At 46.3% G+C, this 576716-nt stretch overlaps 1 protein-coding gene and 1 pseudogene across 7 annotated transcripts; one reads left to right on the top strand and one right to left on the bottom strand.

The window, feature by feature from the left end:
* The first annotated feature begins 156837 nt into the window (after window positions 1–156837).
* Window positions 156838–421998, top strand: MSANTD3 (Myb/SANT DNA binding domain containing 3). 7 transcript variants are annotated; one of them, XM_078687696.1, is made up of 7 exons: window positions 156838–157205; window positions 184526–184686; window positions 251018–251131; window positions 306338–306786; window positions 384430–384492; window positions 387603–387821; window positions 420774–421998. In XM_078687696.1, the coding sequence occupies exons 3-7, from the start codon at window positions 251067–251069 to the stop codon at window positions 421184–421186; spliced, it is 1209 nt and encodes a 402-aa protein (XP_078543822.1). In that variant the 5' UTR covers window positions 156838–157205; window positions 184526–184686; window positions 251018–251066; the 3' UTR covers window positions 421187–421998. The 7 variants fall into 7 exon arrangements, with proteins under 7 accessions (XP_078543822.1, XP_078543824.1, XP_078543821.1 ...); XM_078687698.1 differs by lacking the exon at window positions 184526–184686 and adding an exon at window positions 168812–168892; XM_078687695.1 differs by lacking the exon at window positions 184526–184686.
* On the bottom strand, window positions 409334–416392 carry LOC144826841 (cytochrome b-c1 complex subunit Rieske, mitochondrial pseudogene; annotated as a pseudogene).
* Window positions 421999–576716: the final 154718 nt, after the last annotated feature.

Here is a 576716-nt window from a genome sequence, read left to right as displayed (position 1 = left end):
TACGATCCCGGTCCCCCCTGCATTGGATGAAGCTCAATGTAATTCCATAGCCGAATTTTTTATTGCCAAGGTAGAACGTATTTATGATTCCCTAAGCCCCTCTACTATGGTTGATGAATCATTGTCAGGATCTGTACTGACTTTAGAGAAATCACCATTTTTAGCTGTGAAGCTCACGGAATGGCAATTGTTTGACGATGCCTCCTTTTCCTCTTGTCTGAACAGCATCAGATCTGGCTCCCCACGTGATCCCTTACCTGCTAAAGTACTGAAACTACTGGATCTTAGCTCTCGCCGTGTACTGATGAAACTTCTTAACTCATCCCTATCTGAGTCCTACGTTCCGCAGGAATGGAAACATGCGATGGTTGTTCCTCTCCTCAAGAAGGCAGGAGCGGATGTGTCCAACTTGTCCAACTTTAGACCTATTTCCTTGCTGCCTCTCTTTTCCAAAGTCTTGGAAAGGCATGTTAATACTCAGTTAAGTCATCTTGTTGAGAGTTCGGGGTTTTTACATTCTTCCCAGTCCGGTTTCCGAGCACACTGCTCCACCAAAACCACACTCCTAGGAGTCTCCGAGAGTTTGCGACACGGTATCGATCGTGGTGAAACATCTGCTCTCATCCTTTTGGATTTGAGTGCTGCGTTCGATACCGTGTCCCATTCCATTCTTCTTGCATCTCTTCGGTCCCTGGGAGTGGATGGTCCTGCACTGGACTGGATTGCCTCCTTCTTAAGTGGGCGTACCTTCCAGGTCTTTTCTGAAAAAGCTGCATCTGCAATTTGTCCATCGGCGTATGGCGTGCCCCAGGGGTCTATACTTAGTCCTCTATTATTCAACATCTACGTTAGACCCCTGGCCACCATTGTGGAGGACGCTGGGCTCACTCTATTCTCCTACGCCGATGATACTCAAATTGTTTTTTCCCTCTCTAGTAGTGACTGTAATAAAACTTCAGCCTTGAAGCTAGGCTTGACACGAGTTGCCGAGTGGATGCAAAGTCATTTCCTTAAACTAAACGGGGACAAGACTGAGGTTGTGATACTGGGCAAGAACAAAGATCTCTGGGGCCCCCAGCATTGGCCCAGTGATATGGGGTATACTCCCCAGCCTGTTGCCGTAGTACGCAATCTCGGTTTTCTCATTGATGAAAAGCTTTCAATGAGGCAGCAGGCCACTAAAGTGGCGTCCATTTGTTTTGCTACTCTGAGATGGTTGCAAATTTTTTTATGGATGTTGCCCCCTTCCACCCAGAGAACTGGAGTCCAGGCTTTAGTTGTTTCCCGCCTGGACTATGGCAATATTCTTTATCTCGGAGCAAACTCGACAACTATTAATAAACTTCAAGTTGTACAAAACGCGGCTGCCCGACTTCTTCGCATTGTTCCGAGGAGGACATCTGCCTCCCATGCACTCTGCGATCTACACTGGCTCAGGATCCCGAGCCGTATTAAATTCAAAGCTATGTGCTATCTCTTTAAAATTAGACATGGCTCGGCTCCAAAATATTTGCAGAGCCTAGTCCAACCATACAAGCCAAGTCGTACCTTAAGATCCTCAGAGAATGGTGATTTCAATTTTCCGCGATTTAGACTAGTAAAGATGGGCGGTCGGTCCTTCTCCCACTTAGGTCCCAAATCCTGGAATGCTCTACCTATGGCCCTAAAGACGGAGACAAACTTGTTTCGATTCCGTAAGGGTCTCAAAACCTGGCTTTTTCAGTAGGTTCTGAGGGCTCATATAAATTAGTTGGTGTACCTGTCCTTTTTTTTTTTTCTTCTTGAGTCTGTCCCTGGCGCCGGGAAACCCACTGCTGGTAGCTGTTGCGCGTTATAAGTTTAAATAAATAAATAAAATAAAATAATGTAATGTGCACTCTGGAGATTGGCTGAGCATGCATTTTGGAACAACTTTAGGACCCAGTGACAGGCACTGTGAGACACCTGCACTGCCTTTGAATCTCAACTTCAGAGGTCTTAATTGTGTTTTTTTGACTGTATAAGTATGGACGCAATATTACAGACGGACGGCCAGGGCAAAAAAGGACTGGGAAAAATAACTTAATCTACTGCAGCAAAAAGGGTTCATACAACATGTGCAGCTGAAAGGCATCTGGAACAGAACAAGGAGGGCTCCTGGGATACTCCGTACCGCCACTCTGTACATTTGTGAAAATTGTATTCAAAATATAAATCTTTTCTATGCCAAAGCTATGACTCCATTGGTTAAGATACCACCTTGATATATTAGGAAAAATCCCACGCAGTTAAAAAAAAGCACCCACCTAAAGCTGTATTTTCAGCACTTATCTGTGTATACTTTGAACAGCAAATATAAATAGAAAGCACTTTACATTGTGTTCTAGGGCTGCCTGAAAGATCCATGACTGAAAGGGAACAATGACAGAAAAGTCACATTACAAATGAATACATACTTCGTTATACATTCCCCAAATATATACAAACAGGTTTGAAATGGTGTAATTTAGCTTCTCTGTGCAGACCCAGGGGCTGCTGCTCTAAAGGTACCTCTGAAGACATCCCCCAGAGATGGTGCCCCCCCTGATGGTAAAACTCTGACTTAAGTGTACCCTAACACCTCATTCCACATTGTAAACGTCACACAATTGTCCCCAAATCTTTTGGGATTTCCATGTGTGGGATTCTTAAAGTCAACAGGTCTCCTGAGAAGTAGAGAGATGCCAAGGTTTCAGATTGCTATGTGTGACATTTTCATAATTTTAGTGTCTTATGAGTGACATTTCAATGATTATATGAGCGACACTTTCTCGCAAGCAAACAAGCAAAGAAGGTGAGGGAAACATAAATATCAGAAATCACATCCAGTTGAGCAACATGAAACTCTTAAAAAGTCACCGACCTAAAGTGTGTGACAGGACTCAATACTTCATGACTAGGTAAAGCACTTGGTACATATTTCATGGAGACTTAGATGTGGTCCTAAAAACAAAAACACTTACATTTTTTTGTTTTATTCTTGAACAGCCTGCACTTAATGAGTTTCACGGATATGTGTGCTCTCCCACCATATATTTTTACAAGCCCGTTTGTGAAGCATATGCTGCAAAAGGTACTTTCTTTTTCTCATAGACCTGTTTGGGTACCTGGCTAAATGAAGAACCAAAATCTTGAACAATCAGGGTTGAAACCCAGTTGAAGCTGTGTTCACTTATTACACCCAATGCAATATTCATTAATCGCAGCTGGCCCGGCTGGGTTGTAAGCTGAATGCTGTGTACAGTACATGTTGGACAATAAAGGTCTTTAAAAAAAAAAAAAACAGGGTTGAAACCCAGTGTGAAGAGCAGTGAAACATGAGTAACATGCATTTAAACCGGCTGTGAAGCTGTGCAAAAAAAGAGAGGAATAAACCAAAGTTTTTATTGAGTCAACCCAAACACCCTGTGCGGCTGCATGAATACTGATTGGCTGGTGGGGAAAAGACAGGTGCAAACTCAATGTTAGGACAGAGTGCTTAAAGAAAGAAAAACATGTGCAAAACCTTCCAATGTTGCGACAGATACACGGGTAAAAGTGCTCTAAAACATGCTGGTGCTGTTGTCACACTAGAAATGCTGAAAATGCATAAATAGAAAGTTATGTGCATACAAATAACCAATGGAACACCAGTGGGCCTAGCAGACAAGACTTTCAATTAAAACATTCAGTGCAAGGGTGGCACTGTTGTGATCAGTGTAACCGCAGATCATGCAAATAGCCTCGCAGAAAAGAGAGGAAAACAATGGTTTTATATGTGATAGAAAGCAGGTATTCTTCTAAGCAGAAAAATCTCAGACATACAATAATATTGTACTTTGTACGCTTTTGTTACTTGCACACATGTCACTTTTTCCTCCTGTAATGTACGGTTTGCTACCTCTTGCATTTTGTTTGCTTTTGATACTTGCACAAGTGCCACATTGCTTGGTCTGGCAGTGGTGCAACCCGCCAGTGGCTGACATCATGCCCAGTGGCCCCCAGTGACGCAATGGCCAGGCGCCATGTACACATAGTGAGAGGAAAGGCCAGGACCCAGACACCCAGGAGGGTGTGTGGCCCGCGACGATGATGGTCCTTCTGCTCTAGTTTCTTCTGTAACATGCCTCCCCATGCCTGCAGGGCCAAGAGAGCAGCTTTCTAATACCGTCTTGTCTGTGCCATTTCAAAACCCCATCTCTAGTTTCTTCTGTAACATGCCTCCCGCTGCCTGCAGGGCCAAGAGAGCAGCTTTCTAATACAGTCTTGTCTGTGCCATTTCAAAACCCCTGCTCTAGTTTCCTCTGTAACATGCCTTCCCCTGCCTGCACGGCCAAGAGAGCAGCTTTCTAATACCGTCTTGTCTGTGCCATTTCAAAACCCTACTAACAAATTATTTATTCCGAAGCTACGTGTGATAGAAAGCAGGTATTATTCTAAGCAGGAAAATCTGAGACATACAACAATATTGTAGTTTGTACGCTTATGTAACTTGCACATGTGTTTTTCCTCCTGTATTGTACCCTCTGCTACGTCTTGCATTTTGTTTGCTCACAATTGTTACTATTGTCTCATGTAACGGAACGTTTGCTTTTGTAATTTGTTCACTTGTAATATTTACTCATGCATCATTACAGTTCCTATTGTGAAGCGCTCTGACATCGGGTAAAGTCGGCGCTATATAAAAACGCATAAAATACAAATGAATACTTAAATACGGCCTAACACCAGTACAACACCCCCCCTCCCTCTGATGTGGAGAAAGCCTGTAAAGTCTGCGCTATAAAAAAACGCACAAAACACAAATGAATATTTAAATACGGCCAAACACCAGTACAACACCCCCCCCCTCTGATGTGGAGAAAGCCTGTAAAGTCGGCGCTATAAAAAAACGCACAAAACACAAATGAATACTTAAATACGGCCAAACAGCAGTACAACACCCCCCACCCCTTCTGATGTGGAGAAAGCCTGTAAAGTCGGTGCTATAAAAAAACGCACAAAACACAAATGAATACTTAAATACAGCCAAACAGCAGTACAACACCCACTCCCGCCCCCCACCGCCCTCCTCTGATGTGCTGATGTGGAGAAAGCCTGTAAAGTCGGCGCTATAAAAAAACACACAAAACACTAATAAATACTTAAATACGGCCAAAAACAATTCCCCCCCCCCCCCGGACTTTGAGAAAGCCCTCTTACCAGCAGTCCTTCCAACGAGGAGAGGAGATGAGGGGCACAGAGTCCCTCCGGTGAGAAGAGGCGATGAGGGGCACAGAATCCTTCCAGCAAGGAGAGGCGATGAGGGGCACAGAGTCCTTCCAGCAAGGAGAGGCGATGAGGGGCACAGAGTCCTTCCAGCGAGGAGAGGCGATGAGGGGCAGATTCCAACGAGACGACGGGAAAACGTTCCAAAATAAAAGCAGGAAGAAAAGGCAGCAAAAGTGGAATGCAGGGGCTTTATGGCCGCAAATTTCGCGGCACTTCCTGCAATCGGAACTGTTGCCACTTTCATTGGTGGAACGTCACTGGTGACGTCCCAGGTGCTGATTGGAGAAAGCGGGGGCAGCAGGCCAATCACACATTCCTTTTCGTAATGTGTGACTACTTGCGATGTGGGACAGACGAAAGCCGAGAAAAACAAGAAAACAAAGGTAAGCTTTTCGGCTGGAGCGCGCGCCCCCCCTGGGATGGTGGCCGTAACTAGATTGCCTCCGCTGAGTTATGCAGATACAATTGTGAGTCTGGGGAGGGAAATTGGGTGGGCTAATTGATAATTGTTGGCGGGGGGGATTTTAATTTCAGTACCAGAACTTTATATGTTGAGAAGTAGAAGTAATGTTGTTATTCACCTGATAATGATGTTCTGTAATTGTGCAACGATGTCACGGCATCAATACTGCCATATTGAGTTTTTCTTTTTTGAAATTCAATAAAATGTTTTGTTTCTTTAAAAACAGAATTGCTCACTTTTCATTTAGTCGTCGCTTGTGTTTTATGCTACTCGTGAAACCTTTATTGTTTAAAATGTATTATGTGTTGCCATAATTAAAAAAAAATGAAACTTTCCAGAGCACGAAATAATTCCTGATTAATCTACTCTAACTGTTTTATTCATTGGGGCACTGTCATTGTATTGGGGGCTGTGTTATAGCTCCAGGGGGGCCTACTCCGATCTTTTCTGACTTCAGGAAGTCGGGATTTTAACTCTTAATTTTAGTTGGCGCTCTAGTCTTCCTGGACTTCGCGCACGCCCGGCCTCATAAGGAGACAATGACGCGACCACGCAGTGGCTCGCTTTTCATTTAGTCGTCGCTTGTGTTTTATGCTACTCATGAAACCTTTATTGTTTAAAATGTATGATGTGTTTTGGAGGCCAAGATGGTGGAGTGAGGAGTCGCATACTCCGTGAACTCCTCCGTCCTCGACTTCCCTGGACCGCCTGCCGCCGCATTTCTCCCCCCACAACGCTACACAGGGGGTAGGAGAAGCCAGAGAATCACCCCCGCTGTTCTGAAGGCTGGCCACGCTTACTACGGGCCGGGAGGTGTGAGAGAAGAAAGGCGGCGACGTGATCCGGGCACCCGCTGGGAGACATCGAGGCCCAGCACAGACAGGCGCGACACGCTGCGGAGGCCCGCGGCAGCCGCCGCCGACATCTGAGGGGCCGTGGCGGCCCTGCGGCACCGATCTGGAGGGGGCTGCGAGGAACGGGCCCTGTGGCCCAAGAAACTGAGGCTGCTGCTCCGGCCTGCGTCTGGAGGTGCCGGGGCCTGCTTGCGTGAGTCGGCGCGGCAGCCCCGGAGCACGAGTCACCCGCCAGGAGACACCGCAGCACCGGGGGCTAAAGCAGGGCGGCCCCAACCCACTGCAAGCGCTGGAGGTGGCCCTGAGGATTTGCCAGGCCAGTGGCCTGGAGAACGGCCTAGGGCTTGGCCCGATCACACTGCCTCATTAACACCCGCGGAGGAGCGGGAGGCCCACACACGCTCGCTCGCCCTCCATGCTCGTGCGTGGGGCTGCTCAGCGGAGGGGGTGACAGCAAGACACAGAGAAGGCCCTGGAGGCGCAAGTGATGAACAGGGAGCACCCAACCAACCGGCCGACCTTCCGCGAGAGCCTTGCGGCCTACCCCACTGGCACCAGAAGAGGATAGGCGGGAGGAAGCCTACGCACCGAGGCGCACCCTCGTGTTCCCACTTACCCAAGGCACAGAAGAGATCAGTGCACTCCAGAGACGTTGGCGGCCGCGCTGTGTCCATGTCGCACGGACCGCGTGGGCCGCCTGGAGCGGGGTTCCATGTTGTTCCATCCCTGCCCCACCCCCAGGAGCCGGAACGGGCTAGCGTGCCGAAGATCTCAGGGGAGGGAACCCAGGCAGCGTTGAGTGAGTCGCAGTGCCCTAACCCCCATCACGAGACACAAGATGGCGGGCCTACGGGGGAAAAAAGGGGAACGCACCCTCCCCGAAATGCTGGGCAAAGGACAGTTAAAAGGCGATAAGGGACAATCATCCCCGGGCGCATCCAAGCCACACCAAGAGGCCGCCGAAGGGGAAGTGCCTATCACCAGATCCTTCCCGGAAGCTCTCTTCAATTCGCTTCGTGAGGACTTCCACACTTTGAAGCAAGAGGCAGCGGGAGAAGTCCAAGAGATCAGGAGAGAAGTAGACGGCCTTGGTGAAAGGGTGTCCGCCATAGAAGACTAGGAACGCGCAAGGGACGAAGAAGTGGAGCAGTTACAGCAAGAGGTGGTGCGGCTGAAGGAACAAGTCAATCTCCAAGCCCACGCCAAGGATTTGGAAAATAGGTCCCGGCGGAACAACATTCGGGTCAGAGGCGTTCCACTCAAAGAAGAAGGCACAGACATCACAGGGTACCTACAAACCTTCTTCCAAGACATCCTGGGTGAACCTGCAGACTTTGCAATCAGAATAGACAGAGCTCACAGAGTTGGATTGCCACGGCGGACATCGGCACCTCCCCCGGAAATCCTGGCATTCCTACCGTACTACCCTCTCAATGAGCGCGTCCTGAGAGAGGCGCGGCGACAGCAGCCTCTGCAGTTCCGGGGCCACCCGGTAGCCCTCTACCAGGATCTGTCGGCAATCACGCTCCAAAAATGAAAAGCCTTCAAGGTGGCGACCGACTTTTTGAGAAGCAAGGAGATCCCATACGCCTGGGGACACCCCTTCCGCCTGATCTTCCGGTGGAACAGCGCCCTACATCAGCTCTGCTCCCTTCAAGAAACATGCTCCCTGATGGACATCACCCAGACTGACGAGAGCGCACCTTTGAAGCCCCCTAGACGACCGTCCAGGGATGGTTGGCAGCAGATTAATCGTCGCCGGTCGCCAGGAACAAGTTCAAGACCCGATGCGCACACCATCAGGTCAGAAATGGACAGCGCCATCCAAGAGGTGGTTAAGCACACCGCTCTGGTGGAATGATTTGCCTCCGGGGGGAGTACACATCGGCATCAGTCAATTTGCAGGTCCCGGGGAGGAGGCACCGCGGAGAGGGCGCCGCGGAGAGCGATGTGGCTGGACGTCCACACAGGTAACACACCACAGACCTGCACGGCAGGGAGGCAGGACTGGGACTATGCTCAATAGTTGGGGTTTCACACGGGGGTGGGGGAGGGGGGATGGGAGTGGGAGTTGGGGGATGGGGGGGAGGGGAGGGGGAGGGGGGATGGAAGTTTGGGGAAGGGGGTTGTGGGGAAGGTTGTTTTTGCAGGGGCTCCCCTTTGTCCACTTTTCTCCCCCTTTTTTCTTTTCCTGCTTTGTCTACCACACGCCACACAGACGCCCGGCGCCCAATTTGAAGGCCTATGACACCACACGGCCTTGAAGTCCTTTCCCTTAATGTGCGGGGCCTCAACAACCCAATTAAACGCCGAGCAGTTCTCTCCCTTCTGGAACACTCCTCGGCTGACATTTGCCTCCTCCAGGAGACTCATTTGTTGCCCAAAGACCATCACCGTCTTCGAACACGGGCCTTCCCACGCAACTCTTCTCATCCTCCTCCAAAAAGGTAGCTGGGGTGGCAATACTGATAGGCAAATCCTTTACAGGCAGGGTCCTACAACGGGAGGCGGAGATAAAAGGGCGACTTTTGGTATATCGCTTTCTGATAGCGGGACTGACATTACTGGTGGGCTCGATCTACGCGCCCAACGAGGGACAGGAAAACTTTCTCCAGACCGCATTAGCAGCCGCCACTGCCAACAATTAACGACACCTACTACTTGGGGGCGACCTCAATCTCGTATTCCATAACACAGCTGACCGCTCATGCCAAAGGTCAGGCCAAGTGGGGGCCCTCTCCAAGTCGGGACACGCACACCTTCGATATCTGGGTCTCACGGATCTCTGGCGACACATCCACCCACATAGCACCGCATACACATACCACTCTGGTGCCCACAAGTCTTATATATGTAGAGTAACGCTCCCAGGCATATACTTAAAGCAATTACACAATAGATTAAACAAACAAACTAGTTCAGTTTAGAAAATATACATTTTTAATTTGGTTAAAAAAGCAATAAGAAAAGTCAGTGCATTGATCAGGTTTGATAAAATAACAATATAATGATACATGTGTATTCACAAAAGAATTAAAAAGAGGTTAGATGGCATCCGGTCGACGCGTTTCGACATAAAGAATATGCCTTCATCAGGACTTTAACCATCACATTTCTTTAAGAAAGATCATAACAATGTTTTACTAATTTAGCCTCCTATCGTGAAATAATATAGCCGAACTAGTTTCATGTTTGTTACAACAGTCTATTGGTAAGACATTATTTTCACATTTATGATATACCGCTTTTTATACACAAATATCTGACATCTATGCATATACAAGTTTTCAAGAACAAGCAATATTGTATTTTGTGCATGCAAACAGGGAGGTACAATCCAGAAAAAATATTTACCAAGATACAAAATTAACACCTTTAGACTGAAGACATATTTATATATTTTGCATCAGCAAGGACTACTCTCATGTTATCAAATTCAATGATTTAGTTGATGGTTGTTTTTTATTTTACGTGATACATTTCATCATTTCAATTGTCCTTGTTTGCATGTGACTTTAGCTCTAGAATAGGACCTACTAAATGTTAAGTACAAGAAAAGTAAAAGGATAGAAAAATAGAGAAGAAAGGAAATCGTAGTATTTTATACATTTCTTCATTTAATACCCATATTCCAGGAAATTTGTTTAGTACTCATATAAGCCATTTCTTGAGGTTTATTCAATGCCTTAATTTTTTACAAAAAAATCTAGACTATGATTACCTAAAACAAAACATATTTTCATACATCTTATTCTCTTACCTAAAATTGTACTCATGTACAGGGACAATACTATTCTCTTTTATTCAAGCTGTAATACGGCTGTATAGGGGCTGTATCGTCGAGTTCCAAACTAGGTATTTTATTTACAATTATCTAAAAAGACAAAGTAACACGCGGGTAAGCCATGGGTAAGTGGTCTAAATTCCTTTTTTTTAAGCTTTATGGATCCACTAAGGAAATTACACATAACCGCTCACCTTGCATATATGTTAACAGTTCCATTGGAGCATTCATAACATGGGTTTATTAGGTTCAAATAGATGACACTTCCCTATAAGTAAAAACATATGTTTTAGTTTTTGGCAACCGTATTCCTACTTATTTTTGAGGAGAGACATGTTTATAATTATCTTACCCCTAAAGAATTAGGATACGTTCTTCATCTGTGGTCTTTTTATCGGTATGGCACCACGACTATACACTGATGTGTAGGATAGAGTCCTGACAATATAAAATACAAGTAAAATAAGCGGATGTTCTGAGTTAAGCTACCCGTTTTTTACAGACTAACTGCGGCTCGTATATAATTACCACTTACCTAAATATCATAGAACGCTGTTTTTTCGTGGTACCAGTCCTTCCACGTGGTTAGGTTTAAAAATATATACGGCGTAGGCGTCGTGTTTTCTATTCTATTCTACTGCCGTTCGCACATGCTCCTGATAAAAAAGGGTGCAACCTTTTAGTATATCCATTGTACTACGCATTTGTGCAGGTTTGTTTTAAACAATAGGGCGTCTGCATAGTCGTTGTATAGCACCACAAATATGTGGGATAGCATTCTCCCATAAAAATTAGCAGTTTAAAAAGGGGGGCGGATGTAAACAACTAAAATGTACATACATTTCAATTTTAATGTATCTCGTATCTGGTTGCCGCTTACCTAATGAGGTACGCAATATATACAATGAGATGGCCCCTTTCTATGAGTCTGTTTCCCACTGGTACAGGTTCATTGATGATATTTTTTTCATCTGGACTAGTGGGGAACAGACTCTGGGAGAATTCTTGGAGTGGGTCAATCTTGCAGACGAAAACCTTCGTTTCACTGCCCATGTCAATACTACTAAAGTTGAGTTCTTGGATATATATATCAGGAACGAAAACAATAAATTGGAAGTGGACCTATATTCTAAGCCCACATCAAGAAACACCTTGCTTCATTTTTCGAGTTATCACCCTAGGAGTCAGAAGGATGGTATCCCCTTCTCTCAGTTTCTAAGGGTGAGACGAAACTGTACAAATATCAAAGACTACGACATTCAATCCGAAAAGATGAAGCAAAAATTCCTTGACAGAGGATACCCTCACCGTCTAGTACGTGAGGCGTATAAGAGGGCCCGATATTATGACCGGGATGCGCTCTTAAGACCAAAAAATGAAGTCCAGGAACCAAAATTAGTGTGTGTCACACGACATTCAACACTAAATGCAACTATCAGGCAGATAGTGAATGCCAATTGGCATTTACTAAACTTAGAATCATCAAAACCAAAACTCAAGAAACCGATGTATGCACATCGGAGAAATAAAAATTTAAAAGACCTTGTGGTGAGATCAAGATATGCTGGCACCTCTGAAACACTTCCATTTGTACAAAAATCTATACAGGGTGCGAACCCTGTAAAAGGTACTTCAAGATGTGGCTCCTGCCACTCTTGTGATGGCATCATATCAGGACAGACATTTCAACTGAACGGATACAATATTGTAGCGAATGATCTGTGGACATGCAATACCAGCAATGTAATTTATTTGCTCGTATGCCCTTGTAATTTAGGATATGTGGGCGAAACTTCAAGAACAATTAAAATTCGGTTAACCGAACACAGGTCAGCAATCAAAACTAAGAAATTGGCAGCCCCACTTGTTGCACATTTCATAGATTTCAAGCATGCCCCATCGGAAATACGGTGGCGCATATTGGAAAAGATCCATACACCCAGCACTAAGGGAGGAGAGAAAATACGAAAAAAACCGAGAAGTTTTCTGGATTTTTTCCCTTAAGACCTTCAGCCATGGCCTCAATAATGAATTGCCCTGGGAAAATGCAATTTTATGAGAACTGTTAAAATTAAATAAATAATAAGATCACTCTAAAAATATGTTACATGTAAATAAGGCCTTCCCCTTTAAGAACCTAGGTGTGACGCAAACCAATGATATTCGTCCTTATAAAAGAACTTCTGAACTGCAAACCGGGGCTGTTCTTTTTGAAACCTGACCCACCGGCAGTGTATCCGTAATCAGCTGTACCCTCGTGAAGTTCTCCAGGTAAGAGACCGCGTATGCTGTGTAGTTGAAAATCTAATTTAATCTAGACTATGTTAACAATTTTGGTAACATTAATAGTCTGCACCTTTCTTATCAGGAGTAACGTGCGCCCGGCACTAAAAAAGAATAGATATCACGACGCCACCGCCGTATACTCATAAACCTGATCACGAGGGGAAAACGGCAATGCTAGTAAACAGCGTTCTATTAGAATTAGGTAAGCGGCAACCAGATACGAGATACATTAAAATTGAAATGTATGTACATTTTAGTTGTTTACATCCGCCCCCCTTTTTAAACTGCTAATTTTTATGGGAGAATGCTATCCCACATATTTGTGGTGCTATACAACGACTATGCAGACGCCCTATTGTTTAAAACAAACCTGCACAAATGCGTAATACAATGGATATACTAAAAGGTTGCACCCTTTTTTATCAGGAGCATGTGCGAACGGCAGTAGAATAGAATAGAAAACACGACGCCTACGCCGTATATATTTTTAAACCTAACCACGTGGAAGGACTGGTACCACGAATAAACAGCGTTCTATGATATTTAGGTAAGTGGTAATTATATACGAGCCGCAGTTAGTCTGTAAAAAACGGGTAGCTTAACTCAGAACATCCGCTTATTTTACTTGTATTTTATATTGTCAGGACTCTATCCTACACATCAGTGTATAGTCGTGGTGCCATACCGATAAAAAGACCACAGATGAAGAACGTATCCTAATTCTTTAGGGGTAAGATAATTATAAACATGTCTCTCCTCAAAAATAAGTAGGAATACGGTTGCCAAAAACGAAAACATATGTTTTTACTTATAGGGAAGTGTCATCTATTTGAACCTAATAAACCCATGTTATGAATGCTCCAATGGAACTGTTAACATATATGCAAGGTGAGCGGTTATGTGTAATTTCCTTAGTGGATCCATAAAGCTTAAAAAAAAGGAATTTAGACCACTTACCCATGGCTTACCCGCGTGTTACTTTGTCTTTTTAGATAATTGTAAATAAAATACCTAGTTTGGAACTCGACGATACAGCCCCTATACAGCCGTATTACAGCTTGAATAAAAGAGAATAGTATTGTCCCTGTACATGAGTACAATTTTAGGTAAGAGAATAAGATGTATGAAAATATGTTTTGTTTTAGGTAATCATAGTCTAGATTTTTTTGTAAAAAATTGAGGCATTGAATAAACCTCAAGAAATGGCTTATATGAGTACTAAACAAATTTCCTGGAATATGGGTATTAAATGAAGAAATGTATAAAATACTACGATTTCCTTTCTTCTCTATTTTTCTATCCTTTTACTTTTCTTGTACTTAACATTTAGTAGGTCCTATTCTAGAGCTAAAGTCACATGCAAACAAGGACAATTGAAATGATGAAATGTATCACGTAAAATAAAAAACAACCATCAACTAAATCATTGAATTTGATAACATGAGAGAAGTCCTTGCTGATGCAAAATATATAAATATGTCTTCAGTCTAAAGGTGTTAATTTTGTATCTTGGTAAATATTTTTTCTGGATTGTACCTCCCTGTTTGCATGCACAAAATACAATATGGCTTGTTCTTGAAAACTTGTATATGCATAGGTGTCAGATATTTGTGTATAAAAAGCGGTATATCATAAATGTGAAAATAATGTCTTACCAATAGAATGTTGTAACAAACATGAAACTAGTTCGGCTATATTATTTCACGATAAGAGGCTAAATTAGTAAAACATTGTTATGATCTTTCTTACAGAAATTTGATGGTTAAAGTCCTGATGAAGGCATATTCTTTATGTCGAAACGCGTCGACCGGATGCCATCTAACCTCTTTTTAATTCTTTTGTGAATACACATGTATCATTATATTGTTATTTTATCAAACCTGATCAATGCACTGACTTTTATTATTGCTTTTTTAACCAAATTAAAAATGTATATTTTCTAAACTGAACTAGTTTGTTTGTTTAATCTATTGTGTAATTGCTTTAAGTATATGCCTGGGAGCGTTACTCTACATATATTGTTTACCCTGTCCCAGGATATTGATCCGTATCAGGGGGTCCTTGTTGCTAACACAGTATTACCCACGGTTATCCGTGTGGGACCGGTCTGCCTACTTGTGTATTAATCTACCGCTGATATATACCTATGCACTAGTGTTTTCTCTTATCGTTTCTGTCTTTATCTTTCCTACTTATCTTATTATCAACTTCACCGTTAGATTCCAAATGGCTCACATGGAAACATTTGGTTTCTCGGATGAGGACTTTGCCTTCTTGGTCGGCACTACTGTACCAACTGTTTCTAATTTTATGTCAAAACCACAAAGTAACAGTGACCTAGTGAAACTGTCAAATCTGAAAAAGAAATTAATAAGGATTGAAGCTCATGGAGAGTTTATGTTGAATTATTTGAAAGCTGCCATTATTCCATTAGGATTACGGGTTAGGAATATCCCGGGTTTATTTGTAGATATAAAATCATTTCTACACAAGTGGAGCATGATAGCCAGTAGGTGCTCCAGGGACCTAATGATCCTCATTATTTCCACCTCTAAAGAGTTAGCTTCAGATATAAAAAAAGAAATAGAAGAACTAGAAAATAAGATCAAAACATCTACAGTAATAACAGATGCTGAGAAGCAACTTGAATCCCTAAATAAAGATATCCTATCCTTTGCTGAATATCTCACTAAGAGAAAACAAGAAAAATTCACAAAGGATAAGAGATTCTACACTTTAGAAAGTGCATATCCCTATTTAGGAGATAGCTTCTATAAACCAGATAACCAGCAGGGGGAAGGAAGTTATAATCAACAGAGAATAAACAATTTCTCTGATTCTTCGGACCCTGAATCTGATAACGAACAAAATTACCAAGAGGATGGCCATTACAATCCCCAAAATGGCCGCAGAAACATACGCCAATCTTTTTTAGGGTACCGAGGAGCGAAACGGGGACGGCAAAGAGTACGCTTTCAGCCGTCATCCCGTGGACACCAAACATATCAACACCCCATGGAAGCTCAGCCCCAGCACTATCTGGAAACCCGCAGCAGGCAATACCAGAGACAGTGGATGTGATACCGATTTTCAACCTCTCCAAACATAACCTAGAAGCCTCAGACATATCCTTACTTTCAAAAGGTTTAACTTTTGTCCCACATGCTAATGTAAACCTATTTGAATTACACCAAGATATACACTCTTTTTTCAGAAAAATAAGACTTCAAAAATTCTTTATGGACAGGATAGAATTAGATCATGATAATACTACTAACAATATTGTAGCCCTGCCTTCAACATTCACACCATCACTGGACCAACTTGGCCCGGAGATGGCGATGTTTGAAAAAGTTGTCTTAGCAAAATTAGATCAAGCCCTTAGATATGTTCCCAAATCAAAATACAATATCTCTAAAGAGGAACATGATTCTTTACTCAATCTAAAGAATAATAAATCTCTGATAATAAAAAGCAGCGATAAGGGAGGCGGCATTGTCCTCATTGATTCCAATGCATATGAAGCGAATATGCTAAATATGCTGAATGACCCCCTGTTCTATAAAGAAGTCACTAACAATCCGATAGATAAGGTAGTTAGAAAGATTCAGCAGACAACAAAGAGAGCATTGGATGGGAAAATAATAAACAAAAAAGAGTATGAATTTCTAAACAAATCGCAAGGGAAATTAGCATGCATTTATGGGCTTCCCAAAATGCACAAAAACCAACAGGACCCACCCTATCGACCCATAGTCTCAACAATTGGCACCCCTACGGAAGCTCTTTCTAAATATGTAGACAATATATTGAGACCTTATATATCACTATCCCCATCTTACATCAAAGATACAGGAGAAATGATTGCAAAGGTGGAAAATCTAAAATTCAATGACAATAAGGACCTATTAGTTACGCTTGATGTTGAAGCATTATATAGCAACATCCCACAGAAAGGAGCGTTGGATGCCACTATGTGGTTTATAGATTTACATCAGATACCTTGTAACAAGCAGTTTGTTTATGAGTGCCTTTCAATAGTATTGCAGGAGAATGTGTTCCAGTTCGGAAACCATATGTATCAGCAAATCAAGGGCGTGAGCATGGGGGCAGCCATGGCTCCGTCCATAGCAAATATATATATGGCCCTTTTTGAGGCACGCAATATATACAATGAGATGGCCCCTTTCTATGAGTCTGTTTCCCACTGGTACAGGTTCATTGATGATATTTTTTTCATCTGGACTAGTGGGGAACAGACTCTGGGAGAATTCTTGGAGTGGGTCAATCTTGCAGACGAAAACCTTCGTTTCACTGCCCATGTCAATACTACTAAAGTTGAGTTCTTGGATATATATATCAGGAACGAAAACAATAAATTGGAAGTGGACCTATATTCTAAGCCCACATCAAGAAACACCTTGCTTCATTTTTCGAGTTATCACCCTAGGAGTCAGAAGGATGGTATCCCCTTCTCTCAGTTTCTTAGGGTGAGACGAAACTGTACAAATATCAAAGACTACGACATTCAATCCGAAAAGATGAAGCAAAAATTCCTTGACAGAGGATACCCTCACCGTCTAGTACGTGAGGCGTATAAGAGGGCCCGATATTATGACCGGGATGCGCTCTTAAGACCAAAAAATGAAGTCCAGGAACCAAAATTAGTGTGTGTCACACGACATTCAACACTAAATGCAACTATCAGGCAGATAGTGAATGCCAATTGGCATTTACTAAACTTAGAATCATCAAAACCAAAACTCAAGAAACCGATGTATGCACATCGGAGAAATAAAAATTTAAAAGACCTTGTGGTGAGATCAAGATATGCTGGCACCTCTGAAACACTTCCATTTGTACAAAAATCTATACAGGGTGCGAACCCTGTAAAAGGTACTTCAAGATGTGGCTCCTGCCACTCTTGTGATGGCATCATATCAGGACAGACATTTCAACTGAACGGATACAATATTGTAGCGAATGATCTGTGGACATGCAATACCAGCAATGTAATTTATTTGCTCGTATGCCCTTGTAATTTAGGATATGTGGGCGAAACTTCAAGAACAATTAAAATTCGGTTAACCGAACACAGGTCAGCAATCAAAACTAAGAAATTGGCAGCCCCACTTGTTGCACATTTCATAGATTTCAAGCATGCCCCATCGGAAATACGGTGGCGCATATTGGAAAAGATCCATACACCCAGCACTAAGGGAGGAGAGAAAATACGAAAAAAACGAGAAGTTTTCTGGATTTTTTCCCTTAAGACCTTCAGCCATGGCCTCAATAATGAATTGCAATTTTATGAGAACTGTTAAAATTAAATAAATAATAAGATCACTCGAAAAATATGTTACATGTAAATAAGGCCTTCCCCTTTAAGAACCTAGGTGTGATGCAAACCAATGATATTCGTCCTTATAAAAGAACTTCTGAACTGCAAACCGGGGCTGTTCTTTTTGAAACCTGACCCACCGGCAGTGTATCCGTAATCAGCTGTACCCTCGTGAAGTTCTCCAGGTAAGAGACCGCGTATGCTGTGTAGTTGAAAATCTAATTTAATCTAGACTATGTTAACAATTTTGGTAACATTAATAGTCTGCACCTTTCTTATCAGGAGTAACGTGCGCCCGGCACTAAAAAAGAATAGATATCACGACGCCACCGCCGTATACTCATAAACCTGATCACGAGGGGAGAACGGCAATGCTAGTAAACAGCGTTCTATTAGAATTAGGTAAGCGGCAACCAGATACGAGATACATTAAAATTGAAATGTATGTACATTTTAGTTGTTTACATCCGCCCCCCTTTTTAAACTGCTAATTTTTATGGGAGAATGCTATCCCACATATTTGTGGTGCTATACAACGACTATGCAGACGCCCTATTGTTTAAAACAAACCTGCACAAATGCGTAATACAATGGATATACTAAAAGGTTGCACCCTTTTTTATCAGGAGCATGTGCGAACGGCAGTAGAATAGAATAGAAAACACGACGCCTACGCCGTATATATTTTTAAACCTAACCACGTGGAAGGACTGGTACCACGAATAAACAGCGTTCTATGATATTTAGGTAAGTGGTAATTATATACGAGCCGCAGTTAGTCTGTAAAAAACGGGTAGCTTAACTCAGAACATCCGCTTATTTTACTTGTATTTTATATTGTCAGGACTCTATCCTACACATCAGTGTATAGTCGTGGTGCCATACCGATAAAAAGACCACAGATGAAGAACGTATCCTAATTCTTTAGGGGTAAGATAATTATAAACATGTCTCTCCTCAAAAATAAGTAGGAATACGGTTGCCAAAAACTAAAACATATGTTTTTACTTATAGGGAAGTGTCATCTATTTGAACCTAATAAACCCATGTTATGAATGCTCCAATGGAACTGTTAACATATATGCAAGGTGAGCGGTTATGTGTAATTTCCTTAGTGGATCCATAACGCTTAAAAAAAAGGAATTTAGACCACTTACCCATGGCTTACCTGCGTGTTACTTTGTCTTTTTAGATAATTGTAAATAAAATACCTAGTTTGGAACTCGACGATACAGCCCCTATACAGCCGTATTACAGCTTGAATAAAAGAGAATAGTATTGTCCCTGTACATGAGTACAATTTTAGGTAAGAGAATAAGATGTATGAAAATATGTTTTGTTTTAGGTAATCATAGTCTAGATTTTTTTGTAAAAAATTGAGGCATTGAATAAACCTCAAGAAATGGCTTATATGAGTACTAAACAAATTTCCTGGAATATGGGTATTAAATGAAGAAATGTATAAAATACTACGATTTCCTTTCTTCTCTATTTTTCTATCCTTTTACTTTTCTTGTACTTAACATTTAGTAGGTCCTATTCTAGAGCTAAAGTCACATGCAAACAAGGACAATTGAAATGATGAAATGTATCACGTAAAATAAAAAACAACCATCAACTAAATCATTGAATTTGATAACATGAGAGTAGTCCTTGCTGATGCAAAATATATAAATATGTCTTCAGTCTAAAGGTGTTAATTTTGTATCTTGGTAAATATTTTTTCTGGATTGTACCTCCCTGTTTGCATGCACAAAATACAATATGGCTTGTTCTTGAAAACTTGTATATGCATAGGTGTCAGATATTTGTGTATAAAAAGCGGTATATCATAAATGTGAAAATAATGTCTTACCAATAGAATGTTGTAACAAACATGAAACTAGTTCAGCTATATTATTTCACGATAGGAGGCTAAATTAGTAAAACATTGTTATGATCTTTCTTACAGAAATTTGATGGTTAAAGTCCTGATGAAGGCATATTCTTTATGTCGAAACGCGTCGACCGGATGCCATCTAACCTCTTTTTAATTCTTTTGTGAATACACATGTATCATTATATTGTTATTTTATCAAACCTGATCAATGCACTGACTTTTATTATTGCTTTTTTAACCAAATTAAAAATGTATATTTTCTAAACTGAACTAGTTTGTTTGTTTAATCTATTGTGTAATTGCTTTAAGTATATGCCTGGGAGCGTTACTCTACATATATTGTTTACCCTGTCCCAGGATATTGATCCGTATCAGGGGGTCCTTGTTGCTAACACAGCCCACAAGTCTTATGCCAGGCTCGACTACTTCCTCTGCACCTCTGAGATGGTACCGTTAGCGCGGGAAGTGGAAATCTTGCCGGCCTCACTGTCGGACCACTCCCTAGTAGTAGCCACGTTCCTTTTCCCAGCCACACCTCCCCCACAGCGACACTGGCGTCTTAGGGAGAACCTCCTCCACACCCCATCGATCGTAGACCGAATTCGAACTGCCATCACAAATTTCCAATCACACAACAACAACACCGACACGACACGGGCCACTCAATGGGCCGCCCTCAAAGCGGTCCTGCTTGGCGAATTTTTCTCCATCACCACAGCCAACAATCGTGAGCGCGTGCAGAAAAGGGCCAAAATAGCACAACGGGTAACGGAGCTGGAGCAAATGCACCAGCGTACTGGGGCAGCACGGGCCTGGCGTCAATTATGCATCGAGCGGAAGACGCTACCCGCGTTAGATCAGGACGCTGCGGAATACGCAGCCCTCCGTCTCCGACACGCTTTGAATCCGACACCGGATTCAAAATCAATACAGACAAATCGATTGCCCTTAATGTCTCCCTGGCTCCGGAGAAGCTGGCAGAGGTCCAAGAGGAGCATGATGTGCAATGGTCCCACACCACGGTTCCCTACCTAGGAATCCTTCTAGGCCCCACCATCCCAGCCACTATCGAGCCAAACTACGCCAGACTTCGCATGCAGCTCCGTGACGAGCTCAGGCGCTGGAAACACCACTCATTCTCATGGCTAGGGAGGATAGCCGCCACGGAAATGACCCTGTTGCCGCAGATACTTTATCTGTTCCAGACCTTGCCCCTACGGCCACCGAAGGGCTGGATCCAGCAAACGTAGTCAGACCTGGCACGCTCCATTTGGCAGGGAGGTCGCCCACGCTTTAAGCATGAGATTGCGGTCCTCCCACCCGACCATGGCGGCGTAGGCATTCCAGACTTCCAACTTTATTTTAACGCAACGCAACTCCGATGTTTAGTGGAGTGGTATCAACTGGAATCCGGGAAGACTTGGCTATTCCAGGACCAGGCCGTAGCGGGCATGCCCCTCCAGGGGATCCCCTTTCTCCCAAAGCGCCATCGGCCGCCTAACCTCTACGCGTCCCAGATCACGGGCACGGTTATGGAGGTGTGGGACCAGGTCGCCACCAAACACGAGCTGACATTGTTTCCCTCCCCTCTAACACCGCTCTTTGCCAACCCTGACTTCACCCCGGGAATGGACCCTAAGGCTTTTACGACCTGGAGGCAATCCCAGTGCAGGGCCCTGGGGCATCTTTTTAATTTGAATGGCATCCTCTCCTTCCCACAGATGAAGGAGGACTATGGCATCCCGGAGGATAGCCGACTATCCTATTTCCAGGTACGTCATTGGGTACTCCAGCGAGAGGTTCGCCCTGGAGCACAACGATTTCTAACTCCCTATGAGAAATGGCTGGTCACCCGCACCTCAGAGAAGAAATTAATCTCAGACCTGTATCAACATCTCCTCCTCAAGGGCACTTATACATACAATGTCTGCAGATGCTGCTGGGAGCGGGAGCTGGGGAGGGCCCTCACACATAAAGAATGGAGCAGTGTCTATCACAGAGCACGACATTCCGCATATCACACAGGGTTGACTGAGACTCTAACTAAAATGGCCACTTACTGGTTTTACACCCCTGAGCGCTTACACCGGTTTGATCCCCGCATCAGTGATCGCTGCTGGAGAGGGTGCGGGGAGCTGGGCACACTGGAACACCTGCTTTGGAGCTGCGACCGCATACAGGGGTACTGGGACACGATACTGGATGAGATAGACTCACACTTAGACACACAACTTCCCCGATTCCCTGCGTACATCCTACTAGGATTGCCTGATGTACCCCTTGAAATCATGGAGGGGCCGCCTGACCGCTATTGCATTAGGGGCGGCTATGCAAAACATATTAGCCCACTGGAGGACACCACAGGCTCCTCCCACACAGGTTGGCTACACAGGCTAGGGATGGTGCTTGGAATGGAGAAGCTATCCCTGGTAGAGGCGGGTCGGGGAGTCGACTTCCCGGAGCTTTGGCGGCCATTTCTAACTCTCTTCACAGGGGAATTCCGCGAACTAAGTTGCCCCCGATACCTCCGCCTTCTCCGCTTGGCGGACACCCCTATTACAGCTCAGAAGGCGCCTAAACGCAAACAGAAGCCACACGCTTATGCCACTCTCGCTAATTGACTCACCTTTTCTTAACAGAGATGTCTTTTTGCTTGTGGACAAAGGGGACGGGGAGGGGGGAGGGACCTGTTGTTTTGTTTTGGAATTCTATGCGACCTACAACGCAGACCGGCTTCATCAACTAGTACACATGCTTCTTATTATTGTATTGCCGCTTGCCGCACTGCACATGTTTGATACAGCGAGTTCTGGTCGTTTTGTCTTTGGTGAAAACTCAATAAAAGATTTAAACCATAAAATGTATGATGTGTTGCCATAATTTTTTTTAAAACGAATCTTTCCAGAGCACAAAATAATTCCTGATTAATCTACTCTAACTGTTTTATTCATTGGGGCACTTACTGTCATTGTATTGGGGGCTGTGTTATAACTCCAGGGGGGCCTGCTCCGATCTTTTCTGACTTCAGGAAGTGAGGATTTTAACACTTAATTTTAGTTGGCGCTCTAGTCTTCCTGGACCTCGCGCACGCCCGGCCTCATAAGGAGACAGAGACGATGACGTGACCGCACAGCTGGTGTGCCGCTGGCGTGCCTAAGGTAAGCCCGTCTGCACCCGTCCGCGGCTGGCAGGGGCCAAGGGCCAGAACCCCTGCCAAAATTTCTACAGAAAGGTGTGTCTACAGCGCCAAAACACTGATACACTACAGGACATTGACTAGAGGCAAATGCTCCCACTCTATGCTTCCGGATGGCCCCACGACCCACTGTTCCGGCAGTTCATACAAATTCCTTCCCGTTCTTGAAGGCTCGATGACTGCTAGCAGTAAGGCCATCAATATGCTTCTGCTTAACTGTTGTTCGCTCCCTAAGCACGCTTTAGAAATCTGCCTTCTTTTAGAGACAGAAAATCCGGATGTGTTATTTTTAACTGAGACTTGGTTAAATAAGGATGCTGAAAACTACATTGTTTAGGTGCTCCCTCCCGGTTATGTTATACAGACGCTGGACCGGAGGTCGGGCGTGTCGGGGGATTGCTATTATTTATAAGTCTGATTTTAAATGTCGCGTTACTTATGATCTTTTACCTGCCTGTGAAAGCATGTTTTTTACAATCAATGTCTCCCCTGTAAATACCTTTTCAGGGATTTTAATTTATTGCCCACCTGGTCCGTTAAGCCTTTTTGGTCAGGATCTTCCGGACATAGTTGCTAACTTGGCCGGCCCTCTTTCCAATTTTACATTACTGGGAGATCTTAATCTTCATTTTGATATGACTCTCCCTTCGTCCACCTCAGACTTGGCTGATGGATTTGGGATGTTCCAACTGAACCAAAAAGTGAGTGGCACCACCCACTCCAAATGCCATTTATTGGACCCTATATTTTCTAACTATTATAATCTTCAGGTTGGTGACCCGTGTCCTACTCTGGACAGACCACTTACTTATCCCTTTCTTGTGGCCCATACAAGATATCATTATGCCAGTTATAAAGACAAAAGAATTTACTCAACCCTGGTCCAAACTCCCTCTGAAGTCTTGGGTGACTATCCTTGAAGATAGTGTGCCAAAGTTGGACTCTGACCCTGTCATAGCCAACGACAATTTCAACAACTGGCTTGAGTCATTTCTCAATTTTGTCCTTCCAAAAACACTTATTCATAAAAATGTAGGAACCAATACAAATGCCTGGTACTCCCTGAAACTTCAGGAGCTCAAACAATCTTGTAAGAGATTAGAAAGGAGTTGGAGAAAGGACTATTTGGTCTCCCAAAAAAATGAATACAGAGCTGCAATTAAACTTTATAAAGCCGAAATAAAGAGCGCTCAAACTATTTATTACCAAGATAGAATTACTTCTGCAGCAAATTCCCCTCGGGAAATTTTTCGGATTGCAAAAGCTCTTGTTACCACTTACACCCCTCCTATTACTTCGGAGGACACTCAACTTCAATGTAAGCAATTAGCAGACTTCTTTTTAAATAAAATACAATTGATTTACAGGTCTTTTTCACAGGATATAGTCCCTCAAATGGATTCCAGCTTTGACATCGCTACTCCAATCCAATTATGTTCACTGGAAAAATTCCCCCCTTTGAATATGACATCCTTCCAGGAGATCCTGGCTCATTTAAAATCTGGCTCCCCTCTAGACCCTGCTCCCCCCTCCATATTAAAAGAAGTAAATATCCTGGTATCCCCAGTGATACTGGATTTAATCAATGCCTCATTGCGGACAGGAATTGTCCCCCCTGCTTGGAAGCAAGCGATGGTCAAAGCCCTGTTAAAGAAACCCAGTTTGGATCCTGAGGAGTTGGCAAACTATCGCCCTATATCCCTGTTACCTGGAGTAAGTAAAATAGCCGAGAGATATGTGAACTCTATCCTCTCCGCTTTTCTGGAAAATAATAACTGTTTCCACCCTACCCAGACAGAATTCAGAGTGCATCAGGATACGGAAACTGCTCTTATTAATGTTATGGAGGAAGGCAAAAGAATTCTTGCTGGTGGTGGCTGCGCTGCCCTCATTCTTTTAGATCTTAACGCAGCCTTTGACACTGTGAACCACCAACTATTGATCCAACGACTTAGAAATGTGGGAGTGGCAGGAACCGTATTAAAATGGCTGCAGTCTTTTCTTGAAGACAGATCTTTCACAGTCTTGGAAGATGACATTATGTCAAATCTGATGCCACTAAATTGTGGGGTTCCTCAGGGGTCCTCCCTAAGCCCCACTTTATTTAATATCTATTTGGGCCTGTTGGCTGAAATAGTATTGCCATTTGGGGTACAAATAATCACTTATGCCGACGATACCCAGCTGGTGGTTTCTATCAATCAGCAAGATAGTTCCTCACCAGGCTTAGCTTTATGTCTTGGTGCCGTCTCTAAGTGGATAGATGAATCATATCTAAAGCTTAATGAGGCTAAGACAGAGCTTATGCTACTGGGCAATTCAGCCCCCTGAATATAGATCATCTCTGGCCTACCCCCAAAGAACATATTAAGAGCCTTGGTGTGTGGCTGGACCGTAACCTCGATCTTAAGGAACAAGCTCGAAAGGTTGCAGCTAGCTGCTATGGAATGTTGAGGCTGATCAGAAAGATCTTCCCACTACTGCCTTTCGATGCTAACAGGCTGCTGGTCCAGGCATTAATTATTTCATGGTTAGATTACTCCAATGCCTATATCTTGGAGCACCGCTTTCCACGTTTAGAAAACTGCAGACTGTGCAGAATTGCGCTGCTCGCCTGTTGTTGAATACTCCCAGGCATAGGTCGGCCAAGCCTGCTTTTGCCTCCCTCCACTGGCTCCCCATCAAAGAACGAGTTCAGTTTAAGGCTTCATGCATTGCTCATAAAGTACTTACTGGCAAAGGTACTTCCTGATGCGTTCCCTCATACAGCCCTACCACCCAAAGAGAGCGTTGAGATCTGAAAATAGGCGATTGATCATAATCCTGAAAATTAGAAGAGCTCGAAGTGGGGGCCGACTCTTCTCGTATAATGTGGCAAAGTTTTGGAACCTTTTGCCCCTGCATATACGCTTAGATTCTGACCATCTGACCTTTCGAAAGAAAGTAAAAACCCAATTTTTCCCTTGATGATCGACTAATTGATAAGTTGCTGCTGCTAGTGCTGGGATGCCCATGGGTGAGCACGCATTTTATAAATTCTAATTTCATTTAAGTTAATTTCATTCCTAATGGCAGAAGCGAAAATGAACTTTGAATTGTGGACTAGGAGCCTTGAGCCCTTATACGTATAAACTAATAGTGGATTCGATACCAAGTCTTATTCCCCCCCCCCCCTTTCATTTCCATCCTAATGCAGACCCGCATATAAGGTCTTGATTCACCTCAACTAAAAGTTGCGTCAAAACTTCGCCATACTTTTGCAAGCCTGGATTGAATATTCAGATCCTTATGGAGGGTGTGCATTGATTTATCGGCTATCTATCTTTAGCATGGACATATCTTGAATATTAGAAAGTACTCTCAAACCGGCTTATCACAATGGTCTGAGAACGCTGCGGTCTCTATTGTTTTTTTTTGTACTATTGTTATTTAATATTCCATCCTCTTACATATCACTTTACACATGAGCATCTCTATGAGCACTTTTTTCTTGCAGTATATGGAGTATCCGTGATAACATTCAATAAATGGATGCATTACTGATCGATAAAATATAAATTGAATGTATTTCGCAAATTGTATTTGTGGTTGGTCTATTTTCTCTCACAATGATCAATTTATGTTGATTAAGATACGTGAATTAATATTGTGTTTTCCTTTTCGCTTCTGCTATATTTCTTCTATATCATCCTTTGCACCAGCAGCAGTAGGTTCAATCTCTTCTAAACAAGGGGTCTGTTGATTTGGTTCCAGAGAACAACATAGGGCTGAGATGATATTCTAGATATTCCCATAAAAGAAGTGGATCTTCAGCCCCCTCTGGGCTTTTGTTTACGGAAGGCATTCTCCCGCAATGAGAAGTTCAAAATGCTGTCTGTCGTACAGATTGTCTTGGCTTTTGAGCTGAAAGATTCGATAGTGTCCCTGAACTTGTAAGACACGTACCGATCATGGAGTCAGACAGGAGTTGCCTGTGCTTTGTGTTTGCTTCCGCACACTATAGGTTCAAGGTCCTTCCATTTGGATCAATATCTGCACCTAGAGCCTTCTCAAAAGTGATGCTGGTGGTTGTGGCTCATCTTTGTAGGTTTGGGGATCTAGGTAATCCTGTATCTTGAGGACCGCTTTCTGAAGGTAGGATCACTGTAATTGTTGTTGAACCACCTGCTGACCATGATCTCTCTGCTTTTTCACCTTGGGGTTTTCCAGCAGCCTACCCAAGTCACACCTCTAGCCCTCCCAGCATTTCCTATTCATTAGAGCTAGCCTGGATATTGTCCTTCATCAAGGCCTTCCGTCCTCCCACAGGTTTGAGATATTCTTTCTATGTACCTGAATTTTCAGAAGGGCATGCTTTTTCAGGCCTTGATAGTCCTGCTTCACTTCTCTTTCTAATACCTCTTGCTTGGCGGCACATGTATACACTCCGGTGGTGTCTGTACTTCTTGGGGGAGTCCTCACAGACAACATCTGGATTTTGTTGGCAGTGGGTTGGTATCTACAGTGATGACTGGTGATGGATCACATCACATGACCTGTTCTGGCCTCCACCACCAGTCAATGTGGTGACTGGTGGCTCCTTCCTTAGTAAGAGCTGTCATCTTCATGTGCTGGAGATCAGAGGCCTTTGATTTCCCTGGTAACTCAAGTCTCATCTCAACTTGCTGGAGCTTTATGTGGTCTGCCTGGAACTCAAGGAGATGTGGACCAACATGCAAGGGGAGTTTGGGCTCATGCCCCGTGTCTGAAGCCATTGAGGGGATGGCCTTTGACTCAAACTCATGATATCTGTCTAGTTGTGAACCATCTGACAAGCTCCCTGAACTTGCTGGCGGACAACCTCAGCTGGCACAATCTTGGTGACCATGAGAAGCGTCTTTATACAGAGGTTGTCCTATCCATCTTTTCCCCTCTGGGGCACACCAGTCATTTTATGTTTTGCCACTCACGAGAACAGACAGTGCTTGCAGATCTGTGCCCAGCAGGTTCTGCAGCACAGAGCCGTAGTAGATTGTTTTAGTCTGAGATGGGACTTTTGTCTCCACTATACATTTCCTCCCATCCCTCTGATTCCTTGGGTTCTAAAGATGCTGCCTCAGGGCTTTGTGTGTAGATGATTGTGATTGCACTGAGCTGCCTGTAGATGGTGTAGTCTCTAGATCTCTTTCATCTTTTCCAATTTCTTTGTCTTCCTTTTTTTGCTCAGGGTGGACTTTCTGTAACAGAACGAGGGGAAGGTTCGGCATCCGGACCTCTAAACCTCCATTATTATGATTGTAGATTGAGTGTGGCAATTGGAGTTCCTTTGATTTGCCTTCTGAACTTTAGAATGTGTTTTTGTCAGCTTGCCCCCTACCTAACAGATTATTTTATTTTGGGTGATGGTACAGTTTTGTATCACGGTGTGGACTTGGAATCTTGGTTCATGACAACAGCTGTATGGAATGTGATTTCCTCCGTTGTTTAGCCTACTACTGACGGTACTGGTCGGGAGAGGATCATCGACGGAATAATGCCTGCGCTGTAATGTCTGTTGCATAACAACGAAAGAAAAATGAGATGGGCAGTGGAAAAATAGCCTTCCAGCGAAAGCCTTTAATAAATGTAAGTATCTGCAAAGTCAGTTAGAGGCACTTGAAAGAATGGTTGCAAAGACCGTTTCTGTTTGAAGCTGCTTTCAGAATGAAAAACAGAAAGCTGACAAAGAAATGCGGCAACTGCCTTGAAAAGAACACGTCTGTGCTTGATTGAAGTTTGAGCTAATAATGAAAAAGCAAAGATAGAAGATTGCCCGTGATTATCAGCTGAAGGAATCACAGGTGACTTCCTGGTCATGCAGGACACCTCGCGCAAGGAGGTGGAGGGAATGCAGATGTACATTAAGTTTCCTGTCTGACCTTGAAAACTGTAGGCAGTCTTTGATGGCCATGGTTATGACACTAGGAGGAACACCCCAGAAAAGATTTATTGCACCATGTATGCCAACAAAATTCCAACTGACAACAAATTTGAAGAAGTACAAGAGAGAAATGCAGCTGAGAAGTTGAAGAATGAAAGAAGCTGGCATCTGAACTGAAAAGCTTGTAGGCTAAGAAATAATCCCTTGCAAGTCCACAATATATATGAGTCTTCAAGAGGTTGCTTGAACTCAGGAATCTTCATCTGTGTTCTCCTGGCAACAGTAGCATATTTCGAGCTGTCTTTTGTATGTGTCTTGTAAAGCGCACTGCTGCCCTGAGGCGTCGTGGCGCTGTAGACCGCTGGGGAACCCGTCCTGGCTATCCCTGTGAGATGGTCCCTACTGGGTATCTCCAAGGTGAAACCAGGCATCCCCGGCGAATGTGGGGGGCCGTTGTAGAGACGAGGCAAGCTAATGCCCAGAGTTGCCGAGTGTGATCCCTGGTTAGAGTAGGCACCGAGGCGAGAATTATCGAGTCCGCTGACCCTGGTCCACGAGGGTCCGCTGACCCTGGTGCCGAGGTGAAAGTTGACTCCTCAAGTCATTATTGTTGGGATGCGTTGCCTTATGCACTTTCCTTTGCCCTGCAAGTCTTTGTTGTGGGCTATTTGATCCTCCTTTTGTTTTTCCTTTGTTACTAGATCAGGCATCATGGTTTAACTCTTCTATAGTTTTACATTTTCTGACGGTGTTGAGCCATGTGTTCCCCACGTATCCTTTTGCTGTGCCTCAGTGAGACTTTAACTGGGTGTGCATATTCTGATTGGGTTCACCCTTTGAGCTAATGTACTTTAAAGGCTGTGCTTTTGATCCTCATTACCATGACTTGGAGTGTTAGTGTGTGTCTGTTCATCCTCCTTTTACCATATTTTCCCAGACAAACTGGTTCTTAGGACCAAGATTTCCTTTTTGTTGAAGTTTGCTACTCATTTTGTGTGGGTCAGTGCATCAATCTACCTGCCACAAGAGTGGAGCGAGTGCCCCACCTGGATCCTCTGATGGCCCTCACCTTAAGTATTGACAGGACCTGTGAGCACCAACTTTACGATCAGCTCTTCTTTGGCTATGGTGGCTGCAAGAAGGGCAAGACGATTCGGTAGCAGATGATTTACCTTGTGATGTGCATTGCTCTTGTAAAGGAGGAGCCCCCTGAGGGAATTATTTATCATTCCACCCATTTCACCATGATGAACACCTTCTTTCCCTCTCTGCTGGGCGGCAACACGGGCTTAAAACCACACCTTCATTAGGTGCTATTGCCTAAACGTAGAATTGTGGAGAAACCGAGATCTCACCAGATGTGTTGCCTGACTTGGTTTGACCATTTTCTCAGGCCCTCTAACTTGGGTTACTGCTTGGGTATTGAGTTATGAGAAGAGGAAACTTTAATTAGAAGTATCCATCAGAGCAACAAGTTACCTTGAGTAACGATCTTTCTCTGTGACCCTGCAGATTCCTCACAGATTCCTTTCTCACCCTTATTCTAAGGAGTGGTCATGCAACTGTGCATTTTAGATTTCCAGTGTAGTTTTGATACCCTGCAACTTTTGTCAGTCTTGTTGAACTCATGACCATCTAGGAGGGCATGCAAAAATGGATGGAAACTTACATCAGTGTGCTGGTGTGGTCATGTTCTGTGAAGTCATGTTCAACGTGGTTTGCGGAGCGAGTCGGAGTTATGGCACCAATAACCGATGCTAGAGTGCTTTGACAAAATTAGTTCCAGACTGGCCTCTCGAGGAATTCAAAAAATGAGGAATTTTCTGAGATAGCATCCACCATAATGATGATTACCGAAGGCAGGTAACTTGTCCTTCTGGTGGATAATCTTTCCGCAGATTCCTCACTGCCCTCCATCCTTCTCTGATGAGTAGGTCCTGTGTGCAATGATACATTCCCATGTTATACGAACATCTTATGTTCTGTTATTGTCGGTGTCACTGATATACTTTCCTTGCCTCAATGGGGCACAGAAACAGTACGGGGGGTAATGCCAGCATACCAGCTGGCAGCTCGTGATGATTAATGGATTTATAAGATTTTATTGAAATCATATTAAGTCGCCCCTCTGGACTTTTTTGTCAAATATGTACTGTATTTGTAAATAGATGTGACTGTGTAAATATTGTATTTTTTTTTTTTTTGTGAAACTTTTTATTGAAAGTAAAAACAAGAAAACAGAAAAACAAAACATGGCAAGGCATTACAATAGAAGTGTGTCACCATTCGGCTCGTGGGGGGGTACAAACGTTAATCAGATATCGTTGCAACCAGTAAATCGGGGGGAGGGGGGGGAAAGGAGACCAGAAGTATACAAAACATCTATAATCCTGCGGAGGAAACATCAGGTTGGGAGGAAGACAAGTCAATATCACATTCCAACATGGGGGAGCACATATATCACCCCGGTATGTGTTCCACTGAGTCCAGGTTTTCCCCCATTTGCCAGGTGTGCCATGGGAAACATAAACCGTTTTTTCTCGAAACATGCACCAATCCATGTTTTGTTTCCACACTAGGACTGTCGGAGGCCTCTGGGCGCCCCATAGCTGGGCAATGTCACGCTTGGCGATCATGTTACCCAAGGTCGCCCATCGAAGCTGCGCCAGATTGTAATCATTCGGCTCCCAGACGTTCAGCAAGCACCTCCGCGCTTCAGGCATCAGCCGTACACCCGTAACCTCACTCATTACCGCATGCACGCGATTCCAATAGCTCAGCACAGCCGGACATTCCCAAATCATATGGAGAAACGTGGCCACCATGCCGCATCCACGCCTGCACAATCCATCCATCGAGAATCCCATTCGCACCAGACGCGGACCAGTCACATACACCCTATGCAGAATTTTGAGTTGAACAAACCGAAGGCGTGCCGGGATAGCCACCTCTTTTGGGGAAGAGATCGCGGCCTGCCAGTCTTCATCATCGAGCTCCAGACCATCACTGGTCCACACCCTCGGAGGCCTTCCAATAAGTCAATCCTAGTATTAATCAGTTTTTTATAAATGAGCGAGATAGTGCTATCAGGGACATGCCCATCTAGTATCCTATCTTCAAGCGGGGATGCTTCCGGCACGTCCGAGCCTCGGGGAAAGACAGACAAGATTGCGTGCCGGACTTGCGCATACCGAAAGGATTCCCTATCATTCAATCCATATTCAACTTTCAATTCCTCAAAAGTTTTGATCCTACCCTTGATCCACACATCATCGACCCTGCTGATCCCTATCATGTCCCACCGATCGAATCCCTTCGATTGCCAAAGGGAGCCAAGTTTATCCGAGGCATAGAGTGGAGTAGCCCGGGTCGGTCTGTCAGCCCATTCCGTGGCCGCCGTAGCCCGATACCACACCTGCACCGCTGTTTTAGTGGGACCCGTAAGAGATCCACCGGCTGACGTCGCGTATAGAGCCCTGTTGTAATCGCCGCCGGGCAGCAACCATTTATCCATCGCAAAGGCCGGGTTTAGTGAATGAGCATAGGTGCCGTGGTTGATGGCCCCTAACTGAGAGGCCCAATAATAGCGACGGATGTCCGGGAGTGCGATGCCGCCATCATACCAAGGGAACGTGAGCTTCGAAAGGGCAATACGAGAACGGCCCCCCCATATCAACTGTCGCTGTAGACATTCAATCTCCCGGAAATACCCAGCTGGTACTACGTCAAGCGTGTTTTGAAGCGCATAAAGAAATCGGGGGAGCGACATCATCTTAAACAACGCCGCTCGTCCCAGGGGAGAGAGAGGGAGTCTGTTCCACGTTTCTATATCCGCCCGAAGACGTCGGAGAGGGGGCAACAAATTGCGCTCGTAACGAAGCATAGGGTCTAGGGTAACAAAGATTCCCAGATATTTGAATCCCTCGAGCACCACTGAAATAGGACATCCACGTGGCAAGAGGGGAGCATCGCCGGAAAGAACATAAACGCAAGATTTCGACCAATTGATGACTAGACCGGAATTTTTACTGAAAGAAGTCAAAACGTCGAAAAGGACGATCAACGACTTCCGGGGCGACGTAAGGTATAAGAGTATATCATCCGCGTACAGAGATATACGGTCTTCAAATTCCGGAGACCATCTAATACCCTTCAAGGATGGTTCCCATCTCAACCAAGCCGCCAATGGCTCTAAGGCAAGAGCAAACAGAAGTGGGGACAAAGGACAGCCCTGGCGCGTACCCCTACCAAGCGCAAAGGAGGCCGAAACGCGCCCATTCACCACTACCTGGGCTAAAGGGCCAGCATAAAGCAGCTGCACCCAACGGATAAAGGCGGGCCCAAAACCGAATTTAGAAAGGACCGCCCAAAGATAAGGCCACTCAAGCGTATCAAACGCCATAGTGGCGTCTAGGGACGCCAAGATGGCCGACTCCCGCAGAGTCCCGGCTCGCGCTAGGACTCCATGGAGGCGCCGAAGATTAAGTGCCGTATTGCGATGTGGTATAAAGACGGATTGGTCCGGGTGAACAAGATCTCCTATAACAGATATCAAACGAGTAGCAAGAACTTTGGCCAGGATCTTAGGTTCAACATTGATCAGGGAAATAGGTCTGAAAGATTCGCAGCGGTCACGCGGCTTTCCCTCCTTATGGATAACCACTATGGAGGCCAGCCTTTGATCAGGAGGAAGAGACCCTTTCTCAAGGGATTCCAAGAACATCGATCGCAAATACGGCGCCAGTACGTCGGGACGGAGCTTATAAAGCTCGATGGGGAGTCCATTAGGGCCCGAGGCCTTCCCGGAGCGAATCGATCGGATAGCGGTCGCAATTTCATCAACCGTGAGCGGAGCTTCCAGTAGGTCCCGCTCCGGGTCAGACAAACATGGCAGCGAGATATCGCGTAAAGGCAAGCGGGAGTCCTGCTCTGATCGATCGGACACAAGGGAGTACACTACCCGAAAATAATCGGCGAACCGCGCAACGATCCCAGCAGGGTAAGTGATACTTTCACCATTCACATCAACTATGACAGGGATAACTCGACTCGCGCATTCTCTCCTATCCAACCAAGCAAGCAACTTCCCAGCCTTATCTCCCACATCATTCAGGCGCCCCTGCTGTTCACGACCCATCTCTTTCGCAGCGTCAGTCACAAGTGCTCTATATTCGTGCTGTTTTAGGTCTAACAAGTGCAGCTTCTCAGGGGAGGCTCCAGAGTCCAACTCTCCCTCAAGGATGGTAAGTTCAGTCTCAAGACGGACAACCTCTTCCCGCTTACACCTCTTAACATTGCCAATCGATGAGAGGGCTTGTCCCCGAATGACAGTTTTATACGCCTCCCACAAGGAGACAGAAGAGGACACCGAACCCACATTTTCAGCAAAGTAACGATCGATCGCTTTAAGTAATTCCACTCTAATCTTAGGATCACGGAGATACCATGGGTTAATCGGGGCAATCCGACCTCCCGACCCCAGACGAGCGTTCACAACTAACCACAGCGGGGAGTGATCCGAAATACCCCTGGCAAGATGTTTCACCTCCCCTATGAGGGAAGCCTGGGAGGAGGGCATCAAAACATAATCTAATCTCGAAAGGCTGCCATGGGCCCCGGAGTGAAAGGTATACTGCCGTTGCCCAGGATGATGTAAACGCCAGCAATCGGTTAGCCCCATTGCCTCCAGGAAGTCCCCCAGCCAGGATTGAGATTTAGCGAGGACACGGGGAGGGTGACGATCATACATTCCAGACACTACTGAGTTGAAATCCCCCCCTACCACAAGTACACCCTCGGGCACTCCCAGGATCACTTTTCCCAAATCAGCATAGGTCGTAGTTTGAAGGCCTGGGGGTATGTAAACCGAGAGTAAAGTAAGCACCCTCCCTTCCCATCGCCCTACAAGAGCGGCATAACGCCCCCTATCATCAAGTATAACGTCATCAATAGCAAGGGGGAGGGAGGTCCGAACCAGAATGCCCACCCCTCTGGAGCCGGAAGTGAAACCCGAGTGGGCCATGAGACGGTATCCACGCCTATTCATGGCGTGGCACGTATTACCCAGTAAGTGTGTTTCTTGAAGCAAGACCACATCAGGAGACAAGCGTCGTAGCAACTGTAAAACCACCCCCGTTTAATTCTGTCTCCCAACCCATTTACGTTCCAAAACAGAATGCGTAGTCCCCTATCCCCCATCCCAGAATCCGCCCCAGGTCCCCCCCCACACCAGCCGCGACACTGCAACACAGGAGATCATCAGTACTATGCCTTGAATAAAACAAAAACCCCTAAACTTGAACCCCCCAATCCCCCAAACCAACATTATACCCCGCACCCCTGCGTGAGACTCAAAAGCCACCCCAACTTGCAGTGTGCCTGTCGCCCTAACATACAACTAATCTACGAAAAGAACCCCAGAGGAGGAAGACACACCCGACCCCCTCCCACACCCCAGTAAGACAACACAGTAGCGAACAACAGTAGCATAGCATCAAACCACTGCCGAAAGTCAATACGTTGGTCCAGGAGCCGATTCACTCCCTATTCCTGCTCCATCAGGCCGCCCTCCGCTCCACCGGAGTGTTCCGAATGATCAAATTGTTCCTGTCCAGGGGGCAACGAGTCCAACCAGTCACTAGCAGCTCCAGGATGGTCAAAGAAAAACGTTCTATCATTGTGAACCACACGCAGTCGAGCCGGGAAAAGCATGGCATATTTCATGGCTCTGTCTCTCATTCTCTTCTTCACCCCTTGAAATCCCAGTCGTTGCCTCTGAACCTGTTGGGTGAAGTCCGGGTAGAAGCCGATCGCGGCGTTTTCATATCTCGTAGGGCCCGATGTGCGGGACGCCTGCAGGATCACATCTCTGTCACGAAAGTTGAAGATCCGCGCAATGATGGGGCGCGGAGAAGCTCCCAGCTTGGGCGGGCCACTCGGGATTCGGTGGGCCCGTTCCACTGCAAAAAACTTGCTCAGGCCCTTGGGCGCTAGGTGATTCAGGACAAGGTCTTCCACCAGTAGGTCCACCGCTGACGAATCCGTCGTCTCCGGGACCCCAACCAACCGGACGTTGTTCCGCCGTGCGCGGCCTTCAAAATCGTCCAAGCGTCGAGAGAGGTAGTCACGGGCGGATCTCAAATTACCGACCTCCGTCTGTAATTCAGAGACGTCGGCGACAAGACTGGATGTCTTCAGGTCAAGGGATTTGACCTTCTCGTTAGTCTTTCCGAGGTCTGCCCTGATCAGAGTAACATCTATAGCAACCGTGTCCAGCTTGTGAGTCAGGGCCTCATATTGTTGTCCCAACGCGGCCTTCATCCCAGCAATGGCGCCCATGACGTCTTTCAACGACGGTTCTTCACCCAACAGGGAGTCATCCCCAAAGGTGGCCGGGGGTTTAGTCATACCACTCGGAGAGCCCTTAGTGAGGGTATAACGATCCATAACGTTGGACTGCACAGGACCTCCCCGAGTTGCCGGTCTGGTCTTGCGCCTCGGGCTTGGTAGTCATTTTAGGTCGTGCGCCCCGGAGGGTATTCTGAGACCTAGTAAAAATGGCGACACTCTATACGCCCGGATCAATCCGGAGAATAGGTGGAGGGCCAGCCACTGATCAAAAAGCAGCGAAAGTCCAGATCACCAAACGATGACGTGGTAGTGAAAGAAACAAGCAACCAGGGCGACCAAGGCAAAGTCAATGAGGCCAGACCACAGGAATCGAAACTGAAAGTAGAAGACCGGGCATGGGAGCCTCGCCTGGACCGTTGTTATTCGATTACCACCCGGCTGGCAGAGAAGGCAAGCCCGGGGCAGTACCATGGAGCAGGCCAGAAATGTTCAAAAGTCCTTATCTTCGGTTCCCGGGGACCAAATCGCAATCTGAAAACGGATAAATGATCAGCCAGGTCACGACCACAAAAGCCCGTCGTCTAAATCAGGATAAGGTACAGGATGATCGATGGAGGTGGCGAAGGTCCGGGAGCTCTGAGCTCACGCGACCATCTTGGGTGCGCGCTAAGCTGCTCCTTCAAAATATTGTATTTTTAATTGACTTTTTTAGTATGCTTTTATGGTCATGTGAAATGTACCGAATAAAGCCTTTTTGATTTGATTTGATTTGACTCACCTAATTTCTTAGATATTAGTCTTATTTCTCCAGTTTTATCAAATTAACTTCCGCTTATTAAAAAGTATTTTTAGGTCCTTAATATTTGAAGGGATTATCCTGTTGTCTAAAAGAGAGGAATCCCTTGTTAAGATACAATGTATGCAATGTGATCTTTAATACCACATAATAAAGTACTCCTTAATACAGTAAACTTTTTCTCACCTAATTTATGACTTGTGCTCTTCCATTGATCCAAAATCAGCCCTCATCTATCCCAATGTAACTGAGGCTATCGCCTGAAATGTACCAATAGACACTTATTCAGCTTCCCTTTCTAATTTCTCATTGGAATTGAAGCCTACTTTGTTCTATACTGTTGCCCAAAAAAAGAAAAAAAAGAAATTTAGTGCATCTCAGAAGTTCCTGTATATTATCCATCCTCCACTGCAACCACATCTCACCTTAATCTTATATTCACCCCTATGATATGAATTCGCTTTCCGTTCAATAGGCACTGCTTAGTCCTACTCTTCCGCCACTTTAGTAATCCTTCATCGATATTGCCTGCAGTGGTAGCCTGTAATATACCCAAGAGACAATCCTGTAGGTCCCATTCTACCAAAATCCCTTAATCTCCTATTAATTCCAAAGCCTCATGATCTCACCTTGTTTCCACCAATCCATGTAGTACATCTTCACTTCATGTCAGCTAGGTTCGATAAATCCCGCCGTAACTTTTCCTTCGTGAACAGAGCTATTTAAGTTCCCTATTGACCAGTCACCATGCGTCTTTCCTCTGTCTAAATTGTTTTAATTACTCCACCCAGGTTTCCTCCCTGGTCCACGCTCGTGTTTGATTATGTTAATACGTGTCCTTGTGAATCATAATGTTTAAGGTTGAATTGTTAGCTTAATACGGGGATGCTCCATGATATGAATACATGTATCGAATGGGATGAGGATTCCCAGACCACCGTTGAATATTTCTTTGTTTGGAACCTGTAAAATATAGACTGTCATATAGGCAGGTGTATGGTTCATTTTACTTGGTGTTTAGAATGGTATATAGGCATGCTTCCCAATTTGAGTTGAATATGTGTTTGTAGAGACATAATTTTCAAATTAGTTTTTTTGATTGTAATTACCATTTTTTTCTTATTTACAGCCCTGATAATGTCCCGGATGGGACGAAACCCGTAGGCTGTGGACTATTTGTTGACTGTGCAATATATGTTTGTACAATATTTTGCGCATCTTCATGGTGGATATCTTCATCAAATCGAATGAAATACCACAATAAAAGAACTGAATAAAAACGTGAAGGAAGCTTGCAAGGAACTTTTTCGATTCTCCTTGGACTGCATGACTTTATTATGCTTAAGAACATTGTATACTTAGGCACTCCTTCTATTTATGTTTGAATTTGTACGTAAAGAAACTTGCTCAAATTCAATCCTCTCGAAATAATATGTGATAATGTAACCAACATGTTTTTAAGTACTAATAAATGTATTAAACAACATTTTCTTTATCTAGGGGAAACTTTTAAATGTGCTTTACTAACAAGTAACCCGAGTGACTACAAATGGCTGCTGGAAACGCGGGAACTCTTCTGTGCATGCGTCTACTGCACCTACGTAGTATGATGTCTTTCGCTTTGGTGGGAAATCTTTGCAGCTGCGCAGTGGTATTTAAAATGGCCGCTTGAAACTCACATGATAATGCACATGCTACCCGGAAACTAAACCTTGCTTGTCTTACTAAATTGCTAATGCAATAGATATAATAAATTAAGGGTATTAGAGTAGGAATAAGTGGTATACAGTGCATTCATTTATATTTGTATTCTAACATGTTTTTCTTTGATTTTATTATTAGTTCATATTTTGGCCTGGAGGGTGACTGAAAGCGCCATCAAGTCATGGGGGACGCAGGCGCATAAGACGTTGTAAAACTTTGCAATATGACATTGAATTTCTGCCAAAAGTACAGCGACCAGAAGATGCGCCTGGGATCAGCACCTCTTGATCCAGGAGGGGAAGCAGAAACCAAATTTTGCATACAATGTTGTAAACCTAATGTGAAATGCGGGTGGGAAAGTAAAGCATGGGAAATTAAGTAAGGGGAGGGAACATAGAACAATTAATCTAAGAAAATTAACATTACATAGTATGGTGTGATGACTTCTCCCCATCCTTTATCCAATCACTAGTAGGGAATTCACGAACATGTGGGGGTGGTAAATACACCGAGAATAGTATAACTAAGGTACTCTCAGCCAGTTAGAGTGTCACCGACTTGTCAGACTTGTCACCGACCTCTCACCGACACATCATTGCTGCAGAAGACGCCGGAGGCCACGAAGGTCAGAGACGCTGTTCGAGCACTCTAACAGAAGAATCGAGAAAGGGGCGACGGAGAGAAAGAAGTGCCAGAGAAATCGCTGAGGGAGAAGAATCTGTCCATCTAGAAGGGGAGAATTGAGAGCAGTACCAGAGAGGGGTGTGACGCTGGCATTTCACTTAGAAGAGGTTACCTGTCCTGTCCTGAACTGTTGGCTCCTGACTACTCAGGATTCCCTTTTTTCCAGCCCTTGGCCAGGGGTTGGTCGTTACACCATCCTAGGTAAATATAAATCTTTGTGGTATGTTCTTGTACCGTTTCCTTTTCCACCCATCCCAGGTACCGACGTCATGAGATTTTACTACTTTTTTTTTTAGATGTCTTTACTTAACTCATAATTTCTCTTCGAAAAATGTGGTGTTTAACATGTATTGGTATTTGACTCACATAATTATTGCATATATAAAGGTTTTAAAACTCTCCTGAGTCTGTGGTCATTCAAATAAAAGGTAAATGTCATTGATGCCTATTATGCTAACGACCTGATCTATTGGCCAGAGGAAATTGAGAACTAAGGTGATAAAGCATTGGTAAGAAATGGTGTACAGGTATAATTCACTATAAGGTCGAATTGAGCCCCGATCGCCAGCACAAGATTGCCAGCCTATTGTATGAATAACTTTATGGGCCCAGGTGAGTATGGTAATTTAGAAATCAACCCAAGCTGGTAATCCCGCTCCATCAGGACGGAATGCTAACAATGCAAACATTCTCCCCCAGTCAAAAGATCTGGTTTAAATCCATTGTTCGTTTGCCCACTATGCAACCCCAGTTTGGACCCAGCCCTATGCAAATCAGTCCTGACCCTAAGCCCCATGGGAACAGTCCAGACCGAATTGCCAGGCCAGGTCCTCCCTGCTACGACGAAGTTTTATTCACGAGTCCAGAATTTTCAGAACTACAAACCCTCCTTTTGCCCTTACATAGGCAATTTAACCTAATCTCATGCTAATCTGAGTCCAGGTCTATATTCCTAAAGTCATTGAGATGTTGCTGTAACATCATTCTATTACTTAGTTCGTCTTTTGATACAGGCTTCCTTACACATGATGTAACACAGAGGCCACATATTGCAGGAGCACACTGCACGCACAGACAGAACAGGAAAAGAATGGCTAAGACCATCCCAATGACCATCAGAATTTTCCATCCCCAGGCGGATATCAGTTCCCAGAACCATCCCATTAATGACCAATCTCCTTTATCCACATGAATAGATTCGGAAATCTTATGCAGTTTAGAGATGGCCTGGTACACTGTTGGAGCGTTATCTGGAATGAAAACACAGCAACTCGATTGGATCAATCTACATACCCCACCTCGGTCTGCAAGTATGACATCTAATGCAACCCTGTTCTGAAGGGTCATAAGACGATCCGACTGGAGCTCAGCAGTCAAGTTACTAAGGGCACCAGCAGTTTCAACTACGGTGGACTCTACCACCCTTGTCAATTGCCTTATGTTCCTGCTGTTAACCATGGGTCCCCAGAACGGCAGAAAACCCTTTACGAAGTCCCCAAATTCTTGTCCTGCAGTGTCTTCTTCGCTGAAGACACCTCTAACTATCCTTGTCTTGTGGTAATCTGCCGCCGCTGTGTAGGTGGGAGGCAGCAGGAACAAAACAAAACATGTGCCCGAAAAGTCAGGGGGCAACCATGTATAGGCTCTATCATGGCAGATGAAATAGGTACCCTTAGCTGCTAAGAACGGAGGGGAAGTCTGAGATGCAAAAACATATGTTTCAGTGCAGATGCTTTTCCCTAGCTGAGCTCTGGGATTCTTACCAGTACCTTGCAGACACAGGTGACCCTGATGGGGTACAATCCAAATCGGGGAAGATCTCTTAGCTTGCTGTTTCTCACTCAGAGTAGCTCCATATCCGGTTACGTTCAATCCTATGTATACTAGTGTCTCATCTCTCGGGATAGTCTCATAAGAAATGTTTTCCTTTATCATATCTACTATACCCTTAACTAGAGCACTATTCTTAGGATTGTCTGTTACAGAACGTAGGGGGTAGACTTCATGTGCATAGATGAACATTGTTCTGTATGCCCACACAGAACCATTGTGACTGAATGGCAGGACCAGATAAGGGATACCTTTATCCGTTGTGTGAGGCATAAGACCACACACCCAACAGTTAGTCGTATTCATTACAAGTTGGTGTTGGTGCAAAAGCTGAACAAAGGGGTTATTAATAAACTCTAATCTCCTAGCTGATTCGTGTTCAGGAAGGGGTTGAAAAGAATGTGAGGAAACAGTGGAAGGAGGAGGTATAGGCGATGTAGTGGGTGCAAATGTTACTTGAAAAGAGAATAAGACATAACTTATTAAAAATATCATCACACTGAATAACATGAAAATGCACAATATCAAAAAGCTTTTCTTTGTCATTATTTTACATATCCTGGCTTTAAAGGTCATTCTTTTGGCAGGTCTCTCCATCTCGAAAAACTCCATCCTCTCTAAAGTGCTGCCCGCGATGGGAGGTTGTTTCTGCTAAGGAATGCTTCTGTCAGTCTAGGGCAACTCCCTTGGACCAACCAGAACTGTCGACCTAACGTCGTCAGCTGCACCCCAAAGACTTTGGGCAATAGCCCTAGCAGCGGAACCCGGATGGCGTTTCGAAAAACAAAAATAAGCAAGTTTCTCAGATGGGAGAGCTACACTTTTCAAAAATAGTAGGGAAAAATAATTTTATTTGTCCATAGGTCTCGGCCTCAAATTATAGCGCTTTTTCCCAGGTACTGTCTGGTCCTGAAACAGGAGTTCAGGCTCTGTAGTGTCCAATCGAATTGACGGTGATACAGCTGTTTGCAAAATTTTTGCACTCTCTTGTTCAGTAAGTGTTCCTTTTATACGTGCATCACTGAAAGGCAGAAAACGTGGCACGGTTTCAGTCTCTGAGTCGGCGACACCCTCCTGGACCCACCGGTCGTATGGCAGAAGCAGAGGGATCCGCTTGCAGTGGATCCCGTGGATCCAGTTTTTCTTCCCCTCCACTCGAACAGCTGATCTTGTGGAAAGAAGAACGAGGTGCGGTCCGGTCCACCTTGGCTGGTCGTTCTTGGTTCGCTGGAAGTTCTTCACGAGAATCCAAGATCCAGGGTCGATCTGATGACCTGGAGTTTCAGAGACCGGTGGCAGGGTGTCATGGACCTGTTGGTGTAAAACACGCAATTTAGCCGTCAATTCGTACAAATAATCAAGCAAAACAGGGTGTTCTATTTCACTGAACTTAGTGGGCCTTGGCACTCCCCATATGTTGGCCGGGCGGCCAAAAACAATTTCATAGGGACTAAGTTTCACTCGCGAATGCACAGTCATTCTGGTTGATAGGAGTGCGAAGGGTAGAGCATCAGGCCATTTAAGACCAGTGCTCGCTTGAATTTTGGCTAGTTTTAACTTAAGCGTGCCATTATAACATTCTACTAATCCAGCTGATTGGGGGTGATTTGCAGCGTGAAACTTCTGATGAATGCCTAGCCCTTCGCATACTTTCTTCATCACTCGACCCACAAATTCACTTCCATTGCCACTCCAGACCATTCTAGGCATTCCGAACCTGGGGAAGAACTCTTTCACAAGGGCTTTAGCTGTGGATAAGGCAGTGTTGTCTTTTAGGGGATATGCTTCTACCCATCTTGAGAAGGCGCAAACAACAACGAGTACGTATTTTAAATTGTTGCACCTCTCCATGTGGATGAAATCTAGCTGCAAAACCTCGAACGGATACGTAGGAGGTGCAAAATGACCAGCTGGAGTTGGGGTTCCCCTACCAGGATTGTGTTTCAGACACACCATGCAATTCTTGACCACATTCTCTGCACACTTAGGAATTCCTGCATTTTGCCATACTGGAGCCAACAACTTACAAATCCCTTTCACACTGATGTGAGCCATTCCATGAGCCATTGTAACCACTGCAAGCACATATGCATTGGGTAACAACCATCTCTGATGCTCTGACAATTCAATCCAGCAACCATTGGCATCCATTTTACCCGTACTTTCTCTCCACACACTCAACTCTTTCTCTGTAGCCTCAGCTTGAATAGACTTCACACTCTCTATCGTGTCTTCACACATTCCAACATCACCAGCCCATCTTGCAGGGCCTGCAACATACATTCGGCTCATCACATTCCTTGCAGTTTCTTTCGCGATTTCGTCAGCAAATGCATTCCCACGACCAACATCATCAGTCACCTTCTTGTGAGCACTACATTTCACAATCGCCACTTGCAGAGGCAAGGTCAGTGATTCAAGAAGCTCATTCACCAACTGACCATGCTGAATCTTAGCTCCATGCGAAGTCAGGAACCCACGTTCTTTCCACAATCGTCCAAAACTATGAGCCACACCAAATGCATACTGACTATCGGTGTAGATGGTCACTTTCATTCCTTTTGACAACACACATGCTCTTGTAAGTGCAATCAATTCTGCTGCTTGAGCTGAATTATGTGGAATACGTGCAGCTTCAACAATTGTATGCAAAGTCGTGACAGCATATGCTGCAGTCGTATCACCATTCGGGAGCTTGAAGCATGAGCCATCCACCCATAAGGTACCATCACACTTTGCAAGAGGAGTGTCCCTAAGATCTATTCTCCCTTTCGTTTCTTCTTCTGTTCTAAGAAAACAATCATGCTGTTCTGAATCATCTAACTCCTCTACACTTGGCAACAACGTAGCTGGGTTGAGAGTGTTGCATCTTTTTATGTGCACATGACTTGCTAACAAGGTTAATTCGTAACCTGACAATCGAGCACTAGTTAAGTGCTGTGTCTTGGTTCTGTTTAACAACGTGTCCACTGCATGTGGAACCATCACCACTAACATGTTATTCATCACTAGACCAGCAGACTGTCGAATAGAAACAGCTGCTGCCACCGTTGCTCTTAAACAACTCGGCAATGCTTTAGCTACCGGATCCAAAGTCGACGAAAAATTTGCACATGGACGCTGCTTGTCTCCAAACAACTGAGTCAAAACTGACAATGCACAACCTTGTTTCTCATGGACATACAATGTAAAGGGCTTACTGTAGTTGGGGGTACCCAACACAGGAGCCGAACATAATGCTGTGCGCAATTCAGAAAAACTTTTCTGACACTCTTCAGACCAAGGAACGGGATTGGGTGTATCTTTACACGTTAATGCCACCAAAGGTTTGGCTAATAACGAAAAATTTGGTATCCATTGCCTGCAATATAAGGTAATGCCCAAGAAAGCACGTACTTCTCTCTGTGTTCTTGGCACACTCAATTTCGCTATTGCCTGAATTCTTTCTGGGGTCAGTTTCCTTCCCTCCTTCGATAAGAGATGACCTCTATTGCAATTTTGAGAGAGACACTTTGTGGTGCAAATCACACAAATGACGCAACAAAGACAATGTGGCTTCTTTACAGATTTCCTCAGTATCTGCAGCAACAAGCAAATCATCAACATACTGGATGAGGGTAGCACCATCAGGTAAAACAATCGTATCAAGCTGTGTTTTTAAAGCTTGACTATATATTGATGGACTTTCACAGTAGCCCTGGGGAGCGCGTTTAAAGCGGAAGCTGCGTCCTCCTAAACTGAAGCCCAAAATATCCCTGCTCTCCTCAGCAATCGGGATGCTGAAGAAAGCATTCTTCAAGTCAATCACCGAAAACCAGGTGGCAGAAGCTGGAATCATAGTCAATAGGGCAGTAATGTCAGGAACAACTGGAAATTGTGGCACAACTATTTTATTCACCTCTCTAAGATCAATCACGAATCTGTAAACAGGTGGCTGGGAAGGGTCAGTTCGCTTCAAAACAGGCAGAACAGGGCTATTGCAAATGTTGCCTCTAGTTTCTTCAATCACATCTTTTTCAATCAAATCATAAATGATCACTAGTAAAGCTCTTTCACCTTCACTAGAAATTTTATATTGGGGAATGCGTGGCATTTTAACATTGGCTTTCAATGTTACAACATATGGCGGTATTTCCAAAAGACCTACATCATTAGGACCAGTAGCCTAAAGAATATTAGGGAGAGATGACAATTCTGTTGGAAGTTTGTCTCTTGACAAATGAATGAATGAATGAATTTAAAATATTTATTAAGTGCAACATTCACCATGCGGTTTCTTGGCGCTATGGAGGCAAAAATAGCAGTAAAACAAAAAACTAATGGGATAACAGGGAAGGAAAGAAATTTACATTGGGAAGGCTTGAGTAAAAAGAAGGGTCTTAAGATCTTTTCGAAAGGCAGAATAGTGTGTGGCCAAACGCAAGTGATCGGGGAGGGAGTTCCAAAAGGAAGGTGCCAAGACAGAAAAATTGGATCCGCCCCATTTCTTGCGTCTATACCGGGGAACCTGGAGGAGTGATTGAGTGGATGACCGTAGCTCACGGGCAGGGATGTACTCTTTTAGTAGAGAAGAGATGAAGGCAGGGGCAGTCCCTTGGCGTGCCTGGAAGACCATGCATCCAGTCTTAAAAAGAGATCGCTCCTTAACAGGTAGCCAATGTAGTGCTTTCAGCAAGGGGGTAGAATGGTGGGAGCGGGAGAGGCCATAAATCAGTCTGGCCGCCTGGTTTTAGACCAGCTGGAGCTTCTGCAGACTATATGCCGGGATACCGTTGTAAAGGGCATTGGCATAGTCCAGCCGGAGACAACCAGAGCGGACATGATTAACTTAAGAGCGGAAGGAGAAAAGAAACGGGAAACAGAGCGGATAATTCGGAGTACAAAAAAACAGGAAGAGACCACAGAGCTAATTTGTGAATGAAGGTTGAGATGATTATTGAGTTTAATACCCAGAGTTTTAACTGAGGAAGAAGGTGTGGGAGGGAATCCCAAGGAAGAGGGCCAAAAAAGAGAGTTCCAGGGACTGGAGGAACCACCTGTAAGGACCAGTTCTGTTTTGTCAGGGTTCAACTTCAGATGGTTGTGGTTCATCCAGTCCCTGATGAAGATCATGATAGACTGAAAATTAGACATAGAATGAGAAGAAGAGGACAGATTAAAGATAAGCTGGAGGTCATCTGCATAGTTAAACACAGTGACCTCCAGCTGTTGAAGGGCGAAGATCAGAGGGTAGATGTAGAGATTAAACAGAAGGGGAGAAAGAGAAGAACCCTGAGGGACACCACAATTGACTTTAAGTTGGGTGGCTGAAAAATCCCCCAACCGAACCGCCTGGGCACGGTCCCTCAGGAAGGACGATAGCCACACCAGGGCTGAGCCCTCGACCCCCGCCGCTCCGACACGGGACAATAGGATGGAATGGTCCACCGTGTCGAAGGCGGCGGAGAGATCGAGGAGCACCAGGGCCTGGTTGTTATTTTGGTCCATGCCTTCCCTGAGATGGTTCAGGACCGATACCACGACGGACTCGGTGGAGTGCCTAGGCCGAAAACCTGCCTGGCGGGACGCAAGACCACCATTGGCTTCCACATGGGCACTGAGGACTGATGTAACATGTCGTTCTAGCACCTTGCCCAAATAAGGCAGGAGGGAGATGGGACGATAGTTGGCTGGGATGGAAGGGTCCACACCAGGCTTTTTAAGGATGGGGACTATGGTGGCAGATTTAAGGGCTGGAGTTACCACGCCCTGAGCCAGCGAGCTATTAAGGAAGGATATAGGCGGTTTGGGACAGACAGAATAGATCTGTTGCAGAATGTAAGCTGGGCAGATGTCCGCCGGGGAGCCAGATTTTATTTTGGGGAGTATTGCCAGGAATGCTTCCTCGGTGAGCGGAGGGAAAAAAGAGAGAGAGCCATGGACAATCGGGGGAGAAGGCTAAAAAAAAGCGGGGGAAGGAGGTGGGATATTGGCTCTAATGTTGACAATTTTTTCTAAAAAATAAGTATTCAAGGAATCACAGAGGGACTGGGAGGGGGAGGGTTTGGGAGTAGCCCTGTCAGAGTAAGCCAAGTCCTGGACAATGGAGAAGATCTCCCTAGATTTGTTCTCCGCTGCCAGAATTTTCGCTGAAAAGTAAGTTGTTTTGGCACTCAATATAGCTTTTTTGTAGTCACTCAGCAGAGATAGATAACACTTTTTTAATAGAGGGCAGTAGTCCATTCTCCATTGCCTTTCAGCCCGCCGGAGAGTCAGCTTCTTTGTCTTTAAATCGTCGCCAAACCAACGATTTGATTCCTTAGGTCTTTGAGTGGATATCCGTCGTAGTGGGGCTACCTTATCACAGCCTCCAGCAAGCCAGGTGTCGATAGCGGTGGCTTGAGAGATGGAGGATAGGCCCTCTAAGTTAGGTGCGGAGATCAGCAGAGAAGATGACAGGGCAGGAAGGTCTACCTTATTCCAATTTCGTGCCCAGATGTTTTTGGCAGACAGGGTCTTTGTAGCCAACTTAGGGTGGAGGGAAAAGGATACCAGGGCATGGTCTGACCAGGGACATGGGGACATGGTCATGGAGGAGACCAAGGCATTAAGAGACCAGACCTGGTCTAGTACATGGCCGTGGATGTGCGTAGGGGTGTGCAAGTGAGATATAAAATTAAGGGATGTGAGTGAATCAGAGAATTGTTTGGAGGCTGTGCTTTCCTGAGGGTCTGAGGGCCAGTAATTAAAATCCCCTAGTACCAGGATAGAAGCATGGTTTATCGCTAAAGAGGCCAACAGATCCTGAAAAGCCGACAGAAATAGATGAGATGACTGAGGTGGGCGATACATCAATAGACAGGTGAGCGGGGGAGAGAAAGCCAGTGATCGAGCTACCAAATGCTCGGTGTAGTTAATAGTGGAGGAGGGAAGGAGTTGAAAATTATGTTCGGCTCGAGCAATAAGGGCTACGCCACCTCCTGACTTGCCCCCTAGTCGGTCGGCACGAAGGGCCACATAAGGAGTGGGAAGAGCGGCCAACAGAGAGGGCAGTGAGGTGTCACAGAACCATGTTTCTGTTAGAAGTAACATATCAGGCTGGTGAGTATCCAATAGCACAAATAGCTCTTGATGGTGCTTTACGGCCGACCTGGTGTTAAGTAAGATTAGAGACAGGGGGGGGAAGGGATACGAGACTAGAATCAGGAGGGTGGGACAGAGGAAAAGTCAAGTTGGGAGGAGTAGGATAATGGGGATTTAGGTAAAGGCCAGAAGCAGTAATGCGCCTGATGGTGGATTTTGCTAGGGGCCAAGGGCCCCGGAGAGCATAAAGGGCCGTAGGGGAATAGGGAGGGGCATGAGGTCGCGCCCCTAGCCCCGTCCGGCCGCGGACGGGCGCAGACGGGCTGGACTTTGGCTCGACTTCGGCGCGCCCGCTGCGCTCGTCCGCTGCGCTCCCTCATTGGGGGACGGCTAAATAGGGGCGGAGCGCGGGGGGTGTGGCGTCGAGCTAGGTCGCCTGACCTGCCCAACCGAAGATGGCGCCCACACTCCACCGAGCCCTGAAGGAAATCTAAAAGGTAAGGCTCCAGTTGCCTTTGAAAGGTACAAAATGATTTTAAATACATTGGAGAAACCACTTTCTTACCCAGTGTAAGTTGTACTCCAGAAGGAGAACAGTACAAAGTCGCATACAATCTTTTCAGCAAATCTAATCCTAGCAAGTTTTCACCACAACCTGTTGTCAGAATAAGGGGTGCTTCGAATTCACAAGGTCCAACAGAAAAGGACAAAGGGTCAGAAATCGGATTTCTAACTGGGGCGCCAGAAAAACCTACAGAAACATTCATTTCGCCAGACAAAGGTGCGCCAGGGAGTTTTGAGTGCATAATAGAACTCTTTGTAGCACCAGTATCGAACAGAAAAGGCTCTGACACACCTGATGTAATCACCTCAACGTATGGTCCACTCTGATCTACTGGAACTGAAACAACTCCCTCTCTTTGTTTATGGCTGTCCTAGCAATCATTACCGTCCATATTCTCATCTTCTGCATAGTAATCATCAGTATAGTACTGAGCTGTCCTACCAGACGTGTTATTCTGCTGATCAAACCTATTCATAGAATTTTGAGGTGGAAGAGACTGTGTGTTCTGGGGGAAATTTCCACGTCCTCTACCTCTAGATGCTTGTTGAACACCTCGACCTCTTACAGGTCCACCATTTGCACACTGTAATAAAATAGGACAACTATACTTGAAATGACCCTCTTCCTTACAATATGAACACTGATTGGGGCCTACAGGGACACGTGGTTGAGTATACTCGACTCTTTGCGAGTTCCTCTGATACTGTTGAGGCTGCTGATAATTATTCTGATAGTTACTCTGAGCACCACTATTTTTTTTTAAATTTTTAGTTTTGGTGTTGCATTCTCATGGTGTGTATTCACGATTTAAACGCACTGTAGATCAGCTTCAACATTCAGCCGCCTACGATCAATAGAGCAACTTTTAAATTTTTTCCCCCCCCCAACATAAAACTTGCTACTTCAGGGGTTGCATTGTACAAACATGAACTGTAGGCCATTGTATCCAGTATCTGCACGCAGATATTCAGCAATACTATACATAGTCTCTGGCGATAGTAGTTTCTTAACCCTCAAATCCCCTGATCCCGGACTCCTGCAGTGAACCTGGGCCACCCGCTTCCCCCCTCACATCAATCCAAATCATCATCGTCCCCTGAGCTGTCGCCATCCTCCCCTTCGGGCAAGGGCTCACAAATGTCCCCCCTGTATGAGTTCCACTGTGACCAAATCCTGTTCCATTTACGTGGATTACGTCGCTGATGGTATACTGCCCTCTCCGTCACCATGAGCACATCCATATTCCTGCACCATTGCGCCAGTGTCGGTGTCTCTAGTGCCCCCCAATTCTTCGCTATATCCCGCTTAGCCATCATAACTCCAATGACCACCCAGCCCTTGGCATACAACGACAAATCTGTTGGGCCCCATACGTTCAAGAGACAGATTCTGGGGTTAGGCGTGAACGGGCTCTGGAGGGCCTGACTGATTGTGCGTGCGACCCGCCTCCAGTAGGCCTGTATGCTTGGGCAGGTCCATATAGTGTGGAATAGTGTACCTTCCCCCCCACATTGTCTTAGGCAATACGGGTGTTCTGCCCTGTGCATTTTATGTAGTGTGGTGCGGGTGTAGTAGACCCTATGCAGTATCTTGAGCTGGACCAGCCTGAATCGGGTGGAAATACCCGCCTCCCTGGGTGATGCCAGGGCTGCGTTCCATTCCGCCTCATCTAGGTCTCCCACCTCATCCTCCCAGTACTCCTTCAACTTCCCAAGGGGATCCGGCAGGTTGTTCATCAATTTGCGGTAAGTGAGTGAGGTTGCACTGGACTCCATGTAGTCCGTAAGCAATCGGTCCTCTAACGGAGCCGATTCCGGCAGCGTAACCCCTGGTTCCAACACCGACAAGAGTGCGTGCCTAATCTGCATGTACCTGTACGTTTCTGTCACCTCCAGGTTATATTGCTCCCTCAGTGTCGCAAAGGAGAGCACGCCCTCCCTCGTCCAGAGGTCGCCCACCACGGAGATCCCAATAGTGTCCCACTGCTCAAACCCTTTTGAACTGCGCAGGCTGCCGAGTGCTTTCGTGTCCCACAGTGGCGTGAGGCCCGTGATCACTCCCTCCCATGCCAGTCGCCGTTGCGCTTTGTGCCAGATGGTCACTGTGTGTTTGGTAGGTCCCTCAAGCTTCCGCACTAGTCCTTTGTTGTAGAGTGGGGCCAGAAGGGTGGACGTGCCCAGCTGGCTCCTGTCAGCCTCGTATGCCGGGTCGTCTTGCGCCGCGTGAACCCACTGGTTGATCACCTTGAGGTGAGCGGCCCAGTAATACAGTTCGAGGTCGGGGAGGGCTATCCCTCCACTGTACCAGTCCCTGGTCAGTTTCAGTCGCGCCACCCTAGCCGGTTTGTCACCCCACAGAAGGCCGGACAGCTGTGCCGCCACGTGGCGGAAAAAGGATACGGGGACCATCGCTGGGGTGTTTTCCAGGACATAGAGGAAGCGAGGCAGTGCCATCATCTTGAAGAGCGCCGCTCTACCTAATAGTGTTAAGGGGAGATTCTTCCAGTGGCGCACGTCCGCCTTTAGCCTGTCTAACTGGGGCTTAAGATTCAGCTCCATGAAGGTCGAGTGATCCCTCGTGATCCATATCCCTAGATATTTAAAGGAGGTGTGTTCTACGATCAGTTGGCAGTCCTCAGGCAAGGCTGGAAGGTCGCCCTGCACCATGAAGATGATGGACTTGGACCAGTTAAGTTTGTAGCCCGAAGCCGTACCGTGGGTTTCGCACAGTGCCAGTAGGACCGGGATGCCGTTCTTGAGGTCCATGAGGTAGACGAGCATGTCATCGGCATATAGGGATACTCTATCTTCCCAATCACCTCCCCATTGTATGCCTTTCAGCAGCTGGGTGGTTCTGATAATTGTGGCTAGGGGTTCCAGCACTAGGGCGAACAGCAGTGGCGAGAGCGGACACCCTTGTCTCGTGCCCCGTGCCAGCGGAAACTCTCTTGACATGTGGCCATTTGCGGTCACTCGCGCCACTGGTTCGGCATACAGTAGTCTGACCCATGATATGAACGTCGGGCCAATACCCATATGTTCCAGGACCGCAAAGAGATAGCGCCACTCCACCATGTCAAACGCCATTTTGGCATCTAGTGACAGTACCGCCGCTGGTTCCCCTAACCGTGGTGCTCGCGCCAGTACCCCGTGCAGCCGTCTCAGGTTCAGCGCCGTACTCCGGTGCGGCATGAAGCCCGACTGATCCGGGTGTATCAGGTGCGGCAGGTGAGGCAGGAGCCTGGTGGCCAACAGTTTCGCCAGGATCTTACTCTCTGCATTGAGGAGGGAGATCGGGCGGTACGAACCGCAGTCTTCAGGGGGCTTGCCGGGTTTGGGTATCGCAACAATAGTGGCCGTGCGTTGGTCTGGAGGCAGTCTCCCTCGTTTCCTACACTCTTGGAACATATCAAACAATGGAGAGGATAGCGTGTCGGACATCACTTTGTACCACTCTATCGGGACCCCGTTGGGGCCTAGCGCTTTCCCCGGGTGCAGTGCCGTTATGGCCATCTGTATTTCCTCCGCTGTCAGGTCGGAGTCAAGCTCGTCCCGTTGGTCGGGGGTGAGAGTGCGGGTCTGCACTCCCAAGAGCGAGCTTTCTGCCATCTCCCGTGTGACCTCATACTCAGGGGTGTACACGGAGTGAAAGTGGTCTGCCAGGAGCTCCACTATTCTCGCCGGACTGGTGTGTGTCTCGCCATTGGGGTCTTTCAGCTGGAGTATGGTCTTCTGACCACCCCGCTCTTTCTCCAACCACGCCAGGAGTTTCCCCGCTTTGTCGCCTATATCGTACACCCGACTCGCAGTAGCTGACATTTGTTCCCTCACTCTGTGGCGCAGAAAGTCGGTATGTCGTTGCTGGGCTATTCGGAGCGCGTGCTGCGTGTCCCCGTTTGGGTTCCCTTCGTGGTCCTGCGTTGCCTTGGCCAGTTGTCCCTCTAGACCCACCCGTTCCTGATGCTGCGTGCGCTTATGTTGTGCTATCACTGAGATCGCCTGCCCGCGGAGCACCGTTTTGTAGGCCTCCCACAGGACCGTAGGCGACGCCACTGATCCCACATTTTCGGTGAGGTAAGATCGCGTACTTCTTTTCAAGGCCTTGGCTATATCAGGCACCCCAAGGTATCCCGGGTAGATAGGGAAGATCCGCCTACTGGCCCGTTCCTGACTGGAGAGAGTCAGTGTTAGCGGGGAGTGGTCTGACACCCCTCGCGGTCTAATCTGTGAGTCAGTGAAGGTGAGGTGTCCCCCTCCCAACGTCAGGAAATAGTCGATCCGCGACAAGCTGTCGTGAACCGTTGAGTAGTAAGTGTAGTTCCGGTCCACTGGGTGGAGCCGCCTCCATATGTCCATTAAGCCTTGCGCTGTTATGAAGTCTTGCAATTTGGAGTGTGCCGGTGTTTGTGTACGTATCGGGTACCTATCTAGGGAGTCATGAGCCACTGCATTAAAATCCCCGCCCAGCACAAGAGTCCCCTCTGGAAGGTCTAATATGAATTTGCCTAGTTCCGGGAAGGCGACAGCGTGCAGCGCCGGCGGGATGTATACCGACACTATGTTGAGTGGTTCTCCCTCCCATTGTCCGTGTACCGCTGCGAAGCGGCCCTGTGTGTCCGTTGCCACTGATTGAATTACAAACTTGGACGACCGGTGAATTAGTATCCCGGTGCCTCGGGACCCTCTCGTGAACTCCGAGTGTGCCACCATGTTATAGCCCCTCCTGTCTAGGGCCCTAGTGGCCGTGCCTGTGAGGTGCGTTTCTTGTAGTAGGACCAGGGCGGGATTCACTCTTTTGATACTTTGCAGGACCAGCCCTCGCTTGATTTTGTCGCCCAGGCCCCTTACGTTCCATGACATGAGGCGCAAGGGGGACGCCCCCCCTACATTAGTGTCCTCCCCCATTGCGTGCGGGTATGCGGACTGAGAAGATGTGCGTATGGAGGACCAGGAGGTCCGTGTAGTGACTCTGCGTGCAGTAACGCGACAGTGGCATGTTGTGGTTGTGCGCCCCCTTGTAGCAATCTTGACCCCTTGTAGAAACTAAGAACCATAACCCCATCCTACCCCCAACACCCCCCCTCCCTGCCCCCCTGCTCAACGGACTCAAAACTGCCCGCCCCCCCAACTCGGCAGAGTGCTTGATCCCCCCCCAAAACATAGTACTTGCTCGCTGGGGTGAAGGTTTCTCCGTGGTCGGCGGCCCCCTTCCTCAGCTGCGGAGGCCCTTCCGCCCAGTGTCCAAAGCGGCCTTGTCAGTCTCTGTTTTCAGCGGTTCATCCAGTCGTCAGCAGTGAGTCACAGCCCCCCGTCCGCACTGTCCTCATGGAGATCAGCCAAAGGGGAATGTACCTCCGTGACTTCGTCGTTGGTGTGCGAGCCCTGCCGCGAGCCAGCATTACGGTGTTTGTTCGGCCTGTTGGAGCGACGGGGGAGGCCCGTCGGTCTCCATCCCTCCAGCCAATCTTGCGCCACCTCCGGGGAATCAAAAAACCAGGTCTTGTTGTCAGCCACGACCCGAAGCTTTGCTGGGAAGATCATGGAGTATGGGATTTCCCTTGCTCTCAGTTCTTTTTTGACTTCAAAGAAGGTCCTCCTCCTCCGTGCCACCTCGGCCGTGTAGTCAGGAAAGAATGCTAGTGTCGCATTCTGGATTTTAATGGGAGGCGAGTTCCTTGCTGCCTGTAGGATGGCATCTCGATCCCTGAAATTGAAGAGTCTCGCTATTATTGGTCTGGGGTTAGTGCCAGTTTTATGGCGTCCTCCTGGCACCCGGTGCGCCCTTTCCACCGTGAAGAAGGCCGAGAGTCCTTTGGGCTTCAAAGTCTCTTTGATCAGGTTCTCGACATACAGATCCATTGCCCTCGTGTCTTCCGATTCTGGCACACCTATTATACGTATGTTATTTCGTCTTGAGCGCCCTTCCTGGTCATCAAGCTTTTCGCGCAGTTCCCTGTTTTCTTTAGAGATGCGTTCCATGCTGATCTGCAGTTCAGACACGTCTTCGACCAAGGATTTGGTCACCACTTCCATGTTGTTCACCTTTTCCGTCATTTTATGAAAGTCCGCCCTTATGAGCGTAATCTCGGCTGAGATCGACCCCACCGTGGCTTGTACCTGCGTGAGGGCTCGCATCACATCGTCTATTGTCGCCTTCTTGCCCCCGGGCCCGTCGGTCGTTTTACTTGATTGTGATTTGGCCTCCTGCGAGGGAGAGCCGGGCTTCTCATATGCGAACCGGTCCAGGCGTGACTGCGCCGCCACGTTTTTAGATCCTTTGCCTGCCATGTGGTCGTCGCCTGGGCCGACTTGGTGCCGTGTAGTCGTCGCACTCCAAGTTCCACAGGGGCTGCGTCTCACAGACCTCCTCGGATAGTTAATAGGGGCTGTTCCGGGGTCCGTTCAACGTGTGGGTGTGGGGTGCAGCCTTCGAGGGACTGACTATGCACTGGGTTCAGTAAAGGCGTCCAGCCGGACCGGATCTTCCTTGCGTGGGGGTGAGAAGCCACCTGCAGGGTCTCGGGCTGTTGTGCGAGGTATGCAGCCGATCAGCGTGGCCCTGAGGGAACTATCACTGCCCTCATTGAGTGCCTCACGTGCCCCCTTCTCTTTGCGGCCGTGGGGTCCCTGCTCGGGATCTCTGGTGCTGATGTGGGGCCCCGTGCCGGCGCCAGCCAGGTCCTGCCGGGGAACGGACGGGCGCCCCGTGCGAAAGTGCTTCAGGTCTCAGGCCTCAAGCCGGGCGTGGGCGACCTCTGGGTTCTCTGCGGCGTCTGGGCTCACTGCCGCTCAAGGCTCCCTTGGGGAGTCGCTGCGTGGTACCGTGAGTCAGCGCGGACTCCGCCGGCCAAGATGGCGGTCGCCGGCCCGGGTCCTGCCTCTCCGTGTGCCACCCTTCGTCCACGTCGGGCGTCTGCGATCTCTTTGCCCTCACCTCTAGTGCGCCTCCCGCCAGGCCCCTCCTGCTCGCGATGTCCGGCGACGGCGGCTGGGAGCTCCGGTCAATCTTCCACCGCCGCACTCCGTTGCTGGGCACTTCCGGTGTTCCTGCGCCCGAGATGGGCCACTTCCTCCCGGCCTGCCACGCACTGTAGTCCCCGGTCCGGACGCTGTGTACAGGCCCCTCCTGGGCACTGTCAGAACCGCACTTCCCGACCTCGGATCGAGGTCCCGTTTGCACGGTATGTCGCCGCTTGGTCCTAGGCTTCCGTGCCTTCCCGCTTGGGAGGTTACAGGAACGGATGAATGTTCGGATTGATCCAGGGAGCCGCCTCAGTCACGGAGCTCTCCCTCTAGGCTGCCGCCATTGTCGGCTGCTAGCCACGCCCCCCCGAGCACCACTATTTTGACCACCATGTGGCGGATATGCTTGCTGTAACAAAACCTTCGTTTTCAACTCTTTAGTTTTCTTTTCTGCTCTATCTTTCTCGTCTTTGTCTCGATTTTCGTAATATTGTGCAGTAGCCAATATCTGTGCTGAGGAGGAAACTGCCCAAGAACTCTCTGAATCTTTCAACTTTTTGCACAACTCTGGAAGCAGATTGTGCACGAATTTATCGACGAACAGTCGCTGACCACCTTCTGTGCTCATATCTTGACCACTGTGGTCGACAAAAGTCTCTTCAAACCTGGTGAAGAAATCTGAGACCGTTTCATCTTTCTTCTGCTTACATGCAGACAATTTATCCCAATTTACTCGCATGGCAGGCATTAAAGTCTTCATGTAATTAATAATCCTACCAGGGAGGTCTGCTACTAAAGGCTCGGGTTCAGCACCACCAACTTGTCGGTCATCTGCAGCAGCAATATTAGCCCATGTGTCACCTAACTCCTGATCATGATCTGCATGACGAATCTTTCCCCACAAAGGCTGTGGAACAACATTCCCAAACAACATGTCTATATCCGCTAAATTCATGATACATGACCCAGCAGTCTGTGACAACTCCTTGTAATACCCTGCAGGATTTTTACGGGGATCAGGCAATGTTTGCTTAAGGGCCAAAACTTCAGCTCGCTTCCAAGGAACATGTACCCATACACGCTGAAAATGTGCTGGCACAGGTGGTGGAACATTACCAGGACCAGCTGCTACTGCTTCCTTCCATACTGGAGGAACTTCTCTCATGGGATATTGTCTTACCTTCTTCTTACCAGAAGAATCAGACTCAAACAACGACCTAGAAACACCTTCAGTCCTAAGCGATAACAACGTCGCAACTGCTTTCTAAACATCTGAACCCACAATTGCGCCTTTTGAAAACTCAAAACGTACATGGCTCAACTCGGGCGGATTAGAGTCCAAATCATTTTCCTCTAAATCTTCACATAGAAAAACACACATTATCTCAAAAACGTATCTCTTCTTTGATGCTTCCCACTGGGTGAAGACATCCATAACACATTCTAAATCATATTTTTCCGGGTCAGCAACCCATTTATGTGCCAAATAATTCAACGTTTCCTTCTCCCTAGAATCAGGCTGTTGACTACGCAACTGTTTGCGCTCTGTGTCAGGAGTTACACTTGTTGCACCAAAGAGAGGATGCAAAAAATTAGCGACAGTACTAGCCACTCTCTGACGAACAGAAGGAGAAGTCGATGAAAAGACAAGAGGGAAAGCAGGGTGAGACAAGGCAGATGCAGAGGCTGTGTCAGGAGAAGTACCAGGAGTGGTAGTCGATATAGTAGTAAAAGTTGTAGGAAGTATAGGAGGAGCAGATGTAAAAGTCGGTGGCCCTTGAGGAGGCTGCACCGGAGGAGCAGGAGCCAGCTGAAGAGTAGCTGGTGGGTGCTGTGGAGGAGCAGGAGGCAATGCAACCACGGTTTGCGCCACTAAAGGTTGCGGAGGTGCCGTAGTATTTTGCGCATAAGGGGGTGGCGAACTTAACAAATGCGCCATTAACGGATCTTTTTCAAGCTCTTTTGCTGCATCTTGCTGAAGAGGCGGCAAAACTGGATAACATTTATCTATTACCATTTTACGTTGCCTGTGCAACTGCTCACTCATCTGTTCTTCTTCATTGTCTTTAAACTGCATAGCAGCTTGCATTATCGAAATTCCCCTTTGTCTCTTATTTTTCTTCGCTAATTTAATTTCCTTCTGTTTGGCTTCCTTACGCCATAGGCGGAAAGAGTCAAACATCGCCGGCCGGGCTTTCTTCTTAAAAAGTTTAACTTCGAGATTGTCTAAGATTTCTGTATCAAAGCTACCATATTGGGGCCATTTTAAAACACCATCTTTTCTGGTGTATTTGATCCACACTTCATTATATGTGATGGGGCCTACTCCATGTTTCACATACAGTTCATAAGTTGGAGTTCCTATCGGAGGAACCGGACACGAGTCCTCCAATCGGGAATCCCTATTATTACAACCAAGACAAAACAAATTTCCAAGTCTGCTAAGACGAGGCATCTTCGCTCTCTAGTCTAGCTTCAAACTTCAAAGGATTATCGATTACGATATTTCTCGTGAATACACGAGTCCTTTGGCTTTGGCACTTGCAAGTTCCAAACAAAGTGATCCCAAGGGGATACCCAAACTAAGACCAACTAAGGACTGGGAGACGCTCCACTTATACTTAACTGAGATATCGATGACGTCACCAGAAGACTCGTCTTATCGTTTCACTCTACCAAACTTCAAGGGTCCAAATCAGGGCGATAGCCAGGGCAGCAGTCCTTTGTAGCCGTCGGGAAGCGGGGAACCTCACAGCAAAGACTTTCGGACCACGTCGACATGCAGGGGTCGATGAAGTGGTTGGCCTTCCTCCAGAATTTTCACACGAAGCTCCTCACGAACCTCTGGCTGGACCGGTACCATTGGTATCGCCCCGCGTTGGGCGCCAACTGAGGTACTGGGTTTTTTAGAACCGGTACCGAACCGGTAACCCAGTGGTGTCAGGGTGCACACCCAAAGACCTCGAGTACTTTCCTGATTTAGACCACAGAAACTCAGAGTCTTCTAGGTGAAGTCAAGGATCGATTTTATTGGCTGCAACCAAGAAACAAGCGTCCTAGAAGTACAACAGCACGGGATGTATATTCTCAGGAGACTGCTCAATCTTACAAAGCCAGGCTTCTCTTTTTATACAAAATATTGTGCTTTAGGCAAACATTCTTCGAATTTTAGTATACCATTCACATGTTCCCATTACAAAGAAAAAGCAGAGTCATGATGACAAGCCCACATTTTTAGTTTGTCCAGCCCACAACAAATTACCCGGCAAGGCCCAGCATTTTCATCAGATACCGGTGGACCCCCAATAAAAACGGGCACCTCCCCATCATAAAGCAAGTGAGAGAGAAAAGAGCAGGGACAGGTGTGAGCAAGATTCGGCGGGGTGTGTGTGCGATGAAAAGGGTTTATGGCCTGTTGTGCCTTGATGCTATCTTGTTCGGCCACTGGGAGAGGAACTGACCAAACAGGTTCGGCCTGAGGCAAAGGTTTCAGCTTGCCCAGGTCAGAGAAAAGTCAATCAAGGTGTACGTGTCCTTTGATATCGAATTTAGCTGTATTATAAGCCTATGTCAGGGCAACCCACAAAATGGCTGCCGTACACAAAATGGAAGCCAAGGGTTCAAGACGAAAATGACGATTTCGATGTGAAATCGTCACTCGAATATGACGAAAATTCTTGTACATAGTGTACTAGCCATTTTCGGTCTTTTGATATAAAAATCGTCATGCTATGACAAAGTTTTATTCACGAGTCCAGAATTTTCAGAATTACAGTTTGCTGTGACACTTTTCGCTCTAAGTGGGATGGGTATGCCCAGACATGGGTTCCTTGCTCATTGTGCCACTGGATTCAAGCTAGCCTGGCTGAAGAAGGGTGACATACCCTTAAACCGGTCGGATGCTCGTTTCTGGTCCAGGTAGGACCTGGCCTGGCAGTTCGGTCTGGACTGTTCCCATGGTGCACGGGTCAAGACTGATTTCCATATGGCTGGGTCCAAACTGGGGTGGCGTAGTGGGCAAAAGAACGATGGATTTAACCCAGATATTTTGACTGGGGGAGAAGTTTGCATTGTCAGCATTCCGTCCATCATTTGTTTGCTGTAACACTTTTCACTCTAAGTGGGATGCTTATGCCCAGACGTGGGTTCTTTGCTCACTGTGCCACTGGATTCAAGCTAAACACACAAGACGATGGACGGAATATTGCACAATGGCAAAACATTCACCCCCAGTCACAGATCTGGGTTTAATCCATCATTATTTTGCTCACCAAGCCACCCCAGTTCAGACATGGCCATATGGAAATCAGTCTTGACCCTGTGCCTGATTTGCATATGGCTGGGTTCAAACTGGAATGGCATGGTGAGCAAAAAAACGATGGATTCAGGCCCAGATCTCTGTACTGGGGTGAAAGTATGATATTGTTCTGCATTCTGTCCATCAACTGTTGTTTTTGCATTGGTAACCCCGAGTGGGACGGGTATGCTAAGACATGAGTCCCGTGCTCTCCATACCACTGGAATCAAGCTATCCAGGCTGATGAGGGCTGAAAGCCCGAAACCGGTCCTTGGATGCTTGTTTCCAGTCCAGGGAGGACCCGGCTTGGCAGTTCGGGCTGGACTCTTCCCATGGGGCACAGGGTCAAAACTGATTTGCATATGGCAGGGTACAAACTGGAATGGCATGATGAGCAAAAAAACAATGGATTTAGGCCCAGATATCTGTACTGGGGTGAATGTATGACATTGTTCTGCATTCAGTCCATCAACTGTTGTTTTTGCACTGGATTCAAGCTAGCCTGGCTGAAGAAGGGTGACATACCCTTAAAGCGGTCGGATGCTTGTTTCTGGTCCAGGGAGGACCTGGCCTGGTAGTTCGGTCTGGACTGTTCCCATGGGGCACAGGGTCAAACCTGATTTGCATATGGCTGGGTCCAAACTAGGGTGGCGTAGTGGGCAAAAGAACGATGGATTTAACCCAGATCTTTGGACTAGGGGAGAATGTTTGCATTGTCAGCATTACGTCCATCATTTGTTTGCTGTAACACAATTTATAAATATAAATTATTTTAGACTCCAAGACCTTCGGAATCAGGTAAGTACTTTCAGAGTTATGGATATTTAAGGAAAACAGTAAAGTACACAAATAGCGGTGTTTGAGGTATGACCCTTGAACGAAGTAATGTTATCTTACGGGAGGAAAGAAATATACTGCACATATACACTTCTAGTCGAAGTTTGGGGATGCCCTTTGGAACTTAAGATGCTAGGGGGTCATGTTCCAAAGAACCACAAGCAGTTTTAGTTTACCAGCCCTGGAGTGTCTGGGTACACAGGTACTGGACGTGTTGGTAGCATCGAACATTGAAAGCAATGGGCACCTGAAAACAAATGCTGCAAGGGGAGAAGTCCGGCAGAACCCAAAGGGGGGGCTCGGCTCATGAGGCAATGGGGCGCAGTTGGTTGTTGTGAACCCGAGCTGAGAGACTCAAGTGCAGAGGTGTTTGGCTGGGCTGGCCACTTGCATTGGAGGCTGTCGCGTTTTAGGCTTGACCTGTAGAGGGGAGGAAAGTAAGATAGCAGGGCCACTCTCAGTGTGAGCCTTGTTGGTCCTGAAGTCCCTTCATGTGCAGTTTGGTTTTGGCGGTGATTGTGTCCAGGCTGGACAATAACACGCCTTGGTTGCTGCAAGTGCTCCAGTGTAATATAGTTCCAATAGTACCCTTTCATGCAGGACCTACGCTGTTTACGGATAACATATGCTGTGGGCTTGGTGGCTAACTGACTCTGTACACCCCCACCGAATATGTCAGCCTATGTTTTCACATTAGCTAGCTCACCGTGCCACTAGAATCTCCTGTTATCAGAGACATTCATTTTTGGCAACCTCAGAACATAAGAACCTCAGACGCGTGGAAACAATATACTATTTTCACTCAGTACCTCGTGCTTGCTTGTTTTGCTCTCAGAAAGATACACAGAAGAAACAGTCTAGCGTGTTTACAATAAGAATTTATTGTACCGTTGTTCTTCTCATGTAAAATAAGTGCGCTGCTACAACTGCAACACAGTAGCAGAGATATAGAACCAGCAGTACAGTGAATAAAAAGAAATAGTGTAGTTCTACCATCTTGCAATAGTCATGAACACATACATGAATATGAAATGCATTTATAAAATAAAGTGTGTACTCCTAAGATGCCTGTCTAGGTGTACCTAAGTGTACCTAGCATGTGAGTTGGTACAAAAGAGCCTAAGTCTAAGAGGCAAGAATCCCACTAGGATTTAGTCAAACCCTAATACCTGAATAGTGAGAGTGTGGGACTTTGTCCTGGACTTGAGCTGTACATCCCGAAAGGGATCGTCAGACCACTGTTAGCTAGAGCGCTGGCATGCCGAAGCTGCAGCGTCGCTGGTCAGTGTGTCAGACTTTAAGTCTTGGTTCCCTCCTGCTTACTGATAGCAAGAGATGCTGTATTTATACAGTCTATGTGTGTATGTTTCCCATTGTTCCGTATGAGGATGACGTTGGGGATCAAACCATGTGCGTTGATGGGAGAGGTGAAGTGTACCTCCTGGAGAGTGTACTCATAAATTATTCATATGTGCTAAGGATGACGCCTTAGCAATATTGATTGGGAAAACCCACCCTCTGCATGGAACTAGGTGAAAGGTTTAGTCCATAAAAGGCTACAGTCCTTATAAGTCGTTATGTCCATACAAGGCATTCTGTCCTTATTTGGAGTTATGTCCTTATAAGGCTCGTTCATATGATATGACGGGGCGATGATGTAGGGAAAGTGTACGATGTTCTCTGGACCTATATCAGGGTACCGATATAAAATATAACACCCACTCCACCTTATACTTAACAATGATAATACACATTTGAGATACACATTTATAACAGTGTCAGTGCATAAAAATCAAGCAGTCATTTAAAAGTTTCTATAAACGTTAACATTTCTTTTAAAAACAGTTTAAAAAACGAGGAAAAATGTTCTTTTTGTAAGTATGACATTTATAGTAAAGTTCCGCAAATCACAGTTCTAAATGAGTTTGATCACATAAGTTGAACTACTGCAAGCGTACTTAGAAGGCCATGCTTTGGGTATAGAAAGTGTCAATTTGAAAAAAGTTCTTTTGAGTAAAAAGAAGGGGAAAGAAAAAAAACGGAATTTGTTCCCAGCACACAGTGAACCAGATTAGGATTATATGTCCTCGCCGGAAGACATAACATTGTCGTTGCCTGCTGTTGTAGGGGACAAACATTGTAGTACCTCACATAGCACATCAAGAGTGCATAGATGAAACTCATCAGTGCTGCCAACAGTTGTTGGTGAGGCAGCCGTTGCTGTATTCGATACCTCAGTGCCAAGGGGGGAGCTGAACTCCAACTCTGTCAAGGGCACCTGCAGATCCGCGAGGAATGCATGCGTTAAGATGGGAATATGCTGAGGACAGAGTCGAGCATGGGACCGCAGTGGTTCCAGCCTTGAGTCTAAGTCCGCTGGCGTCTCTGTTAGAGATGTCAGACAGATGTCTAACTCTCATTCTCCTCCGCAAAACAGGCATCGGAAAACAGGTACGATGCAGTCTTCATAGACTGGTCTGGATGACAGGAACCAAGAAGCACTTAGTTCTCGAAGGCGAGGCGCACCCAGATGTTGTACCATGCGCTCACTGTAATATCTTTCCAGGAGAGCTTTTGCAATCTCGCTGGCGGATGGTCCATCCATTGCGAAGCAGGTAAACAACAATCAGGATTCCAGCAATAGCTATCAGGATCAGAGGTAGACCCCCGAAAATGCTTCCAAATACGGAGTATATAAAGTTAGGAATAACTCTGAGGATGGTGTGGAAGGTATTAAGGAATCTTGACTCTATGATCTTAAATAGGTGTACAGCACCGCTCGTATCTGACATATTCAGGATACGACCCATTATTTCTGCAAAATGTCGGGGACAGTTTGTGCGGATTAGTGCCTGTATCTCTGTCGAGGTCCTCGCAACTTGAAGTTCAAAGGTTTCACGTGCAGAGGTCAATGGCACGGTTTGCTGTAAAAGCATGGCTTTCATTCTGCTCAAAGCATCAAACTGTGTAAAAAAACATTCAGTGAAGGCCATACTGCTGCCGCACTGACTGTATTTGTCAGAGGAAACAATACTTGCATACAGCAAGTAACCCTGGTGTTCATGGTGACCAGATAGGCAATACCCTGGAGCATCCCACAACAACCTTGCTCGTTCAGCATCAAGTAACTCCCATTCAAAAGTAACTCGAACACTGGTGTGATCATGGCAGCTGGAGTTCCTTTTATGTGGCAAGACAGATTCAAAACTGAACCACTACAGGCCCCGTGCAAAACGATATCTTGGCATATGATAGAACCGCTTAAAGCGCTCTTGCAGTTAGTACCACTAAGAAACACTTCTTGACCCCCACTCCAGCATCAAACTCTATATGGTAAATGCCAGGATTTCTTAATATATTCTTTACCCAATTTGTCATATTTGCCTGCCTTTGTTCAAGGCAATAGTGAAACTGAAAGGTCGTGACCGGGAGAGTGATTTGGCCGTGGATTAGCCACTCTGTGGATGGTAATTCTGCCACTGTGAATGGAAGTCTGTCCAGTTTTTCAATTTGCAGCATTGTATATTTAGCTCCCCTTTGTGCCATTTCTATCTGTGTATCAATTAGATTGTATTCTGAAGACAGAGACGTGCTGTTTATAAACCGCCAAGGCACAAAGCCTGCACACAAAGATTCTAGCGTCCAGCTCAATAACATAATAGAACGTAACTGAGTTTGGCCATGTTGTAATATTGCCAAATCCTGTTCCAGTATGTCTATAGCAGAAGATACAATGTTGCCCGATGAATATAGTCTGGAGGCCAAAGTTGTTAACCCATTATCCACCACTGCTAAAGCTTTTTTTAAGTTTATACTATTTCCTGTATTCTCTCTGCGTCTTCTTGTTGTGAAATCTTCCAGATTTCATTATAGGCAGCATAAATGCCTGCATATATGAAACGTTTTTGACGTTGTTTCCTAGGCCCTAGTAAAAAGTCCCTAAGATCCATGTCTTGTGAGAGTAAAGATAAGTGTTTTTTCACTTCTGCAAGTGTTGAAGTTTCTAACCAATCTAGGCACAACTTTCCAACACTATTGGATGTCACTACCCCTGGATGTTTTCTCTGTACATATCGTGCATCAGACCTATGCATATTGAGTCCCTTGGTGATGTGCAGGAACCATTTATGACATGTGTTCGTGTCTAAGGGCCAAACCACCCACTCCTTCCAATTTGGATCTGATCTATGTACTTCAGTACGTAATCAATTGTTTCCCTTTCCTTTAAATGGAAATTCTGCCACCCCTGTGATGGTGTAAGAAACTTTGGAGTGTTCAGGTCTTTTAAATTGGCTATTCCAAGACAGGATGTCTGTTGCACAGTATCATTTAAAAAGGTCATCTGCTGTGGAATGAGGCATGCTCTAAATAGTGCCTCTGTACCTTGGACTTGCCAGTTCCTTGAACCCCAAATCGATTTTGAGTCCATTTAGTCTTTCCATAGGTTGAAACCCTGTTCAGACAATTGAGCCAAAAAGGAAGGAGAGTAAAACTGTTTAGTGTTTGTCAACATAATTGTCAGTGCTGATATTGGTACAACCATATAATAAAATGAGGCTGAATCTGTGGTATTAAACCCTGAAAAGTATGCACATTTCTGTGCAAACATTTGTGAACTACTTTTTGGTGGTGTTGGGCAATGTTCCCACTGATTGTACTCAAATACATTTCTAGGCTAAATGGATTTGTGCAGGAAATGATGACCAAAATGTTGGTAACAGTACAATTTGTAATAGTCTGATGAACCTTCTAACATTTCATTATTAGAAAATGTAGCAGTTTTCTCTAAATCAGACAACGTGTGATTTACTGTTTCAGTGTCCCAATCATCAAAAAATGTACTGGAGGTAATGAAATCACTTAATAAGATTTTAAATACACGATTAATTTGTAAAAGTTTGGTCGGTCCAAATATGTTAAAATCAGCCTTGTCCCATACTATACCATCAGGTATAGAAACAGCTGCAATGTTCACTGATGACAAGTCTCTTTGTTCACAATGTGATGATGGATGTGGCTTCAGTAGAAGGTTGACCTTTTGTGCTGTCGAACCTTGTTGAAGAAAGTGTCCATTGATAAGCATACTAAAAGGCAAAACACCTTTCAAGCAAGAACTAAAGAACTTTTTTCTCTGTCTACAAAAGACATACCTGGTATCACCTTGGATTGAACTCTGGGTAATTTCTAGGAAAAAAAATTCTTTTCTGGCAACGCTTAGTTTTGCTGGCGTCGTTTCCGGCTCACTTGGATCCAGAGAAAACGTATCAAAGTTAATGAAATAGCCAGAAGCTGTTAGATCAATTGTACGAATTGCATCGGGATTAGTTGAAATGTAATTTTCCTCTCGACGAGGCATGTTTATGCAGACTTCTGTATTCAGTCTAATTGCAACTTGTGAATTATTCTGGTTTTCATTTTGATTTTGAATGTCTGGTTCAAGTGGAACAAGTTCCATAGCATTGTTGCTTAGTCCTTCATTCCTTACAGGTGGCTCCTCAAACGTGATGAGCCTTTCTGTTTCAACTTCTTGGATTGTAGCTAGAGGAGGTCGTCTGCTACAGCGGAGTCCACTAGGCCTACTGTTTAGTATTGGCCATATAGTGTGGTTTTATTAGGTCAATTGAGACATATCGTTTTTCATTTTTTCCGCCAAGAGGCGGGCGCAGCACAGTTTTTGTTCCGTGTACTGCAAGGACTGATACAAGTCTTCTGTAAGAGGGTCCAAATTCCTTTTTGTCCAGATCCCCGACTTTTGGGATCCAGACAGGTCTCGCCGTGACTACCTTGACATCCTCAGTGGCGGTCTGCATCTGAAAGAGACACGTTAGTGATAGATTCCTTACCTTAGAATATCCCCAGGTGTCAGACTGGATCCGGAAACTTTTGCATAGCAATACCCCTGCGCGTCGGTAGGTGTCATCTGCGGCTCCGCGTCCGTCGTCGGCGTCGTTAGTGCCAGAATGACGTCGCCGGAGTACTTAGACGCCGCCCTCGCGCGCTGACGTCAGTTCTTCTTTTTTCCGCGCCAGCTAGCGCAGATCCGGAAAAGCTCTACCCCGTAGTCACTTTTTGACTAAACGTTTTTGATCTTTTGATCTGTTTTTCTACAGTCGCTTTACTCCTACGGTGCCGGTAGGGATGCCCGGGTTCAAACCCTGCTCCAAGTGCAGCCGACTGATGTTGGTTACCGACCCCCATCGCCGGTGTCTTCCGTGTCTAGGCCTCGACCACGATGACCGAACCTGCTCCGACTGCCAGGCCCTGACGTCTAAGGCTAGGCGGGAGCGGTCCCGCAAGCGGCTTGAGCTCCGGCAGTCGGCCCTGCGCCGTTCAAGGTCCCGGTTCCACAGGAGGTTGAAGGGCCTGTCACGGGGTCGGAGCCCTCGTAGTTCCGAGAGTCGACATCGGTCTTCAGGATCCAGGTCCTCAGGTAAGAGGCATGTGAGGTCGGAAAGGCGTCATCGTTCTTCCGACCCACCCCAACGCTCGCGCGACGCGGCCGGGGATTCGGGTGACCCCACCCACGCGGCTCCGACGGAGTCGCGGGCGTCGCAACCTGCCCCATACCTTTCGGTCCCTGGGAACGATGCGACGCCAGAGGAGATCGAGCGGTACCTCATGGCCATGAGGTCTCTCCCTACTCTGCCGGGCTCCGTGGCGCCTTCGGGCCCAGCGGTCCCGGCTGGGGGGCCTAGCGGGTCGGGTGCTTCGGCTTCGACGCCGTCGGGTGCTTCGGCCCCGGCGCCGCCGGCGACTTAGGTCCCGGCGCCGCAGGCCCTCACTGGATTCGGTTCCGGATCCGGGTCCTCGCCGGTCGACCTCACGACCTCACCGACGCCGGTCCCTAGGGTGTCGCATCCAGCGCCGCCTACGGGCGCCGCCATCCCCGATCCTGCCCTTGATTCGGTTCCTACGCTGCTCTCGACGTCGTATGGAGACTTTTACTTCCACGAACCGGCCACATCCTTTGAACCTGAATTTCAGGTTCAAAGGAGTGCCAGTCTCACAGGACTGGACATGTGAGCTTGGGGATGCCAGTGGACTGGACACTTCGCCAGACACTGGTTTTGTCTCCCCTCCAACCGTGGCTATGTAGGAGGGGGCTGCCTACAGTGTAGTGTTGACACGGGCGGCCAAGGCATTGGGCCTAGAGCTCCCCGTCGCGGCCGTGAGGACTAACCTCCTCACTGAGGTTCTTAAACCGCAGGCAAGCTCGGCTGAGCCTCTGCTGCTGTTTAATGAGGCCTTGTGTGACGTTCTTTTGGGCACTTGGTCCAAGCCCGCTATAGGTCAGCCTTTAGATAGGAACGTGGCCAGACGCTACCGCCCGGCTCCGGCCGACCCTTGCTTCTTGTCCACCCACCCCACCCGAGAGCCTGGTTATCCAGGCCTCTACTTCCCAGACTGCATTCCCAACGGCTCCGCCCGATCGGGAATCCAAGAGGTACGAGCAATTCGGTAAGAAGGTGTTCTCGTCCCTGAGTTTGGGACTGCGGTCACTCAATACCGCATGCCTCTTGGGCCGCTACACCCACACTCTGTGGGACACGGTCGCGGACGTGCTGCCACAATGTCCGGAGGAGGCCCGAACTAAACTTGCCCAAGCCCTTGCGGAGGGTCGAGATGCGGCACGCTATTCCATCCGGTTTAGGCTGGATACCACGGACTCACTAGGCAGAGCGATGGCAACGACGGTGGGGGTTCGACGCCACGCCTGGTTGAGGACCGCTAACTTTTCAGCTGATGTCCAGGCCACCCTTCTGGACTTGCCGTTTGATGGCCGTCGCCTCTTTGGCGACAAGGCAGACCATGCGCTTGAGCGTTTTAAGGACTACAGGGCTACTGCCAAGTCCTTGGACCTCTCGGCCCCAAGCCAGCAAACGGGTGCCTTTCGCTCCTTTGGTGGCCAAGGAAGGGGCGCTCCCACACGTGCTGCCAGCCACGCACCGCAGACTAATACACAGCGTGGTGGCAGCCGTGGAAACCGCCGTGGCGGCGCTCGGGGACAACGGCGAGGCCAGTCCACACCTTCCCCTGCAGCATCCGCCTCAAAACTCTCCTAGTCCGTGCTTTCAGGCCGATGTGACGCCAGTGGGAGGCAGTGTTCGCCATCACCACTTCCACTGGCGCACTGTCACGTCGGATATGTGGATGCTGCAAATCGTCCGAAGGGGCTACTCCCTCCCCTTCGAGGCGACCCCTCCAGCCATGCCACCGCAATACCACCGCGTGTCGGGGATCACTTGCAACTTCTGCAAGAGAAAGTTATGGCCCTCTTGGCCAAGGGGGCCATTGAGCGCATTCCTGGGCCGGAAGTAGGGTGTGGTTGTTACTCCCACTACTTTCTGGTACCCAAGAAGGGCAAGGGGGGCCTGCGCCCTATCTTGGACCTACGGAACGTCAACGGCTTCCTCCGGAAGGAGAAGTTCAAAATGCTGACATTGGCTCAGGTCTTAGATGCCCTGGACCCAGGAGACTGGATGGTAGCGTTGGACTTGCAGGACGCTTATTTCCACATCCTCGTCCTGCCGGCCCACCGGCGATACCTGCGGTTCACGGTAGGCCATGAGCACTTTCAGTTTACCATGCTCCCCTTCGGCCTTACCAGTGCCCCACGGGTGTTCACGAAAGTGATGGCGGTGGTTGCAGCTCATCTGCGCAGGTTAGTGGTTTCAGTCTTCCTCTACCTCGACGACTGGTTGTTGAAGGCGGGCTCGCCCCAGACAGTCGTCAGCCACCTCCAGACAACGGCGGACCTCCTGCACCAGCTGGGGTTTTCCATCAACGTGCCGAAGTCACACCTGTGCCCCTCTCAGAAGCTCCTCTTCATCGGAGCGGTCCTCGACTCGGCGCAGTTTCGGGTTTATCTTCCCAAACAGCGGATCCGGGATATTCAGGCTTTGATTCCAATCTTTCAGCCTTTATCCCGGGTCTCGGTCAGGTTGACGCTGCGGCTTCTGGGGCTGATGGCCTCCTGCATCCTTCTGGTGCATCACGCCAGGTGGCGGATGCGGGCTCTGTAGTGGGACCTGAAGTTTCAGTGGGCCCAGCATCAGGGAAACCTGTCCAACCATGTCATGATCTCGGAGGGCACTGCGAGACAGCTGCAGTGGTGGCTCACGGACCGCGATTGGGTCAGCGGCAGACCCCTCTCCCTTCCCCATCCGGAGCACGTAGTTGTGATGGACGCGTCCCTCCTGGGCTGGGGAGGCCACATGGGAGAGGCAGAGATCAGAGGCCTCTGGTCTCCGACGGAGTCCCGGCTCCATATCAACATTCTGGTGCTGCAGGCGATTCGTCTAGCACTGAAGGCATTCCTCCCCTCTGTCTAGGGGAGTGTAGTGCAGGTGTTCACGGACAACACCACCGCCATGTGGTACTGCAACAAACAGTACGGGGTGGGGTTGGGGACCCTCTGCCAGGAGGCTCTGCGCCTCTGGCAGTGGCTGGAACATCAGGGGGTGACCCTGGTGGTTCATCACCTGGCAGGTTCTCTGAACGCCAGGTCGGACGAGCTCAGCTGAAGGTGCATGATGGATCACGAATGGCGTCTGAACTCAGACGTGGCGCAAGGCCTCTTTCTGCAGTGGGGATAGCCTTGGTTAGATCTATTCGCCACCGAAGAGAACGCGCAATGTCATCAGTTCTGCGCGTTGGAATTTCCAAGGCAGCACTCGCTCGGGGACGCTTTTCATCGCGAGTGGAGTTGCGGTCTGTTGTACGCCTTTCCGATATACCACTTCTGCCCAGAGTGCAGAAGAAAATCAAGCGCGACCAGGCCCAAGTCATCCTTGTGGCTCCGGACTGGCGCGAAGGTACTGGTATCCCGAGCTACTCAGTATGTCAGTCGATCCCCCGATTCGTCTGCCTCTTCAGGAGGACCTTCTGTCGCAGCAGCAGGGGACGGTCCTCCACCCGAACCTGTCCAGTCTCCACCTCCATGCTTGGAGATTGAGCGGCGACAGTTGAGGCCATTTGACTTGCCTCCTGAAGTCTGTACTGTGATTCTGGCAGCCAGGTGTCCCCCCCACAAAGTCGGTATACGCCTGCAGGCGGAACAGATTTGTGGCATGGTGCACAGCAAAGGCTGTGGATCCTCTCAATGCCCCTCTTTCTGAGGTTCTCCTCTTCCTTCTTTCTCTTGCCCAGCGGGGCTCTGCTCTGGGCACTATCAACGGCTACCTTTCTGCCCTGTCCGCCTTCTTAAGGCTACCTCATCAGCCTTCTTTGTTCAAGTCCCCGATTGTTAACAGATTCTTAAAGGGCATCACTCATATGTTCCCTCCTTTTCCTTTCTTGATGCCCCAGTGGGACTTGAACCTGGTTCTAACTTACCTGATGTGCGCTCCCTTTGAGCCGCTTCATAACTGTCCTCTCCGTCTTCTTACGCTTAAGACTGCATTCCTGGTTGCCATCACCTCTGCCAGGAGAGTGAATGAGCTCCAGGCTCTTTCCTCTAAACCTCCTTTCCTTTCTGTCCATCCGGACAAGGTTGTGTTGCGGACAAAACCCTCTTTTCTGCCCAAGGTAGTCACAGCCTTTCACATTGGGCAGTCCATCACCTTGCTCACCTTATTTCCGCCTCCGCATCCCTCGAAAGAGGAAGAGAGGCTCCACCGTCTGGACCCAAAACGTGCGCTCTCTTACTATCTGGATCGCACACGCCAGTTCCGGGTGGATGACCAACTCTTTGTTGGTTACGTGGGCGCTAAGAAAGGACGGGCGGTGCACAAGCGGACCATCTCTCGGTGGATCGTATTGTACATCCAAGCGTGTTACTCTTTGGCTAAAAAGGAACCTCCTGTTGGGCTGAGGGCCCACTCCACTCGGGCTACGGCGACTACTACTGCCCTGGGCCGAGGAGTCCCCTTGTAGGACATATGTCAGGCAGCTGCGTGGGCCTCGCTGCACACGTTCGCAAGACACTACTGCCTGGACAGCCAAGTCCGGAGGGATGGCTTCTTTGGCCATTTCGTCCTCCAGAACTTTCTGGTGTGATTATTGGTTCGCAGACCCACCACCGGGGTTGGTATTGCTGGGGTATCTATTCTAAGGTAAGGAATCTATCACTAACGTGTCTCTTTCAGATGCACAAGTTACTACTTGTGTAACGATATATCTGTAAGAGACATTAGTTAGTGATAGATTCCTTACCGACCCACCCATCCTCCCCGTTCTGCGAACCGATATCTAGGGTTAAGGTCATCCCCTTTCAGGACCCTAGTTTCATGGCACCAGTGATGGTTCTATCATGGCTCTGCGTATCTGGCACGGAAAAGCTTTGTATAAGAACTGACGTCAGTGCACGAGGGCGGCATCTAAGTACTCCGGTGACATCATTCCAGCAATGGAATTGTTTCAGGCCATCAGAGGAATCAGTCCACAGCAGGAAAATATCGTCTATGTACCGTTTCCACAAGGCAATGCCATTGTGGAAAGGGTTAGACATGTCAAGGATACAGGATGTCTCAAGCTGGTCCATATAGAGAATGGCCAGATTGGGAGCAAAAATCGCTCCCATTGATGTGCCGCGCACTTGGCCATAGAACTGCCCCTCAAAAAGGAAAAAATTATTTGTCAGACATATCTCCAATAATTGGAGAATAAAAAGAGAGGGAACATTATGTGGGTGTGGACGTGTTTCCAACACTTTCTCAATGACACGGAGAGATTCATATTGAGGAATGTTGGTATATAATGATTCCACATCCAGCGTGCACATGGTGCTGGATGTGGGATCAAATGGGAGTTCCTCAATAAGGTTAATCATGTCCATACTGTCTTTTATGTAACAGATGGTACCAGGGACAAATTGTTTAATGAAGTAGTCTATGTAGTGTCCAAGGGGTTCCAGGATGGAACCACACCCGAGACGATGGGCCTGCCGGGTGGGGATTCTGAGTTCTTATGAATCTTGGGTAGACTGTAGATTACTGGAATGCGTGGGGCCTTGATGTTAAGGAATTCGTATTCTTTTATTTTTTATAGAAACCCTGATTCCAGGGCTTCCGTGGTGACTTGAGGGATAAGTGTCTGAATCTCACTGGTCGGGTTGCGGGGTAATTTACAATAATGTTCAGTATTACTGAGTTGTCGTAGGATTTCTTTTTTGTATAGGTCAAGATCTTGGATGACGATCCCCCCTCCCTTATCCGCCGGTTTTATGACGAGGGAATGGTTGTTTTTTAGGGTGGACAAGGCATTTTTCTCATGGATGGTAATGTTATAAGGCACAAATGATCTCTTATTTTCAAGGTCTGCAAGGTCTTTTAAGACTAATTTTTCAAAAGTGGGGATTTCAGGAGGTATCATACCTGCAGTGGAGGAGAATTTAGACGGTGGTTTAAAAGGGGTATTGTAGTGTTTAGTTGGAGAGGGGTTTCGAATGAAAAAACTATGTAGACGTACTTTTCTAAAAAATCTTAGAAGTTCGGTCTGAGCATCCAAACAATTTGGGCGTATTGCAGGCACAAATGATAGGCCTTTATTAAGCAGTGAGACTTCATCAACCGATAAAGAATGTTGAGTGAGATTAAAAATTGGTAAAAGACCTTCTTCTACGTCCGGTGTTTTATAGTTTTCTGTAGGATCAGATGTTACTACCAACGGTAGTGCTGGCGGCGAGTGAACCGCTCGCCAGGGGGGTTGGGCCATCTCAATGGTTGTTTGCCTCTTGCCACCCCTGGGGAGTCCGGTTGGCCTCGTCCCCTTCCTAAAAAATTCCTGTGTGAGGGACCTGGGCTATCTTGTTGGACAGAATTATCATATGAGTCAGCCGAGCTGTCAGTGAACCCCACAAAATTTTGTTTTTTGTTGTACCTGCCCGAAGGCCTCTGGTTTGTGGGCCACTGTAGGAGCGGTTCGTATAGTAGTCTTTGGCGATGTACGGGTACGCTCTTTCCTGAGAAAAGCCTTTTATATCTTTTCTAACTTTTGTAGTCTTTTTGTTGAGTTCAATTTTATGAAAATCCTCAACAGTTTTTTGTATTTTGTCCAAAAGTTTTTTTGCTTCAGGGGTGGTATTTTTGTCTGTGATTTGTTTTTCTAAATCAGAAATCTCGGTGTTTAGTTTTTTCAATTCTTCTGTTGCACTATCTATCCCAAGCACCATCCAGTGCCTGGAACATGTGGTGCTGATGTTACTAAAACCGTTCAAATATTTGGGGTTATTGGTAAAGACACCCGGGACGTTGCGGACCTGAAGTCCGACTGGAATTATGTTGGCTTTTAAGTAGTCTGTCAATAGTTTGATCATTAGTATCATGCGTACTTCTTTTGTCTTTAGTTTTTCCAAGTCATCTCCTAGAGAGGAGCTTGGCTCAGAGGGTGTTTCTGCAGAATCTGATAACAGGGAAGGACCTCCTAAGATTTTATTAATGTATTCAAGGGTGTATAAAGGTGGGTGGTCAGACATGCCTAACTTTGGGAATGTACCAGGGAGTATTAGTGGGGACAGGAAGGAGGGGTTACACGGGGTGGACCCACTTGCGAAAAGGGGTAATGATTTTCCAATCCCTTGCAATCCAGCGATTGCGCTAACTACTTTTATACAAGGACAAGGGAACCCAAAGGTAATTCGGTAGGGACCTTGGGTAGCATCATATTTTAGAGAACAGTGGTCCCTATTCTAAAAGAATAAACAAGAGGAGATAATCATACACTAGATAGAAAGTATGACTTTTGTCCAGCCGGACAAGAATTTATTTTCATAATATTTTTCAATAAGTAGCGTTTAAGAAACAATCAATAACAAGTGGGCACAGCCGTGACCCACAAAACACAAGACAGAACAACGAAAAGGATTGGCCAAAAGGCAAGCCAAAATGGTTCTGTGTACTTGTACTCAGTTTACACAGACACAGATCAACTTTTAAACACCATTGCACACTCTAATACAGCTTAATCTTAGTGCATAAGGTGTATCGGTGTCGACGACGTTTCAATGCCACTATTAAATACAAGGCATCATCTTCAGGACAATAGAATTATACATTGTAGTCTTGACAGTAATATGCTGCGCCTTTTTATGTTACATTACATTTTAAAAGGACATGGGAGAAAGGTAAGATACACACAGGGAGAAAAGAGGGAGAAAAAGGGGTAAAGCATATTTAGAAAAATAAGCTAGGCATGTTTTCAGCATAGAATCGGTGACATTTGTGAATAAACCGGCGATTTCTATGGTTATTGCTGTGCCAATTACATGCTCGGGTGATATAAATATGAGAATCATGTCAGAACCACGTAAGGACTGTATAGGTGGTTATACATAGTTTTCTCAAGTATAAAGCGCGTGACCCAGTCCTGTAGGTTTAAGCGGGTTGGTCCGGACTAGGCTCGTGAGGACGGGTTTCATCATAATCACATGCTTTATACAAAATTTAAAAACGGCGCAGTACATAGTAGTGAGGGGTGATTGGAAAACCGGGTGGTCATATATGCCGCGTGTGGTTTAAAAATGGCGCAGTGCGTACTAATAAATAAAGTGCAGCGTGAATGGGGATTTACCTATGGCAGGTGTTATAAACGAGTCTCACGTAATTCTGTGAGGCGCGCGGGCCTTCACAATTGAGTTAGTAAGGGTTGCTCGGCCAGAGTCAGGGTTTCTGTGTGGGCGAAATTCCAGGGTTACAAGGAGTCTAAGTTGGAGTACAGTGGTGGGTGGAATAAAAACATATTTACCAGTTCCACTTAATAAGTCTCAGAGCATCCCTGCGCAATCGCGTGTGTTGGACGCCAGCCGGTGGGAAATGCACAATCGCATTATCTGAGAACAGAATTGTGAATAGGGTTTAGGCGGGAAAGCCAGGCTGTGACAGCGGGTAGTTGGGGATGGAAGGGTTTGGGCGTGAGCACTTACTGTGGTAGTGGTGAGCCAGATTGCTTCATCTACTTCCGTGTTCCCCGAGAGACTGGCAAATGCCGATTAAGGGCTCAGTATATAGTTCCAGGCAGCACTATCACCAGAGAGCGATGAAGGACTAAGGAGCCTCAAGGCAGCACTATCACCAGAAAGCGATGAAGGACTGAGGAATCTCAAGGCAGTACTATCACCAGAAAGCGATAAAGGACTGAGGAATCTCAAGTGAAGGGATTAAGATGGAAAAGCGGCAGCCATCTTAAGGTGGTGTGGGAATAGTCAGTGCAGATGGGGTGAGATAAAAATGCAGGGGCGAAAGCATGCAAGGTGACACAGCATGTGACTTAATTACATGTTAAAGTACGAATTACAGAACACATTTTATAGTAAGGAGGTCCAGTCCTCAAGACGGTTGAGGCCACTGTGAATGCTGTTGGTCCTTAAAATCCAGTGTAGTTCCTCTTTGTTAAGTAGTTGCGATATGTCAGCCCCTCGTGGAGGCAGTTTGATCAATGTTATTATTGTCCATTTGATGTCATTCTCAGTGTGTCCTATGTCTGTAAAGTGATCCACAAGGGGGGGCATTAGCAGTTTTGCAGCGAATCCTACTGCGATGCTGTTCGATCCTGAGTTTAATTTTCTGGCTTATTTGACCTACGTAAATCATCATGCAAGGGCAAAAAATAGCGTACACTACATTTGCTGAGTTACAATTTGAAAAATACTTTCTCTCAAATTTGATGGTTCCATACTCGAAGGTTTTTCCTTCAACAGTGTAATCACAACATATGCAGCTGCCACATTTAGCATGCCCTGTCAAGGTTGGTAGGCCCCATGCATCATTAAGTGTGGTTTTCAAGGTTGATTGATGGAGAGATGCCCGGACAAGATGATCTTTTATGTTTTTAGCCCGTTTAAAGGCGAACAGCGGACGTTCAAGGTTCAGTTGTCCTGCATTCAGCACAGGCCAATGCTTTACTACACTCTTTCTTATTGCATTGGATGCTGGAGAGAATGTAGTAACACAAATGAGACGCTCCTGCATTTTTTTGGGTTTGGGTTCTAGAAGAGTTTCTCTTGGGCAGTACCATGCGTGTTTAAGTGAGCGTCGCACAAGTTTGCGGGGATAGCCTCTTGCTCTGAGCTTATTGCTAAGCGTCTTGGCCTCGCTGAAGTAGTCCTCTTTAAAGTAACAATACCTTCTTATGCGAAAGAACTGGGAAAAAGGGAGAGAATCTCTCAATGCGCGTGGGTGGTGACTGCTATAGTTAAGTAGAGTGTTCCGCTCAGTCGGTCTGCGATGTAGACTGGTGGTAAGACGGCCCTCCGTGTGTTTTATCACTAGATCTAAGAAGGGAAGTGATTCTTTGCTAGTGGAGAGTGTGTAGTTTAGGCCTCCACTGTTATTGTTGAGCCAGTGATGGAATTGTTTCAGGCCATCAGAGGAATCAGTCCACAGCAGAAAAATATAGTCTATGTACCGTTTCCACAAGGCAATGCCATTGTGGAAAGTGTTAGACGTGTCAAGGATACAGGATGTCTCAAGGTGGTCCATATAGAGAATGGCCAGATTGGGAGCAAAAATCGCTCCCATTGATGTGCCGCGCACTTGGCCATAGAACTGCCCCTCAAAAAGGAAAAAATTATTTGTCAGACATATCTCCAATAATTGGAGAATAAAAAGAGAGGGAACATTATGTGGGTGTGGACGTGTTTCCAACACTTTCTCAATGACACGGAGAGATTCATATTGAGGAATGTTGGTATATAATGATTCCACATCCAGCGTGCACATGGTGCTGGATGTGGGATCAAATGGGAGTTCCTCAATAAGGTTAATCATGTCCATACTGTCTTTTATGTAACAGATGGTACCAGGGACAAATTGTTTAATGAAGTAGTCTATGTAGGGTCCAAGGGGTTCCAGGACCGAACCACACCCCGAGACGATGGGCCGGCCGGGTGGGGGTTCTGAGTTCTTATGAATCTTGGGGAGACAGTAGATTACTGGAATGCGTGGGGCCTTGATGTTAAGGAATTCGTATTCTTTTTTTTTTTGTAGAAAACCTGATTCCAGGGCTTCCGTGGTGACTTGAGAGATAAGTTTCTGAATCTCACTGGTCGGGTTGCGGGGTAATTTACAATAATGTTCAGTATTACTGAGTTGTCGTAGGATTTCTTTTTTGTATAGGTCAAGATCTTGGATGACGATCCCCCCTCCCTTATCCGCCGGTTTTATGACGAGGGAATGGTTGTTTTTTAGGGTGGACAAGGCATTTTTCTCATGGATGGTAATGTTATAAGACACAAATGATCTCTTATTTTCAAGGTCTGCAAGGTCTTTTAAGACTAATTTTTCAAAAGTGGGGATTTCAGGAGGTATCATACCTGCAGTGGAGGAGAATTTAGACGGTGGTTTAAAAGGGGTATTGTAGTGTTTAGTTGGAGAGGGGTTTCGAATGAAAAAACTATGTAGATGTACTTTTCTAAAAAATCTTAGAAGTTCGGTCTGAGCATCCAAACAATTTGGGCGTATTGCAGGCACAAATAATAGGCCTTTATTGAGCAGTGAGACTTCATCAGCCGATAAAGAATGTTGAGTGAGATTAAAAATTGGTAAAAGACCTTTTTCTACGTCCGGTGTTTTATAGTTTTCTGTAGGATCAGATGTTACTACCAACGGTAGTGCTGGCGGCGAGTGAACCGCTCGCCAGGGGGGTTGGGCCATCTCGATGGTTGTTTGCCTCTTGCCACCCCTGGGGGGTCCGGTTGGCCTCGTCCCCTTCCTAAAAAATTCATGTGTGAGGGACCTGGGCTATCTTGTTGAACAGAATTATCTGATGAGTCAGCCGAGTTCAATTTTATGAAAATCCTCAACAGTTTTTTGTATTTTGTCCAAAAGTTTTTTTGCTTCGGGGTGGTATTTTTGTCTGTGATTTGTTTTTCTAAATCAGAAATCTCGGTGTTTTTCAATTCTTCTGTTGCAATATCTATCCCAAGCACCATCCAGTGCCTGGAACATGTGGTGCTGATGTAACTAAAACCGTTCAAATATTTGGGGTTATTGGTAAAGACACACGGGACGTTGCGGACCTGAAGTCCGACTGGAATTATGTTGGCTTTTAAGTAGTCTGTTAATAGTTTGATCATTAGTATCATGCGTACTTCTTTTGTCTTTAGTTTTTCCAAGTCATCTCCTAGAGAGGAGCTTGGCTCAGAGGGTGTTACTGCAGAATCTGATAACAGGGAAGGACCTCCTAAGATGTTATTAATGTATTCAAGGGTGTATAAAGGTGGGTGGTCAGACATGCCTAACTTGGGGAATGTACCAGGGAGTATTAGTGAGGACAGGAAGGAGGGGTTACACGGGGTGGACCCACTTGCGAAAAGGGGTAATGATTTTCCAATCCCTTGCAATCCAGCGATTGCGCTAACTACTTTTATACAAGGACAAAGGAACCCAAAGGTAATTCGGTAGGGACCTTGGGTAGCATCATATTTTAGAGAACAGTGGTCCCTATTCTAAAAGAATAAACAAGAGGAGATAATCATACTCTAGATAGAAAGTATGACTTTTGTCCAGCCGGACAAGAATTTATTTTCATAATATTTTTCAATAAGTAGCGTTTAAGAAACAATCAATAACAAGTGGGCACAGCCGTGACCCACAAAACACAAGACAGAACAACGAAAAGGATTGGCCAAAAGGCAAGCCAAAATGGGTCTGTATACTTGTACTCAGTTTACACAGACATAGATCAACTTTTAAACACCATTGCACACTCTAATACAGCTTAATCTTAGTGCATAAGGTGTATCGGTGTCGACGACGTTTCGATGCCACTATTAAATACAAGGCATCATCTTCAGGACAATAGAATTATACATTGTAGTCTTGACAGTAATATGCTGCGCCTTTTTATGTTACATTACATTTTAAAAGGGCATGGGTGAAAGGTAAGATACACACAGGGAGAAAAGAGGGAGAAAAAGGGGTAAAGCAAATTTAGAAAGATAAGCTAGGCATGTTTTCAGCATAGAATCGGTGACATTTGTGAATAAACCGGCGATTTTTATGGTTATTGCTGTGCCAATTAAATGCTCGGGTGATATAGATATGAGAATCATGTCAGAACCACGTAAGGACTGTATAGGTGGTTATACATAGTTTTCTCAAGTATAAAGCGCGTGACCCAGTCCTGTAGGTTTAAGCGGGTTGGTCCGGACTAGGCTCGTGAGGACGGGTTTCATCGTAATCACATGCTTATACAAAATTTAAAAACGGCGCAGTACATAGCAGTGAGGGGTGATTGGAAAACCGGGTGGTCATATATGCCGCGTGTGGTTTAAAAACGGCGTAGTGCATACTAATAAATAAAGTGCAGTGTGAATGGGGATGTACCTATGGCAGGAGTTATAAACGAGTCTCACGTAATTCTGTGAGGCGCGCGGGCCTTCACAATTGAGTTAGTAAGGGTTGCTCGGCCAGCAGTCAGGGTATCTGTGTGGGTGAAATTCCAGGGTTACAGGAGTCTAAGTTGGAGTACAGTGGTGGGTGGAATAAAAACATATTTACCAGTTCCACTTAATAAGTCTCAGAGCATCCCTGCGCAATCGCGTGTGTTGGACGCCAGCCGGTGGGAAATGCACAATCGCATTATCTGAGAGCAGAATTGTGAATAGGGTTTAGGCGGGAAAGCCAGGCTGTGACAGCGGGTAGTTGGGGATGGAAGGGTTTGGGCGTGAGCACTTACTGCGGTAGTGGTGAGCCAGATTGCTTCATCTACTTCCGTGTTTCCTGAGAGACTGGCAAATGCCGATTAAGGGCTCAGTATATAGTTCCAGGCCGCACTATCACCAGAGAGCGATGAAGGACTAAGGAGTCTCAAGGCAGCACTATCACCAGAAAGCGATGAAGGACTGAGGAATCTCAAGGCAGCACTATCACCAGAAAGCGATGAAGGACTGAGGAATCTAAAGTGAAGGGATTAAGATGGAAAAGCGGCAGCCATTTTAAGGTGGTGTGGGAATAGTCAGTGCAGATGGGGTGAGATAAAAATGCAGGGGCGAAAGCATGCAAGGTGACACAGCATGTGACTTAATTACATGTTAAAGTACGAATTACAGAACACATTTTGTAGTAAGGAGGTCCAGTCCTCAAGACGGTTGAGGCCACTGTGAATGCTATTGGTCCTTAAAATCCAGTGTAGTTCCTCTTTGCTAAGTAGTTGCGATATATCAGCCCCTCGTGGAGGCAGTTTGATCAATGTTATTATTGTCCATTTGAGGTCATTCTCAGTGTGTCCTTTGTCTGTAAAGTGATTCACAAGTCTGTAAAGGGCTAGACCTCGGGGATGAATGGGAGGGGTCGCTGGACCCTTTAGAATGCCAGCCTTATGATCAGGACATGGACTTGTATAAGGAAGTGGGTGATGTCAACGGATTGGATACGTCTCCAGATAGCGGCATGCTTTTTCCCCCTACTATGGCTACAGAGGAGGGATTCACATAAGCAATGGTGGTGTAGAGGGCAGCTGAGGTCCTCGAACTTCAAGTGGCAGTCAAGACCAACTTCTTGAAGGAGGTGCTGTAACCAGGAGTCTCCTCCTCCTGAATCTCTACCCCCGTTCAAAAAGCCCTCACTGACATCCTTCTGGGGACCTGGTCCACAGCCAGCACAGGGGCTCCTGTGAATAAGACGATTGTGAATCGCACAGCTCCAGGGGACCCAAATTCACCAACTACCCTACCCAGGAGAGCTTGGTGGTCCTAGCCTCCACTTCATATGGCGCTTTGCCTGCCGCTCCCTCGGAAAGGGAATCCAAGAGGCTGGACAGCCTGGGAAAGATACTGTTTTCTTCCATCAGCATTGCATTTTAGTCAGTGAACACCCCATTCTTATTGGGCTGCTACTCCCACACGCTGTGGGAAACAGTTGACCAAGTGCTGCCACAGGTCCTTGAGGAGGCCGGGGCCATTCTCTTACAAGCAGTTACAGGTGGGAGAGATGCAGCGAAGTTTACTTTACACGGTGGCTTGGACATGACTGACTCACTGGGCTGAGCAGTTTCGTCGACAGTGGACCTCAGATGTCACACCTGGCTGAGAACGTCTGGCTTTTCGGGGATGTCCAAGCTTCCCTCATGGACATGCCCTTCAATGGCATCTGTTTCTTCAGGGACAAGGCAGACTCGGCGCTGGAGCGCTTTAGGGATTTGGGGGCTATGGCCAAGTGCTGGGCCTCTCAGGTGTCCAACGTCCCCATTCTGCATTTCGCTCCTTTCGTGGCCACTGAAGGGGCTTTCAACCGTGTCAAACCTATCCCATCCACCGAGCCGCACACGCTTCCCAGCCTCTGTGTAGACTAGTGCACAGTTCCTACCAGCCTTGTGGGTCGGGTAGCCAATGGTCTGGTCCAGCCACCACCCCCTCCGTCAGCTGCAGCCTCCAAACCTTCCTAATCGTACCCTTTTAGATCATGAGCGTCTAGTTGGTGGTAGGATCTGCCATCACCTCCACCACTGGAAGTCAATAACATTGTACAGAGGGGTTCTGCAGATCTGAAGGGGCTGCTTCCACCCGTTTGAGACTACTCCTACCTCCATGCTTCCATCTTATGACCAGCTGATGGAGGATCACTTGTCCCTGCTCTGCGAGGAAGTCATGGCTCTCTTGGCCAAGAGAACCACAGAGAAGTATCTGGAACCAGAGGTAGATTGTGGTTGCTATTACTGCTACTTTCTCCTCCCTAAAAAGGATAAGGGTCTTCGTCCTATTCTAGATCTCCAAATCCTCAACTACTTCCTCAAAAAGGAGAAGTTCACGATACTCACATTGGCTCAGGTCTGGTCTGTCCTGGACCCAGGAGATTGGATGGACTTGTAGGACTCCTATTTTCACGTCCCCGTCCTGCCTGCCCATTAGTGCTACCTGCTCAGCTGAGCAGGTTTGGGGTGCCAGTCTTCCCCTATCTTGATGACTGACTGCTAAAGGTGGGCTCACCCCAGGCTGGTGTTTCCCACCTCTAGGCTACGGCGAACCTCCTGCAGTCGCTGGGTTTGCCTATCAACATGCTGAAGTCACACCCGACTCCCTCTCAGACGCTTCCTTTCGTATGAGCTGTTCTGGACACAGTCCAGTTTCGCACTTATCCTCCAGAGTGGAGAGTCCAGAATATTCAGGCTATGATACCGATGTTTCAGCCTCTAGTCTAGGTTTTGGTGAGACTGACTCTGAGGCTGCCGCCTTCATCCTGCTGGTGACGCATGCCAGATGGCATATGCAGGCTCTGCAGTGGGACCTGGAGTTCCAGTGGGTGCAGCCTCAGTAGAATCTCTGCGACATGGTCCAGATCTTGGGTGAACCACAAAGAGTCTGTAGTGGTGGCTAATGAACTGCGACTGGGTCAGAGGCAGACCCCTCTCTCTTCCCCAACCAGATCTCAAAGTAGTGACAGATCCGTCACTCCTGGGAAAGGGCGGTCACTTGGGAGAGGTGTAGATCAGAGGACCGCGGTCTCCGGACTCCACATCAACATGCCGGAGCCCTATACATCCGAATGACATTAACAGCCTTTCTACCTTCCATCAAGGGAAGGCTATTGTAGGTGTTCATAGACAACACCACTACCATTTGGTACTGCAGCAAACAGGACAGGGTGGGGTCGTGGTCTTTCAAGAAGCCCTGCGTCTCTGTACATGACTGGAATGGCAGGGCATATCCCTTGTGGTTCAACATCTGGCAGGTTCTCTGAACACCAGAGTGGGCGAACTCATTCGTCGATGCCTAGCTGATCACAAATGGCGTCTCAACCTGGAGGTGGTGCATGGTCTCTTTCAGCAGTGGGGAGAGCCTTAGTTAGATCTGTTTGCCTCTGCCGAGAATGCGCAATGTCTGTAGTTTTGTGGGCTGGGGTGTCCAAAGCAGCTCTCACTCAGACACGCTTTTTGTCTCATGTGGAGCTCAGGCCTCCTGTTCTCCTTTCCACCCATACTACTCCTGCCAAGAAGGCTCAAGAAGACCAGGAACGACTGGGTCCAAGTCATCCTTGTGAGCCCAGACTGGGCACGGAGAGTCTGGTATCCCGAGCTTCTGAACATGAATGTCGATCCTCCAATCAGGCTGCCCTTTTATGAGGATCTTCTGTGGCAGCAGTTGGGGAAGGTCCTCCAACTGAACCTGTCAACTGTACGGCTTCATGCATGGAAATTGAGCTGCAACAGTTGACATCTTCCAACCTTCCTCCCGAAGTCTGGAATGTTAGTCTTCCAGCCAGGCGTCACTGCAGCAAGACTGTATATGTCTGACGTTGGAAGCGATTTGTATCATATTATACTGAAAAGTTCATTGACCCACTTTCTGCCTCCCTTTCTGATATTATGCTTTTTATTCTTATCCTTTCCCAGCAGGGCTCTACTTGGGGAACTCTGAAGGGCTATCTGCTCTGTCTGCCTTATTGCGGCTGCCTGAAAAACCCTATTTATTTAAGTCCCCTATTGTAAAAAGATTTTTGAACTGCCTTGTGCATATGTTGCCACTTCTCCTTTTATTATGCCTCAGTGGGACCTTAATTTGGTCCTCAAATTTTTTATGTGTGCTTCTTTCAAGCTTCTTCACAATTGTTCCCTCATGCTGCTCACCTTCAAACAGCCTTTCTTGTGGCGATTATATCGGCCTGGAGGGTGAATGAGCTGCAGGCTTTATCTTCCAAGCCTTCAGTCTTATCAGTGTATCCGCACAAACTGGAGCTTTGCACTAGGGCCTCTTTCCTGCTGAAAGTGGTGACCCCATTTCATGTCGGCCAATCTGTCACCTTGCCCACCTTCTACACTCCTCCAGATCCCTCTAAGGAATAGGAGTGACTCCACCATGTGGACCTAAAAAGAGCTTTGTCGTTCTACCTTGACTGCACACAAGAGTTTCCGATAGATGACCAACTCTTCGTGGGGTATGTTGGTGCGAAGAAAGGTTGGGCAGTGCAGAAACGGACCATCTCTCAATTTGTCGTTCTGTGCATCAAGGTCTGCTATGCACTGGCTAAGAAGTAGCCTTCTGAAGGCTTACAGATGTATTTCACCAGAGCTAAGGCTGTGACCACTCAGAGGCAGCTGCTGCCGACACACAGTGGGGAGGGGCAGCAAGGGGAAAACAATAAAAGGAAAGAGAAAAAAGTGCACTTACCTTACAGCTGCTGGCCGCCGCCTCTACGATCTTATTTTCCCGCTCCTCACCTTAGCGCTCTTCTGCTCCAGGAACAGCAAACTGCAGTTCCAATGAGCACAGACTCCCAGACTTCCCTGCCCCCAATCCCAGCGCTTCTTGGGAAGCGCTGGAATTGGCCTGAGCGAGCTTGTTTTCCGTTCCAAAGGGGACTGGCAGCCTGTGCCTGCTGTTCTCGCCACCCGCATTGCAGCTTGTGTTGGGGAGATGTCAGTGCGCATGTCGGCCGGCCAAACCAACATGCGCACTGACAGCAGTGACCACTGCTACTGCTGCTGAAGGCCCCGCCCTCAGCCCTGGGATGGCGACTGCGGGATTCTAACCGGATCCTACAGGTAAAATGAAATGATAATAAAACAGTTTTAATAATTGCTTTATTGTCATTTTATTTTACCTTTTCACATCCTGCTTCCAGCAGTGGGGCGACGCTCCTCCGCCATAATGGAGGAGCCGCCCCTGCGACCACTGAATTAGCACATGGAATCCCAGTCCTTGACATCTGCCAGGGATCAATGTGAGCTTCCCTGCTAACGTTTACCAAGCATTACTGCCTGGATAGTCAGGTCCGCAGGGATGGGCCTTTTGCCTGTTCGGTCCTGCAGGACTTCCTAGTTTAAATTTGTCTGCAGGCCCACCACCGGGGATGGTATTGCTTGGGTATCTATTCAAAGGTAAGGAATCTGCGGCTAGAAGTCTCTATCAGATTAACAAGTTACTTACCTTTGGTAGCACCTTTATCTGGTAGAGACAATATCATTCTATCTCTCCTCCCTGTTTTGTAGACAGACTTCTATGGTCAGGGAAGATCCCTTTCATGGCCATAGTTTGGACACACCAGTGCCAGTGCAATTCATGGCTCTGCGCTTCTGGCCTGGAAAGTTGTGAGTAGTAAATGATGTCAACCTGACTTAGTGGCGCCTATATAGTTGACGCAGACATCACTTCTGATGCGGAGAACGCTGCGGGGACCCAATCTTCGCCACTTACCAGCGTGCAGGGGTAATGCTCACGAAAAATCTTCCGAATCCATTCTGACACCTGTGGAAATTCAATGGTAAGGAATCTGCGGCTAGATATTGCCTCTATCAGATGAGGCGTTACTGAAGGTAAGTAAATTGTTTAAGAACTTCTCTAGAAGCATAACCTGTGTACTACTGACCCAGCTGAAGTAATGAACTACCTCCTTCACTCATTTACGCAGACCAGAATGAATGTCTTTCACACAACACCTCATTCAAAATCTGGGCATAATGGGGAAAGGGATAGGGTTGAAAGAGAGAAATAGGTTGGTGGCTTACTGGTGTTCTCTTCATGACCAGCTGATACGGCCACTTCTATTGCATTAAAATACTTCTCAGCTTCAATCGGCAATTATCTAGCCTGCAACACTGCTCTAAGTATATAATAGTATTTAGCAAAACATTGGAGTCTTCAAAACAATAATCATCTCTAAGTATTTACTTGATGAATCTATACCTCATCACTGTCTCTTAAACATAATGTTTTTACTTTGTATTTGAAATTTGACTTAAACTCTTTAATGTAGTTCTGAAATATGTTCAGATTGTTTTCACTCTTTTAACTTTACAAAGTTCATCTTGCATAACTTTGAATTTGTTTATGCCTAAGCCTTCTTAAATAGTTCTATGCTTTTACAGGTCGCCAAAGTTCCTTCATATCTCAATTACTTACAATCATGCCATTAGTTACTCCTGTAAAGTGTTCTGTTTTGCGTAAACTATTTTAGAAATAAATAATTGTCAGATTGATGTGTAAGCTGCTTCTCCTTCCTTGAATGAACTGTCTCAGTTCAGTTCAGTTCAGTTCAGTTCAGTTCAACTTTATTCGGATACAACAGTACCCATAAAAGCACAAAAACAAATACATGTTGAGAAAATGGCCAATAAATTAATTTAAAATATTCATTATACAAATCCAAAGTGAGTTTGTGCAACGCTATACATCATGACAGTGCAGATAGATTGTTAAAAAAGAAACAATACAAAACTATTTATAACAATGTCTCTCTCAAATAGCAATGCAATTTTTTATTAATACACATGCTTTGTCTTTACCTTGAAGATACATGTATGCTTATTAACTTTCACATCAGTTATGTGTGTCATACATTGCTTTTTCTGAAGTGCACAAGTCAATTGCAGGATTAAAACAACTCCACTGATGTCAAAGTTTAATCCCTCCTCGAGCTGCTCACCGAGATTTCATGTCAAGACCGGGGCTAGCATTATGCGTAAATCCTTTCATTGCTACTTCATGGCGGTCATTTAAAGCAACTTATAAACCACACTTACAGTTCTAGAATCAGGGCATGCTAGTCCGTTAAAACCCAGTACAGCAGCCATCTTCCTCATTTCATTGCTGCTCTGTATCAGGTAAATACCTCATTCATCTTTCTACTAGAATGTCTGAATGATTTAATTGTTTGATAATAAGGCGAATGTCAATAGCGTGTTTAATTTTAGTGTTTTTCTTTAGGATAGTTCATTCCCAATTTGTGGGGTATTCTTAATTAGGTTTTAAAATGGGTTAACTTTGTTATTTTGCTTTTTTTCATGTGCTTATTATGTCTTCAAAACACAGATCTGTGTATTTTTTGTACGTGTTTCTGAGTTTTAGTGCGTTTTCAAGTATAATTTTATCTTAACCATTTGTTGCCTTCTTTGAAAGTAGCGTGAGCAGGCTGCGGTGTGCGGAGACTGCAGGACACGCGGGGAGACCTCTCTCTCTTCTTTTTCTTTTTACGTGACCCTGTGTCTCTGAAGTGAGGCACGTTTGAGCTGAGCCAGCAGGGATTCAGTCAAGTATTCTGCCTGCCTCATCGCGTCTTGGTGTGCAGTGAGCGACATTTGTGCGGCCATCTTTGTTTGGGCATATGTTACATTATGGAACTGGTAGGGACTGGCTTAGTATATATGTGCACACATATTTATGTGATGCAACTTGCACTAATCCAGGTAACCCTTATGGTGATTTTAGTGGTCTTTGATAACCATAGAAAGCTCTCAAAGTGATAGCATGTTGAGAGCAGCCTTCATGCTCTTGAAGGAGTGTTTAGCAGCTTGTTTCACCAGTTTAATTTTGCAGAAGAAGGACCCGTCCCAGTTCCCCAAAGAATTTCCTTCGAGGACGAAGGTTGGCGAGCCACCCCACCCATGGATGTCCCGTGAACAAGGTTACCTACACCAGGGAAGGCATGGGCATAGAGTTGAAGAGACATAGGAAACCTCCGTAGACGACGATAAAAGCCTTAAAAGAAAATGCCTCTGGAGAAGTTCAGGAAAGAGTCTGGTGGAATCCAGGGGGGGATTCTAGAATTGAAGAACCTGCAAGTAGAAGCGACAGCGTCTATGCCACTCAGAAGAGACCAGCAGTGAAGCAGTAGAAGACCCCAGGAGGAGTTACAGGCCAAATGCACCGGAGTCGCAAGAGGACCTCGAACCGCTCACCAAGAATGAAGGCCTGCATTGCCGAGGATGCAGTGCGGATGCTGATCTTGAAGGAAAGAGATGCTTGAGGCTGGAGCTTCCTGTAGCCTGAAGATCTCTGGAGTTTTGAGCCCACAAGCCTTGGCAACAGCAAGTCAACGCACTGCCCAGGGGTTTGGTCCTAGAGGTTCTGATGAGGGATACTGGCCTCAAAATTGCAGAGAGGACACATCAGGCCTTGAGGGAGTTGCAGAATCACCACCTGTGCTGCTGAGCCTCGGGAAGTCCATAGGACATCAGGAGCAGCAGACTGGTCAGCTTTGTTGTGGTGCCTGCAGATGCAGGGGTGTGACTCCTTCACTCCAGGGTGTATTTCTTCAGGTGTCCTTCCCACTGTGTGTCAGTGCACAGTGGGAAACTGCAATCTACTGAATGGCCGTCAACGCCGCTGGCCCAAGTCACCAGCGAGATCGTAATCATCCAAGGAAGGTGACTGAAGCCGCGATCCACTGAGAGGCGGTCACCGCCGCTGACCCAAGTCATCAGCAGGAGCGTTATCACAGAGTGGAAGAAGCTGGGCGGGAGCGCGATCAGATGCGAGGCGTCTCCTAGCACCTGGGACACCTCCGACGCTCAGCTGCCCAGTAAGACGTCAACTTCGCTACCGAGAGTGCCTCTTCCACCCGGAAAAGCTGTCTCCTCGTAGGGAGATCGACGAGCCAGAGTCCTGAGGAGCTGCAAGCCAGTGTTTATCTCATCTCCCAGGTAACGCACTGAGCTGTGTGCTCGAGCCGCCACGTGGGGTGCCGCTGGGAACTGTTGCGCGTTCTTGCCCTGAATACAACCCGTACTGGCATAACTGGAGTTGCAGTACCGGGGCCCCTTTTCTTTCACCTGACATTGATGTGAGCATTTGGGGCATACTGTCATTATCGCTGACCGCGGAGTCAGCTGTGGGTAAGCTTTGAAGGGTTCAACCCAGCCAGCATCGTCCGTCGGTGCCAAGGGGGCGTACGCTGGGGAATCTCCCAAGTGGACACATAAATCACTGCCAGTCAAGGGCTCTTTTACCCTAGCACTCTTGCGCACAAAGAAATGCAGAAGTTTACCAGTTTCTTTTTGCAACACCTGTGAAAGAAATACAGAATCTACAAGTTAATTTTTGGCAATACCTTTTAAAGACATTTTACTGAAAACCTCGTCTTATGTATGTTGGATTTTTTGTCGGTTTGGTCTTGTGAAACTTAGATAAAAATACTTTATTTTTCTAAACCTGTGTGGTAACCATTTGTGGTGTCATCCCTGTATTACTGTGAGTGTTGGTACAAATACTTTACACATTGCCTTGGGGATAAGCCTGTCTGCCCGTGCCAAGGTACCAAGGGGGTGAGCAGGGGTTATCTACGGTGTGTTTCCCCCTTACCCTGACTAAAAGCAAGGGTCCCTATTTGGTCCAGGGTACCTACCTCTGCCAAGTAGAGACTCCCATTTCTAACATTGGTGGTCAGCGGTGAAGATTTGAACTTGTATTTGTACTTGACCCACAGTGAATGGTGTACATCATTAGTTTAGCACAGACCACTATGCAACCACATACTGTGTTTTGTTTTTGGTTATATTTTTGAGTGACGCTTAAAAGCATTCACGCATCATGTCTCAGAAGAGTAAAGCAGCAAGTGAGGTTGCAGAATTGGAGTTTGATATTGAGTATTGCTTACCTACAAAGTAGATCAACTGAAACAATTTTGCCAAAATTTTGGATTGCCCATGAGGAGCAGCGCTAAGAAGGAGGAGCTGCAGAAGGCCTTAAGGGTGAGAGGCCAAAGAGGCTGAGGAGACAGATTATGCAAATGTGGAGGAGGATGCGCAAGGGGATGGTTTTCATATTGCATAATCGGCCTGTGGGCAGACCAGGCTCCAGGGCTGGAAGCAACCATTCCAGTAGGGGCTTCTCCCCAGAGTAGTTGCAGGAAAATCAAAGGGTCAGAGAACATGAGCTGGAAGTTTTGAAACTCAAGGCTCAGGTAGAGGAAAAGAAGTTGCTTATTGAGAGCAAAAAGAGAGCAGAGGAGAGTAAGAACGCTCTCGCTTTGGAAGAGAAAAAAATGCTTTTGGTTCATGAGTTGAGCATGAGGGAACTGGATATTAAGGCCAAACAAGTGGAGTCCAGTTCAAATGGTGGCAGCGCACAGCCAGTGCAAGTGGGTAAGGTGTATATACCCAAGGATTTAGTGCAGAATTACCATGAGGATATTTATGCATGGTTTGAGTCCTATGAGATTGCACTAAGGATGGATGAGGTACCTGAAAAGAACTGGGGGGCGAGCCTTTGGGAAAACTTTGAGGCTAATCGGAGGGACGTCTTGCCATCCTTAGAGCGTGCGGGTGCCCTAACCTACGCCAATATGAAGGAGGGCCTATGTCTCGTGTATGGGCTCACCCCAGAACAGTACAGGCAAAAGTCAAGAACTTCAAGAAGCATGATTCAAGTACTTGGGTTGAGTGTGTGAATTTGTATATGCATACACTGGATGGTTGGATAAAGGGCAGCAAGGTAACTGATTATGAGGGGTTGTGCCATTTAATTAGTTGGGAGCACTTGAGTGCCTATGTGTTCCAGAGCCGCACCAGCATCTTTTGGATAGTAAGCTAACTGATCCCAGGGAGCTTGCTTAGGAGGTGGACCGCTGGGCCAGCACCAGGGTCCACAAGGTGGTTGTGGGTACCACAGCCAAAGGTGGGCAGGGTCCCCAACAGAAGGGTGGAGAGGACAAGGGTAACCAAAAGGAGTTCCCTAAAGGGCCCCAAAACAGTTCCCAGGAAATGGAGTCCCAACCCCCAAGCCTAAGTCAACCTGGCCCCCTATGGGCTGGCGTGGCAACCGGGGTCCTCCCACATGTTATTCCTGTAGGGAGGTTTGCTACATTGCCCCTAAATGCCCCAAGAAACCCCCAGCACCCACTGGTGCTCCGTCACCTGGTTTAGTTAGTGTAGCGTTGGGGGAAGAATTTGTTTTCAGTGAAAGGGAGGAGCAGGCAGTGATGTCCTACCTGCCTGAGAACACTAAAAAATATAGGCAGTGACCATCAATGGGAGGAGTCTCTGAGAGACACCGCAGTCAGTGTGATGTCTGTCAGGTGTCAATGGGTGTCTAAGGAACAGGTTATTACCAATGCACCTTGTCCTGTAGTTGCAGCAGACGACTCCGTGCACCTATGTAAGGTGGCACTAGTTTCCTTTGAGTGAGGGGGGGGGGTTCAGGTTCCTTGAACATTGTTGTTAATCCATCCATGCCTGTAGACTCTCTACTGGGAAATAACCTGGAGAGTTCCCCCTGGAGGGAGGTAGAACGCCAGGCTCATTTGGAGATGTTGGGTCTGCCTGAGTGGGTCTGTGTGACCACTCGGTCAATGACAGCCAGAAGGGGTAATCAAGAGGACCTGGAGCCTGAAACAGTGGCCCAGGGGCCTGCCAGGAAAAGGAAGGGCAGGGGGGGTGAGAAACCAGCCCCTGTAGTTCCCACGGTCCAGGAGGAGGCAGAACCTGAGGGGGATGCCCTGGAACCTACAGGGGAACAAGTGGCCAAACTGGGAGACCTGCCTGAGCTGACCCATTGGCGGCAGGAAGGGGGTCCCTCCAGGGAGGAGTTGTGCAAGGCGCAAATGGAACGCCCCTCTCTTGTGGAAATCTCAGAAATTACTGTTAGCATAAGCTGAAGCCATTTTGTTTGTGGCATCCATTTTAGTTAGCCATGTGTTAGCCATGTGCGTCTTCCGTCTTCACTGTTGCCTGCTTTTCTATTCTGCTTGAGTCATCAACTATATTTAACTCTTTCAGTACTGAGCCAGAACACTACGCATGCTCAGAAAGGCCCGTAGGTGCTAGAATGCACCTGTGTTAGTCTGTAACTGTCAGGCTGTTTTAACTGATCTAAGTAGAAATTTCTCCCCTCCCACTTTGTTGACCAAGCAATATTTGTATGCCCATGTTACTCAATAACTATTCCTGTATGTGCCAGTATCTCCTCTTTAAGTCTCCATGCTAACTATGCAACAAATGAGTATATAAGGTCCATGGCCTCAGTAGTCTATGGCTACATCCTACAGTGGCCTGAGGGTACTGTATTGACGTAGTCCCACTTATGAGAGGTTAATAAATGTAGTTTCTTTGATAGTACATCTTCCGTGCCAATCTCTTCTTTGTTGGTTTAAGAACCAGTGGACAGATAAGGATGAACCCCTGCACCAGTGAGTCCCTAAAAAGGCTAATTTCCACACTCTCATTGGTATGTGGCAACAGGCTGTAGATCAGGCAGCAGGTGATCAGTCCGGATCACATCTCATTTACTGGGAAGATGTATTACTCTACAGTGAGTCTAAGGTTGCTGAGCCCGATGCAGGCCCTGTGCTGGTGGTACCCGAGCGCTTCAGGACCTTCCTCCTGGGTCTGGCTCATGACGTGCCTCTCGCAGCACATTTGGGGTGCTACAAGACCTATCAGAGGCGAGTCACCTTCTTTTACTGGCCCCAAATGAGGAAGCATATTGGTACACTTTGTAGGACTTGTCAGACTTGCCAGGCAAGTGGCAAGAGTGGAGGGACGTGTAAGGCTCCCCTCCAACCCTTTCCTGTGGTAAGCACCCCCTTTGAGTAGGTGGGCATCGACATTGTGGGGCCTCTGGAACCCAAGACAGCCTTAGGCAACAAGTTTATCTTGGTCTTTGTGGACCATGCCACCCGGTACCCGGAAGCTGTCCCTCACAGGAAAACCACAGCCCCCGTGGTGGGCCGTGCATAGATGGGGATCTTTTCCCGTGTGGGGTTCCCCAGAGAGGTTGTCTCCGACCAGGGTACCAACTTCATTACGAAGTACATGACATCTTTGTGGGGGGAGTGTGGTGTGACTTTCAAGTTCACCACTCCTTACCATCCTCAAGGAAATGGATTGGTTGAGAGGTTCAACTGAACCCTGAAAGGCATGATCAAGGATCTTTCGGAACCCATGAGACGGAAGTGGGACGTCTTTTTGCCATGTCTGTTGTTTGCCTACAGGGAGGTACCCCAGAAGTCCTCAGGGTTCAGTCCCTTTGTAATCCTGTACGGTCACCCTGTGAGAGGACCTCTGAGTCTTGTGAAGGAGGGTTACGAGAAGTCTCCTGGTAAGACACCACAGGATGTGTTCAGCTGTGTGCTGGCCTTCAGGAACCAGACTCACCGCTTCAGGAAACTAGCTCAGGTGAACCTGCAAGCTAGCCATGAAGAAATGAAAAGATGGTATGACCAGAATGCCACTCTGTTTGAATTTCAACCTGGGCAGAAAGTGTGAGTGATGGCATCAATGGAGCCCTGTGCGCTCCAGGACAAGTGCACAGGTCCATATGAGGTAGTGGAGCATAAGAGTGAAGTACCCTATCTGGTTGACTTACAGTCTCTCAGGAACCCTTTGAGGGTCCACCATGTGAACCGCCTCAAGCCACACTTTGAGAGGTCTGATGTGACAATACTCATTGCTACAGATGATGGGATGGAGGAGGAGAATGAACCTCTTCCTGACCTCCTGTCCGCAAAGGAGCAGGATGGGTCGGTGGACGGGGTGAACCTCTTGCCTACCCTGACCCCAGAACAGCAGAGTTATGTGTTGGGTCAGTTCTCCTCCCTGTTCTCCCTGACACCATGAGTCACCAATTGGTGCATCCATGATGTGGACACTGGGGACAGTCTACCTGTGAAACAAAGAATTTACAGAGTATCTGACAAGGTCAGGGCCAGCATTAAGGAAGAACTTTCCAAGATGTTGGCGCTAGGTGTAATTGAGCTCTCCAGCAGCCCCTGGGCTAGCCCAGTGGTCTTAGTACCAAAAGCTGCTGCACCCAGTGCAACTCCAGAACTTCGGTTTTGTGTAGACTACTGTTGCTGAATGTGGTCACCAAGACTGACGCACACCCCTTCCCCAGAGCTGATGAGCTCGTGGATCAATTAGGAGCTGCCCACTACCTCAGTACGTTTGATTTAACATCTGGGTACTGGCAGATTGCCTTAACTGAGGGGGCCAAATAGAGGTCAGCATTTTCAACACCCGAGGGGCACTACCAGTTCCGTGTTATGCTCTTTGGATTGAAAAACGCCCCTGCCACATTCCAGAGACTGGTCAACTGGGTACTGTCTGGGCTAGAGGAATTCAGCGCCGCTAACCTGGATAACATTGCTGTGTTCAGCTCCAGTTGGGAGGAACATCTGCAACATCTCTGTGAAGTGTTTAAGGTTCTGCAAAGAGCAGGCCTCACTATCAAGGCCAGTAAGTGCCAGATAGGGAAGAGATTAGTGGTGTACTTGGGACACCAAGTAGGGAGCGGCCAGGTGGTGCCCCTACAGGCCAAGATTAATACCATTCTGGCTTGAGAGCCCCCAAGACCCAGACAGAGGTGAGATCCTTCTTAGGTCTCACCAGGTATTACAGGCGGTTTGTCAAGGCATATGGCACCATTGTTGCCCCCTTGACAGAGCTGACTTCAAGGAAGCAGCCCAAGAAGGTGATCTGGACCGATGTCTGTAAGACCATTTTTGATGCCCTGAAAGCTGCCATGTGCACGGCGCCCGTGCTCAAGACTCCTGATTTCTCCAAAGAGTTAGTGGTGCAGACAGATGGTTCAGGGAGCAGTACTCTCACAATTGAACGATGAGGGCTTGGACCAACCCGTGGCTTTCATTAGTAGGAGGCTGCTTCCCAGGGAACAGAGGTGGAGTGCAATCGAAAGGGAAGCTTTTGCTGTGGTCTGGGCACTGAAGAAGCTAAGGCCCTACTTGTTTGGGACTCACGCCCGGGTTCAGACAGACCACAGGCCCCTCAGATGGTTGATGCAGCTGAGGGGTGAGAACCCAAAACTGTTGAGGTGGTCCATCTCCCTACAGGTACAGAACACGCCAATGCTGATGGTCTGTCCAGATTTTTCCGCCTTAGTGATGAGAACCCCCAAGAGGGTGGGTAATTCTCTCCACTTTTCAGCTGGAGAGGACACGTGTTAGACCAGGCATCCTTGGCGTGTTTTTCCCTGACTTTTTGCCTCTACCTCCTGTGTTTTTGATGCTATGCTCAAATTCGTTTTTGCTGGCTTAGATGCTTTGTGTACTTTGCCACTGCTGATCAGTGTCAAAGTGCAAGTGCTCCCTTTATAAATTGATATTGTGATTGGTTCTCCCTGATTGGCATATTTGTTTACAGTAGGTCCCTAGTTAAATGCACCACATGTGTCAGGGCTGGTAAATCAAATGCTACTAGTGGGCCGGCACACAGTTTGCTAACTGCCATTTTGACCTGGCCAGTGTACCCATTTGCCAGGCCTTACCCTTCCCATTTTGTTACACATAGGACACCCCTATGGTAGGCCCAAGATACCCCCCTGGGCAGGGTGCAGTGTATGTAAACGGTAGGACATGTACTGGTGTGTGTACCATGTCCTGATAGTGAAGTACTGCCAATTTCTCTTTTCACTATTGAAAGGCTATCTTGCCCATAGGAAAGAATGGAGAATGCCGTGTAACATATTACAAGCATATATGAGATAGAAAATTGGAGTCTGGTATCCCTGAACTCAGAATTTAATAACACATCTTTTAGTAAGGATGGTTTTTAATTTCTGTGTTTGAAAATAGCACTTTTAGAAAGTGGCTATTTTTTGGTTCAACTTTTGTGTACCTCTGCCTGGTTGTGGATTGATTGTCTGGCTTTGGAGTGACAGGGACTGTGGAGGCTCCAGGAGTCAGCCTGGATTGAATAGGCCCATTTGTTAGGGTCTGACGGATGTGCCTGCCGAATATCCAATAATGGGGTAGACTACATCTCCCATAATGCTTAGCGTTAAGGGGAGGACCAGAAAGGCATTTAGCAACGCGAGAGACAGAGGTCCTCGCACGTGATTTTCTCCTTGGAGTTTGTTTGCAGTTCGGCGGACGCCCTGTCCCCGTGGAGCTGCTTTGGATTCTCTGTTTACCCCCACGTTGCAGGTTACAACTCCGCGGCTGCGGAGTGGAGAACGCGTGCATTGCTCGGCTGAGCAAGAACACCCCTGGCAGCGTGAAGTTGAGTTTTGTTTTGGTTGCTGGTGTTTGGTGCTGGGAGACGCTGGATTTGCCCCCTCCGCGCCAACACTGGAAAAAGCCTGTTGTTTCGCTCGGCGGAGTGAAGACGCCATAGAGCCTGTATCTTGGATTTGTTTATGCCTGAGTGAAGGGCTGGGAGCCGCTGGATTGCCCCCTCCTAGCCGTATCAGGTATTGGAGCCAGGGCGTGGCAACTTTGGGGAACTACGAACTGGAAGACGCTGGATTGCCCCCTCCCGAGTTTTGCCTCGTCAGTCCAACACCCGGATTTGCATTCTCATACCGGAGAACAGTGAGTCATTATTCTGAACTCCTACATCTGCCGCTAAGGCTGATTTTGTTTTCTTATTGACTGGAATGGTTTCAAGCTTTGTGGGGCATTTCTCCACCGTGAGACGTTAGGGTAGTGAAGCCTTGGCCACGGTCTTTGATTCCTTTTGTTTTGGAGTCTCGTGGTGGGAGTCATTATTCACCTAAGGAAAAGAGCTGATATTCTAAAGGACCTTTGTGATAGAGTGTTTGGTATGTATGGTATTTGGGTGACTTATTGAATACTGTCACAAATGAATGATTCTCCAAGACTAACTGGTTGTTGTCTTTTAAATCGTAGGTCAACCGTGTTTCATGAGAGAAGTATCTCAGATAAGGGAAGGGGTCATCTCCTGAATAAGTACCAGGTATTGCTTTATATTTGTGAGACAATACAGGAGGGTAGAAAGGAGATTGCAAGTATTAATGTGTGCCTTCTTTTGTTACAGGTGTCCCTTCCACTGCAGCTCCTACCCTTACCTATCCCTCGCTTGACTGCTTTTGTGCTCTGTATGCTTATAGCTAGTCAGAGTGCAGGGACGTCAGGAGGTGGACCCCATTTGAGCATCGTTCCGATCCTGAGGAGCCAGCAGTCATGACACCATCTACATTTGATTAGTGGGAGGAGTAGTACCTGTCCGTGACTAGGGCTGTGCCTGCCTTCCACAAAACACTGGCTCCACCTCCTGCGGTGCGTCTGAAGACCCTGGCCCTCATTGACAAAGGAAGAAGTTGTTCACTGGCAGAGTGCACCCAGAACTGGTCTGGACTGGGTTGAGGATCCCTTACACCTAGAGAACAAAGACATTTGGGGTGTATATATTTGAGCTGAAACCCCTGTACTTTAGATCATCCTGGAATCAGGAAGAACCTTTGCCGAGGAGAAGAGCGGAAGAAACTGAGAAGAAGGACTGCCCTTGCTGTGTGTTCTGGGGCTGACCAGCAGTTGCTGTTCTGCCAAAGGAAGGAAGAGGACTTTGCTGTGTGCTGTGTCCCCTGCTTGAAAGGAAATCTCCAAGGGCCTGTGGAGAGCTGGCCCACTGTTGTGAAAACTCAGGGGCAACAAAGTTTCCAAAGATCTCTACAAACACTGTGTGCGTGTGTCTGGGAACAGCATGTACCTATTATGAAGTCTGCATTGCGATCGTCTCCGTGACGCTGTGCGTGTGTCAGTGCACAGTGGGAAGGCGCGATACATTGAGAGGTTGTCACCGCCGATGGCCCGAGTCGCCAGCCAGATCGTAATAATCCGAGGAAAGGGACTGAGCCGCGATCCACTGAGAGGCCGTCAACGCCGCTGGCCTGAGTCATCAGCAGGATTGTAATCGCTGAGTGGAAGAAGCTGGGCGGGATCGCGATCAGCTGCGAAGCGTCTCCTAGCAACTGGGACACCTCCGACGCACAGCCACCCAGCAAGACGTCAACTTTGCTGTCGAGAGCGCGTGGCTCCGCTCCCACCCGGAAGAAGCTGTCTTCAAGCCGCGAAGGTAGATTGACGAGCCAGAGTCCTGAGGAGCTGCGAGCCTGTATTTATCTAATCTCCCAGGTAACGCACAGAGCTGCGCACTCTATCTGCCACGAGGGGTGCCGCTGGGAACTGTTGCATGCTGTTGCCCTGATTACGGCCCATACCGGCATAACTGGAGATGCGGTACCGGCCCCTTTTCTTTCACCAGACATTGATGTGAGCATTTGGGGGCATACTGTCATTATCGCTGACCGCGGAGTCAGCCGTGGGGAAGCCTTGAAGGGTGCAACGCAGCCAGCATCGTGCGTCGGTGCCAAGAGGGCGTACGCTGGGGAATCTCCCAGGTGGACACATAAATCACTGCCAGTCAAGGGCTGTTTCACCCTAGCACTCTTGCGCACAAAGAAATGCAGAAGTTTACCAGTTTATTTTTGCAACACCTGTTAAAGAAATACAGAATCTACAAGTTTAATTTTGGCAACACCTTTTAAAGACATTTTTACTGAAAACCTCTTCTTATGTATGCTGGATTTTTGTTGTTTTGGTCTTGTGAAACTTAGATAAAAATACTTTATTTTTCTAAACATATGTGGTGTCCATTTGTGGTGTCATCACTGTATTACTGTTGGTACAAATACTTTACACATTGCCTTGGGGAAAAGCCGGTCTGCTCGTGCCAAGCTACCAAGAGGGTGAGCAGGGGTTATCTACAGTGTGTTTCTCCCTTACCCTGACTAGAAGCAAGGGCCCTATTTGGTCAACGGTACCTACTTCTGCCAACTAGAGACCCCCATTTCTAACAAGAACAAAGAAAGTTAATTTTGGATTTTTTTATGAACAACAATTGAGCATTTCACAGTTCAGAGTCCTGAGGAGAACCCCTTAATTGGTGTGGGGTTCGAAAAGCTTTGGCTTTGAACCATAACCAAGGAGTGGTTTGGAGAGACGATTTTGATGCACCGAGGAGAAATCAAAACAATATTTTCATTGCTCAATCCCTGGTCATCGTCATGTGGGTGAAAAGAGACTTTTGCAACGTATGGTTATGGCCATTAGGCAGGAGCCTTTGAATTGCAAAAATACGTTACAGCTCCTGTTGGGAGTCATATTCCAGAACTGAAAGTGTTGTGTGTTGTTTGTATTGATATTATTGTTTTTTGTTGAATTTGTTATATAATTTGCAAATGTTGATATTGATGTATCAATATTTATTGTGAATTATCAGTTTATGTATGTAATGCAAATTTATGTTTAAATGTGGGGGTCAGTTTGTGTGATTATTGTTTAATGTTTGCAAGAAGTTTGTGATTTGATGTAGAATAAAACAGTAATTGCAATAAGTAATTTGGGTGACCACAGAGCTAAACATTTGGTTTGTAAAAAAGTTATCAGTATTGGCATTTTGTGTTCTTGCCGTGCATAGTGGCCTAGCCTTGCTGATGTATATTTAGGCTCAGACCCTCCTTGATTTTTTGTACTTTTAGAAAGTTGGCATTTTCTTACTTTAATCATTCTGTGCCACTGCCTGTCTCTGAATAAACGTCTGGGGTGGGTGACATTTGGGCTATGTGCGTTCCCTCTACACAGTCGCACACAAAGGGAGCTGAGGTGTGACATTCACATTCTGATGATCCCTCGCCAGGCTGATTGGTCTCTGGGGGCTAGGTGTGACACTTGCAATATTGATGTCTCCTCAATAAGTTTTGGTCCCTTACCTGTGGCGGGTACTATGGCCACCCACACAAGTGAGGTACCATTTTTATCAGGAGACCAGGGGGAACGCTGGGTGGTAGGAAATGTGTGTCCGCCCGGTGATCCAACAACTTTCCCACATAGAAATTTGAGAAAAAAGTTATTTTTTTCAGCTACATTTGAGGTTTGCAGGGGATTCTGGGTAGACAAACGTTGGAGGGTCCATGCAAGCCATACCTCCCTGAACTCTCCAGGGTGTCTAGTTTCCAGAAATATATGGGTTTGGTAGGTTTCTCTAGATAGCCGCTGAGCCCGGGGCCAAAAATCCATGTGAGCCCCCCCTTGCAAAAACAGGTTGTTTTGTGATACGTAATTGTGATGTCTCCACAATACGTTTTGGCCCCTTCCCAGCCGCTGGCACTTGGCCCACCTGCACGAGTGAGGTACCATTTTTATCGGGAGACTTTGACAAATGCGGGTTGGGTAGAATTTTGTAGATCCACACAGATTCCAGAACTTTCCATCACAGAAATGTTGGGAAATTTTAGATTTTTTTTTACAAAGTTTGAAGTTTGCAAAGGATTCCAGGTAACAGAACCTGGTGAGTGCCAGACAAGTCTCCCGATCCTGGATTCTCCTGGGTGTCTAGTTTAAAAAAATGTATAGGTTTGCTAGGTTTCCCTAGGTGCCGTCAGAGCTAGGGTCAAAATTTACAGCTAGGCACTTTGCAAAAAAAGGGGCAGTTTCACTTAAAAAATGTGGTGTGTCCACGTTGCGTTTTGGGCCGTTTCCTGCTGCGGGCACCAGGCCACCCACAGAAGTGAGGTACCATTTTTATCGGAAGACTTTGGGAAATGCTGGGTTTGTGAAATTTTGTGGATCCACACAGATTCCAGAACTTTCCATCACAGAAATGTTTGGATTTTTTTTATTTTTTACAAAGTTTGCAGGCGATTCTGGGTAATAGACCCTGGTGAGAGCCAGACAAGTCACCCCATCCTGGATTCTGCTAGGTGCCTAGTTTTAAAACATGTATAGGTTTGCTAGGTTTCCCTAGCTGCCAGCAGAGCTAGTGTTCAAAATCTACAGCTAGGCATTTTGCAAAAAAAGGGCCAATTTTCACTGTAAAAATTTGGTGTCTTCACTTTGCGTTCTGGGCCATTTCCTGTCACGGGCACTAGGCCTACCCACACAAGTGAGGTACCATTTTTATTGGGAGACTTAGGGTAATACATAATTGTGGAGCAACTGTTATTAACTATTGACTTTTGATACATTTCTGCCTTCCAAATGGAAGACAATGTGTAAAAAAGAAGTCACTTTGAAAAATGTCCTATAATTCACATGCTGGTATGGGAACCCACAATTTCGGAGATGTGCAAATAGCTACTGTTTCTAAACTCTCGATTTTGTTCCCATTTTGGAAATACATAGGTGTCTTTGATACCTATTTTTCACTTTTTATATTTTACCAAATATATTGCTATATACCCAGTACACAATGAAAAACCATTGCAAGATGCTGCTCAATTATTGGCTCTGGGTTCTTAGTCAAACTACAAGTCCTATAAATCCCCACACATAGTCAGGTCCAGCGGATGTAACGGTATATTGCTTTAAAAAATCTGTCATACTTAGACGAAGTTACAGGTGAAAACAATGGCACAAATGGCTGTTCTTTTCAACTCATTTTCAATTTTTCCTATTTTTAACTGTTAGTTTCTTTTAAAAATAAACTTGAAGGATCTACACAAATGACCCCTTGCTGAATTCAGAATTTTGTCTACTTTTCTGAAATGTATAGCTTTCCAGGATTCATTATTGCTTTTATACTCATTTCTACCACTAACTAGAAGGAGGTTGAAAGCACAAAAAACAGCAAAAATAGGCTATGTCCCAGTAAAATGCCAAAACTGTGTAAAACATTTTGTTTTTTCTGACAAAAGTTTATCAGTGCCTGAAAGCTGGGAAGATGGTGATTTCAGCACCACAAACCCTTTGTTGATACCATTTACAGTGAAAAAACAGATGCTTTCATCTGCAGCACATTTTTCCCAAAAAAACTAAATTTTGCTGTATTTTGGCTAATTTATGGGTCCCCCTCCAGGGGAATCAACAAACCCTGGGTACCTTTAAAATCCTCATGATGTTGAACCAAAAAAGACACATATTTGGCGTGGATACCTTATGTGGTCAAAATGTCACAGGGACCTAAGCGCATACTACCCCAAATAGCCCAAAAAAGACTTAGCACAGGGGGGAACAGGCCTGGCAGCGAAGTGGGTAGAGACAGAGTAAATATAGCACATACTTGTGTATGTGTGAGACTCGAGTGTCTCGGTCGCAGTTCTCCTTTCCAAATTCAGAGTGGTGTCTTGTTTAAACATCAACTCAAGGAAGTTGCTGCTCTACCTGTTTGGGGGACGGCAGGACTTGACCCTGGAGGGGCGACCTGAGGTGGGCATTAGCTGGTAACCCGACCACTTCCACTATTTAGGCACACCTGTCTCAGTGGACCCTAAATCACAGTATGATCTGAATATGGGACGGGTGCTGCCTGAACTGGTAGCCTCTGTTGAGTTTTTGAACAAACTACCTCTAGAAATTGTTGGGTTGGATAGCATTAGCCAAGATGGTGTTCCTCCTCCGGTGCTAATACACACTACTGTACACGATGTGCCCCTTACCTAATAAGCTCTCCCGAGACTTGGAAAGGATGCTTACCACGCTAGTTTTGGCAGGGAAACACAACTATGTTAAACTGTATGTTTTGAAGCTTTCCTAGATGCAGCAGCACAAATATAACATGAGATCCAATAGGTTGACCTGCATGACAATTGCGATAAGAGGCTGTTGGCTGAATCTGGAGTTCTGGACTTTTTTGTTCCGTCCAGAGGTGTCAGGGACAACACCCAAAGACCCCGGAGTTCAACCTGTCTTGGTACACAAATAAACAGAAACACGGGCTTCTCGATGGTGGCGTCAAAGACCAAAGGTTTATTACTGCAGGGACACAGAAGTCACAGAAACTACACATGGGCAGTATCTAGGAGCCTGTTCGATTTGTACAGAGAGGATTGCTCCTTATATACTAAATATTGGGCTTCAGGCAAATTCTTTACATGTTACCACAGTTCTAAACATTCGTGTCTTAAACAATAAATATTTGGCGTTTGCACAGGAATCGTCAACAGTATCTGATGTCAAAACATTACGAATGAGGGGTTCCCACTAGTCCATCATACTCCCATGTCAATTCTTCATTCAAGACCCGGACCGCCTCATCGTAAATTTCGTTACCTCCCCCTAATAAAGGCCCAGAAGGAAAGGAGTAGAGCCAGGTGTGGAAGATAGAAAGACAGGATAAGAAATGTTTGTGGGTCGTAAATGGGCACGGTTACCAGTTTCGGCCGCCTAATCATGATCAGGCCAACGAACACAAGAACCAGTATAGCAGGACTGGCCTCAGGCTGGGGAGGCAGTTCTTGCCGAGTCATGCTGCCACAGCGTTGCTGGCCTAAGGTGCACGTGTCACTAGCAAGGTGAATCGCCGGTTAAGGCCTACGTGTCCTTAATGAAAAAGAGGTCATTGCGTGTCCATTGACTATGTGAGGGCAAGGAATACAAAATGGCTTCCGTGATCTAAGATGGATGCCATGGGTAAATCACAAATGTGTTGGTAACAGGAGTGCTCTTGCTCGTGGCATAGCGAAAACACCAGGATATACTAAATGGATCATTTGCGGTTTACTGATACCAAAATTATGTATTTACGACAATGTTATGAACACGAGTAAAATTTCCACGGAACCTCAGACCCTCCTTTTGCCCTTACATAGGCAATTACTTAGTCTATATCAGAGTCAGAGTCCAATTCTATGCTCATTAGGTCAGTGACATGTTGTTGCGTCATCATCCTGTCTCGTGCTTTTTCTCCAAATGCAGGTGGTTTTCTGAAACAGGTTGCAGCACAGAGACTACACAGAGCGGGACCACACTGGATAATAAGACAGCACGAGAACAGAAATACTAGGATGACACCAATGACCATCAGAACCTTCCATCCCCACGCTGATACCAGAGTCCAAAACCACTCCATGAAGGACCAGTTTCCCTTATCTATGTGTATAGAGTCGGAAATCTTATGTAGCTTAGAGATTGCTTCATAGACTGTTGGAGCATTATTAGGAATAAAGACACAGCAGCTCGATTGGATCATTCTGCATACCCCACCTCGATCTGCAAGTATTACATCTAGAACCATACGGTTCTGCAACGTCATGAGACGATCCGCCTGAAGCTCAGCTGTTAAGTTACTAAGGGCACCTGCAGTTTCTGTAATAGTAGATTCAACTACCCGTGTTAGTTGACGTATACTTCTACTATTAGCCATAGGCCCCCAAAACGGAAGGAAACCTTTGAAGAAGTCTCCAGCTTCTTGACCAGCGGTATCTTCCTTGCTGAAGACACCTCTTGCTAATCTGGGTTTATGATAATCTGAAGAAGCAGTGTATGTCGGGGGTAACAATCGAGCAATATAACATGAACCTGAAAAGTCAGCAGGCAGCCATGTATATGCTCTGTCCTGACAAATGAAGTAGGTACCCCTAGCAGTCAGAAAGGCAGGGGAGGAGTTAGACGGAAATACGTAAGTCTCAACGCACTCACTCTTCCCTAGCTGAGCTCTCGGATTTCTCCCATTTCCTTGCAAACAGACCTGACCCCGGTGAGGCACGACCCAAACTGAAGTGGAGCTTTTACGCTTGCTTTCTCCCAAACTAAGGCGGTACTCTGTAGAGTTCCAAGTCAAATACACCAGCAATTCATCTTTAGGATAAGATGGAGTATTATTGACGTCTTTAATCATATCAATAATTCCCTGGACTAAAGCTTTGTTGGCTGAGTTGTATTTAGTGGACCGTGGTGGACGCGGAGGATAGGTCTCAAGGGCGTATGAAAAAATGGTCTGAAAGGCCTGAAATGATCCATTATAGCTGAAAGGCAAGACTAGATAGGGAATGCCTTTATCCATAGTGTGAGGTATCAACCCACACACCCAGCAGTCTGTAGTATTAACTATCAGTTGGTGTTGATGCAAGAGCTGTACAAATGTATTGTTCATAAATTCTGAGCGTCGAGCTTGTTCGTGTTCAGGAAATGAGTGAAAAGAATGCATAGAAGAAACTGTAGAAGTAACAGGATTAAGGGGAGGCACTGTAGTTACTGGCATAAAAATCAAATGTATGCAAAAGATGATTCCACCCACCAACGTTATTAAAACAATTAAAAATGTAACTGCACATTGTATTAGAAAGCATTTGCTGTGAAGTATTCTGTACAGTCTATTTCTGCGAACATAAATTACATTTTCTCGTTGTAGCTCAGGAAGCTCCATCTTCTACGACCGTTCGCGACCACTGATGATGTGTACGTAGATGAAAATGCCTCTATCAGCCCTGGGAGTTCCCAGAACTAACAGAAAGGTCGACCTTGTGTCGGACCCCCGCAGATTCAACTAGGCACACAGCCACGACCCTACGGCTACCCAGACGGCAAGGCAATTTTAAAACAAAAAGAAACAATACAAAGTATTAGCAAACTTCCTGGCTGGAGGCAATGTATAGCAAATTCAAATATGAAAATAGGCAGTTTCCTGCTTTATTTGTCCATATTGCGAGAACGTAAGTTGTATCTCAGTTTTGCAGGAGCTGTCTGATCTGGAAACAATGTATTTTCAGCTGACGTTGCAATGTTCACGTTCGCAGATGGCAAATGTTCTTTTGGTGCAGATGGCAAATGTTCATTGGGTGTGGATGACAAATGTTCAGGGTTCAAAAGAGCAGTTTCAGGAGGAGAGTCAGAATTTGGTGAATCCGTGATCAGTTCTGCATCGCTGAAAGGTATGAACCTGGGGACTTGTTCCGTTTCAGAGGCACCGATTCCTTTCTTTACCCAGTTGTCGTAAGGAAGTGGCAGAGGCACACGTTTAGCATGAGTCGTATGGATCCAATTCCTTCTTCCGGCCACACGAATAGCAGTTCTCGTTGCTAGCAGGACTTGGAACGGGCCAATAAATCTGGGCTGAAGATTTTTCGTTCTTGCAAAATTTCGGATGACCACCTGATCACCCGGTTTCAGCTGATGGCCTGGACTCTCTGATGGCTTTGGCAATGCATCGAAAACCTGTTGGTGAATAAGACTTAATTTAGCAGTCAAGTCGAAAAGGTAATCAATTAACATTGGGTATTCCAGCTGCTTAAATTCTTTCGGTCTAGGTACCCCCCAAACATTTGCAGGACGACCGAAAACTATTTCGTAGGGACTAAGCCCTACTCTAGAATGTACAGTTGCTCTTGTTGATAGCAAAGCCAAAGGCAATGCGTCTGGCCAGGACAAACCCGTGGATGCTTGTATCTTAGCGAGTTTCAGTTTAAGGGTGCCATTGTAACCCTCGACTAAACCCGCGGACTGGGGATGATTTGCACTATGGAATTTTTGCCTAATCCCTAGGCCGGCACACACACTCTGCATAACTTTCCCTACGAACTCACTTCCGTTATCTGAGCTACTGGATCTAATGTTGATGAAAAATACGCACAAGGGCGTTGTTTATCACCAAATTTCTGCGTCAAAACACTCAATGCACAACCTTCTCTCTCGTGGACATAGAGCGTAAATGGCTTACTGTAGTCGGGTGTACCCAATACAGGTGCTGAACACAGTGCATTTCGTAACTCAGAAAAACTCTGCTGACATTCAGCAGACCATGGTACCGGACTTGGAACACCTTTCCCAGTCAAGGCTACCAATGGTTTTGCTAGAAGAGAAAAATTTGGGATCCATTGCCTACAATATGAGGTAATACCCAAAAAGGCACGTACTTCTCTCTGTGTGCTAGGAACATTCATCTGTGTAATTGCTTTTATTCTCTCTGGGGTCAACTTCCTTCCCTCCTTTGACAAGAGATGACCTAGGTAGGTCACTTCTTGGCAGCAGTATTGCATTTTCGAAGGTGACACCTTGTGATTCAAATCCGACAAGTGATGCAATAAAGAAATCGTAGCTGTTTTGCAAGTTTCCTTGTCATCGGCAGCCACTAGAAGATCATCGACATACTGTACTAGAGCAGAACCACGAGGAAGTACAAAGGAATCTAACTGACTTTTTAATGCTTGACTGTAAATGGATGGGCTTTCACAATAACCTTGTGGAGCGCGTTTAAATCTAAAACTTCGTCCTCCTAGAGAAAAACCGAAAATATCTCTGCTTTCCTCGGCTATCGGAATGCTGAAAAAGGCATTTTTCAAGTCGACAACCGAAAACCATGCTGCTGTAGCAGGAATCAACGTTAACAATGCAGTAATGTCTGGTACCACTGGAAACTGTGGGATCACAATTTTATTAACCTCTCTAAGATCAATTACGAACCTATATACTGGAGGCTTTGTAGGGTCAGTTCGTTTCAAAATAGGCAGTACCGGACTATTACAGACATTACCTCTAGTTTCTTCTATAACGTCTTTCTTGATCAGGTCTTGTACTATTAGTAGGAGCGCACGCTCACCTTCACTAGAGATTCTGTATTGTGGAATTCGTGGAAGTTTGACATTTGCTTTCAAAGTTACTACATAGGGTGGAATTTCCAATAGACCTACATCATTAGGACTAGTCGCCCAAAGAGTATCAGGGAGTGAACGCAGCTCTGGTGGGAGCGCATCCATCGATAAGTACATCGGAGAGATTATTCTTTTACCCAACGTAAGCTGTACTCCTGCTGGAGAACAGTACAATGTCGCGTACAGGCGTTTTAACAAGTCTAAACCAAGCAGATTTTCGTTACAACCTGTCGTCAAAATCAGGGGTGCTTTCAATTGACGGGGTCCAACAGAAATAGACAAAGGACCAGAAACAGGGTTGTGAACAGGGGCGCCCGAAAAACCTACTGAAACGTTTGTTGAGCCAGACAAAGGTGCGCCAGGGAGTTTCGCATGTATGATAGAACTTTTTGCTGCACCAGTATCCAACAGAAACGGTTCGACTATACCCGATGTTGCTACTGCGACATAAGGTCCACTCTGATCTACTGGTACTGATACTACTCCCTCTCTTTGTCCATGGCTGTCCTAGTATTCACTTTGCTGAATTTCCTCACTAGTTTCATAATAGTCTTCGACATGATACTGTGGAGACCTATTCTGTTGGGCAGATTGTCCATTTCGCTGATCGAAATAATTAGATGGGCGATCACTTGTCTGTGGAGGCATAGCACCTCGTCCTCGACCTCTAGAGTTTTGCATAGAACTACCACGACCTCTCTGAGCTGCCGCATCATTATTTTGCGCCCGAACTGGACAATCACTCTTGTAATGACCTTCCTTTTTGCAATAAGCACATTGATTCCATTGATATTGTGGCCTTTGAAAATTATAATCCGTTCTTTGATATGACCCTTGCTGCATATTAGTTTGATTCGTGCGAGGCGGATAAGCTTGCTGTAAAAGTACTTTAGTTTTTAAATCTTTCGTCTTTTTATCTGATTTTTCCTTCTCTTCTTTATCCCTATTTTCGTAGTACTGAGCAGTCGCAAGTATTTGCGCAGTCGTAGAGACAGCCCACGCACTTTCAGAATTCTTTAATTTACTACTAAGTTCTGGCAACAGATTGTGCACAAATTTATCGACAAATAATCTCTGGCCCCCTTCTGTGCTCATATCCTGACCACTATGATCCACGAAGGTCTCCTCGAATCTTGTGAAAAAGTCGGAGACGCTTTCGTCTTTCTTTTGTTTGCACGCGGACAATTTGTCCCAGTTAACGCGCAATGCTGGCATCAAGGTTTTCATTAAATCGATTATTCTACCAGGCAAATTAGCAATTAAAGGTTCAGGTTTGGAACCACCTACTTGTTGACCATCCGCTGCAATTATAGCTGCCCAGTCACCACCTAGGGCAACTGGATGATTCTCTTTACGAATTTTAGCCCAAATTGGTTGCGGTACTACATTACCAAATAGCAGATCTATGTCAGCAAGATTCAATACACAAGCGTCAACTGTTTGAGCCAACTCTTTGTAGTACCCTGCAGGATTTTTACGCGGATCTGGCAAGGCCTGTTTTACTGCTAATACTTCAGCTCGCTTCCATGGAATATGTATCCATACTCTCTGGAATTGGGCCGGAGCGGCTGCAATACCAAGCGGTGCATTAGCTTGCACAGCTTCGCGCCAAATTGGTGGAACCTCTCTCATTGGATATTGACGATTTCGTTTCGTACTACGTTTCTCTAACTCTCTCGGTGAAAGAAGGGATGCGTCGGATCTATAACTTAAAATTAGTTCCATCGCTTCTTTTATATTTTGACCAACTATCATACCTGTAGCAAACTCTTTCTGAACATTAATTAATTCTCCTAGATTTGATTCAGGGTCATCCTCTTCCAATTCCTCACGTAGAAGGAAACACATTTCATCGAACACATATCGTTGTGTCGGTTCGTTCCATTGCATAAATGTATCTAATACATTTTGTACATTATATCTTCCAACTTTCGAAACCCATCTAAGAGCAGTGGAATCTAGTATTCCTCTTTCCTCAGTACTGGGAAGCTGACTACGTCTCTGCACAGAGTCAGAGGTAGGAGTCTTAATCAGAGTTTTATAGAAGGGAGATAGAATATTAGAGACAGAATCAGTGATTCTTCGACGAACAGAAAGCGGAGTCATAATATTAGCAGAGGCAGTGAATAGAGTAGCAGTTGGGACAGATAGATCAGGAACAGTAGAAGTAGTTTGAAAATTAGCTTGTGAAGTAGCAGGTGTGAGCGACACAGGCATAGGTAAAGAAGTCGGCAACCCTAGAAGAGGGGTTGTCGAAGGAACATTAATATTGACCACAGGAGGTATAGGAACTTGATTCAGGGGAGCGAGAACAGGGACACCAGGTTGTCCAGCAACCGGTAATTGAACATTCGGTATAGGTGGAGCCGTAGCACCTTGTGCATACGGTGGGGGTGATCGTAACAAGTAAGACAACAGGGGATCCTTTTCAGGGTCCTCTACTATCTTAGCCGTACTCGATGGCAAAGTAGGATAGCACTTGTCTATCGCTAAATTACGCTCTCTATCGGCCACCTCCATCGCTTTCTCAGACTCGTTGAGTTGCAGCTGCCTAGCAGACTGTTCTAAAGTCAACTCTTGCTCTTTCTGTTCTTTCTTCAGCTTTTTAATTTCTCTCTGTTTAGATTCTTTTCGCCAATAACGGAAAGAATCAAACATTGCCGGCCGGGCTTTCTTCTTAAACAACCTTCTTTCTAGATTATCGAGAACTTCAGGTTCGAAACTACCATGTAGTGGCCAACTAAGGACACCGTCTTTCTCTGTGTAGCGGATCCATACCTCATTATAAGAGATAGGGCCCACACCAAATTTGCAATATAGATCATAAAGGGGAGTTCCAATCGGAGGAACCAAACACGAGTCCTCCAACCGGGAATCACCGTTGCAACTAAAACAAGACAACATACAATTTTTCCGACTTACCATTTTATAATCCGGAACACAAGACAAACAAACCACAAAAAGATGCGCACTTGAACCGAGAACTTAGGCCTACCAGAACTGACAAATGTATCGATACCTGAACTGAACAGAATGATTATCGTAACCAGAATAACCAGTGATAATCTTACAGAACTGAACTGAACTGAGAACTAAAAGGATTATCCAAACGGGAGCAATCCTCACAAAATATTTAACTAGCAACCACTGAATACTTAACTGAGGCACTGAAGACGTCACCAAGGAGAAACCCGTCACGTTTCGCCGTACTGAGGACTGTACCTCGGGTCCAAGACAGGGCGACGGTCAAGGCAACGGACCACTGCAGCCGTCTGAACGGGAACCCTCGTGGAAGAGGACGTCGGGGCCACTTTTGCGATATGCCGGGATCGATGAAGTGGGGCGCCTCCCTCTGAAATCTTCACACGAAGCTCCTCGAATTCTTCAGGCTTTTGGACCGGTACCGAATGACGTCGCCCCACGTTGGGCGCCAAATGGAGTTCTGGACTTTTTTGTTCCGTCCAGAGGTGTCAGGGACAACACCCAAAGACCCCGGAGTTCAACCTGTCTTGGTACACAAATAAACAGAAACACGGGCTTCTCGATGGTGGCGTCAAAGACCAAAGGTTTATTACTGCAGGGACACAGAAGTCACAGAAACTACACATGGGCAGTATCTAGGAGCCTGTTCGATTTGTACAGAGAGGATTGCTCCTTATATACTAAATATTGGGCTTCAGGCAAATTCTTTACATGTTACCACAGTTCTAAACATTCGTGTCTTAAACAATAAATATTTGGCGTTTGCACAGGAATCGTCAACAGTATCTGATGTCAAAACATTACGAATGAGGGGTTCCCACTAGTCCATCATACTCCCATGTCAATTCTTCATTCAAGACCCGGACCGCCTCATCGTAAATTTCGTTACCTCCCCCTAATAAAGGCCCAGAAGGAAAGGAGTAGAGCCAGGTGTGGAAGATAGAAAGACAGGATAAGAAATGTTTGTGGGTCGTAAATGGGCACGGTTACCAGTTTCGGCCGCCTAATCATGATCAGGCCAACGAACACAAGAACCAGTATAGCAGGACTGGCCTCAGGCTGGGGAGGCAGTTCTTGCCGAGTCATGCTGCCACAGCGTTGCTGGCCTAAGGTGCACGTGTCACTAGCAAGGTGAATCGCCGGTTAAGGCCTACGTGTCCTTAATGAAAAAGAGGTCATTGCGTGTCCATTGACTATGTGAGGGCAAGGAATACAAAATGGCTTCCGTGATCTAAGATGGATGCCATGGGTAAATCACAAATGTGTTGGTAACAGGAGTGCTCTTGCTCGTGGCATAGCGAAAACACCAGGATATACTAAATGGATCATTTGCGGTTTACTGATACCAAAATTATGTATTTACGACAATGTTATGAACACGAGTAAAATTTCCACGGAACCTCAAATCTCACCCCCATCCAATTGCCCCCTAAGGCCTTTATGCTGGGATCATGGGCAAGACATACTCTACCTTACATTGTAGGGCAGGTGGTGGTGGTGTGAGGAGGGGGATGTCACAAGGGTCTTGAAAAGGCCAACTTATGATTCTGGTATCCCACTATGGGTGCTGAAAACCTTTAAAGAGATTTGTACTATGCCGTCGGTCCAGAAAGGAAAGATGGGGGATGCAAGGCAGTGGAAGACCTATATAGTTATAAGCAATTTCTCATCAATTATCAGGCTTGAGTTGCTTTTAATCTTGGCCCCGGTCAGTTTTTGCAGCATACACATATAGCATGAACGACTAGGTGTGAGAAAGTGGCTCTATATGTACTGGACCAAAGTAAGGTACAGTGTGTATATAGACCACCAACCCCAGAGGTATAACAGAGGTTAAAGTCAGGGCTGACCTTACTCTCAAAAGTGGTAGCTTGGTCGAGCAGTAAGGCAGTACCAGAGGACAGTGTAAAGCATTTGTTGTACCCACTCAGTCAGCAAAAGGTTTCACACACTCAAGGTCTGAACTCCAGGCCACTTGTTTTTATATCAAAATATATAGTTATTTTATTTTTTGAACCAACAGGTATCAAAATATACTTTTCTCAATATGAGTGATCTCAGCTGAAAAATTTGCAGAAGGTCAATAAACTTTGTAAACACACTAGGTAAAGGGGTTGCAGTAGGCAACACAATTCTAAACACAATTTAGCATTGAGCTCAATGGGTTTTCTTATATAAATGCAGTTGATTACTTCGTAGATTATGTTTGTAATTTCAGGTCTGGATCCTAGATTCAGCCCTGGGATCTAAGCTAAAAACAGTTTAGTAAAAACGTTCTAGTTCTTGCAGTGATTTTTAAGAAATATAAAGCTATTTTAAAAGTCCACACAGAAACTTTTCAATGAAAATCTGGCAATGTTATCCAATGGGAGAAAATTCAGGTTATGGTTAGTGTACAATCGCGTTACTTTTGTAATCCAGTACTGTGCCCCAGGCAGTGTCTAGACGCATTCGCTGAATTCAGCCCTCCCTGCCCCAATACACAAAACCCCAGTCTGGGCCTCCCCTGCCGGAGTTTCGTCCAGCAACAGGAGGTCAGACTCGTGTCTGTGGCAGCAGCATCCATTTTGGAATGCTGAGGCTCTGTTTAACTTTAACCGGGTAAAGCAGTAAGCTACATGTCTTTTCCCTATAAAAGTATGCTTTTCCTTCCATGACTGAGGTGCACTGTGCTCTGAGGGTCAACCTTTGGCCACCTACAGCTGGAGGTTGGGTCACTTTGGTTGGACCACTGGAGGGACAGGTCCGGTTTGGGACCATTGAGTCCCAGGTTTGCCTGTGTCCAACAGAGTCCATCTGGGGGAGGTTCTTACACAAGGGTAAGGGAGATCCCTCAGAGTGTTGAGGAATTTTCACTTGGCTAGGGCTACTAGACTGGGTGCCCCTAATCTGCTGATGGGAGGGTTCTTCTGGACAGGGAGGCCTTTGGGGTCCACTGGCCTCCCTGACATCTACAGCCCTGGGCTGACTGAGGCAGGGAAGAGAGGGGCAGGTTACCTGCTCCATACTGGGTACCACCTTGGAAGGGTCCACTGACATCAAGGGCTCTGCCAGGCCAGGCCTGACTACCTGTGGGGCAGTTCCATCACAAGGGGTAGGGTCAGTTCCCTGAGGAGGCTGACCCTCACCTAATGTCTGGTGGGAAGGAGACTTTTCTTCCTCCCCAATGCTCTTTGTCTGAGTGGAGTGATCCACAGTTTCAGGTTTCACAACACAAACATCTGTTTGGGTTTGGGCTGTGACCATCCCAGCCCTGCTAACTTTTTCAGGAAGGCCTATCATTTTGGAATTGGCCTGTTGCTCTACCTCAGCCCAGGCTGAGATTTCAAGATCATTGCCCAGTAAACAATCTACAGGCAAGTTTGTAGACGCTGCCACTCTCTTTGGGCCAGTGACACCTCCCCAGCTGAGATGTATTACTGCCATGCCATGATCTGACCTGACTCCATCAATGTTGGTCACCTGGTATGTAAACCCAGGTAAAAGCTGTTCTGAGGGGACTAGTCTCTCAGTCACCATGGTGATGCTAGCCCCTGTGTCCCTATAGGCCACAGCTGTCTGACCATTGACGTGGGGCTCCTGTCTGTACTTGCCCAAGGTATTGGGACAAGCAGTGAAGTTGGCAAACCCCATGCCATTATCACAGACTAGAGTTGTAGTAGTAGGGGACCTGGTTAGGCCAGAGTCCACCTGAGTTCCCCAAGTATACCCAGCCAACTTTTTGGGGGCACTCCCACTACCTGGGGGATTACTACTAGTAGTAACAGGAGGCGTTGGAGTATTACTTGGAGGAATATTTTCCTTATTGTTGGCTTTTGGGCAACTACTGTCAGTTTTCCAGTGGCCAGGTTGCTTACATATATGGCAATAAGGTTTCTTAACATTAGAGGAAGGAGTTTGGGACCCACCCCCCCTCAGAGGATTTTTGGGGACCTGTAGTGGATTTGTCCTTAGATTTATCACCACCTTTCTCTTGAGGTTTGGTAGAATCTTTCTTCTGGTCACCACCCTGATTTCTAGCCCTCACCCTGGTTCTGACCCATTTGTCTGCCTTCTTTCCCAATTCTTGGGGAGAGGTCAGATCAGAGTCCACCAGGTGCTGATGTAGAAGCTGGTTTTGACAATTATTAAGGATCTGCTGCATCAAAATCAAATTATACAATCCTGTATAGTCTTGTACTTTGCTGCCTAGTAACCAGCCCTCCAGAGCCTTAGTAGCACAATCTACAAAATCAGTCCAGTCCTGAGTCTGTGTCTTCTGGGTGTCTCTGAACAGCAACCTATACTGCTCAGTGTTTAAGCCAAACCCATCTATCAGAGCACTCTTCAGGACATAGTAGTTGTCAGCATCCTGTTCATTAACTGTTAGGAGCTTATCTCTGCCTTTATCTGAAAAGGAGAGCCACGAGATTGCTGCCCACTGCTCCTTTGGGACATTCTGCACTTTGCAGGCCCTTTCCAAAGCAGTTATCCATTTATGGATGTCATCCCCAACCTGATAGGGAGGAACAATCTTGTTCAGGTTTCTATAGTCATGAGACCTTTCCCTATCTCTAGGAATTATGCTGCCACCAGTGTGGTCTAGCCCACTCAATGTCTTCTCTCTCTCAAGAGCTAGGGTCTCTTTTGCAAGGGCAACTTCTTGCCCCTTGATCCTCAACTTGACTTCCCTCATTCTAGCTTTATGGTCTCTTCTCTGAGGGGAAGTCATTCTCCTCTGAGCTGAGGCATTGGACCCTACTGATGAGTCAGAATGTTCAGATCCACTGGAAAAGGGATTTTGGTCTTCTGTTCACATCATTTGGCCTACGTGGAGGGATAGAGGGAGGCCTTCCTAGGCCATCTCTACCCTCGGGTAGTCCTGTGTTCCCCAGGTCAGGTTCAGCAACCTCATCCTGGTCTACATCCTCATCATCTTCAGAGACCAGTGGGACTCCCCCACTAAGGGTCCTCTTCTGATGAAGGATGGCCCCCCCCTCCCTGCTACCATGTGCCTCTGGGTCTGATGCTTTTTGTAAGTCATCTGCCACTAAAAGATCTATCAGGGGCTGGGTGGTGGGACTCTGTCCTTGTCTTAATTTTCTGACAACACGCAAGCTTCTCAGCTCTTGAAAAGTGAATGTGTCATACTTAGTTGTCTGCAAATTGCTGACATCTGGCAGAGAGGTACTACCTCCTGCTCTCAAAGACATGGCTAGTGTGGTGTGGTGTGTGCACCTACCTACACTACTTGTTTTCCTACTAGAACCTCTCTAGAAGTTGTAGTCAGGGTATGCTAGGCCCTTACCAGCTACAACTGCTAAGTTCAGTAGACCTTATGTATTATAAGACTTGATTGTGAAACACTAACAAGGAGAAAAAACACATTAATTCTATCAAAAACAGACTGTTTATTGCAAAATTAAAAAACATTCCTCTGAATGTACAGAATATATGGAATACATTATTTTGTTAAAAAAAGTTAAAAACATCAAATACAATCACATAAATACATATAATTTAACAGGAGAAAGAATGAGACAGTAAACTTTGTCTTATCAATGTTAATTTAGAATCACTTGGCACAACACGGGGTTGAGTTTCTTTTCCCAATTACCCCTCTACTGTTAACCACTCCAAATTTAACATAAACAAGCGTCAACGCGTTTCGGTGGTCTTATATCATTCTAACCACCTTCTTCAGGACAGTTGCATTATGCTTCTCCTTTTAATGGATGTCACCTGTGCAACCGCACATGTGTGAGCATCCTTTCTAATTTCCAATGGTCACGTATTTCAGGACAATAAAACTAGCCTTTATCTCTTAAGAAAAAGGGGGGGCTCGTCTCGTTTCCTTCTGCTAGTTCACTCAATCTCTTTGGTTAATATTGGGCCACCACCTCATTCGTCAATGGGTAGAGACAACTTTATGGATCACCGGATAAATGGTATTTTGTCAATGTTCTCTCGATAGTGACCTGTTAGTGATGGTGTTTTAATGGTAAATCTTGGACCCGGGGTATTTGATGGCCGTGGCTTTTTAATCCAACTGCCTGCTTTCCCGCTGTAGGTCTCTTCCGTGCCGCGTCTCGTGGATCGCGGCTTCGTAAATGATCATTTACGAAGCCCCGATCCACGAGACGCGGCACGGAAAAGACCTACAGCGGGAAAGCAGGCCGTTGGATTAAAAAGCCACGACCATCAAATACCCCGGGTCCAAGATTTATCACTAAAACCCCATCACCGTATCTGTGGCAGCAGCATCCATTTTGTAATGCTGAGGCTCTGTTTAACTTTAACCGGGTAAAGCAGTAAGCTACATGTCTTTCTCCTCTAGAAGGGTGGAAAGCTACCCCGCCGCCAGAATTGGCGGGAGGGGGGTAGTATTCCAAAGTGTTTGACACCTTACACAACATGTTTTGATAAAGCCAAACCAAAGTTAGCATTAACCGCGAGGATTATAATGCACTTAAGAGTGTATGGTATGGCTATGTCATAGAACAGCTATAAGGAGATGGTTCCAAAAGCTGCAGAGGGGCTCAGCTCATGCTAGGGCACCCCCTCATATAAAACCAAGCACTCTGCCTCCAGGATTGTCGAGGCCTACCATAGGAGTGGCTTATAGGTGTATATGTGTCTATCTGTAAAGGCAGATATAGGTATACTATATCTAAGTAAGGGGTGATTACACCACCTTACCCAGGCTGTGTGAACAGACCTGTGGTGTCAGTTTGGAAGGCAAAACAGGGGTGGCACAATACATGCTGCAGCCCCTGGTAGGCCTAGGGTACACCTATGCCCTGGGTACCTATGGTACACTATACAGGGACTCGCAAGGGTGACCCAGTAACCAATCTGGTATGTACCTAAGGTACATGGAGTCCATTTTATAGAGAAACCAGATAGTCAGGGGTCCTGAATAGCAGGGTCCCAGGCCAACTAAGTTGAAAACCAGCAAAACACCAGGAAAAGAGTAGGGGTAACCATATAGTCAGATTCCCCCTTCCTCCAGCTCCTAGGTCGAGCACTAGGATCTCAGCTTAAGACAGGTAAGTAATTACGTTTCAGAAATTGGTACGATTCTTAAAGAATATTTCAAGTTTTCAAAAGTAGACAGAATAAATTTCATAGAAAAGCAGACAATGGATTCCTATGGAGAAAATTCAGGTTACTAGTAAATCCGGTTAGGATTACTTTTGCGGTTCAGTACTGGGCTACAAGGTACAGTACTGGCTTCTCTCCTGATCACAGGTGAGTACTTCAGAATTTGGTATTCGGCTGATTTTGTAGGAATATTTTAAAGTTTCAAAACTTCACACTTAGAAGATTTTTTTAGTCAAAACCAGTCAATGTTATCCTATGGCAGGTAAGTGAGTTATCAGTTTCCAGGTGAGTATTCAACTGGTGAAGTTAAGGTTCCGGGCATAGACTCAGGGGTCCCCCAGGGTCAGGGAGATACAGTTGGTACACCCTCAGCGGCACAGGGGCAGCCGGGGGCAGAGGTAGTTAGGCCCAATGTTATCCAATGGTGGGCAGGGGGCTGCTAGCTAGCAGGCCACACGGCTGTGGGAGCTGGGCTCCCGGTCACTTGCTCAGGGCAAAGGGGGAAGTAGGATGGGACACAGGGTGCACGGCCAGTGGTACTCGGGCAGCTGGGTGCAGGGTGCTTTTGAGCCTTCAGGTGCTCAATGTTATTTAATGGAAAAGGTAAAGAGGGAACAAAGGCTGCAGACTCGGGGACGGTGATTCTTCAGGTGCGACCACCACTTCGAGAGGTAAGTTGGGATCTTGGAGAAGAGGTAGGTACCCCAAAGGGAGGCACAGGGAGCCGCAGGGCACCGGGTGCAGGGGTGTCTTTGGGCGTCGGGAAATCTTACCCTCTGCTGGTCGCGATTGGGGGGGTCCCGTTCTGAGGCTGCAGGCATCGTCTGGTTAGTCGAGGAGTGTCTTTGGGCACTGGACTTCGGGTCCCAGTCGACGGGAGGACGTCCTCATGTTCTTGGATCACTCTGGCACGGGCCGGGCTCGCCAGGTGCAGAGTGGGTTGATCAGGAGCTTTCTGGCTGGCACCAGGGGTTGGTTGTTGAAGCAGAGCCTCTGCTTGTGGGAGGCCAAGTCTTTCAGAGGGTCAAGGCAGGCAGGTCCTCCGGGAGTCCCAAGGTTGCTGTCCGCAGGAGTCACCGGGATTAAGCAGGAGCAGGTTCCAGGATCGACAGGGCTGGGGCCAAGTCAGTTGGTGTCGTCCTGTTGTGAGCAGCTGCACTGTGGGTTTTCCTCTTCTTGATCTTCTTTCTTCTTTTCTTATCGGGATCTGAGGAAAGAAGGTTCAGGGAGGCCCTAAATACTGAATTTAGGGGTGTTGCAGGTAGGGCAAGGGCAGGGACCAATAGGTCCCTGTCCTGGGGTGGGTACACCCCCTGTCCTGGGGTGGCTACACCCCCTAGCCTGCTCCTCTCCTGTGGGAGGGGAACAGGAGCCTAGCTGTGATTTGGGAGGATTCCCCATCTTCAAGATGGCCGGAGCTCGGGTCGTGCTTCACCTTGTTTTCCCCACCTGAGGGGTGGGGTTGGCACAGGCTGGCACACCCCCCTTTCTGACGTAGGTTTTCCCGCCAGTCTTCCCACCAGAGTGGGGGTCAGGACTAGTGGGGGCCAGTTGCTGGGTGTGAGAAGTTAGCCTGGCATATGATGTCCACTAGTGGGCACCTTGCACCAGTCTAATCGACCCTTATTGATGGTGGTTGTAAAGTCAACCTTATAGAAAGCTATCCTAGTGGTAGCGTGACCCAGCAGCCATCAGGCTAAAACTTCAGTAGGTGAGTTAGGCAAGTTGATTTACCAATTATAATCCCTTGAATACCAAATGAAAGGACACCACACAAGGTATGTATCAAATATATATGTATTTAATCTAAACACAGGGCATGTCTGTCTGTCACATGGCTAGGTGTGCATGCACACATGTGTATGCACACCTGAATTCGGTATTTTAACACCCAATTGGATTGGGTGGTAAAATACCGAATTTGTAGGGCCTTTGGGACTCAGAAAAGTCCCACCTACATCTGGAAGGTACCGAATCGGTAAAAATACCGATTCGGTATTTTACAGATTCTGTAAATTTACCGATTCGGTAAATATACAGAATCTGTCAAATCTGGCCCCCTACATCTCAAGATGCCAAATACCGGTCGGAAACGGCCGAATTCGGCCGTTTCCGACCGGTATTTGCCACCTACATTGGGCCCCTAGTAAGTGGTATAAGAACCACGAGAGAATTAGAAAGCAGGCCTGGGGCCTGTGAAATCGCTGGGGATAGTCTAATCGATCAAAGGTTAGGCAGTAGGAGGCCCACGGGAGACGCGTGCAGTGTCTAAACACAGACGTGGGTTACCCTTGACTTTCTATGGTGATCGCAAAAGTTACAAATATACAATTTAAGGGCACTTCCAGATGGACTAGGATGGAACCCTTTTAAACTAGGACACTTCGAGAGTCAAGACCCACGGGAGCACCGAAGTACTCGTGTTACCTCACCCAGGGAAGCCGGGTGCATAGGTGTCTTTTCGTGTCGGGTTTCGTCATCGTTTTCTATGGAGAGCTGCAAAGAAGTGCTGCAGGCGACCAGAGGAAAAGTGTCCGGGAGGATCCAAGGGTGGATCGAAGATCTGAAGAACCTGAAAGCAGAAGGGAAGGCATGGCTTGGCAGTTCGGGCTGGACTGTTCCCATGAGGCACAGGGTCAGACTGATTTGCATATGGCCATGTCTGAACTGGGGTGGCAGAGTGGGCTAAAGAACGGTGATGGATTAAACCCAGATCTGTTGACTGGGTGTGAGTGTTTGATTGGTTCAGATGCTCCGTCCATCACCACCCCCTTTTGTACCGCTTTGTACGCCATAAGTTGGCAGGGTAGGCTCAGACATGAGTCCCTTACTTCTTTGCCTGTTGCCCTGACGCTGGGTTTGCTGCGGATTGAACCTTGCTTCTTCTGTTTACCGCTCGCGGAACCCGCTGCGCGGGTCCCGCTTCGCCTGAGGCCACCCTCCCTGCAGCGCTACCTCAGGAACTTGTCTTTGGCTGCTGGGACCTGCAGGGCTGCGAGCGTGTTGTGGGCGCAGGACTACGAGTCCCAGGAGCGCCCACAACTCCCAATCGTGACCAGCTGGGACGCTCTCCCTGCCGGCTCCTCCCTGGTTTCCAACTGCGGTGATAAGCCGCCTCCTCACCTGCATCGGCGGATTCCCTTACTTCTTTGCCTGTTGCCCTGACGCTGGGTTTGCTGCGGATTGAACCTTGCTTCTTCTGTTTACCGCTCGCGGAACCCGCTGTGCGGGTCCCGCTTCGCCTGAGGCCACCCTCCCTGCAGCGCTACCTCAGGAACTTGTCTTTGGCTGCTGTGACCTGCAGGGCTGCGAGCGTGTTGTGGGCGCAGGACTACGAGTCCCAGGAGCGCCCACAACTCCCAATCGTGACCAGCTGGGACGCTCTCCCTGCAGGCTCCTCCCTGGTTTCCAACTGCGGTGATAAGCCGCCTCCTCACCTGCATCGGCGGATTCCCTTACTTCTTTGCCTGTTGCCCTGACGCTGGGTTTGCTGCGGATTGAACCTTGCTTCTTCTGTTTACCGCTCGCGGAACCCGCTGCGCGGGTCCCACTTCGCCTGAGGCCACCCTCCCTGCAGCGCTACCTCAGGAACTTGTCTTTGGCTGCTGGGACCTGCAGGGCTGCGAGCGTGTTGTGGGCGCAGGACTACGAGTCCCAGGAGCGCCCACAACTCCCAATCGTGACCAGCTGGGACGCTCTCCCTGCAGGCTCCTCCCCTTCCTCCCCAGATAGTACTTTACTAACTGAAGAGTCCCGTGGCGCGGGAGCGCGCGGGAGGGCGCCGGGAGAAGCCCGGGAGAAGCCCGGGACAAGGGCGGGACCGTCTGTGGCCGTCAGGGGCCAAAGGAGGCCGGGCTGGGCCACCCCTCTGATAAGACGGATACATACTGACTTGGTATTTTATTTCTGCCATTTGTGGGAGTGATGTTGATATAACCTGTTGTTAACTTATCTAGGTGCAAAAGTCTGCGTGTATGGCTTGCTCTACTAGCACCTCTACCTTCCCGCTCTCTCTGAATGAGACAGGGGCTGCTGTTATGGGTCCCTTAGATACCTATTTTAAAAGGTTGCCGCAGGATATTGATAGGGAAATTGCCCTGTCAGAAAGACGTGCGGGACGTAGGTTGTCCATTGAGCTTCTAAAAATTCCTGCTGACAAACGTACAAGCCCAAGTTTTCCAGCATTGGTCACTCCTTTGTCGTCCATTATGTTGCCTGTTGCACAGGAAACTTTGCACCTTTCTCCCCCAACAACTGAGTCATTGCCTGCTTCTCCTTTGGAATTAGTAACCTCTACTTTGCGTACTATCTCCCCTAGTGTTCTTGACAATCCACCCACTCAACAACAGTCTACACCACAATCTATTGCCTTAAAACATTCTGCAAAGGCCAAACCTTGCACCAAAAGGAAAAGGAGTGTAGTTGCAAAGAAAAGTAATGTTACAAAACCTCCTAAAAAATACAGGAAAACAGGGTCAATAGCACGGCCATGTGATATCGCAGGAAATAATCCCATGGGGCCAGTAATGAGTGAGGGTGAAGCTGTTCCACCAGGCTTAGATCCTATTATAATAGTGTCCCCTGGGAAACCATCACCACCAGGCCCAGATCCCCTAGTTGGAGATCCTATACTTATAGCATCTCCTGGGACACCACCGTCTAAGTCGCAACTATTCTTGGAGTTGGAAAAATTAATACGATCCCTTTTGAATCCCTTTGAAGACAGACTAAAAAAACTAGCCAACCAGCTGGACCATCTAGAACAGGCTAGTCTAGATAATTTTTTTTTTTTTACCAAATCTTTAATTAAGTCTTGTCTTAAAACGGGCGAACATGGAAATCAACAACAAATAGCCGAGCGAGATGTAGTTGCCCCCTCGGATGAATTAAACCCTCCCGTCACTAGTATTGCAACTGATAACCGGGAGAAGGGACAAAGTAGTAAGACTAACATTGCTTTGCCAACTAACTCAAACATAAGTAACTCTGAGAAAGCGAAGAAAAATACCATGGTTGCCAAAGGTAGTAAGGAATGCCCAAAAAATGTCATTCCTGTAAGCAAGGCTATCCAACCCCCACCAAGTACTTTGATATCTCCCCTGGTTCCTCTGGTTGGCAATGATGGACATTTTTGTAATAATAGTGTTAGAACAAACAAGTCCCATGTTCCACAAGTTACAAATAGGGATGGCCCTGTAGGAGGTGGTACTAATATTTTTTGGGGAAATAAGGCCTCCTTGATATCAAAGGATGCCCCCCTATTACGCCTTGTTGTCCCAGAACAAAATCGACCAATACCTTGTGCGACAAAACCTCCAACTAGGCTACCACCAAAAAATCTTACTCCGGACTCCTATCCTTATGTGGCTATTCTTACCAATGTTCCCCCATTATTGGCAGGGCAAAGAGAAACTTACCAGATGTTAAAAAATAAGGTCATGTACTGGTTAAGGCTCAATAGACCATTGTCCGGGGAAGCGGATGGCCTGATTATTGGGGTAAGAAGGGTCAATTGGGGAGGAGCTTCGTGCGCACCCAAGATGGTCGCGTGAGCACAGGGCTCCCGGACCCTCGCCACCTCCATCGACTATCCTGTAATTTATCCTGATTCGGACGACGGGTGTTTATTGGCACAGTTCTAATGCTCATTTATTTGTTTCAGCGAACTTTTTGGGACTTCGGGGTCCAGAGCTACAGACTTTCGAAGTTTTCTGGCCTGCTCCAGGGTGACGCCCCGCGCTATCTTGTCTCGCTTGCCGTCCAGTAAGTGAACAACAACGGACTGCCAGACTTGCGTGGGCAGGCGACAGCTTTCGGTTTCGATTCCTGTCCGGAGCTCAACCTGACTTTGTTGGCTCCGTGGACGGCTGGACGCTCCTACACCCTTGGTCTCTCCGCTCCTGCTACCGATCTGTAGCGGCTTCCAGATCTGAGACTGGCGCCACCTTCGCCCCTTTTGGTCCTACATTTGCCTCCGCAGTCACCATTTTTACCCGTCAACAGTCGACCCGTGCGGGTCCAGGATCCAAGATGGCCACCAAGCCTGAGGGTGGGAAGCGCGGGCCTAAACCGGGCGTTCGAGGGAGTGCTCTGCAAACCAACATTATGGACCGGTACACTCTAGCTAAGGGATCGCCTGGAGCAGCTGCTAAACCCTCGACGACAATGCCGGAGGACTCGCCGATTGAAGACGAGCCCTCGCTGCGAGATCTCATGGGTGCCATCACCGGTATGAAGGCCTCATTGGGGCAACAATATGAGGCCTTGACTCTCAAACTGGATACGGTGGCGATTGATGTCAATCTGATCAGGGCGGACTTGGCGAAGACAAACGAAAAGGTCAAATCCCTGGATCTTAAAACCTCTAGCCTGGTCTCCGATGTCTCTGACTTACAGGCTGAAGTCGGGAATCTGAGGAAAGCCAATGACTATTACTCTGGGCGCCTAGAGGACTATGAAAGCCGTGCCAGGCGCAATAACATCCGCCTGATTGGGGTCCCGGAATCATCGACTGCTGCCTCGACGGACCTATTGGTGGAAGACCTGGTGCTGAATCACTTGGCGCCCAAGGGTCTCAGCAAGTTCTTCGCTGTAGAACGTGCACATAGGATCCCCGGCGGCACACCTAAATCGGGTGCGAACCCTCGACCCATCATTGCGAGGATCTTTCATTTCCGGGACAGAGACGCTATCCTGCAGGCTTCGCGGCAGTCTGGTCCCATTGCCTTTGAGAACTCTACTGTTAGCTTCTATCCGGACTTTACACAACAGGTCCAGAAACAGAGGCTGGGGTTCCAAGGGGTCAAGAAGAGACTACGGGAAAGGTCTATGAAGTATGCCATGCTCTTTTCGGCCCGTCTGCGGGTGGTACATAGGGATCGTACTTTTTTCTTCGACCATCCTGGGGTCGTGAGTGACTGGCTTGACACGCTGCCTACGGATCCTGAACCTTTTGAGGCCTCTGGCAAGTCGGATCGGGCGGAAGGTGGCCCGACAGAGCAGGAGTAGCTGTTGACTTTGACCCCGTACCCTTCCCGTTGGCTTTGAACTGTGCTATGTTGTGTTCTTAATGTTTGCAAGTAATAGTCTTTTTGGGGGTGGGTGGGGGGTGAACGGGTCCTTTCTCCTCCTGGGTTTTCTTTTCGTAGACTAGTTGGGTGGTTGGGCGACAGGCACACTGCAAGTTTAAGGGGCTCTTTGGTCTTCAGCAGGGGTGCGGGGTGGGGGGTATAGTTGTTTTGACATTGTTGGGGGAACTGGGTTGTTTGTTTTAATTTTCTTGTTACTTGCAAGGCGAAGGAAGGGCGCACTCCTGTTTTTTGCGGTCGCTTTGGGTGTGGGGCGGGGGAGGGGCTGAACACGGGGATGGGGGTAGGGGACTTCGGTTATTGTGTTGGAACGTGAACGGGTTGGGGGATGGCATTAAGAGGAGGGTGGTGTTGCAATTGCTGAAACGTTTGACTCCAGATGTCGTTTTACTGCAGGAGACTCATTTGCTCGGCAACAAGTGTTACGCTTTGAATAGGCGTGGTTATCGCCTTGTGGCGCACTCGGGTTTCACTTCGGGCTCTAGGGGGGCGGGCATTTTGGTTCGGACCTCCCTCCCCTTGGCCATTGATGATGTCATTCTGGATGATAAGGGACGATACGCCGCCATTGTGGGGCGCTGGGAGGGGAAGGTTCTTACTTTGATTTCTGTGTACGTGCCCCCGGGCCTCCAGGCCACCACATTTGCTGATCTGAGTGGACTTATCCTGGGTCTCCCCGAGGGTCTGCTTTTGGTTGGGGGTGACTTTAATGCGGTGGTATCGGGGATGCGTGATCGTCACCCTCCCAGGGAACTGCCGAAGTCCCAGACTTGGTTGAGTGACTTCCTGGAGACGCTGGGGCTCACTGATTGCTGGCGGTTGCTTCACCCAGGACAGTTGCAATATACCTATCATTCTGGTGCTCATGGTAGTCTCTCGAGGTTGGACCACGTATTACTGCCCTCGGCCCATGCATCCCTCATACGGGAAGTTAAACATCTGGCACGGGGCATCTCGGACCATTCTCCTCTTTGGCTGGTGGTTGATGCACGGCAGGGTTCGGTGGGCCGAGTGGCTCCGATCAACCCCTGGTATTTGAAGGACCCCAGGGTCAGGGGCGAGCTGGTTAAAGCACACGATTGTTATTTTGAGAAAAATGTGGGCTCTGTTTCCTCCCCTAGTTTACTTTGGGAAGCTTACAAGACGGTCATTCGTGGCCAGGCCCTCTCACTGATTGGTAGCGTGAAGTTGGCCAACCGTGCTGAGATGGTTCGACTTGAGGGGGAGGTCATGGCCCTGGAGGAGCGCTTGGAATCTGGGGTTACCGCTGAGGGGTTACATCTACTGGAGTTGAAGCAACATGAATACAGAGCTCTGGTCACTGAAGCTGCTAAGGAAATGGGGAGGGAACAGCAGGGATGCTTGTATGATGTGGGTGATAAGGCTGGGAAACTGCTTGCTTGGTTGGATAAGAGGGAGAATGCAAGTCGTGTCGTCCCTGTGATTGTTGCGGAGAATGGAGAGTGTTGTACAGACCCTGTTGATATTGTTGCATGTTTTGCCGATCATTTCCGCGAGGTGTACTCCCAGGTGTCTGATCGGTCAGAGCAGGACTCCTGCTTGCTATTGCGTGATATTGTACTTCCCCGACTGTCTGACATTGATAGAGATGCTCTGGAGGCCCCGCCTACTGTGGACGAGATTGCCGCTGCTGTCCGTTCGGTCCGATCCGGCAAGGCCTCGGGCCCTAATGGGCTCCCCATTGAGCTATATAAACTGCGCCCGGATTCGCTAGCTCCTCATCTGCGCTCTATGTTTCTTGAGTCTTTGGAGGTGGGTTTTCTCCCGCCAGACCAGAGACTGGCCTCTATTGTTGTCATCCACAAGGATGGTAAACCTCGGGATCGCTGTGCCTCTTTTCGACCCATTTCGTTGATTAACGCGGAACCTAAAATCTTGGCCAGGTTGCTGGCGACACGTTTGGCGACCGTTATTGGAGAACTGGTTCACCCTGATCAATCCGGCTTTATACCGCATCGTAACACGGCGCTTAACCTCCGAAGGTTGCATGGCGTCCTGGCACGGGCCGAGACGCTGCGTGAGCCCGCCATCTTGGCGTCCTTAGACGCTACGATGGTGTTTGACACAATAGAATGGCCGTATTTGTGGGCGGTTCTTGCTAAGTTTGGTTTCGGTTCGGAGTTCGTTCGGTGGGTCAAATTGCTTTACGCCGGTCCCATGGCTCAGGTGGTGGTCAATGGTCAGGTCTCTGCGCCCTTTGCACTGAGCAGGGGGACGCGACAGGGCTGTCCCTTGTCCCCCTTGTTGTTTGCTCTCGCTTTGGAACCGCTGGCGGCCTGGTTGAGGTGGGAACCGTCCCTGAAGGGCATTAGGTGGAACTCGAAGTTTGAGGACCGTGTATCTCTCTACGCTGATGATATTCTGCTCTATCTTACATCACCCCGTAAATCCCTCATTGTACTGTTTGATGTCTTAACGTCCTTCCGCAAAAACTCGGGTCTTGTCATCAACTGGTCGAAGTCCTGTGTATACGTCCTGTCTGGTGCCGCCCCCCTTCTGCCAAGTGGTTGTCCTATTGCGATTGTGAAAGATGGCTTTAAATACCTGGGCATTTTTATCACGCTGAGCCCTGCACTGCGGTTTGATCGTAACCTACTGCCCCCTCTTCAGCGCCTTCGGGTGGATGTGGTCGCTTGGGGGAAACTTCCTCTCTCTCCCCTGGGTAGAGCGGCATTGTTTAAGATGATGTCACTGCCCCGCTTCCTCTACGCTTTGCAAAACACACTTGACGTCGTCCCGGCTACATACTTCCGTGAGGTTGAAAGTTTACAGAGGCAACTGGTCTGGGGGGGTAGGCCCCGGATCGCCATTGCTAAATTGTCGCTCCCGTGGTACGATGGTGGAATTGCTTTGCCTGATATCCGTCGCTATTATTGGGCGTCTCAATTGGGTGCGATAAATCATTGCATGTATGGCCCTTTGCCGAATCCGGCCTTCGAGATGGACAAATGGTTGTTACCGGGGGGCGACTTCAATAGAGCCCTCTACTCGAAAATCACCCCTCGCAACGTGACGGGCCCCACCAGGACGGCTGTCCAGGTGTGGCGACATGCTTCCATGGCGCTTGGGTGGACTGGTAAATTGACTCGTGCCACCCCCCTGTACGCGTCTGATAGACTTGGCTCACTTTGGCAGTTCCGGGGGTTTGATAGGTGGGACTTGATTGGTATCAGCAGGATTGATGATGTTTGGACTAAGGGGAGAATGAAGACGTTCGAGGAATTGAAAACCGAGTACGCTTTGAGCGATCGTGAATTTTTTCGCTATGCGCAGGTCCGCCACGCGGTGCTCTCGGTCTTCCCTTCGGGTGTGGAGATACCGGAGTCGTCCCCGCTTGAAGACAGGGTACTGGACGGACATGTTCCTGATAGTACGATTTCGCTTATTTATAAAAAATTAATCAACTCCAGGTCCGATCTCCTGGTTCGCCTTAGAGAGGTCTGGACTGGTGATGGGCTGGAGCTGGACGATGAGGACTGGCAGGCGGCGATCTCCTTCCCTAAAGAGGTGGCCATCCAGGTGCGCCTTAGATTTGTGCAACTTAAAATCCTGCATAGAGTGTATGTCACTGGTCCTCGTTTGGTACACATGGGCTTCTCTGTGGATGGTTTGTGTCGGCGTGGATGCGGTCTCCTGGGCACCTTTTTACATATCATCTAGGAGTGCCCTGAGATAGTGCGATTCTGGTCCCGTGTGCACGAAGTGATGAGTGAGGTTACGGGGGTGCGATCGATGCCGGAAGCTAGGAGATGCCTGCTGACTGTATGGGAACCGAATGATTACTCCGTGTCGCAGCTTCTGTGGGTGACCTTGGGCAATATGATTGCCAAAAGAGACATTGCGCAACTGTGGGGCGCTCAGGGCCCGCCCAGGATTCGGAAATGGAAACAAAACATGGACTGGTGCATGTTCAGAGAAAAAACTGTATATATTTCTCGAGGTACCCCCCGAAAATGGGGGAAGATATGGACTCAATGGAACACTTATCGTGGTGATATATGTGCCCCTCCTCTTCCAGACCCAGATGTAGCGCCCACGTCCCCGTAACCCGAGGGTTCCTTCACATACTAATGTATACTGGTTGCAATTTGTCTCTTCTGCCCCCCCCCCTGTGAGATTATTTCTCGATGGAACAAATGCTCATGGTATTGCCCTTCCCGCTCCGCCACCATGTACTGCAACGTTGTGTATACTGATGTCTCTTTTTCTTCTCTCCTTGCAAGTTGTTTGTGTTTGTGTTATAAAATCAATAAAAAGTTTTCACAAAAAAAAAGAAGGGTCAATTGGATAGGTTGTACCCCGAAAAACCTATGGGGTGAATGTATTATCGTTAACTTCCAGGATCCAAGGGTGGTAGGAATGATTACGAGGCCAGGCTGGAGTACCAGCAGTGGTGGGATTGGCCTTGTGGATCTCACTTTTTTCTATCCAAGACCAGTTGACAGCTATTTTGGTGGGAATAATGACCTAGGGAAATTGAGCTTCCCTCCTCAGGTAGAGACCATCCCCTTTAATGTCCCTTTTCCACAACCAAATGCCTGTTATGGCCAAGTTTACAACTCTCATGATGGGCAGGGAAATCTGTGGCGGGGATGGTGACGGAAATTGGCTGTTTTCAATGAATCTACGGACAAGATGGGTAGGGAAGATATAATTGAGCAACCAGTGACATCAACTATGGATGTAATAGCAAATCCCAAAAAAGTGATTATTAACGGGGAAAAGGTGAATTGTAGGGTGGATGGTGGGGTGAGTAGGGAAATATTGGGGGGCGACATAAGACCCATACCAAATTTTGATGTTAACCAGAGAACTGGTGCTAACTGTGTGGATATTGTTATAGCTGAGGCATGTAATTGTGAGGGTCTGATTAATCTTCTGCCTATGCCAGTCATTGATGTGGGGATTTGCAATGGCACTGGCCCAGGGAGAATGTTCTCGTGGAATATTGCGGGGCTAGGATCTAAATTACTGTCACAAAATTGGATAGATTTTGTTAACGGGTTCGAAATGTGTCTATTCCAGGAGACATGGGCTTGTGACCCGATCTTCCTCCCAGGCTATTTAAACTTTTGTATCCCAGCAAGTAGAGGCCCTAGGGGTAGACCCATGGGAGGCTTAACAGCTTGGATCAAGCAAGACCTACAAGTCAAAATAAAAATGCTTGATCTGGGTTGTAAGGATATACAATTGTTAAGAATATCATCTGACAAGGGGGGTGTGATTGACATATATAATATCTATGCTAGGGGTACCAATGCTGGGAATTCCCCCACCATAGAGGCCTTATCCACCTTCCTTGAGTCACATTCCCTGGGAAATAGAGTGGTCGTGGCTGGTGACCTCAATAGGACCTTCGAACCACTGGAAAATACGGAAAACCCGATTGGACAAGAGGAGGATGTCCAATGGGGCGTTCCGTTTTTAGATCTTGCACCAGTTAAACGGTGGACAAAAGACATATTGCTATTAAATGCGCTATGTTTTGAACATGGGTTAAGGGCCCTTAATGGAAGGACAAAGAGTGACCAGGGAGATAATTGTACATTTGACAATGGCTATTGTCAGAGTAGAATAGACTACGTCATCTGTAGTTTTAATCTATGGTATGGGATAAACGACATGGAAATAAAGGGTAGATTAGAAAGTGACCATAATCCCCTTTGCGTCACCCACACTTGGTGGTCGGCTATGCCGGTTAACCAAGAGCCAAGCAGTGAAGCAGTACTTGTTATGGGAAATGACATGCGCAGAGTTAAATGGCCAAATGTGCTGGCAAATGTGGCGACCATGGACTATATAAGTTTGGAGGTGGACAATGCAATTGCAGCCATGGAATTAGCAAATCCTGTAATACCAGGGTCTGCTTCAATGACAGCCATACATGATAAGTTCTTCTCCCTTTTAAAACCTCATTTTATGAGATTGAATAATGTAAATAGGAAAACCCCACTTAAAATGGCTAGGTGGTTTAATAAGCAGTGTAGGTTAGCTAGGTTGCAGCTGGGTAGGGCAATTAGAAGTAGGGACAAGGTTTCGATCAGCTTAGCCAGGAAATACTATAATGATAGCATCCGCCAGGCCAAGAAGAAGTGGGATGAAGAATATTGGGACGAGTTGTTGGAAGCCTCTGGGGCAAGGGATTCCAGACTTTTCTGGAAAACCGTTAAGTGGGGTCGAGGTGGCACCCCTAACAACCCAGATAACAATGTCAATGAGGCATCATGGGTCGAGTATTTTAAACCACAATACGCAGATAATAGGGGGATGGTGGGCATAGAACCATTCCAGTTGTATTTTGCAAAGAAAACCTGTTTTCAAATAAGGAAGTGGAATTGGTAATCTCATCTTTGCAAGGGGGAAAGGCACCAGGTTTGGACGGGATACCCTCCGATATATTCAAGAATGACAAGGTACGGTGGGCTAGGTATGTGACCCTGCTGGGAAATGCACTAGCCAAAGGGGCAGTAATCCCAGAAATATGGAAGGGGGCAATAATCATACCGATTTATAAGAAGGGTGATCGGTCGTGCCCGGCAAATTATAGGCCGATTAGCTTAATTGCCACTGTCCAAAAAGTGGTGGGGAAGATGGTGACCAACAAACTTATGGACTGGGTAGAAGAGAATAATGCCCTTTCCCCCTACCAGGCAGGCTTTAGGAGGGCTACCAGCACGGTAGATCAAATATTTCGATTTACCATGTTGAGGTGGGGGACGGTACTACTTGGCGAAGGCAGCCTATATGTCGCATTTGTAGACCTGAGGGCTGCCTTCGACCTGGTCCCAAGGAGCAAGCTTTGGGCAGTTCTGAAAGGGATAGGGGTTCCACCCGAATTGCTCACCTTAATTATGCGACTCCATGAGTGCAATTTTGCCAAAGTACAATGGGGGAGGAATGGGGAATCTACTGCTAACTTTCCCGTTGAGCGGGGAGTACGGCAGGGATGTGCAATGGCACCCCTGCTTTTCTCCCTATTTATTAATGGTATTGTGGATAGGATGTTGGTTGCAGGTGTGGATGCACCTTCGTTAGCGGGCATCAGGGTCCCAATCTTGATGTTCGCTGACGACACTCTAATTGTGTCCAAAACCCCAGCGGGACTGCAGCGAGCCTTAAATATTTTTGACATCTTTTGCAGGGAGCACGGCCTTGAAGTTAATGCTGGCAAAACAAAACTGATGGTTTTCTCACAAAGGCGTCGACCACAACCAAGGGTATCTCTGAATAATATCGAGCTCGAGGTAGTAAATGTTTTTACCTATCTCGGGGTAGAGATATCGAGTAAGCCAGGTTGGTGACGCCATATAGAAAAGGCTGTGCTTAGACAACAGCAGATTGCAGGGGCACTTCGGGTAGAGCAAGCTAAATCAAAAACTAGGCCTATAAAACCGGTCATTATGGTTTATGATGCCAAAGTTTTAGGGGCAGCCCTGTATGGGGCAGAAGCATGGGGTTTTGAGAGGCTTCCTACCCTACAATTATCCGAGAATAGGTTCCTGAGGGGAATTACGGGTCTCCCACAGAGTGCGCCACTAATCCCGCTTGCCCTAGATCTAGGGAGGAGATCGGTCAGTGACCGTGCTCGGCTGAGGCCTATCCTTTATTGGAGACGGCTTTGGATGACCCCGGAGATCCGACATTATGCTGATGGATTTTTAGCCATAATAAAATCAGATACGTTCCACAAAATACCATGGTTGAAAACACTCAGGGTCGTTCTTGGGGAGCTTGGTCTTACCCCCCTTTGGGAAAATCCCTCTGGGGAAGTTTTCCCAAGTAAAGGTACCATCAAGCAGATCTATTGGGATTATGTAGAAGAAAGGCTTTGGAGGCGTACAAAATCAGAAACAATGGGGGGTAGATTCCTGGAAATTAAAACGAGACTTGTCCTAGAAAAGTATTGGGACACTATTAGTGTCCGGATAGACAGGAAGCTATTTTTCCAGCTAAGGTCAGGTTCTCTCCCCCTGAGGTCACTGACGGGTAGGTGGAGGAGCACTAACACCCTATGTTGCCCGGCGTGTGGTGCTCCGAATGAAAGCGTAGCCCACTTTTTATTTCTGTGTGAGGCATATGTAAATCCAAGGAGAGTATGGTTGGCTCCAATCTGTAGAAATCTTGGGGTATCCAGTGGTGTCGAAGGGCTGAGAATTATTTGTACCTCCACTGACATGCCCATTGAGCTGGGAACAGCAAAGTACTTGGGGTGGGCATGGTCCATTAGGCGGAAAGTTTTATCTCTCAATAAGAACTAAATTTTATAGGAATTTTAAATTCGTTGTTAAAGCTTGCACACTTGACTAAAATGTATTTTTTATATATGCATATGAACTTATTTGTAATGTGTTTTAAATGTATGAATTTTAAAATGTATGCTGTGCTTTTATGAGTTTGTAACTCGAATAAAGCTTTTTCAATCAATCGAGTCCCTTGCTCACTTTGCCACTGGATTCAATCAAGCCTGGCTGAAGACGGCTGTAATGCCAGAAACCAGGCCTAGGAAGCTTGTTCTGTTCCCATGAGGCACAGGGTCGGACTGATTTGCATATGGCCATGTCTGAACTGGGGTGCCAGAGTGGGCTAAAGAACGGTGATGGATTAAACCCAGATCTGTTGACCACCCCATGCTCAGACGTGAGTCCCTTGTTCACTTTGCCACTGGATTCAAGCAAGCCTGGCTGAAGACGGCTGTAATGCCAGAAACCGGTCCTAGGAAGCTTGTTTCCGGTCCAGGGAAGGCATGGCTTGGCAGTTCGGGCTGGACTGTTCCCATGAGGCACAGGGTCAGACTGATTTGCATATGGCCATGTCTGAACTGGGGTGGCAGAGTGGGCTAAAGAACGGTGATAGATTAAACCCAGATCTGTTGACTGGGTGTGAGTGTTTGATTGGTTCAGATGCTCCGTCCATCACCACCTCCTTTTGTACCACAGTGTCTGGAAAGCATTCACTGAATGCAGCCCTCCCTGCCCCAATACACTAAAAGCCTGTCGGGATAGGTGCCAGCACCTCCCTGGACAGGAAACCTATTGTCCAGGCCTCCCCTGCCGGAGATTCGTCCAGCAGCAGGAGGTCAGACCCGTGTCTGTGGCAGTAGCATCCATTTTGTAATGCTGAGGCTCTGTTTAACTTTAACCGGGTAAACCAGTAACTACATGTCTTCTCCCTCTAGAAGGGTGGAATGTTAAACCTGCCGCCGGGACTGGTGGGGGGGGGGAGTATTCTAAAGTGTTTGACACCTTACACGACATGTTTTGATAAAGCCAAACCAAAGTTGGCATTAACCACGAGGATTATAATGCACTTCAGAGTATATGGTATGGCTATATCATAGAACAGCTATAAGGAGATGGTTCCCAAAGCTGCAGAGGGGCTCAGCTCATGCCAGGGCACTCTCTCACATAAAACCGAGCACTCTGCCTTCAGGATTGTTAAGGCCTGCCATAGGAGTGACTTATAGGTGTATATGTGTCGATATGTATATATAGATAGAGGGATACTATATCTAAGTAAGGGGTGATTACACCACCTTACCCAGGCTGTGTGAACAGACATGTGGTGTCAGCTTGGAAGGCAAAGCAGGGGTGGCACAATACATGCTGCAGCCCCTGGTAGGCCTAAGGGGCACCTATGCCCTGGGTACCTATGGTACACTATACAGGGGCTCACAAGGGTGACCCAGTAACCAATCTGGTATGTACCTAAAGTACATGGTATCAATTTAGAGAGAGAACAGCTGGGTCTGATTGGCAGGCCCACAGCAACACTAAAGTCGAAAAACCAGAGAATCACAGCAAAAAGTGGGGGTAACCATAGGAAGCAGACCCTACTCTCCTACACTGGGTACAGGAAATGGTCTGGAGAAGCTCACAGAGGAGGCAGGCCTTTGAAGCTTCCCTCTGCCCATCCAGGGGGAGGAGACATAGCACCTCGCCCGGGATGTGCATTGCTGCAGGCTCAGGAGAGCGGGGGGCTCTCCACCCAGGGGTACAGCAACATGTCTGCTGTGTGGCAGCCTAGGCAGCCTCTCAGTCCAGACGTGGATTGTAGGTTTAGGTTTCAGGGGGCATCTCTAAGATGCCCTCTGGTGCATTTTACATTAAATCTTGCACTGGCATCAGTGCGGGTTTAATGTGCTGAGAAGATTGATATCAAACTTCTCAATCTTCAGTGAAGCCATTATGGTGCTATGGAGTTCCTAATGACGATCTCCCAGCACCATATACTCTTAATGGCAGCACTGCACTTACAGTGCCCAGGAATGGCCCTGGGTACTGTAGGGGCACAGGGCTCTTGCACCTGTGCCCACACCGCTGGCATAGGGCACCCAGCTAGAGGGGTGACTGAGGTATGCCAAGGCAGTGGGTTTGTGGGCATGGCACACTGAGATGTGGGCCATGTCGACTCTCTGCTTAGTTCTGCAGTTAGACACTCAGCCTGCAAAGGCAGTGTGTGGGTGTCAGGGTACAGGGCCCCTAAGGGTAGCACAATAAGTGTTGCAGCCCTTTGAGGTCTTCTCTGGTCACCATGCCCAGGGTACCTAGGGTACCATTTACTAGGGGCTGACAGGTGGCAAGAGATGCTAATTGGGTTTTAGTTTCAATACAGTTTTAGGGAAGGAACACAGGCCCTGGGTACCTGGTTGGCAGGAGCCCAGGGCACACTCAGTAAAAGCACATCAGCAGTTCAGAAAAAAGTGGGGGCATACCAATGCAAGAAAGATGGCACTTTCTCACACTAGGCATGTCTGGACCACTTTCCCTGAGAAACCCCTTTTGCAATTGCAACAATGACTATGATTTTATCCCTAGCAGGGTGCAGACAGTTGGTCTCTGACAGGGGAACAACTACAGTGACTACGCGTGCCAAGAGGGTGTGTGTTTGTCCAGAACCGCTGGCATGCGCAGACTGGGAGAGGACATGCATTCAGGTGAAAATCCTTTCCTCTAAAGCTTGCATTTAACCTATGTTGTGCAACAAACTCGCCGACTTCTTCCATGCCAAGATTGCAACCATATACAGTAACTTTCAACTCCAACGGACTTCCTCAACAGATTTGCCCCGGCTGAAACCAACACGAATCACAGACTGACCACCTAGAACCTCATCTCCACCCAGGACACCACAACCATCATGAAATCCATCCACCTGGGAGCTCACAAAGGGCCCATGCGCACACCACATCTTCAATCTCAAAAACCAAAGAATCAACCAGGAATTCAACACACTGCTCAACAACTCAATCACAACCGCATCATTTCCTAACACCTTGACACACGCCAAAGTCATGCCACTACTCAAAAAGCCCTGAGCCGAACCCAGCGAACTCAGAAACTATTGGTCATTCTCCCTGCTTCCATTCCCAGCCAATGTACTGGAAATGATCATCAACAAGTAACTAATGACACACCTGGAGCAGAACCAGCTTCTCAATGCCTCCCAATCTGGCTCCTGCAGCAATCACAGCATTGAGACCATCCTAATAGCAAACACCGATGACATCTGAACCTTCCTTGACCAAGGAGAAACTGCACCTCTGATCCTCCTCGACCTCTCTGCAGCCTCCGACACCCTATCCCACCACACGCTGATTGAAAGACTGCACCACATCAGTATCCAAGGAGAGATCCTCAGATGGATCACATCCTTCCCAACCAGTAGAACATAGCGGATCTGCCTCCCAACTTTCAACTTCAAACCCACTGAGATAACCTACGGTGTCCCTCAGGTCTCAGCCCCACTCTCTTCAACACATAGATGACCATGCTGCCAACATCATCAGATCCCATGGCCTCAACATAATCTCCTATGCTGATGACACCCATCTCATCCTCTCACTCACCAATGACATCGTGAGGACTAAATTCCACAGATGCATGACAAGCATTGCCGACTGGATGTAGTACTACTGTCTGCACCTGACCATGGGCAAGACTGAAGTACTGATCTTCAGCAACTTCAGCAACCTATGGAATGACTCCTGGTGGCAGCCAAACCTAAAACCCGCACCCACATCACCCAACAACGCCAAAAACCTCTGTATCATCATTGACAACAAACTCACTATGAAATTACAGATCAACTCTGTCTCATGTGCCTGCTTTCTTACTCTGTGCATGCTGTGTAAGATCTTCAAGTGGCTAACCTTGCACACTAGGTGCACCGTGACACAAGCCCTCATCGCCAGTTTACTGATTACGGCAACACTCTCTACATAGGAATCCCTGCATACCTCCTATAGCGACTTTAGACCATTCAGAGAACGCCACTGCCAGACTTTTCCACGAACGTCCAGGATGAGCCCATGTCACACCCCACCTCAGGCAACTCCACTGGCTCCCTATAGAGAAGAGATGCCAGTTCAAGCTGCTGACTGACGCACACAAAGCTTTACACAACTGAGGACCCACCTATATTAACCACCAGTTATTAAGAAGCCTTTGCTCCGCCTCCCTGTCTCTGGCCCGTATTCTCTGCATCTACTGAAGCAGAAGTGGAGGATACTCCTCCTTCACAACACAGTAATGACCTGGAACAGCCTCCTCACGCAACTCTGGACCATCGCCTCACTTCTGGAATTCCGCAGAGTCCTCAAGACCTGGCTGTTCAAATGAGCTGTGGACCTGCAAGGCCTGGATACACTATTGGGGGATTAGCCGCACTTTTTAAATCCTTGATTGATTGATTGATCAATTCCATTTTCACATATGACCTATTTCATCCTAAATAAACAGACTAAGATGTACACCTGCAGGTCCTCGGCATCTCCCAGGTACAACAACCAGGGGGCTGACTGTCTTTACATTGTTTGGGGCTCCCTGGGTGGTCCCATTCTGAGACTCAGTGGTAGAATGTTTACAGACTATGGCAAATGGTCTGCCGGTCTGCTCTAGGAGAGAATGCATGATGGGTGTCTTTTCTATCATGTACTCCTTAAAAACAAGGACATGCATGTTGGCATTTAGCAGTGTTATGGCTAAGAACAAAATAGCCATCTACTGGACCTCCACTGAGGCCCCCAACATGAGGCATGGAAAACAATCTTGCCAAAATGGGCAGTATCAGATGAGTAGCACCTGAGAAGTACAAAGAGGGATGATTGTTTGATAGAGATACGGCAGAATGGGCAGCGATGCTCACCAAACTGAGCGATCCCCCCGAACAATAGATCACCATGAATTAGATAGTATGCTTTGATGATTTCGCTTCTATATTATGCTCTATTACAATGAACTATGTGAGCTGGGGGAAAAGACAAGGCATTATATATTAGCTGCCATGTTATGGGTGTCAATATTAAGGCACAGTTTGAACAGGTTTTGCTCATATGGACGTATAGACACGTGCAACCTGATCTTGCTGTGCTATCAGCTGTATTTTATTTGTGTTTTATTTTTTGGTGGTTGTAAAAAAACAAAGATTTACTAAAAAAAAAAGAGATGGAATGAATCTGTTATTGTTTAATACCCTATAATCCAGTCAATTCTGCAACTATTGCTTGATGGGTTACACTGTGTATACTTGAAGCATGTGTAAATTTGGAGCACACTGTAAGAGGTGCCTTGGTAAGTATAGTTTTCTCTTAAGTAGGTCGATTGGTGGAGATGTTGAGAGCAACTGATTGGTTGAATGCTGGAGTATTTGCAAGTTTTTATTTGAAACCATTGGGGGGTGTGCCTTCCTTAGCTATTTGCAGCTTTGAACATGCATATTTCTAACCTACAGTATTGACATGTAATGAAGATTCTCCTAATGTCTGTGATAGGAGAATCTGGATTTCATTAAAGACATGAAAGCTAGCATTATCCCTAACTCACCACCCTTTGGAGAAGGGTTTGTAAAGTTTAATTTAATATCGTTGTGTTATGAAATGTTAACAAATGTATGCGATTTTGATCACATTCACAAATTATTTGTCATTTATTTATTTTTTTGTCAGAGATTCAATAATTCCAAGGGTAGTAAATGTGTGCTGTACAAGATATGTATTTTCTAAAAATGACACAAACAAAGGGTTTGCTGTGCTAACATTACCATCTTTTCAGCTTTCATGAACAAGCATAGGTTAATAAAAAAATATCTTTAACACCATTTTAACATATTTGTAAAAGGTAGTCCATTTTCTTTTTAATTTTTGTGGTTTCAACCTACTTGCCGTTTGTGGTGGAAACTGGTGTGAACCCCCATCGGTAATCCTGGAAATCTATACATTTCTGAAAAGGAGACAAAACTTCGAAATCTGCAAAGAAATATTTGTGTGCATCCTTGAATGTTTTCCCAAAGAACATATTTGTTGAAATAAAAAAAGTATGAAAATAAGTAATAGAAAATTGATTGTGTTAATCTCTAGCTTTTTTTCTCACAAAGACGATTTACAAGAGCAATATACCATTATGTTTCTCTAAACTTTCTGGTTGCTTGCACATATGAGATTTTTAGGTTTTCCAAAAACGTTTGATGCTTCGAGTCAACAACTGAGCTTCAGCTTGAAATGATTTTTCGTCAACCTGCCATATAGCAATTCATATAGTAAAATGTGGTGTATTAAAAATGAGTATGAAGGCAAACTATTTATTTCTGAAATGTAAACAAGATTCAGTAAGTTTCAGTGGTTACTTGCATATCACTGAATTTGGGGATACTGATACCATCATGTGATTCAGAGTGCAATGTATGCTGACCGAGTGTTATGGACGGAAAGAATGGAATACACTGCTGACAGAGTGTCGAAAAGTGTGAACACGACAACAGAGAAAAAAGAAAATGCACTTATCTGACTCCATGCTGCAAAGAATGTCTCCAAAAAAAGCTAAGATAAAAGTAATACAAAATATGACTTCAAGTTGCAACAAACCCAATAAGGCAAAAGCACATATACTCCAAATGTGTCCCTGACGCTAAAACCTGCTTTCTAAGACTTGGCTTTGTGAAGGAGCAGAAAGCAGTTGACCCCTGTGGAGTTAGCCATGTGTACCATATGCCCCCTGCTTACACCCAGCACAGGGCAGTGTGTCAGTGCACTTCAGCCACTCATCAGTAATTGTCCCATACCCATTTTACTTCCACTCAGCACTGCATATATTATTAGGGAAATAAGTGAGACCCCTTCAGTCATTCATCAGTTATTGTGCTATGTAAATTTTAGTTCTAGCCAGCATGGCATACATAATGGGGCAATGAGTGAACCCACTTCAACCACTGATCACTTACTTAGTGAGTCTCATTTTGCTTCTGCCTACCACAGCATATAAAATGTGTCAGCTCACTTTAACAATTGACATGTTATTGTACCATCCACATTTTACTTCCACCCACCACAACAGATACATTAGGACTACCCCCCCCCCCGTTTTGTTTTACTGTTTAGCCTGGTTGGGTGCCAGAAAGGCCTTTGGAGGCAAAAGCAGGGGCGGCTCCCCTGTTATGGTGGAGGTGTGTGAGTCCCCCCCACCCGCCTGCTTGAAAGCCAGCAGAGGTAAAGGACAAAAATAAAATGATAATAAAATATTTGTATTATCATTTTATTTTTAACCCTGCACGCTGTGAGCCGAGGGAGGGTTGTGGCCTCCCATACTGATGCTGCAGCCCTAGGGAGAAGAGGGAGTGGTGGGCACTGCCAAGTGCGCATAATGGTTTGGCCGGCCCTCTGGTCATGTGCACTTAGGTTTTCTCAACCCGAGCTGTGTTTTACATGTCTGACCGCCGAACCGAGGTGCTCAGACCAATCTCAGTGCTGCTCCCATGCTGGGAATAGTAGTCCCAGAATGTGAGCAGCGCTGGGATTGGGAGCTGGGAGCCTGCGTTGTGTGCAGCAGTTCCTGGACGGGAAGCGAGGATTGGGAGAAGGTGGCGGCAGGCCGAGCAGGTAATTTGTATTTTTTTTTATTTATACTTCTGGGTTTTTTGTGTAACCCCGCCCCCACACACACACTTTGCAATACAAGTGGCCACTGCTGGGCAAAAGTAAAACGAAAATGACTGCCAAATTGTCCCTTTACCAGGAGGGCGATCATGTCCACCTAGAGGCCCCTACTGCTTCCACCAACAGGAAAGTAAACATCAAAATATTTAATTTGGCTCCCATGAGTGAGTCAACCTATGCCAGGGCACCCAACCTCCCACACAAAACAAAGAATCTTTGGTATCTGGTGGGATCCCTGCTCATGAATCATGGCACTTCCCAGAACCACGAGAAGGGGAGAAATAGATCTTGCTGGAAAAGGAGGGCTCATCACTTTCCAACGATGCCTCTACAAATATTTTCCTGCCTGGAGTGCCATGAAGGGTCTGGGCAGTGAAACCACAAAACAAATTGTTACAAAATGTTCCTGATTACCCTTCCCCAGGCAAGGAATAATCCACATATTTTACTTGTCCGCCTGGGTAGGTTGATTCATGACAGGTGGTTGGATCCCCACCACACACAGAACACATATCTGTGGTGTCCTAGTGAGATCTCGGCTTGTGGATCCTGGTGCACGCACGACCCACAATGTTTGAAAATGACAATGCTGGGAAAAGGACACTTTCCCATTTCCAAAGTGCCTCCCTCAATTGTAGAGTTGGCGGCTGGAGGGATATATCACACCGGATGCACACAGAGCTGTCCTTACCTTTTCCTTGTGGGGTCATCCGTTCCTCATTACCCAACAATTAGGATGACCCATTGACATCCTCTTTAGTGTGGAGGTAGCGTGCACAGCCTCAACAGGTCGTCCGATGCACACAAGGGGTTAAATAGGGAGCCATGCAGATGCTGAAAGCGGGCTGGCTTTGTTAAAAACCCAGAGAGAATACCTTTCTGAAATTCTGCTAGTCCTTCCACTGTGAAGTGAAGGTTTAAAGATAGGTTTTAATTTATTTAGCACATTTCTCTTCAAAGAGAGGACCAACTACAGCTGCTCCCAACTCCTTGTCCGCCATTTCTGACAATTTAAAATCAGTACATATCAATAAAGATTTTCTGTGGTCTGCTAAAAGAGAGACGTTCTCATTCCCCAGAATGTAAATAGATCACTGAAACCAGCCTCTCAAAGCAGAAAGATTGAGAGGCTCATTGGCAGCCACAGCTTCTTTTGTTAACTCCATTATCTGAGTAAGAGGGCCCAGCATATCCGGAAGCTAATGCTGTCCGAGCTTTAAGGCCTCTTGAATTCCTTTTTACGGCTGTTTTTCCTTCTTAGATAAGAAGGCCACCTTAGTAGGGCCAATGTCTGGAGGAGCCTTGAGCTACTTAGGCAGGATAGGCCTTGGGAAGTTTGACATTAGCCTATTCTATTTCTTTTTTCCATTGATTACCTTATCCATCTTGCTATGAACTCAGAAATATAGGGGGAAGTGATCCGTTTGCCTGATCTAGGGTGAATTCTGATGCTAGGGTCTAAGTATATTTGTCCCAGAGAATCTAAAATCGCCCCTTCAAAACCCCTTGCTGGTGTTGAATCGTCCAAAGGGAGAAATTGACACCCATTAGAAGCTTTAGATGAGTTCTCACGAGCGAGGAAATTGATTGAATTCTCTGACTGGAACTTAGTTAACACTGTACTTACTGTCTATCCTTATAAAAAGGGATCCCAAAAAACTAACAACTGTCACCCTTTTTTTCTTTAGGAATCTCTGTGTGGGAGGAAACTCAAGTCCTTTTCGGGGGCAGTAGATCATAGTACCTCTAAGACACCCCAGGGGTATGTTTGTGCTTTAATAGATGCTTTGTCCCTTCCCTGCTAGTAAAAGGGGAAACATCACAACCAAAGGAAGTGCCTTACTACGCCATAGGATATGGGAGAAAATGTAAAATGAGGCGTACAGGGGAGTGATATAGAATAGAGTGCATTGGCATAGAATACAGAGTAGGGTGGCGTAGAGTTCAGAGGCATTGAATACAGTTTTGCAGAGTAGAGTGTCGTAGAGTGCAGAGGATTAAAGTGGAGTGGTGCAGAGTAGAGTGCAGTGGCATGGGGTGGTGTAAAGTGGAGTGTTGCAGAGTAGAGTGCAGTGGCATGGTGTGGAGTATGTATAACATGATAGCACCCTGCCATTACACACAACACATTTTCATTTGAAATGGCCATTACAGTTGCACAAACATACAGTTTTACTAATAAAACTATGCAGCACACAAACAATGTGTGGAAATAGTATTACCTAGTGTTTTGATCATATTATAGTATTTGTTTCTAACACACTTCAGAATTAAAAGAAATGTGCTTTATTTGTTCTTTACTAACTAATAGATTCTTAAATACTTTCACTGTTCATTTAAATGTTGTTGTGTACTAGGAAAAAAACATTCCCTACCCCTAATAGCCAGCAATATTGTCACAAAAATACTCTAAATTTGAAGTCAGAAGAAGAAAAGTAAACAGCAAGCTCCCTCAGATGGCAGAGCCTGACATTTGACTTCTGTGGTTGAATGCACAGCTAATGTGACAAGATAAGAACAAGGATCACAGGCCCACCTACTGAAAGGAGAACTGGTGGAAGAATGCAAGGAGAGGTAATGTGGAAATCCTTTGCTCCTAGGGAAGGATGAACTGAAGCTGGACAGCCTAAAACAAATAAAGCCAGCAAATAGAAAGATATAAAGGGTGTGTTACAAACCACAAAGCCAATGGTAAGCAATGGGCAGAATTAATTTCTTGGGAAGCTTTCTGAATGTCCCCAAGAAGTCTTTAGCAAACTACTGTCTGGCAGGCTTTGAACTAAAAAGCCAAGTAGCCTGCTTGGCTTTTTACGTCACAACCTTGAAGCAGCATAATTAGGATTATGTCCCAATTTGTGTAAATCTCCTAAACCATGAAAAAAATAGAACCCCGTCAAATGTTTAAATATAGCATACTTTCCTTTTTTCCCTTTCCTAATCTACGAGCGATTTCTAAATGACATTGGCTAGGCAAATGAGCTTAGTTAACTACCCATCTCAGTCGAAAGCAGAACTGATGCCTGACTGGTGGAACAAAAGTGACCCTACAACAAAGTACCTCTGCGTGTAAAGAGAACTATCACATGTTGTGCGCTTGCCCTGTATACAAAGCGCCATGACAAAGAAATACAGTGTGCGCTCGCCCCAACGCACCGTAACTCAGCCCGGAGTCCTTCAGAGTTCACACTCCCACCTCCGCCGGGAACAAATCACACTCACGCGCTAACGTGAGGAACTAAACAAAGTGAAAGATGCAAACTCATCCCCTAAAAGCCCCCCCCCCCCCCCCAATGAAATGCTCGATTCAGATGTCAGCAAAAACACGTGCATTCTCATAAACCATAAAAATAAACCAATAAATACAAATTACTAAAACAGCAAACCAACCTAATTTAAATGTTATGAAGGAACATTTGTGAGAATATAACGACACGTATCTTCTGCTATAACAGGAAATACAAGGAAGTGCGATCTGAGAGAGGGCTGTTTATGTGGAGCAGGATCAATTCATAAGTCCTGTGAGGTCATGGACTACGAGGAACAGTAAACATCCTTTACAACACAACTTTTACCACGCAGTGCCTTTACGACGCAACTTTTACAACGCAAACCATTACAACGCATTGCGCTGGGGAGCGCTCTAGGATAGGGAATAAGTTTAATTTACTATCCAACACCTTCCCTACTATCCACGGGGACTGGAGTTGGAATAGTAAATTAAACTATTCACTATCCAGCGCCCCAAAGCACTATGCATTGTAAAGGTATTCGTTGTAAATACCGCGTTGTAAAGGCATGCGATGAAAAGCATGCGTTGTGATGTCATACATCCACGAGGAACTAGTGTGCTAACCTTGGTTATACGATTGTATGCTTGGGATCCTCCATGTTTTTCATATAAAAACAGTTTTTTGCTACAGTTATTTTATTTTTGCTGGTAGAGTTTTCAGTGAAGAAGAATCAGTCATAATTGAGCCTACGGTCTTGAAACAGAATTGTATTTTTCTCCTTATGCAGCACATATCTGTCTACGGCATCTCTCTACACATATTTCCTCCTATTCATCATCACATTTCTTCTGCATTGGGTACAATTATTCACTTGTGTCCCCTCCTTGATCCCATATCTCTTTTGACTTCCCCTATCCCCGTAGCTCCCATCCCTCATCAGGCATCAATCATGCCCAAATATGGCAGTGGAAAGTTCCAGTTCAGTTGAAGTATTGCTTGACGATGCCATCTCTGTCCATGTTAAATCTTAATGAGTCCTCCCTGTCCCATAACTTCTTGAGCTTATTTGAATAACCCTTTGCCTCATACACTGCTCATTCAGTTTCCCATACACATATTCATACCTATTTTCCACATCTGTTTGGCCAGAGTTTGGTGTTGTCCCCACAGTTTCACAGTATCTTGTTGTTTGCTTATTATGAACTCCATGGTACAGAACAACAGCTTAATTCTGGGGAAGTCCATGTTATTTGGTTTGCCCAATGTAACTAACTGACATGTACATGGTATGGTTGATTGCGGTGTATCTTCCTTACCCTAAGTATTTCTTTCCACTAAGCCCATATGTTGTGTATGTCACGTTGTTGAAGCACGCTACACGAAAGATTGTACTGTAATCAGTGACCTTTATTGTCAATAAAGAAACTTTAAAAAAAAAAATAAAATAAAAAAGCCCATATGTTGTGACATTCCCAAATGGTGTGTAAAAATGTACCATCAGCTGTTGTGCATCTAATGCTGTTGGGGGTTTGTGCTCCTCTCTTTTTGTTAAATTTGATTCTGTTTTACTATATTCTGTGTAAAGAATTTAATTAAACTAATTGTAACCTACTTTTTAGCACTACTTCTCATGGGTGCATCAGGAGAGCCTCATAGTCCATGTCCTCTTATAGCCCTAGATAATTTTCCCAGGTGGCTCCAAGTTTCAGTAGGTTATCAGGTTTATTTTTAAAGAGGGTTCCGTATACCGGTTTAGAAAGTATCTCTCCCATAAGCTCTTTGCTCTCTAATGGGCTACTATATGGCATATCTGTCCAGTCTATCTATTCTGCCATTAGGGTATATTTCAGTTCTATGTAATTGTATTTTTGGGTGTGCATCAGCTCATACTCATTTTATAATGCATCAAACGTTTTTAGCCCTTTGCCTTCCAACATGACACCCAGAAAGTATATTCCCAGGACGTCCCATCGTCTTAACCCTGCTACTTTCCTCACCTCTTTCAAAGCATTCCCCTAGCCATACGGGAGTTAGGTTCATTATTTTCCCTGCCAACTGAAATGCTTTGTAGCTTTATCGCATGCGTCCAGAGTCACTTGAGTGGGATTGACAGTGTCTTATGGTGTATTTTCCCTTAAATACACTGAACGTGTGTGTTTGTCCCCATTTGGGATCTCTTTACTCAAGTTATTGGGTCGGGAACTGATGTTCCAGTCGTTAATAACATGAAGTTGGGAGGCCCATTAATATGTTTTTTTTTTAACACTTTTTTATTGTCATATACGGAACACAGCACAGGGCCCTGACATCCAGGGGGCCTGTCACAGTAAGCAGTACATCATTATCAGTGAATGACATTTTTCTGCAATATAAACATACAAAGTAGCGGGGCAATCAAGATTCTCCGCCACCCCCCAACTCAACTACCCCCCACCCTCTCCCCCTTCCCAACTCCCAAACTCCCCAGCCCAACCTCCACTCCCCCCTCAGCCCACCCCCACCCGTCGCACAGCTCTCACAAGACCCAGAACCGTACAAATAATATATGACCACCATGACCATGTATTCTGCCACACTTTCAGGCGGGCGCTACCCAGCCACTGGAAACGTTCACTCCCCCCACCAGACACCCTAGCATAGCCCCCTCACACATCCTGAGGCAAGTCATCCTGCTCCATAGGCGGCTCCAGCCACACTCCCCTGTACTCTGCCCAGCGTTTCCAAATTTTAAAATGTTTCCGCGGGCAGCCCCTAGCAATAAAGATCGGACGTTCCAGCCCCATACAAAAATCCAATCCTCGTTTCCAGACCGTCAATTTAGGAGGACGGGGGTCTTTCCAAACTTTGGCTATGTCTCTCTTGGCAGTAACCAAGCCCAGCAGTAGCAGGTGCCGTTTGTATATATTACCCCCCACATTTTCCATAACATGTAGAAGAGCAAATTGCGGTGTGTGTGGGAGCTCCCATCCTAGTACCTCAGCTAGACAGGCCAGGACTCCTCCCCAGAAACGTGCCACCGCCTCGCAACTCCACACGGTATGCAGGAAAGTCCCTTCCTCTCGCAGACAGCGGAGGCAATGTGGCGAGGCTATGAGACCCGCACGAAATAAACGAGTTCTAGTAAAATACACTCTATGGAGGTATTTGAACTGGATCAAACGGAGGCGCACCGCTATAGCCGCACCCTTAGGCGAGGCCCCCATTAATATGTTTTAATGTCTGGGAGATCAATGTCCCCTTTGTACACTGATATAAAGAGAGTCTGATGTGATTGTTCCAGTAGTTCGAAATAGAAGATTAGGATCTTGAAAGGTGTCTTTAGTAAGTAGTACAAACACTTTGGCAAGGGGATCATTTTAAAGATTGAGACCCTTCCCAACAATGATGGAGAAGCTTCTGCCACTTTTCTGTACCTGAGCTATTACAATGATATCATTGATTCGAGATACAGCACATGCCTAATATACAGTGTCTGAAGTTTAAATAATGTTGAGAATTGAGAAGAAGTAAAAAAGGAACAGATTGATTTACTGCTGCAACAGACTGTGATGCTGCTACCAAAAAGAGTGAAAGAGATGATTGCATGAGATCACCCACATAACATCACAATAAGAGTCCGTGGAACAATTTGACTCTGTCTAGTAAAAAAATTATTACCTCTTAATATATGTTAAGAAAAAGGAAAGTGATTTATTTTATATTCTAACAAATGGATACACTGTGATTCAATCAGTTTAACAGTAGGTAGTGCAGGTAATATCTGAGAGACATCAACATCGCTAACCTTTCCAACTTGAGCAAGAATCTGCAGGAACCTCACCATAACATGAATAATTTGGAAGAGTTGACGGAACATTACATCAACGCCATGTCAAATATTCTTGACTCTGCCGCCCCGAAGCAACTCAAAATGATTCCTTGCAAACGATCCAAACCTTGGTTCAATGGGGCCATAAATGATGAACGTTGCAAACTGAGGCTCTCTGAGAGACGTTGGAGAATTCCCCCTCCACCTCTAGTCTCAGGCAGTTAAGGAAGATGAGAAGGTATTATAACAAACACATTTGCATTGCTAAATCAGATCATTTCAGGGCTCAGCTAATCAGCACCAAAAACTGACCCAAGAAACTGTTTGATATCATCAAACAACAGGCTAATCAATATACCAATCCTATTCCAGCAATCAAAACCTCTGGACCCAGTGAGGAGGACTTCTCAGTGCACTTTTCTGAAAAGTCTAGGAGTATTGTTGGGGAGCTTCTACGTGCCACTTCTAACCTGATGTCTATGAGCGCCTTGGGTTCGGCAGTACCTGCGGCAGTGTGTGCTCCGCTATACCCCACAGAGTACACTCCCAATAACAGTGCCTGCTGGAATTCCTTGATGCTCCCGGATTTGCAAGAGTTGTCACATTCCTTGACAGCTCTTAAACCATCCAACCATTTCAGTGATCCACTTCCTGCTAAGTTGCCCAAAGACCTCAACTTGGCCATTCTGCCTCTGGTCCAGGATCATCCAACAATCTCTCTAACAGTGGAGGATTCCCGATTGCCTTCAAATGGGGCAAGTCACACCCATCCCCAAGAAGCCTAATGCAGACCTAACGGATCCCAATAACGTCCAGCCGGTCACCAGCATCATGTCTTTAGCGAAAATGCTCGAGAAATGTGTTCGTACTCAGCTCTGCAACCACATCGAAAAATTTCTGCTCCTAGACCGACACCAGTCAGACTTTAGAACAAGTTATAGTACAGAAACAGCTCTAACTCACATTGTTGATGACGCCTTGAGAGCTCTTGATCAAGATGTGCCTTGTCTTCTAATACTTCTGGACTTGTCCTCTGCTCTTGACACTATCAAACATAATAACTTGATTACCCTTCTTCAATATAGGATTGGGTTATCTGGCCCTGTCTTAAATTGGTTCGCCTTTTTCCTGCAAAACCGAACCCAAAGAATCAAAGTCAATCATTCTTTGGATGCCAGCAGCACGGTCTCTATTGGGGTACCTCAGAAATCTGCACTCTCACCCACGCTCTTCAATCTCTTCATGGAACCTCTAACTGCTATTCTGAATGGTGCTAACATTCAGTACCATATGTACGCGGATAACACTCAACTGTATTTGAAGATCTCCTCTCCAGATTACATTAAAATTCTTAATGTTGCGCTTAAAAAAACTCAACAATGACTAAAGCATAATCATCTGTTACTAAATACCCTCAAAAGAGAATTTCTCCTGATTACCCCTCCCCCCCCTGCAACCACGTGGTCCCTGTGCAAAACTGGATCAAAAAAATCTCAGCACTCAACTGCACCCCTCATATGGTGGACTCCGGTTGTTCTTTAGGTGTCACCCTGGACAAATGCCTAAACATGCAAGGTCACATCAGTGCCACCATTACGAGTGACAATCAGCAGCTCTGTTAGAGCCAAAGGTACTCCTCGGAATCTTGGCGATGCTCAAAAGGGGTCCACCTCTCGATATCCCCAATTCTAACACTAGAGGCACAGAGTGTTGCGGCGATCAAGTGAGGGAAAGGAATTAGGGTAGGAACAGCGGGCAAAGGGACACCTGAAAACAGAAAACACATTGATTAATATCAATCTAAATGTCTACTACTCTCATATGATCTCACTAAAAGGAGTAGTACCTGAACTGCCCGTTCCACGTGCCAGTGTTCCTCAAAATCTCTCTCTAACCAGAAATGATACTGCTCACCACTGTAAGAGGATATACCTAAAACACAAAGCATATGATTAGTACTTCAGTTCAAACATCCTTCATTCCTGCAAAACCACCTCCCTTATGCATATGTACCCTAATAGATGAATTCTCCATATAAAGAAAGGCATGAGGAAGAAGAAGAAAAGGAATAAAAAATGGAAAACAAAAATGGGTCCAATATCCTTGCTCCAATAGTGATTTGTTCCCTCTTTCAACATAACCACTAGACCTATCGCCTCTCCTGCGCTCCCCTCTCCTTTCTGCCAATCGATGGTCTAGACGCAAAGTCAGATTCATTAAGTCTATACAAATGGTAGGCTGGGGGTCTATCTGAGCCAAAACGTCCTTCATATCATCACGTAGTCCCTGATAATAGAGGGACATGCGATTTTCCTCCGGCCAAGTGGTTTCTGCTACTAACTGATTGAAAGAGGTCAAATAAGTAACCAGATCCTGTCTTCCCTGCTTCAGTTCCAACAGTTCCCTGTCAGCACTGCACGTGGTAGCCTTTTGGTCAAAACCCTCTCAAACTCCCTACGAAAACCGTTCCAATCAGATAACAATGGATAGTCGTTCTTGACTAATGGAACCGCCCAATTGGCGGCGTCACCTGTCAAATATGAAATAACAAAACACCACTTGTGTGTGATTATTTGGGAAGGACGCGGGTTTACAAGAGAAGTGAAACATAATCTGTGTCAGAAAGGTCTGGATTTTCAGTGGATCCCCAGCATACCGTACTGGACTTGCCAAAGGAATGGGTGGAGTGATCTGGACATGGATTTGTGACGTGGAAGCATCAAACAGATTCCGGGATTGTCTTTCAACCTTTTCCCTAAGGGTGGCTGTTTCAGCTCTGGAAGCTGCTAATTCTTGCTGTACTGAAACCAATGCCTGTAATACTTCATCCAAGGAGGCCATGTTCGAGAATCGCCCAGACCGGGAGGAGTAAATATCGTGGGTGCGTAATTCTGTTAGAGCCAAAGGTACTCTTTGGAATCCTGGCGATGCTCAAAAAGGGTCCACCTCTCGATATCCCGAACTCTTACACTAGAGGCACAGAGTGTTGAGGCGATCAAGTGACGGAAAGGAATTAGGGTAGGAACAGCGGGGAAAGGGACACTTGAAAACAGAAAACACATTGATTAATATCAATCTAAATGTCTACTACTCTCATATGATCTCACTAAAAGGAGTAGTACCTGAACTGCCTGTTCTACCTGCCAGTGTTCCTCAAAATCTCTCTAACCAGAAATTATACTGCTCACCACTGTAAGAGGATAAACCTAAAACACAAAGCATACGATTAGTACTTCAGTTGAAACATCCTTCATTCCTACAAAATCACCTCCCTTATGCATACGTACCCTAATAGATGAATTCCACATATAAAGAAAGGCATGAGCAAGAAGAACAAAAGGAATAAAAAATGGAAAACAAAAATGGGTTCAATATCCTTGCTCCAATAGTTCCAAACAGAATGTAGAGTAGACACAAGTACAGTTTATGATGAAAAACCTTGATTCCTTCAACTGCTCCAAAATATACACAAAGAAATTCCAGAAGTCTTAAATGCCAGACCCCTAATGTAATCACAAAAAATACAGGCTCTTCCTTAGCGTAACCTCATAGTTCAATGTATCAAATAGCAGCCAGAATGTTTTTGCTGCCTGCAACCACTCGATCCTGAGCAGTTTAAGAAAACTCCAACAGGCGTCAGAGTCACAACCAGTAGCTTCAAACCTTCCACAAGCGCCTTGCCTGGAACCGCTATCCAGAAGTATGTCACATCGCGGGAAGACTCCCGTTTGGAAATCTACCACGAGCTAGGAAAGTAAAGAGAATCTGTTCCACTCCCCCGCAGCTGATCAAGGTAGACTCCGGTATGAATATTACCGCGAGTCCGCTGCTTCCAGAGTCCGATATGAATCTTACCACGAGTCTTCAAAGAAATAAGACGGTCCGTTCTGTTACTTCCACAGACGGTCCCTGATGCCGCCAACCGTTGCCTTAGAATTCCAAATCTCTGCAGCAGTGCGGAAAATAATCAGCAGACGCGAAGAACACCATCCTCGAATTCTGAATTACGCACGTAGACGAACGTGCGCGATTACCTAAAGTACCCAGAGGCTCCTCCTGATCTGGGCTTCTGGGTAATGTAGTTATTTCGGATATTTTCTCAATTTGGCCCGAGGCAGGCGCAGGTCATTGGAACCTGACAAGCTCAATAACCTTAGGAAAAGCAAACCTTTCCTACCTCCCGAGGACCTCCAGTCAGAAGTACAATCCCTAGTTATCTCACGAGTGGAACATGGCTTGGTGACCCTAGCTGGGCTTCCTAAATCTAAGTTAGCTGCGCTAAGAACTACTCTGAACGCCTCGGCCAGACTAAACACAGGCTCCACAAAGCATGAGCATATGGCACCTGACTAAATTCAACTTAACTGCCTTCCCATTGAAGCAAGGATCCGCTTCAATATAGCCTGTCTGTCACATAAAGCTATACATTTCAATAGCCCCGTTTACCTGGCAAAAACAATTGAGCTCTCCAGTCGAAACTTAAGAAACTCCAATACTCTACTACTGAAACCACCTAAATTCAACAAAAAAAGAACTTACAATCGCACCTTCTTAGGTCTGGCTCCAAGAATTTGGAATGCCCTTCTCCCAGAGATCAGAACCAACCCCTCAACTGCTTCATTAAAAAAACAGGTCAAATGGCTACTTTTGGATGAACTTCATCAGCAGTAGTTTCTATGTCATTTGCTAGACACTTCCTTTTCTTGCTTGACAATCATTTTTAGGTATCGCCTACGCATCGCGCATTCGCTGCATAGGAAAAAGACCTTTAGGCATCGCTACACTTTTGCAGGCAAAAACGTGCACGCGTTGCATTGCTTCCAATGGCAAGGCGTGCACGTTTGGCGATTCCCTTGAGGGAGCAAGCAGCAGTGCCATATGTTAGCAATTATTGTGCCCTGCTGCTTGCTCCCGCAAGGAAAACCCCCTCCTCTCTCCCCTCCCCTGCTGCCTCGCGAGGCTCGCGCTTGTTCTCCATGTCACGTGACCACCAAATTGTCTGAGTCCGGGTTATCCACTAACAACCTTTTATTCTTTCTGGAAATTAAAATCACGATCCAAATTAGATTGCATGTACCGAGATACAATTGGTTTGTCACGGAGAGTAAACTACTTCCATAGTGCTAATAATTCCGTCTTGTGTCATGCAGCCAGCGCAACTGGAGGTCAGTCTCACGATAGTGACAGAACAAAGGTACCACGCACAACAGGGCAAGCAGGGAAATGGGCTACATACAGTGTTTTGGAAGTGAGAAAAACAACTATATTAGGTGTGCCTGGGCCCCCTCGCATTCCAGGAACCCCAAGCACATGCAGTACTATTAATAGATCCATCCCAGCTTCATAGAAACGTTGTCTTCCTCTTGGACAAAATCCCCACAGGCTTTACATTGACAGGCCAGTCTGAAAGTAGACAACATTTTTATTAAGGCATGAGCTCGTTGTCCAAGTTGCTCAACCCTCAGCACTGTGCACTCTGAACACGGGAACGGAGCATGCCATCTTCAGCACGGCACTCCTGGACCCTTCCCGCGTTACATGGCTGTAACCTTGGAGCCTGTCAGAGACACGTCTCAGCTACATCAAAGCATTGATAAACCACCATTCAACACCGTGGGATTTTAATAAGGCTCAGGGCAGCGAGCTGCGGAGCAGCTGAGTGGGCACGCAGCTGGGCTCTCGCAGAAGACCCTTCACACCCCTGATCGCCATTATAGCCTTGATTAATTGGCCTCTCTGGCTTGGCAGCCTCCCGACGGGTGCGTGCTAGTCTGAACGGGTTATTTATAGGTGCATGCTGTAATACACTTAGAATGGATTCACATTCCACATACTATTTAGTTTAAAGCACACATTCACCCATGGGCATCAAGGCTCTGAATAACAGATGTGTATTGTGTTACCCAACTCAGTGATATTGAAGTCTGGGGAATGAGGCTTTATTGTGGGTAGCACCATTTTTCTTTAATACCTTGCCCACCTCTATTCACAATAGCAAGAGGGCCATGAACTTCCAATGTCTCTTGAGGGTGTAGCTTTTCCCCTAAAGCTGTCCTCTCAACTATTGTAGAACCGCATATTGACTCCAGAGTACTTCCAGCCTACTCAGATAGGTCATATGACAAGAACCCGCTATGCACACTCGCTCACACTGCAGGGTCATACATTTATCACAAACTCTTTTTGGGCATGACTTTTTTTTTGACTCACTACCAAACAGAACATGCCTATGCTGCTGTGATCTCTATATAATGCTTTTTATGTGTTTCAATGCCAGTTACATAGCTCAGTGAGTTAACATGCTCGCTGCTGAGATCTGTGTGAAGTTTGTGTGCAGTGTGTAGGTCACAAGTTCTAATTTCAGCAAGATTATTATTATGGTTTAGTTTGCCTGCTACAGAAATCTGTGAGTTACTTTCATATCACAGATCATTCATGGCAAGATTGATCCTGTCTTTCATCCTCTTGAAGCTGATAAAACAAAGATAACTGATTACTGACTTTTTCCCCTGCTCAATTGTCATAAACAGGGGTGCCCATCAAATGTGAAGGAGGATTGAAACCATGCCAAATTTCAGATCAAAAGCTAACTATGTATTCAAGCTCCATTAGGTTTATTGTATTTTATGTGTCTACCCTGAAAGTCTGGCATGTATCTACCCCCCTGAATCTATGTTTGCTATACCTAATCTAATTCAAGTCCAGATGGGGAACACAATTACTGCATTTAATGACTGAATTTACATAGAACAGAAACACAAATGAATATCAACAAGCATTGGCATAGCCAATAGGTCTCACCTTTGGGACCTTCTAAGTATTTAATTATGCAGCACAATATCCTTGGTGCAACATCAACTGTTGCATGGCTAAACACATAAGGTCCCAAAGGCGAGACCTATTGGCTGTGCCAATGTTTGTTACTTTGTGTTTTGAAATGTATGCTTGACAATAATTTTTACTTTTTGTTTTGAAATGTATTTTGTCGTTCTTTTGCGAGAGCAAGCGAGGCTGGATAACTGACTGATGCAGAGTTGCCGCCAGAAAAGTTCGGATCCATCAGGTGAATCCGTCGTCGTAATTTGAGAAACGGCGTTGATATACTCCACACACGACTGTAGTCGCAGTCGAGAGGACTGAAGCCTCACACGAGTGGTTCCGAATTGTGTGCAACCTTCTCGTCCTAAGGATGGTCTCGTTGAACTAAGCTGGTGGAGACCGAAACGTCGACGCCCTATCACCCTTTGTTTGTAAAAATGAATTGGTTTTGATATATGAACCAGACTGAGATTGTTTAAACTGTGATTATTGTATGGCAAAACTGCTGAGGGGTCCATACATATGTACAAAGGTGATATGTTAATGCTGTAGAGAGATAACAATACAACAGCATGTTTTTTGGTTGCCATGGATGTATAGATATCAATGTGTATGTATAAATCAATGATATACATTGTGGATTCGAAAAGAAAAAATATTTATTATTTTTTGACTAAAGGAAATAATTCAAATATCAGTTTGCCTTGTGTATGTGCTTTTTTGATTATTCGATCATTAATTTGATGATATTAAACTAAGAAATAGTTGTGAATAAATCCTCAAGGATCTTTTGTTGTACAAAAAAAAAAGTTCTTTTGACTTAGTGCGCTGCTAAAACTGCACTGCACCGACTAGTAGGGCTTTTACCCGTTTGATCACGTGCTACCTCGTCTTCCCCTAGCACCCACATTTACTTTTTATGTTTAAGGTTCCCCTTATGTTGCCTTATTTGTATTGTACTCAAACTGTTCCTTCATGTCAACATTTATTTCTTATTTGTACAGCGCTCTGATACCTGTCTGGGTCTTGTTCGCGCTTTATACAACTTTCCAAATAAATAAATATTTGTTGCAAACTGTACACAGGTTACACAGAAGCTGCAGAAATATGTTGGTCCTTGTTAGATCTATTAGGTTGCAAGTAACCGCTGGAGATCTCCGAAGAACAGATACAGCTGACATATGTTTCGGCACTCTGGACTTTTTCAAGGCTGTCAGAACAAGTACCATGCAAAACTGAGAGGTTCAAGTCGGTCTACTAGGATTAAAAAAAAAAAAAAAATATATATATATATATATATATATATATATCCTTTACCTTAATCCATCGTAAGTGCCATGCAAACATCCAAGAACGCAAAGAGAGAAATGGCTATGTCTTTGCCCCAAAGATCGTTTACTAGGTCCGATGAATGTAGTGTGAAATTAAATATAAAGAGGATTTGGAGATGAAGTAGTTGGCCTAGTAAGCACATCACCATTGGGAAAAACTAGAAAAGAGTGCTGTACTGTACTACGTTGTGCAAGGAAGATCGCAGTCGGTTGGTACAAATGAAGATGTAGATAAAACGCCTCTCGGAGATTATCTGAGCTTGTATATTCAGAAATCCATGAATGCAAAATGCTAATTTTGAACTGAAATAAAATACTTTCAAACGAAGTGCCATTTACGAACACATCCTGGACTCACTATTTAACAAATCGTCCTAACTGTGTTGCCATTCTGTCAAAGATGCTGCATGTTTTTCAGCGAGCGTTCCCCAAATGATGTCAAATGTGGAGGAGCCGAGGAGGTACACCTTGTTTTAAAAGTCTTGAAAAAAAGTATCCGCTCATTAAGTGCACACCACGCTGTTCAATAAGATACACGAGATAAAAAAAAAATGGTCAATAGTAGGTGCGGTGGACTAGACATATCGGTGAAATCAAACCTATTATTGTTTCCCAAAGAGTTGGGAAAGATAAGCGGTCCTAGAGCGGCAGGCGGAGGGCGTGGATTCAGAGACAAGCGCCAACAGGACAGGACGCCGGTGATTGGAGGCATCCCGGGTTACCTCCGTCAGGTTCATCCCGCCTTCCTCTGGGCTGTGGGCGTTATTCTCGGCACCGGAAATCTGCGCGCAGGAGGGAAGCGAGAGTCCGGGCCAGGGTTTGCAGGCAGCGCTGCTCGGTGGGGCGGGGGAGCTGGGCTGCTGGGCTCGGCCTCCAACGGGTGCAGGCAGAAAGGAGCGGCGCCAGGCTGGAGAGGTCCTGATGGTGGAGACGCCGCCGGGCTGCGGCGCAGCCGCGGGGCCGCTCCTTTGTTGTGCCGGAGTGCGGTGGTGAACCCCTCCGAGGCCCTCGCGAGGAGCGCAGATGACACCTGCTCCGGTGGCTCCAGACCAGGCTTGAGGCGCCCACAGGCCCTGCGAAGCCGGCATTCCTCATCACTTCCCCTCACCCGCTAGTCTTTGCGTCGGAGCCCCCCGCGGTCTGCTCTGCAAATCTGGTAGGAAGAATCTGCTCTTTGTGATGTTGCACGCGCCTGATTTGTGATGGGATCCTGGAGTAGGGGTGAGAATCTGGAGGGAGGTCTTACAGCGCACAGAAGGAGACCTACTCCCCCTCTCTGGCCTCTGTTAGAAAGGGGAGAGAGTAGAATGGGCACCCTCCGCTTTGAGTTTACAGAACAAGGGATTTTGGCATCACCGACATGGTGATGGATACGTATGTAAAGAAGTGCCTCCCAGTATGCACTGAGCTACCCAGAAGTCCTGTATCAGTTGACCCCTCCCCGGGGTCACCCTCCTATCACAGGTTTTACTTGATAAATCTGAGGTTTCATTCAGTACCTAGTTTAGAACCTCGTTCAAGATGCTTTTCCTCGCCTGTGGTCCTTCCTTCTTTTAGCGAATCAGCAGAGTACCGCATGTTTTTAAATTATATTCGCAGAGTCTTGTGAAGGGTCATACGCTCAGGACCACTGGAACTATGTGGCGGCCAGGGAGGACCAAATTATGCGCCAGAGTTAATTATAATGTACGCATGAAAAAGTAAATTATGTGACGTTATGCAGCACGATTAGCGAAAGTATTACTTCGTTATGATATTTGTTTTATGTAGCTTTAACACATTATGGTCAAAGGTGTCGGCATCTCATTAGTACCTGTTTAAAATCCTAACACATCCGCAAGTAACTGAAACAAAAACGGCCAACATTTCAGAAAGACCTTTACTGCACAGCAAAATGTACTGTTGCGTTTTTAGTAACGTTTGATTCTTTTGAGCTAGAAACGGAACTTTTTTTATTATCTAGATTATACAGCAGGTGATGGATTATGTGGCATAAAAGCAGCAAAACTATAATTATGTGGATAATGCTGCACCCACAGAATGATACAGTTCCAGTGACCCTGCTGAAAGTTCATGAAAACGGTTCGTACTGATTGCAGGTGGAGAACTAGACATTGCTCAAAGGGATTGCATGGGAATAACAAGTGAAAACCACAATATGCATCGTTCACTGAGCAGTGTTGATAAAAGCTTTTCTTGATACATTATAGTAGGTAGCTCTCAGTGTTGTTGTTTACAGCGCCTAGAAACAGCATAGGTGCGTTATTTAGAGCAGTATTATCAAATCAAGTCTTATTTGGATGAATTTAAAAGCATAACATTGAATATAATCCAAAATCCTTAAAAGACGCAAAACAATCAATCTCTCTGTAGTCACCACAATCTCACAATAGCTTTTAAAAAGCGAACAACATTAAAAATCACATTCATCTGACAGTAATTGTAGTAACATGAGAGCGGGTCGAACTTGTGAGAATTTCCGGGCCTTCAATGAAGGAACAAAAACAACTTTCCTGGACTCCTCATAAAACTTACAAAGCATTATCAAATGCATAGTATCTTGCGGAGACTCTTGGTCGCTGTCGGGATGAGGGCCCGTGCCAGTAAGACCAATATCCACAGGAGTGAAGATAGTGCCCCTCCACTCACGTAGGGTACAGTCGCCTCAAACCATCAAGGCAGAATAAAGGTAGGCTAATTGTAGTAAATGAGTCCACGATGAAGAAAGGTTCTAAGACCAGATTTATTCACAAGGAAGAACAACTTAACATCCACAGCGGAGAGCAGGAATAAACAACCGTTCTCAGTAACTCCTCTTCCAACTCACCCACATTCCACCATGACCACATAACATTCTATATGACCCAAGTATAGAATACCACACACCTCCCCTCTTTTAAAAAAAACAAATTAAAAAAACCATTCAAAAACGAACAATCTTTAAATTTCACAGGTGTATGCTTTACAAGTAAACTTTTCAGTGCTAAAACAGAGTCCTGATCAAAGTCAGTGGAAACATTGTCAGAAATGTCATCATGAACAGTATTCTCCTGAACATTACCCTCACATTGAGAACCAAGATTATCAAAAACTTCATGAGTGCCAGAAAAGCCAGTCATTGTCCACGACTAGCTGATTCTCTGTAGAATCAAAACTAGAGTACTGATGAATAGGTGTATTAATATCTGATTTGCATACTGAAATATGCCTAAAATTCCAATTTTTTTTCACCCTCAACCCTTACAGCCTTACTAAAAACTTCTGTAACCTTTACAGGACTGGACCATTTGGATGCTCCCTTATTAATTTGTCCACCATACTTCACTCTCACCAAATCTCCCACACTCAATTTTGAAGTATTAGTTTTTCTTTTAGGATTCTGTAACATCTTCTCTTGATACCTACTCACACGATCCCTAACGCCCTTCAAATCCAATTCCAAATCATAACCATTCTTCCCTTTTAACCACCAAGGCATTAGTTTAGAACCCGGCTTCCTACAACGCAACATCTCAAAAGGAGACAAACCTGTCACAGAATTGGGAGACAAGCGATAGGTTAAAAGAGTAGGTTGCAAAGCCTTCCATTTCAAACCACTACATATAGCCAATTGACACGATTCCTTAATGACTCTATTGAAACGTTCAACTTGACCGTTGGCTTGTGGAAAATAATTTGATACTCTTTTTTTGCACAATACCACAGCTAGAAAGAAAAGATGTAAAGTCATTACTGATAAATTGTGGTCCGTAATCAGAAATGATTTCCTCTGGTAAACCTTCCCTACAAAAAACCTCATTTAAAAACTCCACAATAATTTCAGAAGTAACCTTTTCAACAATCTTCAATTCGGGCCACTTCGAAAAATAGTCAATTAAAACCAATGCAAACATATCTTTACCCGCTTGATAATTGAATGGTCCAATGATGTCAATGCCCAATTTTCTCCACGGACCCTGAGAAAACTCAACAGGAGTAACTCCCACAGAAATAGGTTTCACAGATTTATCACTCATTGCACAAGGAGTACAACTTCTAACCCATCTGTCCACCATACAATCCATACTAGGCCACCAATAAAACTCTCTAAATCTTCTTTTAGTTGTCGACATACCCATATGACCTTTATGGGCTAATTTGCAAATGGATTCTCTAATATTTTTGGGAGGGATAATTTTGTCAGCCCTTAGCAACATGCCATGATTTTCCATCAACTCGTCTTTCACTTTAAAATATGAAGCCAATGCACCACACAATTTCCTTTCTTCAGGCCAACCTTTGTTCAAAAAAATTCTTACCTCCTTAAGAACCTCATCTTGCTGCATAACTTTCATCCAGACAGCTTCAGAAATGGACTTAGATTGATCATTCCCAGTAATTAGATTCACATCACTCATGGTATAGGCAACATCACATTCCATTCCAGTACTATTACCAATGGGAAATCGTGACATGCAATCCGCATGAACATTTAAACGTCCTGGAACATAAACCACTTCACACCGATATTCTTGCAGCTTCGCAGCAAGCCTCGCTAACCGAGCAGTGAGCATCCTACCACCGCCTGCAGACAACATACTCCCAAGTGGTTTATGATCAGTTCTTAATGAAAATTTCGTACCCCAAAGAAATTGGCGAAAATGTTGAGTCGCCCAAGTGCATGCAAGTAACTCCTTTTCTATAGTAGAATAATTGAATGCTGGTTCACGTAATGTTCTAGACGCATACGATACAACATATTCTCCATCCCTGTCCTTTTGCATTAAAACGGCTCCTAAACCCACATTACTTGCATCCACACAAACTATGCATTCTTTACCCACAGAGAATGGTTTTAAGAAAGGAGCATCCACAATTCTACTTTTGAGAACATCAAAAGATTCTTGTTGATACTTGCCCCACAATTTTTTTACCTGTTTCTTCAACAAGGATCGCAAAGGATACATGATTGTGGAATAATTCTGAACAAATTTACCATAGAATTCTGTGAGCCCTAAAAAAGACAGCAACTGTTCTTTTGAAGTCGGGGTGGGAGCCATGGCGATACTCTGAACATGGTTAATTTAAGGCTTAATTCCGTCCTTTGAAATTTCATGACCCAGATACTCTACTTTAGATTGTCTAAACTTGCATTTAGAGAACTTTAACGTAAGACCTTTCATTTGAACATTACTTAACACAGAATATAAATTACTGTCATGTTCATCAAAATTTTACCCAAATATCAGAATATCGTCTTGAAACGCTATGGCCCCTTTATAATTCTTGAGTAAATCTTTCATCAGCCTTTGAAAAACAGATGCAGCACTAGCAAGTCCAAAAGGCATTCTCAAATATTGAAACATGCCTTCCGGAAAAACAAATGCAGTCAACTTCCTAGACTCTTCATGCAATTCCACCTGATGATAGGCGCTGGCCAGATCAATAGTTGAGAATACAGTAGCATCTGATAAGGTGGAAATCAGTTCATGAATATTTGGTAGGGGATGTTTATCAACCCATATTTCTTTATTCAAACTGCGGAGATCCACACATAAACGAAGATCTCCTGAGCTTTTAAGTGATAAAACAATGGGAGAACCCCAAGGGGACGATTCAATAGGTTCAATAATCTACTAAATCATCCAATATTTCTTTGAGTTTACCCCTATAAGCTAATGGAACATTCCTAACTCTGTGTCTGACTGGGATTGCCTCATCATTAAGAATAATTCTATGCTGGAAATCTGAATATTTTCCTAATGTGTCCCTAAAAACATCAGGATAATTTCTCTTAATGTTATTTACAAACACCGGGTCCTCCCTAACCTTTCCTGAATCAAGAATATTCATTACAACTGACTTATTCTCATCAGTACCCACCACACACACTGGTGGAGTGGCATTAGGATCAAGCTTGATGCCTAATCTCGCTGATGTGGCCACCCAAGAATAGCTACCCCTTTAGTGGCTACGTACACTTTCCCTTTGGTAATACTATCTTTGAATTGTATGTTAGCCCAAAAAAAACCTTCCAAGTCTATTGTATGTCCTGAGTAGCCCCCAGGTTGAATGTCCGGGATTAACAATTCTCTTTTCCCCCATAAGTTATTAAACAACTTCATGTCAATAATGGTATACCATGAACAAGAGTCTACCATTAATCAAACTGGTTTGTTGTCAATTAAGGTGGAACATGAGGGAAATTTTTTATGCTCAACCTCGTCCACAGACAAAATACAATTTAAACTGTGAAGTACTTCATCTTTTTCCTGAGAAATATAATTAACTTTTTGAACAGAACGACAGACATTGCCAAAATGCCCCTTTTTTTTTTTTACATTTGACACACTTTGTCCCAAGCAGGACACCCTCTATAATTGCCAACATGGTTAAAACTACCACATCTGTAACAAGTAATGGTGTTTCTCTTGCATAAGTTCCTGTTATCTGCAATTTTCTTATCACTATCTCTATTAAATGAACTTTTAGTATAGGTGTTGGAATTAGTTTGATTCTTGACTAAAGAAACGTCAGGTTCGGTGTTCTGTGGCTTAGGTACTTGACCTCTGATCTCAGACACAAATAGTTCTGACTGTTCAATTCCTTTGGCAATATTAATAACAGCACTGAGTGATTCCGTGCCTAACCAAAGTCTCTTGAATTTTCTTGCTCTTAGTCCTCATCATAATCTGACCTCTAAGAATTTGTTCGTAAGAAATGGTTTCAAACGCACACGAACAAGCTAGAGAGCGCAAAGCAGAAACATAATCCTCAATTGATTCATCTCGTTTCTGGATACGAGAATAAAATTTGAACCTTTCCATAACTGTATTTATTTTCCTTCCAAAGCGAATTTTCATTTGTTTAGTGGCTTTTTCAAAGACATCCATGTCTCCAGCGTCGTCAATAGGCGGTAAATTGTCTAATTCCTTGATGCCTGCACCTCCCAAGCAATGTCTTAACAAAGCCAATTTCCTCTTGGCAAAACATCCATCTTTTTCAAGAACGTCCACATAGGCAACAAACATTGGGAACCATAAACCCCATTCAATGTTGGGATCACCAGCAGTTTGTAAAAAATCTGGAGGAGCAGCAATAGTTGACATATTTCGTAGTAAATAGAATATTTGTCTTTCACTTTAAAACAAAATACTCAAATGGATAACAAAACAAAAAGAGAGAGAAAATATCTTGCTCATAAAGTTTTCTCAGTTTAATAACAAGTCAATAAGTCACCGATCTCTCCAAAACAAATACTACTGCATATAATTTCTCTTTACATGTAGCCGATGTTAAGTTCAACACCTCCGTGTAAAGATGCAGCCGATATTAAATTGAAGATGGCGGCACGTAAATGACGTCAGCACGTCACGTAAGGTGAAAGGTGAATCCCACAATGCTATGCGGGAGTAACGGCGTCGTACAGAGAAGGTTCCACTTGCAGAGGCGTCACATGAACAAAGTTCTGAACAGAGCTCGCTCCGCGTTTTGAAAAATGCAGAGTGCAAACGGCGTTCAGATTAACTGTAGGCTCTTGCGGTGCAACAAAGTAAGTAAACACTTTAAAAATTAGCCATCTCGACCATGCAGTAACGTAGAAATGGCGGAATAAAATTAAAATGACAAATCTCAAACCATCAGCGCTGAGAATAGGTAAGCGCTAGGTTAAAAGAGATTTTCCGACAAAGAGAAAAAAAAATAATTGCCATAGAAATATGTTACCAGGGAGTCGAAGAATGTAAGTGCAAATCCTTATTCGGTTGCGAAATTCAATTAAATTTCCTTCCAGGGAAACAAATGAACGCTGATTTTACCAGAAAAACGAGTGAACCCTGTCCTCCATAAATAAATCCAGGATCCCACCTTCGTCGCCAAGAAATGTGTAGTAAATGAGTCTACGATGAAGAAAGGTTCTAAGACCCGATTTATTCACAAGGAAGAACAACTTAACATCCACAGCGGAGAGCAGGAATAAACAACCGTTCTCCTCAGTAACTCCTCTTCCAACTCACCCACATTCCACCATGACCACATAACATTCTATAATGACCTAAGTATAGAATACCACACTAATACCCCAAGGAAGTGAAGAGACCTGGATGGACCACCAAGACTCGAATAAGCAGGAGATGGCGACAGGGTTAATCAGAGTCTTCAGATATTCCTGTAATAAAAAACATACACACATACAGCAGGGAGGTTACTGTGAGGCAACTTATACGGTGTTATTAATGAGCAACATCATATTTTATAGACTAGTACCATATGCTTTTCCGTTCTCACTTTAGGAGATAGTTTCAGGATAACATCAGGTCTCGAAGAGAAAACTAAAATAATGTCCTTTCCCAGGACACAACCTGTGCAGATAGGGGAAGAACTTGGTTGGAGGTGAATAACCACCTCGTATCCACAAAGTCCAAAGTAAAATGTGAACAACCTAACTAACTATCTATGTAGTTCTTGTAAGTGAGAAATTTTACAAAATGACGAAAATGAACAGCAGCAACTCAGGAGTAGTCGTCTGCCCGACTGGCAGAAAGTGCACTTCCTCGAGAGGCGGAATGGGCTACCAGCGCTCCTTGCGCTTGAACAATAAAGTTTTTTGTAAAAAATATTTTCTACAGCAGCGCGACCTTGCGCTCGTAAGGATAGCGGGGAGAGTTGTAAAGAAATGTCGCAGGGGCTGACAAGCAGCTAAATACAAAAAAAGGTGTTGTACGCAACCTCGTACATAGGGGTAAATGGAATCGGGCTGATTGAACAAATTGTCCATAGAACAGTAAAAAAAAATGATGGCAGGTTTCAGCGCGACCTCGCGCTCGCAGCAGCAGAGAAGAGAGGGAGCGTAATGGAAGGTTCCAGCGCGACCTCACGCTCACAGCAGCAGAGAAGAGGGAGCGTAATGGCAGGTTCCAGCGCGACCTCGCGCTCACAGCAGCAGAGAAGGGAGAGAGTGTAATGACAGGTTCCAGCGCGACCGTGCGTTATCAGCAGCAGAGAGAACACAATGGCGGACCAAACAGCACACCGGGAGTTAGGCTGTCTCGCAACCGGGATTCAACAGGAACTCGCAGGCAGAAAGAGGGTGGTCCTAGCAAAAAAGCCAAGCACCTGAAAACTGGAGCAGCCAGCTTATATGCTGTAAATGTCACCTGACCTCAAAACAGTGCAGCATGGGAAAGCTTATAAGTTATTATCCAACACAGTGCATTATGGGATGGGTAGTCCTTGGGTATCAGGGAAGGACAATGTACAGGAAGCCTTGCGGTTAACAGTCGCAGCCGCAAGGACCCACTGAGCTTGGCTTATTCCATCCTCTGGAGAAAGCTGGCAGCAAATGCAATAATTTAAATCTAAATCTAGTGAGCAAAATGTGCTCGGTAATATTTATTGCGATTGGTAGGGTACATTGACTGAGTCGTGTGCAACAAACCATACCCCGACTGTTTTAAAAAAAAAAAAAAAAATAATTATTGAGCGTTCATGCAAATGACAGAACTACAGAGTTGTCAAGTAACGTGCATATTGCGAAACAGCTCAATGTTCAGGTTATTTTGTCAATAATCGATGTAGAGAGGAAACCTACAGCATTCCGCATCGGGAGTAAATACCACATGAAATGCAAAGTGCTAAACATTTAGAGGTAAACATAACTCATCAGTCTTTTACAAAGCTACAGAATTGTCAAATAAAGTGCATAGTGCAAACAACTCCGAATATTCAAGTTACTCTGTCAATAATCAATGGACTACAGCATTACATATCAATAAGATACTTTATAATGTGCAGAGTGCTAAACATTTAGCAGTAAATATCTCATCAATCTTTCACATCTCTCTATTACAGAGAGTAGATACCATATGAAGTGCAAAGTGCTAAACATTTAGGTATAACCATAACCTAACAATTTTTTTCTCCCCCATTGCCCTGTTGCAAAGAAGGTACAAGGGAGTCATAAAATACAATTATAAATCAGAATTAAATTAAAGTGCAGAGTGCACAGTGCTAGATACAGAACATTAGGCATGGAAATAGTTCGATGTTCTTTCAATAGTTCAACATTAAAGGATATATAAAGTGCCTATAATCGTAAGGTAAGGTAAGAGTAGGTTAACGAGAAGGTCTTGCAGACTGGACTTAGCTATTCAAATTGCCGCTTCGTCTTCTCTTTATTGATAATTTAAATTCAAAGATAAAAACAGATTTCCATACCTATAACCCTAGTAAACTTCAGCGTTTCTCGTACTTTTTTATTATGCCTAATCTTAGTGCATATTTGTTTTCCCAGTTCTTTGATTTTACTTAGTTTCGCTCTCCATGCCTGAAAAGAGGGTACCATATCGGAACACCTGCATTGTAGAATTAAAAATCTTGCTACCAATGCTGCAATGTATAAGCATTCATCTTGTAAAGTAATATCGGGAGAACACCCCAAAACTGCAATTGATGCATCAATAGAAATGGATGGGTCTAGGGTGGGTCTAAGATAAAGTTCAGTCCTTCAGAGACCACTAATTTTTGGACACTCCCAGATAATATGTGACCAGGTGCCACCATCCTCTTTTGTGCAGCGGAAACATCTGTCCTCTATTTGTGGGTATATGTGTATGAAGAAAAGAAGGAATCCTATAGATCAGCCACTTTGAGTAGAATTGCATACGCTTAAAGTTTGCTCCTCTAAGTGTTGATGCATTAAGGGTGTTGATTCTGTTACAGGTTGATTTTGAAACCTGCATCCCTGCCCTTTTCCGCCATCTTTTACTGATATTATCATATGGCACGAGAGGTTTGTTTTCATTAAAGATTTTCACGCAGGCGCTAATCCTCCGTTAGGTCGGGTAATCAAAGGCCTCACTGATATTTGCTCTAGCCGAAGTGTTTTTTATATCAAACTTTTCCAGCAAGGGTTTTATTCTAATAAATTACCAATTTAATATTGTTTTAGAGTGCAAGAGCCCCATTTTAATCTCTGTCCATTGCTTTCAAGAATTACCTATAATCCCGAATTTGTACATACCTATTTTCTTCCCATTTTTTTAATAATACTAGTCTCTAAAAAATATCTTTCCTCCGTTAATCTCCGTTAAAAAAAAAAAATGGGACAGCCTAGTTGAGCTATTAAATCTCGGAATACTAAAAAATGCTGAAAACTGACATTTTTGCTTCAGGACCCATTAGAGAGTCTTATATCAGACTTTCTTAGGGTACTTAGTTATTCTTGTAGGGTCAATAATATTATATTCCTTTAAGATCTTTTTCATAAAGAAATTGTCTGCTTTCTGAGGATACAAAAAGAAAAATTAGAACTGTGATGTGCAAAAGTCGCCTGGTAGTAATTCCTAATATTTGGATGAGACAGCCCTCCCTCTGCATCAGGGTGACTTAAAATGCAAAGTGGCAGTTGCGGTATCTTATTCGACCATAAAAAAGAGGAAAACATGCTGCCTATCTCTTTAAAAAAAGCTGCTTGTAGTGCACATGGAGTGGCACTAAAAAGAAAATTAAATAGTGGGAGGATGGACATACGAATTAGTGCCACACGACCTAATAAAGTGGGAGCTGAATCCATCGTGCTAGTAGGTGTTTCAATTTTTTCAGCAACGGGGTATAGTTTAAATGAAATAGATCTTCTACTTTCTCCATCACAAAGATCTCTAAGTATCTCTTTGGACGAGTGTTGTATATCGGCCTGAATTCTGGCAATACAAAATCTATCAAACAGTTGCCCAATAGGATCTCTGTTTTGAACTTGTTTATTTTATAACCACCTATTGCTTGGAAATCTGAGAACATTCTCATGATTTCCGCCTGGATGTCTGTTTTTGAGTTTAAAAAAAAAGGACAATGTCGTCAGCATAGAGTTTGATATTTGTCATCCCTTGGACAGGGACCGTGTACGCCTTTTTCTGTCTAATTGCTATTGCTAGGGGCTCTATAAATAACGCAAATAAAATCGGAGAAAGAAGACACCCTTGTCTAGTGCCTCTGTTTATTTGACATGTTCCTATATTTACAGAATTGATTCAAATTTGCGCCTGTGAATTTGTGTAGAGTTGTCTTATTAGACGTATAAACTCCTCTGGGAAGCCAAATTTTCCCAAAATGAAAAAAGACAATCCCATGAGACTAGGTCAAATGCTTTTTCAGCGTCTTAAAACCAGACTTGGGCCTCAGTCTTATTTACGTTTAAAAAAAATCTAATGCTTCTGCAACAAAATTTGTATTGGTATGAAGCTGTCTTCCCGCTACAAAGCCGCATTGATCCATCCCGATAAGTGAACCTGCCATTCTGTTTAGTCCTATTAGTAAGGAGTTTTGTAAAAATGTTATAGTCAACATTTAGAAGGTTTATAGGCCTGTAGGAATTCACGTTCTCACTGTCTTTATCCTTCTTTAAAATGCTGACCACTACTGCTGTGCAAAAAGATAATGGAGGGTCACCCCCTTGTAGTAGATGGTTTGCAAGATTTAAAAATTCAATATTGAGAGTTGAGGTGAATCTCTTAAAATATTTTAGCAGGAAAGCCATCTTCCCTCGCAGCTTTACAGTTGGACAAAGAGCTTATGTATGACTAAGTCAAGTTCTACCTTTGTAAAATCTGCTATCAATTCCTCTAGAAAGTTCCTATTTAAAATGGGAATTGGTAAATTGTGCAAAAAACGCAAATGGATTCCAAGGGTGTATAGTAGTCGGATTGATAAATTCCCTTATAGTGCTTAAGGAAGACCTCTCCTATGTCCAACGTGCTAATTGAATGTGTTTTACTCGATTAATTCCAGATACTTTTAATCCTGTTTCTCTTTTGCCTGCCGGGCTAAAAGTTTCCCTGTGTATTCGCTATCTTCATAGACTGTCTGAAGGTAAGTTCTGCTTTCTATATCGTCTAGGCCATAGTAGAATTCTCTTACTTGTGTTTTAGCTTCTACCAGTTCCTGTTTGCTTTTCGGATCCCTGTTTCTGATGTATTCCTGATTCGCATGAGCAAGTCTTGTTTCAATCTTTAACCTTTCCTCTTTTTTTATCCCTTTGTTGCGGAATCTCCTGTGAGGTAATTATTCCTCTTAGTGTGGCCATAAATGCATCCCAGATTATATTGATTGGGGCGGAATCTTTGTTTCTATAAAAGAAGGCACTAATCTCATTATCTATCTCTGTGCACCACAGATCATTTGCTAAATTAAATTTATTAAAATGCCATCTTGTTGATGCACTTTCGTCCGTACTCCCTACAAGGACTTCCGTTTTGTTTAAGGTATGATTTGAAAAGGCATTTAAATATGTTCATATTTACTAACTACAAGATTGTGAGGTCAGAAAAAAATCTATTCTCGATGCTGAATCATATTTTGCGGAGTAACACGAATACTCACGTTTAGCTGGGATATTAACCGCTTCCGTGCGGCGCGAATTCCCCGCCCATGCTGACTCCGCCTTGCGCGGGCGGAGTCATGACGGAACGGTTCCGTCATGAGCACAGCTCAACCGACGCTCATGATGGAACCGTTCCGTCATGAGCATGGAAGGGGTTAATGCGCCAATTGTCAACAATATCTAGATCGAATTTGCAACTAGATAGGGCAATAGAGACTTGGGGTTTGTTTTGTTTTGTTTCCGGTCTGTCTTCGTTGAGTCAACTGAGGGATCCTGTAAAAAAATTAAAATCACCTCCCCATATGCTCTGACCAGGAATACCCGATAGAGCTTGTTTTAATTGTAAAATAGGTAGTGAGTCATCTATCACTGGTGCATACATTGTGGCTAATATAAGATCTAACTGATTTAGCTTTCTATGAACAAACGTCCATCTTCCACCTGAATCTGAGTGTGATGTTTTAACATGAAATTGGACATGCTTACCTAACAAAATCCCCCTACTCTGCGCAATCCCCGAAACAGATTAACAATGGAAACACGCCCAGTTCTTTAGAATTTTGCTAGCATCTGATAAACTTTGGAAATGCGTCTCTTGAAAAAATATAAAATCGGGATAATACCCTCTGAGCCAGCTCTCCACAGCGTAGGCTTTATGCCTGTTGTTTAGACCATTAGCATTGAGATAAAATTGTTAGTTTATTCCTATTCATCATTCAGTAGTGACTGGGATGTTTAAAGTGACTTGTGCTGACATGGAAGGGGGCCAGAGGTTTAATAGAATATTAATTATATAGCATATTGAACATACCACCCCAACCCTAGCTCTGACCCTATTAGAGATTTAGCATAGAATACATAAAGATCCTTCCTGTAAAATATCTTCCTGGAAGTTAGAAAACTAAGGTGCGAGTTGTGCAGATTGCGCATTGAGCAGCAGTTCTAGATGGCAGCTGAGACCTAACAGTACAATAGCATAGGTGTATAAGATACATTCTATAAAGAACATTTATCTGGCAACATAACATCCTAAAGAACCACTTCCAAGAAGATGGCCGCCTAATGTGCAAATTTGTCTTTTAAGCAGCAGATCATAATAGCAGCTAACATTAAAGTGCAAGGAAGTGTGTGTGTGTGTGTGTGTGTGTGTGTATGTGTATATATATATATGTATGTGTATGTATGTGTGTATATATATATATATATATATATATATATATATATATATATATATATATATATATATATATATATATATATATATATATATATATATATATATATACACACACACTATCTATCACAGCTCCAGTCTTTTCCAACCTATACCCAGCCGGGTCGGGGACAAAGACACAGCACTCCCGGGCTCAAGTTATACAGCGGAGGTATTTATTCAAGCAAACGCGTTTCGGGACAGCGTCCCTTCGTCAGTGGTTTAACAATGAATCATGCAGTTCCATGTTTTTAAATAAGACGCCAAAATTGGTCATAAACATCAAAAAACGGACTGATTTTTGTAACTATCTTTTTATTGCAGCAAAGTTAGTGGTACATTCAAATCACATGTGTCATTTCCACTGGTGATCATTCCCCTTATAGATTTTCAATATACGTGCTACACAGCTCTTTAGCTCACACCCCGGAGGTCGAGCAGCGCAATAGCAGATAAATACGTGTGTAGGGTGGAATAGCATGGATCAGTTGTTACCAGCTTTCTGGGAAATGACAGTGCTGCTTTCCGGTCCTCTCGCTCCCCCTCCTAAACGCGTTGCCCAGCAAAATCAGGAAGTCCTCTTCTACACGTATGAGCAAGAACTCCCCACCCCCCCACCCACCCTACTCCCCCAAACCCCTTCCCCTCCTCCAGAACTATCCCTCCTTCCCCCAACTCCGCCCCCCAGACGTGCCAGCTCATTACCAGTGCGAGATCACATTCATCCCGACCAATTCAGTCCCGAAGTAGGTCATCGGGAGCAATCAACAAACAACTCGTAGTCCTCACTCAGGAAGTAGGGGAACAAGGGAGGGAGCCTAGGTCGCTACCTCTCTGGGCAAGTGGTCCGCCGGGGCAGGGCTATGTGCCGGGGTGTCCTCCTCCTCCAGGCCCAAAAGTGTGAGGTCTAAGATCAGCCCATGCCCTGGCCCTCTCCAGCGCCGTGTCATTATCTGCTCTAAGCGCAGCCTGCATACTGAGTTCTCCTTCACACCGGGCCCATTTGAGCAGCTCAGCCTTCCACCTCTCCACCCCAGGGTCCCTATTCGCCTTCCATTGGGATGTTATGGCCCGCTTCGCCAGGAGCAGACCCAGGTCCAGGAACTTGCTAGTAATCTTGTTCTTTGATGTGTGTGGGAACCAGTGTAGGATGCAGTGTGCCATGGATAAATGCAAGTCCCTCTCCGTAACCTCCCTCAGGGTGTCCACTACCTCCCGCCAAAAGGAACCCAACTCTGGGCAGGACCAGAACATGTGCTGGAAATCAGCTAATGTCGCCGGGCATCGCGGACAGGCCGCCGGATGGGTTGGGAAGTATTTATGTAATTTGTCAGTGGGCCCTGTGCAGGACATAGAAGTGCATCAGCTGAAATCTAGCGTTGCGCGTTCCGCTTCGGGCCCGTGCCACAATGCCAGTCCACGCTTCGTCAGGGATCTCCACCGCCAGATCCGCTTCCCATTTCGTCTTCAGGGACAGCAGAGGAGCAACAGTCTCCGAGACCATGCGTCTGTATAGACACGTGACTGCCTTGACCGTCCCCGCCATCATCACCACGTACTGGCATCCCAGAGACAGTGGCGGCTCCGTCATACCCGTCTTCCAGTGCTTGCGGATTGCCGACGTTAGCGCCGCATGAAGGAGGAAGTCTGCCCCCCGACAGCTCAAAGCGGTCTCTCAGAAGGTCGAAAGGTAGCATCGCCCCGTCCTCATAGAGGTCCCCCATGGACTTGAGTCCCTGCTGTTCCCAATCCCCTAGCCCGTGCCACGAGCCCCCATGCGGCAGTGCCCCGCACAGCTGGAGCGGGATCTCAGGAGCGTACGACACCCCAATGCGGCCCCTTCGGCGGTATCTATTCCAGCAGTTCCGGGCCGTCGCAAATTCTTGAGTGAGATAGAAATCTCCCATCGGGAGCCCCCAGAACAATCCGGGATAACACCTGAACCGGTTCCCCGGATCCATCGCCCTCTCTCTTGGCTCGCGCGACCCATTGCGTCAGCCACTGCAGCTGAGCCGCCAGGTAGTACAGCTCGTAGTCTGGCACCGCTAGCCCACCCTCCTCTCTAGGGCGGAGAAGTGTGCTGTGCGCCACCCTGCGTCTGCCCGTCCCCCACAGAAAGCCGATTACCAACGATATTAACCGCCGGAAGTAGCTCGCCGGGATCCAGATCGGGAGGGTCCTAAAGAAATAAAGCAGCCGTGGCAGGGTCACCATCTTAAGAAGTGCCACTCTCCCCATGAGTGACAACGGGAGCGTGCTCCAAAACTCGAAGTTCTCTTTGGCGTGTCTAATTGCCGAACCTACGTTCCCCTCAAGAATATCCGCTTTGTCATGAAAGATCGAGGTCCCTAGGTAGCGCAGGCTCCTCTCCTCCCACGTCACCCCTTCCGAGGGCTGTGGGCATATTCTACGCGGGCGGGCTGGGAACAGGTATGACTTCGTCCAGTTTACTCGGAGACCTGACACCCTACTTAGTGATTGTAGGAGGGCCTTAGCGCCGCACAGAGAGTCAGCCGAGTCCGCCAGGAACATCAGCAGGTCATCTGCATACAAAGCTATGTGGTGTACCTGTCCATAAACATCTAGCCCCTGATATGTCCGACCCAGCCGGGCTCTCGCCGCGAGTGGTTCGACAGCTATGGCGAACAATAGGGGAGAAAGAGGGCATCCCTGACGGGTGCCCCTGCTCACTGCACACATCTCAGAGATGATTCTCCCAGTTCTGACCCTCGCCTTCGCATTTCGGTATAGCAGCGCCGTACAATCCACGAAGTCTTCGCCCAGACCCATCGTGCGCATAACATGGAAGAGATAAGGCCATTCCAGGCTGTCAAAGGCCTTTTCCATGTCTACTGCAAACACCGCCGCTTCATCTCCGTCATAGGTGTCAGCCTCCAACACGTGTAGGAGTCGTCGCACGTTAAGCGCCGTGTTACGGGCCGGGATGAAGCCGGACTGGTCCGCGTGGATCAACGTGGCCATGTGGGGGAGCAGACGCGTTGCTAAGATCTTACTCAAGATCTTGTAGTCTAGGTTGAGCATGGACAACGGGCGATATGCTGTCCTGTCCCACGGCTGCTTGCCCGGTTTCAGTAGAGGGACTATGAGCGCTTCGCCAGCGGACGTCGGAAGGCTGCCCAGCCGCTTCGCCTCATTGTAGACCCGCGTCAGTGTGGGTGCCAGGAGGTCGATATACGTGAGATAAAATTCCGTTGGGAGTCCGTCTGAGCCCGGCGTCTTGTTCCTCGCCATACCCTTGATGGCGACCTTCACCTCTCTCTCCTCAATTTTGCCCCCGAGCAGCTTCGCGCCCTCCCTGCCCAACTCGGGCAAGTCCAGGCCTTCCACGAAACCCTGGAATTCATCCGCCGACGGCAGGATACTGCTGCGGTAGAGCTCCGTGTACTAATCATAGAATACCTCATTAATCCCCCCCTGGTCAAACCGTGCCACTCCCGAGTGGTCCCTGAGCTCAAGAATGACCGAGCTCCGGCGAGCTGGATTGGCCAGCCAGGCCAAAAGAGCTCCCGACTTGTCGCGCTCCGAGTGCGCGCCTGTGAGGTAGGCCTTGTAGTCGAAGCACCTGAGGCGCTCCACTGTCGCCGCCACTACTTCCCGCGCCTCAAGTAGTGCCTCATGTGTGTCTGGCCGCTCAGGCCTCGCTCTTTCTAGCTCTCGCAATTTCACGTCCGCCTTCGTGATGTCTGCTAACAACGTCCTCCTAACTCCCGACGCCGCCGCAATGCATTGACCCCTCACCACCGTCTTGAAGGCGTCCCACTCTATCGTGGCCGAGCCCGCTGTGCCCGCATTGATCTGAAAGTATTCCTCGATGTTCGAGGCTATTGTTGTGCGGAAGAGTTGGTCGTCCAGTGCCTCCGGGCGCAGCTTCCAGGCAGGGATTCGCGGGCGGTACCGCGACCAGCTCAACTGCAAAAGTAGCGGGTTATGATCCGAGATCGTGCGCGTGAGGTACTCACTGTGGCACACCTCTGCATGCACGCCCTGAGAGCACAGGAAGGCATCGATGCGAACGTGTAGCTCATGGAGAGCGGAGAAAAACGAGTAGTCCCTGTCCGATGGATGGTTAGCCCTCCAAGAGTCGACCAAGCCCCATTGGCGCTGCCAAGCAGTGCGCGCAAGTGCTAGTTTGCCAGCTGGTGCATTGGGTAGGGGGGGTGCGACCTGTCCAGGGTGGTGTCAGTGACGCTAATAAAGTCCCCTCCAAGGAGCAAGGGCTCCACCAGAAACGGGGCCAGCTTGCTGGACAACAAGGAGAGAAATGCAGGTTGGTTTACGTTCGGGGCGTACAGACAGCCCAAAGTAAGGTCCCTCCCATCTAGTTTGCCCCTCACCACGACATACCTCCCCTCTGGGTCAATTAGGTGCTGTGTACATTGGAAAGGAACCCCCGCCCGTATCCAGATGGCCACCCCCCTGGCATATGCGGAGTATCCAGTGTGGTAGACCTGCCCCCTCCACCTCCTTTGTAGCGCCTTTCCCTCCTTAGCTAGTAGATTTGTTTCCTGGAGGAAGGCGAAGTGAATACCCCGCCTGACTAAATAGGAGTGGATCTTGTTGCGCCTCTGCATTGTGTGCATCCCCCTTACATTCCACGTGAGACATTTGTAGCCTAGGTCGGGTCCCATTGTAGAGCCCATCGCGCTTCATCCAATCTCTCAGCAATTCCCCTGGCACGCCCGGGTCCCCCCCCCAACCTGAACAATTAAACTTCCCCAACTCCCACACCCCAGGACAGACAACCAATGTGGAAACCCCATCCAAACTCAAGTCGAAAGTGTGCTTCAATAGAATAGGGCTAGGGGGGCCAGTACGCCGACCCGAACAGGTCCGCAACCCCCCGCTCCCGCCCCACCCCCCCTCGGAACCTTCAGGAGAAGCCCCTCGGCCCTTCTCCCCCCCCCCACAGCCCAGTAATAATTTTTGGGAGGCCCCCATGTCTCTCCGCACAGCATCCGAAAGCAGCCTCAGACCGCACCCAGTACCTTACAAATAAGTCCAGTGTCTCGCTGTCCGCCTCAGCCAAGAACTCCGTCTGCTGTTTGGGGAGTCACCACCGGCAGATCCGTCTCAGAGAGATCATGCTCACTACTGGAGGCAGGACTGGGAGCACTGACCCTCGACTGCTCCGACGCGCTACCGGATGGGCTGGCGTCTCCCTGGCTGATGGCCACCACCGCCAGGACTGCCTCAGCTCTCTCCTGCTGCCATCTCGTCGGGGAACCAGTCCCCCGCGTCGGTGTCGTCTGAGCAGAATGTCCTCTAGGCGAGGTCCCTGGAGGGGCGCCTGCACCCGACTCCCCCCTGGCATCCAACCAGCTCCAGGCCTCCTGCGGTGTGAGGAAGAAGTGTGAGCGTCCTCCAGCGATAATCCTCAGTCGAGCCGGGAACAACATAGCATAGGGCAACTGTAGCGACCTCAACTTTCGCTTGACCGCCAGGAAAGACGCCCGTTGCTTTTGCACGTCTCTGGTGAAGTCCGGGAAGACCATGACCCTGCTGTTATCAATTCTTAGGTCTGGCAGGTCTCTGACTCTTCGGAGGATGTGATCTCTATCTCGGAAGTGCAAGAGGCGCATCACTATCGGCCGCGGCGGTCCTCCCGGCTTGGGGGGGTGCGCCGGGACTCTGTGGGCCCGCTCCAGAGCAAAGAATGGGGAGAGTCCCTCAGGAGCCACCGCAGTCCGCAGCCAATCTTCCAGGTAAGTGACCGCATCCTGGCCCTCCACTTTTTCTGGGACCCCCACGAGGCGGAGGTTGTTGCGTCTGGAGCGTCCTTCGCTGTCTTCGGCCCTGAGCTCCAGCACCTGGACCTTCTGCGCCACCTCTGCCAATGATGCTCTCAGAGTCTCCACGTCCCCGGGCCGATCTTTCAGGGTTGCCTCCGAGGTCGCCACTCGCTCCTTCAGCTTCTTGTGGTCGTCCTTCAATAGGGTCAGGTCGGATCCGATGGTGTCCATCCGCTTTTCAAGAGCTTCCCGAGACGCCATTATCGCCTGCATGATGTCGCCCAGTGATGGATCTCGTGGGCAGGGCGAGCTTCCCGCTCCAGACATCGACGCATCCTCCTCTATGAGATGGCCCGGGTCGTCCAGCTTCAAGGCGTCAAAGCCCTTCTTTCTGCTGCCCCGCGTCATATTGCCGGGCTGCAAGGCGTACGTGCCCCCGCTGTGGCCACCAGTGAGTCAGGTCGCACCCGGGTGTTTCTCCATTCCCGTTCCAGTCACTCAGCACTGCTGCGTTTCTTCTTCCTCGTCAGATGGGGCCCAATACAGGGAGCAAGTCCCCTCCACCAGGCCGGCAGGGCACCAGGGCCCTCGCTCCAGGTACGTCAGGACAGGCAGTGTCAGTCCTCCAGGGTGCCGCAGGGTGGTTTTGCGCCCCCAAGCGCCAGGTCCCGGTCAGTTTCCAGCGCGGAGGCGTACCTGGCCAAGATTCAGAGCCTCACCACCAATAGTCCAGGCGTCGCCACAGAGGCCCCCAGCCAGGCAAGGTGCTAGTCTATTCCTCCCCGACCTCTCCTTCGCCACTCAGCCCCGCTGCACCTCCGGGCCTCTGTCAGGTGAGGTCTCAGTACCTCGGTCGACATAGGGAGCAAGACTCCCTCCGCTAGGACGGCGGGGTAACGGGACCCCCGCTCCAGTCGCCCGATGTGTCCAGAGGAGCTCAGGAGTCCCGCTTCCACCTACATCGGCGCCTTAGCCACGCCCCCGAAAAACGGACTGATGCGTCCACAATAACATAGCGCCATCTTAGATTGGTTTCGATCTGTGTTTTCCACATAATACATCACAATGTATGATTATATTTAAACATTTCACCGTGTATCGGCCAATGCGACTAAGTTCATCATCGCAGAGAAACTCGTTATTATGTTATTGTATATACATAAGGGAGTGTGCTCCTTTTGATAGGGATTGGTAGTGTGTGTTATTTTATGGTCATAATGACCATCATGGCCAATCGACCATGAGATACCTTGAGCTGAAGTTTACTTCAGTTTTAATCTTGCCGGGGGAGATCAGTGAATCACAAGTCAACTACTTAGACCTACAGGTATCTATAAAAGGTGGGAAAATCTCAACTTCCCTCTATCGGAAACCAACAGCTGGGAATAGTGTCCTGTTTGCTACCAGTAGTCACCCACGCAAACTGATCAATAGCATCCCTTATGGGGAGTTTCTCAGATTGAAACGGAACTGTACCCATGAGGAAGACTTTGATCTAGCAGTCAGAGAAAGTATGGACAGATTTGAAGAAAGGGGTTATAAACCAAAACTCTTACTTGATACCTTAAAACGCGTAAAGGCTCTGCCACGCAATGTATTGTTCGAAAAGAAAGAGAGACCTAAAGTAGAAGGGAAATTTCGCATAGTGACCACTTACTCGGCGAATTCCTTTAAACTCAGGACAATCATGGCCAAACATTGGCATATCCTAATAACAGATCACATTGTGGGGTCAGACATACCTGTCACCCCACAATTTACTTTTAGGAAGGCAAGATCCTTAAGGGATCATATGGTTCATAGCCATCTAGAACCCATACGGAACATCAAAGGTACGCTGAAGGAGGCAAAGGGCTTTTTCCCGTGTGGGAAGTGCAAAGCTTGCGCCTTCAGCAAACGCACATTCACTTATCAAGTGAGAGGTTGTCAAGGTGAAAGGAAGATTAACAAATTCATGACTTGTCATACGGATCATGTGGTTTACTGTTTACAGTGCCCCTGCCAATTGAAATATATTGGTAGCACAATCAATTCTGTAAAACTAAGAATTTTAGAACACATGAGAGCGATCATGAATAAGGATTTCACCTACCCTGTCGCTAGGCACTTTGCGATCAAACATAACAGCAACAGAGACCTACTTAGGTTCTACTGTGTAGACTGTGTCCCGGAAAATCTAAGGGGAGGGAATAGACTTCAGACCCTTAGGAGACTTGAATCGCGTTACATTATTGATTTAGAAACGAAGGCACCAGGGGGTCTGAATATGGGAGAAGAGATGGCAACTCACCTTGGATAACATGATACATGGATATCACAAGCTCATGAAAGTTATGATACATTTTGGAATGTAACAACTGTTTGAAATGTTATGAATTGGAATTACAAGGATGAAAAATGACTGTATATATATGAAGGATTGAATAGATGTGGTGGATGATGGGTTATATAATTATGAGGTTTTTAACATGCAGCGGCTTGATTTAGAATCATTGGTCTGGGAGATGCTCTTGGAAAGGGATGAAGAAGTGTGAACTTACGCAGCCATGATGGCTGCCATTGCCGATACACGGCAAGATTAAAACTGAAGTAAACTTCAGCTCAAGGTATCTCGTGGTCGATTGGCCAGGATTGTCATTATGACCATAAAATAACACACACTACCAATCCCTATCAAAAGAGCACACTCCCTTATGTATATACAATAACATAATAACGAGTTTCTCTGCGATGATGAACTTAGTCGCAATGGCCGATACATGGCGAAATGTTTAAATATAATCATACATTGTGATGTATTATGTGGAAAACATAGATCGAAACCAATCTAAGATGGCGCTATGTTATTGTGGACGCATCAGTCCGTTTTTCGATGTTTATGACCAATTTTGGCGTCTTATTTAAAAACATGGAACTGCATGATTCACTGTTAAACCACTGACGAAGGGACGCTGTCCCGAAACGCGTTTGCTTGAATAAATACCTCCGCTGTATAACTTGAGCCCGGGAGTGCTGTGTCTTTGTCCCTGACCCGGCTGGGTATAGGTTGGAAAAGACTGGAGCTGTGATTTTGAAACGCGATGCACCGACGTGTTTTTTCGGCACCCGACACAGAGTGACCCTCGAAAACGGTGTAAACTGGAGCCATTATATATATATATATAGATAGATAGATAGATAGATGGATAGATATATCTTAAAGAAAACAAAGTGCCCAGTGTTCATTCTCCACCTAAAGTGCATAATGTGATTCAGTGAAATTCACCTGTATATTGACAATTTCTCTGCCAAGTCTACTTAAATTCTGAAAAATATGAAACTTCGCCTAAGAACTCTTTTTTTCTGAATGCTTCACCCCACCACCTCCCTACCCCCCCCCCCCCCCGAAGGAGGAAACCCCCCCCTTTCCCCCTCCTCCTCCCTCTTTTTGCTGGATGCCATCTTGTTGCATCCTTTTGCGTCTCCTGATTCACCTTGTACCCGCCCTAAAGTTCCCTCATCTAAGAGATCTCATATCACATCATATTATAATCCAAAGCCAATTTATGACTACAGTGTCCCTTTCTCTTACGCAGCACATAGATCTTCCAAAAATGTCTGGGCCTCTGATGTGTCCGTGAAGATAAAAAATGTTCCTTTAGCCAGGACTTTTAGTTTAGATTGTTGAACAATTGATGCTTGTGCTCCTTTAGCCTTAAAGGAGTCAATCATTTTAATAAAATCCTTTCGTCTATGTGCTGAGGCTGCAAACATGTCTGAAAATATTCTAAAGTTTTGGATTGCGGGTGTTGAGAATGATCTCTTGGCTATTGCTGTATTTAAGATTTTTTCCTTAATTCTGTAGTCTGAGAAGTTCATTAAAATCGTACGTGGATATTTGGCATTCTGATTCTTCTGTGCAGGAACTATATGTGCTCTGGTGACTGGAAGATCTCCTTGTAGCTCTGGTATTACCTTTCTTAAAAGTGACTGATACCCAGTGCTTAATTTGTGCTGGTGCTTGCCGGTGCTTAGTGGCAACATTGTTCATTTGCTGCCCAGGCCCGAGACAGCAAATGTTGTAATTAACTGAGCGGTGCGAGCGGGCGGAAGTTTTGTTTGTAAGTTTCGTTTTTGAAGCCCCCACTCCTCCTCACACCGCCGCCTGTGCCTCTCATTATGAGGCCCTGCTGTGACTGTCCGGACGAGGCTGCTTAGAGGCTCATCGGGGTGGCTCTGAGACTCCCACTCTGGAGACCGAGGGGCTCCTGTCCCTGGACTTGCTGCAGCAGCTACTATCATGCTGCAGTACAAAGGCAAGTAAAACAGACGGTTTTGAGGACAGTGACACACACGAACAGCGCTGGTGAAATACGAAGGGCCAGCCAGCATCCACGCTGCCAAACAGTCTGCCACCCTTCAAAGGGGTTTTCTCCCAGTAGGATGCCAGCCACATCCATGTGGAATAGCTGGCACAGGAACAAAGCTTGGCCCCGGAAGACTCTGATCCATCGAGGTCAGGTGAGTTTAAATAATCTTAGATTTAATTTTTTTTATTGTATATAGTGTGAAGTGAACGCATGAGCCAAGCAGTTCACAACTCCTGCTGGTTTTATCAACAACCTTGTGGCGTGTTCTATTTTCTTTTGATTGCTGAAGTGCTTCCATGTCCGTCCATTAAGCAGTTCAGCAATCACAAGACAATAGAATAGGCCAGTAGGAGCTGGGAACTGCTTGGCTCATGCGTGATCGGTGCAGCAGGCACAGCCTCTTGCTGACTTCACTATGCTGGCGCAGCACAGCACTGGATGCTGACACTGCTAGGAGTGCATTCCGTGGGGGCTTCTTAGGTGCACATAATCAGGACACTTCTTCGCTTTTCTTCCAGAGTTGAGTGAAGGGGCTTCTACGTGCAGACTATTTCGGTGCCCTCCAGAACACCAGGCAGCTGCATTTTAAAAGCAAGACTGAGTAATTATGATCATTTATTTGCAGGCAACTCAGAGCGTGTGCGCTGGAACCTCTCACATCCTGTTGGGACAGTCAGGCCTCACAGTTCCCTTCCATTTCTGGTACTATGCAGCAGTTGTAACCCTATGAGCGCTGGCACATTCTGAGTGTGTATGAATACAAGTATTGGGGAGTGTGGAGCCTTAACCTGGTTGGGAAGTTGGTGCCCGTGACCGTGACGGAAAGGCATATTAAATATGCTGTCTCAGCGCTTGATTTGAACTGGCTGATGCAGGTGGGGCCCACCAGCACCTATTTTTTGGGACTGTTAACAATTTTTCTTAATCAGACTTTCACCCAAAGCAGAGAGATAAAAACATAAAAAGAGGAAAGAAAGTGGAAGAGAAACATGAAAAAACAGTGACTTAAAAAGAAAGCAGTAACAAAAAAAGAACATGCATGAGTTAAGGGAAAGGGGTGACCAGTGTTGGATGAAATAGGCATGATGTGTAATCAAGAATACGTAACATTGCTATGCGGCATCCCCAATTTTCATACATCCACCTACAGGATTAGAGCAAAACTTTGTGCACCAGCACTTACTGTTTTACAAATTAAGCACTGCGGCAAACTGCATCACATATCACTTTCGCGCGCCCAGGAGTGGGGGGTCGGTGGGCGAGGCTGTGACTAGGAGTTACTGTGTCTGTGAGAGGTGTTCCGCCCTGGGGAGCTGACCAGACCGACAGCATCAGCGCCGTCAGGCATGTGGTCCGGATGAGTTTATTTTGTTGCTCTGCAGGAGGTGTGTGTCACACCGGTAGCTGCAGGAAGCAGAGCATGTCTGCACTATGAAGCAGGAGCGTGAAACCACCACAGGCCTGCACTGTGCGTGTTCCTGGTCAAAGCTCTGAGCTACAGTCGCTAAAACACATCATCATCTCTTATCCACATGCAAAATGCTCTCAGGTACGTGCATCTCTCGCAGACCAGTGAACAGCAGCTTCATGCATTGAACACATGCAAAGCTCCGAACAACGTGCTCTAAGGCTGCCTCCCCCAACACATATGCTTTGGAAGGTGGTTTGCACTATTTTGAATCTGGAGGCCTAGCCACAATGTTTTCCTGGATGTCTTTTAAAATGATGACTGAAAGACGCTGTGAAAAGGTGAAAAGGGAGTGCCTCACACAAGAAGGGAGGAAAGGGAGCTCAGGTCCTCCAAGCACAATGTTACTAAGTGCAATGTCACATTTTTAAAGCTATATTATAGACTGATAATAACACTAATAGTCAAACTAAACGGCATATGTTTAATTATTTGAATTTGGATTTGCACTGCTCTCATTGCTTTTTCTAATGTTCTTGTTCAATCACTTTCCACTTCCTTCCTCCTCCGTCTCTAGCGCGTGGACGCACACTTTTTGTTAATCGAATACTTTCTGTATTTAATTATTTTTTGGTTCTTCCATCTATGTCATTTTCTAAGCAATTCAGATGTGCATGTTGATTTGTTGAACCCTGCTCATGCTTGCAATCATTGGCCGCTTGCCGCCCACAAAGCTGAGAACACCAATACTCCACTTGACTTCATTCAGTTAACTGCAACATACTTGGCTTTCCACGTCATATAGGACAAAAGACCAGCTGACTAGAATGGTCTTAAATTGAGGTGCGAACCCATGGGGAACCATAGTGTTTATTGAGCAGCGAGCTGCTCAACGGAGATCCACATGAAGTGCTGACATTCTGTGAAACAAGGGAGATAGACCTTCCAAGTGGGGATGGCATGCAATCCTGACCTAAAAAAGTAAAAATACATCTCCTTTTCAACATTGGCTCTCTTACATTCCTTTTGGGATAGGGACTGTAGAACACCCAATACTTGCTACTGTCATGCTGCTTCCCTTCAGCCACCATCTTGCATGGAAGCTCCCATATTGCAACTGTCCAAGGTAGACTAAATTAACCTTTGCCACCATGTGCTAGTATTCTAGTACTTGAGAGTCAGCAGTACCAGTTGAGGATGTGGGTGACGTAACTAGAGTAAGTGGGTGGAGCCACTACTAGAAGAGGGTGGGGCCACGGGAAGTGGGTGTGGCCACTTAAAAAAAATTTGAGCACCTGCACTTCATATTTTACAAATTAAGCACTGCTGATACCACTTTACCATATCGGTATTTTCCATGCCTTCCGGAATTCCTACCAAACGCAGATTATATCGTCTCTTATAGTTTTCAAGATCCTGAAGTTTCAGTTCCATCTGGTGTTTGGTTTTATTAAAAGCATGGAGATCTTTTTGCATAGCTGCGATATTGTCTTATAGGTCTGAGATTCTATAATCTTTTTCGGGATATTAAATAAGTTTGCCTCAAGCTTAGACGGTCTCTCGTGCACCTGTAAGATTTCGACTGCTTGGGATGCTTTAAAGTCTCTTAATTCTTGTAGGATGATTGTACGCATGTTTTTATCAAAGCATTTCCTTTAGGTTCCTCGCCTGCAATTGGTAAGAATAAATCTGATTCGGAAGAAGACTCAGACACTGGCGCTTCTGTCCTGGATTGAATATCGCTTATTGCCCCTTGGGTCGATTGTGGAAATGTTTGATCTTCTTGAATAGAAGGGGGTTAGTAAAGGTCGTTTCCAGAGAGACTGACTCAGGGTGCGAATCCGAATAAGGCTGTAGATGGGTTACCTGAACAAGCAGAGCAGGCTGGAGTGGATGGTCTTTGTAGTGTCTGCTGGTCTGGGTGGTCTAATTGGGAATCGAGTCTTGGGCTCTCAGTGCTAGAGTGTAGCGGTTTTTTTTTACTTGCTCTGTGCGGATAGATGCTTACTAAAGAGAGGATATTGCTTGGGTCTGGCCAGGTTATCATCTACCCTATTAGCTCCATCACCTACTCCGCAGTCTCCACCTGTAGCTAGAGCACTTAGGGCACTTAGGTCTGCTGAGTGTTCAAATGGATTTTCATCCTAATCTGAGGGTTCGTTAACCGTATTCTGCTCAGACTGTTTATCTTTCAGCCAGATCCTTTGCTCTTAGCTCCATTCTCTGCTGAGCATTTCTTTGCCCCCTCCGCATTCCTCTGGGGGCAGGTGAAGGAGTTTGCGCTGTTTGCCCTGACCACTCTAGGGCTTCTTTTCCCCATACCTGCTTTGTTCTGTTTACCATGCATTTCCACGTCTTTTCCTTTTCCTATTTTCCTTACTTCCCCCCTTCTTTCTTCACAGGAGTTTGCTGCTGATGCTACTGATGTTAACACCAGCTCCCACAGGGGGAACTGAGGGACCAAGTAGAACAGACCGGTCGAGAGAATAGCGTTACTCAAGAGGCAGACAAGCGCCAAAAAAAGGAACGCAATATATCCGGAATATATCCTCCAGTGCACAGGGTAAGGGTAAATGTGATTAAAAAAAAAAAACAAGGTTGGAAGATTTTTCACCGCCTCGTCTCTTTCGCTCCGCTCCACTCTTTCCCTCGTCACCGCCTGTTATGCTCCCCAGCCCCTACCACTATCAAATGATGCTGTAAGTGGTATACTCACTGATCCAAAAAACTCAACTACCCTTCTAAAAAGCCAAGAACGTACAGAAATGAAGACCGTGTGTGCGGAAATAAAGACTGTGCACAGCAGGCTTTCCTTAAAGCTGCATGAAGGCAGGGCAAGCAATGAGCAGTGGAGATGTAGTGCAGTCTTTCCTTCTTTTATTTTACAACGCAGGAGATGGGGACCAGTCTTTTTATAATTTATTTTTAAAAAAATCGTATTGAGTCTTTCTAAATCGGCGGGTAAGAGCCTTTCAGCACGCAATACTCCTACAGTTGCAGGCAGCAGGCTCGTGCCAATTTATTCTTTAATCGCTGCGCAGCATAAGCGTACAGATGGACAGGCTGGAGAGTACAGCCGTCACAAACGTCTTGAGGGCGTTTTTGATGTGTGTTTGGTGTTTTGGCGCTTCGGGCGTTGGCGCCTCTGGGGAAGGCGGGTAGGACAGCAGGAACCTTCAAAAAGTAAGGCGTACTGGTGCGTTCGCTGAATTACCACAACTTGCAACTGCCCCTGCAACTGCAGCTGCCATGCCTCTCCCTTTCACATCTCAGCGGATCCTTATTCGCTCCGTCTCTTTCTCACAGGTCCCGCTTTCGCCGTTCTTGCTGCTCCCGCAGCTCTCACCAACTTCGCTGCTCGTTCGCCTTAATCGCCTTATAGACTTTCAGGCACATTAGACCCCTGCATGCCCTCACCAGGTCCTCTTTGGTGTTCTCTTTGGTTTACTTGCTCATAAACACAGTTTCAGGAATCAGTTATCGGAGCGTTGAGAAACCGCAGCCATTCCTTTCCAGAGCGTCTCTTGTGCAGGGCATCGATGAATCGGGTGACACGGATGGCAACATGTGTGGGTCACGTCCGCCACATCCTGCTTCCCTCGAATTTGTACCGCCCCTACTGTTTGACCGTTCCAACTGTTCCCTGTCCAACAGCCTTACTTTAAAAAAAGTGTTCCTTCACCCACTTCTGATTGTCTTTAGACATAACTCAACCCTCACAATACTTTGAAACAACTCCTTAATGTATTTAAGCCAGCGTTTAAGTGTATTGGTAAATCATGTGGTTACTTAAAACCATTGCAATAAAACGGTTATTTTAAAATACAAATTACATGATCCATAAATATACAGCAACAGTAGGTATTATTCTCTAGTTTAAGAACACACATGTGCAGGAGTAAAATATGTTTAAATTGTAGGTCGGTCTATGCCCTCGTGAGTGAAGTTGCAATAAATCAGAATTTTTAAAATACTGGTTACATCCAATAAAAACACAATAAAAGTAGTTGTCCGCGATTTTAAGGGCACATGCGCAAACATATCTACATTTTTAGTTTCAGCCAGTTCTGTCTGCTCTCCAGGGTGGAATATTATGGCCGACACTATGTTTTAGTTCTGGATGATTGTGTTTGTTAAAGTGCAAAAAAAGGGGGCCCGCCGACTGTTGTCCTTTTTAGATCTCGCCTGGAATTAGCATCCGAAGGATGCGTCCAGGCTGGAGACTTATAGTTGCCTGTCTCGGGGGAAGGAAGGACAAGAGGGTGCCACGCGCTTCTCTTGTGCTGGATTTGACTGCGTGCACGCGCACCCACACTCACGCATGTGCACATCACAGCCACACGCATACACAGGCACACACACACCCCCCCCCCCCGTCGCCGCCGCACCTACACACACACTAGCGCACCTACACGCACACACAGAGACCCCCCACACACACCAGCGCACCTACACGCACGCACACATACAGAGACCCCCCCGCCACCACCACTACCGCCGCCACCGCCGCACACATACACAAGCGCACCCCCCTCCCCCCTAGAACTAAGCCCCACTTACCGCCATTCGGGACTTCTGTAGCCGGGGTTCTCCCTCGGGCATGGGAGCCCCGCTCTCAGGCACTCCGTGGGCGTGTGCGCTGGACTTCCGAAGCCGGAAGTCCCGCCCAAAGGAACTGGCTCTAACGCGCATGCGCAGTGACCAGACGCTCCAGCCAAAGCAGCTCTGCGCCTCCTCGCACCTGGCCCATACGAAACTGGTTTTATTTATGTTTTTAACTTCTGCACATCTAGATGATCTTTCTTCATAGCGAACCCTCTTGTTTGTCAATAGTTTACGTCTTCAGTGTAAAACACAAAAGAAAATGTTAAAATAACCTAAACTACGTTTCCGTGTATACGTTGATGAGAGAGTTTTCCCGCATGCGGCTTATTGACCTGCGCTCCCCGGCCACCGAGGCTTCTGCAGACAGCCTGGGCTTGGAGAGATCTCCTCACGCACCGTTGAGAGAGCACCGGATCCCTGGCACTGGACCAATCTGCCATCCATCTCGGAATATGTGTTAAACGGATTGAGAGGCGGAGGGAACACGGTGTGGACTGGAGGGACCGAGAAGGGTCAGACGCGGGAATCTTGTGCACTGCAGCGGGCGGCTGGAGGTAAGAGGGCCGGATGGTGGGTGTGCGGAGCCCGTGGGCGATGGTGGCGGGAGAGCCCCCGGCACCCTGGCCTCCCGTGGCTCGGGGTCTGGTGGACGAGGGGGGCCGGTCCGAGTGCGCTGCAGTGATTGGTAGCTGCGTGCTGTGTGGAAAGGATGGTGCAGCCCTCAGCTGTCAAAGAGGGGGTGGAGAGTGTGTACGAAGGGTGCACGAGGACGGATGCTCCTGTTTGTACGTGTGTGCACGTGAGGAGCATGCTCCCGTGTGTGTGCGCTCTCTCAAGTCACACGCGAGCCTCTGCTGTCCGCTGCATACAACTGACTGAGTAAGGGAGAGTGCGTCCGCCCTCATTGATGCACACTGCGCGGCAGGGTGCTGTGTGAGGCTGCTCTACAGAGAGTAGCGCTGCTCCATGGGGGGTGCTGTACTAGGCTGTGTGCGGCTGAGGATGGGGCGCTCTTGTTGTGCGGTGCACGAAGAGGGCGTCCAAGAGCTCGGAGTTCTGCGAGGAGCGGGCGTCTGAGCTGTGCAGGGCAGGACGGTTGTGCCCCTTAGCAGTGTGCTGCACGAGGAGGGGGCTTCTGAGCTGTGCGGGGTGTGAAGGTTGTGCTGTATGAGGAGGGGGCTTCTGAGCTGTGCGGGGTGTGAAGGTTGTGCTGTATGAGGAGGGGGCTTCTGAGCTGTGCGGGGTGTGAAGGTTCTGCTGTATGAGGAGGGGGCTTCTGAGCTGTGCGGGGTGTGATGGTTGTGCTGTATGAGGAGGGGGCTTCTGAGCTCTGCGGGGTGTGTAGGTTGTGCTGTATCTTGCCCTAAGTTTGTCTTTTAACATGTCTGGCACTTTTGGTGTTTCCTCCCTCTGCCCTGACTGCAGCTTCACCTCTCTGTCTGAGGCAAACGAGCCACTCACAGACCTCAGCACACTGCCCAACTAGGAAGACTGCACAGCAGTACGGGGCTCCGCTGTTATCCTTGCTGCACTGGCGTCCTTCGTTGCAACCTTCCTTACATACTCTCCTCAGTGCCCTGCCCGACCATGAAGGCTACATGGGAGGACGGGGTTCCGCTGCCAACCTCGCTGCACCAGTGCTCTTCGTGGCGACCTTCATTGCATGCCTTCCTCTGAGACCTTCCCTGTCTATTTCTCTCAAAGCCCTGCTCTGTTTCCTGCTGCCCTGCCTTCGTCATCATGAGTTCTTCACTGCCTCCACTGAGAGCCCACTACTGCCAACCATCACTCAGGTGATCTTCGTGCACCAACCCCACCCCATTGACAAAGCCAGTAGATCTCCTTTGGTGAGACTTATTGGCATTGCCAATGCTTGTGATTGATAAGCAATCCCTGCTTTTAACCTGTGCAGTACAGTAAACCCAGTAGATCTCCTATTGGTGAGTCTTATTGGCATTGTGATTGATTAGCAATCCCTACTTTTAACCTGTGCAGTACAGTAAATTGTTACCTATCTGCTACAGTTTTAAACAGGGGTAAAACAAGACACAAAGGTGTATTTTTTAAAATAAAATGGCCTAATGTTTTGGCAATGTTCTTTTATGTAAACGTTAATTTGTCTTTTAATTATATTCTTAAACAGGCATTTTTATGTATTTGTGCAACAGCCAGTAATCCACTACCCATTCAGCATGTATATCCTCTCCAGATTTGGGTGCGCAAACGCGCACGTTCCGTCCCGCACCGTGCACATGCGCGCGCATATACACACAGACACTCGCTCACACACACCCCCTCCCCCCCCACAGTCACACACACACGCATACACACAGACTCCAAGACACATACATGCACGCTCACACACAGCCCCCCGCCGCCGCACGCGAGCACACACACATGCCCCCCGCCCTCGCAGCTCAGCAACAAGGCGAAGCCCCACTCACCGGCTTCCTTCGTGCGGCAGCTCTCCTCTCATCGGCAGCTGTAGGGCCCGGCAGCAGGTCTCTTCCTCCCTCCTTCGGCACCGGGGCGCAGGGTAGGCTCCTGCCTGCTCCGGTGCTCAAAACAGCCGCAGCTCTTCCGTGGGAGGCGGGGTAGGCTCCCGCCCTCCTACTTCCTGTTTCCGGTTGTCGCGCCCGGCCTGCCTGACTTCCTGGTCGCAGGCCGGCGGCGATGTTCGGTTTGTACCGGGCTGCGGCGGTGATGCGTGGGGACACACGAGGGGTAGGCTCCCTCCAGAATTTAATTACTTAAGGCGCCAAGGCGGCCGCAAATTATGGGGCAGTGGCGCTTTTGCTCGCACGTGATGGCCCGGCCACACACTGCTCAGTGCTGTAGGCCATTATAATCAGGCCGCCGCAGCATTCATTCTTCAGTTAGAATTTCCGAGCCGGCAGAGGGAATAAGTGCAGTGGACGGGTTAATGGAAAGCCATGACTGACCGGCGTCACTGTCGGTTTACAGCGCCGGCTGCCAGGACTCGGTGAGGACAGCAGCAGCAGCCTGGACAGAAGTCTGCCGTAGGGGTAGCTCACTCGTGGCATGAGCACCCAGCAGCCCAATTGCAGTGCGAGTCACCGACGTGCCAATCACGCTTCTGGGTGAAAACCATCACTGTAAGTAGACAGTAGTTTCAGCCACTTACCACTCTGTTTGTCGGTGTTAACCACCAGTGTCACACACTTCGCCGGGCGGCATGTTTGTTTTTCATTGCAGCGCCGCCATAGATTACCAGCTGAATTTTATTAGATGCTACTAAAAGATTTTACAGGAAGGTATGGTATGGTATGGTTGGAAAGGGTCAGGGCAACTTCACAAATCACGTCAGGTGTGAGTGGTGTATTTAATCCAGGTACCACACTGCACTTACTAAAAAAATGTTTTTTCGTTTTGTACCATACATTTTCTTAAACCACTGCTCTTTATAAGGTATCACTAAAGGTGTTGCACAGGATATGTGAACATCACTTATACCTGTCTTGAAAACATAGAAATGTTACTCGTGTGTACTAAAAACTTGGCAGCTATGTTTGGGCCGCGCTGGTGATAGTCGGGTGACACTAGTCAGTGGGGACAGAGCTAGTGTCACTCAGTCATTAAAATGTCACTCATAATTACACTGAAATTATGAATATGTCACACATAGCAATCTGAAACCTTGGCAGCTATGGCGCTAGGCAGGTGAATACAGCGCTCCCAAGCGCTATAAAACTTGTCGCTTCAGAGCCCCCACATCCTAAAAATCTCACCACACACTGGAAGGGAGCAGGCTCTGGGGTCATCGGTCTAAAGCACTTTTCTAGTAAAAAGATTATTCCACACAAACTGTCATCCAGAGACCCAGTACCCCTGATACTCTCCTGCAGCGCACTCACCACAGTGAGACTCGTGTGAAACCAATGACGTGTCAGAGGGAGAATGACACCAAAGGATGAAAGGCAGAGGCTGCCCAGCAGAGATGTGAACCTATAATCTGCAGAGAAACACACACACACACACACACACACACATACATACATACATACATACACACATACATACATACACACATACATACACACACATACGTACATACAAAAACAAACGCAAACACATAAGCACACGCACACACACATACATATATGCACGCACACGCACGCATGCACACAAAGTCACTGGAAAAAAAGGACAAATTAACACTAGGTATCAATTACATTAAACAATGTTACATGTGTAGCGCTTAACACAAAAACAAATGAATAGCCCCTGACAACTATCCAACACTGCCAGCTCTTTCCTGTATACCCGAGCATATTGTATAATGCTATTAAAACAGACTTTTTTGGTCAATCCTGAGCAGCGCATGTGCTGCTCTTCGAAGCACGCTGTATTCAGGTATGGACTTGCTAAATGTGTAGCGCTTAACACAAAAACGAATAAATAGCCCCTGACAACTATCCAACACTGCCAGCTCTTTCCTGTATACCCGAGCATATTGTATAATGCTATTAAAACAAAAATGTTTTTAGTTCGATCCTAAGCAGCGCATGTGCTGCTCTTCCAAGCACGCTGTATTCAAGTATGGACTTGCTAAGATAAGCTTGCAGTTTTGTCCTATCGCTGAAGGTTGGTAGGTTGGGGAAGAAGTGTCTGGGGCGTCCTTTAAACAAGCATTTGCAATGCAATAGGTCTCACTTTTGCGAAAGTTTAAGCTATTAGCATTGAAAATGACAATGCCTTTTATTTATGTTTTAAAAGCAAAAACATAAATAAAAGGCATTGCCATTTACAATGCCAATAGCTCTAACTTTAATAATGCGAGACCTATTGCATTGCAAATGCTTGTTTAGAACAGGTTTGGCCGTAGATTAGTGGTTCTGCGGTTGGGGGTGCCCCATCTTGTTGGCTGTGCCTATACTTTGACTTGGTTGTGGGCCTTAAAACGTAAGTAGGATAGGATAACACAAAATAAAGTGCGGGTGCAAGAAGTGCAAGGCAGTGCTGTCGTTTTTATTTTCCCTCTTGAGATCAAAGTTAATGGGCAGGACTACCACCAGTGGGCTGTTTTGCCTTGTCAGGCCATGAAGGAGTGCTGTTGGGCATCTTTTTTTTCCTACCTTCTGCAGACATTTAACAAGACTGCAGTTTATCTGGAGGTCTACTGGATTAAAGCAGGACAATATGGCTTGCCTTTTAGTGCGTATTCCTCTTTGACTAAAGGGCGTTTTCGAAAACGGTCTCCTTTTTCCCTGTATCTCTTTGCAGGAACAGACTAAGTGGGTGACCAGTATCCATGTGTCGTTCTTGTAGCCAGGGTGGTAGTTGGGCCTTTGCGGCAAACAGACCTAGTCGGTATTTTAAGAACTGCACCTTGATTAAAGATCGCTATCCCACGGTGAAGTATTGCTGTGGCACAAGGCTCTTGTGGTTGTTTAATGTCATCCATCCATGGGTTCTTTTTGCTAGTTAGGCCTTGTCCTCAGTAATGGAACACATTTTTAGGGCCTCCCAGACGATCATCTTTGATACCTGGTGAGTGGTTGAGGTGTCCCAGAGCTGTGTGAGTTCTGTGCTTTTCAGTGATTCCTTTAGCTGGGCCCTTACCGGTAACAGTTTGTGTTCTTGTAGGTCCTTCCATAGCAGATGATTCAATGTATTTGGTTCCGCTTTCCATCTCTTGTTCCAGCATATTAAATATGTTCCTTACCAGGCCAGCGTCAGTTTTAGTAGATCAAATTCCAGGGGTTTCCGCGCTGGAGATGTGATTTGTGAAGTGAAAAGATGATCCCGTAAGCTCGCACCATTACTTTGTCCAGAATTCTGAGATCCATGCTTCTAAGCTGTTCGCTCCCATACGAGATTGTCGATATGAGTTCTGCTCATGCTACTTCAGGAATGGGGTGTTAGGGAAGGTCCAGCCATTTATTTCTTTGGGTTTTTAAGGGTTACCCGGTCAACATTATCGATGGCAGCTTTGAAGTCAAAGAAGCAGAGATATAATGGTGATTTGAAACCATGGGCGGCATCCATTAGGAGTGAGATTTTAACTATATTTGTTGTTGTATCTTATGTTTTTGAGAATCTGGTCTGGTTGAGTGGGATGATGGAGGTACTGGATCCTCGAGGAACGTCCAAGCAAAATACTCACCCTCCTTGTCAATCAGGACAATTAGGTGGTAATTGGCTGGAGATGATCTGTTGCCACCCTTGAAGATTGGTGGTATAACCAAACCCTGTCATGAGGCTGGTGGGATACCGGTATTCCGTATCAGAGTGAAAACCGGTGCTAGAGTTTCTTCCCAGAGCGTTGGGTCGCGTTTTAATACTGTGGGTCATCACATTGGGGCTCAGCGTGCCTGGTCTCCGCCCTTTGGCTATCTGCTTTGTGCTGTTATCTATGTCCACCTTATTCGAAGTTTTGGTTGGTGTTGAGGCTCTGGTTTCTCGATGTTCCTGCTGGAGGCTGTCTGATTTTGGGTAATTTAAAATGATCTTGTAAAAAGAGTGCACGTTTCACTTGAGAGTTGTTAGTCAATGCCTTCATAACTTGGACTGTGGAGGCGGTTGACTGAAGCCTAAAATCTTGCACTTACATTGTGTTTTGAGTCCATGTGCAGCTTGGGCCAAGGATCGTCATCTTGTGCTCTTTTAAGGCCTATTTCAGTTCTTAATCTGAATCTTGTGCTGCCAGAACAGTCTGTCTTTTCCGCAGGGTTTGCAGCAGCTTATTTGCTGTATTTTTGTGCCAAGTGAAATGTAGCTGCTGTTAGGGTGTTATCTGCGAATCTGCTGTTCAGTCCTCTGAAGCACAAGAGTATACAGTCATCAAGCAAGTGACTTCCGATTTTTGTTTGTGACCCAAAATTCTTTCCCCTTTGCGGGGTGAATCTCCCATAATGTAGTTTGGGCAACAGCGAGGTTGCTGGTGGATGTACCTAGCAGGTACAGGTTAAAATCCCTGGAGATGACTAGGTAAGTCGAGATGTCCTTTTCTGTGATCCTTGTATGTTCCTTCTCTAATTTCCTGCAGTCTGTTGACTTGCGCCATGGATGGATGTAAGTGTTAATGACAATTTGGTCAACTGCTGTATTGGTGATTGGTATGGTGCATTTTTTTTGCACTCATACCAGGGGTTTTGGTCTCCAGGACTGTTGCCTGAGATATGTTTTATTTTGAGATGTAGGTTGCTAGGCCACTAGAGAGATGACCATATTTTGCCTGTTTTACAGCTGGAGTGGAGAAGTTCGAGTAACCCTGAATGTGGGCCGGTTCGGCAAGCCAGGTTGCTTGCAGGAGGATGATGACTTCAGGTACTTAGGTAGGTTTGGTTAGCTTTGTGGTGAGACCATTTATGTTCTAGGAGCAGATTTGAAACAACCCAGAGTTCCTTTCGCCTTGTTCCTCCTGGGCCGAGCAAGGTCACATTGTCACAGGAAATCAGTTGATTATTGTCATCGGAAGCGGCATTATGAGAACAGATTGCTTCATTTCAAAACGACCTACTCTGCGATGGTCACTAATTTTTTTTATCTTCTCTGGTCATGAACCTCTTGCACCCTTAAGCACTGAGGTGGTCTTCTTCTGTACCCGTGTTGGTCCTCTTCCACAGCCAGATGGAAGACTAGGTTGGGGGTACCCTGGCTCATATCGTGGTGCGATCATTATTCCCCACTTTCTGAAGTTAGGCTCTTAAGTAAAACGTCTCTGCCAGGTTGATTGTCGTCTTTTTGGCTTCTCTGTCTGAGAATTCTTCAGAGAGTTCAAACTGAATTTCTACAAGGTCATTTGAGCTAAAGCTGGGATTTCTGATAGTAATAGGAGAATATTGCCTCTGTTTAAGATCTTGTGGCGCGCTCTGCAAATATATTCCAGGGTAAAGTTAAGTGCTGTAGTGCTGTCTCTGTGGTCCTGGGCAGTGCCCTGGTGAAGTTCTCCGTCCCTATGTACTTGGTGTGGAAATGTTGCGACCTCTTGTGAGTTTACGCCATACGCAATGGCTCCGGAGGAGCTCCTGGGCTAGCTCAGCTTAGCACCCATGTGCTACAGGCTGTCGCATCCTGTGACAGTTCTACGGGTAGCTGACTCAGTTGCAGAGCTCCTTGAGCATGTGTGATTGTTTGGTTGTCCTTAGGGAGTCTGGAGGAGTGGGTGGGGGACGGGCGGGGTAGAGTCATCTTAGGACCCTATTAACAGTGTCCCTTCCGTGCTTGATTTGCTAATTGTCGTAGGTGTTTGACTGTGCAGTGAGCCAGTACATCTGTAGATGGGTAGAGCTGGGAAGCCGTCCAGTGATCCCGTTGACCGCTCCCCTCGCCATATTTCCTGACGGACACGACCAAGGGGACATTGTTACGTCATCCAAAGTCTGTACGCAAGGGTGTCCGACTAATCAGAAACTTCGTTTTGCCATCCCCTTTGCATCTACATCGAGAGCCAACCAACCAACATTCAACTAAGAATACAATATTGTGTCGGCTCAAGATATTGTTTCTAACATGAATCATTTCAAGACTGGTTGACATATAGATTAGCCTCTTTAGCTTACCATCAAGCAGTGTGGAGTTTACAATCCTGGATGAGTTTCTACATCATCTAAGAAATACTTAAAAAAACATATCAGCTCGCATCAGTCGATCTTGTTGTAACCTTTGACCCCCCCCCCATGTAAATTTTCATCCAGAACCATCAAAATTTTCATAGTTGACATGCTATCGGTGGCTTTCCTGGTGAAGGCGTTGTAGTTACCAAAACCTGTGTAGAAACAACACAACAGGATCTGTCTATGATCAGAGCCACTTCATTGTCTTTCTATTTGGACGTGTTACTTTATTATTTTCTTTTTGTGTTTTTTCACGTGTTATTGATTTTTGATATTCAGACATTCATGATTTTCATTGTTATGATTGTATGTAAAAATATTTTTGCATTTAATTAATTTTGTCATATCATTTCTATTTATTTATTTATTTATTTATCGTGGACCAGGGTCAGCGGACTCGATAATTCTCGCCTCGGTGCCTACTCTAACCAGGGATCACACTCGGCTACTCTGGGCATTAGCTTGCCTCATCTCTACAACGGCCCCCCGCATTTGCCGGGGATGCCTGGTTTCACCTTGGAGATACCCAGTAGGGACCATCTCACAGGGATAGCCAGGACGGGTTCCCCAGCGGTCTACAGCGCCACGACGCCCCAGGACAGCAGTGCGCTTTACAAGACTCCTACATTTACATTTACATTTATTTATTTAAAGAGTTTTATATAGCGCTGGCTAGACCCGGAGGTATCAGAGCGCTTTACATAAGAGTCAACCATGAAACAGAAAAAGTTCAACAAATTACACAAAGAATCCCCCCCCCCCCCCCAAAAAAAAAAAATATGCAATCCAATTAGGAGAGTGGGGAAAGGAGAGAGAGAGAGAAGTGGAGGTGGCAGGGGAGGTGAGAAAGGGAGGATAAGGGAAGAGACAGTACGGAGAGATGAAAAGAAGTCTGTCTACAGCCCAACATGGAAAGGTGAAGGCCAAGGAGGGAATCCATGGCCCATCTCACCTATAGCTAAACCAGGTAGCTCTATCAGGCATCCGTCAGAAAAGTTCAGTTTCAATACATTGAGAGAGGGGAGAGGGAGAGACATACAAAGGGGGAGGATGAGGGAGGAGACTGCAGGAGGGGCGAAAGGAAATGCAACAATGTGATTTAACAGTATAACAGAAAAAAATCAACAATTACACCTTACAACGAACAGTCAGGAATACATTAGGAGAGGAGAGAAAGGAGAGAGAAGAGAAGTGGGGGGTAGGTGAGGAGAGAAAGTGAGGATAAGGGGAGAGACAACCGTAGAAACGAGAGGAAGTCTGTCTAAAGGCCGACTGGGTAGGTAACGACCAAGGAGGGAATCCACGGTCCATCTCCCCTATAGCTAAACCAGGTAGCTCCATCGGGCATCAGACAAAATAGTTCGGTTTCAAGTGTCAAGGGAAGAGGTTGTCAATTCTATCTGCGAAGAAATCTACACAAAACGATTGTTTGATTCATGTTGTTCACTGAGAGACGTATGTAAATGGGAGGAATCATTTTGTCCGTCTTTGTACTGTTAAGTTTTGCCATGTAAAATTACAAGCAGGATGTATTTCACGTTTTTAGATAGATGACTTGTATTAATAAAAGCCTTTTTTACATTGTTTATCAATGATCACTTGGCCTTTACTCAGTACTATATTGCTATTATGTTATATAATGCAAATAAAAACATGTATTGCCTAGGGATTTGTTGTTTACAATTGACAGCTCCCCTATAATCCTTGGCCTGCTATATGTCACAGTTGGGTGGCCGTGCCGTGCGTCTTGTGTGCTTTTGCCAGGAGGCCTGGTGCTAGTAGTAGCCGTCTGTTTGCCCCCCCCCTTCCCAATGTCGATTTGTTGAGGAGGAGGGCTGCTCTTCTCCCTGCTGGACCTCCTCCTACTACACCTCTTCTAGGGGGGTTTCATGATCCATTCCGTTTGGTCTTGCTATTGAGGTAAAAAGGGGGTACACACTCTCTTGATTGACAGTTTTTTTGTTCTGTCCCTTTCTCTCTGTCTGTATTTAACATTTTGTTGTACTCTCAGTCCCAATTGAGCTGGGGTGAGAAGCAGCTGTATTTAACAGCGGATCCGACGTTGTGACATCCGGAGTAGTGCTGGGGCGATCGCTGCATGTGTCGGTGTCTCGCTGTTTGAGGCCTCTGCTTCCTTTGAAATCACTGCTGACAGTTGAGCTGGATTTGCGCTCCCACTGGGAATTCTGTCGGTTGGCTAGGGGCTTATGTGGTCATTGTAGTTGGTTGAGTTTTGGTCTGGGGTTTCCCACCAATGGGTTGAGCCCCCTCTGTACCAATAGGTGTTGTTTAAAACCGGTTATAAAGTTATCCAGCATTGACAGTTTCTCAGCAAAGTTGATACAAGGGTAGTTTGAGTGTATGTGGATGTGGTGTCCGACTGGACCTGTTTTATCTGTGAATTTAATTCCCCAAGCTTGTCATCGATTCCCAACCACAAAGACGGCCAAGGTATTGAGAAGTGAAAATTGTATGTCCACCTTGCTAGATTGGTACTGTAGTGCTTTCATGGATAGTTGTTCAGCAGGGTTGCCCAGGCATTGTTTGTGCTTTATTGTTGCTGATTCCCCTCCTGCCTCTGGTGTCTTGGGACGTTTGGAGACTGTATTGACGGGGGGGTCAGATATGGTTGCTCAGAGTGCTGTGAGTGGGTCAGCAGTATTTTCCGCCCATTGTGGGGTTAAGTAGGAGAGTGCCTCGCCGTCCTTTCTTCTGCTTGTTCTGTTGCTTTGTGGTTTACTAGGGGTAGTGCCCCTAATGCGCCTGGTTGGTTACTGGAGTTATGGCCTGCACTAGGAGAGCGTGTAGAGCCCCGCTCCGGGGCCACATTTGACAAGGAGAGTTTTTATTGGGCTGCATGCTTGCGTGCTGGAGGTGTTATCGTTTCCTCCTTCTTCATGATGATTTTGGGGACTCCAGCTTCCCTTATCGCTGTTTTGTGTATGCTTGTTGAGTTGTGTAGACTTTTGCTGTTTGTTTGGAGTTCTTAGCTTGGGTGCAGGGGTCATTGACAGAAGGGGTGACCTGAAACCACTTCAATGATGTTTGTGGCAGCCATTGGCGGTTAAGGCAGTAGGGGAGAAGAGCTGTGAGCTGGCATACTTTAATAAACTGAATTTTGTGTAGATTTTCGGCTGTGTCCCATTGAGTCAGTTTGGTGGTGGGGGGGGGGGGGGGGGTTGAGCTTTTACTTTATGCCACCAGTTTTGCCTTGTCCTCTACTTGTTGGACCAAGTGGTTGGTTAGGGAGTCCTCATCTGGTCGTCGTTTGTAATTTTTGATTTGATTTTCCGTGTTTCATTGCCTGGATTAAGGAGCTGTTTCTGCCGCATTTCCTTCTTAAGGTGGCAGGGAGCCTTCCTCCTGACTTTCCCAGACCTCCAGGGTGGAGCTGAGATCTAGTGCATGAGCAGTTGCGCAAAGGCACCTGGCATCTCCTCTCCCTTGTCTGCTGTTATGTTCTCCAGCGACATTGCTGTCTCAGAGAGGGGGTCATGAGCGCGCAGGATGCGCAGCTGCGCTAGAGTGCTGCTACTGGCTCGCTGTATAATGCGTGGGGTCAGCCTTGGGCTTCCTGGGTTCTGCAGTAGAACTGTTCACCTGATCGCTGTGTTCCAAGACGCAGCGCCGCTACACCCTCTTACCCCCTTTTTAAGTCCTGTGGACTTCCTTATGTTGGGTTTAGGGCACCAGCAGTGAGGGGGGGGGCACGAGCACACTCTGGTAGTGTTGTTTTGCTTTGTTGGTTGCCTGGCCAGAGGTTTCCTGCTGCGTTCTTTGTGACTGTTGCTTTACCAGGCCGTCACTGGCCCCCCAGCTGAAAGATGTTACTGAGTTTGGGTGGGACTGGACGGGGGTGTCCCTTACTTATTTTTGAGGGTAGCCAGGAGATTTTTTTCCTCGTGATAAGAGAGCCTGAAGGTGCACTGTAGGTACGCGGTAGGTAGCACAGAGTCTGCTGTGGAGAGCCCCCCCCTTGATAAGGTGCAGTGCCCTGCTCACAAGCTGCACCTGACCACTCTAAGTGTTTCGGAAAGTTGAAGTGGACCCTGTGACGCTGTAACAATGTGGGGCTGTGGTCTCCCATGGAGAACAAGGGGTTTGAGGGTGTAAAGATTTCTGTGGCGGTTTAGTGGCAGTTGTATGTCAGCCTGCAAGTTTCCTGTCGACTGGTAAAGCAGACCTGCCCACAAACAGCACCGACCTATTGGGCAACTTCCACAAGCTGGGCTTAAGCCTGCTGCTAGTGTCTTGATGCTACCCTTGTGCTGCCTCACCTGTGAGTAGAGCTGCGGGGGGGGGGGGGAGTCCCCATGGGAGCTGGCTGCTCTCAGTCACTGTGGCTGCAATGGAGGCCCTCACGCCTGCATCTAGCCGTCGAGCACCCTGGGCGAATTAGGCTCTATCAGCCTTTTAATCTGTATACTCTGCACAGAACCTAATATTTACTCAGATTTAGAAGAGCAAAGTTGTAGGGCATTTCTGTTTGTGCTACTAAATACTCGAATCCTATTTTGTATCTGAACCATCAAACTGTCTCTCCGAAATCTCTCAAAACCTGGTTCTCAAAATCTCTTGGGATAAATACACACTTAATACATTTCAGTTGTTCCTACAAAATGTTTGATTTATTAAGCAGTAGTGGGAGTATGAATTATATTGTTAACTGGGTTAGCTGCTCTTGGACAAAAAATAATAATTTTTGTCCTTCAATTTGAAATATAGTTTCTCAATTACTGATGGTTTCAACATTGCCATAACTGAATCAATATGTAATGTTTAACTGGATTACCAGTTCTATTGTTGGATGCATTCTTTCAGCCTTTTCAAGCCACTAATATTTAATCTGAACACACTTTACAAGCATTATTAGAAAATAGATTGTTTTTGTTTCTGAGAAGGAGGGGACCTGGGCTGCAACTCCTCTAATGCCAGGTATCCTCATGGGGAGTCATTCAAAACAGACACATTTGGCCAGTGGAAAGCACATTTAAAATTGCATATTAATTCCATATTGCAGATAAACCTAATACAATGCAAATTGTAAATGAGTCCAAAACAGTTGATACAATAAATTGTATTGTGATCCACATCGCATAATTAAAGAAAGCGTTAAGCATGCTAGTGCTACTAAGTGATATCATAACCCACCCCCTTTTCCTCGCACGGTGTGAATTTGAGGTTCAACGCACTACCGGTGAAGTTAACTAGGGGCGTGGTTTGGATGCTGTGTGGGAATGTGGCTATAGCCTGAGTTCTATGAAGAGCTGCTGCGCCGGCACCTGTGGCGCCTGAAATGCTGACGTTTTTCCACTTGAATTGACCTGGGTGTTCCCATAGAACCTGTTTCAATGCTTTGCAGTGGCTGGTGGACTGTCTAGCCCGTTTTCAGGCTCCCATCTCAACAGTGGATGGCCTTCAAAATGGCAGCGCCCATGTGAGCCATCCTCCCTCTATGCTGGCATTGCATAAGAGGACATCACATCGCAGAATGTAGAGGTCAGGTGAGCAGCGGATATCCACGGGTCCTTCTGATACCCTCTCCTTCTCATTGCAGTTCTCCATTCCTCCCCGACCTGTTCACTCGCTGCATCCTTCCCAGCTCAGAGGCTTAATCAACACTCTGTTTCAAACCTGGCTACCATTCTTCAAGTGGGCCACAGACCCACTCATCTATCTTTTATTTGGTACCTCCCTCAACACCATCATTTTGTATCTGGGAGCCCATGGGGATATGCAGCATATGCTCCACAGGACATCATCGCTTCGCTGTTAAAGACTGGCTTTCGATTGCTGTCTTGGCTTCTTTGACACTCTTCAGCCTACCTGCACTGCTCCCTGCACCAACCACCTGCCAGTGCTGGAATACCTGATACAACCTTTCTGACTGCCCATTTCACTGGTGGTGTCTGCAGCTTATGGTGACTTGTGCTTGTTAATCACTGGCCACATTACCTCTGGGAGGGAGGGTTAGGTGCAGCTTCCCTATGTCTCCTCATCTAACTGCCGTATTCTCGAATATTTGACCAGCTTAAACGCTAGGCTGGCTCCCAGAGACTTCGCTCCACTATAGGTGGTCGACCTCACGTCGCTTACTTCTCCAATACGAGAAAGTTAGCAGGTTGCGTAGCTGACTCATTTGGCGACCCTTCAAGATTCAAAATATACTTCAGAGGCCGAACACATATCTTCGATGAGCCAGCTGATATCTGTATCTTCCTGGACAACACAACTGACATTCAAATGGATGGAATTGACACTTCGGGTTCTTTTAGTTTCTCTGCCACTTGACATTTTTCCTTTGAGACCACCTATGCAGCGCTCAGCTAACAACTGTTTTCATCCTCCTGGATCCTGTGGTCCTGATGCCTTGTGTCCGTGGCAAGGTACCGCCCACCACCTGCTCTAGAATCTGTGGTTTGTCTCTCTCCTAGAGTCACTGGGTAGCCTTTCCATTGCTGTGTTTGCACTCTACAATACGCAGTTTACAATGTGGTCACTTAACACCTCGTAAACCTGATGTATTTATAGCTATATCTATTTTGTGTTATATTTTTGGGGGTTTTATTAATGTTTTATGATGCATGTAATTGCTGTTCTTCATTTCTAACCCTTCCAGGTTTTGATATATAGGTATCTGGCCATCTTGGGCACTGCTGTCTTGGTAATGTTGCAACATTAATACAACTGTTCTAAGTTTGTGTTGCCATGGATTGCCACATTTTGCATAAGCATTGGATGTCGCTCAGTACTCTTACGGCAGCTCTCCTGACACCTGGTCTCCAGGATGTCTCTTCTGTCCTGTATTGCCACATGGTTATCTGCTTCCAGTAGAATGTTGTAGGTCTGGTTCTTCTACAGGTGTATATTGTACCCTCCAGGCTTTGTATGTAAATCATAAGAACCTATGTGTCCTCAAGACTGCTTTTCCTGTCTTGTTTGTTTGGCAGCTTTCCCAAATGATTAGTTACTAATCTGCCGGAGCGAATGTCCCTATGGCCTTTGGGATCCAACCTCGTCTCATACGACTATCTCTCTCTTTCCACAGGGATGCTCCTGGTTTATTTATTTTCTTCTAAACACAATAACTGTATTGTTACAGGGATAAGCGATCCTCCAGACGCTACTATGACTAAAATATCAGACATTCTAAAACCTTAAAAAAAATTCTATGCCTCTCTATATACTCCTAAGATCGTAGCCTCCAAAGGGTCATGTGCAAACTTCCTTAAGAACACACCCATGAAATCTCTAGGCTGTGGAGAAACTATCACTCAATAAGCCAATTGATCCCACAGAAATAAAGTAAATTGATTTTGTCCCGGGGGTAAAGCCCCTGGTCATGACAGCCTTCCCATCAATTTCTACAAGGCCAGCACTAAAGCAGTTGTCGCCTCTGGAATAACTATTCAAGCATTTACCTCCTCGGCCAAAGTTACTGGCTCTGCAGCCAAGGCTACTATAGTAGTCCTGCCCAAGGAGGGGAAGGACCACCTAGATATAAAAAATTACAGACCAATCTCCTTACTGAATATGGAGTCAAAAATCTATGCAAAAATACGAGCTAAACAGGTAGACTCTGATCCCTAAACTGATTCATCCATCCCGATTTATTAAGGGCAGACTAGCGTGTGACAGTACATGTCTGTTTTGTTATATATAATGAAAAAAGCCTCTTAAGTCTCCAGCTTCTGTGGCCATTTCGTTAAATGACGAAAAGGCATTCAATAAAGTTCATTGGTCATTTCTTGAGGCATCCTTGGAAAGACATAACGTAGATGACTACTTCTCCATGATTATCCTTTTATATGCTGAATTCCAAACTAGAATTGGAACAACCTGGGGGCGCTCTACCTTCTTCTCCCTACACCCGGGCACTCACCAAGGATTCACCCTATCTCCCCTCTTATTCCTCCTCGCTATAGACCCCTCTACTGGTCTTGATTAGATACAACTCGAATATTAAAGGTGTCAACTTTGAAGCCCTCACTTTCAAAACAGCTGGCTATGCTGACAACCTATTTATCTTCTCTGAAAATTCTCATACAAATATCCCCAAAATGGTCTCCTTGATTCAGACTTTTGCAAAATCCTCTGGCTACACCTTAAACAGATAAGACTGAAGTTATGCCACTAAATGTTCACTGTCACTCCTCTTTCGATTGGACAATCTGGTCTTCAACTGCAGTCAAAAATGAGAAACTAACTAGGCATCTGGTTCTCAAACAATCTATCTGAATCATCCTCTTTTAATGAACAGAACACTCTGTACAAAATCAAGGACCTATTTTCCTCCTGGTTCCCATAGTTTATCTTGTGGTAGGGGAGACTAGAGTCTTTGAGAATGATTATCACTCCCCTTGTGAACATTTTGTCCCTTATGCTTCCATTATGATCTACGTCCTTCTCTACTACAGTTGACATGCAGTTCTACAACTTCTTCTGTGCTAAAAAAACAACAAAAAAACCCGGATTGGGCCTTAGGAAGCTCGGACTGCCATGCCAGATGGGAGAATATAGTCTTCCCAACTGGTATAATTACAGTACTCTCTAGCCAACGAAGAAACGCAAAAAATCCGAACATCACAAAACATCCTAGTATTTTTTAATATATTACTATTCAGGGATATGCTTGAAAATATAGCCAAATATAAATCAGCACAAGCGCGTACATGAATGAAAAGTTCATAACTTTTATTCTCTCTATTGTAGTGCGGTCGTTGTCCAAGAACCTCAATACTAATCCTGTGCAAGCTTAGACAGATATGAGAGAGGACCAGCAGATGCTGTAAGTTGTCATCTGGTAAACAATCATTCTACTTCATCCTCCTTGGGGAGCTAAGGTTCCACTGCAAAATCAGCAAGGCTTCTCTCTCCAACAACAATGCCTACTGGCATCTCTCCATTACATTCTCAACAGCATTATACCAGATCCAGTTAAGTCTCTAAAAAATTTTTTTTTGCATCTTTGACCAGCTTTTTCTCTAACCAAAGAGACAAAGCAAAGGTAACTGAACTGCTTCAGAAGATGAAAGACCCTTGTTTGCTCTCACGGACGCAACTATAATTTCCACAAGCTTGAAGTTGAGGTGGCTGACAGTGACTAATCTAACATTTTTAGAGCTTGCGCAATCACCACTGACTATGTAAATAGAACTACTCCACCTACCATGGGAGAAGATGAAGTCCACTGAAATGAGGAAGAAAATTCTGAATTCTCCATGAGTGAGGTATAAGCAGTGAAGCAGCTTGAACTGTATCAGGCGAAATTGGGGTGCTATTACTGCCTCTCTAAGGGCTACTACCGCATCCCACCAATCCTAGTCATCCATCGGTCCCAGTTCTCCCTCCCTTGCAACCCGCACCCCCACCATCAAATGCAGCAAGTTTCGGAGAAGCATTTTGTAAATCTCAGATAGTTTATGATCCTTGATATTTGTAAGGAGAATTTTCACTTCAAGTGGGGGGTATTCAGAGATGATCTCCACAAGCTGTATAATCGGTAGGAGTGCATGGCGGAGCTGGTGGTAACGGAAGAACTGTGTGAGGTGCATATCACATGATATTCTACTTGTAGATTTTGAAAGGACTTTAAAGCTCCGTTGTGCATCACATTCCCCAAGATGGATAGAGCTCTGGTATCCCAAGCAGAGGAACCACAAAGGGCTGTGACTTGTGGAAGTCTATTACCACTCCAGAGTGAGTGACGTTTCCAGCTTCAGCCTGCCAATCCCATGGATTTCATAGCCGCCGCAGAGACCACCAGGGCAGCTCTTGTGGTAGATGGCAGGGCCAGCGGAATTACGCCACTGTTGCAAAAATGTTGAAGTTACCAGTGACCCATTGCCCATCCTCTCTAGTGCATATGTCAATCCTTCCAACCACCACTCGTTCACTATAAGTAAGTGTGCTTCCCTATCTTACAGTAGAATATCAGGAGTAGCTATCCCTTCCTCGAAGATCTGCTGACAGCATTTCCACAAGGCTATTCAAGGTGGACCCCCTCCCCACAATAGCATTCTAATCAATGCATTTGATTTGGTGAAGAAGATTCGATCCACTGTGAAAGAGTGATTTTTGTAGTTTGTACAAGAGAGGCGGAAGAGAGAGACCATTTTAAAGATGGCAAATGGCCCCTGTAGGGCCAAAGAGAGAGAGTACCGGAATTTCATGACTTTCGCAAGGCCTATTAGCTGGGCTAGGAGGTTGAGTTCATAGGACAGTGGAAAGTTATCTGTATTATACATCTTTTTACCATCCATTCCCAAAATAAAGTCCCCTCTTTTTCTCCTCTGGTCTCCACAAATGTTATAGCGCGGGGATGCCTCCGGGTCACCAGGCGCTCTACAAATCGCTAAAATAAAATAAATAAATAAATAAATAAATAAATTCTTGTTACTCTCACCTTATAAAACAAATTCTTCTCTGCAGGTTACAGTATCATTTTGGTACGTCTATTGACGTTCTGAAAAACAAAGTTATTTAAATAAAAAATGCTTATGCCATTATAGTAACCTTGACCCATGAAAACCTAGATAATTAGGTAAATTATAGTGTGATTCCTTCTTACATTTCACCAGGTACAGCTGGTCCAACTGTTGAGTATGTCTGCATTGCATGCCTAGTGTTGTGTTCTGCATTGCATGCCTAGTGTCGTGTTCTGTCACCCAAACAAGAAAAATTCTTTCTCAACCTGCTCTGGAATAAGGAAGGTTTTTAACAGCAAATCATTTACAAAAAAATATCCAGCTCTTAATTAGTTTTTCTCCCAAGACTCTGTTCTGGTTGACCATTATGAAAAGGGCAGTCTTGGACAGACAACACTTTTGGAAGTGTTCTAGTGGAGGGTCCTATCCCTGAACCTTTTTTTTTTTATTTGCGGACATTTTTTCATTAGAATTTTAAACATGAAACATTTCCTGGGGCATAGCCCAACAAAGAGTCATATAGTTAACAAAACAGTCCTATTCAAGTGGTTACTTACTTTTTAACAATTAGGTCATCCGAGGAATCTGACCAAAACTCATCAAATTTGGATACTGGGCCAGGGCATGTATTCACCCAAACCAGCCCTCCCCTTCCAAGCCTAATTACTGAAGGCGGAAACCTCCAACCAAATTATCCACTGAGTCAAGCACCCTATGAAGCACCTCTCTCCTGCCAACACAATTAATTCAATAATACAGGAAAGCAGCATTCCAATGTGAAGAAAAGAATAACCTCCCTCAACCCTACTTTATCAAATATATCCAAGGCCCTCCAACGAGGGTGAAGTACCCAGTTGGGTAAACCCCTGCTCAACATAGTGTATACAGGCTTCAATTCTGCCTCATAAAAAATGGGCACAAAAGTATGCAAAAGTGATGGATGGAATGCTTGAATTGATCTCCGCCTCTGTCATTATTTTGCACTCCATGCCACCTCCGTTTGGACCCAGCCATATGCTTATAATTCTTGACCCTGCTCCAATGGGAACAGCCCAGCCCGAATTGCCAGGCCGTGTCCTCCCTGAACCGGAACACAAGCACCCAGGACCAGTTTCACCCTAGTTATGGCTCATCTGCTGAGCAAAGCAAAGCTTATTTCTAGTAACACGTGCATCGGGGCCACGTTTGGACATAATCGTCCACTGAGGGAGTCACACTAACATATACAACTTATTGATGGATGAAATGCAGCCAGAGTGATTACCAGTGTCTGAGACTAATCCAAGCATTCCTTCCTTTACTTTTTTTGTGTTCTTTAGTATGTCACCCTAAGTCGGACACCAACTTAGGTGCCAGTTTATATGTAAACGTCTTATACGATTGGAAAGTGAACCCGTCTGGCCCTGAGCCCTTCTGTTTTAAGGATTTTATGGCCCGTTTGACTTTGTGCAGTTGACTTGTTGATGCAGAGCTTCCTTCTATACTTCTGTGATTTGAGGGAGCCTGATGTACTTCAAGAAGTTTTGGTATCTTGCTAAGGAGTTGGGCTCTGTAGGATAGAGGGAAGAGTAAAAGGGACAAATTCACTGGACTTGTCAAGGTCATCAGTGAATTTGTCACCACCACTATTCTTTCTTTTATGTACTCTTTTCCTTGCAATATTTTAGCTAGCCGAGTTCCCACTTTGTCTCTGGTGACATAAGAGTGTGTTTTAAGGGGAAGAAGGGCATGCTCTGCCTTGTTGGTATAATACATGCAGAGTTGACTTGTCACACCACTGAGTTTGCATATTGTCTGGCATGATGGATACATTGGTCTAATTCATCTAATTCATTCCAATTCTCTAGTTTCCTATTCCAAATAAAAAAAATCCATTTTAAATAGCTTTCTTTAGTTCTGGGAAGAAAAACCCATCCAACAACAAAGCTACGTGAGGTAGTACATACATTTCTTGCAGTGTTACAATATTACTCACAAAGCTGAGCCTTAAATGCACGGAGGCCTTTTAAGAGGTCGAATTTTGTTGTGGATGTGGGATCCTGGTCAGGATGGGCATGACCTATCTCTAGGTCTCAGTCATTTCTTGCATTATGTTGAGGCTTGCCTAAGTAGACCAGGAGGCTTTTTGTGGGGGCATTTGAGAGTCCCCTGGTTGTTCCCAGCATCCAGGATTTTCGGCATCAGCAATACCTAGGTGGGTGGTCTCATTTGTGTATTAATGTGTGTCGTGCATCAGCAGATCCATGAAGGGACCACGTTCTTGTTGTTTGAAAGAGCTTGAACGCTGAGCTCAGGCAAATTACTGAAGTACCTCAGTGGTCATGATCACCATGATAACCCTCAATTGTCTCTTCAGATCTTCATACATGCTTAGGCCTCCTTCCCATTTGACTGGGTGTGCGGGGGCACAACAGTGTCCTCTCCTCCATACAACCAAGAAATTCTCACGCTCATGGGCTGCATTCAGACAAGGGACTTCAGGAGAAAGGCTCTCAATGGAGCTCTCCGGTGTACAGCAGGGAGATCAAGGTTCTGAACACCACACTCCTCCGTGCCACACACACACACACCCGCACTAAGCAATCTGAGGTTCCTTCATTTGCCAGCATTTTAGGATAAATCACCCCAGATTCAAGCTACAAGGCTGCTGTTGTTGATATGCAGATGTAACCTGAGGGGGGTAATTTTTGATTATAGTAAAGCTTCTAAGAGTAATCGTAATCATACTCTCTTGTATAGCGCCTTCACCGTAAGGTCTCAAGGCGCTTGCTTTGGGAACCCGTCCTGGTCTTTCCCTGCGAGATTACCCCTACTGGGCATCCCCAAGGTGAAGACTGGGCATCCCCAAGGTGAAGACCAGGCATCCCATCGCGGTGGGGCCGTAGTGGAGATTAAGCAAGCTATTGCCCAGAGTTGCAGAGTGTGAACCCACGATTCGAGTAGGCACCGAGGCGAAAATTATCGAGTCCGTGGACATTATGAGCTCAAGACCCTGCCGCGTCGGGAATCTAACCCTGTCCCGGGTCTGACCTCTGCATCAGGGTCTGCCTCCTCTAACCAGTGAGCCACACTTCTCCGTATCTCAAGACTATCATCTGTCAATAAATGGGTTTCATGGTCTTAATATTTCCTAGTCCTATTATGAGCAGTTTTTGCCTAGGCTTACCATTATAAGCACATATCTACCCCTTTCCTTACACACTGTTTTCCCTCCAGGGGTGGCATTCACCATATCTGCTTTAAAATAAGTCCCAAGGGCATTCTTGGTTTCCTTCAATTATTTTCTATCTGTCAATGTGTGAGTCAATGAGGAAATTATTTTCTGCATGAACTTTCTGTGCTTATTATGCTATTATTATTTCATGTCTTCGCCTACAATGGGCAATGTAATACATTGCAATTCCCCCCCTGCAGAGTTGCCGAAAAAGCATCCCAGACTATGGAATTTATAAATCTTTTATTAATAGCAGTCCATTCTTCATCTTGGAACAACCGTTTTATCAGCTGCCACCTCAGGTTTTTACATTTAAGGGTATCAAAGTCACTATCCAAATGAATCTGTGTAATCCGAAAAGCTATTGGGTATCTGTCCTGCAGTGCATTTAGCTGTTGAGCAAGACACCAAGAAGAATTCATTTCTGGTAGCTAATTTGAATGTAGTTTTAAATGAGTTTTTCGGGATAATCCTGTTTAAAGGCCTCACTCCGTAGACGAGATGGCGACAAAGATACAGCACCAACATAGATTAATTTTCCTTGGGGAATTCTGTGCATCCTCAATACAAAGTTTAACAGAGACACTAGTGGAATTGAAAAAAAGGAAATAAAAAAAGTAAAACTCTGCTTCTGCAAGAGTTATTGAGTTTTGACACTGGCACCCAACAGAAGTACACAAAGATTGATTGTAAATATGTCCTGTGCCAGGGTCGAGAGAGACAGCATCAGTGAAACGAATCCTAGTATACACTTACCAGAAATACCAAGCTGGACCCTTAGCGTGCAAACTGTAAAAAAAAAAAAAGAAGAACTTCAATAATTGCTCCCGTGGGCACTAAGGCTACCCCAAAGGCCACAGGAACGCAGGAGAACACAATTGATTGACTAAAGCGGTACAGTCACCATAGAAGTGGCAACCAAGATCATAAGGACATCCCAGCTGGAGTGACCACTCTTAACAAGAGGGCTATTACAAGACTTGGGGAAAGATTCAAAAGATGAAGACCACATAGGCTGTTTATAGAATAAATGGACGGGAAACTGTGGGCATTAACAGATATCGTGAAAATAGCACAAGCCCAGTTCGAAGTACCGATCAAAAAGTGAGGCTTTGAAAAATCTGACACGGTGAGATCGAATGCACACTGTGAAAGAGTGGTCCGAAGAAAATGCCATTGAGCCTTTAACTCCTCTTTGATGAACTTTTAACTCTTAAAGAATGAGAGAAATCGGGTATTGAAAGTCTGCACCAAGTGGGCCCAAAAATGGCAGGAGCCGTCAACAAATCGCAAGATACCCTTGCTAAAATGTTCTGACCACAAAAAAATCTATTTAAAGAACTCGCACAAAATAATATTGCTCGTAGCCTTGTCGGTCTGCCCTAGCTAAAAAGAATGTCTTCTGCCTTCTGGTAGCTATGCTCTGTGAGAAACTGATCAGGTTCAGTTGTAGCTTCATATATGGTATCATGTTTTGGTTCGATGTATAAAGTGACCACATCACGAGGTCCCTTAGGCCAACAAGATTGTGTGCATACACCCTTGGGATGATGTGACATTAACAAACACGAGCCAGAAGCTGCTCTGTGCAACACACAAGGATGGAAGAAGCGGGGCAACATTTGGAATGAGAAGATACACCACAAACCCCTGCCTAAAAACTTAAGTCCCAGACCATGGTCCACACCACTTTTTGAGGGGACGCTGTTTGCTGAATGAATGTGGACGGAGGCAGGAACTATCCCACACTGATGGAACCAACATTTATGATGGAAAGGCGCCTGCGCCTCCTAGGGTGACCAGCTGGCATGAGTGCAAATTCAGGACCATGGGTGTAAAAATAAATAAAAATTGGTACAAAAATTCAGGATGGAAGGTCAAAATTCAGGCGGTCACGCAATAGTATACAAGTGAGTAAAAAGACAACCAACATAGGTACCAGTCAAAATAAGTGTATTGGGTTGAGGCAATCGTGCACTTCGTTTTTTCGATATACTCACAGCTTTGAGCAACTGTACAGGTCTTTTTGTGGTATTGCATGTGATCATAATCTATTTATAATGGTTACTGCACTGGGTTGTCCAGTTTGATATTTTGTTTACAGTTCATGTTCCCGAGCAGTCCTATTTGGAGAAAAAAGTGGTTGGGAAGATCTGCTCGGATGGACTTTGCTACTAGAATCTAATATCCGAGTGCCATTGTGAGATATAATAAAAGGGGGGTGGCGATGGACAGAGCATCTGAATTAAACAGAACACTCATACCCAGTCAAAAGATCAGGGCTTGATCCATCACCGTTTTTTAGCTCACTACACCATCCCAGTTCAGAACCTGGCTATATGCAAATTAGTCTGACCCTGGCCCAGTGCATCATGGGAACAGGGCAGACCAAACTACCAAGCCAATTCTTTACTGGAAAGGAAACAAGCTTCCGGGGACCGGTTTCTGGCATTGCAGCCGTCTTCGGCCCGGCTTGCTTGAATCCTGATGGTGCATTGAGCAAGGGACTCATGTCTGAGCATACCCTGCCACTCCTATAGTGGCCAAAACGATTCAGAAAAGGGGGGGTGGCGATGGACAGAGCATCTGAATTAAACAGAACACTCATACCCAGTCAAAAGATCAGGGCTTGATCCATCACCGTTTTTTAGCTCACTACACCATCCCAGTTCAGAACCTGGCTATATGCAAATTAGTCTGACCCTGGCCCAGTGCATCATGCTGGACTAGAGTGCAGTCCTCCGAGTGGTCAGCTTTGTGTCGATCGCTTCAGGTATCCCATGTCTGTTCAGTTGGTGGTGACTGGTTTAGGAGCTGGCACATTACTGAGTGATAGATAAGACCCATAGTGGACAGGTATTGTGTAAAGATAGCAGAATTAAGCAGGAAAATGTAGTTATTAACCAGCCTGCATGAGCCATAATAGACTGCTGAGTGTTATGGTATCATTGTGGGCCAGAACGGTTTGATATGAGTTGACATTGGTATATAATGCCTTGATAGCCATATATCTGTGCTCCTTATTTTAACTCTATATGGGAAATTGTATACTGATTGGGCTGTTTCCTATCTGTGAGCTGTAAACTCCAGCATGATGGAAATCTCACACAAGGTATTCACACTAAAGTTAAAAGGAAACACACACGGTACCGAACCATTCACAGTGTTAATATCAGTGGTCTAAATTCTCCTGTGAAATTTCTCAGATTATTCACTCTAATAGTGTTGCAAGTGGGAGTTATCCTATAGCAGGCAGTGTGCTTAAAGGGAGTAGGATGCAGGGTTATTGGCTCATCCCACCCAACTACACACTACTCTACCTACCAAAACGTGCAGGGTTGCAATACAGATATGTAACAATTTATATATGGTGACTGCAGAAATCATGAGCGACAGAGAGAAAGAGGTACAGAAACAATGATTAGCAGTAGTATACTTTACCTTTTCGGGCCAGGATCACTTCCTTCTAAGTGTACTGCGGAAATTGGAAGGCTTCACAGAGAAACTGTTGATCATGACAGGAGATTGTAATGAAGTAACACAAAGAAAGCTGGACAGATCAGGGTAGGAGATGGAAATGTTAAGGGAGGCGTTGGTTACAATGAGGGAGGTCTATTGGAAATGTGTAAGTGGATGTGTAGAAGAAAATACGTACGACAAGAGACTATACTTTTCCCCCACATGTACACCATTTTTACTCTGGGGTAAATAAGATCTATTTTTCACAAGAATTAATTAAATAGGTATGGTGAGCGGAAATAGACTCCATTAGAGTTTCATATCATGTGCCAATCACACTTGGTATGTGGGCCACAGCTATCCCACAGAGATATAAAAAGTAGGAACTAGAGAGCCGCATCTTACAAAATGCAAATAATAGTACAGAGATAAAGACCTAATTACATAGTACTTGTTTTTCATAGATAACACTTTAAAGTCATAAGAGCAACACTAAGGGATGACGTTAAAGCCTTACCAGTGGCTTGCAAACTAAGTTGTGAACACACACAAAGTGAACTACAGTCAGCATTGAAGCAGGCAGAGACCAAATATAGACAAGCTCAAAAAGACATTTAAGGTGCCTGATGTCAATGAAAGGGCAGTTGACTACACTGTCATTCCAGAAATCAGAAGAAGCACTCCTGAATCAAGTGTATTGGACTGACAACCTGGCACATACCTTACCGACTAATGACCTTAAGCGTATAAGGAGCTGCTCAAACGTAGTGGAGCTGCAAAAAAATAGGAAAGTTTTTTTGGTGAGTGACAAAGTGGTCATTTTTAGTCATTATTTTTAGACCCATTATGTGACTGCACCTAGATCCTGTCCAGATATCTCCTTGATAGCTAGGAAAACGAACACTCTTGCTGATAACCAATGAACCCAAGTAGGCCCTGTCAGCAGCTGTGTTAGAAGCGGAGATGCAGACTGGAATCAAAACCACCAATTCATGAAAGGTCCTGGGTCCTGATGGCTCCATGCAAGAATTTTGCAAGGGGGTGGTTTGATATTTAACACTAATGCTGACAGAAGAATTCTAATTCTTGAGGTAGACCTCAAGTAATCCTCAACATTGGCAGTAAGCTTTACATGAAAGTTCTAGCTCGTTGGTTATTGGAAGTTCTCTCTAAAGTAACTGGAGAGGACAGAGCCAGCTTTGTTAAAGACTGCCACATTTTTGACAACATCAGACCGAGAGCTCATCTTGCTGAAAAGTCTACAATGAAAATATAAAGTACCACAATGGTCTCGCTAGATGGTAAAGTGCATGAGACAGGTTAAGCTGGTCTATAGTGGTAAAAAATCATGGAAAGCTTTGGCTAAGAAGGAACCTTTTTATTTGAATGGTCATTGCTTTGTATTAGAATTATAAAGTCTGGATCCTAGTTAAGTGAATATTCTCAATGGTTCACTCTAGAAAGAGTAAGAAGACCGATTTGTATTTTCCCAGGTCTCCCACATTAAGGGGGTAACTTCTGGAGATGATAAACTCTGTACTGCACTGGGACTTGTTTTGGGGGGGGGGGTTGTGGTGAGGGGGCAGTAGGAGAGAGAGCTGTTCAACAGAAGCCTGCTGAAGACTAGGTGAGCCTATTGTCCGTGATGCTTCACCGAAGGAGATGAGGCAAGACATAGTGTTTGAAGAATGTCATAAGCCAGAAAACAAGAAAACAAAACCCTAAAACTCGTCGGATCTACTGAGAAATTTAGTCATTTATTACTCACCGCTTATTTCTCAGAGACTGTTTTTTTGTGGACATCCCCAATACAATTATGCTACTTTTGTAGCTTTTAAAGTGAATAAAAAGTTGTCAGCCAAACAAAGATCAGAATGTAGCTCCAGTGAGGAAAATAGAAATAGTAACACTGAAGCAAGTTAATGGGAGCGAAGTCTGATCATGAAACTCAATGTAAATTCTGGGGGGTGAGGAAGAAAAAACAGAGGATAGGAATTTACTTATGGGACTGTCCTTTCCCTGCAATGTGCGCCTGAGTAGCTTGATATTGTAGGGAATTCAGACGCCTCTGAAACTGACAAATATTGTAATCCTGGTGCCCTCACAAGACCAGACAATTGTATACATACAGAAAATCCTCACGGTGCATAAACCAATTTTCAAGGCACGCAGGAGCCTTAGGGGTTTAAAGGTGAGTGAAATAATAGGTGGTGGGGCAAAAGGACTAAGTTGGAAAACTCAAGTCCATGATAAATAACAGAAAGACTGTAAAAAAAAAAAAAAAAAGAGAAACCCATCGGCTGTGGCAATGGTATTACAAGAAAGGACATCTTTCATCAAATAACACTGTTCAGATGGAAGATGCCTCGATGCCAGCCGAGTTTTGGGAGAAGTCGATTCTATCATGCTATCTGAGCTATTGACTGCCATTGTGGAAGGAACCATTATATCAGGATACTACTCAACACTTAACTAGTACAGAGAACAAAATGCAGGATTGGCACAGCTCACGCCATGCTGTGTCACAAATGTCCGGTACATGGTGCAGTGAAAAAGATCTCTGCCAGCAGATTCTCTCCATATATAGAAGAGCTTGCGAGTACAATTCTCAGAACTAATGATGAGGTTGTGACCCAAGATCAAAAGTGAGAAATTTTCGAGCAGGTTCACATTTCAGAGAGGAACATGCACAGGAGTTAACCTTGGGGATGTTAAACAAGCTAGTCTTCCAAGAAGCTGAGAATCTTCAGGAATCCAGCGACATCGGAGAAGCATGCTGCTCTTGCCATGATGTACAACACAACTGAACAGGCACCTTAAACCTGAAAAACCAGATCTGCTGTTTAAAACTAAGGGTGTGCTGCCCGTGCTAAAAATAGAGTACCAATCCTTGCCATACATAAATCAGTTTGTAGCGATTATTTCATGAATTATGCAAACTGCTCTGCAGGAAGGCTTAAGTGATCACCCATTATGCTAGTCTAATGACTCTGTTGGGAATGGTGACTTGGAAGGATCTAGATGCATAATGGCCACAGTAAGTACATATAAGAGCCTGATAACCGAAAAAATCAAGCAAAGCTCTAATTCATAATATATGAAGGAAGAGATCTTAAAATTTGGGTTCGTAACAAATTGATACATATTCATGAAGGGTATTTTGAGCGAAGTTATGTGGGAGAAAATAGCTCAAACCACATCGCAGATTTAGAAAATATGAATGAAAATGTTAATAAGCTTTCTGAAAGGATAGTGTCTCGTGCAGAAAACAAATGGTACTGAAGAACCAAATACATAAACTAGAGGCCACTGTGCAATTGAACACTGCCCAGCAAGAATGATGACTTAAAACTTGAAGGTAAAACTACATAAAACTTGTCAAGGCGAGGAAATCTCAAATTGTGGAATTCTGGAAGGGTCCAAAAACCTCCACGCGGAAGCAAAGAATGTCAACACAATAACAACATTGATTTTAGTGCTGCTGAGCGAAACTACATTAGGTGCTGAAACATCTGTTTTTGGAGCCTATTGCAAGAGCTCATCGGGCGCTATCCCTCGTGCCAGGGAACAAGCACCACTCAGATCTTAGATTTATATTCCCAAAAATGTGTAATCTGGGAAAAGAAACTCATTAAGGCAAGAGAAAAGAGGTGTCACTACTGCATCAGGGATCTTTCCTTATCTATCATCTAGCACTGCAAGAAGGTGGAAGGAGTTGAAAATTCTCCATTTTGAATTTAGAAAACTAGGAGCACCTGCATCGGGTGTCAGTCTTTGTCCGCTCAAAGAGCTGTGATGTTGACCCTTACAAGATTTTCATGAAGTAGAAGCCCACAGTTTCCTTGCTTACATTCTGACACCTTGATTAGCTACTGGCCTGAAGCTAAGTTGAAAGTAATTATTGGCATTTTCCTGGCCCATAGTAAATTGGTGAAAGGTACAGGCAATGCCTGTCTATCGACTCAGAGTTAGACTCCACTCACTCAGTTCCGGTCTTTCGGCTGCCATCTCCATTTATCTGGAGCTTTGAGTGCCAGACTCCATCCTCACTGTGAGGAGAAAAACATATGACCCAGCATTCCTCATTATGGCCTGAAATCTATGTGATCTGGAGAGGGGCTGGATTCCGCAACGCTCATCTGTGGCCATGGCCACAGATGCTGGCTCTGATAGCACCTTGAAGCCTGCAGGGAGAGATGCAGGTTCTAGCTACCATCCCTGATTACCCAGAGCTTGCATGATCAACACCTTCCCCATATCAGGTAGGGAGCACAAGGAGAACTCCTGAAATTTGGTGGTGCCCCAGACGCCTGGACTTGGCAGCCACCAGTGGGAGCCGAGGACCTCTGCGGCCTCGTTGACTGTGGCGATACCCAGGGTGTGTAGATGAGTCACCCGACGACTTGTGGGTGAGATTGTTAACTTGTAGAGACACTTTCATGCAATCATATATACAGGCATTTTTTCAGAAATCTGAATCAAACCGGTCTTTATTTTCCGATAATACTGAGCTGCTGTTCAGTTTAAACATGCCTCCTTTATTGAAAAGTAAAAGTCCCTGAGATCAACATTATATCTGCTTTAAAGTATTGTTTCCTGCCAAATTGAAAATTACAGTACGCAAATCAGTCTTGACCATGTTCTTCATAGGAACAGTCTAGCCTGAGCTACAAAACCAGATCTTACCTCTACCCAAAACCAGCCTCCTGGGACCGGTTTTGGGGTAACACCCCTCATCAGCCAGGCCAGCTTGAATCCAGCGGCAAATTGAGCAAGGGACCAATGACAGGACATATCCTGCCAACGTAGGGTGAGCAAAGCAAACACAAGGAGATTATGGACGGAGTGCTGTAACTTTTCAAGCAAGCGTAGCCGATTTGGGGTGATGCCCCGAAACCGGTCCCAGGATGCTTGTTTCTGGTCCAGGGATGACCTGGCTTGGCAGTTTGGGAATCGACTGTTCCCATAAGGAAAAGGGTCAAGACTGATTTGCATATGACTGGGTCTAAACTGGGGTGGCATGATGAGGAAAAGAACAATTGATTTAACCCAGATCTCGTGACTGGGGGTGAATGTTTAATTTGCTCTGTATTCCATCCATCATCTGTGTGTCTTTTGCCATGTCACTGAACAGACAAATCCACAGGCATGGCTGGTTCCACAATTACCTTTTAAGGAAGCTGAGCACCCTCCGCCTTCCATTCAAAGAGAACCAGAGGCACGGGATTGTGACTTTCATGGTTGTCAGCTACTACAACCTCACAAATACATCAGGAATACCTACTCAGAGGACTCAAGTTGACACCTAACTGTAGTCATATTGAGTCCAGGGTGTCTCGGAGCCCCCTCACCGTCCAGTGATAGTTACCCACTATCGCTACTTAGAAGTATTATTTGACTTGCTTTTTTGGCACCATGTCTGTCACCCAGGGACACTAGAGTAACCTCTGAATTACCCCCATGGTAACTGGGAGCACCTCCTCCTAAAGCGCTGCACTAGTAAGCCCTAGAGTCTGCTTCTCATTGGTGGGCTGTGCTCTCTTAGGGCGTTTCGAATCCCTTTGATGTGCCCATATCGGTAGCACTCATAGCATTTGGGGGAAACTTCCCTGAAGATTTCTTTTCAGGGAAGCCACCCTTTTTTGTTCAAGTTGGGACTGGGAATAAGGGCCCTGAGAACTGTTTTAGGGGCCTTTGAAGATCTCATTGTGTTTATTTTTGCCCCCCCTCCCCCCCACCTTCTTCTGATGGGAACACTGACCGCCCCTTTTATGATTTCCTTCCTGCCCTCCTCCCCCTTAATGACCACCAGATTCCTTCCTGGGTACCCTGGTGCTGAGCCAGCGGTCCACCTCCTTGGCAAGCTCCCTTGTTATGTTCATGGGCTAGGCCCATGTAGCGAAGCTGCACCCTTCTTACATTGTCTCATTTTTCACTATGACATTTCTGCCCTGAACTTTCTCACATATTTGCATGCATAACCATGTTCGATTAATTTCTCTGAAACTACTTTGTTTACACATCTATCTTCGCACAACATTATCACAACTACTTGAGCATCATGTACACTGCCTCTTTGCACATTATGTACAAATGTCGTTTGTTTTTCTTCCATGTGGCGACAGAGCTATCTACATATACATAACATCACTAATCTACAACCGAAATCGCAAAGCTGCTTTCTATTGTAAATAATGAGCATCTCAATAGATTAGCAGAGAAGGAACTTCAGCTGACACTGAGGGTTTCTGCATGCTGAGACTTCACCATGTAGAGGTCTCCATGAGGGGGTATCCAGTTTGTGACCAAGACGGGCTCTTACATTCTCTCCTGCCAGGTAATGTGGTTGGATCGTCCCTTTGTAGGATTCTTGGCTTTATACTCGCACACCCTCTAGGTACACTTGGAGTAGGGTTTTGCATTGTAGAAGTAGTCCTGCTTACTGCCTTGTTTATATGCCCACATATATACACTGTTTTAGCACTATGGTAGAACTGGATCTACTATTTACACTTTTTGTGCTTGTAATCACATCTATCTGCTTCTGTCTACTGATTATCACAGCACATGCATTATATACAAAAATAACATTGGTTCAATAAATATATTGAAAACATCCCACTATGTATTCTCTGTATATTTCTAGGGGCACAAGTGACTGAGCGAAAGGCTCTGATCTGTTTCCACAATATCTGAGAGATCCGAGTTGTCCTGTTCAGTGGTTGCCAGAAACCATTCGCTCCCTGGTAAGGTTAGGGGGGCTTACAATGGCACTATGAGCTAGCTGGACTCTAGGCCAACCTATCCTGCATGGGTGCTCGGAATCAGTCTAGGCACCTCACCCAAAGTTTGTTGTCCAAAAAACGCACAGACCTGTGGATTTGTGAGAACTACACGACACCCTAAGGCCAGTGAGCGCACCATCTATTAGGTGTTAGTGCAGCTCTGGAAAACAGCTGAACACATGCACTGTGGAAATCAAATTGTACACCCAAATGTAATCCCTCACATCATTACCTTTCACATAACCATCCAATGTCTTGCATTGGGAATGGGCCTCTAGAGACGGGCATCTTAGAAATATAGATGAAATTGGAATAAACAAAATACCAGAACAAGAAAAATCCAATCTGTAGAATTCGAGAGCTTCCATTTTTTGTGTGTGTGTGTGTGTGTGTGTGTAAATAGCGCCTAGTACTCGTGATCCTCTGGTCAAGATAGAATAGGTGAAAAGTCAAAAGTTCGGACAGACTGCAATGAACAGCGGGTCGGATACAGGGACCAGGTTAGTCCCACTTAAAGAGTTACCTGCTCAAAGTCTGGCACGAAGATTTCCGTTCTCAGGGCAGGAGGCTGTCAGTAGCAGGGTGAGTGTAGTGGATGGCAGACTGGGCAGCAGAGATTGTCATTGCGGTCTGAGATGGTTGTTGCTGTAGCTTTGAGTTTGGCTGTCACCGTGGGATGTTGCTGTAGTGAGAAATGTAAATCTTGAAAGACCAGTCATCCGTGTAGTGCAAAGTGGCCGGGTTAATTGATTTCACGGTTGTCGCGGACAACAGTGTCTCAGCATGAACAGGCCCATTCGCGGCTATGAAGAGCCCATAACTTTAGGGTGTCACCTTTTGTCTTAAGAGAAGATCAGCTGATACTAGCCAAAGGTCCAGGACATGGGGAGGTGCACCTTTTCAATCAGAAGCTCCCTCCAGCAGAGTCCAGTAGGGCTCAAGCATGCCCATCTGCAGGTTCAGCAAGTCAACTGGGCAGTTGCAGGGTGCGTTCTGGAGCTTGTCGTGTCCCTGTGGCTCAGACAGGAGGTCAGCCAACTGACTCTTGGAGTCACTCAGTTTAGCTTTGGATGACGGGAGCAGATTGTCATCTTTTTGAGGGAAAAAGGCAGTCCCCTGGTAGCAGCAGAGCAGTCCTCTGGTGGCATGGACGTCCTTCATCAGTAATGTCTACTGGGCCAGGGACTGATGAGTGGCTCTGTGTGTCCAGTATTTATACCTGGGGCCAACCTTTGATGTATGTGGGGGTATTCCATATACTATCCTCAACTCTGGTTCTAGAAAGGTCTTCCCCTGTCATTGCTCGAAGTCGTCTGGCATGACAAATGACTAGGCAGGCTGTGTATCTGATTCCTTTGTGTGTGGATTCTTTGAAGTGCAAGTGGGCCTGGGTGCAGCTCCTCTCAGCCATCCTGCCAGAATGGTCCTTCCTATCCACACCCAAGCCCCCTTTGTGTCACTGTCTGGAAGAAATGCACCACCCTCAACAGCAGAGACATTCAGTCATAACACCCAGGATCATGGCAGAAGGCACGAATGGTTAGGACACAAAAAATGCCAACTTTCAGAAAGTGTAACAAACAACATCTCAACCGGCAATTTTCTAGGCGATTAAAAAAGATGCAAACACCAATTGCTAAAGAGCAGAAACTGGGAGGCAACAATAGTTATTTTTAGAAAACTGAGTGTTCTGTATCAGGATATTCCAAATTGTAAATGATATATCGGCACTATTATATTATATGTAAATGGTATCCAAACATTTGTGTGCACAAGGTGCTGGTGCAAAAAGTGAACGGTGCAATTGAACATATTGCAAAGTGCAGGGGACAGTGAAAACGGCGCAACAAGTAATGATTGGAAAATGGTTACGAAACATGAAAAATAAGAGTACAATTAATGAGGCGCATGTTAAGAACCAAAAACGTCCAAAAAATGTGCCGAGTGGTCAACTGCTTTTTAACCTGTTTACATTTCAGGTCATTATCAGGAACGGATTACAAATGACTCTGTTGGTGCTGTATTAAATAAAACGAGGATTTGACAGGATAAGAATAGTAAAAGAAATGGAGGGGTTGGAAGGGGAAGCAATCAAATGCGAAAGGATAACTTACTACCTGGGGTGGAGTCTGATCAATTTTTACATAAGGTGCGTCTTGGCGTGCACCCAAGCAGTGGTGTGCACAACGGGGATTCTTAAAATGGATGGAAATTATTAGGGACAAAAGCGTTTGGTTTGAAAAACCAAATGTAAATGGGGTTTATAAAGGCAAAAGTAGGACCCGCTATGTCATAACAATTCAGGCGACTCGCCTACTTAGTCAGGTGTATAATGCTAATGTGAGCATACTTTCGAAGGCAAACATGGTACAGGTCACCAAATTAATATTATTTGGAAAATGTAACAAATAAATGTTTATGTGGGGACAGCCGAATTGAGAGTAGCTGAACTAAATTGGCCTTATCGAGTGTAAGCCGATATTATTTAAGACACATATGTTAAAACCGTAGTTGTCTGCTTACCCAGGTTAGTCAAATAGGCTTGAGCAATTGAAATGAGCAAAACAGACGTAGGTATTCGAGAGCGGTCTGCTAGTAAAGTCTACCGAAAATGAAGAGAGAAGGAAGTCTGTTCACAAAATGTGAACTAAGCCATAATAACGACATTAATGGAGGCGCATTAAGTACGAATGTGCTTAGCTGTATCATCAAATCCCAGGGAAATTCAAGAATAATTTAATCTTTAAATAGAAATGCTCTAGTCATTGGGTGGTTTTCGGCATGGATATGGCCATTTGATACATACTTAATTTTTAGAAGCAAAATCTGAACAGTACCCAACAAATCGCTGATGATCAAGCACTGACCAATGATATCGAAGCACTAAATACATAAATGAGTTTACAACTGTAACAGAATACTGCAAATGTGATCAATTGCCCACAGACATAAGAAATTATGATATGGTAGGGTAAAAACATATCCATATCTACCTGACTAACATTACGAAATGGGCTGCCATTTATAAATGACTAGAAACTACCCTAAATGTTTTGTTACTTTTTTGATACATCAATATCAAAAGGATGTGACCCAGACAGTAACCGTCAAGCCTGGTACCGGTGCTATCAGCAGTCCTAAACACATATGAACAGAGCAATCTGCCCTTTTTGGCCATTTGGGAGACTTCACCCTTACATTTCCTTAACTTTCCCCCCACAGTATTGTTTTATTCCTACAAATGACGTCACTGAATCGTTTGCTGTGCTAAAATCACCATCTTCCAAGCTTTCAGGAACAAGCAAAGTTGTATATATGTATGTGTATATGTGTATATATATATATATATCTTTGAAGTGGACAAAAGTCTGAATTAAGCAAGGCTTCGGTTGTGTAGAACCAACAAGGTTTTCTCCGAAAAATCAACTATTGAAATATAAATTGAAAAAAGGCTTATTTGAGACAACGTTTTCACCTGTAAATATTTATCACAATGGCATATTTACTAATGCAACCTGCAGTTACGTTTGCTAGACACATGATTGCAGGAACATATAGGATCTGTGGGTTCCCCAAGAACAACTGAGCCGCACCGTACAATGTTTTTTTCGTTGTGTTATGCATATAGAACATTTCATATGGTAAAATATAAAGAGTAAAAAATGGATATGATGGAAAGTATATTTCTGAAATGTACATCAGATGCTGAGTTTTGAAGCAGTGGTTACCTGTACATCTCTGAAATTGTGGATACCCATAATATCATGTGATTCAGATAGTATTTTGCAAAATGCCTTTGTTCTTACCCACTGCGTTACATTTGGAAGGCATAAATGCAGAGAGATACCATTGGTAATAGGAAATGTTCTACTATTCTGTGTTGCCACATGTCTATAGATGAAAGTCCTACTCCCACTTATGCTGGGCCTAGTGCCTGTGACATAATGCACCCCAAAACACAGCCTAAAGATCCCCTATCTCACCTGGCAGAATCCATAAATTGTTTTCTCTCCAACCTGAGTAGCTGCCACCTAGTGAAACCTACCATATCCAGACATTTCTGAAAACCAGATACCCTGGGGTGTCCAGGCTATTGTGACTTGTGTGTTTCTAACCAGATGTTCTTACCCAGAAGCCTTGCAAACCTCAAAGAAAGTTTGATTTAAAGCACATATTTTTCTCCCATTTCTTTGAGGGGAAAGTTCTAGAAATTTTGGGGAGCCTCAAATTCTACCACCCAGCGTCCCCTCCCAAAATCTCCAGATTAAAATGGTCCCTCTCTTGAGGGGTGGGCCTAGTGCCCGCCGCAGCAAATGGTCCAAAACCAAACATGGAGACTTCACTTTTTTTTTTTTTTTTTTGGGTACTGTTGATTGTGGGCTGTCGGGCAGGCCGCACCTAGGGAAACCTACTAAACCTGCCGATTTCTGTAAACTAGACACCCCCAGGATTCCAGGGTGGCATGCGTTGCGCGGCTCTCACAAGGTATTGTTATATATCCAGGAGCCCTTGCAAACCTCAAACTACTTCATCTATAAACAGTTATAAACCTTTTATTCAACTTATGAGATGATAAATCATAAAAGAACAAACAAAAACACAGTACATCACAAAAATATAATTCAAACAACGAGTTAAAACAAGACAAAGAGCATCGCGCATAAATAAAACTCAGTCACATGTGAATAAGGGAATGTAGTACATCTAATTACGAATTTTATAAATTCATTGTGATCCTTAGTTGGATGGCTTCTCTCAAAAAACTGCCACCGAGAAGGAGATCTGCTCAGAAAGAACTAATTGTAGAAACATAATGTGAGCCTGACTTGACTAACATTCTGATGTTTTAAAAGAGGAACAATGTATTTTGCTCTTAAGTGAGAATAAGATTAGCAAAAAAGCAGAAAATTAATGGTTTCTTGAGCCGAAATTGAGTCGCATGAGCAAGGAGTGAGATTCACTACCTTATTCCAACCTGTTGGTGCTGATAACAAAAGATGCTGCAAGCTTAACCTGCATCTTGTGAGAAGAAAGCGAGTGTTCCTGCTACGTACTAGTATCAAATAGGGCTCCATGCCCAGGGAAGATTTTGTGAGGGCATGGGCTCTTACAGAGGGTTTTGGGAGTTGCTTAAGTTCTCCTGTGTTCCTCTTATAGTTACTGAAACGGATTATTGTTCTCTTCCCTTTGGGTCTAATAATAGGCTTGGGGTAAAAAAAAAAAAAAAAAGATCTGGTCGACCTAAAGTTCAAACTAGTCTCTTACATAAGTTAACCACTCGATATGAGGGGCTTCATCCAACTTTAAGCAGTCCTTAATAGTGGTCTTATTAAGAGATGGCCCACTCGAAGACCACACAGATTTCTATCTGAGGTGGGGACGAAGGGCCAGAACATCAGAAATGTACACCACGCCAAGCCCTCATGGGCTGTAAAAGCTGGTGTGCTTTTGGGGGAACACACAAAATCCATCTATAAAAGCAGTTTTTTAAAGTTTGTAGAATCGAGGTATCCTCATAATACCATATGTCACTCCCATAAGATGCTGCGGAAACACTTTAACTGGTAAAAATGTTATCATAGTGTAAGGTGGCTTGAAACCATTATGGTCAAAATAGACTCTGAGGTATGGAATAACAGAAACTTTCGACAACTCACTACTGGCAACAACATAGGTGCAGGTTTTTAGCAACTTGGCAGAACCGATCGATAAAGCCAAAGAGGTCATGAACGCCTTGAAAGACTGAAATAGGTGCTTTAGACTAATGGGCTAACAGGACTGCATAGTCAGCATAAATTAAGGCTGGAGTTGGTCTACCATTGTCTGTGAGCAAGTATCTAGTTAAAGGGGGGGGGGGGTGCTCAAGATGATTAATCTACAGAGTTAACATAAAGGGGGCTAGGTTGCAACCCTGTTTAACCCCTCATTTCTTCTAAACTGGCCATGCACAAGCCGTTGGGACCGTATATAGCAACAGAAGACCTATCCTTGTGGAAGTCCCTATATGCACACCAATTGAAATCACCAGGGACCGAAGTTTGGATATGTTGACTGAAGGCGAATGAGAGAGCCATAAAGGCAATGTGAATTCCCCCCCACGTCACTACCACATATTTGTTAAAAAGTAAATGCCACAGCCCCCTTCCCCATTTTAATAGTGGCCCTGGGGATGGCGTCCAAATGGCCTAATGTGGGTGGGGGGGTCATGCAGCTCCCCTCCCCTTTAAAAAAAAAGACATTTTTAAAAAAAACTGCCCTAGGAGATGGGGTCCCTTGGGCCTAATAAGGCTTGGGGAGGGAAGGTCATGCTGCCCTCCTACCATTTCATTAAAAAAAAGGTCCAGGGTGATGTAGTCCCCAGGGTCTAATAAGGCTTGAGGAAGGGGCCACTCCCACCCCACTCCCCTTTAACATAGGGCCCTGTGCCAACCCTCCCACACATGGCTGAAGGTTGTACCCCGAGTGGTGTTGGCTTTAGGTATGGTAGTAAAATATTACTTGACATTAAATAAAAAAGCCCTAGAAATGTGGAAAACATAGGGTTAAAGTAACGTTATATATAGGTGAATGTCCGTGACATCCTTAACATTTTGAACTAAAAAAAAAAAATGCAGAAGGTCATCAATTACAGTTAACAGAAAGTAATTGTAAGGTAGCTCAGACTAATCTGAAACATTACTGCGACGTACATACAACCTCCATAGGTAAAGCAAGCTTGTGCTATATGCAACATTGATTCTATACCATACACTTCAAGGGTTAATGAGTTCATGTTGACTATGAAGCACAGATGAAAGGGTAACCTATCCTGCACATGGTGCTCAATCTGTATACAATTGTTCAGGGAAATCCAATTACCTCCAGATACTGAAGCCCTGTTACATAAATAATGGCTTACTACAGACAGTTTTCACCTGTATCAAACCTCTAACAGTCACTGAGCCTACATGGATATAAATTGAAAAGTGGGTTCTTTTAACACTGTTTACTCTATGGAGAGAGTATACTCTGTATTAAACTGTTTACAGACCGTTAAACTCTCATGAGCAATACAGCATGGAGTATTAAAAAGTATCTACTAAGAACAGTGTACACTCAATACAAAAGGATGTGAAGGTGGGAAAGCAAAAAAAGCACTTGACTTCTGGATAATGCGACATGAAGAACTCCTCTAAAGAATTTTGCCCAAGATGCTAAAAGGGACCAAAAAAACCAAAGCTTTGCTTCAAATTCCCACATACCTAATCCCACAGCATACTTTAAAGTACAAGGGTGAGCCCACTACATCCACTGTTCATTTATTATGATACTCGCATGTAGTGGGGAAAATTTTAGGTGGGAGACAGAAAAAAGCCACGTCCGAGCCAGTCCGGGGCAGAAACTATGCCTGGGCATAACAAATAAGTGTCCACAATTAGTAAATAGATAGCTGAATACCTTTTGTCCAAGCTTTTTTGACAAGGCTTTTGAAAAACATAATGGAGGTAGCTGCCGGGCAATTGCCAGTATAAAAACCGTTGCTTGGAGAAAAGAAAACTGGCTTTGATCTCATGACTCACACATTCTCGTAGTAGACCCTCGAGAGTGCTAATTTGTGTGTGCATGGGCTCCTATTGAAAAATCTGATTATCACTCTCAGTGAATTTAGCCAAAGGATGAAGCGATCTGACCCATTTCACCATGCTGCAGTGGGTAGAAAACAAATTTGAATGACACAACGGACCAGTGAATGAAGAGTGCTCTACACATACAAATCTGTATCAGTAAAATACATTTATTTCGGTTTAATCAAAATGCTATGGCTAATACCAGACCTAAAAAGTAGGCAAAACTTTAAAACTGTGCCACTTTTGAACTTGTAAAAACACTTGGGTATGTGTTCTGCATGGTATGGAAAACTGCATGCCTGTATTTGCTGCCCCGGGGGGTCTGTCTGCATTGTACTGACCTTACCATTGGACTTGTAGTGGGATGGGGTTGAAGCGGAAGGGATTCTGCTTCATCCCCACCCTTGGGTTTTAAAAAGGAAACCTCCGATGCAATCATGATAGGTTCCTATGGAACCCTCCCCATTGTCAGCCTGTGGCTGATGGACGAACTGGGGTGGGAGTGTGGCTGATGCCTGCACCCAAATGGTTAAATATGGACAGTGTACCAATTGTAAATAATGTGGGGGCTAATAATTATTTGCATAACCAACATATATATATATATATATATATATATTCACTGAAAAAACCATAGGTTATAGACCATATATAGTTAGGAATTAGCATTTAAAAAACCTTATTTTACTCACACAAAACCATTGAAATTCCATATATAGTTAGTTGCACTAACTATATATCGCGCACCCGCAATCCACTGCTGATCATGTCACATATTACATCATTCATGACATGGTCAGTGACATCACTGATGACATCACTGATGACATCTCAAATGACATCACTGATGAGATCACTGATGACCTCATCCAGTGACTGTGTGTTTCTGTGAAGTTTAAATATGTTTTACATATTGAAGAATGAGTAGATGTATAAGTGTCTGGACGAAGGATTTAGTAGGTGCATGACTGAATGTATGAGTGAGTGATTAAATGTGTCTCACTGAGTGCATGGGTTAGTGACTAAACTGTCTTAATTTGTGCATCATTATGTCTGTTGTTCTGTAAACTGCTGCATGTGTTGATCATTAGCTATACGAGAGGCTATATGTGTTATTAATTGGTTGCCCAAGTATTTCTATGGCAGATTGAGTTTGTGTGGGGGTGGCTGGAAGGTGTGTGACTCTATGCATAGATGTGTGAGCAGTTTATTCACTAGGTGTATGAGTTCAAGACTGCATGTGGAAACAGCTACATGGGCAGTTGACTGTGTGCATGAGTGTATTGATGAGTGAATGGATATCTCAATGCTACATGTCATAGTAAGTACATATGTTAAACACAGTACATGTGAGAGTTGGCATATATAAATAACTGTGCATGACAGCCACTGAATGAGTGAGTGGTTGTATCGATCATTGTGAACTTGTATCAGGGATTGTATAAGAGAGTAAATATGTGTTAGTATATGTTTCAATAAGTAAGTTGTGTTTAACTGTATAGTTGAAGAAATGGAGGTGAGATTGTTTCTTTGCATGACTGACTGGGTGTGTGAGTAACTCCATGGATGAGTGGCAGTGTGTGAGTGTCTGTATACACTGAGTGTATCTAAGGTTATATTAGAGTCTGAAGAGGTTTATCGTATTAGCACAAGAATGATGTCAAATGAGATGTCATCAGTGATGTCATCAGTGATGTCATTTGAGATGTCATCAGTGATGTCATCAGTGATGTCACTGACCATGTCATGAATGATGTAATATGTGACATGATCAGCAGTGGATTGCGGGTGCGCGATATATAGTTAGTGCAACTAACTATATATGGAATTTCAATGGTTTTGTGTGAGTAAAATAAGGTTTTTTAAATGCTAATTCCTAACTATATATGGTCTATAACCTATGGTTTTTTCAGTGAATTTTCAAGGTTTTGTAAATGCTAATTCCTAACTATATATGGTCTATAACCTATGGTTTTTTCAGTGAATTTCAATGGTTTTTTAATAGCAAATATCATAAGCTGTCGAATGTCAAGTACGTGGTAAGTGAAAACATTTTCGTGTTTATGCACACTGATCTGCTTTGAATGGTGCCCCCCCCCTCATTTCTATTAGGAGTACTCTCTCTTTGCAGATAGTGAAAGGTAGTTAACGCAGGCCTTTGCCCCCGTTGTAATCCGTCGTGCCTGCTTCTCTCTCCATTTGATTGATTGTTATCCAAGTATTTACTATTTTAGAATTAGTTCTCTTTGGTTCATTCTCTATTTACAAACAAACACAGAGTCGCAATACTCTGTTTAGTCTTTGCAGATAACGAAAAATCGTGTAAAAAAAAAAAGAAAAGGAATCGAGCAAAATCAGTAGGCCACTAATGGGATCTCTTTTTGACCTCGCTAAAATAGAAACATTAGGAACAACCCCTCATGACAAATACAAAACTAGTGAGATGAACTGAACTCCACACAATGATGGCTGCAAAACAGCTCGGCTCCGCCACCCACCCCGCCCAAAATAACGATAAAGAGCGGCTGCCATGATTGGTTGCGGAATGGCCACGACGGAGCTACGAAATGGTGCTGCTCTCATGCTAACCCCAGCTTCAGTCTGAAACATCCAGAAACACTGTAGCCTACCAATTCGATCAGTTCCGGTAGCGCCCCAATGTAACCCGGTAGAGAAGAACTAGCCCTCCCCTCTTTGACTGATGGTTCTTGTTGCCTGTCCCTTCTGTTGTCATTTAACAGAACTATTTAGCCTGCTGAAAGGGGTTGTGTTTCGACCGCTGGTTGGTGGAGACATTTTGACTATATTCTGGACCTGCGTTGTCGCGTAATGCGTCATATGATGCGCCGCGTTAGCGGATCCGGAAGTCATCCGGGGCGCGCAGCGCGTAACGTAAGCATAACAAGTCATGTGACTTGTTAATAAAACTTTTCATTGGTTCATTTTACTTTTCTTATTCTAATGATGAAAGCCTTGGTCATATCACCTAAAAATTACGCTTTTAATTACTTCCGAACATTATTTTTTCTTAAATATATGTTATAATGTTCCAGGCTAATGTACTTTCCCGGAAATTTTACAACTGTCCTGCAAGTAAAATATATTCTTTTTTCGTGAAAAAGAGCGTTTCTTCGTCCCATGACGGAGCCGTTGAGCAAAAGAGGGTCGACCTGCTGTCTTAGTCGCCGATACGCCTGAATATGAGATTCTTATCGATCACTTTATGTTGCAGGAATAGAAAACACAACAGCCCTTGACCATTTATCTTTACTGCGTTCCTTCGTATTATACCTTTTACCCTTCATGTAATTGGTCTGCTTTATTTCACTTGCCTTTTAATGATTCTAAAACAGTGACTATTATTAAAAACTTTACCAATGTATATACTACTACCATGTTTTCTTTTAAAAACCTTTATTGTGAAAATTTCATTATACAAATACGAGCCTATAACCACGTGGGCCTGCCACGGAGCAAACTGTAATCGTATATGATGAATAGACATTTACACTGTAGAGGAACGTAACGGGCGGGCCATTAGGTTGCAAGAACTAAGGTGTCTAACAGTTACGGAATCGGTGGACGTACATTTTATAATTAAAATACGACAGGGCCAGTTACAATAAAATTATCTAGATATACATTTGCGGGCAAGTACCATGGGTGACGTTAATTCGAACTTTCAACAGTACAGTAATCAATAACACATCAGAACTTAATATCAATAGGGATGTCGAAATATTCAATCAATTCTCGTCCCCGCCCGCCATGTGCTTCAAAACTGCATACGTATCTCGTGATTTCAAGGTTCTGCAACCAGTACACAACAAGGAGTTACGAGTCCCATTTATTCCGGCGCCATTTTGGGCGAGGACGGGCAGGTCCAGGATATAGTCAAAATGTCTCTACCAACCATCGACTATGATGATGTTCATATGCTGTATTTATTAGAGTAACACTCATCTGTCCACATGAAATTAATTTACCACAATCTAAACATGTCATTTTAATCTTTCCAAAGTTCTTCTAAATATTTGGGACCGTTTCCCTTGCCTCTGAAGCTCTCAGTGCCACTTCTTTGATGAATGTACTAGCAGGTCAGGGGTTCTCCTCCAAATCTCTCTTTTATGCAGCACTATAATTAATTGGTGCCACCTCTCCATATGACGATGCATGGTATAGTTACCACAACTATATTTTTTTTCGGTTCCTCTGGAGAGTTCATCGTGGCAGATGAAGCGTGTAACGTACCGGGCATTTACCTTTTTTTGCATGTACAGGAAAGGAAAAAAAAATCGAGCGTCCAAGTTCTAAGGTGTCCCAGGGCCATTTTAGTGGACCAGGCCCAAATCCAAAGAACAGGCCGCCATTTTGAGAGTCCTCTTGCAGCCGCCTGTCGCTGTAGCATCAAGAGCAGCCGAAACTCAGCTGAATGGCAACTGAAACGGTAAATGGGCGCCCCACTACATTTCAGCATTGTAGGATGACCACACCAGTACAGCAACTTGCTAGACATCACCTCGGTGCCATCCGGATCTCGGCGCCCCACTGCAGATGAAGAGCCTCAACTATGAAACCACCACGGTGACATCCGGATCTTGGTGCGTTGTGCTGCCTTCGGCCTATTCGCACATCGGTCCGCTACTGACGCCATCTCACAGGCTAATGGGGTGACCCACGCCGAGTTTCAGCATTGTAGGATGACCACACCAACTTGCTAGACATCACCTCGGTGCCATCCGAATCTTGGCATCTCAACGCCTAGTGGTATCTTCCATACAGAAAATATTGTTACGCTGCCTTTGGCCCCATTCGCACATCAGTCCGCAACTTAGACATCACCTCGGTGCCATCCGGATCTTGGCATCTCAGCGCCTTGTGGTGTCAGTCAGAAAATATTGTTGCGCTGCCTTTGGCCCCATTCGCACATCAGTCCGCTACTGACACCATCTCACAGGCCAATAGGGCGCCCCACGCCGACTTTTACCATTGTACGATGGCCACACCAGTGGCACAACTTGCTAGACATCACCTCGGTGCCATCCGAATCTTGGCATCTCAACGCCTAGTGGTATCTTCCATACAGAAAATCTTGTTACGCTACCTTTGGCCCCATTCGCACATCGGTCCGCAACTTAGACATCACCTCGGTGCCATCCGGATCTTGGCATCTCAGCGCCTTGTGGTGTCTTCTACTCCGAAAATATTGTAGAAAATATTGTTGCGCTGCCTTTGGCCCCATTCACACATCAGTCCGCTACTGACACCATCTCACAGGCCAACAGGGCGCCCCACGCCGACTTTTACCATTGTACGATGGCCACACCAGTGCCACAACTTGCTAGACACCACCTCGGTGCCATCCGGATCTTGGCATCTCAGCGCCTTGTGGTGTCTTCAAATCAGAAAATATTGTTGCGCTGCCTTTGGCCCCATTCGCACATCGGTCCGCTACTGACGCCATCTCACAGGCCAACGGGGCGCCCCACGCCGACTTTCAACATTGTAGGATGGCCACAGAAGTGCGACAACTTACTAGACACCACCTCGGTGCCATCCGGATCTTGGCGCGTTGTGCTGCCTTCGGCCTATTCGCACATCGGTCCGCTACTGACGCAAACTCACAGGCCAACGGGGCGCCCCACGCCGACTTTCAGCATTGTAGGATGGCCACACCAGTGCGGCAACTTGCTACACACCACCTCGGTGCCATCCGGATCTTGGAATCTCAGCGCCTAGTGGTGTCTTCTATTCCGAAAATATTGTTGCGCTGCCTTCGGCCCCATTCACACATCGATCCGCTACTGACACCATCTCACAGTCCAACGGGGCGCCCCACGCCGACTTTCAGCATTGTAGGATGGCCACACCAGTGCGGCAACTTACTAGACACCACCTCGGTGCCATCCGGATCTTGGCGCGTTGTGCTGCCTTCGGCCTATTCGCACATCGGTCCGCTACTGATGCAAACTCACAGGCCAACGGGGAGCCCCACGCCGACTTTCAGCATTGTTGGATGGCCACACCAGTGCGGCAACTTACTAGACACCACCTCGGTGCCATCCGGATCTTGGCGCGTTGTGCTGCCTTCGGCCTATTCGCACATCGGTCCGCTACTGACGCAAACTCACAGGCCAACGGGGCGCCCCACGCCGACTTTCAGCATTGTAGGATGGCCACACCAGTGCTGCAACTTGCTGGACACCACCTCGGTGCCATCCGGATCTTGGCGCATTGTGTTGCCTTCGGCCTATTCGCACATCGGTCCGCTACTGACGCCGCCTCACGTGCCAACGGGGCGCCCCACGCCGACTTTCAGCATTGTAGGATGGCCACACCAGTGCTGCAACTTGCTGGACACCACCTCGGTGCCATCCGGATCTTGGCGCGTTGTGTTGCCTTCGGCCTATTCGCACATCGGTCCGCTACTGACGCCGCCTCACGTGCCAACGGGGCGCCCCACGCCGACTTTCAGCATTGTAGGATGGCCACACCAGTGCTGCAACTTGCTGGACACCACCTCGGTGCCATCCGGATCTTGGCGCGTTGTGTTGCCTTCGGCCTATTCGCACATCGGTCCGCTACTGACGCCGCCTCACGTGCCAACGGGGCGCCCCACGCCGACTTTCAGCATTGTAGGATGGCCACACCAGTGCTGCAACTTGCTGGACACCACCTCGGTGCCATCCGGATCTTGGCGCGTTGTGTTGCCTTCGGCCTATTCGCACATCGGTCCGCTACTGACGCCGCCTCACGTGCCAACGTATTTTCTCCGCATTTTACACCCTATGCCGCATAACAGGTCATGTGACTTGTTTATAAAACTTTTCATTGGTTCATTTTACTTTTGGTTTCCTAATGATGGAAGGCTTGATCATGTGACCTAAAAACAACACTTTTCATTGGATGAAAACTTTTTTTTTTCCCAAACGATGAAAGCCCCACCTTGTTTCTGGATGTTTCAGACTGAAGCTGGCGTCAGCATGAGAGCACCACCATCTCGTAGCTCAGTCGTGGTCATTCCGCGAGCAATCATGGCAGCCGCTCCCCACCAGAAGCCTGCAGGAGTCGGAGCCCCCAAAACTTTTGATGAATTCTCAAGGCGGAGGGGACGCTTTCGAGAATGGGGTCCAAGACCTAGCAGACAAGCGTCCGATTTCCAAGGTGTCCCAGGGCCATTTCAGTGGACCAGGCCCAAAAAGGAAACAGCCTGCCGCCATTTTGAGAGTCCTGTGACAGCCGCCTATCGCTGCACCGCAAGAGTGGGCGCAACTCAGCTGAATTGCGGCTTTTGACACAGTGGACCAAAAACGGACGGAATGGCAACTGAAACGGTAAAGGGGCGCCCCACTACAACAGATGACACTCCACCTGGAGAGGCCCGTTCACCGCCTCCCCCGGGGCACCCCGCGCCGTTATTCGGAGCAGCATTGTAGGATACCAAAACCAGTGCGGCAACTTACTGGACATCACCTTGGTGCCATCGTTCTGCTGCCTTGGAACTATTCGCGCAACAGTTTGCTACTGATGACCCACCCCCCGCGACGCCCCATGCCGTTATTTGCTGGGTGGCAACTTACTAGACATCACTTTAGTGTCATCTAGATTTCAGCGCGTTCTGCTGCCTTGGAACTATTCGCACAACAGTTTGCTACTGATGACCCACCCCCCGCGACGCCCCACGCCGGAAATCTGGACGTTGTGCTGCGTTGGGACTATTCGCACAGCCGACCGCTACTTCGTTGTTTTTCCCTAAAAATGTTTATATGTTATTACTATTTTTGTTTTCTTGTATATATTTATAAATTATTAAAGTTTTATAATCTTACTACTTTGTCGGAGTGCTATATATTTTTAATGTGACACATAATTGTAAAAACTTTGATGTACAAAGAGTCATCCCTGGAATCTTCCGCTTCAGGCTCGGTCCCCTCCCCAATCACAATACAGGATGGTTTTCAGATAATAGCAACGCTTCTGCTGTGACGGATCTCATCGAGTGTGGGCCTTGATCTACTATAACTCCTTTGAAGAGGGGTGATTCTTTACAGCTGTGGCCATAAACTACATCTGCAGGGCTAGCTGATACCCTAGGACCAGCCTGGACAATCGGACACAGAGGAAAAGGAGTGTCAGAGGGTGCGGTAGTGAATAGGGCGAAAGGGAGGTGTCGGGCGGGCACAGGGTGTGATTCTCAGGGAAGAGCAGCGCAGATGGGGGGAGGTTTATTACCCATGCATAAGACAGAGAGCGGGGGTGACCACTGCCTGGGGGAGATGCTTGCGAGGGTGGGGAGCCATGCTAAGGATCGACAGCGTGCACAGAGTGGGTCTGGTCAAGGCATCTAAAATGGCTGCCGTGCACGACAAAAGTGTGGCATTTGAAAAAAGACAAGATGGCGCAGACAATGTTTTTCAACACTTCCTGATTTCCTTCGAATCGAACGTTAACAGACGTTGGGGCATATTACCAAAGTTAAGCGATATTTATCCCTAACGATGCTTAGCAACGATTTTTTTACCGTCAGAAATTATCGCTGATAAACCTTGCTATTATCAAGGTTTATCGGAAATACGATAAAAAACGACCGCAATGCATTAATATCGCTGAAAACTCAGCGATATTCATGCATTACCGAGCTAATGCTCTTAGCCATGTTATCCACCTCCCATTGGATAACATGGCTAAGAACTGCTCAGGGCAGGTGGTAGCTTTTGGAGATATTCGCGCTTATCTCGAATATTTCCAAAAGTTGATAATAGGAGATAGCGATGTTAGCGACTGTTTCCAGTCGCTAACATCTTGGCATGCCCACTTTGCATGTCATTAGTGATAAATATCACTCACATGCAAAGTGGGGCCCAAGATGGTCGCTATATTCTACTAGCCGTCGCTAACTGGTGTTAGCAACAGCTAGGTAATACACATATAATTTTATCTCCGCGAAGCGGAGCGCTGTTACAGATATATATCTTGTTTCTGAACGTTAATTTCTCAAAATGCACTGAAGCACATATATTGAGACCTAGCAAAGGCACATCGGGCTACCAGTCCCTACAATTTTGCCAAGTTTCGTGCAAATCCATTCAGCTGTTCGATCCTACCGAGAGACAAGATGGCGGCCGCTACGGACTGTTTGGAATGTTTACAGACACCAGAGAGCCAATCAGCTTCGCTTCGCAAAGCTCCGTAACGCGAAAAGTACGCGAAGCGGTGCGCTGTTACAGATATATATCTTTTTTTGAACGTTAATTTCTCAAAATCCACTGGAGCACATATATTGAGATCTAGCAAAGGCACATCGGGCTACCAGTCCCTACAATTTTGCCAAGTTTCGTGCAAATCCATTCAGCTGTTCGATTATTATTATTTTTATTTTTTTTTGCCCCCCGGGGCCCTTTTAAAACCTCCACATCAAACCTAGGGGGTGAGCGACAATGTACTATGCCCCCTTATGGTCATTTGCCCCTTCGCTTTGGCCTCCTCTTGTCTCTCGATCCTACCGAGAGACAAGATGGCGGCCGCTACGGACTGTTTGGAATGTTGACAGACGCCGGAGAACCAATCAGCTTCGCTTCACAAAGCTCCGTTGCGCGTAAAGTACGCGTCCTGGGACGCTGCCAGGTCCGCTGTTACAGATATATATCTTTTTTTAAACGTTAATTTCTCAAAATCCACTGGAGCACATATATTGAGACCTACAAAAGGCACATCGGGCTACCAGTCCCTACAATTTTGCCAAGTTTCGTGCAAATCCATTCAGCCGTTCGGGCTAAAAGTGAGGCCAACCGCCCTATGGAAAACTCAATGTTAAAAACACGTTTTGGGACCCCCCTTTTTTCTCGGCCCCCCTTGACGAACCCCCCCAAATTTTCAAGGGCTGCTCAGAAACAAAATGTGCCATTTTCCTGAAAATTTCAGCCAATTCCGTCCACAAACGCCAAAGTTATTAGACATAGAATTTTCAAAAAACCCATAGAGAAAAAATCCTAACTATATATACCTACTGGCGACCGCCAGTAGGTAATATATATATATATATATATATCTTGAAATCTCTCACTAATTGTAATATATGTGACCTGGTATATGCAATATGGTGCCCTTGTAACTTCTTCGAAATTGGCCAGAGACACTGAAGATAAAAGTGAGAATCCTTTAACATCGCTGCAGAATCAAATGCCAAACAGTCAAAACACCTTTGGTTGAACATTTCAAGATACATGGACACGGTGAAGAGGATCTATGGTGGCGAGTTATTCACCTGCAACGTGAATTGTCTTTGACACTTCATGAATTTAATGAATGGCCAGGGCTTGAACAAACTCGATAAATTAAAATAATGGTGTAATGTCATAATATGCCTGATTTCAGAGGGTTCTTTCCAAGGATACTGGGTGCAGCTGTGCTTTGTAAGGATTTCAAATTGAGCCAAAATGGGGCTATACATTTTTAGTGACTGTTAGAAATTGGATTACTGGTTGTATGGGGTGTGAGCCCTGGTCAAGCTGCAACCACAATCCTAGTCTGGGTAAAAAACAAGTGAACCCAAAATTATCCTGTTCTCGCTCCCTGGTAACTTGGCACAGAGCAGTCTGGCTTAACTTAGGGCACTGTGTAAAGTATATGTGAAACACTTCAAACCGTGAAAACACTACACAAAATCTCACACCAGGTTAGCAAAATAGATCAAAACGTAATAAAGTAAGACCAAAACTACAAAAATCCAATCAGTAAAACAGGAGTTATGAATTTTTAAAGAGTAAATTGTAAAATGGAGCGTAGAAACAAACTAACAACCGCGGGCATATGCTCATGTGAGACTAAGTCAAAGTTTTAGGCCGACTGGGATGGAGAGCGAATCAAACACAGTCCGAGATTAGTCCTTGTGAATGTTTTGCTTCCCAAGTTTTGTGACAAGAATCCCATTTGCATTTGAGAAGGCAGCAGGGAGCAAGGAGAGCGTCACTGGCAGCGGTCAGTGTGGCGCAGAACAGCCCGGCGTCGCGGACCGGCATGCTGGAGCTTTGTGGTGGCAGTCCTCCGTGGACGTCGATACTTTCAGTGCGAAGTGATGGGCTGGTGGCGGCTTGCACCAAATTTTGGTGCAAGAGGTGTGGTTTTGATGCAAAGGGGCTGGTCGCCAAGAGCCCAAAAACTTGAATTTAGGAGCTCAAGAACCTCACCAAAGGCCCTGGACCTGATAGGTGCCTCTTGGAGGTCTTAAACTTACTAAAGACAGGTCCAAGAGCTGTGGGGGAGCCTGTTATGTCCATGAGGCTTTGATCAGGAGGCCAGTATACTATCCCTTTGAGCTAATCTGGGGATCCTGGGTACAAGATGGAGTTGCAGGTCCAGTGTTCTTCCCCAGGCAAGAGGACAGCATGCAGCAGCTCCTTCAGAGTAGCAGTCCAGCAGAGTGGCAATCCTTGTAGCAACACAGCAGCCCTTTTTCCTGGCAGAGTATCCACTGGTCCAGAAGTGTACTTCTGAGGTCCTTATTTTATACACAATTGTTATTTTGAAGTGGGGAGAAGCTTATAGAGGCTTGCTTTTGAAGTGCACAGGTGTCCTACCTCCCCTGCCCTGGGTGGCTGGAGTGATAATGGAGCGTTGTTTGGCCCTTTGTGTGAAGACAGGACACAGCCTATTCAGGTGTAAGCGAGGCTTGTTCAAACTCCTTCCTTCTCATCCTGCCACTAGTGATGGCCCATCCAGTCAGACCTAATCTGCCATTGTGTGTGTCTAGGAGGAATACACAAGGCCAACTACACCCAGTCATGTGACCTAGGCAGGCTGCAGGCACCAACTGGCTAATGCAAAAAAAAGCCAGCCGTCTAAAAGTGGCATTTTCATAATTGTAATGTAAAATCTGACTTCACAATAAGTTAGGATTTTAAATTAGAATTCCAGAGACACCAACCATGAACCAGTTATCTCTTCTGATTTGGGAGATACACTTTTAAAATGTAATAGGGCAACTCCAATGATATCTTATGGGAGAGATAGGCTTTGCATTAGTGAACAACTAATTTTAAGAGTTTTTCACTACCAGAGAACTTAAAATTCTATGTCCAACTCTTTAAATACACTGCTCCCTGCCCCCGAGGCTGTCTAGAGCCTTGCTTAGGGGTGACTTAAATGTATTAAAAAGGAAGATTTGGGCCTGACAGAAGGGTTATTTTGCCAAGGTGGCATGGCAATGTTAAACCGCACACACAGGCTTTGCAATTGGTAGGTGGAACAATCGGTGCTGCAGACCCACTAATAGCATTTAATTTACATGCCCTGGGTACATGTAGTGCTATTTACTAGGGACTTGTAAGTAGATTAGATATGCCAATTAAGTATAAGCCAATATTACCTTGTTTTGGGGAAAGAGCATAAATTCTTTAGCACTGGTTAGCTGTGGCAAAGTGTGTGGAGTCCTACAGACAGCAAAATCAAAGTCCGCCAAAAAAGAGGAGGTCTGAAAGCATAGTTAGGGGGAAACTACTCCATGCATGCCAGATCTAAAATGTGTCTTTCCCGCCACACCAGTGGAAAGCGAGGAGAACTTTCCAACTCCTTGGGAGTTCTCTTCACTAAGGCAGAAGAACCTGGAAAGACCATCAGTATTGGTGTGGTCTGTTCCAGGTCGGTATTCCACCGTAAAGTCCATTACCTGTGGGTAGATGGACTACTTCAACAGTTTGGGATTCTCACACCTCATAGCCACATTAACCATCTGAGGTCCCTGTGGTCTGTCTGAACCCGGCAGTGAGCACCAAATGGGTATGGTCTTAGCTTCTTCAATGTCCAGAACACAGCAAAGGCTTCCCTCTCTATTGCACTCCACCTGTGTTCCCTGGGAAGTAACTTCCTACTAATGACATCTAGAGGTTGATCCCGGCCCTCTTCATTTAGTTCTGAAAGCATAGCCCTTATTTGATGCTCTGAGGCATCCGTTTGCACAATGAATTCTTGGGAAAAGCCAGAGGGCTTGAGCACAGGTGCTGTGCACATGTCCTCCTTCGGAGTGTCAAAAGCTTCCTGGCACGCCTCTGTCCAGATCACCTGACGTTGCTGCTTTTTGGAAGTCCCCTCTGTCAAGGGTGCAACAATGCTCCTATACACTTGACATATCTCTTATAGTACCCTAGGAGGCCTAAGAAGGTTCTCACTTCCGTCTGTATTTAGGGGAGGTGGGGGTTCCTAAGCCAGAATGGTTTCAGTCTCTGCCTGGAAGGGCTGCACCATGCCTCCTCCCACTTGGTGACCCAAGTAAACCACTGACCCATGCCCTCTCTGGCACATACTGACCTGGATAGGCCTGCCATCTGCAGAACCTGAAGCACTTCTGAGGTGGCGCACGTGGTCCTTCCAGCTAGAACTGAAGACCGCAATGTTTTTTGGTTATGTCTAGAAGCTGTGACGTTCTGGTCTGGAATCACAGATATACTGACTATGCTAACCGGGGCTATTTAAGAGGAGGGCAGTGCAAAAGGTGTCCAGCCGCTTCATAGATTTGGCAATAATTATCACTCGTTAAGCCATCACGATGCACTGGAAGGCCACCATGCTCCCAACACTCTAAAACTGGCATGCAGCAGCACTCAAGTGGGTCAGGGCAGAGGCAGCCACGATACGCAAGTCAAGTCAAGTCAAAAAATTTGTATAGCGCACTACATACCCAGAGGGTTTCAAGGCGCTTAGGAAGGGGAGGAGGATTATTTGTCAAATATCCACGTTTTAAGCTGCTTTCTGAACGCTAGGTGGTTCTGGGTGAGGCGAAGGTAAGCGGGGAGTGAGTTCCATGTTTTAGCAGCCAGGTATTGATCTGAGTCCTCCTTAGGGTTCCAATTGCCAATTTATGTGGCAACATGTTACAAGAATTGCAGGACACACAGGCTACTCACCAGGATGAATGACTGGGATCGATACTTGGGGCCCATTGTCATACGCCATGGGACACTTGGGGCAGCTCCATCTTGTACTACCACCATTATTTCCCCGGGGCACCTGCTGGACAGGGTGAATGTTCCCTTTTTCTGCGAGGGTGGGGAGGGAAGTTCTGGAACCTCTCACAAATACATTCTGATTGTTTATTGGGGCCCTAGCATGCAATGTCATAGAATGTGCCCATTATAATTTGGTTTGCACGGTATACGATATGTTGTCTTTATTAACATCCATATTGTATTTGTAGTCTGCTATCTCGGTTAGTTTGTGTTGACATCACATTTTTTATAGCATTGAACCATGCACTCATGACAAAGACAATATTGCAAAGCATTGTACACCTGATGCTGCCGCCGGGTAGGACGGCAACGTATGTTATGTGCCTGATGCTTAACATTCAATAAAAAATGTTTTAGAAAAAAATGAAGATCGCATTGTTGTCCATGGAGGTGGTACACAAGTTCTCCAACTCGGGCAGGAGCTGGTTAACCAACCTCAGGAGGGTTGCAGGGCTGTTTTTCAACCCAAAGGACATGACCCGGAACTGAAAGTTCCCTTCTATGGTAGAGAACGCAGACACCTCTGTGGCCCCTAGGTTAAGGCAATCTGCCAGTACCTAGATGGTAAATTAAACATGCGGAGGAACTTGACAGCTCCCAGTCGATCAAGTCTTGGTGACTGCATTGAGTCCATGGTAGTCCACCCAGAACCTTGGTTCTGGAGGAGCAGCCATTGGGGCCCAACGCCACTGGGCTGGACCACAGGCTATTTGAGGGGTCAATAACCTCTTAATTCAACACCTTGGAAACCTCTTCCATAATGGTGGCTCTCACCATATCAGACAACCTGTAGATTTAACTCTTCACAGGCATGCTGTCCCCAGTGTCAATATTAGGGGTACATGATGTAGGGAGTCCTTGGCTAACGAACAAGAGTAAAGTGAACTGCCCCAACACCTGACGGCAGTCTCTCTATTGGTCTATGGGCAGTTTAGGGGAGAGCTGACACCCTCCACTGACCCATACTGCTCCACCCAATCGTGACCTCTCAAAGTGGGGCTTGACTCGATTGACATGCAAGACCCTTAAAGGGTTCCTTGAAGTCTCGAGGTCCACCAGGTAGTTGACATCACTCTTGGGTTCCTTCACCTCATAAGGCTCAGACCAGTGGTTCTGTAAGGCCCTGGGTTCCACAGTCTCAATCATCCACATTTTTTGGCAAGTCTGAAAATCGACCCATGTGGCATTTTGGTCATGCCTTCTTTTCATGTCATCCTGGATGGCTTCTAGATTCTCTTGTGCTTGCTTCCAGAAACGCTTTATCTGGCTAAAGAGTGCCAGCATGTAGCTGAACACATTAGGGGGGGGGCTTCCTGGGAGGTTGCTCCCAGCCCTCCTTCATTGGACTGAAGTCCTTTCACAGGGTCCCCGTGCAGAAGTTCAAAGGGCCTGAAACTACCCCCTTCTGATGTACCTCTCTGTAGGCAAATAAAAGGCATGGCAGGAGGACATCCAACTTCCACCTCATGGGATCCAATAGGCCCATTATCATGCTTTTTCGGATCCTGTTGAAACTCTTAACAAAGGAGTGGAGAACTTCTACGTTACCCCACACTCCTTCCACATTGCCTTTATGTACCCTGACATGAAGTTGGTACTACGGTCTGACACCACCACCTTGGGGGAAACCCAAATGGGTACAGATCATCAGTGCCCTGACCACCAAAGGCGCAGTCACTGTACTCAAAGGAGTAGCCTCTGGGTACCAGGTGACATGGTTCACCTAGGCCAGGAAGAACCTTTTGCCCATGGCTGTCTTGGGGTAATCCCGAACAATGTTGATGCCCACCCTTTCAAAGGTGGTTCTAACAACAGGGAAAGGTTGCTAGGGTGTCTTGCGCTTCCTTCCTGACTTGCCACTGGCATGGAATGTAGGACAGGGCCTGCAGAACTCATCTGAAGCCCTCCTCATTTGAGGACAGTAAAAGTGAGTGACAAGGCTGTCATAGGTCTTGTTCTACCCCAAATAACCTTCCAGGGGTACAGCATGAGCCTGCTCCGCTAGGAAGGTTCTTTTGCACGGGGGAACCACCTACATAGGCTACACTCTGCTCAGCCTCACTATAGACCATCCGCCCAGTAAATCAGATGATCACCAGAGGTGTCACCAGCTGCCAAAGTCTTGTGCTGCTGCCTTAGGCCCACAAGAGTAGAGCATTCCCACTGCATCTTGCAGAACTCATCCCTCGTGGGACACCCATCCTTATGTCAGTTGGCCGCTCATGAAGGTTCCCCAGCTCAACAACATCCTCCCCATAAGGCTCCAGGGTGTCCCCTCTGGGTCAGCCTCCTCCCGGACCATGGGAGTTTTAGTAACATGCTCCTTGCCCTTCTTCTTCTTGGCGGGTACCTGGGCCAGTTTTCCAGGCTCCAGGTCCTCCTGAATGCCCTCTCGGGCTGCCATGGATTGTGTGATCAGACACACCCACTCAGGCAACCCTATCATTTCCAATTGGGACCTGAGCGCCACCTTCTTCCAGGTGGTATGCTCCAAGGCATTGCCAAGCAGACAATCCACAGGCATGGACGGACTCGCAGCTACCCTCAAGGAACCTGAGAACTTCCCTTTCACTCAAAAGAAGCAGGGCCTCTAGATAGTGACTCTAATGGTTGTCCGCTGCAACAACTTGGTGGAATGCATTAGAAACTACCTGCCCTGAGGTCACCCAATGGCATCTGACAGTTCTCATGCTGGCTCCAGTGTCTTTCAGAGCATCCACCCTCTGCTTGTTGATTGTGACCCACAGCCTGTACTTCCTAATATTACTAGGCATGTGATTTCTCTGCACCTTCTCTCCATCACCCAGGGAAACTAGGGTAACCTCTGCTCGGTCTCCCACACTTTCTGGGGCAATCTCCTCCCTAAGCGCTACACTAGCCAGCCCCAGTGACTGCCCATCTGTGGGGGCTGTGCCCGCTTGGGACACTCAGCATCCCCCTTCAAGTGCTGTTCCTATTGGTACTCCTGTCATTGTGGGGGTGCTTACCCTGAAGACACTGTCAGGAAGCCATCTCTTCTTTTTCTCAGTTGGTTAATGGCAGTCCTGACCCATGAATCCCTTTAGAGAACTCCTTGTTTTAGTTTATCTCATCCCTCCTTCTTCTGATGTGGACCCTTCCCACCCTTGTGATGATTCCCCCAACCCCTCTACAGATAACTTCTTGTGGACCCTGGTACCTTCCCAGTGGCCCGCCTACTTAGCAAGCTCCCTGGGGTCAGTGAGCTTACTATTAATCAAGTGTTGGCGCAGATCTGCAAAACAAAGACTGAACATGTGCTCCTTTGCAATCAAATTGTACAGCACCTTATAATTATTTACCTCTCTGCCTTTCACCCAACCATCCAGTGCCTGGTAAAAGGAATCCACACATTCTACCCAGATCTGTTGAGCCAGTTTCTGGCTATCCCTGTACATCTGTCTGTACTTATATTGAATCAGACCATACTTCTTGACAAGGGCTTCCTTCAGGGGGATTCCTCATCATCTCTCCTTTTGCTAGGGCCAATAGGGTGTCCCTCCCCTGGCTAGTGATATGCTTCCACAGGCTAGCCCCCCAATCCTCCTCAGGGATACTATGCATATGCAACTTAACTTTATAATCCTCAAACCACTTGTCATTATTATCTTCTACAGCAAAGTCAGGCACCAGACCTTTATGAACATGAACCGTCTTGTCTCCAGAAGGCACTGTAGAAATTGCTTTCACCATCACTGCTGGACTCTGCCAGCCTGGCCTTGAGCTCCAGCTCCTTAAGACTCCATTCATGAGCCAACATCAATTTGCTCTCCTCAAGGGCCAGTTGCTTTGCCTCTTTCTCTAGCTCCAGTTTGACCAGCTCTAGCTTGAGATTCCTTTCCTCCCTTCTGTCCTCCAACTACTCTGGGCTCAGGCCCATAGAACACACAATGCTTTCTTTGTAGGAAGCAAGTATCAACGCAAGAAGGGGGGAGGGGTTGGTTAAGTCATCCCCCCTCAACTATAGTGGTAATCGCAGGAAGGTCCTCTCAAGGCCCTTCCCCCTCAGAACTGGTATTTAAATCCTCTCCTATGTCCATCTCATACTCTCCTGCTGCTGTAGTCAATGACCGGTGGTGGGGGGGACAAAGTATTACAGAGGAGGGCTCATCCTTATTTGCAAGTACATGAAATATACTGAATCCCTGCTCAGACAAGTGGGCCAATTCTCCTATTTGAAAAAAGCACAAGGCTATTTTGTTGTAGAACCCTCACACCAGGGTTACCCCTTTGTGGCAGGCTTCATCATTGGGTTGTTCCCATTCTGCTGCAAAACGAGCGTGCTGCTACCTGGGACTTACACGGGAGCACTGTATAGTCTACACAAAAAGATGGGGGATAGGAGTTGAAGTGGTTCTTCAGAGATTAAAAATACCTGTCTAGTAGGAAAACTTTGTTTTATTCCGTCTTTATGACGGTAAGAATAAAATGAGGTAGAACAGTAGAAAGTAGATGGTGTTTAGATTTAATAATCCCACTTTCTAAACGGTGTACGTGTTTCAAGCCACCCTTCCCTGTTGCTTTCGTCGGGACCAATTAATACACTCCGTGAGAGCACTACTAGTTCAAACTTATTAGAAAATGGAAAGTGTTATGACTTCACACACACTGCACACGCAAATATACCTTACACCTGCTTGGTGTTACGTAGTGTGATATATATATAAAGCAATATTTTTGCTTCATAGGTTCTCCGGTGGCAAGGCATGCCTGTAGTCCCACTTCTATCAAGGTTTCATCTGGTCTAGTAACCAGAGATTGCATCACCAATATTCACACACCGGTGTAAGATTAATTTGCGCATGCAGAGTGTGCGAAATCGTAACACTTTGCATTTTCTTGTAAGTTTGAACTAGGAGTGGTCTTAGGGAGTGTATTCTTTGGTCATTACGAACGACACAGGAAATGTTGGTTTAAAACATGTAGACTGTTTAGAAAGTAGGATCTTTAAATCCAAACATACTTTCTACTGTTCTTCCCCTTTTTAGGTCGAGCAGAGTCTGCTCGAGACCTATTGCTGCCCGTTTCTGGGAATGTAGACACGAGAGGGGCACGAGCGCAGATTTCACCTCGTGGGCGCGCACAGCGCCGTGCCCATCTCGTGCCTCACATTCCCGTGCGCACACAGCCAGCCCCCACACCCCTGCACACACACACACACACACACACAGGCACAAGTACACACGCTGTGGCCCCCCACCACACACACACATACAGACAGGCACGCATACACACGCCGCTGCCCCCTAACCCCCCCTGCACACACAGACACACACCCCCGCCCCATGCATCGGGAGATCTGCCATACCCCCGAATCGGTACTTACTGGTTAGGCGCATCCCCGCCAACATCGCAGGGAGCGGTGGTTGCAGGCCCCCAGCTTAGGAAACAGGCCCCCGCGGTGCACACACTGGGAAGAGGAAAAGGGGACGAGACCCACGGCGCGCGACACGGCACAGGGAGGCGGTGCGCGCCAGGCCTCCGTTGCTGCCTGGAACCTGTGCGCGCGCTCCCCAGCCTGTCGCGAGCACGCCTCCTTCAGGCTACTAGCGTGTCCCAGCCGCCGTGGTCACAGCGGGCCGCCTCTCCTCTGAGCTGGATTCGCTGGCGGGTGCGGGGTGGGGGCGGTTCATAGGTTCCGTCTGCGCTCGGAGCAATATTACATATCGCATTATATAGGCATCCATTATCGTGTTTTGCAACAGGGAAAACTTGCTGCACATCACAGGAACATATTGCTCAAAATTCGATCGTACACAACTTGCAATCGTTGGAATCGTGCGCATTAAAACCTCTTTATCAACGCGATTGGCTGATGTTGAAGTCTGGTATGCAACAACTGGTTCAAATATGTTATCTCAATGTTTCACGCTTTATTACAAATGTCACCAAAAAATGTTCATATTTCACTTCTGTTCTTGGATTTTCGTCACAATAAAACACAATGAACATAATCTTCCCAAAAGTTATTTACAAAAATTTAAGCTAGTGCCATTATAAATTACAAGCACTTTTATTTAAGTATTAATTATTTTAAAAAATAAAAGCCATTGTTCTTTGTAATATCAATACATCTAAGTCATGTAAATACCACACCTATTGCATTACAAATGCTAAAGATGTCACATTTGCGAAAGTTAAAACTATTGGCATTATAAATGACAAAGCTATTCATTTCGCTATTCTCAAAAAACAACACATCAATAAAAAATGTGTCATTTACAATACTAATAGCTCAAACTTTCCTAATGCGAGACCTATTGCATTGCAAATGCTTGTTAATCATACCTTCTGAAGGACTGAATAAAACCAAGTTTATTTACAAGACATGTATTTTTAACCTTTAAAGAATCCCTCCAGCTCCTATCCTCCCCATCATTTTCTGTAGACTATACAGTGCTCCAGTGTTAGTCACAGGTAGCAGCACACCCTGTTCTGCCGCAGACCGGGAACAACCCAATGATGAAGCTTGCCACCAAGGGGTAAACCATGTGGGTGAGGGTTATACAGCAAAACTACTTGTGCTTTTTTCGGAATAGGACAATTGGCCCACATGTCTTAGAAGGACTCCAGTCAATGACTAGTGGACTTCTGCCCAGGCCCTCAGGGCCTTAAGCAGCTCCACCTTCCTGGGGTGTCCTCTTTGCAGGAATTCGCTTCTCCTTACAGAACTTCATGAGCTGGGCCGAAGTAAAGGACTTTATGCTGGCCAGCTCAAACTCCATCTTCTCAGGTGAGAACACAGACACAATCAGACAGGTGGAGTACGAATGAATGTAAAGAAAAGCAAAAAGGCCAATCGGGGAGAATTTAAAACCCAAATTGGTCTTGAATAGCATTCACAATCCTAGTCGAGTTAAGGCACAAGTAAACCCTGAATTAACATGTGCTCACCCGCTGGTAGCTTGGTACAGAGCATTCTGGTTTAACTTAGGGCAATGTGTCAAGTATTTGTGCCTCATCTGTCTGTCTCCAGGGCATCCATGTGTATGTCCCAGGCATCTATGGGGGGGAAGGGGAGGGAAGAGTCTCATCGTCCCTCGTGCTCAAGGAGCTCCATATCTCAATCGCAACGTTCACCCATTTGATGGCTCTGTAGGGGGCTTCCAAGTCATTGCTGTTAATCTCTTGGCCAGGACATAAGCTAGGTCTATAAAACACAACACATATTTGTTCTTCTTGGTGTATGGCGCTATGCCCAAGAGGCACATAAAGAGATCCACCACCAGGTGTCTGTCAGTGATTTCCATCAGGATGGCTGTTGTCTCTGACCATAACCTCGTGATCATCGGCCAAACTCATACCTTATGGTAGAAATTGGGCTTTGGGCAATGGCACTGAGGGTAGTTCGTTCGGCTTCGCCTCTGGGAACATGTAGTCGAGCCGTTTCAGTGTTGGATAGGTGCAGTGCACATGGTTGAATTGTTTATATTTAGGACAGGGTTCCTTGACACTTGCTTAAAATTTACTAAGGCATTCTTCCACTGTCTATAAGTTAATTCATGCCCGATACTGTGAACCCATCGTTCTCAGAGAGCTGGATAATCGGATGTACACGTCCCCAGGAGGGCGCTAAATAGCAGGGTGACAAGTCTTCAGCCATTTTCATGGGTGAGCAATAGATGCAGTGTGTCAGATAGTGGCTCCGTATGGTCTGGTGTAGTTTAGTTCTTATGGTACGAAAAGGTCAAGGATCTTGACTTTCATGTTTTTTTTTTCTGCGAAATTGTTTCTCTACAATAGTTCAGTACTGTACCTCCTGCTATGCTCAGAACTTGTTCACCATGCTCCAAGAAGCTCCTTCTATCTGCCCTTACAAATATTATTTTTAAAGTTCTTGATTATTTTCAGGGATAAAGCAAATCTGCATTGCACGTACAACAATAAAACTCCGGATTGGAGGCGGAAGGTCCGTTACAGTTTCATATTTCAACATGCGCATTACAATAAACATCAAACAAGATCAACAACCATAATTAACCATGTGTGTCCTGCCCTACTCCTACAGTTCGGCCCCCCATGCAGCCCCTGTTCCCTCCCTGATGTCTCAATTTGATATCAGTATATCCCCTCATCCGTCAGTGCTTGTGGGGCACCCCTTTATACTCCTTGATCAAAGCCCCCCTACCCACATCTCTTCATACAAGAAATGTCCTGCACAGCAGATGTTGCCACTGTCCTTTGCAATGCCCTAACTGGTGTCTTTGAAACGTCCTGGAGGACGCTCATCCGAGTGTGTCTCTAACTTCCAGGTAGGTTTCCCAGCAACTTAACGGATCCCCCTCCTGCCGCCCCCTTAGTGCGCAACCTCCTGAGTACTTCCAGTTCAGCTACGACCCACTTGCAGATTTCAACATGCCATCTACTGATTGGGTGGTGCCATAGATACTACGCTTCGCTAATATCCGCGCCAAATTTTAGAACCGCACCAGGCCCTTGTTTTTTTTTAAAGTATTATTGAAGTGGGTCCGGGAGAAACAAGCATCCGGTTATCTACGCTCCCAACCGCATGACCTGCTGCCTGATGGAAGATATCTCCGCACATGACCACACAATATGTACAAAATATGCCTCCCATACTCCACACCTATGGTACTCACGAACTGCCCCGGATACATCTGCCCAATCTTTTTTTGGGATCGGGTACCATGATGTAGGTATTGAAACCGGATAAGTCAGAACTGCGCATTCCATGTCACTTGCCTAACCGATTGCAGGCAACGAGACCACACCTTGTCCGGAATGTCCATTCACTCCTTGCAATAATACATCAGACGTTCCCAAGTGTTGTACCTTGTGGTCAAGGCACAAGTCCTAAAAAAAGGAATGGGGGCTAACCTAGTTAGGCAGTATGCAAGTGACATCACGGCACTCATGACATCACGGCGCACATAACATCACGGCACAAATAACATCACAGCGCACATGACATCCTGGCGCACATGACATTCTGGCGCACAACATCACGGAGCATGACATCACACATGGTATCACTGGAATTTACATCATAGAAAGTGGCATCACAAGCCACGACTTTACAGGATGTGGCATCAGAAGAAGTGACATCAGATCTAAAGCCCTCACATATATGTTTAGCAGGTCTATCATGTGTACGTTTGTGCGCATTGCGAGGATAATAGCACAGTGAGCTATGGAAGATGATATGTGACTTCTACACCTTGCAATCCCCCAGTTTTATGTTGCACATCCTATACATTCATTTACAAACGTATAGAATTTATTGTACATGTAATAGGCATGTGTTGATGTAAAGCGCTCTGACACCCTGCATTGGGATTAGTAGGGCTTATCAAGAAAAAATAGTGGTACTTAAATTATTTCAACGCCTCCTCAGGGGAAGTAAGCTCTATATAAATGCAATTTACCTTGGGTAAATACTAGGAAAGACCAACACAACTGACATTCTTACAGTGCATGCATAGCTCCTAAACAGGAACTGAACAAAGCGAAAAGCTGCCTCTCTTAAGTATGTGTGAAGTGCTAACAAGGTGTGAGCCTTTGCTTCCCCTCCACTTCATTTACATCAGTTGTGAGGCTCCTGACTGCTCCCAGCCAAGAGACTTGAACAAAAGGAGGCCTGATGACCCCTCAGATTCGGCCTTTGATATGGGCCCAGCAGGAGTCTATATAAGAAAGCCCTGTTGTTGCTTATTGCAGATGGAAAGCAGACAACAACGTGCAGGCGCTGCTGAAGGTGTCCCAGGGTTAGGAAATTACACTGTGACTAGTTCAGCACATTATTCAGTGGGACCCAAATTGTTGGCAGGGTGGATAGCGTTCACCCTGTGAAAAAAGTGGTTGGACGGCGTCCACATACGTGTACCTCCGACTCGTGCCTGCTTGTGGTGTAAGGCTTTATGAGCTGAGGCCTTCAGCAAGTCTAGTTTTGTTGATAGTGGACTGCCCGATTCATCCATGTGGCGAATTTTCAGTTAAGAGTGTGTGTATGTGTGTTCAATTTATGTTGCGTTTTAAGCAATTTAAACAGTTTATTCTGGTCTGCTAGTTTTTGGTATCTTCTGAAATTCGGGTGTAACTGCACTCAAAATAAGATTAGGAGCAGAGGAGGGAGGGGTGAAAGTGTTCTTTTGTATGGATTGAAAATGTAAGCCATCAAATGTGTTGTGTTTATCTGAGAGCATTATCTTTATATATGACTTTCTTACCCTTTTTTTCAAGGCCTTTGATTGGTGCTGAAAGTAGTGGAAGTAAGAGATGAGAATGACTAATGGGACAGCAGCTGCCTGAGGCGTTTGAGTACGTGCATTCTGCACTACGTGGGAACGTTTTCAGGTATGTACTAACTTGACGCATAGAAAGGCTCTAGTGGGTAACTATGTAAAATTCATTGCTATTGCTTCAGCCATACCACATAACCCCCAAACTGCTGATGTTTCCGGAAATGAAAATGACAGTTGTTTTACTGCATATTTGAATATTTAATTGGTTATCAAAATTTGATTATGAACACAAGTACACTGATCATTAAAAATCTATAACTAATGGGTATTTGCACGTTCTTCACACAGTGGTAGTTAAATATATTGGACTAAAAGCTGTTTGTTAATTTTAAACTTCATTGGGTGTTAAATGGTTTATTTTATGACCGGTGGATACCTATATAAAATTGTGTCCTTATTGATTGTGGTGGATACTTATTGATCTGTTTTCTCACCTTGATGTTGATCCAGTGCTGGGCCAACCCTCTAACAATTTGTTATCCTATGGATCTTGGTGTGCGATTGAGAGATGATGGGAGTTTTCACTTGGTCAAACACATTTAATTAACAGTGGAACCCATTTGGCTACACCAACAAGGAGCAGGAATCTAAATAAAGTCAAGAGGTTTTTATTACAAGTTAAAAGTCAGAATAATGTACATTAATATCAATATCATGCTATAAAGATACAGAATAACAACTGGATAGCCAAACTTTCTAAAGTTCAGGCGTATCAGTATGAGGCAAACAAGACGTTCAGTCACAGTAATACCAAAGTAATACAAAGATTTAACCGCAGAATTTTCCGAGAAGAGTCTTCGATCTTCTCTCCTAAACATGAGTAAAGTTTTAAAGTCATCTAATTTAGAGTCTAAAACTAAAGAGGATGGTTAAGCCTAAAAGGATCTAAAAAAAAAATGGGAGATCCTGGAAGGGAGGAAAAATGCAAGAAGTTGTGGGAAGGTGTCAGCATTTCAAAAATGCAAGAAGTTGTGGGAAGGTGTCAGCATTTCAAAAGTGTGGTCAAGAGTCTTCTAGGGATCGGGAAATAAGTGTTTGCTTAAGCCACACTTCAGCAAACAGTAAAAAGGTTAAGCATGGAAGAATTTACCTCTAAAAGTGCAAGGGAAAAGTGGCCAACATCAACCTGTGAGAACTCTAGTTTATACCACACAAATCTTAGGTAACACCCATTGATCACACCATCAGGAGCTGCATTGTCCTTTCCATTTTCACTCTGCGATCTGCTACATTAATAAACTCTCATAGGGCAGTCCCAAAAACATCGATCTTGGGTACCTGGAGCTCCTCGAAACATTGATGAATGGAGTCTGTCAGTTAACAATCTGGCTCTCTGTTCTTTATCAAGGTCTTCTTAGGCTCTATACCGATCACACAGAGTTACATCTATTCTCAAACTAACAGACCATGTGAACGTACCTGCAAGGGAAAAATCATGCAAACAGAAAGAAATACAGGGCTAGTCATGGTAACTTAACATATTAACTCAATGGTGCGTATTTAATATGCGAGTGCACATACAAAGGAATAAGAACTGTCAGTAATTTGATTCTTGTGACATATCAGTAAATCTGAAATAACTTTAGTTGCACGAATGCAAGTGTGTCTAAGAACTAAATGATGAATACGAATGCGAAAACATTGGTACACACGTTTTTATCAATATTCTCTGGCTTCTAAAGTAAATACGTTTAAATAGTGTGAAAATGATTTTTATCAAGTGTCTAAGGAGTATATATTATTCTTAATAATGTTAAGGCACACAGTATATATATGAATCCTAGTTCTACAGTGAATGCACATCAGTCCTAAGTTCAAGTAGAGCCCTGTACATTAATAGCATTAGGACGCTCAAGTATGTAGCGCTAAGTGCACATAAGCATGCATATTTGTGACGTGTAAGGGTGGAGCCAAAACTGCACTGCTCCATTATTGATTAATACTAATAATGTTTACCAAAATGTACAACGGCATAGAAGTGAATATATCCGCAATAGAATATTCTGAGTTGCGAGAATGTTATACTATCTGCATACCGTCTACATATTGATCTTTAAAATTCACATCATTGTGCCCCTGCTTTTTACCTTTGTCAATTTACTACAAGACACTTCATTGGCATGACAAGTCAAATGAATGTTTCCATAGTAGATATCTTAAGTAAATCAATTAATTTGTCACAGGCCACTTCCTCAGCAGTTTTGAAGTTGATTTCAATAGGTTGTTTGTGTTCCACTCTGATGTTTCTAGTAGCCATCACAAGGCACAATTTTCTTTTTATGACCAAGGGCATTTTTCTTTCCTTGTAACTGTCCAAAATGTGTTTCTCACCTGAGCAGTTTAGTACAAAGTGTATTTTGGTCTCTACGTAAGAGTCATACTCTTGGTATATTCCATCATCTCCAGGTTTCTACCTTGATCGGTCAGAAAAACTCAGCCACTCTTGTCTATATGTAGTGAGTGTTTGTGCTTTGGGGTTTTGGCCACCTTGAGATATTCTGCTACGTTAAGCTCTGTCTCATTGACCAGTAACTTTCAGTCTTATTTTTGCCTATGGGGAGTACCCTAATAGATAGTGTAGCACTTTTTCAAAGGTCTTGTTGTGCCCTCAGAGGATTAGTTATGTCTTGGTACCCAAATCAGAATGCTTATCTTGTGGACCTTAACTACAACCAAAGGCTTCTGTTACTGTACAACCTAATGAGACAGTGAAAGGCAGTTATATAGGAGGTGTTGCCGTTGAACACCTGTGTTTAGGCCCAGTCTTCACGGACTCTTTAATAGTTTATTCCTCTAAACTTTAACAGGGAAGGGTTAGGAGAGTTTGAAGTTAGATTAGTGGTGGGGCTTTTTGTTGACTCGCGAGGAGTTTGGAGATGGTGTGGTTCTGCAAAGGGAATATGTGGGGTAGGAAGAAGTGCCTGAAGCAGCAAAGACATGGATGGGGATTGGAAGCAATGTGAGAAAGAAAGTTCATGGAGGAGCAGCTGCCTTTGAAGGGATGGTTGGGGACGAAGAGCAGGGTAGGATATGGAGGACGTGAGTAAGTGGCACTGAGTCCTATTGGCATTATCAACCATTTTGCTTGGTGCTGCTTGTGGTTCATAATTGTTTTCAGGGGCCAGCTGCCTATTCCAACCAAAGTGTCGCATGTATAATATTGGGAGTTTTAATCATAATTTTACCTTGCCAGTGATGTATACAATCCACCCATTAATACTTTAAAGGTGTAGACTGCAAAGAACTTTGTCTTTAAAAAACAAAAAAAATTGTGTTATACAAAAATACCATTACACAATGTTACAAATAATGTCTGCCACAACAGGATGTCTCAAAAGTATGGAAAAATAACAATCTTCCAATAATCTTGTATCCGTTTGTCCACATTACTGCAATCCTGCGGGTTAAAGCACACGTTTAGAATCACAACATTTACCATACATAACGGACCAGTCCTCCCATTAAATGTGTATAGATCACTCCAATGCAGGTTGACAAAGCATGCAAAATTTGTGGCAAAGTGTCCAAGACTGTTAAATGGGATAAAAGAAGATTAAGCAGAAAGGAAACCAATAAACTATTTTTTTCAAAGCCATGTGTTAAATAGCCATCCAGTTGCAGGGAAGTTGCTAAACTCAACAGTCATTGGTGTTGGTGAGAGGTAGTGGGGGACTGTAGGAAAGATCCCCTTTTGACATGGTTACCCCCACTTTTTCCCTGGTATCTGATGCGACTTTGACCAATAGCGTGCTGGGTTCCTGCTAATCAGGTCCCCAGCACCATTGTTCTTTCCCTAAAACTGTACCATTGTTCCACAATTGGCACCACGTTGGGCTCCATTTAAGACCCTATTAAATGGTACCTAGAGATTTGACCTAAAGAGGGTTCCTAAGTCCTGAGCACAAATTGTGCCATCCAAAGGGACCCCTCACCAAGCTCATATAAACTGCCATTGTAGCCTGCGTGTCTTAGTGCAGAGAAAAACTAAGAGTCTACATGTTACTCATCCCGGTGTGCCATGCCTACTCGGCACTGCATGTGGTGTAGTTCAGTCACCCCTACAGCAGGCCTAACAGCCCCAAGGCAGGGTTCACTGTACACATGTGTGGGCATTTCTACATGAGTTAATGTGTCCTGGTGACATCTAAGTTCACCCTTCGATACCACCAGTGCATAGGGAAGCCATACAGAGTACATGGGCTGGTTACTCGTCAATACGAGTTTCCCAGCTACATGCTAGCCTCACTGTACCCCAAGGTGTTTGCTGCCAAACACCTCATCTCAATAAACCCACACGGATGCAAGAGCTGGATTTATTAATAAAGGCACCCTGAGGGGACCTTAGAGGTGTCCCTGAAAACCTACCGATCCTTAGTGTGTTCAATGACTGGTCTTGTCCTGCCAGCCTCTCTATACAAGTTTCTGACCCCTGAGGTGAGTGGCTTCGCTCTCGGAGATCAGGAACAAAGCCCGCTTTAGGATTAGGTGCTCACATCTCATCCAAGCTGGAACTGCCTTCCAGAGCGGGAAGCTTTGCCTTCAATATGCTACCCAGGTCTCTCTAGATACTGGAGCTACCCACCCCCCTGTCCTCACCCCATTGTTTGGCAGCAAGACAGGTGTGAAAATTAGTAAGATTAGGAGGTGTGCCTTAGGTGGACTAGGTGATGTGGACCTCACTTTTCAGATTCCTCCATCTTGATTTGGACGGAATTCGCATTCTAGGGTCTGGGTTGTGCCCACTTCCCATAGGAAGCGATCATGTAGAGGTGTAGATACCCTAAACGTAGGTAACCGATTGCCTATTACCTGTCACTCCCCATAACACCTTCTAAATTGAGAATTTAGGTGGCACCCCTCTTAGATCAAGAGAAGGACGAAGAAGAGTCCCTGCTTGGCATGAAGAGCTAATAACCTTTGGTGCAAAACCCTGCCTGCTCACAACTCTCACGACAGTCTCGATGGAGGGGACTACCAAAGCCTTGGGTAGCCTATCAGCACTTCAAAAATCACCTACAGTCTCCCGTGGAGTAGAGGAGCTACTCGTCTGCATGCACCGACAAGCAGAGTTTGGGCCACAGCCCTGAAGCTCCCCTGCTCGACCGACACTGCAGAGGACTAGGCGAAGGTACTGGTGCCTTAGGAAGGTCAGATGTCTCTCCTCAGTGTTAAGGCACCAGGACCAACCAGAGCCATGCAGCTCCAACCTCTGGGGTACCGGACACCCGGCACCAAACACAGACAGACCAGATTCCCACTGCACCATGACCGAGCAGCCGTCAAGGAAAGTCTGCATCACTGAGACCCACTTCATGTTTGGCCCAGCTTTACTATCAGCAAGGTGCAATGATAACCCCTCATTTTGGCACATGGAAGCTTGGAAAGTATTACAACCCCTAGCTACCACATCCAGCTGGAGGTATGGGTTGGCCACTTCTCTATGCTATTCACCAGGAATGAGGATATTAGCTGCTTAGCGAACACTAGTGCTAACTTTAATACTCCAGACATTACTGCTCCTCCGAACAATTAGCACTGAGTTGGTCTTTAGCCTTGATGATACTGTTTGAGCAATCAACAGACTGAAAGCAGGAGAAGCCCCTCGGCCTGACCAGATACTAGACGATTAATATAAATCTAAACCTATGGTGTGGACTCCTTACATAAATCTTTTGTCAAATTGTATATAACCTGGCCGAGATAATTACTATATATAAAAAGGGTGATGGCTCGATCCCCCTCAAACTATGGACTGATCAGCTTGATCGATAATTTGCAAAAGATTTTTGCAAGTCAAGTCCTAGATAAACTCCTAATTTGGATAGATGATAATGCGATCTTGTCTTCCTATCAAGCGGGCTTTCGATCCAAGATAAGTACATGTGACCAGGCCTTCAATTTCACTTTACTCACGTGGAAGTATGTGTTGTTAAAGAAACAGAAATTATATCTAGCATTCGTTGATCTGAGGGCTGCGTTTGATCTTGTGCCCTGCGAAATGTTATGGAGAGTTATGCTAGATTTAGGTTCTCCAACTAATCTGGTAAACCTGATAGCTGCTTGCACGTAGACCATTATGCCCATGTACAATCGAAGAAAATGGTTATAATGGACAAGATTTCATTACAGCGTGGGGTGGCTACCTGCTCCCACTTTGTTTTCCCTGTTCTGTAACGAAGTGGCCAATAGGCTTATGGACTGCAGGAATGATTCTCCCATCTTGAATGGTAAAGTGCCGATCCTGCTCTTTGGAGATGATTCCCTATTCATCTCCACAACACCAATGAGCCTACAAAATTCAGAAGATACATTTATGGTTTTCTACAAGGAAAGGGGTTTGGAACTCATCGTTTCGAAAACAAAATGTATGGTCTTTGAGAAGGGGGAAGGGAAAAACGCAAACAAACCGGATCGCAGCCGAACCATTCGAGAGGGTAAAAAAGGTAAAAAGCTTTGACAACCTGGGTATAAGGTTAACTGACTCTCTTGGATGGGAGCAACAATTAGAAAGAAGTTACCTTACCCTATCTCATAGTTCAAAAGTCAATATTGAGGTTCTTCAGACAGTCACAAATTCGGCCACTGACCCCAGCATTAGAGGTCTACCTTGCAAAAGCCCAAAGTGGCGCATTGTACTGAGCTGAGATATGGGGTTACACAAACACCTATAAACTGATGGTATGTGAAAACATCTTTGTTAGGTCACTTGTTTCAGTACCTGTTACCACCCCTCTGACCCCAATATTTCTCGATTTAGGGATGAAAAGAACTTGGGATGTGGCCTTGCTTAAACACTTAATGTACTGGCTGCGGTTGTGGACAATGCCCGAACTAATTCATTACTGCAATTCACAACGGGAGATCCTGACGATTGTGGGATCATCCAGAGGGGTTGAGCAAAGATGAATTACTTAGAGTAAAGGTGAAGTACTGGGCGTACGTGGCAGAGCATTGTACAGTGAGAACGACCAATGGTCACTTAACACAGTTCTCAAGCTTTAAGCTCTGCAATAGGTGTGAATCCTATTTGGATTTGATTTCTCCACCACTCGCCAAAGGTTTATATTTTACGTTTAGTCTGGTAGCTTTTTAAAAAAAAAGATTTTTAACCAGTTATTGACCTAACATCAGAATTTTGTCCTGCATGTGGTCGAGCACAAGAATCCGAGGAACACATTTTGTTTTTCTGTACTAAATATCACCAGATCCGCATGAGGTGGGTACGACCAATTTGCTTAAATCTAGGAGTTAGACAATATTGTGTTGCTTATAGAATTCAGAAGAGCGATAAGTCTGATCCAATAGTTTTTGCAGTATGTTAATTTTTATTTTACTTCTGGATGAGACAACAGAAGTTTGTAACCCAGGTCGTTTAGTCCAGCCATTTGATTGATGTAATAAATCCTGCCATCATAATTATGGACTCCAAGGATGCTGTGGTATGCCCAGGAAAAAAAAGGAAATTGTGTTTTGTATTTTAGATCTTATTTAATATTTTACCATGATGTGAACTTTTTAATCCGAAATTTGATTGTTTTATCATTCTTATTTTTTTTATCTCATTTATATTTAAGATGCTAATTACATGGATGTAATCTTTTTTTTTGTGTGTAATTTTTTTTAAGACTGGGCTAATGACAGATTGTGTATACTTTGATGGTTCTAGGAAAATAAAAAGTTTCTTATTGATCTATTGAATGGCCCAGTTATCCTGCTTTTACCTCTGTCAGCTGTGTGCGTTGACCCGCAAGGTGCATCTTTGCTCTCCAGCCAAGCCACCCTAATCACTCTTCAACCAAGCCGCCCTGCCCGGGTACCAAAGAACCAGTTGTGGCCCCTTGTTCCAAGCCCCCTTGTTCCCAAGTTCCCCAGTGCAACCTTTTTCCAGGTGGCCCCCTTCACCGCAGCATGCCCAGCTACAACCTCACCATCACCCTGCTCCCGGTAACACCAGCGGGTTGTCTTTTCAGATGGAACCCGAGGAGGACGGATGACTAGCTATTAGGAGAACCTATGTAGGATTGGATCTACTGGCGGTGTAATTTGTATCCACCCCCACGCTCATCCCTCCCATCTTGACAAGTGGGGTTGTTTGGAATTGATTTCCACTCTGGAACTTCTTTATTAAGTTCCTCCACATAATCTGAACCTGTGGATTAGTTCGGCACACCACTGACTGGTTGCCTACCTCATTGCTGGGGCGTGGTTCAGTTGAACCTAGGTCCCCTTTCACCCTGTCCTGAGGAAGACCCGTAGCTGACCGCGTCAGGGTCGAAACGTCGACCATCTCCCTCCCCCCTCCCACCCCCCTTGGGGCCTGCACCCTGGCTGCTTTGCCCCTCCCACCCATGATTCGCACAGATGCTGGATCACTGTGACAAGAAAAACTGTATTAATTTATTTGAAAGGAATTTTGGGGCAGGCCTTCCATCTTGCTAAGAGTTTCTGATCTTAGCTTAATGAAAAATTATTGGATTCTCTTTGTAAACTATTCTTCCCCTTTTTTCGCCTCCTTCACCTGAGCACTTACCTTTGCACCTCTCCCTACTGCCCCTGGCAGTACATTTTAATACCTTTGTTGTATTCATTAAATGTCTCATTGATTTATAATGTAAATAAATTGCAATTTAGGTTGCCTTGAGCAAATTACTGTGTGCATATGCTTTTGGGTACTGTATAAGGATATATGCATTTGGCTTTTTGTGCCATTTCATTTGCAGGATTGGATTCCGCATTTAATTGAAAAAAGTTTTTCATTCAATGTAAAGATTAAGTTATGTCTAGGACCACTTTGTTCTGTACCCGATAACACCTGGGCAGGTCCTGAAGAACTGCTGGTAGTTTTGCGGACCTTGGCCCCTACAACTCGGAACCCTGATGGTGAAACCCTGAAACACTGTACCTACCTTTATGCATCCATGACTTTTCCATCCCTAGGATTGCATTGTACGCAAAAGCGCATAGGTTTGATTGTTTCTTACCTGTGTAAAAAACAGTACTTACCTTTGAACAAAGTTCTTGGTTTTTAAATATATATATATATATATATATATATATATATATATATATATATATATATATATATATATGTGTTATTCTAATTTGGTCTTGGATTTATTCTTTGTGTCTGTCTGATTTATTGCCTCTGTGAGTAGAACAAAGGCTTAGCGCACACTACCTAAAGAGAGCCTTCGTATTGTCTACTTTAGCCTCTGTAAGACAATTCGGGGACCACTGGACTCTTTACACTGTGTACTTCTTTTTAGAGCATTATATAGAGCCATCTTCCTACAGGGACAAGCAAGCAGAAGCATATTCCATTCCACTAGAGACAGTGTAGGGGTAAGCAAGTTAGGCTCAAAAGGGTTAAGCCACAGGAAGGGGGGGGTGGAGGGTGGAGGTGGGGATGGGGAGCTAATACCCTACAGCCCAGACTCCTCTGTAGCCATGTTTTCGAATCCCAAGAAAGCTTTAAAGGCTCTGGTGTACTTGGGCTTCCTCAGGCTTCTTTTAGCTTCCATAGACCTCTTTTAGCTTCCATTTGTGAAAAGTCACTTTCCTATCCCGCCCAGGTATACAAATCCTACCGCCGCTTAGATATGCGAGGAGGCGTTCCAGTTCATAGGTGTATGACACTTGGCAAAAAGAAAGGCACGATCAATGTATTAGCTAGTTATTCATTTCTCTTTTGGGTGTGGGAAAGCGTTCAATTGACAGGCCTCAGCAGTACAGCCTATGGCTTTGCCTGTGACTTGGTTAATTATTAGTGTGACTTCTGTCCAATAAACCTGTATGTGATGACAAGCCCATGACACGTGATGGGATACACTGCTTCTGCCTCTGAGAAGTACTTATTAATTGTGTTCAGGAGTGAGAAAGATCATGTCTGTTCATATATATATTTTTTTATTATGAATCAATTTAAACCTAGCGTTGCAAGAGGTTTTCAGGATTATCAAAAGGATTCTTCCCCATGCATTGTCTTCAAATTCTCCTCCATCCTCCTCCCATTTAGCTTTTAGCTCATGTACTGTACACTTTGTTTGCTGCAACAGCATTCCATAGACCTGCTTTATGGCTTTAGTTTTACCAGAAATAGAGCGGATGAACTGAACAGACTGATGCGTGGATGGTTCCTCTGTATTACATTTCCAGGTCTTGCAAGGTACTGAATGCAATCCGGCGCATAGTATGAGTTGAAGGCCAGGGAAACCATTGGATTTGCAGAGGGACTGAAATATATGAGCCGGCTCTTCCTCAAGCAGCTCACCCACTATAGAGATCTCCCACCTCTAGTTATCCTGATCATCCCAATTCTCCATCAGGTTGTAACCGCATAAACTCGGGTTGGTTCGGTTTGGGGAGCTAAGGGTTTTGTCTAGATTAATTTTTATTGCCAGTTTAAAATGTCTGAATTTGTGTATTGTTTGGCCCCCATGGGTCTGTGCTTCTGTGTAATTGAGAGGGAATTTGATGGTTTAAGAAAAATCTGTAAACATAGTTAATGTAATCTTTGTGCATGTCCCTCCTAGTGGTCATATTCTGCACTATATTTTTAGAAAGTCTAAATTGCATAGAAGCCCCTTGGTGATGGGTACCCGCAGGACATCAACTGCATATAAAAGGCATTTTGCAGACCTGCAGTAAGCCTACGGCTGGGGAATGTGGATTCTTTTAGCAATTCTGTCACCTAATTGATACAAATATTCATCACTGGAAATTAAACAGTAGTTTTAACCTGAGCTGTGGCTGTCCAGTTCATAATTACTGTTTGCATTGCCTTTTAACCTTTTGTTTGTGACTACTGTAGTGAGTCAGTGATCAGAATTTAAAGTGAATCACTACAGGGGTTTTCTCATTTCTCCAGCACAAAATTCTTTTATAGATTGCCATGCTTTTAAATAATTCCCTATCCATAGTTTTGAAAGCTATGGAACTGTAAATGTAAGATTGTGTTAAGGTAGTTCATTTCGTATTCTAGACTAGTAGCTCAATTATTTGATTTGGTTATGGCCAGTGAAGTGTGTAGTCTGAAGCTTCATCGCCACAGTCCATCTTGAAATTCCTGTCCCCATCATCAATGGAGCAGACGTCTTCAGAAAGGAAATGCAAGGTTGCATTGCTTGACTTGCCCAAACACCACCAACTGATTCGATCCGCCAAGAAATCGGCATTCAAGGATCGTCTCGACAACAACACTCATAACAGCAAGGAACTCTTCAACTTTGTCAAAGAATTCACCAACCCCATCGCAGCATCTAACGACATCACCCCCTCCCAAGACCTCTGCGACGCGTTATCCTCCTTTTTCTACAACAAAATCGCCGACATCCACAACAGCTTCAAGAACTCTCCCAGCGATCAACCCTCTCCACCCCCTTCAGATCCTACTCCACTAACTAACAACCTCAACGCCTGGAACCCAATCACCACTGAAGACACCATTCGCCTCATGAACTCAATCCACTCTGGCTCGCCTTCTGACCCCTGCCCCCACCACATCTTCAACAAAGCTGACTCCATCATTGCACCCCATCTCCGCGATGTCATCAACTGCTCTTTCAACTCCGCCACCTTCCCAGAAAGCTGGAAACACGCCGAACTCGGCGCCCTCCTGAAGAAACCCACAGCTGACCCTTCTGAACTTAAAAACTACCGACCCATATCCCTCCTCCCATTCCCGGCCAAAGTCATAGAGAAAGCCGTCAACAGCCAGCTCGCCGCCTTCCTTGAATCCAACAACTCCCTTGATCCGTCTCAATCCGGGTTTCGAGCCAAACACAGCACCGAAACCGCCCTCATTGCAGCGACCGACGACATCCGATCACTCCTGGACAACGGAGAAACAGTGGCCCTCATCCTCCTCGACCTTTCCGCCGCTTTTGACACAGTCTGTCACAGCACCCTTATACAACGCCTCAACAACATCGGTATACAAGGAAAAGCCTTGGACTGGATCATCTCATTCCTCGCTGGGAGAACTCAAAGAGTCCGACTTCCCCCATTCAACTCAGAGGCCACTGAAGTCATCTGTGGCGTACCTCAAGGATCCTCACTCAGCCCCACCCTCTTCAACGTCTACATGAGTCCTCTCGCCTCCATCGCGCGTCAACACAACCTTAACATCATCTCTTACGCCGATGATACCCAGCTAATCCTTTCCCTCACCAAAGACCCCAACACCGCCAAAACCAATCTTCACGAAGGCATGAAAGAAGTGGCTGAATGGATGAAACAGAGCCGCCTAAAACTCAACTCAGACAAAACGGAGGTGCTCATACTAGGATCCTCCCCCTCAGCTTGGGACGACTCTTGATGGCCTTCCGCTCTGGGCACAGCACCCACACCCACAGACCACGCACGTAACCTTGGCTTCATCCTAGACTTCTCTCTCTCGATGTCCAGACAAGTCAACGCTGTCTCATCCTCCTGCTTCAACGTACTTCGCATTCTCAAAAAGATCTTCCGCTGGATCCCCCTCGAAACAAGAAAGACTGTGACCCACGCTCTGGTCACGAGTCGACTAGATTATGGTAACACACTTTACGCCGGAATCGCAACAAAATTACAGAAAAAACTCCAGCACATCCAAAACGCGTCAGCTAGACTCATACTAGACATCCCGCGCCAAGATCACATCACCGAACATCTAAAAGACCTCCACTGGCTTCCCGTCAGCAAAAGAATTACATTCCGCCTTCTCACCCACGCACACAAGGCCCTCTACAACCTAGGACCCGAATGCCTCAACACTCGACTGTCCTTCTACAAACCCACCCGTCAACTAAGATCATCCAATCAAGCCCTCGCCGCAGTCCCGCGCATCCGGAAGTCCACCATGGGTGGCAGATCCTTCTCCTTCCTGGCTGCCAAGACCTGGAACTCACTCCCCACCCACCTCCGCCTTACTCGGAACCACATCTCCTTCAGAAAAGAGCTCAAAACCTGGCTATTCGACAAATAATGTACCCCTCCCCCTAGCGCCTTGAGACCCTCTGGGTGAGTAGTGCGCTATACAAATGTCCGAACTTGAACTTGAGGCTCACAGTGTGCCCAAAATAGTGCCATCTGCACAATTGAAATTTTTCAACAGTTTTTTACCAACCAGTGCTTGCCAAGCATTTCGTTCCTAGTAACTCTGGGCTTGCCTGGTCGATAATCCCCTTGTCTACCATATTTTTCTTGACAAGACCTTGGTCATTTCCCAGATGACTGCCCCACCAGTCAGACATCCAGCAACCTGACCATCTCTGGCATGATGAATTGTAAAAGTAAAAGGGGTACTCTCCAAAGAGATTTTTAAGTCCCTTTCTTCCATAGAGAGTGTTTCCCTTTAAGTGCACGTTGGTGATACCATAGAGGATATTGTTGGCCTGGACATGCACTTTCCAAAGTGTAAGGACACTTTCAGAGAAGTTTCTCCCTTCTATCACATCTGTGATACGAGGGAGGACTTTTAGAATTCTGTAACTAAAAAAAGCTTAAAAAACATGATGCTCCAGGGCAGGCCACTTTCACGTAAGAAAAATCCATCTGTAGGCCTAAACCAACAAGCTCATGTTAATTCATCCTGTGATATCCATGGTCCTTTCCTATCTCACGTCCTGTCACTAATTGAGATGATCCTCAGTTATAAATGAAGATTGATATTCATGTGATAATGGTGACACAGAAAGGATTAAATATGTAGTGCATGCAGAGTGAGGTTTCTGTGGAACACCCAAATGTTATTTTATTTTTACAAATGAACATGTGTTGCCTCACATGATGCCTTTAGATCTGCAGGGTTCAAGGCGGATGCCGGATAGATGGTTTTATACTGAACCAAAGAGTCCCCCATATTCCTCCTCCTTCAGAGTATCTGTGACAGCGACTTGCCTAGCATGACAATTCTGCTGTTGGAACACTAGCTGTTTTGAGCCATTAAGATAAATTGTACACATTAACAGCATCTGTACAAAAATGCCTACTAGGTCACATACAACCACAGTCAGTGATTTGGTCTGAGCTCAGAGACTCACAGTATGTTAATTACCACTATATAAGACGGCAGAATGCAAGATACTTTCTGGAAGAAAGTTACCACAATTTCAGCAAGTACATTAGTGACATGAGATGTCAACATTTTCAGAGTTTTACCTCCAGGCAGCTGGAAAGAGTGAGTTAGGTTGTCTTCGGTGGTTAAACAGAAGTGTACCATATAATCAAGGTAAAGTGCCTGTAGTAGAAGTGAGCTCCACCAGTTGGGCAGTGGGGGAAAGACTTCAAGGCCACAAAAAAAGTTTTTAAGTACACTCCAGGATCTGCCCTGCTTCGCAGGGTGAATTGCGGCGTTCCCCAGGGATCTTCCCTCTCCCCCCTCTTATTTAATCTTTACATTTCCCCCCTTATTTCTGCACTGCAACAACTGGAGGTCACAGTCTACAACTATGCTGATGACCTCCAACTCATTTTTAATTTCTCTTCCTCCCTATCCGGTGCCGCTAGCCTTCAGTCCGTCATGCTGTTTATCTGGGATTGGATGAATGCAAACCATCTTAAACTCAACCCGGATAAGACAGAACTGATTTTAACTGGAGGCAGTGGCAACCCCTCGTCTCCTTCATTTTGGCCCCCTTCCCTTGGCTTACCCCCCGCTCCCTCTTTTTCTGTCAAAAACCTTGGTATTACTCTCAATCAAGATTTGACCCCCCATTCTCACATCAGTTCTGTTGTTTCTTCTTGTTTTTTCACCCTGTGCATTATCAGGAAAGTATCCCGGTTCTTTTCCCCCTCTGCACTGAAACTTATAGTGATGGCCATGGTCTTATCCTAGATCGACTACGGGAACATTATTTATAATGGTGCTCCCGCCTACGCACTCCAGCGCCTCCAGCTGGTGCAGAACCAGGCTGCTCGCCTGGTACATGGCCTATCCAAATATCATCACTCTTCACCCCTTCTCATTGCCCTTCACTGGCTCCCCATTAAACAACGTGCTCTATTCAAACTTGGCTGTCTCACCTTTCAAGCTCGGGCGGGCACTGCCCCTGCTTTTATCAACTCCACCATCGCTAATTCCTGCCCCTCTAGAGCGTTGCGCTCCTCTTCTAAATCTTTATTAGTTATCCCCCGATTTAAGAAAAAAAGATCGGGAGGCCAGAAATTCTCGGTTCTAGCACCTACCTTCTGGAACTCTCTCCCACCCCAGGTCAGACTTTCCCTCTCCTATTTTGAGTTTCGCAAAGCTCTCAAGACTTTTCTGTTCCAACAAGCTTTCGGCCTATAGCCCCCCGCGTCCGTCTTAGCTCAAGAACCCTCTAGCGCCAAGAAACTGCACAGTGAACGCACGCTTTATAAAAAAAAATTACATTCAAAATTCTAGAGATATCTTTCAAGGGTGAATATTTTCTGGTGAAAACCTGACAGACTATAGAATCCAAGAAATTATTATTTTCAAGGCTCACGTGGCACAGGGCAGATTCAATCAGAGGTCCTTTATCTCAGACATTCAAATACCAAGGTAACAACACAAGGTACTACCAGAGGGACCAAGGAAATGTTTTTATGCTTTCTAATCAACATCCCTTATATCAAGAATTATGCAAGGATAAGATTCTAGCCATGTGTGAGGTTTTTTCACCAATCTTGTTTGAAAATGGTCTACTATGCTTACTTGTTATTCCCATTATCAACAGCCTCTCAAACTCTTAAGACCCTATTATCTTCTGACAGGATGGGGCGTGCTAAGATTCTATCTTACAAACCCGTTCGAGGGTCAATGAATCTTACACAGTGGCATCAGGACTTTGGACACCAATTAATTAATTGCGGGTTTCTAACGCTCTAGAATCGACTCCCGAAGGAGTATCTCTGCGCTATAGACCGCTGGGGAACCCGTCCTGGCTTTTCCTGTGAGATGGTCCCTGCTGGGTATCTCCAAGGTGAAACCAGGCATCCCCGGCGTTTGTGGGGGGCCGTTGTGGAGATGAGGCAAGCTAATGCCCAGAGTTGCCGAGTGTGATCCCTAGTTAGAGTAGGCACAGAGGCGAGAATTATAGAGTCCGCTGACCCTGGTCCAAGACCCTGCCGCGTCGGGAATTGAACCCTGGTTCCGGGCCGTCCTCTGCTCCCGGGTCTGCCGCCTCTAACCAGTGAGCCACACCACTCCATATATGTGCATGGGCAGAGTCTACTCAGAGAGAGAACAGGTTTCAAATGCAAATTAATTTTAAGAAGTTGGAAGAAATTACACAGAAGAGCTAGACACCTACTCACATAATCCCACATACACAATACACAGAATGCACATAAATACTTTGAAAGATGGCGGTCCCCTTGTGACACAACCATCAAATGTGATGATTAAGAGGTCTTTTGATATAAAGCTCTCGGTTACCTAGGTTCTGTACTGTCTTGTAAGTTAGAGATGACGTGACCTTTTGTGTTCCTGATGGACTCTGTAGAACCGTGACATAATTACGTGGGTGTGGGTCATAGAATTCATGATATAGAATGTTCAGTTCACGGTTACACGTTGATTAATAAAGACGTGGAATACCAAGCTCCATGTGTGGCATGATTATTTACAAGTACCCGGGTGGGGGTAGGATAATACAACTGGCGACGAGATAGTGAATTACATAAAACCCGCTACCTGAAGAACAGAGTGCACTCCCGGAGAGTTTGCCGTTGCCCAGCAAACTGATTGTGCATGCCACGTTTGCCTCAGTCGAAGTGAAAATGGATAGTTGTCGTATGCGGAGTTAAAGTGACAGACCTGTTGAGAAAGTGAACGCCTTACAGAAATTGCTTGTTGTCGGCTAGAAATTGCTGATAAAGTCGAGACCGGTGGTACTGTGTCACAACGTGACACCAAATCGTTGTTCATACAGTACGATAATGCTAAAGGTAGCGCAGCCAAGTACAGAGAAGCACTAGAGGCTGTGCTAGCTAAACGTGAGAAAGTGCTAAAAGTTTCTAATGTCAAGAAACACTAAAGGCAGTGACTACCAGGTCCAGAAAGTGCAGCGAGCAGCGGCAGCCAGGTGCAGGAGAATACTGTGAGCAGAAGCAGGTGAACGCAAAGAAATGATAAAAGGAGAGAAACATTAGAAGTGGCGACAGCCAAACGAGGAGAATACATTCATGCTTACCAAAACTTGAGTAAAGAATCCTCATACCACAGCCTTTGGCCCAAGGGTTGTGAACACAAAGACAGTAACCACAAAAGCGGACACCACAGGAGGCATTGGGTGCTTTCCGCACAGCTCGAAAGAAATTGAAAGGCACCAATGGCAAAGCGAAAGCAAGCCATAGAAGATCAGATTGGCCATAACGATCCTGAAGCAAGCACGTTGCAAGGACTTAGAGATGGTATAAATGGTGCAAGTCTAAGTGAACAGCATATACTCTTGTCAGTAAGAACCATAACTGTTTATAATGCTGCTGTTTTCCTAAAACTACCACCACCTTCCTTCAATACCTTCAAAAAGTAAAATATTGGTGACAGATGGGCTGTCTGGATTGAAACCTTCGATGATTTTTTTGATGCGCTGAAAGAAGTTAATGACAAACAAAATCATTAAATATCTAAAGAATTTTACAGATGACCGCGTAAAAGAAGTTCATAAAGAAAATACTGCGAAGTGGTGATGTGACCATGAAATCAAAGAATCGTTAAACTCCCAAGTTCAATCCAATGCCGAATATAGACTATGAAAGGTACATTTTCAGTCAAGAAAGGCAGAGAGATGGTGAAATGATGATTAGTTTGTAGAAAGACTCGATTCGCTCATTAAGTATTGCAAATTCAATGAGTTTAATGATGAAGAGGCTATGCATCTCTGAGTGATAGATGGTTGCCTTTCCGATTCCTTCAGCTAACAAATGCTGAAAGAGACACTCTTCTAGTAGCGACTTCTCATGGCTGCCAGAGCAGAGGGGAGAGCTGACTGGCAGGCAGCTAACCTGGAGGCCAGAACAGCCCAATATGAATCAGCGCTAAGTTTGAAAAGTAAGTCTGAACACAAGTCTGCAGGCCATAAAGTAATGTTTCCACAGAAAATGTGGATTTTGCTTTCCACATGAGGGTAGATGTCTCGCCATTGAACAAGTATGCAAAGGCTGTAAGAAAGAGAACCATTTTGTAACAGTCTGCAAAGTGAGGGAAACATAGAGTGCGTCACGCCGTTAAAACTAAATGGATACCAGAAAATTCTACGCATGCTCACAAGGCAAAGCAGCAAGATCAGTAGAGGCAAGTAGAAACGTAACCGTGTTGATTGTTGTACAATTCTTCATCTAAATGTTTGTTGTTGAGCAACGGTGAGGCAGATAAGTGTGCAATAATTTTTACTGCTGGATAACGTGCACATGTAGCGTTGGCTTCTTGCAAGGAAGAATGCCGGTCAAAATTAGGCCGAAAAAAATGCCAAATTCATTTGGCCCTGTCCCAAAATCACACTGAAAGTGATGGGTGCTCCGTACCTTTTGTCTTAGACAGTGGAGCGTTGAGAAGTGCAATGAACTGCTGCCAGTGCCCCTTTCAATTCTCTCAAAAACCAAAGTGTACACGTGGGCTGCTTCAACATCACTGTAAAGTCAAGTTTCATTCATAGCCACTGTGAAGTATAAAAATACGAAAGTACAAGCAACAATTCGTGCCCTGCCATGCACTTCATCGAGCGTATGTTTACTCAATTACACTACTGCTGTTGACATGGGGCTGGTTTCTTTGAATTACAAGGGCAATGTATATCATGAGATAGTGAATCAGTTTCCATCTTTGTTTCATGAGTTGGAAAGGCTTAAGACCATGAAAGGGCAACGTCACATAAATGAGGATATTCGTCCTGTTGCTTAATAGCCTAGTTGAATTGCATTCCAATTACAAGAGGCTGTTGAGAAAGAACTTATTAAAGCATGACATCATTGAGTGATCCACTGGTTTGACGCCATGGATTTCACCCATAGTGTTAGTGCTGAAAAAGGATAGTGGAGGAACTATGCACATCTGCGTTGATATGTGCCAAGCAAAGAAGGCAATTGAAAGACAATGGCATCCAGATTAGCACATTACCGGCAGCTGATTCGAGGTAAAGTCGTCTCCCGCCTTGATTTGAACAAAGGGTATCCCCAGCTCAAACTGGAAGAGAATTGCAGGTACATTACTACCTTTTCGACCCTTGTTGGTTTGTTTCGAAATAAAAGGCCAAGTTTTGTAGTGTCATCACCTGCCGAACTGTTTCAGGATATCATTCGTCATATAATACAGCCAGTCACAAATACAAATTTTTTCAATTAGAGTGATGTCATTCTAGTTTTTGGGGTCACACGAAAGGAAAATGATGAAGCTTTGATCCAAGTTTGTTGTATACCTGCTGATGCATTTTGCACTTTAAATATGGCTAAATGTGAATTTCATCAAACCAAACTCAAGTTCTTTGCCCATGTCTTTTCTGATGAGGACATTACTCTATACCAGAATAAAGTACAAGCCTTGTCATCTACTTCTCCCCAACAGGATGTAACTATACTGAGATCCTTCCTTGGTAGGGCCTTGCCACTGTAATTGCCCCATTGAGAGACTTAACAAACTGAAATGTCCCATTTAAATGGTCAAGTGAATGTAAACTAGACTACAAGAAAATCAAGCATGCAGTTGAGACCGCGACTGAAATGGCAGACAGAGGTTGTGCTTGATGGAAGCCCAGTGGGGTTGGATGTCATCCGTGTCCAGCACACTGGGCATCCCAATGCCCTAAGATACATTGTGGCTTATGCTAGTTGAATTTTGTCAACACCGTGGGGTTGTAGCTACGAAAAGAGCTTTACTGGACGAGGTGTGGTTCTCCCATCTTGCTGTAAGAGTTGAAAAAGAGTTACGGGCAGTGTTTAATTTTAGCTAGTGGTTTCCGGTGCTCGGCACGGGCACCTAATTGACAACACCGGGGCTTATGACTGTCTGCCACATGGTGGCCCTGTTTGGTTAATTTAGGTATGAGCACAACAACAGCCGATTATTAGTTCAACTTTCATTTACGATGACTAATACCTGCCTCCCAAGCCTTTCATAGAATTCATGATCCAGAATGTTCAGTTCACGATTACACACTGATTAATAAAATGTGTAAAACCAAGCTCTGTGTGTGGCGTGATCATTTATAAGTAACCGGGTTGTGGGTAGGATGCTTCAGGCTCCACCAGGCTGCATCTCTCCCTCATATATAGGCTGATCTTTCGTTTGTCCCCATCAGAGGCCTTCTTGGTGAATTGAATGGTAATTCTATAAGTGCACTGTTTATTTGCTTCCTCCTGCTAATAATTAGGTGTCTCAAAGAAAATGTTGCAAGGATTGGTAGTGCAAAAAGACTGCTTATCGGGGCAAGTGAGGTGCTCGAATGATTTTGCAAGCGAGGAGCTCGAAGGATTTTATTCCCAAACAGGCCACTTTTTCCCTTGAGTGTGTGGTACTTTGCCTGCAGTGAAACCACTCCTATCCAAATTACCTTGGGGACAAGGGTAAGAGGTAGGTTTCCTTGTGATCCCCTGCCAGTGACCAATGAGCCCTCAAATGGGGTGTGATTGGTATTTATCTGTACTAGAAGCAGTGGGCATGCATTCTGAGTTCACTGGGAGGTAGTGCATTGTGAAACAAAGATGAACTGAATGCTACATGGTGCCAACCACAGATCACCTGTGTGAGTAGCTGTTGGTCGGGGAACAGACCCAAGGAAAATACAGTGATAAAGGATTGGAAAATGGTGATGATAAAAATATTTGACTCCTTGCAGAGAACACCCACGCCTCTCCTTGCCTTATAGTGCTAATGTTGCCAATTAATAATAGAAATGCAATAAAGTAACAGAGATAAGCTCCCACCACATACACATTTGCCTTCACAATTTTCGTGCCCCATTTAAGACTTATTTCAAGGCCATTCGTAGTTCATTCATGGGTGATGATTAATTGATAATTCATCCTGTGAGAAGTTGGCCTGGTATATGATGTTCACTATTCTAGTGAGAACCTTGCACCAGTCCAAACAACCCTTATGGTGATGGTTGTAAAGTCAACCTTATAGACCAGCTATCCTAGGGGTAGCATGGACAAAAGGAGTCTTAGGCTAAACTCAAGAGGGCATGTGAAGCCAGCTGTTTTACCATATGCAAACCTTTTAATACCAAATGAAAGGACACCACACAGGTTATATATTCAAAATATATATGTATTTATTTCTAAACAACCCCCTGTACTCTTTATGAGCACAGGAGCACAAGCGTATAACAAGGAACTTAATATAACCTACAATAAGTTGCACAATATGGATAGGCCCTGGTGGCCCGTTAAACCATATACTAAAATAGTGGTATAAGGACCACGTCACGAACAATGGTAAGGCCTAGGCCCTTGAGAATCGCTGGGGCTACATTGGACTAACAGTAGTTAGGGAGCAGGAGGCCCACAGGAGCGCCTGAATCAATCAAGGCGGCTGGGGGCAGCGAAGGCTCAAAAGGCTCCGGAGGCTCGCTGTGAACGGACGAACGAACGGAGAGAGGACAGAGCTGCTCCAGTTCACAGCGAGCCTCCGGAGCCTTTTGAGCCTTCGCTGCCCCCAGCCGCCTTGATTGATTCAGGTGCTGCCCTCCCCAACCCGCCCCCGCCTTCAACAAGTTACAGATCGTTTTTACACTGCCTTCGCCCTTGGACCCAGGAACCACGCGGTCATCGGCTTGCACTTAACACGACCGGGACTCGCCGATATTCATGGTCACCGACCCAGATCGCCCCGCAGCCCACCTCCTGTGTTGAGACCAGCACTTCCTGAACCCGACAACCCTGTCCTGAAGACGATCCCGACTCACGGGGATCGAAACGCCGTGGACATCACAGCGCAATTCTAGGGCGCATCTAACATCTTTGGCTCCTGGAAAAATACTGAAATCTTGATCTAAGTGACCAATAAGCAAGCCCTTCGGAGCCATCACTGTATATTTCTTTGTCACTTTGCGCCGTTCACACTGTTCACATTCTGCACTTGCATCATCCCCCTTCACCAATTGTACATATCACTACTCTCCAAGTGCCTTCGGGTTGTCACATGATTTCCTCTGTACAGTACTGCCTAACTGTATTTCCATGTGAAACGCCCTTTGTTGAATTGGTGAATAATAAGCTCTTAAACCGCATGAGTCTCCTTGTTTCTTTCTTATGTAATGCTGACTGCATACATCATTGATCTGCCTTAAAGTCAGATCATGCTAGAGCACCATCTCACATAAAACCAAGCATTCTGCCTCCAGGATTGTTAAGGCCTGCCATAGGAGTGACTTATAGGTGTATATGTGTCCAGATATAGGGTTAGACATGGGTATACTATATCTAAGCAAGGGGTGATTACACAACCTTGCCCCAGCTGAGTGATCAGCCAGTTGTGTCAGTTTGGATGGCCAGCCAGGGGTGGCAAAAGATATGCTGCAGCCCCTGGTAGGCCTTGAGGGCACCTATGCCCTGGGTACCTATAGTACACTGTACAGGGACTCATAAGAGTGACCCAAATCCCAATTGGTGATGTACCTAAAGTACATGGTGTGAAATTTAGAGAGAGAACAGCAGGGCTGTGAGTCTGATTAGCAGGCCCACAGTCACATTAAGTCGAAAACCAGTGAAGCAAAAAGCAAAAAATGGGGTGACCATAGGATAGCAGACCCTACTCTCCTACACATCCCATTAAAGATTGCATTATTATATGATTTGTACTAAATATTAGTTCAAAACAAGTCTTTAGTAGACTCGTGAACAGAGGGCCACACACATGATATCAGAAGATTACAGTGGAGAATATAACATTGTGTCTACAAAAGAACTGCCCCGTCAAACATTTAAAAGCTTAAGATTGTAGAGCTCTTTTTGTGCTGTGGAATGAAGTGTTATTTTTGTTACAGCACTCTGATAAAGAAATGTCTCTGTTGCACACAGTCTCCCTAAACTCCAGTGAGTCTCCCTGTTCGTTTAACACTGCACATAAAGATTTTGCTAAGGCATAGGAGTAAATGAAAGACACTACAGACCTAGACACAGATATTGAATGGAAATGGGAGAAAGGTTTGCAGAATTCATGTTAAGGTCCATTTTGTGTTTACTTTCCTTGCATTCTGACAGAAAGTATCTAACGAAAATTAGTTTGCAGGTACAAAATATGTTAATTTCTGAAAGGTTTCCAGTTACTTGTCCAGCATTTATTTCTCTTACAATAAAGAAACCTTGGCAAAAGCCAGTAGGTTGGGCTTTAATGTACTGAACACATTCAATTACAGGCAGGCACGTTGAAAACATTAGCATATTAAAGCCAAACCTCTGGACTATTATTCTGATGTTGGGTGTTCAGAAAGTGAGAAGCACAGCCATGCAGTATCACGCGCCATCACTAAGGCAGCGTACTCCTTAAGTAGCACAGGCTGTCACTAGGTGTCTCAAGTTTAAAAATGAGCAGTTCAGTTTATTACAGTGGCGCTGAAAAATAACTGCTATAATTTGGAAAATAATTGAGACCGTACTCATCATACCAGCACGTTTGGACTCATTCTATCTGCAATGTCACATGCAGTCAGCACAGTAGAACTACAGTGGCATTTGGACTGAACAATCGAGAAGAAACACTACACTGTCACCCAAAACCAGCGACATATTAAAAGGGCCACAGTGGGATTTATTGCTCCCAGTGGAAAAGGTGAAACCTAAAAAATGAAGCAGTTGCCTGAGCAAAGAAATGGCACAGCTCATCAAGAGAAGCATGTAAATGCTGGATAATGTGTGCCATGAACACTATTTGCGTAGCTTTTTCCTACATCAAAACACTTTATTGACACATTACACAACTCATAATATAGCACATTTACATAAGTAATTTTTCGATCCTACCGTGAATGAGCATTTGCCTAGAATGCAGAATGAGTTTTAGAAGCGTAAGCATTCTTTTTAAGATGGTGTCTGTTTCACCGATTAGTCCCTGCAGCGTGGTCAAAAATGCACCTAATGGATTCCAATGGAGACGCGTCCTAGGAGGGGCAATAAGGTACAGTCATCAGCATGAGGTGAGAGATGTGAAGCCCTCAGTAGATCTGTTCAGAGTAGTGATAAAAGCTGGGGCGCACAGACCACACCCTGTGAGCAGGACAGATCTGGAGAAAAGGCTCTCACATGGCATCCTAAGCGGCACAGCTCTGCAAAACCACAAGTGTTTACTAGACTTTGTGAAATTAGCAATGCCCCTGCATAGTAACTATGATACAATACAATTAAAATATTGAATCGAGGAGGCAGGGCTCCTATTAACAAGTAAGTTTTTTTTGCTATAAAAGTCCAAGAATAAAGAAGTACTACTATGTGACACAGAAGTGGCGCCCCAGAAGGACTGCTGTAGCCCATGCAGCCATCGGCATTGAACTAGGACCACGATGGCACATGGGCGCAGTAACATAGCAGGGTCACACAATGGCGCACCTCGTATGTGAAGTGCATGTTCACAAGGAAAGAAACTGGAGAGACTGACCTCAGGGAAAGATGGGTGATCCTGAGGCAACTAATCACGCAGCGTCTCAAGAGAAGTTCGTTAGTACTATAAACTGGGTTTTATTTGTAAAGAAACTGGATAATCCTTACTAGGCACTAGTGTGAGAGAGGCTGGTGGCAGTGAGCTGCCATCTGTGACTTGTGTCCACCGAACCACCGTCTCCTGCTGGCATGTGGACTTGGGCTGTGGAGACCTACTGCACAGGTGGTGCCCTTCTGGCGTGGAGGGATGGCGAGAAGCCGTGAACCTGGTGGCAAAAGAGGCCGTACCGCACCAGGGAGCATGGCAGAAGAGAGACCAGCGGCACATTCAACGTGAAAAGAAAGACCAAGAACCGGGTCCAAATGGAGAAGCTGTGAAACTGCAGGAGATGTGCAGGCGGACAGCACATTAAAGGCTGTGCAGGACGAGTAGTTTAGCACAACATAGCAAGCATTTACGAAGAGAACAGCTCCCTCCTGTGAGAACTACTGTCTGTGCTGATGCCTGTTGGCTGTGCTGATGGGGCCATCAAAATGCTTTCTCCTAATGCTGTGCACTGGCCACAAAAAAAGATGCCGTGGTGTGACGATGGTAAGCCGTCATGTGATCCATGCTGGTGCACGAATTCATTATGATAAATACAAAAAGATGTCACAACGCTTGCCTGTGCCAGCGAACTGACGCAGTTGCTTTGCTTTATCTACTGATTTAAGATGGCGGACGCTGCTTGCAAGCAGGAGGCAGGGAGCAGCATGGGGTGAGGGAAAAGCACACAATGGAGAGAACATCGAGCATGGGGGGAAAGTATAAGTGAAAGAGAGATGGGATGTGTGGGGCAAGGGTATTCCTCTCCTGAGCAGAATGTACTGGGTGGGGGCTTCCTGTGCATCAAAGGGTATCATATCGGAAATTAACAAGGGCCCCCTGAACGTTATTAGATTCGGTTCCTAGGACAGGGAATAACAATTGTGGAAACAATTCCTAGGCAACTACGAGATCGTTCATTTATCAATATACGGAGAGTAAGTCAGAAATAGACAGAAAAAAATATATATAAAAAATTCTTTAGTTTTTATTCAATTGTGTCCACAAATGTCTCACTAATAATGGAAAACAATAATAAATTCAAAGCATCCTTAAAGGCTAAAAAAGACATAAGTAATATATTTCTACTTGGTCCAATATATAAAATTATACATACAATTTTAAAAAAAATCTAAAACAAATCATGCAAGTATTGCACATATAAAATTAAATCTTCTTGTAGTAATTAATAATTTCGACGCGTGTTTCGGCGTATCACACGCCTTCTTCAGGAAATTACCACAACTTAAAAGCTCGTGGAATAACGCATAGCTGCTTGATGAATATGGTTATTCTCTCTGTTCTGATAAGGATATTTAAAAAAATACCTAGTGGCTGATATTGGGATTAAAAATGGATGCTGTTAGATAGAACACCTTAATGACTCGAATGTAGACCTCCTTCTTCTTTCTTTAGCGACCTGAGGTGTTGATACCTCCTTTGTAGTATACGCTCTGCGGTCTGGTTAAAATATAGTGTCACTTGGTTTATGTACCAACGGCAATCGCTGTGGGATGGTGACTGTGAAGAAGATAATTCTGTGGCTGACGTCAGAAAGGATTATGCTGATCGCCTTGCCTGTATAATGTAGACGAGCTGATAAATTCCAATTCGATCCGGTCCAGCCGCGGGTGGCATCTGACGTGGATTATAACAAGGGGTCAAAAGCTAAGGGGTATCATCACAGCTTGCCCCCCACCCACCACTTCCTCACTTAAACGGTTGCCTGCCCTGCCACACACAAATGCAGCTCGCACCTAGGCCGGCCCGCCTTTGTTACCGTAGACAGTTTGGAACCAAACACAGGAAAGGTGTAAGGTTAGGCAAAGCATGCTGGCACTGGGTGTCAGAATAGCACCTTCAGGACACTCATGCACCTGTAGAAGATTCAGAAGAATGACTGCAGTGTTTTCTGAAGAAGGAAGACTGGATGTGCTTGTCTTGAAACCAGGCTTCCAAGAAGTGACTCCAAGGTTCAGTTGGCTGACCTCCTGTTTGAACTACAGGGACACAGCAAGCTTCTGGAGTCCTCCCTGGAATTGACCAGCCGACCAGTGCCAATAGGACCTGCCTGAACCTGCCGAAGCCCTGCTACTGGACTCTGTTGGAGTGGCCCTTAAATCAGACCCACTCTCCATCGCAGTCGGCCTGAATTTGTGACTTCTCCTGGTCCAGCATTACCAGATACGTGGCCCCCCACTGACTCAGAGCTCCAGCTGAGGTCCCTCACATGGGCTTGGACTCTGACAAGGTAAACTGCTCACAGAGGCAAACTTGGTCCTTGTATCCGACCCGTGCTCTATTGTGTTTGGCCCGTACATGTGACTTTTACCTGGTCCAGCATGACCAGATTCCTGCCAGTAGTACTTTGTGACACTATTTTAACCGAAACTTTATAACTCCAGTTCTACTTATTGAAATGTTGGCGTTTTGGTGTCACTTTATTTATTAAAATTATCTCTTTTTAAAAAATAGTTTTCTGATTGTTTTTTGTTATTAATTTATTACCTTTTGAATGCTGCATAGATACTTTACACATTGCTTCTAAGTTAAGCCTGACTAAGTTTATGCCAAGCTATCTGAGGGCTAAGCACAGGTTTATATAGTTACTTTTGCAGTGGACAAGGATTGTGTATTATTTGAGTGGCGCCCCCACTACCAACTAATTACCCAGTTTATAACGATTGGTAACAATGGAGGTGGGGCTGTAATTAATCCTTGATGACCCCCAATATGTCTTTCGCAACCAGGCAGCTAGCACTGCCTTGTATGCTAGACCATAAAATGTTAGGAAGAGGTTAAAGCTTACTGGGCTGGAATACTGTCCCTGGTACAGAGGATAAGTGGTTTGTCCTTCATTCCATTGCACAGGAAATGCAGGATATCACCTGTTAAGCGCTTCGAAAAGATGACTGGCCGTGTTTTTGCTTAGTTGATGAGACTGGCTTTACTATGAAAATAGGAAGATCCAGAGACTCCGCCCCTAGCATTGGGGTGGACTAAAATATGGCATCTGAATACAATACATTGGAAAAATGATCTGGACTTGTGCGCAATAGATTAGCGAAATATGAAAACACGAGAACTCTATTTAAAACCATAAACCTTTGTTAATGGTGAACTTCATTGAAGACGTCCAGCCCTCAGTCAGTCCGAAAAGGTGAGAAGGACAAGATTCAGACTCTCAAAGTGAAAATGGGCTCTTGATTATTGACTATCTACACTGTTGCTCTGTGACATATTTTAAATCAGTAGCCTCTGAATATAATTTTTTCTTTGATTAATTATGCTTACATTTGTACACTGTGATTCTGCAGATCATATTTACAATGTTAGGAACTTGCCATTGATGATATACTTAGATGAAGGATGTATTGCTAAACAGAAATAAAGAATTAAACTGAACATTTCAAATTGGGGGAGGGGAACAACTGAGGTTTCGGATATTGCTTTTTAAAGGGATCGTTATTCGAGATTAATCCTCTCGGTACTGTTATATCTGCATGGTTTCAGGCCAGAATACGCTGAGTTCAAAAGAAGGGACAGAAAAGCAAGGGACATGGGTTCATGGGAAGACAATATGCCCAACTTTTGGAGAGATGTGGGTGGGTGAAGATGTCCAAGGAAAAGTGAAGAGAGCAGGGTATTTGTAATTACGATACATAATGGTGGACTAAAAAAGGAACAGCCTAGCTGCTGAGGCTTTTCCTGCCCTAGTGTTGCGCACTTTTTAAAAATGTAAATGTATGTCTTATGTTTGGGGCACTTTGCGCTTAAGCCATCCTAACTTCTTAATCACAAAAGGTACCCTGGTCAAATTTGTGTCCTATTATTCCCTTAGCTTGTAAATTCTGAAGATACCAAGTGATTGTGTATTCCTCTGATGGGAACTGAGCAAATAGCCCAAATATTGAAAAACGTGGCAGGTTGGTTAGAAAAAACGGGAAAAAAATGCAGTTTAAATGGTCGTATTTCTCTCTAAAAAGGTCGTCAAGAAAAGGCTTGCTGGGCTAAAGATCACCATCTTTCCAGCGTCTAGGAACAGTTGGGGTTGTAACAAGGGTTGTAAAGTTATGTAAAAAAAAATATATTTTAGCATTTGTCTAAGTGGTAGTTATTAAGTCTCGCGTCAGCCAAAGACCTTATGTCGCCGACTTGCGGGAATGTTGGACAGGGGATGTGCACGCGCTTTCCCTCGGCGGATTTCACCTTGTGGGCGCGCACGTGCACATCTCCTGTTCAACATTCAGCAGCCTCTCTCATTCGCGCGCGCACTCACAGGCACACTCACGCATGCGCACACGCATTCCCACGCGCACACAAGATAAGAGCACCGAGCAATCATAAAGCATTTACTCGGAGAAGCCCCTGAACCTGCCAGCGAGGAATGCGTTCTCCAGGTCCTGGGACCGTGCAGCCACAGAGGGCAGGCCTTCTGCTGCTCTTGGCAAGCTGCTCGGATGTAATTAGCTTTTCTTTTTGTTTTGATTCTTGTTTCTAACCAGCAATGCCAAAGTAAGCTGCAAATGATAAACAAATGACATTTAAAGGAGAGGCATGCCGACTTCTTTAAACACTAGCGAAAAAGGTGAAGGGTTTTTATTTCTGCACCTTATCGCCACAGTTCTATACAATTCCGGTCCCTGATGAAATCACTGTTTTGCAGAGTCAGAATTCCAAGCAATGTGGCGTTTAGCACACCCGGTAATTATAGGTCAAACCTCCCAAAATTTACCAGAGGAATAATGTCCAGTAACTACCCAGACATGTTTTAATTCATTGCAGTGGGCAAAGAACTCTGCAGGTATTGCACCATTAATACGTTTGGGAAAGGCGGTATTTACCGGACACTGTACATACCTTCCTGCATGGTGTGGGTATGTATCAGGACAGGTAGGTGTATCATACCCCTCTGTCCTGCTTGTGATGGAGGACATAGTGGACAAACAGAACACGTGTGATTGCAATGTCCTTGGGCTGGGCTAATAAAATCTTCCCTGCAACCTTCTTCAACTTGCAAAATACACTAGTGCGGAATATAATGTATTATTTATTTTTCTAGATGAAGCACTCTTGTCAAAATACACTTATTAACATATTGTTTGCTGACTTCAAATTCTGCAAAAATACCAGATTTCATGAGCCAAAGGAGATATTGAATGTTCTAGAAGCATTATTTTAGATTTGTACCATCCAATGCCTGGCAGGCCTAGTGGGCAGAAATAATAGAATAAGATTCTTAAATATAACGCCTCTGCAGACTAATGTCTGGCCTGTTATGCATTGTGTGCTATGTGATTGTATTACCATACATTGCACTGCAGATACGAAGCATTTCCCCTACACTGAGAAGCCCCAGTGAAAGTACAGATGGTAAGAGACTCTACTGGAGGAGTCAACGTGAGTGTGATCTCACTCAGCAGCAGAGGAGTGCCACGATTGGGAGGACAGCGTGTTGGTTCTGACTAGAGGTGGCATCGCGCAGTTCTTCCATCTTCTCAGTGGATTGTTATTAAGAGAGACGGCGCTGTCATGTCAAAGAGGCAGATTTCAATTCATTACAGAAGGTGGAAGGGTTGGCAGTGGCACAGAGATGAAGCTTTCCAGAAGCGGTGTATTCATTCGACATGGAAGTAATTCATGGGAAGCATCTGAGCTGCATTAATGTAACGATCCTTAAGATGGTAGGAGCAGTGCTTAATTTATAAAAGAATTAGTGTTGGTGCTTAAAATGTTATTCACAAGCTCATGGCAGGCACTATTGCATGTCCAGAGTGATGAATACCAAGGCTGCTTAGTCTTGATTGCACCTCATGCATCTTTAATCACTCTACTGAATGCAACACACTCCACACAATACCACTCAGTGCCACATAATTACACGCTACATAATTACAATGCAACATACACTCCAAATAATACCACTCAGTGCCACATAATTACATGCCACACAATTACACTCTACTGAATACAACATACACTCCTCATACCACTCAGTGCCACATAATTATATGCTACAAAATTACACTGCACTAAATGCAACATACACTCCAAATACCACTCACAACATACACTCCAAATACCACTCAGTGCCACATAATTATACTCCACATAATTACACTGCACTAAATGCAACATACACTCCAAATACCATTCAGTGCCACATAATTACACGCCGCATAATCACACTGCACTCCATGCAACATTCACTCCAAATACCACTCAGTGCCACATAGTTACACGCCACATAATTACACTGCCTTCAATGCAACATACACTCCAAATACCACTCAGTGCCACATTATTACACGCCACATAATAACACTGCACTAAATGCAGCATACACCCCAAATACCACTCAGTGCCACATAGTTACACAACACATAATTACACTGCACTCAATGCAACATACACTCCAAACAATACCACTCAGTGCCACATAATTACACGCCACACAATTACACTCTTCTGACTACAATATACACTCCACACAATACCACTCAGTGGCACATAATTATATGCTACATTACACTGCACTCAACGCAACATACACTCCAAATACCACTCAGTGCCACATAATTACATGCCACATAATTACACTGCACTCAATGCAACATACACTCCAAATACCACTCAGTGCCACATAAGTATATGCTACATATTTACACTGTGCTCAATGCAACATACACTCCAAATACCACTCAGTGCCACATAATTACACGCCACATAATTACACTGCACTCAATGCAACATACACTCCAAATACCATTCAGTGCCACATAGTTACACGCCACATAATTACACTCTCTCTATCTATCCCATCACCACAGCATCACTCAGCACCACCAAAGCATCACTCAGGGGCACCACAACATCACTATGCGCTACCACAGCATCACTGAACGCCACAGCATCACTTGTCGCAACCACAACATCACTCAACGCCACCACAGCATCAATCTGCAACCATTCAACAACAACTGGTTCAAATATGTTCTCTCAATGTTTCAAGCTTTATTAAAAATGTCACAAAAAGATGTTAATATTTCACTTCTGTTCTTGGATTTTCGTCACAATAAAATACACTGAACATAATCTTCACAAAAGTTATTTACAAAAGTTTAATCTATTGCCATTATAAATTACAATCACTTTTATTTAAGTATTATAAAAAAAAATTAAAAGCAATTGTTATTTGTAATATCAATACATCTAAGTCACGTAAATACAACACATATTGCATTACAAATGCTATAGGTGTCACATTTGCGAAAGTTAAAAGTACTGGCATTGTAAATGACAAAGCTATTAATTTCGTTATTTTCAAAACCAACACATAAATAAAAAAATTGTCATTTACAATACCAATAGCTCAAACTTTCCTAATGCGAGACCTTTTGCATTGCAAATGCTTGGTTTTTATTATGTTTGTGGTTTCTACCTACTTGCAATTTGCGAAGGAAGCAGGTGTGAAAGCCATTGGTGTACTTGAAAAGCTATACATTTCTGAAAGGTAGACAGTCCTTTCTGTAGAAAGGTGTTATTTTTGTAAAATGCTCATTTGTTTTCCCATTGAAACCGTAAGCACTTTTCTTAATGCAAATTCAAGAGCTTCCGTGGTTGGACCTGGAACGGCGTTAATGATTGATATTTAGGGATCAGGAGGCAGATGGCCACCCTCCGCAGCCTTTCGAAGATTCTGAGGACCCCATCCCCGGGGACCGACTGTAACTTATGCAAGGTGGCAGGCTTCAACCCCCCTCCCCAAGCCATAGGAGGGCCCTGTGGACCAGAGGACCGTGTCCTGGGGGACCCTATTCCTGACCCACTGCTGTTCCCTATCTGGAAGAGTGCGGGCAGGGAATACAAATGTAATATCCTCCCTGCACCCTCCCAGGCAGGGAACAGAGAAAAAAACTAAGTGACTGAGCTAGCTCCTGCCTCATCCAGGATGGGTGCTGGTTGGAGAGCGGGCATGAGCAGTCAGGGCCTTGGGAGCCTCCCTATACCCCAGTGGCCCTCAGTGATGGCCATATTGTGGGTGCCCTGGGTAGGCATCGGGCACCCTCTGTGAAATAATGTTGGTCTACCGCCACAGCCAGGATGGGTGCTGGCTGGGAAGCCAGCAAGGGCCAGGATGGGTCGTGGTTATCCTTTCCCCTCGACTCCCAGCGTTGACCGTGTTGTGGATGCCCCAAGTGGGCACTAGGGCGCCTAGTGTAAAAGGATGGCCGTCTCCTGATGGCTTTCAGTATAGGTGCTGTCTGGAGAGCTGGCGGGGAGGCTTGCCCCCCCCCCCCCCGCAGCCTCAAAGGTACCCCATAAAAAAACTAAATGGAAGGCGCTGTTCACTTATTATTCTCTGTTCCAAGTAAGAAGTGCCCCATTAACCCTTGTTAGGCCTTTTTAGTTATATATTTAGGTCTTGGTGGTGCCCCTAGACTGGCTGGGGCACCACCAAGCATTTTTTTAATGGTGTGTTGGGTTGCAAGGAGTACAGTAGAGACCCCCATCATCCCCCGGCAACATAAAAATAAAAGGCTGTAAGTCTCCTGGATTATTGAATCCATGAGCCCAGGAGAACTTACCGCTTTTGTTTTTAGAGAAGTACGAGCTACAGCTGTATGTTTCTCAGCTGGAGTGCAGGATGCTTTATTGAAAATAATTTGTGACAATCACCATTATTCAACATTGCAATGTGTGAATTTATAAAATAGGCATTTCATTCTAGTTTTTGGTGACTTTTTTGACAAAGCCAATAGGTCTTCACTATAGGGAAGTTGTACAGAAAAAGATGGCTGAGGCTTAACAAAGAAAACACCTCTCATGCCACTATCACAAAACCTTTTTATTTTCTTCAATTCTCATTTGGTTCACGTGTTCCAAGGGAGGCAGCCTTTACACTTTGCTTTTTTCTTAGACGTTTAACAAAATACTCAGATAATCATTTTGTTAAACGTTTGAGATAAAAGGAAATTGTTAACCGAGTGCAGGGTCATATTTGAATGTCCTTTGACGTCTTCTTTATATATATGTGCTGACCCCTTGAAAAAGCCTATAGGCCCATCACTTGTTATACTTTGTTATGACCCTGTGACAAAGGCAGTAGAACTGTCATACAAAAAAGGCCAAAGTGAGCCCGATCCACTCTGCCAAGTGCCTGCCTGCTAGGGGAGACCACAACCCCCGTGATTCTTTGCGGCCGTGGTGCCGCCGTCAGACCGCGCCCGGAGGTGCCTACTTAACGCAAGGGGGCTTCCGTTGCACGTGAGCCCGATCCGCTCTGCTGAGTGCCTCCCTTCTGAGGGAGACCACAACCCCTGTGGTTCTTTGTTGGCCTGCGTGCCGCCGTCAGAGCGCGCCCGGAGGCGCCTACTTAACACCAGGGGGCTTCCCGGAGCGCGGGAGCCGGATCCACTCTGCCGAGTGCCTGCCGGTGGAGACCATGACCCCCGTGGTTCTTTGCTGCCTGAAACTGCAGTGTCTAGAACCACCCTCTTGAACGGGAACGTCGTAATACATAGAGCTCATGGGAGGAGGCGGTCCCTAGGGCTGGGGGGGGTCCTTGGAGGTGGGAGCCATGCCGGGCCCATTTATAAAAATATAAGCCCAGGAAGGTGGTGGTCCCTAGGATGGTGGGGGTCTTAGAAGGTTTGGGCCATGCGCCCCCCTCCCTTATTAAATCAATGCATCCGGGACTTGGCCCACCCAGGGGGCTAATTAATAACGAAGGGCGGGCTCGCCGAAAGGTTCCAGTGGGACCCCCCAAGAGGGCTAGGGGCTCAGGAAGTTTCTACCCTGTCCCCTTTTCTTTCTTTCTTTTTTTTTGTTTACATTTTTTGTAGGACTCCGTTCAACCGACTCCCAAGATGGCTGCCAACTCATTTTTGATTGAAGTGTTGACAGCCAATCAAATTTCAGTAGGGTTTCAGTAGGCTTTTGGGCTCCCAGATATCTATATTTCTTTTTAACTTAAATAGCTCTGAAACTATTGAACAGATTTACATCAAATCACAAAAATCACCCTTTCTGGACCATCATCTAGCTTTCTGCCAAATTTGGTATAATTCTGTTCAGCGGTTCGGCTGTAGTAGTGTTAAAAAAAAAAAGACAAATTTCCATGGACATAACATACGGAAAACTGGTTTTGGGACCCCCTTTTTTCTTGGCCCCCACTTCACGGATCACCCCAAATTTGCAACACATCAATTGAACCACAAAGGGAAAGTGTTGTGAAAATGTCATGAAGATTCGTCAATTGGAGCCAACGTTATTGACAAATCCCAAAACGCTTTTCCTATGGATGTTTTTGTCTGAACTATAATTGCCTATATATATATATATATATATATCTATGAAAAGTAGGGGTAACGCACACAGCAAACGGCAGCAGCGACTTTCAGCAGCCCTTCAATCTTCAAACGTGATTGCCAAACGCGTTTCGAGCAGGTAAGCTCTTGATCACTGGCTCTTTCCAAAATAACATGGACAGCGGGTTTAAGTGGAAACAGCTTTATTCACGTTAATGTAGTCCCGCCCGCTGTTTCCACTTAAACCCGCTGTCCATGTTATTTTGGAGAGAGCCAGTGATCAAGAGCTTACCTGCTCGAAACGCGTTTGGCAATCACGTTTGAAGATTGAAGGGCTGCTGAAAGTCGCTGCTGCCGTTTGCTGTGTGCGTTACCTCTACAAGTGTGATCTCCTCTACCAGGGCAACCTGTACTTTTCATGATTAGCGGCATGCCTAGCTGCGAGGAGGTCCCGCCGCTTCTTTGCTGATCCTTGGAGTTCTGAATGTCCGAGCGCTGCAAGGATTGAAGGGGGCCTGGCTATCGGATGTATTGGCAGGATGGGCAGCGGTGCCTTTGATTTTTCAAGCCCACTTGGGAGAGACTTTTGTGAACTTTTCAAATTGGGCAAGCTGTACCCAAACGGGTTTGTTATGGAACCATGTCCAAGCAGCGATGGGCTTCACTACAATTACCAGCATGCCTTGCTGAGCTGGCGCCTATGTGGGCGGGACTACATTAACGTGAATAAAGCTGTTTCCACTTAAACCCGCTGTCCATGTTATTTTGGAAAGAGCCAGTGATCAAGAGCTTACCTGCTCGAAACGCGTTTGGCAATCACGTTTGAAGATTGAAGGGCTGCTGAAAGTCGCTCCTGCCGTTTGCTGTGTGCGTTACCCCTACAAGTGTGATCTCCTCTACCAGGGCAACCTGTACTTTTCATATATATATTTATATATATATATATATATATATATATCTCCTAATCGACCCCTAGACCCTACCCACCCTAAAAATTCCCTTAGCATCCAAATACCCTTTTCGACTCTAAAAATACATTTTATCCAGTATTATGGGTGTCTTTCATAGATTCACATGCCTGAATCATTCCCCGTCGTCGAGACGGGAGTCTCCGGTACATAGAAAAGTAATGTCTTATAGACATACATAGAGAATAGTAGGCCTAAAGGCCTCACCTTAGTAACATATCCATGTCCTTTTGTAAAAAGGACCAAACTCTAGAGAAGAGCCAATCAGCTATCACCTCCCTCTAGAACCTTCCTGGCAGGAGCCTCAGTTCCTCAGATTTTCTACCGCACGTTGTGCTAAGGGAGTCTCCTCTGAGCTCTGCTCAGATTCTGTGTTTTTTCACTTCATTAAATGACTTTGTTGTCAAGGATTCTTTTCTACTATGGATTATCTTGAAATACATTCTTTAAAGAAGGTCTGGTACAGGCCAAAGACTACAAGGTATGTCGCACTTTCTCAAGTAAGTTTTTGAGAGGTTGTGAAGGGTGATTTTTAATATGGTGTCAAACACTAAGACCAGAAAGGAGGTTTTTTATTTTCTCCAGTAACCGTGATGAGGCGTTATCCTCAACGTCTAGGAGACCTCAAAAGAGAAGAGAATCTCCTCAGACTCATTCCTCAGGGGAACATCCTGAGAAGGCCCTCAAAAAAGACCACTCATGGGTCTTCTGGGCGCAGTTCTTAAAAATCTCCTCACTCTGTGGATAAGGAGAGTAAAGGACTTGCTTTTGGAGAAAAATCATGTAAAAATGGCGACTTCTGAGCCGTCAAAATCACCTCCTCTGGTCATAGGACCCTTCAGGAAGGCGTCTTCTATTCCTCCAGAGGTAAAGACTAAGAAGCCAACATCGTCAACAGGATCGTCGACAAAGAAACCATCATCATTGCCTATTACAGCCTCTTCGTCTACGATGGCCTCGTCTACGATGGCCTCGTCTACAATGGCCTCATCTACGATGGCCTCGTCTACGATGGCTCATCTACAATGGCTCGTCTACGACGGCTCGTCTACGATGGCTCGTCTACGACGGCTCGTCTACGACGGCTCGTCTACGACGGCTCGACTACGACGGTTCGTCTACGACGGCTCGTCTACGATGGCCTCATCTACGATGGCCTCATTTACGATGGCCTCGTCTACGATGGCCTCATCTACGATGGCCTGTCTACGACGGCTCGTCTACGATGGCTCGTCTACGACGGCTCGTCGTCGACGGTGGCTCGTCTACGACGGCTCGTCGACGATGGCCTGTTTACAGGGTCGACGACTGCCTCATCTACGATGGCCTCGTCTACGATGGCTCATCTACAATGGCTCATCTACAATGGCTCGTCTACGACGGCTCGTCTACGACTGCTTGTCGACGACAACGGCCTCGTCTATGACTGCTCGTCTATGAAGGCCTGTTTACGGCGTCGACGATGGCCTAGTCTACGATGGCCTAGTCTACGATGGCCTCGTCTGCGATGGCTTGTCTACAATGGCCTCGTCTACGACTGCGTCGTCGACGACGGCCTCATCTATGACTGCTCGTCTACGACGACCTGTCTATGGCGTCGACGATGGCCTCGTCTACGAGGGCTCGTCTTCGATGGCTCATCTACGACGGCATCGTCATCGACGGCCTCGTCTATGACTGCTCGTCTACGACGGCCTGTCTACGGCGTCGATGATGGCCTAGTCTACCATGGCCTAGTCTACCATGGCCTCGTCTACCATGGCCTCGTCTACCATGGCCTCGTCTACCATGGCCTCATCTACAATTGCTCCTCTACGATGGCTCCTCATTGACGGCCTCGTCTACGACGGATCGTCTATGATGTCACCTACGACGGCCTCGTCTATGACTGCTCGTCTACGACGGCATAGTCTATGACGCCGATCTCGTCGACGGACCCGTCGACGAGGGAAATTCCGACAATTTTGGAATCTTTTATAATGTGGTAGAGAGGGCTGCTCAGCGTTTTAAGATCTCAATGGTCTCTAAAGAACCGGTCTGCTTCTTGTATGACTTCACAGAACCTCTCAAGAAGGCAGTAAGGTCAATACCGATTATCGATTACCTATAGTCAGAAGGGGTAAAGGTCATGCAGAACCCCTCCTCTGTATCACCAGTGATCCCTCAGTTGGATAAGAAGTATAGGGCGCCAGATACAGCACCCGCGTGTTTAACAGGGCATCCTAAGCCGGACTCCTTGGTGACACAGGCGGCCTAGAAGACCTTCAGGAATCCTTCGGCCCCTTTGTCACTTCCTCCTGGTAAGGAGGTAAGAAGAGTGGACAACATTGGGAACAGGTTTTCCTCAATATCGGCAATGACGGTAAAGGCCGCGAACGCCCTAGCGCTCTTGGGACGCTATAATAGGCAATTGTGGGCACACATAGCCCCATAGCTGTTGGAATTGCCAGATTCATCCAAAGTGGAAGTAAAGAGGATTCTGCTAGATGATGAGGCATCGACGTCAGAAACTATAGACTGCGCGATGGATATCGCTATGACAGGGTTCCGCCAGTTGGCTGGAGAGCAGTCTTGCGGCTCCAAGGATGGCTAAAGGCAACCTCTTTCCGTCCTGAGGTGCAAACAAAGATTTTGGGCATGCCATATGTTAGCCAGTTACTATTTGGCACGAAAAATTGATGAAGCAGACACTGCGAGACCTTTGGGCACTCTTCAGTATAAGAACCAGTCCTGTTGTAGAAATAGAGGAAGAGGACAGTCTTCCTACAGAGGAAATTATTAATACAGGTCTTCCTGCCCTTCAGGCCAGAGTAGACCGCAATACCAACAGCGCCAACAACAGCAAAACAAGCAATCCTCTTTTGGGAGGTCGTCCTTTCAAGGTACAGGACAGCGGAAATAACAAAAATCTATGGCTGCTTCTATGAGAGATCTCGATTATGCTGCAGAAAGGAGCAATAGAGAGAGTACCTCCATCTCAGAAGGGAAAAGGGTTTTATTCTTGCTTCTTTTGATCCAGAAAAAAGACAAGAAGTGGAGACCAATCTTGGACCTTAGGGCCCTCAACAAATTCCTAAGAAGTAGTCGTTTCGCATGGTAACGATCCAGGAGGTCTTGCAACTACTGTAACAGCAGGATTGTAGGGCGTCCCTAGACATACAGGACGCTTACTTCCATATCCCAATTCGCAGGAATCACAAAAAGGTACTTGCGATTTGCAGTAGCGAGCAGACACTTGCAGTTTCGCGTTCTGCCCTTCGGGCTCAAGTCTGCACCGCGCATATTCACGAAATGTCGTACCCCGGTGGCGGCATATCTCAGACAGTGCCATCACGTCTTTCCGTATCTGGATGACTGGCTGGTCAGGACTCCATCCTTAGAAGACGCGTCCAGGTCTTCCAACGCCTGTTTAAAGCTTTTCGATTGCTAGGGTCTCACCCTCAATCAGGAAAAAGAGGTCCTACAACCTTCTCAGTGCATCAGTTTCCTAGGTGCAACCCTGGACACACGGTCAGCAAAAGCTTTCCCATCCAGAGAGAGGATGTACAAGCCCCTTGCACTAGCTGCTATAGTAGCCTTGAAGAAAGTCTTGACAGTCAGTCACTTCAAATCCCTCCTGGGGATGTCAGCGTGTATCCTCCTGATTCCTCACTGTCGACTACGAATGAGGAATCTACAGGAGGCGCTCTTGAAGCAGTGGGTCCAATGCACAAGGTCATTCGACGACCACATAAAAGTGAATCCTCAGATGGTCGGAGCCCTGCAATGGTGGATGTCATCTCAAAACCTCTCTCAAGGCTTGTCATTCCTGCTTCCGGCTGCTCCTCATGTTCTCACAACAGGCGCCTCCTTGGAAGGCTGGGGAGCTTTTCTGCAAAGAGCTACAGATAAGCGGGTAGTGGTCTCCTATGGAGAAAAAACTACATATCAATCTGCTCGAACTGCGGGCAGTCTTCCTGGCCCTTCAAGCTTTCCTGCCAAGAATAAAACATTCCCTGGTGCTCATGCGGACAGACAACACCACGACTAAGCACTACCTCAACAAAGAGGGAGGGACACGCTCGCTGACACGCTATCGTGAGTTGCAAAAAATAATCTGGAATTGGCTCATACTCCACAATATAACCCTAAGAGCGGAATATGTCCCAGGCACGGACAATGTGCTCTCCGACTTGTTGAGCAGGCAGAAAACATAGTCACACGAGTGGGAGCTAGATCAACAAATTATCGACCAGATCTTCTCCAGATGGGGCACGCCGCAAATCGATCTATTTGCGACGACAATGAACACCAAATGCCCACACTTTGCAAGTTGGCATCCCCAGTCAGGGTCTCTAGGGAATGCATCTTCCATTGCATGGCGCAACGTCGTTGCGTACGCCTTTCCGCCATTCCCGATGCTTCCCAGAGTCCTCAGGAAAATTTAGGTGGAGCCTTGTACTCTAATTGTAATAGCCCCAACTTGGCCGAGGCAACATTGGTTCACAGAGCTCCACCGTCTATCCCTGGAGCCGCCGGTCCACCTGGGCAGTATCTATCTCTGCTTACAATGAACAACAATAAAGTTCAACATCTGGATCTGAGGTCTCTCAGGTTAGTCGCCTGGCTCCTGAGTTGAGAGAGTCCCACAATCTGAATATTCCACAAGACTGTAGACATTCTTGCCAGAGCAAGGGCGGATAGCACGACCAAGACGTATTCCCTGAAATGGGAGCGCTTTTGTGTTTGGTGTGCAGATCACGGGATTCGGCCTTTCTCCACATCACCGGAGCAAATATTACCTTATCTATTACATCTGGCACAGTCGGGCCTAGCCCACTCCTCCATTAAAGTACACTTAGCAGCAATATCTCGTTATAAAGAACTTCAACGAGTCCATCGCTCTGGTCAAGCGGATTGATTAAGCAATTTCTAAAACGATTATACAGATCTTTCCCGCCAGTAAGGATGTTGCCACCTGCCTGGCATCTCAATGTGGTTCTTAACCAGCTCATAAAACATCCGTTCAAACCAGTACACAGAGCTGACCTAAAGTATGCCTCGTGGAAATCAGCACTCCTCCTGACGCTCACATCTGCAAGGGGGGTCAGTGAGCTACAGGCGTTTTCAATCCAGGATCTTTTTCTACAGTTTAATAACAACAGAGTAATCCTGAGAACCAATCCTAGGTTTATCTCAAAAGTCCCGTTGGACTTCCACCTAAATGAACCTGTGGTTCTGCGTTCCTTCTTTCCGAACCCAAGCACGGCAGCTGAGAGATCGCTGCTTTCTTTGGATCTCAAGCGATGCTTGAAGTTTACACTGACAAAACGAAAACATTCAGGAAATCTAACCAGCTATTCATAGCTTACAGCAGACCTAGAAAATGTCTACCGCTTGCTAAGCAGAGCATCTCCAGATGGATTTCTGCAGCCATTGCTTTCTGTCATGACCAAGCTGGACAGCCATTGCATTCCAAAATGAGATCGCACTCCACGAGAGCCATGTCCACTTCTTTAGCTCTCTTTGCAGGGGTGCCAGTCATTGACATTTGCAGGGCGGCAACATGGAAGTCGCCGCATACCTTCACTAGGCACTACTGCCTGGATATGGAGCTGATGAATGATGCAGCAGTGAGACAATCAGTGTTACGCCATCTTTTCAGTAAGGTGAGCCTTCCTCCGTCCCTCCATCCTACTCTGGTGTGCCCATTTCTTTAGTAATACTTATTGTGGAGGTCTAATGATGGTTCATGCTCGCATGATGCGTCTTATCTAAGGACTTGTATATGCTGTTCCATCAGAAATGTGCACTCTGCATTGCTTGCTACTCTGATTCAGGCATGTGAATCTATGAAAGACACCCATAATACTGGATAAGAAATGCGTTACTTACCTGTAACTGCAGTTATCCAGTATTGGTGTCTTTCATAGATTCACATGCAACCCTCCCGCCTCCCCTGGAAGGACTCACCTACCTCTCTCAGTGTCACGCCTACTTAGCTTAGTGCGTACGAAAATCTGAGGAACTGAGGCTCCTGCCAGGAAGGTTCTAGAGGGAGGTGATAGCTGATTGGCTCTTCTCTAGAGTTTGGTCCTTTTTACAAAAGGACATGGATATGTTACTAAGATGAGGCCTTTAGGCCTACTATTCTCTATGTATGTCTATAAGACATTACTTTTCTATGTACCGGAGACTCCCGTCTCGACGACGGGGAATGATTCAGACATGTGAATCTATGAAAGACACCAATACTGGATAACTGCAGTTACAGGTAAGTAATGCATTTCTTCCACCCAAATACCCCTAACCACCCTAAAAATACCCTTGCCACCCAAATTCCCCAATCCACTCAAAACCCTAAAAATGCCCCTACCACTCTTACGCTCTATACCCTAAACTTTCTCTATACTCTTATCCATCCTATACCCTAAAAATTCCCTAACCACCCGCATACCCTAAAAAATATTCTTGACACACAAATACCCTTACATTAAAAAATGCCCTTGCCACCTAAGTCCTAAAAATATCCTTGGTTTCGAAATACCCTTAACCTCCCTGAACCCTAAAAATACGCTTTCCAGCCAAAATATCCCTACCTAAGAACACCCCTACCACACAAATACCATTACCTATCCTAAAATGCCCTTGCCACTTAAATACACTAACCCCTAAAAATACCCTTTCAACCCAAATACCCATATCCACCCAAAACCCTAAAAATAACCTTGCCAACTAAATACCCCTACCCACTCTAAAAATCCCTTGCCTTAATATATATGCTTTAGACTTACCTGAGAAATACTTACATTTGCGTGGATACAGGTATATGCGTGAAAAGACATGCATCGTAAAGACTTGTGCATTGTTAAGGGTGCATGGTAAAGGTAATGCATGATATTGGCTGCATTGTACAGGCTGTTTCTCCATTATTTGATCTTTTATAGATTCAAATGCTTGAATGATTCCCCATCGTCGAGGTGGGAGTCCCACGGTACTATAATTAAGTGTATGTTTCATTATCATAGGCTATAATGGCAATGAACAATCTCTTTATTAGCCTATGTCCAAACTTCAGGCAATAGCACCCTCTAGAATACTCCCAAGAGTGACGGGAGTCTCCCTGAGCTCTGCTCAGTTTTCTTCAAACCAGTTTCTGGAAATGACTACTTCTACCATGTCGGAGTCATCCAAGAATGGGCTCTTCAGGCCCTGTAAGACCTGTGGACAGGAAAGTCTTCATGTGGATGATCCCCACAAGGAACGTCTGTGCTGCGTCTACCCTCAGCACAAGTTCAAAGACTGTAAAGTCTGTTGCAGTTTTTCCACTAAGTCCTTGTTGGACAGGCAGGGGAGGCTTCTTCTATGGCTTCAGAAAGCCAAGACCATCTTCTGAGGAGGATAGTGACACCTCTTCTGCATTTCAGAAGAGATCTCACAAGAGGGAAAAGCCCCTAAGAAATCCCACCATGGGCCTGCCAAAGACAGCTCAAGGAAGGATAAATCAAAAAAAATCTCCTCAGACTGCCAGATCTGAGCCTAGTACTCTATCTGTGAAAACTGGTGCTCATCCTCCAAAGCTCTCTTCAGAACCATCAACAACGAAGCATACCACTGCTTTAAAACTTCCGTCAACGGTAGCCTCACCGTTGAGAGTAACATAGACGACAGTTACCACAGTCTTGTTAACGACTGCATTGATGACGACAAGACCTTCCATCCCTGCGTCAGTGTTTATTCCATTGATGGAGATGTTGACAAAGCCTGTCAATGGCTACACCAGCTCTTTCGTCGATGAGGTCCCTGCAAACGAGAAATAGCACTAATGACTCTTCAAGTCACTCGGCCACTATCTACGTCCATTGGCTCAACATAGATGGCACTAAAATTTAATAAGACTCTCCACTTACCTAAACATACGTCACCCAGCAAGGTATCTCCTTTTCCTCCAAGCCATCTTGTAGACATGTAGGGGTTGGAGGATGACAGTCCTTTTAGGATAGCCCATAGCCCATCTAAACTCCATGTGAAATACCAGGACGAAGACGATGAGGAAAAAGCAGAGTTATGGGGAGCATTATAACCCGCAGGCAAGATATCTGAACAGGCCATCGTCAGAACCTACGGACTCAACATTGTGTCATACGCAGATGACACCCAACTCATCCTCTCCCTATCCAACGAACCCAACACCGCCAGACACAACTTTCGGGAAGGCATGGAAGCCGTCGCCAAATGGATGAAAAATAGCTGCCTACAACTAAACACAAACAAAACGGAAGTACTCCTCATGGGCCCAAACCCAGATGCCTGGAACAACACCTGGTGGCCCCCCGCCCGCGAATGCCCGCCCGCCCCCTCGGACCACGCACGCAACCTGGGAATCATCCTGGACTCAGAGCTTAAAATGGACCGCCAGATCAACTCCGTCTCGTCGTCCTGCTTCCACACCCTCCGCCTCCTACGTAAGACCTTCAAATTGATCCCCTTCGAACACAGAAAGACCGTCACTCACGCCCTCGTCACCAGCAGGCTCGACTACGGCAACACACTCTATGCCGGAATAAACAAAAACCTCACCCGCAAGCTACAGAACATCCAAAACGCTGCCGCAAGACTGGTCCTCAACCTGCCAAGCAACTGCCACATCTCCCAGCACCTGCGCACACTCTACTGGCTCCCCATCGAAGCTAGAGTCACCTTCAAGATGCTAACCCATGCACACAAGGCCCTCCACGACACCGGACCACCAGACCACCTCTCCCAGAGCACCGAGACCTATTCCTCCACCATTAACCCCAGGATGATGCCTGCATCGAATATAGCAGCACCCCCTAGGGAAGACCCATTGTCATCAGATGATGACAGGGAGGGGGGGGGTTACGGACTAATGACAAGTGGGACGAATACCTGATTACCACTCCATCACCTCCTGTACCACAGACTGTGGATTCATCTCTGGGCGACCTAGGAGGATTTCCCAATTTGATGGAGAGGGTTGCAACAAGGTTCCAACTACCAATATTTGTCAAGCAGTCTGACTGCTTTCTCTACGATTTTAAAGAGCAAACAAAGAAATCAGTAAGTCATTCCCATTATAGACTACATATGGGAAGCAGGCAAAAAGATAATGAGGAATCTGACAACTGTATTGGCAGTCTTGCCGCATATAGATAAAGTTCAAGGCTCCCGAGGACTCTCCTGCTTGCCTCATAGGGCATCCCAAGGTAGACTCTGTAATTTCACAAGATGCTAAACCCCGTTCTAAGAACCCCTCCACTCCCATCTCTTTTCCACCAGACAAGGAAGGCAGGCGCTGGTTGGAATTGGCAAGAAGTTCTACACCATGTCGGCCATCACTGTTCGTGCAGCCAATTCACTGGCCACCTTAGGTCACTACGACAGACAGATATGGTCTGATATCAGTGCCTTCATTGATCTTGTGCTGGAAGAAAGAAAATCAGAGGCAAGAAAGATCTTGCAAGAAGGTGAGCGCATGTCAGAGTTCGTAGACTGCGCAATGGACATAGTCTCCACCGGCTTTCAGCAGCTAGCTGGAGCTACAGTGTTAAGTCAAGGTTGGCTCAAAGCAACAGCATTCTGGTCAGAGGTGCAATCCTAAATATTGGATATGTCTGATGATGGAGAAAACCTTTTTGGCAAACCCATAGATGATGCTCTGTTAGCCATCAAGACGGACACAGGCACAGATAAATCACTAGGTTCCTGCAGTTTCGATACCAGCGCTTCCAACAGTTCCATCCCTTCCAGTCACAATATAGGTCCTCTTACCAAAAATAGCCCCATCGCTAACCACCTGTGGCCGCACACAACAAACAGGGGCCTAGAAGGAAATAAACCCCCCAGGTCGAGGCAGCAGTTGCAAACGGTGACCTCCACCAGGAATCAGCTATCCCTAACCCTTCAGAACCTCTAGGTGCGAACATTACCAACTCCCTCTACCAGTGAAGGCAAATAACATCAGACAGATGGATATTAGACCTTATCACCTATGGGCATACCCTGGAGTTTGTCAAGAGGGCATCAATCGCTCCACCAAAGGGAGTGCACCCACTTCTTTACTTACACATGAAAGAAGCTCTCACCATGCTAGCCAAAGGTGAAATAGAAAAAGTTCCCCAATCCACAGTTGGGCATAGTTTTCTACTCCTGTTTTTTCCTAATCAAGGGGAATGAGGTACATCCTAGACCTCTGAAAATTAAACGAGTATCCATGCAGCCAATCCTTTCGCAAGGTCACTCTCTCCGACATTCTGTATCTCCTAAACCATGGAGACCACCTGAGCACCCAGGATTTACAGAATGCATACTTCCATATCCCCATACATCCCAAACATTGCAAATACCCATGCTTCACTGTAGCTGACGCCCCATTACCAGTTCAAAATCCTCCCATTTAACCTCCAATTGGCTCCCCGCATTTTTACCAAATGTCCAACTCCTGTGGCAGCCTTTCTCAGAAAAGCCGGTCGTCCGATATTCCCCTTCCTAGAAGTGTGGCTCAATGGGTAGAGCGGCAGACCCTGATGCAGAGGTCTAGCCCGGGACCAGGGTTCAATTCCCGCCTCGGCGGGTCTTGGGCTCAATTTCCTTGGACCTGATAATTCTTGCCTTGGTGCCTATTCTAACCATGGGTCCCACTCTGCAAATCTGGGCACTAGCTTGCTTAATCTCCACAACGGCCCCAACAGCGTTAGGATGCCTGGCTTCACCTTGGGGGTGCCCAGGAGTGGGCACTTCACAGGGAAAAGCCAGGAAGGGTTCCACAGCGGTATGCGTACAAGCGCCGAGATACCCTCATGGGTCGATTTGTGCGCTATACAAGTAATACTACATTTACATTTACATTTAGACGACTGTTTGATAAAGCCACCAACAGCATCTCGAGCAACCAAGGCCACAGATGCTTGTCTAAAGTTGTTTAACAAGCTAGGTCTCACTGTAAATGATACAAAATCATCGACTACTCCATTCAAGAAGATAATATTCCTGGGTTCAGCCTTAGATACTGTCAAGAACAAGCCAATTTTCTCCTAAGACAGATAACAAAGGCTCAATAAACTGGCTCCCAAACGATAGCAGGGTTTGCAGTGCTATTGCACACAGACAAGACCTTCAGCACTCACTACCTGAACAAGCAAGGGGGCACGAGGTTGCTGACGCCTTCCAAGGAAGCTCAAGAAATATGGAGCTGGCTCCCAAGATAACTGGGGGCCAAACACATTCCCGGAACAAGCAATCTCTTAGCAGACATGCTTAGCAGAGCCAAGGACAGCTGCCACAAGAGGGAGCTGGAGCAGTCGGTGTTGGACAGGATCTTCTTTCCTTGGGGCAATCCAGCATTGGATCTCTTTGCAACAAATGAGGACAATTCCAGTTCTATGCAAGTCGGTACCCTCACCAGGGTTATGGGGAATGCCTTTTTGATAAGTTGGCCTGGGATCTATGCATACGCTTTTCCCTATCCCTCTCATACTGAAAGTTCTCAGCAAAATGTAAGCGGAGTGATGTCACCTCCTCCTGATAGCCCCCAGGTGGCCCAGACAGCATTAATACACAGAGCTTCTCCTACTATCAGAATCAGCCACATTCGCCTGCAAACATCCTCAACACTGTTGACGATGAGACAAGGCCAGGTATTTTATCCAAACTCGACTTCTGTCCACTTCTGGGTATGGTTTCTGAATTCCAGGAATTCAGAGGAGAATATTCCTCAGGACTACAGGGACATTCTCTTGAAAGCAAGTGTGGAAGCAACCATAAAAACGTATTAACTCAGCATCCTCTGCAGGTATCTCCACTCACTAGCTCAGTCTGGGCTGGTGCTTGCCTCTATCAAGGTTAATCTCGCTGCAATATCTAGGTATAGGCGTTCCTCGCATTCACTCTTATTTATGCTCAAGCAGAATCATCAAACAGTTCATGAAAGGATTGTTCCGTTTTCCCTATCGTAAGAGCTTCTCTTCCAGGCTGGCACCCGAACATTGTGCTAGTGCTAGCTCAAATCATGAAGAGTTCATTTGAACCCATACACTGAGCACACCTCAAATTTCTCACATGGCAGGTTGCATTGTTGCTAGCACTCACTTTGACCAGAAGGGTGAGTGAGGTACAGACTTTCACAACTCAAGAACCCTTCTCGTGCTTCAGGGACGATTCTGTAGTTCTCAGAATCAATCAAAAAGTTCTACCCTCATCGCACTAAACAGCATAGGAAAACCGACTAGCTGTTGGTTTCATATGAACATATTCATAAAGGTACTGCAGTCACAAAAGTAAGCATTGCTCGATGGGTCTCAGCCATAATCCAGTTTTGCCACTTGAAGGCGGGTAATCCGATCACAAGAAGAACCAGGGCGCATTCAGCTAGAGCAGATTCCACCTCAGCTACTTTGTTTGCGGGTATGCCGCAGGAGAAGATATGTTGGGCTGTGACCTGGAAGAGTGTGCATACATTCACGCAGCATTATTGCCTGAAATCGGCATAGCGCAGTGATTCAGCAATTGGAAGGCTGTATTACGCCCCTTATTTCTATAAGGTGATCCTCTTTCGTTGACTTTTCTTGACTCTGTATTTTTGAAAAGTTTAATGACTCTGATAGATATATTTATAGGTAATTATGTATTGAGATGGATACGTGGGTATATGTACATATGTTTATCTTACATTGCATAGGAATATGTATGTGTGTGTGTGTGTGTGTGTGTGTGTCTGTATATGTGTATATATATATATATATATATATATCTCTATAAATACACACGTTTGTTTCTACCCACCATTTGGTATTTGTGCTAATGCTATGAAGTGTACAAATACAGTACCTTCTTGCTATTCTGATTCAAGCATGTGAATCTATGAAAGATCCAATACTGGAGAAGAAACTTGAGTTACTTACCTGTAACTGTACCCTCCTACCCTAAGAGGCTCACCTTATAGATTGGGATTTATATCCCACTTGTGCTTTGACAATCTGATGGATTCAACCTCTCTTGGTAGTATTCTATAGTGTGCTAACGCCTGATCAGCTGAAGTTTGGGTCTTTTTTCAGAGGACATAGGCTATTTAAGTGATTGTTCATTGTCATTATAGCCTAAGATAATAACACATACTGCTTTATTATTTTACAATGGGACTCCCATTTAGACGACAGGGGATGATTCAAGTTTGTAAACCTATGAAAGATATTAATACTGGAGAACTACAGATACAGGTAAGTAACTCATTTTCTTCCCTTTGAGTCCATATCATCTCTTCCCCCTTTTTTTAGCTGGCAATATTACAGTGATGCTGTGAAGGGATGCCCCATCACTAAAAGTATGGAACATCTTGTAGGAAGAGATGCAGTCTTGGCAACAATTTATAGTATTTTTATGACAATTTTTAATGGTTCATTTTTAACTTCAAGTCTCTCAATGTTTGACATATTTTGCACTTATATGAGATTAACTGCATTTGGCATTACCTTTATGATTGAAATACTGCATAGGATTCCCCACATAATTCATCATCAGTACACGTTTGGTTTTCATGTCGGCTATTTCACTTAACCATAATATGTCACAGCCATGTTTGCATATGACTGGTAGGCTTGAGTTGAGGTGTATACCCGATCAACTGGTGTGAGTATATATGTGTGTGACCGCTTCCCTTTGGCAACTTTTCTAATTCTTTTTGCTGTGTTCACAATCACTGCATGTTGTGTTATTCATGTTGATGTGCCAAAATCTACGGACGATCACAGTGATTGTTGAACAAGCTATCCTCTCTCATCCCCACTTGTCTTTTTACTGCTGATTGATATTTTACAGTTTGGGACCATAGTTGATACATATCCAACTCCTGAAGCACCGGTTGTACTCTATTTTAGTTTTTCTGTAACTTTGTCTCAGTAGTTGGCAGAGTGACTACATTTGGCCCTGAAGAATGCTCCCACAACTCCTTAAAAGGGTTTTAGGAGACAGAAACATGTTGAACCCTACTAATTATTGGGTGGAAGGTTTCCCCCCTCTTTCTTTTAATCCCGTCCCTTGGGGACACTTCATAAAATTGACAATGTCAGTTCATCATCTTCTTTTATTAATGAAAGTTATTATATCGCATAACAAGAGTTTCCTTTGTAAGTAGACATACATCATGATAAGTATTGCTTAAACAAACAGTATACAATGTCTCTGTGGAATGTACTATACAGATATGGACCAGTGTATGTTTCTCTCCCTCATGCCTATGATTGTATATAATTAATATGTATGTCTTGTGGGCTGTCTAGTGACAAACTACAGTTAGTGTGACCTTTTTGATGTAATACGTCACGTGTGTTTTATCTGTGTTTTAAGAGTGTGATCCCTATGGGACAGATAGTGGTTAGGAATTTTTGTGTATGTATATGTAAAAATGTGATGTCTGTTGTACATGTTTTTATGTGTGATGATTTATATTGTGTTTTATTGAATGTTTCTGGTCTGATGAAGTTCCTACTGTGACAGGAACGAAACACGTTGGCTAATAACTGATTTTCAACTTACATGCAATAACTTTCATTAATAAAAGAAGATGATGAACTGACATTGGCAATTTCGAATCTATTTCTGATGCCCCTTTCTTTTTGGTGTATATCAATTTCTCTGGTTTCCCTTGGCACTAAACGTTGGTAAGTGCCTGAAGAGGATGCACAGGACAGTAAATTGAATGTGACTGAAATTAAGGTGCAGAATATGTGGTCAGCCGCTGATAGCTTTGTGTTTAGTGACTTGATATCATTGCATTTAGATCCACCAAAAGGTAGTTTCATTTCACACATACACACCATTTCGCTCACATAGGTAACCCCAGACCATCATCTACAGTACTGCTTTCCCTTAGCTGGAAAGTTGCAGCCCACATTATAATCTTCCATGAGCTGTGTGAAGACGGACCCTATAATGAAGCATGCCACCCTAGGGTGGGTGAAAGTTTTTGTTCTCAAAACAACAATGTATTTATATTGAAAGTGATAAAGACTATACAGATTCTTGTGGCATAACGGTCCCTTCTCTTGCAGACCACAAACATTTGTGTGTTTTGAGACTTGTAACTACTTAAATGTTTTAGTCCCCTCTACCTGACTTCAAAACACAGACCATCCAGGTAAATCCCTAACTTATTCATCTGCCTTTATCAAACCATAAAACCTAGAACAGAAGCCGCAAAGCAAATTAATACTGCTGGCTAATTAAAATGGCTCTTACTCATCCACCACCACCCCTTGGCACTGAACCTCTTTAGTAATTAATGCCTAACACTAAAACACTTAGTTTATAGGATCTCAACAAGTGGAACACTCTGCTACATGCTCCACCTTGTTATAGCCCAAAAATGTGCTTCAGCACTATATAAATGCTATAGTACAAAATAACTTAAAAATAACCCTGAAAGTGAACAAGGGCTTTAATCCGGATAGAATAGCATCCAAATTTGAGAAAATATTTGGATCCATTTTGATTTGTTGGATAGTTACATTAGCAGACTCGTTTTTAACTAGTGGCTCAGTTACTTGTACACATTTGACTTTTATTTTTAAACACTTAATATAATCGACAACTTGACAACTGTGAATCCTGCCTTCTCATTCCCCCAGACCTCTTGGCTGCCTTTGATACAGTCAACCACACCTCCCGTCTCAACTCACTCTAGTCCCGCTTTGGCCTCAACGGTCAGGTCCTTAAATGGTTCACATCATTTCTCCAACACAGAACTCAACTAGTCAAAATGTATGACTGTCTTTCCAACCCCTCTTCGGTGTCCATAGGCGTTCCCCAAGGCTCTATAGACTCCCCCTCTCTCTTTAACCTCTTTATAGAACCTCTTACCCTCATCCTGAAACAAGCAGGAATCAACTACACCTCTATGCTGACGACACACAACTGTACTATAAAATTAGGTCTCACGCTGATGTACTTCATCTTAACCACTCCTTAAACAAGATCCAACACTGGTTCCACTCCAACTACCTCAAACTCAATCCCCAAGAAAACCGAAATCATCCTCTTCTTCCCTAAAAACAACGGACTCCCCATCCAAACCTGGATCTCTGACCTCAATGCACTCAACTGCTCGCTCTCTTTGTCAAACTCAGTAAAATCTCTCGGTTTTACCACTGACAAAAATCTAACCCTCAATGATCACATAAAACAACTCTGCTAAAAGAGCTCTCTTCACTCTCCGTCACCTGAAGAAAATCAAACCCTTTATCCCACCTGAAGACTTCAAATGGTCGTACAATCCCTGGTACTCTCAAAAATTGACTATGGGAACGTTATCCTCACAGGAACCCCCAAAGTCCACCTAGCCCCACTCAGATATGTGCTCCACCTAGCTGCCAGGTTCATCACTGGCTATAAACATTTTGACCACATCTCCCCAGCCCTGAAGGCTCTCAACTGGCTACCTACTGAAGGTAGATCCTCCTATAAGACAGCATGCATCACACATAAATCCTTACACCAGAATGCCCCCCTGCACCTCACCAACAAACTTAAAAAAGCGGGCAGCTCCAGAACGATGAGGAGCACAAACACTTTCCGCCTCATCACCCCCTTATTCAAAAAGAAAACCACTCAATCTCGCTCCCTCTCTGGAAACGCGCCAATCTTCTGGAATGCCCTCCCAAAGGAACTGCGTTGAAACACCTCTTACATTGCCTTCACAAAAGACCTTAAACTGCATCTCCTCATCAAATACTGGATTCCTTAATCAGACCTTCGACCTCCTCCGACCCTACCCTCCTCTACTTCACTCCCACCCCTTCACCTCTCCCCACCCACTGTCTATCTCCCCATCCTAGTCCCACCTCCCTTCCCTCCTCCCTCTTAAAACCCCTCCCGGCTGACCATCCCCCCTCCCAATCTGCTCTTCCCCCTGCCTTTCCTCTTTCAAAATTTCTACCTCACCCACAGCTCAGCCCTTAATCTCGTCCCACCCCCAGCCACTATATATGTAAGTGTATCTGCTCCTGCTATGTCTCTGTTTTAGACTTCAATGGAATGTTTTTATTTATTGTTTATATTGTTTGCTGTTTGAGCAACTCCTTTAATCTTGTTTTTCACACATGTAAAGCGCTCTGATACCTCCGGGTCTAGCCAGCGCTATATACAACCTTTCAAATAATATAAAATTTAAAAAATTGCCCTCCTCTAGCATTCTTCCAGCCAAGCGTTCCTTACAGTGTGCCATGCTACCTGTTTGTTAACACATTCTCGAATTGTACAGCTTCATCCATTCCTCCTGACAAAAGAGTTTGAACACACTGTCGTTAGTGTTTCCACCCCTAGCCCTTCTGTCTTCTGACATGTCTATAGGTATACTTTTGTGACAAAATAAAGTTGTATCATCAACAAAACAGACCACACGCTTTTTTTGTGGGAAAAAACTGTTGCACATTTATTCATATTCTGTTATTCAGTGCACAAGTAGGGTTAACTTACTATTTCACATTGGGGATGTGCCCCAATGATTTTAATAGTTGCTGCACCCGTGCCACCACGGAGCAAAGTAAGACCAACCCCCAGCTGTCAGGATACCAACTGTCCCTTACAGGACAAAGGGGTCGTGGTTGCTTTTTTCTCATGGCCCTCTATGGCCTGAGGATCTCGTATTTAGCAGCCCCTTTTCCACCTGATGAGGTATTAATAACTTTTTGCATTAAGATAGCCCTAAGACGCGCCGTGACTCAGGGTGGCCTACCGCGACCCAGAGTCCCCCACCTGTGTAGCTCTAGCGTTCATCCCCCACAACCAAATGCTTTCAAGGCCCACCAAGTGTTCCTCACAAATGCCTCGTTGCCCAGGTCTGATAGGTGCAACTCATCTTGGCAATGTAAATGGACGTCCTTGGCATTGCAGGCTGTACCTCCCAAAGCCAAATCCCAAGTTCCTAGCAAACTTCTACATTGTGGAATTCACCCTTATAGAAGCTTCCACTTCTGAATGTGACTGAGCTGCCTGCCACTCACCCCTTGGGATTATCTCAGACTATATTAGGTTGCAGGCAACCAGGTCTGCTGCCTGTCTAATCAGCGCTGCCCCCACTATCATGTAGCAGTTTGCCCCTGCCAAGTGTGGTAAGGTCATTACCCCTCAAGTGGATCGCCAGCATGTCGGGCACCTTCTCGCCTGCCCTGAGGGTGTGCCTTAGTTTAGGTTGCTATATAGATAAAGCACAGGGGTTTGCCCTAATCACCCCAACACATTTGGGCAAACACATATGACAACAGACAAAAAAGATGTGTGGGAAAAGATCCACATGATTCTTTGTAGGAAAAACAATTAATTAGTCCCTACATGTGGGAGCCTAGTCCCCAGACTTATTACTTAATGCACTCACAAATCTACCTGAACTTGACTTTCAAACCGAAACGTTATATTTGTCTTAAACATACATAAGACACACTTAACAAATAACAATAACACAATGATCATCAGTATTTTCTGATTCCTTCCTACCCATACAATCTAATGATGATAGCGGAAAAAACTATTTGTGCACACTCTGTGTGGGAGATAGTCCAGTACACACATAGGAGGATAACTTCCAACCTCCACACAGTTCAAAAAGTGTGTATCCAGGTGTCTTGCATATGACTTCTAATCAGTCAGGCTCCTCCACTTCATGAAGACACGTTTCGGTCCTGCACATTATTGTGTTCTTTTTGCCCATGTCCTGATGATGCCCTACTTAGTGTGTCGAAACGCGTCGACTTCATGAATTGGAGGAGTCCGACTAATTAGAAGTCATGTGCAAGACACCTGGATACACATTTCTGGGACTGTGTTGAGGTTCGAAGTTATCCTCCCATGTGTGTACTGGACTATCTCCCACACGGATTGCGCATGAATTGTATGGGTAGGAAGGAATCAGGAGATACTGATGATCATTGTGTTGTTGTTATTTGTTTAATGTGTCTTATGTATGTTTAAGAAAATATATAGTTTCGGTTTGAAAGCCAACTTGGGGAAGATTTGTGAGTGCTCAATTAATTAAGTAACAAATCTGGGGACTAGGATCCCACAGGTAGGGACTAATTCATTGTTTTTTCCTCAAAGAATCATTTGGATCTTTCTCTCACATCTTTTTTGTCTGTTCTCATTAGTTTAGGTTCCAGCATCGCCCACATCATGCCTGGGCTGCCGATCCATGTGACCTAGGTGGGGGGTACAGGTAAATCTCATACCCAGAACCTGGGAGGCAGAACTGTTGTTCTAAACTACCACGCACTATTTTCTTTTGTTCGCTTGTCAATGTTTGTTTCCATGATGGGATAACTGCTCCGATAAATTCTAGATGATCTAAATACTAATTCATTCATTATGTGTTTTTATAGGAATCTTCTCTTCTTGAAGAAGCTGAGCAAAATGCAAAACAACGAAGTTTTAAAGCCTGCCAAATACTTCTCTGAACTCGAAAAGGGTGTGCTACTTGCGCTAGTTGAGAAGTACAAGTATGTACTTGAATGCAAAAAAAGTGACGCGAGGACTATTGCCTTGAAACAACGCACCTGGCAGGCACTTGCATACGAATACAACTCTCAACCTAGTGTATCCTTAAGGGACTTTAAGCAGCTTAAGAAGTGCTGGGAGAATATTAAAGCACGGACCAAAAAGATATTGGCTCATGAAAGAAGAGAAAAGGTGAAAAGAAGTATCAGCCCAAGCATGAATAGCCAGGAAGCCCTGAAAGAGAAGGTTGCCAGTATGATTCCTGAGCAGATCTACTACATACCGAACCCCCCAGAAGACGAATCTGAATACCACCGCGAGGCTGCCAACCAAGGTACAGCTAAGTGTTTATTGTGGCAGCTCTGCAGAGCCACGAGAGCTGCCTCCCCTCTTGAGTTGCCTTTTGTTCATTCACCGGACTGATCCCCATGTGGCTTTTTTTCGATATGATTGTCATTTTCACTGCAAACATTTATGGCGGGTTGTCTTCTTCACACTAGAAAAAGGGAACAAACCTCCAGGTTTTTTTTCTCTCTCCTAATGTTTTCTGGGGTTAATGTTTGTTCCATTCAGTAAGAGAAACCTGGTGTGTAGGAACTACTTTTCCAATTGTAGCCAATATTCGTCCATTCCCTTCCACTCTGTACATTCTTAACATTGTCTCCAATTGTTTGCTTTTCCATTATCTTCCACAGAAGCATCTGGAGGGACCGTTTTGAGTTTTTGAACTAGGAGTTTCTGATGCATTAGGTTACTGCGCTTGTTTCAGTGGAAGACCATTTGATAAGTACCAACTGATTTTGGAGCAGTCATGGATTCTTTACAGACTTCCGTCCCATTACGCACGTGGAGGAGTGCCATTTCTTTCACAGCTACCCTGATAGTCTATCTGTGCGACCTTGCTTTTGGTAAAGAGTGTAGCCTGCGATTTTCGTGGAACGTTATCCCGTTTGAGGAAACCAATAACTACGGAAATCGTAGGCATTTAGTGCTGGATAGCCACTGCCTACTTGGCTTACCGACAGCATGCAGGTATTGTAGTACCCATGGTTATTCGTAAATGCAGGCTCTTCCTCTGTCTAGCGACGAATCCTCCAGTAACACAAGAACATGATAGAGTAGAAGGAGATTTCCGTGCATGTATTATTTCAGCACGCATGACATGGAGCACCAACGAGAGACGATTAGGAGGGTAATCCATTGACTTGTGGATGGTGTGGGCAAAAAGAAAACATCCAGCACTGTTCTTAGTGCCCAGGTTTCTTCAGTTTTTAATGGTGGGGTACATAGAATTGGCCTCCCTGTGGTTATCCTAGATAGGGTAGAGAATATTTCAAACCAGTACTTTACCATGGCAGGACAGTTCCAGATCCTATGGAAAAAAATCTCTAATTCATTAGCATTGGATCGGGGGTAAAAGTGTCAGGGTAGTTTGCCCATCTGCCATAGTCTTTTAGGATTTAAGTATGTGGTGTGTGTGTGTATGTAATTCAGTTGAATGAGTTATAGGGTTGAGGAGATGACCAGCTAGTGGAGGGGCCATTTTAGCGTCTCTTCAGTTACTCTAATCCAGGGGATGTACCCAGCACTCCCATTGTTACTTAAGTGCCATGAACTGGTCTGGCAGATTAATAATTAGGGATTTATAAATGTATGATGTGCTCCCTTTCCCTAATGGACCCAGGGTAATTCTATCTTCCAGCGGGCTGTTTTCCTAATGCTCACTGAAGGCGGACTGGTGAGCTGCTAGTGCGTGTTCAGTTGTTGGTATCTGTAGAATTGGGTTCTTTGGAGGTTCAATTCTGCTTGAAGAGTCTTGAATGATTTCATTTGGGCACCCTTTCAGGCATCCCCAAGCTTTAAAATTCCAATGAGGTCCCACTGTTCAAACTCGTCCAGACGAGCACTATGAATAAGTCCTCTACTCTGACAAAGAGGTGTCTCCTCTGTGAGCCTCTGATCTCACTGGATCTAGAACAATGCCAGTTGCCAACACAAGATTACCACTCTCGTAACCTGCGGCAGGGAGTCTGGGAGGGGATTCCTATACAGTAAGCCTGGTGTATTGCCTCAACTGATCAGAGATATCTCAAAACTTAATGTAGGGCTTCATGGCTGCCGAAAAGCTGGACCTTCATCATCTCTGTGATGTCTAATAATATAGCCGAAGGTCTTCTATGCTGATTTCCCCATCATAGGTGGATTGTGTGCTTTTGTTGAATGCAGTGCGGGGAGTTTGGTTTGCCCAACAAAAGGAATGCAACCTTTGCTGTCAGGCCAGCAAACCAAGCCTGATGGGTAACTAAGGGAAGTGTTGTAGCATATTTGGAATCTGAGGCTAGAACTCTCATTTTGAACAGTGCCACCCTGCCGAGCATAATAAGTGAAGGGTAGACCATTTACTCATTTCCCTCTTAGTTTGACAGTGGTTAGAGATTGAGACTCCCCGTGAGCCTTGGCTCCAGGCAAATGTGCATTCCCAGGTACTGGAAGCTGAGTGGTGGGTAATAAAGTCACATTGGCCCTTGTGAAACAGCAAGTTTACTACTTGGAGAAGTCTGCTGCCCAGGACCTTGGCGTGGATCATGGTCTCAGCGTTAATGAGGGAAAGTGTCTCTGTCGTGTGTAAATGGGAGATCTTCAATGAGGAGGTTGGAGCACTCATGAGCGGGCCGTTTTAGCCAGCATAGCAGTCTCTATAGTATGAAGCAAAAGCCTGCGCAATCTCTGACGCTGCATTGATCCGTTTCTTTAACAGGTCCTTTAGTTCAGGAATCACTCAGGAGGCGGCAGGTCTGGTCATCAGCTAGCAAAGTTGTTTTCTAGACTTGTCATCCTATTCATCGACAAGCTTCCTCTAAGCAGAGTGGGCAAAGGGAGGCCCTGTCGCTAGTTGGCTCTGGATTCTCTGATCCCTGCTAGTAAAGAATTTGTGTTCAGGTGCTAGAGTTCTCACCTCCCAGTTGGATACCTGTTGGTTTTAATCCTCATTCTTCCCTCTCTGGAAGGCTTGGTAGTTGGAGTTCAAAGTAGGATTTCAGTTCTTGCAATAAGTACTTAGAGTATTGCACATTGACAAGGCACCATGCAATCATACGCCACATTGGTCAGCATCCCACCGCACACAAATTGTGACTGGAAAGTGGTCTGGTATCCTAATGGAAAGGATGTCTGCCATATTTGTACATAGCACGTCCGCTGCTGGAAAGAAACAGTAATCAATTTTAGATGAGTTTTCATGCACCACTGGGACATAGGTATGTTCAGTTACACATCAATGTCATACTTGCCACACATTATATAAGCCTAGCGAATTCAGCCAGCACTGGTTTCAACTGCACTATTGATGCCGTTGCCCAGGAGAGAGAGAGTTGAAGTACTTGCCTACAATGATCAAATCTTAGGTAGGCCCAGGAGTGCCTTTTTATGGTAGTCGAGGGAGACTTTTGCTATCTGTGGAGGAATGTTTGTAATATTAAAGTTGTAAAGCTTTCTTGCCACTTGGCCCTCCACCATCACCACATCACTCCCGGAAACATCGGTAGTGAGCTAGGTGATGGATAGTGAAAAAAATGTGTGTAGGGGGATTGTAGTGCCCCGAAACCCTTTAGTGTGCCCCACATTATAGACCCTTTCTAGGGTGACCACCTGATATGGAGGCAAATCCAGAACAAGACTGTAAAAGATTCAGGGAAAAGTTCAAAATTCAGGACAGAAATTGAGGACAAAAGGTCCATTTTACAGACACAACTGAGGTGTGGCCATACCCCACTACTTTATCAATTCATGTTTATACTATTTTTTATATTGAATTATTTCCTATTTTTATGCACTGTGCTATGTGAGAATACTAGTTATGCTACCATTCAGGTGGTGCATTATGTCCTTGTTCAACAGTAACTTGATGGCCAGTATGGTGTCAAGGGCACCGCCCCTACCCAAACCTATCTAATCTGTGTCAGGGAAAAAACAACAGCAACATTTTGATTGTTTCTAAACATTTCTATACCAATGGCAAACAGTTTGAGAAACTATATAGGTAAGTGATTTAGTTAAGTTCTGTTCATCACCCTCCACTAGACATCAAACCTAAACAAATTAATGAGGCAGAGCAGATGTTATGGGTGACAGTCTCACATCTAATGTCAGGATGTGAGTTAGCCACAACCTGTCTGTAGTCTCACAGCACCTAGAAGTCCCGACTGATACATTAGAGTGTGCGTCAGGGACTCTACATTAATCTCTGAACTGGGAGCCCGATCACCACACAAATTAAAGAGCAGGATGAAATCATGATCAGATGGGAGATCTATAGCAACTGATTCATGGAGTCATTGCTAAGAACTGGACAAATAAAGGAGGGACGAGCAAGATGTAACAATTTCTAAAATCATATCGGCCCTCCATGAGGATTGGAATGTATTGCATCCATGAGGAGTAGTCTCAGCAGAGGGGCAAGAAACAGAAGAAGCACTGTCAAGTGCTAGAATACGCAGCGCGCACCCATCCTGGCAAACTCTGTCTATGCAATGGACTATTGGTGGTGCTTCTAGAAGGCAGACAGGGGCTGGGCCCCTTGGAAAATTGGGCCCTGAGCAATTGACCACTCTGTCCATGTCTTGAAATGACTCTGTAGTAGAGCCAACCCCCAACCAATGGTCTAGCTCATCCCTAAGTACCAAATAACATGAGAATCTTCAGAATATTTGGGATGCAAATCACGCAACAACTAAAATATAAGTACATGATAAAGACCTTAAAATATAGAAAGCGTTTCTTTAACACACGGAAGTGTTACAGTTTATTATATTACATCACAACATTGCACTGATATGTATCTGAATTGGAAGTTTCTAAACATGAACTTTAAAACATTTAGAAACCCTACCGTCTGACAAAGCCATGAGTGAACAAAGTGAACCAATTGTCTGGTGGTCCGTATATTATGGCCAATCATATTTTGATGGCTGGTGGAACGTTGCAGACCATTAAAGAATGTACAAATCAGATTTTTGTATGGAATCCGTCTTGAACTGAATTACTTGAAAGTGCTCTCTAATGAAGAAAGTTGATGTGAGTGAAATCACACAATTTAATCGTGTGTGAGATGGAATTTGAACCCAGGTTTCCCGGTCTAAAGTTAGATTTATCAAGCCACGCAAGGGCACCTTGTGCGGCCCTAGGTGCCTTGATAAATCTGGAGTAACGCAAGGCAGTGCAGATCACTGTCTTGCTTTACTCTGCCCCAGGTACGCGTTCCATGGGTGGAGCGTGGGCGTTCCCACGCATTCACCCATGGATTTTGGTGCACTCCTAGATTTATCATTAGTGGTAGACCTGGGAATGTTTCAAAATGCCTCGCTTCCCTAAGGGAGTGGGGGGGGGGGGGGGGGTGTAACGAGGAGAAATATGTTTATTTCTGCTCGTTTGTACATCTTTCTATGTGTGAAGGAAAATGCTTTCAAAATTGTTTTTGTGCAGGAAGGTGTCACTTCCTTCACAAAACCAACCCTGCCAACAATGCAGGTACCCTTCCACCATAGTGCAAGTGTGCCTGCGTTGGCCCTAGGAAGCCTAAAGAGCATCAATGTATGAAAAGGACAGGAATGCACTGTATGATGATATTAAATATGGCACATTCTTGTTCTTTTATGCAGCACAGCAAGGTGGCTTGTTGTGTGAAACTATGATAAATAACCCCATAATGTATTTAAGCAACTGACTAGATTTCTTTCTTTCTCAATCTCATTTGGCACCAGATGACAGCGGCTTTGTGCAAATCTGTCAGATGAATAGTAGACTGTTAAGTAAATAAAGATCTCGGGTTCATTTGAAGCAATATCTATATAAAAAGAAAGTGCATAATGAAAGTGAGGGACTACGAGAAACCATATGTTAACATCACTGGCTTTCTCAGACTTTACATAGCTAATCAATGCAGCAGTTGAAGTGCATTAAAAAAGTTTGGATACTGTGATCCTGTGTGCAGTTCATTGAGCGGGGAGGTGGAATCCTAGGTGTGGCTAAAAAAGAACAAAATGCTTATTGATCTTTCACTATCCGGTAACTGCATATAAAATATTTCACACCTTAAATGAAAAATAAATGCAAGTTAAACTAATCGGTGGGAAATACACTATTCTATATTATGAAACCTCTTTTGATTAATGTGATCACTGCAAATGTATGTCTGGGCAACCAGAGGAACATGGAATTGAATCTTGTTTGGCTAGCAGGGCATAGTGGCTGGTGTAATTTTAGTGCTAATAGGTTCCTGTCCCTCACAGAAGGCACTGTGAGTGTATAAGTCACTATTTTAAATTTGCATGACGCAGTATAAGATTGGCTGCCGCAAAATGCATAAATAAATTTAGGGTAAAGACCAAAAGTAATTTCAAACTGTATATTTTAGTAATATGCAGATTGCATCTAGTGCAGTTTACAACTGTCCATTAAATGCACACACTTCACAGCTCAGCTTTGAACACCCTATAAATAGCTCTAAAAAAGAAGAAATCTTTCTCTTCAGGCAACTTAAAGTGAACATTATTAATTAACACCTACATTGGCATTCAAGCAGACGTTATATGCCCAGATTAACCAGTTGCCCACATTTACATTTCTTTGAAGCAGCCCTGCACCCTGGCTACCCTCCCTCTGAATCCCTACACAGGCGACTTCCTGTCTTCTGCTTCAGCTTAGCCATCCCAGCTGTTTGGAGTTAGCATTGATCCTTTAGCCAAAATGGGTAAAATTAGGGACATATGCCATCCATGGAAACTTTATTCACAGATATTAAAGTAAATTCACAGACGTCTGTAAAAATTACGGACGGTTTGATGTACTGTAAAAAATAACATAAGGAGCTATACCTACCAATAGCTCCAATACCAATTACCAAAATAACCAGTCAGTTTAGAAAGTTCAATCGTTTATTATGCAAAAATACTCTATAGAGGAGCCTCTCCAACCCTCACCATCAGGTGAGCGGAGAAGACTGCTGGCTTACAGTCAAAACAGCACATATATACTTTCAGCACAGTTCAAGAAGTCGCCGTAAATGGAAAAACACTACTTGGCTCTCGGGTCTCGAGGAAGGACCATATATGGCACACATGATTAGTTTAAAGCTCTGCTTAGTTATTATTGGGGAGGTCAGGAGGGGTGACTCCCTTTCGTCCTGGTGCCTTCAGGAATGCGCTTATCACACCCAAAGCCAGATGCGACCTTGAGTCCCTGGAGAGAGGAAGAATGGTGTGCATTCAGCTGCTCTCAGTAACTGAACTAAGCTGGGGCCTGACAACTATTGGAGAGTAACACGTGATCACTGCTCGGGCCTAGCACAGGCAGAGAAAAGATGGCGTCTGTATGGTTCTCGGCCTACTCGATGTAAACAAAAACACACGAGTAACATATACCCTTATCAACTAACTAAAACAGATATAGGTTAGGCATTATGCATATAAAACACAAAGAGTATATAGATACATCATGCTAACACAATATATAGTTATGACTAATACTGCTAATATAGGGGAATTGGATTTTTATCCCACAGGTTAATCACCCTAACCCTTTCATACCCAAATCTGGCCAGGATGAGGCAATGTGTCCAAAAAGGTGCGTTTTTGGAAGGAGCAACGCAGCCAAGCAAGGGCGCTTGGTGAATGGAAGAACCGCACCTCTTTCTACTATCATAATCTTCCATGCACATACCACTGTAGGACATTGGGTTTTTGATTGAGGGGGGTGAAAACCCTTCTCAAGCAACAGCCACAATCCTGGTCAAGTTAAACCACAAAAGTCACTAAATTAACCTGTGATTAACCCTCTGGTAGCTTGGCACAAAAGCAGTCAGGCTTAACTTAGGGGCAATGAGTTAAGAATTTATGCAACGCGCAAATATTAATAAAGGAAAACCACAACTCAAGACGAATACCACACCAATTTAGAGGAATAGAGAAAAATGTAATAAATAATTTGACACCAAAACAAAATCAATCCAATCAGTAGAACCAGAGTCATTAATTTTGAAACTTTTTAGGAAAAATATTGCCTAAAAAATTAAAGTGCCAACCGCGGGCATCTGATCGAGCCTTCTAGCTGCGGCTATCTTACTATATAATTATTCCCAGGTGTCTGATTGGCTCTGGCAAATGTTTGTAAGCAGCAACGCTGCATGTCGTCTGCGTTGGAAGTGATGTGTACAGAGCCTTAAAAGGTGCCACTCCGGCATGCTGACAAGTTTTTTTCAGAGCCACCCCCAATCAATTTTTTACTGTTATCGAATGTTTATTTTTTTTTTAGAGAGAGATATCTTCTCCTGGTGTGACAGGGGTGTCCACGAAGAAGGCCAGCTTAAAGCCCTGGGGTACCTGTCAACGGCAGATGTCAGTACAGACCCACATCTTCTTTGACTTTGGTGCCTGGAATCCGACTGAAGCTGTGCCGATTGTCGTGCCATGCTCCCCAAACCCTTGAGGTAGCAGTCCCTCAATCTCCTTGCTGCTCGATGTGTGATGCCACAATGGTCTCAATCCTGGTCGAAGGAAAGGTTCTGGAATTGGTCACGGAGCCCAAATTCCTCATCTCAAAGTTGTCTGGGCAAGTCCCATAAGAAAAAGAAGCGTAGAGGTCTTAAACTTCGTCCCGTCCATTGCAGGCTTCATACCAGATGAGGGAGCATCTTCATTTAATTCTGGCTGTACTGTGGAGCGTGGGCCTGCACCAGCTCTGTGCCTCCCTGAGTTTACAGGAGCCGGTGTGTCCACCATCCAAGAGCTTTATGAGCCCATGCGCCTTATAGTTAAGTGGCTTGTCCCCGCCGATGCACCTTCGGGCCCGTGGGTTCAGGAGAGACCCCACTTGTTCTCTGCCAGTGGGTCCACCCCCGGTGCTAGTCGGGCCCCTTGGATCTACAAATAGATCCGGAATGGCGTTGGTCATACCAGTCTCAATGCCAATGCTCCTGGTGCTGCCGGTGCATTCCCCATGCTGATCCTGACTCTGACACGGAGCCTGAGGGGCCAGGCCAGAAACTGAGTCATATTCCTATGGGCTACAACTTGGAAAGGATTGTGATCGGTCTCAGGACCCTGAATAATACCAGTCCCTAGATCACAACTTGGACTGGTGTGAAGACTTCGAAGATGCTGGCGGATTCGACACTTTACTAGATACTGGCATGCTCTCCTTCCCCCTCCCCCCCCCCCCCCGATCCCTCCGGGCTGCGGAGGAGGGACCCTCAATTGTTAATGTGGTTAAAAGGGTGGCCGAGGTCCTGGACCAAAGCCTACCCTCAATGGCAGTAAAGACTGATGTCTTGAGAGAAGTGCTTCAGCTGGGATTGACTCCCCTCAGAACCACTTCTCCCGTTTAATAAAGCCCTCACAGACGTCCATTTGGGACTTAGCCAAAAACCCAGCACAGGGGCTATTGTGAACAGGACAAAATGCCAGCCACCACCGCCCACCCCAGGGGACCCCTAGTTCCTCATGCAATGCCCTAACCCAGAGAGCTGGTCATCCAAGCCTCTACTTCATGTGTAAATCCTGGCTCATTCCCTACTGGATAGGGAATCCAAAAGGCTGGACACCTTAGGCAAAAAAATGTATTCCTCCACCAGCCTGGCACTGTGGTCCGTGAACACTGCGTGCCTTTTGGGCCGTTACCCCCATGCAATATGGGATTCTGATGTGAAGGTACTGCTCGTGGTTTGGAAGAGGCCTGGGCTATACTTTCCCAAGCTGTTGCTGATAGGAGAGAAGCAGCTAAGTTCGCTATCAGATGTGGATTGGATACCACTGACTTAGTTCGGCAGAGCGGTTTCCTCAATGGTGGCTTTACAGCACCACCTCTGGCTGAGAACAACTGGCTTTTCAGGGGATGTCCGAGCATTGATTATGGACATGTCCTTTGATGGCTCCCATCTCCTCAGAGACGAGATATACTCAACCAACCCGAGTCTGCCTTACGTGCCCGCGGAAGGGGCTTTCAGCTGCGTCTTGCATTTCCCAGCCACCACGGCGTGCAAGTTTCCTAGCCTCTGCATGGCAGAGTTTGCGGTACCCGTATTCCTCGTGGGTTGGGCAGCCAGTTGTCGGGCCAGTCCACCTACCCCTCCCCTTCGCCCCCATCCACCCCCACCCCCAGCAGCCTCAGTCTCCAAACCCCTTCAGTTTGCCCTCTAACCATTATGGGCACCCAGTGAGAGGCAGGATATGCCTTTACTTGCCCCGCTGGAGATCTATAACATCAGACCAATGGGTTCTTCAAATTGTCCTATGGGGCTACTCCCTTCCCTTCTACCCCTCCACCCTTGCTACTTGCTTGCAATAGGCTGGCAGAGGATCATCTTACCATACTCCACCATGAAGTGATGGCTTTCTTGGCCACGGGAGCCATAGAGAGGGTGCCAAAGCCAGACGTAAGTCGTGGTTGCTATTCCCGTACTTTCTGGTGCCCAAGAAGAATGGAGGCTATTGTTCTATCCTACACCTGCGCCCTCAGTTTCTTCCTCCAGCAGGAGAAGTTCAAAATGCTCACGCTTGCTCAAGTCCTGTCGACCCTGGACTCAGGAGACTGGATGGTAGCGTTGGACTTGCAGGACTCATATTTCCACATTCTCGTCCTGCCTGCACATAGGCATTATCTGTGGTTCATGGTGGGCCATGAGCACTTTCAGTTTGCCATGCTCCCTGTTGGCTTTAATAGTTCCCCTTGGGTGTTCACCGAGGTGATAGTGCTGTTGCAGCTCATCCTCAGAAATCAGGGGCGCCAGCCTTCCCCTATTTCGATGACTGGCTGTTGAAGGCGGGCTCACCCCAGGCTGTTGTCTCCCACCACCAGACTACGGCAGACCTCCTGCATTTGCGGGGGTTCACTATCAGCGAGCCAACGCTTCACATGACTCCCTCTCAGATGCTCCCTTTGATCTAGGCTGTTCTGGACGCTGTGCAGTTTTGAACCTTTACGGCAAGTCCAGGGTATTTAGACTATGATACCGATGTTTCAACCTCTATCTTGTATTTCGGTGAGACTGACTCTGAGGGCTGGTCCTCATGACCTCCTCAGTCCTGCTTGTCATGCATACCCGCTGGCAAATGTGGGTTCTGCAGTGGGACCTAAAGTTCCAGTGGACGAATCATCGGGGTAATCTCTCCAACATGGTCCAGATCTCGGCGGGAACTGCAAGAGATATGCTGTGGTGGTTAACGAACCTTGATTGGGTCAGCGGCAGACCCTCTCCCTTCCCCAACTAGATCTGATGGTGGTGACAGATGTCACTCCTGTGATGGGACTCCACATCAACCTGTTGGAACTCGGGGCAAACGGCTGGCATTGAAAGCCTTACTACTCTCCATCAAGGGAAGGCTGGTACAGGTGTTCACAGACAAAACCACTGTCATGTGATACTTGAACAAATAGGGCAGGGTCATGGGCCCTCTGTCAAGAGGCCCTGCATCTCTGCATCTCTGGACATGGCTTGAACGTCAGGGCATATCCCTAGTGTTTCAATATCTTGCGGTCTTTCTGAACATGCCAGAGCGAACGAACTCGCCGCAGATGCATAGCGGATCATGAATGGGCGTCTCCATCCTGAGGTGGTGCAAAGTCTCTTTCAACAGAGAGGCGAGCCTATGTTAGATTTGTTCGCCACTGCCAAGAATGCACAATTTCAGCAATTATGTATGCTGTACTTTCCAAGGCGGTACTCACTCTGAGATGCTTTTTGTGTCGATTGGAGCTCAGGTCTCCTATATGCCTGTCTACCCATACCACTCCTCCCCAGAGTTCTCGAGAAGATCAGGTATGACCAGGCCCAGCTCATCCTTGTGGCTCCGGACTGGGCATAGAAAGTCTGGTACCCCAAGTTGTTGAGCATGACCCTCCGCTCCTTCGGGAGGATCTTCTGTCACAGCAGCAGGGTAGGGTTTTCTGCCCGAACTTGTCAATGCTCTGCCTTCTTGTGTGGAGAATGAGTGGTGACAGTTGACAGCCTTCGATCTTCCGCTCGAAGTGTGTAATGTTATTCTGGCAGTCAGACGTCCCATCACCAAAACGATATACGCCGGCCGTTGGAGCAAGCTTGTGACATGGTGAGCAGGGGAAAAGGTTGACCCTCTTTCTGCTCCCCTCTCTAAGACTTTTGCGGTTACCTGACCAACCTTCTGTTTTCTAATCCCCTGTCATACATAGGTCTTGAAAGGTTTGCATCATATGTTTTGTCCTTCACCCTTCAATATGCCTCAGTATGACCATAATCTGGCCCTTACGTTCCTGATATGCATTCTATTTGAGCCTTTGCACAACTGTCCTCTCGGGCTTCCTACCATCAAGGCGGCCTTCCTGGTTATAACATCTGCCCAGAGGGTCAGTGAGCTTCAGGCCTTGCCATCCAATCCTCCTTACCTGAACATCTACTCAGACAAACTAGTGCTTTGTAGAGGGCTTCCTTTCTCCCGAAAGTGGTCACTCCCTTTCACATAGACCAATCCATCACTCTGCCTACTTTTTATGCTCTGCCATATCCCTCCAAGAGAGACGATAGGCTCAACCATCTGGACCAAAAAAGAGTTGTCGTACTACCTTGACCACACACAAGAGTTCTGTGTGGACGGCCAACTATTCATGGGGAATGTCAGAGCATAGTAAAGACAGGCCGTACAGAAGTGAACCATATCACAATGGATTGTGCTCTGTATTAAAATCTGCTACGCATTGGCTAAGAAGCAATCCCATGAGTTTTTGCATGCACATTCCACCAGTGCTAAAGCTACAACCACTGCAGTAGCATGCGGAGTTCCGGTCCTGGACATCTGCCAGGCGGCAAAGTTGGCTTCCTTGCACACATTTACCAAGCGCAACTCCCTGGACAGTCAGATCTGTAGGGATGGGCACTTGCTTGTTTGGTACTGCAGGATTTTCTCATGTGAAATTAGTCCATAGAACCACCTCCAAGGAGGTATTGCTTGGGTATCTATTGTAAGGTAAGGACTTTGCGGCTAATAGTCTCTATCAGGTGAACAAATTACTTTCCTTTGGTAATGCCATATCTGGTAGAGACGTTATCTAGCCACAGATTTCTTACCGACTCACCCACCCTCCTATCATTTGCGCTCTGTGTACGGATTTCTAGGGACACATCTTTCCTCTTACAGGGCCCTGGTATTCCACACCAGTGGTCAGTGTTCTTCGTGGCTCCATTCTTCTGGTGTGGAGAGTCAAGAAAAGTACTTGACATCAGCGTGCTGGGGTGGCGCCTTTATATGCTCACCATAGCTCATGTCTGGCCTGGATGATGCTGCCATGCAGATCCGAACGATGCCACCTACTGGCGTGCATGGGGTACTGCTCAAGAAATATTTCCGGATCCATTCTGACACCTTGTGATATTTCTAAAGTAAGAAATTTGTGGCTAGAGAGTCTCATCTAGATAAAGTGTTAACGAAGGTAAGTAAATTGTTCAACAGTGATGGTAAGTGTAGTCTCTGCTATACTTATAACAGTATAGTATTTTATCTGTTGGCAAGGATTGCATTGCTGCACATATTTTTGTAAGCTTTGGTAAATATAGGTACCGATATTATTGCTGTAGCATTGATACAGTAGCGCTGATACCAGCATGAGCAGTGGCTTGCCAATTGTGACTACCTTTATTAGATCTAATCTAGTTCGCTCATTAGGAATATGGCTATTTCCTTCTCTATATATGAAACCCATCTTATGTAAGGGTGTAGGATTATTTACAGGGAAACCATCAGGAGGTTTCTCCCCTTCCAACATTGTTTGTATTGCTTCCAACATGTCTGCATCAGTGGTCCATATGGGGAAAGTGTAGCCCTTTAATTCCACAGCAATAGTATTACAACAGGGATATAAATAACCTCTCAAATGAGTGAGTTTCAGTTATGCATTTAGTGCATATATTTATTCATATCCCATTTCAGAATATACAGATACATTTTAGCAGTATAATGCAGTATTCATAGTTTTCCATAAACAAGGTGCCCCTAAAAGGTGGCGGCGCAGTGAAAGTGATGCACGGTGAATAAAAAGTGCATACGTGCTGTGTACAAAAATATATACATGTGGCTGATGGGGATAATAGAATGTTTGAAGTCGACACCAATGGAACAAGTGTTGATATCCATCAAATTCTTAGAAAAACAAAGTCCACTCATCAGGAGGTTTCTCCCCTGTCAACATTGTTTGTATTGCTACCAACATGTCTGCATCGATCTTAGTTTGAGATCAAGTTGTAGAAGCCACCTTAAAGGTTTGCACTGCTTTCTTTGAAGCCAAATCTGATGTGAAGTTCCCTTTAGTGTGAAAGCCTTGGTTTTTCTTGGCCATAGTGTACAGTAAATGAACCAAAATAAGCCCTTCCTGTAGGACAGCTACCTTTCCACAAAGCTGTTTACTTTTAATTGACTTCCCTTCTGAATCTCAGAACCTATTGAAGCACCAGTGAGCTAAATCTACATTTTATCCTTGGACACAAAATGCTGAATCTGACACAGGTGTAGAAACTGTTAGATAAACCTTCTGTAGAACAAGCAACAGGGCAGGTATTTCTGCTAGCTATGCATTGGAATCACCCAGCACTTTAGTGGGTGTGAGAAGCTCCTTGAAGTCACCATGATCAAAATTCCCAAGCTGTAAAGATTTTCTGTTTAGTGCCATAAAACGGCTATGCAAAGCCATCCATGTAGAACACGCTCTTGTATGGATAAGATGTTCAGAGTTTGTGCAATATGGTTTGTGTGTTGCAAAAATGTTTGCATGCAAAGTGTAGGATCACATTCAAATTTAGCGTCAGCAGCATTTAAGGAAGCAGCCCACTACACTTTCATTAGGAATGCGCGCTTTTGTTTATGCTTCTAGTGTAGGTAGACTGTTACTCATGCTCCAAAAGGTGATATTTCAGTATTGCTCTCTGTACTACAGTGAGAATTTTTCTCAGCAGAAACATACAAATTTGTTCTGTGAGCTGTGCAATTTATCTGTCTTTCATTGCACACAACCTAAGTGTAGCATGAAATGCTTGGAACAATCCTAATCACTAGGTTTTATTTTGTTGTCAAGTGTTTGTAAATATATATTCCCTAACATATCTGCTTGCAATCCCTAAAAGATAAATGTGTGCTTTTGCCCAGTTTTTTTTTTGAAAATGTCAAGATTACTACATACAAGGACTTCACTCTTACACGCTTAATGGGGCAAGTAAGCTCTGCCAAAGTTGAGAAACACTACCAGGGCTTATAACTTCCTTAACCCCTCCGCTGCGCTGAACGTTCCGCGCTGGTGCGGAACGTTCTATTGCGCGGGCGGGGCTGCGACGTTCAGCGGATGTGCGCAGCACTACCGAGGTAGTGCACGTGACATCCGCTGAACGTGCGCCGCACTTAACGGGTTAACATGTCCAAAGGTGGTAAAGCAACACACTTCTGTAGGAAGTAGGTTGCCAAGCTTCTACCCTCACTGGATAGTTCATGGCCAAGGAAAATCGTCTTTGAATATGCAGTTTTAGATTACTTAAAATTGATTTTGTACCTTTGTTAGGGTAAAAGATTCGCTATCCTGTACACCCTAATCATGTGTTCAGTCAAGTCATCACCTGTAATGCATATATAATCAATATGTGAAAGCACCTTAGGATCTTCTTGTACGAGCTCCATGATTTGTGTTGCAAAATCCAAAGCTATTCTTACAGCCTTGTGGTAATCATAATGGGGCATATTGAACACCACTGAATGAAAAACCAGTTAGATACTTGGATTTAGGTGCTAAATTTTGACTAAAGAGGTCTTTTTATATTTTTATTTTACTAGATTATTCATTAGTTTAGTACTGAGTGTGTTTTGTACAGCCTATGTAGTTCTATAACCTAAGACTATTGTACATGAATCATCTGGCTTCAATACTTGAAAGAAGAGAGTTCATTGTGGAATAAAAAGGCAGTATTATACCTTGTTATTGCTGCTGATGTAATATAGCTTTTATATCACGCTTAGCTTTTGGTTTGAAAGGTTATCGAGCCTCTAGTTGGGGCGAAGTCCTTAAGGGAATTGCATGTGGAATAGATTCTTTATCCCACTGCTCTTCATTTCTGAGCAACACAGGAGCCTATTTCAGAGGCCACTCATATGCATATTTTTTCCTTGAGTTCTTCAGGTTTTAATGAGGTTAATGCTTGCATTTTCAACTCCTTGCCTCAAGGTGCTTTCAGTACAGAAACTAGAGGCCATTCATCCTCTGCAAGAATGATCATAAGCATTAGATAAATGAGGTCAGAGTATAGTTTTGTTTGTGCTGTATCCCCCCCCTCATTAATGAACCTTGTCTGCAGGTTTTACATGTCCATCTGGCATTGCGACAGGTGTGTATACTTTAGTTTGGGTCACCACCAGATGATCCTCTAGTCTGGTGAACTATCATCATTTCTGTTAGCACTGTCCGAAAGCACTGCCGCCCAAGTTATGATCCGCACAAATATGAGTAGTGTGTGGGACATTTTGTTGTTAGATCTGCCACTTTCTTTTTCTTAGAGTGAGCCTTGGAGTCCAAATTTTTTCGCTTCCTTCATACTAGCTTCAGCTTCACATCCTAATTCACTTAGCTGCTTGATATAATGGTCATTTCCGCAACACTTAGCCGGCCCACACTACTTCTGACCTTTTGCTGTCCCCAGAGCCCTGATTAGAACATGGAGAACAGCTATCAGTAGAATGACACCGATCTGACTTTTTGATTTCATCACAGTCTCTCAAATGATATCCGCTCCAGCGGCATGCCTGTGTTTGGGGAGACCTTGTTTTGTGTTGCTTTCTGGTTTTTTCCTTGTCTTCAGTGCAGCTTTTCCTTGCCCGAACGCTTGCTCTCATTTCTTGCTTTTGGATGTTCTTTAAAAGCCTGTGAACCTAAAGAACCCTTGTCCAAGGAGGTGTAAAGTTCTGAAATCTTTAGAGTGCTGCAGCATTGTGGCTGTGGGTCGCTGGGTAGTAGCAGGCTACTTCTGTCTAAGACAAAGTTAAAATCCCCATCCCAAATAACTTCCTGGGGATTTAATGCTACGTAAATATGTCATACCTGCTGTATAAAACTGGGGTTTGAGTGGTACACATTAATGAAAGTAATGAGTTCGCCATATATGGTCCCCCGTACCAGGTAGTCTAAATGGTACTGCAGCATGGGGAAAGCCTGGTCCCACTAGGATGGGAGGCAGTCTATAGCCCAAGTGGGCAGTTCGAGTGGTTAGTGTCTGAGTCCAGGACAACAAATCCTATTAATTGGTGCCAAGGGCAAGTCACCAAGTTTGCACATCAGTACTACATATTAGAGCCCAGTTGCGTCAACCCACTGTTCATCTAGCATTTCACCTGCTGACTCATGTGAAGACTTAGCAGGATCTGGGGGACTTACAGCATTAGTTGTAGGGTTTCGTGCTGAGTCTGTTTTGACAGGTCAGTCAACATTTCTAAGCACCGCTTCCATTGTATGTACATATATGACATTACCCTATTCCTGAAGAAACCATCCCAGTTATCCGGAAATATACACATTTCAAGGTACTCGAGGGAATCTTAATAGAGTGGAGCAAATCAACAGTATTCCCTCTGACTCCCACAATGAAAGTTTATGATTTGGAAATTCCCTTTCCCTTTGAACCAATCTTCTATTAAATACCTGGGGATATGAATACGTGGAGTTAAAGCAACTGTTGTAGCTGATCATTATGGAACAGCGCTCAGTAAGATTTAAGATCAAAACTAAGAAGTGAACCTCCGTGCCAATCTCGTTAATTAACAGAATTGCCTTGATGAAGATAGTCATCCTGCCCAAACTCCGAAATGTATTCTATAGCATACAAGTCCACCTGAATAAACAATTGTTCAAAGCACTGAGGTTATTTTGGCATAGGTTTGCGGGGCAACGCAGACTCCGCTTACCTCATGATCAGCGAAGACTAGCTGTCCCTGACAGATAAATTATCAATGCACAGAACCACAATATGCATAGTACTTAGAACACCCTCCATAGGCATCTTGCAGCAGAAAAAGTACATTGCATATTGTACCCCACTACATGCACTGGTCCATCAAATTGTACCGCTCCCCAGAGGCCGGGCTGAAATTAACACAGTAGCTAGCACACAATTGACCTGGAATGGAGTCAGGAAATGTGCCTCACTCTCTAACCTTTAGGCTTCAGAACAGTCACTTAAGCATCACGTACTCACCCTGCTCACTGCAGAAAGAACATCCCTCCATAAAACAAGGAGCTCTGGCATTTCTATTATGAGAGGCTTGTTCCCAGAGGGAGTTTTCTTAGAATATACTACTATTTCCGACAGGATGTAAGACACTGATATAGTCAGGTTCACCTATCTTTGGCTTAGGGCTCTGTTCAGGGCTACATATCCCTCTTTCCCTCAGGAACCTAAAATCATACAAGGTGTAGCATCTTACTATGACACTTCTTTCAGACAGACACATTACTACTAGGCTGTATAAAGCAATAAAATATAAGGCCCTGGGGACAAAGCCACATTAGCAAAGATGGAGAAAGACTGGGCATATTGCTGCAGTCAGATTGGAGTATTAGTTCCCAATTGCAGACTGGGACTCATTCATTTAAAATGTCTCTACCAGACTTACGGCACTCCACTAGATACAAGTAAATAAAACGCATCACTTAGCACCAACTGTGTTGGATGTCAGTCCCCAGATACAGACTTTTTACATAGGCCTGGGTGTGCCCAAAGATTGCAGAATATAGGTCTGACATTTTTAAACTCTTCTCTTATACGATTGTATCTGAACTATCACCATTCCCCCTGGTGGCCTAGCTCGGATATATTGAGCAGATACGCCCATCAGTCAGGCATTTTACATCCAATGCTGTACTGTTGGCGAAACGAAAGGTAGCATTTGTGTGTGGATGGATTAAAACACCCAGTACCAACGCTTGGCTAGAAGACCTAAAATATTGTAATGACCAGTTGGAAGTGTATTACTCTGCTTTAGCCCCGAGCAGCAGGCTTAAAACTATGGCAACCCTTGTAGGCCTATTTAGCCAGGGTGTTGTTGTCCACATAAAGAGGGATGTATGGTTAAACAACTACAATTTAAACAACAAGTGCCTAAACCACGAAGGCTAAACAACGACCAAAGTCAAACCACTACATATTTTATAACGACTTACTAAACCACGAAAATTAATGATTTCCCATATAACCTGAATCTACCACTATGTTCAAAACAACGCAAGATTGAAACAAGAAAAAAATGTATTTCAATTAAACAATACTTCTATTGAAAACTATTTATAGTAAAGACACTTTAAATTTCCAATCAAATAATCATTTTTAAAAAATACAGACGACATAACAAAGAGACAGTTATGTACGGGACTGCTGTCTGTGCACCTCCTATTCCCACCGGACTTAAACCTGACTCCGGCACCCACAGCCATCTACTGTGCTCCTCTCACACTTGGATTCCCATCTTGAAAAGTCCCCGACGCGTGCTCCCTCTGGCACTGTGGACAGCCCTCTGCTCACAAGCCCTACTCTCTATCTACCCCAAACTCTTAGAAGGACTAGCCCCCCACACGGGCTCCTTCTGGGGGTACGCCTCCTCGGGTTGCCGCCCCTCTATCATATGTGATGTTGCAGACAGCCAACTCAATCATGACTGGGTCCCTCCTTTGCCCACCACCTCTGCCTCATCACTCCACTCTAGAACCACTGTTACTAAGGCCGACGCTGGCCCAATCTGCCCCGCTACTCCTTCCAACGCTCTGTGTCAGGTTGCCTGATACCATCTCCGCACCTGCAACCACCAGATCTATGTTCCCCGCCTCACTCAGCAGTTTGATTGCTTGTGCTTATTTATTTCACATCGCTAACAACTATAACCTCGACTAATACAATGCCAAACCTTTCCCAAACTTTGCTACCCTACCAGGACACACCATTCACCAGGTCACCTGAAGGAAAATGGTGGGCGTATAGCCCAACCACCTGGGGGATATCTTCATTGGGCTACACCTTTAACAGAAGGTTACCCATATTTTGAGGCAGTCACCTGGAATTCACACAATATTCCTGGGGGGCATACCTCCCTTCAGTCTGCTGCCCCCAAACGCCTATTCTAGTAGGTCTTGTCACATATACCAGGTTATGGCAGCAATCTTATTTGCTGGACAGACAAATCTGTGCTTACTCAATTTCAATTTTCCTTTCACTGTGTGTGATAATCGATCACAGGAGCTCTTGGCCCTGCCTTTCGTTTTTTGCAGGGTGGTTTGCATAATTTATAAAAGCATTAAGTTAAATTGTAAGCGGGTTAGTGGGGAGCCCAGGGATTGCAACTCCAACAACTGCTCAAGTTCTATTTTTTCTGTCAATGTTTTGATCAACCTTGTGCCTCACATGCCTCAGGACTGGTGCAGTTCTGGTTCTTGAGTTCCTGCTGCAAATTGAGCCTTTTTGGATTCGTGCAAGTGCTTGGGTCCAGGTGTCTTTTTTGTTTGTTCCCTTCCTGGATTGTGACATTTCACTATCTTGGTTATCCTTGTTGTAGAAGTGAATAGTCCTTAAGGGCGGGATCAAGTTTCAGGTTTTGGGTCTTCTTCTGCCCTTGTTGTTTTGTTTGTTGAGGCCTATGACCAGATAAATGAAGGATGATTCCTGTTTGCATTTTGGGTATTCTAAAATTGTGCCTCTGGTGATAGATGTCATATTATTCCACATGTTCTCTTTGGCAGTAGAGGGCAGCACACCGCACCAGTGCCAGTTAGGACGCAGGTAGGCTACTTGCCATTCTGGCCCCTTTCTGCTTCAAACCTCTTTCTGGCAACTGCTATCTGAAGTTGCTGTGTGTCACTTGGCTTCCTATAGTGTGGATTTGACAGTTGTACTTAATGACCAATAAACTCTGTAGCGGTACTATGAGCGGGGCTTGGCAGCGTCTTGTTTCTGGGCCTACAGGCACTGCTTTCATACGGTTCAACTGTCTGTCGTTCTGTTCTTGATTAATGCCTTGTGTCGTGGGTGAGTTCCCTTAAATGATTTGGTTAGTTATGTGCTCTACATAGTAGCAGTATAATGTATTGGAATTTGATCTGTTCTGGTTATGAGCTAGTTAAATGAGCTGATTACACATCATTATAGAAGTCCATGTGTTGGTTCCTGTTTTTGTTGTTGGTTTTTTTACACTTATATACACTTTTCCCACTAGCCGAAGGGCGGGGGCTTAATTCAGCCTACGCTTGGCCATGTGAGCAAGAGGTTTGGAGCCGCTGGATACCAATGTAGACTCTTTTGGATGTCTGTCGGTCAACGGCCTTGGTGGTCTAACTTTCCGTTGGTGCTTTACTTTGGATTCAATGTCGTGCGTCTGTTGACTTTTCTGAAAATTCTGTAATTAACCATTTCTTAAAGCTACTCTTTGGGTGTGCCATATTGGGATTGGTTATCTTGGTTCTGCTTCCAGTTGTTGGTTGGACTCTACCTACAAATTGTGCCCCTTTTATGCATCTGGTTTCTGCAGGATAGTAGAGTTTCTGGCACTGTGCACCATTTTCTGGCTCTTTCCACCGTATTCAGTAAACCCTGATTTCCTTGTGCTGGTATGCCCATTGTTTGATTCTGGTTAGCGGGGACATCCTAAGGATTTTGGGGGCCTCTGTTTGGACAGTTTTGAATGTATGACTCAGTTTCAGCACCTTCATGCCCTCTTTGTCCAGGTCACTTACAGTGCACAGGAACAGTCGTCCACATTCTAAAATGGTTACTTCTAATGTTCATGGAAAGTTATCCGTATTTTCAATATTCTAACACCGCAGCAGCTCACTCATATTACTACAAATAATCTCAGTGACACCCTCCTATTTTTCGTTTTATATATGAGGTCCTGTTTTGATCTAAAAAAAACTTTATTTATGGATGTTGCATTAAACATAAATACAACATTTCTCTTAAAAAATGTCTGTAATAGACTTGCTCACATAAAAAATAGTTAAAAGAGAAACATTATTTAAAATAATCAGTTGAATTCTTCAGGGTCACCAGGGCAAGCCTCTGCGGAACAGAACTGGCACTATCAGGGGGGCCCCTGGAGGCTGGGGCCCTGGGTCAGAGCCCTCTTTGCCCATGCCTTAAATCGTCTCCGATGTTTAGGCAAGTATTTCTTTGGTTTGGGAGGTTGTGATTTGTTGGGTGATTATATCAAGGCACCTTTGTGAAGTATTGTGCTCCAAAGAGGAGATGATCTGGAATTACACTCTCACAGCCTAAAGAGAAAATCAATCCACACAAAGAGAGCATAATACAGTAAAGAGAATTCATTCAGCAGAGTACACATTGTCTAATATTGACTTGGTCAGTGACATATTGCCAATCGCACCAGCTTAAATTTCTGTTTGAAGTTTATTACTGTGTTAGGCTGTAAAAAGGAGTCCTCTTTTCCCTTCTCACCTTTCATTTCTTTACCTTTCGGTTCCCTTCTCGTCGCAGCTGGGGCACGCACAGTGCACAGCCTGGAGAGAAAGTACTGGAGGCAGTAGAGGTAATTTGTCTTTGTGTGGGATTAGTTGGGCCAAAATACTGGGGCAACAGAGGCAGGCGTATAACACCGAAATTACCTAGGACATCAGCATATGCCACTGAAGTTGGTGTCACATCAGTAGATACGCCCTCAAAAAGAAAACACTGAAAATGAGAAGGCACAGGACAGACACAAGAGACAGTGAACAACACTTTACTGGGAAAGCCCTAAGAATAGGTATTTGAACACCATCTCATTAGACCATCCGTTTAAACAAAAATGTATTTAGTGTCTCACATTGAACAGCGTAAACCAATAGCGCACTCAGGGCAAGTGGGCTATCCATTTTCCAGCACACAATATTGCGAAACTGTAAACTTCTACATTCTGAAACCGCAAAATTGGTGTGTTTAGTATACATCATGCCTGTTGCCGTTGGTAATGCCGATGAATATGGGAACTATAGTGGTTTTAATGGTGATTGAGATAATCATGATGGTGATAGTTGTGGTGGCAGCAATACTGGTAATGGTGGTAATAATGGTACTCGTAATGGACTAGGTACGGGTGGCACTGGTAGGAGAAAAAAAAACTTGTAGAATAAGAACAAAACTTATTTACGTGGCTATTTAAATGTGAGGGTCGCTCTTGAGTAATCACGAATATATTACAGATGCCTATTGCATTCTATGAGAAGTAATTAAATGTGGGATCATTTAGTGTCTTTTTCAGATGCTTAATAGTCCCTCATACACTGCAATGTAAGCACTCGATAGAAGGCAGAATTATACACCAAACAGCCACAAAACACACTCTGTTTATTTTAAAGATCTGGTAACAATACCATAGCTGCCAAGGTTTCAGATGTGTATGTGTGACATTGTCCGAATGTCAGTGTAATAATGAGTGACATTTGAACGACCAGGAGTGACACCTTCTCGCGAGCGAAATCCAGCAATGAAGACGAGGGAAACATAATAAATTAAATTAGAGCAACAATAAATGCCTCACAAACACGGGCTCCACCTTCAAGAGACACCCGCCAGCCTCTCCTGAGCGCCGGATTTAATTGCCTCATGAATAAAGTAAAGCACAGTCTGAGTTGTTGGCTGGCCCACAGCGAAGGGAAAACGAATTGCGGCGGACTGCAACATGCACGCCGGGCATTTGGGGCATGGCAGCCTGGAGCCAGTGGGTAATTATATGGAGGATCATGTAGACATTAGTAGATGTCACGTGGGTTTTTATGCGGCACAGAGAAATCGTGTTACATTTGCGGAGCCGGCCTGCGAAAGGTGTCATGCTGTAAATGTTATCTGTGCACGCGTGTCACTGACTGGCCACTATGTGAAAGTCTGTGTGTGGCTGCGAGTGCGGAGAGTGGCGCGTGTTTGCATTGAACTTGTCAGAATTCAAAGCCGGAAGCACAGCTAATTTGCATCTTTTAATTATTGCCACTGCGAAGTACTCTTACTTTACGCCCCTCTCTAACTTTGGGGCTAGGCACACACACTTACTTGAAAAGAGTCGAGCAGAGCTGCATTTCACGCGGCGATGCCGGCCGCCTAGCTCACCCCTCCCTATGTTGTGACCGGCCGCCCAAATCAGGCTCGCTCGGGCCGGCCGGCTCAGCTGCACAGTTGTTGGTGCTCTGGAGCCGTGAAGCAACCACTCTGACCGCCGCAGTCTGTCCTGGTGTTCTTAAGTGACTCTGCCACCGACCGGGCCGTGGTGAGAGAGCTGGGTCAGGCGCGTATGATACAGCGGGCGCGGGATTCATTACGGCGCTGCCTGTGACCTCATCAAGACCAGCCTGGAGCCATTTCTAAGTTCAGTAAGTTGCTGCCCGGGCCGTGAACTCTTAAAAGTGAAAGTATACCGCGCTATCGCAGTGATTCAATACAGTAATTACATTATAGCAAGCGCTGCGCCGCAACTCAGAACCCAGACACCAAGAAGTCTCCCCTGCAGCGCGAGCTGCCTGCCTATATACCACTGATGCTAGTGTTTTATAAGAACAGCGCTTGATAGGCACAGGCCCTTATATGTCTGACATCGCATTTCAGTGCGGTGATGCAGACCACCTCACTGAAATGCGGTAGCGTCACGCCTGATGCGTGATACTTGGCAGGGCTGCAATACATCTCGCAGACAGCCACGCCAATGCACGCTTTAAAAAGAAGGCTCAAGTGGCGGCCAGAAGAGGTGGGTTTTATGTTTTATTTTCTGAAGAACAAGAGGTTGGGGATACCGCAGATATCCATACAGAAGTCATTTCCCTGTTGATGACCTTGAGAGATTGCATGGGAGATTAGAAGAGAACTGCACTTGATACGCCGAGAAACAGAGACACCGCGCAGAGTCGGGCCGAGCTGCGGGTGAGCTCCCCCAGGCTACAGTTGGCGGCAAGTGGCAGGAGACGCAGGCCCGCAGGACAATTGCAGAACACAATCCTTGGGGGAGAAGGGGTGGCAAAGGGTAAGCGTAGCAGCAGTGGAGTGATTTTTCAGCTGGCCCTGCTGCTCTCTAGCGTGACTCTCTGCCTCCCTCCCACCAATCCACCTATCTTGCTCCCTGCTTCCCTCCTTGCCGCTCCGGTGGACGCTTCTGTTGGAGGGCTGGGAGCTAAGCACAGTGGTTGGGTTGTGCTGGGGCGGTGCCGGTGCCGCATCCTTGAAATACGCAGGGGGCCACGCAGTAGTCTGTTTCGAGTGTGCTCCGGGGACCCACGGGAGCTGCCTCACAGTGAGTTTCTTTTGTAGAGAAGGGCAAACAGCCCGCTAGACTGAAAGAAATGCCCAAACGGCTGCCCTTGAAGCTGCCCTCAAGCTCAAAAGACTACAGACTATAAATGTACAAAACACCACTCACCAGTAATTAACAGCATCTATTACCAGCATCCATTAGTAGCCATCAGCAACACCTTTAGTATCATGGTAGCAGCAAGAAAAATGCAAGATTAAAGTCAAGATAAAAGTCTGGGGGAAAAACCACAATAAATTAAAAGAAAATCAAAGGAAACCAAAGGAGAAGAGAGTTACTCTAGGAAAAACCAGAGGAAATCAAAACAATTAGAAAACAAACATACAATCAAACAATAAACAACAAACAAATAATAAAAGAGCTGAATTTAAACACCAAAAAGGGCGGAAAATTGAAAATAGGATTCTTATTTAGAAACACCACAATAATAAGGACCTGCCTATAACCTATAATAAAAAGACCCTAAAGAACCTTAGGAATAACAGGAACCATAAGAACCACAGGAACAACCGGTGCACAAGGGTTTTGATGAGATGAGATCAGGCAGGCAAAGACAAACTGCCACATTCATACTGAATAAAAGGGGGAAAGATAAAAGAGCAAAGGTTTAACTGACCTAGCCAGCCAAGAGAAATTAATGATGGGAGGCAATCCCAACCAGATCCTGGTAGATGTTGCAGGCCACAAACCGAACACAAAAACTAAAACAACCAGCCATCAGCCAAAGATCTACACAAAATTTGCATTTCTGAGGGACGCAGGAGCAGCCCTCTGCAAGCAATGAGAGTCTAAACGGCCTCCCCTCTCCCTTGTGTCCGGTGAAAACAGACCATCTAGGTCCCAAGACTGACATGCCTAATCAAGGCAGCAAAGGTACAGAAGGCAACAGGGAAAACAAGCCCATAGTCACAAGCACCCTACATTGGGAAGGACAACAAGGGGGGTTTGTGCCTAGCCCTAAAACCAGTGCCCCAACAAAGAGAGACTGCATTGGCTCTTGCCAAGTACCAAAAATGGAAATAGCTTTTGGGGAGAACCGGACAACAATAGCAGGAGCACTTTCTACTAGGATTGAGCCTGGCACAGGTATACCACTGGAACCAATTATCGAAATATTTTCTGGGAAAACAAATTTCATTTATAAGATCAATTCTCAAAATACTGGAAAAGCGCCTACAACTGCCCCTAGCCCAACCCCTTAACCCCAACCCTCAACGAGACCCTCTTAGAGAGCCCAGAAAGTTTGTCACAAGGTCCAACGCCAACACACAATGTAGTCCTGTACATTGAGGAAGAGAAGCGTAGTGATCCTCTAGCGCCACAGTTGCAAAAACCTTTGGGACAGAAGGACTTAAACTATGCCAGCCCAGAGTCAGGTAGGGAAGTACGGCGCACAGAGATCAGCTCCAGCGGGACAAAGAGCCTAAGGAAAAATGACAATAGAACACCAAAATGGGATAACTCAACCGCAACCAACTGTTCCAGCATTGACTTCCCCCTTCTCCCTAACACACAACCTACTACTACTTTTAGTAGTACAGACAAAACAACTAGGGACAGGGAATTGGGAACCACAGAGGACTTACAAAGCGCAATATCCGGCAATTTAGCCCAAATACCTTACAACTAAGATCAGCAAGAGCTTTTCCATTCTTCTGCCGCCTGGAAGGGAAAGACCATTCCTGCCCAGCAAACTGACACTAAAGGATCTAATCATTTAGACTCAGACAAGCTCAGGGAACCTTTACAGGACACCATGCAGCTCTCCATCAAGTCAATGCAGTATCATTCGGACAAGATGGATGTTCAATTATCGATCCGTAATTCAGTGGCCGTCCATATCTCAAAAATTGACAGCAGGCTAGCACACATGAATAACTTGATCACAAGGGCCCAGGCAGACATGCAACTACTCCTAACGCACTGCACCTGCTTTGCTATTGTCGATAAACTCTCCACCTTCCAAGAGCTAATGGGTGATATCCTGGCAAATATCAGGAAAGCATCAAAAAGCCCCAGCACATTACCTCAGGAGGTTCAAACAAAAGGCCCCTTAATACGATCAACCAGCTGTCAAGAGGACACGGCCAACATAGAAGGGGCAGAGGGCCCTCCAAAGGATTCTTACAACAAAATATGATCAGTCAGGGACCCAATCGTCAGACCGTTCAGCGCTGCCACAGAAACTGCCGATCAAAAAAGCGAGGATCCTGGCTGCCATAACACACTAGAGAACAGAAGGGGCCCAGAACATAGCCATGACCACCACCTGGAAGAACTATCACAAATAAAGCTTGATCCAGATGCTTCAGGAAAGCCCCATTCTGGAGGGAAAGAAGAACCAACACATAGCCGCTAGCAGAGGAGAAAGGGAAGAAAGAAGAAAAAGACCATATTGGACTGCTTCCATATAGGCGCAAGACCTTGGACAAAGGAACAAGCTGCTAGCAAAACAACGGAACTACTGTTCCAAGAAGGAGACCCACCATCATTTATGAAAAAAATCTCCTTATGGTTGGCCAGGGCCTGGGGGGCTGCACAATGTTAATTTATTTAATTAGTTAGAGAGAGATAAATACTTTTATTTGATTTCATTAAAAAAAATCATAAAACGGTGGAAAAACCACCATACATAAAATGTACATTTTAAAAACTTATAAAGATGAAAGCACACAAAGGTACGTTTTACAGCGATTAAATTAAAAAGTGTAAAACATACAATTAATACCATAAGGATATCAAAACTGGTTGTACTAAAACCTGATAAATCAGTTAGCGTTTTTTTCCCCCAGTTCTGTTGCCACAATTTTCAGGAAGTTTTTGGCTCTACAGGACAATTGGATTGATGGACCTCCGAGGCATTGGATTACGGCTACTCTGCATGACCATATTTGTTCCTTCCTAAAGGGTTCCCAAAGGATCGCTCATCTGGTTTCTGCCAGGAAGGGGCAGATGCATAAAAAGTGCAAAAAAGACTCGTCCCCTCCTCCACATAGGCGGCATTCCTTAGATTGTCAAGAATGTTTCCATTCCAGCGTCAAGTCCTTTGATGGAAATGACCTCAGCCGCAGTAACGTCAGGTAGTGCTTTTTTCGATGGGAAAAGTGGTCTAGCAGATATGGTTGAGGTTTCAGCCTCTAGTAGGCTCGGATCACTGCCATGCATGAGATTTTTTTGAAAAGGCTGATTTGTCTGTTAGTTAAGATGTCTGTTTGATTGTTTGTTGGCTACAGTTTTGAAGCCGGAATAGCTGGGAAGAGTAAGCCAGGCCTCCTCTAGTTGCAATGCCGCGAGGGATTCCTTCAGAGCTCTGAACGTTGAATTCTTTAGCCTGACTTGAGTTTCAGTTTCCACCCAACAGTGATGCGCAAGGGTGTTGTCCTCTCCATCCCTTATTCTCCTGTAGTACTTGACTAGTGCCCCTTGTCTGTCAGGAATCTGATTTCTTAGTCCGTACTCTAATCGGATTTAGGAATGTGATATTTGTCGGGGGATCGAAAACAAGTTCTTAAAGGTTGATTGTACTATATTTAAAAAGGTGACATCTTTAAGATTTAAAATTTCAGAGCCGTATGAGATAGAAGGTAGGAATTTTTCTGCGATGGCTTTTGTGGTTCTGAAAATCTGGACCCTGTTGTTATCCCGATATCGAGGTCCTTTTCCGTGTCACAAAACATCCACATACCATGACGAATTTGGTATCGACGAACCGATAATGACTAGGACATCATTCCTGTGCATTTGCATCATAATCGAAGATTGCCAACACCCCTAAATCGTAGTTTCCGTTCCGACCCCTTAGACTCCATTTTGTAAACGGCATCCATCTTACGTCTTGCCCTCATGATAAGTCAATTAAAGGTCGAGCTTGATCCAAAAGGACACGTCCACCTTCCCTGACTTCCCCCTGACCTGTCCCAACTGACTCCACTGCCTTCGGCCAGACCTGTTTGGGCGGCTCCTCGCCCAGTGGCCGAATACGATAACATCAGTGCATAACATTCCACAAACCATTCACTACATACAGACCATGCTTTCTGCAAACACGCACCTGTCCACGTTCCTTGTTTATGGCCAGTTTTTATGACTAGGAGGTGCCCTTCTTTATTGAGGTTTCATCGATATCTGATGGGAGTTCCAGGCCTAACTGGGTAATCTATCAACGAACTGGACATCTAAAATATGGGCTCGCTCTTTGTATTATTGTAGAAATATGTGTATAGCCATATCATAAACTCAAGAATTCTTGCTTGGAGCTATATATTTTGTATATAAGGAAAAGGCTGGTTCTGTAAAAACGAACAGTCTCCCGAGAACCTACTGTCCGTGAGGTGTACTTCTGGGACACGTGTTACTTGGTAGCTGCCAATAAAACTTGATCTTTGACTGCGATAGAAGACTCATTGTTTCTGTGGTCCGGAACAAGGGAGAACTCAGAGGTCTTCGGGTGTTATCCCCTGGCACCACCGGGTTCCTAAAAACCCGGCACCTCAGTTGGCGCCCAACTCGGGGCGGTATCAAGCGGCGACGGTCCAAGCCAGATGTTCGTGAGGAGCTTCGTGTGAAAAATTCCGGAGGACGGCCAGCCACTTCAGCGACCCCTGTATGTCGACGTGGTTCCGAAGGTCTTTGCTGCAAGGTTCCCCGCGTCCCGACGGCTACGAAGGACTGCTGCCCTGACTATCGCCTTGTTTTGGACCCAGTGATCCTTGGTAGAGCGAAACAATAGACGAGTCTTCTAGCGACGTCACAGATCTTCAAATACTTCAGTTAAGTATAAGTGGAGCGTCTCCCAGTCCTTAGTTTGTCCTTAGTTTTTGGTATCCTTGAGATACGCTTTGATTTGGTACTTGCAAGCCCCAAAGCCGAAGGACTCGTGTATTCACGAGAAATATCGTAATAGATAATCCTTTGAAGTTTGAAGCTAGACTAGTGAGCGAAGATGCCTGGTTTTAGCAGACTAGGAAACTTGTTTTGTCTTGGTTGTAGTAAGGACTCCCGATTAGAGGATTCTTGTCCGGTTCCTCCGATTGGAACTCCAACGTATGAGCTCTATGTCAAACACGGCGTAGGTCCTATCGCATATAACGAAGTATGGGTAAAATACACCCGCAAGGATGGTGTTTTAAAATGGCCCCAATATGGTAGTTTCGACTCAGAAATATTAGATAACTTAGAGGTCAAATTGTTCCAGAAAAAAGCCCGGCCGGCGATGTTTGACTCTTTCCGCTTATGGCGCAAAGAAGCCAAACAGAAAGAAATAAAATTAGCAAAAAGGAATAAAAGAGGTATGTCGATGGTGCAAGCTGCCGTTGCATACAGAGATAACGAGGAAGAGCAGGAAAGCGAACAAATGCTTAGGAGCAAGAAACTAGCAGTAGATAAATGTTACCCGATGTTACCAAATAAGGGACAGGGTCAAGAGAAAGGATCCGAGAAAGATCCATTAATGTCCCACTTATTGAATTCGCCACCACCCTATGCACAAAATGCCACAGCACCTCCGCAACCTTTAGTTGCACCTCTGGTAGCTGTTATACAGGCTCCTTTACAGCACTCACCAGCTGCTCTTCAGCTGGCTCCTGTTTCTCTGGTGCAGCCTCCTCAAGGCTCACCGATCACATCTACTTCTCCTACTGTTCCTTCTAAAATTTCGCCTAGCGCACCTTTTAGACTCTCTGATACTCGTTCTACGAATGTTTCTGTTTCTGCTCTGTGTGACTCTGTTCTACCACCAGTTATTCCTCCACTTTCACCTTCCGTCTGGCATAAAATGGCCAGCATTGTTACTAACTTTCCTTCACCACTTTTTCGGTCGCCTAAAACGACCCCTAATACGGAACGAAGACAATTACGAAGCCAAATGCCCGATTATCAGGAAAGGGAATTATTGAATAAGCTAGCACGGAATTGGGCTATTGACACCGCAAGATATGATGTAGAGTCTGTCATGAACGTTTTCCGTCAATGGGATGAACCAACTCAAAGATACGTGTTTGAGCAGATGTGTGTTTTCCTGTGTGAGGATTTGGAAGATAATGGTCAGAAGAGCAACCCGCAAGAGTTGTGTAGTGTACGATTTAAGTTTGGGGAGGGTATGATTGTGGGTCCCGATGTTGAAAAAGCAGTTGAGATATTATTATCACATCGAAGTACGGGTGGTAATTCTGGGTCATCCTCTGAAAGTGATACATCTAGTAGGAAAAGAGCGAGACAGTACCCCATGAGAGAGGTTCCTCCGGTTTGGAGGGAAGGTGACGCAACTGCAGTTCCACCGGTTCTGCCTCATTTCCAGCGCGTATGGGTACATGTCCCCTGGAAAAGATCCGAAGTTTTAGCACTCAAGCAGACACTACCCGATCCCCGTAAAAACCCGACTGGGTATTATAAGGAGTTGTCCCAAACTGCAAGCTCATGTATAATGAATTTAGCGGATATAGACATGTTGTTTGGGAACGTTATTCCACATCCTTTATGGAGTAAAATTCGTCATACGGATCATGACCAAGAATTAGGTGACTCGTGGGCGAACATTGCGACTACAGATGCTAGACAAGTCGGTGGTTTCAAGCCTGAGCCGTTAATAGCTGAACTTCCCGGTAGAATTATTGCGTACATGAAGACAATTATGCCTGAAGTACGCGTAAACTGGGACAAGCTATCTGCATGCAAGCAGAAGAAAGACGAGAATGTATCTGACTTTTTCACGAGATTCGAGGAAACTTTCACCGATCATAGTGGTCAGGATATGGCTACCGAGGGTGGCCAAAGATTGTTCGTAGACAAATTTGTACATAATTTGCTTCCTGAACTGTGTACTAAACTAAAAGATTCAGAGAGTGCTTGGGCTGTCTCTACGTCAGCGCAGATTTTTACAATAGCTCAGTACTACGAAAACAGGCGCAAAGACGAGCTAGATAAGGCAGACAAAAAGACGAAAGATTTAAAAACTAAAGTTCTTCTCCAGCAGGCCTATCCGCCTCGTATGGCTAGTCAGCCCAATTATCAGCAACAACCACAGTATTCGAGAAACTCGCAAGGAAACGAGTTTTCCCATCAGCGTGTTCCGTATGGCCCGAATCAATGTGCGTATTGCAAGGAAGAGGGCCACTTCAAAAGTAATTGTCCGGCTCTTGCGCGACGCTTAAACGGTGTTTCAGGTGTAAGGGGAAGAAGTGTTCAACATGCCCCTAGAGGTAGGGGCCGTGGAAATTTTGCCCAAAACACAGCTTCTTTTCCGCCTCAGAATTCCATGAATAGCTTTGACCAACAGAATAATACATCGTCCAGGTCAGCTCAGTACTATGCTGACGACTATTACACCGAACACGACAATGAGGGTAACGATTGCTAGGACAGCCATGGACAAAGAGAGGGAGTTGTTTCAGTTCCAGTAGATCAGGATGGACCTTATGTCGAGGTAATTACCTCAGGAGTGTCAGAGCCATTTCTGCTGGATACTGGTGCTACAAAAAGTTCTATTATGCACTCGAAACTTCCTGGCGCACCTTTGTCTGGCGAAATGAATGTCTCAGTTGGCTTCTCTGGCGCCCCTGTTAGAAACCCGATCTCTAGTCCTATATCCCTTTCGGTTGGCCCCTGTGAATTAGAACCACCCCTCATTCTTACAACAGGTTGCGGTGAAAATTTGTTAGGATTGGATTTGCTAGAGAGGTTGTATGCGACTTTGTACTGTTCTCCCTCGGGAGTACAACTTACTTTAGGGAAAAAAGTCATTTCTCCAATGTATTTGTCAAAAGAAGATATTCCAACTGAATTGTCATCACTTCCTGATATACTGTGGGCTAATGGTTCCAATGATGTAGGTCGTTTGGAGATCGCACCGTACGTCATAACTTTGAAAGCCAACGTTAGATTGCCACGTATTCCCCAATACAAAATATCTAACGAATGCGAAAAGGCGTTGTTAACGATTGTTTATGATCTGATCGACAAAGATGTTATCGAAGAAACAACAGGTAACGTTTGTAACAGTCCAGTTTTACCGGTCTTAAAACGTACTGATCCTTCACGACCACCTGTATACAGGTTCGAGATCGACCTCAGAGAAGTGAATAAGGTAGTTATACCGCAGTTTCCAGTTGTCCCCGACATTACTGCTTTATTGACAATGGTTCCAGTTTCTGCAGCTTGGTTCTCGGTGATTGACCTGAAAAACGCTTTCTTCAGCATCCCAATTGCTGAAGAGAGTAGAGATATTTTCGGCTTCAATTTAGGAGGACGAAGTTTCCGCTTCAAATGCGCTCCTCAAGGCTACTGCGAAAGCCCATCAATATTCAGTCAGGCTCTGAAAACACAACTAGACACAATTGTGCTGCCAGATGGGTCAACTTTGATCCAGTACGTAGACGATCTACTGATCGCCGCAGACACTGAGGAGATTTGCAAGGAAGCTACGTTGTCACTATTGCGTCACTTATGTGACATGAAGCACAAAGTCTCCCTTTCAAAACTGCAATTTTGTCGACAAGAAGTGACCTACCTAGGTCACATCTTGTCGAAGGAGGGAAGGAGACTGACACCAGAAAGAATACAGGCAATTGCAGAACTAAGTGCCCCAAGGACACAGAGAGAGGTTCGAGCCTTCTTGGGCATTACATCGTACTGTAGACAGTGGATACCGAATTTCTCACTACTAGCCAAACCTTTGCTGGCACTACTCCGCAAAGACACGCCTAATCCTATGCCTTGGTCTGAAGATTGTCAGACGAGTTTCCACGAGTTGCGTGATGCATTATGTTCGGCACCTGTGTTGGGAAACCCCAACTACAGTAAGCCTTTTACATTATATGTCCACGAAAAAGAAGGTTGTGCATTATCAGTCTTAACACAATACTTTGGGGACAAACAGCGCCCATGCGCGTATTTTTCGGCAACTCTAGATCCTGTGGCTAAAGCCCTACCAAGTTGTCTGAGAGCAACCGCCGCAGCAGCTGTCTGCATTCGACAGTCTGCTGGATTAGTCATGAATAACACTCTGATCGTTATGGTTCCGCATGCAGTAGACATTTTGCTAAATAGGACAAAGACACAACATCTTACTAGCGCTCGACTATCCAGTTACGAACTTACACTGCTAGCAAGTCACATCCACATAAAGAGGTGTGGTACACTCAACCCCGCTACGCTACTTCCCATCCCATCAGAAACAGACACAGACAAGATTGATAACCATGACTGCTGCTTTAGGACAGAAGAAGAGACAAAAGGGAGAGTAGACTTACAGGACACTCCCCTTCCCGAATGCAATGACACTTTATGGGTTGATGGTTCATGTTTCAAGTTGCCGAATGGTGATACGACTACAGCATATGCCGTAACGACATTACACACCATTATAGAGACTGCGCGTATTTCCCACGATTCTGCACAAGCCGCAGAACTTATAGCGCTTACCAGAGCATGTGTGTTGGCGAAAGGAAAGCGAGTGAATGTGTACACTGACAGCCAATATGCCTTTGGTGTGGCTCACAGTTTTGGGAGATTGTGGCGTGAACGTGGGTTCCTTACGTCCCATGGTGCAAAGATACAACATGGTCAGCTAGTTAATGAGCTCCTTGAGTCACTTACCTTGCCACTACAAGTCGCCATCATAAAATGCAGTGCACACAAAAAGATTCAGGATGATGTTGGCCGCGGGAATGCATTTGCAGACAAGGTTGCGAAAGAAACTGCAAGGAACACAATGAGTCGGATGTATGTTATGGGTCCCGCTAGATGGATTGCTGATGTGGGAATGTGTGAGGACACCATTGAAAGCGTGAAATCGATACAAGCCGAGGCCACTGAGAACGAGGTGAATGAATGGAGAGAAAGCACAGGTAGATTAGATGCGAATGGTTGTTGGGTCGAACTATCAGAACACCAGCGATGGCTATTACCTAATGCATACGTACTTGCAGTAGTAACGATGGCTCACGGAATTGCGCACATCAGTTCGAAAGGAATATATAAACTATTGGCCCCAGTATGGCAGAATAGCAATATCCCAAAATATGTAGAGAATGTGGTCAAAAACTGTATGGTGTGTTTGAAGTACAATCCCAGTAGGGGAACCCCAACTCCAGCTGGTCATTTTGCGCCTCCAACGTATCCGTTCGAGGTTTTGCAGCTCGATTTCATCCACATGGAGAGGTGCAACAATCTAAAGTATGTGCTCGTTGTTGTTTGCGCCTTTTCAAGGTGGGTGGAAGCGTACCCCCTTAAGGACAACACCGCCTTATCAACTGCCAAAGCCCTTGTCAAAGAGTTCTTCCCGAGGTTCGGTATGCCTAGAATTGTCTGGAGTGATAACGGAAGTGAATTCGTAGGATGCGTGATGAAGAGAGTGTGTGAGTGTCTAGGCATCCACCAAAAATTCCACGCTGCAAATCACCCCCAATCAGCTGGATTAGTAGAGTGCTACAATAGCACTCTAAAACTCAAACTAGCCAAGATCCAAGCCAGTACAGGTCTTAAATGGCCCGACGCCTTGCCTCTAGCACTCTTGTCAACCAGAATGACTGTCCATTCCAGATTAGGACTTAGCCCCCATGAGATAGTGTTTGGCTGCCCAGCCAACGTCTGGGGCGTGCCAAGACCAAAGAAACTCAGTGAAATAGAACACCCCGTACTGCTTGACTATTTGTGCGAATTGACAACTAAATTGCGTGTTTTACACCAACAGGTTCACAGTTCCTCTCCGCCAGCCTCTGACGATCCAGGTCACCTCATCGAACCCGGCTCGTGGGTTTTGGTGCAGAATTTCCAGCGCACCAACAACGGACAGCCGAGGTGGACCGGACCATACCTGGTGCTGCTTTCAACGAGATCAGCTGTTCGGGTGGAAGGCAAGAAGAACTGGGTACATGGGACCCACTGTAAACAGGTCCCTCTACCCCTTCCATACGACCGATGGGTCAATAAAGGACTTGCCGACTCCGAGACCGAATCCGTACCTCGCTTCATCCCTTTCAGCGATGCACGTTTGAAAGAAACTGGTACCGAGAAGGAGAGTGATCATATTTTACAAGGACTTGTGTCACCGTCTATGCAATTGGACACTACCGAACCTGAGACATTGTTTGAAGACCACACCGTACCTGGGAAACGACGGTACAACCTACGGTCTAGACAAAGAGACTAATAAAAGCTTGATCTAATGTGATTTCCCTTTTCCCCTAAGAACTATTTTTGGATTTTTCAGCTCTCTCGTCCCAGGGAACTAGCTCATTTTTGATTTTCGAACCGCCATCCGGTTCTGCTGCTAGGGTCGCGGTTGAAGTCTGGGGAGTGCAACTGGGGAAGTTTTAGGTCCACGGTTCTGGTTGGTCCACGGGAGTTACCCCGGACTGAACAGAGTGCACCCCCTGGGAGAATCAATCAACCACCGCGGGCAGCAACTAGAGGATGGAGTTTCCTAGGGTAGAGAGACCTATCAGACTCACGAACTTTGAAAAAGAATTATGCACGATACTGTCCAAAAGAAGATTCCTGATATGTGTTTTAATGTTATGTAGCATAGTCGTGTTTTTTACTGGTTATACTCTATTCGTATTTAAGGTTACCTTCTCGAATGACACCCAGCCACCACCTCCTCCCACTATTTCTCCACACTACTTTCACCCTCTACCTGAACACGAGTCTGCCCGAAGACTCGAATTTGTAAATAACTCTTTCATTCAGCTTCTACACCAACACCAGTCCATAATGAACACATCAAACTGTTGGATATGCGGACTCATGCCACACACAACCGATAAGGGGATCCCATACTTCATTTTGCCATTTAGTTACTATGGTTCTCTGTGGGCTTTCCAGACCCTGTTCCTATTCGCCCTAGAACCATACCCGACCCGTTCCACTGAGAGCGATTCCAGTAACAAGGCACTAATTGCAGGGATAAGAAATATGAGTAGGGATATCGACACATACCTGACAATACCCAAAGATGAACTCAGTCCCTACACCCGTTGGAACGTGACTAAACATGGGGTTTACCTGGTCAAGAGCCAGGCAGCAAAGAAATCCCGCCCAGTTTGGATAGTGCCCCACCGAGGTCACTTATGTTTACAGGGTATTGGTAGGGACCCCACAGCACAGTTAGGAAAGAGCATTTGCACAGAAACATATGTATTCGCTTCCCGAACTTCCCCTATACTCTTAGCAGCCAAAGGCACGTATTTCGTCTGCCACGACCAAGCCTACACCTGGTTGCCCCCTGACTTCTCAGGTGCATGTTTCATCTCATTTCTGCTACCTCCCACCTACACGGCCAGAGCAGATTACCATCGGACAAGGACAGCTAGAGGTGTCGTGAGTAAAGACGACACCGCGGGTCAGGAATTCGCTGACTTCGCAAAGGGTTTTCTGACGTTTTGGGGGCCTATGGTGAACAGCAGAAATATTCGTCAGTTAGCAAGGATAGTTGAATCCGCCGTGATTACAACGGCCGGAGCCCTTGGCAATTTGACAACCGAGCTTCAGTCGGATCGACTTATGACCCTTCAGAACCGAATTGCCCTAGATATCGTACTCGCCGATCGTGGTGGTGTGTGTAGAGTCATCCAATCTAGTTGTTGCATTTTCATCCCTGATAATGCGCCGACGGTATACCAGGCCATCTCTAAGCTACATGAAATATCTGGTTCCCTTCACGTAGAGAAAGGGGATTGGTCTTTGCTGGGGTGGTTCTGGGAGCTGATCACCGCCTGGGGATGGAAAACATTGATCTTCATTGGGATGATCTTAGCACTCCTGTTCATGTTTTGCCTGTGTATACAGTGCGCTCCTGCACTATGTGGCCTCTGTGCTACTTCGTGTGTACAGAAGCCTGTGTCAAAGGACGAACTGAGTAACGGAATGATGCTACAGCAACATCTCCGCGAATTTCTCCATACCGATTTGGACTCAGATTAACATGAGTTATTGCCTTACATAAGGGCAAAAGGAGGGTCTGTGGTTCTGAAAATCTGGACCCTGTTGTTATCCCGATATCGAGGTCCTTTTCCGTGTCACAAAACATCCACATACCATGACGAATTTGGTATCGACGAACCGATAATGACTAGGACATCATTCCTGTGCATTTGCATCATAATCGAAGATTGCCAACACCCCTAAATCGTAGTTTCCGTTCCGACCCCTTAGACTCCATTTTGTAAACGGCATCCATCTTACGTCTTGCCCTCATGATAAGTCAATTAAAGGTCGAGCTTGATCCAAAAGGACACGTCCACCTTCCCTGACTTCCCCCTGACCTGTCCCAACTGACTCCACTGCCTTCGGCCAGACCTGTTTGGGCGGCTCCTCGCCCAGTGGCCGAATACGATAACATCAGTGCATAACATTCCACAAACCATTCACTACATACAGACCATGCTTTCTGCAAACACGCACCTGTCCACGTTCCTTGTTTATGGCCAGTTTTTATGACTAGGAGGTGCCCTTCTTTATTGAGGTTTCATCGATATCTGATGGGAGTTCCAGGCCTAACTGGGTAATCTATCAACGAACTGGACATCTAAAATATGGGCTTGCTTACATGACTTCGCTCTTTGTATTATTGTAGAAATATGTGTATAGCCATATCATAAACTCAAGAATTCTTGCTTGGAGCTATATATTTTGTATATAAGGAAAAGGCTGGTTCTGTAAAAACGAACAGTCTCCCGAGAACCTACTGTCCGTGAGGTGTACTTCTGGGACACGTGTTACTTGGTAGCTGCCAATAAAACTTGATCTTTGACTGCGATAGAAGACTCATTGTTTCTGTGGTCCGGAACAAGGGAGAACTCAGAGGTCTTCGGGTGTTATCCCCTGGCACCACCGGGTTCCTAAAAACCCGGCATCTCACTTTTAGCAAGTGTCCTGTATTTCTTAGAACTTTAAAGGCAAATTGCAGTTGTTTAGCTTTAGTACGTCCTTGTTCCAGTTGTAAATTAAAGTTAAGGTTGCAGTCTATTTGAAAACCTAGATATTTGAATGAATCGACCCGGGTCAAAGGTTGCTCATCCAAATACCAGAGGAATTTACGATTTTCCATTGTTTTGAGCTGTCTAGCTAAGCACATCACCTTTTTTTTTTTGATGGTTGATGATTAATTGAGCCGAGATTGTATGAGCTCCTAATTTAGGGAGGAGTCGTTGCAGGCCTACAGGTGTTTGAGCAAGGAGCACAATATCATCTGCGTATTGTAAACTGGTTGTGGGTATTTTGCCCAATTTGGGGGGATCGGATTGAATTGATGGGAGTTGTTTATCGAGGTCAGCGATGTAAATGTTGAAGAGGCAGGGTGCCAGCACGCACCCTTGTTTTAACCGATTGAGAGTTTGAAATTTTTTGGTTATGCTGTGCCCGTCTCCTTTCCTGACCGTCCCTGCCGATGAGTGCCCGGATCCCTAATGGCGGCTCCGAGTCGGAAAGCGGAGTGAAAGTGGGCTCCGGCACGCAACAGAGACTAGACCCGGACGTGTCTGAGGCCAGCTAAGAGGTGCACCTGCAGCGCAAGACAAGTGAGGAGCACCGAGGGTCGCGACTGGTCAGGAGACCGCCCGACGTGGTGTGAGGTGGTGAAGCACTCCGGCGAGAGATGTGGCTCACTGAGGCCCCGGCTTCAGGGCCTGGGCCTTGGGCGTGCTGTGGCGAGCTCCGGGACCAGGAGCAGTCAGTGCGGTGGCCCCCCTGCTACTGCAGCGGACGGGTGTTTGGCCGGAAGAACGACCCGACGGAGGAAACTGTCTGCCTGTGACCTCGGTGGCCAGATCTGGATGCCGGTGGCGGGAGGAGTCTAGTGTGGGCCGAAGAGCGCCGCCAGGGGGAAAATCGAGGCCCCGGCTTGCGGCCTTTCCGGAAGCGGGGCTCAGGACACTGGCTGAAGCGGAGGTACGGACTGAGGTGGCATCGAGGTGTTTGAGCTGAGGGGGGGGCTCGGAGGCTCTTTGAGGAGTGCTGCAGCCTGGAAGTACGGTGAGGGCTGAGGACATCTGGGGGAGTGCTGCAAAGCGGACCGGCTACGGCCTCTTGTATATGGAGGAGTGACACCTGGGGGGGATGCTGCGGAGACCGAGGCAAGTTCTGTGAGACTGCAGTGGTGCCTGGTTGGATCCTTGGGCGGTGAAGAAGCGCAGTAGAGGTCCGTCGGAGGTGAAATAGCAGAAAGATCGGGCGGACGTAGCCTGGGATGTGTGGTGCTGGGGCCTGCGGGGTGAGCATAGCTCCCAGGTTGGACAAGTGAATGCGGTGTGGGGTGCGTTACTTTACCCACATTGGTGCCCTGCAGACTTCGCATCCTTTGGAGGGCCAGGTGCAAGGGAGAGCAGCGGACTTCTCTTGTGGCAACGCAATGGCGTAAGGGGTAGGGCAGCTCTACATTGGACAGGCAGAGATGTGACGAATTGCCCCTCGCCTAAAATATGGCTGGTTTGAGGCTGCGATAGCTGGAGTTAGGAGAAGCGTGGGAAGCCTTCTGCCCCCCAAAAGACTGGTGTGCTTGCGTGGCCTGAACTGTGGGCGGTTAATCCTTACAAGGAAAAGTTGGCAGAGGACCAAACCATATTGATGGGCGCTGCTGCACGTGGAGGGCTCCAGCCTATATAGCTAACGTCTGACAGAAGGGGTACGGGAGTGACTGCTCCAGGGGAACAAAACACGCTGGTGGTCGCTCCTGCAGACGCCCCACGACTGCCAGGCTAGGGGTACCTGAAGCTTAGAACACCGCCTGTTAGAACGGAGAAATGGCGACGGGAGGGAGAGGTCCTAAGGCCAACGCCCAAAAGCAGCTCGCTAAATTTGCGTGGTCCAAGGCCGGAGAAAGAGGAGACTCGCCGCAATCGGACAAAGATGGTGGGGCAGCCACCGCTAAGCAGGGCCCGGAGCCCACCCTACATGACATCATGGCGGCCATTAATGGGGAAGTTTCATATAAACAAGGGAACCCACTAAGTACCTGTGGACCATGGGTGATCAACTATTAAAGACAACAAGGGTCCTCAGGAGATTCAAATAGACAAAAGCAATAAAATTACAGACCACAATTGGTACTATAATCAAGTTTCCGAACCCAGCCGGGTGAGGAAATGTTTAATTTAGAATCAAAAAGGATTTGGTTGACCTGGAGAGGGTCGTATACAAACATTTAGATAGGGCACAATCCTGTACCTATCCTAAGAGTGGGAAAAAACATAGTAGAAGAGAGAGATAAGGAAAGAAAAGGGTTTTCTCAGGCAAGTGGTTTGGAGCCAAATGTTGCTTGTAAATTATTAATCAATTCAAACAAGTTACGACATACAGTTTTTACAGAATAAAATACAATTGAATTTCCTGTAATACTGTTCAAGCGTCAACGTTTCGATCCCCTGGCTCCTAATGAACCGGGATCATCATCAGGACTATTTTAATCATTGCCTGTTTTCACTACGAATGCCTGTAGGAGTAAAGGGGAAAAAAATAAAGAAACAACATAAGGCATCCGCCCAGAATAGGAACATAGGAGCGATTATCATAGCGAGGACCATGTGGGTGGTTCCGTAGCCATAACATGCATGTCATGGTGCAGGGTTATGCGGCCGGTCTGTGGCGCTAGCATGCAGGCGGGGGCGACCGCCAGGAAAAAGATGAATTGAACTCACCAGTGTCAGTGGTCCGCCGAGGTGCTTAGATTTATCGTGATCAGGCGGCGATGGTAATGGATTCAGTGAACTACTGGGTGACTACGTAGTTATTAACCTGTTCAGGTGGTGCAATTGGTGGCCAATGCGTGGCACCAACAACGGAGATTTCGTTCGTGGTGTGCGTGCAACACAATAGTGAAAGGTGGTGCCCGTAAGTTTTGTTTTAACCGGTTCCGACCCTGGACTTTTCCATAGTTGGCACAGTTGAATGAGAGTATTAATTGAATTGCATTAGTGGCCCTTGGGGGTGGGTGGCTAAATAGTGAGGCATTCAAGGGCAGCATGCACCCGCCAGGTCTTGGTCAAGGGCAGCACTAACCTGCCAAGCAACGTGCTTAGTCCTGGTCAGGAGCCGTTGTGGGTGAGCAAGGAACTGAGGGTGTACCAGTACCTAGAACAACGGAAATAGTGGGGGTCAAGTGCGGAGTGATTCCGGGTGTGAATCCTCGTCCGAGGGTGCCCGGGCTAATAATTACCTTCTCAAAGGCGAGGTTGGTTTTGCCCCGCTGTCGAGTAAACCAGAGTGGTGTTACTCAGGGGAGGAGAGTGTGTCCTTCGTTGTGGAGCCGTGTTATTTCGGCATCCAGGAAGCTGCAATTAAAGAGTTAGAACGTGGGGGTCAGTATCGTGAGCCCGTGGGGAGGTGCTTGACCCACCGTAAGGGCAACGGCTAGCGCTTACCTTCAGTAGCCGTGTTCGTGGGTTGATGGTGGAGACTCGATGGCCTCTCTCCACATCGCTCTGAGCGCCGGTCCGCTGTTCGCGTGTGGGCTGGATCACCAATGCATGTAGCTAAGGGGAACCAGAGTCGAGGAAGGACTAGCCACGCGTTGAGTCTGTGGTCGCCATCTTGGAAAGGGCAAGGAACGCCGAGTGGAGGAAGGACTAGCCCAGTGCGAAGGGAGAATTCCGGGGCCATTTTGGAGTGGTCAGATCTGTGACCCGGGGTCAGAGTGTTGACGTGATAGTGATTAGGACGTGTGAATGAGTCACTTAAAATGACGTGATAGCGGTTAAAATAGGTGACCAAGTGAGTGGGTTTGAAGAATACTACTTCCAAGTGATGAAAAGTGCTCCCAAAGTGTAGACGAGCGCCCTGTGGAACCGAGCCTTTAAGCACAAATGGCTATTAGCACATGCCCAATTTTCAGTGCAGGATAATCGCTCCTATGTTCCTATTCTGGGCGGATGCCTTATGTTGTTTCTTTATTTTTTTCCCCTTTACTCCTACAGGCATTCGTAGTGAAAACAGGCAATGATTAAAATAGTCCTGATGATGATCCCGGTTCATTAGGAGCCAGGGGATCGAAACGTTGACGCTTGAACAGTATTACAGGAAATTCAATTGTATTTTATTCTGTAAAAACTGTATGTCGTAACTTGTTTGAATTGATTAATAATTTACAAGCGACATTTGGCTCCAAACCACTTGCCTGAGAAAACCCTTTTCTTTCCTTATCTCTCTCTTCTACTATGTTTTTTCCCACTCTTAGGATAGGTACAGGATTGTGCCCTATCTAAATGTTTGTATACGACCCTCTCCAGGTCAAGCAAATCCTTTTTGATTCTAAATTAAACATTTCCTCACCCGGCTGGGTTCGGAAACTTGATTATAGTACCAATTGTGGTCTGTAATTTTATTGCTTTTGTCTATTTGAATCTCCTGAGGACCCTTGTTGTCTTTAATAGGCCATTAATGGGGGGCGTGCCTCGGTGAACTCCGTCACGGTGGAGGTGTCACTAATTAGGGCGGCCTTTCGGAAAATGGACGAAAAGGTCAAAGAGCTCAAGATAGTTACTAGTGACCTACAGTCGGATACGTCGGAACTCCAAACGCAAATGCTCGAAATGCAAAAGAAGCAGGAGAGGATGTCTCAAGAACTCGACGACTACGAAGGTCGCGCCCGCCGTAATAACATTTGCATTTTGGGGGTCCCGGAGAGGACGGAGGGGCCAGCGGCAGATCTGTATGTGGAAGATCTCATTACGTAGCACCTAAAACCTAAGACCCTGTCCAGCTATTTCTCTATTGAAAGGGCCCACAGGGTACAGGGAGCGCCCCTGAGACCCCTTATTGCTAGGGTGTTCAATTATCGTGATAGAGACACTATTCCGCAGACTGCACGCTCCACTCCATCCCTGAAGATAGATAACTATGAGGTGGCTTTCTACTTGGACTTCACGGCCAAGGTTGAGGCTCAGCGTCTCAGTTTTCAGGCGGTGAAGAGGGAACTACGAGATCGGGAGGTGAAATACGCAATGCTCTTTCCAGCGAGGCTGAGAGTGGAGTCAGACGGCAAGTCGTGTTTTTTTGACTCTCCAGAGGGCGTATGGGAATGGATGGATGGCTGGAGCACGGTGGGAAGCCAGCGACGAGTCACAGCGGATAGACTGGGTCGAAGCGGAGAACTTCGGAAGGAAACTGCTCGCAAGGAATCGGCAGAGGAGGGCGTCAAGCTTCAGAAGAAAGACTGACCAACTGGGGCGGCCTGAAGGAAGTGCTCGAGCCCAAGAGTCAACGCAAGTAGGGGGACCGGGGGAGCGATGGACATGCCCGTGGTGGAGAGACTTCTGATCATAAGGGGACTCATTGCATTACAGTACATTGATGGGGGTTTATTGCTGTGACCTGAATGGGAGTAGGAACTATTTGCAAGTGAATGGCTATAGTCTGAGTACATTGTGAGGTGTACATGCGGGGTTGGGGGCTGGATCACCCCGGGCATTTTCAGCATTTCAGTGGGGGAGAGAGGCACTCTGTCATGTTGGGGCGTGGGTAGTTTTGAATCCACGTGCAGGGAGCGGGGTGGGGGATTGGGGTGAGAAGGGGGGTTTGAAGTTACGATGTGTGTATGTGCAGCTGGGACTTTTAATACTGGACAGGATGTTAATGTTTCTCTCGCTGACCTCACTGATCGACCTAATTGTTGCTCCTTTTGTTACTTGGGAATGGGGGGGGGTAGAGAAAGGACACTTTCTGTGCTGACGTGGAATGTCAATGGGATGGGGACAAGATTAAGAGGGGGATAGTGCAACAGTACTTGAAACAACACTCTCCTGATGTGGTATTGCTACAGGAAACACATTTAGTAGGACAGAAGACGAAGGCCCTCACTAGGTGGGGAAACAAACTATTGGTTCAAGCTGATTATACTTGCAGATCAAGGTGAACGGCAATCCTGGTAAAGAGGTCCGTGCCCCTTGTGGTTCATAAAGTATGGGCGGGCTCGGCAGGGAGGTTTGCGGGTGTGGAGGCCCAATGGGATGGTAGAGACCTCAATATCATTTCTGTCTATCTGCCACCTGCTCTGGGTAAACAGGCTTCTGGAGGACCTAGGTGGGAGGCTGACGAGTCTACAGGACGGCACGCTGATAATGGGGGGCGACTACAATATGACACTAGATGACACGATTGACCGCTATCCACCGGGGCCGAAGGCAAAATCCACTACCCTAATGGCTGATTTCACAGAGGCGCTGGGACTGGTAGATCTGGGTCGGGCGCTTCAGCCCACGGATAAGCTGTTTACCTTTTTCTCTGATATGCATCACAGCCTATCACGAATAGACTATTTCCTTACACACCTGTCGGCGGTAGGGAACTTTGTCAACTCCCGGGTACTACTGAGGGGTATATCTGACCACTCCCCAGTCTGGGTGGAGTACACACACTGGGAAAGACAAGCACGCACCACTAATATTCTCAACCCATGGCTGCTACACATACAATCACTGATTGAGACAGTCACAACTGCGGATTGCTAATCTGACAAACTGGATTAACACCATTGGATTAACTCAACCGGACGTGCTGTTTATTGGCTTTCTAGGCACAAGATTCCGATGCCTATCAGGATCGTGCACATTTAATTCACGATTTCCCGTCTTGAAAAAGACCCGCCGTGACCACCTAAATGGGCGCAGAAGGGTCGAAACGTCGACGTAATTCTTAGGTCCAGGATGACCTGGTTTCTACAACAAGGATGAAACTGTGGTTATAAATTGAACTCTGGCCTCTCCTGTACATAGGATTTTTAGATAAAACAATTGCTTGTCATTGTATATATTGTGCACCTATTCACTGTTTCACTATGCACAAATGTCACTGAATTGTATTTGGTATATAAATTGATTGCATTTTTTGATATAAACTGACAGCTCGGTACAGAATGAAGTAATTCTGACTTCTAAAAAATTGAGCAATATTTTATGGTTTTGGGGTTTTTGTTCTCGTGTGTGTAGAGAGTATAATTGGATGCATTACATGTACTGTATTTTGGAAATAATTGCAGGTCTACCCGACGGAGCCACTTTTTCTTGAAATATGCTACACATACCAGACATCAGAGAGGAACTTCTCACACAAACGGAGAATTACTTTGCCGAAAATGTGGGGTCGGTCACGTTCGCTCAGACAATATGGGAGGCATACAAGGTGGGTTTGAAGGGACAGGCCCTATCTTTGAAGATGGGATACCTCGCAAAAAAACGCAAACTTTAGGTGCAAGCGGAAACATACCTTCTTGACCTTGAGAGGGATCATGCACAGAATCCCTCGCCTGAAACCGTTAATAGGCTTAAGTTAAAGCAAGATGAATATCGGATAAAAACCAGGGAACACATGCTGGCTAAGTATCGCCATACCCAGCACAGAGTGCACGAAATGGGGGATAGGGCGTGCAGGACGCTGGCTTGGTTGAAAAGGCGAGAACAGGGATCGAGATGGGTGCACAGGTTGATAAAGTCAGGAGGAGGTTTTGTTACACATCCGAGGTAAATAGCAGAGGAATTCGCCTCTCACTTAGAGCAGCTTTATTCCCCATCTACTCTCTATACGGCGGAGGACTCGAGTCAGCTCCTCCGGAATAGTGACGTTCCGACCCTCTCAGAGGCAGACAGGGAATCCCTAGAGGAAGATCTTTCGGACGAGGAACTTGGAAAGGCTATAGGGCAGATTAAATCGGGGAAGGTGATGGGACCTAACGGTATCCCGGTTGAATTCCTCAGAGCCACTGCATCTCGGACGATAGCACATTTGAAGGCCATGTTTGAGGAGAGTTTGGAAGAGGGGCGGTTACCAGTGGATCAGAGGCTGGCCACGATAGTGGTGATTCCCAAGCCGGGTAAACCGGCGGACGTATGTGGTTCCTATCGGCCTATTTCGCTGATCAACGTTGAGGCAAAAGTCATAGCAAAAGTTCTCGCCAATCGGCTGGGGCGGTTATCACAACACTGGTCCACCCAGACCAGTCTGGGTTCATGCCTGAGAGGAACACAACCCTCAATCTGAGGCGCTTGCATAATGTGATGGCCGGGAGACAGTATATCGAGGAAGATGCTGCGTTGTTGTCTCTTGAAGCCTCTATGGCCTTTGATTCCATAGAATGTCCGTATATGTTTGAAGTTTTGGAGAGGGTGGGGATTAGGTCCCAAATTTATAGCATGGGTTTGGCTGCTTTACACGGATATTATGGGTCAGGTGCGGGTAAATGGATATACCTCCAAGACATTTAACTTGCAGAGGGGTACCAGTCAGGGATGCCCTCTGTCCCCGTTGATATTTGCCCTTTTGTTAGAACCTCTTGCGGCAAGGATACGCCAAGATGTTATGGTACGTGGGATGAGGTGGGCAGATGATGTAGAAGACCGCATATCTCTATATGCGGATGATATACTATTATACTTGGCTTCCCCATATAAATCAATATCGGTGGTGCTCGATATCTTTACGAATTTCAGCAAATATTGCTGGTATGCGATTAACTGGCATAAATCCGTGTTGTATATGTTTTGGGGGCAGGTCCCCAGGCTTCCGGCTGACTGCTCCATAGTAGTGGCGAAACATGGGTTTAGATACTATGGGGTTTATGTTACACCAGATCCAAATCTGTCCTACAGCTCTAATTTTGCCCCTCAGCTGGCTCGACTCCGAGCGGATGTGAAACATTGGCGGTCCCTACCGCTCTCACTGATTGGCCGGGCGGCACTTTTTAAGATGCTGGCCCTTCCGCGCTTCTTATATATCCTTCAAAACTGCCCATATAAAGTCCCGATTCTTATTTCAAAACGGTGGAAGGGGAGGTCCGTACGCTACTGTGGGATGGGAGGGCCCCAAGGGTGGCGCTAAAGAAACTGACGGAGAGTTGGTATGATGGAGGCACTGCGCTTCCTGACCTACAACTCTACTATTGGGCAACACAACTAGTGACTGTCAAACGCTGGGTATATTGCCCTCTGGAGGACCCCGCATATGCACTCAACTGCTACCAAATTGACCGGTCCGGATATTTGGGAGTCCTGTACATTAATGACTGTAAAAACAAGGGGCGATTCTTTGGGCCTACACTACACATGTTGGAGATCTAGCGAGCAGTGAACTCCGCCTCGGGTGGGTTGGCATTCTTACTAAGGTGGCCCCACTCTGGCATACGCAGAAACTGGGCATGCTGTGTCATCAGCCCGGGTTCGACAAGTGGGACCTTATTGGTATCTCTAGTAAAAGACTTGGTCAAAAAGGGGGGAGATACTTTCATTTGAGGAACTCCAGAAACAATATCAACTAGCCCAAGGAGAAACGTATAGATACCTGCAAATTCGCCATGCCCTTAAGGCGACCTTCCCGTCTTTCACAGACGTACCAGACTCCTTGCCGCTCGAGGACAGATTGTTGGATGGGCCACTGAACTCAAAAGCCATTTCCCTCACGTTATAGGAAACTATGCAACAACCTTCCAGATGCTTTCCCGAGACTCAGAGAGAGGTAACAGGACGATTTGGGAATGATTAGCAACGAGGAGTGGCAGGAGGCCCTGATGTCTCCTCGGGAGGCGGCAATCACGCAAAAATGTAGGTTAATCCAACTCCGTATACTGCACCGCTCGTATATACCGGGACAGACTCTGGTGAAAATAGGTTCTAGATCGGATAATCTTTGTCTGAGGGGATGTGGCCAACAAGCAACATTTTATCACACTCTGTGGAGCTTCCCAGGGCTATGTGTCTTGTGGGAGTGGGCCTCCGAACACATGCATAAGGCCTTCATAATGAGATTGTCTTGATGCCACGACTGGGCTTGTTGAATATATGGGAGGCAACTGACCTGACGGAAGTGGAACAGTAGTTTACTACGCTCAGCTATGCACTGGTTAAACGAGAAATAGCGAAAGGGTGGGGTGGAGCAGCTATTCCGAGTGTTCATATGTAGACAAAAGAGTTTGACAGATGCATGCTGGCGGAAACAAAGGTCTTTGTAGCGAGGGGGTGCCCCAAGAAATGGGACCGGAAATGGTCGAGCTGGAATAAATATCGGGGAGATATAGTGGTGTCCCCGACAGTGGAATTGGAAATGCGTAGAAACACAGAAGGTGTGGATACTATGTAATGTATAACTGCTGTTTGATAACTGTCCAGAGCTGACCTCTGTATTTGCTATAAAGTAATGTCCTCTCATGCACTCGGTTTGTTGTAACTAATGAACATATTTAAAAAAAATTAAAAAAAGTTCTAAGACGCATGCATACAGAGGCCTTGATTTTGCGAGGGCTTGTTTGGCTAGCAGGGTGACCGCAGAGATGTTCGTGAGTGTGCCCATCCCTGCCCTGAATCCTGTTTGGGTATAGGGAATGACATTACATCTACTGACCCAGGCCTCTAGACCAACTAACAGGTTTGATGCGTACATTTGTGCCTCCACGTCAATCAGGGCTATCAAACGATAGTTGAAGGGGTCGGAGCGGGTGCCCGACTTGTATATAGGGTTTAGAATCCTACTCCTCCAAGAATCGGGTCTTAGGTTTTTTATCATTTTTAGAACTTGCTCTTTCTGGATCTGCAGGGAATATTCGAGTGCTTCTGAGTTGGGAGTGACTTTGACACGACCTACTGCGAGTGCCCCCTCGCCTAGTTGGGAACCATAAGTTGCGGGGCCGGCAGTTGACGTTTCCGATGTGAGCTCTCCAGGTATCCTCCATTATGCCTGAGCTGTAATGCCGGTTCTTGCAGTTTGTTAGCTGGTTGATTATTTTCCAAAAGAGCCTGGAATTCTTTTGTTTGCAGGAATGGTGAGGTTTGGCCCAGAGGTGTTTTTGGAACACTTTTTTTGACACCTTTGTGTCTCTTTTTAGATCTTTTCTGGCTGTAGAGATTAATAGCTAGAGATCCTGGGAAGGGGGAAAGCCATGGGTGCACAGTCTTCTAGGAAGTTTGTTCAATTGTTATTTCTGAACCCTGAGGTGTTTGGTGAACCAATCGGCCCCTTGGTGTCTTTTCGCTTTTTTTCCTGTGGTCTGATTATGAAATTTTTCATTTGGTTCTTGGTTAAAGTGCTCCCAGGCCTGTATGTTTATGGGTTCAGTTTGAAATATTTACAGAAGACAAATGCATGTCCCCATGATGTTGCAGATCGAATCCCTTTTCCATACAAGGCGTTTTAGTTGTAGCATTGCGTTTGCTGAAATAACGCGTTGGCTGGCACTCAATTTACAATATTTCTTAGCAACGTGAAAGATTGCGGTTCGGGATCACTTTCTGTCCTATCAATTATTTGGAAGTTAGTTCACACTTTGTGGGAAGGGGTTAAGTGGGCCCCCACCCTCGAGCCTATTTCTGCCCTCGCGGGCTCTCTTCTCTCCATTGGCCAGAGCACGAGTTATAGGTACCAGAGGCCCTGTTCCCCCCCAGACCGAGAATAACCAAGTAATCAGACAAGAGGTGAGGGTTTTACCAGGAAGTACTGTCCTTTCTCGGGATAGATGAACGTTGTCCAATAACAGTGATAGTTATGTCATGTTAGAAATTTGTAACATGCCTGGTTACTCCTATATGGAGTGCCCCCGCGCTAGGTTTTCTCCTTTACCGCCAACCAGAAGTATACCACAAGCCAGCCATAGTCAATAATGACTGAGGATTGCCTGAAGAACCTGGTTTTCAAATTCCTACGAAACAGCACTTCTGAGGGCTGCATTCTGAGATCTAGATTACTGCTGCGGGTCTAGATTTAATGGCAAAGATTTGCGAGATGAGTGTTCATGTCCTATAGAAGGCATAGTTTGGTGTGAGCAGTGGTTGCATACAAGCATAATATTCCGACTCGGATTTTTTTTAAACATCTTTTTTCGAAGTTTTACAAAAATAATAATTTTCAAAATGTTTGCATCATAAGTGATCAGGAACATATGGTCAAATAGAGCAGGATTATACAAGTAGTGTGACACTGGCAGTCTAACAACCAAAGCGTTACTTTAATAGCATTTTCAGGGTGGCATTGAGAATTGCGGAGTACAAAGGATGAATTCAGAACAGGCAAGCTTTCCACATTAATAAGTCAGGAAATCATAGTCAAGGTCTTATGCCGGCGGCGTGGATCATCTGGGAAGGGGAATCGGCTGCAGAGTAGAAAGGGAGTCTACATCCATCCAAATTACGCAGGCCTATCTCTAATGATCACTGTTTTTCTGTAGCATATAAACGGCAAACCTTAGACAACCATAAACTCATAGACAGAAGGTCAGGAGCCCCCATGTCAGGGCAGTCGTAGCCTCGCATCTAACAGTAGTTGAGTGATAAATGTGCTGAGTAATGACAAGAGAAAATATGATCCCCTTCCTCACCAAGCCCTACAATATGCGGGTCGGTTGGTAATATCTTTGATATCGAACAGAGACACTTTATGGAATACTTTCATACATTCTCAAGTCCACCACATATAATACTAAGTATCAATACCGTTGCACCTCGTGCAGCGTTTGTCCTAGCTGCCGAACATTGCCCTCTACCCCAGTAAATATCAAGTTGGCATCACCTTATAGGCACTCTCCAAGTGCAGACGGAGGATTCAGATGCCATCTGCCAGACGGAACCCCAGAGTTGTTGGAAAGTCAACTTGCAGCTCCTCAGTCCAGCATTTCACATGTGTGTTATTGAAAGGGTGGTCCTGCCTCAATAACTCTCCAGATGAAAGATGGCTAGTCTTGGGTCGCCCTTTGAGAAAAGATCTTCCATCTTCCTGGTGTACCATATTACACCTTGCGTCACTGTCACACTGTGCCCTAAGTAGGAGTGTGTAAGGCTGAGTTTGACTTTGAATGAACACATAGTATGCGCAGCTCTCATTTTCGGGTTCCACTCACCAGAATCATTGCCACATCTTTTGTTGGTGTCAAGAGGATACAAAATTCTCGAGAGTGGCAGCTTTCCTGAGGCTAGGATGATCAGGATTAAGAATATTTGACTGCAGCTCTTGTAGCTTCTTCTGTAGGAAATGTTCTAGGTATACTTACAAGAACAGCCTGTAGAGTGTGTAGAGCACGATTGACCAATTAATGTTTGATCACTCTATAATCACAAAGAGTACGAGTCACATTGGATTTTACAAAATGCAAAACTTTTTGTCTTGACTACTAAAAATTAAATTTTGACAAATTCGTAAATGCTGTAAAACATTTTCTGTAACAACTGCAATGCAAAAACATAGTGAAGAAATAGAATATACCCTACCATGTAGGAAACATGTTTGATCAACCTATAAGAATGCTGTTTATCAATTTCAGAACAACAGTCCACCATAGATCAGACTTAGACCTAAACCTGATCTTCCAGAGAAAATCACATTATCATTCTCCAGCTCAATAAAGAATCCAACATGGAGTCAGCCAGAGTATGTAAAATAACAAAACACCATAACACACACAGCGATCAACAAACAATGGGAGGTGCGCGTCTCTGACGCTGAAGCAAGAAAAGATGATGTGCTGTCCTAACTGCCCCTAGGTAGATCAAAATAGGATGCAGTTAGCTACATTTTCTTCCGAAAAATGTATGGGAAGTTTAGTTTCCTTCTGCTGTTTATTAATATATTATAAAGTAGTAAGGAAAATATGTGCCTTCTGTGATTTCTTAAAACTCATAGTAACATTTTTAACATTTTTAATTCAGTTGAACCTGTGACCTAAGTAACCTTCCCCACCTATTGCATACCAAAATGTCTTTAATTAAAATATTATAATAGCGTCATCCAAAAACTTTAGCATTTTCTTACCTTTACATGTATCCTCACTACTAAGAGAGAAGGTGGTCTATTTAAAGACAATGCTGGAGTAGATCAGGATAACACCTAGAACATATTGAGGACTAACACGTCACATTTTTTATGAAATGTTTTGTTGTAATAATCTTTGAACACTTTAGGGCCGATTTATAATGCGGCCCATAAAGGCTCCGTCCGTTGGTCAGAGCCTTCCTGGCCGCATCATAATGGGCCGCTCAGTTAACTTTCTGACCGCTGCATTATGAGGGTTGGCAGTCGGAAAGTAAACCGGCCGGTCATTCCAACTGGCTTACGATGGGCTCATGGAGCCAGTCGGAGCCAGCTCATTATCCCAAAGGGCGGGCCTTTCCGCCCTTGGGATTACGATGCATGGTTTTTGACATGGCTTCCATGCCGTCATGTCTGACATGGAAACCATGTCGGAAAGCGTGTTTGGGGGGCCCTCGGCCCCTTTGTGTGTGCTGCCTCCGATTTGGGGCCAAGAGGGAACCTATGGTGCCCCCCTGTTGATCCCTGCACCTTGTGGCAGGCACCTTGAGGTGTCTTCAACGGGGTGTAGGGATAAACAACAACACCTATTTCTCAATTAGCTTGTGTTATGGCTGATGGTTTACGGCCGTAATACAAGCTCCCATTGAGAAATGGGAGTATGCGGCCAAACAGTGTTCGGTCACATTGTAATTAACTGGTTGGGACCGGAGGCTGGTCAGACCCTGGACCGAGTCCACCCGACGTCGTAATCAGGCCCATTGTTTGCAATTTAACACTTCTTTCTAATTCTTCAATACGTTTTGGTTTAACTGGAATCTTGCTACTCATGGTTTCTGAAATACATTAACTTTTTAGCAGCATACATATCCGATGCATTAAAATAGCAATTGGTATATTTAACCCTAGATTAGTCAAATGGTTCATCACATTTTTGGGCAAAACGATTTCTAGATATAGCATTTTGATTGACATTTGTAAGACATGTTTCCACACATTTCCCTACCGACCTGGTTACGAAATAATATAGATTTCCCTTCAGGCTTTAAATCACAACAGTCTGCTGAATCTACCTTCTTTAATAACAAGTAAGAATTGCTAACAGGAAACTAGGCGAGGACTCCACATTGATATTTCTCAATTTTGTTTTCAGTGACCTGCTTATCCACTGTGGATGACAACATTCCTCTCCTAAAGTTTGGTAAGAAGTGGTTTACGCTGTACAGGAAAACATTGATTTTCTCTTCTCTAAAAGTGCCCGACTGCATCCAAAAAGTTGAAACCGCTCTCCTGGGCCAGCAGTTGGCCCCATTGTTCCAACTCGTCTCCAGTACCTCCTCGAATGTGATATCACGGAGCAATAGATGGCGCCACCTTGGCTCTCAGACTCCGTTAACGTTTTTTTTCCATGCCTTTGATGAAGTTCTGGAGTTGCTCTTCTTTGGCAATAACCTGTTGACGTCAGATTGCCATAGACATAGTTCATGCCATTAGCAATGCACTCCTTTGGAATTACCAGGAGTGGTGGTAGATGCACACCCAAGGTAGACTGTGGTTGAATAGTTCAAATGTTAAGCTGATATTTATTCAGTACTGTTTAGAAATCGAAATCAAAGGCATTCGACAGGGTAATAATAGTTCATAGCCCGATAGTAGTCCCAACCCTACTATCGGGTTGTGAACTATTACCCTGTCAAATGAATAAGATTTCGATTTCTAAACAGAACTGAATAAATATCATCTTAATGATCATCATTGTTTATTGACTTTATAACATTGGATTAAACTCCTCTTCGGAGCTTGGCTGTGCAATCGGGGGAGGTTACCCGACCGGATAACGCTTCTTTTCCCTCCTGGAATTAACACATCTATCTATTGGGTCTGAAAACTGTCTGCGCCTCTGTGTCAGTAAATGGCTGGTTCTATTTGCATCTCCCGATGCCCAGGCAGGAACTTTCATACATATTTGGAGATCGTATCAAGTATTGATGTCCGCGCCTTTGCAGCTCTCAATCTTGGGAACGGTGCAGTGATGTGGTGTTTCTGATTTGAAATCCAGAGCACCAGTGTTCGTTTAGATGGCATCCCGATCCAGGGAGAGGTCCCTAGTCCCTGACTCTGGGATTCGGTGCCCAACCTCATCTTCAGAGCAGTGTTGTACCTTGATGGACACGAGCCAGACATTGTAATTGTAAAGAATTTGTGTAGTGCATTAAACCAAGAGGCAACAAAGCGCTAAGCCAGATAAGAACTGACTGGAGGATCTCTAAACAGAGGAAATCTAAACAGCCATGCTGATCTTTTGGAGGGCTAATTCGAGAATAACCACGTGTTAACCTGCCTATGCAAGATCAGGTACAAGTTCAAACTCCTAATATAGTCCAGGAGTGAGTTCCAGAGCCTGGTGACCGCCACTTTGACCCCTTGCTCCCCTACCTAACTTTCCTACACCTAGGGACTCTCCCCTTGCTACGACCAGCCGATCTCGGAGGTCTACTGGGGACATACCAATTAAAGGCAGTCTTCAGGCTAGACCCCTGCAGATGGAGAGCCTTGTGAACCAAACAGAGGCCCGCCTCTGAAAGACACCCACTTCCGCACTGGCAGCCAGTGGAGAGTTCTCCATCCCTTCCTGACTGAACTGTGTGTAGGCACATCCAAGACCAGTTGTGATGCCAGGTTTTGAATGATTTGGAGCTTGTTTGGTGAATGCTGATTAGCATTAAAATAAAGGACATTACAGTAGTGTAATCTCTACTGGCAACCTAAGCTCTTTCGGAAGAAACAGCAGGATTTTCTTCAAGAATTTAACATTGGTGTCCAGCCCTGCTCTGGCTCCACGTTCGGCACCGCCAGTGCGCCCAGTTCTTCTGAGTCCATGTGCAGACCACACCCGGATGACAGCTTTCACTCTGAATGTTATCTAAGTTCCACCCTCATCTGGCTCCCTCTGGTCTACCCCAAGATGTCTGCAGCTACTTTGACTCTGCCTCTGTTGGCTGTCTCTTCTCTGACTGACCTAGTTTGATTGGCACTGCTTCAGTAGCTGCTCCATTCCCACTGATGGCCTTGCCGCCACATTTGGTACTGGCATTGAGACAGAGGCTGTCTTTTGTGCTGTCTCGGATTCTGTTATCAAGAAATATGATTGTTAACTTTTTTGCTTTCTGCGATTCTTATATAGGCCTCAGTTTAGGGTTTCACTGCCCATTAGGTAGATTAAGTCGATTTGCTCTGTTTCCGTTTGGAATCTATTAGTATCCTCATTTGGGGTTCTAGAATCTAATATTTTGGCAATTCCCCTGCAGTTACTTCTGATTGTGCCTCAGCAGTTGATTTAGAAAACTTTGACTTTTAAGATAGAACTGAGCATAGTTCTGTTGTCCTGGAATTGCTTGGCAGAATTTAAAACCATCATTTTGACCGAAATTCTGCGGACTAGTCTATCTGTCATAATCCTTATTGCCTTTTAATGCAAGAACATTGGTCTCAGTCAAGGTTGGAGTAGACCAGATCAGCTTCTATGCAGGCTGCCTATTGCGAGGTGACTTGCTACCAACTGACCTCTGGAGATCGTTTTTTTTTCTTCTCTTATCCAGCTACAGAGGGCCTAGGAAAACTGGCTCCTGATTTTACGGGATCCAACTCTGGTTCTTCTCTTCCTTTCACTCTCATGTGGAGTTTTCATGGATAGGATTGATAGGAAAGAAAATCATCCTCGGAGTGTCTTGTTCTTTGCTCCTGTAATGTTCCAAGCCTGCTAGTGTGTTCCTTCCTCATGGTCTAGAAGATGGCATGCCTGGTAGTTCATCTTTTGTCAGCTCACAGAAGGAGTCACTTTGCTGATGTAGTTCATGTTGTTTTTTGGGTCGCTAGACAGCTTCTTAGGTGTGTTCTTAACACTTTGGACTCGGTGGCGAGGTCTATAAGCTCTTGGATGGCTAGATGCAGATATGCTTAGTTATCACATCTATTAGCCTGCACTGACATACCCGGGTAAATGTGCTGGATGCAACCTTTGATGGTTCTCATCCTTTAAAGAAATTGCTCCCCTGAACATAGATAGCTGATGCTATTAGGGATGTGCTGAAGCCTGATCTTTGGGATTACCATCTGCTGCAAAGTAACCCTGTATATGATATGGGAGTCTCGGACATATTACAGGGCTATGACCTTACTGACAGTGCCAACACAACCTATCGGATAACCAGTTGTTTTCTTCTTCCCGTGGACCCGGGGTGAGAGTTTAGGTGCCCTTCAACCAGCCTACCGTAATCAGTTGCAACAATTTTGGTCTTCACCATTCCTGCCCTCAAACTGTGAACTTTGGGCTGCAGAGGCTTTGTCTACAAGAATGATGTTTACTACAGTAGCAGAGCCCACTTATTGAATTGTCTTCCTTCTCTCTTCCGGTTGGTGTTACACAGTTCCCAAGCAAGGTAATACAACTGGATATTATTCTTTTTCAATGAAGTCCCTTCTCTTTAGGAACATCTTCAAGTGGCTCCTTAACCCCTCCGCTGCGCCGAACGTTACGCGCTGGTGCGGAACGTTCTATTGCGCGGGCGGGGCCAGAACGTTTAGCGGACGTGCGCAGCGCTACCGAGGTAGTGCACGCGACGTCCGCTGAACGTGCGCCGCACGGAAGGGGTTAAACAGTGTTTACCCCATATTTAAGCATGTAGATTTTGTGGTCGAATTAGTCCTCATTGTTTGTTTTCGCCCCCATTAGGGCATGATATTTGAGGTCCACCGTGGTTACTGGTGCCATTTTTTGGTTTATGTGCATATTGGACCGTGGGCGCACCTTGCCTCTGACCGTTACTGTTAGTTAACAAGCATTTGTGGTCTGGATCACATTGCTCATCAGGCATGGTAGTATTTTGTGAACCAGGGATTTAGTTGTCTATCTGTTAGCTCATTACTTGTTTTAAGAGAGGGGTAATCAACCTGTCCAGCTCATAGTCATCCACTTTGTTTTCAAGATATTGGTAATTAGGACACCTGCCGCCATTTGAAGTGCCGTTTTTCAGCACTTTAAAATAGGTATGATCCCTTTGTTTTATTCTTGAGGCAGAGAGCTGGAATGGATTGTTAAGTCATCTTTGCTTGACTTGTAGTGGATGCAGATGTTGGTTGATGTGTGGAGTACTTGCCTTTGTAGGTTAGTTGCGATTTTGGTTGTGTTACCGTTTAAGACCATGTCAGTCATGTTGCCTACAATATATCACTGGTTGAATATTTTGATTCAGCATACCTTGCTTCTATGCAAGCTATTTTGGTCCTGTTAGTACCTGGATTGCGGGTGTCAGGACTGGTCAAAGAAAACCCTGAGTTAGCCTAAAATACCTCCCGGTGGTTGTTAAAGTACACCAGAACGACCTTTACAGACCTGGTAGGTTTCTGACTAATCGATGGTCATCCCTACTGTTCACTAATCAAATGATCTCTTCGCGGCGGAATTCCAAGATGGCCTCCGGCGTTGGTTACTAAGTTGCCGGTCTAGTGTTTTGGTGAATCTTCAGCAAGCACACCTGTGCTCAAGCTCTCACGCGCTGCGAAGTGCGCACTTCAACTGAAGACCCTAGAGAAATGGTTGCTTTTCCAGAAGCGGCCGTTTGGATACTTTGTTTCTTGTGCTGTGAGTATTGAGGAGTTTCCTGTGCCGACAGACTTTTTCCGCGGCTGTGGTATGTCAATTATTTTCGACATTAAAGACTCAGAAGAATTTAAGGAGCTGCAGGGTTTTAGCGCTAGAGTTTAGTGTACCGCGCTTCAGTCCACAGTAAATGTACCTTTTTTCCTAGTCAAGACTGAACATTTCGAGTCTGACGAGAGAGACAATTCAGCAATTCGTGAAGTAAGCTCTCATCATTTCAGAGACTATAATTTACCAGAGTCTTAGTAAAACAGTTACTTTCACAAGATAGTCATTCTTGGCAGCATATCGTACCTTGAAGGAATTGCAGAGGTATACTTACCAACATTGTCGGAGTACCATTCTTGGGGCAGTTATTCCAGGAACTTGGCCAAGGTGGTGTCACTGAAGTCTTCAATTTCTGAAAGAAAATTTAAACAACATTACTAAAAGGTATATACAGGTATTGAGTGGTGACAAGACTATAGAGTTAAACACTGAGATTACGACTAAATATCTAATTGTACTGTTCAATCTTTTTATTAGTATCAAAGTGTTAAAAGAAGTACAATGTAGCTGTAATCTGATTAAACATCTCAAGAAAGACAGTGTAGCTGCAATCTGATTAAACATCTCAAGAGAACAGATAGCCACCAAGCTAGGACAGGTAATCAAAGGCAGTGGTAAATGTTATAGTTAAACCAGGGTCAAGCTTATGTTGCTAAAGTTGTTCTTTTTACAGGAAGGACACGCAAGACACCTAGCAGTCCAGTGCAGCTGAAGTAAAGTGTGGCGTTTTCTCTTTCCTTCCCATTCCCCTTTTCCCCCTCTTTGCTGCTTGGATGCTATATGCGCTGGGTAGTAGAGTCTGGGAATTGAGGAATAATCATCGGCTCCTGCGGAAGTACAGAGTTCTGGACCAGGTACTTGACAGCGGGTGTCTTTTAGAACTGGCGAGGACTATTCTATCAAGTGGCCCTCTGAGAGGTGCCTACAATTACATTTATCTCCTTTTTTTGTTTCTTCTGTCTCCTAGGTATACCCTTTATTGAAGAGTTGGCCGCTCTCCACTAGTATTGTTGCCTGCTTGTATTTGGGTGGGAGTAGTGCTGAAATCGGATTTTGATACCCTTTTGAGTCCGATTCATCACCCTGGGTGACTATTATGAAAAGGTGTTTGTTCTGCTAAGGCTCAGCTGTTGGCAGCAAAGAAAGGGGATATCTACTTAGGAACACCATTCTGTGTCGTGCTTTCTTCACCGTTATCCTCTTGTTAACCTTTATTTGGGGACTATTACGTTCATCTGTTTTTTTTCCAGTTGTGGACAACCTTGGGACCTATTCGATCTTGTTGAGAAAGCAATCAGTGTCCTCTTGCTGAGAAATGTTCTCATTCTTTTGTTCACCAGCCTTTCGAGGCTTTGATCGATCGATTGATTGATGGTCCATCTATCTTCAGCCATGTGTGATGTGAATATGTTGGCAGTTTTCTGCTTCATCTGTTTCTTTTCTCTAGTATGAGTAATGTATGAGGTGGAATGCCAGCTTTTCAGTTCTCATTAGTACATGTGTCATTGCTCACATGTGACACTTTGATTAGTATGTGCTGGTGCCTAATTTAATATTTTATTTAAGGAGTTTTATATAGCGCTAGCCTGACCTGAGGGTATCAGAGCGCTTCACAACAGTTTTTGAGTAAGATCCATACAATGAACAGTGTTCAGACATATAGGTTAGGTAGTCCAAGTGTGCTTAGCAGCATTGAGGTAGTATGTGAGTTCTTGGCTCTTTTGTATTTTGCATGTTGTCTTGGGGGTTGATACAATAAAGCAGGGTTCACCAAAATAGGTTCGGAGATCCAAGTGTGCTGGGCAGCATTGAGGTTGTCCATGCGTCCTGAGACAACCTCAACGAGAGCTCCTTGTCTTGGGGTTAAACCAAATTTGGGCGAGGGAGCAATTGGAATAGCAGGGAGGAGGAGAGTCTTAGAGCTACTGTGTCAGGAAGAGATGAGCAGCATTAAGGAGGTGCGCAAGTCCTGAAATGACCTATTAGTGTGCATGTTGTCTTGAGGTTAATACAGTAAATCAGGGTTCAACAAGATATGTTCGGAAATCCAAGTGTGCTGAGCAGCATTGAGGTCGACCGTGAGCCTTGAGGGAACCTCAAAGAGAGCACGTTGTCTTGGGGTTAAAACAAATAAAGGGGGGGAAGGAGCACTTGAGTAGCAGGGAGGAGAAAAGTCTTAGAGCTACAATGTCAGGAAGAGATGACGAGCAGGGAAAAGCGTGTTGATGGCGGTTATCCATTCGGGAGGGAGCGGTTGAGGCTGTTTAGGGGGTTTGCCATTCTGGATCTGTTTTTCCTCACTTATTGCTTAAAAAAGAAAGAGGAGGGCATACCTAGCAATGTGTGGTATGGTTTACAAATCTGTGATTTTTTTTGTTTAAATTTGTTTTACAAGACTGTGATTAAGGTGGATCCCCTTTGGGTGTCTTTTGTCGTACATCCTTTTCACAGAGTCACTTTCTGGGCGAGATCGTTCTTTTCCATATCCCTATGTGTTATCAACTAGCGCTAGCAATGGATTGCTGAACATGTTATATGCCATTGTTCCAACTTGTACTTACAAGCCTGATTGGTTTAATGGCTCTGTAAAGCACAACTCTTGGTTTTCTCAAGTTCTTCCTCCTAGGGTTTACTGCTTCAGTATTGATTAAAGAGTTGAGGAATCTGCAGTTATGGTTATTCATCAGAAGAATAAGTTACTTACAGTCAGTGACAATGTAATTGTAGCATGTATGACGGTAGGTACTCAAGCTCTGCATACTCCTGCCATCTAGTTTTGGGCTGAGACATCTGCAAGTAGTTTTGATTTGAAGAATTCTTTTTAGTCGCAAGATGTTTTCCCACATCATTAGAAGAAAAGACAAGTCCAGTAAGGATCAAAGAAATATAGTGCAGAAAAAACAAAATGTATTCCTCAGATGGATGGCGAGAGGTCAGTGAATCATCAACAGGGTAGATAGAGCATCCCCTAGAAGGGAAATGTTACTTATCCTTTAATCATCTGTTCATAGCGTATAGTACTGGTGATTTGCATGACTCCACTGGCTCTCCATAAAGGAGAATATCAAATTCAAAACTCTTTCCTTGATTGACCGGTCTATACATCAGAATGCTCCGATTATCTTAACAAATGCTAGCAAGATAAATTGTTTTGGGACAATCCATGTATTTTCAGTGCGGAGTCCTTTGAACGACTTCCCCGTTTTCCTTCTTTGAAGCAAGGAGGACATCAGAAAATTCATCAAACTATTGAAGAGCTATGTTTTCTGTTGAGCATATCCACTTGAATTAGTTCAGATACTATACTTGAATTTTTGCTCCCCAATCCTTTTCTGTTGGTGCTTTGAAGCATTCTCTGGTTTGCAGCCAGGGTTTTGAAAATGATATGCAAAGTAAATTAATAAAATATTTTTTTTCTTTGTAATGTATCCAGTTAGTTACCCGATACCCGTGAAAAGTTTTTTTTCTCTCTTGCTCACCTCATTATATCTCAATTGTAAAAGGTGCAGATTTCAATTCGCATTGAAACTTGTAGTAGGCATAAGTAGCATTTTAAGTTATAGACAATTGAATAATGTGCATTATGCCACTGGTAGGGAATCCTAAGCCTGACTGGAATCCCTGAAGAACTCAAACTTGGTTTCGAGCTTTTCATCACAAACTGTTGTCAATGATCTTACATAAGTAGTCTGTTTGATTGTCTGGTCTAATAGCACAGCAAAGGCATGATTACAAAATGTCCCTTTTAGGTGTGCATAAAGTGTAATTTGTGACCACACATGTCGAGGCATGCGTCAGAGGATCGGGATCTCCTACCATTTATGTACACATATGAAACTGGAACCCACTGGGAATCTGTTTTTCGGATGTGATGGAAGGCACTAGAGACGACGGGCTTGTCTGGGCTGAGTAGATCAGGTGAAATAATTAAAGACACTACCCCTTGATTGAAAGTGTGGTTAGATCTGATCGAGACGTCTAGCTGCAGATTTCTTACCTTAGAATTCTCCCCAGATGCCAGACGGGATCCAGAACTTTTTCAGCAGAATCCTGCGCGTTGGTTGAGGGCGTCGTTCGACTCCATACTGATGTCGTTCACGTATGCAACCTTACTGCAGCCCATATAAGCCCTCCCCGATGCACGGACGTCAGTTTCACGCTTACACGTGGATCCTGAGAAGCTTTTACCGCAGCTATTCTTGGCCTACTTCAACATATTCATTGTTGAAACATTGTACTTTCCTTCTCTGTTTTTTTATGAGGTAATTGTGAGAGCACCATGACTCTGAGGAGTGTGACTCCTGTCTCCTACTTTAACCGATGGTGCTGCAGGAACATTGAATGAAGCTCCTGTTGACATGGCTCTCACAGTGACTACACGGTCCGTCGGCAGGCCCGGTTCAGGAGCCCTGGATGTCACTCTCTATCGTGGTCCCAAAGTGAGTCTCGACACAGGTGGTTAAAGTTGCGGCTCCCCTACCTTCACTGTGCAGAGAATCCAACTTTCACGTCTCCTCCCGCTTACTGGTTGAAGACTCCGTGCGCCAGGGTGACTCTGACCCAGATGCGAGCATATTATTGCTCTCTGCATGCCATTCTTGAGGTTTCAGCCTCTAATGTTTTGTCTTCTGAGGAACACTGTTTAGGAGATGATTGGGTTACTCACCCCATATCTAATGCTGCTCTGCCTCCTCTGAAGGATGCTGGTTGACTGAACTAGGTGAAACAAGTGGATTGGACTCTTCCCCAGCCTTCTTTCCCCTCCTGGTCTTGCTACAGAGGAGAGCTCCACTTTAACCTAATATGCCAAGGTGTGTTGCTCTGATTTTGGATTTAACTCTTCCTTCGGTAGGAAAATCTATTGATCCCCTAATTGGCTTCCTCCATCAGGGCCAAGCGGGGTGGAGCCAGTACTTCCAGATGTGACATTTTGTTGGGAGCTGGGCTAAACCCAATACATTGGCCCCGGTGGATCGATCTATATCTCATAGACACCATCTTGCCCCTGGTGATCTGGCCTCCTTTTTCTCATAGTTTGATTGTAGAGGCTGCTTTGGCCTCGCATAATATCGACTTATTCTCGTGTTCTTCCAGACAGAGATTCCAGGAGACAGGATGCTTGTGCCAGGCATATCTTCTCCTCCACGAGTTCGGCTTTGCGTTCCACTAATAGATTTTGTGTTCTTGGGCACTTTTCTCAAACATTGTGGGATTCCTTGACAAATCTTGTTGCCATCGCTTCCGAACGACGCCCGGAGCGAGCTTACCCAGTTGATCCAAGATGTACAACAGGCTGCTAAATAAATAATTTCAGTTTGTATGGTGATGTTGGTCCTTGATTTCTGTCTCAATTTAGCATTCCATGGTGGTGTCCATGGTTGTCTATCCCATCTACTGGTGACACCTGGTGTAGTATTCCTGCTTCCTGCACGTATTATTCATATCCTCCTTACACTGTCGATGACAGGATATGGCTCCGTTATGATCCTACATAGGTTTAGCATCTGTTTCATAGGTATTCTGTTTCTCGGACAATGGGATACATACATGCCCTAGAGTTCGTTTTTTGGTATAATTTTTTTCTCGCACCAGAATAATTACCTGTGTCACATGCTCTTAGAGCACTTATGTATGCTCTATTAGCTACGTACGAAAACCACTTGTGGTCTAGAATTTGAGCTCTGACTCACATCCTACCTGCTGGAACGTTTGACCCTGGCAGTTCACGTTGATAAATGTTTAGTATTCCTTACAGAGACCTTTCACTTTTCTCCCCTAGGGGGGAGTTTCTATATAGCTTGTTCAGTGAGATCCATTGCTTATGATTCTCTCATTTCTCGTTTATCTATACAGAGAGTACCCTTCCGGCTACCCTTCTTGTGTAATTTTGTTTCACCACAGGCTTTCAATTTCCACTGGAGCAATGGGACACATGCCACAGTCTCTACTCTGTTGTCCATGTTACTGGCCTGGCCATTTTTTCCCACTAGGCCATTCTTTTCTCTGTGTCTTTAATTTCTTTACCAAGCCTCTCACTCTTCTTCAGCAGGGTACAGTTTTAGTGGGCTACTCTGATGCACACATGTCATTCACTTGTGATTTTCACAAGGATGTTTTTTTTTTTTATAAAAAATTTTATTTGTCATTTTTCCAAGATTGAAGTAGAAAAGCGAGGAAGAATAAGAAGAGAAGAAGAGAAGAAAGGAAGAATAAAGGAACAGGCGACAAACCGCCACATATCCCCACACAGGGGGTGCTGAAAAATTTGCTGTAGAACCCCAAGTCATATACGGTACATTTTGCGGGTCGGTGTCCATGACAATGTTCGCGGCCGGCAATTAGCACCGACATGGGGGGTGCGGCAAGTCCGTAGCAAATGGCCAAAGGATCACAAGAGAGGGTGTCCACAACCAGGAGCCCCTCTATACAGGAATGCCACGCAGGTCACTTCCACAGGCAAAACATGTCGCAACCAAGAATAAACTACAACCCCTCCCCAACAGCCCCCCACCCTTCCCCCGGTGGTGGCGACCAACATCCATGCAGCACAACGTTACTCATATAGATGATTAGATTTGAAAGAGGTGTAGGGCACGTAGTGCTGAGGGGCAGACCGCAGAAGGTAAACCTCGGGATAAGAATCTAACCAAGGGACCCCAGGTAAACATGAAGTTTTTAAAATTCCCAAAAAATATATCGGACATTCTCTCCATACTCAACAGCGGCCACAGCCGCGCATGCCATAGCGAAATGGCCGGTGCAGATGGGTTCTTCCAGGCGGCTGCCAATGTCAACTTGGCCGCTCCTAAACACAGCCATACCATGCGCTTATCAGCTCTAGTCTGATGTTCCAACAATGGGTCCCTAAGTCCCAGTAGTACATATTTCATCGAAATCGGAACTGGATAACCCAGCACATCTTTAATATGGGACAGGATCTCGGACCAGAAGGGTCGGATGGTGGGGCAATCCCACCAAATGTGGCGGAAATCCCCCAACATACCGCAGCCCCGCCAACACCTATCTGAGGTGGTCGAAAAGATCCGATGCAACTTAGAGGGGTATAGATACCAGTCACACAGGAGTTTTAAGTGAGTCTCCCTAAGATCTGTGGAATGGTTATGTGCCCGCTATATCCCTCCAAAGGCTCCTCCACTCACTGTCAGAAATGTCCCTACCCAGGGTAGCCTCCCAGTGGTCCATGTAACGAGGGCGGGGGGAAACCGCGGTATCCAGTAACATCCCATAAATGAAGGAGATTGTTCCCTTCATCGTAGACGTGCGGAGAATAAAAGCCTCAAACTTCGTCAGTGGTCTAGTAGCGGCGTCCCCCACTGCAGTCGATGTCGCCCAGTGTAAGAGTTGAAGGTGTCGAAAGCGTTCAGTGGGTGGAACCCCATAATCTCGCATACAGTTTTGAAAGGTGAGAGGCGTCGCCCCATGAAACAGGTGAGTAAGAGCTCGGCAACCACCCTCCCTCCAAACGTCAAAGGATCCGTCAGCCAATGCTGGAGGAAAAGCCGGGTTAAAATGTATAGGGGTAAATGGAGATGGGAAGGTAGTCCATCGGTCGTCACCACTGAGTGTGTCCCAGACCTTCAACACCGTGCTGGTTGGAGTGCTAATATATGCATTCTTGGGCCGGTCAGCCTTGGGCTTCCAGGCCAGATCCCAAATGGATCTTCCGGCCACACATCGATCCATATGGAGCCAGTGCTTTTCCGAAAGCTGTTGTGACCATTCAACTAGTATTCTCAATTGCGCCGCTTTATAATACATGTGCATGTCCGGGAACCCCACCCCCCCCTCCGTTCGTGGACGGCGAAGCACTGCATAGGAAAGACGTGCCCGGCCACCCTGCCACACATACCTCAACATCATAGTTTTAAGCCGACGGAAATAGTCTAACTCCACCGGTACGGGTAGCGCCTGGAAGAGATACAAAAGTTTCGGGAGGAGGACCATCTTGAGTGCGTGAATCCTACCCAACCAAGAAATGTACCTCGGCTTCCACCGCTCAAGTTCAGCGCGTATCATCGTCAACATTGGTGTAAAGTTGGCCGAAAATAAGGCGCCTAGAGTAGGTGTCAGACGGACTCCCAGATATAGCAAAGATGATGTCGACCACGACAAGGGGGTGAGCGCTCGCAGTCGGATCACCTCCTCGGGGGAAAGAGTCAAGTTCAGAATATACGATTTGGTGAGATTGACTCTGAAACCCGCCGCCATCTCAAAATCAGAGAGCACCTTATGAACATATGGTAATGATATCGCCGGATCTCTAATCGAAAGCAGTACGTCATCCGCAAACAGCGAAATCTTATGCTGTTCACCGGAGAAGGGGAGGCCCAAGATATTGTCGTCCTCCCGAATCGCAAGTGCCAAGGGCTCAATACTTAAAACGAAGAGGAGCGGAGAGAGAGGACATCCCTGACGCGTTCCACGCGAGTGACGGAAGCGGCCGGATCTATGGCCATTAACCATCCCTCTAGACATAGGGTTGTTGTAATTAGCCTCAATCATTCTTATGAAGCGAGGGGAAAATCCAAAGGCCTCCAGGGTACGATGTAAAAAGCCCCAGTCGACGCGGTCAAAAGCTTTCTCCGCGTCGAGCCCCACTAAGACCGCCGGGATATGAAGTCTATTAGCCTTCTCGATCAGGTGGACCACACGCCTCAAGTTGTCATGAGTTTGCCGTCCTTTTATAAAGCCGGACTGGTCCGGCTGCACCAGAGCCGGCATCAAGTCCTGTAGCCTCCCCGCAAGTATAGACGAGTACAACTTAGCGTCCAGGTTGAGGAGCGCTATCGGCCGATAAGAAGCGCACTCGGTATGATCTTTCCCCGGTTTGGGGAGGACGGTGATCAAAGCTTCGGCCATAGTCTCAGAAGTTCTGCCCTCCGACGCCATGGCATTAAAGAGAGAGACCAGGAAATCGCAGAGGTCCGACGCAAACGTCTTGTAAAACAGGGCAGTGTAGCCGTCCGGGCCCGGTGCCTTGTGAAGTTTTAAAGCCTTGATGGCGTTTAGTACCTCTTCCCTAGTGATGGGGGAACCCAGCAAGTCGTTCCATTCTCTGGAGACCTGCGGTATCGGGAGACCATGCAAAAACGCAGATTGAGCCTCTGGGTCAAGGGCCTCACCGGAATAGAGATCAGCGTAAAAGCGGCCAAAAAGATCCGCTTTGTCCGCATCACTGTGCAGTACAGAACCCGCGTGGTCCCGTATTCCCCCAATATAGTCCTTCTCGCGTTTATCGCGAAGTTGCCGGGCCAAGTGCCGCCCCACCTTGTTCCCCTGAGAGTAGGAGATGTGGCGGAGGCGGAGGAGGGTGAACTCGGCCCGATTATTATAGTGGGCCCTCAACTTCCCTCTCACCGCCGTCAACGGACGGAGGGTCACTCTAGATGGGTTGGATTTGTGTGCTTGTTCCAAAAGAGCAAGCTCTGCTTCTAGGGCCTCTCTCTCCTTTCTCCTAAGCTTATTGAGGTTGGCATTAAGGGCGAGGCATGTGCCCCGCAGGGAGGCCTTGCACGCATCCCAAGTGACATACACTGAGGTATCAGAGGGCGGGTTAAGTGCCATGAAGTCCCCTATAGCTTTCCGCAGCTCCTTACAAGACACCTCATCCCGCGTCAACGCCGCCGGGAAGTACCACTTTCGCCAACCGTCCCCCCCAACATTCCACTGCAGGCCTAGAACCACCAGGCTGTGATCAGATACCGAAATCGGAAAGACACTAGAGAATCGGGTATCTCCCCTGAGGGCCTGACTAATAAAAACATGATCTATACGGGAGTAAGAACGATGTACCGAAGAAAAAAATGTATAGTCCCTAGTATGTGGGTGTAAGAATCGCCAGCTGTCCACCAATCCCAAGGCCTCTATTTGTCGTTGCGTTCCAACTGAAAAAAAACCCGAGTCTGCCCGGCGCGCTCCTGAACTGTCCATGTCCCAAACCATGTTAAAGTCCCCCAAGAGGAACAAGTGCCCTTCCACAAAGTGTCCCACCCTGTCAAGCAACTCCTGCAAAAAACCATTCTGTCCAGCATTAGGGGCATACACAACCACAAAAGTACATTGCCGACTATACAAGGACCCCTTCACCATTAGCCATCGACCTTCCCTATCCCCGCTCACCCCCAGAGGTTGAAAGTGCAGAGACGCCTTGAACATGAGGGCCACCCCCCTATGTTTGGTGGACGCTGACGCCCTATAGATGAGGGGAAATTGTCGGTGCCGTAGTCTAAGTTCATCTTTCCTGGCGAGGTGGGTTTCCTGGAGAGCCACCACATCAAGATGGTGATCCGACAGGTACTTCCAGAGCTTTTGGCGCTTTTGCGGGGAGTTGAGACCCTTCACTTTCCAGGTTCCTACACTAATAGGCATAGCAACAATGGGATTCTCTGCTCTGGAAGCTCACCAGTATGATCCTCACCCATTTCCCGACTCGTGTAACCATTACATCACATGCACCCGGGCTAGGCCCAACTTCAAGCTTCCCCTAGCAGCCCCCCCTCCACCCCCCATTCGTCACCAGCTCCACACTATCAGATCTCCCAGAGCCAGGCACACAGGGCGTCCCGCAAAGCAACCCATATGGATGACAGCTGGTTAGAAACACCACTACCAATGACCAGGCCCATGTCCCTCTTCGGGAAACAACACAACGCCCAACCAGGAGCACCAGGTCTCTCGTCACCAAGCAGCCAGGAACAGTAGAATAACTCGCAATTATGCATGAGGCAGAGAGTGCTTCAAAGAAAGGGCCCCTGCCACAGATGCTAGCGGAGAACACCTCGAACGCAAACAACCCTTTGCACACACAGCGTCCGGACGCCACCACCATTCCATCCCCCCCACCCCAACACCCCCCCCGCTACCCTCGCCCCCAGGACCCCCCACCCCCCGCCCCGCACCCCACACCCGCAAACAGAACAACAATAGAAAATAATGGAAAGCCCTGAACCTGAAACACCCCAGAACAGTGCAGCACACTGTAAAGTCACTGGGAGGGGGGTGAGAGACCTCAAGAGGATCTCCCAAGGCCTCGGTCCGGGGTGTCTTCACACAAAGTACTTGCATACCCTCGGACCATGGGGCGCGGGCCCCTCCGGCTCCTTAAGTCCCGCACCCTTCAGCTCAGGCCGCTCCAGAGCTCTGCTGCGAAGACGTCAACGTTGCTGAGGCCACGGAGGCCACCGCTTCCCCTCTTTCCTGTAAGCTGGTCGCTCGATCCGGCCGCCCTCGATCCGGTGCCGACCCCACTCTGTGCCATGAGGAAGATCGGTGTCGCCGCTTCGGTGAAGGGCTGCCCACCCTTGATGCCGGAGAATCATCCCCGATGCCCAGGAGATCTTTCGCTACTTGCAACAAGCGAATCTGCGCCAGTTTATTCTGCCAGCGGAAGACTATGCGGAATGGATGGCCCCACGAGTAGGTGATGTTGTGTTCACGTAGAAACGCTGTGACTGGCCTGAACTCCCGCCGCTTCTGAAGGGTCGTCGCCGCCAGATCCTGATAGAGCTGTGGGCGGTGGTCACGGAACTGCAGAGAGGGAGTGTCACGTGCCTTCCTAAGGATTCTTTCCTTGAGTTGAAAATCATGGACACATACCAGGATGTCCGGCGGCGGACCCCCACCTCTACGTGGCAGTCCAACTCTGTGGACTCGATCCATGCGAATCTCATGCACCTCCTCGTCGTCCAAAATCTGGCGGAAGAGGTCCTGGACGTAGCCGCGGAGGTCCCCCGCTTCCCCATCGCACGGTACCGCTCGTATGCGAATGTTGTGTCTCCTAGAGCGGTTCTCTAAGTCCTCCGCATGGGCCTGCAGGTCCAAGTTTTGTTCCGTGAGTCTCAGCACATCTTGTTGTAACTGGTGGACGTCATTTGCCATGTTGAGATCGTGATCCTCGAGTGTGGCTACTCTTTCCCCACGGCGTCCACATCCCTCCGTACCTCCCGGAGATCAGAAGTCAACTGCGCTCGGAGGTCCGAGATATCCTCTTTGATGGACTTGAAGAGGTCGGTCATAAATGCCTTAGTGGCCGGCGCCTCATCATCGGAGCGATTAGGAGAGGAGCTCGGGCCAGGGGAAGCTGGTTGCTGAGTGCTCTTCGGTTGTCCATCCCTCCCGGCCTTCCCTTTGCGCAGAGCGTTAGACATCGTGACTCCCTCCAGGCGTCCCGCCGGTCACCACGAACCGTACTCCTCCGCCTCCAAGCAGATCCACACAAGGGCTCAAGAAGGCATCCACTCCCGCGGGCCAGGGGTCTCAGCACAAGTTCAGGCCGTAGCACAAGCAGTAAAAGTCACTACCAAAATAGGGAGTCCCAGTCGTCCCTTTTCAGTCCCCACAGCCAGGGGAACGCAGCGGCGCAGGTGCACCACAGAAGAAGCTAAGGGGATAGGAGTCCCACAGGCCACGACGCTGGTATGGGCACAGCGACACCATGCACAATCCTCGGCGGTCACCTGACCCAGCCCGCGTTCCGACCTTGTCCCTTCCCCAGGGGGGATGAGTGAAGAATCAGTAATGGCGAGGCCCTCTCAGACTGCGACCGTCTGGCCCCGTCACAGCAATGCACACGGGCACTCCTCGCTCGCTCACCAGACCATCGCTGCAGCAGTCGCAGATCTCCACCTCGAGCTCCAGCTCCCCCTCGCAGAGCCCCGGGTTCGGGATCTGCCTGTCTTCACCTGACCAGACGCCCCCTCGCAATTGTACCTTCACGTGGACCTGTCTACGCCACTGTCCGCCGGCCTCCGCTACCACCGGCAATAATCAGGCGCACTCTCGCCTGCGGGGCCCGGGCATTCGCCTCCCGCGTGAAGCTGTCGCTCTGTCCAGGGGTCCACTCCGTAGCACGGGTCCAGGGGGGCAGCGCCGAGCGGACCTCCCGCTAGGCCCCAGACCACGGCCTCGAGTGGGAGGGCAGCCGCCCTCGGCTCCGGGCACACGCCGGCAATAGGCTCCTCCCCCACCGGGGAGGTTCGGGAAACTTGCTGTAATCCGGCGTCCTCCGTCGCAACACGGCACCGGCGGCCCCCACCTCACAGTCTCGGGGGGCACACCAACTTCTGCCACTCAGGGGGTCCCGGGTCTCCCGTCTCACACCGACCTGCCCGGACCGCACCAGTCCCGGTAACCGCCTCTGACGTCGGAGCCGCTTGGAGGACACTCGGGGCCCCGGGGCGCACACCGCCGGCGATCAACACTCTGCAGCAGTGCCCAGGCAACCAGGTGCAAAAAATAGAACTGTGGAGCGGTGCTACTCAAAGCTTATGCAGGGCCTGGGGCCGGAGAGGACCGAAAACACGTCCTACTCCGCCGCCATCTCGGCCACGCCCCAAGGATGTTTTTTTTTAATGTGTTTTCTTTCTAAGTCCTGCTAATCGTCTTGTTTGTGGTTTCCTCCACATTCTTTATCTGTGTGAAGTACCTAGGAGCCACATTCGACAACGGGGGGACGTTCAAATCCCAGATGGAGGAAACAAGAAGAAAGGGTGTGTTAATGGATCTAACGATGAAAAATCTTGCCAACAAACTAACTGGGCCGACTCTGACTCCTCTACTAAAGGTAGTCCAGGCCAAACTACTGCCTTCAATTGCATATGGTAGCGAAGCCATGCGGGGCAGAGATGCAAAGGAATTGGACAACACAGGTTAAAGCCTACAGACAAATGCTCTGCCTTCCGAATTACACCTCCCCAGCCCAAATAAGGCTGGAGTTTGGGCTTCTACGACAAGATCTTGCAAGGTATGGGGTATATATCATCTGCTGGTTTAAGATCAAAAGCGCCCCCACTCATTTGCTGAACCATCTGCTGTGGCATGATGTACAGCACAGGGAGATTTCCCGAGCCAGAGATTATCTCCATATAGCCCTGGAACGTACCAAACTCAAGGGCCTATGGGATGCCCAAATTGGCTATTATAACTTCAAAAAACTGGTCTGGAAGACAATCAAACAGATCTCATTGGTGGAAGATAAGGCAACCTTTTCAAACAGAGCTCATGAATGGATGACTCTCAACACATATAAAGCATTCGGTCCTCAAACATACTTCAATCGGGGGTACCCAAAGGTAATAAAAATGAGATTTATGAGGCACAGACTGGGAATTCTGCCTCGTGCTCAGCACCTTCCACCATGGCAAAGGCAAGCATCACAAAACACCTGCAGTCTGTGCAACGCTAAATCAGGCGACATACTACATTTAATCTGCCTTTGCAAAGGAATGCTTCAAGCACGGTGCAATTTCCTAAAAAAACTATTCAATCAAAAAGGCATTCGCACCAGGAGGCAAGCTGTGTTAGCCTGTCTAAATCCAGAAAATATCCAGCTAAATTGTCATCTAGTTAAATTCCTAACGATAGCCGAACAAAAACTGCTTAAGACCGCGTAAGACAAACAAGGCTTAGCCTCCACGTTCTACCTATCTCTGGGAATATGTCCCAAAAAAAGATCATCCTCTCGGATTCATCTCTAATCACACTGGGACCATGTATGCTGTATGTAAACGCACTTTAAAGTAAACTATTATTAAGATCTGGGTTCTGGCCGATGTGCTATGATGCTAAAGTCACTGCAGGTTACCTCTAAAGAACATACAATAATTTTAAGACCGACTGTACAGAACCTTTTTTTCGTATAAGACATTTAATCGCAGGACCTTTTGTACAAACCTAGAAACGCTCTGACAAATGTTAAAAATGCTAAGGGCTTTAGAGCCGGACTGAGATGCTCATAATTTTATCTTTTATATCTTTTATTCTGTGTATTAGACTTGGTTTTACTGTAAGCAATGATTTTAATTAACTATGCAAAACAAATTAATAAATAAACTTATTTGTGTGATTGTACTTAAGTGTCGACTTTTTCTACCACAGGTCTCGTTGCCCTTTCATTGTCTTTTCCTGTCAGGACTACAGGCAAGTCTTTTCCCCTTATTGCCCCAAAAACCTCCTTTTCAGAGTTCATACACATGTGTGGCATCAGTGCATCTATATTTTTATCCTTGCAAACACACTATGTGGTCTCTTTTTGTGTGATAATAGCTCATCCACCTTTTGGTGGAATCCTTGTTACTTGATACTGTTCTTAGAACATTATGGTTTCGTCCTCTTGGACTTCGTTTTCTTGTTGGCTTGCTTCTCCCCTTCAGTAACACATTTTGTTCTGTATGGTGTCCTAATATCCTACCCTCAGGGGTTAGTCATTTCACCTATGTGTTATTTTTTATTGCTGTGGTTTCTTCTTCATAAATAATATCCCCCTCTATTCTGTATTTCACTTCTTTAATCCCATTTTGGGTTTTCTTCACCCATGTACCTTGGTTTAATCTGGCTGTAGGAATGTCGCCCTTATAGTTTTGGTAATTTGTATGCCCCTCCACCTTCCTGTAGGACGTTTTTCCCATCAACAATTGTTGTTCTTCTTTAGCTTGCATCTTTTCTGTTGCTTAGCTTTCATTGCATGGTTCACATTTTTAACTGTTCCCCTTGTGGGGATTTAGTCCCTATGGGACTATGTTATACTTTTGTCCGATCTTCATTCAGCGTCTGCTCTGTAGACTATGCACTATGCTGTATCGTTGGATGATGAGGCCCAACAACTTTTTATAGGCCTCCATGGGTAAGTTTTCTCACCTTGACCTGCTTCTGGACCTAGTTATTGTCTTGTTTTTCTCGGGAACCATTTTATGGTTAGTACTATGTTGCTGATTACTCAGCCCATAATCGGCAACCAGCTCATGTTGTGTCTGTGATCCCGTCGTGTGCGCGACTGCACTTGGATATTGCCAGTATATATATATATATATATATATATATATATATAACAGTGCATATATACTGTGTATATCTTTTATATGTGTTATGCTACATTTTGAAACTGACGTTCGTATAGCTTACATGGAGGTATCCATCATTCTTATCTTGCAGTCTAGTCTTCACTTAGTTGCTCTGTATGCACTAGTTCTTCTTTCCACCTCTATGGGTTCTATGCATTGAATGATCCCATCAGTGTTGTTCTGTCTCTGGGACATTTTTCTTAACACAAGCGTTTGTCAATGCTTGTTCTTTCTTGTCTTCACGATTCTTTTGTGGTTGCATTAATCCATGCACCTCCACTGTGGATCTATTGAAAGGTTCCTTTCTCAGTCTCTCTCAGGACAGGTTTGCCTCTAATGCATTCGCTATTGCCTCTGGCCCCCGAGCCTCTGCTGCCCATGGGTTCAGTTCCTGGGCCCATTTTCTCCATGTTTTGTGAGTTTGTTTGACTGATATAATGGTTTTCTAGGTCTAGGCCCTATAGCTGAGTGACATTGGCTGTTGCCTCTGGGTTCCTAAGTATCGGCCAACCAAGGGTCAGATGCCACCTTGGGAGCGACCAAGTATTGTATTTCTATTGAATATTTTCTACAACACTTTTCTGTAACACTATTACCATGCTTTTCACCATCTTTGACTTTGCTTGCCTGTGGTTCTTGCCACAGTTCTTAGGGTGAAGTGTATTCTCTTGCTCACCTAACTTCCTAAGAACGTCCGGTCTTGTCTGTCTTATTGTAGATCGGCTAGTTCTATTCAGGGATTTTTAGGACGATCTGTTTTCAGACCCTCCTCCATGAATGGTATTGCTGGGGTATCTATTCTAACGTACAGAATCTACGGCTAGACGTCTCGATCAGATGAACAAGTTACTTACCTTCCATAACGCCTTATCTGGTAGAGACATAGACTAGCTTCAGATTCCTTACCAACCTACCCAACTTCGTAATTGTTAATTTAAGAGAGATTTATTTTTTATGACACACTGTTTCCTCAGCCAGTTTCTATGTTGACTCTGCATTTTGATGCGGTAAATAGTCACAGAAGAAACTGACGTCAGCATGTGTCGCATACATGGATGCCGTCGGTACGGAGTCGCATGACGCCCTCTACTGACGCGCAGTGTATACTGCTGAAAAGTATCCGGATCCCGTCTGGCACCTGGGGAGTATTCTAAGGTAAGGATTCTGCGGCTAGACTGTCTTTACCAGATAAGACGTTACTGAAGGTAAGTAACTTGTTTATTAGGCCCCTGGACTCAAGGGCTTCTCCAGTTAGGACCTATTAGGGTATCTAGGGTGAGTTACCTGGTCTCTCGTGGGGTCATCAGATCTGTTGCCCAATTGCAATACGATTACCAGCTCCCGAGTGTGCAAGTCTATAGAGCCCTTTAGCTGAGACACACCTTCAGTAATTATCAACCACATGGGGGATGATCTCTCTGAATTTAGCCTATCCCCCACAGCATGTCAATGTAAATCATTTTAAAACGCTGCATACTGCAAGTGAGTTAGGTTGTCAATCGTGAAACAAAACTCATTCCCGAATTGTCTACTATGTCCATAAACCTCTATTTTCTCCAATCGTTTCTGTGATGTGTAGTCCTCCAGGCTTTTTGTTGCAGGGTTGCTAAGATGTTTTCCTAAGTACTGTAAATATCACAGTTTTCGGCCTGGCGGAGAACCTTGACTCTGCACACTTTATGAAAGCACGGATTAATCTGAATTTCTTGCCAGTCCAAAGAAACATAGCAAGCATTGACTATATAAAGACAGTTCCTCTGTGGATGAATGGCTCAGGAGCGCATTGACAAGTATATGATTTTAAGATCCCTAAGTTTCGGCGCCTGGCATTTTTCCAGGAAATTTGACCTATTATTGACTCCTGGCAGGCCTACTTTGGCCTGTCTGTTACGTGGCCTATGTGTAGCCGCTCTTTGCCCATATGTATCTTGTTATTGTTACGATTACTGGCAGGATGCGTTGCTGCCATTCTGACAAACACCTAATGCTTTCAGGCGTTCTACCTACAACGTAGTATAATAGCTGCCACTACGATTCTATTGCCTCCTTTGCTGTTATTGAAAGTATCAATAAAGTTTGTCATTAAACAAAAAAAAGTTTACAAAATGTGCTGTGGGGTCTCGAACATAACGATAGTTCTGCATTAGCATTGAAATGTTAAAGACTAGCTAAAAGGTGCAGTCCTGTTTTCTTTCTCACTTTAGCAATATCTTGTGAGAAATGTTTGTTTTACCCCACTTGTGATTTTGTTGTAGTGTTAAACATTTTAATGTTTTTTAAGTAGGTTGTACTAAAGCCAAAGATTGGCAAAAGCGGCAAGGACAATGACTCATGAAGTGAGGCTTGAGGATGTATTTTAAACCAAGGATGAGTGATAAAGTTTACCTAAAAGGTGAACCAGCTGATTTGGTTTGTTTGCAGGAGTGCCACAAAACGGCTGTAGCATCCGTTCAGAGCAAATGATAGGCTATGAATTTATGCGAAAAGACAGAAATAAATTCATGTGTGTTGATGGCAATTTGAGCCGGGCACCAACAGAATGTCAAGAAATGACATTGAAAACTGGTATAGACTAAAGTCTTTTAGGGATCGCTCGGAAGAGAGCAATGAATGACATTTTTTAAAATAGAGGATGGACAATTAAAACTTATGAAGATAAATCGTGCCACGAAGCAAAACAAAAACTTTGGCCAAGTTATGTGGCCGAATTGTGATATTTCGAAAGGGTACCAGATCAGGAATGAGGCCAAGTACTGATTACATTTACAGCCGATACTTTTACATATGTTGTCATGACCGCTTGCAGTTAAGAGAAATCACTTGCCACATAAATATGAATTAAGATTCAAGGTCAATATTTCTTTGGTTGGCTGAAATATTTACTATGCTTGAGCTTATTGGCATTTTGAAAAAAGCTCAAGGCAAAAAATTACGTAATATTGTCTGTTATATTTGTTTTTTAAGCTTCATCCGGTTCTCGTGGTCACCTTCTTAGAAAAAAATAATCTACTACTTAAACATGTTTTTGGAAATGTTCCAATCTGAAGTGACTAATTTATTTCAATATCCATCTGAGATACTAAAAGAAGGATAAGACCATTTAAGTCCTGGTCATTCTTTTATCGTTTCCCATATTACCAGTAAATATTGCACACTATTCGCCTTTTAAGAAGGCATAGATGGTTATTGGAGAACACATTTTTGGGGGAATCTGACTAAAGTTATTTCATTGTTCAAATATTTGTTTTTAAGTGTTGCCAGTGATGCAGTGATTGAGGACCATTACAATTGCCATTTTCTTTAGCAGTAGTGCCATGTGAAGCATACCTTTTGGTGTGTACCATACAAAGTTCAGGTTTTGGCACTTAATTCAATTATTATTTGTTTACACCTAGCTTCTTGGAGGGTCTCGGCGGCAAATTCAAGCAGAAAGTGGCATGTGATACATGGGAAATCAGGTAATACTAAACTTATTTGTTGCAAGACATGGTTCTCCTTAAAGTAGCCTCTTGTTAACTTTGGGTGGATCCACCCTTACATCCAATTTGAAAGAATCCTGTCTGATCCATTGGAAAGCGGGACAGATTAAATAAATGTAAATAAGTTTAGCAGCACTGAAAAGATTAACAAAATATTAGGTTTTGGTAAGCACATGGATGGGGAGTTATCTGAAGCATGTGGACAGAGTCATTGCAGTGGCACACTTGAACTCGTGTTTGTAGAATTTGAATATCCTTAGCCCTAAAATGCCTAGATTTAGAAATTATCTGTGATCGCAAGGATCAAAAGAGCTGGCCAGCCTTGCTTACTTAATGGAACTAATGTGCTGGAGAAATGTTTGGGCTTGAGAATGTAGAAAGCATGTAAGGTGCCTTGTACCATATAATCGGTAATTTTACTGGCAATGCTTAACCCTAAAGCTTTGTTCATTTCAAAATTATGTATGATCTTTCTTAAACCACTTAATTGATTCCTAGGAATGGAGATATTTCGATTTTGTCCCGTTTGTGAACTATTGCTATTATTTCTTTTTCTTCTCACTAGAAGTCAGGGCAAGAACTATAGGCTAGTAACTACGTAAACACTTGATTGAACACTCATGTCCTTTAGAATGTGCGGTTAGATACCAGTAAAGGAATTGGACACTCAAAAAGGAGTGTTGCTGAAGTTCCAGCATGACCGCGACAAGAAAGTTAAATATCAAATAACGGCTCTGACATGGGATGTAGCTCATTACAAATTAATAAACTGAAGGTTACGTAGAACACAAGTAACAATGTTGCCTAAGAGACTAACTTTATCTCGCATTCTAACTCTTATATTCATGTAGATAGCAATGCGTATTTTTGCATTACTGTGAGCATATACATTTAAATGGTGTCCTCCCTTTAGGATATGTTATCCTTGTGCAGTAATCCCTTCAGTTAAATATTCGTTCTTTAAAAGAGAGGCACAATTTGTGGAACTATGCAAAGATGTCATTTTCAATTTGAGAGGCTGTAAATTCCATCCGTAATCAGCATAGGCGTAGCCACTGTGGGCAGCTTCATAGAGTCGAAGGTATTTACAAAAAACATTGTGCTTTATTAAGCTTTCACAGTAAGTGGACTGGTGCAGAAGACAAGCGTGCTTTCCATGGCCATTAACTGCAATGTTGGGCTGGTCGCTAACTGAATGGATTAACCATTGCGGTAGAAAATTAGGGATGTGAAGTTCCCTAGTCCTGTTGACTGGAACTTATTCAACACTGTCAATTCCTCTTTGTTTTGAAATAGTTGCCTTTTCCGATTTTGAGTAGACACTTGCAGTTAGTTGAGTGCGCCATTAACATTAAGGGGGGGGGGGGTATTTTTCATAATAAACCCATTGTTTTATTTCCCAAATTGTATGTGTGCACATCTTTTTCTCCAAAGGTGACCAAAAGGAAGACATTCAAAGAAACCCCCTATGTTCACCATCACAAACCATCCTTTTGACTTGCGCCATGGGAGACCGCATAGGACTGCCTTTCATGAGTGCTCCTGTTCTCTTAGCGTCCCAAAAATATTTTCATCTTCTTGGAAACATCCTTGTTCTAGCCGTAGAATGAATCCTTAAACTCAGTAGTCTTTTCACTAGTCCTTCATTAGTTTCTATTCCTTTTATTTTCCGTACAAGAGTAGTACTAGCTGACTCTTGCTCAGGATGCAGTAGTAACATTCTATGTAGTGTCTTTATACATTTCCAGGTCTTGTGCTTCTCGATTAATTGAAGGACTTAAATCTCTGGGCATCATACTCAGTCATATACCAGTTAATCTTGTTCCATATCATAGACCTGTAAAAAAAAAAAAAAATAGCTATTTTAAAATGACTCATTCCTTTTATCAAATTAAGTGGTGCTGAAACAATAAGTAAATGAGTGGCTAGTGCATGCCCTTGGTCCTGTAAATAGTCATGTTCAAAGGTTAGTTCCTAAACCCTGATTGATCAGTGAACATTGCCATTCATGAAGAGAACCCATTCAGGAGAGGTATGTTTGCAAAACCCTATCGGTAAATTTGTTGTACATTTTATGTACTTTCCTGCTAAAACTTATAAGCGATCCCAGATCGTAATAATCGTGTTGCAAGTCAGAACTCGCTAATATCATCATGGAGCTGACGTCATTTTTTTCTAATATTTATCCTTCTGTCCCGAATTTGCACTTGTGACGTCCTTTTGACAAGGAATCAAAATGTCAATGGGTCATTGGAAACCTGATTGCACGTGTTTAATGACATAACATGTGAGATTCTATCAGATATAGAAATCCGCAGACCAGTGATGTAATACAAAATAAAGCTCCCACCCCCTTTCCCTCAGAATGTGAACAGCATCCCTGATTCGCCTATATCCCACATATAGTCATTGGCCTTAGGCTGAATGCGGGCCCCCTGATGGCTTACGGGGCCCCTGAAGGGCTTCCCCCACCCTGCATCACGGCCCTGCCGCAGACAAAAGCCCACAGTGTCACACAAGCTGGTAGGACCTAGGCTATATCTTGTCGCAAAATAGACAAATGAGAACTGTAATAAAACACAGCACATGCACTAGGCAACACATTTCAATAGACATAGGCAGTGCGGTAAGTATGCAACCATTCCCAACAAGGAAACTTCAGCAAGGCCCATATTGAGGTAGGTACAGCCCACTGCCAAAGTAAAGGTAAAAGTCACAAAAATCTACACACATTTTTGTTCCTTTAGTAAAATGTAGAATACATGGCATTCACAATTAGAAAATGTAAATCCTCTTCTATGCTTATACTACTAAATAACCATGCCTTTATATAGAAAATGCTTGTTTATGTATATATAAGCTTGAATGTTAGGTGACCACCGTTTTGTTGAAAGCAATACACTGAATGTCACTTTATAAAGGGTCGCAGTTTTCCTTTAAATATGCACATAAATTATGACAAAACGTTATACTCTCGTAAAACTGATGAACAACCTCTAATAAATAGTTTTGAGGTTTTTCTCACCTTGGAGCTTAGTTGGGTGAATAGCTCATCTAACAAACTGAATTTGTTTTTGTTTTTACTTCAGATCTTGATGGCAAGAGACTTAATATCTTGGATCTAGAGCTATTAATTGATGAACAAGGAAAGGTTCAATCCAAAACATGTAGGAAGACGCCTGCATCAAATGCATTATGTCCAGGAAACGTCCCTCTACGCGCTATAAAGCAAGGTACCCCGATTAGACAGCTCGTATTAGTGGAAAACAAACGGAGAACCGTTCGGGGAGGGAGGAGGGTGTTTGTAGGTAAGCCACTTCCAGGAAAAAACAAGCCATTTAAAAGCAGACATAGAACTGTGTTTTTTTTTCTTATTCTTTCTATAATTAGATCATAAGGTGGGTAGATAAGGTGATAATCACTTTTCTTTGACATGTTGTTATCAGAGTCCAGATCTTTTCTCCTCCATAAGCAGTCTTCAAGTAGACAAACCATCAAGTGTAGTATATTTATCTGAAGCTAATTTTAGTACATATTTGATAATGCATATTGTCAAAAGCCGATTTAACACAATCAAACGCTGGGTTTCTGTTTACTTGGCCAGAGATTCAGCTGCAAGAAGCCTGTGTGGCACAAAGCGCCAAAAGATGTAGGCTATACATTTGGGCTTATATTTCTCTCTAAACAAGATCCTTTGTGCCTCTGAGTCTGTTGAAGCCTCTGGGAATTTTCTGGTCAGCCATAAGGGGGCAGCAGCCATCTCTTGGCGTGGCTCAGTCTGCCAGCCTTTGAACATGCAGGCCTTTTGGACAGTGTGTGGCAGGCACTGCTGTCTGATTGCAGCTAAATGGTAAAGAGGCCAGGGGTAATTTTTCAAATCCAGAAGTAACTTTCTACTGTATTCAAAAAGTGATTGTCTGGAAAGCGTATGAGGGGGTCCATGCTAGTAAGTCGTAGGGCTGATGTAAGCCAGAGTGTTGGCATCCTGGCTGCTTGATCGGACCTACAGGACCCAGGAAACAATTCCAGCCACATTCAATGTGATCAGTAGTTGGATGCTTCTGACAGAATTTCCTGCGACCCCAACTCACATAAATGTGTGGTTTGCAGGGGTAATTTGGGGAAGGTCAGGTTGCCCAAGCTGTGAGGGATCTATTTGGTAGTAATCCTCGTAGTGCAATGTGGGATTGTTATTTTGAATTAAGCAACAGTGGTGTTCATGGATTAGAGGCTCACTGTAGTCAAAGGAATGAGTTAACTGTCAGTTAAATGAGTTGCGGTTGAACAGACAACCAGGATACTCTTGAGTCCTTTAAGACAGTTGTTGTGATCGCAAGTAACGCTACTTGTTTTCTAGCTGATATGGTGGATGAGTACACTTTGTAATAGTTGCTGGTAGCATATTTTTTGCCATTCTGATAAGAGCCAGGGATCTGGATTAGGAGGGGATGAACCTGGTCCGCTCTGCAGGATCACAATTCATGTTTGCCTGTCTCTGCCTTCCTTTGCTGAACCGTTTCCGTTGGCTTTTAGGACTCTGTGCACTTTTTCCTTGTTAACCAGTGATAAAGTGCTTGTGTCCTCCCCCGAAAACATAACATTGGCCCACACTTAATTGGCATATTTATTTACTTTTAAGCCCCAAGTATATGGTAATACATGTACCCAGGGCCTGTAAATTAAATACTACTAGTGGGTAGTAGCATTCCTTGTTCCTCCCACTAAACTAGCCTTTTAAAACATGCCCGAGGCCTGCAACTGCAACTTTTATTGCAGTTTCAAACTAGCATTTTGACCTAGCGAAATAAACCTTTTTCTAGGCATAACCCTTCCTTTCTTAATGCGTATAAGTCTCTTATTAGGTAAGCCGTAAAGGCTTATAATGCAGGGTGCATGGTGTTTAAAAAGCTGAGCATGTGGGTTTGATTTGGTTGAAATCTTTTTTATTATTATTGAGAAGAAGAAGACTCATCATGCACACAGCAAGTCGCCTACAACCCTTTGACGGGCCGGCCGCGTGATGGAACCAGGAGTCGGAATGCATAGATGGAACAATAAGAAACTATGCATGTACATTGGGTTACACAGCAAGTCGCCTACAACCCATACAGGGCTGGCCGCGTAGCATGGTCGTCATATGTGGTGGGCATCAATTTAGAGCTCCCTCCAATGAGAAGGCCAAGTGAACTCAAACGTAGAGAGATGAACAAAAGAGTAGACCAGAGAAGAACAACGAGGAAGAGAGCCCCCTATGTTCTTGGGAGAGGAAAGTGGAGAGACAGAATAGTCAAGAAAGAGGAGCAAAGAAGAGGTTAAGAAGTGAAGGGGAGGGTAGAGTATAATATGCAAGTTCTACAAAGAGCGTGACTAGGAAGGCCAGGAAAAGGGGCTCCAAGCAAGTGGATAATGAGATAGCAGTGCGCTGGGTATTTTTGTTGTTGCCAGAGGGATGTGTCTGGTTTGGGAGGGTATACGGCGTCTTCAAAAAGGCGTAAGGCCCAGAGTTTTGGGGGTTGAAGACAAGCATGTTCTAGCTTGCAAAAATGAATGATTAACGGCTGCCAGAGTTTGGTGAAATGGGCATCTCGGGACTGTAGGTGCTCTGTAAGCAGCTCCATCACCATGGTATGCCGTAAGCGAGTGAACCAGATAGTGACAGGGGGGGGTCTCAGCTTTTTTCCAGTATAGGGCTAGGAGTTGTTTAGCCACCTCCAGCATATGCAGGCAGATATACCAATCGCTACTTCTCAGTGCACAAATTGTTTGGCTTGATACCCAATAGGACAGTGGCTGGAGTTTCAGGCAGGGTGAAACCAAGAACCGATTTGATGTGGCTAAGGATCTATTTCCAGTATGTGGCCAGAAGCGAGCAGGTCCACCAAACATGAAGAAAGTTTCTGAGGGAGTTAGAACATCGCCAGCAAAGAGGAGAAGATTCAGGGAACATTTTATGTAATCTGTGAGGGGTGTAGTACCATTGGGTCATAACTTTGTACGCGGTTTCCCGCTGGGAAATGCATCGATAGACTTTCGGGATATCGCGCCAGAGGCGATCCCACTGCGCAGGTGTAATGTCTACAGACAAGTTGGATTGCCATCTGGTTTGATAGGGGTGTGTAACAATCCACGGGGGTGCTGAAGAACGTGGTACGTACGAGATCTGTGACCCTGGGAGTTATCAAAAGAGCGAATCAGCCGCTCCAAAGGAGTGAAAGCACGTGTGGCTGCTTGTGACAGAGATGTGGTGTGTATCCAGTGCCCGAGTTGCAGATATTATAACCGAGCCCCCTCCAAAAGGTTGAACTCCTGTTTGCAGTGTTCAAAAGATTTGAAAGTGTCTCCCGCGAAGAGATCCCTAATTGTTCGACACCCACCATCTAGCCATTCAGAGAATGTAGGATAGTGTCGTGCAGGTGGAAAGTGGGAAATGCCAGTAATAGGGGTGTGGGGGGACAGAAAGGAGGTAAGGCTTTTGAATACAGCTACCTTATCACAGATGTCAAGGACAGTCTTGGTGGGGAGAGCTATACACGCGCAGCGGGACCGTGAGGTCCGGGGCTGCCATGGTAGATCCTATATATAGCGTCCAGTTACCGCCCTGTCCATGTGGAACCACACCTTCTCACTTACCCGTGCCGTCCATTCTGAGATGAACGGAGATGTGAGGCCCAGTAATATTCTACCAAGGTGGGGCAGGCCGGACCACCTCTCCCGGGGCAGCATTAGAATTTTAATTGAAAACCGCGGTCGAAGACCCCCCCCCCCCTCTCCCGATGAAACCTGGTGATCTCTCTTTGCAGGCTTTGAATCTGATGTTGTGGACTAGGAGTCGGTAGCGATTGGAATAAATACAGAATCTTTGGCAGTATGGACATTTTAATTGCATGCAGGTGTCCCAACCATGAAAGTGAGTGATGCTTCCAGGTCCTCAAATCCTCTAGCACATTCCGTTTACATTCCTGCCAGTTAGTTTGTGACCAAGTGGCAAGGGTAGGGGTTAAGATAAGCCCAAGGTTTCTAATGGAATGAGGGGCCCATTTAAAGGGGACAAGCATCTGTAGCGTTGGGAGTTCCTCTACCGGAATAGTGAGATTCAGGGCCCAGGATTTGTCATGATTGATCTTAAGGCCCGATGCCTGTTTGAATATACACAGGAGATTGAAGAGGGGGGCAGGTACGGGTGCGGGTGAGTCAACGTGAGGAGAAGGTCGTCGGCAAGCAGGGTTACTTTATGTTGCCAGCCTCTTAGGGGGATGCCATGGATGTCGGATTCTTGACGAATCATAATGGCGAAGGGTTCCACTACGAGGGCGAACAGGAGGGTAGATAGGGGACATCCCTGACACGTGCCTCTATATATTGAAATGGGACTAATAAGTTGACCATTGACCCGGACCCGGGTCGTTGGAGAAAGGTAGGGAGCAATGATGCGGGCTATCATCAGGGGGCTTTATGTTGCATAAGACCGCCCAGAAAAAGGTCCAATCCACCCGATCAAATGCTTTCTCTGCATCGAGTGACAGTAAGCAAGCGGGTATATTCCAGTGATGGGCCTTCCCAACAAGATGAGTGATTAGTCTCACATTGTCCGCCCCCTGACGATAATGAATAAAGCCGACCTGCTCGGGGTCTATAAGGCCTGGGAGATGCGGGTCAAGACGGTTGGCTACAATTTTAGTGTAGATTTTAAGGTCTGTGTTAAGAAGTTTAATGGGGCGGAAGGAGGAGCAGAGTGTAGGGTCTTTGTCCGGTTTGGGAATTAGAGCGATTTCGCCCAACCCCATGGACGAGGATGGGCCTGCCTTGTCCGTGAAGGAATTTAAAAGCAGGAGAAGATAGGGCTGGAGCAGTGGGAGAAAGATGCAGTAAAAAGAAAGTGGCAACCCGTCCAGTCCCGGAGACTTACCAAGAGGAAGATCTTTAAGAGCGCCAATGAGCTCATCCTGAGATAGCGGTTCTTCGAGCAGCTGTGTATGATAATGGTTTATCGGGGACCAGGTGCAGTTATCTAGGACTGCCTGGATCCGATCCGAGGGGGCCGTCTCTTTAACATATAGGGGTGAGTAGTATATATGGAAAGCTTTAAGTTTGGCTGCCTCAGTGGTGGCACGAGTACCATCAGTGCATTTAACATTGGTTATATGAGCTTTGGCGGCTCGTGTCCGCAATTTCCAGGCGAGAACGGTGCCCAACTTGCCCCATCCTTCAAAGTAACGCTGCTTCAGGGCCAGGAGAGCTTCTTCTGCCTTATTGCTGCAGTGTGCATGAAGTTGACCTCTAAGCATTGCTAGACGTCGTTTATGAATAACCCACGATTGTTCCTGATCAAGCTTCTCCAGCGCCTTTATATCTCGTGAAAGAGTATTTTCGAGGAGTCAGGACTCTCGCGCCCCAGCGATTGCTATGGACTTAATATATCCGCGAGTGGTGGCCTTAAAGGCATCCCATACCATGGGGAAAAGGGTCTCAGGTAGGTCGTTCACATCAAAGTAAGAGCCAATGGCGGTTTGAAGTTCTGCAACATCAACCGGAGGACGTGAGGAGGGAGCCGCCCACGCGGTGGGCGGCCAGCATGGGTGGACAGATCTTTCAAAATAAGTTCTACATGTGCATGGTCAGAGATCGAGATGTCTGACATAGAGGCTGAGAGCCTGCCACCATTCAGGGAGTGTGAGATATAGAAATAGTCAATGCGCGAATAGGAGCGATGAACATGGGAAAAATATGAATAATCGCGTGTATCGGGAGAGTGATAGCGCCAAGCATCTATTAAGCCTAAGTCTGTCAGTTGTCGTTTCAAAGCAGAAGACATGGCCCCCGCCCCATGAAAGGAGCAGTCACTACGATCCATGCTGGCGTCCCACACCATGTTAAAATCACCCCCTATAATGAGAGAAGAATCCGTGCATGACACTCGTTCCCGTAATGTCTCCCGAAGATAGAGTTCCTGCACATGATTGGGAGCGTAAATGTTAGAGAGTGATGGTTCTCTACCAATTCTGACCGCCACTTTAAGAAACTTGCCATCGGGGCTGCGAGTTACTTTGGAGTCCCCCTGCTGAATGCCAGCCCTACATATTATTGCCACTCCCGCAGTTTTAGAGGGGGATGACGCCCAGATTTGGAGCGGGTATCGAGGGTGAGCCATGCGGGCTACATCTGCTTTGACCAGGTGGGTCTCCTGGAGGAAAATTACATCAGGGTTGAGGTGCAAGAGGTAGCGCCAAATCTGCGCCACTTATTGGGGGGAGTTAAGCCCCTTCACATTAAGGGACAGGAATTTCAAGCAGGGAGTGGTAGTCATGACTAGCCAGGGGTGAGGTCAAGCGTAAACAGCAGCAGGAAGAACATCTTGAGATTTGGGGAAGGAGAGAATAGGGCCGGCCTTCCTAGTGCATGGTAGAGTAGTCCTGTGTTAAAAAGTGCCACCCTCCCTATAGTGAGAAAGAAGAGAAAGGGAAGAAAGATAAAAAGAGTAGAGCAAAGAAACAAAAAACCGAACCATTGTCGGCCGCCAGGGCTGCAGAGTCCTGTTCCATACAGTGGGTAGGCAAGGCTCAGCAGCGCAAGCCATCCCGGAGAAGTCACTCTCCAAGGAGCAGGCAGGGGGGCGGAGCTCCTGACAAGGATTTAGCTCTGGGGAGCGCTCCGAGGCTGCCACCATGACGCTTGCAAGGTGGGGGGAAAGTTCATAGGAGCGGGCATGATGCCCTCTCAGCTATTGTGAGAGTCCATTGGCGATGTCGAGAGGAGGTATTGCGACTAAAAACGGGCAACATCACGTTAAGGCGTTGTGGGGCGAGAACTGGAAATGCAACACCCCTCCTGCATCGAGCGGATGTGCTGTATGATGTCGTATCGGGCTTGCGAGGAGGCTTGGTCATCGGGGCGAGACAAAAAGGCGGGGGCGTCGTATCTGTGTCCATTGCGATTTCGCTGGTTCCCATTTCAAGGGAGGCAACTTGGTAGGGCTAGGCGGTGGTGTGAGGGAGAGATGGAGCAATTACGCTGCCTCATGGAAGGATCGCAGCACCCGGCCTTCGGACTCCCAGTTGAAAATGAGAGTGAACGGTGGCCCCATTGGTTTGGATACCCTGGCTACGCAACTTGTCTGTGAAGGGCTTGAAGTCCTGGCGTCGCTGTAGCGTGGTAGGGGCAAGGTCCAGGAAAGGCTGGATTGTGGTACCATTGCATTTACGCTCTTATTTGGAGCGTGCTGCTTTAAGGATTGCCTCTTTTTCGGCGAGAATATGTCAGCACAATCAAGTGCTGGGGGGGAGAGATCTTCATCACCTCGTATGTCTTGGATCAGGTCAATGACAAATGTCCGTTCCTTTGGCTCCAATGCGGTCTCAGCGGAGGCGTAAGTTGTTACGGCGTCCCCGATTTCCCAAATCCTCTTGTTTGAGTTGGCGTTTAATATGCTTCTCTTCTAGGGTGGCCAAGCGTTGCCACAGCTGTTCTTGATCTTCTGTGCGGGCATCCATCGTTTTCTCAAGATCATCCACCCTTTCGCCAATCACTGTAACCTCCTTTCTGTAATAGGGGATCTCTGTTTATAGTCATAATCTTGTGAATAGTCCCGCCCATATGCGGGACCCCGGAGCAATCGAAACACTCAAAACACTGGAAAAGTGCCATAAATTGAAGTAATACCCAAAAAGGTAGAGCTCAATGGTCCAGGGTCCTGCTAGCAGGAGCCGGAAAAAAGAACTGAAAGTAAAAGGCCTTTGGCTGTGTATCCTGGAATACAGAGGGTCTCTGGAGAGTTCCTTAAAGGCACGGTACCCCTATTCCAGACATATAATGGCAGCCTATGGGGGCTTGTCTGTCCAACTCTTGCTCTCTATCATTTCAAAGGATTTTTGTGAAGGGGAGTTTCTCTGTGTGAAACTAAGCAAAATGTGTACATTTTGACATTATTTGGCTATCCTTTTTCACTCTAGGATGAAGTGCTGGCCAATGTAGCCTTGTAGTTTTAGGCTGCGTTATTTGTCTTTGATTTTCTCTTAAGTGTCTATGCAGGACTGCAGAAGAAGACAACTTAAGAGACAATTTCGATTGCTCCAGGGTCCCCGCACATGGGCGGGACTATTCACAAGATTATGACTATAACAGAGATACCCCTACTACAGAACTGGAGTTACAGGTAAGAAACTACTCCTTCTAAGTTCCCTGACACAAGAGTGGACTTCAGAGCGGAGCGAGCCAATTTCTGTCTTCAATTCTGCATGAAAACGGCAATAAAAGATTGAGTGGCGAGTTCAGAGGTCCCTCCTGCCAATGATGACATGTCGCCAGGACCAGTAGAGGCAGGCTTGTTCCAAAGCACAGCAACAGGATTATCCTTTGGCGGAACAGCCGTCCGTGTCATTTACTGACTTGGTGCGAGTCATGGCTTTTGCCGGGTCCACTGCCGCCAGACGCAAGGCAAACAGTCAATGGGGTGAGCAGATAGCGTCAAGGAGCTTCACATGTCGCTCGTAGGAGGCAAAGGCGTCGTGGTGCAGGCTCGCATGGGAGGATATTCAGAGTACTGAGGGGAAATGAGGAGGCGAGCGAGGATGAAGGAACACAGGTGGTAACCTCTATAGGCCTCTTTGCCTGGCGCCGCAGCTCTCACAGGCCGTCCCCGGCAGGCACCACTCCCCCTCTGGCGACGGCACCAAAAGGCCACAGAGCCAAGAATGGCGTCTCCCCACTAGGCGGAGCGGGAGGACCGGGCAGGTAATTTTTCTCCCGCAGGGGGGCCCCGCCAGCCTCAGAACCCCCGGTGTAGGAAGGCAGTGCTCACCCAGTGAGAAAGCCGCGGGAGGCGGTACTTCTGAAATGGCCACTTTCAAAGGCCAGACCAGGAGGCCGGGAAGGATCGGGCCCAGCGTCACAGCAAGTAGGCGGGAGACCAAGGGACCAGGTGAGGCACAGCACACCCCCACGACAGGAAGTACAGAGATGTGAATAAATCGCCGCTCCCGCCCCGCAGAGCTTAGGAGCGTCAGCACCCGGAGGATAATGCCCAGCGAGAGAAGAGGCAGGTAGCAAAGATCGCTAAAAATAATGCCGGCAAGCAGGAGGAGCAGTCAGCGTGCACCCTCACAGGCGGGAGTAGCCGCCAGACTGCACCTCCAAGGACAGAGCAGGGCCCCACCGCCGGGTTTGCAGCGCACTGGGGCCCGGGCCCTCAGTGAGCCCGTCCAGTCCACGAGGGCGCTGGGACCGTTCGAGAGTATCAGGCGGGGGGTGAGGGGGGCAGCAAACTCACCAGGTTCGGTGGGCAGCCAGGTGCAGGTGTTGACACAGTCCAGCGAGGGTCGGGCCCCCCGATTTCAGGGCCCTCGGATACACCATCAGGACTCGCCACAAGTCAGGCGGGGCCTCCTCCACGCCCCCAAACCCAGGCCGATGAGCAGTTGGTCCTCGCAGGCGGAAAAGATCTCCGATCACCTACGAGAAACGCCATGGGCCGCCCAGGTCCCCCTCCAGCCTTCAAGGGACCTGGCGCCACTGGGAGGTGAAGAAGTCGTGAGGATTACTGGCCGCTCCGTTGCTGCGGACAGCGACCGGAAGGCCCAAGATGGCGGATGCCGATCACGGGGCCGCAGAGGCCCTCCGCTGAGTGGTAGCACCCCTGGTGTCCCAGCCGTCAGCTCCGCAGGTCGGAGTCTGAAGGCGATGTCGAGCTGGCCAAGACGATGAGCAGGGGCCCTGACAGCCCCCAGCGGCAAAGAGAGTTCAGGGCCTGATGTGGACATGGTGGCGTCCGCCGGAGCTCGATTGCCGCAGCAAGTGAAGGCCGGCGTCCACATCTCAACGGAGCATCCCAGCGAGATGCCTCCTCATCAGGAGGTGCCCGCCTGCTCCACTGACCAGGTAGGTGAGTCCGGTTTGTTGCCTTCGCCCCCACACCGCTTTAATAGCTATATAAGGTGGCGGCCGGTCGGAGCACTCAACGCATGCGTCTCACCTCATCTGCAGCGAGACCACGCCCCCATGTGGGTTTGTTTTACATGTCCTGGCAGAGAAAAACTCCTAAAGGAATTTTCCCTGCTGTAAGGCCATTTTGCCCATAGACTCCCTTGGTTACCTTATTATACTTAATAAGTGCAGTTTGGGACCAGATAGAGAGGGGCTTTTTACACTCAAATGGATTATCATTTTAAATCCTCTTCAATGGCAAAGTTGAATTTTCTATGTGTGAAGAAAAAGGGGTACCCCCTACTATGACTACTAAACCGGGGTAATTCAATTATGTGTGAATAAATACATTTAGGACAGAAAATATCAATGAGGACCTTAGCAATCAGCAATGAAACAGTAAGTATAAATGTAAAAAAAGATAGATTAATCAATATTTGAATATATTGTTATGTTTGTTCTTTAATAAAAATGTTGTACGTCATATTCTCCTTTAGACATTGACTTATGTAGATTTCATATAGTCAATGTGCATAATTATGCAATAGATACAATAACCAACAATGTCATGGCTAAACAATATAATCCCAACAATGTCATGGCTAAACAATATAATCCTACGCGCCTTTCGGCTACAGCCTTCATCAGGAAGCCATGATTATCGTTTCCAACAGAAACCTGGACAAAAATACAAATGATCAAGAATACCAATCAAATCAAAGCATTGCGTCGGTCCATTATCTATTTACATTTACCTCGTTTGAAACATGAGGTCAATATTTACAAAACTATGTTACACAACATACAAAATTGCTACTAGTCACAATATCTATAAAATATCCTTACTCAAAAATCCAAAGGGATTTGTGCCTTTAACTAAATAGCACCAGAAAACCTTCACCAAGTGAATTCTCAATATATACAGTATGTGTCATAAGTATACAATAAAATCAAGCTATATACAGCACATATTCAGCGATGCAACCATTGTACTGAAGAAAGGGAGAAAGGCGAAAAGAAATAGAATGAAGTGAACGGGAAAGGTAGATAGAAAGTGGCATGATGTACTTTGTGTGTCTGAATGCCTAAACAGTAGATTCTATGTCTGGAAGCAATCAAGGTCTCTGATTATGTTATTCGCCCCCCCAGCTTAGGATTCTGATTGTAATAGAAGTAGGACAGAAAGCTACATGATATACTATGTGTACCTGAATACCTAAACAATAAGTATTGTATCTGGAAGCCATGAGACTCTCTAATGATATTGGTTAGCCCCCAGGGATGACTTCTAGAAATGGCCGATAGAAGTGACTGATTCATTTAATTCAGACTCTGTTGCATAGGTAGCAGATTAAAATGAAATTACCTGTATGATGAATGGACAATTCTTATAATTGGAACACAAAAAAGAAAGAATCTGGCAATTTCCAAATGATGGAATTCTGTAAACAGGCAATAGATATATATCTATTTACTAATACTCAATAAGTGTAAAAGGACAATTAACGTGAAAACGACAGGCTAGTCTATCCAACGTTGCGTATCGATATACCTGAAAGTTGTCGATATGACCTCTAGTATCGGTTGCTGCCCTGTGGGAGAGGGGCGGAGGCGCACTGTTAAATTACCTGCGTATTTTATAAAGAGCATATATAAGACAATAGTGTCCCGAATTGCATTATGCAGTCCAGTTAAATGAGCCAAAAATAATATTTACTTACACAGGAGAGTTCAAATCTGCTACTTGAATTTTCTGTCACAAGTCTGAAAATTTCACTTTCACAAGTTGTCATCTTTCTGCCTTAACCAAATACATCTTTCTGCCTGTGTCCAGGGTCACGTGATGGGAAATGGCTCTTCTGTAGTGTTGTATATATTGCTTTCAGACATTGGAACAAAGAAGGCCTATGAGAGAGGGTCTTCTTGATAAGATTGCTAGGTACAAATTGTGTCCTGGACTGATTACATTTCAAACGGTCCTGCCTGCAGCAATCACAGGAACTTGACACTAGGCCAACCTTGGCTGGTCTTCCTAGCCAGTTTGGCATTAGGATCAGGGAAAGGGGAAGGACTGTCATTTTTGGGGTTAGGTCATGGAATTCTCCCACACAAAGGCTGGCACCAGTTATACAAATGGGACCCAGGAACTTGACACCAGGACTGCCCTCGCCTTGGTCACCCTAGACAGTTTGGTGTCCGGACCAGGAGAAGGGGAAGAACTGACAGAACCATTGTGGGGGGTAGGTCAGGGAAATCCCCCACACAAAGGCTGGCACTAGGTATAAAAATGGGACATACTGAAACCATCATCAGAACACTCGTGGACCTGTGGAAGATTCAGAAGAAGTACTGCCCACCTGTCTCAGGAAAAAGGGACTGCCCTGTTGACTGAATAAAGAAGAGTGGACCTGCTTACCTATAAACCAGGCTTTCTGGAGAGACAACAGGGGGTCAGTAAGCTGGCCTGCTGTGAGCTATAGAGATACAGCAAGCTTCCAGAGACCTCCGTCAACTGCCCAGTGCCAACTTGACCTACCTGAGCACAATGCTAGCCTTTGCTGGAGTGAGTCCTGATCACCAAGAGCTGCCCTCAGGCCCTAGACCCTTGGTGGGCATTAGTGTGAACGCTTTCTGAAGAAAAGGTGAAAATACAGAAGTTTTGGGTTCCTTGCAACTGCAAAGTGACTTCCCGTAGCTGAGAATCAACCGCCCCCAACGGCCAGCGGAACATGCTCTATACAGCTATATCCTGCAATGATTGCCAGTGCGAAGCTCCAGTGACAACGACCGGCTCTTCACGCTAGATTAACGACCATCCGCAATGCTCACTCTGCACCGCGTGCCGACAGCAACCTGCTTGCAACCCATACCAACGTGAATGGAATTCTTCGCTCGGACTTTGAGATGGTAACTCTTCAACATGACTAACCTAGTCCGTGTATTTTACCTACACTCTATCGCGGTCAGCCTGAACTTGTGATTATCCCCGATCCAGTGCCACCAAATAACCGTGAGTTCCACTTTGCTTCTTGGTGCTATTTCCACCTAAAATTTGAATTCCGCCGCGGTGCAGGCATTTTAATCAGTGGGTTGGGTTTGGACGGTCCCCGGCCTTCCCCCACACACGCCCACCGTCACGTGGGCTATCCGGGGGCCATCCTCCGCATGGAACAGGTTAAAACTCATATCTCCAGTTCTACTGATTGACTTTTTGTAATTTTGTGGTCCTTTAAATTCTTACAATCAACTCTGTTTTTCTATATTGGGTAAGGGTTTTTCATGTGCTGTATTTTCATTTTATTGCTGTTTGTGTGATGCATAAATACTTAACAGATTGCCTCTAAGTTAAGCCTGACTGCTTTGTGCCAAGCTACCAGAGATTTAAACAGATTAATTTAGTGACTTTTGTGGTTCAGAGAGATTTGGCTGTTGCAGAATAACTTTGAGTAATGTGGTGTGGCAGCAGTTTTAAGGCACTGCTGCAGTAGGGTTGAGCCAAGGGGAAGTGGAGACGGTCTGGCCATGTCCAGGTGCTGTCTGAAAGTCCATTGAGTTCTCCCCTGGCATTATCATCAGCAAGCCTCCCTGGTCTATCTAGGCTACCGTAGATTATGAGGTCCAGTTGCTTTCGTGGGACCCCCACAGCCACTGAGAAAGTGGTAGAAGACAAAGAACGAGTGACCAAGCTCTATTATGAGCTCACTAATCATTTTAAAGGCCCCCACTGGCTCCTTATCCTCTTGCCCTGCGAATTTGCTCTCGGGGAAAGTGACCAAAGATGATTTTCCTGAGTGCTTGATTATTCAATTTTCCATTGTTGGTTATTTTAAACACTCAGGGAAAGCAATATTCAAATCATCTAAGAACCTGCCCTCATGTTCCCAGGATATGGTATTAGATAACTCAGCAAAAAAGCAAAGACCAGACATTTCAGCAAATACGCAAACTTTATCTAGTACTGCAAAGTTGAGTAAAGGCCCTTATAAGCTTATTGTAAAGGCTCAGATCCATTGTTCTGACCCAGAATCTAGCTCCCTAATAGCTCTGTCAAAGAACTCTCTAACCTCGACCAAAGTAAATCAACAAGTGCCTGTAACAAAATCACCAACAAAAGATAGTAGCATATCTAGTATCCTCTCAATACAGGAGCTTTCTTGCCTGGACTTAAGTAGGGAAAAAGCCGATATAGACCCCTTTAGTCCAGTTCCATCTATAAGTTTAAAAGATTCGGATTCAAAGCCGACCCTAACACCACTGAAAATTACCTTTGAAAATTGACTGAATCTAGTTTTCTAATGGCTGACCACACGGCTGATCATAGGGATTTTAAGAACAACTAAAAAAAAGTTAGCTGATCCTTCTTTTATGGCAACTTATATGATACAATTAACCCTGATTTTGTGAAGTTCCCTAAATAGCCTTGTCAGGACCCTTCGGGTCTGTGGAACAACTTGCTTATTGGCATGGATGCAATAACAGCTGCCCTCAACTTCCACTCAGATAAACTAAATATACAGGTGGAACTGCTTAATACTCTTCCTCTTTTTGTAACAGGATTCAATTCCAAATTGCTAAAATTGAGTGATTTAGTAGTAAAAGTGCAATCTTATACAAATAACCAACTATTAACTTGGACTTGTGCCCTTATATTGGACAATGTCCCAAATCTTCCAATGATAGTTCCCTTGTTGATTAAGTCAAAAAAATAGCCATGATGCACAACCTAAAGATGGTAGAAACCCCATCTCTCGGAATTACATCTTGGACAAAGTGCTGGTAAAATTCAAGCTTCGCTAATTAGACAAAAAGATTATCCAACAACGAGCATTAGAATTCCGGCGGAAAAAAAAGAAATCGTGATTAATGTCCATCTGTGTAATTCGGCGAAAGACATTCAGTGACTGATAGCAATTCGGCAAGTGGAAATTAACCTCAACCCAGTCAACAAGCAGTTGAATGTCCAATCGAAGACAAGGTAAAAAAATATTCCACTCCCCCTATAAAAGATGTTGAAAGTCGAATGAAAATGTCCATGGCTTCCACAAAATAAAAGTTTGGAGAACTCACAGAATGGAAATCTTTGCACTTTTACTTCAAACAAAGCTAACAATCAACAAATGCCTAGTATCACTAGGGGGGAGAACAGGTGGATTCCCAGATTATTACATCTCAGCACAGAAACCTTTGTTGTCCGAGGACAAATGGCCTGTGTTCTGGTTTGGACCATGGAAACAGGACACATGAAGGTACCAGAGTATCCAACCTTTTTACAACTTATATGAAGCGTATCTTCATTCCAATCAAGAGGTTTCAATGACATTTCTCAAACCTAAGTGCTATTTTTAAATTATTAGCATCAATTTCGTATTTATCCAGCTTTACATCCACAGATATCGAGGCCATTCAATTTTAACAAGATCCTACCAATACCTCGTGTGAAATCCCCATTGCATATGATCAACCACAGAAATTGCAAACAAAGTGTATGACTGCGGAGTGCAGTTTGCAGAGTGAGGTATTGAAATTAAGAAAGATGTTACTTCTAACTGTCCAACAATCCTGATTACTTCTCTTCCTTTAAGTCTCCTTCTCGAATGGCAGTCTTCACTCTCACCCATTATTACAAAACAGCCTACTTCTTTTTTGCGGGGTGCTGTCGGCCCGCTCTACAAACTGACTAAAATGTCATGTTTTACAATTACAAACTCAGTCTCTGAATCGTGCATTTGTAAATTAACTGCCAAGAGGAAAATTCTAATGGAGGATTGGACTTGGCTTCCATCTGATCTGTCTAAACCAACAGCCACAAGTAAAAATTATGTCCAGTTTACTTTGATCAACAACAATTGCTAACTGAATTTGTTCTTGGAATGTGCACAGCTGCACAGGGCTTCTGGAAGATCCAGAGGCAATATTATTCTTACAAAGTTTTGAAATCTGAATGTTAGAAGGAACATGGAGAGAGCAATGCACCCTATCAGCAGCTATCATGAATTTAATATTAATGCCACACGTTCTTCACATAAAGGCCGAGCCAAAGGAGGGTTCGCAAAATTAGTAGCATCAGAACTAAACGTTGACGTTCAAGTACATACTTTTGAATTGACATGGTTGCAATGTATAAAATTACAAATCATATCTCTGATATTTCTTTTAAATATTTATCTGAGCACAAGGTGGAATAACAAGCTAACTCAACTTGCAATTTTGTGGAAAATTGTTAAATCAATGGTTTTTCAATACCCTAACGCAAACCAAATAATCTCTGGTGATTTCAATATCCGCCTCTATACCAGTAGCTCAATATCAACAAAAACATCTGGCAAGTCCAATTACAATATTGCACAAATTTGTTGTGAACAACTTCAACGATTTGACCTACTGATGCTTAACAAATGCAACAGAAATCCCCAAAATAAAATTCCAGTCACAGCTCTATCATTGATTGTCATTATTTCAGAGCGCCTGCAAGCCCTTGCTATTATCTATGTTATAACGCCAAGACTTGGAAGCAACCACAATCCATAAGAACTAACTCTGGAATTGGCTGTGTCGTATGCAAAAATCCAATGACCTTCATCATGTGGCTTCTTCCTATAAATTAGAATGTTTGGTCTGGCAGTCTAACAAACAGGACGAGATATTGCAACAAGCCAATACATTAATTAGAACTGGCTGTTTTTCGGACGCCACTGAAAGCTCCATGCTGGATAGATAGAGCATTATAAGTTATTCCTTAATCTTGAAATTCACATTAAAAAATGCAAGAAAGGCTAAATCTCTTTGAAATTCTATTAAAAAAAGTGGTGTACACCCAATCTGTACCAACAAAACAAGGGTTTGAATAAATTGACATAGGCTGCATTTCACCAGAAACATTTGTCCATGTAATATTTATTCAAAGCACAGTTAAAATACTTAGTTATACAAGTAAGCATTAACGAAAGCTAAGAATAATTACCATCAGGAGCGGTGGAAGAAACGGCTATCTGCCAGCAAGTCAAATAATAGTAAGGCTTGCTGGTTAATAATCAATGCTCTTGCAATAATGGTAACAGGGCCAGTACTACAAACATCACAGAAATAGCTTGGGTGGACTATATTTCCAAATGGTATGGCATACAATTGGCACTTTCTCCTAAGTATAGGCACTCTTGCTATACTAAATTTACAGAGAAACTTGGAGAGGAAAAAGAGAAGCATTGCCCACGAATAAGGGCAACTTTTGATCATGGCAGCCTGCAGAACCGACACAACCTCTCACCCTATAATGAAGCCTCTGAAAAAAGAAGAAATCATAGCACTACTTAAACGGATTAGGTCAAATGGGCCGCCTGGCCCAAATGGCATCTCAAATACCATCTTTAGGACAGTTCCTGACTGTGGGCAGTGATTCTGCCCCCCCCCCCTTTATATTGAGTTCATTTCGACGCAAACAGTTCCATGATTCATGGCAAGGAAGTATTTTGCAACCTATTTACCATATTTACCAAAGCGGTTCCCCTGATTTCCTACAAACTATCGACTTTATTCATGCTCCTTTTCCACGGCTTAATGGGTCTAGTGTCAGCCATGCTTGCACTTGCTGTTTACACCCCATTGGATTTCCTCCAATGGGGTGTAGCTTTGATATCCTAAGTTAAGGAATCTGGGGCTAGATGTCTCTATCTGATGAACAAGTTACTTACCTTCTGTAACGATGTATCTGGTAGAGACACAGTCTAGCTGCAGATTCCTTAAAGCCCGCCCACCCATCCTCCCTGCTCTGCAAGGACCTTATTAGGTTGGGTTCTTTTCACTGGTCTTTCTGCCTGTGGTCTCTCTCTTCCTGCGTGTTCGTCTCTTCGCATCCTTCCCAGATCAGGATGTCTTATTCTGTTTTACCTGTTGCTTCTCCACACATTATTGCAATTCGGTGGTGGGCTTCTTTATCCATCCGCCCTGTCACACCCTGGTTCTTTTCCAGTGTGGAGTTTGATCATGTCCTTTTTCCCTCCCTCCCCCCTGTTACTTTTTCTCCATTAGTTTGACATCAATTTGATTATGCTACAGTCAGTTGGTCATATTTAGTGCGTATGGTTGCACATTCTCTGTTGTTGCAGAAATGTTGTCAATTGCCATAACTTCATATTGTTAGTCTTGTTGTCCATTACAATGGCATTCATGTGGTTGCAGACTGCCTTTCGTTTACCATAACATTCGTTTCCATTGCTGTTTTGCCTCATAGGAGGGTATGGTTCTTCACTTCTGCTAGACTCTTTCTAAGGGGGGAGTACTCTGCTCTCTCCCTTCAGTTCTTTACAGTATGACGGTCTTTCCCTACAATGCATTTTGATGTTTCTCATTTTATTATCTATTGTCATTGTTGTTTCAAAGATTTTGAATCTTTTTTGGCACAGTGTTCCCACACTTTCACAGTTTTAGTAATTGCTCTGATTTGTGGCACGGAAAGGTTTCATAGTAGGAAACTGACGTCAGCGCACAAGGACGGACTTATATGGCTCCACTGACGTCATATCCGTGGACGACATCAGGGCGGAGACATGCGACGCCGTCCCCTGGCGCGCAGATGTACTGCTGAAAAATCTCTGGATGCAGTCTGGCACCTGAAGGATATTCTAAGTTAAGGAATCTACAGCTAGACTGTGCCTCTACCAGATACATTGTTACCTAAGGTAAGTAACTTGTTCATTAGGGATGCAAATGGCCCCAACATTGGGCCATTTCTCAATGCCCTATAAGAATTACTCAGGGTGCCAATGCAGTCTGTTGTTCAGACCTGTTATTGGAGCAATATCAGTATTAAAAGGATTGCAATAATATAAAGGGGCCAAATGGCTGTGAGGTGGATTGGTTAAAAAGAAGTCACTGCACAAGTGTCGCAGAAGGGCCTTTGTGCCACCACCCAGAGAGGGTAGTGTTGCACGGAGTCTGCTGGTAACGCAGAACTGTGTGTTAGAAGGACAGGACGTCAGAATGTAGGAAATGAGTCCCTCTATGTCAGTACCTACCAGCCCAATCCTGAAAAGCTCACTGGCCCTCAACTGCTTAGCTCCTTTTCATCGGAGCGGTTCCGGACACGGCGCAGTTGCGAGCTTATCCTCCCGAGCAGCAAGTCCAGGATATTCGGGCTATTATTCCGATCTTTCAGCCTCTATCCTAGGTTTCGATAAAAATGACCCTGGAGCTACTGGGCCTCATGACCTCCTGCATCCTGCCGGTGGCCTATGCGAGGTGGCATACGCAGGCTCTGCAGTGGGACCAGAGGTTTCAGTGGGCACAGCATATGGGGAATCTTTCAGATTGCGTCCATATCTCTGAGGGCACTGCACACCAATTTCAGTGGTGGCTAATGAACCAGGATTGGGTCAACGGCAGATCCTTCTCACTTCTCCATCGGAAGTTCACAGTGGTGACAGATGCATCAATTCCAGGGTGGGTCGGCTACATGGGAGAGGCGGAGATCAGAGACCTCTGGTGTCCGGCAGAATCTGGGCTCCACATCAACCTTCTGGAGCTTCGGGCAATCCGTCTTGCACTGAAGGCATTCCTTTCTTCTGTCAAAGGAAGAGTAGTGCAGGTGTTCACAGACAAACACCACTGCCATGTGGGACTGCAACAAACAGGGCAGGGTGGGGTAGTGGACCCAATGTCAGGAGGCACTTTGTCTCTGGAAGTGGCTGCAACATCAGGGCATGTCCCTGGTGGTGCTACACCTGGCAGGTTCTCTGAACACCAGGGCGGACAAACTCAACCGCCGGTGCATGATGGATCACGAATGGTGTCTTCACTCAGAGGTGGTGCAAGGTCTCTTTCAGTGGTGGGGAGAGCCTTGGTTAGATGTTTTCGCCACTGAAGAGAACACGCAATGTCAGCAGTTCTGCGCGTTGGAATTTCCAAGGCGGCACTCGCTCTGCAACGCATTTTGTTCGAGTGGGGTTGCAGTCTTCTATACGCCTTTCAGCCTATACCACTTCTACCCAGAGTGCTGAAGAAGTTCAAGGACGCCTCCTTGTGTGGCGATTGAGCAGCTTCATTTGACAGCTTTCGACTTTCCTTTTTTTTTTGTATTAGATCAATCCATGACACAGACACACATCATACATTTCATGGTCAGTAGGTACAAAGTATTTCAGTAGGAATGCAGTCAATAGAAAGGAAAAGCCAAACATGGTCAAAAGACAATAACAAAACATATTACAACCATAATATCATTATGGGCCCAAAATTAAATAATGTATTCATAAATTGTATCATAGAGTCCCAAATCTGCAGCCCCAGTTTTTGCCGTCCGGGTGACTTTAAAGAATTTAAACTATGCTCCATATTAAATACATTGTAGAATTTAGCCCTCCACATCTCAAATATAGGAGCCTCTCTTTGAAGCCAGCATGAGGCTATGCATAACTGCGCCACTGCTAAAGCAATAGATGTAATATATCTAAATTGATATATTGGCTGTTCGCTTGAGACGTGATGCCATACCCCTAATAACATCATTTTCTTCGTGATTGGTATTAAAATACCTGTAACCTCTGGCAAAAACATCTCTACTTGTTGTACGAATTGTGTCCTTGCCGTGCAGTCAACAAAGATATGTACAGCATCAGCTCTGTCGGCGCTACACCTAAAACATTTTCCATCATGATCCCCACTCCCTTCATCATACGCACTGGTGTATGGTAAAGATCGAAAATAGTTTTATAATGTTGTGTTTGCAGATTTGAAGACAGCAATATTTTCCCTGCCTTATTAATGGGAGTCTGCATCAACTCTCCTTCATACCCTAATCGTGCAGACCATTTTCGATCCTGAACAGCCAAATCATTATCCTGAGACTCAACTAACATGGAATATAAACCCCTATTTTAGCCCTCTTCCTAATTGCCTCCACTATTGGTAATACCCTAATGCTACCCTGGTGTAGCTGGCGCCTAACCAAATAGTCTAGTAATTGTAAATGCTTGAAAAAATCCTAATGTTGGAGTTCATAGCTTTCAACAAGTTCCGAGAATGAGCATAAAACCCCATCCTGAAACAAGTCACCCAGATATCTAATCCCCTTCATCCTCCAGCACATCATCTTGTAGTCCCAGAATATTTCTGGGAACCTAACGGCAGTGTCAAGTGGGGTATAAAAATTTAATTGTGAAATTGTAAAATATTTACTTATCCTACTCCAAATCTTACCAGCCGTGATCATAACCTTAAACCTTGTTTTTTTATATTAACTAGACAGAAGAAGGTCGGAAGGTCATTCACTTTTGACAGAAAATTATTAAATGACAAGGTATTTAGAGATCATATGTTTGGGTGGGCTGGGAGTTTTCTAGAGAAAAACAGATCAGCATCTAACCCGATTATATGGGATACCCTTAAGGCATGAATACGAGGCGAGGTGGTAAGTTTTGGGTTATACAAGCAAAAACAATGCCAAGCAGTAATGCAACAATTATTGGAGGAGCTTCGTGGGGCGGAAGTGGAACTGTTAAATACTCTTAGACAAGGATTAGACTGTTACACCGTAAGATAGCACGTGTCAAAGCTAAAATAAACTCTATTTGGTGCAAGGAAATTGCCATTCAATATAAGACATTTAAACAAAATAGATATATATATGGAGAGTCGACGGGGCGAGGTCTGGGCAAAGTTTAGAGTTAGACAAGCCTCTCCGATAATCTCGGCCATGACTGATGCTGGGGCAAAATGGTCGAAACAGAAGAAGGTATCTTGGGGGGGGGGGTTATGAGTATTATCAGGAGTTGTATAAGCAACAGGATCTGGACGAACTAAACAAAGAATTTTCTTCAAAAAATTGATATGAATAAAATTAGTGTGGAGGATCCAACAGAATACAAGTTAACAAGACCTTAAATAGTTTGAATCAACATTTCGTTATTCTGATTTAACCAACAATCATAAGGTCTTCAGAAGTGAATTCATAAGTAGGAACCTCGAAGTTATAAGGAGCAGGGCTTTTCCTGATCCTTCCAGATGCATCATACTGCGACCCGTGGCAAGGACAGTAATAGCCACCAAAATCTCCTGCATTGGAAATGGGTACGCAGCCAAGATGTGTGCACACTCCTATTAGAATAGCCCATTTTTTGACTCTGTCTAAATCATGGTGTGGGTCACTTAAATCAGCCAAACTGACTTGAGCTTCCTGGTCAATTTCCTTTTGGGTTCTGTGACGAACAAACAGTGGTTTTCCTCTCCACTTGAACACCATATTCTTGCCTTCTTGAATATCAGATAGCTTGACTTCAATCTTCGACATTGCCAAAACATCGGCAGAGGCGCCCATCGTCATGATAAACTCTGTGACAATATTCTTAGCAGCATATGCTGTAGCAACAGCTGCTACTCCCGTTACCAAGTAGTAATAACTACTTCTAGAGTCCATACTATCCTGCGAAGACTTGGTGGGATTTAATACTTCTGGTCGTCTGTAGTTGGAAAAATCGGGAACAGTGACATTGTTGTGTGCAAAACGGACAACAGAAGGACCATTGATGCCTACGATAGCCTTAGGCCCACTCGCCGGGGCCTGCCCGAGAAGCGAATCCCGGGTCAGGAAGGGCTTCTTTATCTCAAGCAGCTGTAACTTCTCAGCCACCACTGGAACACCGGTGACCAGCGGTTTCAGCGGACCTGCTATGGCATGCGAGGTGGCGGCCAAATAGGGCAAAAAGGGCCCGGAACGGGCAGCTACCGACAATATGGCGAATACTCTCCCAACCGGGAACAGGATCAGGAGTTGTATAAGCAACAGGATCTAGACGAACTAGACATAAAGAATTTTCTTTAAAAAATTTACATGAATAAAATTAGTGTGGAGGATCAAAAATTACTAGACGACTCATTAACAATGGAAGAACTAGAGGAAGCACTAGGTCAGCTAGTATATGGGAAAGCTGCTGGACCAGATAAATTACCGTTAGAGATTTATAAGCTGTTTTTCCCGGTGTTGAAAACGGACATGTTGAGTATCTTCCAGGACGCCCAGTCGGGGAAACTGCCTCTTGTCTTGGGAGGAGGCAAACATTGTTGTGTTTAAAAAAAAAAAAAAAGGATAAACCTCCTTATATACCAGGGTCATATAGACCAATATCTTTGTTGAATGCCGATGGGAAAATGTATTCTAAGATTTGGCTAATAGGCTTGTGCGAGTTATCACGCCCTTGGTCTGTAGGTCCCAACATGGACTTATTCCTGGCAGAAGTACCATCAACCATATTCATAGAGTCATCACTCTTATTGATTACTCTAATGTGCACCATAAAACGCTTGGTTGAATATTTTTAGATGCAGAGAAGGCGTTTGATCGCGTATCCTGGATATTTATGTGGTAGGTCATGCGGGGGACGGGGTTCGGGCTAGGTTTTATTAAGGCAATTCAGAGTATCTACCAATCACCACGCGCCAGAATTTGTGTCATGGGCCGGGAATCCCAGCAAGAATCTATTCATAGGGGACTAGACCGGGATGTCCCTGCACTCCACTATTGTTTGCGCTATATATTGCCCCATTTGTACATATGCTGGAGCATACTGATAGGATAAGATCAATGGAATGTGGAGATCATTTGGTACGTGTTCTAGCATATGCAGATGATATCGTTATAGCCTCTGCGGACCCAGCACAGGCTATATGTTAGATAGAAAAGATGGCTGAAGAATTTGGGCATGCTTCTGGATACAAGCTTAATGCAGCTAAAACCCAGATATTATGTACGGATCAGGCATGTTTGGGGGAGAGCCGCGTAATGGATGAAGCACGATATTTAGGTATAAAAATTAGAATGTCTTTACAAGAACTTGTTGAGGTTAATTGGAGCAATATAGTCTCAGGGGTTAAGCAGCAGCTCGAGTGTCTGCATTTGATGTTAGTGGGGACACTCAATGTTTTAAAAATTATTGTCCTTCCTAAAGTGCTTTATTATTTCAGGGCAGTACCGCTGGAGCTAACTAAAAAACAGCTCCAAAGAATTCAATCTATATGTGATAGATTCATGTGGGGGCAGCGGAAAGAGAGAAGAGCCTTTAGATTTATTTTTTTTAGATTTTGTTTTTTTAGTGTTCTCATTCTGCAATAGTTTTTGTAAGGAGTTTCTGTTTCCGACCCTTCACTACCCTGTAGTTTCGTGACCCGACAGGGGTGTCTCCCATTGTTTTTTGGTAGGGGTCCCTTTATTTCCATTACCAATTCCAATAAATGTTTCCGAGGGAGGGGAGCTAGGCTTCTTGGCTACTCAAACAGGCATTCTGCCTGTTTATTTATTGCCATTGCATAATCATTGGACTTTGGACAATCATAGATCATACTTTCGATTAAAATATTCTTTGTAGTTACTGACTGGGTCGGTTAAACCGTTCCCAAATTTCCCAAAAGTTATATTTTTTACTCGGTTTCCCCCTCCTGTCCATCCCGTTTATTTTATGAATTGATGTCAGCCATTCCCAGTGCGTAGGGGGTACGGGGCTTATCCATTTGATACATATTTCCCTTCTTGCCAGTAAAATTGTTTCTTAGTAAACCTAACTAGGCATTCCGATTGGTCCACCCCAAATACAACAAGATCAATACTTACATCAATTGGTCTTTCTAGTAGGGTGTCAAGAGTCTTACCCACTTCCTGCCAGAATTTTTTGAGCTGGGGGCACTGCCGAAACATGTGCAAGTCGTCTGCTTTCTCCTTACCACATTTGGGGCAGTTCTTCGTTTTTGACCCGCTGAACTTTGATAACCTCTTCGGGACCAGTAAGCTCTATGAGTGGTAAACAAATGGTTTCTCCTTAAAGCAGCAGATTTTACAATAGACCAAAATTTTTCCATAGATACTAGCCATATTTTTTGTACATCCAGCGTCGGCAGGTTGTTCCCCCAGGTTGCATCTGGAATTGAGAAGTCCTCCTCACCAGCTGATATGAGGGCCCAGTACCATCATGAGACTTCTTTTTTTTAAAATGCGCATTTTCCTGCATTCCCTTCTCCAATGTACTGTTTCCTTTTTTACTTTCTGTTAAAGTTTTTGCCCAACTTGAAAGTTGATCAAATTTAAATTTTGATAGGGTGCCATTCGTTGTTATTGCTAGTTGTTCCTGTCGATAATGTTGTTCTCTGTTACCAATTGGCCCCATTTAAGTATTCCTGATGCTCTCAACGGGATGGCAAGCCTATCTTTAGACATTCCGGAGTCCCCGGTGAATCCCATATAGGGGCATATTCACTATGATAAGGTATCTTCAGTGTGCATCTAATATGATACCATAGCTTTGCTGCTGACTTAAGGACCTTCAGTTTAACCTTTTAAAAATATTTTGGATGTCCAAATTTGTATAAAAAGTGCCCTTCTACACCAGTCATTGCTTGTAGGTAGGCAGGATAGTGCTCATACTCATTCAAAAGAACCCTCATATATTTAAACCGAAAAGCTCTATAATATTCTAATATATCAGGACTTGCTATCCCACCTTGTTCTTTTTTCCTCCTTAGATTTTTCAATGCTGTTCTTGTCCCTTTTGATGACCCTATAAAGCTGTTTAGTTCCCCTTGTAGTTTCTTTATTGATTCCCTCTCACACTCTAGTGGAATCGAGCTGAAAATGTACGTAAATCTGGGTAGAATTGAAAATTTTGTTATATTTGATTTTCCCAGGAAAGTCAGTGGGAGACCCCCCATACCTAAAGTACCTTAAATACCTTCCTAGTTTCAACCAAAACATTTATTAAAATGTATTTGGGCCATTTTACCTAAGTCTCAAGCCAATTCCAGGCCTAGATATCTTATCCTTTCCTTTACAAGTAGGTTATTACTATGAGTATTCCATTCCAGGATTCCCCCGTTTTTGCCTGATTAATCAGATACTCTCCCAAATAGTTCCAGAGTTTCTTCTATGATGTTAACGGACCCCACAAAGTCGTTTATAAAGATTATTAGGTCGTCTGTGTAGAGGGCAACTTTTTTCTCCCACCCTTGATAACGAAAAGGAGATATTTCTACATTATTTCTGAGGTTTTGCGTTCGGGGTTCGATGTATAGATTAAAAAGTAGGGGAGACAAGGGACAACCCTGTCTCTTTCCTCTCTTGATCTTTATGTTATCTGTGGGGTTTCCGTTAATTAGTATTTTGGCCCTTGGATCTCTATATAGTCTCTTAACCATTCCTTGAAAATTTTCCCCCAGTTTATATTTTTCCAAGACGCTGTTCAAAAAAGACCAGTTCACTCTGTCGAATGCTTTGGCTGCATCGAAGGTGCTTATGGATAGGGTCAACTTTTTTTGTATGGCTAAGTCTATTGTTCCTATTAATTTGTGGGTCAAGTCCTGAATCTGTCCCTCTTTCACGAAACCTTTCTGATCTGTGTTACTTAGGGCTCCTGCTACTTTCCCCAGCCTCTTTGCCATGATCTGCGTAAATATCTTGTAGTCGCAGTTTAATAGAGATATGGGCCTGGACTCACATTTACCCGGATTTTTTCCAGGTTTTAGTAGTATGTTTATTACTGCATCATTCCAGGAATCTGGAAATTCTCCTTTCTCAGCAAAAATATTGTTTATCAATTCCGTGAGGGGGGGACCAAGACATCTCTAAGTTTGATGTAAAGTTCATTAGGTAGAACATATTTGTAATTTTTTCGTTTAGGTCTTCTCTTTCATCTTGTGATAGTATTGGTAGATCTGAACTATCTAAGTAGCCGTAGAGTTGTTAGTTTATTGGCATAATGTCTTCGGTGTATAACTCTTCAAAGAATTTAACAAATTCCTGCATAATCACAGCATCTTCACAATTTATTTCTGCAGAGTTCCCGGGTTGGATACCTGCTATCTTGTTTCTGTTCTGGTCAGTTTTCGTCTTCCATGCCAGCATCTTGCTGCATCCTTCTCTGTATTCGTAGTGGGGCAGTTTGCTGACCTCCTATTTCTCTCACTATATTCTCCAGGGTTTCTGTGGGGGCTTCTGTTGACCTTTCAGACTCTATCTTTTCCCTTTCTGATGTTAAGGTTTCTGTTTCTAGTTGTATATCTAGGGTTTTTATAGTGCCTTCCAGTTGACTCATTTTGTGTTTAATTTTTTGGGATTTGTATGCCGCAATACTTAAGCTTTCCTCTGATTACCGCCTTGTAGGCATCGCAAGTTACTTGTATAGAAGTACTCTTTTTATTAGCTTGGAAATAGTGTTCGGTTTCTCTTATAAGGGCGTCTATGTTTTGTGGGTCTGCTAAGATTGTGCGATCAACTGTCCATCTTGTTGGAGTAGTAGTATGCTTCATTTGAAGTTTTAGTAAGACTGCTGAGTGATCAGATAAATGGGCGGGCAAATGTTCCACTTTCTGTGTGCTGTCTACTAGGCTTCTATCCAACAGAAAATAGTCTATTCTGGAAAGCTGTCCTTCTTTTTTATTTTGAAATGTAAAACATTGCGCTTTAGCTCCTTTCTCCTTCCAGATGTCAACTAAGCCCAGGTCTTTTATGCATAGCCCTAACCATTCCCTCATTTTTAAAAGATTTGCTTCTCTTCTAGCTGGAAGACGATCCACCTTAGGATCCAGAATTATGTTAAAATCTACCCCCCATAATCATTGGGAAAGCAGCCGTTAGTAGTTGTGTATATAGCTTTTGTAGTGGGTGTGGATCGTGTGTATTTGGCCCATAATAACCAACAATAGTGTACTGTTTGTTGGTTATTCTTACTCTCGTTATCACCCATCTCCCTTTCCTGTCCACCTCAACTGACTCCATTCTTGCCTTGAGGGATTTTTTCAATAGTATGGCTACTCCTTTAATGCAACAGTCCTGATTTGTACAGGAGTAAGAGTCTACCCATCTCAGAGTCTTTATTATTTCTTCCCATTCATTTTTCAGGAGATGCGTTTCCTGTAGTATTATAATTTCACTGTCTATTGTTTTCAAATATTCAAATATTCTCCTTCTTTGGCTTTTGGTTCTAAGGCCATTAACATTCCATGAGAGTATGTTAACTACTGCTGGGTCTTTCTTCGCTGTTTTTTTCCTTTTTACTCTGCGGTCTTCCTACTGATTTGCTGGTCCCTTTCTCCTTCATCTTGTTTTGTGAGGACTCATTTTTGTTTTTTTCCCTAGTTTGCTCCCCACCCATGTGTTTATATTTTTTTTCTTTTGTCTTTATTGAGTCATCCCTCCCTGGGAAGCCTCCCTTCTTTCTTCCACTGGGCAGTAATGATAGCCCTCTTTGAGCTCCATGCTCACCACACGGTTGTTTATTTTCGTTTTCTAGTGTTGCTCTCGCATTTGATAGCGCATTGTTCCAGGAAGTGCTCAACCTCTTTTGGCTCCCTAATGTTGTGCATTTTGTTCCTCCACATAATTCTAAGGGCGGCAGGGAACTTCATCTGGACTGTTGCTCCTAAGGATCTTAATTGCTGCATCTGCTGTCCGAGCTCCCATTGTCTATCCTGGGTTGCCTTAAAAAATACCTAATCGGATTCTGAAAGACCACGCATCTTTGTTATAGGAGCCCTTTTTTAGGGCCTCACTCAGAATCTTTTCCTTGAGGTAGAAGGTTTTAAAATGTATCAGAATTTTCCTCGGGTTTTTCCTCATCTTATTTTTTCCGCAGGGGTCTCGATGCACCCTTTGTATATCTTCGGCTAAAACTGCTGCTTTTGCCCACGGGAAGTTCTATTCTAGTAATAATACTACGTATTTTTTAATGTCATCACCTTCTCGCCCTTCTGGCACATTCAAAATACTTAAGTTATTCCTCCTTGCTTGATTTTCCAAGGATTCTAACTTTTCTTTGAGGCTTCCTTCATTTGACTTCAGGGCCCTGATTTCCTTCTGGTGCGACTCCACTTTTTTGCTCAGGACCTCTACTGTTGTTACTCTCTCCCCAAGTGCATTCAACTTAGTGTTCAGCGTCTCAGAAGCCTCCTGTATCTCAGTTTGATTTTCCTCAGAGATTGCAAATTTAGGCGTCATTCCTTCTCTGGAGGGAACTCCCACTGTCCATCCCAGCAAGATCTGACTGTTTAAATTGATAGCACTAATGAAATCCATCCATATCCTGCACATTGCTCCCTTCTGTGCTCCAAAAGAATACTTCAAGAAGACTGACTTATTGCAGCACCAGGGGTCCACTGAAAAAAATCTTGGAAACGTCCTGAGAGAGCAACTGCGAAGGGGGAATAGTGCTCCCATATGTTTTAATTGCTGCTGGGCATTAAGAGTGGCTTACAACTTAACTTTTACTGCTTGTGGTGAAGCCCCACTCCAAAAAGACCAGTTTGCTGAAGATCATAAGGAATACATACACTCACTGTACAACAAGAGTGCCCATGCTTTGCCCTATATCACGCTCTCTGTGAAGGGAATGTGGAATACTGCAAAGAAGATATTGTGCTGGAAGAACCAACTGACTGTGTAGACCCCAATATGGTTGGGTAGCAAAATGCTAGAGGTTTCAAGACTCGCTGAAAATTTGAAGCTTAGATTTAAAAGGAATTTTTGAGGTAAGATGAATGGGAACCAACTGATATAAAGTCACTTGAGAGGTTGCAGGAGGTGTATACCTTGAATAATTATGAATTGTACTGATATTTACAACTTAGACACACGCTCGTACACATGTAAGGATAGATGAGGATGTACAGTGCCAACATTTAACACCTGTATTAGAGCATTGCGTGAGCCTTTGGTGAAAGGAGCTATATCACTCATCTCCAAAAACATTGGTAAGCCATTACCCTTCTGGCCTTGTGCAGTAAGAGGGGAAAGGGCAAAGGTATGCTTGCCTTTAGAAGATACCGACTGCTATGAGGCTGTGTCTTTCATCATGGAGGTAGCAATAATAACAGGATTCAGGGTGCTCAAACTCAAATTCTCCACAGGGTACCCAACACTAGAATCTGGCCTAAACTGTATGGGAACACTCCTAGCTCTGGAAGGTTATGGAATGTGGCCTGGTGAAATCTCCTGTGATTCAGTTTTTTTGGCAGAGAGTTAAGGATACATTGATTAAAGTTCTAGATAGGCACTTAGATGCGGCAGCTTCAATATCTGTTATGAAAATATAGGAAGAACCTAGTCCGGAGACAAGTACCCAGGACAACTGGTGTGCTAACATGGATTGGTGTTTGGCAGAGTTAATGGTGTAAAAAGCAAAGGGTTGCTCTACAAAACATGGGCTGTAAATGCAACCTTTTAGCTTATGTTCCTTTTCTCCTTCCCCATGTCCAGTTCATATTCCCTTCCAGTAATCAGTGCTTCTCAAGCGTATAGAATTTTGCATAAACCTCACTCATACGATCACAACGCTGCATTGCAGCGTTGTGATTGGCTTAGGACAGCCTATCCTGCTTCTTGCACCAACAGAAGCCAGGAAGAGGATGGAAGAGAGGCAGCGGTCGGCTGGGTGGTAGATGTTTTTTTTGTATTTTCTCTCACAAGCCCCTGCCTACCCATGCCATTCCTCCCCGCCCCACTACTGATTTGCGGGAGCTATTTATATAAAACATATCATCAGTAAAGGTGAGGTATTAAGGTAATTGCTGGACATCTACCTTTTAGGAATGCAATTCAAGAACTGTTGACTAATAATAGTTTACTATGTAAGAATATATATTCCCCTGTTGCTGCTGCTTTTTTTTCTTTTTTCAAAGGTGTTTTTCTTTATTTCATTTTCATTGTACAAACAATAACACAGCAGAAGGGTCGACATGTCAACACAGGTTACAATATCTGATTAGATTCGCTCTTCTGCCTTAAGTGTAAAATGACAGAGGGGCATTTGATGTTACCATTTTATCTTTACCCTCTCTGTACAGTGGCAGGATACGCGCCTCCAAGTCTGGGAGAGCTACTAGGAGCTCAGTCTTGTGTTGTGCTGTAGGGGCTCCAGCTTGTTGTGTCGACAATAACCTCAATAATAATGGAAGGCGGAGGAGATAAGGAAGGGACAAAGAAAGTCTAAAAAGGGTAACATGGCCCAACCTCGAGATCCCCCTGGCTCCGCCCTTCCTTCTGTCCCACCAAATATATCAACTACATGCACATTGCTAAGTTATTACATCAAACCATGCTTATAGTGTGAGGCGAACATGCTGATGCTAGCTACCCCCTCTTGTGTTTGCTATTAGGCAGTGTGCCCACTCATCACCTTCCTCCACTTGAGACATTATGGGTTCCTGGTCATTTAATTCCAGGTGTGGCTCATTTTAGAAGTCTTGCAGATTTGTGTCCCAATAGATGGCGATAGGGATCTTGCGAAGCCTCAGGGTGTCTTCCCTGCCTAATGCGATGCTCTCTGCCTTGGCCCATGTCAACATCGATTGCCTTCAGGCCACCAACGGGGGTGGGCGCTGGGGATTTCTATCTCCTAGTGATCAGATGTTTGGCCACCAGCATTCCTAGGTCTAAGAAATGAGTGGTCACCTCGAGTTATTTACCTTTATGAAAAAGGCCCAGGATGCATACCTTCCATGTGTGCGCCAGTGTGCTGCCTGTGCAGGCGGGTAGCTGGGTCATGACTCCCTGCCAGTAAGGGATGAGGAATGGTCAGGCCCATATCATGCCTAGCATATCATAGCATCTGGCATCTGGGGCAAGCGGTGTCTGCACAGTCGAAGTATCTGTTTATTTTGGCAGGAGTGAGATACGCTCTCTGGTCAGTGTAGTACTGGGTGAGGCGAAAGCAGGCGTTGCGGGGATTCAGGTTGGGCTTTCTAGTATAGGGGCCCATTCCTCCAACTTTTTATTTTTTCTGCTGACCTTTTGTTCTATCGTTTCAATTTGAAGCAAGCAGTCTGGAAGCATGCACTTCATTATTACATCCTGGTGATCTGACTTTATCACTTTAGCCTTTTTCCCCATCACAGTTTTGCTTAGATAGTGCCTGTGAAGTGGAGTGATAGGACTTGGTGTAATGAAGGTTACGTAATTGGGCCATTACCACCTCATCCCTCTTCCTCCTGATAGACATTATGTAAGTAGTACCATGACAAAAAAGAGTGGAATTCAGTTTAATGAAGATTTTCGGTAAGTAATTGGACATTTAACAATCATGTGCTTTGCTTCTTGCTGTTCGAGATTACCCTGTTTAAAAAGTCAGTACATGTAGGAGTCCATCTGCTGTTGGTAAGACATCAAGAAAGTTTGGGGGGGAAATCTTCTTTGTTTGTGGCCTCTAAGATGGATTCAGAGATGTAATTCCGTCCCTGCTTTCTTATGTAAAACAGTCAAAATCAAATCTTACCCTTTTCCGAATCCTGCGTTTGTCCAGCCCCATGCCTTTTCCATATTTTGCACACCTTATGCTATCTGTTCCTTGAGGGTTCGATTACTGTTCTTGATTTATTTTGTGTGGATATTGTGGGCTTTCACTTTGCTGCTTTCAGTTCCTCGTTAGTCTCGTCCCCAGGAGTTTGGGTGGGTTGTCATTTTTATAGTATAGCTTACCAGTCAGTCTCCTACAACCTTATGTGTAAGTCACCCGAAAGTCTCATGCCGACCTCTGCATCCTTCATGGTCCATGTTATTATATACCAAAGATATAACTCTATTCAAAGGTATAAAAAAAATGGCAAGCATCAAAACTGCTATTTGTATCAGAATATATTCCTAAGCATGCTGTATGTCTCTAGGAACTTATTTCCAATGTTGTTATTAGAGGGTTAAAGAGCAAAATGTGTTTAACACCAGTTGCAGTAGGCCCACAAAAGCAGCTGAAAGGTTGATTCTTGCACAGGCACATACATAGCTTCAAAGCCGCCTATGTAATGTTACAAGCACTTTGATACCCTGAAAATGACTAAAATGCCTTACGGTAGCCAGGTTTTTGTTAGCAAGGCACCTGATGCAAGAGTGACGGTACTCCAATAGATAATCACTGTGTACGCTGCACGGATGTATGACATTACAACGCATGCTTTTACCACGCATGCTTTTACATCGCAAGTTTTACAACGCATGCCTTTACAACGCATAGCACTTTGGCGTGCTAGATAGTGAATAGTTTAATTTACTATTCCAACTCCAGTCCCCGTGGATAGTAGGGAAGGTGTTGGATAGTAAATTAAATCTATTCCCTATCCTAGAGCGCCCCCCAGCGCAATGCGTTGTAATGGTTTGCGTTGTAAAAGTTGCGATGTAAAAGCATTGCGTGGTAAAAGTTGCGTTGTAAAAGCATTGCGTGGTAAAAGTTGCGTTGTAAAAGATGTTTCCCACGCTGCACATAGTAACTATTCTGATCTTAGTTGGGAAATATTCCGAAATGATGATGATTCTACTGTGGAAGCAGTCTTTGTTTTTTAGGTTATTCTTGCCACAACCAGCATTGAATAAACCCTGTTGAATTGTTTTTCAGAGTCCTTTGTGGTGGCGGAAAGAGAAATGTTCGAAGAAGATAAAGCCGTTGTAAATGTACCGGAGTGCGAAACCACCTTCCAGCCGGAGCCCTCGTGTTCAGCTGTAAGAGTGTCGGCGAACAAACATTACAAAAGTAACAACCCCGCGCCGGAAGGGGCCATAAACAAAATGCACGAAGAGGAGCACCATCAGCAGATGTCCATCCTACAGCTGCAGCTCATCCAAATGAATGAAGTGCACGTGGCCAAAATCCAACAAGTTGAACGTGAATGTGAAATAGCTGAAGAGGAACACAGGCTCAAAATGGAAATTCTAAATAAAAAAAAGATGTACTGGGAACGAAAACTGCAAACCATCTCGAAAGAGTGGCCAGTGCCGCCATTTAACAGACCCTTCCCAAGTTCATCCTAAATTCAGGTACACGTCAGAAATGGAAGGACCTTCTGTAACGATAAAGGTGTGTTATTGGCAAGAGGTCGTCCCAATCGGCCATGCCAGGCAACGACTGTCAAATCAGACCAATCAAATATTGACTAGGAACTGCACATAGGAAAGACGATGCAGGCACGAGAAATGTACATTGGGATGGCCGGGACTCGGGATAGGAGGAACGGGTGGGAAAGGGGAACAGGCACAATCCGTTTGTCTGCCAGTGTGCCCGGTTACAAAGCCGCTCGGGTTTGTTGAGATGTAGGCCGCAGTGCTCCCTTCTTTACATGTTCAGACTTGGGTTGGTGGCATAGCCTCGTGCCCACGCTGGAGTTGGCCCCCACACCACATTGTTTCTAATAGGCGTACAGTACATTGCAGATTGTTTCTAATATTCCATGATCTGGGTGGCATTTTCGACTTGTCCTATTTTTTATATGGGTGTGACGCTGGCAGCGCGAGGCTGCCCCTACTGTTGTGTTCTACTGCAAGCTAAAGCTAGTCCACCAGAAACAGACTATGCGAATTACTGCCTTTTACTTGACTCGTGGCTATCGTCTACTTGCAAATATGTGACCGCATTCAAAATGATGAGCCAAAAATTTTATCTTTTTTCTTATTTAAGATGTAACTCGACTTCAAAGGAAGAATTATGACGTGTCATGAGGGGGAATGTTTCTAATGAGCTGCACACGGACCTTTTAACATTCATGCCCACCAACTGCCTCTACATTTCCAAATGAGAAACATCTTTGTTCGTTTGATTGCGTAAGAATAAAAGACTGATAGGATAATGTGCTTGTCATACTTTGAGCCATGTCATTGGAAGCTCCCCCCAACGGTACATGTCCACTCCACCCTGAATGAACCAAGGTGTGTTATCTTGGTAAACCTGTTTATAGCGAGGCCAGTGTGTTCCTCAGGTACATTCCTGTACACCTGTTGGTTGAAGACTACTGTTAGGGCGTACTTCTAGCAATTCATTCTAGTGACATTGAAATGTGAATGTGATGGCAGCAGGTTTTCATTAGTGCAGTATTGTTACACGCTCATTCGCATAGCATGTAAAACAGCAGATCAGATTCTGAATGCATTGCTTACATGCACATGAAGGGTTTCTTTCCCTGTCAGTTTGCTGCTTCATGACGTTTTCTAACTGCCCTCAGAGATATCTAGCACATTTCATTTGAAGTCCTTTGTTCATTGGCCAGGAAATTGGCTTTGGATTTCCTTAACAGGCTCCTTTTTTCTAGTCTTGTATTTGGGGACTCTCTGCATCTTTATTTCACCCAAACTGTGTGTTGGGTCGTGAAACAGGGGAAAGGGTACAGTAAGCACATTAGAGTGGTTAATCTTGAGTGCTGGCCAAGTGAGTGTGGTTGTGTTAAAAAAAAGAAAACGTCCTTCAGCTGTAGTTGAGTTACTGTAAAATGGTCTGGTCTGTTTAGTAGGAACTGTTTAAGGTGTTTTGTGCCTGCCCCTAGTGTTCTGGCCCCACACCAAAGTTCATTGTCCCGTTCTTTTACAGCCAACTAAAGTGGCTGAGTCGCTGTTGTGCTTCATTTTTACAGTATTTACAAAAATCTGTTTTAATCAAGATTTAATTCTCTCTGAGGTAGTTTTGCTCTCTGTGACGTATCCATTTTTTGCTAATTTTAGACATTTCCTTTTGTTTCCTTTTTTTTAATTCGGTTTTTAGAGCAATGCCTTCTGCATGTCCTACAAGAAACGTTGATAAGCGGCAAATAGCAGGGCTCATGCTTCATTTCTTGCTCAGAATATCAGGGAAGACATCAGGACATACATGTACATATCCATGGCCTGATGTGTTTGAGAGGTACAGATGTCTACCCGAGGGAACAGATCCTTTAACATACTTCTTTTCGGCTTCACCCAAGGGTCTCATCCTCGCTCTTACATCCTTGTGAGTTGTAGAGGACTCCAGATCTCTTTTAGTATATGTGCGTCTGGCAGAGAGTGTTAACAAATGTAAGTAGCTTGTTCTTTGACCTGCTGCTCAGCTGTTAATTGAGACTTCTGACATTGAAATGGTCTTTCCCATCGCCATAACATCAGCTAAATGTGTGGGCGAGCTGCAAGCTCTTTCTGTCAACTCTCCTTATACACCTTTCTTTCTTGATAAGTTGGTGTTGAGGACCAGAGCTTCCTTTCTACCAAAAGTGGTGACTCCATTTTCTGTTGGACAGGCTATCACCCTTCCTGCTTTCTTTGCTCCATCTCATTCCTTTAAGAAGTAAGAGAGACTACATTGTTTGGACCCTAAGTGGGCACCAAGCTTTTATATTAATATCACCAAAGTACATTGGGTGGACGATCAGCTCTTTGCAGTTGTTTGCGGTGCAAAGAGCAGCAAGGCAGTGCAGAAACCGACCATCTATCTTTGGATTGTTATTTGCATAAAAGTCAACAATGCACTGGCTTAGGAGTAGCTCCAGAAGGTTTACAGGCTCATTCCACCGGAAGCAAAGTCGCTGCTACTGTGTTGGCATGCAAAGTGCCTGTCCTGGACATTTGGCAGGTGACTACGTGGGTCTCTACACATGTTCACAAAGCACTCATATCCTCAACAGTCATGTCTGTCAAGAGTGCATTTTGCCTGCTCAGTCCTGCAGGACCTTTTGGTCAGAGACAATTCACAGGCCTACTACCTTGAGCAGTACTGCTGTAGGATCTAAGTGAGGAATATGCGGTTAGAAGTATCCTTAATAACATGTTACTTACCTTCAGTAACAATCTGTCTGGTGGATATATAATCTAACTACATATTCCTCACCGACTCTCTGGCCTCTCCGTTCCGTGAACTGGACTATTTTTCTCACTGAAAAGGTCCCAGTTTAGAAATATGCACACTAGAAATACCAATCTGCCGATAGGCATTGCTTCTGATGAGTAAATATTTTTTGAACTTTATTGTACGATTAATTAAAATCCTTTATAAAAGCGGAACAAATGCATACAGATTAAAAAAAAAGGTAATGATAAAATAGTTAAAATAAAAAAGGGGAATTAAAATGCAGAAAAACTAAACTATACCAGTACATAATTACCTTTGTGCAAGAAAAAGAATATTAAGAGCTGAAGCACATGAAGGATTTGACATGCAGAGGGTATACTAAGCTGCGTCACCACAGGGGGCTCAGTCTATTGATTATTCTGTTACTAGTAAAAGTAGACAATAATAGTATTAAAAGTGCGCTGCTGAGCAAAAGCGAGTACTGGTGATCTGTGAGTCATACTTTATTTAACTGTCAATTCTCGGGCCAATCGTAGAGACATTCCAGCAGCCGCATAAAACTTCCCAATTCGTGCCAGCTCTATCGGGACTATAGTGGTATAAATGTGCCTTAAGGCCTCCTTGCATGTCCTTACACCGTGTTGATGTGCAAATAGCCTAAGAAAGCAATTGACGTCGGCGCACATGGCTGGCGCTTATATGCTGCTCCACTCATCACTTCCGGAGTTAACATCGTTTCACTCTGGCAGTGACGATCGGAGACGCATAATGACACCTGCAGGAGTACTCCTTTAAAGGTTCCAGCTTCAGCCTGATGTCTGGGAAATATTCACAAAGTAAAGAATCTTTTAGGTTGAATATCCATAGAAGGATCGGTACTGAAGGTATGTAACTTGCTCCAACCTCTCCACCTTTGTGGCCGCCCTTATTCTAAAAGAATGTGTACCAAATAGCTCAGCTGCTAATCTTCATTTTTTTCAACGCCTTCCTTAAAACACAAAAAGCTTGAATGCACACAACCTGCACCCTCCTTCATGGTAAAAATCCTCTTCTGGAAACTCCCTGCAGATCTGCAAAAATACTAGCCATGCTGTCCGTGGACATGATAAATCATCTACAACCACATTAAGAGAAACCCACAAACCCATACCTCACTTCTCATTTTTTGACCACCTCAATCATAAGGCCAGAGCCTGGAAAGATTTAACCTGGTATCTAAAGAACAGCACATGGTCAGAACTCCAAGTATGTTTTTCAAAAGCTTACCAGTAATGCATCAGCTTCCATCGGGAACAACTCTTTTTTCCTCAGCCCAACGCGGTAAAATCCTTCCACCCATTTCATCCTCAAACTGATCATATCCCCAAAAGAATTGCCAATAAAATGATATACCCACCAGCTTGCCTGCAGTGGTGACTGCAGGAAAATGATTCTTTATTAAACATATCAGATCGCTACCCATAAATTATCACCAAGCCTGTGTGTAACCGGTCTGATTTGGGACTACCAGTAGTTTTTCAACTCTTTCATTCTCCAAAAGCCCAGACTGCCTACTGCATTTTGCTCTATGCTGACACCCCTCCAGGTGCCAACCCATGAAGACTCGACCACTGTGAACAAGATAAATCAGTTATGTTGTTGTCCAAGCCTGGAGCTTGTCTTCCTCTAAACATAATACAGTGATGTAAACAACCCAGCATGAACCTGCGTAAAAATGTCAGCACCCTTATGTATTTGTCTTTCTGGCCATTCACCAAAGCCACTGCTGTCTGGTTATTAACATTGAAAGTCATTCGGCCTATACGCTAACTCTCCACCACGCAGCACCATATAAGTAAAGAACTCCCCAAAAAGTGAGGCTGCTGCCTTGTTTCATCAATGCCTCTGCCACTGTTCAAACATTTCCCATCCCAGGAATAACAAAAACGACCATGTCCTGCTTAGATATTTGCACCTGCCACATCTTATCATCCACAGCCCACTGGTGACTTCATTGAAATAAGAAAATGAAGCTCTTTGGGGTCCCTCCCCATGGCTTATTTTTTAGTGTTGCTGTTCTCAATTTCCTTTTTCTGGTCAATTTAAAGTGTTTAGTTGTTCACTGTCTGGGTGCAGTGGTAAAGTGCCCCAGTATTTGGTACTTGTCAGCAATCAAAAAGGCTTTGTTCAGTGAAAGAAAATATGTACATTTAGCTTGATAATTGTAATATGTCACATAGAGGCACCTTAGTCCTTATTTTATGAAGCTCACTAAGAACAACAGAATTGTGAGATTTGTAGCCGGACACCCCTTTGAAATGGCATAAAAATCCTTGGATATTCTCATGTCTTCAGTTCAGCCCTCTGAAACCTTCACTCTGATCCAGTAGCACTGCTCTTGACATGACAATGTCCAACCTTATGCAAAAAAGTTCTACCTGCCCATGCTATCCGACATACCAGATTCAAAGATCCTAAAGACCTTGTATCTGACTCAACTTCATCTTCTTCACAACAACAGCCTCATTCAACAGCTGCAAGATTTCCCCAATCTTCTTCCCAGGCAACCCTCTATGCCTGCTGACAATATCTAGCTCGATCCTGCAAGAAGGTTAAAATAGTACTCAAGCCTACGGTTTTCTCTGGTGCCAGCAGACCCCCCACCCCCTAGCTTTGCTGCCAAAATCTGAAATGCTGCCAACTCACTTAAACCTGACTGACCCTTTGGTTCTATAAATAGCAAATCTTCCTGGTAACTTGCTCCCGCTTTTACTGAAAATGTCCATTGTAAAAGGAACTGAATATTTCAAACATAGAACCAGAGGCGAAACAACTTATGGGCAGCTCTTTATCCACAAATATGCCCCCAACCCCCTCAAATTGCTTGCCTAATACAGTCAAAGTGGTGGAATGAACTGGCATAACCTAAAAACAAGCTTTTTCGTATTTAGCCCATTCTGCTCCCTCCTACTTGTGTGACCAGACTAATAACACCATCCACCTCAGCATATTGTACTGATTAATCCGCTTGCGTAATAAAATCACTCACTCAACTGACTTTCTGTCCAAGACAAGTGATACATTAAACAAAATTGCTTTCATGGTAACAACTCCTAATGGGAAAAAGGTCAAATATAGTGAAGGACAAGTGTCAAAGGGGCCAGAGATCCTTCTTTTATCAACTTTCTTCTGCATTTGTCCTATACCACCTGCAAACAGCACCTTTACAAATTTAGGAATTTCAGTACATCTTTGAACATCTGTACCCTGCTAACCTGACAAAAACTTTCTTTAAAACACCATTCCAGTGATTTTTGCTGCTTCCACGTTTGGCCAAAATGTCACAAGTCATTGAATATTTGGACATCAGTTGATCTAGGAGCTTTTTTGGGAAAGGCTGCTGCTGAGCCTTCCACCTCCTCTGCTGCCACTGACCTCCCCGCAGCTTTACCAAAATAATGTGTAATGGGTGTGTTCGTACACACTTACTACAATTTAAAACACAAGAGCAACCAATTAAGCCTGTGGAAACCTGGGTAAGCACAGTTGCGAAGAACCATAGTTCACCAATGACAAAGTGTAGTGTAGAAGAACTGGAGCAGGCAGTGCAAACTGTCACTCTCCGACTCTGAACACTTCATGTTCTTACATTTAATATTGATTTTCTTAAACTGATATGCTATTTAATTTCTGAATTAGTACTGAATGAGCCAATACTTCTCACTTAGAGCACTCTTGTTCAAATTTCCTAGTGCTCTATTGCAAAATCCTCTGTTGTGCCTTTATTGACACTGTGTCCTCTTGAAAACGCCTCACCCCAAATTGTGCTGGAAAGAGCCGGTACTGTATAGACGAACCACTAGCTTTGTGGATCTCCGAGGAAAGCCGCGTCGGAGACATCCTTTAAAACAAGAGCTCACTGTTCGCTTCCATCCATGGCTTATCTTGGTTCATTCTAAATCTGGCCCTGAACCCTTCATCATAGTGTAACCAAGCCAACCAGCCAAACTCTAACTGATCTTTCCTAATTATGCCAGTTTATTTTAATGTTGCCACACATTTTGCAGAATACTTCTCACGTTAAAAGCTTGCATAAATTATAAAGATGAACATCCAAGTCTCAATATTCAAAATCATACTGGAGAGGCCCATCAATTTACATTCTTCCTACTTAGTTCCTTTTTTTACCTCTCCTTCTATCTATGCAGCAATTTATAGACATCTATTAAAGTCCCTTTTCAAATGTCCTCCGTGGTAGAAGACAGATAAACCCCTAGCATAACCCTCATCTCCATGTAGGACAGTTTCATTTTGAGCTCTTTCTTGGCTTCCTTGCCTTCATCCTTAAACTGTCTTCTTTACTCTTCACTGACTTATCACCACTAACATTACCTTTCCCTGGCTCGACACCATGTTTGACCCATCTTCCTTATCTGCCTCGGTTTCAACTGCCTTTTCTCCAGTCTCACCATCTGTACCACTGTTAGCCAGTTTGTCTTTAGTTAAGCTTTCTCCCACATCAATTGTTAGACCTGGCATATTTGGCGTGCTTTTCCCCTGCCTTTTTGCTTCTGACCCCTTTTTTTTACTGTGTGCTGCATACTGTTTTTGTTAGTTTTAGAACTTTGGGCACATTACCACTGCTGATCAGTGCTAAAGTGCAAGTGCTCCCTATGTTAATTGATTGTGATTGGTTATCCAGGATTTTCCTACCTCGAGTGAAATCACACCCGACCACTGTGCACTGTTGCGGGAAAGTCGTTTTCCAATTTATTTATCAACAAAAATGTGACTTGTTTTTTCACAATAAATTATTTTCTAGAACTAACGTATTTACTAAGGCTAGAAACCTTAACATAATTTTAGAACATTCATTTTTTCAATTTTAACATGATCATTATTTCATTCATGGGGAATTGGGCATTATATAGATCAGTTTCTTCAACCTTTCGTCCAAAAATGGCCCTCATACGTAAAGGACACCACAGATTTCCTACTGAAACTTCAGGCTATATCAGTAGACAGCAAGATGCTGCTTTGTACAATAGATGTAAAATCTTTGTATACTTCAATCCCACATCAGGCCGGCCTGGAAGCTGTAGAATTGGCCCTATTGTGTCAACCCACCATTAGAGCAGACAAAGTGTTTATTTTGGAAATCCTTCACTTTTGTTTGTATCACAGTTATTTTCAGCTCCCTCGCCTCCTTCAGACCACTCTTCAATCTAGCCCTCTAACAAATTCACGTCCTCTTCCTCATAAGCTGGTGTTGCCTTCTGATGCTCCAGCTATAAAGACATCATTTGTGCCTAGTTCTTTTCCTTCATTAATCCCTCCACCATGTTTAGCCCACAATTCTGAACTGTTATGTGGAAAGCAGATGACATGCCAGCCATGTAAAATCTCTTCAGGACGCTGCCCTTGTGCTGTCTAATACTCGGCCAACAGCTGGACCCCATCCCTGATCCTATCGGCCATGCCGCTCCTACCTGGAGATTCATCACTCCTGTGGGCCCAATAGCCATTCCAGACTAACCGCATGCGTGCGGGCGGAATTCCGCTCGTACGCTGACTTTTGCGAAACCGCAAGTTACGTGACGAGCTGGGCTCGTCATCAGCATAGCAGGAGGCTACCTCATGACGAGCCCAGCTCGTCATCAGCGTGCAAGGGGCTAATCTTGACCTAACCCTCTTTGACTTTGGCTTCCAAACCGAGTGACCCTCATACACTGCCCCCTAGCAAATCTGCCCATTCTGTCCTACCACAAAGGTATACAACTGGCATTAATCCTACCTTCCTCTGTCAAACTAACCCCATCTGAGTGCCCATTCTTATTTGCTACTGTCATGATCAAAATATGAGGAATAAATGTGAAGCTTCGAACCATTTACTCATTTTCTCCATTAAAACTGTATTTTTTAAAGGTGTAAATGAGTGAGTGTGCAGATGTCGTCTTCAACCAATGCTGTACCAATGCTGTGGAAGGTTTATTCCTCTCCTTAGCATGTCAGAGGTTGGCATCTCTCTGGCACTCTTCAGCGGAGTGCCAGGTCTGCCAACACCAGCAGGCTACTTCTCCATCCCAGCCTCTGACTCCTGGCTGAATTGGGGGTTTGCATAGTGATACAAATAGCAAACATCAACTAGTAGCTCTTCTAAAGTCGGTCTTATCTCATTCCTGCAAGTTTAAATCTGTTAACGATGTTACACATTTTAACAATGATTCAAATTACTGCTAGTGGGCAAATATATTCTTAACAGTAAAAATCGCTGTAGGGAGATGGTAAACCATTGTATCACAGGAAATATAGATTGAAACAGTTAACGGTGCAACCACTTCATTAAGAAGAAGTGCACCCTGCTGAATTGGGCATATATTTTGTATTCTAGGCCAGTTGAACGTTGAGTGCTTTCAATCTGTCATCTCCCCACACACACTCATAAGCATTATTCACTTTACACATAGAAGTTGTATGCCTCTTCACCCCTTTTCTGGCCCTTCAGAAATGTTCTAGTAGCATATTAGTGTGTACATGTAAAGGCTCTGTAGTTGATAGACTCCAGTACATTAATGTCAAGGACATTTAAAAAGAAATCTTGGAAGAAGTCGGAGAAACGCGCCCAGCATCTCTCTACAGCTGTGACCCTTAGGATATGTTCTCATTTCCTAACACAAACAACCCCCTGCTTTCACCTAAAGACACTCCATTCCAACCCTTTATGCTGCAGCCTGTAGGCCCTGCTTACAATATTTAGACTAGACTGTTTTACCCAAGTGGTTCACCAATGCCAAACGTTCATAAATGTTCTGTACTATGTCATTGTCTGAAGTATTTGTACTGTTCTCTAAGGGTTTTGCAGCATCGCCAGTTGTGCCTTAGTTTGGATAATTTTATTTGCACCATATTGTTGAAAGTCTGGGTACATTTCTGGGGCTGCTTTGCCTTTTCAGCACAATGTTCTAGTATTCTCAATCTCTACCTCTTCTCATTGGGTAATTCTTAGCCCCAAAGACTCTTCATCTCAGGGCATCAAGCTTCCCCTCCATGGAAGTATAAGTGCGTAGTTTTATTCGACTTACAATGTAGAGGAGTTGAGGCGCAGTCCCTTTTTTCTTAAATGAACTCCGGCTCAATTTGTGCTAACTCTCCTGAGACGTGGTTAGCCTCTTGAGAAATTTGGGTGTAGTGTGGGTAAGTTGCCTCTATTTAGATTTGAGAGAGAATCAAGATTGAATTACATTTGTTGCTCTGTATCAGCTCTTCACCTTGGGCCTCTTTTACGGTCCCTTGTTAGTAGGCCTTTACGGTTTGGTTACAGTTTGCAGGCCCAGCCTGTGCCTTTCCCACATCAGCTGCTCCTCACCATCACCTCGCCACATAGGAGCCCCCCTACCTGCAACTCTAGTTACACCAAGGGTCATCAATGTACCATTGACCTCAATACTTCTACTGAAATCAGCCTTAATCATGATTCACTGTCCGTAGCACACACTGGTTGGGGGAGTTTAAAGCTGCTCCAACATGGGCACAACTGCTATGGTTTCTCTGTGTGTTACCAGGATAGGAAATGTTCCTGCTGATGTTAGAGCCCAGGGGTTGTATTGATCCCCTCCATATGTAGTCAGCACTTCTTCTCTGGTCCTTATTTGTCTCCCAGATGGGAAAAACTGAGATCTTGGTGGCTTATGGGCCATGGTTGGAAACAGGATTCAGACCTCTACGAAGGTGCACCTATTTTTGGCCCAACTTATTCTTCTCCATAAAAGAGTTATTCTTAAAGCATAGTGGACCCTGAGTATTATGAAACTGATGGGGAACATGATACTGGGTACCAAGAGAAAGAGGAGGTCAGACTGCATCAGTAATGCAGGACAACCAATTAAGAGCTCTACACAGTGGCCTTAGTTTTCAGTGGACTAATACATTCACTGCAGGTATTTTTGTTTAGCCCAACAGTCAATCCGGACTGGTCCACTTAGCTGTTTACCCTCCAGTGGATGAAAAAACAAGTACCACTATGTTGGGTACCAAAAATGTATCAGTGCATTGATATCCATTGAGTGACCACGTACTTTACAAATACATTATGTAATGTAAAGTGTTCATGGTTTAACTATGCTTCCTGATCGAACAGTAGGAATATAGATCCCATAGAAAGCTATGAAGAAGAGAATAGATGTGTGTCTTGAGAATGAAATTTTCATGCTTGTGCATAGACTTCAGATCACCTTACAAGTGTTTGTGATTCAATGTAGACTAAAGTGGTGTGGTTCAAGAGGACTCATTTTCTGGCTACATTTTTGTCTCAATGCACACCATTTACAATTGAAAGCTACTCATCACATTTGTACATTTTAAGCCTTCTCCAGGCAAGGAGACATCTTCCTGTCAATAAAACCAAGCACAGATTGTTGGATTTAAATGCCAGTCATACATTAAAAGCCAGGCACATTATAAATAGACATTTACAAAGTTCCACAGAACAAGAAAAAGCCATTAAATCTAGAGGTTCAACAGTAAATCAAACCAGTAAAAATGGCTAAATCCCATAACTGGGAGCTGTACCTGTATGTTTTCAACTAATGTAATATCTGTGTGTTAAAATGAAAAGGTCTCATGCTCTTTGGAGACGTTCAGTTACCGAAAGTGTAAAGAAACCACAACATCTGTGTCCTGACCTCTGCTGATTCTGGTTACCGAACACCCTTAATGCTCCTTTTTTCAAGCTAACCCGTTGTTGTATTGTTCTTTCACACTTTGTCCTGGTTACCTTGTGTGCCCCACTGATGGAACCCATGTTGTGCTTTCAAACTCCCCTGGCTAGTTTTTGACAATATTGGCACTCAACAGTTTATGTTGAAGCTGGGTATAAAACTGTTTTTGACCAATCTATCTCATCTACAGTAATAGCCCGGATACAAAAGTGGACAATTATGATTCACAACTGTTGGCAGCACGCAAGATAAGTTTTCTTCCAATTTTCCCGGGGTTTTCAGTATTTTTGATCTAAATGTGCATCAGTAACTTCACCGTTGGGCCCCCATAGAGTGAATCTGGAGATTTATGCTCCACTACCCATAATAAGACCGATCTGGAATAGGAAAAGCCCAGTAATGGAGCATGTTAAATTACAACTGTAGCTACTCGGCTTCCCCTTAGTGCTCTATAATATTCAACTTTCTCCTGGCAATCCACTTGTCTGGAAAATCATACTGCTTGGCTACGTAATAGGTAAACTGGTCAAAGTTTACATCATAGACATCAATTCAAAGTAGCAGCTGTTATCCTTGTCCTAGCACCGTGCATGCCCCCTTCCCCCTCAATGATGGGGTCCTATTCGTTAGCAGCAGGAACTGAAAGTAAGCTAACCTGCTTGTTTATTTTCTGAACTTATTGACTTTTCTAGTTCCTCAGAAAACAAGACGTAATCTCAGGCTAAGGGCAGGACATAATCCTGTGATGTCATAGTGTGTGTGACTTGATGTCCATACCACCCAGGGAAAGAAAGGAACTATCATATCTCTGTTTCACAGTAACGCATATCTACAACTTTGGTTAGAGCTCAGAGCAGGAGTTGCAAGACCTGACATTAATGGGTGATAAAGTTAACTTTAAACTTTTGAGTTTTAGGTGGTCTCCAAGACCAAGTGCTGTACCTATTTCATGTTTTGGGGTTCTTACTAGAAATATATGTTGTACATAGGAAAAACATACCCTTCAACATTTTGTTTGAGATTCGTCCAGTTACTTTTTTAGTTTAATGTTATTGAGATGGCTTTGTGCACTATTTCTAGGTACTGAAATAGTTTATCGTTCGTGATAAATATTATTTGACTTACAAAATAAGTACACAGTTTCCATAAATGTGGGTTGAAAACACCACCTGACACTACTTCTGCAGTGAATAGTCAGTTTAAGAAGAGATTAGCTGTCAGAAAGTGATGAGTTAAAGAAAAGTGCAGGTCATCATCACAATAGTGTACCTAATGGAGTATATTATAAAAGGATTGATAGGCTTTCTTTGCGTCCTAGGAAGACCTGGATCTAAATCACTTTTCAACACCCAACACATACCCACACACATTTCATTTGTAGCAATTAGTTTGTCTTTAAATAAAAACATAACTGACTATTCAGACAGTTTTTACAGTTTCAATAAATTTTTTGTCAGCCAGTCAAAAAGCTTTATTATCGGCTGGAAGCTATAAAAGCACATATAAACAATTTTTAGAATGAAACAAGCCAGTTTAAAAACAGTACAGTGTACTCATGGTGCAAAACAATTGAGTAATAGATTTTAAGATACAGCATTAAAAATATCCTAGTAAAATTTAACAGATCCACTCCCTTCCTTTTTTTTATAAAATGCATTAAGGTATAAAATAGTCACGGAAATAGAGATCTCATAATTTGGCATTTTTGATTTTTGCGCTTCTGGTGCACCACATAGACAAAAGATATCTGGAGGTCACAAATACAATCATAGCGGAAGTATCGTAATTTAAAATTCTAAAGAATTCCCTGAAGTCCCTAAGACCCATATTCTTGCATAATTGAACACTCCATTTACCTCTTGCCTTAGAGTACAAAGGGCAGAAGAGCAGAAAGTGCAGATCCGTCTCCTCACTACCTTCGCACCCTGGGCATGTGCTAGCAGCAAGGGGTGCATTCAACCACTAATTAGTCACTGCCCTAACTGGGAGTGTTCCATGTCTAAATAGGACATAGAGTTTCTTCGCCAGTAAGGGCTGGATGGAGAAGATGTTACAACAAGGTCCAGCCAGCCTTTATCTATTCTGCTTAAATAATTGTGTGCAGTTTTATATTAAAACATAAATAGTGGTGGTGAAGATAACATCATCCTATAAACATTTGCATGTATTTGTCAATTTTCCTCAACTTTCCTTCTCAGTTTTATGAGTGCAACTTGATGAAAGAAATTCTGAAGGTCTGTGTCGGAAGCCCATTAACCTCTTATTATAATCTATAAAGCTCCTGAATTGTGGCTTTCATTTGAGATCATTGGAGAATTAGTGGTACTCAATGTTCAAGAAAAGTTATTATATAAGACATTATTTTGATTCAACAAAGAAGCTACTGCCCAATGACTTGCCCCACTCTCCCTGATTACTGCTTTGATGCAAATCTTTTTTAATACTTACTTAGCTTCTGTTTACATTTAAAACTGTTTGGTCCATTCCTTACCCGTAGACCTACATTATGGTACAGTAGCCATTCATCCTTATTCGGGTACTCTTTTGATACATGTTCTACATTGCAGGTACATTTTTATTATGATTCTCACCCCTGACTAGACACCAAAGTGCTTCCGGTGGAGAGACTAGGCTGTGATTTTTGGGTCGCTAGTTAGAGCTCACAGACATGAGTATGGATTTTGCCCTGATTCTCTACCCCAGACGGAAAACAATTATTCCAATAATTATACTCTGGCTGATAACTAAAAGAGATAAGGATACCCTTACCTAAGGAACCTGTAGGGAGATCTGTATATAGTATTTCCATACTCTACTTATTCTCCTTAGATGCTGAACTCATTTGACTATTTTCCTGGGGTCAGTTATCTGGAAGCAGGGGCAGCTGATAAAGGTGATACCGTTAGCTGCTTTTGCACTTAGATTTGTTTTAGCAAACGTATTAGACATTAAGACTTTTATTTTTTAACAATGGGCGGCCACACAATTTGTTGAAAAACTCAAATATTCCAAAACTAAGGTTAGATTCTTTTAAATGTCACTTCCTTAGATCGTTTTAATGTTTTTTTGCCTTTGTGATAGATGGACTACTTACATTAAATTCGTATTCTACACCAAAACTTATTAGCAGTTTGAAACTAATACACCACATTTTATTAATTTATTCTGAATGACCGATTTATAATGAAAAATAACCCACTGATATAGGAATAATAGATGAATGTAGGTACATTTTATAGCATCACAATGCTGATAAGCTGAGAACAATATTCATAATTGTTAAAAAACAAAATAGCCTCTAGGTAGGACTTGCAGTGACGGAGATTAAGCATTTGGAAGAGTTAATAACTTTTGGTTTGCCAATTACAGCAAATGACAATAACCTGCTAAAACGCGGAGTTTGGTTATTGAGATCATCAACAATTATTTATTGGGTTAATGTTTTTTTCATACATTCTTGTAAAGTTGTGTCCATTGTTTCTTCTCCTGTAGGAAAACACTAAAATAGAAACTTTGAATGAGGAACGTCTGATAACACTAGAGCTTTGAGGTATTTTCAAGTTGCCCTGTGCCATAGCCAGGATACACCATTTCAAATTGCATTGTGTGCTTGTATAGGAAACATGCAGTATATTTTATGTGCAATTGCCCTCAATGTTACATTTAGTTTACATTTTCATCCCTCTAAAAGTTAGGGTATGTTTGCCCTTCTGTGTTAAGCTAATGAGACATGTTGCCTATCTTTATACATTCCAATGCATAGTTTTGGATTTGTGTGTTTTTTAGATTTGTAAAGTGAGTAGAGTTTTTGAATTTTGGTTATACATACTTAATGTCCTCCTTTCAAACACACACAATAAAACATTGAATAAAAGTGTGTTATTTTCATTGTGTGATTTATTATTCCATTAGTATGAACTGTAATGACGACTACAGTCATTTTTCAAAGTGGATCACTTAAACTCAATCCACCAGGCAGCCAATTAAAAGGGTCTAAACATATTTTAAGAAACATAGGCATACCTTTGCTCACAGTTTTCTCAAACTTTATTAAATAAAATACAGATTTGTGTTTAGTAAAACAGGAAACAGATTGTACCATCTTACTTTGATGGGCAAATTTCAGTTCTGTACTGGAAAAGGTAACGGTTTAGAATATCTACCATACGTTCTCCTCCAGAATCAACAAAGTAATCCCTGTTGTCTGCAACAGTATTTGTTTTATTTTACCAACATGGTTCTTCTACATCTGATGCTAGGATGTAGTAGATATTTTTGATTCAAGTCTATTCCTTACTTAACATAAAGTAAGATTTAAAAACTTGAGAATTATTTGGGGGTGTGAAATGCTTGATACATTGACAAACAAAGTCGAAAGTAACTGTGTGAAAAGATGCCAAACACCTGACAGTCTCCACAAAACAAGCCATAGAAAAAGGGGAACAACAAAGCATCAGACAACTTTCATCAGGCATCAGTAAAACTAAACATTAAAGAGGACAGGAGAAGAGGAAGGAAGAAAATGCATTGAAAGAGGCTACCGTAACTTAGCCTTAATAAGGACCAAGGCCCAGATACACCATGCTCAATACCTGAGAGGAGTAGTAGAGCTGACCAAGTACAGCCTATAGCATCCTCCCCAGCTGGGAATATGCAGATGAAATATTCTGCACACTTTATTCTTCAACATACAACCACACACTGCACGCATTGTGCCATAACTTTTATAACCACACCTTAACACCTCCCAGCAGATTACATAATTCCTGTTTCGAGTCCGCCCAGAACCGCAAGGGTCCTAGGGAGCACAATCTTAAGGCACTACATCTCCCCCTTCGTTAAATATAAAGTACAGACAGCATTAGCATCATAGTTACTCAAAGAGTTGGCGAGGTGCTCTCACAGGTCGGCAGGATCAGTGGTATGAGGTAGTTGAGGGGCACCTTGATCAAGCACCAATGGCATTGGTTCAGCCTCACTCATGATATCAGGAGCTGCCGAACATCAAAGTAGGTGTTTAAAGTGTGATGAGTCCCAAGTGATGGACTTTCCAGAACTATGAGCTGTCATCATGTGTCCTTTGCACATTACAACTCCGAAAAGGGCGACATCAAACTGAGTGTCCGTTTTTTACTTCCTTTTCTGTTTGACCAGTGTCCATTCCCAAAGACTGTTTCCTGGGCTTGTCGGCGCTGATCAGCTTATGTTTTCATCTTGTTCTTTTGAGAATTGTCTGTGACACAAACCTCATCAGCATTCATCGATCAGTCCTAAGTCTATTGTGGTAGTTTGGTTCTAATGGGTATCTCAAATAGCAAGGTGGCAGGACTCTCACCAGTTGTGTAGTGAGGAGTTGATCGAAAGGCTCAAAGGGCTTGACACATGGTTTGTTTGAGATTGATTCCCTCTATCGATGCTCGCTGAATTGCCTTCTTGAGGGTGCCCATGAATTGTTCAACAACACCATTGGCTTGTGGCCAGAGAGGTATACTCATTTGATGCTTGACAATGAGTCGAACAAGAAACACCTTGAATTCTTTGCTACTGAAAGTCAGGCCATTGTCAGATTTGAGAATAGCCGAGATGCCCCACGCTGAGGTTATCAAGCTGCTAGATGACTTTGTCATGGGTTGTCGATGCCAAGTCTACCACCAGAGAAAAACGCGAATAATCATCAAGTACCATGAGGTGATGTCTATTTCCTAGAGGCCTAAAGAAATCAACTGCAACTCTCTCAGACAAGTGCAGGAAGGTCAGACATTGCAATGGATGCTGTGTCACCTTGGGGGATAAACAGTTACAAAGGTGGTACCCTTTCAGCTCTTTTTCAACTTGTTCATCTAGACGAGAGAACCACTTTTGGTCTCTTAGGGTTCTTTTGGTGGCTAGAATGCCATGATGTCCTTTTTGGGACAGTTCAATGGCTTGCTGCCTCAGGCTCACCAGTATGGCGATTCTCAAGACTCTCAGTATGATGCCTTCTCAGTGACAGATAGCTCATCTTGTTTCTTTTTTTATTTTTTCAATTCAACATCAGAAAAAGGTTGAACACTTTTCCTCCAAGATTGCGTTGTAATGATGTCTTTAACAATGAGCATTTCCTTATCTGCGTTCGTAGCAGCAATCATTTGTTCAATGGATAGAGCTTCTGGAGTTCCGGACCTCACAATGAAGTTTAGATAATCTTCAGCCACTTTAGACGTTGAACTGTAACGATGTAGTGGCACTCATGAAGAGTAGAGGGTGGGGGTTTGATCTTTCCCCAGCTTGTGTGCAATCACACAGTCATACTCTTGCAGTCGCAACGTCCACCTCTCGATACAAGGAGGCATTTTACCTTTCGGGTTTCTGAAGATGGTAAGCAATGCCTAGTGGTCTGTGATGATAGTGAAATGTATCCCATATAAAAACATACGAAAAAGTTGGCAGGCCCACAAAAGAGCAAGACTCACATTCTCCAGTTGAGAGTACTCACATTCTCTTTCAGACAGGCTTCTACTGGCATAGGCCACAATGTGTCTCTGGGCATTCAGATGGCCGTTGTTTTTGTTGCAGGGATTCTGCACACATGCAGAACTAAGCGCAGGAATATGGGACCTTGGTGTATAGGGACTGGGTCTTCCTACCACCTTAGAACTCACAAACCCAGGACCGACTAGCTGTAGTGTCTCACTTGCTCTCCTACTTACTCATAGAGAAACAAATGATTAGACACCCCAGAACACAACACTCCCAGATCTCTCAGGAATTGACGGATTGCCTGAGGAGGGATCAAGATGGCGGCGCTCATGAAGATGCAGGATTGGAGAAAGCACTAAGAGGAGGCATCGAGACTTGATGGGGAACAGCAACACGCTGCAGGACCCGATCGTCGGAGCGGCAACACTTTGCAGGACCCGATCGTAGGTGCCGCTCCCGAAGCTGTTGCCGAGATAACGGCGGTGGGGACCGGGAGGAGCGGAGCCTGTCGCAGCAGCAGTGCACAAAGGGGGATTGCTCCTGCCGCGAAACTGCGGCGGCCGAAGGTACGGGAGCGGTGGGGTTATGACTGCCGCATGAGTAAGAGCGCTGTGGAGACTCAGCAGCTGCACTACAGCGTAGAGCACGGAGTGGGGAGTCTGGGGCATCACTTGGGCCCTGAACATCAAGCTGTCAGGAGGAACGGACCACTGCTTCAAGCTCTGGCAGAAAGGGGTGCCAGCAGGACATCACTTAACGCTGCCGTGTGCGTCTGTGACAGAGGGCTGGTGAGCCTGTACTCCTCGGGCAGGAGCGCGAGTTGAAGCGGACCCTGGGGGCTGCTGTGGACATCGGCTAGAAGAGGTTGAAAGAGTCATTGGTGCCTGATAAATAGTGAAAAAGGAAGTGGTGCCTGCAGGCAGACTTGAATGATAGCAAATGATGGCAAATCTTGGAGCGAACTAGCGGGTAGAGACCGGGACATAAGGAGCTGGAGAGGGTGCTCGAACCAGGGGTCTGTAACACTGAAGCACCATTGAAAAAGAGGGGCAGTGGATAGACTGCTGGGGAGAGGAGTGTGCCACCATTTTGGACTACTGTATTCTTGAGCACAATAGCGCCACGCACAGAGCCGAATGGGGGAGTTGGGGCTGATTGAGCGAAGAGAGGTGACACTTCCGGGGGCACCTGAAGAGTGGGCTGTGGGGAGGGCTCCAGTGACTGAAAACGGCAAAACTAGATGTGGACTGGTGCACGGGGATGGGAGCTGAGAAGGAGCGCGCACAGTCACTGTCTGGGAGGAACCGGAAGCCGCAATAACAGACTCGTATGGGAGCCCTGTTGCACAGACCCCAATACCTAGAAGATTAACCCGCGCAGTAAAGCGGCGAGCTGTGAAACGAAGGCCGCCAACGTGAGGCAGTGAAGGGTGGCATGATGACTGGAACACAGTACTTGGAAGCGAACAGAGAATAGTTGCACGACAGCGACAACGACGGGGCGGCGGCGCATGCAAAGCAGGAGGACCCCTGGATGGGACCACAGAGGTTTGCGGGACTTCTGGCGCCTTTCCCCTGACCGGAGGGCGATTACATTAAGAACGAGGGAGCCCTGGCTATCCGGTGGAGCGCTGATCTATATTGTCCGGCGGCAGTAGGCGACAACTGAGAGAAGAGCAAGCGCATTGAACAAACAGCAGCTGATGGAGCCTGCGAAGTGAGCCAGTGGAGCAGAAGCTTCTAATGCGAGAAGAGAGAGCGGAATCAGTGGTGACGGCTTCAATTCTTGGTGTTCGGGCTCACCACAAGTGAGGAGAGAGTGTAACGTTGGAAACCGAGGGGGGACTGCTGAGGCACCAGAATCTGCCCCACAGTCGCTAATGGGAAAGCCCAGAGGGAAGCAGATGGGGGTGCCCCCTGAGCTGGAAGAAGAAGCAGGTGCACGAGACAAGCAGGACAAGCCTATGCAGCATACAGAGGGGATGATGCAACAACAAGTTGATCAAATACTTAAAGCCATTTTTGACACCAAGGAGGCTCTACAGTTGGACATTGCACAAGTGGCGCAGGGACTTGGATTGCTCCGTGCAGATCATGCTAAACTCATCGATGGGGTGAAGCAGAAAGAAGTCACTTTGGAGACCTTAGAGCCTGCTCAAAAAACGATGGAAGCACAGATGACCGATGTCCAACGCCGCTTGCAAACCCTGGAGAGGAGAGCAGAAGATGCAGAAGGGAAGAACCAAAGGAATAATATCCAAGTGGTAGGGCTGCCGGAGGGAGTGGAAGGGGCTAGCATGGTGGACTACTTGGAGGCCTGGCTGAAGACGGAGGTGGCACCCGAAGGCCTATCATCGTTCTACACTCTGGAAGGAGCACATAGAGTACAGGCTGGACCTCTGGCCCCCGGGAGACCTCCCAGACCAGTGGTGGCCAGACGGCTCCACTACAAAGACAGGAACCTATTGTTGCACAAGACCCAGACTGCGGGCCCGTACAAGGTAGGCAACGGTAAAGTGACACTGTTCCCGGACTATACACTCGAAGTACAGCGCCGTCGAGCTTAGTTTTTAGAAGTTAAGAAGGCACTCCGGGATGAGGGCCTCCACGATTCCCTGATGTTCCCGGCACTCCTTAGGATGACCATGGATGGCAAGACGGATTTCCACGACAGCCCAGAGGACGCCTGGAACTGGCTGGAGTCGTATAGAGCGGGCACTGGGGAAGCGGGGCTTGGTGCGAGTGCACAGGTTGAGGGACCACGCCTGTGCCGATCGAGGCGCATACGCAGACACCGTCCTGCAGCTCAAAAACCCACGGAGACGCAAACGGAACATGAACGCTCTGCTGTCTTGCATGCAGTCACAGCCTTTTCCCACAAGAATGCAAAGGAATCACAGGTGGCGTCTAAGTCGGAGAAGGGATCGATGAGATCGGGTTCGGAAGAGTCGGACACAGGAAGTGTGCGCCTGCCACATGTGACGGCTGGAACAGCGGACGAGATCATCGACGCATAGCATTATGGGCTGCCTGGAAGGGTGGCGTGGTGGAGAAGGCGGCTGGCCAGGCTCCTGGGGTGTTCCCCCTGACCCAGCTGGCGGCTGTGTTGGTGGCTGGAGGGACTAATGTGGCCAGATGAGTATGAACTATGGAGGTCCCACTATAATGTTTCCCCAGATGGGGCCGCTTACCTCTCCTGGGGGGTACGGAGCAAGCTGTAGGGAGGTTAGAAGGTCGAGGCTCTGGGCTCGCTCCCGTAATTTTGTGTGGGTGTAGTTCCTTGGTTTTCACTGAAGGAGCAAGTAGATTAGAAGTTTGGATGGGTACTAGCTCTGTAGAGCCTGTTCTGGGAGGGGGAGTTGGGGACAGTTTTGGTTGGGGTAGTTAGATCCACCGGTGTGTGCCAATGTAGAGGGATGGTGCTTAGGAGGAATTGGCCGCAACATGGGGACGATACTTGATCTGAAATGTGTTACCTGGAATGTTTGGGGCTCCACACAATGCTGCAACCCCACAAGGTGGATGCTTACTTGGTGAGGCGGGGAACTCACATAGCCTTTCTCCAGGAAAAGCACATCACCCGGACTGAGGGGCTGGCGTTGCAGCGTAGATGGAGAGGGCAACTGTTTTACACAACTTATTCGGCTTTCGCTAGGTGTGTATTGATATGGGCCAGAGCGGGAATCCCATTCCAACCGATGCAACAACTAGTGGACCCAGAGGGGAGGTTTGTGATGGTGGCAGGTCGCTTGAATGGCAAAGATGTGACTCTAGGTAGCATTTACGCCCCAAATGTGAATCCGGTTTCTTTTTCTGGTCAAAAACAACAGTTGATGGACAGAATGCAGAACAATGTCATACATTCACCCCAGTACAGACATCTGGGCCTAAATCCATTGTTTTTTTGCTCACCATGCCGTTCCAGTTTGAACCCAGCCATATGCAAATCAGTCTTGACCCTGTGCCTCATGGGTACAGTCCAGCCCGAACTGCCAAGCCAGGTCCTCCCTGGACTGGAAACAAGCATCCTAGGACCGGTTTCGGGGTTTCACCCCTCTTCAGCCAGGATAGCTTGATTCCAGTGGCATGGAGAGCACGGGACTCACGTCTGGACATACTCTTCCCACTTGGGGTGACAAATGCAAAAACAAGAGTTGATGGACAGAATGCAGAACAATGTCATACATTCACCCCAGTACAGAGATCTGGGCCTAAATCCATCGTTTTTTTGCTCACCATGCCGTTCCAGTTTGAACCCAGCCATATGCAAATCAGTTTTTTTTTCTTTCTTTTTTTTCTTCAAAAAACCTTCATTAAGAATTTCAAGTCAGGTACAGTACACTGTGCAGCAGATAAATACAAGTCGACACATTGGAAGCCAGTTCAAGCAATGTAAATGAAAACAGCAGTCCTTCTCAAGGGAACCCGAAGTACAAAATCATGTTACAAAGACTTCAGAAAATGCAAGAAAAGCCCTCCGCGCAGAGGCGGGCACCTCCACCACTCCTTTGTAGAAGACAAGAGACATGTAACGGGGGCCTAATGAGGAGGGAGGGAGGGCGGACACCGAACAGCACCGGCGGCCGCCACGGGCGAAGAGCCGGCGGGGAGCGCAGGAGAGGCGGCACTGCTAGGGGGGAGCGGGAGTGAAGGTAAGTCACCAGAGGACCCCAAATATCAACTGGCCAGGAATTAGAGGGCATTAAGTCCCAAAACTCCGATAGCAAAGTCTGGCATCGAGAGGTGTCCTCCAGCCAACTATCAACCTTGGGAGCAGGCCTACAACCCCATCACATGGCCACCCTGCGCCGGGCCAGAACAAGCAGCATGGCGATTAGACGTCGGGAAGCATCTGGGCAGAATTTTACAAAGCCAATTAGGCACGTGGTGGGGTCAGGGGGTACCAAGATGCTAGTAATTGCCGAGACTGTGGAGCACACGCCCTGCCAGAATTCGGCGACCCTAGGGCACAACCATGCCAAGTGCGCATAATCTGCAGCAGAGGCGCCGCAGCGCATGCCGGTGTCGTTAAGTATGACCCCCAGCTTGTAGAGCTGGGCAGGGGTACGGTATATCCTATGCAGGAACTTAAAGTGTATCAGACGAAGCCGGTAATTAGGTGACAGCTTCTTCGTCTGGTTACAGCAGTAGAGTTAGTCTGCCTGTGCTATGTCAATGCTGAGATCACCGATCTGTGGAGATAGAGGTTGCCATTAGTGTAAGAGCGTATAATTTGGTGACCAATTTGTGCGGGGACTGGGATGTATACACTAGGTCGAAGGCCAGCATTGTGGGAGGGGGCTGGGGGAATGTGGAGTGCAGTGTCCGGCAAATAGAGCGCAGCTGGTAGAATAGAAGCGTGTCCAGTGGACCGTATGACTCTGGGAGTGAATAAAAGGCATCCCCTGGGTAAAGGTCCGCAATCGTCCGTAAACCGAGAAGCGCCGCATGCTTAGCCATGCCGGAGGGCTGAAGCGGGGGGAAATCAGGGTGATTCACTATTGGCACAGCGTTTGCAGAGAGTAAGGGGAGGTTTGAGAGCCGGCAGAGTCCAGACCAAGCCCAGCACAGCGTCTCAACTGTATCCACCTCTGCCCGAGGGAACAGTGCCGTAGACGAGGGCCATGGAGAGGCTATATCCGCCTCGACAGCCAAATGAGGTTAATAGGGGTTGGGATGAATCGAAAAATTCAGAAAGCTGGCCTGTGCACACAGAGCATATATCTTAAAGTCTGGTGCACCCAGACCACTGACCGACATGGGGAGAGTGAGAATGTCATACGCCAACCTTGGCTGCCTACCTGCCCAGACAAGTGAAATAATCAAGGATTGTAGCTTACGGAAGAAATGGGCAGTGAGGAGTATCGGGACATTCAAGAACAAGTAGAGGAATTTTGGCAACACCACCATCTTGGCGATGGCGATCAGGCCAGCCAGAGACAGTGGAAGCATGCTCCATACGGAAATCTTAGATTCCAACCAATCTACTGCACAGCCGAAGTTTGATCTCCACAGTTTATCCAGGTCTCTACTCCGCCAGATACCTAAATAGCGTGTTGGGCCAGCAGCCCACACAAATGGAAAATTGGGAGTAAACGGGACGGTGGCATCAGTCAGAGGAAACAAGACCGACTTGCTCCAGTTTACTTGTATACCAGACAGACCGCCAAATCATGATTTCCCTGACCAAGGGGCTAAGGTTGTCCTGGGGTGGCGGACATACAAAGTCACGTTGTCTGCATACATGGAGACAAGAAGGGAGTGAGCAGAAAAGCCTGTTCCCCTATGCGTATGGTGCTGCCGGAGCTTGGCAGCCAGGGGCTCCATCGCGATAGCAAAAAGCATAGGTGATAAGGGACACCCCTGCCGGGTGCCTCAATTAATACTAATGGGGTCGGTGACCTGACCGTTAATACGTAAACGGCCGATGAGGCGGTGTAGAGGAGCCTGATTTTACGCAAAAAAAATTCACCGAAGCCCATTCGGGGTAGAAGATAACACAGAAAAGGCCAATCAAGAGTATTGAACGCTTTCGTTGCGTCCAGCAGGGCAGCCATGGCAGGAAGATTGGGATTGATTTGATGTAGGACTGAAAACATTGTGCGAAGTTGCCCTACCGGGGATGAAGCCAGATTGATCCGGTAGAGCGATAAGTGGCATGAGGAGCAGAAGGCGAGAAGCGATAAGTTTGGCAAAGATTTTGTTGTCAATATTTATTAGGGAGAGGGGGCGATAGGAATCACGATGGTCCGCGGACTTATCGGGTTTAAGGAGCAAAGTAATCCAGGCCTCACGAGAGACTGCGGGAAGAGACAGTTGTCAAAAGGCTCATTATACATAGCTGCCAAATGCTGCTCTAGGAGGTCTGCATACATTTTATAAAAAGAGACCGGGAGGCCATCAAGGCCCGGAGCTTTTTCCCCAGGTAGGCTACTAATGGCTGCGAGTATTTCCTCGCTAGTGAATGGTGTATCCAAGAATTCCCGGTGGTAGTCCTCCAGCCAGACCAGCACAATGGAGTCGAAATATTGATCAAAGATCTCGTGCGACGGGGGAGCACCTGCTGAATATAGCTGCAAGTAGAAGTCTAAAAAGCGGGATTTGATCTCCTCCAGGGCGGTGGTTCTAGATGGGCCCCCATCCCCTAGGGCCGTAACGTAGGAGGCCATGTGAGGTGGGCGGAGGAGATTAGCTAGAGTACGACCTGGGCAATCGCCCTCACCGAAACATCGCGCCCTGCTCTCGCGGCCTAAAAAGGAGAGTTCACGATCCGCCACTTCAGAGAACTCAGTAGGTTTTTGGCGTATGCGTGCTAAGTTGTCAGGACTAAGGCGCGCAACCTGGGCGGCATCCAGCTCTTTAATCTCTTTCTCAAGCGAAGCCAGAGTGGAACGAAGGGAACGGAGTTCACCAGCTTCTTTGGATATACATTCACCCCGGATTACTGTCTTGAAGCCTTCCCAAAGTACGGACGCTGAGTCCATGGAGCCCTTATTAAGTTCAAAATTATTAACGATGCCAGTGTGGATGTCTGTGCAGAAAACAGAGTCCCGTAAGGCGTTTGGTGGGAGATGCCAGGAGAAGGCTCGCTGTGGGGAATGGGGAAGATAGAGGCAGATCTGGACCGGCGAATGGTCTGAGAAGGTGTGCGCATGTGTGTTACATCGGTAAGCCAGAGCAGAACGTCAGGGGAGGTCAGCCACTAATCAATGCGCGACCAGTAATGCGCCTGGAGTCGTAAAGGGAGGAGGGCAATAGGTGCGTCTCCTGCAACAAACAAATGTCGACCCAGTGTCTTTGTAAATGTGCGTGTATCAGCCGTGCCTTACGATAGTCGTTTAGGCCACGGACATTCCAAGTCCAACAGACTGTGTCAGACATGAGGAGGGGGCCGTAAGTGTGGCGTGGCGCAGCACAGATAGGGAGCACCGCAGGTAGGAGACTATGTTATGATTGAGGAGGCAACCAAGATGACCCTTTGTGAGGGACACGAAGTCCCCCCAGCGGCAGAATATGAGCTAAAAGACAAGGTCCGTTGAGGGGTGAACCCAGTGCCCCACACAACTACATCCCACATGATGTGAAGCTAGGGGAACGGCGCCAGCATGAAGCAAGGTTACCATTAGGCTTGAGGCAGCGGAAAAAGCCAAGCACAGTGCAATGTCCTGAGCATGACATGGAGGAACAGTACCAAACAGAAAATCAGCGACGAGAAACAAACACACCCCCACTAGCAGAGGAGGAACCCACAACCCAGACCACCCCCACCCCAAACCAACCCTCCGACCCAAACAGGAAGAAGCCCACCAGCCCTGCACCCACTCCAACCCCCCAATCAGGCTGAGAAGACCACCCACCCCACCCCGGGAACCCACAACTGGGAGGGGATAACACGGCAATAACATTGGGAATCATCCCGTGGGGGCATGGCAGGGCTCAGCGAACACCCCTGCAACAAAGCAGGGTGGCCAAGCTCGGGGTAGCAGACAGCATCAAAAACAGATAGCAATTTGAACGCAGAAACATTGTCCGCACAGTCACTCAGGCGATCAGCGCACTCAAGTGGAGACTTGGTAGGGGAGACTCTGGCTTCTTTTTCTAGTTTCTTAGCGAATGCCAGGGCCTCCCTTGGGTCTGGAAATACAAGTGTATTGGAGCCCTGACGGATCCTCAACTTCGCCGGGTAGGCAAGGGAGTATGAGACGTCATGCTTCTGGAGGATGCGCTTGGCCGGCAGAAACTCTCTCCTGGCAGCCTGGACCGTGAGGGTGTAATCCGGGTAGAAGAAGAGGGTATTTCCCTGGTGCTTGATGGTGCCCCTGTCGCGTGCAGCTTGAATGATGGCATCACGATCCCAGAAATTCAGGATTTTCGCCACTATGGGGCGGGGTGGCAATCCAGGGTCGGGACGCGGGCCAAGGGAGCGGTGGGCACGTTCCACGAGAAAACCGGGGATAGGACGCACCCGAAGAGTTCTTTGATTAGTTGCTCAATGAAGTCTTCCATTTTGGAGATGTGGGTGGACTCCGGAAGGCCGGTGATGCGAAGATTGCTCATGTGGGAGCGGGGTTTCTAAATCCTCGTTTTTCTCCCGAATTACGGCCAGGATCTTGTCCATCTGGAGTAATTTCTGTCTGTCCTGGGTAGCCACATCCTCAGCGTCCGACACCCTGGATTCAAGATGGAGCAGTCGATTGTCATGGGAGTCCACATGGGCCTTCACTGAGTCGAGGCGAGCCGAAAGTTGGTCAAGCTGGGACGCGATTCTGGTAACGGTCGACTTTACGTCCAACATAATCACCTTGAGGTTGTCGTCCCGCCTCGGGGGGGGTCCATCATGACAGCAGAGCCGGCGCCAGCAGAGCCAGCGCCGTCAGATCCTGCGCCATCCTGACGAGAGGACCTTCTAAGCTCGAAGGCATTCTTGGGCTGCTTGGGATCCGATTTCCCCATGACGAGGAGCACAAAAGGCGGGCACAAGTCCGCACGGGGTAAAGGAGAGGCAGACGAGGAATGGGATCCGCTTTCCAGACGCAGCCAATGATGTGGAGCCCAGAGGAGAACCAGTTCGCCGCAGGCCAGGGGACGTGTCCCCCTGGGCAGCGCAGAAGGCAGATGAAGGGTGGGTGCCAGCTACAGAGTCCTTAGCACAACCGCTTCCGGAAGACAATGTAGGAAGAAGGTCCTGGGCACGAGACAATGTGGTCAACCCCCGAAGCAGGCAGCATTCTGATGGTGACAGGGCTACAGCAGAGTCAAGTCCCACAAATGGGTAGTTCATTGGTAAGTGGCGCAACAATCAGGGGAGCAAAGATGAGAAAGAGAGCTCACTCCGATGGTGGAGGCGCCATACTGGAGCGGACATGAAGTACAAGGTGGGCAAAGAGCAGCTGCAGCAGGATGCCAGAGGAAAGTCTCGGTAGCAGAGGCAAAGGCAGGGGGAGCAGTCTTCCGGGTCCCAGGCCCACGAAGCTCCCAGAGAGATGTCGAGTCAGGCCACCGTTGCGGGAGTAGAAGGCCCAGAGGAGGCCCCTGTGGGCCCGGAGCCAAACACCAGGGTCCGATGATATAGGCCAGAGGTGACCAGAGGCGGCTGGGTCCATGCCTGTCCCGGCCCGGGAAGAAGTCCAGCAGAAAAGCAGAAGGAGGATTCCACCGCTCCCCCAGGAGCAGTGCACGGAGCTGGAGGCAGGGAGGCCCAGGCCGCCTTCAGTGTGGGGTCCACTTAGCGCCCCCCAACAGGATAATAGCGGAGCAAGCGGAGAGCGCGCGCCAGACAGGGGGACCACCTACGGGGATCGCGGGGGGTCCGCCGCTCCCTCAGCCAGGCCCAGGCGCCACAGCACAAATCCGGGGAGGAGATGGAGCGCAAGACTTGGTCTAGACTGTGGCGACCTGAACCAGGCTGCACAGCAGACTGCCCCTGACCCCGCCAGCGACCGCGCCGAGGAGGCACCACTCACCGCACTCCAACAGCACTGGGCACAGGAGTCTCCGCCATCCCCACCGGGCTCCCCGGCCCACGCAGCTCCGAAGGAGACAGGATCGGCCCTCCGGAACCTGACGCGTATGCTCAGTGCCGGCCAAGAGACGTGCAGCTCCACCGAGGAAGCAGGTAGGAGAGCAGCAGTTGGGGCAACCAACTCCCAATGCCACCGAAGCCCGAAAATCACTTTTAGGTGTGGGAGGAGTGTAGATGCCTGCAGGATTATGCTGGATTAGGAAGCTTGGCCGGCAGAGCCCACTCAGAGTGCGGCCATCTTGCAGCCGGCCAAGCCACGCCCTCCCCAATATGCAAATCAGTCTTGACCCTGTGCCTCATGGGTACAGTCCAGCCCGAACTGCCAAGCCGGGTCCTCCCTGGACTGGAAACAAGCATCCTAGGACCAGTTTTGGGGTTTCACCCCTCTTCAGCCAGGATATCTTGATTCCAGTGGCATGGAGAGCACAGGACCCACGTCTGGGCATACCCTTCCCACTTGGGGTGACAAATGCAAAAACAACAGTTGATGGACAGAATGCAGAACAATGTCATACATTCACCCCAGTACAGAGATCTGGGCCTAAATTCATTGTGTTTTTGCTCACCATGCCGTTCCAGTTTGAACCCAGCCATATGCAAATCAGTCTTGACCCTGGGCTTCATGGGTACAGTCCAGCCCGAACGGCCAAGCCAGGTCCTCCCTTGACTGGAAACAAGCATCCTAGGACCAGTTTCGAGGTTTCACCCCTCTTCAGCCAGGATAGCTTGATTCCAGTGGCATGGAGAGCACGGGACCTTTGTCTGGGCATACCCTTCCCACACGGGGTGACAAATGCAAAAACAACAGTTGATGGACAGAATGCAAAACAATGTCATACATTCACCCCAGTACAGAGATCTGGGCCTAAATCCATAGTTTTTTTGCTCACCATGCCATGCCACTTTGAACCCAGCCATATGCAAATCAGTCTTGACCCTGTGCCTCATGGGTACAGTCCAGCCCGAACTGCCAAGCCAGGTCCTCCCTGGACTGGAAACAAGCATCCTAGGACCGGTTTCGTGGTTTCACCCCTCTTCAGCCAGGACAGCTTGATTCCAGTGGCATGGAGAGGCTGTTAGCCAGAAACCGGTCCCAGGATGCTTGTTTCCTGTCCAGTGTGAAGACATGGCTGGGCAGTTCAGGTTGGACTGTTCCCATGAGGCACAGGGTCAAGACTGATTTGCATATAGCTGTGTCTGAACTGGGGTGGCAAAGTGAGCTAAAGAACGATGATTTATTCATCCCAGATCTGTGGCTGGGGGTGAGTGTCTGAAAAGTTTCAGCGCTCCGTCCAACATCATCTTGTGTTTGCTTTGTTCGCCCTAAGTTGGCAGGGTATGCCCAGACGTGGGTCCCTTGCTCACTTTGCCACTGGATTCAAGCTAGCCTGGCTGATGACGGCTGTTGGCCAGAAAACGGTCCTAGGATGGTTGTTTCCGGACCAGGGAAGACATGGCCTGGCAGTTCGGGTTGGACTGTTCCCATGAGGCACAGGGACAAGACTGATTTGATTATAGCTGTGTCTGAACTGGGGTGGCAAAGTGAGCTAAAGAACGATGATGGATTCAACCCAGATCTGTGAATGGGGGTGAATGTCTGAAAAGTTTCAGCGCTCCGTCCATCATCATCTTGTGTTTGCTTTATTCGCCCTAGGGTGACAGGGTATGCCCAGACGTGGGTCCCTTGCTCACTTTGCCACTGGATTCAAGCTAGCCTGGCTGATAAGGGCTGCTAGCCAAAAACCGGTCCCAGGATGCTTGTTTCCGGTCCAGGGAAGACATGGCTTGGCAGTTCGGGTTGGACTGTTCCCATGAGGCACAGGGTCAAGACTGATTTGCATATAGCTGTGTCTGAACTGGGGTGACAAAGTGAGCTGAAGAACGATGATGGATTCAACCTAGATCTGTGACTGGGGTGAGTGTCTGAAAAGTTTCAGCACTCCGTCCATCATCATCTTGTGTTTTCTTTCTTTGGTCACCTGTCAGGGAAATTATGGCCAGATGTAGGTCGGCAAATACCGGTCGGTATTTGCAAATGGAGATGTAGGGGGGCATTTTATTTACAGAATCGGTATATCTACCGATTCGGTAAATTTACAGATTCTGTAAAATACCGAATCTGTAAATTTACCGAATCGGTAAATACAGATGTAGGTGGCACTGCAAACAGTGCCACAGGCCATTACCGATTCGTTATTTACCATGTAATACAATTGCATGGTAAATAACGAATTCCAGTGTACATGCACATCTGTGCATGTACACCTGTGCCATGTGGCACACATACATGCCCTAAGGGCATGTATGTGTGTCATATGGCACACAAGCCAAAATCAGGGGTGCAACAGGGTGTCAAAGTGACACCCTGTTCCCCTTGCAAAATCGGTAATTTTACCGAATCGGTATTTACCGATTCGGTAATTGACATTGATTCCTATGGGCCTGGGCCAAGGCTAGATGTGCATGGCAGACTAACTGGGGGCTAGTGGACATCTGGCAAGAGCATCACCAGGAGGAGCGGGATTACTCTTATTACTCTGGCCTTCATGAGTTCATGTGCGACTTGATGCAATACTATGCACACCTGACATTCATGCCAGGGTTCTTCATGGCGAATACCTAACTAGGACAGTGTCGGATCATAAACCACTGTTGGTACAGATAAGATGGGTCCGAGAGAGAGCGGTAATACCGACTTGGCAGCTGCGACCGGAGGTGCTGGAAGACCCAGCTTTTTGCGAGGACCTTGGCACGGGCATAACTCAGTATTTTGCAGACAATATGGGCACAGCAACAACAGTAGCAATGGAATGGGATGCTTTCAAGGTAGTATTGCGGGCCGATGTATCACCAAAATGGTGGAAGTGCGGAAAACGCCACTACACGACATTGAAGCACCAGAGCGTAGGTTGCGTGAGGTGGAAAGGGCGCGACCTGAGGACATGGGGGCGCAGAGGGCGCACAAGTAGGACATGTGTGCAGTTGATTGTCCCCAGCACGTGCGTGAATCCAGCTATGGCGTATAAGCCATGCTTGGTCTCCAGCTGTTCCTGCGTATTGTGGGGGACGTATAGGTACTGGGGTACAAAACTGATGATGGCATCCAGGACAGGTGTGAGTAACTTGGATAGGGCTGGCTGTGAGACTCCTCCAACTCTGGCAGTTGTTGGTTGGGAGGTACCAGAGGCCAACAGGTGCAGCACAGCCAGCAGCTTTGTGTGAGGTGGGATGTTAGTCATCCGCTGTGTTGGTGATGTCAGCCTGTGGGCAATGATGGTCAGGATACGGAGGATGGGTGTCCTTTTGAGCCTGTAGTGGGCAATGACATAGTCTGGTGTTAGGTCTGCGAGGCTGGTGCGTTTCCTGAAGGTCTGCTGTCTTTGTCTGCGCTGCCTCTGTGGTGGTCCGGGGGGGGGGGGGGGGGGGGGGCGGGTGGTCCGGGGGGTGGGGGGTGGCGAGCCTGGGGGTGGTGGCGGTGGGCGTTGTGGCCCTGTTGGGGCTCAGAGCTGCATGACCAGAGGCTCCATGGCATCTGTTGGTCTTCAGGTGTAACTGAGGGCTGGGCTCCCTTTTCTGGTGCAGGTTGTTGTCCGACTTTGCACCAGGTCAGAGCAGGTGTTAATTTCCTGCTGCTAAAGCACCTTATCACCTGTTTTGTGGTCTTATTGCCAATCAGGCTGGTTGTTGAGAATGTTGAGGTGTGGTGGTGTAGCGGCTTTTTGCTCGGGAATGCCTAATCTGCATCTCATTAGCGATAGTTGCCGGGGTCATCTGTGGCGATGTTTTTTGCGGAATCTATCACAGGTAAACTGGTGATATCGGCTGTTAGCACCAGTTGTGAATTGAGCGATATATTTATCGCGACTTTGGCTGCGATAAAGTGCTGATAACTTGGCGATAGATCCTTGAGAATATTCCCCTTGGTTGTGTTCTAGTTCAGAGAGGCCCTGGCTTTGGGCTGAACTGTTCCTATTGGAGGAGGGTCAAGACTGATTTGAATATATAACAGTGTCTAATCTGAGGTGGCATGGTGGGGAAAAGAACGATGATTAGAATGCTACTCTGAGTGATTGCCAGGGGTTAGACCTATTGCAAGCATCTTCCCATCACCTTTTGTGTGTTTGACATCGCACCTATCAGCAGGGGCTCCATTAGGTCTTTTGTTCTGACTCTGCTCCTATGCCAGAGCAGGGAGCACACCATGATGTTAATAATAATGATGGTGATAGGGATGGCTTGCTCCACCTCACTATACTGATGTGCTTATACATTGATTTACAGAATGTCAATGAACTTGACACCTCGCCTGAGACAGAGATTGACTCGCCACTTTGGCCACCAATGTAAAAGTGTGCCTCATTTGCAATGATGGTCTGGAGGGCAGCTGAGGCACTAGAATTGCAGCTTCTTTCCATTGATATCAAAGTTAATGTTCTCACAGAGATTTTGCAGCCATTACCAGCAGTTACAGACCCCCTTTTAATCATGCCCTCACTAATACTTTGATTGTCATTTATTGCCTACCTGTGAATAAGCAGGTGGCTAGGCTTTACAGACCAGATGCTGGTGACCCAGATTTTCTCACCAAGCACTCCACCCCAAAAAATATTATTGTGCAGGCCTCGACCAGTAAGGTGACTCTAAACTCATTTCCGATCACTCCTCCAAATAGGCAATCCAAGATGATTGATGATTTGGCAAGCTCATGTTTTCTACCACCGTTCTAACACTACAGCCCATAAAAGGTGTTTATTTCCTGGACTGTTACACATATGCTCTTTGGGACATGGCCAGTGAGATCTTGCTGACAGTCCCGGAAACCCTTAGGGCTTCTTTGGCTCAGACAAATCAAGATAGTCCGGACATGGTTGAATACGTTATCTGTGCAGGTCTGGATCCTGCAGATTGCCTTGGGAGTGCAGTCAGTACCAGCGTTGCCCTTTATTGATGCGTATGGATGAGTTCCACAGGATTCTCCAATGAGGCACTGGCCTTCTCCTGGATAAGCTTTTTGATGGGTCCTGCCTTTTCAGGGGGGAGGCAGTCTCTGCGTTGGAGTGCTTTATGGACAGAGGAGCAAAAGCACACTGCTTGAGTTATAGACCCCTGCCAAACTGTTTCTAGTTTAGAGGATACTCCAGATGGATGGCCTATACACAGAGACAGCCTTCCAACCTGTGATGCAGCAGACCTCCCAGTTCTTTCAAGGCCATGGATGCAGGTTTGGCAGGCAGCGTGTGAGCCAGCAGGTCATCAGCCTTCCAATTCCTGTTATCTGCTACAACAGCAACTAAACCTAGGACGTTTGCCCTTAGTGGTGCATGCCCAAATAGAGGGAGGCAGGATTTAATATTTTCTCCTAGACTGGTGACCCATCATGTCCAACAGATGGATGCTATGGGTTGTTCAAAATGGATGTGCCCTGACTTTTCTCTCCACCATGCGCAGTATTTCTCCCACGCCAGAGCAAATTTCAGCCGAACTCCTGCCAATTTTACAGGAGGTGCATCTGTTTCTCTCAAAGGGTGCTATGGTCTGGAAGCCAGACTCAAAAAAAGAGGATGCAGTTGTTATCTGAGGCTCAAGGTAGGCCAGATTCATTTTCAGTTTTCTGTGCTCAAAATTCGGCCTCACCAGCACTCCTATCGCGAAAGTGATGGTGGTGGTTGCTGCCCATCATCAGAGGTCGGGGATATTGGTATTCCCGTATCTTGATTACTGGCTGCTGAAGGTGGGCTGGCCACAGTCAGTCAGACACTATCTCGTATGACAGCAGACCTCTTGACACTGTTGGGGTTAACTATCAATGAGCTGAAGTCAAACCGGACTCTACACAGAGGCTTCCATTCAAATGGGCAATCCTGTACAGAGTGTAGATCAGGGCTTTCCCTCCAATGCAATAAGTCTAGGACATTCAAGCTATAATTCCCAGGGCCATATGTATCATTTTTTCATGCAGTGCAGCGCAGCAAAACACCTTGCATGAAAGGGAGAGGACAGAAAGCCTCATATCTATTAGGATTCAAGGAGTTCTGCTCTCTCCTTGCAGTGGCGCCCTTTTGGCCACCTAGACCTAATGCAGGCACCCTTGAAGTCTCTGTTAATGCATTTATTTTTATAACAATATTTTTGATGACGTTACAAGCACTAATGTGGTTTTCGCCCTGAAAGGAGATCTAATCAGTTTCATCAATATCGTTTGGCTGAGAGACTTTATTGTTCATTTGTGTAAGTAGGAGAGCGGATTTTGGACTGTTTAATACGAACGTGGAGGACGTGATACACTTTATCCATTTTTTTTTCATTTTTTTTTTCGATAACCAAATTTAATGATTTTATGGAAAAACAACAAAAAACAACAACACAACCAGCTTTTAGTACACTCGATCATTCAAGGCAAATACAAGAGAACATCACATCAGTAAAGAGGCATTGAGAAGCAAGACAAAGACGGTGCTGCACCCAATCCCATCCTCAAATGTACATTGAGGGTATTAGTCCTCCACTACTCTGACCCATTTGCCCCACATTCTACTAAATATCTTTGGACAACGTCTTGCCTCATATAGGGGTCGCTCCTGAGCAGCGCACCCGTCCACCCCTCTGCGCCAACGCGTCATGGTGGGAGCAGTCGATCCTAGCCAGTTGGCTGCAATGTCCCTTTTGGCCACCATCAACGCCGTGTTGAGAAAGAGCTTTTCAGCCCTGGGACCATCCAGCCCCTCGGTGACACCTAGCAGAACATTCATAAAGTTAAGAGGAACCTCCCTACCCAGAACCTCAGTGAGTTCCCCCGTTACTGACTCCCAGTCGTACGTAATTGCGGGGCAACACCACACCATGTGATAAAAGTCAGCCTGTGGATGGGTACAGCGGGGACATGATGCATCAGATCGGATTCCAGGGTGGAAGAGACGCTGCGGCGTAAGATAAGCAGTATGAAGATAATAGACTTTAACCAAGCGAAGCCTTGCTGAGGCTGAGACTGTCTTGGGAGCAGTCAATGCGTGCAAAACTGAGGCTTGTGACCTCACTATTTGGAGGGATCATAGCATTGCCATATTGAGGCGGTGGGGGAGAGGCGGAATATTACATACGGAAGAGGGAGAGATGAATGGAACGTCACCTCGAGGCAGACATTTTATAAACTCTCTGAAGAGGAAGTAACACAGACAGGCATGAAGTCAGTCAGCTAGCTCAGTGGACTTAGCTTTAGCTGTGGAAATCTGTTTGTAAAGTGCAGGTCAGAGGTACAGATCCCAACAAAGCAAACTCAGACTTTTTATTCTGCCGAGGATGAACAAACAGTACCACTTACTCATCTGGATAATAATTTCAGTTTTAACATGACTTTTGTTGGTAGTCATAGTTAAGGTGACAAGATAAAGAGTAAATTAAAACACGTTAGCACTGAGTGTTGGGCTTGTGGACTGGGCCCACCTCTGATCATATCGATGAATTGTCCTGCTGGACACGTTCTAGTGTTCAGCTCTCTGCTGTACCCACTCTGAACACACACCAATCACAGGCGTCACCAGTCAGGTGGGCCTAGTTGCCCAATACACAACAATCACCAGCAGTGAGAGCGATGAGCTTGGCACTGCTTGAACAAAGCAGGCATTGAAAATGGGTTACTGTGAAGTGGGCGTGATACACTTTATCCATGCTACTAATTGGGATGGGTTAAATACATTTTTAATTTAGGAAAACTTTGTTCTGTTTGTGATGACTGTGATACAGCGTACACAGTATTACCAACATACCTAGGAAATGGCAATACGAGTGCGATTGGTTTTATTTTGGTGACGGAGAACCTTAGATCTTTGTATGCAACTTTCTGATTCTGCCTTCATGCATGAGTGATCATAATCCCCTGACGGTTGCTCGTAAAGTGGCCCGTTGAGGTACTAAGACTACCATTTTATGTCAGGGGATAGAAGTGGGGAGGCACTAAATTGGGATAGAGTGAACAGAGGCAAGTTGTTCTCTAACTGCTTGAGAAGCCACCAAGAAGAAGAGCCAGGGCCTTTGACAACACGGCCAGAGGCGAGCTAGTAATTCAAGCCTTTGAGTCGACCTAATCGAATAACATTCACGAGACACTGCATGAGCATCCTCGTTCAGGGCAGGTGAATAAGCACTGCTGGTTTGATTCCTTGCACAAAGGCATATACTAATCTGAAAAGGGCTTTAAAGAAATCCCCATAAGGTACGGATTTAGGAAAGAAAAGTAGGCTGTCCTGCAAAAATACTACAGGTAGAAGCAAGCAGGCGATTGTTGTATCGCACCTGTGACGCAACAGGCCGGCACGTAACGTAGAGGTCATGTGACCTTTATTGAATAAAAGTATGGTACATGCCGACGTACGTTAGTCTGGCGACGGAGGCGAGTCCCTATAGTAATACACCCACATCGTCTCCTGTGTTTCATTTAGAGTGCCCCCCCTGTAGGCCCAAGTAGCGAGGACCTGTAGTTGGCGCTATCCAAGTGGCCATCACAACAATTGGTGACGAGGGTGGTCGTGCCCTCGCACCGTTTGAAGTGGCGGCCGCGAGCGCGCTCACCTGCTCGTGGCGTTCGTGCCCCTAAGTGTGGCCCGGTGATAACTTCGCGCCCGGCGGCTGGTGTGGTGCTCTGGTGTCCCATGCGGGGACTGAGGTGGTCTGCGTGGCCCGGTGAGGCCGAAGAGGTGAGCTCACCCCGGCGCTGGGCCGCCCGCCGCCCGTGTTGCCGACCGCGGCTCTCTCTAGCCGCGCGGTGACGAACACAACAGTGATAAAGAAGCAGCAGGCCTTGGAAACTCTGATCGAAGCCAGTGGGCATCAAAGCAAAACAGCCTTCTGGAAAGTCATTTAAACTCCCTACCGTAAAGACGGTCATTGCTTCTCAGGATTTTGTAAATCACTTTTCTTCTATCTGCTCCCTAGGTCTGATTGGGATGGTGTCTCTTCATCAGAGCCTCTTTCGGGGAAATTATTAATTCCGGAAGCTCCCTTGAGTTTGATCTTGAGGAAGCTAGAGCACTTCAGAGAACTTCAGCAGAGGCTAAGCCTCGGCGCCTGAGGGGTACCGCTTGATATGTTTAGAAGAATCTAGACTTCTGGGCTCCCCTTGTACCCAATGTGTTGTAAGCTAGGATGTGGGCTGCTTGCCACATGGAGACAGTCTGTGATAGTGCCAGTTTTTAACAAGCATTTGCAATGCAATAGGTCGCGCATTAATTAAGTTTGAGCTATTGGCATTGCTAAATATTGCAACACCAATTGCAGCAAAAGTCTATAAATTGTAGGCCAAAAAAAGTGTATTTATTTTTGTAGCAATGGTGGCATGCTGCGCTTTAGATTAATATGTTTAAAAGTAAAGTGCACCATACTGCGATTTCTACAATAGTTAATTGTGGATGCGTTAACAATTGAAGTGTGCACTGCCGGCTGGTGGTGTGTGTGCCTGGTGGAAGCGTGTACTGACGGTGTGGTTGTGTGTGTGTGGTTGTGTGTGTAGTTGTGGTTGTGGTTGTGTGTGTGGTTGTGGGTGTTGTGTTTGTGGTTGTGTGTGTGCTTGTGGTTGTGTGGGTGTGGTTGGGTGTGGTGGTGTGGTTGTGTCTGTGTGGTTGTGTGTGTGGTTGTGCATGTTTGTGTGTGTGGTTGTGTATGTGTGGTTGTGTGTGGTTGTGTGGGTGTGGTTGTGTGTGTGTGTGATTGTGTGTGTTTGTGTGTGTGTGGTTGGATGTGTGTTTGTGTGTGTGTGGTTGTGTGTGTGGTTGTGTGTGTGTGGTTGTGTGTGTGTGTGGTTGCGTGGGTGTGGTTGTGTGTGTGCTTGTGGTTGTGTGTGCTTGTGTGTGTTTATGTGTGTGTGGTTGTGTGTGGTTGTAGTTGTGTGTGTGGTTGTGTGTGTGTGGTTGTGTGTGTGCTTGTGGTTGTTTGGGTGTGGTTGTGTGTGTGTGGTTGTGCGTGTTTATGTGTGTGTGGTTGTACGTATTTATGTGTGTGTGGTTGTGTGTGTGTGTGTGTGTGGTTGTGTGTGTGTGGTTGTGTGTACAAGCCACATCATTCACACTGAGCTCTGTATCTAAAGGTCATGCAATTTGTACATGCGATTTTGAAAGTATCGTATCACCGAGAGAAGCACCCACTTTTTAGGTCTTGCCTAGCTATTGCATAAGCAATCGCTATGCGAGAGATATAGAGGTGCTTCAGGAAAGCTTACCAAAAGGGCTTTGGAATGCGGATTATGGACAGTGCATGTGCGCCGGGCGCGCGCTTGCCATTTGCTCCCCTGCCACCCCATCAGACTTGAAAGGAAGCCGCTCGCACACCACCATTTGTCTGAGCCTCGGCATCAGACTTCAAAGGAATGCGCTCCCGCCCTGCCCCCGCCACAGCAATGCAGAGAGCTTGTTTACTTTTGCCACCATTTCTTTTGACTTTCAAAGTCCCTCGTCAGTGCTTGGTTTTTTTTGCTTTCACTACGTTCTTTCATTTTATTATGGCGCACTTGCACCTTTCTGTTGTGCACTTGGCACCCAAACATTGTTTTTTATATTTAAATTAACAACACTGCACGCTATTTAAATTAATAACACTGAACGCTCGACAATGGCACCTGCCTCCTGCAGCCCCCTCCCGCCCCAGGTGCTGCTCTTACAAGTACAGTCAAATATTTCAGTATTTTGCTTTCACTTTATAATGGCGCACTCGGCCTTTCCTTTGTTGTGCACCTCATAGTTGTGTTTTTTATTTATTTAAATTAGCACGGTGCATGCTTAACAATGGCGCCTGCAGCCTGTGGGCGCGCCAAGTTTTAGGTTACATATCAGTATTAAAGAAAACTCTACTCCCGAAGAGTTTGAGATCAAGGAGAAAGGTCATAGTAAAGTTGTGCTGTTTTTCTTTCTAATCGTTCCAAACCAGGCGAGACCGCTATTTAAGGGTAGTGCAGCAGGCCTAACGTAGCAGCCTGCAAAGTGAGCTTGTAGTCAGAAAATATCATGCTATAATATTGTGAAAATAGCTTAACTGATAAAATACTTGCTACGGATGGCTGTGGTCAAGCTCTGCTCAAAGGTCAAAATCATAATGACCAAGAGTGTTTAGTGTTTTCTGCAGAGCATCGCGTGTGATGTGCAAATCTGTGTAAGATGGTTCAGTGGAATAATGTATTTGTTGCGTGAAGGACACACATTCATTTTTTTTCTTTTTTTTAAACCTTTATTGAAACCAACAAAGGCGAATAAGGGTGAGCAGTTATTCCGGTACAAAGCATTATGTGCATGTATACAATTGTTTCCTTTGGTTCACAATAAGTTCAGAGTAAACAACTTGAGCACATAAGTAGAAAAGGCAAAATGAAACAAAGCGAGGAAGTCCACTCGCAGAGTCTAGTTGTCATCCAGGTCCATGGCGTCAGGAAGGAAAATAAAACACTTTTAGATCAACATTAGTCCAGCTATCCCGGATGGCACAGCAAAGGTGGAACAGATATAAGGGCAATATTCCTTCACCCATTCGCCCATAACCCCCCCCAACTCCCTCCCCCCCTTCCCCCCCCTCCCCTCGCTGCCGGGCCCAGCAGAAAACAAGGAAATAAAAAATATGGGCTTTAGTCATGGGATAGGGTCGAAGCTACCCTACCTCTGTGTCGGGTCCTCATGTGCAGGGTTGTTTTGAGCAAGTGAGTCCACCTGATCTGTGGATGTGGAAGTCAGGGTCTGCTGTGATAGCGGGGCGTCTAATCTCATCAGTTCCTGGATCATCACTCCCCAGGCCTGCAGAACCTCAGGTAGTTTCCCGTCCCTCCTCGTATGCCTCATATGCGCTTCTCCCGCCAAAGCCCATTCCCCCAGATCCACCCTCCACCTCCATGGCAATGGGCCCTGTGGGGATAGCCAGTGGATTGCAATACGGTGTCGAGCCGTAATTAGGCCCAGTATAAGGAAACGTCTGCTCACTTTACGTTTAGGGTCCTTGGGGATCAAGCCCAGGAGGCATGGGCGTAGGTCTAAATCAATTGCCCAACCTGTAATCCCTGTCAGGGTCTCCAGAACCGACTTCCAATAAGATTGGAGGGTGGGGCACGTCCATACCATATGGACAAAATCCGCTTGGTGAGTGCGACATTTCGGGCAGTGGGAGTCTCTAGTAGCATCAATAACCTGAAGCCGTTTGGGGGAGAGGTAGGTCATGTGCACTATATTATACTGAATTTGTTTAAAGCGGTTACTCACCGACACCTTCTGCACACTCTCATGTATTTTTTCCTATTCGCGGGAGGTGATTTCCTGCTGACACGCCTGCCGCCATTTGTCCTCTATAGCCAAAGGTCGTAATTTTTTATCTTCCCGGAGAGCCCTGTAGAGGTGGGTCACGAACTTCCGGCCACCCGCCATGGCTAGCATAGTGACTAAGGTATGGGCGTGAGTTGGGGCCTCTGGAAACGAGGGCCATAGCTGTCGCGCGGTAGCCGCAAGTTTAACGTACTGAAGGAACTGTCTCGGTCCGAGCTCAAAGGTCGCGACCGCATCTTGGTATGTGATAAATTGTCCGTCTGGGTATAGGTCGGCTAACATCAAGCAACCCCCCTCCAGCCATTTGTCCGTGGACTTGACTCTTGCAATCCGACCAAAGGGTGGCATCAGCCACATATCCATGTCCGGGGCGAACGGAGTGCGTCCAATATGGCGTCTCACCACCCGGTCCCAGATAGAGGACCCAAGTCGCACCAGTGGGGGAACGCCATCCCGATGTCCCCCTTTCCGCCAGAGTAACGCTCCCAGCTGTTCAGTACCACAGGCACCCTCCAACAGGGTCCGCTCCCAGGAGGGGTCCGTGTCCAGCCATGCAATAGCATGCTGTAGCTGCGACGCAAAGTAATACCGCTCCAGATCGGGGACTTCCAGGCCCCCCGCGCCCCATCTACGCTTCAGGACTTCCAGACCTACTCTGCACCGTTTCCCATTCCATAGGAGAAGGATCAGGAGGGAGTCTAGTTCGCGGAAGACCCGATGCGGCACCTCGTAGAAGGAACCCTACATCGTATACAGGCAGCGTGGGAGAACCACCATTTTTAATAAAGCGATCTTCCCCATCAGGGAGATCTTCAGGGTGTTCCAAAAAGCTATGCTCCCCTTTAGACCCTGGAGTATCTGTCCCATGTTGTGACGATAACAATCAAGCGGAGTCCGAGCAATCCAAATCCCCAGATAGCGGAGCGTGTCCTCCACCCAAGGGAGTCCCATCTCCGGGCGCTGGGCCCCCTCCCAGTCCGCCTGTCCGCCTATAGCATAAAGTTGGGATTTTGCCCGTTTCACCGCGAGGCCCGAGGCGGTCGCAAAGTGTGATAGTTCAGTCATCAGAATAGGGAGCGATTGCCCCGGTTGGTTCAGATAAACCAGGGCGTCATCCGCATATAGGGACACTATATGTTCCATTGCCCCCACCCTAATACCCTGGCCCTGTAAAACTGTACGAAGATGGCATGCAAGCGGTTCCATTGCCAGGGCAAAGAGCAGGGGTGAGAGGGGGCACCCCTGACGTGTTCCTCTCGAAATTGGTATCTCCTCCGAGACACATCGACCCGTGTGAACTCTAGCCACCGGTATGGTGTACAATAGCTGAACCCATTTCACAAACCCCTCCCCAAGGCCCATTTTCAGAAGCACTCTCCAGAGGTAGGCCCATCGGATAGAATCGAACGCTTGCTCGATATCCAGGAAGACCAACGAATTATGCTCGGCTCGCCCCTCTAGGGTACACATGACATGAGCCAGGCGGCGGATATTGCGCAGAGTATTCCGGCCCGGGATAAACCCTGACTGATCGTCGTGGACCAAACGTCGGAGATGGGGAAGGAGTCTGGAGGCCAACACCTGGCTAATAATCTTCAGGTCCACGTTCAGCATGGAAATGGGCCTATAGGACCCAGGAAGGGTGGGGTCTTTGCCTGGTTTGGGTATCATTACTATCGTCGCCGCCCTCATAGACTCAGGAAGTGAGCCATGATCATAAGCCTCCATCGCCTCTTCCTGGAGTTTCGGGACCAGCACCCCTCTGAACTCCTTATAGAGTTCTGACGCCAACCCGTCCATCCCCGGGGACTTCGCCGTCTGTAGGCGGGCAATCGCCGCACGCAGTTCATCCTCAAGGAGATGGTCCCCTACGTCTTTCTGGCTATCTGTTTCCACCACGGGGAGCTGCACCTCATCAAGGTATATCTCTATGTCATTAACGCCTGCGAGTGGTTGAGATTCCGAGTATATCCCACTCAGATGGGCATGGAACACACCATTAATATCCTGTTGGGTATACATCATGCGGCCCTTATCGCCTTGTAGGGCCAAAATCGGGTGGGGTTGGGTTTCAGCCCGGATCAGGCGTGCCAGGAGCTTCCCGGCCTTGTCGCCTTCTGCGTACCACCGACGCCTACTAGCCGTTCTATTAAATTTACCTAGCGAGGCCCAGGCATCACCCAACTGTCGCCGTGTGGCCGTCCATTCGGGTCTCTGCTCTTTGTCAGTGGAGAATTCCTTTTCCATCTCAGCTAGGCGATCCTCGTGTTGGCGGAGTTCTCATTCCAGTACCCGTTTAACCCCGACCTCCGTAGACATGCATGTCCCGCGGAGGACCACCTTCATGGCGTCCCATTCGGTTGCCCTTGTGGTGGTTGAGCCCCAGTTTATCTCAAAATAAGCCTCTAGCCCTTGCTCTATGGCCTCCTTATATGTGGGGTCCTCAAGAGCGTCCGTGTTAAGTCTCCAGAGTGGGATCCAAAGCCGCGGGCCACCCAACGAATAGGTGATCAAGAGCGGGGAATGATCGGACAGGTACCGTGCAAGATAAAGGACCTCTTCCACCCGGTCCAACACCACGCCCTGCAGGAAAAAATAGTCCAACCTACTGTGCGTATTGGCGGCAGGCGTGAAGCAGGAGTACACCTGAAGAGTGGGGTTGCGGTGTCTCCATACGTCAGTTAGGTCATAACTTTGTAGCATCTGGGTCATTGCCTCCCGCATTTTTGGTTTAGCATCCGCCCTTGGGGGGCAGCGGTCCAGAGTCCCGTCTAGTGGGCAATTGAAGTCCCCTGCTATGATGAGCTCCGTTTCAGGGTCAATATCCAACTGTCCCAACACATTGCCCAGAAATCCCCCCTCGTCAGTATTTGGGGCATAAATATTTATGAGGCATACACTACGCCCATCCAGGGTGCCAACCACTATTACAAACCTGCCCTCCTGGTCTAGCTTGGTGGATGTAGCTTTAAAGGGAGTCCCCGGTGCCACCCAGATTAGGGCCCCCCTGGCGAACCCTGAGTAGGACGTAGCAAAGTATTGTCCCCGCCATCTACGCTGAACATATTTAAGGCAATCTCCCCAAAGGTGCGTTTCCTGTAGGAAAGCAAAGCTGACCCCGTTATGTCTAAGATAGGTGGCTATTCTAATCTGCTTGATTCTATTGTTAAGCCCCCTAACATTCCAAGACAGAAATTTGTATTTGCATATATCACCTGCCATGAGTTGACCCCGTTGTGTTGAAAGACGACCCGGCATTGAACTGACACGGCAAACCACATAAAGCACAAACAGAACAGGACGCGGCAGCAACCCTCCCCATCCCTAAACAAAAAACCCCAACAGTGTCCACCCGCAGGCGGTAGTACCACATCTCCCAATCCGGACCCGGTCAGGAGACCTCGAACCCCGCCCCAAAAGAAGGCACCCCTCCCTCTAACCCTCCCAATTCAAGTCACAATTAGGAACTTAACATCAAACACTCTTCGTCTATGAGCAAACTGATCGTCTCTGTGTCCTTCACTCCCCACAGTCGGCAATGTTAATCTGAACACTGTAGTAGTAACGTGAAAGAGACAACAAAAAGAAAACGGTGACCAGAGAATAAACTAGAAGAAAAACCCCTCCCTACACCCCATGATTGAGCCTTCAGTCAATTGTCTGGCACCGCACGGCGCAGCCCGGCCTAGGCCTAGCCGGTCGTGGCGGCACGGTACAATTGGCCTCTTGCAATTGGAATTTAGCACAACAAAGCAGTCACTGGAATCAACAGATCCTCTGTGCCCCCCTTCTCCCAATTCAACAGTCTTAGAGTTCCGGAAGGTAGCCCAATTCCAGGACCTAAAGGCGGTAGAATCTCCCCCATTCAAGGAACTAAAGATATACTCACAATGTCAATGACCCCTCCACATCAATCAAATACTGACCACCAGGTGTAGCCATCAGGTGGCTTGCGGCTGGCCGGTGGTCGGGTCGGCGGTACCCCCCTGGTCCGACTGTGTTTCCTGCACCAGGGAAAGCGGGGAGAACTGGTTCTGAGTTGGAATTTCCTCCAGCTCCGCCCGGAGGGTACCATCCGGGCCCACCGTGATGCGTTCATTCTGTGTGGCGGAGCGCCCGCCCGGGGACTGACCTCCTCCCCCCTCTGCGATGGCTCCGGCGCCTGGCATTCCGTCGTCTTTGCTCCTGCCAGCCTTGTGTGTGTCCGCGATCTTCCAGGCCCTGTGCGTCCATCCATTCTTCCGCGTCCGCCGGGTGGTCGAAGAAGTAAGTTCGGTCACAGTGTTGCACTCGCAGCCGGGCTGGAACGAGCAGGCTGTATTTTACCTCGTGGGCCCGAAGTCGTCGCTTGACTTGCAAAAAATCATTCAGCAGGTTTTGGACCTTCTTCGTATAGTCTGGAAAGATGTGGATCTCGGTGTTCTCATATTTAGGCGGTCCGGACCTGCGAATAAGCTGTAGGAGTATGTCTCGGTCCCTAAAATTAAAAAATCGGGCTATTATCGCCCGCGGGGGGGATCCCGGTTTCGGCGGCGGCCCCAAAGTCCTGTGGGCCCTCTCAATGGCAAACATTTTGGACAGCCGTAGGTTCGGGAAGGACTTGCCAATCCAGTCCTCCAGAAAGAGGTCCGCCGCCGGCGCCTCTGATGGTTCGGGAAAACCCAAAAAGCGGAGGTTATTCCTCCGGGACCGGCCCTCTGCGTCCTCCGCCCGATCCTCCAGCCTGGTCGCGTGCTCCTGGGGGGCCGCCACCAACTCCTTCAGTTGTCAGACCTCCGTTTGCAGTTCGGTGAGGCCCCCTTCTGTGGTGGTGACCCTATCCGCCACCTTCCGGAGGTCGAGGCGTAGATGGTTAATATCCATGGCCATGCCGTCCATCTTCCCCTCTAGTGCCAGCCTGGAGTCTCGGATTGCCGCTAGGATATCAGCCTTGTCCTGTGCGGCCGCCTCCGGGCGGGGCTCCATCCTCCGGTCAAGGCCCTGGCGCTCCGTTGTAGTGGGACCGGGGACCGTGTATTGTACAATCTTGTTTGCCTGGGCCCCTCTCACCGGTCAGTCCTTTCCCATACTAGTCCCAGGGGTGCCTCCCAGAGGATAATTCAGGGGGCCGGGTCGCGTCTGCGTCCTGCGACCGCAACCCCCCACTGGGTGAGCCGGGCAGCGTAGTCCACTGGTCTGTCGCGGTAGATGTCTGACCCGGTCCGCCGCAGCACCGCAACAGGTACGAAGCCCTCCGGTGGTTTCAGAGTGGGGGCCGTCTCCAGGAGGGATGGGGGGGCCCCGGTCCTCAGCCGGCCCCACCGCAGTTCTCCGTCCCAGGGGCCCTTCGTAGTCTCCGGCGGCTAGCGATCCGTCTCCAGGGCACCGCAAAGAAGAAGGGGCACGTCGGGGCTCCACGCCCCCCCGCAGGTGGAAGGCCGGGGGGGAGCACGGGCCTTCCGGGCAAAGCAGGTGTAGCGAAACTGTCCCCAGGGCAGCAGGGCCCCAAGAAGGAAAGGCGAGCCCCCGCACCCCCAGCGCGTCGTAGTACTCACTGCAGGGCTCCAGTAGGTTGAGCTCTGCCGCCGCTGGGACAGACCGTTGCGGCCGGCCCCGGCTGAGTTTCTCGGCGTCCACGCGCCGTCAGGAGTTAACAGGCCTCAGCTCACCGGCCTCGATTTTTGAGCAAGTCCTGGGGGTCAAGCGGCCCACTCCACTCCGGGGCGTACACCGCCGTCTCTTGGGACCCCAGGGGGCTCACACCCCTCCACAGATCCGGGCCCCGGGGGGGGGGCTGGAGGGGGGGTCCGCCCCAGGACCAGCTCCGTCGCGGCCAGGATCGCCAAAGACCAGGTAGGCAGCGCAATCCAGGGGGGCACCACACTATCAGCACCGTCGGGGGGTCAGCCGTCAATGGGGCAGACAGTCGCGGCAGGTCCCGGTCCGAGGTCCCCGGCGTCCGTGCACAGCCAGGGAGTCACAGGCCTCAATGCCCTGGCCTCAATTTAGGAGTCTGCCCCGGGGGATCAACGGCCCATCACACCGCCGCTCCGGGGCACTCACCGTCGCTTCCGATGATCTCGGGGGGTCACGCGCCCCCACCACTGATCTGGGCGCCGGAGGGGGGGGGGACGACTCCCCTCACTGCCGCCGGGCCACACTCTCCACGTGTGCACTGAGGCACCTCACCGCGCGGCAGCCGCCATTACACAGGCACCGCCGCGGTCAGGATGAGCAACAGTCGGGCAGACCCCCGCCGTCTCCAGGGGCACCGCAGTTGGGACCAGGCAGCCAGCACAATCCAGGGGGGCACTACACCCCAGGAGTAACGCTCAAATCACCAAAAGTGCCAGGATTCTGTAGGATCTAGGGGACATCGGGCAGGAGCTAGACTACAGCACGTCTAGTCGGCCATTGCGCCAAGCCACGCCCCAAGGACACACATTCATATGCTAGTAAAATAGCACAGTGTGTTATGTCCCCGTTGTGACCATCTGCGTGATATCTGTAAGGCGTACGTTTGGAACCTTGCATGTTTAGCTTAATGGTTTGATAACATGGGTTCTATTGATTTGGGTAAAAGTAAACGTACTTTATTATGTTCTAAAAATAGCATGTATTGTGTTGTAGATAAATAGTAATGATTAGCGTAATTACACATACTGCTTTACCTTCCCACTTTTCTTACCTCTCGTCTGACTTGCTAAGTTACACACCAGGTGCTAGGTTCGAGTGGCAAACTCTGTTCCCTTACTTTTGAAACTTACTAAATAAAGTTACACTTCAGACAAAGAGAATTTCTTGACAAGTGAGGCATTTAGATGTGGGTGTTGGCGAGAGAAATATTCTTTAATCCCTCCAGAGGATTGCTGAATGTGCGCTGCATTTTTCCTGGTGTCGGAACACTGCACCAGGACACAGTGGTTATGGGTCTCTGAGACTGGCAAGAACCTGGTTTACCCTTATAAATAGCTGCTGTACCAGAATCTGCATGTGCATACTAAAGCATGCTGGCCCTTCTAATGTACTAAACAATCAGTGGCCTATATGGAAGTTGAGTCTTGTAGATTGACCCTTCTAGGAAATAAGAAAAGAATGATAAACTTTGTGCCAGCTCTAGTTATTTGCTCTTACATATAAAACTCAAAAGTGAGGTATCAGCCTCTCATTGAATAATTATTAAAAACTAGCATTTTGTCATAATTGCAAAGGGAAAATTAAATGCAAATTTGATGACCAATGTTTCAACAAACTTATGTCAGGAACAGCTGTGTGAAGACTACTAGGCCATGGGCTCTGATATGTAGTCTGACTTGACCTGCTGTGTGTCGTGAGCAGCAAGTCAATTCAGTCAGTCAGTCAATAAAACTTTATTTGGCTCGTTAAAACCTTAAAAGTGTACACTTTACATTTTATAAACCTTTTTAAGAACACATGACATAATACATTATTAAAAACAATAGCAGCTCGTAGACATTACACAAAGATAACCCAAATCCTTTAGGTACCAAACAAATTTCTTCCTTAAAAATTGTTAGGCTAAAAATAGATTCAACATATATATATATATATATATACAGTCCTTCTAAAATACATATATTGCTATTCTCCCTTAAAAATACACTCTCATTGGGGGGCGTGGCCAAGCAGCATGGCCGGCAGGACGTGAGCTCTGCTAGCTCCCGGCCTGCGAACCCATAAATCCTGCTTATATATCCTGTAAGTGCTCGGAACCGGTTGCGGCGGTGGTCGGAGAACCCCCTCCCACTTCTGACCCCACCTGCGAGTGGCGACGGCGAATGCCGGAACGCACAGCCGACCCGCAAGCTGCTGTGGGTGAGCCCCGGGTCTCTAACTGGGCGAGGCCGGGGTCTGAGGCCTAGTCGGGAGTGACGGAGGTGGAGCGGACCCAATCCCCTGTGGCTCCCAGGGGGTCCGGCGCCTTCATACCCGCACCGGAGCCTGCTGCCATCTACGGCTCCTGTGGTGGGCCCTAGAGCCTGCTGGTTGCTGCCACGGGAGTGACATTTCGGCCGGCGACCGCGGACGTGGCCCCACCGGAATGCCTTTCCCGCCGGCGCCGCATCGCAGTGACGGTGAGGAGTCCCTTTCGACCCTAGCGACCCCGTCCTTTGGGTGCCCGGTGGAGGGACGGAGGCTGTGTGCGACGGAGGTGGCTTGGCTCGTGGTCTGCTGGCCTGCCCTGTTGTGGCGACGTTCCCCCGCTGGCGGCTGGAGACCATTGGACGGCCCGAACACGCCGTTCCGACTGCTGGGGGGGGCCGGGACCCCTGGGAGTAGAGCTGCCCCGTGGCCATTTACGCCCTGCTGGGAGAGGATTGGGGGCCCGGAGGGCGCTCCGGTGAGTGGCATTCTATATCCTGACCCCCCCCCTCCGCACTGACTTACCTGTTCCGGGGGGCGGCACACCAAAGGGGACTGGTGTGTGGTGTGGGTCCGCTTCACCGGACTGAGGCTGATGGGGCCTGGATTTTGACCCGTTCCACGCGGGGTCGCCGCTCTGTGCCTGGGGGGCCGCCCAACGTCACTGCATCCCTGTGTCCGTTGACTGGGTGTCGCCTGGGACTTCAGTTCTGAGGGTGCCCAGTGCTGTTACTACCTGAGGGGGCTCCCCGAGTGGCTGGTGAGCGCTCTGGGCACTGGCCATGCGTAAAGACAGAATGTCGCGTGCCACGCAGCCCAACACCATCACCCAATACACCACGCAGCGGCTGCCCTCCCATGGATTATGCGCCAATCGGGCCAGGATGAGGGAGCAGGAGATCCTGGGGAGCCAACACGGGCGGAGTTGTTGAAAGCCATACAGGGCTCCCATACTGCGCTAGAGAGGCAGATCGAGACAGTCTCCATTGCGCACTGACCTTCGTAAGGTTGCTGATAAGGTCACTGATGCCGAGGGGAATATTGCGGAGCTGCAGGGTGAGATGGGCACCCTCAAAAAGACAGTCACGCACCTCACAGCTGCGACGCAGGCTCTGGAATGAAGGGCTGAGGATGCAGAAGGAAGGGCCCGCCGAAGCAACATACGGGTCTTTGGGGTGCCGGAACGGCTGGAGGCGGGGAACGCTGAACGCTTTCTAGAAACATGGATCCATACAACGCTGTGCCCGGTAGGCCTCTCAGACGTCTTTGTTATCGAGCGAGCGCACCGTGCTCTGGTCCCGCCGGAGTGCCCCCGCGAGCCTTGATCGCCAAAATCCTGAACTATAAAGATCGCAATTGTATTCTGCGGGCGGCACGGGAAACAGCGGATCTCACCATCGAGAATAGCCGGGTGTCCATCTACCCTGACTACACGCAACAAGTCCAGGAACAGAGGAAGTCCTATTTGGGGGTGAAAAGGAAGCTACGCGAGATGGAGCTGCAATATATGCTACTGTATCCCGCAAAGCTCAAGGTACTCTCGCAAGGGAAGGCGCACTTTTTTGACTCTCCGGCGGAGGTCTGGGTTGGCTGGAAATCCGAGGCGACGACCTCCCGCCCGGGGAACGGGGGGACCCCGGGAGACCTGGGGAACACGGCCTTCGCGGAGACGCCGTAGCAGACGGAGGCGCGGATCTGGGTCGGCTGACCCGGAGGAACCTAGGATTACGGTGGGCAAGGACGGTGCTATGCTTCTGGAGCCTTTGCCAGGTGCGCCTGAGTTGGGGGACCCAAGTCAGGTGGATCCTGAGGAGGTCCTGGTCCCTGACACCTTGCAAGACGCAATACAGAACACGCTCCTCACTGCTCCTGTGATCCCGGAAACAGGAGGGACTGAGTTGTTGCAGGTACCGGTTTCATCCTGAGGTGATGTGGCTCCTGGCTGTTCTATGTGTTTGACCTACTGGCCTGTGTCTGGGCCGGTGCACAGACATAATATCGACTCCAAAATATCGTCTGGACAGAATATCGAGTTTTAAATATCGTTTGGAGAAAATATCGACTAGACAGAATATCGACAGCCAAAATATCGTTTTTAAGGTAAGTGAAGTAATATCGACTGTAAATAATATAGACAGTGAAAATATCCAAGTATATAATCTAGATAGTAAAAAATATAGTTTTTTAAATAATATTTAATTATTTATAGTGTGTTTATGTTATAATATGTGTGAAAAGTCTCAATTTATTTTATTTTATTTTTTTATTAATAATTTTTTTAATTATTGTGTAATTTAATTCTGTAGCGGGTTGTGGGTTTATAGGGGAATAGGGTGGGAAGTAATTTAATTATAATTAATTAAATATGTACATTTATTAATTGGTAGTAATAATTAATTAATTGGTAATTAAATAATATATGTTAATTATTTAAAATTTAATTGGTAATTAATTTTATTTAATTGATTAATTGCTAATTATGTCAATTAAAATAATTTATTTTCTCTAGCGGGTTGTGGGTTTATAGGGGAATAGGGTGGGAAGTAATTTAATTATAATTATTTAAATATGTTAATTTAATAATTGGTAGTAATATTTAATTAATTGTTAATTAAAAAATGTTTGTTAATTAATTAAAATGTAATTGGTAATTAATTTTATTTAATTGATTAATTGCTAATTATGTTAAATGAAAGGGGTATTTTTAGGGTTCAGGGTCAGTTTTTAGTTTTTGGGTAAAGGGGTATTTTTAGGGTTCAGGGTCAGTTTTCAGTTTTTGGGTAAAGGGGTATTTTTAGGGTTCAGGGTCAGTTTTCAGTTTTTGGGTAAAGGGGTATTTTTAGGGTTCAGGGTCAGTTTTTAGTTTTTGGGTAAAGGGGTATTTTTAGGGTTCAGGGTCAGTTTTCAGTTTTTGGGTAAAGGGGTATTTTTAGGGTTCAGGGTCAGTTTTCAGTTTTTGGGTAAAGGGGTATTTTTAGGGTTCAGGGTCAGTTTTCAGTTTTTGGGTAAAGGGGTATTTTTAGGGGTCAGGGTCAGTTTTCAGTTTTTGGGTAAAGGGGTATTTTTAGGGTTCAGGGTCAGTTTTCAGTTTTTGGGTCAAGGGGTATTTTTAGGGTTCAGGGTCAGTTTTCAGTTTTTGGGTAAAGGGGTATTTTTAGGGTTCAGGGTCAGTTTTCAGTTTTTGGGTAAAGGGTTATTTTTAGGGTTCAGGGTCAGTTTTTAGTTTTTGGGTAAAGGGGTATTTTTAGGGTTCAGGGTCAGTTTGGGGTTTTTGGGGTACATATACAATATTGCCTATTATTTAATTAAATGTTGTTACTATATATATATGTTTTAAGAAATATGATTAAAAATATATATTTTTTTTTACTTTCATTAAATATTTAATTATAAAAAGTTATTTTAAGTATTGTTAATTATATTTTAGTAATTAATTTTTTATATTAATTTAATTAAACATTGTTTTTAGTAAAGTCGATATTTTTTACAACGATATTTTTGTAAACGATATTTTGTAGTCGATATTTTTGTACTTACCTGTTTGTACATACAAACTCGATATTTTTGTAGTAGATATTTTCACCTCGATATTTTGGGTACTCGATATTGTGGTAGTCGATATTCTTTCAGTGATCCGTCTGGGCCGCATTCCTGATTGAGAACTGCTGTTGGCAGCGTTTGACATTTGGTGCCTAATTGCCTTGAAGGGCCTGCTTTGTTTCTTTTTCCATATGAGAGATCTGTTGGGAGTTGGGGGGAGGGAGGGGGGGAGGAGCTACTTGATGGAACGGGACCTGCGTTGCACTGGTCGCACCGGGGAGAGTGCAACTACTCTTTGCTGGGTTCGGTAGGGGGCTTGAGGGGGGGGGGTGGTTGTTGTGGTTGAGTGCGTGTGTGGTGGGGGTGAATGGGGTGGCTGTGTACGTCCTGGCACTGGCAGGGGGAGGGCGGGGTGGCATGTTTTGTTGTTGCGCTACTCCTGCTCGTGGGTGGGGGAGGGGGGATTTCTACAGAGTTTGAGTGGTTGGGGGAACTGTGGGGTTGGAGGGGGTTATGGGGGGAAACTGTTTTTGGCATCGAGTGTACCGTTGTTCAAGCCCCTGGGAGGCTGCTTGCAGATGCTAGACTTGGTTGCCCGGATGGGCATGGCCAATGCTTATGGGATACAAATTTTTAACTTGGAACGTGCGTGGCCTGGGCACTTTCACTAAGAGACACAGGGTACTGTCCTTTCTTCGCCGCCATGGCGTCTCTGTGGCGTGTTTGCAGGAAACACATCTGAATGAGGAAGGTGCTCTTAAGCTGGCAAAGAAGTGGAGGGGTCAGATGTTCCATTCCTCCTTCTCTACCTATGCTAGGGGGGTCCTGATCAGGGTGGCACCCGGGGTTCCCCTGGCGGTCCAGTTTGTCGAGGCAGATATTGAGGTCAGATATATACTTCTACGGGTGAAGCTGGATGGGAGGGACTTCCTGCTGTTGAATTCTTATGCACCCAATATAGATGACCCGAGTTTCTTTTCCAACTTACAGGAGCTTATAGTGTCCGATTTAGATGCCCCCCTCCTCTGGTTTGGAGATTTTAATTGTGTACTGGATCCGCTGCTGGACAGGCATCCTCCCCGCGCGGGCACGAAACCACGGATGACGGCGCGTCTCCGGGAGGTGATGGATAACCTGGGTGCTGTCGATGTGTGGCGCCTCGGTAATCCGGGACTGAAACTATACACTTGTTATACCCCCACGCACAATACACATAGTAGGCTCGATAGAGTCCTTGCTGCCAATCTCGGCGCATCCCTTGTTTTATCGGTCACCCATCAGGCTCGGTTTTTGTCCGATCATTCGCCCGTAACGTGCGTAGTACAATGGGTGGACCAGTCCTCCTGCCTGCGGACCTGGAGGATGCCGGGGGATCTCCTGCAGGATCCGGTAGGACGGGAACATGTGGAGACGACCCTACGTACCTACTTGGATCTGAACTGGGGAGATGGCAACATGCATTATGCGACCAAATGGGACGCTCTTAAGGCGGTTGTGCGGGGCGCATGTATGGGCCTGACTTATGGAGTCCGGAGACAGCTGCTCCGTGAGCTCAAGAGTGCTGAGGAACGCCTCTGCCACTGTCAATCCTTATCGGAACCGGATGGGTCGGACCTAGACTCTGAGCGGACGGCCCGTGAGGGCGTTCATGATATCCTCACCCGGCCGGATAGGTTTACTCTTGGCCGATATCGCCAGCGACTCCACCGTGAAGGGGACAAATCGGGCCGCCTGTTGGCCTGGATTCTTCGAAGGGAATCGGCACCTGCACGGATCGTGGCGTTGAGAAACCCCGCTGGGGACCTGGTGCACTCGTAGCTGGACCGCCTCGCGGTGCTTCGCACTCATCTACAGACGGTGTATACCGCAGACCCCCTAGTGACGGAGGCATCGTATCAGCCATACCTTCGAGGTTTGACTCTCCAGACCCTCTCTAGGGAGGATGCAGAGGAACTGGACGTTGCCGTGACGCTTCAGGAGGTCAGAGTGGCGTTGGCCGCCCTACCGACGGCCAAGACGCCGGGTGGTGACGGTTTTCCACCAGAGTTCTATCAGGCGTTTGCGTATACCCTCGCTCCCCATCTCCTACAGGTTTACCATGAAGCGCTGGAGCGTGGCACACTCCCACCCACCATGCAACAGGGTGAGGTCTGCATGCTTCTGAAGCCGGGAGAGGATGGCTGTGATCCCGCGGCCTACCGGCCCATCACTCTAATTAACACTGATGCAAAAATCCTCACTAAGATCTTGGCCACCCGGCTGGCGCCACATATGACGCGCTTAGTCCATCAAGATCAGTGTGGGTTCATCCCGGGCCGCAACACTGCCATGAACCTTCGGCGCTTAAACCACGTTCTCCATGAAGTGCGTGATAGGGAGGATCCTCAGGTCCTGGTGTCGATAGACCTGGCTAAAGCCTTTGATACTGTCAGCTGGGGGTACCTTTTGGAGGTGCTTCAGATGGCTGGGGTGGGGCCCCTCTTCTGCGCCTGGATCCAAATTCTCTACAGTGCGCCTACGGCCAGGGTCAGACTCGGGGCGGCCCGATCGGAAGAGTGGCAACTGGGCAGGGGCACCCGTCAGGGGTGCCCCCTGTCTCCGCTCCTATTCGCACTGGCGATTGAGCCCCTGGCGGTGTCGCTCCGAGTGGAGATGGCCCCCTGGGGGATACAAGTGAGGAAGGCAGTGCACTTGGTCTCGCTGTACGCCGACGACGAGCTGTTCTACCTGACCTCCCCCCGGGAGTCGTTGCCGCTCCTGTTACGACACTTGGATCGTTTTGGTGCAGCTTCTGGGCTACGCCTTAATCCTGAGAAGTCCTTGATCTTCCCCCTTGCGGGCTGTGGTGAGGACCCCAGAGTGGGTTTCCCGTCCCTGGGACTGAGGTGGGAAATAGAGGCCTTCCGATACCTAGGAATCCAAGTGGCCGTGTCTGATGAGCAGTTGCTGGCCCGGAACGCCGACCGAGTGCACAGTTCCCTACAACCGTCCGTTTCCTTTTGGAATACGCTCCCACTCTCCCTCATGGGAAGGTTGGCCGTCTCGAAGATGGTGATGTTGCCAAGAGTGTTGTATACCCTGCAGAATACCCTGTGCCCTCTCCCTCCTCGTATATTCAACAAACTTAACACTCTGCTCACCTCCTTGCTTTGGGCGGGCAGGCGCAGCAGAGTTGCATTGCGCACGGTGGTCAGACGTTGGGAAGAGGGGGGCCTAGAGGCCCCGAGGTTTGACCTATACTATTATGCGACCCAACTTCTACCGGCCACACGCTGGTTCGCGGGTACGGTCAACTGGGAGTTGCGACTCCTGGCGGGTAGATCAGATGAGAGGACGCTACAGGTGGCCCTGATGCGGGGTAGAGGAGCGGATGAATCCCTGCCGTATATTGTTCGACACACTGCGGGACTGTGGCAGCATGTTGTGGAGAGGGTGTTGCGGCGGGCCCCATTTCATAGGGAGCTACCGGTGTGGATATTGGCACCGGTGACGTTGATGGAGGAACACATGTTGTTCCGGGAATGGCGCGAGGGCGGCTGTGAAACTTTGGCAGACCTGTATCCGGACGACTCTTTCGTGACCCTGGAAAGGGCTACGGAGGCCTTTGGTCTCACTGGGGGACAGTATCTCCATTATAGAGGCCTGCAGGACATGGCGAGGGCGACCTGGCCACAATATCCGGAGGCGCCCCAGGTGTCCCATACTTTGAATATCCTATTATCGTGCGGCAGGGGACGGCGACTGATAACGCTGTTATATACGACTATGAGATGTGATTCGGCCCCCCCGATATCCCCGTCTTGGGCGGCATGGGAAGCGGATCTAGGGGTCGCCTTGGACCCAGGACAACGCAAACGAATAGGGACACTTACCAGGAAGGTGTCGTGTAACGCATGTTTCAAATTGATCCATTTCAATTTTGTACATCGCACTTACATAACCCCAGTTGCTTTGAACCGCATTGCCGCGGATAAATTGGATGCCTGTCCTAGATGTGGTACAGTCCGAGCCGGATTTCTCCATCTGGCTTGGGAGTGCCCGCTGGTCGGAGACTTCTGGAAGGCAGTGGTAGTCCACATCCGGAAGATCACAAGCCTGCATATTGACCTGACCCCACTTCACTGCTTGTTGGCCCTGGTCCCCAAACTTAGGAAGAGGAACCTATCATATAAAATGTTGCAGCTGCTCTTGGTGCTGGCTAGGAGACGGGTGGCTATTACCTGGATGGGACAGAGGGCACCAGATATGTCATTGTGGCTTCGGGATGTTGGGGAATGGACATTGGCTGAGGAGACACACATGCAGCATACGCATAAGGATGATCGGCTGCAGGAGGACTTGCTCGCATGGCGTATGATGTGCGCTGTGGGGTCAGTTGGCAGCGATTCAGATGCAACCAGTGCTGAATTGTTCTCCTCTGAGGAATCGGGACCTGAGGACGGGGAGGCTGGGGGTGGGGAGGGAGAGTTGGTGTAGGGGTAATGCTCTGATGACTACGCACAAGGTTCCTTACTGTCAGTTTCTATGAATGATTTGCATCCCGAGGATTTGACTCTTGTATCTACTGTTATATCTGCACCTGCTGGAGCCGTACTGGGACAATGAACTGTGTACACCTGTATTTTCTTTCTAACGATGCCAATTTTGGGGGGGATTATGTGGTTCATCTTGCTGAAAAAATAAAGTTTAAAAAAATACACTCTCATTTTATACTAAGTGAACTGTTGCACCTTTTCCTATATCAACTGGAGAAACACCCTAATTTTGCTAATAAATTTCCCCAGAGCACAGGCTACATCTAACGTTGTCATTTCCGCTAGCAAATTAGCAGCTTGTATCTTATTCCTAATTCTATATTTTTTTAATATCGGACATAAAATCTATTTTTGTATATCTAAAACCGACCGACAGTCTAATAAAATATGTACGATATCACAGGGAGTACCTAACTTACAAGTACATTTACCATCACTATTTATCATGGAGTTTTTAACCCTGTTATTTACGTAGCAAGGGTTTATTCCCATTCTCACTTTTAATACCTCACGTCTTAGATGGTAGTTCGGTAACCTGTCTCAATAGGGATACTGTTGTACTTCTGATTCCCACATCTGGGTCATATGGGCCACCGATGTTTTCCTAAAGAGATACTCACTGTCACCTATACGGGACCTATCGGCTCCAAGGGACCTTAGATCTTTTTTTACCTATTATTACATGTCCTAACAGTGGGCATAACTTTAGACCCAGCAATCCATACACTTCTCTTAAAGAGGCTCTTGATTCTTTTGCCCAGGACAGCTCACTAATGGTAATTTCACCTCTACACCACTGGGAGATTTTATGAATCTCCCCTGACCCTAGGCGCTGTCAAAAGCGTATTCGGGCCATACTGGCAATCACTGCCCAAGAGGTGAGTTCCAGCTCTACTCTAGCTGCTTGTACCATTGATGATTTTGGCAACGAAAACAGGTTTTTCAGGATATTTCCCTCCTCCGTATTCCAAAAATGTTTCCCACTTAGAGTAAGTATTATTATTATTATTATAATTGAGCTTGTAGAGCGCGCAGCTACCCATAGGTTTCCCGGCGCTAAGAGCAGGATGAGGGTAAAGAAAACAGGCAAAGTTTGAGACTCGTAAGATAAAAGAACAGCCTATTGATTAAACAACCAGGTCTTTAAGTCCTTGCGGAATTTAAGGTAACTTGGTTCAGTGCGCAGGAGAAAGGGAAGGGAATTCCAGAGGGAGGGTGCCAAGTAAGCAAAGGAACGACCGCCCATTCTTGCCCGTTTAATCCTGGGTACCTGAAACTTGTGCTGGTTGGAGGAACGAAGAACGCGAGAGGGACAATATTGGTGAGCTAGATTTCTAAGATAAAGTGGAGCCTTGCCAGTGTGGATTTTGTACATAAAGCATAAGGCCTTAAACTTTGTATGGCACTCAATGCGAAGCCAGTGAAGGTTCTTCAAGTACAGAGATTTGGAGGATTTATAAGGGAGTTTGCAGAGAAGCCTGACCGCCATGTTCTGCACCATCTGCAATTTACATGTTACTTCCTTACATGCGCCTAAGTAAAGGACATTTCCGTAGTCCAGTCTGGATGTAATTAGAGCCTGAACTACGGTTTTTTGTGTGTCCTGAGGAAGCATCCAGATGATCTTCTTAAGCCACTTGAGAATCGTAACACAAGTGGAGGCGACTTTAACCGCTTGTTGCTTCATAGACATCTGGTCATCGAAGATAATGCCGAGGTTACGGGCTGTTTTGGAGGGGGCAGGAAGAGGACCCATTTGAGGAGGCCAGTGATGAGATCCCCACAGAACTGTATTGTTACCAAACAGAAGAAGCTCTGTTTTCCCCCATTGAGTTTTAACTTGTTGTCATACATCCATTTGGCAATGTTGTTAAGTCCTAAACATAAGGTGGAAGGCGTGGAATGAGAATTAGCAGAGAGTGAATAGATGATCTGGGTGTCATCAGCGTAGGAATAAACGGTGAGCCCAGATTGTTCTGCAATTGTAGCCAAAGGGCTGACATACAAATTAAATAATAAGGGACTCAAAATGGAGCCTTGGGGGATTGGCCGCATTTCGAGTTGTGTGTTCTGGAGGCTGATGTAGTGGAAAAACTTGAAAAGTTCGGTCAGAAAGAAAGCTAGCAAGCCATTTCAGAGCTGAGCCAGTGATGCCATAGGACTGTAGGGTGTTGAGAAGAATGGGGTGGGAAACCGTGTCGAATGCGGCACTTAGGTCAAACAAAATGAGTGCCACGGTTTCCCCTTTGTCAACCTGGCATCGGATGGTCTCAGAGACACCTAAAAGTGTTGATTCAGTCGAGAAACCTGACCTAAAGCCAGATTGAGAATGATGAAGAAGATTCCTAGATTCGGTGTATTTGGTGAGTTGAGTGTTAATATGTTTTTCAAGAATTTTAGAAAAGACCGGAAGGAGTGAGATGGGACGGAAATTTGATGGATTTTCAGAGTCAGCATTGGCCTTTTTCAGTAAAGGTACGATCATGGCATGTTTCCATGCATTAGGGACCTTGGCTTCCCTTAAGGATATATTGAGTAGTTCTAGTATAAGGGTAAGGGTAGAAGTGTCCAGGGCTCGTAAACTTTGAGGGGGGATGGGATCCATAGGGGAGCCTGATTTGATGTTGCCAATGATATCATAAAGTGTGTTAATATTTAAAGGGTCCCAGGTGGTTAGCTGTTGGGAGGAACCACTGAGTGATAGCTTCAGTGCCTCAGATTCACTGGCAGTGGCCAGTGCAGGCTGCTCCGAAAGTGAATAGATATGGGTTGGGTCTTCAAAGTCGGCATAGATGTTATCAATTTTTGAGATGAAGAATTCTGCCAAGGTGTTGCATTGCGTCGTGTCAAGACATGGGGCTTTTGGCTGGCATAAAGCACCCGAGAGCTCCTGTACTGCTTTAAAAAGAAATGCCCCATAAAGAAATTGCGCAGGGACCATTGCTAAGTAGGCCTGTATTAACGGCCCATCTGACATTTCGCCATAGACGCTGTTGAATCTTTTTAGACCCTTCACAGTAGCCGTTGCCCTCATTTTTAAAGCTTCCAGATGGGTATACCATTTCAGATTGCTTGTGAACCATATTCCCAGGTATCTAAACTCTGTTACCCTCTCTAATGAACTGTACCTAGACACCAAGGGAACCTAGTCTTGCTTCTACCAAAACAAAATATTTTGGTCTTCTCCATGTTCACTACTATTTTTTTATTTAAGCAGTATTCATTAAATACGTTTAATTTCCTCTGGAGACCTATCTCTGTTTGGTCCATGATCACCAGGTCATCCGCATATAGCAGGCAAGATACCTCCTAATTATGGGCTAGCCCCTCTGGCCTCTCCTAGTTTCAGTGGTAGATTGGCTATAAACAGAGACAAAAGCAAGGGGGCTAGTGCGCACCCCTGCCTCAAGTCATTTCCCATCTGGATCCTCCCAGACAATCCTCCCTCCTCATCCAGGATTACCTGGGCCCAATTTTCTGAATGTAAGGCCTGTATGAGGGCTAGCAGATCATCATATACTTTGTAGCCTACCAGGGTTGACCACAGCTGCTCCCTTCTCACGAGGTCAAATGCCGCGCGGAAGTCCACGAAGCAGCAAAATAGGTTACCCCTCTGCTCTATCAACGTACGCGCGACCGCCCAGAGAGCGAAGCAGTGGTCAACCGTTGAGGGCCGTTCTTTAAATCCCCCCTGTTCAGGGGGAACTATCAAATTATCTTCTGCCCAAGTTTTCAGTAGCCCTAGGATTACTTTGGAGAATACATTTTCTCCAATATCCAGGAGATTTATAGGCGATAATTTTTAGGGGAGTTTACATCGTCCTTTTTATGTATCTGTCTTATAATAGCCCCTTTCCAGCTATCTGGCATAATTCCTGTATCTAAGATTCTCAGAAACAACTTTGAGAGGAATTTTGCCCACCACTCTGGGTTAGTTTTTATAATGACTGCCGGTAGGTTATCTGGGCCAGCCGCACGTGTTAAATTGGAGTGGAGGAGTGTGGCTCACTGATTAGAGCAGCAGACCCTGATGCAGAGGTCTGGCCCGGGACCAGGGTTCAATTCCCGACGCGGCAGGGTCCTGAGCCCAAAATGTCCACGGACTCGATAATTCTCGCCTCGGTGCCTATTCTAATCATGGGGTCCCACGCTGCAGCTCTGGGCAATAGTTGCTTAATCTCCACTACGGCGGCCCACCCGCTGCGGGATGCCTGGCTTTCACCCTGGGGATACCCAGTAGGGGTTATCTCACAGGGAAAAGCCAGGACGGGTTCCCAAGGCAAGCGCCTTGATGCCTTCGGGTGATACGTGCGCTATATAAGTCGCAATACATTTATGTAAATGTAAATGTACAGGAATTTATATAGCGCAAATCACCAAGCGGTTTCTAAGCGCTTGCTTAGGGAACCCGTCCTGGTATTCCCCTGTGAGATAACCCCGGCAGGGTATGCACAAGGTGAAAGCCAGGCATCCCGCCACGAGGGGCCGTTGTGGAGATTAAGCAAGCTATTGCCCAGAGTCGCAGAGTGTGAACCCGTGAATAGAGTAGGCACCGGAGCAAGAATTGTCGAGTCCATGGACATTTTAGGACTCAAGACCCCGCCGAGCCAGGAATTGAACCCTGGTCCCAGGCTGACCTCTGCTTCCAGGTCTGCCTCCTCTAACCAGTGAGCCACACTTCTCCATTTACATACATACATTTACAATCCTGCTATTATGGTCTTAATATGGTCTGGGGAGAACTGCCTTTTTACTTCTTCCCTGACTCCTGGCCAGCTGGATGATGGTAATTCCCCCCTCCTTGGCTATTTGCCATAAATTTCCTCCAGATGGGTTACCCACTTATCCTCTGGGATTGAGCACTGCATAGTCCCTGGCCCTTTCCCCGTCCATTCCTGTATCATTTTCCAGAAGCCTTTGACATTTTTTTCTTCTATTGCCTCGAGTAAATTCATCCAGCATTTTTCTTTTAAGGATCTTTTTTTTTCTCTAATAATCGCCTTATAATTTATCCTCCGTTTCTTAAGTTCTGCTGATGCTACATCGTTGTAACTACGTCTAAGGACATAGTTGTAACTACGTCAATTCAGTTCAGATTACTGCCCGACTCACCAGATCCATTTCCCCCTTTCTTTTAGTACCTAGGTTTGAGTGCAGTAGGGGCCGGACCCCAGCTTGAAAGGTGTAACATGCCACTCCATGTCAAGACACTGTGGCTATTGGCATTGTAATTATTTGTTAATTTTCTAAACAGATAAATGAAAGGCATTGTCATTTACAATGACAATAGCTTAAACTCTTCCAAATACAAGACCTATTGCATTTCAAATGCTTGTTTAATTCTACCTTTACCACACATTCCTTTACTACGTGTTCTACAGCTGTCCTGCTGAAGAGTACAGGCACTGTTCTACAGCTGTCCTGCTGAAGAGTACAGGCACTGTTCTCTGGCCTGCTGAGGAGTACAGGCACTGTTCTACAGCTGTCCTGCTGAAGAGTACAGGCACTGTTCTACAGCTGTCCTGCTGGAGAGTACAGGCACTGTTCTCCGTCCTGCTGAGGAGTACAGGCACTGTTCTACAGCTGTCCTGCTGAAGAGTACAGGCACTGTTCTACAGCTGTCCTGCAGAAGAGTACAGGCACTGTTCTACAGCTGTCCTGCTGAAGAGTACAGGCACTGTTCTACAGCTGTCCTACTGAAGAGTACAGGCACTGTTCTACAGCTGTCCTGCTGAGGAGTACAGGCACTGTTCTACAGCTGTCCTGCTGAGGAGTACAGGCACTGTTCTCTGTCCTGCTGAGGAGTACAGGCACTGTTCTACAGCTGTCCTGCTGAAGAGTACAGGCACTGTTCTACAGCTGTCCTGCTGAAGAGTACAGGCACTGTTCTCTGTCCTGCTGAGGAGTACAGGCACTGTTCTACAGCTGTCCTGCTGAAGAGTACAGGCACTGTTCTACAGCTGTCCTGCTGAGGAGTACAGGCACTGTTCTCTGTCCTGCTGAGGACTACAGGCACTGTTCTCTGTCCTGCTGAGGAGTACAGGCACTGTTCTACAGCTGTCCTGCTGAGGAGTACAGGCACTGTTCTACAGCTGTCCTGCTGAAGAGTACAGGCACTGTTCTACAGCTGTCCTACTGAAGAGTACAGGCACTGTTCTACAGCTGTCCTGCTGAGGAGTACAGGCACTGTTCTACAGCTGTCCTGCTGAGGAGTACAGGCACTGTTCTACAGCTGTCCTGCTGAAGAGTACAGGCACTGTTCTACAGCTGTCCTGCTGAAGAGTACAGGCACTGTTCTACTGGGAAGTGCAGTTGCTATTTTATTAAATCTATAGTGGAAGTGTTAGTAAATTGCCGTTGTATTATTACCCTGTTGTGAACTTGAGTGTTCCCTGGGTTAAAAAGAAGAGGAAAACTTTCAAAGGGAATATAAAAATGATGCTTTGTGGGGCAGCTGCACCAGGGGAAAGCTTTGCCTCTAGGCATATGAACACAGTGGCTGCAGAGGATCTCTGATTTTGGGGGCCTTAGGATGTCTGGAAGGTTTAATTGGAAGTTTGATCTTCTCAAACATTATCTGTGGTTTGGGAAAGGTTGGTCTCTGCTCCTTAAGTGACCTTTGGTGTCGCTCCATGTTGGTGCCCTGGATGCCCCCTTCCGCTTTCCCTTGCCAGTGCCTTGAAACACTTTACCACTTGCCATGGCCCTGCCCTAGAGGCTTCAGTCTTCTCAATGAGCATCTTCTGGACCCGGTCACCAGGAACACAGGTATTAGTAAAGATGGACTTCTGCTCCCTCTACTTCACATTCCTATCACCTGCTCCAAATTGGGATTCAGTCAGAACTTTGAGAGGTTATTGTTTTACTTTTATCACGTAGAAATGATTCAAGTATATTATTCATGTTTGCATATAGAGTTTTGAACACTTGGTTGTGTGAAAGGTAATATCCTAATATTTAAAAATGATGAATTGAGATGTGCGCTTCAAAGCGGTGTGGCAGCCCCTGGTGAAGTATATATGCGCAGTAGAGCACGCGCGTCACATGCCCCCTAAGCTCCGGGCACTACGATTAGTGGAAGATGCCGTGGCTCCCCCTGACCCAGGTAGACTGCTGGCGTGAGGTTTTGGTGTGTGAGGCCTTGAATACTGCCGATGAGGCTGACTGATCAGATAGCCGACGCGATTCTCTCTCGCCTCCCCCCTCTGCACCCTTTTCATCTCTCTTTACTTACTCCTACGGTCCTCTCTGCTCTGCTGTCCTCTTTCCTGACATTCTGTTGAAGTTTTGACCCTCTTGGTCGTATAGTTATAACCCTTTGGGTTTAATGGTTCCGGATGTTCTTGGAGCTACTTCAGAGGATAGAAGAGGAGAAGGGGTGAGGAGATAAATGTGTGATATGGAGTTTGGAAGTGGTTTTCCTGCAGCGATGGACAGCTAAGAAATCGAAAGGGGGCTCAGTGATGTCATGTTACTGAGACTGACCCTTTTAACTTCAATAACATTACATGGAGTTTTCAGGAAGAGACATTGCTTCAGATGACCCAGCACCTGCCCTTTCCTCTCCTCTAACTAGACCTAGGAATTACTGTAATATAATATGAGCTCCATTTCAAATCTCATATCTTTTTAGGAGCGAACACCCATCGCAACGATGTGCTTACTTCGCGGGCACAACGCAATTAGAACATCGCATTCACGTTTACACCGTAAGGCACAGCAACGCATAAACTTTAACATCGTAAGGCATAGCAATGCAACTTTACGATGTAAACGTTAATGCGATGTTATAATTGTAAATACACTGAATGCGATGTTGCAGATGTTGCACGTTAATGCGACGTAATGCGATGTTGTAAGATGTAAATGTTAATGTTACAATATTTAATATTGTTTCTTTCCTAAAGAAAATTGAAAAAAAACAGTGCGTAATTTGTAAAAAAAGAAGTGCAGGTGCTGAAAATGTTGCCATGGAGGCCACCGCTCACGTCTTCCTCTGGTGAGCCCCACTTTCAACACTCTAACTGCCTCAGTCTCTATCTTCTAACCTTGATCTGTTGCCTGTCCCCTAAGTCTTTGCTCTAAGAGTCTATCCTCTCTAATTGTTTTCTATCACCTTTGTCACACCCTGTATTTCTGATTTGCCCTCTATTCATTTTAGCCCTGCCCTTTTTTCTCTTCACTTTTATCCATGCTCTGCTCTCTCTCCCCTCGATCTTGGCTCTTTACTATCACTCTCTAGCAGTGATTAGCTGTGTCTCCATTTTATCATTTGTCTACTTGTTTTCCTCTGGCCTGTCCTCCACATCCTTTCATTCTATCTTCTCTCTTCTTAATGCTCTCTTCTTCACATCATGGCTGCTTTCTCTTTGTATCTGATTTGCTCTCCTCCATTTCTTTTACTTTGCTCCATTTTATCTCTCTCCTCTCTTGTTGTTTCTTCTCCTCTTTACTCTTGCTGTCTCTCATCTCTAACACTGCTGCTGCCTGTGACCCCTGTCGTCAGTCTGTACATGTCCTCGTTATTTTGAACGCTGCGTTTACTTGTTGTCACTCCTAAAGAAGTGTAAGATGACGTGTTTTACTTTCTTACCTACACTGAGTGCAAAAACAAAATGTACACCAAATGAAAATGCTTTTTTGCATATATTAATCAGCGTGGTATGACTGGGTTTATTGTGGAACAGGCGACTGCTTGAGCACAGCTGGTCATGTCACTGCTAGTGCTGCCTGTAATTAGTATGTCCAGGGATGGCGATGGCATCGGCATCTAATGCTCAGCTTGCTGTGATCCTGCCTGCTACAGCACAGGCATTGTCCCTAGCAGTAATGCTGCCAATTCCAGTAAGTATGGCGGTGGTGCCTACTGGACTCACTCACGCTCAGCAATTACCATGCTGGGGTGCAGCGCACAGATTCTACAGGTGACGCCATGATGCACAAACGTTGTGTTGCGCCACAGCCGCATCAAGCACATTGAGGATAGCAGCTATGCAGGTCTGCCGGATATGCTACTCTGGCTACGCAGCAAGTGGAAAGTCCACACTTACTTTCATTTATTCTTCCTCAAGAGCACTCGCTCCCAAGCTCCAAATGCGCTCTTGCAGCTTCCTTGTCTCAACTCCGTCATGAGCCATTCCCCAGCTACAATTATTCAATGGGAGGTTTAGGCTTAGGCAGTGGCAGGGTGCAGCAGACTAGGGGAATAAAATGCAAGCCATAGTTTGTCGATGACTTATTGGATTTGTGATCAGTGTGATGACATCAACACTAACGTGGTGGTACACAATCATGCCTGCCTGGACAGGCGTATGCCAGCCTGCCAATGAACATTTACCAGCCAGTCACCATGCAATATATGTTATTCTTTTTATTTTGAATTGAACAATTAATTTTGAGACCACCACCTGCAGATTTAGAAATTGTAGCCCCGGCCCTGTGAAAGAAGTGCAGGTGCTGAGCACCTGAAAGCCCCAGCTCAAATTAAGCTATAGAAGAAAAAACAACAGTGTTCCGAGTAAATTGTAATTATTTTTGATGCAAAAGTCAGGAAAGGATTAAGTATCTCATTACATTTCAGCGTGTTATTCTATTCAGCGTTGCTTTATTATTTGAGATAATAGTTTCACAGACTTTAAACGTATCCGTTACGAAATACTAAAACAAAGTCAGAGACAACTACAATGGGACTGGATCATGATTTTTCTACAAAACTGTGGTAGGACTGATGCAAACGGTACAAGAAGGGAGAGAGACCGGGCGAACACACATCGCAACGATGTGCTTACATTAAGCGTTGTAATGGCGTGCGCTTTCACGGTTTGCGAGGTAATAGACTTCGTAATATGCGCCTGCCCGAGGCCACGCAGGGGCCATAGAGAGGGCGGGCCACTAGTCTCGGAGGGCTGTCCCGCCCCCAGCAGGATGTTCAGCTTCTCCTCCTCACTGGTTGGAGGAGGCGGCTGGCGGTGATTCTCATCCGGGGCGGCGTGGAGGGGCCTCCAGGGGTACTTAAGTTCCAGCACCCCGTTGGAGGGCCTCTTTGCCGCTCCGGACGCCGTCGCGAGTCTTCGGGACACTCTTTTGAGGTGAGCAAGGCCTTGGCCTTGGCCTATTCTCCCCCCCCTGTTCCTCCGCCTGCTCCCTCCTCCGGAGTCGTGAGCCTGGCGAGGCGGCCCATTAGCATGGGCTGCTGTGGGGGGGGACGTCCGGTTCCCCGATGTGGTTTCTGTTTCCTCGCCCTCTTTTCGGCGGGTGGGGTTTAGCGGGCCGGCCTGTAATCCGTCGGCCCGCCTCGTTTTTCGCAGCCGTGCTGGTAGAGTGTACCCATGCCGTGCGACCCGGAGCTTTGTCCGATCTCCGTCCTATCTCTGTCCGACATGTAATACTGATCTATCTCTCGGCTTTCCACATGGCGGCGCAGTGGCGACGCTTGCTTCCTTAAACTTCGTTGCGGTGGGGGGGGGGCAACCTTGTGGTGGCGGGGCCCAGGTGCACGTTCTAAACTATGGGTCGTTTTCCCTTAGCCCTGGCAGCCGAATATTCTCATACCTTCGCCACCCCAACCCCCCCCCCCCCCCTCATCCCCCGGTTTCCGGCTCTCCCAGCGGCCATTTTGGGCGGGTGAGTTTCAGGCGGCCATTTCAGCAAATCTGTGGTCGGGCAGGCTTGGGCGCTCGCCCCTCACTTCTAACACGTGAAAGTTTATTATTGGTGCGTGTATAATTTTCTGTTTTAGTTTGCTGTTGCCTATTCATGTTTTGCCGTTTTGCCTGTCTATTTGCGAGTTCCGGTCCATGTGGGTACGGGACCCGACGAGCGCTTCAGGTTATGTGTACCAATGTTGCGGTTGCGCATAATCTGCTGCTGCATAACGATGTATTCTGGCAATTATTGTGTATGACCGGGATGTTATGTATTCTGGCAATTATTGTGTATGCCCGGGATGTTATGTTGTCGCTAACCGTTTATTGTTGCTAATCTAACCCGCTTGCTCCCAGCCCCCCCCCCCCCCCGGCCGCCGCGGGCATTCTGGAATGTATGGCGATCCATCTCTGGCTTATCCGCACACAGGGTAAGAGTTGGGAGGCCAACCAGCGAGCACGATGCAGGGGGATCGGGCTTGTGCACACAAGGGTACCGTGCTTGGGGCGAGGTGGCCGCTAACTAGGGAGAGAATGCCCCACCCTGGCTAATACATGGGTTTCCCGCGTCCGGCTGCCGCCTGCTCCCGCGCAGTATCAGCGGCGTATGCAATTATTTACGTTTATTATGAAAGTTTCATTTTCCTTTAAGAACCGCTTCGGTGCGCCTTTGGTCGTCTGGGTTAGGCACTGACTTTACACATGCCATTGGTAGCGTGGTAAGTTGCCAGCCCTGCCCCACTCATTGACTGTGCGTGGGTCCAAGCTCAGGCGGGACCTCATTTTGTTCTTCAGTGTGAGGAGTGGTTTCCTCCCAGGTTGTGCACAGCGCTGTCCAACGATCCTTTTCTTTTAGGGGTGTAAGGCCATTAATGCATATGGCGCGGGCGTTTTGTAACATTGTCGTACTTTGTTTTGCAGATTCAGTCTCGCATTCGCTTACCGCATATAGAGCTAGCGCAAGTGCACTCAGTCGTTGGAGCAGATTCCGGGGGCACCCTCTTAGTTACGGACCTCGTTAGCTTTCTCAGGAATAGCAGTAGAGGTATGTACGCATAAGAGTGGGCCTGTACTAAGGATGTACTAAGATATTTGCAATATCCGTTCTCGTTCTCTACAGGTACCGAGCGCCCATTCCTACCCCCCCCCGCACTCTCCTTATATCCCTCGGTTGGAGAGTACCTCGTGGGCCTGGGGGGCGGCCAGTCATTGGGTGGGGCGTGCGTGCTTGCTTGACAAAGATGTTGGAAATGGTGGCTCATGGTTATCTCTTTTTCAGGATACACTCGAAGGCACCATGGAGAGTCAGGGGTCCCCATCCCTTTTTACGCAGATGTCCCAGGTTGATGACTCGGGTCTAGGACCTTCCCAGGACCCACAGATGAAAGTTTTGTTGGATATGATAAAAGCTAATGGGGTGGCGTGGGCCAGTGAACTGTTGATGGCCAACCCCCCTAAAGCCCCCGGGCCGGCCCCCGCCCCACAGATAACAGAAATAGAAGTGGCAGAGGACCCGGCCACAGGGAGGCCTAAGCGCACTAGGAAGCCGACAGTGAAGGACTTCCCTGCAGAACCCCCCACTAAGATCAGGGCGGCGGACCCGGTCAGGAATGTCATTGTGCACGCCCCGGCATCCCCCCCGGCGGTGATCCGGGTGTGCCCTCCGTCGCCCCCTCGCCCGGCGGTGCCTAGTGTGGAATTTCCTACCCGGGAAGATCTGGGTAAGATTACAGACTCGCTGGCTTTGTTCATGTCGGAAATCAGAGCCGGTCTGCGCGCTCCCCCTGTGCAGTCCCCTGATTTAATGCACTCACAGACTGTTGTACCGTCAGTTGCGACGCCACTTCATGCCGCTGGGGAGGCGGACGTGGCTCGAGTGTGGGGTGGGCTTTCTCAAGGGGGGGACATTGCCAGTCCCTTGTCAGGTGTGGTTTCCCTGCCTGTCAGCACGCCTCAAACGATTGTTTCCCCAGCGCCTCCTACCCAAGTGTTGCCGTTGGCCCCAAGTGTGTCCCAGGATACACTCACACCCGCTGCGCCCCCGCCCCTGACACAGGCTGTTTCCCCGGCCGCTCCTCCCACAGTGGCACCCAGTACTTCTGCGGCCTCCTCGACTTTGGGGGTGGCCCTACCTGCGCCCACAGTATTGATGACCATGGCGCCCCTCTTGTCAGGCAAATGTTCCCTAGCCTGGCTGGTCCCGCAGGCAGCGAAGGAGGGCATATGGCGTAGAGAGTTTATAGACATTTTTTCCCTGTTGATGTTGGGGGCGCATGGGTCGGATGTGACAAGAATGGGCTCCAAGGATGAGGTGAAGAAGGCGCGATTTCAGTCATGGCCAGAAAAGACAATAAAAAACTGGCGTCAGGCATTTGCCATTCTGGCAGCGGTAATCACAGAGCGCTTCCCTGATCAGGCGCAAGGTCTATTCCAGTATAATAGTATCATAACCAATGAAGCTGAAGCATCTTCCGGGATGGGGTGGTACTCATATGATTGTGAGTTCCGCAAAAAAATGTCTGTCTGTCCAGAACTAGAGTGGGACCAGATTGAGGTTAGACTGTGGATCGTACACATGGGTAAAGGTAAAGCTGAGAGTGGTGCCGATAGTGTTGTCCAAGTTAAGAAGTCTGAAAATGATAAGTTGTTCTCTCAGAAGAAAAATAATTTCAGGGAGCCCTTTCGAGGAGGGCGTGGGGGGGGCAGTTTCAACAGACAGTACGCCAAGAAGAATGTCTCTTCCACTTGCAGGTTGTACAATGCAGGTAATTGCACCTGGGGGAAAGCATGTAGATTCTCCCACGCTTGCAACAAATGCGGTGGTTCCCACCCGGAGTCCTCCTGCGAGAAGCGATCTTTCGCTGCCAGCGCTGCCAATAAGGATAAATAATGACCCCGATATCCCACCCCACCTCTCTGTCCTCCCTGCTGCGTCCCCCCCCTCAGCTTTGCCTTCCGCTTCTACCGCCCTAGCGGGGGGTTCATTCACTGCACTGCCCTGTGGGGACCCCCACCCCCTTAGCTCAAAAGGCCCGTCTCCAGTCATCATCCACAGCCTGTTGCCCCTTTTGCGAGCTTATCCCAATGAAAAGGATAGGGAGGTCCTGACTTCTGGTTTCCTGGACGGTTTCAAAATCCCATATCAGGGTCCTCGGGTCAGCAGGGATGCAGAGAACCAGAAATCTGTCAGGGAGCTCCCTGAGGTGGTTGACAAGAAGATTAGAAAGGAGGTGGCCTTAGGGAGGGTGGCGGGCCCTTTTCCTTCCCCCCCCCTTCCTGACTTTGTGGTGTCCCCTTTGGGCGTAGTCCCCAAGAAAGAACCTGGGGCTTTCAGGCTGATTCATAACTTGTCTTTTCCAGAGGGGAACTCCGTCAACTCCTGGCTTCCAGAAGCGGCCTGTTCTGTCTCATACTGTTCCCTAGATATGGCCATCGACTTAGTGAGGAGAGCTGGGGAGGGGGCCTGGCTAGCAAAGGCGGACATTGAGGCAGCCTTCCGCTTGTTACCAGTACACCCAGACAGCCAGCATTTGCTGGGTTTCAAGTGGAGAGGGGGGTTCTACTTTGATAAGTGCATGCCAATGAGTTGCGCTGTCTCTTGTGCCTTCTTTGAGGCTTTCAGCACCTTCCTCCAGTGGGCCCTCACAGAAGAATACAAAGTGTCAGCAGTGTCACATTACCTGGACGACTTCCTCTTTATTGGAAGGGAGGGCACGCAGGAGTGTCAGGAGCGCCTGGACTGTTTTATTGACCTAGCTAGTCGCTTAGGTGTGCCGCTGGCGCCAGGTAAGACGGAGGGCCCTGCTCAAGTAAATGTAAATGTATTTCGATTTATATAGCGCACGTTTCACCCAGGGGTCTCAAGGCGCTTGCTTAGGGAACCCGTCCTGGTATTCCCCTGTGAGAGATACCCCGCCAGGGTATTCACAAGGTGAAAGCCAGGCATCCCGCCGCGAGGGGCCGTAGTGGAGATTAAGCAAGCTATTGCCCAGAGTCGCAGAGTGTGACCCCGTGAGTCGAGTAGGCACCGGAGCGAGAATTGTCGAGTCCGTGGAATTTTTGAGCCCGAGACCCGCCGAGGCGGGGAATCGAACCCTGGTCCACGGCTGATCTCAGCTTCCGGGTCTGCCGCCTCTAACCACTGAGCCACACTTCTCCACTTGAGCCACACTTCTCCACTGCTGACCTTCCTGGGGATTGAGCTCGACACGGTTCGGGGAGTGTCTCGTCTCCCGGCAGAAAAGGTTGTGGGTCTGAAGAACGATATCCATGCGTTACTAGGTAGGGATAAGGCACCTCTGGGGGTCATTCAGAGTCTTCTGGGCAAGCTGAACTTCGCTGCCAGGGTCATTCCGGTGGGGAGAGTTTTTGCGAGGCGCCTCGCCAAGGCTACTGCCAAGGTCCACAAACAGTATCACTTTGTTAGATTGACCTCTGGACTCAAGAAAGATTTGCTAATGTGGGATGACTTTCTCTCTGATTTTAATGGTACAGTGATATGGAGGTCCCCGTGGGTGGAGAGCCCAGAGTTGAACATGTACACGGACGCTTCTGGTCGTGAGGAATTTGGTGCCATTTTGGGAGAGCTATGGTGTGCGCAGGGATGGCCCAATGCTTGGCGCAGGCGTGGTATTACTGCTAACATTACTGTCCTGGAACTCTTTCCCATTGTGATTTCTCTACACCTTTGGCCGGATACCCTGTCCAACAGGAAGGTTTTGTTCTGGTCGGACAATATGGCAGTTGTGCAGGCAATCAATGGTCTATCTGCCAGCTGTCCGCTAGTGCTGTCTCTACTCAGGGAATTGGCTAGCAGGTGCTTGCGCTGCAATGTTGAGTTTAGAGCTAGGCACATTGCGGGGGTCACTAATGTCGCAGCTGACGCTCTTTCTCGTTTACAGCTGGACCGTTTTCGGGCGGCTTGCCCCCAGGCGAGAGAGGAGATGACCCCCTTTGCACCAAGGCTTTGGCACATCTTGGAGTGGAGCAGCAATTGAGAGAATTAGGAGAGAAATCTTTAGCGCTGGGTACAAGGAAACGCTATGCGAGTCAACGTGCTACCTTCCTTAAAGTAATCTCTGACTTAGGCTTGCAGGCTTTGGCACTGGAGGAGAGAGTTCAGGCATTCGTGGTGTGGGCGAAAAAGCAGAAGAAGTCCCACTCATGGGTTTGCGGCCATTTAGCGGCCATTAGTCATGAGGCTAGGTTGTGTGGAGGGAGAGATCCAGCCAAATCCTTTGTGATTAGGGCCGCTTTGAAAGGTTGGGCTCGGGAGGATCCAAGGGTCCCTGACGCCAGGTCCCCCATTGATTTCCCATCGCTCCAGGCTATGTTAGAAGTGTTGCGCGCAGTTGTGCACTCGCAGTATGAAGCGGCTTTGTTTTCTGCAGCCTTCATTCTAGCATTCTTTGGGGGCTTCCGGAGTTGCGAGTTGGTTGCCCGCTCTAAGACAGATGTCTCTGGGGATGCGTTGGGAGTGGGGGATATCGCTTTTGGGGATGTGTTGTCCATCACGCTCAGGCGGTCCAAGACTGATCAGGCTGGTAGGGGGTCTGTTATCAGGCTCTCCCCCCTTGGGGATTCCCGCTTCTGCCCGGTGTCGGTCCTACGGGCCTTCTTGGCTATGCGGCCTGCTGGGCCGGGTTACCTTTTTGTCCATGCTGACCTCAGCCCCTTGACTAAATACCAGATGGACAAAATCATGCTGGCCTGCCTGGACAGGGCTGGTCTGTTAGTACAGGGGAAGAAGTTTTCTAGCCATTCCTTCCGCATAGGGGCGGCCACATCGGCCTTCCGCGCTGGTATGCTGCCAGTTCAAGTTCAGTCAGTAGGGCGCTGGGAATCGTCTTGCTATAAACGTTACATTAGGCCTTGATTACGCTCTATATGGAGGTAAAATTTTGTGCTTTGTTTGCTGTGTTTTGTTGTGGCGTTATTTGTTTTACTTGTGATTTACTCAATAAAGACCCTTGAACATATTGCGTCTTTCTTTGACAGGTTCACGAGTATGGGTCATGGGGCATTCCATGGTCGACAGATTGGCCCGATGGGCAGCGGTCAGGCAGTGGACCAGCACCTTCACAAGTATTGACTGTGTGTGGTGGGGTTTCCCGGGCATGCGCTGGCATAGCTTACTCTTCCGACTCCGGGAGGCCCTTGCCTTGGGTGGACCATCTCCCCTCCACTTGATAATCCACCTGGGTGGCAATGACATTACGTACTTGGGGAAATCCACTCTTCTACTTAAAATGAAGACTGACTTGGGCATCATCAGTGGCCTTTTGCGGGAATGCGAGGTCTGGTGGTCCGAAATAGTGCCCAGGAGATCCTGGTGGGGTGCTAAGTCCTGCGAGGCAATCGAGAGGTCTAGGAGGCGGATCAATGCGGCTATGAAAAAGTTCACCCAGCGCAGAGGCCTAGGCTTTATCAAACATGACATGATTCAGGACAAGGTGAAGGGTTATTTTGAGGAGGATGGTGTTCACCTCACGCCCGTAGGCTTAGACCTCTTCCTGCTGGACTTGAAAGAAGCACTCATGAGCAAAGGTTGCAGGTAGTAAAGGTAGCAGTGGTGGGGGGGCCTGTGCGGCAGCGGGTACCACCGCACAGGCTGTGGCGGAGTTACTGGGCGATCCGGAAGAAGAGAGGTGCAAACGATGTACTTCAGCGGGCACATAGGGGTGCCAGAGCCTAACCTGTAACCTCATGGGAGGTGCAGGAATTCGTGTCGGCGCCCCAGTAGTCCTTCGGGCGGTTGTGGGCCTGTGCAACCGGGGGTTTGCCTAGTCACGCCCCGCAAGGGGCGTGTCAGTATTTATATTTTAATTGTACAGCTGTTGGGTGGTTCGCCACTGTGCTGTTTGGCTCAACAGGCGGGCAGGTGGCGAGAATGCAGCCAGCCCGGGATCGCCCGTAATGTTTACCCACCATCATTACATATGTTGTATGTAATAAACCTGCAGCTATTTTTTCCCAAACTAATACGATGTCTGTGTATTATTTTGCGTGTTTGGGACATGTGGGGGCGGGGGACTTCCTGTGGCCCTGATGTGACTATGCGCCTGCCCGAGGCCACGCAGGGGCCACAGAGAGGGCGGGCCACTAGTCTCGGAGGGCTGTCCCGCCCCCAGCAGGATGTTCAGCTTCTCCTCCTCACTGGTTGGAGGAGGCGGCTGGCGGTGATTCTCATCCGGGGCGGCGGGGAGGGGCCTCCAGGGGTACTTAAGTTCCAGCACCCCGTTGGAGGACCTCTTTGCCGCTCCGGACGCCGTCGCGAGTCTTCGGGACACTCTTTTCCCTCCCTTTCCTCTAACCCAGAGTGTCTGGATGAGGGTGTTGTGGGGGTTTTTAATGTGTTCATTTATCATTGCAGGCGTAGTTACTGGGCGATCCGGAAGAAGAGAGGTGCAAACGATGTACTTCAGCGGGCACATAGGGGTGCCAGAGCCTAACCTGTAACCTCATGGGAGGTGCAGGAATTTGTGTCGGCGCCCCAGTAGTCCTTCGGGCGGTTGTGGGCCTGTGCAACCGGGGGTTTGCCTAGCCACGCCCCGCAAGGGGCGTGTCAGTATTTATATTTTAATTGTACAGCTGTTGGGTGGTTCGCCACTGTGCTGTTTGGCTCAACAGGCGGGCAGGTGGCGAGAATGCAGCCAGCCCGGGATCGCCCGTAATGTTTACCCACCATCATTACATATGTTGTATGTAATAAACCTGCAGCAATTTTTTCCCAAACTAATACGATGTCTGTGTATTATTTTGCGCGTTTGGGACATGTGGGGGCGGGGGACTTCCTGTGGCCCTGATGTGACTAGGTTACACGGCATGTGATGTATAAGTCGCGTGGTAAAAGCTTGTTTTTTTTAGATACCTGCTTACAAGAGGGCACATATCTTCTTCACAAAGTAAAGGAGGCCCTCCCTCTGTAGGTAAAAACAATATAATTCTATTTTTAAATGAGTGAAGGAATTGCACGATTGGTTAACAACAAACAGGGCGCCCAAAGCAGATTGCAATAATTAAGGCCAATAGGCTGTCTCTAAGTTAACACTCGCAATAACCTCCGAGGAAGGGACTTGTCTAGAAAAAGGAACAATTAAAGAAAAGAGGAGTCGAGGGAACAGGCACACTGCGGAGTAGGGGTCTCAAACTCAGCAGAAACCTCTTCGACTGATGCACACACAGCATATCTCTAAAACTGGAGCGAGGCCCTGCTGTCCGAGCGCTCCCTGTGGCAAGTCTAACCAGCGTTACTTGAAGCTCCAAATATGGTGTCTAATAAAAGATGTCCCCACAGAAGAGCACCCCCTCCCCACCCCCCGAAGCGCTTCCATTTTTTTCTATCAAGGGGGATAATGTCCGTGAAATAAATTATTAAATGAACACACTTTGCTTTTCGGTGTCTTGTGGTTCAAGATCAAATTCTGGGAGCTGTGCTGCTCAGTCGCCTCAGAATTAAATACACATATTCACAGAAAAAATAACGTGGTGTCTGTTGCCTTTAATTTGTAGTGAGGATTGAATTTTCGGCTGTCTGACAGGATGCTTGTTTCCGGTACAGGGAAGACATGGCTTGGCAGTTCGGGCTGGACTGTTCCCATAAGGCACAGGGTCAGACTGATTTGCATATAGCCATGTCTGAACTGGGGTGGCTGAGTGAACTAAAGAATGGTTATGGAGTAAACCCAGATCAGTTGACTGGGGGTGAGTGTTTGATTTGTTCAAACGCTCCGTCCATCATCCCCTTTTGTACCGTCTTGAGCGCGATGAGCATTTAAAAACTAGAAAAAAAAACGTACAGGTTTGGACAGCCAATCAGAATGTTTCCTAGCAAGCAATACAGTACTGGTAGTCAAGTAAGGAACTATGCAAGGCTGCCAGTCCCTGTCCCCTCGGCACTTTCCCCGATTACTCTCACCTTGAATGTGTTCAGATGTGGAGAGAGATCTCTTACCTTGAACCGTATTGAAGGTACCTTGGTGTCTGGCAGAGCTGCGAGTGGGGCTCGTTCCATTTCATGGTCACGCTCCAGCACTTCAGGCCAGGGTCATCCCCATCCACTGGCTGGGAACCCAGTGTACACTATGTCACAGTGGCCCAGTCACTCCGTCCCTGGGTTCCTCGTCAGATGCACTGATTGGCTGGTAGCCAGTGTACCCTATGTCACAGTAGTCCAGTCACTCCGTCCCTGGGTTCCTCGTCAGATGCACTGATTGGCTGGTAGCCAGTGTACCCTATGTCACAGTAGTCCAGTCGCCCCTATCCCTGGGACCTAGACAGCTCCGTCCACTGGTTGGTTCGCAGGAGCAGTGAGTCTTCCGCGGAGCCAGGTGCAAATAACCACTCGTGTATTGATTGCCCTTGTGCAGGCAGGTGTGTGGGAAGCAGTGCGCTCCATATATTGCACGGGGGTGGAAGAGAGGGCGCACACTGGGACAGACGCTGCTCAGAGGGGCAAGGGAAGTTTAAGACGAGCGTGTCTCCGTCCGAACATCAAAAAGCTTCCAGGCCTCCACTGAAGAGAATGGAACAGGACAGGTCTGTAAGCAGTGGCCTGGCTCTCGGTGGTGCAGCAGGTGCAGTGGCACCAGGGCCCAGACTGCAGGGGGCCTCTGCACCTCAATTACGGATGCTTTTCACTTCCTAACAGAGGGCACATCCTACATGCTTGACACGCCGTGGTCTGTAAGAGGGGCAGTTTTAAGGTCCCGTTTGAAATGAAGGCAACATGACGGTCTGTGAGCGGGACGGGTCTGTGAGTGGGACGGATCTGTGAGTGGGACGGATCTGGCTCCCCGTTTAAATGAATTTATCAGGGTGGGTCTGTAAGACTGGAGGGTCGACTGCAGCGCCCCATTGACATGGACGGAGAAAAGACAGGTCTGTAAGTTTGAGGCATCAGCTCCCCATTTAAATGCATGCCAGGTCTGTAAAAGGGGCGAGTTACAGCCCCGCACTGAAATGAATGGAGTAGGACCGGTCTGAGGGACAGTAAGTAAATAATTTATTGTGTAGTTAATTAAAACCATTACAATATTCCATAACATAAAATATATTACATATTGCCTTCATAAACTATAATTAAAAAAAATCAGGTGAAATCAATTAATATCAAGCTTAAGAAACATTTCGAAATTTTTGAAGATCTGTTAATATTGTAAACATTGTTCTTTCTTTAAATTCTCAAAATAAGTTAAACATTTTATTATATAACAAATTAATTGTGGGTCCTTTGAGTCCATGCTCATTATTACTGCTGATCTGCAGGTACGTATGCATTTTTCATTAAACTTTCTCTTAAGCAAATCCTGACGGCCGCGCCATAGCCCTGGGCAGGTACATATAGATCGCAGTGTTTTCGGCCATGGGCTCTCTAGATCGGTTGATCGGCATTGGACGGTAATTTCCCCATGCGCAACTCCATATACTTAGTTTTTAGATACGGCGAAAATGTTAAGGCCAGATATGCTGCAGGCTCAGGCCTTATATATGCTTGTAGGACCATCCATGCGTGCGCACGTCTGCTTAGGGTTGCTTTATCTTCAATTAATGAGTGAGCTTTTGCCGCTTTTTAGGTCGAGGTAATATCCGGTCTGCCGAAGGCAGAACCGGAAGTACCGAGATTTAATGTTGCTTAGTGTGGACTATTTGTCCCGCCTCTGTTTTTGCCTCTCTCCCATTGGCTGGCTTCCTAAATGGAGGCCAGCCATTGGAGGAGAGAGCTGTCCCTCCAAATAGGCTCTGTCTTTTTCGGATTTGGGGGCGTACATTTTGCTGTTCTTTCGCCAGTGACGTCACCCGTCACTCAGAACAGCAAAACACACGTCCCCAAATGCAAAAATTACCATACTTTCTCCGAGGCATTTCTGCTATGCCTCGGAGAAAGACGGTGGTGGTTTCCAGAGCTGCTCTGCTCGTCCCCCCTCCCTCCGCAGCTCTCCTCTGTCCCGCTCACCCCCTCCCTCCGCCCGCATCTCTCCTCTGTCCGGCTCCCCCCCTCCCTCCGCCCGCAGCTCTCCTCTGTCGCGCTCCCCCCCTCCCTCCGCCCGCAGCTCTCCTCCGTCCCGCTCCCCCCCCCCTCCTCTTTGATTTGATGGCTTAATAGCATGGATACTTAACGTGAACACCCTGCCTGTTTTCACTTAAGCCTTTTCAAGAACAAGCTGGAAAGTGATACCCTGCGAGGTCAGAGCAAGTCGAGGGAACAATGGAGAGGCAGGTTTGATGCATTAGGCACGGATTGTGAGAATGTTTCGCTGCGATTCCCTCTCAGGAACCATTGAAGGTCCGCAGGGGCGAGTGCCGGGGGCACAGAGACGGTAGCGTGGGGCTGTGCCAGCGCCACAGTGCGGTATGGTGAGGGGCTTCTAAGCGCAGCCATCCGCCAGCATCTTCTGCCGGATCCACCTCGCTGGTGTTCGGAAATCGGACTTCATTCAACTCTAGCAAAGACAGGCATTTCATTGAATATTGGGAAGGTTGTCGGGGTCCTTCGACCAAGACTGCTTTCAAGGGTGCCAGGAACACGTTTGGCTTTTGCAACAGCACCACACTGCGGCAGAAACACGAAGTGGACGATAGCCCGCAGTGTGATTGTATGAGCATGCATTTTTCTAAGCCATCGTTTCCACTATAATTTATGCCCTCTACAAGTCCCCAAGAAAAACCCGTCGGATAATTTCGAGAGGTTCTTCCGCACAAGCACGCTTCTCGTCTGATGGGTTCTGCGAATTTAACGTGTGCCTAGGTGCCTGGCATCCCGCTGAAGGCCGGCAGGGGCATAATGCAAGTCCCACACCTTCTGCGAAGCAGTGGCCCCCAAAGTTTCAGGGGCTCCCAACTTTTACGGGGGGTGGGGGGCGGCGCATTCAGCCTAGGGTCAATACATATTTGTGAGATGTGGGAGACTACAGAGCCCCTCTTTACATTCTATAGATGACCCTTTCAGTTAGTGTAACACCACTGAAGGCTGACCTCGAACACTATATGCGCCTAGAATGGAGCACGAACACACGCATATCCATAGGCGCATCAAAAGGCTGAAACAATGAATCTCAGCGTTTAATGAAAGTTCATCTTTAAAAATCACTGCAAAATCTACCAGTCTGTGAAGTGGCGAATCAAAGTCTTAATACAATCAATGGACTGGCTGTACCACCACAGCTGTACACCAAGCGCACGTTAGACAAAAATGTAGAGAACACCTACAATTACAAAGTATCAACAATAAGACTCTATTGGTTGTGTGCTGCAAATCATTTAAAGGAGCAATGCTATCGAACTCAAAGCAAATATTTGAAATCTCAGCATTTAACTCATATCTCCCTGAGTGTGGTTCATCATGAGATGAGAGCAACATCACTTAGATCTAAAATAGTAATGTATCTGACTGTAACCCATGAAACCACCTGAAACTGGTCTTTCTGCTCTTGCTCACACCAGCAACAAACAGGCTGGCTCCTCAGCCAATCTGAGCAATGGTAACAACATTCATTCTCAGACTGAGTCGATTGTTGTTGGTATTTCTCACTGAAAAAGCACTCTAAAATATCAGTCACCCTTTCAAGCCAAAAGAGACAGTGTAGGTAAAACCAATAAAAAACGAATTTCTCTTTTGTCCTCACACTTTACAACCACTGATCGTCAGGTCAATCAGAATGCACAAAAAAATCATATCAATAGTAATGAACGAAAACATCAATTATTTCTGTCTCATTATATGTGTAAAAAATGTGTCTACTTATAACGATTCAAATGCATATCTTTATATCTACAATGTACAAATCGTAAATATACAATTAAATGTAGAATCTAAAAACATTCAGGCTCAAAATCAATATAAAAAATGATTTGTGCAGAAATTACAGTACTTGGTTAAACATTTCTTACAACGGATCCTCTATTTGAATACACCCTAAGTAAATCGTCACCTTCTTCAGGACAAAGTCACATAAAACACGTTTCATATAAAAACAGTTTTTTAGGTCGAGGACTCCGTCGCACTGCATAAGCAGTGGGCGGAGCTCCGAAGATTTAATGTTTCTTAGAAGGGGCTTGGAACCCGCCCTCTTCTCCATTGGCTGGCTTCCTAAACGAGTCCCTTGCTCACTGCTCCATCAGGATTCAAGCAAGCCGGGCCGACGAGGCTAAAATGCCAGAAACCGGTCCCCGGTAGCTTGTACCCTTTCTGGTGAAGAATTGGCTTGGTAGTTTGGTCTGCCCTGTTCCCATGATGCACTGGGCCAGGGACAGACTAATTTGCATATAGCCAGGTTCTGAGCTGGGATGGGGCAGTGAGCTAAATAACGGTGATGGATCAAGCCCTGATCTTTGGACTGGGTAAGAGTGGTCTGCTTAATTCAGACACTCTGTTCATCACCACCCCCTTTTCTGAATCGTTTTTGGCCACTATAGGTGTGGCAGGGTATACCCAGACATGAGTCCCTTGCTCACTGCTCCATCAGGATTCAAGCAAGCCGGGCCGACGAGGCTGAAATGCCAGAAACCGGTCCCCGGTAGCTTGTATCCTTTCTGGTGAAGAATTGGCTTGGTAGTTTGGTCTGCCCTGTTCCCATGATGCACTGGGCCAGGGACAGACTAATTTGCATATAGCCAGGTTCTGAGCTGGGATGGGGCAGTGAGCTAAATAACGGTGATGGATCAAGCCCTGATCTTTGGACTGGGTAAGAGTGGTCTGCTTAATTCAGACACTCTGTTCATCACCACCCCCTTTTCTGAATCGTTTTTGGCCACTATAGGTGTGGCAGGGTATACTCAGACATGAGTCCCTTGCTCACTGCTCCATCAGGATTCAAGCAAGCCGGGCCGACGAGGCTGAAATGCCAGAAACCGGTCCCCGGTAGCTTGTATCCTTTCTGGTGAAGAATTGGCTTGGTAGTTTGGTCTGCCCTGTTCCCATGATGCACTGGGCCAGGGACAGACTAATTTGCATATAGCCAGGTTCTGAGCTGGGATGGGGCAGTGAGCTAAATAACGGCGATGGATCAAGCCCTGATCTTTGGACTGGGTAAGAGTGGTCTGCTTAATTCAGACACTCTGTTCATCACCACCCCCTTTTCTGAATCGTTTTTGGCCACTATAGGTGTGGCAGGGTATACTCAGACATGAGTCCCTTGCTCACTGCTCCATCAGGATTCAAGCAAGCCGGGCCGACGAGGCTGAAATGCCAGAAACCGGTCCCCGGTAGCTTGTATCCTTTCTGGTGAAGAATTGGCTTGGTAGTTTGGTCTGCCCTGTTCCCATGATGCACTGGGCCAGGGACAGACTAATTTGCATATAGCCAGGTTCTGAGCTGGGATGGGGCAGTGAGCTAAATAGCGGTGATGGATCAAGCCCTGATCTTTGGACTGGGTAAGAGTGGTCTGCTTAATTCAGACACTCTGTTCATCACCACCCCCTTTTCTGAATCGTTTTTGGCCACTATAGGTGTGGCAGGGTATACTCAGACATGAGTCCCTTGCTCACTGCTCCATCAGGATTCAAGCAAGCCGGGCCGACGAGGCTGAAATGCCAGAAACCGGTCCCCGGTAGCTTGTATCCTTTCTGGTGAAGAATTGGCTTGGTAGTTTGGTCTGCCCTGTTCCCATGATGCACTGGGCCAGGGACAGACTAATTTGCATATAGCCAGGTTCTGAGCTGGGATGGGGCAGTGAGCTAAATAACGGTGATGGATCAAGCCCTGATCTTTGGACTGGGTAAGAGTGGTCTGCTTAATTCAGACACTCTGTTCATCACCACCCCCTTTTCTGAATCATTGGAGGAGAGGGGCGTCACTCGGTTCAAGCCCCGTCTTTTTTGGATTCGGGGCCATTTTTTTAAGCTTCTTTCTATTTACTTTCTCTCCTTTTCCCATTGGCTGGAATTTTGCCTTCCAGCCAATGGGAAGAGGAGAGAACGAAAACCACGCCCCCGAATCCAAAAATGACGATGCTTTACCCAAGGCATTTCTGCCTCGCCTCGGAGAAAGATGGTGGTGTGCATGGCGTACCCCGAGTTGGTAAGTTTTCTTCCCTAGCTGCGCTCATCTTTTTTTCTTGCCTTTTTCCCTAGTTTATCACCCTGGACACTCCTTTTCTGCCTACTTCTTCCCTTTTCCTCAGTTTCTCTTTCCTGTCGTTTGCTCTTTCCTCTTCATGTTCTTTTCTTCCCCTCATCTCCTTTGCCCTGCGTGTCTCTTTTCTTGGCCCAGCACCTCCCATTATCCCCGCTCCCCCGTTCCCTCGTGAGAAATGTTTTTTCACAATCCTGAACTTCGGAAGCCGTTGGCATCCCGGGAGCATTATCACACACCCTCGAAATAACCCAGAAAGCTGGCAGCTCCATATTAGGGAAAGAATCGCTGTCACAGAGCTAGTGAACACAAATTTTATTGACAAGGCAGTGTGACGGGAGACTGCCTGTACACAGTCTCCGAGCACGCATTCCACCCGCACGTTTATAAATTTAGCCTGTTTGAGCCGGGCGCACTTGTCTCTGTCCAGCCGCGTCCAGGGCAGCGGTTTCCCCTCCTGCTGCTCGCCGCGCTGCCGACGCGTCTCCTATCGCTATCCTAACATCCCAGCAATAATGCGCATTTCAGCTTCAGTGTGAGTTCAAACAATCCCGAACCAGGAGTTGAAGGAATCACCCTGTGCACAAGAGCACAGGTGAGTCTGCACGTGGAATGGGGTGCATGGGAAAATGCGATATAACCAGACCTGCCGCTGCGCCAGCCTTGTGCATGGCCCCTTCGGGACTGCACAGGTGCGAGGAGGGTACTGGAGGACACAGGGTATATACCCCCTCCGAAGTCTGCATGTGGGGTGGGAGCACGCGGCGGCCCGTGAGGGGACACAGGCTGTCTTAAAATATTATGATATAGCGGCCGAGGGTGAGGACCGTCAGCCTGGGCAGTTATATCATAATAATTTAAGAGAGCCCCCCTGCCATTAAAGCCAGCAAACCAAGGACCCCAGCAGCTCCCCCCATCCTCCGACGCCCCCCTGCAACGTCAATGGTCGGCTGATATTGCGGGCAGTTACCAACAACTTTCCTTTCCCCTTCCGCCACATCCTTTAGCTATCCCACCAACTCTTAACCTTTACTCGCATTGCCCCTCTATGCGCGTCCCTTCCCTCTCCTTGTTCCTCTGACCCATTGCCGAGCAGGACCTAAGCTGATCTCCAGATGGTGACCCTCCCTCCCCTTGCGCCTCACTCTCCATACTACCAGCCCCTACCGCCCCCCGCCCTGTGCCCTTCACCCACCCGATGCACCCTCTGCGTTAAAGGACTGTAACTCGCCCCACCTCTCGACTAGCATACAGCTATTGAGACAACCCTTTCAGGGATTCTCGGATATCCTCGCCTGTCCAGCGGATTTTCACAACAGTTAGTACGATGCCAACAAGAACACCTCTGCCCACTGTGAACAAGCGGGACACGGAAAATGTGAGTATTCTGTGGGGAACTTGTTATTAGTGAGCCATCCGTCCTTGAAAATAGCTTGGGTGACTTAGGATATGGTATATTGAGATTAGTAGCGCTCTAACGAGGCTGTTCTGGAAATTCTGGCATAGTTTGAGCTTCATTTAATCAGCGCTGGACGTGAAGAATGTTTTGTAGTTTCCTGCTTGAATTGGTTATGTTATTTATTGATTGCACATGAGTATCTGTCAATTGAAATGATAATTTGATAGCAGTCCTCCTGAGTGCCTTAAACGACCTGAGCCAGTGCATTTCCATCTTTTGTAACCTGAGCATGCCGCTGTTTTGTGTATACACCCTCCAGTGTAACCTGAGCAAGCCATGACACAGTGTATGTCTAACCTATACTTCCTGGGTCTGAGTATGATTATTTCTTTTTAAGCTAAGTTGTCCTGATCTTGCATGCGTGCAGTGTGCACTCTACTCTCCTGTGTATTGTGATCAAGTTTGTCTTGTCCATGCATCTTCCTGTTTTGTATAAGTTGCATGGAAAAGTAAGTCTGTCCTATCGTTCTAGCATGCTCAGTAGTATGCCTCAATATCTGGGTAGCTGTCCCCCTGGCTGTGCTTGCTCTCCTGCCCCCTGGCTGTGCTTGCTCTCCTGCCCCCTGGCTGTGCTTGCTTCCCTGCCCCCTCGCTGTGCTTGCTTCCCTGCCCCCTCGCTGTGCTTGCTCCCCTGCCCCCTGGCTGTGCTTGCTCCCCTGCCCCCTGGCTGTGCTTGCTCCCCAGCTCCCTCGCTGTGCTTGCTTCCCTGCACCCTTGCTGTGCTTGCTCCCCTGCCCCCTGGCTGTGCTTGCTCTCCTGCCCCCTGGCTGTGCTTGCTCCCCTGCCCCCTCGCTGTGCTTGCTTCCCTGCACCCTTGCTGTGCTTGCTCCCCTGCCCCCTGGCTGTGCTTGCTCTCCTGCCCCCTGGCTGTGCTTGCTCCCCTGCCCCCTCGCTGTGCTTGCTTCCCTGCCCCCTCGCTGTGCTTGCTCTCCTGTGTGTGTGTGTGGCTCTGTGTGGGGGTAAATGCAATATGTCATGCATTTGCGAGCGATTAAGCTATTGGCATTGTAAATGACAATGCCATTTATTTAACGATTAAGCTATTGGCAATGTAAATGACAATGCCATTTAGTTATGATTTAAAAAATAAAAATGTCATGAGCAATGCCAATAGCTCTACCTTTAATAATGCCGAGACCATTGCATTGTAAATGCTTGTTTTATAATCATCTGAAAAGATGACCATGGCAGTTTCCTGAGGGACAGGCCTGTAGAGGGGTGGGGGCAGCTCCCCGTTGACATGCACTGGACAGGACTGGTCTGTAAGGGGGAGGGTTGGGGTAGCTTCCCATTGAAATGCACTGGCAGGACTTTCTTTACCTTTGATATAATCGCGGCACCCGCACTTTACTTATAACATTAAAAGTAAAGCGCGGGTGCCGCGATTATACCAAAAGTAAAGAAATAGAAAACAACATCTATTTATTTACCTTTAGTATAATCGCGGCACCCACGCTTTACTTTTAATGTTATAAGTAAAGTGCGGGTGCCGCGATTATACCAAAGGTAAAGAATTAGAAAACAACATCTATTCATTTATCTTTGATATAATCGCGGCACCCGCGCTTTACTTTTAATGTTAGAAGTAAAGCGCGGGTGCCACGATTATATCAAAGGTAAAGAAATAGATGTTGTTTTCGAATTCTTTACTTTTGGTATAATCGCGGCACCCGCGCTTTACTTATAACATTAAAAGTAAAGCGCGGATGCCGTGCTTATATCAAAAGTAAAACAAAACAAACACGCCCGCAAGTGGGGCGCGTGCCACTGCAAGCCATATGTTTTCGATTGGTGCGCGTAACAGACACCAATAGGCCATGGGCGGAGGAAAGCGATCGCCTATGGCCTATTGCGTGTTCTGTTACAAAACAACACGCACTCCAAGCCCAATCAGAAAAGACCTTAGGAAAAACACACGCACAAGCGTGTTCATTTCCTGGGTCCATTTCTGAAACCCGGACAAAAGGGCTCTCGCTGCGTGAACACTGCTGCGTAGTGTAACACTAGGCGCGAGACCTAAAAAGGGGAAGAAATCTGACCCACACTGTTACAGGCCTATCTCCCTATTAGATTCTACTATAAAGGTGGTAAGGGGATACTTCTATCAAGATTGGTAATATGGGCAGAAAAAAACAACATCGTCACCAATGTAAATGAGTAAACACATTCTGCTTAATTCCGGACACTTCTACATGGCATTCATAGATTTGTCAACTGCGTTTGACTGGGTACATCGCTCCAAGCTGTGGGAACTCCTGATTTTAAGTTTGAAAAGCTTTATTGAGTAAATAAAGACAATGTAAAACATCAGTACAACTGCAAAAAGATAAAATACAGTAGCAGGAGAAACAAAAGTAAACCTTGCGTGTATAAATATTAAAACCTCAGAGAGGTAAAGAATATACCAAGGGAAAATGCTTTTATAACTTTTAAAATTTTGGGGAGGGAAAAGAAAAAGAAGAAGGAAAAGAGAGAGAGGGAAAGGAGGAGAGGGGGGGGAAGAAATAACAATAGCAGTGCAATAATAAAGCTAATTCATAATATAATTATATTAATAATATGTAAAAAAAGGAAAACATCATATAGCAAACAAAGGAATATGAAGCTAAATGGCACATCTGGATAGGTAATCAGTTAAAGGGGACCATAATAAATCACGTTTGATCAGAAGGGAGGTAGAAGAGGCACATGCACGATCTAATCTATGGTGATGACAAAGTAAATTCCACCATGCAGCATATTCGACATTCTTGGTATCTTTCCAATTGGTAGTAATGATTTGAAAAGCAATAGCAATACATAGGTCAATGAATTTGCAAGTAAAAGGTGGAACATCCCAGACTGGAGCCAAACCACCCAGAAAAACCAAAGAAATATCAAAGGGTATATTATTAGATAAAATTTTGTTCAGGGAAGACCAAATTCGTGACCATAACAGTTGTACCTTAGGGCATAAAAAAAACATATGTTTGAAATCACTTGTAATACAGGAGCAGGACCAACAGTTTTTGGAATTGAGTAGTTTAAATTTAAAAAGATCACAAGGAGTGTAAAACAATCTATTGTAAAAGTAGTATAGGGTCTGCGTGGTACTAGCAGAGCGGGAAGTTGAATGAAGTTTAGACCATATAGAATCCCAGGTGGACACGAGGAAGGTTTGGCCAAGGTCTGATTCCCAGGAAAGTTCAAGTTTCGTTTTGGGCCTCTCTAAAGGTGAAGGAGAAAGTAATTTATAAATGGCTGAGGCTTTGATGGGAATGTGAAAATTAGGAGGAGGGGATAAGAGAGGAGGAGTGCATGAAGTGGGTGCATCCTGTATGATAGTGGAGTCTAGAGAAGGAGTAAGTGTAAGAAACTGTGAAGAGAATTTATTGGAGATACCGAAAGAATCACAAAGTACCTGAAAAGGCGTTAGAGAATTATTAAGAAGAAGATGACTATAAGTAAGGATTCCTTTATCAATCCATTCCTTCCAAAAAAGAGCACGGTTACGAAATTTAAGAGATTTATTGTACCACAATGGGGTATTCAAATGAACAGTAGAGGACGAGGAAAAGGAGCGGAAAAGAGCAAGTACAAGGGCTTTCGAATGTTTGAAAATAGGCGAAGAAAATCTAGAAGGTGGCTGAGTAAGGTTAGAAGCGGTGAGAAGAGAGAAGAACTCCTGATTGACTTGGGTGTAGATATGTCCAGTACACAGTTCTCAAGACAGTTGTACACTGGTACCACAGCCTGTGTGCGGTATGGCAACAAGGATGAATGTATCGAGTTGTTTGATGCGTATAGAGGAGCGAGGCAGAGGTACATTTTAGCCCCTTTTTTATTTATACAGTATATTGACAAGATAGAAAAGTTTCTAGTAGAAAAAGCTACTGATATGCCTAAATAGACTCACACCTTATGCAGATGATGCTGTGCTGGTTACAGGTACAGGGAAGGCCTTACAGTGTCTCCTTGACAATTGTATCATCTTCACCTGAAGTTAATTCGACGTATAGCAAACATCATGATTATTGGCCCGGAAAAGAAGAGGGCATGAACACATTTTCTTAATGGTAATAAGATCTCAACTACAGATAACTTTTCAGACCTAGGTCTTCATTTTAATTGCTCGAATAACTAGTGCTCGCTTTTGGAAAAAGGAGACTCTACTTTGAACAACCTACCATGGCTGTGTTCTGATTATTGTCCAGGTTAGGCATGGGGCCGCTGAAGAAGATGTCTAGCATATATAACCGTAAATGTGTGGCGGGGGGCCTGGTATGGGGCAAATGTTAAAGACTATTCCAGTGTTGACATTTTTCAGAAAGTTGATCATAAATGTCTTAAAACAGTTATCTGTACCAACTAGCTGTTCCACTTTTATATGCCATGAGGATTTATGCATGCCATATACAGAGGATCGAATTAATTTGTCTCCCCTATTATTATGGAGGAAACCTACAGAGGTGCCAAATAGAGAGATTCACCGGAATTGTGTGCAATAGGATGGGGTGTTTCAAATTCCCTGGTTAGCTTAGGCAAAGATGTGCTGTAATATGGATTTTTTTTGATATTTTGAAGAACTTGAATTCTAAGCAGGAGATAAGCAAATAGGAATTTAAAGCTGCTGATCAGGATAATAACTGATGGGTGGGTGTTTAATGAAGCCATAAAAGAGACAATTTCAGCACACGCCCCCCCTGTTAACCCATTATGTCACGCAGCCATATATTTTTATGGTCACTAATGAGCAACATAGGTTTGTACTGACTAGATTTCGCTTACATAAAGAACAACTTTTAGTTGCCTTTCCAGGCAATAACATATAGTATGTGAAACTACCTGTCTGCTCCTGTGATGAGTTTTCAGAGCAAAGCATTGCATATATTGAATTTTTCTGTGAATTTTGCTTGACCCCGAGGAAACAGTTTCTTATGCCCTTAGGGAAAAAAACCTAAACTTTACTCGATGTAAGCCTGCGCTTATATTTTTATAGCAAATATAGTCTCCTTTTATTTGCCTTTCTATCGCAAATTTTATATGGCATGTTAGACAGATTAGAAGATGTTTATATCAGGTGGGAATTCATTGTATTTTAGAAAACTGATTTTAGCAATTTATTGATGTACATATCAATGTTTTTAGGTTTCAATGCTATATTTTGTTTTGTAGGAGGGTTTATCTGGCAGTGAATACGAAATGTACATTGTTTATTTATATGTGTACCCAGTATTATCTAAGAAAAACCAAAGGAAATGATGGACGGAGCGTTGACAATACAAGCACTCACCCCCAGTCAACTGATCTGGGTTTAATCCATCACCGTTCTTTAGCCCACTCTGCCACCCCAGTTCAGACATGGCCATATGCAAATCAGTCTGACCCTGTGCCTCATGGGAACAGTCCAGCCCGAACTGCCAAGCCATGCCTTCCCAGGACCGGAAACAAGCTACCGAGGACCGGTTTCTGGCATTTCAGCCGTCTTCAGCCCGGCTTGCTTGAATCCAGTGGTAAAGTGAGCAAGGGACTCACGTCTGAGCATACCCTGCCAACTTATGGCGAACAAAGAAAAACCAAAGGAAAAGGAGTGGCGGAGTGAGCTAAAGAACGGTGATGGATTAAACCCAGATCAGTTGACTGGGGGTGAGTGTTTGTATTGTCAACGCTCCGTCCATCATCCCCTTTGGTTTTTCTTTGTTCGCCCTAAGTTGGCAGGGTATGCTCAGACGTGAGTCCCTTGCTCACTTTGCCACTGGATTCAAGCAAGCCCGGCTGAAGACGGCTGTAATGCCAGAAACCGGTCCTGGGAAGCTTGATTCCGGTCCAGGGAAGACATGGCTTGGCAGTTCGGACTGGACTGTTCCCATGAGGCACAGGGTCAGACTGATTAGCATATGGCCATGTCTGAACTGGGGTGGCGGAGTGAGCTAAAGAACGGTGATGGATTAAACCCAGATCAGTTGACTGGGGGTGAGTGTTTGTATTGTCAACGCTCCGTCCATCATCCCCTTTGGTTTTTCTTTGTTCGCCCTAAGTTGGCAGGGTATGCTCAGACGTGAGTCCCTTGCTCACTTTGCCACTGGATTCAAGCAAGCCCGGCTGAAGACGGCTGTAATGCCAGAAACCGGTCCTGGGAAGCTTGATTCCGGTCCAGGGAAGACATGGCTTGGCAGTTCGGGCTGGACTGTTCCCATGAGGCACAGGGTCAGACTGATTTGCATTGGCCATGTCTGAACTGGGGTGGCGGAGTGAGCAAAAGAACGGTGATGGATTAAACCCAGATCAGTTGACTGGGGGTGAGTGTTTGTATTGTCAACGCTATGTCCATCATCCCCTTCGGTTTTCCTTTGTTCGCCCTAAGTTGGCAGGGTATGCTCAGACGTGAGTCCCTTGCTCACTTTGCCACTGGATTCAAGCACGCCCGGCTGAAGACGGCTGTAATGCCAGAAACTGGTCCTGGGAAGCTTGATTCCGGTCCAGGGAAGACATGGCTTGGCAGTTCGGGCTGGACTGTTCCCATGAGGCACAGGGTCAGACTGATTTGCATATGGCCATGTCTGAACTGGGGTGGCGGAATGAGCTAAAGAACGGTGATGGATTAAACCCAGATCAGTTGACTGGGGGTGAGTGTTTGTATTGTCAACCCTCCGTCCATCATCCCCTTTGGTTTTTCTTTGTTCGCCCTAAGTTGGCAGGGTATGCTCAGACGTGAGTCCCTTGCTCACTTTGCCACTGGATTCAAGCAAGCCCGGCTGAAGACGGCTGTAATGCCAGAAACCAGTCCTGGGAAGCTTGATTCCGGTCCAGGGAAGACATGGCTTGGTAGTTCGGGCTGGACTGTTCCCATGAGGCACAGGGTCAGACTGATTTGCATTGGCCATGTCTGAACTGGGGTGGCGGAGTGAGCAAAAGAACGGTGATGGATTAAACCCAGATCAGTTGACTGGGGGTGAGTGCTTGTATTGTCAACGCCCCGTCCATCATCCCCTTTGGTTTTTCTTTGTTCGCCCTAAGTTGGCAGGGTATGCTCAGACGTGAGTCCCTTGCTCACTTTGCCACTGGATTCAAGCAAGCCCGGCTGAAGACGGCTGTAATGCCAGAAACCGGTCCTGGGAAGCTTGATTCCGGTCCAGGGAAGACGTGGCTTGGCAGTTCGGGCTGGACTGTTCCCATGAGGCACAGGGTCAGACTGATTTGGATATGGCCATGTCTGAACTGGGGTGGCGGAGTGAGCTAAAGAACGGTGATGGATTAAACCCAGATCAGTTGACTGGGGGTGAGTGTTTGTATTGTCAACGCTCCGTCCATCATCCCCTTTGGTTTTTCTTTGTTCGCCCTAAGTTGGCAGGGAATGCTCAGACGTGAGTCCCTTGCTCACTTTGCCACTGGATTCAAGCAAGCCCGGCTGAAGACGGCTGTAATGCCAGAAACCGGTCCTGGGAAGCTTGATTCCGGTCCAGGGAAGACATGGCTTGGCAGTTCGGGCTGGACTGTTCCCATGAGGCACAGGGTCAGACTGATTTGCATATGGCCATGTCTGAACTGGGGTGGCGGAGTGAGCTAAAGAACGGTGATGGATTAAACCCAGATCAGTTGACTGGGGGTGAGTGTTTGTATTGTCAACCCTCCGTCCATCATCCCCTTTGGTTTTTCTTTGTTCGCCCTAAGTTGGCAGGGAATGCTCAGACGTGAGTCCCTTGCTCACTTTGCCACTGGATTCAAGCAAGCCCGGCTGAAGACGGCTGTAATGCCAGAAACCGGTCCTGGGAAGCTTGATTCCGGTCCAGGGAAGACATGGCTTGGCAGTTCGGGCTGGACTGTTCCCATGAGGCACAGGGTCAGACTGATTTGCATATGGCCATGTCTGAACTGGGGTGGCGGAATGAGCTAAAGAACGGTGATGGATTAAACCCAGATCAGTTGACTGGGGGTGAGTGTTTGTATTGTCAACCCTCCGTCCATCATCCCCTTTGGTTTTTCTTTGTTCGCCCTAAGTTGGCAGGGTATGCTCAGACGTGAGTCCCTTGCTCACTTTGCCACTGGATTCAAGCAAGCCCGGCTGAAGACGGCTGTAATGCCAGAAACCAGTCCTGGGAAGCTTGATTCCGGTCCAGGGAAGACATGGCTTGGCAGTTCGGGCTGGACTGTTCCCATGAGGCACAGGGTCAGACTGATTTGCATTGGCCATGTCTGAACTGGGGTGGCGGAGTGAGCAAAAGAACGGTGATGGATTAAACCCAGATCAGTTGACTGGGGGTGAGTGTTTGTATTGTCAACGCTATGTCCATCATCCCCTTCGGTTTTCCTTTGTTCGCCCTAAGTTGGCAGGGTATGCTCAGACGTGAGTCCCTTGCTCACTTTAACACTGGATTCAAGCACGCCCGGCTGAAGACGGCTGTAATGCCAGAAACCGGTCCTGGGAAGCTTGATTCCGGTCCATGGAAGACATGGCTTGGCAGTTCGGGCTGGACTGTTCCCATGAGGCACAGGGTCAGACTGATTTGCATATGGCCATGTCTGAACTGGGGTGGCGGAGTGAGCAAAAGAATGGTGATGGATTAAACCCAGATCAGTTGACTGGGGGTGAGTGTTTGTATTGTCAACGCTCCGTCCATCATCCCCTTCGGTTTTTCTTTGTTCGCACTAAGTTGGCAGGGTATGCTCAGACGTAAGTCCCTTGCTCACTTTGCCTCTGGATTCAAACAAGCCCAGCTGAAGATGGTTGTAATGCCAGAAACCGGACCTGGGAAGCTTGATTCCGGTCCAGGGAAGACATGGCTTGGCAGTTCGGGCTGGACTGTTCCCATGAGGCACAGGGTGAGACTGATTTGCATATGGCCATGTCTGAACTGGGGTGGCGGAGTGAGCTAAAGAACGGTGATGGATTAAACCCAGATCAGTTGACTGGGGGTGAGTGCTTGTATTGTCAACGCCCCGTCCATCATCCCCTTTGGTTTTTCTTTGTTCGCCCTAAGTTGGCAGGGTATGCTCAGACGTGAGTCCCTTGCTCACTTTGCCACTGGATTCAAGCAAGCCCGGCTGAAGACGGCTGTAATGCCAGAAACCGGTCCTGGGAAGATTGATTCCGGTTCAGGGAAGACATGGCTTGGCAGTTCGGGCTGGACTGTTCCCATGAGGCACAGGGTCAGACTGATTTGCATATGGCCATGTCTGAACTGGGGTGGCGGAGTGAGCTAAAGAACGGTGATGGATTAAACCCAGATCAGTTGACTGGGGGTGAGTGTTTGTATTGTCAACGCTCCGTCCATCATCCCCTTTGGTTTTCTTTGTTCGCCCTAAGTTGGCAGGGTATGCTCAGACGTGAGTCCCTTGCTCACTTTGCCACTGGATTCAAGCAAGCCCGGCTGAAGACGGCTGTAATGCCAGAAACCGGTCCTGGGAAGCTTAATTCCGGTCCAGGGAAGACATGGCTTGGCAGTTCGGGCTGGACTGTTCCCATGAGGCACAGAGTCAGACTGATTTGGATATGGCCATGTCTGAACTGGGGTGGCGGAGTGAGCTAAAGAACGGTGATGGATTAAACCCAGATCAGTTGACTGGGGGTGAGTGTTTGTATTGTCAACGCTCCGTCCATCATCCCCTTTGGTTTTTCTTTGTTCGCCCTAAGTTGGCAGGGAATGCTCAGACGTGAGTCCCTTGCTCACTTTGCCACTGGATTCAAGCAAGCCCGGCTGAAGACGGCTGTAATGCCAGAAACCGGTCCTGGGAAGCTTGATTCCGGTCCAGGGAAGACATGGCTTGGCAGTTCGGGCTGGACTGTTCCCATGAGGCACAGGGTCAGACTGATTTGCATATGGCCATGTCTGAACTGGGGTGGCGGAGTGAGCTAAAGAACGGTGATGGATTAAACCCAGATCAGTTGACTGGGGGTGAGTGTTTGTATTGTCAACCCTCCGTCCATCATCCCCTTTGGTTTTTCTTTGTTCGCCCTAAGTTGGCAGGGAATGCTCAGACGTGAGTCCCTTGCTCACTTTGCCACTGGATTCAAGCAAGCCCGGCTGAAGACGGCTGTAATGCCAGAAACCGGTCCTGGGAAGCTTGATTCCGGTCCAGGGAAGACATGGCTTGGCAGTTTGGGCTGGACTGTTCCCATGAGGCACAGGGTCAGACTGATTTGCATATGGCCATGTCTGAACTGGGGTGGCGGAGTGAGCTAAAGAACGGTGATGGATTAAACCCAGATCAGTTGACTGGGGGTGAGTGTTTGTATTGTCAACCCTCCGTCCATCATCCCCTTTGGTTTTCCCAGTATTATATAATCATGCCTTTTATGGAGCTAAAGTGCGCCGAATAAGCCTGTATTGAATGTAATTGAGTATCTATCAAAAAGCACATAACCAAAGGAAAGTAACGCGTTTGTTTGGTAACTGGGGATATTCTAAAGTTGAGGACGCTGCAGGTAGAAGTATGCGTCAGAAATTGGTTTTAGGAATATGACCAAGTGACCTAATTTAGGATGAGAATACATAAAGGTAGGAGTAGCAAGATGTCTAATTGAAGAAATGGGGCTTCCGGAATCTCCTGAATTTAAGAAATTTAGATTCTATGCTTTGAGACGGGGCACCCGACAGTGGTGATCCTTGCAAATGAAAAGTCATTCCTCCAAACTTCTAGTAACAAGTCGGAGAGATGGACAGTAAGATAAAATCTGGAGACCCAGTGAGAAGATTAGGGACAAACAAATTTGACAGGTAATTTGGAGTTCAGCCATGTAAGACTACTTTACGGTGGACCAGCAAAGAGCCTTCAGTCAGAGCAGGTGTGATGAGGTCAGGTATTTTTCAGGCTAAACAGGAGACAAACAAGATTATTCTGGAGTTTAGATATTGATTTGTTATGCAGTCCAGAATAGAGGCTATTGAAATAATGGAGACTAGAAAATGGCTAATAAAGAGAAGGGGAACAATTGTCTTCTGATAAACACTAGAGAGTTCGAGAGACGGAACTAAGTACCAACCATGATGGCCGCATCCATGAGAGCTTCCGCTTGGCGCCTACTCCCTCTATTTTCTCCAGCTGATCTGAGGCCGGTCTATTGTGGCCAACTACTGGAGAATGGGGTGTAGAATCCCCTGCCCACAAAGGGTACCACCAACTGCCACTCTCATGATGAGCCACAACAGCTCCGACATAGAGCGAGGGCCAGGGATTCCCGGAGCCACCCAACCCCAAAAGATCTTGCTGCAGTCCGGGATGCTTGCAGGGTCCTTCCCGGGAGACGGCATGGGACAACCACTAAACCTCCATGCAACAAGGGGGAATTCCTCACCACTGAGGGAACACCACCAGAGCTGCCTTGATCTGCCCTCATCTCGCTCTAGCCCCTTCACGGAAGCCCGGGGATTGGGCTGCATGGATCCTTCCATATTCCTAGTGTTGAGCGCCGCATGGGACTCTACTTCTGCCGGTTCACTGCCACTGAGCCAGCCTACGTGAGCACATAGAGGAAGGGAGGCTCTACCTTCTCCAGCACAATTCTTTGACCCATGGTGCTTAAACCCGAGCAGATCTGCAACAAATGAAGGGGGATATTCTCAAGAACGTGTGATAATCATTGCCAAAATTGGTATAACGCAATGTCTCATATCCCCGTCTATCACGGGAAAATAACTCTGTGTTAATGTCCTATTCACAATATGGCGGTAACATGCGAAAGTCTACCGATAACGCGTCAAATGTCCGTGATAAAGTCACTGAGACGGTGATAAAATTCTAAATCCAACGTGAAAAAAGTTGCGATGGGCCCAACCGCGATACCAAAATCAGCGATAAGCTGCGCCAGGCCTGCAATTCACATACATCAGGCGGGGAAAATCACTATAAAAGTAGAAATAAAATACAAACAAAAGCTAAACAACTGCGAAGCACAATGGTGGGAGCTGGAGCAAGTACAGAAGACAACCAGAACCCCACAAGCCCCCCGGAGCCCAGGCCGGGACCTCGGGGTCATTGAAAGGCAAGGACAAGAAGAAAAGGAAGACGCAGTTCAGTTCGCAGGAAAACAGGATCCTGATAACGGAGGTGATAGAACACCATCAACTACTGTTTGTCACCTCCACTGTGTCATTGGCAACAAAAAATGGGCTATGGCAGTCCATCGTGGACAAGGTGAATGCAGTTGTAGTGCTGAAGAGGACTATGGAAGAGGTCAAGAGGCGCTGGAATGATGTGAAGCGCAAAACCAAGCACAAACTCGCAAACAACCAGAAGGCAGCAATGCAGACTGGAGGTGGGAATCCGGCGCCACAGGAGGAGCTGGATGAGATGGAGGAAATGGTGTCCACAGTCATCAGTGGTGAGACGGTGGCAGGAGTTGGGGGACCCGACACTGATCAACATGACATGACACAACAGCAACAGGGTGAGTAACGAACAGGGACAGGGGGATGGGGGGAGATGGGCACAATGGCACACATGCACAATTAAGTAGAGCACACTGCACACCCACAATGACTCTGGAGCATGTCACTGATCCGCTTGGCACACTGCAACACACCTAGGAACAGCAAGTAGGCCCCCGTCAACTATGTGCCCAGAGGGGGCCCGTCCCACACACCACCAATCTCACAACCAACCCATGCACATGTGTCAAACCCAGCAATGCTGAGTGTCTGTGATCAACACTTACAATGCAAGTGACACTGCATGACAATTGGATAGCATTGCTGCAGTCAATGTACCATGATATGTTGCACGCAACAACACTAAGGTGGCTTAGTGTGGACCACATCCGTAAAGGAGCAGGTCACACTCTGACATATCCATGTACACAAACAACCCCAGACCCCCAACTCCCACCAAGAGACCATTGTACCCAAGTATGCAACATCTCAGCACTGTAGAAGCACAGATGTCAAAGGCACACCACATGAAAGGTATACGGGGCAGCAAAATCAGAGCTGCAGGGGCAACTCTCCCAAAATGCAGCACATACACATAACATGCATAGCATATAAACATTGACAACAAAGTGGTACAAACCACATGTCCAAAACAGAACAGGGGACACAACTGGGGCCGTTTGTCTGTAGAAACTGGCCCATCACATTTGGCATAGCAGGGAAATGTGAGTTAATACTATACACGTACTAACACACATCCGTGATGTTGTCGAACTGCCCACTGTCCCGCATGAAATAGGCAGCTCCTCAAACAGTCACAATGTACATTGTCATGCAGTCTGTATGTAAACATGTACAATGCATCAACATGCATGTGAACACAATGTTAAACTGCATCTCCCCTTCACATTGCAGGGGGAAAACCAACAGCTCCTGCTGAGCAGACCGAACCTGTCTTCTCTGATGACAAAGAGGACCTCCACACATTCGACCCCAACGCCCTCCAAGAGTTCATCAACAGCTTCGTCAACTCACCTCCAGGAGCTGGCAGCCCAGCTGCATCGATGAGACCCCAACCCCTGCATCGACCACACAGCAGGCAGCACCCACCACAACGGCTGCCTCCCAGGACCCCCACGAACAACACATGGCATTCCAACGCCATGGAGAAGATGGCTGAACAGGTGCGGGTGGGGTTCGACCGCATGGCAATCAAACTAGATTCAATATGTGGGTGTCTAAGTCCCATCAGGGATTACTCGCAGTCCCTACCGGACACCCACAGTCCGCTCTATGCTCTCCAACAATCCATGGCTGACATCGCTGGAGTCATGACTCTGAGACAAGAACAACTGTGTAGTCAGAGTGGCACGAGCGATGTCACCCGGGATTCGGGACACATGCAGAGGATCTTGGAGAACATGGAGCGGACGCAGGCAGAAAGAGCGGCTGCACACCAGCAAGAGGTAGCTGGGTTCCTTAATGCCCTGAAGACCCTCCTCATGGAATTGCAGCCACAAGGCCTGGCGCGGATGATTGCTGCTGCTTCCACTCCATCCACATCTCCACCCCCTAAATTGTTAGTGCCACACAGTGCAGCAGACATTCCACCTCCGGCCCCTGAGGTGTCACTGCCACACAGTGCTGGGGACAGAACACCACCACCCACATGTGAGGCACATGAAACAGCAGAGGACGAAAATGCGGATGATTCTGCCTTGGTGGTAAGAAGGAAGCGGTAGCGTTCATCTCCGCCATATGCCCTGTTTCCTGTTTCTACTTGGTTCTGCCCCACCTTCTACTGTCCCCTGATGCACTCTGCGACACTTACCTTGGACCTTGACATGGACTGCCATTATCTGTTTCGTTACCAATGACACAGCAATCAGACTGCGGACTGGACTCTTCCTCTTCCAATGAACTTGTCATTCCCTAAAGGACTCTGGCTGGCCCTCCACACGCCAACAATGTAAAGTGGGGTTTGCATGACCCTGTACTGCTCCAGCTACAACACTCCACTGAATGTGCTTAAACATTCATATTCACACAGATGTGTCATGTCTATGATCATTCAAGTGTGGAAGTATGGATGGATGGATGGATGTAGGGTCAGTGAGTCCCCCTTAAGTCCATGTTGCTCATGTTGTGAGACTTGAGTCCCAGGGTGCAACATTGCAGAATGCGGTCCGGGTGGCGCTGACACTACAACAGAGACATGCGCATTAGTTACTTCCTTGTCCAGGCCAAGACGGAACCATGCCCAGTGCCCCGGGTCATTGTTCAACCCCACGCTGGACTGGCATACACCAGGCCAGCCCGCTCCGCTCATGCTCACAGGGGGGGGACAATGCTACATGTCCTAGGTCTTCTCTGCAGAGATCTGCTGATCACAGGTCTAGTTGTCAGCATGCCACTGCTACTCCCTCACAGCTGGTTCACACCCACGCCACACCCACCCAGCACAGGCATCACAGGACAAGTGACCCTGCCATTAAAAAGGGCCGGGCGCACGTGCTGGACTCCATTTCCACTCACCATCTGGGTGTATGCATGTGGTTATTTTTTATGCATGAGGGCCCAGGGCACTACAACATCACATTCCCCTCTGCCGGAGGTGACATTATGGCGTCCGCACCACAAGACTAAATCATAATGGGCCCATGACTTGCGTTGCACAGACTTGGTGGCACAGAATAAACTGCAGTCGGCACAGGCCTACCGCCACGGGACGGTTACTTTCGGTACACTGAGGTAGGGGCACCTTAAGTGCTGAGCGGGTGTGCAGCCTGCGATTATGCGCTGTCCTGGCTGTCCGGACTGGTAAGGATTTGTGTGAGCCCTGCTGGACCGCAGTGTAGGCCTGAGCCAGCAGGCAGCGCAGGCCTACCTCCTCATGGCGTGGCTTCGCGGGTCACAGAGTTAGTGGCAACTATAGGGCTGAGTGGGTGTGCAGCCTGCGATGATGCTGTGTGCACTGATATGTTCTCTGCCATTGCGAAATCAAGACACAGAATAACGTGTGTGACCTTGTGGCCTGCGGTGCGAGGCTGCACGATGTGGAGGCTGTCAAGGTTGTGTGCCCCGGGCTTGGAGCTTTCACGGCACGTGGTGGGCCCTCTTGGAGACACGCCGGTGGCGGAAGGTGAGCAGCGAGGCCTGTGTATGCAGGGGTGGGCATTCACCGCTGGGTGGCGGGAGGGGCTGGGGTGCAGCAGCCTGTGTGCGCAGGGGCGGGCAAGCAATGATGGCGTGTGCAATTATGTGAACACTACCATTCATTAATCTGGACTCTGTTCTGGTAAGGGACCTGGTGGGCTGCAGTGTATACCGGCATGTGGTTGGACACACCAGTGGCAGCAGATTAGCAGTGAGGCATGGGTCCGCAGTGTTGGCACTCCCTCTCTCTCTCTTTTTCTCTCTCTATTTCTTCCTTTCTCTCTCTGTCTATTTGTCTTTCTCTCGTTCTCTTTCCCTCTCTTCCTTTCACTCTCGCTCCCTTTCTTTCTCCCTTTCTTTCTCTCTCTTTCTCTCTCTCTCTGTCCTCTGATGGGCGCATGACACCCCTTCTTACCTTGGATTTTTTCTTGCAGGCTGTGACTTACAGATTGTCCAGAGAAGACCCGCCATGACTCTTCCATATATTTGTCTTGAGTTTAATTTGAATAAAAATGATTTGTTTGGAAAATCAAAGATTAATGAATGGTTCTCCTTTTTCTGACCACACATGTATGTTGATTGTTGTGATTCTGCGACATGCATAATCAGTAGCTCCATGGCATCTGTTGTCCTTCAGATGTGGCTCTGGGTTGCACTCCTTTTCATGGTGCAGGTTGTCGTCCGACTTTACACCAGGTAAGAGCAGGTCTTAAATCTCTGCTGCTAACGCCCCTTATCTCCTGTTTTGCGATCTTATCGCCGATCTGGCTGGTCGTTGTGAATGTTGCGAAGTGGTGTTGTCGCGGCTTTTTGCACTGGAACCCTTACTCTGAATCTCATTAGTGTTAGTTGCCGTTGTCATCTGTGGCGATTTGTTTTTGGCTGACATTGCAGGTAAACTGGTGATATGGGCTGTTAGCACCAGCTTGTGAAAGGTGCGATGAATGTATCACCACTTTGGCTGCGATAAAGTGCAGATAACTCAGCAATAAGTCCTTGAGAATATGCCCCTAAGTGTGATGTATGGGATCTCCAGCAAGGGCACAGTACTTCTCCTACTGTAGCCCATCGAAAGCCATTGAGCTGGATAAGTAGTGTCTTAATACATACTTCACAGCCGCCACTGAAAAGGCGCATGTCAAACTGTATTGGCCTAAATATGATCAGGGCAAGAAGTCGGGCAGATTGCTAGCCACCCAACTGCGTCAACGTGAATCCCCGATGGCTATACCCACGATGCACGAACTGTTGGGTATTCTCCTGACACATCCTCAGGACATCACAGGTTGCTTTACAGCCTTTTACTCCACCTTTTATAGGTCAGAGTCCTGCACCACACCAAATCAAATCAAGGACTTCCTGGCTCCATTACTTCTCTCTTCCCTTACGGATGAAGGTCGGGCATATGTAGACAATGTAATTACGAAAGAGGAAGTGGCAGAAGACATGTCAGCACCACATGCAGATCTCCTGGTGAAGATGGCTTATCTGGAGACTTTTACAAGAGCAGGAAACTCCTCCTGCTCCCACTACCAATGAAGTCATACCATGAGGCGGTGGTGAAGGGCTCACTGGGTATGATATCCAACAAAGCATCAATGACTGTACTCCCAAAGTACAACAAAGATCCAATTGAATGCTCTAGTTACAACCCAATTCCATTGATTAACATCAACCATAAATCCCAGGTTGGGTTTGTCCCGGGCCGCTGCTCCTGCAACCACTGTAGAACTTTAGCTCATGTACTGTGGCATGTGTTTGGAGGTGAGGCTTCTATGGGGATGGAGGGGAGTTTCCCCTCCATGTCCAGGTGCATAGCATTATTTGCGATAATCATCAAATGTTATCAACAGTTTGTCGAGTTTCAACAATAATTGTTCCTTATAATCCAGAGGTTTATTGTAATCTTATTTGTTTTTGTTGTTCAAATCATTCATGCGACATGTATATTTCAACAGTTTCTCTTGCCCAGATATGCCCATCCGGGCCTTTGTCTGGACACGCCATAAAACATCCTCAGTTGCGAAATTGCTGTTACCCAATGCATTTCAGGCTTTAATCATTAGCCCTTCCTCAGGGGTTCACTACAAATGAAAAAACATTGCCATTAAAAAGTGGCCTCAACCGCTATATTCGACATTACATGTTATTTTACACAAACTGCAATGCGGTCTTCTCAGAATCATCCTTGTTCAACACTTTCCCTCTAAACGCAGTGCGCTGTTCTACCGTTATCTCGCTTAAACAGAACCATCATTTTAACCTCCTGCCCTTCATATTAGGATGTTAACCCTAACATTCACTACAAATCCTTCAGTGAATCACCAATTCTCCCGCCCTAAAATGTGTCTAATCTTTTACCCGGTCTTAAACCCTCAAAGCATCACTCAATTAGCTCATACCTTCGCATCCTCTGTTCATATCTATCTGTTCCAAATGGTTCGCTTTACGAGGTAATGCAAACTGCCTCTAGCCCTTAGCCCTTGATGCCGAGATGGTGTTCGACTGTGTGGAGTGGTCCAAGCTTCCAAGTGATGAAAAAGATGGGTTTGGGGGAGGACTTAATTAAAAAGGTCCAGATTCTTTAAGATTTTTTCCACAACAGAAGTGAACTGTGGGGGTTTCCTGTCCAAGGTTTTCCAGATTCATAGGGGCGTTTGTTAAGGTTGCTCACTTTCACCGCTCCTATTCATTTTAGCTCTATAGCACCTATAGCACCTATAGCACCTATCCACTGCCCTACCACTGCCCTGCATCTCTCTCTAGAGGTTCATGGGATACACGTCGGCAGGGGAAAAGATAAAAGCGTTACTGTATGCAGACAATATTCGACTCCTCTTATCCCACCCTTACCCCTTGAAAGATGCATTGAGGGGTATTGCTGATGACTTCTCACTCCTCCCCGGTTATAATATCAACTTCTCCAAATGCGAGGCACTCCCCCTACCGAAAGTGATCGCTGAGACCTGTATTTGTCATCATAACCTGATGTGGGTGCAAATGGGTCTTCAATATCTTGGCATTCGGGCGAACAGTGGCCTGACTCAAATGTAGAAGACAACCTCCTCCCTCACATACAGAGCTCAAAGCAAGACTTCCTCAAGTGGTGGCATCCTAACCTCTTGCTCTGGGGGAAGGTGCAAACCGTCAAGATGACACTGGCGCTGAGATACAACTATGGCTTTGTGGGTTTCCTGGGCCCTCCTTATGGGAATTGTGGTAACCATTAGGTACTACATTTGGAGTTGCTGCACGCCCAAACAACGTGGCTTCGGATTATACACTGACACCATGGAAGGAGGTTTATGTCTGCTGTAAATCTCATCATATGTTTTGGCTCTTCATCTCTCCTAGTTAGCCTCAAATATATGTGACCGTAAGGACGCCACATCATGGGTGCTGATCGAGCGTGGGCTTATGGGCCAAATACGCAACTCACTACTGTGCTACCTTTCACCCTCATATCACCACTAGAAGGAGAATCCCATTCTCTCAGCCACGGCCTAAGCACGGAAGGTGGCACATAAACTTCTGGGTATTCATCCTCTTCTCCATAACGAGACCCCATTATGATGCTACGCAGCCCTTTGCACTGCTGCCAAAAACTCCTTGAGGGCAGCTTGGCATGCACAATGGATTCACAAGATAGACCACCTACTTTGAGACGGTAACTTAAAACCATTTTCAGCTGTTCTGAGAGAATTCCACCTCACACAAGTGGACTACTGGAAACACCACAGGTGTTGCATTGCCACAGGGCAGCGTTTGGACCCCTATCGGCGGAGCTGCAGATGTCACCTATCCTAAAGTAACTACAACTGTGAACCATTACAGGGGCATAGTTTCAGGCCTCTACAGGGACCTTGTGTAAGTCCTGCCTTTGGGTCCCCCCCTTGCCTTGACTAGGCTAAAATGGTAGACCACCCTAGGCAGAGAATACTCCCCTGAGGATTGGGGGACACTACAACTGGACCATGACAAAGTCCTCTGGGAGTCTTGACTAAAATGTATATACCTGAAAATCCTACTTGAGGGGTACTGGAGCCCCCAGACGCTGCACCGAGCAAGGCTTGTGCCACTCAGCTGTTGCTGGAGGAGCGTGACTAAAGACTGTAATTTCTTTCCTGTTCTATGGTCTTGCCTTAAAATACAGCCTTATTAGGAGGCATTGTGGTCCTACTTAAAGAGTTGCCATAGTTGGTATATTTGCACGTTCCCCAACCTGGCACTCCTGCACTAAATGTATGATACACCAGATCGAGATGTCCATTCTAACCGGTGGCTGTCAACGTCCCTAGGGGTAGAGAAAGTTTAGATCTTGTGCCATTAGAGAAAACCAGAGAGCCCCACCTCTACGGAATGAATTGTGGAACCCCCTAGGGTGGCACTGCAGGAGGAGACCACATATAAACTCATTGACAAAATGGAGTACGCACAGACGCGGCGAGCCTTCCTGAATTACATTGTAGGGTCCACACAGACTGTAAAATCTGTCCTCGTTTCTTTAATCTAAACCTACACAGGGGTTCACATGGATCTCATTTATGCAATTTTCATTAAAACAGCAAAATAACTATTGAGATTCAATCAAGAGAAATCCAGTATGCTTTAAATGTTTTCAGCCATTTCAATATATTTTATGGTACATTAAAAAATACAAAGATTTAGGAAAATGTAAAAATCCAGTGTGAAGTGTACATTGACCCCAAGTGACATACCATAACCAAGAAAAACATGAGACAGCGAGTATAGTACAGGTATGTTGATTTTAGCAAACAGCCATATATGAAATTCTCAATAGAAAATACTGAAACACTAGGTTAAGATCAGTTTTGATCATACATGGTTTTGTCTGCAGAAGTGTCAACATAATTTCGACCCTACTATGGATAGAAGGGTCTCTTCAGGTCTGAGGGTGACCTGGGGAATGGTTTGTTCAATGTTAACTGGAATAACCAAGGGAACAGAGTCCCTATCTGAGAATATAGAAGTGCCACCAATTGTGCGCACCAACAGAACAATAGTATACTCACAGGGCAATGCCCATGGAATACTGAAGCGCACTGTCAGAAATAAACGGGCCTCCTTAATGGGAGAGTACTTCCAGTTCAATCGACCGTCACTGTCCCCAGATTTGTGAATTGCTGCATTCCTGTGAGCTGATTGGGACACACTGGAGGAAGGGAGAGACAGGCTCCTTGTAGACTTTTTTTTTTTTTTTTAAATGTGTTTTTGTTGCAGAATTAGAAACAAGACCACATCAGAGGCCAGTCATTACACATGCTGCAACACAGCCTGAAAGACAACAGAGGCACCATACACAGCCATTTAGCCCACATCCCGGAGGTTGGGCGGCGCTGCAGAACCCTCCTTCCCAGGAAGATAGCTCTGTGTACCCCTGTCCCAGGATTCGACCAGCATCACATTTTAGTATCTGCTTTTATCCCCCTAAAACACCCCCCCCCCCATGTATCAACAAGCGCACTCCGAATGCCCCAGGAAGGACCGCCAGTAGCTCAAACCCGGTCCGACATAGTTCAAGCCATACCTCTCCAGAGTCCCATTCCCAGGTCCCCCCAGTGTAACAGCCAGAATGCCTACCTACTACCTCAGGAACCCCCCGTTACCCAGATCTGATCCACACACTATCTGCCGAGAGTGATCCAGGCCGCTATGTCGAGTAACCTCCCTCCGGATCCCCTTCCCTCCCCCCCCCCACCTCCCCCAACTACCACTGCTGCTGCTGCCAATGCGGGTCGTCCAAAACCGTACCATCTCAGGGGCTCGCCACATATCAGGAGTCGTTCGCAATCGCTAAGAGTGCATGGAATCCACCGGGACTATCACTCCTCCTCATCCTCTCCCACCATGTAATCACGCAACGCTTGCACCACCAATTCCCAGGCTCTCGCCATGTCCAGACAGCTCTCCTTGCCAAGTCTAGTAGCTTGCCTCATTCTAATAATGCTTTCACTGCCCGCCCACTTCAACAGCTCATTCATCCATCTCCTCACTGCAGGGCCTTCTCTAGATTTCCAGTGCCAGGTTATCTCCCTCTGCGCCAACATAAGTCCTAAATCAATGATTGTACTCGTGATTCTCGTTTTCTTAGTATGCGGGAACCAGAGCAGGAGACAAGCCGCCATATCAAAGTCCACCTCCCTATCCGTCACCGCATTCAAGAGTGCCCCCACTTCCGGCCAATATGTCCCTAGTTTCGGACACCCCCAAAGCAGGTGATCCAAGTCAACCTCGGGAGCCAAGCACATCGGGCACACTGCGTCAAGCACCTGGAAGTACCGCTGTAACCTCTCCGGGGTCAGGTACGCCCTGTGTAAGATAAAAAAATGTACCTGTTGAAACCGTGCGTTCCTCGTGCCCTTCCACGTCCGTCTCAGGATCTGACTCCAGACCGTGTCCGGGATGGGCTTGCCTATGCTATCTTCCCATCGCGATTTCAAAGCCAGCAGCGGTGACAACCCCTCGTACAACATTCTCATGTGGATACACGTCACTGCCTTCACAGTGCCCGCGGCCATTACCACATATTGACACGCCATGGTCACCTCCGGTTCAGCGAGCCCCACCCCCCAATGCTTTTGCAGCGCCGCCACCACTGCCGCGTGTAACAGAAAGGTACCGTCCGGCAACCCAAACTGCTCCTGGAGCACCTGATAGGGAACTAATACTCCATCAACGTACAGATCCCCCACCATCAGTAGTCCCAACTCTTCCCATTCCAGAAGCCTAGACCAGTCACCCCCGTGCGGCAGCGCTGTTAACATCCCCAGAGGTATCTCCGGTGCATACGGCCGGACTTTCTTCGCTCTTTTCACGCTCCTCTGCCAGCACGACCTAAGCGTCCTTTCTTCCACCGTAAGCCCCTTCAGATCCAGTTTCTGTTGCATAACTATATAAGAAAGGACGCACTTTGGAATACCAGCTCCGCGGTCACTCTCAGGACCCCTGAATTCCCGGGCAACATTCTGTGTTAGGATCTGCAGTTGTGCTGCTAAGTAATACAGTTCAAAATCGGGGACTGCCATCCCCCCTTCAGTCTTAGGCCTAATCAGAGTGTCCAGTGCAACCCTCCGCCGGCCCTGGCCCCAAAGGAAGTAGGCTCCTTGTAGACTTTAGAGGGTTCTGTTTGATTTGGTTCCTGGAAAGTAATGAGATTGGATTAATAAGAGAATCATAAAAAGTAGGGCTGTGGCCCTAGGTTTATGCTTTGATATACACATCACTGTGGCTGACATCCAGATGTGAACCTCTAGTCATTCTAATAGCCTGTGTTGTGGGGCTATCTAATTTTGAGTCACTCCTGCTGTGATTGACTGTTTTCTGGAGGCAGGGCAGAGGAGATGGCACGTAGACGCCTCAACACAAACTTCAAAGACTTGACCATAAATCCCATTTGGCACCTGAAAATGGACTATAAGAAGGGGAGCTTGAACCCCTTAAACTGTAAACTGTTGATGGAACTCAAATTTCACCTATAGATTAAGGTATTACTGTATAACAAAAGCTGCTTTGAGTTTCAGTCATAAACTGCATTTAAAAAGTGACATACAGACATTTGGTGCATGAAAAGTGAAAACAATGAATGAGGATTGTTCAGTTGTTTTCAGTCTAATGAATAATGTAAAAGAAATGCACAAATCAAGTAAATGTATTTAGATTTGACCTCACTATAAAATGAACATTTAATTTGAAAAAAAATTGTTTTGCATATATATTTGTGCTTAATTAACATGCATGTTATTATAGTGTAGAAAAGCTGAAATACACAGCTCGTGATTTAGTTTGCTTTGGAAAAGTTCACTCTTCGTCCTTGAGATAAGAATGGAATGTTTGCCTCCCGTCTTCGTCTTCATGAAAAGACCTTTCTTATAATTTACTGTGGCTTACTTTTATCGGTATTCAGTTTGTTTGAACAAAGCTTTATTCATTTCAAGAGAATAAACAAACAATATCTCAACTGGTATTATTCTAGAAGTCAGTTAGACATGTATGCATCAAGCATTACGTGAACAAAGACAAGGAGACTCAAGTAATGATTTTAGAAATGTGCTCATGGCAACATATAATTGAACTTAAAATAATGGATACAGTTGTAACAGCACTGTAGGGAAACAAATATCAAACAACCTGAATTGGACTTGGTGCTCTAAGTTTGTACGTGACACAAAAGGTGGCAACGCAAGTGGCAATTGTGTAAACAGCGGAAACGGCGCATGATGCAAGGGTACTCAAATATATACAGTGTATCCAGTGAACAATGTGGCTCAAAACAATAATTTACAAAACAAAATATTTGAGCAAGTTTAGCGGGTTATTTATCAGAGCCACAGTGGAAAACGCGCCATCAGTTGCGCTGTACGGTCGACGATGTTTCGATCCTATCAATCAGGATCATCTTCAAGACCGGTTTGTCATTGAGAACGGTGCTGAGCTGAATTAGCAAATGGTCAGAGGTGTCTGAGAAGGGTGCCGTGTAGCTGTGGACTTCGGCAAGGAACGGGTTTCCAGACTAGGGCTTCACGGAGGCGGGACCTGTAAGTTCAAGAAAACCTAATGCAGAATGAATCCGGTGGCAGTTGAGGCATGGACTCGCCTCGTCTGTGTGCTGAGTTTATTCATTTCAAAGCATAGAGTTAAACTGCAAAGCACACGTTTTTTCTTATTATTATAATAAAATGTATTCACTATTTCTGCATATTTAATACTTTTTGTTGGAGTAAAGGATTTCCATTTAGTTGGAATTGTAATTGTTTCAGGATGTTAGGAGATGAAGTCGTTTAGCACAAGATTCAAATGTGTTACAAGAACTTGCCTGATTGATGACGTGAGCAGCCAGTCCATGGGGTGTCGATATTTTCTGCAACTTCAATTGAACGACGTATGAAGATCAAGTCACAAGTTTGTTAGAAATATATACTGGTTGCTATCTGAGGTGTGGGGTTTTTCCTTATTCTTTTAGCAGGAAGCTTGCAAACCCACACAGCTTTTTTTTAGTTCTGCAGAAAGGAAGAGGGGCTCATTGGGCAGCTCCTTCAAGGAGACACAAAGAGGCAGACAGAGATGAACAGCGCGAAGACAGGGAATCAGCTGAGGGAAAGAGGGCAGATTTAGATGCTAAAATCAGTAAGTTTATTCTTTGACGAAATGGCTTTGACTGAAAGACTTATTTGTCCTATGCATTTATTCCTCTACCTGAGAGATTATGCCATTATTAATTATTGATTTAGATTAGCAAAATTCACTCTTGCATTATATTTCTTGAAACTCTTTAAAAGTTCTGACTGACATATATGCCTAATTTTCCTTAGAAATAGGGATTTCTTCCTTTATGGAGTGCTTTGTATGCAATCTATAATATGTTCTTTATTCATTTCTATTTTTTCCTATTTTCAATTCTGTAACCTGCTTGATATCTGACTAATAAATAAGAGAGTCAGAGAACCTTGAAATTTGATTGGAAAATAAAACCCTTTAAAACTGCTCACAACTCTCATTATTGCCTTAAATATTTACATTAGATTTATCTCATGTTTTATGCAAAGTCTCCTTTTGGTCATCACACAGTGGCAAAGGTCCATCGCCTTGAGCGGGAAACAAGAGGTAATGGTGTTTTGCTTTGAGAAATTACAGTGAAATTACCGCTCCATCAGTTTGGTAGCAGAGGATGGTTAAAAACCTTGACCAAAAGGAGCAGAGTTTAGGTTAATGCCTGAACGGAGCTACAAAATATTGCCCAAGTTAGATAAATGTCCAGATCCTCAAAAAGTTCTGATTCCAATGCCCAGAACTTGAAGACTGGCAAAGCGGTACTGGAAGGTAGTGCGAGAAGGCGATTGCTGGAGTGGTGCGAGTATCGATAGCGTTGTGAAATGTTGTTATGTGTTAGATGGTATTATTAGTAGTAAAGTTCTGACAGATGATGACATTTTGCTCATTAGACTTGACAGAGAAGGAGTTAACAGACAGACTAAGACGTTCATGATATATGTGAGTTTGTACCTTTATGTAACGTTGAGGTTTGTTGAATCTCAATGGAAAGACGTTGATGGGTCTGAGATCCCGGGATAAGCCTAAGGGCTATCTTAGTGCGGCATACACTAAGCTTTATGTGCGTTGTCTGCTGGTAACGCGGTACTAGACAGTCGTCGAACTGAAAGTTACTGCACAGGGAACTTTGTTGAATGAAGTAGTGGAGGTTTATTTGGGTCACTTCAGACAACGCAACTGGGGAAGTCCCGAGAATTGTCCACTTGTAAGAAAGCCTAATCACGCTGCTCGAGGTAGTGCTGGAGAGCAGAATTTCTTAGAGTGCATGAAAATACTTTTGTATTTCTATTAGTGGAGCAGACAAGCTGTGTTTATGTCGTTTTTTGTCAGTCAAAGACTTGAAAAGATGCTGACGCTGATTTTGTAAAGGAGAGTCAGTAGCAGGAGTTAAACTGACTTTTGAACTAAAATTGTGACAGGATTAGAGAAAATAAATTGCATTGAACTATTTCAGAAATGAAATTGTTTAAAGGTTTTAAGTAACTGCTGGGAAGTAAAGTAAAAAAAATGATTTTAATTGGGGATGCACCTGAAGGAACACCTTTGCATTTTATGTCTACAAATTTGGGACAAAATTCATGTATGTGGGTTCACCAATGGTGCAAGATTACTGAAAAAGAGGGTCTTTTGAAATTTCCAAAATATGATACTTCTTAATGGCAAATTATTGACAAATTAACGGAAGTGTTATGGGAAATAAATTCACCATCTAGAGCTACACAATTTGAAGCTTTAAGCATGTGGGAAAAAACAGCAATGGTCTTTACAACACCAACACCAACAGCCCAGGATAATACGAATATATTTGGAGATGGGATTTTTCAAACATGCTTTGAGGAAGCAGCAGTGATTAAAAAGATTGAGCGCATAAGGGAACAAATTAACACAGACCACGAAAAAGAGAGACAGCTTAATGTTTCAAATAAAAAAATTGAACATGAGGAAATTATCAAGGACTGTTTAGCTCATGAGAGCGTGAACCAGTGTAAGGAAAAATAATACATTTCCCTGCGTAAGGAAACTACAACATTTGCAGTAACTACACATGATAGACTAACTGATTTGGTTCAAAAATATGAAATTGAAGTTTCAGGAAGTTCTTCATTACAGAAAAGTTTCAGTATATATCTTAAGGAGGAAGCAAATGAGACAATGCGTTCTTCAGGAATGCAATTACACATTGCAGAAATGGTGAAATTTATTTTCAAATACAATGGGTTTGAATAATTAGGAGACAAGTGGGCAAGGAAATATGAGAAGAAGAAACCACCAGAACTAGCAAGGAAACTGGATACAGAAAGAAACCACCAGACCTTGTTGAGGAAAAAAATAAACAGAATGAGGGAGAAGCTTTTGCTTGATTACTGAGAGAAATAGTGGAAGAAGTGCATATTCATGTGCCACGGAACAAAAGGGAACTTGCAGCATTTCTGAACACATTCCCAAAATCGACGAGCCTATGCTGTGATATGCACAAGTTGATGGATTTGTTGAAATTTCAAAGGAGTTGTGTATTGATTTGAAAATGTTCTTTGAACTGCCATGCAAACTGAATTGTGGTTTGAATATAAAGTTGTCGTGCAAGGGCCAGATGAGGAGACAATGAAAAATGTTTGGATACATGCACCACCATTTTCTGTAGTTATGGAGAAAAATTAAGCAGTGATTATTTTTCTGAAGGTCAATGTACCAGCAAAAGATTTTAATTGGGTACAGATTAAAAGAACTACACAAGAGCTAAACAAATTAGTTCATGAGTTTTGTGAAAGTGTGTGTCTAGAGTTTCAACAACACAGTGGGAGAGAATGTTCTGATGCTAGTGGCATGATATTCTTTGTGACTCAGTTTGTTATTGGATCAACGTTCTCTGATCAGATCAGTGTGCATGTACAGCAAATATTGGTTGGTTTTCAAAGAAAGCTGATAAAAGGATGAAGGGTACTATTGTGCTGGACAAGGAATGAAGCAGAAAGAGTTTGAGGAAGAACAGATGATGGTACAGAGGGAGTGGGCTCAGAGAAGTTTTCAGAATCAGTTGTTTGCATAGAATGAAAGTAAGTTACAATGTGTTGTTTCACAAGCAGAAATAAAAGGTGCTCAAGCTAAATTTGGTGTTACACAGGCTAGAGGTAGAGGTGTTTTGGTTGGTACAAATTCAGGTATGGATGTCACAGTGCTGGAAAAAAAGTGGTCTTTTGCCATCTTTGTAACAGATTTGAGCATTGGAAGAAGAAATGTAGACTTAAACCTGACGCAGTAAATGGAAATGTGCAAACACAGAGAGAAATGCAGGTGCAAAATGTGCCAGCTCAGCAAATACAAACATCAATTCAGAAACAGGTGCCAATGACAGGAGTTTTTCAAGCCCAGATGCTCCCACAAAATAATGGAAATGCTAAAATTAATTTAAGTAGGCTGTCCAAATCATATTTGAATTCTTTTCAGAAACAAAATCAAAATGCGTTTCAAGAGTTTAGTTTATTTGAAAATGAGAGTTTTAGCCCTAACAATTCTGAAATCACCAAGTCCATTGTGAAAACAGTGGAAGGTCCAGGCTTACCACACTTAGGAAAGAATACCAAAAATGCAGGAGACAGAGACATTACAAACCCAGTTTTAGAGAAGGTTGCAGCAAAAATAGGCCCATTTGAAAAAAGTTACCAATTTGTTGTTTGTCACGCAAGCACTGTAGGCCTGACATGAAAACATTTGTTTTGCTAATTAAACAGCACATATTACTGTATACTAGATGATGTTAAATATCAGATTCCTGATGAGGATGTACCGTTTAAAATGGCCCAACAAGAGACAGCTGTAGGATTGTTTTCAGAAATGGCAGTTCACAAATTACCCTCTGATTTGGAAAAAATAGAGAATACAGAAGTAAGGGAGTTCACAGAAAAAGATGACAGATTAATAAAACATGTCTTATTCAAATCAGAACCAGATGACATGTATTCAAGAACACCATAATTGGAGCTAAACCGAGTGAAGGATTTTTGATGGAATTGATTTGAATTTAATGTAACTTTCTGATCACAGGTTTACAAAAACTAAATGAGAAAAACAGTAATAGTACAGGAGATTAACAGCATAATTGTTCCATGTTGTCCTATGGTACTGAATCCAGCCATCATATTATTTCACATTCCATGTGCTGAAGAATGTCTTACTGTTATTGATTTTTGTCAAGTTCATGTCACAGTGCCATTGCATGAGGATAGTCAGGAGTACTGTCAAAAATAAGATGAATATTTGGGACACAGAATTGGAAAAGGAGCTAGAAAGGTGGCACCAGAGAGAGTGGAAGCAATTCACAAGATGAATCCACCTCGAATTCAGAAAGAAGTCAGGATTTTTTGGGGAATGGTTGGCTGCTGTAGACAGTGGATACCAACCTTTCCCTATTGGCTAAGGATGTGTCTGATCAGCTTCTATTGGACAACAATTACACAAAAGTCTTCCTAGAGTTGAAAGAGAAAAAGTGTTGTGCCCCGGCACTAAGGATGCAAGTTTATTTAAAAGAAAATACACCAATTTGCAGTGAGAGGGAGAGCTGTGCTCTCTCAGTGCCTGTTCAAAAACATGAATGTGTTCGAAAGTCTGTGACGTATTTCTCAATAACCCTTGACCCCATCATCACAGAAATACCCATCTGCCTTAACTTAGTAGCTGTGGTAGATGTCAGTCACAAAAAGAGTGAGAATATAATGATGGAATGTCCAATTACAGAAATGGTCCCTTCCTTTGTGGAGTTTGTTTTTTTTAAACATATTTTATTTGTCAATTCGCATATGTTGTGCAGGGCTCTGCACACCAGAGTCATCTGCCAAAGCAAACCAAATATAACCATGATAGCAAACGACTTTTGCAGGATCAACAATACAGTACATATGAGCATTTAACAAAATTTCACCCTTCCAGCCAACTCCCTGCCTCCCACTGCCTCCTCCCATACAGTCTCGTCCGCAACTTAAAAAGGAGATCAACCAGTCCTAATCCTGGCTCACACACCCTCCCTGTTCCCTCCCTCCCCCTCCCCCTCCGGATGAAGCCCAAAGGCTTAATCCGGTAACAAAGGGTCCACCATCGCCGGAGGCTCCAGCCAGAGACCCCGATACTCCGCCCATCGTTTCAATATTTTATAGTGTTTGCGCGGGGCACCCCCTGGCCACAAAAATGGGTTGCTCCAGTCCCTTGCAAAAGTCCAGACCATTTTTCCAGGCAGCCACCGAGGGGGCCCTCGTCGCCTTCCAAGTTTTAGCAATGTCTTGTTTTGCCGGCGTAAGGCCTAAGAGCATGAGATGTTGTTTATAGGCGTTGCCACCCACCCCCTCCATGACATGTAGCAGTACCAGCTGTGGTGTGCGTGTAAGCTCCCATCCCAGGACCTCAGAGAAACAGGTGAATACCCCCCTCCAGAAGCGATCCAGCGATGTGCACTGCCAAACCGTGTGTATAAACGTACCCTCAGCCCGACCACAGCGAAGACATTACGGGGAGGCGATCAACCCCACCTGCCACAGACGTGTCCTAGTAAAGTAGACTCTGTGGAGGTATTTGAATTGGACTAGGCGGAGCCGTATCGCTATAGCCGCCCCCCACGGGGCTGCCAGGGCCTCCGACCTATCCTCCTCCTCCAGACTGCCCACATCTGCCTCTCAGTCCCCCAGGAGTTTCTGAAGTGTAGGGGAACAGTGCGTGACCAGGGACTGATAAATACGAGAAATCTTTTTTCCAGCAGATCCCCCATAAAAACTTTAGCTTCAATGGGACTAAATTCGGGTATGGACTCCAGGCCCAGCAGGCTGGGGAACAGTGTGTGTTGGAACTGCAAATATCGATAAAATTGTGTCTGGGGCATATGAAACTCCTCCTGAAGATCCCGGAAGGACTTTAGTGTTATGCCCCTCAGAACATCTCCCAGGGTGGAGATACCAATGGCGTCCCATCCCCGAAACCCCGAAAGGGCCGCCAAGTGGGGTAGGCGCCTATTATTCCACAATGGGGTCTCCCGGGCCAGGACATTCCACCAGCCCATGCGCCGCAGTGCCTGCCTCCAAACCATAAACACCACCCGCGTGGCTGATGGCAGCGCGCTACCTAGCTGCGCCGAGTACAAAAGTGTATGTAGTGTGTGATGTCCCATAAGGTAACGTTTCAGTGCGTATTTCAGGTCCCACCTATTGCCATACCATCAGTCATTGAGAACCAGCAGATGCGAGGTGTGAGAAGTTGGCCTGGTGTATGATGTCCACAATTCTGTGGGCACCTTGTATCAGTCCAAACAATCCCTTATGGTGGTGGTTGTAAGTCAACCTTTAAAAGACAAGCTATCCTAGTGGTAGCATGGACTAAGCAGCCTTCAGGCTAAACTCAAGAGGGCATGTGAAGCCAGCTTTTTTACCATATGCAATCCTGTAATATCAAATGAAAGGACACCACACAAGTTATATATTATAAAAAATATATGTATTTATTCTCAGAATAATCCCCTGTAATCTTTATGAGTATAGAAGCACAAGCGTTAAAACAAAAGCACAATATAACATATGAAAGTTGCACGTTTATGGATGAGGCCGGTGGCCACTCAAACCATATATCAAAAAAGTGGTATAAGTATCACTATTCGATCAGTGGTAAGGCCTAGGGCCTTGGGAATAGCTGGGACTACACTGGACTAACAGCAGTTAGGACGGGAGTAGCCCGCGGGATTCGGGTGCAGCGCTAAAAGCACACGCATGCACCAATGCAAAGTCAATGGTGCGTAAAATTTATCGAGTTACAGTTTTAGGAGTCTTCCGACTGGACTAGAAGGACAGAACTTTAGACTTAGACACTAGAGGTGCAAACCACTACAGGAGCACCGGCGTTCAAGAGTTACCTCACCCACAGGAAGCGGGTGCACAGGTGCAAAAACGTGTCGGGTTTCGTCGTGTAGATCTATGGAGCCTTGAGATGAAGATGCTGCAGGCGGCCAGAAGAGAAGAGTCCGGTGTGATCCAAGGGTGGATCGAAGATGTAGAGTACCTGAAAGCAGAGGGGACAGAGTCTGGGTCACTAGCCAGTGACCAGGAAGGAACCAGGCGATGTCGGGCGCAATCAGGTGGTTGTCGTGAAGCTTGTCTCGCTGCCACGTGGACTCTGGGGCACCGAGGATGTCCAGGAGTGGATCACGAGCTGTCCCACGAAGGTGTAACGCCTCCCTGTGACAGGAAAGCTTTTGTCCAGGCCTCCCCTGCCAAGTTTCGGTCAGCAGCAGGAGGTCAGACTTGTGTCGGGCAGCAGCATCCATTTTGTGAAGCTGAGGTTCTGGTTAGGATTAACCGCGTTTAAAGTAAAGTAACATGTCTTCTCCCTCTAGAAGGGTGGAATGCTACCCCCGTCGCCAGAACTGGCGACGGGGGTAGCAGTGTATGACACCAAACACAACATGTTTTGATAAAGCCAAACCAAAGTTAGCAATAACCGCGAGGATTATAATGCACTTAAGAGTATATGGTATGGCAGTATCACTGGAACAGCTATAAGGAAATGGTTCCGAAAGCTGCAGACAGTCTCAGCTCATGCCAGAGCACCATCTCACATAAAACCAAGCACTCTGCCTCCAGGATTGTTAAGGCCTGCCATAGGATTGACTTATAGGTATATATGTGTCCAGATATAGGTTTAGATATAGGTATACTATATCTAAGCAAGGGGTGATTACACCACCTTGCCCCAGCTGAGTGATCAGTCAGTTGTGTCGATTTAAGTACCAGCCAGGGGTGGCAAAAGATATGCTGCAGCCCCTGGTAGGCCTTGGATGCACCTATGCCCTGGGCACCTATAGTGCACTGTACAGGGGCTGATAAGGTGTCCAGTACCAAATTGGTGATGTACCTAGGGTACATGGAGTCCATTTAAAGAGAGAGCAGATTGCCTGGGACCCTGATTAGCAGGATCCCAGGCCAACTAAGTCGAAAACCAGCTAAACACTAGGCAAAAAATCTGGGGTAACCATAGTCAGGTATCCACCCTCCTACATCACTCCACACTCCACACTTTCCACATTGCCTTTAAGTATCCAGACATAAAGTTGATACCTCTGTTTGAAAGGACCTCCTTTGGAAAGCCCACTCTGGAGAATACTCCAAGTAGGGCCCTTGCCACAACAGGAGCTGTTGTGGTCCTCAGGGGAATTGCCTCTGGGTACCTGGTGGCATGATCCACTACCACCAGGATAAATCTGTGCCCAGAAGCTGTTGGGGGATCCATTGGACCAACAATATCTATCCCAACTCTTTCAAAGGGCACCCCCGACACAGGTAGTTGTATCAGGGGGGCCTTTGTGGTTCCACCTGCTTTGCCACTGGCTTGGCAGGTTTCACAGGAGCGACAAAACTCCTTGGTATTCTCTGACATGTGAGGCCAGTGAAAGTGTGGGACAAGTCTTTCCCAAGTCTTGGTCTGGCCTAAGTGTCCTGCAAGGGGAATATCATGGGCCAAGGTGAGAATTAAGCCCCTAAATTGCAGAGGTATAACCAACCTCCTGGTAGCACCAGGCTTGGGGTCTCTAGCCTCTGAATAAAGGAGCCCATCATCCCAATACACTCTATGGGTACCTTGAGCATTCCCAGCAGCCTCAGCAGCAGCTTGCTGTCTGAGGGGTTCAAGGGAAGGGCAGGTCAACTGAGCCTGCCCCAGGTCTGCCCTTGAGGGTCCCCCTGTCCCCAGAAACTCAACCTGATCAGGTTCAAGTTCTTCAAGGACAGTCTCCTCTTGGATCACAGAATCATCCTCCTGTGATGTCTGATCCTCAACTTGGGGCAAGTGGGAAGGCACTGCCTTAACCCTCTTGCTCCTTCTCTTGGGTTGTGGATGGTCTATTGTTTCAAGATCCACCACAGGTTCAGGTAGGCACTTCTTGGCCTGGGACCTGGTTACAGCAAGGACATGTGCTGAAATCCCTAGCATTTCTGCATGAGTCCTGTACTCCACTTCTGACCATAATGATTCCTCTGGATCATTGCCCAAAAGACAGTCTACTGGGAGGTCTGCACTTACAACAACTTTCTTGTGGCCAGTTACCCTCCCCAGGAGAATTTAACAACAGCCACACTATGGGTAGTAGTGGAATTGCTAGCATTGGTCACTAGGTAGTTCTCACCTAGTATGATTTGTCCAGGGTCCACAAATTTAGGTGTCACCATAGTGACACTGGCACATGTGTCCCTGTAGGCCTGATCCAGTTTCTCATTGATTAAAGGTGTCTGTCTATATTTGCCCAAAGTATTGGGACTCATAGGTGTGGTCACTGACATGTCCACATCAAATAGCAGAACTGCCTGAGTAGGGATTCTGACTAAGCCAGACTCCATCTCAGTATCCAGGGTTAACCCCACTATAGCCTTGGGTTGTGTACCACCACTGCTGACTGTACTAGGGGGTGCAGGTGCCTTAGGGGCTGCAGCGGTAGGGACTGGATTTTTCTTGGTGCATTCACTACCCCAGTGGGAAGTGGACTTACAAGTATTGCACCAAGGTTTCTTTGGGCCATCATTCTTCTTCTTCTTGTTTCCATTTTGGGAACCACCCTCTTATTAGAATTATTTTGGGGGCCTGAAGAAGACTTCTGGTCTTTTTCTTTCTTATCTCCACCCTTCTGGTCTGCCTTCTTTTGATCACCTCCTTGGTTGTGGGGTTTCTGCTTGTAGGAGAGTAGGGTCTGCTATCCTATGGTCACCCCAATTTTTGCTTTTTGCTTCACTGGTTTTCGACTCAATGTGGCTGTGGGCCTGCTAATCAGACCCACAGCCTGCTGTTCTCTCTCTAAACTCACGTACATGTACTATAGGTACATCACCAATTTGGTACTGGACACCTTGTCAGCCCCTGTACCATGCACTATAGGTGCTCAGGGCATAGGTGCATCCAAGGCCTACCAGGGGCTGCAGCATATCTTTTGCCACCCCTGGCTGGTACTTAAATCGACACAACTGGCTGATCACTCAGCTGGGGCAAGGTGGTGTAATCACCCGTTGCTTAGATATAGTATACCTATGTCTAAACCTATATCTGGACACATAGACACCTATAAGTCACTCCTATGGCAGGCCTTAACAATCCTGGAGGCAGAGTGCTTGGTTTTATGTGAGATGGTGCTCTAGCATGAGCTGAGCCTGTCTGCAGCTTTCGGAACCATTTCCTTATAGCTGTTCCAGTGATACTGCCATACCATATACTCTTAAGTGCATTATAATCCTCGCGGTTATTGCTAACTTTGGTTTGGCTTTATCAAAACATGTTGTGTTTGGTGTCATACACTTTGGAATACTATCCCCTCGCCAGTTCTGGCGACGGGGGTAGCATTCCACCCTTCTAGAGGGAGAAGACATGTCACTGTACTTTAAACGCGGTTAATCCTAACTAGAGCCTCAGCATCACAAAATGGATGCTGCTGCCCCGACACAAGTCTGACCTCCTGCTGCTGATCGAAATTTGGCAGGGGAGGCCTGGACAAACGTTTTCCTGTCACAGGGAGGTGTTACACCACCCCGGACAGGAGATAGTGGATTGGAGCAGGGAGGGTTGAAAGAAACTAGACACTGCCTGGGGCACACAAGGTGTCCCAAGCAAAATCCAGTCAAACCGGTTCTGGGGCACTCTAGCCCCAGTACTGGCGCGAAACTGAACAAAGGGAAAGGGGTGTAACCACCCCCTTCCTGGGTCCCACCCATAGGAGGGACCTAGCAGGTAATCCAGCCCCCAGATTTGGAATAAAGGTGGGAGCAGTGCCAATGCACATCAGATTATCCTGACTGAAACTTATGAAACAAAACTCTGGACCCTTCGAAATCCTACTCAACGTAGAAGACTGAAGAATCTCCCTTGTGGTCAAGGAGTGACCACCCTGTGCAAACAGGTACCATCCAGCACCTCACCGTTTGCTTTGTTGCAGTTCCCGCCGGAACTCGAGCGACAGAGATCGACAAGACCCAGCTTTCCTGCCTTCCAACAGCCCGATCCACAGTCCCTGCAAAGCTGAGACCCGTGGACGCAAACTGAAGCGTGGGGCCAGCCATCTTGGAAAAACTATGAAGTGCTGACCGTCCAGCTCCCGAGGCACCCTCGAAGCTGTGCATTGGAGTTTTAGAAGCTCCAGCACCGAGCAGCTATTGCACCGAAGCTCACCCCTCCACACTCACCGAGTGCTGCGTGGGGCCCTTTTGCATTTTCCTGCTCGACGCGTTGGTCCGGTCGCTTGCCCGTTGGCTAGTGGCCCCAGTACCAACGAACTAAAGAATTTACACTGCTGGTCTGGTTGCTCCAGACTGGCCCTCGCTCCCCTGAAAAGGAGAACCCGCTCTGACCTTGCTGGTCCGAGTAAGAAGCGATCTTCGAATCCTGCGTGGGTTGCCCTTGCCAAAGCTTGTTAACTCCGATCCAGAAGCCGACACTGCCGACAGCGAGAACCTTTATGGGACAGCTCGCGATCCACTCCTGGACATCCTCGGTGCCCCAGAGTCCACGTGGCAACGGAGACAATCTTCACGACAAGCACCTGATTGCGCCCGACATCGCCTGGTTCCTTCCTGGTTACTGGCTAGTGACCCAGACTCTGTCCCCTCTGCTTTCAGGTACTCTACATCTTCGATCCACCCTTGGATCACACCGGACTCTTCTCTTCTGGCCGCCTGCAGCATCTTCATCTCCAGGCTCCATAGATCTACACGACGAAACCCGACACGCTTTTGCACCTGTCCACCCGCTTCCTGTGGGTGAGGTAACTCTTGAACGCCGGTGCTCCTGTAGTGGTTTATACCTCTAGTGTCTAAGTCTAAAGTTTTGTCCTTCTAGTCCAGTCGGAAGACTCCTAAAACTGTAACTCGATAACTTTTACGCACCATTGACTTTCCATTGGTGCATGCGTGTGCTTTTAGCGCTGCACCCGAATCCCGCGGGCTACTCCCGTCCTAACTGCTGTTAGTCCAGTGTAGTCCCAGCGATTCCCAAGGCCCTAGGCCTTACCACTGATCGAATAGTGATACTTATACCACTTTTTTGATATATGGTTCGAGTGGCCACCGGCCCTATCCATAATTGTGCAACTTTCATATGTTATATTGTGCTTTTGTTTAAACGCTTTTGCTTCTTTACTCATAAAGAGTATTGGGGATTATTCTGAGAATAAATAAATATATTTTTTATAATATATAACTTGTGTGGTGTCCTTTCATTTGATATTACAGGATTGCATATGGTAAAACAGCTGGCTTCACATGCCCTCTTGAGTTAAGCCTTTAAGGCTGCTTAGTCCATGCTACCCCTAGGATAGCTTGTCTATAAGGTTGACTTACAACCACCACCATAAGGGATTGTTTGGACTGATACAAGGTGCCCACAGAACTGTGGACATCATACATCAGGCCAACTTCTCACACTGCTTAACCCTTGTTCTGACCCATTTGTCTGCCTTCTTTCCCAATTCTTGGGGAGAGGTCAGATCAGAGTCTACAAGGTGTTGATACAATAGCTGGTTTGGACAGTTATTAAGGATCTGCTCTCTCATTATAAGATTGTACAATCCTGTATAGTCTGAGACTTTACTTCCCTTCAACCAACCCTCCAGAGCCTTTGTGGCACAATCAACAAAATCAGTCCAGTCCTGAGTCTGAGCTTTTTGGGTATCTCTGAACAACAACCTGTATTGCTCAGTGGTTAGGCCAAACCCAACAATAAGAGCACTCTTCAGGACAGAGTAGTTTTTAGCATCCTCAGGTCTAACTGTGAGGAGCTTGTCTCTCCCTTTCTCAGAAAAGGAGTACCATTAGATTGCTGCCCACTGTTCTTGAGGAACCTGCTGTACCATGCAGGCTCTCTCCAGAGCAGTCATCCATTTGTGGATGTCATCCCCTTCCTTGTAGGGGGGCACAATCTTTGTCAGGTTTCTTATTATCATAGGACCTGTCATAGGACCTGTCTTTCCCTCTAGGAAAAATGCTGCACAGTTTTTGTTCCCTTGCTAAAGCAAGTTTAGCTCGGGCCAGGGCTACCTCCTCCCTCTCTATCTGGAGTTTGACAGCTCTCATCCTGGCCTTTTGCTCTTTTCTCTGGGGGGAAGTCATTCCCCTTTGAGATTCCCTTGAGGCACTAGAAAGGTGAGAATCCCTGGAAGGAGATCTCTCCCTTCTATTGCCTGGAAGTATTCTGTTATGTACTCTGGGGAGGTGCTGGCCCTCTCCATTTCCATGTAGGTCCAAGTTGACTTGGCTAAGCCTCCCAACTGGTACCTGGTTCTCCCTCTGATCCTGATCTGACTCTTCCACTTCTGATTCAGGGTTCACCTCCTCATCTTCTGCTTCTGGGGTGGTGTTCTCAGTATCTGGGGGATTCACTCCTTCTCCTGACTCTAAGGGAGCTGTACTAGCTTTCTCAAGATCATCCTTCTCCAGGATGGCTATCAGGATGGGAATGGTAGGGTTGTGACCCTATTTCAGCCTCCTTGCAGTGCACAAGGCACTCAAGTCCCTATGGCTGAGTTTGTCATAGCTGGAAGGTGCCTGGGCAAGGTCACCTGTCACAGGTATAGCAATGGTTTGCTCACCTGTGCCAGACATGACTATGTGGTAAATAAATAAATAATACCCTATTTTTGACTAGACATATATCATAACAGATAGCTCAATAAATAAGAGTCAAGATTCGAGGTAGTAGGAGTTTTGCAGGTTTATTACAGCATAAGGACAGGAACAGGACAACCTGCATAGGAACAGGGGCCCAGCAGGACGACAGGGGCCCAGCAGGGGAAAAGAGGCCCAGCAGGATGACAGGGGCCCAGCAGGGGAAAAGAGGCCCAGCAGGATGACAGGGGCCCAGCAGCTGCTGGGGCTGGGTCTGGGATGAGCGCGCTAACTTTTAATAACAATACATGAGTTTATATACATAACGCAAACACATAGCATTACATTGCAGTAGGCGTAGCAGTGGGTGGAGCAGAAGGCGTGACGCGTAGCAGTCGCGAAAGATAAGAGTAAAAAGAGGTGTAACTGGGCGTATACATAGACATGTGGTGCAAACGTAACAGAATATGTCATGAATGGGGCGGAAACATTGGAGGGGGCTACCTAAGGAGCCGGGACCTCTAACCTGATGGTGCGCGCAAACTGGCAATGACGTGTTACTAGGAGAAGCTGGGGGCTATGAACTCTGTGCTAGGAGCAGAGACTAAAGTCTGGAGGGTCGGAGCGACATGTACCTAAACCCTATCTAGTATCTGATGTTTAGGGAACATGTTGATATAAATTAGAAGTCATGAGGGGAGAGGCTAACTTGATTCTAAGACTGGACCATGCATTATTCTACATGTAGTGCGTGATGAGGAATATTAAATGACCAGTAAATACAGTATTTCTCTAACATGGAGACGTGAAGGCTAGACAATGACGGAAACTATTGATGCAGTTCAGTAGCTTAGGAATGCAGAGAAGGAGGACTGAACTGATAACTGGAACTATAACATACTTTTGGCAGACTCAGAGGCAGAGCCAAGCTGCACCGGGCACTGCGAGGCAGGAAGTAAGTGAAAGGTCGAGGATACAGGTGGGGGCTGTATCGCTCCTCAGCGAGGCTTTCGGGAGACAGGAGCTGAATCTGATGTCCAGGCCCTTTTGAGGCCTAGAAACGGGGACTTTATAATGGAATAACGTGCACACTGAGAAACGTGGCAACGTAACTTTACATAGGCCTGATATTCGTAGTATTCACGAGGACTGGAAACTGACATATTAGAGGGGGACACAACTATAATTGCGTCATTAATCAGACATGGGGAATTACATATGCATATTGGTCATGCACACATAACATATGATGGATGAGGCGTAGGGACACAGAACATGGCAAAATTTACTTTTCCACATTCCCTCCTTGTCACTACGTTTCCATCAGGAAACATCAATATTCATGATACCATCTATCATTTCATATAGTATCATTTGCTCGTCTCGAATTTTCTTAGAACGGGATTTAGAACGGGGCTTGGGACTAGGAATACAAGAGGTAGCACAAATGCCGCAAATCGCAGGGCCACATTGTATACAGAGGCAGCAGCTGAATATGATCGCTACTGCAATACCTAGAAAGGACAAGACTTTCCATCCCCATGCGGAAATTATATTCCAGAACCAACCGGACCATGTCCAGGTGCCTGGATTCTGGTGTAACAGATGGGCAATTTTATGGAGTCTGGTTATAGCTGAATAAACAGACGGTGCGTTATTTGGAATGAAAATGCAGCAACTAGATCCGATGACTCTACAGGCCCCGCCCCTATCGGCCAGTATGACGTCAAGGACGAGACGATTCTGTAAAACGACAATTCTCATAAAGGATTGCTCTTCGGTTAAGTTACCTAGAGCAGAGGCAGTCTCATCTACTACAGCTTCAAGGGTTCTTGTTAACCTACGGATTAGCTTACTATTTACAACTGTGCCTAAATAAGGGAACACACCTTTATCAATATCAATGAATTGCTCTGCAGCGGTTTCAGTATAATCGACAATCGGGAGGTTTCTCTTGTGTCTAGTATGTACTAGGAAGGAATTCCTATGGTAGTCAGGTGGGGTTAGAAAAACAGGTGGCAGTAGGAAGGCAATGTAACAGGTTCCCTCCCAATCGAGGGGCAAACGAACATATGCGGTTTGACCACAAACAAAATAAGAATGACGTGAAGCTTTAAAAATAGATTTCCCACTGTCACTATACTTGATAATAGTAGTACAATCACTATGTCCTACATGTACGGAACCCTTATTTCGGACACATAATTCGCCTTTGACTGGTAGTACTGAAATAGCAGGTAAGTCTGGAGTAGTATCAGACTGAACATTCAGGACCATAAAATTCTACGAATAATTACCTAAATTATATACTTCATTTTCTAGATCTAAACCTGTTCTGTGGGGAAGACCTTGCTTGTCTGGGAAACATGTACTGTTAAGAAAAGACATATCTGTTGAGGATGACGTTAACGTGGACCATGCTCCACACGAACCATTATGTGAGAATGGATAAGGAAAGAGTGGCAGGACTCCCTTCGGTGTCTGGAAAGGGGGGAGTCGACCACACACCCAACAATTAGTGGCATTGCTGGTCTGGTGTGAGTAATGTAACATACGGATAAAAGAATTATTACGCATAGCGAGGCGATATGAATATTCGTGAGGAGGCAGATCACTAAACGTGTGCTCTGCTGTAGCATTAGCAGACTTATTTACATGAAGAACTGGGAAATACAGGAAAAAGGCATAACTGGTGCAGGAAATCATAATGCTGATGAATAATATGAAACTTAGAAAAACGATACATTGAATTGAGTTGTGACTGACTCTCTCACTATGGGGGTCTATTTTATACATGTCAGAAACAGTCTAACCGTTTCACCTAGGGGAGGACTTATACAATCAAACTGACTGACTTATTTTACTAGACCGGAGTTTTAACTTATACTCCTGCTGCGGAGTTTTCTCTACCAAGGGAGGGGTTGTATCAATGTCATTTGCGGGACAGTCCTTAGGAACAATGTTTTGGCAGTCCTTCGAATCCTGGGAAATGTTCTTAAAGACGGGTTTCAGTCCTTTAAAAAGTTTAACGTGAGAAAGGTGTATCCATCCTTTTCGGCCTTCCAACTTCACGGCTGTACGGGTGGTGAGGAGGACCTGACGGGGCTCTTTCCATCGAGGCTCCAGCGGACTTGATCTGTCAAAGTTCCGGACCATCACCATGGAACCTGGAACGATTTCGTGCGGTGCCACCTCGGTATTGTCTGGAAATGCGGCAGCAACCTGTGAACGACATGAGTTGAGGGCAGACATCAAGGAAGCTAGGTAATCTGTCAGCATATTACATGAAACATCAGTAATACTTCGGGGTCTAGGAGTACCCCACATGTTAGGGGGGCGGCCGAATACGACCTCATACGGGGACAGACCTGATCTGGAATGTGCGACCATGCGCATATAAAACAAAGCGACTGGCAGGGCTACTAGCCAGTCCACACCCTTATCTTTACATACTTTGGCGATTCGGATTTTCAGAGTCTGATTATGTCTCTCAACTAGACCGGCTGCTTCAGGATGGCGTACACAATGGAACTTCCACTGGTACCCTAACAACAGGGAAACGTGCTTCATTAGTTCTGAGGAGAATGGCTGGCCGTTATCAGAATATACGACTCTAGGGAGTCCATATCGAGGGAAGAATTCACAAACCAACTGCTTGGCAGTGGTCGCGGCTGTGTAATCTGGGACTGGATATGCTTCTGTCCATCTGGACAGAGCGCATACAACTACAAGGACATACTTGAAACCTCGACATCGCTCCATCTGAATATAATCCATCTGGAGGACTTCAAAAGGGTGGTCAGGAGGCTGGAAACCACCTTGTTCCACCGGGACACTTTTACCTGGATTAAACTGACAACATATCATACAGGTACGGACTTTCTGCTTGGCTGCAGCTCGTAAATGCTTGTTGAACCAAATGTTCTGGATACTGTCTAACATAGCTTTTTCTCCTAAATGTGCTGGACTATGTGCGGTATTAATAATGACTTGAACCATAGAGTCGGGGAGAAACCATGTGGCTCTACCCTTTGTTAACCATCCTTGATCTGTCTGGACCCCTCCTTGTTCAGACCATTTCTTGATTTCTTCAGGAGTAGCATGTAACTGGATATCTATGACATCTTGTGTAGGGTCCTTAACTGTCATACATGTAATCGGGACTGGATCTGGAGTATGTGTCATGTTAACTGGAATGTCTAGAGTCTGTGCTGTAAGCTTGGCTGTGCGATCTGCTAGATCGTTACCTTGGGAAATAATGTCAGTAACTTTCGTATGTGCTTTGCACTTCATGATAGCAATAGATGTCGGTAAATGTATGGCATCTAACAGAGCTTGAATAAGGAGACCATGCTGAATCTTGGTTCCATGAGAAGTCATGAAACCTCTCTCCTGCCAGAGCACTCCGAAGTCGTGTACAACTCCGAATGCGTAACGTGAATCTGTATAAACATTAACTTTCAGGTTCTTGGCGTGTATGCAGGCTTGTGTCAGAGCAACTATCTCTGCTGCTTGAGCGGACAGGGTATCAATACGGTGTGTTTCAATAACTTCGGTGTCAGTAGTCACTGCATACGCGGCGACTAGTTCTCCTGTGCTAGTTCTCATACATGAACCATCCACATAAAGTGTCAGGTCAGGATCTGGTAACGGAATGTCTGTCAGGTCTTGTCTTGGCTTTGTCGTAATGTTAACTACTTCCACACAGTCGTGTGTGGTTGGATTTGAACTAACTGATGGTAACAGTGTAGCAGGATTCAGGACGTTGCAGCGTCTAATTACTATGTGTGGCTGGAACAGTGTCAATTCATAACCTGTTAAACGTGCAATTGTCAAGTGCTGAGTTTGTGTTCGGTTTAAAAGAACTTCTACTGAATGTGGGACTTGTACTGTCAAGGAGTGTCCTAAAACTATGGAATCACTTTGTCTGATAGCTAGTGCTGTGGCTGCAACTGACTTGAGGCACGCAGGCAACGCCTGGGCGACTGGATCTAATGTGCTTGAAAAATAAGCACAGGGCTTGTATTGTCCTGCTTGATCTTGTGTGAGAACAGATAATGCTGTACCTTCACGTTCAGTAACGAAAAGTGTAAAAGGCTTACTGTAGTTCGGTGTAGCTAGAACTGGAGCTTGGCATAGGGCTTTCTTTAACTCGTTGAAACTAAGTGTATGTTCAGATGTCCAAGGGAGGACAGTCGATACGGCTGCCTCCTGTGTCGTTAACTGTATCAGTGGCTTGGCTAGAAATGCATACTGGGGAATCCATTGTCTACAATAAAAAGTAAGGCCGATAAAGGCACGTACCTCCTTCTGGGTTCTGGGCTGGGGAAGACTCGCTATCAACTGGATACGGTCTGGTGTCAACTGCCTACCCCTCTTGGACAGCAAGTGTCCTAAGTATACCACTTGCTGGACACAGAATTGAAGCTTCGAAGGGGACACCTTGTGCCCCATCTCGGCTAGGAAATACAAAACCGTGAGTGACGCTCGCTCGCAGTCACGTTCAGAACGGGCTGTGATCAGGAGATCATCGACATACTGGAGCAGGGCAGTGTCAGTTGGCATATGAATATTATCTAGTTGTCTCTTAAGTGCTTGACTGTAAATACTAGGGCTTTCTGTGAAACCTTGAGGAGCGCGTGTAAACATATAGCTCCTTCCATTTAAACAAAATCCGAAAAGAAACTGGCTGTCTGGATGAATAGGAACACTAAAAAATGCATTCTTGAGGTCGATGACAGTGAAGAACGTGGCTTCGGAATCAATGGCTGTCAATAGGGAAGAGATGTCTGGGACAACTGGGTACTGCGGAATAATACATTTATTAAGCTCTCGTAAGTCAATCACTAATCGATATACTGGGGGTGCATTTGGATCAGTACGTTTCATGACCGGAATGATCGGAGAATTACATACATTGGAGTCAGTTTCTACAACTACTCCTTGAGCGATGAGCTCGTCAATAATTTTGGATAAGGCTGCTACAGCCTCGGGTGGCAATCTGTACTGCCTGATTCGTGGTAACACTACACCTGGTTTGAGAGTCACACGATAGGGTGTGATTTGCATGTAACCTACATCAGTTGGACCTTGCGCCCATAAATGCTGCGGAACTTTAGACAGTCTTGAATCAAAATCTCGTAATACATAGTGACCCTTAAAGTCACGTAGGAACAGACGTATTCCCTCTGGGGAACAGCAAATAACTGCACCTAACTCTTTCAGTGTTTTAATGCCTAATAGGTTTTCTGGACATGACTTAGTAAGTAACAGATCAGTAGTGCGGGACAATGGACCTACTTCTAGAGTAACTGGCTTTGATATCTCATTAACGATAGGCTTTCCTGAAAATCCAAGGGAAACATTTCTTGAGCCTGAGAGCGGAGCCCCTGGAACTTCGGCGTGACTAATTGTGGTCCTACTTGCCCCTGTATCAATCAAAAACTTTCTGTCTTTCCCTAATACTTGACTATGAACATAGGGACCTTCTTGATCTACAGGTATCTCGATGAGAGGCAAGCCTACCTCCCTCTCTAGGCTGTTTCATGAATACTGCTGGTACTCTGGATACTCAGACTGTGCATACTGGTACATCTGCTGTGTAACATGCTGTGTTGCAGCGATAGGCTGCGGTACTGTAACTGTCTGTGGTGCATTCTGTGGCTGAGGAATCTGTGAAACTTGTTCTTGTCTAGGCGGACGTGGTCTTTCTTTAGTCTTACCAGTAGCTATGTTGTGTTTCAGAACTGCACACTCATTTATAAAATGACCTGGCTGTTTACAATAATTGCAGTTCCCTTTAACGGGAGCTGCAGGATGACTGGCTTGATTCGGACCCCTCTTCTGACTGTCTTGAGGAACAGATTGTGCAACTAGCACTTTCATTTTCGTGTCTTTCATACGTTTTCTTTCGTGTTCTTGCTCTTCCCTGATTCTATTCTGGTGATACTGGAGCATCTGGAGCATCTGGGACGGAGTATTAGCTTGCCAGGTGCTTTCGACTTTCAAAACTCGGTTTTTAATTGGTGGACTTGAATTCTCGACTAATTTAGTGACAAAAAGGTGAGGGTATGACTCACTACTTGTCTTGAGACCACTGTTGATACTGAAACATTTTTCAAATCTAGAATAAAAATCACTAATATCTTCGTCTTGCTTCTGTTTACAGGCTGAGATTGCATCCCAGTCTTCCTTTCTAGTTGTCAATAATCTGGGTAAAACTTGAATCAATAATTCTGGTAATTCTTTACATTTATCTCCAAGACCGGTACCTGGTACTCGTGCCTTGTCTTCGGCTTCTAGAACTGCCCAATCTATCTTTTTCTCTCCCACCTCCCATTCTTTTTCCTTTAGCTTTTCATACACCCCTGCGGGCAACAGGACCTTTAACATTTTAATGATATCTGGGTAAGTGTATTCTCCCATACGGAGCATGTCTTTTAATTCTCTATGGAACCCTGCTGGATCTTTGTCATGACAGGGAATTAATTTCTTCATTTCAAGGAGTTCCATCTTTGTGATTGGAGTGTATACAAACACTCGCTGCATTTCGCCACCCGTTCCTTTAACTGGGTGGACTTCTCGTAACGGATTCTGTCTGTCTATGTAGAATGATTTACTTTCTGGGGGTGAGACATGAACAAAATGCGGGTTCAGAAACGTTCTATATTTGTGACGCTGTTCTAGAATGACACTAATTAAATCGGTACCTAGACCTCTCCATCTATACTGGAGTAACTCGTTCAGGATATCATGTAACGGACCTGGATCAGAGTGCTGACCCTCATACAAAGTAATGAGGTGCTGAATCATATACATACCCACCAGTCGCTGCCCGGCTGGGGGCATTTTCAGAAACATTTGTGCCACTATTTCGTCTGGAAAAGTGGTAGAATCAGTAATCCATCGGACTGCTGATCGGGCTATTTCTTGTTCATGCATGGTACTTAATTCACTGTAACCGATTCGTGATTTAAGAATGTAATCGGTAGCTTGAAATACTTGTTCTAGGGAACCTTGTTCTGGTGCTGGATGATGGAAAATAGACTTGTGTTCTAGACGTAAATGGCGATCTGGAAATCTAGATTTTCCTACATACGCTATTCTGGCGGTATTCTCGTCGTCTTCCTCTTCAGGATCAGAGGTACTTTCTTTCTCACTTACTTGTGCTGCTTTACGCTGTTCGTGTATCTTTATTATCTCTCTACGGATTTTCTTGTACATACTTTCCATGGCACCAATAGTATTGTGCTTTCCTTCGGCTATATTATCACTCCACTTTGTCAGGATTTTCATTTCGGCTGGATCTTTAGACGGGTAATCTTGTTCTCTTATTAGACAGTTAATTAAGAACTTTAATATCATGCGCTGAATCTCGGCTTTCCTTTGAGACATGGCATCACTAATACTTTCTGGATCATCCCCTGTACGGATGAAACGATATATTCTGTCTAGATCTTCTTTCATATTCGGCAAGGTGACTAGATACTCGGTCACCCTCCTTATGCGTACGGAATATAAAACCATATTAAATTCGCCTGGAACTGGATCATAGACACATTCGCCAAGGGTTTGCCTGATTTCTGTAACAGACTTATTACTTTTAGGAGTACGCTGTGATGCTTGAGCATGTAATTCGAGTGCTGATAAACGCTTGTATGGCGGCGGGGTTTGAGGAAGACCTCCCCCTGCGGCCCCTAAACTAGAATCATCAACTGATGCTTTTCGTTCTGGCAGGGTCGGTAATTGTAACGTGGGCTGGACTTGTATGGCGGGCTGACCCGGGGGGGCTGTTAAGGGCACCCCGGTGTCTGGAGGAGCAGGAATTACCTGATTTACAGGGACTGGCGGAGCGTGAACAGGATTTGCATATTCGGGGACTGTGCCGTCCAAATAGGACGAAATAAAAATATCAGCTGCGGTCGGTTTGTGACGTAGCTTGGTCGGAACTAATGGTGGCGGGAAATTACTGGATGCCTCTGGGGTCGCTTTTGGCAAGCCTTCGGCAAGAAGAGGATACATACCCTTAATAAGGGCATGCCTCTGTCTGTCTGATTGTTCGGCTTTGACTCGTTCACCTATCTCGATTAATTCTCTTTCTTGGGCTTGTTCTTGGGATTCTCTACTTAGTTCTGTCTTTCTGATTTCTTTTTCGGTTCTTTTATGAGCGTCTTTGCGCCATAACTCGATGGCATCTTTCTGTGACTGTCTGGCTTTCTTTTTCCATAATGCTTCTTCTACTCGCATGATGCACTCGGCATCCCATGTACCCGATGCGGGCCATCTATACTTTTCTTCTAACTGTTTGGTATAATCTACCCATAAATCTAGATACAATATGGCGCTTATGCCATGTTTCTGATACATAAAATGACCTGGACTGTCCCTAGGCGGAACAGGAACTGCTTCTTCTAACAAACCCTTTCTAGTTTTTAACTGACGTAATCTCGAAAAGAGAGACATTGTAAACTTGAATCGGAACACAATACAATACACGAAAAACAATAACAATTGGGAAAACAATTCAGGCATACCACGACATTGGAAATACATTGAACAACATCAGAACATAACAGTTCGGACAGAATATTACCTGGAATACTAAGAACAGAAACAGAACAGAATTTCTCGAGAACGGAACAGACTAGAGTTACTGGATGCACTGCTGAAACAGTACGGAACATACCGGTCCCATAAAGGGACGCATCAAGACCCGTATCCACCTAGGTGAACACTTCGTTAGTGGGCCTGGGTACCACCAACCCACGGACCAGGAGTCAATTTAGACTGACCCTGTCTAGATACTACCCCAGTAATGGTACTCACCGGGCAGCAAGAACGGGAGGCCTCGGACTGGACTGGACGGGCGACGAACTTCGGACTTCAGTTACGGGTGGGCCTCCGGATACCTCGGACTCTTGGCTTGGGCTCTGGTCGGGACTCGCCGCGTTCCTCCACCGTCTCGTTCGGATGCTGGACCGCCTCCTCCGTCTCCTCCGTGGGCCTGAGGGATACTTGAGCAGAAATATCTGCCACTGCGCAGAAGAGTTCCGTCACGACTGCAGAGGGTCAGGGGGTCGGCGTGGCTTCACCGACGCGTGGGGAAAGGGCAAGTCCCTATTCGGGCGCCATTATGTGGTAAATAAATAAATAATACCCTATTTTTGACTAGACATATATCATAACAGATAGCTCAATAAATAAGAGTCAAGATTCGAGGTAGTAGGAGTTTTGCAGGTTTATTACAGCATAAGGACAGGAACAGGACAACCTGCATAGGAACAGGGGCCCAGCAGGACGACAGGGGCCCAGCAGGGGAAAAGAGGCCCAGCAGGATGACAGGGGCCCAGCAGGGGAAAAGAGGCCCAGCAGGATGACAGGGGCCCAGCAGCTGCTGGGGCTGGGTCTGGGATGAGCGCGCTAACTTTTAATAACAATACATGAGTTTATATACATAACGCAAACACATAGCATTACATTGCAGTAGGCGTAGCAGTGGGTGGAGCAGAAGGCGTGACGCGTAGCAGTCGCGAAAGATAAGAGTAAAAAGAGGTGTAACTGGGCGTATACATAGACATGTGGTGCAAACGTAACAGAATATGTCATGAATGGGGCGGAAACATTGGAGGGGGCTACCTAAGGAGCCGGGACCTCTAACCTGATGGTGCGCGCAAACTGGCAATGACGTGTTACTAGGAGAAGCTGGGGGCTATGAACTCTGTGCTAGGAGCAGAGACTAAAGTCTGGAGGGTCGGAGCGACATGTACCTAAACCCTATCTAGTATCTGATGTTTAGGGAACATGTTGATATAAATTAGAAGTCATGAGGGGAGAGGCTAACTTGATTCTAAGACTGGACCATGCATTATTCTACATGTAGTGCGTGATGAGGAATATTAAATGACCAGTAAATACAGTATTTCTCTAACATGGAGACGTGAAGGCTAGACAATGACGGAAACTATTGATGCAGTTCAGTAGCTTAGGAATGCAGAGAAGGAGGACTGAACTGATAACTGGAACTATAACATACTTTTGGCAGACTCAGAGGCAGAGCCAAGCTGCACCGGGCACTGCGAGGCAGGAAGTAAGTGAAAGGTCGAGGATACAGGTGGGGGCTGTATCGCTCCTCAGCGAGGCTTTCGGGAGACAGGAGCTGAATCTGATGTCCAGGCCCTTTTGAGGCCTAGAAACGGGGACTTTATAATGGAATAACGTGCACACTGAGAAACGTGGCAACGTAACTTTACATAGGCCTGATATTCGTAGTATTCACGAGGACTGGAAACTGACATATTAGAGGGGGACACAACTATAATTGCGTCATTAATCAGACATGGGGAATTACATATGCATATTGGTCATGCACACATAACATATGATGGATGAGGCGTAGGGACACAGAACATGGCAAAATTTACTTTTCCACAACTCTAGTGAGGTGTAAGTGGTGCACTTACCTACACTAAGTGTTTTCCTACTGTACCTTGCTAGTGAGTTGTAGTCAGGGTGTGCTAAGCCCTTTGATCTACAACTACTAAGTTCAGTAGAACTTTAATATGTAAACTTTGTTTATATGTACCTAAGGTACTTAATGTGATCTTTCAATTTGATAAAAAGATTGCAATGGTAAAACAACAGCAAGCTCAAATCCCAACCGCTGCACACCAATGTGAGAAGTTGGCCTGATGTATGATGTCCACAATTCTGTGGGCACCTTGTATCAGTCCAAACAATCCCTTATGGTGGTGGTTGTAAGTCAACCTTTAAAAGACAAGCTATCCTAGTGGTAGCATGGACTAAGCAGCCTTCAGGCTAAACTCAAGAGGGCATGTGAAGCCAGCTGTTTTACCATATGCAATCCTGTAATATCAAATGAAAGGACACCACACAAGTTATATATAATACAAATATATGTATTTATTCTCAGAATAATCCCCTGTACTCTTCATGAGTATAGAAGCACAAGCGTTAAAACAAAAGCACAATATAACATATGAAAGTTGCACGTTTATGGATGAGGCCGGTGGCCACTCAAACCATATATCAAAAAAGTGGTATAAGTATCACTATTCGATCAGTGGTAAGGCCTAGGGCCTTGGGAATCGCTGGGACTACACTGGACTAACAGCAGTTAGGGCGGGAGTAGCCCGCGGGATTCGGGTGCAGCGCTAAAAGCACACGCATGCACCAATGCAAAGTCAATGGGGCATAAAAGTTATCGAGTTACAGTTTTAGGAGTCTTCCGACTGGACTAGAAGGACAAAACTTTAGACTTAGACACTAGCGGTGTAAACCACTACAGGAGCACCGGCGTTCAAGAGTTACCTCACCCACAGGAAGCGGGTGCACAGGTGCAAAAGCGTGTCGGGTTTTGTCGTGTAGATCTATGGAGCCTGGAGATGAAGATGCTGAAGGCGGCCAGAAGAGAAGAATCCCGTGTGATCCAAGGGTGGATCGAAGATGTAGAGTACCTGAAAGCAGAGGGGACAGAGTCTGGGTCACTAGCCAGTGACCAGGAAGGAACCAGGAAGGAACCAGGCGATGTCGGGCGCAATCAGGTGGTTGTTGCAAAGCTTGTCTCCGCTGCCACGTGGACTCTGGGTCACCGAGGATGTCCAGGAGTGGATCACGAGCTGTCATACAAAGGCTCTCGCTGTCGGCGGTGTCGGTGTCCAGATCGGAGTTAACAAGCCTTGGCAAGGGCAACCCACACAGGATTCGAAGATCGCTTCTTACTCGGACCAGCAAGGTCAGAGCGGGTGCTCCTTTTCAGGGGATTGAGGGCCAGTCTGGAGCAACCAGACTAGCAGAGCAAATTTAAAGGTTCGTCGGTACTGGGGCCACTAGCCAACGGGCAAGCGACCGGACCAATGCGTCGAGCAGGAAAATGCAAAAGGGCCCCACGCAGCACTCAGTGAGTGTGGAGGGGTGAGCTTCGGTGTAAAAGTTGCTCGGGGCTGGGGCTTCTCAAACCCCAATGCACAGCTTCGAGGGAGCCTCGGAAGCTTCACGGGCAGCACTTTGTCGTTTTTCTAAGATGGCCGGCCCCACGCTTCAGGTCGCCTCCACGAGTCTCAGCTTTGCAGGGACTGTGGATCGGGCTGTTGCAAGGCAGGAACGCTGGGTCTTGTCGATCTCTGTCGCTCGAGTTCCGGCGGGAACTGCAACAAAGCAAATGGTGACGTGCTGGATGGTGCCTGTTTGCACAGGGTGGTCACTCCTTGACCACAATGGAGATTCTTCAGTCTTCTACGTTGAGTAGGATGTCGAAGGGTCCAGAGTTTCGTTTCATAAGTTTCAGTCAGGATAATCTGATATGCATTGGCACTGCTCCCACCTTTATTCCAAATCTGGGGGCTGGATTACCTGCTAGGTCCCTCCTATGGGTGGGACCCAGGAAGGGGGTGGTTACACCCCTTTCCCTTTGTCCAGTTTCACGCCAGAGCTGGGGCTGGAGTGCCCCAGAACCGGTTTGACTGGATTTTGCATGGGACACCTTGTGTGCCCCAGGCAGTGTCTAGTTTCTTTCAACCCTCCCTGCTCCAATCCACTATCTCCTGTCTGGGGTGGTGTAGCACCTCCCTGTGACAGGAAACCCTTTGTCCAGGCCTCCCCTGCCAAGTTTCGGTCAGCAGCAGGAGGTCAGACTTGTGTCGGGGCAGCAGCATCCATTTTGTGATGCTGAGGCTCTGGTTAGGATTAACCGCGTTTTAAGTAAAGTAACATGTCTTCTCCCTCTAGAAGGGTGGAATGCTACCCCCGTCGCCAGAACTGGTGAGGGGGTAGTATTCCAAAGTGTATGACACCAAACACGACATGTTTTGATAAAGCCAAACCAAAGTTAGCATTAACCGCGAGGATTATAATGCACTTAAGAGTATATGGTATGGCAATATCCTGGAACAGCAGTAAGGAAATGGTTCCGACCTCTGCAGACAGGCTCAGCACATGCCAGAGCACCATCTCACATAAAACCAAGCACTCTGCCTCCAGGATTGGTAAGGCCTGCTATAGGAGTGACTGATAGGTATATATGTGTCCAGATATAGGTTTAGATATAGGTATACTATATATAAGCAAGGGGTTATTACACCACCTTGCCCCAGCTGAGTGATCAGCCAGTTGTGTTGATTTAGGTACCAGCCAGGGGTGGCAAAAGATATGCTGCAGCCCCTGGTAGGCCTTGGATGCACCTATGCCCTGAGCACCTATAGTGCATGGTACAGGGGCTGAGAAGGTGTCCATTATCAAATTGGTGATGTACCTATAGTACATGTCTGTGAATTGAGAGAGAGAACAGCAGGCTGTGGGTCTGATTAGCAGGCCCACAGCCACATTAAGTCAAAAACCAGTGAAGCAAAAAGCAAAAATTGGGGTGACCATAGGATAGCAGACCCTACTCTCCTACACGAGGCTTGATAATACGAGAGGAGATCCGGGGATGCCAGACCTCCACAATAGGTGGATAAAAAGCATGTACGTATAGCCACACGCACCTTCCCCCCCTCCCACAGAAACTGCCCCAGCACAGAATTCCCCAGCCGGAACCATCTAGCTGGATTGGGTACAGGTGATTCTGCAGCTGGTAGAGAAGTCGGGAGGGTGCTACCATTTTGAAGATTGGCGATCTGCCATATAGCGTCAGGGGCATGCGGGACCAGGACTTAAGGTCTGCACGAACCCGCTCCCTCACAGGTGTCAGGTTACGTTCCCAGGCAACGGCCGGACCGTCAGAGTGTACCAACCCCAGATATTTCAAACCACCAATAGCCGACTGGACCGCAGTTGCCCACGATCCCACTTTCGTCCGATCTCCCAGCTCCCACAGTGTGGATTTGCGGGTACTCATGTACAGACCCACCATTTCCCCGAAAATCTGCATGATACGCAAAAGTCATGGCCCCGTCCTGTCAATCGCCGTCAGGAAGAAGAGAACGTCGTCAGTATATTGCGCAATTCTATCGGAAAGGCCCAAGGCCCATTCAAATCCCCATACCTGGGTGTCTATGCGCACCCAGGCCGCCAAGGGCTCCATGGCCAAGGCAAAAAGATATGGAGACAGGGGACATCCCTGCCGCTTGCCCCTCTGAATAGAGAAGTTGGAGGAGGCGGCGCCAGTCCGGGGAAGTACACCCTCTTCCCGGGCCTCCTCCACCACTGCCCAGTAATGTTGGGCAATTGCACATTGTACCGGCGAAACAACTCACTCGGAAACCATTAGGATCCGGGCGCTTTCCCAGGGTTGAGTTCTCCCAGGGCCATTCCCAGTTCTTCGTCCGACAAGGGTGCCTCCAGCTGGTCCCGCACCTCATCTGGCAGCACCTTAGGTGGCAAATATGTGAAAAATGTATCAATTGTAGCAGGTGAAAAACATTCCCGGGGGCATAGAGTGCCACATAATATGTAGCAAAGCTCTCCGCAATGGCAGGGGGATCTGTCACCGGGATTCCCGCCTGGTCCAATATACCCAGTAGGGCCTGAGAGTGAAACGTGCCTTGACAAAGGTGATGCAACATCTTGCTAGACTTGCCCCCCCATTGGTACACTCTACTGCGTGTCGCCAGCCAGACTTGACGTGCCTCATCCATCAGTAGAATGGCACACTCCTGTTGGGCCAATAGCAATTGCTGCATTCCTAGGTCACCCCCTGCCTCGCGATTCTGTTGCTCGAGCATTTCTAAGTTCGCCTCCGCGCGAGTCAGTTCCTCCCTTTGCTGCCTGCAAGCCGGCGCACATCAGATGTCCACCCCTCGCAGGGGGGGCTTCAGTGCCTCCCACAAGGTGCCAGCGCTGGAAACTGATCCCACGTTCGCAGACAGATACTGGGCAATAGTTTCACCCATATGGGCTGTATATTCTGCGTTCTGAAGGTGCCACACCGCCAGTCACCACAGAAACGATTGCCTTCCTCTCCCCGTATACAGTTCTATGAACACTGGGGAGTGGTCCGAAAGGCCCCGGGGCAGAATCTCCTCCGCCACCATTTTACCAGCCATCGCTCAGGGAACAAAGATATAATCCAGTCTGGAAAAGGATTTGTGGAACGCTGAGACATAAGTGTTTCCCTGAGACGCGCCGTGGGCCCGCCACCAGGAGTCGACCCAGTCTAACCCCATCACCAGAGAGTGTAGTTCTGTAGGAAGATTGCTCCTATGGCCACCCCCACCCCCGGCCCTATTCTTGGCTGTGTCGTTAACATCGTTCCAGTCCCCACCCACTACAGACAGTACATCAGGCATATCAGCCCACAGGGATAACAGCCTCTCAAATAAATTCCACTGCAACAGGGGGGGGCATACACGCTCCCTAAGATCAGGGGGTCCTCCACAACCCTACCCCGGATAAACAAGTAGCTCCCCTGCATATCGGTCCACTGCTGCTCATGTGTGTAGGGGACCCTGCGATGTACCAGGATAGCCACACCTCGCGACCCCCTTGTGAGGCCAGGGTGGAAATGGAAAACCTGTTGGAACCCATAGTGCTGCAGGCAAAGAGCCTTCGTGCCCATGAGATGCGTCTCCTGTAACATGAGATTTTCAGCCTTCGCCCTCTTTGCGTGTTGGAGTACTGTCCCCACTTGATCTTGTCTAGGACCCCGCGTACATTCCAACTTAGGATACGGAGGTCGACCTTTGTCCCCTGTCCACAGTCAGGTATTCTAGCCATAGGGGGTTGCATCACAGTGCAGCGTTAATAATGAGCCTCGGTGGCGTGCGTGCAACCTGAAGAGGACCTGTAGTCTAAGTGCGACCTGTAAACATAAACAACCCCCTCCCAACAACCCCCGCCATTCCTCAAAAACACTGAAGTATCTGTTGCGGCAGGACTGGTCACCCATCCCCAACAGGGGGATGGGCACTGCCCAGACCAATGGATCCCCAACTCACAAAGCCATGACCACCTGCCAGGGCTCCCGCCAGTTCAAACCTGACGGTAAGATAAGCCCAGTTCAGGACATCCCGGAAGTCAGTAGATGTAGTTCCGCAACACCTCACCAGCATCCTCTGTTAGGGTTCCAATGTTTGGCTCCCCAGGGTTGTCCCCCCTGGAGGAGGCGCAGCAGGACTGTGAGCGCCACCGGGACCGTGACCTTCTGTTGCCCCTCAGCCGCTGACCACGAGGGCTTCCCCGGGCCACATCACTCAGAGACAAGTCTGACTCTCTTCCAGGTGGTGTGTGGGGCCTCACCTGAACAGTTTCATCTGTCCACCTGAATACTTCTTCTGGAGTGTCGAAGAAATTAGTACAGGAACGAAAGACCACATGCAGGCGGGCCGGAAACAACAAGGCATATGGAAGTTTAAGCTCTCTCAGACGGGCCATGGCAGCCATGAAGGATTGACGCTGCTGCTGGAGCTTCCGGGTGTAATCGGGGAATATCAGAATACGAGCATTGTTGAAGAGCAAGGGTTCTTTGACTCGGGCTTACTTCAAAACGGTGTCCCTATCCAGATAGTTCAATAACTTGGCAATGACCGGCCGTGGGCGAGCCCCCACCGAAGGCTTCTGCATAAGTGCCCTATGGGCCCGTTCCACCATAAAACATCTGGACATAGCCTCAGGTGGGAGCCAGCCCTCCAGCCAGATTGTGAGGAAGCGTTCCATGCTTCCCTCTTCACAGCCCTCCGGAAACCCAACGAATCGGAGATTTTTGTATCGGGCCCGTCCTTCCGCATCTTCCGCTCGGAGTGTGAGGCCCTTTTGTATGGTCTCCATCGCTGCCACCTTTCGCTTCAATTCCATGACGTCGTCCTCCACTCCCGATATGCGGGTCTCAGCCTCCATAATACGAGACACCGCATTGCGCAGGTCCTGCCGCAGCAGCATAACATCCGACCCAACTGCCCCTATTTTTGCATCAGACATGTCCCTGGATGGATTGGGTGATAGCGGCCATGAGGGGCGCATTGTACGGCACAGCTCCCGGGTGACCCCCGGAGGCTCCAGCCGCCGCTCCCGGGCATGTAAACTTGTCAATAGGCCCCTGCTTGGTTGAGCTGCCTCCTCCTTTATCTCTAGTCATGTCTGGGTCTTGAACTTCCTGGGCTGACCCAAATCTGACCAAGTGAGGCACACACACAGATGATGTCAACTCCTGCGGCCCGACCCAACCACCGACGGTGCACCAGCCAGCAAGGGGCCCCTACTCCCGGACTCTCCGGGCACCCCAGGAACCATGTCTCACATGAGGGGCACAGACACGTGGACTCGGTTTTACCGGCCTCCGGGGCGAAGGCGTCGCAGACAAGCAAGCGAAGCCCACTCACCCACACTGTCAACTGTACCACACGCAGGTTGTGGCAGGCACCCCCAGCAGCCCCTCACACGCTCCTGCGATTTGATCAGCTGACCACCGATTGGAGCTCGTGTCCAGGATCACCCCTGAAGCGGGTGGCAGGGCGTAGGCAGAGGTAATGGTCCTGGAACCCTGCCTCATGGCTTGATTATGCCGCCGATCCCCCCACACACACCAATCCAGGCGGCGATTGGCTCTCCCCCCGGACGCCGCACTGATGTCCCACTGGCCCAGGGTGTCTCTACTGAGGTGGAGGCAACCAACTATATTCTGGGTAGCTCCCAATGCGGCCCGACTGCCGAATGGTATCTAACATGGGGGGAGGGGTTGGACACAAAGCGAGGGAGCCCCAGCGGGCCCGATGTATCCCAGTGAGGGGGGAAGGGCAGTCAAGCATTCCCTCGACAGCCCCCCACGTGGCCTGGCCGTGCCACCGATCCTCGTTGCAGCCCCAGATGGGGTCTCCAACCACCACCGCCGCAGCCACGGAGGCGCGAGGCGCCACTAGCGGGGGGCGAGGCGGCCTACCAGCTCCACTGCGGCCCCCGCGCAGCCTGACTGTGCCGCCGGTCCCCGCCGTGGCACTAACGAGAAGGGGCACCGCAAGGATCAGACCAGCCGCCCAGGTCGCCGGCCGCCCCAACCCTCGGATACCCCTGCTGTCCTGAGGTCCAGCCCCAGGCCACCGCTCTTGCCGCAGGTGCTCCGCCCTACCTCCGTGGCCCGATTCGGCCACCGGATCACTCCGTCCCTCTCAGGTAGTCCCGCTGTCCATCTCGCACAGCCGCGGCACAGCTCTCATAGACCGGGCAGTCGGCGGATTTCCACCGCAGGATCTATCCGCTCACAGCCACCGGGTGTGCCCCTGGTCAGGCCGAACTCCACACTCAGCCCTCGGTCAAGTACAGCGGCGGGTTGTATGTTATTACAACGAATTCCGTTGCAACGCATGCCTTTACCACGCATGCGTTACAACGGAATGCTAATTCAACGCATAACCTTTTACTCTCTTTGTTTATGGTGACGTCGTACGTCGTTAAGAGGAAGCAGAAGTTTCTTTCCGTTTCCTTTTAAACGACGCCGAGTGACTTTAGGTGAGTTTCTTTTTTTGGGGGGGAGACCCCCCCAAGCCCCCTTTTTTAATGTTAGCCTTTACCACACATGCCTTTACTACGTACCTCGTAGTAAAGGTATGAGTGGTAAAGGCTTTCGTGGTAACCACGCATGCGTTTCTAATGCATGCGTGGTTAATGTTTCCGTGGAAACGGCCGCGTTGTAGTGGCCGTTTCCCACAGCGGCGCTATGCGCAGCTCACCGGACCCTCCTCACTCGGCCAGGCCTCTCCCCCGCAGAAGCCGTATCTCAGTGCCACAGCCGCTCCCAGCTCCAAATTGCAGCGGACGATGGAGGAGCCGGCATTGTGCCACGGAGGCGTTTAATTTGGCTTCAGTCTTTCCAGGATGTCAGGATAATTGTCGGATGTGTGGCGGGCTGGACGGAGCCGGCTTAGCCTTGTTGGCTTACCAAAACTGTATAGTTGTTTTTGGAAAATATTATGCTAAAAAATGTCTAAATTCAAATGTATTGAGCTTGCTACCAGCAAATTACATTGTTTGTGATTAAACTGAACATGAACGTCTAGGTGTTACGAATATAGGCCTAGTTCCAAGGTTAGACTTTAATGATGAACCCCTGATTGAGCCCAACGATGTCCATTTTGTAGATGGCCTATGTTTCAGAAGTAACAATGGCACATTAGGAGCAGCACATGTTGTGCTCCCTATATATTAGGTTGTGTAACTACAGATGAAAAGAAAAGTAATTGCTGAGAGGAATTGGCTAAGGTGCAGCGTGCAGTTTCTCACCAGATTGCAGCTGCTCACAAGATCTGCATAGTGGATGGTGTCAAAACTTTGATCTGAAAGATGTTGTGAACAAAATGCATAATCTGAAGATTTGGTTGGAACGAAGATGGAAAGGCCTGTTCCAAGTGATCCTGGCAATGACTGATGTGAAGTGTGGTGGCCTTCCAAATTGGATGCATGCCTGAATTGTCCCGTATACCCTTGATAAAACAGCGCCTCTAAAAGAAGAGATGCCAGCAGTGGTCAAAAGCCCGTAGAAGAGGGGCAGTCAAGCTGTAAGGGAACACAGAGTCTGAAGCAGCACTAGATCAAACTGAAGTGATACTGGAAAAGCAAAAAGTGAAAACTGGCTCAGATGAAAGCAGTGTCAAAAGGGTGAATGAGTCCGGTGCAGTCTCTGAAGAAGGAATCAGTGCTGTGGACCCACGAGTGGAGGTTGGAAATAGCTTGCTGAAAGGGTATCCAAAACATCTACAGTGGTCCCCTGAAAGATCATTTGAATCCTTTGCTGCTACGTCTGAATCTGAACAAAGTGAAGATAAAAGTGGAAGGCGTGATTGAAAAAGTGCAAAGAATTGATGGTGCTCAGTCAGAGTTTTTCAGCACCTGAGTGGTCAAATTGAATGGAAAAATAACAAAGTTCCACATTGAATGAACTGTGTGATGTGAGGCTTGAACTACATGAACCACCTTGATGGCAAGCTGAAGACAAAAAGAGTCAAGAAATGCTGAAACAATAACTGAGTGTCCAAAGCTGAAAAGAAAACATTGATTAAATGATGAAAGAAAAAAACAAAGAACTGTTCTGTTGGATTTTTATTGTTTTAGTTACTTACTTTGCAGAAAACTAACAGTTCCAAGAAGCTACATACCGAACTCTGCACTAAACCTTTGAGCTTGGCTATATATCATCTGATTACAGACAAAACTTGTTTTGCATTAGAAATAGAGGTAAAATTGTTATATGCTCAGCTTTTGTAATACCAAGTGATAATGAACATACTCATTTTATTGGGGTTTTTCTTTATATACCTCTGTCAAAATAAGTGTGCTAATGAAATTACCATGTCTATATACTCTAAAAATGAGTAGTAATACTTTAGGTAGAGAAAAACATGTATTTGAATCAGCTGATGAAAGTGCTCTTTGATCAAATGTGACCTGTGACATTAAATAAGTGTGATGATTTACAAATCATTTGAGTTATCATGATTTGTTTATCATCAAATGGTGAATTGATGGCACCCAAATTTCAACTACAGATTTAGGCATTACTAAATGACAAAATCTGCTTTGAGTTTACTGCAGCTTACTTTTATCAGTATTCAGTTTGTTTGAACAAAGCTTTATTCATTTCAAAGCATAGAGTTAAACTGCAAAGCACACGTTTTTTCTTATTATTATAATAAAATGTATTCACTGTTTCTTTTTAAAAAAAAAATCTTTTTATTGAGTTTGAACAATAACAGACCACGTGTACAATCAAGAGATAATTGCCATATTACTTTATGCATAACAGTGCTCTTATGTAGTACATTTAGCGCGATCAGGGCGTAGCTTGCCATCTGTGTTGTCCGTTGCAATTCCAATTTCGTTGTTGGGGACACACATAGATCCCCTTGATAAGCATTCCATTTGCTCCACTTTTTGTCCCATTTTTTGGGGCACCCTCTAACTTTGAACACCTCTTTTTCAGCAATCATACACTTATCAAGTTCCCTGGGCCACAGCCGGAGCGAGGGTTTATCTGCCACCCCCCACTTCCTCGCTATCTCTTAACCAAAGTGTAACCCAGCGTCATAAATTGTTGTTTATTTCCCATCAGGTCTGTCAGCCCCCAAAAAAGACCCAGCCGAGGTGTCAGGGTGTGTTCTTTCTCTAATGCTTCTAGTGCTTCTAGCATACTCTCCGTGGCCCCCTCCCAAAGAGGTCTCACTCCTGGGCAGTCCCATATCATATGGTAAAAAGATGCGTCTAAGGCATGCTGCACTGGCTCTGGAGCCTATCCTTGCAAGGGTTATTCCCGTGAGATATGATTTGTGCATGATTTTTAGTTGGATAAGTCTGAACCGCAATCTTATGGCTGCCTCGCTAGGGGACATAAGTGCCGCCTGCCAGTCATCGTCATCTATCGGACCTATGTCCTGTTGCCATTTTTCTCGGAGTTTGTGGAAGGTGTCTGCGAGGTTGTTACAGAGTTTTTTGTATGTGAGTGAAATGGCCTTAGTGAGCAGTGGGCCATCAAGAAGTCTGTCTTCCAGAGGGGACGAGTCGGGTATATCTGTCATGTCCGGGATAGCTGTAGTGAGGGCGTGCCTAATCTGCAGATTTCTAAATACTTGTCCCAGAGCCATATCATACGTTCTCTTGTAGGTCCTCAAATTTGAGAAGTGTCCCCTTTTTTACCAAGTCTCCTAGTTTTGAGATTCCAATTATGTCCCACTTGTCGAACCCGGGGTGACTGCCAAGAAGTCCCAATCTCTGGGTACACCACAGAGACGTGGCCTTAGTGAGGGTCTTTGCCCATCCTAGACGAGGAATTTGCCGGTAATCAACCTTTATCCCGCATATTTTTTTCCAGCGGACTTTCAGGCCGCATACTATTAATCCGCAATGTCATTCATCCCGCATACCATCATCCCGCATTTTTTTACAACACATGTGCTTTTATCACGCATGCCTTTACAACGAAATACGTTGTAAAGGCATGTATGGTAAATGCATTTGCGTTGTAAACGATGACGATGACGAGAGAGGTAAGGGGGTTTGGGTTAATTTTTAAGGATGGGGGTCGTGCTGGGGTAGTGATTGTGTAGTGTAGTGTTGTGTTAGTGTAGTGTAGAGTTGTGGTGGTTGTTTAGTGTAGGGTCATGCTGGGGGAAGTGTAATAGAGGTTAGGGTAGTGTTGTAGTGTTTGTGTAGTGTAGGGTCTTGTTGGGGGTAGTGTGTTAGGGTTTAGGGTAGTGTTGTAGTGTTTGCGTAGTGTAGGGTCATGCTGGGGGTAGTGTTTTAGGGTTTAGGGTAGTGTTGTAGTGTTTGCGTAGTGTAATGTCATGATGGGGGTCGTTTTTTAGGGTTTAGGGTAGTGTTGTAGTGTTTGCGTAGTGTAGGATCATGCTGGGGGTAGTGTTTTAGGGTTTAGGGTAGTGTTGTAGTGTTTGTGTAGGGTAGGGCCATGCTGGGGGAAGTGTAATAGGGGTTAGGGTAGTGTTGTAGTGTTTGTGTAGTGTAGGGTCATGCTGGGGGTAGTGTTTTAGGGTAGTGTTGTAGTGTTTGCGTAGTGTAGGGTCATGCTGGGGGTAGTGTTGTAGTGTTTGCGTAGTGTAGGGTCATGCTGGGGGTAGTCTTTTAGGGTTTAGGGTAGTGTTGTAGTATTTGCGTAGTGTAGGGTCATGCTGGGGGTAGTGTTTTAGGGTTTAGGGTAGTGTTGTAGTGTTTGCGTAGTGTAGGATCATGCTGGGGGTAGTGTTTTAGGGTTTAGGGTAGTGTTGTAGTGTTTGTGTAGTGTAGGGTCATGCTGGGGGTAGTGTTTTAGGGTTTAGGGTAGTGTTGTAGTGTACTTTTACTTACCTTTACAACTTTTACAACGAGTATACCTTTAACATGCATGCCTTTACGTTGTAAAGGCATGCGTGCTAAAGGCATATTCGTTCTAAAAGTTTTCGTTCTTTTAATTTGCGGCCTAATAGTACATGCAGGATTCTTTTTGCGGACTGATGGTATGCGGGCTGTTTGTCTGCGGGATAACGTCATATATTCGAATTTGCCAGGTGCCATATCACCACTGAGTGAGCAGTAGGGCCGATGTAACGACCCTTTCGGGTCTTCGAGTATAGGGCCTCCAGGTATCCTGCCCTTACCATCTGATAACTATCTAACATGTATGCCGGATCCACCGGGAATCTGTAGATCCAGTGGTTCACCACCACCAGTTGCGTTGCCCAATAGTAAAGGCGGAGATCAGGGAGGGCCACTTCCCCGTTGTACCACCCTTTAGTTAGCTTGTGCATGGCTATTCGAGGGGATCCACCATCCCACAGTAATGTTCGTATTTCTCTCTCCACTCCGGCAAAATATGAGTCCAGGACCTTGTGGGGGCAGTTTTGAATAATGTATAAGAACCGGGGAAGGGCCAGCATCTTAAAAAGGGCTGCTTGCCCCACTAGGGACAGCGGCAGGGAGCGCCAGTGTTTAACGTCAGCTCGTAGCCTGGCCAGAGGGGCTGCAAGATTCCGGTCGTAAAAATGTGTGGGTCCGGAGTCACAAATATCCCCAAATATCGGAAACCTTCCGTGGTGATCTTTACTGTACAGCCCGACTGCAGCCGTGGAACCTGGCACTTGAGGAGGAACAGCACCGATTTACTCCAATTAATGGCATATCCCGAGTATTTCCTGAAGTTCGTGAATATGTTCAATACACCATGAAGGGATTTATAGGGGGATGCCAAGTAGATCAATATATCATCTGCATATAGTGATATTCTATCATCGTGTCCCTCTGCCCATTTCAAACCCCTCACTCAACTCCTCCCAGTCTGCCTGAAATACAAATACTACCTACTGATAGGGGATTTTAAGGTACACTATGAAAAAAAAGATAGCCCGGTTGTCTCTCAACTAGAGAGCGACATGCAGATACTTCAACTCAAACAATGGACCGAGGGGCCCACCCACATAGCTGGCCACACGCTTTACCTTATTTTTACTAATATCGAAGCCACTTGCATCCATGAGATAAAGCCCTTACCCTGGAAAGACCACTCGCTCATAGCGTTCACTCTGGGTTTACCAGCTAAATCAGTTAAGCCCAGCAAAACTCATCAGATATCGAATCGAGCCTGGAGACTTGTTACCGAATCATCTTTTCTAGCTCACTTCACATGCCCCAACGCACAGACCTTAGGCGATTTCCCAGCATGCATAGGCGCCGCCAACCTTGAGTCAGAGATCTGTACAACACTGGACAAACTGTCCCCAATACAGAAACACAAGCAACTGCAAAGACCTCACATGGAAAAATGGTACACCCCGCAACTTAAAAAACTCAAAAGGAAATGCCAAAACCTCGAACATCTGTGGAGATCTTCAAAAAACGAATCGGACAAACTAAGGTACAAATCCGAACTTAAATCCAACAATAATGCCAAAAAAAATGCACAAAAATACTACTATGCCCTTTGAATCAATGAGAATTGCAACTCCGCTAAAGAACTGTACAGAATAGTCAGAGAGCTTAGTAAACCAGCCAGCATGTCCCAAATCATACCCCCCTCAGTGGACGCATGCGAAAGAATAAGTGACTTATTTTCGGATAAGATAAAGAAAATCTATTCCACCTTTAATACTCCCACAAATGCTGATTCAAAGAACAGGGACCTCTCGATTCCTCACCCAAATGCCACATCTAATATGGATAGTTTCACCCCCTTACAGAAAATGAGGTCCTAAAGGCCATGGGTGAAGTAAAATCTGGATCCCCACTAGACCCCTGCCCTCACTTCATCTTTGCTCAGCTTGCCTCCATTCTTTGCCCATACATCACCCAGCTCTTTAACTATTCCCTCAATACCGCCACCTTCCCTGACAAATGGAAACACACCTCAGTAATCCCTCTGCTAAAAAAGGCCAGAACCGATATTCTCAATCCCGAAAATTACCGCCCTATATCCCAAATTCCCTACCTCCCCAAAGTCCTTGAAAGATTGGTGAACAGTCAACTATCCAACTTCCTAGAAACCAATAGTCTTCTAGATCCATCACAGAGAGGATTCTCTGGAGCCTATCCTTGCAAGGGTTATTCCCGTGAGATATGATTTGTGCATGATTTTTAGTTGGATAAGTCTGAACCGCAATCTTATGGCTGCCTCGCTAGGGGACATAAGTGCCGCCTGCCAGTCATCGTCATCTATCGGACCTATGTCCTGTTGCCATTTTTCTCGGAGTTTGTGGAAGGTGTCTGCGAGGTTGTTACAGAGTTTTTTGTATGTGAGTGAAATGGCCTTAGTGAGCAGTGGGCCATCAAGAAGTCTGTCTTCCAGAGGGGACGAGTCGGGTATATCTGTCATGTCCGGGATAGCTGTAGTGAGGGCGTGCCTAATCTGCAGATTTCTAAATACTTGTCCCAGAGCCATATCATACGTTCTCTTGTAGGTCCTCAAATTTGAGAAGTGTCCCCTTTTTTACCAAGTCTCCTAGTTTTGAGATTCCAATTATGTCCCACTTGTCGAACCCGGGGTGACTGCCAAGAAGTCCCAATCTCTGGGTACACCACAGAGACGTGGCCTTAGTGAGGGTCTTTGCCCATCCTAGACGGGAATTTGCCGGTAATCAACCTTTATCCCGCATATTTTTTTCCAGCGGACTTTCAGGCCGCATACTATTAATCCGCAATGTCATTCATCCCGCATACCATCATCCCGCATTTTTTTACAACACATGTGCTTTTATCACGCATGCCTTTACAACGAAATACGTTGTAAAGGCATGTATGGTAAATGCATTTGCGTTGTAAACGATGACGATGACGAGAGAGGTAAGGGGGTTTGGGTTAATTTTTAAGGATGGGGGTCGTGCTGGGGTAGTGATTGTGTAGTGTAGTGTTGTGTTAGTGTAGTGTAGAGTTGTGGTGGTTGTTTAGTGTAGGGTCGTGCTGGGGGAAGTGTAATAGAGGTTAGGGTAGTGTTGTAGTGTTTGTGTAGTGTAGGGTCTTGTTGGGGGTAGTGTGTTAGGGTTTAGGGTAGTGTTGTAGTGTTTGCGTAGTGTAGGGTCATGCTGGGGGTAGTGTTTTAGGGTTTAGGGTAGTGTTGTAGTGTTTGCGTAGTGTAATGTCATGCTGGGGGTCGTTTTTTAGGGTTTAGGGTAGTGTTGTAGTGTTTGCGTAGTGTAGGATCATGCTGGGGGTAGTGTTTTAGGGTTTAGGGTAGTGTTGTAGTGTTTGTGTAGGGTAGGGCCATGCTGGGGGAAGTGTAATAGGGATTAGGGTAGTGTTGTAGTGTTTGCGTAGTGTAGGGTCATGCTGGGGGTAGTGTTGTAGTGTTTGCGTAGTGTAGGGTCATGCTGGGGGTAGTCTTTTAGGGTTTAGGGTAGTGTTGTATTATTTGCGTAGTGTAGGGTCATGCTGGGGGTAGTGTTTTAGGGTTTAGGGTAGTGTTGTAGTGTTTGCGTAGTGTAGGATCATGCTGGGGGTAGTGTTTTAGGGTTTAGGGTAGTGTTGTAGTGTTTGTGTAGTGTAATGTCATGCTGGGGGTCGTTTTTTAGGGTTTAGGGTAGTGTTGTAGTGTTTGCGTAGTGTAGGGTCATGCTGGGGGTAGTGTTTTAGGGTTTAGGGTAGTTTTGTAGTGTACTTTTACTTACCTTTACAACTTTTACAACGAGTATACCTTTAACATGCATGCCTTTACGTTGTAAAGGCATGCGTGCTAAAGGCATATTCGTTCTAAAAGTTTTCGTTCTTTTAATTTGCGGCCTAATAGTACATGCGGGATTCTTTTTGCGGACTGATGGTATGCGGGCTGTTTGTCCGCGGGATAACGTCATATATTCGAATTTGCCAGGTGCCATATCACCACTGAGTGAGCAGTAGGGCAGATGTAACGACCCTTTCGGGTCTTCGAGTATAGGGCCTCCAGGTATCCTGCCCTTACCATCTGATAACTATCTAACATGTATGCCGGATCCACCGGGAATCTGTAGATCCAGTGGTTCACCACCACCAGTTGCGTTGCCCAATAGTAAAGGCGGAGATCAGGGAGGGCCACTTCCCCGTTGTACCACCCTTTAGTTAGCTTGTGCATGGCTATTCGAGGGGATCCACCATCCCACAGTAATGTTCGTATTTCTCTCTCCACTCCGGCAAAATATGAGTCCAGGACCTTGTGGGGGCAGTTTTGAATAATGTATAAGAACCGGGGAAGGGCCAGCATCTTAAAAAGGGCTGCTTGCCCCACTAGGGACAGCGGCAGGGAGCGCCAGTGTTTAACGTCAGCTCGTAGCCTGGCCAGAGGGGCTGCAAGATTCCGGTCGTAAAAATGTGTGGGTCCGGAGTCACAAATATCCCCAAATATCGGAAACCTTCCGCGGTGATCTTTACTGTACAGCCCGACTGCAGCCGTGGAACCTGGCACTTGAGGAGGAACAGCACCGATTTACTCCAATTAATGGCATATCCCGAGTATTTCCTGAAGTTCGTGAATATGTTCAATACCCCATGAAGGGATTTATAGGGGGATGCCAAGTAGATCAATATATCATCTGCATATAGTGATATTCTATCATCGTGTCCCTCTGCCCATTTCAAACCCCTCACTCAACTCCTCCCAGTCTGCCTGAAATACAAATACTACCTACTGATAGGGGATTTTAAGGTACACTATGAAAAAAAAGATAGCCCGGTTGTCTCTCAACTAGAGAGCGACATGCAGATACTTCAACTCAAACAATGGACCGAGGGGCCCACCCACATAGCTGGCCACACGCTTTACCTTATTTTTACTAATATCGAAGCCACTTGCATCCATGAGATAAATCCCTTACCCTGGAAAGACCACTCGCTCATAGCGTTCACTCTGGGTTTACCAGCTAAATCAGTTAAGCCCAGCAAAACTCATCAGATATCGAATCGAGCCTGGAGACTTGTTACCGAATCATCTTTTCTAGCTCACTTCACATGCCCCAACGCACAGACCTTAGGCGATTTCCCAGCATGCATAGGCGCCGCCAACCTTGAGTCAGAGATCTGTACAACACTGGACAAACTGTCCCCAATACAGAAACACAAGCAACTGCAAAGACCTCACATGGAAAAATGGTACACCCCGCAACTTAAAAAACTCAAAAGGAAATGCCAAAACCTCGAACATCTGTGGAGATCTTCAAAAAACGAATCGGACAAACTAAGGTACAAATCCGAACTTAAATCCAACAATAATGCCCAAAAAAATGCAAAAAAATACTACTATGCCCTTTGAATCAATGAGAATTGCAACTCCGCTAAAGAACTGTACAGAATAGTCAGAGAGCTTAGTGTAAACCAGCCAGCATGTCCCAAATCATACCCCCCTCAGTGGACGCATGCGAAAGAATAAGTGACTTATTTTCGGATAAGATAAAGAAAATCTATTCCACCTTTAATACTCCCACAAATGCTGATTCAAAGAACAGGGACCTCTCGATTCCTCACCCAAATGCCACATCTAATATGGATAGTTTCACCCCCTTACAGAAAATGAGGTCCTAAAGGCCATGGGTGAAGTAAAATCTGGATCCCCACTAGACCCCTGCCCTCACTTCATCTTTGCTCAGCTTGCCTCCATTCTTTGCCCATACATCACCCAGCTCTTTAACTATTCCCTCAAAACCGCCACCTTCCCTGACAAATGGAAACACGCCTCAGTAATCCCTCTGCTAAAAAAGGCCAGAACCGATATTCTCAATCCCGAAAATTACCGCCCTATATCCCAAATTCCCTACCTCCCCAAAGTCCTTGAAAGATTGGTGAACAGGCAACTATCCAACTTCCTAGAAACCAATAGTCTTCTAGATCCATCACAGAGAGGATTTATGACAAAAAATAGTACAGAGGCAACATTGTTGGCTGTATCAGACAACATTAGATCTTGTACTGACCAAGGAGGGGCAATAGAGCTGATATTGTTGGCCCTGTCGACGGCATTCGACACGGTCTCACACAACAGTTTGCTAGAAACCCTTTATGAAAAAGGAATCCATTCTAAAGCACTGAACTGGCTCAGCTCCTTTCTAAGGAACCGAACAAAATCAGTCCACCTCGGCCAATATCAATCCAAAACGAGCCACATCAGTTGTGGCGTCCCACAGGGAGCATCCCTAAGCCCCACCTTATTTAATGCCTATGTCTCCTCGCTGGCTAAAATCAGCAGGAAGTGGGGCATTGGTATCTGCTCCTATGCTGATGACACGCAGCTGATGGTGACCCTGGACGAAAAACCTGTGGTCACTAAATCAAAACGACACAATTGCCTCACGGAAATGGCTCAATGGATGCATGAGCACTGCTTAAAACTGAACGCAGGAAAATCTGAGATCCTACTCTTTGGGGGTGCCAAATTAGTTTGGAATGCCACATGGTGGCCACACACACTCGGCACTGCTCCAACTCCAAAACACTGCGCAAAAAACTGGGGCATCACCATTGATGACACTCTGTCCATGAAGGACCATGTACGAGCCCTCTGCGGCAAAGGCTTTGCTACCTTGAAACTCCTGGCCAGGCTTTTCCCCTGGGTACCTCTGGATTGCAGAAGATCTGTCACACAAGCCTTGCTAGTCAGCCAAATGGATTTTGGGAATGCACTATTTGTAGGCATGAATGAGCTCCTGTTCACGCGACTCCAGGTGCTTCAGAACGCCGCCGCCAAACTTGTCTGCAACAAAGACAGGTTAAGTTCGGCCTCTGCGTGCATGAAGATATTGCACTGGCTACCCATACGACAAAGTGCAACATTCAAGTTGCACATAAGGCCCTGTACCGAACTGGCCCTTTTATACTCCAGGAGAAAAGTGAGTTCTATGTCCCCACTAGGAGCCTTCGGTCACTTCACTTAGCTCTGGCAAGAACTAAGCGCATCAGGAAAGCGAGAACAGGAGGGCGATCGTTCTCTTACCTGGCAGCCAAAAGGTGGAACAAGCTACTTTTGGACCTTCGGCTCACTTCCAACTACGTACTGTTTCCGAAAAATAACTTCTAAGATCTGCGTGGTCGGGTTAATCTTGCCGCCAGATCTGTGCAGTCCATGAAAATTACACTGCAGAGGAATACAAAACATACAACGGAGGTAGCAGCAATGTTATCCGAATGCGGATAACCGCTGTGTGTGTCCATACTAAAACAAAACAAAATCATCGGTACTCACGTTCACAAATAATTCAACAACTGTTCATGTCAAACACAGGAATCGTAAAACAGCCGCAGCCGCGGTCCGTGATGCCTGAAATTACAATGTAAAAGGCCATAAGCTAAACAGATGGCTAGGGAGTGTGATTGTGTCTGCTAACACTGCCCTGGGTGGATCGGTTGTCAATTACCTGAAAGGAAGGGCCTCCGGAGTCTCGAAGGGTACCTATGGAGTCTATGGACATTATTTGCAGTACATTTGGTATGGTTCTATGAAATTTATTGAACATTGGTTGTTCCTCTATTTTTTCGGCTCTTTTTGAAGCCGGGATGAAATTAATACTGTGATTTTATTGACTTTGCTTCTATTGTCACAAATTTTTAGAACGTCGCACAAACTCTTCTCTCACTCACACGCTATCCCTCGTTTACTTTTTAGGGGCACTATTGTTGTTTAATGAAAACTGTAAAGAATATACTTAACACAGTGTGATTAAATAACAGTGTGTTCTTATTTTGCTTCATTTCATGTATTCTTATTTTTTCATTTATTGTGTCCTACCTTTCTATATAATTGCTACAGGGACCCCTCTTTCTGTATAATAAATAAAAGAGTCAGAGAACCTTACATTTTGATTGGAAAATAAAACCCTTTAAAACTACTCACAACTCTCATTATTGCCTTAAATATTTACATTTGATTTTTCTCATGTTTTATGCAAAGTCTCCTTTTGGTCATCACACGGTGGCAAAGGTCCATCGTCTTAAGTGGGAAACAAGAGGTAATGGTGTTTTGCTTTGAGAAATGATCATGAAATTGCCGCTCCATCACTGTCAAGCAGCCAGATGGGCTGGAGGAGGAGGGGAAGATCTGCAAGACTTCTGCCTGTGACCAGGGCTGGAGGCTAAGGCCTGCCAGTCTCCCAACTGTGTGAGGGTGCATCACCCACGGACTTCCAAGACCACCTTTTCTTGAGCACAAGTGTTCGCCTGCTTGCCAGGATGAGTAAGCCCTGTGAGGAACAGGAGAACAAGAGGGAACAAGGTCCAGTGGGGGATCCTTGCAAGTGGATCTCTGTAACGAGGGCTGAGGAGGCCCCTGCTGCACCCATTGGGTCATTGCCTGTGTACAGGTATAAATTGGTGACCTCTGTAAGCCAGAGGAGGGCCGCCATGAAGTGAGCTGTGAATTTGCTGCCACGATTGAGCCTTTGCCCATCTCTGGGTTCTTCTCTTGTTCCTTCTGTATTTATTTCCTCCAGTACCCAATTTTGTGTCCAGCTCTGCCACCCCTATTACCACACATGTACTTTTGGCTGACACCATATGGGCCAGCTCCTGCAGTGACACAAGCTCCATTCCACCTAAACAATCATCCTTTTTTAGTATGAGGAGGCTGGAGGGGAAGAGAAACAGATTGGCAAGTCGGTTGGGAAAAACAAACAGCAAAACAAGGGAACAACAACAACCACAACCGAAACAAGTAACACTTAGGATTAGTGGCTAATCTGACACCTTTTCAGTTCTCGGGAGACAAGATTAGTGTCCTTAATAGAGGTTAAAGATTTGTACCCACCAATAGAACAGAGAAGTTTAGCCTAAGAGGTGAATTCGTGGAATTCTTTAGGAAGATAAGAATAAAATTCTCCCTCCCAGACATAACTGAGGTCATAACATATAGTACCTTGAAGAAAAAAAATCATCTTTCTACAATCCTTCAACAAATATGATACCACCTGGGGTCCTTGTCTTTGAACAGGCAGTCATAAGGGGCACTGAAGCACTGGACACTACTAAGGCTCAATTTCAAAATCTTACAGCTAATGAACAGAGATCTAAAGGGCCTTGGGGCTAGGGATGACATAGTCATAAAGCCTGCAGACAAAAAAGGAGCGATAGTGATCTAAACAGTCGAGGTTTACAGGCAGTTATGTGTTAGAAATGGGGATTTCCAGTTGGCAGAGGGAGGTACCTTTGTCCAAATAGGGACCCTTGCTTCTAGTCAGGGTAATAGGGATAAACACTTGGTAGCTTGGCACAAGCAGGCAGGCTTATCCTAAAGGCAATGTTTAAAGTATCTGTACCAACACTCAGAGTAACACAGTGAAAACACCACAAATGGACACCACACCAGTTTAGAAAAATATAATATCTTCATATAAACTAAACAAGACCAAAATGACAAAAATCCAACATACACAGTTAAAAATATGACTTTCAAAAAGTTTCAAGAGCTTGTACTATAGAAAACTATGGATGCGTGACTTTTCACCAAAGTACCTGCAGATGCGTCAAAGTTCCAAAAGCCAAACAGCCGCAGAGTCGGAAAACAAAGAGATGCGACACTCCTGAGAGCTTGGGGAGGTGATGCAACAGTTCTGTGACACACAGGGGACGAGTTTTGTCAAATCCAGTCTGTATGGGGAGTGATGCGTTGATTCTTTGGGTCGGTTCCGGTTCACAGGTGATGCATCGGAAGAGC

Source organism: Lissotriton helveticus, chromosome 4_1, assembly GCF_964261635.1.
Source record: "Lissotriton helveticus chromosome 4_1, aLisHel1.1, whole genome shotgun sequence".
Classification (NCBI taxonomy): Eukaryota; Metazoa; Chordata; class Amphibia; order Caudata; family Salamandridae; genus Lissotriton; species Lissotriton helveticus.
The sequence above is the reverse complement of the archived record's forward strand: the minus strand, read 5'-3'. Positions and strand labels throughout refer to the sequence as shown.

Coding starts and splice junctions, on each gene's coding strand:
- MSANTD3 (XM_078687695.1), top strand. CDS start 251,067: ATGGGACAGCAGCTGCCTGAGGCGTTTGAGTACGTGCATTCTGCACTA. Junction 306,787..384,429: donor CCGCGAGGCTGCCAACCAAG/GTACAGCTAAGT, acceptor GTTTACACCTAG/CTTCTTGGAGGGTCTCGGCG. Junction 384,493..387,602: donor TGTGATACATGGGAAATCAG/GTAATACTAAAC, acceptor TTTTTACTTCAG/ATCTTGATGGCAAGAGACTT.